Source organism: Catharus ustulatus, chromosome 3 (assembly GCF_009819885.2).
Source record: "Catharus ustulatus isolate bCatUst1 chromosome 3, bCatUst1.pri.v2, whole genome shotgun sequence".
Classification (NCBI taxonomy): Eukaryota; Metazoa; Chordata; class Aves; order Passeriformes; family Turdidae; genus Catharus; species Catharus ustulatus.
In genome coordinates this window covers 87,017,443-87,463,923 of record NC_046223.1, presented here as the reverse complement: position 1 = coordinate 87,463,923, position 446,481 = coordinate 87,017,443, and the positions used below count along the sequence as shown (strand labels likewise).

At 39.5% G+C, this 446,481-nt stretch overlaps 6 protein-coding genes across 12 annotated transcripts; 3 read left to right on the top strand and 3 right to left on the bottom strand.

The window, feature by feature from the left end:
* Positions 1 to 67,047: 67,047 nt before the first annotated feature.
* Positions 67,048 to 345,917, top strand: KCNQ5 (potassium voltage-gated channel subfamily Q member 5). Its single transcript, XM_033055747.1, has 14 exons — positions 67,048 to 67,414; positions 258,827 to 258,917; positions 275,316 to 275,442; positions 295,217 to 295,392; positions 295,824 to 295,949; positions 302,701 to 302,811; positions 304,680 to 304,775; positions 307,975 to 308,069; positions 309,607 to 309,633; positions 318,168 to 318,388; positions 331,176 to 331,284; positions 338,963 to 339,094; positions 339,920 to 340,046; positions 340,393 to 345,917. Exons 1-14 carry the CDS (start codon positions 67,059 to 67,061, stop codon positions 341,332 to 341,334), a joined length of 2,736 nt encoding a protein of 911 aa, XP_032911638.1. The 5' UTR covers positions 67,048 to 67,058; the 3' UTR covers positions 341,335 to 345,917.
* Positions 345,918 to 348,802: 2,885 nt separating this feature from the next.
* DDX43 (DEAD-box helicase 43) lies at positions 348,803 to 370,130 on the top strand. Its single transcript, XM_033056613.1, has 15 exons — positions 348,803 to 349,184; positions 349,558 to 349,684; positions 350,988 to 351,095; positions 351,631 to 351,712; positions 353,287 to 353,443; positions 353,529 to 353,647; positions 353,936 to 354,046; positions 356,610 to 356,751; positions 360,082 to 360,182; positions 360,933 to 361,020; positions 362,258 to 362,385; positions 362,972 to 363,081; positions 363,823 to 363,961; positions 364,706 to 364,793; positions 368,142 to 370,130. Exons 2-15 carry the CDS (start codon positions 349,627 to 349,629, stop codon positions 368,253 to 368,255), a joined length of 1,545 nt encoding a protein of 514 aa, XP_032912504.1. The 5' UTR covers positions 348,803 to 349,184; positions 349,558 to 349,626; the 3' UTR covers positions 368,256 to 370,130.
* Positions 370,131 to 371,079: 949 nt separating this feature from the next.
* Positions 371,080 to 376,640, bottom strand: CGAS (cyclic GMP-AMP synthase). Its single transcript, XM_033056614.1, has 5 exons — positions 375,758 to 376,640; positions 374,643 to 374,865; positions 373,590 to 373,835; positions 372,244 to 372,346; positions 371,080 to 371,601 (listed from the first exon to the last, which is right to left on the bottom strand). Exons 1-5 carry the CDS (start codon positions 376,313 to 376,315, stop codon positions 371,259 to 371,261), a joined length of 1,473 nt encoding a protein of 490 aa, XP_032912505.1. The 5' UTR covers positions 376,316 to 376,640; the 3' UTR covers positions 371,080 to 371,258.
* Positions 376,641 to 376,906: 266 nt separating this feature from the next.
* MTO1 (mitochondrial tRNA translation optimization 1) lies at positions 376,907 to 385,231 on the top strand. Of its 2 annotated transcripts, XM_033056150.2 has the most exons (12): positions 376,907 to 377,007; positions 377,149 to 377,348; positions 377,746 to 377,863; positions 378,535 to 378,824; positions 380,746 to 380,858; positions 380,994 to 381,184; positions 381,794 to 381,924; positions 382,385 to 382,589; positions 382,671 to 382,842; positions 383,524 to 383,642; positions 384,121 to 384,278; positions 384,454 to 385,231. In XM_033056150.2, the coding sequence occupies exons 2-12, from the start codon at positions 377,154 to 377,156 to the stop codon at positions 384,658 to 384,660; spliced, it is 1,899 nt and encodes a 632-aa protein (XP_032912041.1). In that variant the 5' UTR covers positions 376,907 to 377,007; positions 377,149 to 377,153; the 3' UTR covers positions 384,661 to 385,231. The 2 variants fall into 2 exon arrangements, with proteins under 2 accessions (XP_032912041.1, XP_032912040.1); XM_033056149.2 differs by lacking the exon at positions 376,907 to 377,007 and having other exon boundaries at positions 377,267 to 377,348; positions 377,777 to 377,863.
* Positions 385,232 to 394,023: 8,792 nt separating this feature from the next.
* On the bottom strand, positions 394,024 to 398,457 carry EEF1A1 (eukaryotic translation elongation factor 1 alpha 1). 4 transcript variants are annotated; one of them, XM_033055505.2, is made up of 8 exons: positions 398,373 to 398,457; positions 397,455 to 397,645; positions 396,439 to 396,618; positions 396,009 to 396,305; positions 395,604 to 395,754; positions 395,147 to 395,403; positions 394,720 to 394,954; positions 394,024 to 394,427 (listed from the first exon to the last, which is right to left on the bottom strand). In XM_033055505.2, the coding sequence occupies exons 2-8, from the start codon at positions 397,596 to 397,598 to the stop codon at positions 394,303 to 394,305; spliced, it is 1,389 nt and encodes a 462-aa protein (XP_032911396.1). In that variant the 5' UTR covers positions 397,599 to 397,645; positions 398,373 to 398,457; the 3' UTR covers positions 394,024 to 394,302. The 4 variants fall into 4 exon arrangements, with proteins under 4 accessions (XP_032911396.1, XP_032911395.1, XP_032911397.1 ...); XM_033055504.2 differs by having other exon boundaries at positions 398,368 to 398,455; XM_033055506.2 differs by having other exon boundaries at positions 397,455 to 397,621; positions 398,368 to 398,451.
* Positions 398,458 to 418,371: 19,914 nt separating this feature from the next.
* On the bottom strand, positions 418,372 to 441,043 carry SLC17A5 (solute carrier family 17 member 5). 3 transcript variants are annotated; one of them, XM_033056151.2, is made up of 11 exons: positions 440,817 to 441,040; positions 437,593 to 437,789; positions 435,927 to 436,160; positions 435,354 to 435,441; positions 432,595 to 432,681; positions 431,218 to 431,336; positions 430,144 to 430,302; positions 427,803 to 427,935; positions 425,957 to 426,104; positions 421,516 to 421,606; positions 418,372 to 420,062 (listed from the first exon to the last, which is right to left on the bottom strand). In XM_033056151.2, the coding sequence occupies exons 1-11, from the start codon at positions 440,875 to 440,877 to the stop codon at positions 419,925 to 419,927; spliced, it is 1,455 nt and encodes a 484-aa protein (XP_032912042.1). In that variant the 5' UTR covers positions 440,878 to 441,040; the 3' UTR covers positions 418,372 to 419,924. The 3 variants fall into 3 exon arrangements, with proteins under 3 accessions (XP_032912042.1, XP_032912043.1, XP_032912044.1); XM_033056152.2 differs by lacking the exon at positions 440,817 to 441,040 and adding an exon at positions 440,345 to 440,496; XM_033056153.1 differs by lacking the exon at positions 425,957 to 426,104 and having other exon boundaries at positions 440,817 to 441,043.
* Between the last annotated feature and the right edge of the window lie 5,438 nt (positions 441,044 to 446,481).

Here is a 446,481-nt window from a genome sequence, read left to right as displayed (position 1 = left end):
TGAGGAAGGACAAAAGTTCAACTATTTTCTGAGCAAGCTCAACACTGGCTGATGTGCCAAAGCCTGTGGTGCTAAGACTTGAAATGAGTTAGGCCTGTTTTTGTATTTGTCTTTCAAATTTGTTCAAGAGCAATGATTTATGGCGGTTCAGCTGGAATGTGAACCCAATTGGCAGTGAAATTGAGGTACCAGTAGGTTGATTGAAGAAAATCAGATCGCCTTCTTGTCAATGTAGCTAGATTGGCTTAGGTTGTGGGCAATGACCCTAGGTCTTTTTAGCCGAGGAAATGGCTTTGTTTTGGGATTTGTTTGTGAGCTTTCTGTCCAAACAATTACAAATGGGCTCTTAAGGACTGGGTTGGTGACACTATTTTTGAGCAAGGGAAGTGAAAAGAGATTTTATAAGTGCTTACACTTACTTTCTCTCCTCTCTTACTGTTACAATCCCTGATCAGCTGTGGCTTGGAGGTTGCTGGTGAGAGGTGAAACAGGGTCACATTGAGATTCAGCTTCTCCTGACAGGATGCCAGATTTCGCAAGCTTGGAATTCACTGTGTGGAGGGAAGTCCACACCTTTTTCAGGACATTTGGAGCACAGGGCCATTGCTATGCTGATTTAGACAAGAAATTTTGCTGCAGCACAGAGGGTTTTTGTCGCTAAGTCCAGGAACAGGCACATGTTCTGTTCCCAGACTGTTGGATGGTACTTTTGCAGTGTTACCAATGTGCTTGGCGTCCTTCAATATGGACAAAGTGTTGAAGAGAGTGGTACTTTTGGGTTTTGTGCCTCCTAATGTAAGCTGCTCTCTGTGGTTGGGAAAGACAAAAATTACAGCCAGTCACCTGGAGTTTGTATTTGCAGAGTTTTGGAGTATGCTTTATTCATTTGTGTGTAGATGGCAGAATGCCCATGTTCCACTGAAAAGCTTTGGAAATCACTTATAATGTTGTCCCTCCAGACACTGGTCAAGGTAGATCCAGTTTAGGGAAATATTGTATCAGCTTCCCGTAGCAGATAAGAAACTGCTTTCTGTTATTCACTCTCTGTAGACATTAAGTTCTTAAGGTAATTTAAGTGAAGAGAGCTTGACCCTGGTCAGCTCTCCTGGAGCTGCTAAACCTCCTCTGTATGTGACAGTGTGGCAGTGTGTATGTGGGAGGAATGAGAACAGAGGATAGCAGAACAAGCCTCCTGTCCTTACTTTGGTTCAAAGTTAGGACTTTCCCCACCTGACAATGCGAAGCCACCGCACAGCACAAATCTCACAGTTCAGGCGTTTTTCACAGCATTTCCACTGCAGTTTAAGGTCTGCATGTCAGGGAGGCCTGCAGCATTTCGCACAGCCCACTCCTGCCAGCATCCAGTGTGTCCTTCTGCTGTGAACTGGACCGTTCCATGTTTACATCAGGGCAATGCTGGAAGGGGCTATGGCAGTGCTGCAGGATGGGAGCTGTGGGCTGCACCTGTCCTTTACTCCTCTGGGGAAGAAAGCTGCCTTTCCCAAAGCTCTTTCCTGGCTGTCCAAGCACAGGATGAGTAGGATGTCCATTTCCACACACAGGGCAACTGAGCCCTGCACACACCATCTTTTCCTGGCTGTCGCTGTTGTTATCATATCCTGTGTTTGTTGATTCCATCCAGATTCATCATGTTCCTGGCACAAAAATAGTTCAGTGGGGGGAAAAAAAAGTAAGGCCATAACTAGCAAGACTTAATATCAGGTTTTAAGAGACATTTTTGGACTAAAGTTGCAAATAAGATAACTATAGAATGTAATTTTTATTTGTACTTGATGATTTTTCTTTTTATCTGTTTTCTATACCTGTCACCTGCATTGTCCTGACATGTCCTACAAAAATTGTGATTCCCTATATTTCCTAGGGCTTCCAGATGGCTCTCTAAGTTTTGTATAACTCTACCTACCCCCTCTAACATTTCTTTCTTGTTAAGATTTGAGTACAAATGGAAATATTCCAGATGGCTTTAGCTGGAGCCAAGTACCTTCAGTACTTCAGAGCTGCATAGACAGCCCATTAACTAATTGTCCCTTCTCAGTCTGCTCATGTTAAATTCCTTGGATTTCTTTTGGGGCTACAAAAATATTCTTCTGTGATACACAGTGTCAGTAAGTTACGCTTTGTTCAGTGACACCCGGGTCTCCAGTTCCTTTTAAAAACTACATATAGCACATTTAATAATAGCATGAATAGCAGACCCAGCAAGACATCTGCTTTGCCCAAACATGTCTGGCGCTTTCTTCCTCTTCGCTTTTGAAATCCCATGGTCCTTGTGTGGCATAGTATACCTTGTGCTTTACTAAGAATTATAGGTAGTGCTCATATAAACCAGGGTGTATTTTCAAGATTTCCATTCTGGCTTCTCGTATTGAATAATGATGTCATCTGATAGTGATTAATTATGAGAAAAGCAAATAAGGAGATACAGATTTAGAATTATTTACATTGAGGCCTGCCTAAGATTTTTAGAGCTTAATTCTCTTTACTTTTGCTATTAATTTCAGCAACATTTCCTATCCCTTTTCACATGCTTTCCCATGGAATTCTTAAGTACGAATATAAGGGAATGTCACTCAATGTCACTCAACAGTCTTCAGAAGTCTAAAACTAACATCTTCCTAGCAGAAAAAAAGCTAATTCTTAATTAAGGGAAGCACCTGAATGTTTCAGAAATCCTTTTTTCTACACTGCTGCCTAAGGAGTGCACAGTGGCTTGCCTCATTAGACTTCAAAGCATGGCACAGAATATAGGACATAAAAATATCAGCAAGACAAGTTTTTCTAATGGCATGTTTTTCATTTTTGAAAAGTTATTTTGTACTCTACAGAAGATTTAATCAGGAGAAAGTACCAAGGTTCATGTAAATAGATAATAGCATTGGATTTGTCTGTTATAAGAAAAAGACCTCTTTCTAGTCTGTTCTGGGCTATCCCACAGAACAACACAGAATGGAGAGCAAACTCTTCTAGTTCTTAGACCTGAAAATGAAGCAATCACAGCCGAAATTGTCAGAGAAGACAGAAATCAAAGTCTCTTACAATCTTTAAGGTGAAGTTGACATGTGCCTTATTTAGCCTACATAGAAAGAAAACTACATCTGTATTATTTGAATGCATGCTATTAGAGGTAAAACATTCATCAGCTACTTTGTTTAAAGATGCTATTAGCATTTTGATAATTAGATGTATTATTCCACGAAGCTGATCATGCCACTTTATATTCCCAGAGGAAAATACTGAGATGGACATGAAAAGTTGTACACTGGCTGGCAAAAGAGAATGAGAATGGAATGAAGCCAAAGGTGAGAAAAAACAAAGCTGATGAAAAAGAGTCAGGAAAATTGTGTCCACTAGTTCATGATGACTTCTAGATGACTATAATCTGTGATTCCTGAGTCTTCCTATCCCCTGCGAACAGATTTCTATACTAGTATACTCCTATCCTTACTAGAACTAGTTTTCTAAATAAAAAGTTAGTGCTGCTAGCTGTTGCTTTGTTCCCTTCTTGTGCATCTCAAGTGACAGATCACTGTGTGATGGATTCCCAGTCCTGTTGGTGACCTTCCTCAGCATCAATACAAATCCACTTGGGAGAGTTTCTGTTTTGAATTTGCTGTTTCTTCAGTTAATGTCATTATACTGATACAGTAATATACAACCACTACCAAAAAGCAGTGTTAAAATTATATTAAGCTGGCAAAGTCCACTATTTAAGAGTTAAGAAATGTAGAGAAATTGAGAAGCACATTAGCACCCTGTTACAGCTTGCCCTACATTACAAATGTATGGCCGTAGTGGAACTTCACACGAGTCCCCAGCGCAAGATCTAAATTCCCAAGAAAATTTTGGTAAAGGCTTTCAAAGATGTTAGACACCCAAATTCTCCTACTGACCTCTGGTTTTGGACTGGTGAACTTTTTCTCAAACCTGTTGTCACAGCACCTTTTATTGTAACAGGGACTTCTGTTATAAAGTGGAAGAAAGTTTGTTAAATGAATAAAGGGAATCTACTGTATTGATTGAAGTGAGAGTGTCTACCAGCACAACTCTGTAAAACTTTATGTAAAGGCCTTGCAAGTGAACAAGAAGTCAGACTGAACTGTGCCTCTGGCAATGGGAGCAGAGGGAAAGACAACTCTTGACCTGATTTTCTCTCCCTCTTGTGTTACCTTACAGCCATGCAGAAGCCAGGTAGACTGTGAATGTCTGCAGACCAGATGGGAAAGGAGTACTTATTTTGAACCAAATGTTCTCAAAGCTTGACAACACACTTTGCCAGAAATTTTGCTTTTCTTATACAGGAACCAGGTGTGGCTTATGATACAGTGATAAAATCTTTGATTAGACAAAATGTGACGAAAGTACTGCACATGATAGAATAGAGCTAAATATCCCTGCCTGTGACACAACCTAGTTTGCTGCCTAGGAGATAGGAAAAAGAGGAAAGACTGTTACAGAAGGCAGCAGATGTTTTTCTTATCTATAAATCCTTTAGATGGCCTCATTACAGTAGTGTCTTGGTATATTGTTCTTCTTCCTGAGGACTCTCAGGATGTAAGGAAGTGATATTTTACCCATTTTTAAGGAAAATTTAGATGCAGGGTATAAACAACATCTGTGGCATTGTAGAGAGCTGACCCCAGCTGCTCTGTTTCTGTTAATCTAGCTATGGACCTTCCCTCAGTTCTATTTTGTTTCTTGTATTTGCAGCTCCATGCATAATTTTAAGCATCTGCCGGGAAGCTGTGTTCTTTCATATGTGTAACTAAATTTACCTAAAATACAAGATTCTTCTGTAAAAACAATCAAAGAGGAGAAAATAGAAGAATCAAGTACATAAAATCTTATTTTGACTTCTCTGGGCTCATTGTGGAAATCTAATTACATAAATGCATATTCTTCTTCTCCAGACTTAGAATTATTCAAGCAATGATGAGATTGTGATTATTTTACTGGAACGTGCTGTGTTTCTGTTCACACCTAACCAAATTTTATAACTCATCTTCCAATTTCTCTACCAAATTTTGTAACTCATCTTCTAATTTCTCCACAAACTATTAAATTATTTGTGGACTTTTCTGTGCTTTCATCACTACAGTGCTCCACCATCAATTAAGAAGATAGGTCCAGACTCCCAGGTTTGATTGCCTGATCATGAGTGACTTGTGGTTGATATCTTATTGGCTTCAACTCCTTCCTCCTACTTCCATTTTTGGTCTAAAGGAAGCAAGTAGTATATGAGAAATATGATCCATGATTGTGAGTGAAAGTTTTAGTCTACATTGTATAAAGGACATTTGACTTTCTCATAAAGATGTGGTCTTGGAAAAAGGGATTTAGGCAGAGTGTTGTTATTTGAATTCCATAATACAGCTCTGAAACCTCCTGGGTTGGTTTCCCTCTGACTTTTCAGTGCCCAAATGTCTTAGGGAGTTTATCACACTAGAGGCTGAGAGTCACTGAGGGTTTTACTCCCCTACATGTCTCAGCTATGATGAAGAGCAGATTGTTACCTGGCTTATCTCTGAGCTGGCTTTGAATTGAGAAATCAGTTTGTGGCAATTTACTAATTCATCTCAGTAATTTGTAATGTCAGCAGCATGTGTGAGGTGTTACCTCAAAACCACGTAAACTGTCTGAAAAAATGGAGCCCAGAATTCCTTGCTGGTCCAAGTGGTAGGAACTTAAATGTTACCATTTTTCAGATCTATTGTATACAAAACAGTGGACTTGGTGTCTCTGGGACAGTGGATGTGTTAGGAATGTCTCTGAGGTTACAGATTAACCATTTCCAAGCTTTTCTGTCATCTGTGCAGTCACCCCTATTGTGAGCTGCTGTTTCTTGCTCCCTTGAGTGTATCAGCAAATGAGATCAGATGACAGTAAGTCTCCAAAAACTTATATATTCCCCCACTCCCAAAAATCTGTGGGCAGGAAAGTGACAAAAAGCAGGAGCAGAAAGATAATCAGCCTGAAACCCTGACTGTGTTTTGAGAAAAAGGTTTGAGTTCTGTCTTGGCCATTTCTAATTTAATTAGAGGGAGGATGCTGCTCCTGTTGTCTTTGGATGCCTTTTATAGCTGAGGTTGGGGTGAAGGAAGGTTAAAGCTGCTGTAGTGTAAATAATGTAACAGGATTTCATCTTGACTTGGAATCTTAAAAGAAATATTATTAAATGACCATCCTTATATGATAAGAATCTGTTCAAACAGTATTATTTGTTGAAAAAATTTTTGTCTGTTTTTCACTGGGTGTACTTTATGAAGTTAAAGTTTCAGAAATATTTAATGTGGAACACATAAACAGCAAGGGATTGAGCTATTGTCTTTGGAATAGTCCCAGATTTTATTTGTTTATACAGTATCATTAAAAACAATGCAAAAACAAGTTCCTCCCAGGAATATATCCAATTATAATTCTATCCATAAATATTCAAAACATCACTTTATATTAAACATTTAAAGTGTCTGCAGTGTAGCCACTGGAAGGGTTTCAACACCATTTTTTAAAGTCTCACTTCATGGTAAGTGTAAGTCTGTAGCTAGTGGTAGCTTGGACTGAGACTGAGCTACAACACCCAGAGACATTGCATTTACATCTAGTACTTTTGAGATTGGCCACATGCTGCTCCAGTGTGTGACATTCCTTGACAGGATCAGAGTTTACAGGGCAGCAAATCCTGGATTTCCCTGTTCTGGACCAATTCTAGTTTTTGTCATTCAACTATAAGTCAAAGGTAAGAGAGAGAGTGTGTGTTACAATGGCAAATGCTTGATGGCATGCTTCTCCCTTAGCTAAATTAATATTGAACAGCACAGAACTCATTGAATGAGTCAGCCAATGAGTCAGCAGAGCAGTTAGTGGTGAAAGCGGAAGCCTGCGACTGATAGACATGATTTAAAATTGAAAATCCACAATCTGTTTTCTTTATGAAACTTCAGAGATCTCAGGAAAACAACTTCACATGATTGCCCAGGCTAGAAAGAAGCCTTCTCTTTTATCACATAAACAATTGTCTCAGCAAACTGAGCCAGAACAGTGTATCCACAGAGAGCTCGCCTACCATTAGATGAAGTTTACACACACTTCATTTAATTGTTGGAGGTTTTCTTATGAGATGAAAATATCTATGCTTGAGTGAAATGATTGCACTGACACCAGCTAACACAATTCATAATTCTTGGCTTCTATTCAGTATGAAATCCCAATGGGAACAGAAAAGAACTATCACCATTTGTCTTTAAAATTTGTCATTAGCAATGTTCAGTTAAGTAGTGTCAAATGCATCTTATTAAAGTCTAATTTTATGCATGGACAATACCAGGGTAGAGCTGCTAAATATTGAAAACAATAACAATTTAAAATCAGCATTTTAGAAGCTATTTTTAAACAGAGGAGCTCCTGTTCTAGGCTGTGTCTTATGCTATTTAGGCTTCTGAAGTTTAAAATTGCAACTTAACACACAATGAAAAATATTTCAGACAAAAACAGAGTTCAGAAATCTTTGCCTATGTTAGGATAAAGCACTCCATAATCAATCATTGTCTAAATGAAAAACCTCATAAATAAAAATAGTTTAGATAGGAAATGTATCTGTACAGGTAAGTATCAAGGAGAGAAAAGATCTCTATTTCTGTTTTTCTTTTCATGAGAAAAGATTTTATTTTTTTTAATATCAAAATTTTGACAAATGTTTTGTGATATTTGTCAAAGAAATATATTCCTCACTGAGGACAAATATCACCAAACAGTTTAAAGAAAATCACCTCTTTTGAATATCCAGAGAAACTTGCATTTCTGCCTAGCTCTTTTATGAAGGGATTTTCTTACTTGGATTGTGAATGTCTTGATTCCTTTGCTGGAACCTCAGGTGTGTGGCATCAGCAATGCCCTGCTTTGTCGTCTGTGGTAGTGCTCTCTTTCAGCTTCATAAGTAGCAGATCACCCACACACACCACTGGTGCTGCTGGAGCTTACCAGGGGAAAATTGATGCATATATGGGCCTGCTGGGGAAATTGTACTGGACCAGCTGAGCAGCATTAAAAGGTCTTAATTTTCACTCTCTCTAGAGAAAGTGGGATGAAGCTGGGATAAAGGACAGAAACAAGGACAGATATAAGGAGTGCAATGGGATTCGACAGAGAAACTAGAGCTCTGAGTGAGCTTCTGAACTTCTACTCATTACTTGATGTATATGCATTGGGGGAGGGGTGTGGTGGTGAGAAATGTTAATTTTATATATTTGATGGCTACAAAAGAAAAGTTGGAACTTCTAAAAAGAGATTGCTTTTGGAGGACTGAGACAAAAGCTTTTTTCAATAACAGGATTTTTTTTACATAGGTTCAGCTGGCTTAGAATTGTCTGATTTTTAACATCATTCACTGCAGTGAAGAGGTCTGTGCTCTCAGGAGCTCATGACTGAAAACACAAATGTTGAGCAAAGATACAATGAGAGAGTTAGAGAAACCAAATTAAATGGATTTTTTTTTGATTGGTTGTTTTGCCAACTTGATTTATTTAAAATCAAGGTTCTTTTGTTGGTTGGTTTTCTACAGCTCTGTTCAACAAAATTTATCTTACCCTTTTTAAAACTCCTTTCAGGTCTGGAAGAGCTGTTTAACACTAACAGGATGACACACAAAGTAACCGTTCGCTGCCAAGATGGAAATTTTAAAAAAAAGTATGCCTGTACTGAATTCTACTCTCTTACAGTTATTTTCTTGTGTTTAGTTACTTACGGCAAAAAGTAAACTGCAATTTTATGGGATCTGTGAATTTGGTTGCTGAGCATATCTGAAAGTCAGAGCATATATTATAGATACTCAAAACTGTTCAGCCCAAGGACTCCATGCTTCAAAATATTGGCCAATATGCACATGATCACATAGGGATGGAAAGAATGCATTCCAACAAATCTTTAATCTCTGAAAAAACCCTATAGTTCCAAAAACATTTCTATATAATCCAAATTCAATTTGTCCTTGAAAAGCTGTCTTGAAGAACAGAATGAGACATAGTTCTCACTTGTATTTCAGGCTTAAATAACCATTCTGATTGAAAGATCTTACGCTAATTTACTTCCAAAGTCTTTGGCTTACAGTACTTTTCAACTGATGAGGTGCTTATAACAAAGCAAGTGGGTAAAGAACATGGATATGTTGATTTAGGGGAGTTTGAAGTGTATGCTTCCCATGAGTGTCTGTCTGTGACAAAGGCAATGAACCACATTTACAGCTGTCAAACTAACTCATTCTTTGAGGAGAAAAAGCAAGCAAGAGCTCTATCAATTGGTACTGACAGCACCAAAACAGTTTTGAAGGTTTGCCCACTGCCAGAAGGATGGCCTAAATCTCTTCTAAAGTTTAGTGATAGAAAGCTTGCTGCTACAGTCAGCCCCAATCACTAAGGTATATTTTTGGCTACATGCTTCTCTTTCAGGTTTTGTCTATTCATCAGAAAAGTAGGTAGAGAGAACAAATTTATTCAAGAGTAAATAAAATAGAGAGTTGATACTCCTCTTTCCCTCTCTCCATGGTAAATGGCCTTTATGACCTTGTTTCAGACCATTAACTCTGAAAGATTTTAAACAGTCTAATCACCCAGAAGGTAAAGTAAGTCAACTTCATCCTATATTTTTCTAATCATAATGTTAATATGTAGGGGTTTTTTCTTTCAGGCTTTAGCATGAGCAAACTGAAATGATCAATAAAAGTTCAGGTTTTCCATACCTTTCAATTTGTTGTAAGGAATTGCCTTCCTTAATTGCAGCTATTAGATTTTCTGCCAGATGCTGTGGCAGATATGGATGTGCAAGAAAATGACAGTGTAATAGATGTAACGACATGCAAAATAATAGTGTAATGGGTGGTGTGAGTTGCTCTGTCCCTTTCCTTCTCAAAAGTGTTAAGCAAACCTTTTCCGAACAGGGTATCTCAGGCCCCACAACCAATCTAGTATTCTGGTACCTAAGCACGAGTTAAAGAGCTCAACTTTCTTTTTTTCTCTTTTTTTATTATGGCTTTCAGTGATATTACTCAAATACTAATCTGTCTCTCTTGGAGTGACTCTTTGAAATGCCCTGTTATCAATATGAATGGTTGAAGCTCACATGAAGTAGCAAACAGAGCAAAGCCATACCATGTAGTCCCAAGGAGAGAAATCTATTCTTTACTCATAAAAGAAAGTCACAGGAAGGAAACTTCTAAGGCAATTCTCCATAGCTGAATGTATGAAGAAAAGAAAAAGACAAGTAATGCAAAGAAAGGAAAACATCTAACCAGCTCGCAGTAATTGTCCTTTTTTGCAGGTGTGAACTTGCAGAGCAAAAGTGGATCACTATTGCAAAAATCTCTTCTGAAGTATTGAATACAAATTACAGTAAAGTAGGTATGGAAGTATTTAAAAAATTACAAAACTTGGATGTCAGATTTAGGATCTCAAAAAATATTAGTCCAAGCAAGATATTTGTAGTTCATCGTCAGGTAATTTTACCAGTGGGAATGGAAAATATTTTATTTTTAAAATGATTACTTAGAAAGTTCTGCAGCTCCAAAACACCCAATTTAATGAATATTATAGGCTTTTATTGAAAGACAAATATCTTATTTCTAATTAACAAAGAAAACAAATTTAAGTTACTCATGCTTAAAATTGCAATTTAACTTGTTCTCTAAATGATGTCTACAGTTAAATCAGAATATATTCATTCTGTAACATCTTTATTTCTAAGGAAAAAGATACTTGATCAGTATTAGGCATTCAGATTAACAGTTAACTTTATTAGCAATGTGCCCAGTTACTGTGTACTGTCTATTAAAAAACCTAAGTAATAAGATCAGCAGAATTTGATAAAGTACTCTGGTTATTAAATAAGCAACAACAAAATATAATCCCAAATGTGACAATATTTTAAAAATCCAGGGCTAAAGGATTTATGTGAACAGTTTAATATAAATGAAACTTCAAGATAAATGAAATGCACAGATCAAATTTGCTGTGCAGAAAATGTTTTCTTTCATTTTGAAATAACAAAATACCATGTAAGGAACTTCTGCCTTCCCTTCCAGCTAATCTATGGCTCTCATCTTAATGGTTTGGTGAGTTAAATAAGCACATGCCCTTTTTCAAACACTTGAGTGGTTTCTGTTTCAGAGGGACTATTGTCTACGAAGTTTCCTACTGATCCACTTCTTCTGGGCTTGCTGCCTTGCCCATTGGAGTCACTGAGGATCTTAGGCCATGTCTTTTCTTTTTTTTTTTCTTTCCCCTCTAGGAAACAAGATTTAGGTATCCTTTTGGCCCACAAATTCAAACTTATAGTGTGAGATGCAAGTGCAAAAGCAGTTCCTTCTGGGGAGTAGCTCATCTCCATGACTTTTCCCATTCCTGCCCTGAGATTTTCAGGTACGGCTGTGTCCAGTTCAGGTGATGCCGATGTGGATGATTCCTACCGAAACACTAGCTGAGTGCAAAACCAGGCTAGTGGCAGTCTAACTTTGTCTCCCAGAGAGTCTGGTGCTATAGGAGAGCTCACAACCCCTGGAAAAAAGACAGGTTGGTTTTGTTTTTTTTTATTTTTGAAATGTGGAAATAGGAATCTCCTTTTATCTGAGAACGTATAGCTGGGAAAGAGTAGATCTCCTAGCAACCTGAGAGCAAACAAATCCACATGCATTGCCCTGACAGGAAGCTCAGTCTCTGGGCTCTACCAGAAGATGCATGTAGCTGCTGGGTACAAGAGGAATAGGTTATGTTGGAGAATACTTCTTACCTGAACTTTATATTGAATTTTGCTCAGCTGATTTGTTGGAGACCCAGCAACAGTGCCTGTGTTACCCTTGCAGATGGGCAGGAACTCCTACTTCACACAGGATCTTGCTGGGGTCTCACAGAGCTGCACTGGGCTCTCAGGAGCTGGATTTCTCACCCAGCTGCTAAGATCCTGGAAGTGCAGAGCAAAAGTGAAAACACAACCAAGCTTTCTGTTCACAGGATATTTGTTTATTTAGCTAGTTAGCTATTCCTACAATTATCTGGAAAAATTGAGGTGAGGTTTTTTTTGGAGAGGATATGGCAGAGGTATGCTTTATAGTAATAAATCCTTATAGCCAAAACTAACCCCTTCAAGGAAAGGATTATTTCTTCTTTCAAACACTGCTCCTCCACCTTCCACACCCCTCTGCCAAAAATAATTTTGGAAGAAGTATTCTAAATGACCATACATGCAGTACAAGCAGTTTCAGATCTCAACTGGCATCAGACCAGAAGGCTGGGAGATGTACAAAGCACATTTGTAGTCTTGGTGTCTTGTATATGTTAAGGCATTCATGTGGGTTCTGGTGACACTTTGAGTTGGTTTGCTGTCCATCTGGCTGACTGCAGAGGAGGGGGTGAAGGTTGCTGGTACCTGCAAGGAGAGCAGGGCCAGTTCCTACCCTCAACCCCATAGGGTGGCTGCTGAAAAGCCATTAGAGGGGCTCGAGAAGCACCACATTGAGCAGGACATCCTCTGCTCTGGGACTGCACAAAGAGCAGGCAGATGGGACACAGCCAACATCCATGGAGGTGAGAGGGAAGTCCTCCTGGAAAGCCAAAAGGAACAGGCACAGTATGATTCTAAGAGGAAAGCTTTAGAGTTGGATGGAAGCATTCCAGAAAATGATAGTACAATGAGTGCAAGAGAATTTTGTTTATAAACCCTTTTATTTTGGTTCCATCTTGCCCAGTCACTTTAAGTGTTTCTCTATTAATTTAGTGATGGACTTGGCAGTGTTACATTAATGGTTGAACTTGATGATCTTCAATGAATTTTCCAACTTAAATGATTCTACAATTCTAATTGTTTATATCCTAATGAGACCCATCGTTTTCAGTTTAGAAGTCTTTTGATCTTTCTGGGAAGTTATTACTGAGAAAAGTAAATCCATTTGAAAATGCTGACTAGGTCCCATCACATTCCATTATTCCAAAGTTTTAAATAGTTTAATTTGGATGTTAGCATTAAAACTTTGCATTTTAAGCATATTTCTGTAGAAAATATTTCTATTCCTTTGGTTCTGGTTTTGATGTTTCTTTTCATAGCATTCAGATAGGAAATTAATTCAGATTTATTTAGTTAGTTAGTTACTTAAAGAGACTGGAAATTATATACATGCTTGATTTATCCTAGATTTCTGTGGTCTTTAGTATTTTGAAAAGGCAAAACCAACTTAGGACTACAAAATAGAGAAGATGCTGAAGGTAGAAGGTGATTTGTGTTAGATTGTAGATGGAAGATGTCAGTCAGGACATCTGGGTGATAATGACTGCCACCAGTTCTAGGGAGAGAAAGAAATGTTCCTGCTGCATCTTTCAGGTACAGGTAATTTGGGCAACTAAGGAACCTGAAAGTTAAGCTTGACTGTTAATTTAAGAAAGATTTATATCTTTCGTAATATTTCTTGCTGGCAACTTGTTTTTTTGACATTTTCCAAGAGAGAAATTAAACAACATCTCTGTGCACTTGGTTACAGCAAACCCAGAGACTTGGTGGCATTTAATCTCAGCTACTGTTGTTATTACAACATCACTATAAAACCTGTCAGAGCTGACCCTGGATGGGGGGCCCATCAGCCAGATGCTGTACAGAAAGAGAACAAAGACATGGTCCCTGAGACCAAGTACATCAATACCTAGAGAAAACACTACAAAGCTTTGAAAGATCTGGAGTGAATAGTTTGTGGCAGAGAGCATCATGCTGTGCCTGTAGCTAACACGGCTGCTGCTGTTTTGTTACTCAGTTGTGGGAGAGACCGTAGAAGGGCGAGAATTCCATTTTCTGTATTCTGGGACTGAAAAAAGGCCAGTGCTGATCAGTCACTGAGCAGCAAACCAAGGTCAGTGCATAATGAGAAACATAATGCAGACCCTGAAATTAGAGTGTTATTTACTTGCCATAAACAGAACAAGAGGCTATCAAAGATGAGGGAAGAATTAATGAACTGGTTTAGGCTGAATGAATCTCTCTGCTTCAGCAAAAGCATTTCAGTTTTAAAAAACAGCAGATAAGAGCAGATAGAAACACCTTTGCTGGGACCAGGTGTTTGAAGTAATAGCCAACTGGAATACTAGACTTCCCAAGGAGAGACAGCCTGGTAGTGACCTTTTTTAATCTCTGTTTCCTACATCTGTCATATTATCTTTCTCAATTGGTTTAGTGTTTCCTGTCCTACGTTGGAAATCTTGGAAGAGGCTACTGCAGTTGATTAACCTGTCTCTAAATTAGCAGGCTTTTGCAATCCATTGTTAGAAGCTGCAGCACATCCAGTCCTATCATCTCGAAGAATTTGGATTCCTAAAAGCTTGATTCTTTTTCCTAAATTACTACAGAGGAACATTTCTTCCAGCAGGATAAAGCAATATTTTCTCAGATCCTTTAATATTAGTTCCTTTATGAACATAATACGCATTTTTTAAGACATAGGTAAAAGGCTCTGTTGATTCTGGAGAAACAAAAAATTTGTTCTGCCAGAATTACCAAAACCCAAACTTTAACAAGTATTTAGCTCTTTAAATGTAGTTGTGATTCTTAGGTGGGGTCTGTTTTTTCTGGTGAAAAGTCATCTCTTTCAAACTCCTAATCTTCTTCTTACATTTCTGCATTGCTCTTTGCACAGCCAAGTACAACAACCTAATGAATTCTGCAGAATTCTTTCTCATTCTAGTGGGAACACAATAAAAATATTTGCAGAGATGAGGTGAAATACAGTGATGATGACTATCCCAAGCAGATATGGCCAAACTCACTTCTGGTTTCTGGACAATCAAATATAGAATTACATCAGGATAATTCAGGTGCACCGTTCTGCCAAGAACTTCCTTTAATGGAATGTTACTTAAGAAAAGCAAATTTACAACAGATGCCCGTTAGAGCTAAGGAGAGGATTATGTACTGAGGAAACCTTAAGCACATAAGTCGGTGGCACATAACAACTGCATATTAAAACATTTTCTCAATTCTGTTGTATTAAAACCATCTGTAATCACAACAATTTGCTGCCTAAGGGACTTCTGATATGATTCTGTCAGAGGTCCTGAGAAGGGTGAGAAGCCTGAAGGATTTTGACCCAGGGCCTGAAGGAGCTCTTGGGCACCCTGTTCTCTTTAATTTTTATTTGGAGTGGCAGGCAATGTATTCACAGAAGATGTCCCAATTGTTTCACCAAGCATGGTTTTTGGTTTCCAAAACCAAAGTCAGTACTGGCCTCATGCCCAGAGCACACATATAAGGTACAAGAGAGGAGCAGAGTTAGAAATCAGGATGCAAACGGCTGCTGAAATAACCCAGCAGCCATGAAGAGTTATGATCAATGCAAAACTTTTGAAGAAAATAGTGCCATATCCTGGAGTAGAGGTTCAAACTGGCAGATCCAGCAGGATTTTTGTGATCCCTAGTCCTCGTCTCAGTATTTGCATCCTCTCAGCAGAGTCGGGTTTATGCATGTGCTGATCCCAATTCTTCTCACATTTTTGTGCTGGGGGAAAATGCAGAAGCTCTGGGTGGTGCCAAGTCCCTGTTGTTTTTGAGGATGGACCCACTGTGCAATGCAGCAGGAACTTAACACTCAACTCGCCAAAATTCTCTAAATCACTGGTCAAGGTATTTAGGGGGTTTATTTTTCATACTTGTGTGTGTAAAAATATTGTTGTGTGTGTATCATATTGATATATATCAATATGTATATATGTGATGCTTATAGGTACATATATTATATGATCATTAAATGACTTAGTTGTTTCCTGTCAATAATTTAGAATTAATTTTGCTGTGTGTACTAGAACATCTGATTATGGATAAGGTGAGAGTCTGTGAAATCCAGTGTACAGTAATTTCACAACCATAAGGCGCACCAGACTATATGACGCACATCTGGGAGTTGGCAAATTTTGCAACTTTGTACATTATATAAGGCACACCGGACTATAAGGCACACTTCTTTTTTGCGGCGAGGATCCACCACCGGCTCCCCCCACACGGCTGACAGCCACAGCCCCACCTGCCCCTGCCAGCTGCAGCCCAGCCTGCCCCTATTGGCTGTGGCCCTACTGGCCCCAGAGCCGTGGCCCCACCTGCACCTGCCAGCTGTGGCACCGCAGCCCCGCTTGCCCCTATTGTCTGTGGCCCTGCTGGCCATGGCACCGCGGCCCCGCCTGCCCCGTGCTGAGCGCAGTCCTACTGGCTGCGCCTCTGCGTGCCGGCCATGGCCCTGCTGGCCGTACCTGCCCCTATTGGCTGCCGTCTCACGGTCCCGCCTGCCCCTATTGACTGCGACCTCGCCAGCCCCAGAGCTGCGACCCCGCCTACCCGTGCCGGCTGCAACCCCGCCTGCCCCTGTCAGCCACGGTCCCACCTGCCCGTGCTGGCCGTGGCCCTGCTTGCTTTGCCTGCCCCTATCAGCCGCTGCCAGCCAGCCCCACCTGCCCCTATCGGCTGCAGCCCTGCTGCCCCCGGCACCGTGGCCCCGCGGGGCCATCCTCGGCTCAGGCTGCCCGCAACTCGGGGCTGCCCTTGGCTCAGGCCACCCTCGGCTTGGGGTGGCACAGGGCCGCCCGCTCCCTCCCTCCCCGCGTGGGTTCTGCTGGCTCTGGACTGCCCAGTCCCGCCCCCGCCTTGTGGCTCGGCTCACAGCTCGCACTTCCAGGTTGGCAAATTTCGCAACTTTGTACATTATATAAGGCGCACCGGGCTATAAGGGGCACTTCTGGGTTCAGACCAAAATTTTAGTCAAAAGGGTGCGCCTTATAGTCGTGAAATTGCTGTATGTGGTTTTGTGTTAATGGCACATCTTTATTTTGATATCTTGTTTCTAAATAGAGGGACATGAACTTAGGATACATCTTTGATTCTCTTCTGCTTTTTAATCTTATCTATTTTCCATGCAATCTAAATGGCAAATGGGAGGATATAAGGACATTTGAGGGTTTCAACAGAGAATACAAAACAGACTTTGACCTCTTCAGGGATCTGCTTGAAAGAGTCCTATGAGATAAAGAAGAAAAAGAAGTTCAAGAAAATTGGTTGATATTCAAGGATCACCACCTCCAAGCTCAAGGGCAGTGCATACCAAAGCAGAAAGGCAAACGTGAGGAGACCTGCATGGACAAACAAGACTTTTCTGGCAAAACTCAAACACAAAAGGAAGCCTACAGAAGTGGAAGCATGGAGAGGTAGCCCATAAGGAATATAGGAGCACTGTCTGAACATACAGGGATGGGGATTAAGAGTGCCAAAGCCCAAATGGAGTGGAATCTGGTGTGGGATATCCAAATGCAAAAGAAGGTCTTCTTGTAAGTACATAGGTGAGGAAAGGAAGAGTAGGGAAAAGGTGTAGGGAACCTATTGAACAGGGCAGTTGTCCTGATGACACAGGATATGGAAAAGAGTACGATATTGAAAACCTTCTTTGCTTTAATCTTTACTAGCAGGACCAGCCTTCAGAAATGTCAGGCTCTGAAGGCCAGGGCGAGAAGTTGAGACTCACAACAATAAAGGGTTGGCTTGCAAGATCACTGAATCACTGAATGTTCTTTTCTTTAGTCATGCAAGTAATTTTGCAGATTTCTCAGCTGTGTTTGCAACTATCTATTAATGTAATGTCAAAGACATACATTTAAATCTGATAATTGTCATGATGAAATCATGTAAAAAAGATCAGTTCTGCCAGTTCGTTGAATTAGTCTTCCATGTGTAGCCTTTTTTTTTTAAAGCAGCTACTTTTTTTGGTTTATATTTTTTGCTTGTGGTATAATTGTGGTATAATTGTGCTTGTGGAAAGCTTCTATTTGACCTCTCCTCACCTTATATTCATTATTCTAAACTTAGGTGTGCAGAAAACATCACAGGGTTTTTGATCTTTGAGTAAATCTGTGAGACATTTGCAGTGAAAGTGTTCATCATCCTTTAGCTGACATATGAAAAAATAATTGGTTTTATACAAATGATAGAAGGCGGCAATGTTTTGTATTACTGGAATGGTATTTTTCAGTAGCGCCTGTCATGTGCCTGTAACAATTTAGATTAATGCCTTCAGGCTTTAAACTTGATCTGTACCTTCAGTCTTGATTTATATTTTGGTTTAGGATTTGGGTCTGTGCAGAGAGAAAATGTCTACCTGGGCAGGGAGACTGAGGCACAGGCTGCTGCAGGGGTACCAGCCCATCCTTAGTGTTGGTCTTGAAGCAGAGAAGGGTTATTCCTCCTTCAGTCCACTCAGCTTGAGCTAGAGTCCATAATCCAATGTAGATATTAAAAAAGGGCAGTATGCATTCTGGTACTCATATTTCCCCCACTAAATGTGAATAGTTTTCTTTTGGCAAGCCAGAAAGCATGCCATTCATTCATTCTTCTCTTTTGCTGCATGTTTAGTATTGAGACTTGGCTATGGATATTCACTGAGTATAATGAGTATTTTTGTTTGTTTGCATTCCCTGAATACATTCTGCTGTCAAACAGGCAAACATCAATACTATGTTTTGGTCTCTGAAGTGCAAGATTAGTAGGACAGCAGTGTGAGACTTTCCTTTGTTGAATGCAGGCTGGGAAAAGGAGTTGTCTTCAGGCAGCCAAGTGAATGTAAATTGAACAAGGAAGATTTTCTAAGAAAGAATCTTTTATTAACTGGCCAGAGGGTGTCCCTGAAAAGGAGAAGTTTACTATTTTTTTCCTACTTTATTGATGTTACTGAAAAAAACAAAAGGGAAAAAATGTCTAGCATCCTGGAATTTTCAGAGCCTTAGAGTTACAGAATATGGTTGGTGTCTTTCTGCAGTGCCATCTCAGGGCACTAGGAATGACCAGGATCCATTTCTGCACTTGTTCTTACATACTTAAGCCTACAACCAGCAAAGAGAGGAGCGTATAAAAATCACATATTCCTCCCTTTCTTTTTGAGAGAATGGCAGACATTTAATAGGTACTTCCTGCATTGTTTTTATTATTTGGTTTGGGCTTTTGATGAATATGTGGTAAGAAATGTGGCATTGATTTAATTAGGTGTCTCAGGTGCTTAATCCAGCCAGAGCAAGTATTCCTGAATAGTAACTAGACAAGGACTTGCATATCTTTACTACATAGCCTAGTGGAAGGAAAATAACATCTTATGTGACCACAGCAAATTCTTTTAAGTGGGGAAGTCAAAAGAGCATAATCCTTTAAACAGCACAATGTCAGGAAATGTTCTGTGGAACACTGGTTCACTCTCTCCTTCCTGCAAGTGTCACTTGTGTCAACAGATACCTCTGTTTTGCTTTTTCATCAAAGACTTATGAAGAAAAACTCAGAAAAAGGCCTCCAGATCCCCCTGCTCCGAGAAATTACGGGCATAACTAATAGTGTCTAACTGATCATAGCTTTTAAAAAGAGGAGGAGTAGTGTTGCCTGTGTATGGTATAGGAGTGTAAGTGTAAATCACTGAAAACACAGAAATGCTAATAGTAGGTGGCCTGAGTTCTGAGTCTTGCTTAGTTTTTGTGGAGTCAAATGCATCCTTACTGCCTTTCAAAATTCAGAGGCTGATATTTGGGCACAACACTTTATCAGCAACTTAGGCAAACATAGGTCTATATGAATACTACCCAAAAAGTCAAAAGTTACAGTAATTTTACAATTATAAGCTGCACCATTTTGACTAAAATTTTGGTCCGAATGCAGAAGGGCAGCTTATAATCAGGTGCAGCTTATATATGGACAAAGAACGAAAAGTTGCTGTTTTAGTTTGGAGGACAGGTGTCTACTGAGAAAGGCAGGAATTTCTCTTTAAAATGGAGAATATAAACCCCCTCCCTCCAAATTATTATCATTTTGAAATCAATGGACTTTCAGGCAAAAATATGGGAATTAGGAATAACAGTTCTTTTCTAGGGAAATTAAAATAAAAATACAGTACTACAAAGAAACAAACTCCAAACCCTGACAAAGTCAGAGTACAACCTGATACCTCATCATAAATGGTGTTGGTAGCAGTCCCATTAAATGGTGGCTGCAGTTCTCCTGCAGTGACAGATGTGATTCAATTGAAGCAGTGGTCCTGGAGAAAGTGCAGTTTCCCTCTGGAGGTCCAGTGGTGATGTGGAGAAATCCGGTTTTCCTCTGGAGTCCAGTGGAGAAAGGGGCTCCCTTAGTGTCCCAAAGCCTCTGTTTTTATCTTGGTAAGAAATGCTGGGCTCTGCCCCTGGCTGGAGCAACTTCCAATGGGATGAAGTAATTTTATCAGTCACACAGTGGGACTAAATGGGCCATTAGCAGAAAATGACTGGCTGGAGGAAGGATGGGTTGTGAAAAGATAAGAACAATACCCCGCCTGGTTTCAATGGATGGCCCATTAGCAGAATATCTGCTGTTGAGATAAGGATCACTGCCCTCACCCTCAACAGATGGTGATAGAATAGATACCTTTTATCACACTCTGTATTGTAACCCAAGACAGTTGCCGACACCCGGACATGCGGCTTATAATCAGGTGTGGCTTATATATGGACAAAGAACGAAAAGTTGCCACCACCTGGAAGTGCGACTTATAATCATGAAATTACTGTACTTTAGAACATGAGTTTTTTGATTTCAAGACATTTAGAAGCTCTACAAAAGTTTATGCCAATTCTAGTGGCTTACAACTTTAATATTACTGAACTCGATCAGAAATACTTTTGACCTCTCCGTTTTGTAAAAAGAAATCTGCGGTCTTGCTGCTGAAAACATGCTCGAGTGTATGGTGAATTCAATCAAAATGGCTGTGTCTTTCATGTCTCCTTACTATCTGAATTTTTGTTAATATATATTTTGATATTATTATAATCTCCATCGGGAAAATTATGATAATTGTCAGCCTTTAATATCTTTGAATGAGGAGAACAGCTTTTGGAGCATTTAACAAACAGTGGGGTTGTAGGAGACGAGTTCTTGATCATAAAAGTGATTGTGTCCAACAGTTTAACTATAAAAATGAGGATCTTTGACTCTTTAACAGCCAAATAGTCTCAGTGCTAATAATTAAACCTTGAGATTTCTTTGAAGGATTCTGATTTGCTCCTGATGTGATATGTGTTTCACTCATAATAAACGTTTTCCTTTTGGACACCTTTGCTGCCACAGCCTAAAGGTGCAAATGAGAATAGCTGTTGTTTTGTACAGGGTGCTGTCTTTTAGTGGGATTGTCTTTGCAGGCAGACTGGAAGGGAAGGCTACAGAAACTGTGAGCTCTGGCTGTACTCTAGACCCTAATTGATGCTGAAATCCTTACCAGAGCCATAGTTTTTGAAGCAGGACTGTGGGGGACTGAAGTATCAAGTTCCTTGTTTCTTTGGAGCTGTGCTCCCAGACTGACAGGTGCAGTTGCTGCAGGAAGGGCCTAGAAATTTTCTTTGTTATTTTAAATTCAGAAGTCTTTGTACTGTGGAATGTTAACCTCAGACTGATGAAAATTGCATCAAAAGGATGAGATGTCTATGGTTGTTAGAAAGCACAGATGACAACATAGGAAAAAATATCAGCCAAGGCTAATAGAACAGGAAAAATATACATGATCCTAATATGACTTATCATTAAGAAATACTAGTAGCAGAAATACTAAAAGAGGTGTACTGAGACATGGCATTGGCGTCTTTCATCCTATAAATGCCCTCTCTAATGATAGTCTCAGTATCCTCAGAGAGAGGAGAGTGCAGAATACAGTAATTTCACAATTATAAGCCTCACTGAGTATAAGCCACATTTCCGGGTGCCAGCAACTTTTCATTCTTTGTCCATACATAAGCCGCACCTGATTATAAGTCGCATGTTACAATACAGAGTGTGATAAAAGGTATCTATTCTATCACCATCTGTAGAGGGTGGGGGCAGTGATCCTTATCTCAACGGCAGATAATCTGCTAATGGGCCATCCATTGAAACCAGGTAGGGCATTGTTCTTTATCTTTTCACAACCCATCCTTCCTCCAGCGAGTCATTTTCTGCTAATGGCCCATTGAGTCCCACTGTGTGACTGATAAAATTACTTCATCCCATTGGAAGTTGCTCCAGCCAGGGGGAAGAACCCAACATTTCTTACCAAGATAAAAACAGAGGTTTTGGGGCACTAAGGGAGCCCCTTTCTCCACTGGACTCCAGAGGAAAACCGGATTTCTCCACATCACCACTGGACCTCCAGAGGGAAACTGCACCTTCTGCAGGAGCACTGCTCCAACTGAGCCACATCTGTCACTGCAGGAGAACTGCAGCCACCATTTAATGGGACTGCTACCAACACCCTGCCTGACGGGGTGTCAGGTTGTACTCTGACTTTGTCAGGGTTTGGAGTTTGTTTCTTTGTAGTACTGTATTTCTATTTTAATTTCCCTAGAAAAGAACTGTTATTCCTAATTCCCATATTTTTGTCTGAATGCCTATTGATTTCAAAATCATAATAATTTGGAGGGAGGGGGTTTACATTCTCCGTTTCAAACAGAGAAGTTCCTGCCTTTCTCAGCAGACACCTGTCCTCCAAACTAAAACAGCAACTTTTCGTTCTTTGTCCATATATAAGCTGCACCTGATTATAAGCCGCACTTCGGGTTCGGACCAAAATTTTAGTCAAAATGATGTGGCTTATAATCATGAAATTACTGTATTTTCCTTTTTCCTTCAGTTCTATGCAATTGGTATTCTAGTTAACAAATATCTAGAAAAAGAAATAGGGAATTTATGGGAGAAGAAGGAAAATGCACAGAAATTTTCTTTTGTCTTTTCCTTTCCTCTGTCTTTTCATTCTTTGCTCCTTTACTACTGCCCTTTCTTTAGAGACAAAGGAACAAAATCACTCAGTTGTAAATATACACGAGTGGGGAATATTTTAATTTGTTTGATATACAAGATGTGCAGATAAAGAAAACCCATTTGCAGGGTGCACTGAAGACACCATATAGTGATTGTAAAGCAGGGGTTTCAGGGGCAGTCCTTTGGCCTTTGTCAGCATGAGGCTCCCTGAAGCAAGAGAAGAACAACTTTTAGCCAAGGTAAGAAGAGGCCAATTCAGTTTCCACTGCAGAAGTAAGAAGGTAGATGGATCCATTCCACTAACCTGCCAAAGAGCATTCTTATGGTCAGTAGAGCACAGGAAACCTGAGGCAGGAAAAACATCAAAGCAACATTATGGTTCCTAAGCAAGAAAATCATTTGTAAAGTAAAGCAGAAGGTGCCTAGTTAGAAGAATGGTTGAGAGACAGACAAATAACAGGATATTGCTGGTAGAATAAATAGACAAGGACTCTGCAGACATTTCCATGAGTCACTGCTGGGCTACACACGATAACCAGAGAATTGATTCAAGGGGTTGCAAGGCAAATGAATGCAGAAGAAATAAAAAGGGTGAAAGCATTGAGAGGCTGAGGAGACAGAGAAATTGATGAGATGGAATGATGTCATGGAGAGATACCTTTCTTGGCCAGACATGTGGAAAATTGAGGTACAGAGATTATAGTTCTGTTTATGAACTACTGCCAGCAAATGCTTGTTTACAGCACTGAGGTTTAATATGACAGCTGTACCTTAATATGACAGGAAGCTTTATTTCACAGTAAGTCTGATTGGTCTGGCAAGGGATCATGTCTGGTAGCTATGGAGGTCTGAAGAGACTTTTTTAAATCTAGTACAAATTTGAAAACAACTGAAGTGGAAAAAGGATAATATATCTTTCTTTTTCAAATTTATGGTACTGAAAAGAAAGACTATTTTTTCTGAGAATCATTGCTAGAAGCTGGTGGAAGCAAACAAAATCAAGCACACAACTTGGAAATCAAAGCATATTTTAAAATGTAGAATTTGTTTTTATCCTTACCAGGAGTAAAAAACTGGAATGAACCTGAGTCTACTGTTAACATGTAAGTTCCTGAAATGAAATAAACAGTTTTCTGACTTAATGGCTATCCCCATGGCAATAGAAGAGGATCTTGCACATTAAAGACTGAAAAGAATGAATAGATCAGAAAGAAGCACAGTAGATCCTGACACAACCTAAGGTACAGCATGTGTCTGAACTGAGATGTGAAGGATACATGCAGAAGGAAAATTCCTTTTATTTCCAGGGTTTACTGGTAATATGTGATAGAAATACATTGCAAGTCAGACAAGGGCAAAAAGAACCCTTGATACTTCTAGAAACACTGATTTTATTGTGTCTGGATCATTAAAGGTGCATTATTTAAAGGTTGTCTAAAACTTTTGTTAGCTCCTCATCAGTCAGATTTATGATTTTATTATTCTGTGATTTTCTATTCCATGGCTTAAATGCAACCCTGGATAGTTACCAGAATAAACTCTAAAACCAACAGGAGCTGTGCCTGTTTATTCCAGGGTTGAAAGGCATTCTGTAGCTCTGACTCTGAACTGAATAACTCTTGCAAACTTGCAGCAGAGCTCTACATCAATTACTGACTGTTTGTTTGTTTGTTTATATTTTTTCAGTTCTGAAGTAAAATAAGGAGTGAGAAATAACCAGGTTCTAAGTTCCTTCTTTGGCAAGAACAAAATTCTGATGTTCTGACACAGAATGTTTCAATTTGGCACAAGCAAAACCATTAAGGTATTTGAAAGAAAAGCCAAGGAAATAAAACATTAGCTTCACAAAATATGTAGTAAATTCATGCTTTAGCTCCATAGATTCAGGGATCAGATTTCTCACCTACATTAGGTCTGGTTGAATTCTTTCCTCTCTTGCATGCTCAATATCCTTCTAGAGCACCCCTATCTTCTAGGAGGGCAGTTCTAGTTTGAGATTTCTCTCTAATCCCTGTTGTTATTCATTCCATTAGAAATAAAGATAAATGTATATTCTTTGCATCACAGTGGGAATGAGGGCAAATTGTTTGGTTACTTTACTCCAAGAAAGTAAGAGAGCAGGTTTCAGTTCCCTCAGGCAGAAAATGGAATTTAATTTGCATCTCTAATGTCTTGCCTGAGTATTCCTGAAAAGTCCTAATAAGCTTTGGTTCTTGAGCCTTTCTGCAACTGGGAAACATTATTAAAACCTTTAAATAGAGCTGTACTTAATTTGTTACTTAAATTCAGGCAGATTGAAATCTCAGTTTCACAATAGTCACTAGAAAAAAAAAAATCTACCCAGATGATCTTCACAAATGTCTCAAAGTTCAGTTTCAGTGGGAACACCCTGGTCTTGACATCTCCTTCATCCCCAAGTCTCTTTCACTATAAAAATAGGAAAGGGGAGAATAAGACTTTCTTCTTCCCTAAGCAAAAGTATCCTCTGTAGTTATTTATTTTTTCCTGATCCTTTTAGCCCTTTCACTGTTAGTGAAGCTAAAGGGTGCTGGTGCTACCTTGCCATGGGGCCCAAGGGAGGATTGTGATATCACATGTTTTAAGATCACTGGACTATCCTAGATCTATATAGATTTATAAAACAAAACACTGAAGCTATAATTGACCTGGACCTATTTTCCTCCACAGTTAGCACAGTCTGTTGCACATTCAAATTTAGAGGCAGAGGCTGGAAGGAAAATAATCCATTTTGACAGTGCTGTATGACATCTTTGAAAACTTCAGTGGAAAGGGACATTCCCCAGCAATCCACAGGGGCAGAGATCACAATGAACATTTATTTTATATTGCCAGGGATTATCTGCAAAGAGCAGTTAGAAATCAGGTTGATGAATTATTTTCAGATGGCCTTTGGTTGGTGAAGATTTTTCACTGAAAGAAGTTTAGGTAGAGGAGGAATCACAAACCTCTGCAATCCTCCAGCGCATAAAGAATAATAAGTCAAGCAGTCTGGAAGAATGGAAGAAAATGGAAGAAAAAAGCAAATTCACAGAGTTAGAAGATAATCCAGGTGGGAAGAAACTCTATGAGGTTGCTAATCCAAACTCTTGTTCAAAGCAGGGTCACACCCGGTTGCACATGGTTTTATCCAGTTAGGTCCTGAAAACGTGCTGTTCCTCAGAAACCTGCTCCATTACTGGGCCATTCTCACATTGTTAAAGTTTCTGTTTCCATGCTTTGAACACTGTCCTGTTGCAATGGAGGTTCATTCTCTCTCACCCTGCCTGTCTTTGTTTTCTTGATGATCTTGTCATATGTCCTGGAAGGCTGTTTGCAGGACTCCTTAGTATTTTTCTCATATAACTTTAGGAAACTTAATTAAAGTTTCCTTCTCAACTTTATTTTAGTTTCCTCTTGTGTATGCATATGGCATGTGTTGTCATAGAGTGTCTAATTATCTGAACAAATGCTGCTTCTTGAGATTTCATCCTCATTTACCAAAAAGGATGGGATGGCATCTTACTTGAAGGCTAGGAACTTATTAAATTTTTGTCCTGGATTGTTCAGCATATGCACCCTTATTGTTTGTTTGCACTCTTAAAATTAGCCTCCTAAGAAGGTTTTTCTCATTATCATTAATTCTAGTAATATTGACTGTAAGACTCGTGTGAGAATTGGAATTTGTATTACACAAAATTGCATAGAATAGTCCTGTATTTTTAATTTCTGATTAGGAAAACAAAGGAATGAAGCAAAATGTTCCTGCAAAACATTTTCAAATTAGAAATTGACCCATTTACATTGAGGAGCTCAAATTGAACAAAGCTACAATACTTAGGCCACATGATTTGTTTTCACAATTTCATAACTTCAGATACCAGGTGGGTTGAAAGTTTATTGTGCTTATTCTTTAAGTAGGAAATTGAAGGACAGAATAAGAAATTTTTAGGGCAACTGCATATTTTGCATTTCTATACTTAGACAACTAAAAACATTGTTAATCAGAGTCCTGGGCCCTTGTGCTCTTCTGAATAAAGAGGTGAACACTTGTGAACCTTAAGCAGACAGTGATACTCAAGAAGGAGAATGGAAAAGACTTGAGTTTTCTCTGTTAATCTGTGAGGATCTTCACAGCATCTTGACTTAATTACATTTCCAGCTGTTTTGGAGAGCAGAGTGCAGCTCATACATCTGCTGGGAAGGAGAGTTGCCAAAAGTTGACACTCTGCTAACAAGTCCAGAACAAAACTAAAAATAAGGGATGGTTTACTGATTTGATTAGTCTGCTCCCAGACACAGGAGGTTTTGAAGGAGAACACACAGAGGGGGCCAGTATCTCTGCTCAGAACACCTCTGCTGTGGTGGTGACGCATGGCAGAACATGCATTCCTGACACATCAGATTTAGCTTTTAAGGGTGGATGCAATTCTGTTTCTGGGATCTGTAGGGTCACCAGGGGCCCAGTTTAGATGTGCTCCTTGCCAGCAACATATGGGTGCTGTGAAGGTATTCAAAACCAAACTGGACACAATCCCAGGCAATGGGCTGTAGCTGAAACTGCTATAAAGCAGGCACTAGGTGATCTCCATAGGTGCTGTCCAGCCTCAAATGGCCAGTGATTCTGGGATTCTGTGACTTTTTATCTCTGAATCTGTCACTTCAATATACTGTCCACAGACAACAAAATGAGTGGTGCTTGCTTTCATCACAGCTTTTTCTTTCTGACCCTCTTTTAGAATATGCTCAGAAATCTCTTATTTGTGGTCTTTAGACTCCTCGCAGGTTTTTGGGGGCATTCTGCATATTTTCTGAAGCATAGATCCTGAGTACTAACACTACTCAGGACCCGTGTGGAGTTAGGCTCAGGCTAAAGTAAGGTGTTTACGCAGTCCATGGTCCCATCTGTGTTCTCAGTGACGGTGGAAAAAGGGTATCAGAAAGTCATGCTACCCTTGCTGCACCCTTGCTGCACCAGCTTCCTGCAATGTGGCTGTTGTCAGTGTTTTTACCTCAGTCTTTATGACTCATAATGGTCTTTTTACCCATGCATTTATCATTCAATTTGAAACAATTTACCTTCAATCATTAAACAACACATTTTGGACTGGATATCTTTGCTTTAGTTGCTGCTTAAGTTCATTTGTCTGTTCCTGTGTGTCACTGGCGAATGACCACTTCCTCTTCATGACCCCCTTGATGTTTATGATTTCATGCACTCTTAAAATATTCAGCTAAGGAGTCTTTCTTCTGGGCTAAGCATGCTAATGCTATCTACTTATAAAGCAGCTGTTTCATGCCCCTACTCGTCTTTGCCATCTCGTACTGTTTATTCTATTAGACATATCCATGGGTTGGGAAGACTGTGTGTGATGCTTAAGATATGGACAGACACTAGCATAGCATTTTTTATCTTTTTCTTATTATTATTCCTTCCCTTTTCTAATAATGTGTAATGTCTTGTTTTATCTACTGAGCAGACATCCTCCTGGAAAAATTCACATTTCTTCCATGATGCATTTCCTGAGATGTAAGAACTGATCTAGGTAGAGCCTTTTAGTAGATAATATCTAATTAGAGTTGTTTTCTCCATGTGTTTACATTCATCTACATTAAAATTTATCTGCAATTTTCAATTTTCATTGACCTGTGGCTTTCCCACAGCAATACCCCGGTTTTCTAAGGCAGTGCTTCACCCACTCTTTCTGGCTTTGCTATGCTTTTGTTCTGCTACCTCACCGTGATGTATTTGTGGCCTGCCTGCCACTGCCTTCTTCAGAGTAAATCCTGTGTGGCCATGCTTTTGGTGTTGAATTAAAATGCTTCATCTGCATCTTTACCATATGTACCTATCCTGAGTAACCATCTCATCATAATTTTTGTCACTAACTTATTCCAATTACCTAGGCTAGAGATAATTTGAGCTAGTTAATTGTATTTTAAAAGTCAAATTTCACTGCAAACTCATGTCTATTGAAAAGCAGGCAGTAGTCAGACTATGAATAATTTATTCTCCAAAAATTGATGTATATGATCATTTGTTCAAGTATGGCTACTGTCTAGCATTGTAGTCTCAGAGAAGGCAGAATGGCTACAAAAAAATCCTCATCATAAACAATTATTTATCTGTACTTCCTTAAAGGGCCATGTTTTCTTCTATTGTAAGCACCTGGTCTTTCAGACACCTTGCTATATACATATTCTTTGTAGTTTTTTGTAAGTCAAATAGCTTTAATGAAGGCAACTGTTCTTTTTAGGTCAACATTAAAGTTTTGCCCTACTCTCAGGTTTTTGATTCTGTGAATCATCCTTATACCAATCCTTTGAATAATTTCTTTTTTCTGTAATAACTTGGCATTCATTATCTTGGTGCTTTCAAATAAATTCTCAACAGTACTGAAAGCCTTGCCTTGCAATAAGGTCTAGGAATACACTATTCTTATTCTCCAGGACTAATTTTTATAGGATCTTGTTCCTAACAATAATGCCAGGAATAATAGTCCTCATTTTCACGTGAAAGCAGACCACATTTCTAATCAGATTCACAGGACATAACATACCTCTTGACACAGCTTCACTGCGCTGTTAAAATGCTCTGAGTGTGTCTGCAACCACTAATTCTTTCCCCACTTGGCGTTCAATTTGCAAATCATACATTTGTAGCTGAAAAAAAAAAACAAGCTCTATTCTTAGCAGCAGCAGAATGGTTTGCCAGACCCCTTTTGGCACTGTCAACATGTGGTTTATGGTCAGTGTCAGCTAATAGTGGCCTCCCATAAATAAAAACATGAAGCGTTTTTCACTCATGGACTGAGACCAAAACCACTTTCTTTATTTTCATTTATTGGAAACTTGGTTTTACTTCATTCTTATGATGATTATTCTATTGGGTTTTTTTTTTAGTTTTAACCACACCATTGTAAAGGATTATGCAATGCTTTTCTTAGAGCCATCAGTGAACAAACTTGTTTTGCATTTATCATCATAGCAACTCACGACTGAACCCATCAACCCTTTTCACCTCTTCCTTTTTTAAGGGCCAGAATGAGTGTTTTGTCTCTATCAAGATACCAATTTACTACAGCCTGGTTCACTAAGCACAGAAAAAGAAATCCTAATATTTACCATTTCTCTAAATATTCCTCCTGTTTCTAGATAAGAGAGTTTTAGTGTAAATAAATAGCATCTTGGAATTGACATCTAAATGAAGGGTCCTTTTTCTGCACTGAATTACACCTGCCTGGATAGTTGTTGATTCTTCTTTTTCCTGCATGGTTCTGAATCAGAGCCTACCTCTCTCCCTCCTTGCCTAAGACAAGAAGTTTTGTGGGATTACTGGAATTTTTCAAGTGTAGTATATAGAAGATAGATAGTGAACTTCCTTCTCCTTTGAACAGAATCTTGGCATGTGTTTGACACAGCAGGTTCCCCTGCCATCTCCAGTGAAGGCATCTGCTGGATGAAACCAAGGGGTTTGGCACATTTCTCATGTGGTCCTTACTATTAAATGAACATGTTTTCTATATTCTGTGGAGTGTAAACACATCACACGAAAAAGAAACTGGGAAGAGATAATGAAATAACATTTCTGTCATAATATTATTTTAATTTTTTCACACACACAAATATATAAAGTTGACACAAGAGAAACAAATAAAAAATGTGCTGCAAAGACATGGTAAAGCAAGCTGCAGACTTGCAGCAGGAGAGTAGCCCATGGCTAGAGGAGATGGGCAGCAAAGCCGAAAAGCCAAAAGCTGACTGGTGAGTGAGCTGAGCAGGGAGTAGAATGGGCCGTTCCTTCCTGGGGAAGGGCAGTGATGCCTCAAGGCACTTGAGGGACACTCACACAGAGCTCTCTGATGCTACTCTGAGTATAAGCACTGGATTATGGCACTCTGTTTTCTCCTGTCCATAAGGTTGTTGCTGGGTTTTTTCCCTCAGAGCAAATGTTTGCTTTTGGCACCACCTTGGCTTCTGGTCCTCTGCCATATTAGAAGCACTGTGTCCCATTAGGTCTCAGGCTTACTGTCCATTTGTCATCACTGCCCAATGAGGCTCGTTTGAGCTGTCAGTATAGTGGTGTTTGCTGTTCCTTCTCTGTGCATGTACCACAGAAATGTGTGTCTAAGGTTTTGTATCTTCTTTTCCATATGCTTAACATTGGCAGTGCTGTTTGGCAAAGGATAGACAGCTTTTTATGTTATTTCTTTGTGGAACTTTATTATGAGTTCCTGTAGACTTTTCTATCCTGGGTCACTCTTTTTTACATGTCTTACTGGGCTTAGGTGTCCTAAAGGATTCATTCTGGTCAGGTAGACTCCTTTCCTTGTGGAAATCTAGTGGCTTTGTTCAGAGCTTAATTTTGGGACCTCCACAAGAGTCCTGAGGCATTCTGTCTTGCATGGAAATTCAAATTTATCATTTATTATGTAGTTTTGTTAGTGCCACATACCTTTCAAGATGCAACCTTCAGCTGTCAGCCTTTGTTCATCTATTTTTACTTCTTTTTGCTTCTTAGTGTATTGAAACCTGTTTCTCTGAAGTTTCATCATTATATGGGGATGGAGACAAGAAACAGCAGAGGAAAATGTCAAAGTGAAATTATGCAAAATCAATAGCTACGTTATTGTTTCTATAACACATATGAAATGAACTTGGTGCTACACTGCACTGACTGTACATAATTTTATCTTTCCTGATTTATTTCAATTACTCTTGCTCAGACTTTCCTAAAATTACCACTTTCAGAAATTCAAAATATGACTAATATTAGCCTTCTGACTCTGACATCTGTGAAGAAATATGTCCAAAAAAGGGCTGATTTTTAGGGGAAACTCTTTTAGTCTATGATCTGTTTAAACATTGACAGGAACCTGTTGTCTCTTTTTACTGTCCCTTAAAATTATATTTCAGTAAACATCTGTGTCTAAGACTGCAAGACTGAAAGAAAATTAAATTTTGACCTACCAAGTGATGCTGAAAGAATATGTTTCCTGTGTGTGAACATGAAAAGAATATATTTGTTGCTGCTTTCTCCTCCAATGCTGACCTAAATGACCCACTCTCCCACCTTAGCATCTCAGCAGAGAATATGAATCAGTTTCTACTTCTGAAGGGCAGTCATGCATTTTCCATCACTCAGCACCACAATTTGCCTCTTCATAAAGCTATGCATGCTGACTTCAAATATGGAATTACAGAATAGTTGGGTGAGAAGGAACCTTTACAGGTTATCTAGTTCAACCTCTGCTGCAATGGGCAGGGACATCTTTGAATACATGAGGTTAATCAAGACCTCAAGACCCCATCCAATGTGAACTTGAACATGTCCAATGATCACAGAATCATAGAATGGCTTGGGTTGTAAGGGTGTTGTTCCAAGCACCTGCCATGGGCAGAGACACCTTCAACTAGACCAGGTGCTCAGAGACCCATCCAGCCCAGCCTTAAGCACCTCCAGGGTTGAGGCATCCACAACTGCCAAGTGTAAGTTACATGTTCCAGTCCCTCACTACTCTCACAGTAAAAAACTTTTTCCTAATATCTTAATTTAAACCTACTCTCTTGCAATTTAAACCCATTCTCCCTTGTCCTGTCACTAAATGCTTTTGTAAATAATCTTGCCCATTTTTCCTGTAAGTTCCTTCCAGGTACTGCAACGAAATGATGGGGCATTCAAAGCTTCTTTGGTTAAGCTATATGTTTCCATTCTTACCCTAAAGACAGTCATATTTAATTTTTGTAGGTTGTTTTCCTTGACCTTAGTAAAGCAACCCTTCTTATTCACACTGGGAGCTTTTCTTCAGTGGAGCGCTCACATGTCAGTCGGTTCTTGCACATGGACACACAAAGACCACTTCCATACAGCAGACCTGCACTGTCACCAAAACCCTCTCTGGCTTTTGTAGAAAAACAGGCATTGAACACTAGGAGCAGAAGATACTCTTAACCCCCCACAACACCTGTTAGCAGAGAAAAACCTTCCTACCCCGAGTTTAATCACTAAATAAGAAGTTTACAACCTTTACCACTGCAAATTTCATGTTCTACAAACACCCTCACAGCTTCCTTGGGAATGATGTTCAACAACTGCAGCACACTCCAAGGTCTCTCAAGCCAGATCACTGCACTGCAGGGCTGCACTGTAGACAATGCATGCTGGGACCTCTGGGCACAGATGGCTCCCAGATCTATGTCCTACGCACTGGTATGCCTGCACTTCGTTTGCTCTGTTAGAAACTGTTTGATTTTTTCTTCATACATTCATATTTTCCCTTGAAAATTAACTGTTTCTGTTTCATACATCAGCCAGTCCTCTAAGCCACAGGTGCAGAGTCAGTGGCTAATTGTGAGCTGCCATGGCCTCCTCTCAATGTGTTATTGTTTGAAAATCTACCTGTTTAAAAAAATCCTGCTTGCTCAAATTGCAGCTTTGGGCAGCATCTTGGCACAATGCACTCTTGATATTTGATCGACTATTTCATCTCTTTTCATCTTCTGTGGAATGATTTTGCTCCTTTCTGAGGAGCATGGCATGACCTTTGGAAACATCTCAGATCCCTGCCATAAAAATTAATGCAAACACCAGAGGGTGAGGCATTCTCCCCTCTCAAAATTTCTGAGTGCTCTTGATGGCTAGATAAGCTCAATCTCCTGGTACACAGTGGAGCTGAGCCAGCTGACACCACTAGTGAATCTGGCACTTTGCATTTAGACAAAAATACTGTTTCATGCAAAAATCTATTTTTTACCTCTTAGAAAGGAGTCCAGGAACTGCAATCACGAGGGGGTTTTACAAATGAGTCTATAATTTAGAGCCTCAAAATCACTGTTCAAAACTTTATCCTGGATTAGATATCACATAATCTGGGGAGCACTCTGCCCCAATGTGCTGGACAGCTAATACCTTCTTAAACCCACCCCACTATACCTCTGCATGAGGTGCACTAGGGCTGAGCAAGCCTACCTGAGGAATACTTCACTGATTAGGCTTCCCAAAATATGTGTCAAGATAGCAGATGCAGACCCCTTAGCTGTCACTTGTTCAGCAGTTCTGTGATTACCCCTGATACTGCACATCCGTGAGAGAAATCTGAGTTGCGCATCACACTCAGCTGCACAGGGCAGGGTGGAAATATTTATATTTCCTATGTTCCACTTACCTGGAAGAAGTCAATTTGCAGTTGTGCAGGAAAATAATGAGGATGAAATTCTTGCCCCTGATGAATTAGAGCATCCCAACCAATAAAGGGATACAAGGATGCCAAGTGTGATGAATTTTAAGTATAAAATAAAATTACAGCAATATTTAGACTGTCCCTCAGGTAGATAAGCATATTGATCACTAGCCTGTAAAATACTCATTGCCAGTCCTGGATTCAGTCACAAGTATGTATTCTCTCTTAGCAACTACAAAAGATCTTCCTTTTATAAAAATTTATTTCATTTCATTTCATTTCATTTCATTTCATTTCATTTCATTTCATTTCATTTCTATTTCTGCCATTACTGGAGTTGTATACATAGATGAAGAATTGCCTCAAATGAAGGGGAGCTAGAAACTAACCACAGCATTATTTAAAAGCAGTGAGATATCTTGCATGAATCTATATTTCAAAACAATGCTTGACATGTATAATTTTGAGTCGGGTAGCTCACCAAGGATTCTTTTTCCCAGAATTTAAATTCATTTTTCTTTGTTTACACTGAAAATAGTCTACATTCCCCAAGTACAGAAAGCTACTCTAACTATAAAGCCTTGAAGTTGCAGCTTTTTCTTTTCTGTCACTTCTAGCCGTTAGAGACTCTTATTTATTACTTTAATATAAATTTCTTCCCTAGTGTATTTGTCATTGAGGCCCTGTCGAAATTCTTGTTTTACGTCGTAAAATTTCTTTATTCCCGAAGGCATTATTCTCTATCAGAATTTTATCAATTTTCACCCCTAAAAATGAAACTTGAGGTTTTCCTGATAGCGTGTTAATTTTCTTCATCTTTAGAATTCTTTTCAGTGACTGTGATCCCTCTTGGATTTTATGTGCTTTTTTTTTAAACTTAGGATGAACCCAAAGAGACTCCAGTTTGTCTGAGAGACTGGTGGGATGGACAAGAAAGTATTTGTACCCCTCATTTCTGAAATTTTGGACTGGAGACAGAGAATGGTACCTAAGTGCAAGCTGCTAATGCAACTTGAGGTAGCAGATGGTTCAGATGACTCAAATGTCCTGGGGCATTTCAACTCTATGGCCCTTGCAATGACACTGAATGTCTACGTTCAGGTAACTGATTCCCCCTCAAGGAGGTGGGTTTAAGACACCTGAAGTTAGGTAGTTAAACATAGATGTTTATGTGTGATCTAGGTGGCAGGTTTACATTATGGTCAGCAGGGCTACATTCAAACTGGCAGCTGGAGGCACACTACCTGAGGCTGCACATCACTCCACTTTTTTTTTTTTTTTTTTTTTTTTTTTTTTAATTTTCATAAAGAGTGTGCAATTGTCATGGTTTGATACTGGCCAAGTGCCAGGCACCCATGAAAGCTGCTCACTCACCCTTCTCTGCCACAGCTGGGCAGAGGAGAGAAAAAAAAATTCACAAAGGTTCATGAGTAGAGATAAGGACTGGGAGAAAACACTACAAAAGGGCAGAATAGGCTCAGCTTAAATGTACAAAGTGAATTTTTTGCTAACAGACTCAGAGGAGGATAATGAGAAGTAAAGCAGGCCCTTAAAGCACCTTTTCTTTCCCCAGTCCCCTCCCAGCTTCCCACCGACAGCACAAGGAGACAGGGCATGGGGGTTTGGTCAGTTCATCACTGAGACTTTCTTCCACAGCTCTGGGAGAGGAGTCCTTCCCCCAGGAGACAGTTCTCCATGAACTTGTCCAGTGTGGTTCCAACCTCATGAGCAGCAGTCCTCCCAAAACTCCTGCAACCTGAGTCCCTCCCACAGGTGCACAGTGCTCCCAAACCTGCTGCTGCGTGGGTCACTCCTCCAGTCCAACAAGGACAGGCTGCTCCAGCCTGGGACCAGGGCCGCTCCATGGGTCTCCCAGTGGATCACGGCCTCCTCCAGGCATCACCTGCTCTGGTGTAGGCAACTCTGCCATGGGCTGTGGGTGGATCTCTGCATCCCCCATGGATCCCCATGGGCTGCAGGGGCACAGCTGCTTCACCATGGTTATCACTGTGACCTGCAGAGCAATCTCAGCTCTGGTGCCTGGAGCACGTCCTGCCCCTCCTGCTGCACTGACCTTGGTGTCTCCGTGTTTTTTCCCTCACATATTCTCACCTCCTTCTTTTCTCTGACTTGAAAATAATCTGCTTGTACCTGCTTTGTTTTGATTTCCTTCTTAAATATGTCATCACAGAGGCATTACCAACCTCTCTCATTGTCCCAGCTTTGGTCAGCAGCACGTCCATCTCCTGCCTGACACGGTGGAAGCTCCTAATAGCTTCTCACAGAAGCCACCTCTGGCTGCCCTGCTACCAAAAACTAGGCCATACAAAACCAACACAGCAATTTACTTTGTGTGTCACACTGGGTCAAAAGAAATCACTCCCCACCCAGAACTGTGCCAAGGGCAGTGCACAGAGTCCTATTTTCAGAGTGGATTTTCATTTGTGTTTATTTGCTGGGAGTCAGGTGGGCTGTAAAATTAGCCAGAGCCATACAAAAGCCTTGCACCAAGAGCCCACCATGCAAGGTCCCATAGCAGAGTATGACACTTGCAGGCTCCATGTCCTTCTTGGTTCTGGCTATCATGGGTTCCCACACTTCTGCAGCTCAGCAGCAGCACTATCCTGGGAAACAGAACTGGGGGCACCTCCAGGAAGGAAGAGGTTTGGCCACATGACAGTGTAAGCCCTGGGGCAGGGCTGGCTGGCAGTGCCTCACTGCCACATGTGCTGAGCAGAGTGTGACAGTGTCCTTGGTACAGTTGTATGGCTCACACAGCACAGCTGAGGCAGGACAAGCCCCACACAGGAGGTGGAAGTGTGGGGCAGGCACAGGCTCACCACAAGCATGCTTTGCTCTTCAGGATGCTAGGGATACCCAGATGGGCTTGACAATATTTGTATGCTAACAGGTCAAAACACAACAATTATTAAAATTTCAGATATCGCTTTTCATTGAAACCTTAATTTTAACACTGTTTGAAAGACCAGTCTAGATGGGAGAGGATCACATCTGGATTTTCATTATGCATCACATCTGGGACATTTTCATTATGCATTCTATCTTAAAATGGGGAATGGTTAGGATCAGAACCATGTTAACTACTTGGAGCCTCTAAAATATATCCACATCTTAGGTGTTGTCAATGCCATATCTTACTAAATATATATCAGATATATATTTTAAAACTATAATTATTACTAAGATGCTGAACATAATGTCCCAATAACCAACTTTTATTCCCAAAGAACTAACCAATTTATCCTATTTCCATAGCAAATGCCTTGAGAAAAGTGAAGAGATTAAATAAATTTTAACAGCTTAATTTTTCTCCTAGGGGAATGTTGAAAACTACTTTTAGACATCGCTCTCATCTATCAGTATGCAGCACATTACAGGAATGTCAAGTTATCACAAAAGTAGCAATGGGAAGATATTACAGTAATTTCACGATTACAAGCCGCACCATTTTGACTACAGTTTTGGTCTGTACCCGGAAGTGCGGCCTGTAATCCGGAGCGGCTAATATATGAACAAGATTCTAAAAGTTACCAACATGGAAGTGAGAGCCCACAGCAACCCCAAGCCAAGCTGGAGCCTGGCCGGTCCCAGCAGAGGTGGGAAAGCCTGGCAGAGGCAGGGCCAGCGGTGCAGGGGGCGGGCGGCAGAGCCCAAGCCAGCAGCATAGGGGAACCCGGCGGCGCGGGGAAGCCCAGCAGAATCGTGATTAGCAGTGCGGGGGAGCCCAGCAGAACCTAGGCTAGCAGTGCAGGGAAACCCAGCAGAACCACGGCCAGCAGCGTGGGGGAGCCCGGCGGTGCGGGGTCCAACAGAGCCAGACCAGGGCGAGCAAACGTGGTGGCAGCGGTGCAGGCGGCAGGGGGAGGCGAGTGAGCGCTGAACTGGGCCACCCGGCCCCGACGGCAACCATGAGCGGGCCGAGGCTGCCTGGCCCCGCCCTGAGCCAGTAAACCCCGCTATGCCGCAATTCTGTTACTAATTGACAAATTTGTGAAAGTTGCACACAGATCCTCGCTACGAACGAAAGTGTGGCTAATAATCCATTGCGGCTTATGTATGGACGAGGACCTAAACGTTGCCAACACCCCCGAAATGTGGCTTATAATCCATGTGGCTTGTAATCGTGAAACTACTGTATTCAGTAAACATTTGTGCAGCAGAAAAAATCTGAGAAGCATTTTCCTTGTGTTTTCTGTGTTGTGGACTTCTTTTCTGGAAAGGTGTGAATGGTCTCCTAACATTGAATCACAACTATCAAAATTACTTGTAAAGAATTGGACTTGGATAGCTTTTTGACTTGATGTACCAAGAGTGTGACCTACTTCATGGAGGGAAAGGGAAGAAGGAGTGGGAAAGGGGTTTCTTCACAGCATGGTGAGAGGTGTTGGCGTCAAGCACACAAATGTACGTGGGCTGAATAGCAGAAACAACCAGTCTTGATAGAGCTGAAGTCCCTTTCTGTGGCTGGAAATGATGTCTGGCAACCACCATTCACTGCCCCCTCTGCAAATGGTGTTGAAGAACTCAGGAGGCTCTGACAATGCAACCTTAAGCACAAAGACAATGATTTATCTTCCATCATTCCCGATTTTTTTTCTGCCAGATGGTAGTATTCAAAAGTAGATGTAAGAAGGACAGGATGAAGTGGGTTTGAAGAGCAAGGCAGAAGAAAAGACAGTTGTACCCAAAGATAAAAGAGAAATAATAAATTTCTGTTGAATAACACCTAAAGTAAGTTCCCTCTCAAAATTATAAGAAAAAAATAAGACTGGTTTTAAACTCTGGTTTTAATAAGTGTTTTGGATGGTCCACTCTTACTTGTGGGGCAAATCAAGTTCTTAAATTGCTGATATTTGTGGATAGTTTAAATTTCTTTATACTGTGAGGCCAGATTAATGTCAGCTCATGTCTGTACTCTTGCAGGTACCAAATTGTCTTTCAGAGTAATTTTCAGAGTTACTGAAAACAGTGTATCAATATACAAGCATCTGTACACCTGTATCTGTATACAAGTATGAGGAGAAATGGCAAAGCTCAATAATAAATAGGATTTATGATTATTTATGGTACTTGATGATCTGGGTGCAATACAAGTGCTATGTGTTTAGTAACAACCCAGCACTTAGCTCCTAAAGAGGTTTCAGAAATAGATATCATAACCCTATTCTTCATCTCAAGAGGGATGATTACCTACTTCAGGTTTTTGTGGCGGCAAAACTCCAAAACACAAATTTCTGTTTCTAAATGTCAGGGTGAAATAGTCAACCAAGTTCATCTGAAATTTCACTCCATGACAAGACCTATAGTATCACCTAGGTCAGGAAAAACACTCTAAATTTAATATGTTACTCGGCCACAGTCCTGGGAGAAGAAATGCACATCAGATTCTATCAATTCAATCTGTGGAGAGTTTCTTAGTGAAAAACAAGAAAGCAATTGTGGCAGCACAACTTTAGCTTTAGATACCTCTTTTAACCAGCAGCAGAATATTTTGGTGAAAACGCTTGAACACACTTTGAAGACTGCGATCTCCTCTTCATGACTTCTAAAAGAAGTGTCATACCATTTTCTTTTTTTTTAACAGCACTTATTTATATTTTAAAAGGCTTCGATTGACCTCTCTTATTTGAGTTAAACTCAAATAATTTTCACCCCAAAATTATTAAAAGTACAGTAATTTCACGATTATAAGCCGCACTGAGTATAAACCCACTTCCGGGTGCCAGCAACTTTTCATTCTTTGTCCATATATAAGCCGCACCTGATTATAAGCCGCATGTTGCAATACAGAGTGTGATAAAAGGTATCTGTTCTATCACCATCTGTTGAGGGTGAGGGCAGTGATCCTTATCTCAACAGCAGATATTCTGCTAATGGGCCATCCATTGAAACCAGGCAGGGCATTGTTCTTTATCTTTTCACAACCCATCCTTCCTCCAGCGAGTCATTTTCTGCTAATGACCATTGAGTCCCACTGTGTGACTGATAAAATTACTTCATCCCGTTGGAAGTTACTCCAAACAGGGGGAAGAGCCCAACATTTCTTACCAAGATAAAAACAGAGGTTTTGGGACACTAAGGGAGCCCCTTTCTCCACTGGACGCCAGAGGAAAACTGGATTTCTCCACATCTCCACTGGACCTCCAGAGGGAAACTGCACCTTCTACAGGAGCACTGCTCCAACTGAATCACATCTGTCACTGCAGGAGGATGCAGCCACCATTTAATGGGACTGCTACCAACACCCTGCCTGACGGGGTGTCAGGTTGTACTCTGGCTTTGTCAGGGTTTGGAGTTTGTTTCTTTGTAGTACTGTATTTCTATCTTAATTTGTTATTCCTAATTCCCATGTTTTTGCCTGAAAACCCCTTGATTTCAAAATTATAATAATTTGGAGGGAGAGGGTTTGCATTCTCCATTTCAAAGAGAAGTTCCTGCCTTTCTGAGCAGACACCTGTCCTCCAAACTAAAACAGCAACTTTTTGTTCTTTATTCGTATATAAGCCACACCAGATTATAAGCTGCACTTTGGGTTCAGACCAAAATTTTAGTCAAAATGGTGTGGCTTATAATCCTGAAATTACTGTACTTAAGTTTTCTTAATTTAGTTATTAATCTGAATTCTGGTAACCACCTCAAACACAGAAGAAGGGAAACATCTGACACCCTTACGGAATATTACTAGAGGTTGTATAATAATAACATCCAGAGGACACTTTAAACAAATTCCCTTAGGTAAATCTTTTTTCTTCAGAACAGACATTTTAGGTTTATTTTGAAACCACTTAGATCATGTTATTACTTTCAGCAGAAAAGCTATAAAGATGTATTTTGTATAAACAAAACCCATTAAACATTCCAAGCACTAAATTATTTCTAAATGCTTAAAGGCGCAGTGGTGAAAGGAAAGGAAAATAAAGCTCAGAAGGGGGAAAAAAATCTATATCATGCTGTACCTAATAAATACTGCAAGGTTAGATTCCTCAATCTACTGTAATCATCCTGCTGCGGAGTTGTGTGTGATATAGATCCTGCAGTGTTGCCCACTTCTGCTGATGTGGGCACCTTTTGGGGAGCTGACATTTTTGCTGCCATGGGGGCTGGAGAGAAGCTCTGGCAAACACTAACTGTAATTTCTTTACATATGGAACACATCCCTGTCAAAAATATATTAATCTAGCCCTTACTTTAATTCCCTAATGTAAGCAAAATTTTAGTTCTTCCTCGTAAGAAGTTACCAGCATATGATTTAAATAATCATAAACTTCAAATATTTTAGCATGAAATATATTCTTATATCTTAGGACCAGAACATTGCTCTCTTTTGCCACTCTGGATGAAATCTCATCTCTTGAAACAATTGCTATTTTGCTGAACAGTTCAGAAGGAAGAAGAATTCCTGTATTGAGCATTTCTTTGTTCTATTGAAATAGTCCATGAAATAAGAGCTTAATCATCATTAATGAAGACAACCAGTCTTCAGTCATTAATAAATGAAGCTACATCTTCATGATATAAAAAAATGACAACTGTCCTTGCACAATTAAGCTCTAACAAATAGATGTTCAAAATCCAGAGGAAACAGTAAAATGCATTGAGTGATTAAACAGACTGATATTTGATATTTTCTGAGTATTCGTTAAAGTAAAGGGTTTAAATAAAAATTGCAGATTGGAACAATGCATTCCAGATGCTTTCTTGGCTGAAGAGGAAAATACAAATCTGATACACCATTTTTTTTCATAAGAAATGAAAATGCAGGAGTCTTGTCCCTGCAGCAAGGGCAGGACAATGCCTAAAACAGTCACATAAGCTTCTATGAGACAGAAGAAGATACACTCAGTTGGGAGTGGCTTATCAATAGAAAAGAAATTAATAAAAGAGTTGACTGGAGACATGAGGATATGAGGTTGTCCTCTTTGCTTGTTTTTCCAGTTGGAAACCTCTTCATCCTGATTTGGAACTAGCCTGGCATCTGGAACCAATTCAAGAGAAGCATGAAAAGCTTTGAGGAAAAGCTGGCTGCTATTTCTGGAGAAAACAGTGCCTTCGTCTTTTACCAGCTCACTGGCCTGACATCCACAGAGGCTGTCTGTAGCCCTCACTACCTGCTCTAAACAAATTATTTGCAATGCAAAAGAAATTGGAAAAAACAAACCCAGAAATATGGTGTGTTGAAGACCCTGTGCTTCAAGTAAGCAATTAAAAATCCAAATTGAACTCCCCCTAGGAAGAAAACACAATTTGCACAGTCAGTTTTGTTCACTGCCGTAAGGTTCCTCTGGTAGTCCCTCAAAGCCCCCTGCCGTAGAACAGGGATTGCAGATCACATGGCATTCCCTCCGTGTGTGGGTTTTTCAGGTCTGACATTTGATTATACTCTCCATTCCTTATAAATAAAAGGGCTATACATATTTTTTAACAAGAATGCAGATGTGTGTGTGCATGTGTTATGTATATAATAACGTGTGCATACACTAGATTATAATATATAATGTATATCATACTAATGTATTACTATATACATATATATATGAGATGTGAAAAGCATTGCACAATTCTAGAAAACTGTCAAAACCAACCTTTGAATCCCTGCTGATTATTGTTCAATGATTTAAGAAGTTGAGTGATACATCAAAAACTGACATTTTTCTTATACCCTTTGTAGATAGATTCTATCCCCAGGCAAGGCACCTGTTAGATGCCACTATTATCAGATGGGTGATATTCCCTGGTGTGCACAGGGACAGGCATTAAACCTCTAAGCAGAAGCTGCAGAGGAGCAGCCTTCCCAAGCTCATTGCTTCATGGAGGCCACAGAACATTTGCAAGGTGATGGCAGGTCGTGCACAGACAGGTACAGTAATTTCACGACTATAAGGTGCACCCTTTTGAATAAAATTTTCCCCCGAACCCGGAAGTGCTCCTTATAGTCCGGTGCACCTTATCTGATGGACAAAGTTGCGAAATTTGCCAAACCAGAAGTGCGAGCTGCAATGGGGGGGCGGTGCCACGGGAGCGCCGAGTTGCGGGGATGGGGGGAGCGGGCAACCACGGCCGGCAGGAGCCATGAGTGGAGGGAGGGAGCCAGCGCCGGCCCTGGCCTGGGCGGAACAAGAAGCCGGGCGGCGCCACCACGGGTGCGGGGGGAGCAAGAAGCCGGGTGGTGCCAACCCCGGCCCCGGTGCAGGGGAAACGAGAACCCGGGCAGCCCTGACCTGAGCGCGGGGGGAACGAGAAGTGCGAACCCGCAACAGCCCCGAGCAGAGCCCGCCCAGCAGCAGCATCAGAGCAGCGGCAGCAAAGCCCCTGCAGCCACCAAAAAGCAGTGCCAGCTGAACCCCTGCGGTCGCTGAATTGCGGCGCTGGCCGAGCCCCTGCGGCCACCGAAAAGCGGCGGCGGGGAAGGCCCAGCGGCCGCCGAATCACGGTGCTGGCGGAATCCCTTGTGGCCTCCGAAAAGCCGCGGTGATGTCGGCACTGCCCCTGCAGCTGCTGAAAAGCGGCGACAAGTGGCGCAGCCCGGGGGAAGTGATGAGAAGCGCCACCGCCACTGGCAAGCCAGGACGCAGCATGGCCGGGTGGTGGGAGCCGGGTACCATGAGCCATGCCAGCTGGCACCAGGGGCAGGTGGGAGTGCCGGGGTCCACTGCACGGGGAGGGCACCTGGGGCTGCATTTAAAGGCTACACTGATCTTTGAAAAATGTTTGCAAATTGAGCACCTGTCAGTAATTCGTGACTTTGTTGCACCCCGCGCTACTCCTCGCTGAAAAAAAAAGTGCGCCCTATAGTCCGGTGCCCCTTATGGTCCTGAAATTACTGTACATTCTCTCTCTGGTGCTCCTCACCCTTTTCCACCCAGCATCCATTTGCACCTCTTCATTAGATCATGGCCATTCTCAACATAAAGACTTGGGAGGCTCAGGGTGCTTCACAGCACCCCCCAGACAGCATCAGTTCTGGAAAAAGCAGGAACAGTCCATGTAGACAGAGGAATTTTGGCAACCTGACTCTCAGAGGTATTTCACTGAAGGCCTGATTGAGGACATGTTGCCAATAAATTAACTCTCTGGCAATCTCTGGTTCTGGTTTGCAGCACACTGGCAGCAGGCAACACCTCCACTGTTCCCAGCTGGAGATGACAGAGAGGCTCTCTCGGATGGCACAACACCTTTTCCCCTTCTGTCTTTCCTTCTGCAGGAAGGGGAAATATTTGTCAGCTCATGATGCAAAGCTGGGTCCCAAGCTGGTCCTCCCCCTCCTCCAGCATGACGTGGGTGGCAGTCAGGATCTAAATGAATGCTCTCACCACTGCATTTCCCTGTCCCAATCAAAGCAGGGAGTGTTTCCATGTATTCTGCCACTCCTGGGTCACAAGGCTCCTCAGAAATGAGATGCCCTCTTTCTAAACATGGAAATATGGGTAAAGGAGGGGAGGAGGATGGGCTTCTGCAAATGCTGTCCTTTCTTCTGGACTTGAAAATAAGGTTTGTCTACAGTTTCCACATGCTCAGAGGTAATGAAGGCAGGCAGCTCTGGCCACAGCCCTGCCCACAGCCTGCCATCCTTTGTGGATGGCAGCAGTACATTTCTGATGGAAGGCAGAAGGGTTGGTCACCAGCAAGTCACTTGCTGTGTTTGCAGAAAGACATGGGTAATATTTAGAAAGGGCATCACAGTTAATTAAAAAAACCCCATCTTTCACTATTATTTAAATATTTTCAAAGTTTAGTAGTTATTTAGTGCAAAAAAGCTGTGGAGAGCTGGTGCCAGATTTAATGCCAGCAGGAATTTGAATGGGAATTACTGACAGAAAGTTACACTGCTTTTTAAAGTTAATTCAGTGCTAGACATAACAAAGATTACCATCATTGCTGCAGAAAAGAAAGATCAATGAGGTATGAGAAAATACTGGAAATTAATATTTATATGCAAGAAAATTAAATGGGAAACCTAAGAAACAAATTACTATGTTTCCTTCATCTTAATTTGCTATTCCATATCTTGTATTTTCACGTAGAGAAATTACAGTTTTTTATATTTAGGCCTAGCTTGGAGATGATCTCAGAACATTTTTAGAGGAATGTTCTTCTACTTAGTGAATTAGTCTTATTTGGATAACACATCTATGTGACACTGAACATGATTTTTTTATTCAGTAGTCATGAAAGATCACTTGTGATTTAGAAAAAACTATGTTGATATTTCTTCTATGCCCTTTAGTACCCATTAAAACCCCACTAAAATTGGCAAAAAAAAAGTTTAAATGTATTTCTGTTTCTTATTAACCTTTCAATAGATGACTACAGTAATTTCACGACCATAAGGAGCACTGGACTATAAGGTGCACCCCCTGGCAGTTGGCAAATTTTGCAACTTTGCAGATCATACAAGGCACACCGGACTATAAGGCACAATTTTTTTTTGCAGCGAGGAACCGCGCGGCGCGCAACAAAGTAACGAATTAGTAACGGAATCGCACCATCGCAGGTTTACTGGCATGTGTTCAATTTGCAAACATTTTTCACAGATTGGCATAGCCTTTAAATGCAGTCCCAGGCACCCTCCCCATGCCGTGAACCTCGGCACTCCTGCCTGCCGGTGGCGTTGGCTGGCAAGGGGTGGCTTGGGGCAGTCATGGGTCGTGGCGGTCCGGGGTGGCTCGGGGCTGCCTGTGATCTTGGTTGGCTCAGGTTGGCCGTGACTCGCGGCTTCTGTGGCCGCCCACTCCCGCCTTCCCCATGTGGCTCGCACTGGGCCAGCGGCGGTGCTTGCCTCTGTCCCCGCGCGGTGGCCAGGGCCGGCACTGGCTCCCTCCCTCCCCGCACGGCTCCTGCCAGCCGTGGCCGCCTGCTCCTGTCCCTCTCTCGTGACACAGTGCTTCCGCGGCACCATCCCCACATTGCGGCTCACACTTCCGGAGTGGCAAATATCCGAACTTTGTACATTATATAAGGCGCACCGGACTGTAAGGCACACTTTCGGGTTTGGGGGGAAATTTTAGTCAAAAGGGTACGCCTTATAGTCCTGAAATTACTGTATATTTTCCCCAGAAATATTTTGTTCAGGGTTGAACCTCTTTTTCACTTGTTTGACTGTATGGGATAAACTAGGGTTAAATGTGAAGAACATTTTTACTGTGTGGAGAAATTATATTAATATCATATTAATATCTGTCTGTATTTATTAACAGTAATTTATAGAATAGGAACATGGAGCACTGGTGTATTTTATCATTTTGTTTTTCATTGAAAGAAACTTAATATATGCAAAAAGACTGCATAATAAGACTAATCATTAAGATATGTTTTGATGCAATGAAAACCCCATAATTACAGTATCCTAATCTGCTGTTTACACATTACACTCCTGTCAGTTACACCAGTGAGGTGTCATGTATTCAAGGCTTCATGGCATGGAAAAACAGACTTATTTTTTGGTTCTTTATTTTGACAATAAACAAGTTTTCAAGAACTGTGCAAGCAGGTCCAATGATCTTCATGTCCTTTATATCTCTAAATCAAATTTGCAAATTGGGTGTGATAACAAGGCTAATAAGACAAAGAAGATTACTTACTTAATAGAGTATGACACCACATTTGCCAATTAGTTGTCTCTTTAGTTCACTGCATAAGGAGGTGGTTATTGCCAGGGACTTGTTCTTCTCTAATTGGAATCCACTGTTCATGAAGCATAATTACCTGTTAGAGCAACTGCACTGACGACCTTCATTTAGTAAAATCCCCGTTCTTCAAATATGCAGGCAACTGTCATAGTTCCATCAAATTCTGTGAAATAAGCTATTCATGCTGATATAAAAGAAGCAGAATTCCAGTAAAATCAACTAAAATTTTTAAAAAGCACAGTGAAGTATCTAATCTCAGCAGTAAGAAATTTTCCTTATTAAAAAAATTTCTTTCAAAATTCCGATATTTGTTTGCTACCTGCCAGAGCTGAAGAATGTCAAGAAAATTTATCTTTTGTATGTGGGAAATGATTGATGGATAACATAAATGACTGTTTGAGAACTAAATTCTGAAGTGGATGCCATTATACACTCTGCCAGTGAACTGAGTGCAGCTGTATATTGTAATTACATAAGAGTTTCATTTCTAAATTTTTATTTTAACAAAAACAAACCCTTCTATTCTGATTACAGTTGATAATCAAACCACTAGCAGAACATGTTTTTATTAAAATAGTGCAGCTCTTTTCAAATGCTTTGTGAAATCTTCTCTTTTTTCACTCATACTTCATTTATGTGAGAAAAAAAAACAGTTTGAAAGGTTTTGGCAATGTTATTTTGACATCTTTTAATGAAAGTCTTAAGGGTTTTTTCCTTTCAATGGCTTTTTTACTTTGATTTTTATGTTTCTTATAGATATATGCGAGATGTGTGAAAAACTAAATTGGAAAGAATTGATCCATCTGAAATTATGTATTTTTCATTTTGCTCAACACATTAATATTCAAGTTTTCCAGAACTGGGATCAAAGTATCTCTAGAAAATTATATGGTTTAGAAGGATTTTCATTCTCCGGATAGTTCTAGTTTTGCCTTAAGTGATGGAGCAGACACGTTACCAGAGTTACAGGTAAAATGGCCTTTAATAGCTCTCTGATGTCTACCCTTGAAATGTGAACAGACATGAAAGCTTTAAGACAGGCAGCTTTTGGGTGTCAGCTTGAAATTCAGAGACACTTCTCTCCGGTGGCTCCATTTAGCAATTCTTGAAGAGTAAAACCGAAACAAAATAATTACAGTAATTTCACGACTATAAGGCGCACCCTTTTGACTAAAATTTTCCCTCGAATCCGGAAGTGCGCCTTATAGTCTGGTGCACCTTATCTGATGTACAAAGTTGCAAAATTTGCCAAACCAGAAGTGTGAGCTGTGAGCCGTGGGGGGAGCCGGAAGTACCACAGCAGCCGGCTGGGGGCAGGCCCGGAGGCCCGCAGCACTGCCCCTGTCGGGTAGAGGCGGGCCAGGGGGCCCGCGGCACCCGCCTTCCCGGGTCCAGGCAGTCCCGGGAGCCCATGACTGCCACGTGAATGCGGCCCAGGGGGCCCGCGGCACCCGCCTTCCCAGGTCCAGGGGGGCCCGGTGGCTCGCGGCACCGCCCCTGCCGGGTGGAGGCTGGCCCAGGAGCCAATGGCTGCCGGGTTGAGGTGGGGCCTCGGCCAGCAACCGTGCGGGGTGAGCTGGGGGCGGAGCCTCGCTGCAAAAAAAGAAGTGCGCCTTATAGTCCGGTGCGCCTTATGGTCGTGAAATTACTGTACATTGTCTGACTATTTTCTTCAAACAGTTCTTATCCACCCTACCAAGGAGATGGAGATGCTCTTCTGGACAAAACTAACCCTCTGAAGCATGAGATAAGTTCGAGTCTTGCTGTTACCTTTCAAAATTTCCTGGAAACCATGCAGTGGTCATTGACTTGTACAAAGTGAGTCCTAGCTGTCTCAGAGTGGTTGCCCATGGTTCTCTGCCAAGTTACCCTCGCATCAGCAGAGAAAGGGAAGCAGAAATAGTAAAATTTGAGGTTGTTGTTCTAAAAACTGAACCTAAATAAACAAAGATCATAAGCTCTGGGAGGGCCAAATTTTGTTTTTCAGAGGTGGCGCAGTGGATTTGTCAGGGACCAGACTTCCCGAAGAGATCCAGTTCCCGACCCCTTAGCCACAGTAATGGCAAGTTATGGTTCGAACTGTCACCAAGTCTGATCTTGATTTTCAGTTGGCTTCAGCTGATTGCATGCCCAGAAAAGGTATGATGCCAACCAGAAGGAAGGAAGATTAAAAGCTTCTACTCAGTTGCTGGCATGACCTGCTACCTTGCCTCTCAGCAAGAGGAAGTTGACAGAGTTGACAGAGTTGGTGGCACAGAAGCTCTGAGCACAGTTTAAAGGTTTCTACCATCATGGTTGCACTGTTGAGGAATGCACTTGATGTCCTCATCCTAAACATTTTCAGGGATGCTTCTGTGGAAGCACTTCTGAGTCAGCACAGGTCAACACAGACCATGGCCAGTAATACGACACAAAGAGAGTATCGATGTTCTTCTGCTTGATCTTGTGGTTTCACCCTCCCAGACCTACATCTGCTGTCATCAATGGGTAATCTTGTGTGCAGCATTAAAAATGAGAAGCAAACTTGCACATTCTCCAGCTATTAAAACACTGACAACCAATGGTGCCCCTCTTACTGTGGCAGCTGTTCACATTCACAGAGCATTGGCAAGGGGAGGGGATGACATGCCCATGCAGGATAACTGGCAGGGCTTTTGACAGTGAAATACGACGAAGCTACCAGTTGGACATTTCTTATAGGAAAGGGAACGACTCAGGCAAGTCTGCATGCCCAAAGGAAGCTCCTGATCAGGAAAAATGGAAGGTTCAAATGTGCTGAGCATGTCAGAACTCACTGCAGGGTTTCTAAAAGAAAACCGTGGCTGGGCAAACCTCTGTGCCCTTCTGTCTTCAGAAGATACACAGAACTTGTTGAAAATCTGTAAAAAATAGGATGTGGGATAAATCAGGGCCTGTACAGTGCTAGTTTGTAATGTGATTCTTCTTGGTTTTGTCCCCAGAACAGGTGGTACTCAGGTTGAGTATCATCTTGCCAGTAGGAAAAACAAAATTATTTTAAATGTGTTATATAAAACCTACTATATAAACAAATTGTGATAATCTCTATGTTTTTCTGGGTTTCTGCTTATTATAAAGTATATAGCAAATGTATTTCCTTTTTCTATTTTACCCAATAAACTAGCTAAGTAAACAAAATTCTGACAGTAGTTCTATATACCAATATATGCACATAAGCTCTTTTACCAATAATTTAAGCAAACTTTACAGAGCATGATAAAAAAACTACATCATAAGCGAAATGCCTACCTTTTTCCTTATTATTTTGTTGGGTACTTTTGTTTGGATTTTGGGTTGTTTGGGGTTTTTTAATTTCTAGTGGTGGAAATAAATTCTGCTTTAGAAGTTTGCGGTACTGTAGTGAAGACCCATTAGAAACTTTTAAAAATCTTGCTGATTATAGTAGTTCTGCCATATTACAATAATAGCACTCAGGCATTGGAAAGATTTCCCACATGCTGTAACTGTGGTTGTGTAGTTGAATTCTGATACTTGGTAGTTTGACATCCAGTCCTTACTGGAGCAAATGTGGGGAGTTGGTTTTTAATACCGTGCAGTTTTCAAACTAACTACAGTACAGGCAATTAACACACACTGCACTTAGAAGTAGATCTCCAGGGAGGAAAAGATGAAGCATGCCGCTGGATTGGCAGTTTTGTCCTCAGAAAACTAAATTTACCTGTCTCTCTTAAATGTAACTACTGGCCTAATAAAGAATGCCAAGACACTGGAAAAATAGACATGTAAAAGAGATATTTTAAGGCATAGGCACTATGTGCTTTATGTTACACTATCCATACTGTAAGGTTTGTGGTTTGGAACAAAAGCTATTTCTCAGTAATTTCTCCACAATACTAATAAAAACAGCCTGTATGCCAGTAGCCTTCCAATGAACTGTGGCCAGAAATGAGTCCTCAGGTCCATGTTCCCGGTTGGTAAGATGGTCAGAAGTGCTTCACACACAGTAGTTCCTAGTAACAAGCTGAAAGTTAATATTCCCTTGTTGTTCACAGGAAAAGTTATTTAATATATAACTTGAAGCTGCCAAAGCAGAAGGAGTGTTTGAGCATCTGTGGCATAGTAAACTAAGAGGGCCAGCTCGCCAAAACCCATGAGCCTGACACTGGTCCAGAGGCACAATCTACTGCATCTCTTCATAGTCCCTTAGAAATGTACTTGGGCGTTCTATCCTACCTCCCAAAACTGCATCTGGCAAATTCCTGTGCCTCTTACAGCTCAAGCCAGGCAGTTTAAGCCATTGTGCCATGTGAGTGATGAGAAAAGGGACAAGGAGCAAAGTAGTAGAAGAACCTTGGTTTGTTCAAGTATCAACAAGGCACTTGCAATCTTTCAGACACTATATTGGACTAGTCAATAAGTCAAACTCAGGGCTGTTTATTGTTGAGTTGTTTTAAAGTGCTGCTCAACTGATACATTTTTAAGGCATTTTTAAATTATCTACAGGGTGACTGAGTTGGATTTTTATTGGTTGAGTTTAATAACAGATGTTCATTAGTACTGTAGAGCAATATACCAACATAAGACAAAATGTTCCATTAGAAACGCATACTTGTTATAAGAAGAACATTTAATTGATTTACGTTGTGGCAATAATTTTTTTACTCTCAGTCATGTATTAAAATAGATGTATTTTACACAATGACAAATATAAAAAACATCTCACTAACTAACATCCTCTCATGTCAGAATTATCCTGGCTATGAGCACAGTCCTCTCCATCTGTGATAGATGACTGAAGAGATAAAGCAGACTGTTGTTTCTGAATAAGGAGGAAAAGTATATGTGTGTAATCATAGGCTGTTAAATCACCTTAAGGGTGATAGCAGCAAACTGCCAAAAATTAATGGGGATCTCATTTTAAATCATCTTAAATAGCAAATTATGGCTCCAATTTTACAGTTGGGAAAATGAGGAATATAGACATGCTGTGTAATTTCTCCACATCTGCTCAGGGAGACTGCAGCGCTGATAAGAAAACACTGAGCTCCTAGCAAACTCATGCATTGTTGCACTGTCCTTTATATACAAGGCATCCAACATAAATCAGCAGCAGTTAAATTAGCAAACAATCTTAATTTTGGTGCTTTCTCATAAGATCGTACCTTTTTCTAAGCCTCAATTAATTCTCTATCATAACTCATTCCATGTACAGTAATATCACGACCATAAAGGCACACCGGACTATAAGGCGCACCCCCCGGGAGTCAGCAACTTTCGCAACTTTGTAGATCATATAAGGCGCACCAGACTATAAGGTGCACTATTTTTTTTCAGCGAGGAGCAGCGCTGCGTGCAACAAAGTAACAAATTACTGACAGGTGCTCAATTTGCAAACATTTTTCAAAGATCGGTGTAGCCTTTAAACGCAGCCCCAGGCGCCCTCCTCGTGCAGCGGGTCCTGGCACTCCCGCCCGCCCCCGGCGCCATCTGGCACAGCTCACAGCTCCCACCTGGCGGCCGTGCCACCTCTCGTAACCTCTGGCCACTTTTCCACAGCGCCACCTCCCCAGATGCTTTGCCACTGCTTTCCCCCGGCCGCCCAGGCCGCGCTGCCACTACTCCAATGCCGCCGCCGAGCGGGCTCTGCTCGGGGCTGTTGCGGGCTCGCACTTCTCATTCTACCTGGGCCGGGGCCGCCCGGCTTCTTGTTTCCCCCGCGCCTGGGCCGGGGCCAGCACCGCCCAGCTTCTTGTTCTCCCCACCCTCGCGCCCGGAGTGGCGTCGCCCGGCTTCTTGTTCCGCCCATGCCTGGGCCGGCAGCTCCCTCCCTCCCTCCATGGCTCCTGCCGGCTGTGGCTGCCTGCTCCCGCCCCCACCTCGCGACTCGACGCTCCCGCAGCATCGCCACCCCCCCCCCCCCCCAATTGCGGCTCGTGCTTCCGGTTTGGCAAATTTCGCAACTTTGTCCATCATACAAGGCACACCGGACTACTATAAGGCGCACTTCCCAGTTCAGGGGAAAAATTTAGTCAAAAGGGTGCACCTTATAGCCGTGAAATTACTGTAAGTACTTTAAATTTGGGAGTCTTACACAATTCTGGCCAAGATCTGAGTTTCTTTTAGGCTATGTTCCCCACTAGCTTAGAAAAGGGGAACTGTGCATTTTGGGGTTCTCTCCTGCAATGCACCATATTGCCTGCATAATTTCCAATTGTGTAATTAACTAGAGTACTTAAAATGCAAAGTTTTCAACTAAGCTGAAATAAAAATCCTGAATACTCTACTCCTCAGCATGTTGAATTACTAGCTCAAACAAATACTTTTCTGATTAAAAAAATGAAGAAGGTTACAGCCCCTCTAGAAAAATGATTTAATATTAGTATTAACCTTTCCCTTGTTTATGTTTTTAAACCTTCCATCCTAAATTGTTCTTAAAAATCCTGCAGAGAAAGGTTTAGGTTTCCTTCCAGGCAAATCCCTGTAGTGATCCCGCCACAAACCTGATGCTCTCATGTCAAAGAAAAAATGTTTAGTCAAGCCCTATTCTGCATACCTCCAAGAGGGAACAAAATGTCTGGAGTATCAAATCTCAACTTTACTCAGACAAAGCTGTCTGGAACAAAATGGACAGAAATATGTTAAATGACAGCATGGCAAGTGCTGAACCCCTGTAGTAACACACCTACTGAAAATGAGGGAACTTGGTGGGGCATTCACAGTTAAGGTCCTTTCCAGATATCTCCTGAAGGTGTCTTTGCCTTTCTGTCTCCTTAGAAAGAGTTTGTGCCCTCTGAATAACTGAGCAAAGTTAGGGGTAGGAAGTGGAAGATTTTAGGCCTTCTTTTCTGCAGAAAAGAAGGACAAGTTATAGATCAAAAAATACCATTAAATTCTCTCTTTAAATTGAAAAGGAAAAAAAAGGAAAAAAAAACAAAACCCAAACAACAGTTGCTATTCAATACCATTATACAACTTGTAAATAGAGTCATAGAACTTTTCAGAATTTAAATCATGTGAAAAACAAATTTAAAGGTGTTCCAGTGCAGTAGAGCTACAACTTGTAGCAAGCACAGGAGTGATATGGGATTATTTATTTTATGTTTAAAAAAAAAAGAGATGTTATTAAGCCTTTTGTCAGAGCTCTGTGACAAGACCCTGAAATAATTACATTAGTAATCACAAAACTCATGATCCCTAGGCAGACAGTCTTCCAGACCTTGTCTCTTTTTTAAAATATTACTCCCAAAGCAGAAGCAGATTTTGATGTTTGGAGAAGTAATAGAGGTATCCACAGTCAACATAAGCAATTGAAAGACAAAATTTTGGAGGAACATATTTCATATGTGCTAATGTTCATAATTTAGGTGTTTTACCTGCAATTTCATGTTTTTCAAGAAATCTTTAAGCTGCAGATTTAATTTTAAGCAATTGTAAACATCTGGTCTAGTGCAATAGTTTGACAGCTGGAAAGTGTAACACAGAAAATGTGTAGGAATTTTCATTTCCACAGCCTAACACCAGTCAGACTTCTGCTACTCTGCCTTTGTCCCAGCCTCTTTCATCAGATCATGCATTTTAATGAAAAAAACATTGCAGTAATCAGTTTGAGAAGACTTAGGGATAGAACCTGACTTTAACAAAGCAAAAGCCTGGAAATATTCTCCAGTGGGAAGCAATTAGAACAATCCACGAAAGTTAGGTGTTATTGAACGCTGCAGAAGGCAAACAGAGCAGTGCAGCCATGGAAACCATCAGCAGGTCCTCTCTGAAGGAATGCACAGAATCTCGGAGGGATACACAGAGCTACCAGAACTGCCCCTCCCTCCTTTCTCTGCTTCCTGCTTGCATCCTCTTCTGTCCTGATGTGAATCATCATCAGTGACGGGTGAAGAGGAACTGTCAGTCAATATGCCTCTGTGGATTCCGGAGATAGGCTCCTAAAGCGCTTGTCAATAAAGAAAATTTACTCCTTCCCCCATAAGATATGTATGATTTCCTATTTGCCTGAGGCCCCAAATCACAGGACTACTACCATTTCTTTTAAAAAGATAGAGTCCCACCTGAAATAAATTACTAGCCAGCAGATGAGTGCCCAAAAATGCCATGGTTTTGAATAGAGGGTACATACACTTCTGAAAATATGCAGAAAACTCTCAGACAGTATATGCAAATAAGGCAAATAGATAAAAATAGGTATTTTCATAATTCACAAACAGGTGCTAGCAAACAAATATAACCTACAAAAAACAACACTCCATTACTCTTGCCTTATTCTCTCTTAACTAGAGAATCATGTGCTATAAAAACCCCCAAAATAACCAAAAATAATGAGTGCTATTCATTACTGATGTCATTCCATTGAGGCTAGAACAGACAAAGTGGGGAACAGAATCTGGATAAGCATCTCAACTGCCCTTATTTAGATGAGTACTACTTAAACTCCATTCAGCAATTGTTCCTGCAAACCCTGATCCTTTTAATATGTAATCATTAGTGATAGAAAGAAAAGAAAATAGAGAAAGAAGAAGAGAAGAGAAAAAGAAAGGAAAAGAAAAGAAAAGAAAAGAGAAGAAAAGAAAAGAAAAGAAAAGAAAAGAAAAGAAAAGAAAAGAAAAGAAAAGAAAAGAAAAGAAAAAAGAAAAGAAAAGAAAAGAAAAGAAAAGAAAAGAAAAGAAAAGAAAAGAAAAGAAAAGAAAAGAAAAGAAAAGAAAAGAAAAGAAAAGAAAAGAAAAGAAAAGAAAAGAAAAGAAAAGAAAAGAAAAGAAAAGAAAAGAAAAGATTTAACTTAAGACTATTTTGAAACACTTAAGATATCATACAAAATGATGTTGCAGAACCATATTAAATACATCAAAAAGAAACAGACGCCTTTCATTGTGCTTTCGTAAACTCAACACATTCATATGATTAATATATTGGAACTTCAAATAAGGAAGGATCTCCCTGTCTGAAATGTAATTGTTTCAGCATACTTCTATATGGATATTTCTTTACAGGTCCTCTCCCTTCAGGTAGTAGCTGAAGACTAGCAATGTTGGTAATTAATTGTGTAAGCAACCACAGAAATGTTTAACCATAGTAGCATTAAATTTATGTTGACCAAATTTAACAAAAAGCCCTGCCTTTTACACTGATGCTCTTACCATCATTTACACATAAATCCAATCACAGACGTGATAGTGAAAGGACTGAATGGATAGGGGAGCCATACTTTTGATTTGTTTCGTAGGAATGGTGGAGTTTTTCGTGATTAGTTATTTTGTGGGGGGGGGGGGGGGGGGGGGGGGGTTGGTTGTTTTTAAGTTTGGGTTGGATTGGGCTTTTTTTTTTTCTTTTTTTTTTTTTTCTGGTTTCATCAATTTTTCTTTTAAATTCCTTTGAGGAAGCACTTGGCACTTATTGTGATGTGCCCGCTGCCTGAGCGGGGCAGAAGGCCGTGCCCACTCTCCGCTCCCGGGCCGCCGCTGCAGCCGCTGCGCACCGCGGAGCTCCGCGGGCCGGAGCCGAGGGGTCCGCGCAGCCGGCCCGCCGCGGGACGCCACTGCCACCTGCTGAGGGCACCGGGACACTGACGGCCCGGGGCCCCGGCAGCCCCCCGGGCCCCCCAGGCCGCCCCCGGAGCACACTCCGGCGGATCGGGGCACCCCCGGGGCCGGGCGGTGCGGAGGATGCGGAGGATAAGGAAGATGCTTTCGGCGTTCGGTTGCAAGTGTTCGCCCAGCAGCAACGTAGCACTAAGGACGGTGTCAAGTACGGATAGATTTAGGGCCACTGGTTTTCTTTCCTTTCCCTCCCCACAGCTTCTCAGTTTACTAACTCTAGTTTTCTAAAGCAGACGGTTGAGATGTCTGAAGTGAAATGAAATGTTTAGTGTCTTCATGCTTACGGAGCATCTTCACGATGTATGTTTTGCTGTAGTTTTTCCCTTTTAAAAAGCACATTGTCTGCTTTCAAAGATGTGCTTTAGGAAGAGAATGTGCTGCTTCAGTGGACAGCAAATAATTATGCAAGAGAAGGTAAGGTTACACAGTGGAAATTATTACTACTAACTAAAGTGGTGCATGAACCCAACATGCCTTTAATAAGACTCCTCAACCAAAAGCAATGTGCAAAAAATATTGTCACATACCATATAAACAAAAGAAAACCTGTTTGTTTCTTAACAGGGAATAGGGTCCTAATCAATATTACTTGGGGTCTAAAGCAACATCAGTCTTTCAAAATTGTCATCAGCACTTCAAATGCTCTTCTTAAAATAGTAATTCCTTGTCAGTTGAGCAGAAATAAGTAATAAAAAGTTTATTATTCTCTGAAGCTCATTTGTTTCAGCAGGAAACTGCCACCACTGTTACGCTACTCAAGTGTACAGATTCACTCTGGAAATGGAAATGTATCCTTATCTGTATGGATTTAAATATGGAAAGAGACAGTGAATGGAACGAACAACTTCAATAAGTTATTTTAGGTTACAACTGAATCGTGTGTTTATGGCCCCAGTCAGTGTGCTCTGCAAAATGTTCCGAAACACTCATCTCTAAGTTTTCAGCTATTTCTCCATTCTGCTCCAAATGCTCTGAGAAACATTTTAAAGAAGAAGAAGAAAGGTAAAAACACTGTTTGCTACCAGGATCTAACATAAAGAAGATAGAATAATTATGATAACCATTTATGACTAAGTTATAAAGGCAGCTTGTTGGTTTTACTTACCACCCATGTTTATCACTTAGGGCATAGTTTCTTTTTGAAACATGCAAGAGTTTTTCTTCCAGTACATGATCTTTATACTATAAACAGGATATTAGAACCATAGTTTTATGGTGAGCCTTATAGAAGATAATGGCTTAAATTTCTAGTTTCCTTCTTTATGGCAGAGATAGGATAGCTACTTCTATAAACCAATCTAGATAATATGTCATATCTCTCTTCAACAGCTACTTCACACACGATATAGGAAACTCTCCTGCTACTGGTTACTCATTAAAGTTAAGTGGTAGGGATCCACATGACAAGGTTAAGTTTCAGCACTTTAAACCCTGCTGAAAGTTGCTAATAATAATGTTTAATTTTCATTCCAAGCATTTATGGTATCATCAACTTGAGCTGGTTGTTCTCTTCTTCTCATTAGTTGGAACCAATGAACCTCCCTGTAGAATAAAAATCGTCAGGCAGAATTACAAAATAGAGGCAGGGTTTGACCTCTATTTAAATTAAACAACATAAATGGGTTTAATAGGAATGTCCTGTTAACCAGAGGTAAAGTTTGATCAGGATGCTCAAAAAGGGCTAGAGATTTCAACACCCTAGCAGGGAAATGTTAACAAAAACATGATATTCAAATTGGGAGCACTCATCACTCTCTTTAAAGGGTGCACTATGTAGGGGAATTAAGTTAACTAGTCCCTTATAAAAAAAAAAATTAAATGCTTCCTTTTTATTTGTGGATAATAAGTTTTCCAACAAATCATCGCCCGCAATCTCTTGATATTGAAAAGTCGTACTGCAAAAATTTCAGCCAAGTTCAAACCATCTCACAAGGAAGAGACCAGAAAAGAAAAGATGTTTGCTATTGGGAGAGGGGGATGAAGAAAGGAATGGAATGTCAATGGGCCACAGAGAGTTGGGACCCATGGTGGAGACAGGGCAGGCACCTGGTCTTGTGCTTTCTTCAGGGTTATGCTCACTTGGGACTGTGCTGGGATGCCTCTCTCTGCTCCTTCTCCTGTCATTCTCTCTGCTCCTCTCTCCTTTTCAGAGAGGCAATTGGAGGAGCTGTTACACAGAAGGCAGATACCACTGCTATCCTTTCCACCCTCTGCCCCCTGCACGTAAGGTTTGTGATTTTGCAGCAGGGGCAGAGTATCAGCAGTGACAGATGCTTACGTGTCCTTAGAGTATTGACCAGGTCAAACTTATCAATGGGTTTTTGTTTCACAGGGTAGGTCATAAAGTATTCATTGCCCAAGGTCATCTAGACTCATGGAATATTTTAGATTGGAAAGAACTTCTAGAGGTCATCTACTTCAACCTGACCAACGCAAGTTTTTGTCGGGTTCCTTGAGGCCTGCTAAGCTTTGAAAAACTCCGTGGACAGAGATTTCAAAACCTAAATAGGTACCTGTGCTAGGGTCTGATCACTGTCATGGTAAGAAGATCCTGGGTTTTTTGTTATGCCTATATATGTACATCTTGCTTCCCATGCAAATACTTGCCTAGAAAGTCTGGACTATAGCATTTAATCATCCTCTCCCCAGCCCTACAAGGGCTCCTATGTTTCCTTGCAGGCAATGATATATGTGGATACATAAAACAAGACAACTTTAGATATATCACAGCTTTAATTTTATTCCACTTTGAAGCTAAATAATTACCTCCAGCCTTTCATTATGAGTACTGTTAGATCACCCCTTTAAGCAGTATGGGGAAAAAGCCCTGTTCTGAACTATCATGTTTATGATTCCTGCTTATCTGTTGTGAATTCTCTCACTGTTGTTCCTGTCTTACAGTCTCACTAGATCACCTAGATTCCTCTTAATACTTCCTTACTCATTTTTCACCTTTCTCCTGATTAAGACTTCTGAAGTGCATGCTTGAGGATGAGATTTAAGAACATGTGTAAGTGCCTAACCACACCTGTGGAAGAAGGTATTCTTTTCTGATGTGCTATGGTTCCAACAGCTCCAGATGAATGTCTTTACTCATCCAACAGGAGCTCTTGAGGGCCATATCAACCTTAGACACTTGTTATGGTTTACCTCATGTCTTTATGGTTTACCTCATGACAGAAACAAATCTCACTGAGTTCAACAGGAGCACAGTGGTAGAGAGAAGGAGTCTCAAGCACATAGTTCTTAATGAAGGTTTCAAACCTGTCCTCTGATACACTGATGGAAGCCCACACTGTCAGAGTTCTCATCTGTTGCAGCGTTTTGTGGGGCCTCTAGCTTATGAGTAAGTTCTTGTTATATCACCTGAGTGACTCAAAGGGCACATTTTATTTAAGTTCTTTGAGGATCATTGATGCTGTTAAATTATTTGAACTGCCACATCAAAAAGGTCAAATATCTCTACAATTTTATGAAAAGGGGCAGTAAATTAAATTTGATTTTAAAATGCATCTTCAGAATATATTAGATTAGTGGTAAACTGTCCAATTTAGAAAGAATATTACTTCAGAGTGAATTACAATAATTTGGTTTTGAGTCCTACATTTATGCAATAAATAAAACTTCAGATGCAAGAGCATTTCTATGCAAACAAAAAACTGGTGATCTTTAGACAATATAGAATCCTTCTCTGAACTTCTGAAAGACTTTAGATGACAGCAGACTCTGTGCTTTAGCCCCTAAAATTTTAAGTCCTGTTTCAAGAGCAGAAACCAGACTCCTATGATATGACTAGGCCATCTCAATAATACATGAAGTGTATAGGTACCTTCACATGAGGGTCAGAGAAGGCAGGACACCAAACAAGGAACCTTTTAAACTCTCCAGAAGCACACAGACAGTATCTCCTCTTGTGTCCCATATGTGAGATTAGTGATGCTGCCAACCTGTCCCAGTGGTCAGTGGTCAGAGTACTCCCTCCAGCCTCAACATAGCCCTGATGCCCAACAGCAACACCCAGACATGTTCAGAAATTCTGAAGTATAACAACTATGAGGCAAGAGCACCTGAAGCAGTTGGCTCTCTCCATGCTACTCTGCACAGACTTTTTATTAAAGTTATTTGGACCATGGAGTCTAAAGGTGAGCACTAGTTAGTATATAGAAACAAACAATGGAAATGCAACTTAGGTTGCAGTTGAATCAAGTGAAGACTGAGGTGCTTCTATGTGTTTTTGGAAGAGAAAAAAATAGGTGAATCTCAAATATTAATGTCCAAAATGTCAATGCTTCGAAGATTAGGTCACAGTTGGATAAGAATTTTCAAAATCAAAGCTGCCATAGCATAAGTGGAGGAGATGTGCAGAGATGGAGAGAGACAGGAGATGGCCAGAAGTCCATGCTTGGTAAATAATAAAGGTCACTGTGGTTTAAAGGAAAAGCTCATAATGACATACACCTCACGTATTTTGATATTTTTCTGCCACCAGCTTTTTTCAGATATGTCTCTGGATGCCTAACTAAGGTGAGATATCACTGTATCTTAAAGGAATTTCTCTAACTCTAGAGAGGAAACTAAGCTTTCACAAAATATTTTCTCCATACTAAAAGAAACCAGAAACAAGTCCAAAACCAACAAGAAGATCTTTACTTTCCTACACTAGAAAACTGGGGGTGTGGGGGGGAAATCGTCTTGATTAATTTCTTAGTATCTGTATTCTGACCTTGCAAGATTTTTTCAAGTCTGCTGTGGGTTGTTATCATGCCTGCTGGAAGGAACTGCTGACACGCAAGCTAACCAAATTACACACTTTTGCTTGAAAACAAGAAATTTGAAGGCAATATCCCAAGGATCTATTTTCATGTGCAAAAACACTGTTTGGTTATAAAATCTGCAATAAACATTGAAATTTTTGATTGGCATGTTTTTTTCAGAACTTCTAGGTATTTTGGGGAGTATTACTTTGAAAATCCATGTATTCCAAGAAAAAAACCTTTCTATCTGGAAAAAAATATATTCTATTCTATTTGTATTATATTCCAGTTTAGGGCTGTAAACTGTTCTGCAGTTCTCGGTATACACTCTGGTTTTTGGCTTTGTCTTTTATTCTTTTCTTTGTCATGACTTGTTTTGCTACATTAAATAGTGGTAATGATCTGTGGCAGAGTTTGCACCTTTCAAGACGTATGGCTTTATTTTGTCACCAGACTGCTTGTTTGGGAGTCCAGATAATTGCATCACAGAGGGAGGAAGGAAGGAAAGGAGGGAAGGAGGGAAGGAAGGAAGGAAGGAAGGAAGGAAGGAAGGAAGGAAGGAAGGAAGGAAGGAAGGAAGGAAGGAAGGAAGGAAGGAAGGAAGGAAGGAAGGAAGGAAGGAAGGAAGGAAGGAAGGAAGGAAGGAAGGAAGGAAGGAAGGAAGGAAGGAAGGAAGGAAGGAAGGAAGGAAGGAAGGAAGGAAGGAAGGACAGGAGGGAGTACCACAAAGCAGTAAACAAACAAAGAAAAAAACCCATCCAAAAACCCCAAGAAGGTGAAAAGGGAAATAAAGGAGGTGAACAGTAGAGACATTTATGAGAGCAGGTCTTGGGGTCAGATAATGACTGTACAGGGAGGCATACCTTATCAATGGAGAGTGATGTTAAATATTTATTTAAGTAGGAACCAATGGAATAAATTAATTCTGCTATTGGGGATTAATATCTGATGAGTAACAGGAAATACTAGAAGTCAGGGAGCAAAATGAACATCTTTCCAGGATGGGCCAGTCAGCACAGAAGCAAGGCCCAGAATTTTTGCCATTGATCACGCCCAGGTGAGGAGAGAAGGCCAAATTGTTCCTTCAGCTGAGAAGGAGCAAACAGCTCCTGGCAGAGTAAGGGCCCATTACTAACAGTATGGAAACTGCCCTTGGTTTTTATAGGTGTAGTTTCCAGGCAGAAGGGTTTCTAGCATACCTGCAGTGAAGTAGGCATGGGTACTGTGAGTGAGCCACCCATGTCTTGTCTTCTGATTAAAATTTAGCCTGTGCTGATGTAACACAGAGATGGATGGCTTGGAATGAAAGTCTGATCACAGGACAGCTCTTTGTGGAGGCAGGTCTTCTTCAAAGTTGGTACCTCATAGCAATTTAACATCAAAATCAGCAGATAAAGGAGATACCAAACTAAATTTTTTGAAGGTACTCCCTTGAGTTCAGGGTTAAGGGACCTCATGAAGAAGAGAAAGCTGGGCCATCCTTTCTGCTGACTTCAGTGTATGAAAGCCTCATGCTATTGACAGTTTTGCTTCTTTGATTTGTGTGGAAAAAAAGCTTGCAGGAAAATATCCCAACATCTTGGAATATTAATCCAATATATTCCAACAGTTTTTAATATTAATATCAGAGCCCCACTACAGCTGCTAGCATGTCACATATGCTGGACAGCATATAATGTGCATGCTAATGTGCTGTTCGCCTCATCTGACATCTTGCTCACGGTTTATTATGCAATAGTGATGCTTGATTTGGGTTTTCCTGGAGGTGCATACCATGTATCATAGGCTAAACAACAGGTCAACATAATAAATGGATTATTCCTAGCACGTATGTGCTTTGAAAACTTATTCCTGACTCTTGTATGCTTGATACCAAGAATAGCTATGAGTATCCCCTCCTCCCTACAATTAGGCAGAAAGCTAAAAATCTTACAAAGAGATGCAAAACTAGAGCATGCATGATACCTTGCACTATTATATAACATGAAAAAGGGTACTAACGAGGAACTCAAATGAACTCAAAACTTGATACCACAGTAAACCGACCTTTGCAAGGTGTTGCTACAGAAGCCCTCCAGCTTGCACTCTGGCTACTTTTCTGCTTCAAAGAGCTACAGTGTGTACGTGATTTCTACTGTTCCCTCTTGTGCTTTGTTTGAGCATCTTACACTGCTTCATAAATTTATGCTAACAATCCCCGTTTCTGTGAAAAAAATTGCTACCACCCCCTGTGACAGATACGTAATTCAGGCACAAAGACAGAGAGACTCTTCAAATCCAGGTAAATATTAAAAGCTGCATATAGGTGCTCAGCTCAGGTTTTCATCAGCTCGGTAGGCATCTGCCAGTGACTTGAGGCAACTACATGCTCAAGTACTTTAGATTTGATGTGGATAGGCTCCAGATCCTACCCGTCCTGGCAACATGGAGCAAAGTGAACTGGTCCTCCTGAACTCCAGCCAGCGCCCTCCAAAGGGGCTGATCTTCCCTTCCCTCTTTGTTTTTACACAGCAACAAAGTCCTTCTTCTGATAGTATCTACCCTGTGTCACAATTAAACCAAGTGTTTTTCAGTATTGTTGTTACATATTTGCAAATCTAGTCATTGTGAAGGCCTGCTTGAAATTCTAGTGTAGCTAACCCCAGAACTGCCCTAGTAGATGGCTTAGAAGCGTACATGCTCCAGGAAAAAAAATAAAATATTATAAATAAGAGAATAAGAGACTAGAGCTGCTGTTTAAATTGCTTCCTCTCCTTAACTAAAATAAACCAGAAACACTGATGTAAGACAATATATCAAAAGTAACTTATTGGAAAGAAAGCCCTGAATATACCAAACACATGTGACATTTTACTTCCTGATCAGAACAAATTATATGTATCAGCTGATCCTTCCAAAAGTCAGGATATGTAACATTTGATGTACACAGTTGGAAAATGCAGTGCAATCTCAAAATCTGTTTTTTTTAAATTCTGGAAGAATACGCTGTTGACATTTGCCATAAAGCACAGGAATAGTGATGCTAAAGCTGTACTTCAGCATGTTCATTTTCCTTGTCCCTCTGCAGGTGTAATATATTGCACCTGCACCCTGGAGAAGTCAAGATTCCTTGGGATGTTCTTGCCTTGGAGATTTCGTCAAGGAGATCCTCTTACTGACATCTGAACCCAGGATGACCTTGGACCATGCGGAGATGCTAGAATTTCACACGACTCATCTCTGCAGGTATTATATAGTCTGAAGCCAAAATATCAGGGGAATTTGTTGTCCTATAAATGCAGACCTGTATTTTGCAATAAATACTTAGATGACGGCTAGCTTTGTTCTGTGGCACAGCCTCTTTGCCTGCTGGAGGGCTAGCAGCTGCCTGGGTGCTAATGATCTCTGTATTCAACTAACACATCACGCCTTGGTTATCTGACATATGAACAAATACGGATTAGATTAATTGCCATAAATGTCTTCTCATAATGCATACTTTTAAAAGGATTTATTTAATAACAGATAACAGATGGGAAAACACACTTGTTCACACACTGTAAAAAATAAAATAATTCATCACTAAGTGTATTACTTATGTTAGCTTCTAGTTGTTCTGGAATCTATGGCTACATTTCAGTACTGGCTCAACTTGTGCTCACAGACTGTTTTCCTTATGATTATTTAAATTAATTGATGATTTTAAGCACCACTAGAGGGCACAGAATTATAACAATATTTCTTAATGGGTCACAAAAAGTACATCAGGAACTGGAGTTCAGTAATGTTCATAGTTCATTGGTCCAATCCTCAGTTTAAAGCCTCAGTCCTACCAACAATGATGCACATGTGCTGCTGTGAGCTGTGCCATTGCCCATCCCAGCAATTAAACAAAGCTCAAGGCTTAGTGCTGCTGGACAGAGGCCTGGCTGAGTGAGTTGGACCATGTGCTTTCAGTTGAAGTTTGGCTTTCCAGAATTTGAGTATCAGCCCCCAAAATCAAGTGACTAAAGCCACTAGAGTTTAAATCTGAGCATGGTTCTGGAGGAGTGGCTGATGGTAAAGGCATGCTGTACATCTTCAGCTGTAAATGAGTATACAGGATGAGAAAAATAAAGAGTATAAACACTTGCACATATCAAACCAGGGAAATGCAAACAAGTAGTAAATGAAGGATTAACTAACTCAATTTACAATTCAAAGAAAGAAGAGTAGATATGTGCCACTGGAAAGCTTAAATATTAATGGGATTTCTGTGGATAGTTGTATCAACTACTTAACATCTGTTTTGACATGTGTGCTGTTTCTGCCGTCCCTTCTCACAAGTCTGAGTGGCTACTGTGGTTCACGTGTTAGAAAGTTCCCAGAAGTGGCCTGCAGTACAGGAAAAAGTGTAATGAAGACAGGAAGAAGTTTAACCTCGTCATTTAAAGACATCTGATTGAATGGCATTGGACACATTGTAGCAATGAATTAGTAGTGGCAGTGCGTCCATGTTGCATTTAGTAGGGGCACAAGTTAATGTTCATTGACAGAACATGAAATGTGTCTTAGAGTTTCCTCTTTTCTGGGAGTTGAAGACCATGTGTTAATCAAAGTTTGAGGGCCTGGCCTCTAACTAGCCAGCACAAAGGGAAAAAAAATCCGAAAATTAATTTCTGAATGTTTCTATTGAATTTCTCTTAACATTAGCATACACCTTGCTGGTTTTCATTAACACTTCAGGAATTAGTGTCACATTTTCACATCGTGGCTCTCAGGCTGCAAAAGCAGTGACATGCAGCTATTTCTCGTGCAGTGGGTGCTGGAGTGCCGGGGGTGGCTCGTCCTGCTCCCCGGGCAGCGCGGAACTCTCAGGCGTCCCGGGGGGACAGCGGGAGCTGCGGAGCTGCTGCCCCAGGAGCGGCACGGGCGGCGGCTGCCCGGAGTAGGCAATCTTGGGGCATGGCCGGGGGTCGCCCGCCGAGCACGGGCGATAACCCACGGGCAAAGCGGGCGCGGTGCGGCGGCCGGGCTGGCAGCGCGGTGTGGCCGCGCCTGCGGGTGCCGGGGTGGGTGGTGTTTTTTTCCGCAAGCTCACCTTGATGCGGCGGGGCGTAAAAGGGCCGCGCTCGGCAGGGGGAGCATCGCTGTCTCGGCGCAGCGCGGGCACCGAGCGGCGGCACCGCTGCGCTCCGGCCGCACCGCGCCGGGGCCGGAGCTGACGGGAGCCGTGGGGGAGCCCGCAGGAAGGGCAGGCCCGCCGCTGCCCCTGGGATCTGCTGTCTCGCCGCCGCACGAGGCCGGGACACGGCGGAAGCGCCGGAGCGGCGTGCCGGGCCCCGCCGTCCCCTCGGGGGGACACCCGGCGGCTCGTCTGCGCTGCCCCGCCCGGGCCGGCCGCGCTCCCTGCCCGCAGTAGGGTCCCGCCGCCGGCCGATCCTCCCCAGCTCCGCCGCCGGGACTTACGGCAGTTTTGGTACTTTCTCGGACTTACATGGACATTTCCCGGGAGCGCGCGTAGAACGCGGGCTCCGCGTCCCGTCAGCCGCTCGCCTCCCGCCCCGCCGCGGGCACCGCCGCTGTTTCTGCCGCTCTCGTCCCGGGACGCGAAGGCGCCCGGCGGCGCGGCCCCCGCCTGCCCCCACCGGCCCGCCCGCCTCGCCGACTTTCTCCGCCGCCCGGAGCGAGAGCAACAGCTTCTCCGGCCCGGCCGGGCCAAACGACGCGGGAGGCAGCGAGGGAGCGGGCGGCGGCGGGCACCGCCGAGCCGCGGCCTCAGCGCCGGAGCCGCGAGGAGCTGCCCTCCCTCCCTCCTCCTCCTCCCCGTCCCGGGCCGCGGAGCCACGCCGGGCGGCGCTGCGGGGACCGGCGGCGGGGCCCCGCCGCCCGGGAGGAGAGCGCGCCCGGGGGGGCGCCCGCTCCCTCGCCGGGGCCCCCGCGAAGCTGCCGCAGGCCGGCCCGCCGCGCCGGGCGCCCAAAGTGGCCCGCGCCCCCGCGCCCCACGGGCGCCGCCCGGAGACCCTCGGCCCCCGCTGCCTCTTGCGGGCTGCTGCCGCGGGGTGTCTGGCCGTCGCCGCCCGCGCCCTGCTCCGCCGCGGCCCCGGCGCCCGCTCCGGCGCCCGGGGTGATGCCATGCCCCGCAACCACGGCGGCGGAGAGGAGGGCGGCTCCGCGGGGCTCTGGGTGAAGAGCGGCGCGGCAGCGGGCATGAAGGATGTGGAGTCGGGCCGGGGCAGGGCGCTGACGAGCTCGGCGGCCCGCGGCGACGGCCTGCTGCTCCTGGGCACCGGCGGCGCGGCCGCCCCCGCCGGGCTGCGGGAGGGCCGCCGCGGGAAGCACGGCGCCCGCATGAGCCTGCTGGGGAAGCCGCTGTCGTACAGCAGCGGACCGAGCTGCCGCAGGAACGCCAAGTACCGCCGCCTGCAGAACTACCTGTACAACGTGCTGGAGCGGCCCCGCGGATGGGCCTTCGTCTATCACGCCTTCGTGTGAGTACCGACCCGCTCCCCTCTCCTCCCGTCCCGTCCCGTCCTGTCCCGACCCCTCCCGTCCGTTCCGCGGGCTGCCGCCCGCACCTGTCCTGAGCAGAGCCCCGCCGCACGGTGCGGCGCGCACTCCCCGCCTGCCTCTCCGGTCCTCGGGCATCACTCCGTGCCGGGACACGGGGAGGACGAGTACCCCGTGAGTCGAGCCCAAAGTGCCCGGGAGCAGTCAGCAGAGGCGCGGGAGCCGCTGCCAGCTGCGGCGCGGCTCTCCGCGGGCGGCGGGAAATCCCGTACAGCCCTGGGTGGGAGGTGATGGGGGAAAGCTCGGTTCACCCGGCGGAGAGAACCGGCGGGGAGCAGCATGCTGGCTGGTCTCCCGGGCGTCCGAGGCAGCTGGCTTGTGCGGAGGGAAACTGCGCGGCGCTCCCGCTGATGCCACACGCCATCCCTCGAGGTTAGAGGGAGCGAGGGGTGCCGACGGCTGCCGGATCCTCCCCGCGAGGGCGGGGAGCAGTGGGTACGCCAGCGGTACCGCGGCGCCTGTCCTGCCGGGCGGACACCGAGCGCTGCGCGGTTTGAAAAGTTACCGCCGCGGAACCGCTGCCCTCGGTTCTGCCTCCAGCGTGTTTTCCGGGCGCGCCTGATCCCCGCCTCGTAGGGAGTGCGGTGACGGCGCCTTCCCACGCGAGCGCTCGCCGCGGGATGCTGCGCCCCAAGTGCGGCCACCTGCTGCTGCCATCGCCTGGGACCGCAGGAGGCACCGTGGGTGCGGCCAGCGGCCGCCTCGCTGGCGGCTTCTCCACCCGTGCCTGCCGCTGCTGAGCTTTTGATCTTAGCAAGTGACGGTTCCTGTCGCCCTCATCCTGAAAAAGCCCCTGACGGAAATGCATGTTCCGTCTCACGGCTCAGTGGAGAGCGGTGCTGACACCGCGCTGCGAAACTTGTGCTGCTTTAACTTCAAGAGGCTTGCCGGGGACACCTGTGCAAGGGGACCCGTGGCTGCCACTGCCTGCAGCATCCTTAGGGACAGACATGTTCCTCAGTTCATTGGCAATCCTCTGTTTTTATGGGTTTTGGTAATATTCGGGGCAAAGGCTCTACTCAAAATCCTTTTAGATGGTTGAATCCTTTTAGATGGTTGAGCAAAACATGCAACACAGTCTGACAAAGAGTCGCGACAATGGATCGTATTTATGGGTGAAAACGTGATCAATTACAGAAGGAGGAAGTGTTACTGTAGCATTACTGTATTGGGGATATAATACAAGGTATTGTTATGTCTGACTATAGGAAATACATCATAAACCAATCAGAATATTTAAGTGATATGCTGTGAGTAACTGTATTTGTTCCCTGATAGTCATGGAAATCAAGCTAGCGGTTGCAGCATCTTGGCTAAAAAAGCAACTGTTCCCTAAAAGCTGTTTGACAGCATAAGGAGTTCTCCTCTCCCAGCAGTAGGGAAACCCTCAAGTCTTAGTTTAATAGCAGCGGTTGTACGTAAAAAGGTGCCAAAAACATGGCAGTCTGATGAATAAGATACTTTGTGTATAGATTCATTTAGTAGATGACAATTGCTATAGATAGCAAGTAGTAGAAATATGCTTAATGTCATATATTTTTCAGTAAAGGGATTTTTGTCCACATAAAGAATCTTCCTGTTATTTCTGTTTTACTCTGCATATCAACTCTTACAACCAAAATTTTCTTCTTATAGGGCATTTATTTGCTACATTTTGCTTTCTGGATTCTTACAGGTGTTTTCCTGTGGCCTAGATGGATGTAAGTTAGTGTTGAGACAAACACCAAAATATGTACTAGGAATCATTTTACTACAGTGCCTGAAGTTGCCATACAAAATCTGCAAATTATACTTTTGGACCTTTTTGTTTGAGTTCATTATAGAAATCTTAAAAACCAGAAAAGTTCAAGTTGGAAATCCAGCTGACAAGTTTAAAGCTTTAAAAAAAAAAAAAGGTGGTAAATTTCCAAATGGAGTGGAGTCATGACACAGCAGCGCTGTAAACAAGGAAGATTGCCAGCTGCGTTTAGATAATTGCCTGCATAGAAAGAGTGCCAGTTTTAATTTTTAATTGCAAATGGCAATTTTGGCAAATGTAATGCCGACATTACATCTTTTATCTGAATAGATCTGTGTGAAAGAGTGAAAGAGCTTGAAACATTACTGTAGTATAAGACACCTAGTAATAATATTACCTTAAAGTATCTGTCACTGATACAGTGTTTTAGGTGCATTCGAAGTTCCATTGGATTTCAGTTTGGCAACCATCCTTATTGCCAGCCTACAAATTATTTTAGTATATTTGTATAATTCTGATTTAATCACAGTCAGATAATTGGATAATATTTATGGGGTTCCAGGCTCACTTTTTTCCAGCCACCTGATCAAATATCGTTGCATCTTGGAAAACAGACTTTCTTACAGAATTGAAAACCAGAACATAATAAAAAAGCCACAACTATTTGAAAAAAAAGAAGTCTTGAGACAAGTAGCTTAGAGTTGCAAAGGCATTACAAAATACATGGAGGAGATGTCTGCTTCGACCACTGCTAAGCTATTCTTGACTGCAATGGAGCCTGTTATAGCTCTGTACTATTTCTGTTTCAGGAATGGGCTATCTGGGGTGAGACCTTTTGAGTAGATCATTGGTCTCCTGAAACCTCACTCTCTTATGCAGGTTCAAGTAGTGCAAGGGTGGTTACAGGGTTGTGGTTTAAAGGCTTTGATCTAGCAATTTAGATTTGCGTGTTTGTTTTTTTTAAATAAGAACTAGGGAATTGAAGATTTGTTATAGATAAGAAATCATTCCTGCAGTGACAATTTTGTGTATCACTCCCATAGGGAAAAACAGTTTAGAGCTGAGAAGTGTGCCCAGTTAGCTCTTCTTTTTCCTTCTTGCCCTTTCAAATAAGATAAAAATAGGCCAGCCTCCTAAGGAATGAGTGTTGTGACCTATATTCAGAAGTCAATTGGTTAGTTTATTTGTAAGTACAAACCTGCCAGATTCTAGAAAAGACAGCTATTCTGCAAATTTCTGCAACTAGGGGAAGAAGTTACTCTTGAGCAAAGGCCTTTGAGTTCAGTACAGTTGTGTTGGGGAGCAGAGCCAAAATGACATGTTTCTTGTCTCCTTTTTTTGTGCACCTCAGTGGCTCTTTACATGGAAAGCCCTATAAAAAATTAAGATCTTTCCTGCAAGCTTTTGAAAACCTTATTTTCAGATACCACAGTTTTCTGTTCTTAATCATTCAGGGGCACCAAAATATGAACACTTATAAAATCAGAAAAGAACATTCATATCATTTATGTGTAATGAGTCAGTAACTTAAACTCCTGCTAGTAAAAAATTTATGCCGCACCACATCACCTACACATGGAACCATGTGCATATTTGACACATGTGCTTACATTAAAAGGCCATGATATTGTAACTTTTCTAAAGTCTTGGGATGTCACAGAATTTCTTTCTGTTATCACTCTTGCAGTTTATTATGGCTTGTTTGGTGTGATAAAAATGTGCAGCCATTGCCTTAGAATGATCAAAGGGGAATTCCAGATTTGTTGCAAAATTAACTCTGGGTTTCATCTTCAGTTATCATAAAGACTTTGTATTTTTGTTTTTAATTGACATTCTGAAAATGTGATGGCATGAGATGTTCAGAAAAAAATACTGCTCTTTCATATTGTTTGTACTGCTAGGATATAATTAGTTGCATAAGTTTCCTAATTTAACATGTTGGATTTATTTCAGGAATAATAAATTTTCTGGTTTTTACTGACTTCTTTGTAATATATTCCATGCAAAAGTCTTTGACATTTGTTGTGGGGATGTCCTTCTCTTTACAAAGCTACCAACTTTTGCTCTGGAAGCTTCTGAATTCCAAATCACACATCTGGATGTGTGAACAAGGGCAGTAGCACTTTGCATGGCCTGTATTGAGAAGTTTTCATGAGCATCCCCCATTGGCCACTGCAGAAGATAAGATAGGACTTTAGTTGAATTGCAAGAGTCTGTGTGGTATTCTTGTCTTTTGCATTATTGATGGAAAAAAAATGAAAAATTATTTCTGGAAAAAAATTAATGAAGCCATCAAAGATTTAGCTTGCTATTTTAGCCTTCCAGATCTGCCAGAAAAGATGTAGCTCAGTAATGATCAGGATGGCTATTGAACTGCAGGTCTTTGCATGAGCTGCATCACACCATGCCCTTGGTATTATCATGGAGGTTCCATATTCTGATTAGAAAACCAACCATGTGCAACAACCAAAGGACTTGCTTTTTCTCATACTATTGAAAGTTGGAGAAACTATTTTATCTTTTTTTTTCCCATCTCAGGGCATATAATGACCTAATTCCAGACGCTCTATGGGTAACTCTTTAGCTTTCATGTTTTCAGGCACCGTTTCAGAGCCAGCATCTGGTGGTGCTAGGGTAACAATATATTTCTATATAGTTGTAAAAACAAATAATAACATGATATTTACAATTAACAAATAATAGTGTTGACAACATAAATATGTAGCGAATCAAATCTTACTAGGTAAATCTGAGAAGAGTTAAAAAAACTCAAATATTTAAAGCTCTTTAACTATAGCACACAAACTTTAGGAGGCATTTTCTTTCAGGGACAGTGAATAAAATTGGATATTTAGATGGCTTTCAGTATAAATTTTCAGTGATTTGCTGCATTTGAAGTAGTCTGTGATTCTATACATGTGCATATTTCTCACCTACACATTGTTTTGAAGGAACTTTAGGAAGTTACCCAGTCCAACTGGGAGATACACTCTTCCCAGTCGTGTGAGATGGCTTTGTCTAGACAGGTCTTAAATTTCACTGGATGAAGGTCCCACCACCTTGCTGAATAACCTGCAGGTCTGCAACACCTACCTGTTGAAAAAAGAGGGGGTTTGAGATGGGGAGGGAAGAATGGAAGAGCCACCCTCAACCTCCCAAGTGGCAGTTTATGGTCATTGTCCCTTTATATATGTTCTGTCACTGCTGAGAAAATTTTGGCTTCTTTATCATTGTGAGTTGCCTTCAAGTAGATGTAGGCTGCTACTAGAGCATCTATTAGATCACCCTTCTGTCAGACCAAACATGCTCAGCTCCATCAACTGCTCCAAGAAAAAGACTCAAGGTTCCTGAGTATCTTGGTTGGTCTCCAGCATTTCCTCTGTCTTCTTCACATCTCTGTTCAGCTGGGACAGATCACAACTGATTGCCCTCAGGCTATACTGAGTAGAGAAGAAAACTTTTTCAGCCTACCAGTCCCAGTCTTCTGGTGTAGTTGCTTGCTGCTTGCCTTATTTCTAATGAAAGCATGCTGTTGGCTTGCTCAACCTGCTGTGTCCACAGAAATGCCCTTTTTGCTAGGTCTGCCACCCTAGCCTGAATGGATACATGGGATTATTCTGCATCAGGTGCAGTATCTGTTGTTCTGTTAGCTGCGCTCATAGATGTTTATGGCCATATCCAGTATTTTCTTGTTCTATCTCAGTCATTGTGTACAGACCAGAGCAGTGGAGATGCAACAATCTTTAAACCTGCTTGTCTTCTTGCTTTGTGATTGGCAGAGAAGATCAAATGCTCAACCATGCTTCATTCCTCTTCTTTCCTAGTGTTGTTCAGGGACAGCAGACCTCTCCTTGAACCCTGTCATGTGCACTAAATAACATCTAGCTTCTATTTTTCACTTGTTTTTTGTTGGAATTTTTTTGTTTGATTCTCTTTTGGAGGGAGGAGGGTTGTTATTTTTTGTTGTTGTTGTGGGATTTTTGGGGGTTTTTGTTTGGTTTTTTTTGTTGGAGAGTTATTGTCCACCTCAGGATTTCCAGTAAATAAGAAATGTTTATGCTGACCTTATTAAAATACTGTTTCACATTTATTTTTTTGAGGCTTGATCTACTAAATTTTCTCATTTGTACTGGCCTTTCTTTCTGACTCAAGAGTAGTGGTCCAGAGGAAATGACTAATTTTCCATAAAAATCAAAATTCATCCACAGCTTTCTATAAAGAAGGTACAAAAGGCTTTCTTTGAGAAAGAGTCACCAAGACCGGGATCGGGGAAAGTTCATGCACGTGGACTTTCTTCTATTTGTCATAAGGTTTATTTCTTAAATGAGATTAGGAATTGTGTTTAGGAAGGTGGATAGCAGGTTAGTATTTGAATTTCAAGTAAATATACAAACTTTGCAAGCAGACTCTTCCTCATCTTAAAGCAAGACATGAGTTAAGAGGTTTCTTTATAATTATATTTTCATGCAATAAGCATTGTATATAGGGATGAGACTCCCATCTCAGGTCTATTTTACTTGGTGTGCCGGTCTTTGCTGAGGTATTTCTTGTCTTTTTTATTGAGTGTCTTGTATGATGTGGGGACTCTTGGGAAACTTTCCGTGGTCTCATATGATGAAAGTACCTGCCCTAAATTACTGATTTATTCTGAAGGTGGTATAGGAATTTCTATTATGGCATTAAATTCTCAAAGGAGAAGTGGTTTTAGTGCATTAAAGGAAGAATTTTAATTGCCTGTGAGAGAGTATTTGTATGGCAGATTTTCAAAGCAGGCCCTGTACAATATCTTAATGATCTAGATACCTTTCTTCACTGGACACTTTTAAAAGTTTCTGTGTTGTTCAACTTTTTAAATAAAAAATAGATCATGATATCTATTCAGACTTGATGTTCTTTCCATTCTCCAAGTCTGACTATATTTTTAATAGCTATTCACCCTGTTTTACTGTTAATTGTAGCTTAATTAATTTTCCTGAACTGGATGAAAGTACAATTGAACTAATATTTCACAATAATTTCAAATAATTTGTACCAACAAATGGAATACCAGTGATTATTCAATTAATAATAGTGATTACCCTATTCATGAGAATAAGCATAATTGATGTGCTTAACAATACTCATAAAAATGCGGTTAATTTTTCATAATTGTTTCAGTGGAAAGGAAAAGCACATGGTTTGTTGCTTTATTAATCTTATTTTTATGGAGAAAATATATAGAAGGAAAACCTTTTATTCCTAGACAATCTAAACTGCTGACAGTGCAAATAAATCTCACTGCAGTAAGGTATTTCTTACTCTTTCAAAGCTAAAACTTATTTGTCAAGTGTTTAACATTCATGTTTCATATTTTCATTAACGTAAGTAGTGAAAATTAATGAAATTTGCAACTGATTATAATTGAAGTAAAATTAAGTCTTTTGCTCTCAGGTAGAAAAGATGGAGTAGAAAGCATGAATAATACTATCTAACAAAAAGTCTTTGACATGTATACATAGTAGACTTAATTTACTATGTTATTCTTAATGAGGCAGATGTTTATTTCACAATAAATGTTGCTTTTTCCTATTAACATTGACATCCAAACCATTTCTCAAACCATTAACACAGTACAACCTGCATTCTTGTTTTTTTAAATTAATGCTGGTGCATGGAGAGTGACTTGTAAACCTGTGTTATATAAAATACAGCTTGCAGGGGTTTTTTTTCTCCTTGTTTTTTCTGCAAGATTTTTTATTTCTTTTTGTAAGTTAGTTTCCCAGATTTTCTGTAAGAGCAGATGTAGATTACCCAAGGGATTGCCACCACAGGTCAGTTAAGGTAGAAAATTCTTGAACTGCACAGGTTATCAATTGCAAAATAATTTTAAGGAGTTGCCCTTTCATGTGCAAACCCCCTCCCCTTCCTTTAAAGATATTAATTAAAAGTTCAAAGACTGTCTTATAGGTCGGCTGCACCTAATCAAGAAATATTTTCAATTTTCTATTGAGCATTAGATTTATCTTCTGATAGCTGTCTGAGTTGCAGTGTAATTGTGTTACAGGAAGCTCAGCAAAACGTTCATCATTTGGGGCACTGAAGTGTGGTCTCAGACGTGTATTCTGCTTGAAAGACTATGTGATTATTTCTTAATATATACAGTCCGGTCCAATGATTCAGAGGTGGACACTGTCCTCCAGCCAGACATATCTGAAATTTTCTGTTTGGAATTCATCCAAGAAAATCTTCAAACATAAATGTGTGTGTTTTCCTCAACCGAGATGGACATAAATATGTCTCTAAGCATTTTCTTGAAGAGTGAATAATTTTCAAAGGCATGAAGCACCTGCAGTTTCCTTTCATTATTCTATTGTGCATTCAATGGGTAATTCACTTTTTTCTCCCCACTTGAACAGAATGAAGTTTAACAAATGAATCATGCTCTTAAACTGATTAGAAATAATGAAGAAAGGAAGTTCAGTACCTGCCTACGTCTTGATTTAAGCAATATATTCCTGTTTGTCTTGGCTTCCTTCTTGCTTTGCAACTCCATAGTTTGACCAAGCAAACATATTAATGCCTTTTGAGATTTCTGCAGAGTTTTAATTCTTTTATTGTAGTCATACCTGATACCATATGGAAGAAACAGACTGGTGCCAGGAGTCAAATATGACCAAACCAAGAGAATAAAAAACTATGCTTATAGAAAAAAAATGCTACCAAACACATTCAGATACATCCTATTTCACTTGTGTCGTAGATTAAAACACTTGCACACACTCTTGCGGTCATCTAAATTCTCCTTGGGCATTAAATAAAATTGCTTCATGTGGCCTAAGCTCATCCATAACCGTGGTATTTGAGAACCACCCATTAGAAGAAAATATACAAATCTTTCCCTTCAAAGCTCTTGTGATAGGACTGCACTTAAAAGTTACTGCTGGGCCTTTCTGAATATAGCTAGGAGTCCTGATACACTTGAGAAGGACTTTTGTGGAAAAATTAAGATGAAATATTGTTTTGGATGCGTTTCTGTAGGTAGAGGGGATGGAGGGCACTGATCCTTGGCGCTGAGTTTGAAAATGTAGGCCACTGTCTCTGTGAGAAAAGTGTCTCTGTAAGTGCATTTTTTTAATAGTGAGATGACAGACGATGGCCTTGAAGCTGGCTTGATGAGGCTGATGTGATATCCACACTACTGCCAGGCTGGTAAGCAGGTGATGTCCTCTTCCCATCAGGTAGCCCAGCACTGGAGAAAAGGAACTGCCATGTTTCCAGAAAAACCACACAGTAAATTCATCAGCTTGAAAAAGTCTTTTATATCCAAGAAAGTTATACTGACTGAGGTCAGAAATCTCTAAATTCATTAGGAGGAAAGAATATTTTTTTAGTGTTTACATCTCTCTGCAGCTGATATCTATCTATAGAGTCAGGTTTATTCACATGTACCAGAAGAATCACTGACACAGGAAGGAGCAGTCTTGCTCTTTGCAGCTCCGTGCAGAAGGATCTGTATAGATGACAGGAAATGTAAAGCTGTGTGTCAATGAGCTACTTGCAGGTATCTGCACAACAAGGAGGGAGGAAGGAAGAGCCTATGCTGGCAGTGGGAGGGCTTTTCTTAGACCTGTCCCTCAGACTCTTCTGAATGTAGTTCTGATAATTTAAAAGCATCAAATCACAGAATCATTTAGTGTGGGAAAGGTGTTTAAGATCATAGAGTCCAACCGTAAATCTAACACTGCCAAATCCACCACAAAATCATGTCCCTGAGTTCCATATCTACCACAGGTCTTTTAAATGCCTCTAGGGAGGGGAAGTGAATAACTGCCCTGAGCAGCCTGTTCCAATGCTTGACAATCCTTTCTGTGATGAATTTTTTCCTAATATCCAATCTAAACCTCCCCTGGCACATCTCAAGGCCACTTCCTCTTGTCCTATTGCTTATAACTTGGAAGAAGAGACCAACCCTCACCTCACTTCAACATGCCTTTCTCATGCCTTTGGCTCCACTTACATTTTTTTTCACTAGAAATTTTAATAAAATGTTGCTTCTTTAAGGAGGTTCCATTACACTTCAGGTGCAGCTATGGTTAGTTACAGTAAGTGTGCATGATCTCAAGTGGCTTATTCAGCTTCTAGCCAATGAATCTGTGCATGTTTCTCTCTTTGATATATCCCAACCACATCTGCAGACTGAAGATGAAGCAGAATTTACAAAAAAGGTGATTAACTTTGCTAATGTCTGGGGGTACTGTAAATTTTTATATCATACAATTTGCTCGAGCAAGGAAGGAAAGAAATATGTCTTTCCCCTTAAACTTGGAAAATAGAGATTTCATTTCATGGTTGGAGATACTGTCTGGAAGGGTGTTATCCTTGCTCAAAGGTCACACTGACTGCTGACTAAACTTATGATTTGTCTTTGCAAATAATTTGTTTGCTGGGTGGGGTATTTGAGTCGAGAGGTTATTGTTGGCTACGATGAGACAGATGATTATCCTGTATTACAAGTACTCTTTGGAAGCAGTTTTGACTTTCATTCTGAAAATGCTTGTAGACATACTTTTTAGTGGTGTCATTAATAGATTTAGGTACTTACAGAGATATTACTAGAAACCATCAAACTGAACGTTGATAAAAGCTCTATCTTTCCTTCAGGAATGATGACAAAAGCTCATCTGAATTAGAGATATTTTTAAAAGCTTCTTAATTTTTACTTGAGAAATCCTTCTATGGAGAGAGGAAGGCCTAATCTGAAATCTTAAATGCTCCCACCTTATGTGTGGGCGCTCTGCATGGAATTTTGTTGTTTGGAGATATTACATGGGGACAGTTATGGTGAGAGCATTTGGGGTGTTGCAGAGGCAGAAGAAGTTATATAGGAGGGAACACAATCATTGAAGGGAAGGAGAATTTATGAATGTCTGTTTGACTGTAACTGTACTTGACTGATACTATATGTTACTTGCAGGTTAGAAATGTGTTTGTCTTCTATTAATAATACGTTTTTAATATTTTTAATCCCTTGTTTTGCCTGTTTTCTGTAGAGAGAAAGCTGAAGCAATAGTATGAGTCAATTCACTGGATTTATATGTAAATAAAACATGGTATTGACCTTTACATTTTTCTTCCATCAAGGTCTTGACCCTGTAAGCAGATCTGAGGAAATATCACAACATCAAAGTTTTATTCACTACCTGATTGTGTTCCTGATTGCTTTTTTTTTGGTAAATATTCATGTAAGTCTTGCTGAAGCTGAGCCTCAGCTAGTTTATTCCCATTTGGGTCCACTCTTTGCCGGAGCTTAGATCACTTTTTAGCTGCTTTTACAGGTCATTTCATGGGAAGGGCTGCAGCTGGAAAGCAGGATGCAGTCCAATCTCTGACCTCCAGCATGGCTACCTCTGCACTTGGAGAAAAACCTGGGGAGATGCATCTGAAATGCCCTCTGGAATTCAGAAACTTGGTGAGAAATGCAGTCCTCAGAGACTTTTTCTGTAGAAAGGGATTCAGTCAGCCCTACTCTTGTCCAGGGAATTTTTCCTTGAAACCATAACTGAGTTAATAATACACATGAAATATAAAAGACATCTTAGATTAAATGTTGTTATTGCTGGTGTTCATGAATGGGAAAGCTGGAGCTGAAGTGGCTGTACCAAACTGAGCACAATAATACACCAGTAAGCATCAGAAGAAAATTATTTATTTGGAAAAATCCTTTGTATGATTTTGGTCTCCAGGATTTTTCGTATGTTCATATCAGTAAATTATCTCACCACAATTAAAGGTCATGGCAATTTTTTGGCTTTTCTTTATTATCAGATTTAGGAGTTAAACAATATAATGGATAGTGAGTGAAAACTCAGATATGTTAAGATAAAACAGTGACATTTCAGATGTAATCTCTACCTGGAAGATAAAATTTACTAGCAGAGTGCTCATTTATTTAAGAAATAAGATTTTATGACATTTTGATTGTGTTTTTCAGGGTTATTAATCCATGACAAAATGGCATTCTTCTGTGTCTTAAGTAAAAAATCTCTATGAAGTAAGACTTAAATAAAAATGATTGTGGCTGAAAATGTGAACAGTTATAAAGATTTGGAAGCAATTTGCTGAAGAGTCAGTCAAAAGCTCTGAATTGTATTTTGGTTTTGGAAAGGGGAGCAGTATATTAGAGACGCCCATTCGTCTCCCAGTCTATATTTAGCATCCTGCAGTGAACCAGTGGCTGCCTGCATCACAGTTCAGTGTGTATCAGAGTCATGTCTTATGACCCCGCAGGGTATCTTCTGTACTCAGTATTTTGAGATTGTTCAGTAATAAAGTTCTGTCTTTCAGCCTTGCCTTTAAACGTGAGGCATACTGTAATGGATATGTGACCTTGGCAGGTTATGCTGTTCCAACTATGGATCTGTGGATTAATTTTGAACTGAGGGCTGCCTTCCCTACCTCTAGAGGGTGTGCAGGTGGTGGCAACAAATCACTACACATACAGTTTGTACTGTTTTCTGGCAGGAGAATAGAATTGTTGTCTTGCAGTTTAGCCCTGGGAATTGCTGGGTACATGTTCTAAAAAATCATTAGCATGGTAATTTGATTGAAAACAGTAATTAATGAAGAACACTGGAAAATTGGTAGAACACCTTGTAAAAATGATGGTAGGTACATAGAGATACAGTTCTGGAGGATGTCATTTACCAATCTTCAAATTTCTTTAATGTAACAAATGCAGAATACACAAGTTCATGTTTAAATAATACTACATTTTTCTAAATTTCTGCATGCAACAGTTGTCACTGTCTTTTATGCAGGGTGATAACCCAGACATCATTGTTGAGGTGGACCTTTATAATTCCTGACATGGTCTCTGTCGAGCTAATATCTCAAAGGTATGACCTATCTGTCGCCATAGCTCAAATTATTGTGCAAACTCTTAATATTTAGGCTCTTGCAACCTCCTTCTGTCTGGACTCAGCAGTATGCTCTTTGTGCTCATCCCTGTGGCTGTACAGCCCTTGCTCCTCGGCAGCTCTTCTTATTGCTCCCTTCTTGCCTGGGGGGAAAGTTACTTCACTTTCAATAGCTGTAAAAAGACCTGGCTACTTAATTTCTAAAACTGCATTTATAAGTGAATAACAAAACCAGAAAGTCATCTTTGCATGACTCACTATATGGAAGGAGACAACAAATGGAACTGTTCCTTTTTGCTAGGTCTGACACCCTCAGCAGCATGTGGTAGAAGTGCTTTTCATATAAACTGCTTGACAGTAGACTAGCACGAGTACACTTCTAACTTACTGCAACTTAAACCCAACTTCAGTAAAACTGTAACTAAACCTATGATGTGTTTTTTCCTGTCGTTTTTGAAAGTGACACTTATTTTGGCAGATGCTGAACTGTTGCATGAGCTAGGAATTGTTTAACAATTTTATGAAGATTAATTATGATATGGTTGATGAGCGTCTCCGCCTGCATTATTTGTCTTTGTCTGAAGGTACTGAGTTAGAAAAGTGGATGACTGGTGGAAGAACAAGCAGAATAGCAACACAGTTTCTCAGCGTGAGGCAGGGAAACTAGGATTCAGATGAATTAAGTGCTAAAGATATACTTAGTTTTGCAATTTTCAATAAGGCTGGGAGCTAAAAAACCTGCTAAATTAGGTGGCTGGTAAGAATATGTGGAAAACAGTTGATGGGATACCATGGAAGAACATACTGACATCAGTCTCGTGAGTTCTTTGAAACAAGCTGCTGTCAAAATCCTAGGGCTTGAGAATCTTTGAGAAAGGCACACATGAATTGGAGTAGTTTGTTCATTTTCAGGTATGTTTTTGGGAAGCTGTTTCTCCCAAAACTCAATTTTACAATTTCTGGTATGGAATGATATGGACTTAATGTTCTTGAGATAGTTTAATTAATTTCAAGTGATCATATTGCTTTGACATCATCACTGTGTCTTCTGGGACATTGTCCCAAACCTCTGAAACTGTGTCTAAATTATATGCAAATTCTTCAAAAACAGGAATGGAAAAGAGTTGTTTTGCTCATGACCTTGGATGAAATAGCAATCCAGATATTTGCAACTAAGTGTCTTAAATAGTTTTTCTCTCTTATAAACTAACCTCTGGATGACAGGTGCTTAAAATTGATATATATCAAGGTGTCCTGATAGGCTGAGTCCACTGTGCTTGTTGTTTCAGTTCTGCATGTAATCCCTCAATACCCATTTATTAAAACAAACCTTTGTCTTCCCCAAGGACGTAGCAAATAAGAATGCCAGCTCTTGCATCCTGAGGGGAAAAAGGAAGACCAAAATCACAAAAAAAAGGCTCTCAAAAAACCCCAACAAAACCCACTTGATTTTTTTTTTCTTTTCTTGTGGAGAATCATATCAAGATATGAGTCTGAAGTGTTTCTAAATTCTTTTTCCAGTGGAAAGCTGAAAAAAACCTTATTTTTCTTCTTTGAGTATATGGGTGTTTTCTAATATACCACTCAAAATTAAGACATAAACTTCAATTTGAGTGGCTTTTTAGGTACCCTTCCAGTCAATTTTTTCTTCTTTTGCTTGTGCCCAGTTGGTTTCCTAAGGGACTAATGATCTTCTCTTACCTCTGTGCTCTCTGATTAACTCAAGTTTTCCCTCAGAGGACGAAGGAACTGGAACCTAAAGGCTTCATAATGGTCACCCTTGTAACAGGATCCCGTGGACATTGCTGAGGGTGAAAAGATCACAGCTTTTAGCACCATGGTTTATTTCCTTTGAAGTTTCAGCACCATCCTGGCATTTGCCTCACACTCTTGGCTTTCAGAAAACTCTCTGATACATTCAAGCATGTAGTTATTTATAAATATATATATGTATATATAAAAGTGCTGATGTATAGTGCTGTCTCCATTAATGAGAGCAGAGAACACGATTTATATTTTGTTGAGTCAAACACTAGTACTTTTGGACAAAGAAGTCTTTAGCAGGTACAAATTGCAGGCCAAATCCTAAAGCTGTTTACTAGCCGCTAATTCCAGGATCAATCCAGAAGCTCTTACTCAAGCAAAATGCCTGTAAAGTAATACGATGCTTTATCTTCTTATTCTTGAATTTTGTAAGAGTGCTGTGTAATTTTTTTAAAAATGTGCAGGTTTCTATCAACCCCAGATCAGGAGTGACTGCTTGTGCAGTGGTGTATTATATAAATCACCTGCAGCTGCAATGTATCACAGTAGGCTGCAGACAGCGCTTTTACATTTTTGCTTTAATCATTTACAATGAGTAACAGAGACCATAAGTGGCAAAATACTTTATCTTGAAAAGTAGCCCTTGAAATAGTGCTGCAAAGGTAACCATAGAGTTTGCAAAATGATATGGTACAAAATAACCTATTTTGCTACATGCAGTTTCATTCATTTATGGAAATGATTGTTCTTTTGCAGGCATGGAGATCTGGATATGTTTCTAATGTAAAATGAATAGAAAATACTTCAATTGTTCAAATAGCTCTTAAACATATTTTAGTTTGATAGCTGATTGTATATTATGTTTGCAGCCTTTGTGCAAAGCAATGTTTGACAGTTTGTTCCATAATGCACATAGATGAAGACTGTTCTTTATATTATCAATCTAAAACCCCCATGTATTAATATAGTGCTGTTGATGTTAAGTTGTCTCATTGCTTGGAATTTATTGCCACATTGCTTGGCACATAGGTGTCAAGTAAGAGAACTCCTTGCAACTCCAACTTAAGACTTATCACTTCCCATTTAGAAAATGACCTTACAAGTTAGTCAAATGACTGGACTGCTATGGAACAGCAGCTGCTAGTGGAAAGTTCTCAAAATTGGCTTGGATCACTTACAGTTCTCTCCTTTAATTGCTGATATCGTTGCCTGTGTATGCAGTGGTTATCAATGACTGTAATTGCTTTATAGTTCTCAGACCATTCTCTGGGGATTAGGATCGATTTTTAGCTTTTAAGTCGAAAATATCTGAGGATTAATCTACTGGTTTGTTTTGTTTATTTTCTATCAACTTTATGTAAATTGCTAATTATTAATAACACCCCTGAGGCATGAAAAGAAATACTGTAACATTCTCATGATTAAGTATATTTTCTTTTGAAATCTCTGGGATCATATTTTGTCCAGTTGATTTACATAACTTGCCTGTATAATATTGTGAAAGAGGGAAATAAAGCAGCTCAGCTGCACCTGCTGTATTTGAGATGTTTCTGAGTGAACAGTCCCAGACAAGCATGGGGGTTTTTGGTCATCTCTTTGGTCTATTGCCTACCTGTCTTGGACCACTGCAAAATACAGTGCTCAATCTCATAATTTTACCTTAAGGTAAAATGACAAATTCTCAGCATGAGCTGCTAAGTCTGGTTTGTTCTATGTTTGTCATTAAAGAAATTAAATCTGTCTGGAAGATTGTCTACAGAGAAGTATGAGCATCAAATGAAAAACCCTTGCATTAATAAAGGTTTAAAAAGGTGAGAGTTAACAGCTGCTAATTAAAGGTATCACTACTTTTGTGCACTTACCCTCATTTGATGTTTAGTCCTGTTCTGTAATATTCAGTGTGGTCGTGTGACTCAAGTTGTGTAAAGTCACAGCTGTGAAGATACTCTCAGCAGTACTGGGTACAAATATACTTTGAACCTATTTCCTGTTGTGGAGCTCTTCCTTGCAGTGTGGTGTATGCTAATACGTTACAACTTGCAACTTGCAGTGTTTTATTGCTTAATTTAAGCATAGTTTGCATTTCCTATGGTTTGATTGGTTGGCAAGACATGCAGAAATTCTGAGTCAGATGCACCTATTTCTGGGTGTCCAATATAATTAGGTGCAGCCCTGAAGCAACATATTTTGTGCAACTTTCCAGGCACACAAAATTCAGAAATACAAGGGAGGGTTTAAAAATTGCTTGGAAAAAAATTAGTGCAATTTAACTTCGAATTATTAGTGTATTTGTTCTGATGAGCTTAATAATTATGAGATTTAGCTTTTTTTCCCCCCTTTTTTCTTTTGTATTCTGTTCTTTTTTTGTTTGTTTGTTTGTTTGTTTTTTTGTTTTAGTAATTATAACTTTGATACATATGAAATATGCCAGATGGACATTCCTGGAAATGTCAGTGCCTTGTATACTTTTGGAGCAGTTATGTAGAACCAGCATGGTCATTAAATTCCACAAATTTCTGTTTTCTGTAACTTTGTTCTGGGACATTGCTGTTGAAAGTGAGTTTTGTTTCTCTAGCTTATGTAGTTAGGTTTGCATGACCAGACTGCTAAAAAGTGTGTTAATTACTGATACTGCAGCTGGGTGCACAGTGCTGATTGAAAACAAGACTGAAACCAGCAGCTTCTTCCAGGCATTATTCATTGCTGCTAATTTTTGACTCCTAAAAACTGTGTTTGAATTTGTCACTAGGAGATGAAAGCAGTTTGACTGTAATTGTCTTGCTAAAATGGAAAAGTATCCAAAAAAGGTTTCTGTACTTTTGAAGACTAAGATTCTATTGAAGAGATAATTTTTAACTGCATCAAATACGAGTAAGTGCTTAATTGGTTGTGTAAATAAAGAAGTAAAATCCATATGGGTAGTAATTGAGGGAGAAATTAAGTGATGGAGTTTACAGTATTGGTTTTGTTGAAATGCAAGAAACCTGTAAATTCCCAGAGCACAAAATCACATTCATCCATTTATTGAAAATATTTCCTCCTAAGAGAAGTGTGCAGAATTTAAAGGTCTAAGGAAAAAAAAATCCATTTATTATGCACTTTTAAAAAGAAACCTAGAATCTACTTTTCATCTTCTTTAGATTTGTTTTTTGAGGTCTGCCCCAGTTTTCTTGGCTTTATTTGAGAGGAGAAGTCCCACATCAGCTACCCTTGGCTGAGTGCAGGCATGGTTTTCTCTGGGTGGTGCCAGTGAATGTCTGTTAAGGTGTGGCTGTGTGGTGCTCATAAACTGCTGGCCGGCTGGTGTTATGTTAATCACTTCAAATCTGGGTAGGCAGTGCGGTCTGTAGTGATGTGAATGCTGGGTTTGTGTCACTGTTTTCAGTTATTTTTAGTTAGGCCTTTCCCTGTTGGTCATCCTCATTATTTTATTCTTTTTTTTAAATAGAGGATCTTTTGAGTCTTGTTTATTTCCCCTGCTAAAAATCCTTTGCATGTGATTTCTCTTTTGTCTAAAACCTTACCTTAAAATTAAAAAGACTCCATTTAATATATGCATATTGCAAAATTGTGTTAAATACTTTAATAGATTATTCACTTTCTTTTACTTAAAATACATTTTCTAATCCAATTAGGTAGATAATAACAGTAAATGCATTCCCTAAAATTCCAGAAAATAATATAGACAACATCTTATATTTCCAATAGAAGAAAAATGAAGTGATATTGGAGAATCAGAGAGTAGAAAAGTAAAGCCAAAACTGAAATTTGTGGAAACTACTGGGACATTTTTTGTTTTTGTCTTTTTTTTTAAATTCAGGAGATAATTTTTTTTAAAAATATAATTCTGAAACCCACGCACTGTAGCTTTAAAAATTAATATTGTTGCGAATGAACATTTATCCCTTGCTCTGTAGCTTTCAAAATTTTGACATTTCTCCCATACTTTAAGCTTTTCCTTAATTTCTGTGCTGTTTTCCTTTTGACCCAGCAGCCATACACTGGATAGGTGTGCCAGTGCAATGTGAGCATGTTTAGCTGTTATTTAATGTACATGCTGGGTTATTCCTCATGCTAAATGCATGCAGAAGCACCATCAAGTGAATGAGTTCCAACAAATTGCAGACCCAGCTAGATCTTTTGTACATAAGTGCATATGTATAAACATGTTAAAGTAGCAGCTCCTGATCTTAAGGTGAAATGATGTGGGCTTTCCTGTTTCCACATCCCCGAGGTCTAACTTGCACCAGAAGTGACTTGCTGCATCTATCCTGTCTTGTTCCTGGCATCTTGTACAATTCTGGGCATCAGGCGATAGTCCTTACACATATTCTTTGTGTTTTTGTCCAAACTACCCAAAAGAATGAGAAAACTGTGTCCCAGACCACCAGAATGGTGTTTTTTTTAGCACTAAACTTAAATCACAAGTTTTATAACCTACTATTAAGTAGCATGTGAACCAGTTCTGTGGCCACTTCATCCATCTGCTGTCATTTTTCCCAAAATTGACAGGTTGTGGGAGCAAACTGTTCCTGAAGACAAAGAGCTGGGGGCTTGGACAGCTGACGTATCCTGGAGTGTGGTGCCCAAGACCTCTTCTGGCCACCTTGCCTTTCACAGTGTAGGCATACCCAAAACTCCACAGAACATGGTGTGGAGGGGCTGATTGGCAGCCAGAACTGGCAGAGAATATTCTTTCTCTTGAGAAAATGTGGGATTTAAAAAATTCAATCCCAAACTGCAGAAAAAAAATTGGTGTTCCCTTTTTTCTAAATCAAATGTAAAAATATCTCTTAGATAAGTACTGTGCTTCAGTTTGGCCCCATCATGCTATATTTTTCTTAATGTACTGAGTTTAACTTCACTAAGAAGACTTTCTCACCTGAAATCAAAGGCTTTTCAGACTTGTCAATATTCTTGTGAAGCAGAAATAAAATCAATAATTTTCTTTGATGAATGTTTGTATACTTGTGAATTGGTATGTTTTTTCAGGAGAAATATTTGCTAGAAATTCCCAACCATCCATTCTCTCTCTTCCACCCCTCCCACCCCCTTTTCTCTGCAGATGACCAAAATGTGGAAAAGAGATGAGACTCTTACTAGAGATTTCTTGTTGCATTTTTCATGATGAATTCACAGAGGGGAGTCTGATACTCTTGAGATGAGCTTCTTGGCTCTGCTTGGTGCCCTAAGCAGCACAATTCAGTATTACAAGTACAGAGTTGGGAAGCTGAAGGAAAGGGTGGAGAGGCAGGGTGTAAGTACTGCTGAATACTTGTTCAAAGTATTAGAAGCTGTTAATGGAGTTTGACAAGCTGACCTCCAGCTTTATCTTTTAATCAGTCACTTCTACCCCTCCAGAAAAGACAAATTATTCGGAAAAAATTGGTGACTCTGTGGGCTGGCTTCTGAAACTTGGTGAGCAAGGATGCTCTGCTTTAAAACCGTTGAAGTTGTAGGTGCAAATATGTTTTTCACTCTTTCTTAGTCAGACTTTGTGTCTTTGGTAATACTTTCAGTTTGAATCTTGGTGTTTTCCAGGGCTTCTGCTGTAAGGGAGCTGAAGACCGTGCAGCAGTGTCCTGTTGCAGAGCCAAAAAGCACAGCAAGCACGTAGCTGGGCTTGCACAGGACACACACTGAAGAGACTCACCTTGGCCTTTGCAGTTATTAAGGGCTCAGGTCTTATCCCTCAGGACTCCAAACGTGGCTCTGTTCTGTGGAATGATTAATACTTGAAAACCTTTAATGGACCAGCTGCAGTGTCATGGTGCTAGCTGTTCCAGGCTTCTCCTTTGATGCAGGCATTTCAGAAGAATCCAACTAAAAGGAGATGTTTGTCCTTCATAAAGAATCACAGCATCTTAGAATAGTTTGGATTGGAAGGGGTCTTTAAAGATCATCTAGTCCAATACCCCTGCAATGAGCAGGGACATCTTCACCTAGGTCAGGTTTCTCAGAGAGCCTGGCCTTGAATGTTTCCAGGGACGGGACATCTACCACTTGTTTGGGCAACTTTAGGTTTTTTTACTTCCTTTTACCTGAAGTCTTGTATATGTAAGCAATATTTTAGAAGTGTATTTTATCCCTTAGCACACATTAAAGAAAGGTGACTCCCTTCATATGTATTTCTTCATCTTTACTTAAAATTTGTCTACCTTGATTTTTTTTTTTTTTAAGATCTCCAATCAAATTGAGCAGTCCAGGTATCAAATGCAACCTTTGTTGACTTTATATGAAGGTACAAATTTTTTGGACTGATAATGTTTGTAGTAGTACATTTGTGTTTGGTAGTAAGATGTAATGTTTTAACCTTTCTACTTTTATCTATACCTGAAATAATTTTAAGATAAAGAAACCCTGTTAATATGCTACTAATCAGAGGATAATTCAAAGCAAACTTTCTGCAAGTTAGAAGTATTCTTCAGGTTGTTTAACATTTCACAACTCCTGGTTGAGAGAATGTAAATGAAGCAAGCCAGTAATTGAAGACAAGTTGATGTTACACACTGGTGTTTCTTCTTTTAAATTTGGCTTGAGGCAGAAAATAACAGCTTGAGAAGCCAGTACAACAACCACTAGTTTTCATGATTCATTTAGAGTAGTCACAGTTTTAAGCATGAAGGAGCTTGTTGGAGCTATGCTCTTGATAGAAAAAAAAATCATAGAAGAAATACACTCTTAAATGGGACAATGTTTTCCTGTCAGGTGCTGCTGTAACAGTATTGAGATTTCATAGATCATTAAAATAACCTAAAAACTGTAGCATTTTTTAATGTTATACTATGAAATACCAATCAAGTGCCATTCAGCATTGAGTTCTGGGAAAATTGTGTCTATGTTTGGCTGTTTCTGCTTTTCCTAACCTTACTGATCTCAGTTAATAGTTGTTTCTAGGGGGAAACCATGAGGAAGTACAACAGAAACCTGTTGATCATCCTGCAGCTCTAGTTGCAAGGAACACAGATGGGTGATGACTGTTCCACTTTGCTTCACACTCCTGCCCACCAATCTGTCCTGCTGTCTGTCTGCCTCCTCAGGTCCCTGTGCTTTCAGTTTGCCATTTGCTACCTGTATTTCCTTCGTGGACCTCTCTGGAGGCAAGCTGAAGGGAAGCTCACTAGTCAGAAACATCCATGAATTTCATAGCTGGAGCTTTGGACATCCTACCACATTCCCATGGACTTTTTCAAAATTACATAATTTAGAAAAGATTCTACACTTAATATTTCTCCTGATTAAATTAAGAATTGAAAAATATATGGATTTTTTTTTCATTTCAGTGGGAATTTTTATGTCTAGGTCTTGAATATCTTGTAGTTTAAATAAGCATCTAAATGTTTTGCTTTAAATAAAAATATGCAACATGCTGGAAACCAATTGACCCAGACCCTTTCCATAGTTTCTATACTTGGTCTGTGAGGAATGTTTGCTGTGTTGCTGGGATCTCCTTGATAACCTACCACCCAAAATCTTGGAGTAAGAAAAAAAGTAGGTAACTGATACCCTGCAATATGACTCTTCCCTTTTTCCTCCTGGAACTTCCTGATGATCCAAAGTCTCTACATATGTTGAGGAATTGGGGAGTGAAGACAGCAAACAGCTAAAGGTCTCACATTTTTTAAAGGTGAGTTTATCAGCCAGTGCTGGATATCACCATTTATGGCTCTGGGCTAGCACATGAACTGCACAGGTTAATTCATGTAACAAACAAGGCACAAATAATATATTGAAATTCTGTGAAAGAGAATTGTTAAGGCCACTGAAGTTCCTGGAAGTGCCTTATGGCAAATGCAGAGCAAACCCTCTTGCTGGGCTAGGCTGGACACAGGCATGGTGGGGAAGCTGGTCTTTGGTAAACAGGTATTTCTGCTGTGACCTCTGTGTTAAGTGAGAAGGAGTTATTGCTTCACATTTTGCAAAGGCATTTTGGCAGCCACAACCTTAATTCACGTTTATTGACTGATTCCAACACAATATTGCTTACTCTTTTCTCCCAATCTGATTCTTTGCATATAAAGTTGGCAGTTATAAAATGCAAAAGATGCTGGATGAGTGGAGAATTGCAGAATATGCTGAGGTGGAGGGGACCCTCAAGGATCATCAAAGTCCAACTCCTGCCTTGTACAAGACACCCCCAAGAATCACACCATGTGCCTGAGAGCATAGTCCAAACACTTCTTGAACTCTGTCAGGCTTGGGGCTGTGACAGCTTCCATTTGGAGCCTGTTCTGTTCCAGTGCCCAAACACCCTCTGGGTGAAGAATCTTTTCTGACATCCAACCTAAACCTCTCCTGACACAACTTCAGGCCTTTCCCTCTGTCCTGTCACTGCCAGTCCAGAGCAGAGATCAGAGCCTACCCCTCCTGTTCCCCTCACAAGGAAGTTGTAACTGCACTGAGCTCTCCCCTCAGTCTCCTCCAGGCTGAACAGACCCAGTGCCCTCAGCCACTCCTCATGCAGCTTCCCCTCATTATGATTTTAATGAACAGGTAGGCCCTTAATAGCAAAATTAATAAAACATGGCATTATGTTTGTTGTCTGTTTTGGTGCCTTAAAGATGATCAGAGCTCGTCTGATGCTTTTTCCTCTACTGTGGCATCATATTGCAGGTTCCTCTTCTATGGATTTCTGACATGCAGCAGGAGCTGTGTCACATGTGGAACCTTTCTTTGGCACAAAATTTGCACATAATTTCTTTCATCTGCCAAGTCATTTATTTTCATTAAGTATGTAAGAAGGCAAAATTTTTAGTCAATTCTCTCCTTCAAATGAGATTAGAATCAGCTACTGAGATGAAAAGCCAAATTGCTTTGGGAGGAACCTGGAGTGGATGAGTGGGCACACAAACCACCTGACTGTAGAAGTCTTGTTTCCAGAAGAATCCAACTCCATTCTAACTGCTGTCTCATTTGTTATTGAAGAGGACTAAACCATATTCCCAGAAGCAAATAGTATGAGTTTGAGACTACATTATGTGTTTTTTTTAGAATACACTGAGTTTGCCCATGGATAACTGATTTAAATGAATGGCAGTAGTAACATTGTTTTTCTTGTGCCATAAATGTGCGTCATGTTCCTCCAAAAGAGGAATCCTCTCAAAAATGCAAATCACAACATCTTAAAGTTGGTTTGACGCTTAGGTTTCACCCAGGGTCTCTCAGCCATGAGCAAGAACAGCACTTCCTTTGAATGAGAGTTCTCCTAGGAAGGTAAATATTAAATACTCCCACACCTATTATTTAATCCTTAGGGACTAAAAAGATGATTATATGAAGATCAAAATCACACCCTCTTACTTTTACTAGCCCAGAGAGATGTTGATGTTAAGCAATTGCAGTGATTTCTAGGCAGTAGCCAGCATTTGGAACTGTTATGAAAGGAAAACTCTCAAAATTAACTGGGTGGCCACTGGGCTGCAAGGACTGAATGAACAGAGAGGGGCTGCCAAGAAAGCAGAGTGCAGGACACCACTTGGATAAGCCCAGGAGTATGGGATGGGTGGAGGAACCATAAAGGAAAGGGGCTTTGCACCTTCAGAAGCATCCAGAAATGCTCTAACTCCTTAGGGAGCTGATGCAACCATGCTCTGAGAAGCACATTAAATTAGATTTTAAAAATACTTGATACTGTGGAAAAAACCTCACTAAATATATTCACTGTTTTGTATAATATAAGACCACTTGCAGGTTTTTTTTTCTACCTTTGTCTTTCCAGCAAAAGAATAGTATCTTGTTTTGTTGCCTTGAAAAATTAGGCTTTTTAGTGTTAAATAGAGACTTTCCCTTGGGTAACTGTTCTGTAGAAAAACCGTTTAGTTGGTAGTGTTTGAACACAGCTAAATAAATCTGTTTTGGAGTAAATTATTTCAGTTTTAAATCAGCATGTTTTAGTATCAAGTATTTTAGAGTAACTTCGATATCTGCACTACACAGAAAATGCAATATCCTGCTTCAGGAGAACAACATGTACAGTAATTCCATGACTATAAGGCACACCCTTTTGACTAAAATTTTCCCCCGAACCCGGAAGTGCGCCTTATAGTCCGGTGCGCCTTATATGATGTACAAAGTTGCAAAATTTGCCAAACGGGAAGTGTGAGCCGCAATGGGGGGGCAGTGCCATGGGAGCGCCGAGTCGCGAGCGGGGGGCGGGAGAGGGCAGCCACTGCTGACAGGAGCCACACGGGGAGGGAGGGAGCTGCTGCCAGCTCTGGCCCGGGCGTGGGCGGAACAAACCGGCCGGCGCCACCCCAGGCTTGGGAGCAGGGGGAACGAGAAGTGCGAACCCGCAACAGCCCTGAGCCGAGCAGAGCCTGCCCGGTGGCGGCATCAGGACAGCGGCAGTGTGGCCCGAGCGGCCGGGAGAAAGCGCCGTGGTGGTGGTGCAGCCCCTACGGCTTCAGGGAAGGGGCGAGAAGCAGCAGCGCCGCTGCTGACCATGGGAATGCAGCAAGAAGTGGCAACAAGCACCGCTGCCGCTGGCTGGGGGAAGCCAGGACGCAGCGCGGCCGTGTGATGGGAGTCGGGAGCTGTGCCAGCCGGCTCCGGGGAGGGCGGGAGTGCCGGAGCCCACTGCCCGGGGAGGGCGCCTGGGGCTGCGTTTAAAGGCTACACCAATCTTTGAAAAATGTATGCAAATCGAGCACCTGCCAGTAATTCGTTACTTTGTTGTGCGCCGCGCTGCTCCACGCTTCCAAAAAAAAAGTGCGCCTTATAGTCCGGTGCACCTTATATGATCTACAAAGTTGCGAAATTTGCTGATTCCCGGGGGGTCCGCCTTATAGTCTGGTGCGCCTTATGGTCGTGAAATTACTGTAATCATATCTCTCAGTAAAATTTTCTTCAAGGCTGTTAATTAATGTAGTCTCATCAGGATGCTGGAGGCAAAGAAAAATCACGTATTCATGACAAAAGAGGTTCCAACTACAATGGTTTTGTTTTTAATTTTGCAGCTTTCATGAGAATGATGATTTTAAAGTCTATTTTTTACTGCTGATTTGTAGGTGTAACTGAGATATACCTGATGTCTTGCATTTTTTTTTTCTCTTCCAAATTTAGCTCCAGTAGATTCAATCTAAACTCTTTTTAAACTAATGAGAGCTTTACTGAAATACATATAAAAGTAATGGATGAGATTAAAATTAGTGGTGTGAAACAAGAGGCATAATCAATAACCCAGAATGACCAAATGCCTTAGAAAAAACATGTGCAGGGTTAGGTTCACAGACCAGTTGATTAGCAGGAATGGAGAGATTGAGTGTATGTGAGCACAAACTGTATATGTATAAATTAATTCCATTCTAAACTTGGGAATTAGTTTAAATGCAAGACTTGGTTGGCATAATTCATTTACTTGCAATTTAAAAAGCAGCAAGAGTTTTGCTGCATGCCACCCTGTGCCTTTGAATGCCATTACATCTATATGTGGTGAATGCTGTGGAAATTGGTGACAGACTAAGGCACTGCCCCTTCCAGGTTCCTTGTTTGAATGTCACCACTGGCTAAAGTTTGTCACATGAGTTGGATCATACCTGTTTCTGGGTGTGTATCCATCACAAAAACACCAGAAATACAAAATGAACATTTCATTTGTCACTATTTGGCAGGATGGCTAAAAGTTCTAGGCAGATATGTTAAAAAATAAAGTTATATGGAAGCTGAAAAGCCAGGGTTTTTCCAAGAAAAGGTCAGTGAAAGGCTTGGATGGATACGAGACTCTTGGAAAGAGGATGCTTGAACTGGTTTTGGTGGTTTTTTGTATTTGAGATTTTTTCTCCTTCTAAAGAAAAACATAATTGCATGTTTAAAATAAAGAAGAAAAGCAAACAACCAAGAACCAATGCCTAGAATTCCTTTTTATTCTGCATATTTTTGTCAATTTTATAATGTTTTATCATCATTTTAACAAGCTAGTTAATAGTATTTTAAACATAGTAAAGAGAATAAATTGACAGCATTTATTTTTTAATCAAGTTTTTTTTTGTAGATACTGATGATCTTTGAAGGACGAGAACAGTTTCTGAAAGACTACTAACTGCTGTATCTTTTATCAGCAGTAAATGTGCAAGAAGTTAAAGCCTGTGTCCCTTTTAGGTTTCTAAGATTTGTAGAGTTGTAAACATTCTAGCAAAATTTCAGATGCCAACAGAATTCTATTAAAAATATTTTTATAGAGTTCTTTATAAAAACTTTTTTCCTATTTATGTTTTTATTGGCTCTCTGTAGGATATGGGTTCATAACCCAGTCATAATCAGTTCCACTCTGAAATTAGAAATGGGAATGAAGCCACTTTTCCACAAGTTAGAGAGTAAGAGCTGTTTTGGTGCCAGCAAAAATGCAACTAATAATGGCTTTTCCTAAAGATATGAACTACAAGAGGCAAGGTATAAAAATGGTTATCTGTATGAAATTTGATAAATCATTAAAAGATATATTGTGAATGAATGTAACTCATTTCTATCTATATCTGTAAAGCAAAAAACCCTGGAATTTTGTTGATTTGCTTTATATTTTAAATCCTATAAATACATGGCAATACAATTTATATTGCAGTTAACAATTTATATGCTTCTCCCTCTAGAAATGTTATGTGGTTTATTTTTTTTTTATAATGTGGACTTCTAAAGTGATTTAAGATTAAAAAAATATATATATGAAGAATTGTGGTTAAGCTGTCAATTATTTCTTAGAATTCATGGGATTTTTTCTTCCTGGAATAAAAAGCAGGGCTTTAAGGAAGCTTTAAGGTAAACCAGAAAGAGATGAGAATTTGGCTGTCTTAACATGCCAAAATATGATCTTGTTGCTAATTTTCTTAGAATAAGTTTTATTTGCTAGTTCAGTCTCCTTGTCAAGGCAATGTGGACAGAAATGTTCCATATTTGTGTTGTGGAGAGGGAAGTGGGGACAAATTTGAAACAAGGTATTTTATTTTAATTGCTGACAATGAGGGGCAAATGGGTAATCAGTGTATGAATTTCAGTGCATTGCTGAGGTATGCTGTGTGGAGAACTTTCTGGTAGGTTTTTGCAAATCTGTTAAACCAGAATTCAGATTATTGAGAAAGGGATTTGGAAGTGTTCTCTGCTAGTTCCCTTGGAACCTCAGTAGAAACATTTCCTTTGAAGTAATCAAGGGCCAAAGATGATGGTTGGTGTACCATAAAAGATGACAGAAGTCATTCCCATTTGTCTAAAGATGAGGTTCATGGATCTCTCGACAGGGTGGAATGCTGTGGGACCTGAACCCAAGTTCTACTGTGAGGACCGAAAATGAACTTCCTTAAGGTGAAACTCTTGCAATTATTACTGATTTGTAGAAGGATAATTGCTGTGGAACATTGAGGAAGTGGTGTCCAGATTTTAATCTACAAAAATAATGACATAGAAGAAAACATTTACTATCAAGCATCTCAAGATATTGCTAGGAAAGTGTACGTTTGAATTCAATTTTTAAACAAAATTCTCTGTGCTAAAATCCTTAAATTTTTAATATATGAAAAGGGTATACCAGAACCATGTTTAGATAATTTAGTGTATTACATGTTCGTCAATAGGGATTATAGAGATTTTGCTTTTAAAATTAGAAACAGAAGAAAATGGAAAGACTGTTGTGTAGTGTTTGGATATAATTTATATATCTTTGGGGCATGGGTCTCAGATGCAAAAAGATCCTTTCAAAAAAACCAGATAGTAACTGATATATATATGTATATCAACAAAACTTAATTTTAGGCAATGTGAGAGAAAAAATTATGTTTTGTGACATGGTGTATTTTGCAATAATCAAGTTATGTTGATGTTGAATGTATGACAGACTTTCAGTTTTATTTTTCTTGGCTATTCTGTTCCTTTGGCAAACTCAATCAAAGAATTTGTTTCAGAATAATCAACAGAACCCCAGGAGTTGAGGGGGACTGTGAGTCTCTATTAGGTAATGGCTAAAACCATTTAAAGGTTTGAACTGAGACTGCAGATTTGGCTCCAAGTTCTAAGCATGCCTAATATGGAAAAACAGTAAGGAAAAGAAGGTCAGTTTGATTAAAAACATGATGTTTGTTCCTATTACAGCAGTTGAAGACCAAGTATAAGAACAGTGGATATCTGAGAGAGCAGATGTGTGCTATTGGTAGACATTTTGTTGGCTTCAAAAAAACCTGTGAATTGACAACTAGCAAATAGCTGTGCTGAGGCAGAGTGTTGTGTGGTGTGCATTGGCTTGGTTTTATTTCACTACTTAATCAACAGGAAGTCCTGATCTGTGCTGTGCTGGTACAGCACAATGCACCTCACCTTCTTTGCTTACTGGTGGGATTTCTTCCTGCTGCTTCTCCTAAGTGGCTGCTTTCCCTGAAGACAGTAAATTCACCTCACTAACATTTTTGAGTGTGGTCTACAATTTTTCATAGTGTAAATCTTTATATATTCTAGGCATGTTTTCGCTTTTGAAGCATTTGGTTTAAGTCTTGTACCAAACACACTGTAACACTTTCGTGCTCAGAAAGCACTGAGTTTATGTTTTCTTAATAGGGACTATGATGACTACATCCATTTTTTTCAACACTCACTCATATTTGCAACTTTGTTTTTTTAATACTCAACATATTTTTTCTATAGGCATATCTCAATCCCTTCACTTCTTCCCCAGTTACTGCAGTTTCTGCTTCCCTGTCTCTTTTTTCTTTCTTATATTAACCAAACACATCTCTTTCTCCTCCTAATGAGTGTCATCTTTTTCTGTCCACCCTATTTCCAGGATACCTTTAGCATCAGGAAGCAGTGCTTGGGTTTTTTGCATGCCATTTAGTGCCATCTGTGGCAGTGACAGTGACTTTTTTAAGCTTTGCATAGCTTATGATACGAGAAGATACCTGGTGTATGGGTATTATGGTTGTCCATTGAATCTCAGGCACTTGCTGCAGGAATATTGAAATACTGCAGAAAAAATTGGAGGTGGTCATTCAACATAGGTAGGCAGGGAGGTAGCTATCTGGAGTCAGAGAACTCCACATATTTATCATCATTTTGATGACTATAGCAGTGTTGAAACAGCAAGTTGATGAAACAGCAGGTGTTTTCAAGCAAAAGCTGATGTGAGCCCCAGTCTATGGTCTGGATCAGATGGCTCCTCCTTGCTCAAAGTGGGCTTAGAGCCTTGCATTAAAATGGATATGTACTATGAGACTATTCACAGTCCCTTCACACTTCTTGGAGAGACAGCAGCATAACTACTACCCTGATGATGAGCAGACAAAGTGTGCAGAATACATGGCTGCAGAGCAGCGTAAAGGTCAGGCAAACTCAGCCTGTGCCTCGCCAAGAAAACCAGAGACGGTCACTGTCAGACCGTGGTGGAGGATTGTCCCCTCAGCTCGTTTGCTGTGTGTTTGAGTGAGCCCTTGTCTGCAGTCACCAAGTGTAGTGGTGCTCATCAGCAATGGGAAGCAGCGACTGTCGGTGTGAGTTGGGTGTCAGTGGTACTGTGAGTGCGTCTGCCAGTCCTGTATGTACCTCTGGAAGCACATTTGTATACTGTGGTGAGCCCTGTCTCAAAAAATAGAACAAGGGTTTTGAAGTACCTCCTGCTAATTTGTTTATTATCTGTTGAATTTGAGCTTGATACTGCATTCTGAATCATAGAAAGGCACAGGTTGGCTATGGATTTAAAAACAGACCTTGTGGTTTTTGTTCCTTCAATGTTACTGCAACAATTACTTTTCAATTTAAGAAAACTCTCATCGATTAAATATTATTTAATTGATTAAATATTGGTGCTAAAATGTTGAAAAATATTTGGAGCCACAGGCAGAGAGTATTTATTGGCCACAGTGGCCCGGCTGTGCCAGGTATCCCAAAAGTACCACTACTATTTGATAATTAGGAGCTTTATACATCAGTAGATTATGGTTTTGAGTACGGATGAAGCTAGACATTTTCCATTTGAGAGGTCTGATACCTCACTAAGAGCTTTAGAGGTAATCTTTGCTCAAAAGCTGTATATACTTTATAGAATAAATAAAATTAAAAGATTATTACCTACATGTGGTGGTGATAAACTGTTAAGTAACTCTGTATTCCGCTCTGTCAATTTACCTTGCTGCTTAGTGGGGGAGATTTCCTGTCTGGTGTGTTGTACAGCATGGAAACAAAATTGGCATAAATCTCTCATCTAGGAATCCAGACAGTCTTATTTTCTTTTGTTTCTCATGTTTATGTCATCACTTAAGTCTTACTCTGTGTTTGTGGGTGGGGTGCACAGGCACATGCGTCAGCTGCTCTTTCTGTATTTTTGGGGTGGATTTGTAGCATTTGTCAGAGCAGCCTTTGTGAAGGCTTTCTTTAACTGTATCTAAACCCACACAAAAGTATGTTCTCTAGTTTACAAGCTATGATTTAGGAAATATTAGCTCTTTTAAAATGGTAAGCTCTTTTGAAAGGTTAGGAGAAAGAGGAAAGGATGTGAAGTCCTAGTTCATATTACCAGCTTGCCATGCTGAAGGAGTCGTCTTATGAGACTAGTGACTGGATGAGAAGAGAAAGTAGAATGGATTCTCACCACAGATGGTCATAGGAGTATTCTAGTTTAGCAGATAATTTCAGAATTTTATGGAAAACTTCAGTAGGACAGAAATATCTCTAAACTTTCAGAAATATACCTAATAATTTTGCATGCTAAAGCAAATTTTAATTGAGGTTTCTTTGGTGCTTTGGGCAAGATTCATTTCTTCAGCTAATATACCTTTTTATCTAAAAATGAATTTTTAAAGTAGAATTTATACCTCTGTTATAGTTACAATTCTCTTATGCTTTATCTTATGTTCTGCTAAAACAAAGTCTGCAGTGACTTTTTTCCTGGGTTATTAGAAAAAGAAGGTATTTCATGTTATGAAATCTGAGAACATTTTTTAGTAAAATACTTTACAGCTTCTAAGGGAGAAATGAAATATAACATTTGCAACTATGCAAATAATATGTAGGGGATAATGTTTTAAAAGATCTGTCTTGCAGTTAACTTCCTCTAAACAGAATTTTCTTGTTTTGTTTCTGCCTGCTGAGGTACATGAAGTTTGTTTGAAACAGTCCTACAGACAGATCTCTTCCTTCTGACCAGGGAGATTTCATAGACCTGGATATACACTTTTGCATTGCTTGAATGCACTCTGAACACCATGGGAGCCTCAGAATAGATCTGAATTTCCCCTGTAAGCAGTGGTCCCTGAGCCATCACAGCAGTAATTCAGTCTAGGTGTCAATAGCAACCATCCCCTCAACTTCAGTGAGACAGATAACTTGCAGTTCATGTCCCAAGTACAAAGGGTGCTAGGTCCATCCTATGACCACAGGCTCTCTCCTCCCTTGCAGCTTCTAGTTCCCTATTCCCTCTATTGTAGTTAAACTCCTTTCTTGCTCCTGTAGTCCAAGCTTTCACCTGCTGAGCTTGGGCAGCTTGCCAAACTAACTGTTCTTCATGGACACCCACAGGAGAGCTCTTGAAACAACAGAGGAAATGGCTGGAGAGTGTGTTTGGGTTCTTCTGGTCTTTTGCCAAAGTTGTTCCTCTGCACTTGTTGCATGTACATTGATTTAGGACCTAATGAAACTCTGTGCTCCGTTAGTGCTCTTATCTCTTTTTGTTATTTAAAAGTAAATCAGAACTAAATGCTGAAAAATTTCTCAGTCAGCTCTATAGCTGCAGATTCAGCATCGCCTTTGTTTGCAAGTAGAACTTCCACGGGCTGTAGAAACAGGACTCACAGCAGTTTCACTGTACATCTCCCTAAATGACAGGCAACGAGGTGTAGGTAGCCTGGAAATATGTAAAGACCTCAGGCATTTTGAGGATAACATTTCAAAAAAAGAAAAAAATTAAAACTTGGTACTGAAGACAAGGAGATGTGGCACTTTTCTCTCATTTTCATTTGGGATTGAGGAGGTGCAGTCAGCACCTTACTACCTGCAACTTGGACAGAGATTTATCCACCTGTATTCTCATGTTTTAATGGATTACATCTGCAGCATGGGAGGACCAGTGAGAATTCAGGATGTTGTTTAACATTTTTTATTTGCAAAGCAAATGTTGGGCATCACATGGAAAAGGTTTTAGTTCAGGATGAATCCACACCTATTTTCAAAATTTGCACTTAATACTAATAACAGGGACTGGAATGCTATTTAAAGTATAGTATAATTATCAGAGTTGGAACACATTTGATGGTGTAGGAAAAAAGCATGAATGAAGCTTCGTGCTAAGTTGTTACAGTTTAGTAATTAAGATATTTCATGTTTGCATTGTGCCATCTGTATTAAATATGTTCTCAGAAAAGATTTTTTAATACTAATTACTCAAACCTTGTAGTTCCCAGCTCAAATTACAAGTTTATTCAGATTAGAGGAAAGTATGAGAGTAAGGATGCTTCTGCAAGTCTGACTTTGCAGGACTGAGCTTTAATCATTTGCAGTCTGTAGCTTTTGAGTTTTTCAGCTTACACAAATTTGCTTGAAGAACTGTCTTCTTCATGGAAAAATATATATGCTTTACTTCACATTTCTAAGATTTTATGGGAATTCTTTTTAGGAAGAAAATTAATATTTGATAATTCAGTAAAGGTAAACAGTCTTGAGTTCTTAAACGTGAAGTTATATTGAAAATTAAATAAATGCTATAGCTAAAGGAAGCATAAATCTTTGAAGTCATGCTCTCAGAGAACATCTGCAATTGGAGTACCACTCAGAAAACTGTGCTAGAAAGAGGTTAATAAAGTAAGAACTTTGGAAGAGTAGATTGAAAGCTTGTTGGGCTTTCTGTGTCGTGTATGGTAAAAACTTGGGAAGAGCTTAGTGGGCTGGGATCTTTATTTTTTGGAGGGAAAGGCTTCTCATAAATATGATATGGCAAACCTGTGAGAAAGATGCTCACATTGTATTTTATGCACTTCCCTTTTCTCATTTTAGAAAATACATAAAGTAGGGGGAGACAAATGCTTTCAGGGCTGGAGATGCCTGTGAATTGTGATAATGTGTGAACAGTCCTGAACATTTCACTGTCTGTTTCTATATTCAGAAATTATTAATTCATATGTGTGTTGTTTTACATATGTCTTGGTTATAAGACAGCATCAACTTAAGGACAGTGAATGTTCTTTCTCTTTTCTAATTATAGCTTGAGGCGCTGTCATTCCCTGATCTCAGATTTGCCTGATGTTCCTTACTCATGTCTCAATAATGAGTTTTCAGTCATATTTTTCAGTTGTGGGCTATACTAGCTGAGATTTTTTTTTAGCAATGTGTTTCCTTGCACCTGAATTATTTAGAAAAACATAATTTAAAACATTTTGTCATAGTTAAAAACAACCAATCAAACAAAAAATGAAAGAGAAAAGACATGATTTTGTTTACATTTAGTTACCAGAAATAAAGTAAGAAACTGTCAAGAATTGCTTTAGAGCAGAGGTTTGCAGTTATAGATGGGTCTAGCCTTTGGGAAAGGATCAAAAAATGACGTGCAAGCAAGGTGTCTCTTCCCTCACCCCTTTTGTGAAGATCATCCTGCCCTCTGTAGCCTACAGCTTGTACAGATTGCCTTTAGGTACTTGCTTCTCAGCTAGGACATAACTGTGAAATGTTGTTCACACCTGGAGTACTCCATCTAAAATTAAATACTAAAGGTAATTTTATTTTGCTCCATCATGAGACAATCAGTCATAAAGGGATCTGTGACCTGTCTACAGATCTTCATGTCTGGGTATGGTGAAGGAGATGCCAATGGCATTTGCACGTGTCTACTTTGGCTTGGTTTCTTACTTAATTAACAGTGCAATGATGTTACGAGGTTGGCTGGATTTCTTTCCCCTTCCCTTTCCTGCACTTCCTGTGCCATGACAGCTTTTCCCTTCATGTTTCTTAGGGTGATATGTTGCATTTCCTTCAAATCTCAAGTCTGTGTCAGGATCCAGGCTGATTTATTTTACTGGATTTTGAGCTCTTGCCTTTCCTCCCCTGGGCATGTGTGACGCATGATACTGGCCCTCTAGAAACCAATTAAAATAAATTCAATCACTGAGTGACTTAAATAATTAAAAAACAATGAGCATACATTGTGCGTATGTAGTCCCCGCCTAAATTAGACTGTGCCCTCATTAAGATAAAGTTGCTTTGCTCTTCATTTACAGGAATTAGACTGAGTAAGGGTTTTCCCCCCGTAGCAAAAGCTGGATGCTCCCAGGTCAGCATGGGAAAATGGGAAATCCCTGTTTCTGTCCAGTCTGACTGACCTTGCTTCAGCTGATTGACTTTTGTTTGCCACCATGGCAGGGTGGTAGCAATCAGAAGCAATCAGATGGCTACTTCTGGCCTGGCACGAGTTGACCAGAGGCTGAGAATTAAACATTTCATGTTTCATTTAATCATTTTATTTATCCTGGCAGAAGGGGCCCTGATACCTTTTTTTGCTGGGAGAGGGATCTGAGACTCTGTGGGGAAATTTGGGTTTTGTGACCGATCCAGAGGCTGGTATCAATAAGTGCTGAAGAGAATCCACTAGTTCATGTCCTGAAAACTGTGATGGAGTTCTGGCCAAGGCACATGTTTTATTACTAATGCTATCACATTTTACCTAAGGTGATTCTCTGGGTCTGCTTGGTTACAGCAGGTGTGAGGAAAACCATTTGCTTCTGAACAAGGGGATGGATAGATGGATAAATTAAACACAGGTGTGGTGAATTGCACTTGTCCTCATCCTTACGTTGCTGAGGGAGACGGAAGCCTGCTTATTTGCTTTAATATGTTCCTGCTTTTGTCCTTTTCCTCATTTTTCCATTTATCCCTGCCAAGAGAGTATAAGACTACAGAGTTGGGAGCAATTTGGGATGCTGTGACTGTGTTTGCAGCATATCAGGTAGTTAATGGATAATAATTAATTCCAATTACCTCCTTTCCATCTGCCTGCTGACTTGAATCTCATTTTCCCTTACCTTTCACCTCAGTTCTTCTTTACATTTTCTTTTTTTCCTTCCTTTGGTCTTCAGAAAAGTACTTCCTAAATGCACATTTAAACAGACTCGTTGTGGATATGCGAGAGAACTTGAACATTGTCAAGAGCAAGCAGCTGGGTTAAACTGGTACCCAGAGATACACCCAGAGAACTTTCCTCCTTCAAAGGCACCAGTTAAGGTTCCTCTCAGTTGTTGCTGCTGCTCACACAGAAATGCAGCTCCTGTATAACAGGTCGTAACATCCTTGTCTACCTTTCTGGTTAGTTTTATACAAGAATAGTTCCCTAAAGCATTTGATCCCCTATCAAGACATGCACATCATGAATTTTAATCCTGTCAGAATGAAGATCCTGTGTTAAAATTAGCCAGGAGCATGTTGAACAAAGCCACCCAAAGCAATGCAATGCTTGAAGTCAGCTCACATTTTCAGTAACATACTTGAACTGCCAGACCATTAACATGCCTGTAAAATTTGAAGTTAACTGTGTTTGAGAACTTTGTATTGCTTTGCATCAGTTGCTGAGCTGGAGTACACAAACATCATTTTAAATAAACAGTTTTGCCTGCTGCTGAGAATTTTATGAAAATCTTTCACCAACTTCTGTTTACACATGTAAATTCTATCTCTTTCACAGGCACACATGAAATATGACCTGGGCATTCTATCTTTCTATTGCAGATCTTCAAACTCTTAAATATGTTAGAAGGGTAGACAGTTTCAGAAAAGAAACATCTTTTTGGAACAATAAAAATAAAGATTTCAGTGTGAAATATTGCTGTTTCTCAGTTTTTACCACCAAAGTGCATAGTCTAAAAATAAAATTGCTGGCAAGTGCTTAACTGCAATAGCATAAGGAAATGTCTCCAGAATAAATAAATAAACCAGCCTTTAGCTAAAGCATTGGAGTAAAATGAACATATAATTCATCTGTGAAGCCACATATTTGGAAGGTTGTATGCTAAGGCTGGTTTGTCCAATTTATCAAGACAAAACACTTTGCTGTGTCTTGCTTGGAATTGCTCTGAAAACCCTTATGATACCACATTTTCCACTGGGCAGAGGCCATTAAGACTAAATTACTTGGAAAAACAGTAGCCACTAAATTATGGATGTATTGGCACCTAAGCATTCAGTAGGAAAGAATTTTAACTTTGTAAACAAATGAATAATTTTTAAAACAAAATAGAAAATTACCTGTAAAATACTTTCTATACTAGTATGTCTCAGAGTAACCATGACAACAGTCTAGGCTTGAAGTTTATTTGCTGTATCTCAGCACGTACTTTTTTTTCTTAACTGAAAAAAGAGGCATCAGGGACTACTGTATAAGAACTAGGAAAAATAGATATGCACTTGTAAACTTACAAGTGAGAATAGAGATATGTCACTCTAGGTATATTCCTATGGTTGAGAAACAAGTTTTGGGTATTTTGTCTTTTCCCATCGGTGTCAGATTTGCTTCTTACTCACAATGCTGTATCCCACTGACAAGCTAAAACATGTGTTTTCCTGATAACATTAGATGGTACATTAGATATTTTCAGAACTGGGATTTTTTCTTCTACTCCAGAAATATTTTGACTTAATTTTTTAATTCTAACAAATTAGACCTAAACTGCAGATGTATGAAAGATAGTGCTTAAAAAAAAAAAAAAAAAAAAGAAAAAGAAAAAAAAATTACAAGAAGAAATTTGAAGTAAAAATAAAAATTACTGTCTTCTTCTACGACAAATGCATATATTTTGCAGCACATATCTGAATTTTAAAAATAAACTTTATATAAGAGTAAACAGAGGTATATCACCTGTACTATATTCAAGGACGCTGAAAATAATGTACCTTTACGGAGAAATATTTTTACTTTTCCTCATAACAAAGTAACAAAACAGTGATAGCAAAAGTGCATGTTGAACCACTGGCCATCTGGCTTACAAAACTGTTGATACATGTATTGAAGTAAAAGGTGATTTGATGGCCTGAAAGAAGCAAATGAAATGTCCCAGCTGGTTTCTTAAACTGTTGGGATGCAATGCGAGACCTGCAGAAGACTTAACGTTTGGTTTTTGTTGGGGTTTTTTGCATGGCAATATAGGACCATAAAGCATAAGAACCAGTAAATTCAATCCCATAAAACAATTGTTTTGTGGCCCTACAGCGTGAGAAGCCTTTTGCCATTTTGGCATACTCTGCGTAATAAATCTTCCGCTCTGCTTGGCAAATTATCAAAAACAATGTCCTACAAGTTGAGAAATTCACCAGATTATTCCTTCACTATGATGTGAAGTTTTTCCATTACTAATGAATTAAGTATTAAAATCAAAACAACTCTGAGTTCACTGTCCAATCTGGAATACACATTTCTCTGCAAGCAAGCAGCAAGAATAGTTTTTGTTTCTTCCTCCCTTCCCCCTCCTTTATCCAAACGAGGGGGAAAAAGCTCCCCCCACAATAGCCAGTGCAGTAATAAAGACTGTGTGTTAATGATATTCTTTTATTTTAAGGAATTACCATCACACAGACAAAGAAAAATTCTAGTCAGAGGACATGCTCAGGCTACGTACAACATCCTCACATACCAAAAGTGATGAGTTTAATACCTCTAACTTAATGCTCCAACTTTTACTTTTCAAAGCAGTATCTCTGCTTAGAATGGTATAATTGCAAACAGATTTCTTTTCACAGTATTTTTTAGCAATAACCTTATCGTTGATAAAGATTATAATTATCACTGGTTAAATGTTTATTTTTCTTCTAAGTTTTTTTTTTTTTTTTAAATTCTCTGAAGTAACTGTGTTTTCTGTATACTTTTAATGTATTATTTACATTTTTTTCAGGTTTTACTTATATTGCCCTTGTGTATGTATATATTTATTAAACACACTGTGTTGCTTCCAGAAATTCAAAGTTCGATAAGTCTTTTTTTGGGCTCCCTAACCATAGCATTATAAATATTGGCTTGTAATGACTAGACTTGGTCATTTTTAATGAATCATACAGTGTTACTGCTTTTAGATTCAGAAAGTTACTTAGGAGAAGTGGTTGTGTCTTTGGTTAGTCACATGCCTATCCTTTTATCTTCCTTGAGTGAACTTCCAGCTACAAATTTACAAAGTGTTTTGGGGGAGGATCTCCATTTCTTCTGTGTACCTCAACATTTCATACATGTGATTACAGTAATTTCACGAATACAAGCTGCACCAATTTGACTAAGATTTTGCTCCTAAACCGGAAATGCGGCTAATAATCAGGAGCAGCTAATACAACCTCAGAAGTGCCTGCCAGAGTGCTGAGCCGAGCAGCTGCAAAGTCGGCATTTTGCGATTGTTACAAATCGCTACTTTGTTGCACCGCGGGTGGAGCCTGGCTCCCTGTAGGCAGCACGGGGGGCGGGGAGAGAGGCGGGAGAGCTCTCTTTCCTCCTCTGCCACAGCCCAGGGGAGAGACGGGGGGGGCCCGGCGCCGCCATTGCCACGACCCGGGGAGGAGAGGGGGGACCTGGGCCGCCCCTACCGCGGCCCGGGGAGCGGGGGGGAAGCCCGCGCCGCCATTGCCGCGGCCCGGGGATGGGGGGGGAAGCCCGCACCACCATTGCTGCGGCTCGGGGAGGGGGGGGGAAGCGCGCGCCGCCATTGCCGTGGCCCGGGGAGGGGGGGGGAAGCGCGCGCCGCCATTGCTGCGGCCCGGGGAGGGGGGAGGAAGCGCGCGCCGCCATTGCTGCGGCCCGGGGAGGGGGGGGAAGCGCGCGCCGCCATTACTGCGGCTCGGGGAGCCGACAGGAGCCCCGCGCAGCCATTGCTGTGGCCCGGGGAGCCGACGGGAGCCCCGCGCAGCCATTGCTGCGGCTCGGGGAGCCGACGGGGTGCTTTGTCCCCGCCCGCCGCCGCCGCGGCAGGAGCGGGAAAGCTCTGTCCCCGCCCGCCGCCGCTGCCGTAGGAGCAGGGGAAGCTCCGTCCCTGCCTGCCACCGCAGGGCAGCGCCGACCCGGGGTGACCGAGCCCAGTGGCAGCGGCAGCCGGCCCCAAGCGGCAGCACCGGGCTGGACCACCTGGCCCCGTCAGCGGCCCCTAGCGGGCGGAGCCTGCACAGCCTTAGTTCAGCCAGTAAACCCCGCCCTGCCGCGGTTCTGTTACTAATTGCACGCAGGTCCTCGCTGCGAACGACAAAGCGGCTTATATTCGTGTGCGGCTTATCTATGGACAAAAACCGAAATATTTGCCAACACCCAGAGATGCGGCTTATAGTCGGTGCGGCTTGTATTCGTGAATTTACTGTATGTTTCATGGGAACTGTCATCTGCTTTTTCTCAGGGAGATCTGTTGTATTTATCAGTAATTTTTAAAGCATTTTGTGGATTATGGAGCTACTCTAGATGATTTTTGGTTGGGACTTTCGTGATAGGTCAACAGATAATGGTTATAAACTAAAAGATTGTAGATACACACTAAGGAATAATTCTTTTATGAATCAAGTGGTGAAGCATTGGAACAGGTTGCACAGAGAAGTGATAGATACCGTATCCTTGGAAAGATTCAAGGTCAGGTTGGAGGGCCACTGAGCAACTGGATCTACAGTAATTCCACGGCTATAAGGAGCACCTTTTTGACTAGAATTTGGGTTTGAACCTGGAAGTGCGCTTTATAGTCCGGTGCACCTTATATAATGTACAAAGTTGCGAAATTTGCCAACCTGGAAGAGTGAACCGTGAGCCGAGCTGCGAGGGGGGGCAGGAGTGGGCGACCGCGGCCGGCAGGAGCCAAGTGGGGTGGGCGGGACCGGGTAGCCGCGGGCAGCCCCATGCCAGCAGGAGACGTGTGGGAAGGGAGGGAGTGGGCAGCCCCACACCGCCCCGAGCCGTGGGCAGCCCCAAGATGCCCCAAACCGCTGCGAGCCGTGGCGGCCCTGAGCCTCCCCGAACCACAGCAACCCTGAGGTGTGAGCCATGGCTGCCCCAAGCCCCACCTCACCAGCCGGGGGCAGGTGGGAGTGCCGGGGCCCGCACATGAGAAGGACGCTTGGGGCTGCGTTTAAAGGCTACACCAATCTGTGAAAAATGTTTGCAAATTGAGCACCTGTCAGTAAACTCCACGATCGCGGGATTCCATTACTATTTGTTGCGCACGGCACGGATCTTCGCTGAAAAAAAAAAAGTGCACTTTATAATCTGGTGCACCTTATAGTCGTGAAATTACTGTAATTGCAGGGCCCTTTAAAGATCCCTTCCAATCAAGCTGTTCTCTGATACTATTGCCTCTGTTGGCAGCTTGGGAATTCACTCTGGAGTAGCTCAGTCTTAGCATCCAGTATCCTCCCTAAGTGGTCTTAGCACAGAGCTATTGCACATGTGGGACACTATTACCATCTTTCCTCATTTTAAAAATCTAGTCCTTTATTACCCCAAGTATTTTTACTTTCTAAGCAACCACAAACAGAAAATCTTGGAGCATTTATCTTGTTCATCTTGGAAATAACTCTCTTTGACCAAAGAGCCAAAAATACTTTTTCCAGTTGATCCTACAAGAGACAGTCACTGACTGAAGTCAGAGAGTGAAACTGTTTCTGTGTATGAAATATGCCTCACCAGTTTCAGCTTATCATTTCAAATTATGAAATATCTGCTTTTGCACCCTTTATTCTAGACCACTTCCACAGTGAACATCCTGGTTTTGTGGCCAGATTGCTTGAGACATATAATTCCAATTAACTGCCGCAGCCCAGAACAAAATGTATTATATGTGCCTTTCTAATGTTTGCAATGACAAAAGCACTTTGCTTTGCTTCTGGAAGGTATCCTGAAAACTGGGAATTAATGAATGGATCAAATCCTGTCAAGCAGTCCAATTTTGTCCAAACAAATTGCCATTAATAATCATTAATGTCATACTAATGTCATACTAACACTAATTGGGTCCTGCTGTGCTATGTGATATGTGCCTGTAATAATAGAAAATATGATAGTATTTCAATTCCCCCCATTTCCCAGCAACACAGAGAGCTATGTTTATTTGAAATCAATCTTACTGAACACGAGGTCTTTGATAGCTAAGGCAGTTTCTTTGTGCGTACGCAGCAGACTCACATAACCAGTATTTTATCACCAGTGTGAGGTTTGAGGTAAGCCTGACTGTCATAGTTAAATAGTTTGAAATGTTTACAGGCGGTTTTGCTCTGAAGTGTAGCCCAGAAGACTGGGGATTTGTTGCCCTTTCTGCAGGTGCTGGAGGGGTTAGTGCTGCCAGCATTTGGCTGCTTTGGGGTTATTTGCCATTTGATCCGTCTGTTCACTGTGGCTTTCTGCCTCTAAGAGGCATTAAATAATCAGTATAACCCCTAAATCCTTGCTTCTTAGCATAATGTGTTGTGGGATGGTTTGTCCTGTATCCATATGGTATTCCTGGTTATGTCTAATTAGGCAGATTAGCTAAAAGCAATTGTTATAACTGTATTAGAACAGACTTCTTACAGATTTTCAAAACCAGTCAAGAATTGAACAAGCAATGCAGTTCCACTTAGCTGTATTTTTCTCTCTGGTAAGGACTATATGTTCTTCTAGGTTACATATTTGGGGAGGGTGATTATTGCATCCATATCTGTCAGCAGTGGTGCAGTGCTTTGATAAAAGGCTATTCTGTTCACAATCAAATGACTAAGTAGTTATTTTTGGCTTTGTTTATGGAAAAAAAAGACATTTTGTGAGATTGCAGTTGGAGTCTGTGGAGCAAAAAAGATGAATATTTTCTTACCATCATAGCTGAGAGAGAAGTAGATAGAAGGAGGACCTCTGAGATCTTCAGTCGGTGTGGGGAGCTGGTGCTCTGGTTTGAAGATGTGAGTGTCCATATGTAAATCTTCACTGTGCTTGTGCATGGTTAAAAATTAACTCCTTTTATGTTCTGGTCTATGTGAGGATGAAGTATCATGTTGGAAACTGAGAGCTTCAATCATCTCTATTGTTTGACAGCACTGAAGGATTGTTCCTCCTTTCTTAATTTCCAACTGAATTGAGATTGTGTCAGGAATGAGGACTCCTTGTTCCAGACAGAAAATTCAGTGGATAACAGTTCTGATAATATAATTTTTTTTTTTTTGTTAGTCTTTGGCTGCAGAAGTGAGGTGTTTTTGTGCAAAAAATGGTCTTAGAGGGACAAAATTTTTGTGGGAGAAAATACGTTAGACAGAAAGCTGGACTTGATGGAGTGCAAGAGGAATATAGTTTGCCCAAATTCTATTTCAGAAATAGCTGATGGAGTCAGACTCATACACAGGGTCTAAAGCTTATCCTAGTTTTCTAGTAGCCTCTTAATGTAATACCTGGAAATACCCACTACATGAATACCCAATACATTAATGGAAATACCTAGTAACAAAAAGACAGTTTTTTCCATTTTTCAGCAAACTTAAATTTATTCTGAAGTTGAAATGTTTTGGCATTTAAACAAACTTCAGGGAAAAAAGCAGCTTGTATTTTCATGGTAAATCAAGTTCAATTTATAATCTGGTTAGTACATTTTTCTTTATACATAGTGAAGTTCGTTATGGAAGAATGTTGTACTTATTTTCATAACCTTTTTTGACATTGCCCTGGCTCTATGAGGAATCATTCTTTTTTTTTTCCTGTGGTTGAACTGAACATGTGTTTGGCTCTGACTGAAATACAACATGGTCAGAAAACAGGGAGGGTTTTTTTCCAGAAAACAACTCTGTTTCTGGGGACAAAGGTGATGAAATGCTAAGTGAGACAAATTTAGAATGACCAGGTTTTGTGTGGCTCAGGACCAAGTTCAGAATCTGCTGTCACACACAGAACTTGGCTGTTGTGACCCAGTTTTTCTACTTTTATTTTAGAGTTGTTTCAAAAAGTAGGTGATTCCTGACATTAGTGACTACAGAGAAACTATTGTGTGACTTCTTTTCATGTTGAAAAGAAAATGCTATATTAACCAGTACAATTCTGGAATGCTAGGAAGGAGTAGGATTGCTATCCCACCCCCGTATTTTGCAGGAGGTGAATATGATATATCTATGTGTGTATGTGTGTTCTGGTGCATAACAGTTTGAGTCAGTTCTGTCTACTTTATTCAAGTAAGGCTTATTTTTCTTCAAAGCTGTACTTCCTGTTCAAAATTATGACATATCGGTTAATATTTACTATTATACACTATTTACATTTTATTTCAAAAATTTCTGAGTGCTACAAATTGTAGACCCAGAATGTTTGACATACTACCAAATGTGAATTTCTGGCTTAACCTCTCTGTAGTGGTCTCTAGTGTGTTCTGAGGCTAAAAAAATAGTATTTTTGGTTTGCTCAGTTCAAGAAATACAGAGATTCATATGAAACTGAAATGCAGTGGCATTCTGTCCATTTTTACATATAGAAACAAGTCTCTCAATCCTAAATTCCTTAAATATGTGAGCATCAGGAATTTTAGTTCAATCAGCTGAAAATAGGACATCTTTTTAATTTGTAAATAATTTTCCTAAACTGGGGATAATTGTGGGGAGGGAAGAGACTATGTGTGTATGAATCCAGAAGTCTGACAAATGTACATAACTATTTTTGGAACATTATTTTCTATATTTGGTGGCTTTAATTTTCATCTGAATGCAGTTTGACACAATTTAGCTTCAGTGCTTTATAAATTAAAATGCAAAATATCAGCAAATGAATACATTTTCTGATATAAAGCTCTGTATATAGTATTTGTGTGTGATAAATATGTATAATCTCTGTAGTCTTCTGGTTAGCAACAAGTAGGGCCAAAAAGTTGTGGCTAATTGGAAACCAGCAGGATTTATTAGATAACAATCAAGACAACAGATCTTTCGTAAAGAAACAAAAGGAAAGAGCAAATTTTCAAGAAAGTATTTTAATTTAAATAAAAATTTCTTAGTCATTCAAAGTAATAATAATTTAATTTATTAAATTCAATTGTTAAATTCATCCACAAGTGTTTTACAACCTTTAAAACTTTCTTTATAACTTGTAACGAGAACATTTAGATTAAAAAGAAGACTATTTAATGGGATATTGGAAATCTTCCATAACTGGCTTCCCTGAAAAGTAATTGTTTCAAAAGCATCACAAACAAAATCCATTTTGCTTTTGGATAAGCTCAGATATTTCTAGCTTTTTTCATTGACTGAACATGAGACTCTTCTCATAAAAGGAGACACAACAAGAAGACAAAACTGTTTTCTACACTTCCTGTGCAATTTGGCTCAGACCTCTGGGGAGAGAGAGAGAACAAAATATTTCCTCTTTTTTACACAGGTTGATTTGTGCCCATGGGTATGAGTTAGTATCTTGAGAAAGGGAGAATGCTCTGAAACAGTCTAAGGTGTTTCCCAATAAACTGCTTTCTTAGCAGGGGTAACACTGACAGAGGCTTGAGTTTAAAGGAAAAGTAAGAAGTAAGCTGTTCAGTAGTCTAAAACAAAATTTTCAAAGAAGAAGTTCAAAGCAGGAAATGTTTGTATAAAAAAGAACCATCTCCCCAGTGGAAACAGAGTATGCCTTCAATCCATCAGTTCACACCGGCAAAAGTTTGCCTTAGGGTTCATATTAACAAGAACCCAGAACTTGTATACATAAACACGTCTTCTGTGCATCTCTGGTGTGTTTCTAAGGTATTTTATAATCAGTTTCTTTCTCTTCCAAGACACAAACATACAGAATCAGCTGCCATCCACCCAGGTGTTAATAATACTGCACCAGAGTGCAGTATTACTGCCAGAGATGTAGTGTGAAGAAATTAGTCCTTGCACCACTGCTTTTACAGTTTGCACCTGTAGCAAAAATCCTGTCCTAGCTACCCTGGGATTTTCTTAAGCTTTGTATGTAATTGTAATTGTATGTAAGACTGTAAGTGTTAGTTTGGGGTCTTGTTGGCTTGCAATCAAATTTACAGAAATATGTTTATCTTTTACATGCATTTGTCTGTCACATAGACAAGTCAATTATCCCAATCAAGAACAAGATAAACCAAAAATCTGTTGGAAGGTGAATCAGAAGCATGCATTTTCTTCTGATTAGGAAAAATACTTTACAAGAGTAGTATTTTAGAAGCAGACTCAGTAGAAAATAGAAATTTACAATATTAAGTTAAAAAACCACTGGTCATTCTTTTCATGAAATAGCCTTATGAAATCAGCCTAAGGTCGTAGCTACTCTAATTCATAATATTCCAGGACAAGCCAATAATGGATTCTTGGAGGAAGAATGAAGTAGCCAACATCCTCCTGGATTTCTCGCCTAGCAACCACCTTTACTTAAGATAAGGAATGGTTCAGGGCTTTCTAAACTGGAAGCTGAATCCTTTCTGCTATGCTCAGTGGAACCAAAGCATTTTTCACTGCATAGTTTCCCTCTGCATCCCTAATTTCAGAACCAGATGAAATATAAATGTTTCCTTTTCACTTCATAATTGTGTAGCTATCCCTTCATTAGTAATTCTTTTCCCCACCATAAAGATCCATAGCTGTTATCATACAGTATGGTTTCATCTTTCCTTGTCCTTTTTCTACACAAGAAGAAATATGTATCTCCATATCTGAATTTTTGAAAGCGGGTGTTGATTAGATTTCACAGGGGAAAAGGGCACCAGACTACAAGAGTGAGTATTTATTGCTAATCATAAGTGGGTAGAAATATCGCTCACTAATTTTATCCTAATGCACTTGAGAGACAAGAAATCCAAGCAATTAAAATAAAAGCATCACATGTCCTCCATTATTTGCTAGTGGAAGCAGTAGATGGCATTGCAAACATGAACTGGTCCTTTTTTTCCATTGAAATCAGTGTCACTTGATTAATTTCAGTAGAAGAAGGTTATACCAAAATGGTAAATATTGTGTGCGCATTATTCCAAGACTTGTGAAACAAATATCCAGATTCTATTTTTATAAAAGCAAATTAGAATTTAAAAAATCAGCTAATGTTTCTGCTGAGCAATGTTGACCTATGCATGCTTGGTCAGTAATTACAGTACTGCTTGCTGACTGAAGCTATTTCCTCAAGACAAAGCAATTTTTAAATTGTTATATTTTTAAAATATAACATTTTAAATATAACATACATTTTAAATTATGTTAATTTTTTTTTACAACTATTAATAAGAAGTTCTTCTCTTTCAAACTACTCTCAATAAAAAGTCAAAACCAATGCAAAATTATCAGTCTGGCAGTTATATTCAATTGTTTGCCATGATAATCTGAAGCATCCAGAATAAGAATGAATGTAAATGCCATTTCTGGATTTGTAGCTTGTTTTGAAATGCCCATGCCCCATATAAGTACAGTCAGGAATATATTTAAATCATCCTTGTATCCATTTGGGCTTTGAGTTTATATGTCAAGAGGATTTCAGAAGAGATACCAGGCTTGCTGTTTCCTGAGGTGAGTCCATGCTGACTCGAGCTTTGAAGTGGGCATTATGTCCCCTGGCATCAGAGACTGTGCTGTGCTATTGATATCTCATGGAAGGCAGTCACCCTGTGCTCCCTTAAATAGTGGAGAGAAATAGGTATTCAGTGCAGTTCACCTGGCCTGACTTAGATCTTTAGTTTCTATTGATGTGAACTGTCTAAAAGTGTCAGCTTTTCTACATGGTTTTTACAGGACAGGTGACACGGTAGACTGTATCTGTCTTTTGTCAGACAAGTCCCATACTCTGTGCTGCTGTCACGTGGAGCTCATTCTACCGCTGCACTGCCTTGCTATCACCTCATTCTGCCTTATACAAAGCATAATTGTAGAAAATCCATTGTCATCAGAGGAGTGTGGGTTTTTTTACTCAGTCTCAGAGATTTTACTTCAGGTGATCCAAATCACACAAAGTCTCATTCCCAACCTTGGCAGAAGAGAGTCAAAATCTCTTCCACTTTCGTGTATTTATAGAGACTCACATGCTGTTTCTGCAGAAAGCACCACTGCTCTACAAGTCAACAGGCAGAGCCTCAGTTACATCAGTTGTTTCACCTTTTTCCTTTACCATAGGATCCATTTTTAATTCAGTGCTTATACTGCTTGGTCACAGGACTACTTTGTCTAAACTCAGCAAATACAACACACATAGGTCCCAAATGCAGGGCAAGGGTGACATACAACCCTCATGTGTGCATGCACACAGATGTGTGTCAGACACAGCAGACTTAAAACTTATGTCGTTGTTTCTAGTGTTTGTAATTAGACTGTGTGGTTTCTTCTTATTTAAATTTGGTCAGGATTGTATCATCTACATTCTTGAGGCTTCTCCCAAGTTCTTCTTGCAATGCAATGCTGTCACATCTATTTTTTAAGCGAGCAACTATCAGACCACTTTTTAGGGGTTTTCCCCCAGTCATGTGACATCGTAAATTTTAAAAAAATATCTCTCTCAGACATTTGTACTCTGCAAATGAAAGCAGGTCATGTGTTGAACACTTTTCAGTCTTAAGAACAGCCTTTTTGCATTTGCTTTCCAGTTGACCCTTTAGTCCTATTTTGAGTTACCAGATGAAAACAAGGTTTCCCTTCAAAGGTTTGTTGCCTGGGTAACTGGCACTGACACCAAAAGATGAATACTCTAACTACTTAGGATAATGCCTACTTTGTGAGCTAAATAAAGAGCTAAATTGCAGAGAAGGGTGTTGCATAAATGTGAATTATCAGGGGAGAAAACGAAGATTATTAGAGTTGCAGAATTCAGACAGGATTATTGCCTTCTGCACCAGTAATGGGTGCATACGCAAATTGTGTGCTGCCTCTTGGATCTCTCAGCCCTGCTGATCCACTGAATGGTGCTGGCACTTTAACCTCTGCCTTGATAATATATAGGGCTGTGGAAGTGAGAGGCAGGAAGCCAGAATTTTACAGAGGACTGATAACTACTGTGTTTGCAAGAAGTTTAGTGTTTTGAGCTTGAGGTTGAGAGGCTTAAGTGCTGCTGAGGGAGTTACTGCTGGAATCCAGAATTTCTCAGGAAACCTCATGCACAGTTTGTGCAAAGGAAGGAGAAAAACCTCTCTGTATCTAATACTGTATAATGGAAGGAATTAGGGTTTTTTGATATTTGGTTCAAATGCAGAAGCAATCTTAGCTCCTGTCCTCCCAAAAAGCTGATGATGCTTTCAAGAGTTATAGCAGAAGGAAGCTTTCAAAATTGTTCAGTGATAATGCTGAACAATATTATCAGAACTTGATATCTACTGATGTTGTTGTATATGAGCAAAACTCTGAAAACAATTTAATACCAAAAGTTGCAAGTTCTTGTATTTTTACAGTTAGTTACTGCATTGAATAATTTCTCAGTCATTGATAGTTACACCATATGTAACTGCATGCAGATGCAGTTTTTACAAACTGTGTTTCATGTGATTTAACTCTAAGAAATACAGGAAAAGTTGGGGTATGGACTCTGTAAGTGACTCAGTGGGCTGAGCAGTCACAACTGTTCCTTATAAATCAGTTTTCTGCTGTGGTCCAGTATCTTGTTCATCAGATTTGTTCTGAAGATACGAACAAACCAGTTCTTCTCCAAGCCAATGCACTTTTACCAAAGAAAACAAGTATCGTTTTTTGATTAACCATAGACCAGAAACACTAAGCTGTCTCAGACTGCATTTATGCTGGAGCTTACATTTACATTGGAGATCTCTTTGCTGCTCTCTGTAAAGGCTGTCAACACCTGTCACGGTGCTGTAACGAAAAAGATTTCTGCAGGTTGGCAGCAAGAAAGCCAGCAAACTGCTGCTTTCGGTTTCCATGAGCTTTTATTGTTATAAACCCTTTCCAGCCTGGAAGTAAAAAAGGAGAGTCACACCATACGCTGTAGAAACATGACCCAAAGGCGACTCTGCCCATGATACATCAGTGACATGCCTTGCCTGAGTCCCCCCACCAGAAGTCAAAAAAAGGAGTAGAAATAAGTGTTTTCAAATATCCTATTACAGGTTTTTGTTAGGCCCTGTAGCATTCTGCCTTTTTGTGAGTACTTATTCAGGTTGTGAATAAGGGTCCAGCCTTCAGCATGTTCACTGCTTCAGTGGTGCCACACGTCATGGGATGTAGGGCACTTGAGCCCAAGTAGATATTTAACTGTGTGATTTAACAAAATTAATTTGTTGCATTTTAGAGAAGAAGAATAGCTTTGAATTACTAAAAGATACACTAAGAATTAACTTAAGGATATACTTGATACTGTTAACTATCCAGTGCTCCAGTGGATCACCAGCAGTGCTTCTCATGGACAACAGAATACATCCTTTTCCTCTGTGAACTTCGCTTGCAATTTGTGCTCATCAGAACAAAGCTAAAATTCTCCACCTACAAAACCATCTGATAGTTTGAAAATGTCTACGTTTAAGAAAAGCAAAATACACCATTCTATGCCATGTACCACACAGAATAGTAGAAGATACTCCTGGCTTGTTTCCTGTGAAAACCATCTGAGAGCCAGAGCCCCCGCTGTGGAAGTTAATGCCAGAAGAGACCAGGCAAAGCCTGTGACTGACTGTTTCTCATTTCTAACTGCTACATGATTTTGCCCAGCAGGCTTTCCAGGGAAGCTCCAGGATTTGCAGCTAAGTGAATATACTTACACTTAAAAATACACTAACCAGATGTAAGTAAGAATTTGTAATTCACACAGAACTTTACACTTTATTCATCCAAGTAATGATACTATTTGGGATGATGAAATAAAATTTAGAAAATGAGTGATAACTGTAGAAAGTAGGCTTTCTGGACTTTCCATGGACTACTGTGAAATTGTAGCAATCATCCAGAATCCTTTGCCAGTTTTTGCAGTACAGACAAATCTTTAGTCTTTGCTGTTCAAAATCTTTATACTTGTGCACACTGTCAAGTTTACTTAGTTTGTATCTTAATTAAAACCAGCTGTCATTATAGAGCGCTTTCGATATAAAAGGGTCTCTTCAAGTTTCACACATTGAAAAAGGTTAAACCTTTTTTCTGACATTTTCATTTTGATCTTCTCTTTGCAAATTATGATCCACAGATAATTCCCTCAAATGCAAAGTTACATGAAATGTCTGTGGATTTCATGAAGAGATGCTGCTTTCTTTTTCTTAAAGTTGTCAGTATGTTTACAATGAACTGAAATACTAGATAATTATTGCAGTTCTATGTACTGTCAACGTCTAGTGAAAACAATTCCAAACAGCTTGCTGTTTTCTTGATATTATCAATGCAATTTGCCTCTATAGGCTTTCTTATTCACTGTATATTACAAAAAAAAACTCCAATGTGGTTATTTTTAATTCTAATTTTGTATTTTTCTCACTCATTTTTTTAAATTCAATGAACACTATCTCTTGTTTTAACCATACAGCTCCTTAAGCTTTGCTTAACAGCTTTTAGGAAAAGAAGACTCCTAAAACAGTTAACTAAAAAAACCTATATGCATGAAACATGAACTGTGAAACTATTTTATTTCTATGTTTTACACTCTCTTACTACAGAAATTTCAAGGTCCTAAATTAACAATCATGATTATCTATAACTGTACGATTAGTGATGACCAAGCATGATGAATACCTGAGTTTAGGCATCTTGTCGTTGAACTTGCTGAATCTTGCAGGATGTTCTACAGTTAGAAAGAGACTTCTAACTTGCAGCTTGAATTTATTCATTGCTGGTTTATATGCATTTGCTTCTGTGGTGCCCATGTCTCTTGTCTCTCCTCCCTCACTGCCCCCATGTATCCATGCATTTGGATTGTATTATACCCTTTCACTTGCTTTTTGCTCTGCCAAAACAGCCATTTGCTCTTAGTCTCCTCATAGACCAGTTTTTTTGGGTTTTTTTGAAAACAATTGACTGGATTTTTCTATTGTGTGCTAAATAAATCTTTCACCTCTGCCTCTTGCAGTTTACTTCTCTGTCTCCATGGGGGATGCTACTCAGGCTGTTTATTTCTCCATCTCTGAGGACACACAAGGCCATATTGGTCAGACCAAAGATGCATTACCTGAGATTGCCAGAGTGCACAGGGACAGAAAGGTGATGTCCTGCTAGGCTGCAGTGAATTGGGGCAGTGCTCAATAGGGAACTGCATTGACAAATGCTCTAATTGTACTTCAAGGCTTTTTGTAGGTTCACATTCAATTCTCTTCCAGCATTCAGTTTTTCAGCTTGATGGTGCTTTTTGTCAGCACTTACCTCTCTTTAAGTGCTGGACATGGTATTTCTTTCAATATGTTCCTTGTGGATTAGTCCTTCAGAGTTTGGGAGTTAAATAGTAGAAATTTCAGTTTATTACAGTGTAAAAGTGAATGCTTCTGATTAGTTAAACATTCATGCAAGAAAGGTGAACTCATGGATTCAATCGAGTGGATGTTAGTGGCAAGTTTTGGAGCCTAATGCTGGTTTATATTTCAGTAAGTCCAAAAGAATTTTGCATGTATTAAGAAAAGTTCACTGTGGGTTTACACTGACATTAGTGACAAAAGTGGGTGTTAAAGGACATGTGTTAAGTCATCGTCAGTGTGCTGGTAGAACATGAGCAATATAAATTACGTATTTTAAAACTATCACTACTAATGCAACCTTTGAAGTAAGATTAATTTTTAACCTATTTTATGTGATCAGTAAGATGGGCTCACTTCACTGGTCAGAAGCAGGATATCTGGATTTAAGACACCTACCTTAACGTCAGCGAGGTTCAGCAACTAAAGGTTGTGTGGAAACCTATGGAGAGGACAATAGGCACCTTGAGAGGCAAGAATGTCATAACTATCATCTTTGATACTCATTTTAAGGCCGGATAAAATGCTCTTTTCAGGCACCCAACTCTTTCACTGAGGTATAAGACAAACCAATTTGTCTTTCTTATTTCCTGATATATGTGTATGCAAGCAGCAGAAGATGGGTAGTGGACTTGGATTGATGCAAGGCCAGCAAGAGAAGCAGCATTTTTGTTAAATACCTGATGAAACCTTCTTGAAGCAGAAAATCTTCTTGTTGTGATTTTTATAAAATACAGTTCCATGTACATTGATGATGGCAGCTTCCTTTAAGGAATTGTTGACAAGCTTTAATACTGGAGTATAAGTGTGTGCAGTAAATTAATTCCAATAGGCTGTCCTAGAGATGCTAAAATAATCAGTGATTCATATTTATGCAGACATCTTAGATAGCTGGAAACAGCACAGGACAGCCACATTAACTTTTCCTTCTCTTACAATTTATTAGTGCTTCCTACTGGATGTTACATGAAGATTTTTTTATATATACTGAAGATTAACTTTTTGAATCTAAATATTTAAAAGACAGGGCAGCTAATGTGTGTGGGCCATACAAATCAGAAAAAAAGATGATTTCACAACAGGGAATATTGAAAATTTGTAACTGAAAATGCATAAAAGCATTTGTCATATTTTTTCAATGTTGATAATATAGCTTTTAAAAATCATTTAGAATTAAAAGTTTGGAAATGTAATGCCTTTTTTTGATTTATTAATATAATTTTTTCCATATTCACAGTCAGAAAACACTTCTAGAAATCAGTGGGGGGGTTTTAGAGAATTTTACTGTATTGCTTGGACTTCATTGCTTGGAATATTTGCATCCAAACACTAGTATGGCATAATTTTCATAGAAATAAAAGGTCGGTAAAATTATTTGATAGGCAAGCAGCATCCTCTTACAAAAAGTCATGCAATGGTGTATACAGGAATATACTACAATACAAACAGTTTACTATGTATATTAATATGGGAGAAGATTCCCTGGAATCATGTGTTATTGCCCGTATTTCTGTTTCCTCATAGTTTTGTGAATTATTAGAATTTCACTTTTCCTCTCAGAAAATTGCATTTAGCAAAAATCAGAAATGCTAAACAGCATTAAGAACCTTTATTGAGATGAAAAATTGCTGGTACTTTCATAATAATTCTGTGAATACAGTAATTCTCTGTGTGTGCTAATAGTCCTATTTGGGAATCAGTAATCTTTCCCAGTTTGTGCTGTGCATACAGCAGAGCAAAGATATCATACAAAGTTATCATATGAAGGTGTTGACTCTAGGTGTTTGTAATTGTAATGGAGATAAGATTCTGAATCTGATCTCTTTTTGATTTGGTTTTAATATAATAGAATGACTAGAGCATTTCCGATGCTTAGAAAGAATACTGATCTGATTTTTTTTCTATTATTCATTAATTCCTGAAAAACAATTGACATCAAGAGTCTATTACACTTTATTTGTGGCAGCTGTGATTCAGCATGCCAAAAGTAGAGCCGCAAAAGTATTTCCTTGATTCTGTATTCTTTGGCAGGAACATAATGAGTAATAAAATGCAATCTCTTTAGAAAAACATGTGTTATCTTTTTTGTATAATAGTAATGAGAAGATTACTTGGTGCTTTTCATTGTCACATCAAGTTACTAACTGTTGAAATACAGAGCTGTTGCTTTATATTACTACTAGGAACTACAGCATGTATATGTGTGGCCTCATGTCTAACACTGCAGCTTGCCACCTTTTGTTATTACCATTACAAATAATTAGCTGTGATATTTCCTTAATTTCTTTAATGTATGAATTAAAATTTATTCAAGTGTTGCTAAAAAAATACCTATTCTGCTTTACAATGAGAGAATTTGTCAGTCTCATTTCTATAAATATTTGTAAATAAATATTCTTCATGGAGTGTAGTGTAATATGTCCCCACATATAAGCAGCAGGTAATTTCTTTCTGTCTGACACAGAAGTTGAAAATAATTCTCATCTTATCAGCTATGAACCCAAAACAAAGACTCTAATAGGTCTCTAATAGAGTTGGGAGGGGGGAAAGAGGAGAGGGGGTGGTAGTACCTGTAACACTTCAGATCAACCATAAAGCCATTATTAACTTCATGTGAAGTTGGTTTTTTGGAATAATTTTTTCCTGTGGACCTTTAAAGTTATTGTAGTGATGAAAGGAACCTTTGATAGCTGCTTCTCCAGGTCCTCTATTACTGCATCATTGGGTTTGTTGTCAGAAGGCTTAGACATTTGACCCAATAATTTAAAGATATGTCTCCATTTAACCATCCAAATAATTTTAGTTTATTGAATTTAGTCTTTAGAGTTGGCAATACCCTTTCTGAATTTATAGTTGTCTCCAACATTGCTTCAAAGAAGAGCAAGTTCTGTAAAACATTCCAGTCGGAGTAATTTAAATGATGATGGTAACTAGCTTTATCTAGTGCCACAGGCTGCGTAGGACAAGGGAGGTGATAGCACCTTCCTTGCTCATTTCTATTTATCAACAGCAAGGAAAAGGAATTCACAACGCAAATGTGATTGTGTTTGGTGCATCAGTTACTAAACATCCCATATTTTAAAGTAGGAAGATCTCAGAATTTCTTTTTCTTTCTTATCTGACAGGGTTAATTCTTTTTATAATTAAAATACGCTTAGAGTATTCCACACAGCATCCTAAGTAGCATACTGTTGAAAGCTGTCAGAAGAGTTATTACTTCAGATCTTTTGGAGTCCTGTTTTTTAAATGCTTCTCAGCTCCTACTCTTCCAAACCATGCCAATGGAACACTCTTTATTCTTGAAAGGGGATGAGTCAGTGGCACAAACTGAAGTACACATTTCTTTATTCATCCAAGCATCTAAAATTACTTCTAGTGTTGAGTTTAACAAGTTTTGTGATAGGGATCTTTCAGTATTTAAATTCTGGAAGGAAATGTGCCTTTTTTTCTAAGGCTTGATCCAAGTGTTGTGATTCCTGCCTCCCTGTTCAGAGCTTTTCTTGTTACACTAATCTCTTAAAGGCATAGTGTCTAGTAACAGAGAGCTGACCCATTATGAAGATGGTCTATGGGAAAATAAAAAATAGGAATTTTGTGTTCTCAAAACTAGATATTGAAAGCATGTTTGGGAAAATTGAGGTATTTGGTAGAGTTAACCATGACTTCCAACTTGCTAACAGTAGGTTGGGTGAAAAACTGTACAAATAGTGTATATTTTGCCAACTGTAAATATAAAATGTAAAAATTAGACAGGAAATGAAAAGAGATTTAGAACAGATTGCGAAAAACATTGCCATTGAACATGCATGCCTCAGAAACAGATCACAGCTGAAAGGGCTGGTCAACAAACCAGAAAAAATGTTCAACAGAGTGCTGGGGTAACTTGCTGGGGCCCTGGGTCAGGGAATAGGGCTGGCAGGCTAGAGCTGTGGAGTGACTCAAGAGGCTTCCGTGCCGCCAGGTTTTACCAACTGTATAGCCCTACAACTCTATCATCATATGAATCCGCCAATCTATGAAGGCATCACTGCATTTTTCCCTTTGTGCTACAAATATTTTGTAAGAAACCTGGGTTCGTTGTTGTTACTGTTCTAGGGTTTGCTCTCTGAAGAAGTTCTAGTGCAGGGCTGGAAAAAAGACTAAGTAGCTAAAGTATTGTGCTGCTCCACAGCAAATGAAATTTCCTCTGGCAAATGATCTCCCCTTCTCTAGTAGCTGTGTAAGTAATGCCATTAAGACATTTTCCTAATCCTTATATTTTAGTGATTGAACTTCTACTGGAGTACTGTGCAATTCTCCATACGTTATCTTTGTCCTTGACTAAAACTTTGGTAGTGTAACAAGATTACCTGTGAGAAAGAGCAGTATTGCATAGCTTGCAGCTACTTTGTCCTGCCATTGAGTCCTTGCAAATTAATTAGGTTTTACTCTCTTGAATGCACTGGGAAACCAAGTCATCTAGAATTGCTCCAGGAAATTATAGTGATGAACTCTTGGGTATAGAACATTAATGATGAATTTGCAGCTGCAGATACATGTATATATGTATGTATGTATGTATGTACATGTGTATGTATGTTTGCATGTAGAGAGGTGCTTTGCTGTGCAGATACCCATGGTTAGCTCAAAACAAGAAGCAGCATAAATAGATTAGTCCAGTCTTTAAAGGGTTTGTATAGTATTGCACCTCTTACCACTCAATCACTCCTCTCTAAAACAAAATCCTATCCCAAATAGCAACAAATCAGCTGAATATGTAGGTATCTTTAGTAAAAAATATAATGGGGGTGGAAAATACTAACTCCTCCATTATCTATTTCAAAAGTAAAATTAAAGTTGTTTGCAATTAGTGTTTTCTTCATATTAACATGTTAGTGATCTAATATATTCTGGATATGTGATAAATACAGTGCTCATGGTGAAAAATAATTTTCTTGATAGACACCTACCATGAAATGACTGGTGCAGTTGTGCCCATTGAGATTTTACTGAAGTTCAAAAATTATTTTAAAATAATAACTACAACATTCCCAAGCTATTCCAGAGTTTGAGAAAATGTGGTATCAAACTATTTGTTTCACATTCATTTACCATCTGTTTCCTATTTGTTCTACCATGTTGGATTAAATATGGGTTACGAACATGTCTTATTTGCAGCAGTTTGCAATAGGAATGTCAGCTGCAATGGTCTGCAAGTTTGGTGCATGCATGGTGGTGAGTGACACTGCGAGGGTTGGGGGTGGCACCACACACCCCTTGGGCATCATGGCACTTCTGCTCTACCAAAAAATTTGTATTTAGGAAACCAGACCAAAATTCTTTGTGTTTGTCATACACATCTCATGCCTGCCCAGAGGGGTCAGCAGCTCCCATGTGTGGCAATGCTCCTGTGTTGGTGAAATGGTGTCTGTGGGAGTGTTGGCTTTCCCATGGTGATACCCAGAGGCTTTTGAAGGGATGACATAACTTTGCAGAATCCAGCGTTGTTGCAGTTCTGTTTCTTTGATCTTTCCCGCAGTTTCCTAAATATGCAGCAATGTAAATTATATATACATATATATATATATATATATATATATAAATATTGCTGTTAGTAATAAAACTATTAAAAGTTGACAAGTTACTGCTGCCACAGGAGATACTAAAATGAGCATGTGAAATGCAATAATATTCTGTAGTGTGCACTTCTGGGGTGCACTCAGATGCTGGTTAATGCTGATTGTCTTACATGGGATAGAAAACTGATACCAAACAGCACACGCAAAAGAACAAATAATTTCTGCCATTTACTACCTTTAGATATCTTCTATTTTTTAAAATTATATGAGATGGAACAGCTGATGCATATCTCCTCTCCAAATTCCAACATTTTTTCAAGGTCTGTAGGTCCTTTGGACTCTTGAAAGAATTCCTATTGTTTCCTAAAATGTAAGTTCAAAATCAGCTGTCAGTAGTGGTTATTGCTGGGATGTGATCACTACTAGCCAGGAATTTTGTAAGGTACAGAAGAAAAGGAAAACTAGTCTCTGTTGAGCTGTTTGTAGGAGCAGAGAAGAAGCTTTAAAAATTCATGTTACTGGATAAAAATATTACTGGAAAAACTAATCTTAAAGACTGCTATATTCAACTTCACACATTCTTTCAGATCTTTGCTGTAGATATGTTACCAAGTGTAGTCCTGCTAATTAGTTTGTGCACAATGCTTATTACATGGCCTGCCAGAATTCCATGTGTACCTCATCCCGGGTAACAATACTTGAGGAAAGACACTGGTCCATTAACAATCAGACCTTTCTGAGCAAATATATGCAGTGAATGGTATTCTGAAATTCCTTTATGAGAAGTAGCTGTACTTCCCATGTTATAAATGCTCACATGTATCAGAATTTCTCTTACCAGAGCTGACCACGTTTTTTGTTTTAATGCACAGCATGTTAATTAAACTTGAATTGCATACTATGAGGAAAAACCATTCCTTAGGGTAGCATTCTTCCAACATGAATTTACTGCTAGAATATGTATTTTTAATGACAGAGAAATTACAGGCTGTCACATATTCATTTATCAAGGCTAGAGTATTCCGAGTTTCTGCTGCCATTCTTACTGCCTTAGTAAAAATACACACAGCTGAAAATAAACTTTTTTTTAAAATATAATTTGATAAAAAGAAGAAGGTGCTTCAAAATCTAAGCTAATGAACCATAGAAACTGAAAGCAGGGTAATGTGAAATACAGTCTGGGATAGCAAAGCAATTTAAAATGGTGTAAAAATGCTATCAATAAAATACAGAAGGGGAGATTCTGAAGTCTATCCCTACCCTGGGAAATAAAACTGAAGCTGAATTTCATGTTATGGTAAGGCAGATTTATATGAGAATCTAATGCTGAACTTGGTTAAGCATTTGTACAGCCAAAGAGTGAAGGGAGACTGTGGATGGCTCCAGTCTGCACAAACTGCAACTGCAGCCTTCAGAGGTGGAGCCAGTGTGGTCCTCTCTGCTTGAAGAAGACTGCCATCACAGAGAGCTTGTGGGGAAGGAGCTGTGAAAGAAGCCATGGAGTTTCTAGACATGATAAGTAATAGTTTGCATTTTCCAGTGTTACTCTATAGAATCTGACAGCTGCCTGCACCTGCTCTATTCACTGCATGTCGTTAATGTGCTGGGCTATCACACCATTCAGTACTAATATTGTAGTGTGTAAGACTGAGATTTGTAGAGAAAACATTGAGACTACATGACACTGAGTCTATATCATCTGCTTTTCTACAGAAACAGAATTCTTACACTTTTAAGGTACTTGTAGGCAGTGCTGTGAAGGCGTGGCCTATGTGGGCAGCCCTGTGATTGGCCTTGATGAGGTGAAGAGCAAGGAGAAGAGCAATGGTGCATGTCAGGGAAGAAAGCTGCTTAGGGAAGGGTTGGGGGCTGTGTTACTCCTGATACCTTGTCATGGAAAAAATGATTTTTGTCTTTTTGGCATATGCGATATTCCATCATAGTGAAAAGTCTCCAGACATGATCATTTGCATGATGGTGAAATTTAAATGCTCAAGAATATTAGGGACTGTTTCTGAAGTCATTGTATTATGTATAATATTAAAGGAACTAGCAATGGAAAAATGTATTTCTTAAGAAATTGATTAGAATGACTTTTAAATAATATGTGGGGGTTTGATTCATTTTGGAAGGGGTAGATGGAGCTCTTGCTGTTTTTCTACAGACTTTTTTCTTTATCCTATTGAGTAATTGAAATTCAGAATTCACACATATTTGATTCTTTGATATATATTTTCATTAAAACCTTGCCAGTAATGTGAGCTATGTATGTTTTTGAGATATTCATTAAAAGAGATTTGTAACAGTTTACATGGTATTCTGACAGTTTACCAAACCTATCAGTCAAAAGCAGATGGCCTGCGTTGGTAGGATTTTTTGGTTAAAATGAATATATTTTCAACATATGTATTTCATTTATAATATATTTGCTAGCAAGATTTTGTCCTTAAAAAACAATTAATCAACCTGCAATACCCTCCTACACACAGCTTGATGCGTGAACCCTAAGATATAATCTGTCTGCAGTTCATTTCAGTAATATAGGTGATTATTCAGCAAATTAAATTATGTCATATATCAGACATAGGACCCTTTCATTAACATATTGTGCTCTTAGACATCTGGGTCTCCCTGGTTCCAATGCCTTGCTGTTTTGGTTTGTATTTAATCTGGATGTATTGGCCATCTCATATGGAGGAGAGGCCATGTTACCAGGTGTGTGGATCATGGTGCTGGCCAGCCAAGACAGCAATTAGGGGAGGAAGAGTGTGGAGAGATAAGGAGGCCAAATCAGCAGTGGCTTCAGGAGTGCTCACCTGGTGGACACCAGCGTTTCTCCTATGTGTGGCCACACTTGGGAGCTTTCTCAATGTCTTGCCTACATCCCAATTTTCACAGCTGCAAAAGCAGCAAAGCAAAGTGCAGGACTGTGGCCTGTGAGGATGCCAGTAGCTCTGATTCCAAATGGATCTCTGCCTTTTATGAAAGATGGAAAAGCAGCAGACCCCAGCACTGTGGCACAGTCTGTTACATGACCAAGGTACCAGAGCACCAGGGCAGAGGCTCAGCCTTGCTCACTGCTTTCATGCAGACAAGGGTAATGTCAACAAGACCAGCATCCTAGGGCATTTCAAAATAAAGACAAGTGCTCCTATCTGCAAGGGCAGTGTTGGCACACAGTTCTCAAATTTATTTATATATTATACATATATTTATTCTAACTGAGGCATATCAGTTGTATAGCTACAGTTCCTAACAGTTCAAGAATTTATTTATTTTCACTAAAACTTTAATGCAAGTTTTTGTATTAGCACTAAAAATAATATAGATAACTCAACTTAGGTTTTAAATAATCTCTGCTTGGTTTTTGACTGGGGACAGCTGTCTTGTTTTATGTTCTATATCACTGACAGACAATAATAGGAACAATAGGGACAACTTACTAGAACCAAAACTGAATGATAAGTGCTGGTAACATAGCAATTTATCAGATTAAATACTAGAAACTATGCTGAAGGAATATTTTAAATAAAGGTTTATATGCATAAATATGTAGTGAAAAGCTACCCTTTTTCTGGTGTGTGTTATTGCTTTTATTAGCATATTTTCTAAGTATGTCCAAGAGACCAGTTGAATTAAAATGAAAACAGTTTAGAGAAGTTTATCTATGTGTTTTTATAATCTGAACTATTAAAAGTAAACATGTACTGTACATGTACTCTTTTTCTGGGAGCCAGGTAATGCAATGTTTTTCCACTTAATGTTAATTAGCAAGAGAAGTCAGTAGGAAGGAAAGATTTTTCTGGATTTATAATGGCTTAAGTTTTCATGAAGGAACTGTTAACCATGCAAACCTGCAACAGTGATACCACTGTTGCACTGATATTTAAATTCAAATTTTGAGGAAAAAATCAAACCAAAAAATTTTAAAAGGACAGAATTGAAGAATTCTTCGATTTTGAATTTACTTTTTTTATTAATGCAAGTATCTACTTTCTTATATCAAGGTTATAAATTCCTAGTGGAGCTTACTCCATTCCTTTCACGTTTCATTCAGTATAAATACAGAGGGAAAGTTGAGTGGAAACACAAAATCTTTAATTAATATTTTAATTTCTGTCGTTTTTTTCCATGAACCATCCTGAGCCATTAGATTTTTTTGCAGCAGAAAGGCTTGTTCTAAAAATAATTTTATTCTCATTAATCTTAAAAGAAATTCATTATTCTGCTCAATTGTTTAAGTCATTCTCTCAAATTTTCTGTCTCATGTTCTGTTTTCTTAAACTGAAATACTGATTCAGATGAATGTTGTTAGTGAGTGTGAAAAGATGTTTATGATTTTTTTCCCAAAAACATCTCCTCAAGAAGAAAAATCAAGAGTATCTTGTAAAACCTGTTCTCCCCCTGCTGTTACAAGCTTTGTCCTAAAATGCTTTGAATCTGGGAGTAACACTTAGAAAACCACATTAAATCTAATTTAGCAACTCTAACAGTTAATAAATTTGATGGTATATTTAGATAGCTTGATTTCAAACAATAAAATTAGTACTACTCAATGCAACATAAAATACATTATCCTAAAATTCCTAAGTGATAATTTTTTATTGGACAAATTATTGCATAGTGGTACTACTGTGAACATTCAGAATTAGGACTATAGAGAAACAATTAAGTTTCTTCAGAAGAAAATACATTAGATTTGGGGAGATGTATTAAACATGTGAATTGGAATAGGATAGATATATAACAGATAGCCAACAGATAACCTTTTCCAATGGTAAGCAATTTAAAACTTATTACTATCTTAATGGCAATTATACATAATAATAGGAATTTATGCTCATTTCTGCTGCTTCCTGTTCTATGAAAAGACATTGCTTTTAAACCAATAAGACTGCAGAAATCCACTTTTAAGTACAGTTTTTATTATCTTCCACTTAATATTACGACTGAAACAGATGTCATGCAAACCATCTGTGGGTTTCTTGTACCTGAATATTATCACCTTTTCAATTTTGCAGCAGTTTTCATCCTTTTTTCAGGTACCAACTTCTCTGAGGTTAATATCCCTCTCCCTTGCTGGCCTCTGGTAGGAGATTTGTTCTCCCCATTAGTTCCCATGATAAAAGTCTTTACCTGATGTTCTTCTCTTCTGTCTTCCTTTTCCTTTCCCTTGCAAAAGCAAGAGCAATAATTCTTCTCCATCTTAGTATCTTCTTAACTGGGTTGGAGACTCTTTTTTTGACTGCAGGGTGTCACAGCCAGAGCTGACTCTCCTGGTGGAGCAAAGATCACCTGTCCCAGCACGTCCAGCTGGCAAGAGGAAGCAGCAGCATTGTCAGGACCCAAGGAATTGCAGGGTCTGCAGCAGAAGTGGCCTTACACCAATGAGCACAGCATCAGTGAAGTTGCATTACTGTAAATCCAGTAGAGAAATAGGAAGGCTGGGCCTGAGCTGTGTAAAACCATCTTGATTTTGCAGGAGGTTCTCCAGGAGTGCTGCCCCAGAGATTGGAGACACGTCTTCACTCTCACTCAGCTGCATCTCAGTGATGCTACTGGCACGCGTGGTTTGGCTGGACTGCCAACATTCATTTTTTTCCCTTGGTATCTCCTTGCTTCCTCCTTCCTTGGAAAACCCCGAGCGTGCTGCTTCTAGTCACTGTGCTGATAAAAAGCAGGACCTTGGAAAGCAGCAGATCAGCAGCTGTTTTGTGGCATTCCAGCTAAACTTAACCCTCAGATGCACACTTCCACTTCTGCTCCTTCAAAATCTGTCTGTCTTAGGACATTCATCGTGGATGAGTATTTGAGGCAAAGGTGCTTAAAAGAAAACAGTGTATGTCAGAGAAGAATATCCATGTTCAAAAAATTTAACAATTTAAGCCCATCTTTGAGGCAGTTTTCCAGAATCAAAAATAATTTGAATTGGAATAGTAAATTGCATTTCAACTGGTGCAATTTAAGGAAATTTAAAAAACAGATGTTAAAAAATAAGCCATCAGATAACCTGTGCTTGAGGACTGATGCAAACACTTCCCTAAGATCTTGACACAGCTAATATTACATTGTGTAAATTAAATCTTTCAGTACTGAAAATAATGTCTATTTTGAAATGCTACTAGATTTCTTTACTTTCCTGTGCTAATAATATAGTTGCATACTATAAAATAAATGCTTCAACAAAACCTATGAAGTTTTTAGAAATGCAATACATCTAATTTCAGAGTTCCATTAAAAGCCTGCAAACTATAAGCAACTGCTTTTACTTTAATTTGAATCGCCTGGTTGTTGTTCATTTTCTTCTCAATTATGTGGAGTTGGGCTTTCTCTGTCTAAATGCGAAATCTTTTTTCTGTCCTACAAAACTCTTCTCAGTCATCTGAATTAGGGAGCAGAGAAGTCCTGGTTCATCTCCATTTGTCCAGCTGTAAAAGTGCACAAGAGAATGTAGCTGAATATCTCAGATTTATCCTCTGAACAGCACTGAGCTACAGCATTTGCACCCCACACCTCTTTCTGTGCTGGAAACATTTCAGCCAAGTACCTGTTAGGTTTCATGCTTCATATACGTGCATAACTCACAGGGCAGGTAGAAAGCCTCATTATAACTTTAAAGGTGTCCCCAAGCTGCATGGGGACCTGAGGAGCTCCCTGCTCTGACCCTGCCAGTCCTGTGAGCCTGCTGAAAGGTTCCCAGCTTTCTCCTATGGACTGCACTTGCTGCACCCCTTTGGTGTGACTCACCTGTTCCCACTCTGCTTTTGCTATTGATGGCATGCAGCTTCTGAGGGCTTCTGTGGAGATTGGAACTCAACTGTCTCCTTCTGTATATATATTAGGATGTTCTGTTAGAGGTTTGATGCCCAGGGACCTCAGAGAGCAGCAGTAGTACTTTGGGGAGCAGATGATATGAGAAAAGCCCTGACAGGATCGCAGGAGTGGCGTCTGTGCTTCTGCCATCTGTGCTTCTGGCTCTCCAGAGGCATGGGCAGAACAGGTAGTGGGGGAGGTTTTGCCGCCCAGATCCCTTCCTATTTAAGACTGAACAAGAGCAAAGGTAATTGTAAATAGATAAGTGTACTGAGCTTAATCCTTTAACCTCATAAATGCCTTGCATAAATGAATTTTGACTTGTAGTAATGTATTTTACAGGAAATTCTTGCTGTTCTTACTGCTTCTACAATGTATAAATGGTCTTAGGAGGGTTGGTAATTACATTGTTCTGCCTTTTGGGAGGATGTATTCAGCACACAAAATTGTATCTTCTTGAGGCCACTGTTAATTTCTGCTTTTGTAGTGTTCTATTGTCCCTTGAGTAATTAATCTTTGTGCTTAAAGCCTGGTATCATTCTTTTTGGTCTACTCTCTTCCTAGCTTTAACTGAGTTTAAATCATCAGTTGCTGTATTAAAGCAATGAACGTATTGCTTTGTGCTGCAAGATTATTTTACAACGTTTTCACAAATTTGGGTATTTTGAATGGCAGTTCTACAATTTCAAATACCTCCCAGTTAATAAACAAAATAAATAAATGTGCAATAAAGAAGTAAACAGACCATGAATCTGAATCACTTCTCGTTTTTCAAGCTAAATTTTTCAAGGAAATTAGTTTACAAACTACATTTTGATGTCTGGAGTCCATCAGTCTCTAGAAGAAAGAGTTGTAATTACATTCTGTCTCAATTTATGCTGTGTGTCTGCACTCCTTTTTAGAATTTTTCTTTTTAATTCTATTATATTGAACTTAATTTTACATGACAAGTAACAGAATCATGCAGATAAATAACAGAAAAAATACAATTGTTCTGTAAGGACTCCCAGAGTTTTCTGTAAGGAAGCTCTTCCAAAATTTTGTCAGCATTTTCTCAGATTTCTTTTCTGTGCTTTCTTGAAATCTGAAATACTGAACTTTCTTCTCTCAATGATGAAAATATTTAACTATAGTTACATATTTTTTTCCAGATTTTAAATCATAAGTGCCTTAAATGCATTGATAAAGTTCTATTTGGCAATTTTCACAATCTGGCTAATCTCAAGAGTGAAATGCTTTGCCGTATCTGTGGGTTTTTTTGACATTAAGAACAGGTAAAGAACATGTTCAATGGATGAATTTCATTCTCGTTGCTGTGAAATAATTAGCCAAGCTGTTTATTCCTGACAGAGGTTGTTTATTGGTAAAATTCAGTTATTTAGAGAAAACTCACACTAGAGACCTAGAATTTTATACCCTAAGAATGCTTTACCTGACATTGAGTATACTGGAACTAGAATTCTTAATTTAGCATTACCTTGATATTTTATTTTTCAGTCAAATTTTGCTAAAAAAAAAACAAAAAAAAAAAAAGAGCAGGAATTATTTTCTTGATTTTTTTTACTGAAAGTGATCTTTTCTGAAGGTGTTTCCATCTGCTTTCTAGTAGCCTAATTGCTGGTATACCTGCTGTACTTTTCATCTTCTTATGACACCTTTCCAAGAATTCTGTACTTTAGGTAATATTTTGAGAGATAAGATTCATTTCATATCCAGGTTCTTTTGTTAGATGTTTAAAAATAATTTTCTTATCATAAAAGGGGAGGAGGATAAGCTCTGTAATGGCATAGCTGCTTAACTAGATGAGTTTTAATGCACAGTAATCTCCCTTTTAACTAATAGCATTTAGTACAATTAAATTGTGTTGAAGTAGGCTTTTCTGCTGTTCGTTATTATTAATGCCCAATGGACTTGCAATGCCATGCTTATCCATAGTCAGTAATTGTTAGCAATCCGCTTTTCTGCCATTGTTACAGAGGATAAGAGTGAAACAGGAGTAAAGCTTTTAAACTGAAAGATGTTAAATATAGATTGGATATAAGGCAGCAATTCTTTTCTGTGAGGGTGGTGAGGGCATGGAATTAGTTTCCCAGAGAAGTTGTGGATGTCTCATCCCTAGAGAAGTTCTAGACCAGGTTGGATGGGGCTCTGAGCAACCTGGTCAAGTGAAGGCGTTCCTGCCCTTGGCAGAGGGATTGGAACAAGGCAGTCTTGTCAGTCCCTTCCACCCCAAACCATTATATGATTCTGTGACTGATATATAGAAGGAAGCAGACACTCAACACTGCAACTTCAGATTGCATTTACATTTGTAAATGCTAACATAAACTATTGAGATCTTGGCACCCACGTCAGCACTTGAGTCTGTGTCCTTGGTTACTGAGCATGGGATTAACTGTGCTGGGATTAGTTGTTAGTGATGTCCCAAGAACCAGGGACGTCCCCAGGCATTTCCCTCCTTCTCTGCTCATTAGCTCCACACCCAGAGAATAAACCCAGGTCTGTTCTGTTCTGTTCTTTAGCACAGACTGAATCCCACTGAATGCTCTTCAGACCAAATCCATGAGCGCCAACATTGTAGACACAGCCTACAGAGTGGAAGTGCTTTTTCATTTTGATACCTCTTATGCCCTCATAGAAGATTGCTCTTTTAAGTCAGCTACAGGTCAGTGCTTCCAAGGATGTTGGCAACACATGGGAGCATTGGTGGACATTTGGAAAAAGGGATTAGTGCACAGCATCCCCTTGGTCTCTCAAAAAATTAAGGCATAAAAGAATAACTTTCAGCTGGTCTGCCTGCAGGGAAAGGAGGATTCATTAATATCAGCTCTTGCTTTTTCTGACACCATCAAAGAAACTGAATAAAATGTGAGTTTACTTATAGTGAACCTGTCAGTACTGTAAGAGAACTGCTGTTCTTTGAGTAGAAGAGATGCACTGATAAAGTAAATAGAAAGTGCAGATAGTATGACAGTTTTAACAAGTGTCAATCACAAATATTGCCATCTTTTTGTTAGCAACCAATAAGGTATGTAGCCAAAAATAACAATGTCTTTTATTCATTGCTAATTAAAAGATAATATCCATGACCTGAACTTTATATTTAGCATGAGATAATTTGGAAATAAAAGATCTGGTGTTCAGTTAAACTGAAAGAAGTATTACCCTTTCTCTGTCCAACGGTTTTCTTAAAAACAGATTGCAAACTGAAGAATTTAAGTTGCTAATATGTCATCCAAGATATATCAGACTTGAAGTAGGATGAATAGTTTTAATTATGTGTAAATAGATTCATTAAGAGGAATGCAAAGGTCCAGCAATTATTCATTCTCTGAAATTAGATTAAGAATATTGTGTTTAGAGTCTTGTATCTTAATGGGCCACTTTAATTTCTGTTTATAGCTATTATTCTATTTCAAATGCACATTAATCTTCTTCTTAGTGAAAAGTATCCATTTATCTAACAAAAGGAAATGTTATATGTTCCTAGCTATTCGTTCAATTATTTGAAGACAGTGGTGATTTAAATTTTAGGTTGGCAGTAAATAGTTTTTACTTTGTATTTGTCATTGTTTCCTTGAGTATCTCTAGACAATGTTGAGCATGATAAATCCTCTTCTGTAGAGGCGAAAAATTACTTTATCAAACAGGGGAATGGTAAAGGCTTGTATATACACCTTTTCAGTGTCATCTGTTCAAATATGATACCTTGATGTTTTCTTTCCTGTATGAACTTAGATGAGCTTCTGATGACGAGATGATTTACACACATCTACAAGACTCCTGTGTGATGCTAATACCTATTCTTATACACAAGATCATTTTCAGGCACATACAAGTAATACCTATTTCTGCAAGTTTAGAAACAAGCTAGACTGCTCCCACTTTGAAGTATTGCACTTGAGAATATACATATTGACATGTGGTAGTAGAGGTGTGAAGACTTTCTCTTAAGCACCATCACTCTTGATTATATAGATGTAAATATGTTCAAAACCAAACCTATTAGGTACAGGCTTGTTAATGTAGCATAACATTGCAGGCTCACTGGTAAGGTAGTTTCAATTATAGTTCTTAGAATATTCCCATGCAGCTGCCTTGTATGTTGTGTTTCTCAGGGGTACTTGAATATCATGGTTACCAAAAGACAGAAAACACAACACGATAACATAGAAACAACCTCTGTAGGAAGGAAATTATTGTAAAAACACTCATGCTGGTTTTTTTTGCATTAGTCAACAATGTGTGTCTGGTTTTCTTGAACATAGACTATGCCATCATCTTTGTGCTGCTGACTGACAGATTGCTCTGCAGCTACTTTCTCCTATCTAGGACTTATTTGCTGTCATTTCTTCTCCCTGAGTTATCTCTAACTGAAATATGAGTTGAACCAATTTTTTTCCCATTCATATGTTGCCTGAATGTCTCCACTCCTGATACATATGGAGAGTGTTATCGGTGTAAACCAGCATGTTGGCTAATGGCCCGAGTGGCATCTTTGACTCAGTCTTTGCCATAGCAACGCATTGCCAGACCATGACAAGACTTGCAGGTCATCTCTGTATGCACTCTCCAAGAGAACTCTCTCTTCCTTTCATCCACAGACATAAATCCCTTATTTGCACCATCACTCTATTGCATTGTGATTATTGCAAAATCACTTTCTCCTGGTTTGACAATATCAATGTAAAATAAGGATGATACAATGATCTGTCCCGCCAGTCTCTTTGGCATTCTCCCCCCATGTCCATGAATCTTTACCCTGGCTCCTGTGTTTCTGTTGCATTAAATTTAAATGCTTGTCTTCACTTTTAAAGTTTTGTTGTTTTTTTTTAAACAGTCTGAACACAATTCATCAAGCTTGTGCCTCAGATGCAGATTAGTTCCTTGGATAATGTATTCTAAGATATACTATATGAAAAATACATAATTATCCCATCAGTTCAAAATTTTGCCTTAAAATTCACAAGTAACCTCCTCGCATCAAAGCCTCACTGATAACAAAATAGGTGCAAAACATTGAAGGAAACATCCTTTAATTTCAAGGACACAAAACCACCTCAAACCCACAAAAAAAAAAAAAAGGTTTGGTAAAACAGTTCTGAAAATGTAGCAATGCATATCCAACACTGGAGCATGGCCGTGACAAATTCATCTGTCTAGATCACAGAAATATTCAGGGGGAAGGTTCCACCACCCTTCTGGGCATCTTCCCTTTAGCCTAGTTGTAGTGTTGAGATCTGTTACTTAGTATTGCACTTAATATTTATATATGTGCTATTGATGTTGGAATAGCACACTACGTGTGTAGCAAGTTAATGCCCAACAGTCATTTCATTTAATCACCTAACCAACTGTGTGGAAATGGTTTTGGGCCTCCTGGGATGAAAGGCAGTTCATGTGTTTTCACTGGGGTAAGTCTTGATAGGCATATTAAGGATTTCAGAGTATTCTTGCCCCCTCTTTGCCTTGGACAATCAGTAGTTTGAAGTTTATACTTGTAAGGGATTAGCATAATAGTGATACCCCTGTGCTGTGACCATATAAATACATTGATATTAATGTAGTGAAACCACATTTTCATAAATTCTTTCAATTTATTTACTTGCCACCTAATCTGTGCCGAGCTAAAACATAATTTTGTGTGTTCTGTGGCAGAGGATATGTAAAAAACAATTTACAAACTATTTACTCTGTTCAGTAGAGTAAATTCAAGGAAAGGCAAGAAGAGCAGATAATTTGGTTCTGTTTCTGCTGCAGGTGGATCTGCAATAAGGTTTAAAAGAACCCACATGATTAATCTAAAGTACAAGGGGATTAGAAATAAAGCAGAACAAGCAGAACTTGCATTTTAAAACCCATGTGCTTGATTATATTAGCCTTTTTCATATCTGTGGATACCATGAATAACTTATTTTCTCACACTCATTTATTCAAATCAGTTTGCATTTTTGCAACTAATTGTAACTGCTTGGATCTATTCAAAGCATTTTGGGAAAGTGTGTGTACTGATCTATGCTGTGTGAGGACCAGGTGAAAGAGGCTTGGTGCTGCACATCCAAATTAAATGTGGTAACAAACAAGCCTTTCTGCCACTCCTATTTCACTCACATACAAAAAAGCTGGTCTAGGTGCTTCTCAGCGAGTCATTGGCAAAAAATATTTACATGTAGATAGTGAACATCAAAACAAACTCAACTGAAATGAATACTACTAAAAATTGTACTGCTTCTTTCTAGTATGTAACACTTTATTTTTGTTCTTGGAATATAAGTCACCTCTAGGGATCATAGCTAGATCTAAATTACTGTTTTGGCTTTAAAATTACTTCCAATTATGTGGGCTGGAACACCTCCCTAAAAGTCTCCAAACAGTGTAGTAATCACTACTTTATATTTTAATGTAATTTGAACTAGCTTGGATTTTAAAATGAGAGTTCTTACGGGCAATTCTGATCACCCATAGTCACAACACAGAAGATGTTTCTGTGCATCTGAAAAGATCTGCTTACCATGAATATCTTTCTGTTGGGATTTCCACATATTTGTGAGCTGAAGAACTAGAAAAAATTATTTTTGTACTCTTGCTTTACATATTCTGGCAGTCAATTTGACAATTCATCACGTCATACTTTTTTTTTGAGGGGGGGGGAGGGTTTTTGGTTGCTTTTTTTAATTGATAATTTTCCTGCTTGAGGGTAATCTTGAATTCTTATTACCTTTTCCTTCGATTTTGTGGTAGTGTGCCTTCTTTCTTGTAGACCCACATTTTTTAAATTTCATTTTGGAGTCTTTCAATCTTAGTGGAGTTATTTCTGCAAACTAGCTAGATTTAGGCATAAACTAAAACTTTCCTCTAGAAATTTCCTCTAGAAATTTCCTCTGTTTTGATTTGTGCTTTACAAAGCAAACTAATGAGATTAGCAATGTGGCAGGACTATTATAGAATACTTTCTACTTATATATTAATTTGGAAACTTGTATGAAATTTGACATTTTTAATAAAACTATTTGCATTAGATGTTGCCAAGGAGAAAAATATCTGATATTGTTTGTCATATCATTTTTTTTTTACTGATTCTTTTTTTCAAGTGTATCTAATTCCTGTTCACTCATACAGTTTCCATTAGAAAAAGCAATTAATATTAGCTATCCTAAATCTAAAACATTACATTCTGCATGGTACCGAAGCCTGCACTGTGCTGTTTGGAGGTCAGCCTGTGTGGTGGTGCTAGTTTTTCAGGGTAGGAATCCTGTTGAAGAAACATGGAGAGTAATGTAGGCACACTTGTGGAGGAGAGTTCATGTTATTTCTTGAACAGATGTTGTTGATGGCTCAACAAAGGTTGGGGAAGAAGAACAAGCCTTCAGCTTCACTGAGCCAGAGCCAACCCTTCTTGCTGCTCCTAGAAAGCAGAGAGGGACAGAGACTTGTCCTCATTTCTTCTCAAGGTGGCAGTGACTGCTTTCCTGGCAGTCCTTGGGTGATGTGAACAGCAGAGGAGGTGTTTCCCACTTATTATGTATTAAATTATGGGAAATTATTTTCCCACTTATTAGTTATGTAATTGATGGACCAACTGAGGGTGCCAAAAGGTACTTGAGATGGTGATGTATTGCAACATTTTATGTGCAGGTAAAACATCCTCTAGGCAGGGATTCTGGAGAAACTCCTGGGCTAGGATGTGCCTCTCCATGATGGCTAAGGGATGGCTCTGCTGCTCTTCAGCTGTTGGGCATGCATAGACCATTGGTGGAACCAGCCTACAACAGATCCGTTTTAAATCTGAGAAGGGAAGGGGCATCCTGCAGGGATTTGTGTCTTTAAACTTAAGATGGAAGGGGCCAAAGACATAGACTTGAGAGTGTCTGAAAAACATTTGTGGTGAAATCTCTGTTCAGTGCTTTACTTTATTAGTTTATTAGCAAAGTAGGAGTTGCACTGTTCATGTTTCTGCATCCAGGAAGAGTGATATTGGATATTGGATTTTAGCATGCCTCCTAAGTAATTCTTGGTCTGTAAGGTTCCATTGAGGTTTCCCACTTATTATGTACTAAATTATGGGAAATTATTTTCCCACGTATTAGTTATTTAATTGATGGACCCACTGAGGGTACTTGAGATGGTGATGCCTTGTAACATCTTATGTGCAGGTAGAAAACCCAGCAATTTATCTTCAGACATTTAAAGCTGGATTTTGATGTTGCTTCCTTGATGAACATCACCCAGAAAATATAGGGTTTGTACAGCCTTTTGAAAAAATAGGAAAAACATCCTGATTTTCTTTTTGTTTTCTGAGAAGTCTGTTGGTTGTTTCCTGCTTGTGGCTTTTGAGGTGTAACTACATCAGTTACAGTTAGTGAGAGGATGTAAATGCATTTAACCATACAGAGCCCATGCATCTCTGCAGCACTGCAGCAGAAGCTAAGAGTGGAAAATGGAAAATTCTATAAAATAAGGCTCCAGTATGACTTGTCTTTTTGGATAATGATATTATTCCTTCATACATTTTCTCCTTGGGTGCAATTTCTTCTTTTTCTGACACAGAAGTTAGTACATATTTCAAGGAGATGTTACTTCCCTAACTGAAGATTTGGGAAATCACTTCAGCTCTTTATCTTGTGATATAGTGAAGAATGCCTGACTTTGGATATATGTTAACTTCCAGGTTGTTGGGTTATACTCCCTCCCTGTCTCATTGTGTGTTACACCTTGTGTGAAATGAATTGTCCCTTTTTATTTGAATATCAGCAGGCAGGTGCCTCTCCTGAAGACGCTTTTTTTTTGTGGCTGGAAAGGAAGGCCAAAACCACATCCTAAGCTCTTGAAAGCATGATATCCTTCCAGGTGTTTCTGGTTTCAGACACACCCTATGTTTTTTGTAAGCTATGTGCGACTGGGGGACTTAATTTCTCAGACCTGATAATGGCCACTCAGTTCATATTAACGTGATTTTCTGGAGGTTTGTTTTCAAGCTTTTGGTTTATTTATTTTCTCACAAAATTAATGTACTTTGTCAGCAGTCAACAAGCACAATCTTTAAGGTTTTACAATATTTGTATTTATTTTGAAATCAGCATAAAATTACTATACACATATGGTCTTCCTATTTTTCATTTCCTCTGCATTTTATTTTGTTCTTCCCAGCTCTCACAACCTTTTTAAAAGTGGACAGATATCTGAGGAAAGCAAGTATGGAAGAAAAACCCTTCTACTTTCTCTCACAACTTTTAATTTAGAATGGTTAATTCAGCACATTATGGATGCTACTGTTTTAGTTGCCAATGAGGAATTAGCAAGTAATTATGGCAAGTATTTGCCTTGTTTCAGAGACTGAAAAAGATAATTATAGCTCTCAGAGAAGATTAAAATAATGCTGCAAAAAACTTCTTCCTTCAGAGGTTGCCCAATTGAACTGCTTTGGTGTTGGCGTAAAAAGCTGTATAAAAGGGACCTTGAAGGAAGCAAGAAGTAGAAGTAACTAACATTGTAGTAAACTGGTATTATCCTTATGTCTTTAGAAGCTCTAATCTTGGGTCTGTGTGAAAGATAACCATCTTTCATATACAAAGAAACAGAACAAGAAATTAGATGCCAGACAAAACCAAAAAATTACATTATTTTTGAATGTTTTGTTTCTTGTGATCTAGACCCCGCCCCAGGAAATGTCTCACTTTAAAGAGAAAATCAAGTGAGCTGTCAGGATTGTCTTTGTATGCCACATATGTTTACTTCTAGGTGAGTATCTAAACCTGCTTCTGTGTTTTATAACCATTTTGGGAGAGAACAATGTAAGGTCTCCTGAAAAACAATTACATGCTTGAGAAAATCCAAAGAAAACACATTTACTGTCACTATCAAGCTAATCAGCCATGAAATATTACATATTATGGGAACTTGCATATACCATACAATAGCATTTAACATTTATGTAGTCACTCTTTTTGCTTCTCAAACTTGTTATCTCTGTGTACTGACATGAAAGACAGGGATCAGGAAGAAATCAGCCCCAGCAAATATAAGGCTAGTTCTAATTCTGTACATCTGAAATCACTTCTTTTCCTAGCTGCACATACAATTACTCAGTGTAATCCCTGGCATGTCTTCTCTTCAAAAATCAGCTTTGCAACTAAAAACTGTAAAAATTTCAGAAAAGTAGAAATGGATTAGTCTAAACCATAGGTTACCAATCCTGTCCAACCCTGCTAGAATGATTACATCTGCAAGCAACATGAGGATTTCAACTGTAAATCTGCAGGTATTAAGGCTCAAGTGGCTTTGCTTCATTTAGGTGTAGATCTAAAAATTCCTGCTAGCTTAAATAATTTTATATCTCCAAGAAATTGATCTAATTTTCTACAGACAAGACTAATGCAGTTGTTAGTCTCAATTTTTTTGAATGCACACTAAGTTTTTATTTTTTTTGTGATTTCCAAATTTTCCTATTTTTCATTCAATTTACCACTGCTACTTAGTTTCTGACCTCCTAGTTTCTCCAAAATAGTCAATATTCTTAGTGAAATGCCATTAATGTTTAAACTTCCTTACTCCACCTTTGAAGAAGATGAAGCAAAAAGCATTCTAGCAAGCTTGAACATTGTTATTTGAACTGCTCACCCATTGTATTTTAGGTAATTTGTTCTAGTAGGTATTCTTCATATTTGCTGTATTCTGTACATTCTGTACATTTTTCATATAAGCAGCTCCTCCCCATAGGATCATTAAAAATTACTGCCTGGGCATAACATATTTTCCTGAAGTTATGTCAGATGTATCTGTGCTATTATTGTTTGGATACGGTAAAATAGCAGGGTTAGACCTTCCATGTTCTAGTACATCTTGTACCCAGACTTGCCCCATAGAATCCTTATAAGAAGGACTACGTTCCTCAAAAGGAAAGACAGAATGTCCCAGGTCACTTCAACCTGTTAAATTGTCTCCAATGAACTGATTTCTAGTGCGGAGAAGCACTTGAAGGTGAGAAGAGCTGTAACAGAAGATGTAGTCACACAAAAATGGCACATATAAACTTGTCAGCCTGGCTCCTAATCACTGATGAGGTAAAGGCCGACAATTTAGAACGAATACAAAGACTCTGACATAGAGCAGTAGAACTGTAGTCAACTACAGAGGGCATCCAAATCCAGAAAGATAAATCTCTTCAGATAAAGCAACAAAAGGAATCCCAAGCTCCTGGGGTCTAACAGAATCATACTTACAGCATGAATTACTGGATTTGAGAAGCAGAGGGACAGTTAGGAAACTGCAGTAGAAATAAATGAGTGAGTGTACACTAAAATAGAATAGTAGGTTCTTAAAAGAATGGGGATTCTCAGACAAATCTCATATCTGAGATTTGTCAAATATACCCTGTTTCTTAATAGAGGACATAGGTTGATACATTTGGAGTTTTCCATGCAAAAACCTTCATCTGTATTACAAAGAAACTAAATATTTTAAATTTTACATCAGGGTTTTACACATTTTTTTGGAATTTGGACAATATCTCTAAGGATTCCTTCACTCCGTGGTGATTTTTAGGTATTGCTGGAGGAGAAGAAAAGAGGACTCAGGTTCTTATTTTGTATTCTTACTAATTCTATTCTTATCTACTAATATATTCCCATATAGAATAGCAAAATCCACTACAGTAGCATTTGTTATGCCATAGTGTTTTCTTCTCTGTCTTTTTTATACAGAGATTTGAAGCTGATGTGTCCATTCTAGCAGATTGTATTTCACCCTGTGTTAGGAAACATCTGATATAAACTGATGTTTAAGTACCATGTTGCTCAGATGGAATATCTGAGAAATAGTCCAAAATGCATATTTTAAATTTTCTCCATTCTTTACATAATCAAATCCGACAGTCATATGCCTAGGAAATAATCTTTCAAATTAGTGACAAGGCAAGATTTGTGAATGAAATACTGGCCTGTTCTGAATAAATACATTTTAAGGGAACATTTTTGTTAGATAGGGACATGTGAAAGAACCCCTTATACTAATTTATGGAACCTGAGGAAAATTTACTTTTTTTTTTTTAGTCATAGTAATTGATTTGTTGAATGATAATTTAGCATTCCACATTTTAAAAAGAACATGGTTGTCACTCTTATTTGATGGGTCATATAAAAAGCATTATTGGTGCCATATTTGTTGTACTTTGCTTCCTATATTCTGATTTTCTCCAAGTAAAAAGGAAGTGAATTGCATAGCACTTCCAGGTTTTTATTTTCTTTTCCCTACATGTATTGATGAGCATCTTGTAGTTAGTGCATCTTTTATTGCTGAGATAGGCCACTGTATTAGCTTTGAACATTTGTGCTTGGTGAAGGATTTTATTTTTTAGATACAGAAATAAAAACTAGCAGACGAGTTAAAACCTCCAAGGAGTACTCACCGTTTGACAAGGAAAGATTGAAGAGAGCAGGAAATACAACATCTAATTATAGTGGTCATGCTGTTTTGGTGCTTCAGCAAATTAAATATGAGATGTATGGCTTAAAGATTGGAGCTTATCCTTGAAGTGTTCTGTCAGAAATCACTATGCTATTGATGAAACAGTTCTCATTGTAAATAAGATTAAAATAATTTCAAGACAATAAGGCGCATCCTTTTGACTAAAATTTTGATGGAAACCCAGAAGTGCACCTTATATATAGACAAAGTTCAGAAATTTGCCAACCCGGAAGTGCGAGCCGCGGACAGAGCCGGCAGGGCCGCGGCTGCCGGGTGCAGGTGGGTCCGTGGCTGACAGCTGGCGGCGGATCCTCACTGCAAAAAAAAAGTGCACCTTATAGTCCGGTGAGCCATATATATGGGCAAAAGTTGGGAAATTTGCCGACACCTGGAAGTGCGTCTTATAACCTGGTGCGCCTTATAGTCGTGAAATTACTGTAATTTTGATTGATTGTATATATAATCCACTTTCTATCATGAATTCATAGATTCATGCATTTGGTAGCGTGATTTAGTGTTACCAACTTTTAAGTAGTTATGCTATACCTAAAGCTATCTATTTTACTAGTTGTTATAACACCAAGAATTAGCCTGTGTTGAAATTTTACTCAATGTATTTATCTAATTATATATTAAAAAATTAACACCCTGAGGATATTAGAAACAAATTTGAAAAAGCATCCTTTACAAACTTCCTGTACCAACTAGTTACAGTTTTGTAAACTTATGAACTCATTTGAAGAAAAAAAAGCAAAATGCCAAAAAGGGAGAGGAAAAGAAGTTTCCTTTGCAGAGTCTGTGAAAAGCCTAGGTCCAGCTTTGATTTTATGTGGGGAATAGAATTTCAGTGGCAACTGCTGTTTGAATGCTACATGGCAGCGTGTTGAACTGCTCAGAAGTGCCTTAATAAAATACAGAATATTTTCAAGTCAATGCATATCTGCAAAAATTGCAAGAAGGATTATTGTGCTTGGAGGCTGAAATGAATAATGCCATGTTAGATCCAAGAATGTGCGAGAAAGAAAGTCTTGAAAGGCAGAATGATTTCCTTTCATCTTGCTGGAAGTAGTTGCATTCGGATTATAAAACAGTAAGTAAAGAGTTCAGATTCTATTGTATTGCAGGTTTTTCTACGTATTCATTATTCTTTATATAAGCATGCAAAAAGAGGTGAAACTAAAGCACTTTCTTGCATTCTAGTTGCTGTGTTTCACCAGCTGCACACTCATTTAGGAGTATTACCCTGGTAATTATTATTTTGATGAAATCACAGTCCAAATTGGTAGTATCAGGGAGCAATCCAGGAACACCCAAGTGATTTAGTACCAAATTAGCAGTGAGGGAAGAACTGAGAAGTATACTTTCATGGTTCTTCAGATTTGCATGTTCTGCACTAGTAATCAGACTGAAGTGCAAACAATACATAATCTTTCTCATCTGTCTTCCCTGGTACTTTCTTTAAAAGGAGAATACTGAGTCCTAAAACATTTGAAGTGTGGGGGGAAATGGAACTTCAGGCTGCCAGCATCAAATTGGCTTGGATACTAGCCAGACAGAGCAGGCAACCTTTTCAAACTGTTGCAAATGAGCAAGAAGGAGAATGCATGGTACCACTTTCAGCTGAAATATTTTCACTAGCTCAGTTGCTTTAGACTGTCCCTTCTAAAATAATTAGGCTAAGACTTTGAATGAGTTCAGTCAACATTAACATTTTCTATCATAAAATTTGCTTTGGGAGTTTCCAGCATAAAGTAAGAAGTAAAGAATTAAAATTGTTCACATACCTTATTGTCCATAGACAATTGTCCTTGTATGTTACTAAATAATCAGCCAGACTGTTCCTGAGGTATGTTACATGGCAATGATATTCAGCTAGATGTCATCAAATTTTACATAACTCAGAGGGCTAATTTAGGATTAAGGACCATCTGCCAATACTCTGTACATAATTTACAAAAGCTCCAGCAGAAAATTCAGATCTTAGCAGACCTGAATTTCTTTGGAAGGTTTCTCTTTGATTCTAAAAATTGTAGTGGGACATGCAGGGCAACCATGCCCCCTAATTTGGACACCCTGATACGTGAAGTTAGTTTAGGTTAATTTATATTAATCTGGACTGGAATTTGTTCTCATATCAACAAAGTCAAACTGGATTTATTTAATGTGCCACTATACACTTGCCACAGAGTTCATCATTTGTGATAACACAAAATTATATTTGTCTGAGGGAATTATTAAATCTTTGCCTTTTGCAAAAAATACTTCAAAGAAGGTGCACTACAATAGACTAATTTTGGTCCAGTTTGAATCTGGGTTTTCCAGTATTGCAATGTGTTGGACAACAGACTTGGATGACTGGTCGCTCTTGTTGAACTTGGAGCCAAGAGTGATAAAAGTGATAGAAGGCTGTTTATCTGGAAGGGTGTTTAGTCATATTTCTGCTGCTTATTCAGCAAGAGATAGCCTTGAGTAGGATTATACTGCAACATTTACCTGAAGATACATCTATATTAATCTAAAACCAAGAGAGCTGCTCAACTTTCATTCCTTGACAGGAATGGCAGAAAACTTCCTTGCTGTGTTGTGGCATCAACGGGCTAATCAGCACCATGGCAAAGCAGAACTGGGAGCTACTCAAAATTACTACTGTGTTGAATATGTATTGATTTTTTGCCTTATATTTCCTGATGCTGGAGTGAACTTAGAAAAGCAAGAGGACATTTTAGTAAGAGATGTTCAATCACTGTATTATTCTGATAGTAGATCAACAATAACAGAAAACAGATTCTTCACTTCTTTCACCAAGTTGATAATGATTTCAGCAGCATGGGTACACTGTTTTTTGGTTCTGAGTAGTTTGATGCTTATTTTTCATGGTTGTTTAGGTATAAGTGGAGCAGAGGAATGTGTATTTATACTGGAGAACATATATTGGAATAGGTGTTATTTTTTACTGTCTATACAAATGATGGAAGAAATGTGAACAGCATTTGAATCCATTTTTGCTGTCTGCTTAAACTGCTTTATATGCCTTTTGTATTTCTTTCCCCAAGAGTTTATCTGTAAATAGTAAAGGAACTGGTTTGTTATCCAACCTCTAGAGTTCCATACATCTTCTGTATTTAGGATTTTGAGGTGCTTAGTGTCCAAAGCATGTGTGCCTATCAGTATGTGACTGCTAGAACACTTGAGTCAGAAAAACCCCCACAAACATTTTGCTATTTGGGCTAGATAGGGCTAGATATGATAAGTACAATCTTAAACAATTTACAGATGTTCCCTTGGAGCCTGGATGAACTTAGGGTGGATATTTTTTTCTGGTTTCATGATCAGGATAATGTGATAACAACCAACCAAGGTCAGGGAGCAGGCAAAAAGTTTCTGGTGTTTCTTTACTTGAGCTTCATTTATAATTATTATTTTAAAAGTTCTGAGATGAAAAATTGGAAACCTGGACTAGAGTTCATCTGTGTGGAGTCATTAAATGTAAATACAGATACAGGCATGACTCTTGAGAGTTATTAAGTAATTACAGTACTTTTTGCAAATGGAGGTTCTGCCATTCAGTTAATGTGTTATAAGAACTGTTTGAATTTAATCAGTGCAATACAAACATTGCAATGTGCCAGATAATTTATTTCTACCTAACTGATTAGTTTTTGAGTGTTTGGCTGTTTGTAGAAAACAAAGAATCCCTCCAACCATAAATTCTTGTGATTATGAATAATACCTTTCTTATATTTGGTGATTGATGAGTTCATTGATAGTTTGAAATAATGAACTTCAGAATATTGATTAATGAGCTTCTGATAAGAGGCAGAAGCAGTCTGGGGCTTGGTAAAAGCCTTGCTGTGAAAAAGAAATCACCACCTTCTCCCTTACTACAGAGTTCCAAGTGCCATATTCCAGTTGTTAAACTAATTTTAACTACAACTCAGTGCTGAATATTTCAGAGTGGTCCTAAATGCACAAAAAACGTACAAAAGGATTGAGAGGTGATCTGATATTCTGAAGTATTTTTAAATGTGTTTGGATAGGATGCCAGTTTGGATGGTAAAGGCAGCACAGATTGAAAGAGTTTTTGTCTTTCAGATTGCTGTGTCTTACTAAGGAGTTATAAGCAGGGACCTGCAAATCTCAGCATACATTGTAGGTTTTTTTCCTCCAGGACTGGAAGTGACTGAATTTCCATTCATTTCACAGTTTCAAAGATGCTAAAGCTGGACAGTGAGTCATGAAAAGTTTTTGTAATTCAGGCAATAGACCCATTACCTTGTGTCATTACTAAGTCTCATAATTCTTGATAGAAATAGAGCCTTCCTTGGTCCATTTACTCAGTGCTGCCTTACCTCAATCTTCTGGAGGAAAGAACTTTCACATAATTTCAAGTTTTCATCCTCCCTTTAGCTGTCAGTCTTATGATCTTATTATGCCATTCTCTCTGAAGAACTGACTGGTGTCAGAGGTTACAGTTTAATTCTATAATGAGCTTTTGATAGGCTCTGTAGTGTGAACTTACAATGAAGATGGATGATGTAACCCATGTTTTCCACTCTTTGAGTTACTAGTGAGATGTTAACCTTCTCTGAGGCCATCTATCTTATATGAATAAAAAGCATTTCAGCAGAAAAAATAAAGATGGATTCATTGCTGGCCCCAAACAATGGATTACCTGAACACCCCACCTCAGAAATAAGGTGCATATCCATTTATGATGGCATATTTGTGTACATCATTTGATGAACAACACAGGGCAAAAACCAGGATCAGGCTGATTAGACTGTAATTTGTTACTAAGCCTGACACTGAATTCATTAATATGATTGTGGTGGTGGTATGACAACTTTTTTAGCATTTATGCTGTTGTGAGTTACTTGAGGGGCACATAGGCTAATACATCTAATCCTAATACATCAAAACAGCTCCTTCTGTCAAATCAGCACATAAATTTATGAGGGTAATATGTAGTGTAGTTTTCCAGGTGTAATTTCAGTGAAATGTTTCTAAGTAATATTTCCTTATATCTATACTAGATTTACTGAAACCTGTATCAGTCATCCACTCAGGTTTGGGGGGAGAGGGATGTGACATTAAGAGCCCTTCAGGTCTGCAATTACTTTTGTCATCTTTTGTCTCATTTCTGGTTCACCACCAATTTCCCGGAGCTTGCCCAGTTTTTCAGGGTTTATTAAAAATAAATATTAATAACCCAGAGATACTTTTTTCAGGCCACAAATTTACTTGGATCTTTCAGTTGCTTAATTCAAGCAACTGAGAGGATGGGCCTTCTGCTAAGAGTATGGAAAATGTGTTTCTGAGAATGTTTTGACTACCCATTTAAAATCTCTGCCCTGGATTTATAAGGACAAAGGCAAGAGCTGCTCCACAGGGAGTGGAAGCTTATTCTGTCATTGCATGTCCAGAGGCCAGAGTGTCTGGGTAGCACCTGTATCGCACCCTTCCTTGTAGTGTTGTACCTTGGACCAACTTATAATAGTATCAATAATTATTGTAGGAAATAATAATGTAAGTATCTAAATCATTAATATAGCTGACTATGTTGCTGGAGTAGCAAGAAAATATAAGGTTTAGAAAGTCTAAGAATAGCCAGGAGGAGAGAAGGAGCTAAAAAGGAAGTAAGTAATTTTTGTTAATGAATGACATATAGTCTTTCTCAGGTCTTAAAAGAATATCTAATTGAAAAAAAAAAAAAAAAAACCCTAAAAATAAATATAGTTTGTCCCAAATCAGAATGAACTTGTAGTCCCATCCCTAGCACTTCAGCTGGCCTGTCAGAGCTGTAGTAGGGCACAAAGAGATTTCTAGACAGCACTAAGGAACAAGGCCACCTTCAGAGCAGCTTCATTTTCTTTAACAACTTTCAAAACTCAACTACTATGCAGCAAAGCATTTTATACTGAAAAATGCAAAACCAGAAACAACTAAACTGTACTTGTATGCTGAAAGTGTTTTTAAGGGCTTATTTTACTTCTCATTATACTGCTCTGATTTTGTTAGCAATAAATTCACTTGATAACTCTAGGCTGAGCCTGTTTTGCCCATGATGCTATTTGATGAGCAGTCTCTCCCATGAATCCTTCATTAAATTTTCTCTCCTCTGTACATCTGCAGAGGAGTGAGTGGCTTTTGTGGGTGCCTGCCATCCAGCCAGGGTCAATCCATGACACATGGTCATTAACCAAAGTAACTGTGCTAGCAGATGGAAGTGACCAAAAATATCCAGCTTGTTTCACTAACCCTGAAAGCTCCACGCCTTTCAGGAAACCTGCATTTCCCTAATGCATCAAAATTGCTTCTAAAGTCCTGCATCAAATGGCATCAAATTCTACCCACTGGAGTGGACAGCCCATGATGTTGCCAATGACGTGTCTTACATTAGAGGATGATGTGGTGAAGCTTGAAGTTGTCAAGAACTGGAGAGTGCTTTTTGCCTTTTATTTTCTAGCTGAGATTCCTCATCCTTTCTGAGGAGAATTGTTCCTTCTGGTCTGTGTGGATGCAGTTTCTAGGTGTTCCTACCATGCTGTTATCCACAATATGGAGCTCCACAAGAGTCTCTGTTTCACTGCACCCAATCTGTAAACCTCAGAGCTATGTGCTTGACCTCTGCTTCTCTACCAATCATGGGGCTCAAAGCCCTGTCCAGCCAGGCCTTGAACACTTCCAGGGATGGGGCATCCCCAGCTTGTCTAGGCAACCTGTTCCAGTGCCTTACCACCCTCACAGTAAAGAATTTCTTCTCATTGTCTGGTCTAAACCTACTCTCTTGCAGTTTATTTCTCCTGCTTTACTTATCCTCCACTTCTTTATCAGGCGAAATATTTTTATTCAAAATTTTCAGCTATTTTTCTAGCACTGCTGGCAAGACACTTTTTGGTTTTTGATTTTATGAGGGTTTTATTGTTTGTTTGGGAGGAGCTGGGTGTTTGTTTATTTGATGTTTGTTTGGGTTTTTGTTTTGATTTGGTTTGGGTTTTTTTACGTGAAAGACACTATTTCAGTCTTATGGAATTGTCATTTTATTACAGATGTTATTAAAACAGAACATCTGCATGTTATAGTTACTGCATTTTTTGAGTTCTTGTCCAGACTAGAAGATACATATCCAGGTAAACATTTTCTAAGATTGATCCTAAAATAGAAATCTGTATGGAGTTGAATGTAAAGCGCTGTTTTATGAGTGCACTCTAGAGTAACCATTACAGAAGCTAAACCTTATCTTTCCTGTTTTGGACAAGCATTATGTACTTATGGACAACTCAGCAGAAACTGGCATCTTTATTACTCTGAGAAAAAAAGTAGGCAAATAAAAAAATATAAAATCAGGTCATTATATTTGTTAGGAATATAGAGATATCCTTCTTTCAAAAACAGACTTTTTAATCATCAACTTTACTTTGGATATTAAAAGGAATAATCCACAATAACAGTGATTGAAAAGTCTATTTACTTTTTTATTTTTGGGCCCTCCATGCTTCAAAGATGTAGAATTTTGTGCATTACTGACTGTTCTTAATTCAGTGAAAATAAATGAAAAGTAACTTCAATTACTAGAAAAATGTTTTGTTACAAAACTCAAATTTTAGTTCTGGAATAAATTTGCAGTAGGTATGTACATTTTGAAATATAATCAGTTGGGGAGAAGAAAAAAAAATCCAAAACGAACCTACATTTGTTTTAAATACACTTTGGCTTGAAGAGGTCATTCAGCTGCAGCTATTAAATGAAATCTATGTCTGTGTTTAATTTAGTTTCACTGGCATTTATCAAGTACTTGCTATAGTTGTACAGCATCTAACTTTGTACTTGGGAAACACCAAGTCTACTTGAAATAATTAAAGTCTATTTAAAAATGGGATTTTGTCATACAATTTGATTGGGAGGAATATATTACAGTGCATTTAACCCCTGTTACCAAATAAACTAAAATGCTTTTATCAAGTGCTCTGCTTCACTGAGTTCTCATGTAATCACTGTGTTCAAAAGGAGGAAGAAAGGTAGTAAACTTCTCTAAAAATAGTCCCGTTTTCTCTGTGTGGTATTTTCAAGAGCTTTATTGAATTCCTTACTATGCTGAAGTCTTGAGAGCCCATAGCTCATCACGCTCGTGCTCACAATCCTTCAGCTACTTCTGCAGGCATAGAAGAAAGGTTATTAGTGATTGGCTATGTATAACTTCAATTTTAGAAGATGAGTTATGTTTTAATGGCAGATGAACCAGAAAAAGCATTTTTGCACATGATATGAGTGGATGCTGCATATGAATGAATAAAGTAGATGGTTATTCTGCAACCAGATGAATCAAATATATCCCTTAACAGCTGGTGGTGAGATATGAAGATCCATTAACAACTAATTCTTTTGTCTATCACTAATAGTTTTTGTTTAATATTAAAATCCCCTGTTTAATGTTGATTAAGAGACTCTTCAATTCACCATCCTTGTCAAGATAAAAATAAAAATTCAGTGTGAAAATTAAAATGAGGCACCTTTTGGGATATTTAAATCCTCAAAAAATAGTCCAAGTATCTGACCACAACTACATTCTTACTTATTGTCTTGAAGACTGGATTTGTGTAAATTATTTTTAACTTCTTTTGTTATGGTGATATATGCCCCCATAGAAACAATTTATGAATTTGTATTGAATCCTCACATAGATTTACCTGAAATAATCTTTGAAAAGAGTAGACACCTTAGAGAAGATGAATCATGCCATTTCAGTGCTTCAATATGTTTCAGCTTTTCATTTTGAAAGAATGTTTTGAAACCAAACAAAATTTTAAAGGCTTTTAGAAATTTGTAAGTAAGTGAAGAATAAAGTGAATAATCTTATCCTACTGAAAGTAGGATAAAAAAATGTTGGTGTTTTCCCATTTTATTTTGCTGACTATTGGAATTTGGAGTCAACTAGAGCTTCTTTTTCATCATCTTACTTTGGTTTGGCTGTCTGTATAAGCTCATTATTTATATGCTGCTGGGTTGTTGAGTCTTATCACCAACTTCTGACATATGGCCATTGGCAGCTTTCTTGTTTATAAACTCTATCTTGAAAATGGCTTAGGTTTTTTTCACTTCTTACTCCCACTGAGTCTTTTCAACTTTGATTAGAAATCTCTCTTTCAGCCTTAATTTTCATAGGTAGTTTTTGATCACACAGTATGTATAATGTGATAGGATTGAGTACTGGTTAAATACATCTTCTGTATGATTATCTCAATCACTTTTAGAAAAAAAAAAAAAAAAACAACCTGGAAAGCTTCCAACCATTGCTTTGAAGGGCTAAACAAACCAACCTCTTTCAGTTTCATCCTCTGTTGAATCCACTTCCACTTGTTCATTCAGTTGGGTTTTCTTGCTTCAGCTTAATTTCTCTTTCTTGAACAGTGGCCAATGCAGTACATGGCATACAGGATGTAATTTCCAGACAGTGCTGCTAATAATGCCTTGTCTATACTGGAAATATTTCATCTATTAAAACTCAAGGTCATATTTTACATTTTTTCCACAGCAACCTGACACTGATGGTTTTTAGCCATTGTTGATCCACCCATATGCCTCTTTTTTCTCCTCTTCTATTTTAGTTGAATAGCCTGAGCTTAAAGACAAAATTATTAATAGGATGTAGTCTTTTGGAGCTTGTAGCTACCTCCTGCTCGGTGGCTGGATATTTCTGAATTGGTACTGCCATATGTCTTCTCTTTGGGAAATTGCTGCTTTCAGAACTCTAAAAGAAACCTCTGGATTTACAGCTTTTATCTGTCTAATTCCAGACAGCTCTCATATATTTCCCAGCTCCATTATTTTCTTAATATACATTCCTCCCAGATGTGTTCTGGATACTTGCAAAATCCTGAAGTCCTTTGCTGTAACTCACATTTGTCCTCCTCCTTTTCCAAAGAGATATAACTTCACCATCCTCTTGACAGGACTGGTATTATTAAATGTCTATTTGCAGCCATATATTCAATTCAGGTGCCACGTCTCAGTTTTTTTATAAAGGTTGTCAAAAGGTACTTTTTCCACCACAACAAGGGTGTCAAGCTTTGCAATGCCTTCCAGTTCAGATGTCATAGTTTATGGATATATTTGCAATTTACTAATAATCATGAAATCTTTTACCTTCTGTTCTTTAAAAAAAAAAAATTGGAAAGAGTGTCAAATAAGCTTTTGGCTCATTTTAAATTATTCAATATTGAGCTCCTTATGTCACCTCTTGAAAATGGTCTTTGTCATCCCAGTTTTGTTTGAGTCTGATCAAGTATTTCTGTAGGGGTGTCACAAGATCCCTCTCATCATGTAAGATACAAATTCCAAAAGTTTTAAATCTTTAGCCTAAACAAATTCTACATCCCTACTCTGTGTTCTCACCCCTTTCATATCTCTTCTCAGTTCAGAACAGTTTTTCTCACTCATCTCTTTCTTATATTTTCAACTTCTGTCAAAAAACACTTTAAAGACTTCCAAATTGCACATTTCAGTTACAGTGTCTTAATGGGCTCCTTCACAAGCTGTGTGACATGGAACAAAAATCTTGAGCCCAGTACCTTAATGAATACACTGCTCCTTTCCCTGGTTATTTTTGACATCTATGCACAATATAAGTGTACTTGTTCTTTATTATGCACTGTTGATGATAAGGTTGGATACATTTTAGGGTTAATTTGCCCAGGAATGAATGCCACCAGTGAGTGGTACTCCAGGTGTATGCAGCTTAAACAGAGTGGTGCTGCTGCTCTGACAGGAAGGGGGAAGAGCAGGAGAGCAGTTTTTCAGCTCCATATCTTACTATGAACATCGACTGAGGAAGAAGAAACTCACCCACTCCTCAACAGATTTCAGCCCAGAGTCCAGTATTAGATTTCTTTCTCTTTTACATCATGTAGGTCGTTGACTAAAGCAAACTTGCATTTAAACTTTCAATGTAAATACCTTCATTTAAAATTTATGGAAGTAAAGTGAGTAAAATGAGTAAAATTAATGACAGTAGACAGATGTATTATTCATCAGTAGCTCAATTTCTGAATTCTGTGCCACGCTTCCAAAAGTAGTGCCTCTCAGAAGTATCCCTAATAAATACAGTATCCCCAAAAGTGTTTAAATGTGGGCACACAGTCTCTGCCACGGAAAAGGGCAAACAATCCCTATACCTGTATGTTTACATCTGTTGCATCCTAATATTTCAGTGTATTCTGTGGACATAGCAAAATCATCTTGGTTCAGTAATTGATTTCTGTTGAAATTTGATTAGTGTACAACAGAAAACACATAAAAATAGTACTTTGAAATTACAGAGTTAATACACCAGCTGTGTCTTCCTTCTGTTTAAAATCTGTTTAGTTTTGGTTGTGTCTTACAGACCAATGTAGTGAGGACAGGGAATACCACTGCAGCTTGTGTTATATTCACACTCCACCAAGGAGAATGTTTCCCTCAGGCTTCCGAGGGAAGCTTTCATTCGGAAAGAGTGAATCATTGCTGACCTCTTCTGAGATGCAGAGAGATGGTCAAAAGGTGAAATGCAAGTGTGAGTATAGGCTGATGAAAATAGATTTCTTCTTTCTCATTACTGTTTTTTCTGTCTGTAGAGGTAAAGCTTGAGGGTTTCATTTTGCTTAACATGCTTCTTTTAGGAAGGCTGCTCCCCTCAGCAGGGAGGATGCTTCTGCTAGGGATCAGGAAAGAAACTGTGAGCTGTGTAGACCCATAGAAATACTTCCTGGTATCTGCCTGCCCATTCTCCCATGCTGGACTATTCTGCTTTATGCCTCTGAGCTAGACCTCCCTCTTGATCTATCCCTGCTGAATTGCTTGTTCTCCTTTTTGGGACAACCCATCTCATCCACTTTTTCTGCAGCCCTTCTGTTGGACCTGAAGCACAGTTTCACAGTGCGTGTCTATATTGAAATTTTAGTTCAGATGTTTTAAAGAGAATGTTCACATTTTCCCCACTGGCTGCTATTTGGTTTGTACCATGAACAGTACTGCAACATCTGAAATGGTTTTCTCAGGAGTGGAACTAGAAAGGTGTGTTCCAGGTGTTTCATCTAGTGTACTCCAGCCACTAAGACCTGGCACTCAGTCTCCAGAACAAAGCTTGGCTTGGGCTTAAACTGTCAGATTCCTGTGTTGTCCTCTTTCCCAGCTGATTTGTTATTGCAGCAGTTTTTTGCCTGTTGTGCATGTCAACACAGGTGTGGCTGAGCAGGTGTATCTGGTAAGGAAGCCAAAGAAAGGTGCATCAAAGTGTCAGAGAGAAACAGTGCCCTTCTTTGAGCATGAGTAATGGCACTGAAAAGAACATATTTGCACATCTAGAACACCATTGCACATATGTGGGAGTTATAAAATAATAGTTCTGTGAATGTCATGGTCTGTGGCCGAGCAGTGGAGGGGCAAGATAAATTAATGAAATCGTGACTTAAGCCATACTCTGTCCTACTCATCCTATTTTTATTCACATCTTTGACAGGATTTATTATATATTTTTTAATATCACATCAGAATTGTTTTTCCAGAAAGGAGTTGATTTGTTTTCCTAAAGGGATAATAAAATAGCTGTGTATTAAGCTAGTTATTAAAGATATGAGTTAAGCCCAAAGCAACTCTGAAGGGTAGTTTAAAATTAAAGTGAAGGAATGTATGTAGCATGCAGTAATATGTGGCTCTCTCAAGTTAGATACAGTATTGACACTAACACAATTTTCATTTTTTGGGACAGAGAAAATAGTGTAAGATATGAATATGAAATTAGTCAAAAATGTGCTACAGCTGCCCAGTACTGTACTATTTTTGGAGATTGTATTGATTTGATATCTTTAACTACTATTCTCACATTGCTAGTTTTTTAATTGGTCGTTACTTTGCACCTAATGACACAATAATATCTTGGTTTGTTGCTGAAAGTTTGTTGAGTGGTTATGTACATTCTGTCTGAATTTTTAATTTGGTGGATCAAAAAATTGGAGAGTGGGTCTCATCGTGCATTGTAGGGAGCTTGAATAGGAATACTTGCATGGAAGTCAATGGGAGAGGACCATCCACTGCCTGATACTATTGATTCATCAGCTGGATGAAAGCTAGAAGAAATATCCTCAAAGCCTGCTTCAGCTAAACAGTAATAAATAAGTACAAATTTCTATTGTGTTCTATTAGTGAGCAATGTGAATTGCGCCTTTTGCAGGCATGTTTGGTTTTTCTGTGAGTTCACTGACAATTAGGCTGTCAATAATAACATGACTGCAAATGGGCACACACTTTATTGTGGAACTGGAGGGGACTGTATTAGCATAAATGAACTGTATATTGATTTTGCCGCCACACTGCCCCCTAAATCCACAAACTCAGCCAGAATCTTTAAGGAGTGTTTTCTTTTGTGACAATAAAAGATAAGCTTAATACTTAACCACACTGAAGAGGTGTTGGCCGTGAAGGGATGAGGTATTATGAATGCTATCACCACAGACAGTTGCAACAAACAGTGTGGGAGTCACAATTATGGGTTCAAGAACCTATTTTTCTCCCACACACACTCATGTCTTGTCATACTCTCTTTCCACAGTTTGAAAATTTCAAATGTTTCTCAGAATACCCTTCTGCTAAGGAGATTAATACAAATATTAGCGGCAACCCATATCTGTTATCCACATTTATTCACAGCCCAATTTAAAGTTTAGATGTATATGCTGACCAACATATGGGAGTTAAGGCTATGAAGGCGACATTACTTCAAAGAATGCAATAGACTGCCTCTGAACACAGGGTATCCTTTTGATTCAAAGTACCTTAATTTAAACACTTTACATTTAGATTGGTTTCATTCAGGAGAATTGGAGAAGTGTGGAGAGATTGTCTATTTTAACTGAACACAAAATTTTCACCTTTATGGATTCCCTGTTTGGTTCATGGGTTACTGCCTTCTTCTGGAGGTGGTGTAATTTATGTTACGTACTGTAATTTATGTTTAGGATTTAAGAGCATTTGGTATTTCTCCTCTTCTCTTAAAGTGAATGTGTTTTCAGTAGTTCAAATAAGGGATCTTCAGAAGTTTTACATGGCTAATGTTATTTTTCCTAGGCTATGTGGTTTCAGTTTACGTGGCTAAAGTCTTGTGTAATTGTAATTAAAACAGAAATACCTTCTTGTGGTCCTGTCAAATTAAAACAAGACACCTTCTTATGGAAAATATTTGATTTCCTTAGTCACAATCAGTAATTGTTGCTGTAATTACTAATTAAAAGAAAATTTTCCTGGATTTGAGTGCCTCGGGCACCTAACCTCTTTCAAGCAATGACTTTTAGAGGCAATTCAGGCTTGAATTTTCTCATACCTTAGCTGCAAATGAGCCATTAGCATTCAGCAGCAGATAATCTGGCCCTGTGAGCTGCGGTTTTCTTAAAGAACACGTGCCAGTTAAGCAAGATGAACCTCAGAGTTGTCCACGTGCAGTGATGATGTAGTAAGTGGTTTTAGTCATCAGCTCTTCTAGGAAATTATTGGTGTCTTGAAGAACACAGTCTGACAAATCTTTGTGGGATCAAGTGCAAAGGAATAAGTCAGTGGACGAACCAGAAGTAAATCTTGTTAGCTTTATATGAGTGTCATCATGAGCTTCAGTCAGCCTAATGCCTTCAATGCAGGCTTAAAATAATAAGAGCCAGTACTTGCTCAGGCTTGGGATCTCATCACTACTCTGTGTCAGTAGTGCTGAGAGAATCAGAGTACAAAAGGCATCACAGTCAAGAGTAGTTGTCATCCCTTTGAAGCCATGCAAAACCAGTGACCATGTCTGTACTGCCAGGTGAATGTTTTATCCTTTTTATATACTCAGACTGTATGTGTAGGAGAACATCCCTTCATTTTTTGGGTTGTTTTTCTCACCCCTTTTCTTTCTTTCTCTGTTTTTACTGACATAAAGATCTGGAAGCAAGACAATTCAGCAGCTCTTGTAGAGGTAGAAGAATGAAGAGGAGCAGCTGCTAATTTGATCGAAATGGGAATGTGGCCAAAGATCTGAGGAAATAATTGCAGCACTTCTTATGAGAGGCCTAATGCACATCTTTACACCATAGAAAAAAAGCATGCATGGGGCAGCTGAAACCATACTGAGCTTGAGTTAATGTAACCAAATGAGGAGGTATGTCTGAAATGTTCCACCTAAAACACCAATATTATTTTTTTTTAAATAGGAAACTCGAGGATATATCTAGCTTAGTGATTTTTTAAAAACTTTTTTTAGGGCTATGGCATCATATTGGAATACACAGTAATGAGAAATTAGTGGAGAGTTGTCAGGTGATTGTACTGTTTTAAATATATTAAAGATATGTGTTCAGCTTCAGAAGAAAACAGAAGATACAGAATTTACTCACAGTTCTGAATCTTGTAACATTTCAGATAAAGTGAATTTTGCATAACTTCAGATCCGAGTTGAGCTCCCTTGCTGGATCTGTGACAAAGTTGCCAGTTTACCCAGTAACTCACAGATTGATTTGATGTTGCAGAAATGTGCTGCCCTTTTGCCTACAAACAGTAGGAGAATTGATAAATCTTCATTGTAAGAAGCCCTGAGACACTTTTCATCCAGACCATTCATTTTCTTGGAGAGTGTCACAGCCTGGTAGCAAAAACCGCTGCAATACCTGGTGAGCTGATGCACGGACAGAAGGACAAAGGGTGGTGAAGGGAGAGCTTTTATCCATCTAATCCAACCACAGCTCAGTTCTTCATGACATATTTTATATTCATATTTTAATATATGTTTTTGAAGAAATCAATACAAAGAGATACCTTTATCCTTGTATTTCCATCATAAGACAATATAGACTAATTTTAGGATAGAAAAAAACAAATTAAAGTGAATACTATCCTTTCTGCTAAATCTTTTCTTTTTGACAGAAAATTATATTTTTAATTAAAGGTTTTGGAGTTGGTAGCTTGATTTTGGTTTTGGTTTTTGGTTTCAAAAATGCTAACCTTCTGTGAAAAGTTTTGAGTTTCCATCAAAAACAAAAGTTTCTGAAACCTTTTTACTTGGGTGCTCTACCATATAATTTCCTGGAGTTTATAGAACAGTTTATTTGTGGTCTCATTCTCTGGTCAATGCCTGTTCATTTTATCTCCTGTTCTAAGTTTTCAAAACCATAGTTCATGAGAATGTATTGTGTCCTTGGGCAATCCGGCTTAAAAAGGGGAATGGAAATGGAAGGTATAGGAGTGAGCCCTGGGGGGAAAGTGGTGACCAACTTCTGACTAACCACAGTCATGCCACACTGGGTTTAGTTCTGCCCTGGACAGTGAGTTTATGAAAAAATTATTAAAGGACAGAGATCTCCTCCACCATAAAACATGGATGACAAGTGAATGCTTTAGCTCCATGTCCCCAGAGCAATGACTAGAGAACTAGAGTAAGATAACACCAAACTGCTATTCCTGGGAAAAAGAAGGCAGACAGGAACTGACCCCTTTGCTGGAATATTCCCTGTTTGATTAGAGCTCTATCTGAATACTCTCAATATAATGTCATTGCAATAGAAATAGAAATAAATCTAAAACTTTTCATTTGGACCATATTCTAGGCTTGTTTGACTAATGTGAGAGGTTCCATTAAAATCTTTGAATGTTTTCTCTTTTGGGGAAAATGAAGCCCATCTCTCTGTGTCCCAATGGACTGCCTCAAGGAAATGTCCCACATAATTTTTAAATACTAATAGCAGTATAATTAGAAAATATTTAGTCTTTCCACCACGAATGCCTTCATTTACAAAGAGAAATACAGCACCAGTGTGGAAAGACTGGAAAAAGAACTCTCTAAACCTTAATTAAAATAAAATTAAACCTGATATAAAACGCCTTGTGGTCTTTTAAAATATTTTCATTTTAATCCTTATTATCTTGTATTTTTATAGCAGTTTCAGAAGAAACTGTGTTTCTTGTTGCCATCTTTTGATATCCATTTCATTTTCCTTTCTGAATGGAAAGAAAATAGAATATATTACTGTGATCTCTATGGCTATTGCAGCCTTGCAAAATCAGGATTTCAAGGATTCCAAACAGAACTGGATGAAGACAGTTGGCTCAATATTCAAATGTAACAATAGGAAAATATGCAGCTAAATCAAAAATCATTAACAGAACCTCTGGTTTTGGGACTCAGGTAAGGAGCAGCACACTGCTACAGACGGAAGTTTTGGCAGTTTCCTGAAAATCTGCTGGAGTAAAATCTCTCTTTAAAACTTCTGCTTGTACAATTGACAATTTATTGTTAATACAGCACCTAACTATTCCAATCAAAAGTTAGTATATACTTTCAAAGGTCCCATTTAAGACTGGTGTCTAGTTTCATTCTTTGATTATAGAGAATACCAACAGTAAATCAAGTGTGTAAATACTGCTACATGGAGGCATAATACTATAAACTTTTCTAGGGTGTCTTTTTAGGGTTCATTTTCAATGCCTAGCCACAGGCATCTGGTACTCTTTGAGATTGTCCAGGTCTTCTCCAGACCAACAGCTGTGGCCTCTGGAGAATGCAGGTCACCTACTGATTGTCTTCTGCCAGCCCTGTGCAGATGCTCAGTACCTCTCCAGCTGCAATGGGTGTCAGTGTTTAGGCAAGTGAGCTCAGTTCCCATGTATTTGGCCTGATTTTTGCTACTGTTCATGTTTTCTGTGCTTTTTATATGCCTAGCAATAAAATATGCTTCAGCAATTAAGCTAATGACACATCTGATAGGAAAATAATGTGCACACAGGTTTAGAGTGCTTCAAATCTATCAGTAGCTCTAGGTCACACATGTCATCTTGTGAAACTGAAACTGCATGAGCAGAGTCATACTGTTGTTTGTTCCTACTGTGTTTGGCCAGCATGATGGCCACAAAGATTTGCTGCCAATCTCCTGGGCCTCAGTTGTAGATTATTGCTGATGTAATCAGCTGCAAGTTATTTTTATCATCTGCACTCATTTACCCCCATTTCAAGAGGGGCATACAAATAAACACACACACTTTTCATTATGTGACTGAATATGGCTTAGTGATATCATTTTTAGAAAGTACAGAAAGAAAAGTGGAGGACAAAGATAGCAGGCTGTTCTGGTAGTGCGTGTTTGTTGGGGAGAAAGAATTTTCAAATAAAAGCATCTAACATGGAGACTAATAACCTCTCTGAATCCAAACTCTTAGTTGCAGAGCTGGCAGTCTAAAGTGGTGGAGTTGGTCCTGACTGCCCAATCTGAGTTTTGATGGTCTTTAGATGTGTCTGAGTCCATCCAAGTGGTGGAGTTAGTTCTGATGTCCAAGCTGGGTTTGAGTCCCTCCCAGTGGAGGTGATTCCTGGGAAACCGAGACACTGCTGATTGCTGGCAGGGACCTTTGTGGTGAGCCCTTGCCTGTTTCTCACTGACACCAACAAGATTTCCAACAATACAATTTACTCTTTTAACAGGGAAGAGCATTGTAAATGTGTTGAGGATCTTTGATAAAAGAAAAAACAAGCAGAGTTACACTTGTTTTCTATCTCCAAAACCACTATGTGATTATGCAAGTCACTCTACTGCAGCCCAGCAAGCCAGGAAAACTAAAGCAAAGTTTCTTGATGCATGTAGAGGGAAAACAAGAAATATCATCATTATGGATTTATCTTTGTTTTGTTCCTTTTTGGAAATTTGTTGAGGGAAAAACATCACCTTCTATGCCAGCACTTTGACGTACAGAGCCCTGAGTTCTCTTGAAGGTTTTATTTCCTTCCTGTGCATGTGTGGTTGCCATCTGCAGTAATCAAACTCAATCAGCAGAAAGAGTCAACTGCTTTGTATTAACTATTGTTGCCCTGACTGCAGTATTTTATAATAGATTTTTAAGATCTGCACTGACTCATACAATGTATATCTAACCAAAAGTAAATTAAACTGCATACACTGACTTGATATGACAGAAAAGCATTTGCAACAGCAGAATAGTGACACAGTATTTTTTAAATAAGATTTTTTTTAAGCCAAGTGTTTTGTTGGCATATATTATTGTATGTCCTTAGATTAGACATCTAATTTTTAATTTATGTTTTTATTCAAGGTGATTTGAGTCCTTAAAATTTTCATGTATTTAAAAATTTCATACTCTTAAGTGGAATTGAGTTCATACATATTCACAGTTCTTTGTAATTTTAGGGAGTCTTAATCAATTTTCACCACCATTTTAAACCTATTATGCAGCACCTATATTTCTAAAATTGCTGTAATTTGGTCATCACTAATTGAGCTATTTTTGCTCTTTTGGCACTTTAATTTGAATTGTGTGTCAGTATCTTTTAAAAAGAATTATAGTTTAGCTATAAAATTGACCACTGAATTAGTGTCTACAGAAATGACACCAGTGTAGTAAATAAAGAGTTGTAACTGGCTGGTTGGTGTAGATATCTGCATAAGCTGCAAAACCTGCTCAAGAAGCCAATTAATTCCCCTTAGCACAGCACAGCAACTTCATACAATGAGTTACTGATCTTTAGATGGCTTCAGTGGCTGTGGTTTCAGACCAAGCTGTTGGTCAAACAGGGCTGTATTATGTATTGAACGTGTGCTTTCTGTATGTAACAGACCCAGAATGTCCCCATCACACAGAAATATGCCTACAGTATTCCAGGAAGCTTCAGCTCTTGACTCATGCAGATTCTTTTCAGTTCCAAAGGGGTTGAAGTACATTTTGTTTTTTGGAAAAGTAGCTCTTGAGTCTCTAGTTATGATCACTGTGAGGGTTTGCACATGTATTCAAATACTGCCCCCCCCAGGTACACTGTTCCCTAATCTGGGAGACACATCTTACAGTATGATAATTTTTATTCCAGGTGTCTCTTGCCAAATATAAACTAATAATATTTTTATTGAATCCATAGGCAGCCCTGAGGGTGTAACTCTAAGCTTTTCAATCTTCCAAAATATTCTCCTTGTCTGTTAATAAGCAATTCTTGTACAGCATTTTTTTAATTGTTCCCTGAGCATTAGTCCCGCAGCAGCCCTAGAAAGTCTGGAACAATTATCCCCATTGTTTATATATGAGAAAGTCTGCCTCTGAACTTGTCACAGAATCATCCTAGATTCCCAATCCCACCTGCTCTCTTGCAGAAGAGAAGTGAGTGCAGTCTGCTGTCTTACCAAAGTTTTCTGCTCAAGATGTGCATATCTGATGCAATCAAAACACTGAAAGGTAGGAGGGCTGCAGATACTGTTTCTTGTATTCCCTGTGGTCTCCTGGTGGATTTTTTTTCATGGTTGTAAGACAAGACTGTTATCCCTTTCATCATAATAGGAAATTAATCGTAATTTAGCAGTCTGGAGATCGTGGAGATTTCCCTTCAGTCAACATTTATGCAAAGTTAGCTGGCTTGTTTCTGGATTCTTGCCTCTTTTGGATTCTCATTTTCCTTTGAAACTACTCAGAAAAAAGAAACCTGTCATAATGTCAGGACAATTAAGCAGTACAAAATTAATCTCAATTGTAATAAAAAAATCAGTGCTTTTGTTATTAAATTATATAGGAGTTTTAATGAGAAAGAAAACAATTAATATATGCAACAGCCACCAAAGAAAGCAAATCATTAATAGATTTTACTACCCTCTTTGTATTAATAAATCTAAAGCAAATCATTATCTGAAGGAAATAAAAATATATTATTTTAACTAAATTTCCACAGGAATTTGACTTATTTTCCTTCCTTAGGTTGTAATCTGTATTAATTATCTTCAGTTCAGCTACTCTAATGGAAGCAGTGGATTTTTTCCCATGAAATACGATCTGAAGACTAACAGAAATGACAGCACTCTGTTACTAAATTGCTTATATTGTGGCATAATGACTTTAGAAAAAGATATAAAGCCTGATGTAGTTTTAAAATCCCTGTTGTGTTGTAGCATGGTTTTCCTAAAGCAAGCAGTAACTCTTGAGATGGAATTACGTGAATGTGTGTCAAGACATAGCATCACTCATGCTATTGAAACTCATCTAGCTGTTTCTCAAGATCATAAGAAACAAGCCCCAAAATATTAAATGAAATGTGTTACTAACTGACTGGTTTATTATCTACATGTGGGAAATCCCACTGCCTTTTCTGCCAGGCCACCTCTACCCCCATTCCGTGTGCCAATGATTGGTTATCCTGTTGTACTCAAACATTAATTCCTTGGGAGGGTCATTCCTAGATGTTCAAAACTGATAAAGCATTCACATACATTTCAGCATGATTGGACCAAAATGGATATTTGACCATGCAGATATGGCTTTTTTCCCTTTCGTTTGGTTCTCAGATGCCACTGCAATGAATTCACAATTCTACACTGATCAATAATAGCAATACAAAAATGTTTTCAATATGCCATAATGTTGCAGTGCACACACCATTGAGCAAGAACTATTTAGACCAATTTAGTGGAAAATATTTAATTTATATTACAATTTTTAAATATTATCTGAATGTTTCTATTTTGGAACAGCAGGAACATTATATCATCATTAGTTGAGAGACTTTAATGTAAATTCAGCTAAAAATGGGTCTCATATTTAAAGAAACAACAGTGCCTTCTTTACTTTCACAAAAATCCAGTTTAAAGAAAAAATATCATCTTATGCTTCTTTGATTTTGATGCCCTATGTTGTAATAGACTTCAGAATAAACAACAGCACTTTCTCCTTGCTTCCTAAAAACTGATTTAAGAAGATTATTCTGAATGCCCTACACGTGGAAATTAAAAGCTTCTTTCCACCTTGAGAGACATTAAATTGCTGAAGTGTGTCTCCTGTGTTTTTGTAAGTAGTGCTTAATGATTATTTATTATTACATTTGCACAAACAAGGATGCATATTTATTTCACTTTTTAGGCCTTATTGGCTCTATTTAAGCAATTTTAAAAAACAGAGAGTACTTTAAAAAACAGCAGCAACAACAACAACAAAAAAATTAAGTCCAACAAACAAACAAAAAAACCCAAAAATGAAAATGAGACTACTCATGCTGATATAATGGAGATTTGATAATGAAGATCCTTTTGCACTTCTACGAAGACATTTATATTTATAGTTTTACATGTCTATCACATATTCCAGACTAACACTCAGAACAGGTAAAATGAAGGTATTTCTTTGAAAAAAGTATCTGGTCTGTACTATCACTTTTTAAAATGCACAGCTTCCATAAAACCAGAATTTTAGGAATATAATAATCCTTAACTGTGAAGTAAACATGAATGAGGTTCAGATATGCAACATAGAGAAGTCTGAAAGTTCTCATTCCAGAGCACAGAAATCCTTACTGTATAAAGGTACCTTTTTTTGCTATATTGCTACTTATTAAATTCTGCCCTTAAATCACAAATTCATCTTCTGCCAGTAAGCTAGAAATAGCAGCACAGTTGCCTGGGAGTGAGTAAATTTTATTTGGATGCAGTTTTATTTCTCTAGTACATTTTTAAGCTAACTTTTTATTTTTATAGATGGAGGGAGTGAGGAGAAGACTAAGACTAGAATTTCTCAAAACAAGTGTTTCGTTCAGAAGTGTGCTGGCTGTGAGGGCCTTGCATAAAGAAATCATTCACACATGCCCTGGTAAACTGGAGTTCATTGGAGTGACACTGGGCTGCCCATAGCAGTCCTAGCCCACAGGCAAAACATTCTTCTGGCAAAATGCTATCAAATTCCCACTGACTCTGTTCACTTAAAGAGCAATTCATAAGTGCCTTGTTTTGTTTTTTTTTAAAGGAGAGTAGCTCTATGGTCCTGACACTCTGAGATGCACAGCTCTGGATAGCAAAATGTATTTACTCTCACAATAGGAAATCAATGGCAGGTTATTTTCATTTAGAATTTTGTGAAATTCTTTTTCTATAATGAGATACATTAACAAAAATACTCTGCATGAAAAGATCTCACTGCATCAAAAATGAGCTGTCCTCCATGGGTATGGCATCTGAGGGGCAGAAAAGAGTATTGCAACAAAATATATTCTCTTGTTCTACATTTTTTATCAGTATTCACCTGGCTGAGTGCTTTTAAGTGCAACATTGAGAATTAAATGTTTGTTTTTATCTCTTTTTTATTTACAGTTGTAATGTGTGGAGCCCAAAACTTCATTTTTGTATGAGAACATCTCCAGAACATGCAGATAAACATTTGAGAACATAATCTGAATTTTAAAAACTGGCAAAAAGATGGGATTTATTGAAAAACCTATTATATGTATAAAGTAACAAGTTCTGTCTCTCATGTTCACATGTGTAAGCAAAGGTTAATCTTATTTTTCCTTAAGTAGTCTTTTTTAGACAATGGTTTCCAGTGATTTGTGCTCAACAGTCCTTGCTGAGTAAATAATTATTACATTCCTTACTTTAATATACCAATGTCAAAGTATAGGGATCTATATTGTTTTAAATGGAAGAGAAAGATGGTACAGGTTTGGGTTTGGTCAGGGTTTGCAGTAATTTATAGTGGTAATTTGGTTTGTTCCTGAACAATGATGAAATAATCTGTGTCATGCATCTGCAGCAAGCTCTAGATGCTAAATTATTTTTACAAATGGTACTAACATTTGGGTACAGCCTAACTCTGGAAACAGTGGAGGGTATTTGAAGTCTCCAAAGTTTTGTACCTTGTAATTAATTGGAAAGTTTGATGAGGGATTGTGCTAGGGCCACAAGATACTTAGGATGTGAATTAAAAGCTGGTATTTGCACTGGTGATTTTCCCACCCTGTCAATGCAGCATTACATTGAGTGTGAATTTCCCATCACTTCTCCTAGTCTGAATACCCTCTTCCAAATTCCCAACATAGCCTCAGCTCCACTGCTACTTCCTCTATGCCTTGTCTTCTACCTGTTGATTTAGAAATCTCATGTTGGATATTTTTATGATTTTGTTTAAGAAAAAATAAATTACATGCTTTAAAAAGTAAAGAAATGTAAAGCATTCACTCTAAATGATATGCTTGATTCCAGTTGGGAGCCCCACTGTGTGTGTACATCATACTGCTCGCTGCAGCCTGGCACTGACGTGACACCCTGGTACTCATGGGTCCCACTGACACTCTGTGTACAACTCTGGTGTATCCCATTTCCACAGCCGGATCTACTTCCCATCCATGTTCCCTGGCAGTGAGGATGACTTCATGTAGACAGCTGGTCTGGTGTCTGAGACTCCTGTGGGGGTCAGTGCCCAGGCATGCTCAGCATCTTTGTGCCAGGCCCCGAGCCCTGCCTGCTGGCCACAGGAGCGGGCAGTGCCAGGATCGAGTGCTGTACAGCTCCAGCAGCGGAGATCCGAGGTGCCACTGCCCCACAGGGCAGCACGAGCCCTCTCTGAGCAGCAGGATTGCCTCCTGGCAGCAGCAATGGCAAGGGGTTCAGGTTGCAGGACTGGCAACCTGCTGAGCACTTTTAACTTGGCAGCATTGCCACCGAGGGGACAGTTGGTCCTGGGGAAGCAGGCACGCATGCCATGCTGCACTCCGCAGAGCTCACAGGCAATAGCTCACAGGTTCTGCATAGCTCTGGGGACCAGAGGTGGGCTGAGGATAAAAGCTGTGCCAAATTCTCTTTTCCTACTCCATTTGCTTGCTGCATCTGCTCATTTGTTGGAATCAAATTTCACTCGATGCCACCTAACATTGCGCATTTTGAAAGAGGAAAACCAGACACTGTTTTCTGTGGTGCGACTCCCTTTGTAGAAGGGTCCATGATGAAGTCAGGCTGGTTGAGTTCTGAACATTGTGTAATTGCCACTGAAAGTTCCTAGACTTACCAGAGCTCTTAATGTGTTTTACAGCATCCACTTTCCTGAGAGACCCTGATAGGCTTTTACAAATCACAGAAACAGATTATCTTGTTGATTCTGTGCAAACTTTTGCTTTTTCAGTAAGTTTTTTTTTTTCATTACCCTAAGAGGCTTACAAATACACTATTACTTTGCAGTACTCATTTTCTTGTGAGGTACTGATTTTAGTGTGCTAAGCTGCTCACTGAAATTTTCCGTATAGATCTACGGGAAATATAGAAGGTTATATTTGTAACAGTTTATTTGCTTACTCATTTCTCCTTGAAACAGAAAAAGCCTTATGAGCAATAGCAGCAATCTTAAAGAGACATCTGATACTCACATAAACAGCTGTGTCTGTTGCTCTTTTACCAACCCATATCTTTGATAACAGGGATTTCATAAGGGGATTCCATGAGGACTGTAGCTGGAAATTATTTATGAAAGCATATTGAGTGCCACCTAACTAGGACCAACATCACATGTTGCTCTTTTCCATTGTCTAAATGGTAATTCCTCATTATTAATTTCACAAGAAATGGTGTCCTGTCTTACAACTTAGAAAAAATAAGATCAGTAAGTAATGCCAAAGTATTCCACAAAGTGATGTGATTAATGTTCTTCTCACTGGAACTGCTGATGGAAGTAAAGTCTTACTCAATTTCCCTGAGGAGACACAGTGAACCAATGTCTTCAGCAATAATTTTTGAGCAGGGAGCTTTCTGCTTATCTCAGCTGTCTTGTACGGTCATTCAGAATGCACGTTAAATAGTTGGAAAGAGGTTATAATGTGGGTGGATTTTCCCTAAGTCACTGAGACTTCTTTCACTGACAACAGGTTGTGATGGAGCTCTTTCCCTCTCTGCCATCTGAGATCATTTAAACTTCTTCAACTCTTTTTTTGTCTTATATAACTAAGGCCAGATAATGTGGCACTTCCTTAATTGAGTGCAAGTAGTTCTGTGCTCCTCATGCTTTTTATTGGTTTTGGTCAACTGCCTGCACAGACAGTTGCTATATCTATGGCATATATCAGCTCAGATACATGACAAGACCCACAGCATTTCATTAACAACTTAACTTCTTGGTTCCTTTAACTTGGTGATTTTTTTTCTGTGAGAAATCATAGAGAAATGTTGAACAGCTCTTATATTTTCTTGTCATTATTTTAAACACCTACTACATGAGAAGGCAGTGAGGCAGAAAACATTTTTTAATGTAGGAAATTTAGCTACAGAAGGCAATATAAGCTCCTTTTCACTAATAAGCCTTGCAGTTAGTGTTGCCTCCTACTGGGGCAGTCAATATACTGAAGATGGTTGGTGACAAAATTTAACAGTGGCACAGGGCAGCCTTTCATGCCACTGCTAGGCTCTCATACAGTCTTGGCTCAATGTCCTGCTCAATGGCTTCTGCCTCTTTGTCTTGTTAGTTGTGATTTCTCCAGACTATTGACTAAGCTTGTAACCCTTAATGGCTAGTTCCTTTTTCTCAACTTTTTACTTGCTTTATTGGGAGTTGAAAATGTAGGTGAAATTTTTGCATATGGAATTCTGAAAGACAATACTGAAATTTTCTTACAAGCCAAAACAAGAAGGCATTTCCAATCTGCTATATGATGAGAAGAAAACAAGCAGATACTCGTAGGGTGTGCTGTAAAGCGCTGTAGACTGTACTAGCATGTAGTGATACCCTTTTTATTTGTACCCCTTCTAGACCTCCCCTTCTCTGTGATACAAGGTCTGTCACTGAGTCTTTTAAGGCTCAGTCCTATATGTCATAAGCAGCTGGAAAATTTCACACACCCACTGAAGGTTCCAATGAACACAAAATACCACAGAACAGATGCCAATAAGAGTTATTTTTAGCAGCTCATGTCACAGTTGCTGTTTTCCTCCACCATGACAGCTAATGGGCTTTGAAAGACTGGGAGAAATAGTGCATCCTGCAGAAAAAGTCTGAGAATGCCTCTCCCTTCTTTAACATGGGCAGTAAATTCTTGCCTGGGTCCATCTGAAGCTTTATAACAAACCATTAGAGCAGACTACGCTGGTTATGTGGATTGCACTGCAGAACCCTATTTCATACATTAATTTCTGTGCATGACAGTTTATTGTTTGTTTGCTCTATAGTACTGGCTGCTAGAGGTAGTATTATTGACTGAGTGACCAAACTACTTTTACTAGTACTTAATGTAATTTTCTTACATTTTCTTGGCTTTGGACAGAGCGTATTTAAAATTTAAGGAAATCCATTCCATGCATTTTCAACTAAAGTTGAAGTTGTTTATAATTACATAATAGAAAAAAATCTAAAATTTTGCTGACCTAATGGAAGTAAGTCATCCTTACGTTGGGGCTTCTTGTTCTTTCTCCCTTACCGTGCACTATTATATTGTACAGCATGCATCATGTTCCATTCCCAGGTGAAAACCAGACTGATATCTAATGTGTAACCAGCTGGGTGTTTACTCTTCATTATTCATGCTGACAAGACATGAAAGGAAGAAATAGAGAAAGAAGAAAATCTAAGGTTGTTGGAGTAGTTGCTCCTTTTTGTCTTAAAAAATGCCAGTTCCCAAATTCAGGTGACTAAGGAAAAATGCTGCTGCATGCTCTCTCAACTTATTTGCTGTTATAGTGTATGTTCATAGAAATTAATGACTGACATATTGAGGTGTGTGGCAATTAGCCCATTTTTCTATGGAAATAGTTTATTATTCTTGTGATTCCTGAAGAGCAGTCACTGAGTGTACAATGGCAGAGAACCCTGCGTGGACCTCCTTTCACGAGTCCAGTCTGAAAGTTGTTCTACAGTTTTTAGCCAAGTGTAGAAACCTGTTTTAACCCAGGGAACAATATCTCTAATGATCTCAGAAGATAAGTGGAACTGAGTTAAATCTCAGATGGCTGGGTGACGACACCCTTTATATAAGCCTGAGAGAACTGGCATTGTTCAGCCTGGAGAAGAGAAGGCTTCAGGCTGATCTAACTGCAGACTTCCAGTACCTTGAAGGAGCCTGCAAGATGGAGAATCTGTTTACAAGGGTGTGTAGTGACAGACAAGGGAAAATGGCTACAGACTGAAAGACAGTGGGTTTGGATGGGATATTAGGAAGAAACTCTTTATTATGAAGGTGATGAGACACGGGAATGGGCTGCCCAGAGAGGTTGTGGGTGCCCCATCCCTGTAAGTGTTCAAGGCCAGGTTGGGTGGGACTCTGAGCAATCTGGTCTAGGGAAGGTGTCCTCCTGCCTGCCCATGGCAGGGGAGTTGGAACTAAATGATCTTTAAAGGCCTTCAGGTTTGGAATATGTAGCCAAATCTGAGATTTTGCCTTCTTTAGTGCCTGAAAGGATTTTATTTTGTTGTTGACTGTTGATCACACACTGTTGACATCACATTGTCATTCAGCCATTGTTGTGGAACAGCAGCATGTGATATCTTCAGTTATTTTTCTCTTTTTCCAGGACCATGCCATCAGTGCCAATCTGCCCTTTTTTTGCTCTTTTCTTCTGTCTGTTGCCTAGTATCTTTACTGTTTCTTCATTTTTTCCTTCTTTGTTGTTCTGTTGTCTTTTAAAATGTTTTCCATTCTTTACCATGTGATATTCAGTAGTTGGACCCTTTTTTCTGTGTAATTTATAATGTTTTAAGAGGAGACCTGAATTCTTAAAGCAAATTACCAGTGAAATATGCCAAACCATAGACAGTCTTGCCAAAGATTATAATAAAATTTTAGAAATCTTTTCTTTTAAAAATTTCCATATGTTCATTATCACTGCAACTGTCTTCTTGTTCAGTGTCAGGAATATTAACTATTATGGCTAACTATTATGAATGGCTAACTACTGCATTAACTGGCATACCTTGAGATTTTTAGTAAGCCCTGGAATTTACCTTTGTGTCTACATCAGCCTATTCTATTGACCTTCTGTCAAGATCTTGAATTTTTTGCAGTCCTTCAGCTGCCAAATGTTGGCTATGAAATAGCTATGGTAATTAGTTTTCTGAGAAATCCACTGTTGGCCTGGGTAATGAAGATAAATTCACTGAATTTCCATCCCTAAAGAGTAGCATTTGAATAAAGATACAGAATCTGGTGAATTTTGCTTAGATCCAAGCTAATTTAATCATTCTGTAGCATTCTAATTATTAAAAACAAGGGTAAAATTTATAAAGATTGATCATGATTTTTCATTGATCCCAATGAAAAAAGGGAAAAATATTAATTACTGTTCCTTCCTTCAAAAGTGCTTTCCTTTGAATAAATGCAGTTATGTCAAATTGTGGATAGAGAACACATTGACTTTTTCTTATCATATGTCATTAATTCTTCTTTTTAAAGAGTATAATTGTTAATTTTCTTAAACTACTGGTAAATGTGGATGTTTAATGAAAAGAATTTTGGCACTGTTGGTTCCCTCAATGCACATTTATATGCCTGCATACCTCCAGCATCACATTTTAACCACCATTTTAAAAAATACAAACCAAACCAGCAGGACTAGACTAGGCTTGTTTCCATGATCAGACTGTGTGAAGAGAATATCACCACTTTTTATTTATGTAAGCTTATTTAAGATTTCCCGTCTAAATAAGTTTTTGAAATGCAGAATATGCAATTAAATATAGCAGGGCTTTTGAATTTTAGCTTTTTTCTTTCTTTGGCAGCAGCTGGGTATCTTCTCTTTATATTCCTGGGCAAATGTGGGGTGAAACTGTTGCATGTAAAGATTTTTAGATTTTATAAGGTGTTTTTTTAAAGCCTGCACTAAGGCCACTTATGCTTCTATGAAATAAGCCTGAGACTTATCTTCCATACTAACAGGAGACTTAAATATTCTCAGGAAGAGGATTACAAATTTTAAATTGTAAAGGTAATGTCTTAGAGTCATTGTCCTTCAAAAATGGCTGTGTTTACTTTAAACACAGAAAAAATTACTTTCCTGAGTTAGCTTTCAAAGTAACTTTATGAAGTGCAAGGAGACGCAAAAAATGTCAGGATATTAGAAATCTACAGGAAAATAAAAGTACACTCATAAATATTTCAATAGGAATAGTGGATTTAAAAAATGTAAGATGAAAGTATTTTTTATATTCAGGGGAAATGCAGCAGCATATGTTTGCAAAGAAGACTCCAGTACCTTCTATCTGTTTCCTAGAGAGGTTGTATTTTATGTTCTTTCATTAGGAGCTGAAAACTGTTCTCTGTCATTAGCAACTTGTAAAATAAGTAACAGATGCTTTCACTGTGTGTGGCTGGAAGAGCTTAGTTGCTCCGTTTAGCATCCCTCTAGCCAAAAATAGCTGTTTTACCAAGCACTGACTGATCTCGATAGAATCAAGGTAGGTTCTATAGTAAAAACATCTGAAGGCAGTTTTAAAGATAAAGCGAAAATGTGCATTTCTATAGATTCAGTGCAGTTTGGAGAAACTGTTTGGAGAAGTCATGGGATTTGAAATAGCAAATAATGAGGTGAGGTTGGTCACTTGGCAGTGGGGTTTGGAATAATTTTTTTCTTCTTAAAGAAAACAAGAACATTCAAAATGAAAATATGAAATAATCAAATAATCACAATCCATGGACACTGAAGAAATAAGTAATTTCATCCAGAAAGGAGGATTTTTAATGCAATAAAAGCTTCCAAAATTTTTCACACAAATTTTCTTTTTGAGATGACAACCAATTGGAGAGTTATCTTTTATGTGATTTAATATGTGGAAACTTTTTTTTTTATTATAACCCATTGAACTTAAAATATATAGTAACTGTGGCAAGAATTATATGCCCTTTCTCTAAATTCTGGTTTTATTTCTGATTTCATTTCATCATTTGGAAACTAAAATTTAGTCAAGTGAAAAATGTCTTACTATTTAAAAGCCAGAATATTCACGGACAATATTGATTAGTTGGACCACAGGACAGTATTTGCAGTGAATGTAGCAAAAAAAAATAAAAAGATATAAAAAGGAAGTGTGAGCAGACCTCTTTCCAGAGACTTAGCAGTATCAGTGGATTAATTGCGACAAGATCCGTGCTAAATAAGCATGGTTCTTTTTTTCAGAATCAGTAAATGAATGCAGAAAGGCAAAATGTCCACTCTCAAAAGCAGTCACTGATAGCCCTGCTTGATTTACGGCAGGTTAGACTTGATTCTGAGAAACCGGGGCAGCCACAATTCCCACTGAAGTGCTGCCAAGCCCAGGACTGATTATTACAGCAATAAATCAAGGTAGGCTGTTTGCAACTGTTGGAACACATCTCAGTAGGATTGTAGCATCTAGTGTAAGTAATAACAGGAGAGGTACTGGCACAACAGGAAAGAGTATTTGAGGTAAGTTACTGAACCCCTGGGTGGTGACCTGCCCTGTGTTATGCTTTGAATCCGTCTACTAAGGTGTTGGTGTTACCTGGGTCACAGGATAACATATTCAGACATAGCTGTAGTTCTTTTTCTTTTCTTGCAACAGTGCTGGGTCATTTCAGCCACTCTGTCACACTTTGGTTGCACAGAGCAGATAAGCACCTTTGCTTTAAAGTAAAGAATGATTAATAGGAACACTGTCTGCCAACTTCTTCTTTACCCCCCTCTTCTTTATGTGATGCCAACCTGTCACAAGCACGACTGTGATCCAAGAGCTGCTCTCACATGATTTTGGAAGTTTGTTTGCTGTAAAGAGACAGAGAAGTGGAGTGGTTGGATGAGCTACCCTTCCCATTGTTTTCTGACTCCCAGACTGAAATAGTGAGAAGCAATGCCAGTTAGAACAGCTGAAATGTAATTTCCTTCTGCTCCTTGTAGTGTGGGATGCTTTGGAAGGTGACTCCTGCTGCCCCTGAACAGGCACATCTGGGACGGTTTGGCCAGACCCTTGAAGGGGACAATTCCTAATGGAATTGCTTATATTCCATTAGGCCTCAAGCTGAAAATTAGGTATTGTTCAGGACTGCTATTAGAATTAAGATTTAGAATGAAAGGGTAAAGGCCTACATGCAAACTGCCCAAAATCTTGTATGTTTTTCCTATGTTTAATGGGGTGAGTAGGTCCAAACCAGGAGCAGGGTTGAAGAGCTGAGCACATGACTCGTGACGGCAGGATTTGTCCCATAGGCTCTGGGAGGAGAGGTGGCCAAGGGAAATGAAATGGCCAAAGATATAAATGGACGTCCCACCCTAAGAATATTTGTGTTACCCAGGTAGTGAAGGGCTGAAGGAAGGACCTAAGAAGAAGAGATTAATTTGAGAAATGCTTAGAATAAAATTAGGAAACAGTTTCCTGCATGATACATTTCCTCCCTGCTTGTTGAAATGTTATCAGACATGTGCACATACTTCAAAACTTCAGGTCCTCTACTGTCAGTGGCTGAAATCCAGTCTAATTAAACAATGGAAAACTCTCTAAACTAAATAGACTTTAATGGCAAATGAGATGGAAGTCTATAATCTTTCAAATCTGCAAATGGTCTCTGTTTCTTATCAGTCATATTCCTTCTAATGGGAAACTAACTAAAATAAATGGAGGAGACAGGGGAAAAAATTAAAGGTAAATTTTACCTAAATTATAGATTTTATTAGTCAAGTTTCCAGACTATAAAAATATTTCCATCTTTAAAGTAAATATTTTAATATTACCAGTACTCAAAATCCAATAGATTGTAAACTGATTGTAAATAATGAGAATTAACTGTACTATTTTAAATTATCAGAGCCAGAATTTAGAAAATCCCTAACAACCTAAACCAAATATAAAGTTCTTAGGCTTTTTTAGCTATTCCTAATGAAATATTAACAAAAGCATATTTCATCTTAAGATACATTTCTTAAAATTGTGTTCATTACATTAGGTATGTCCATGCTAAGTTTACTTGTAAGGCAGAAGTCATTCAAATCAGCAATTTCATGTCTGCTCTGGCCTTTCACATGCAACACTTGTAGCTTCTGAGTCAAAGTCTAAGCCAAAAAAAGAAATTTCCATCTGCAGAACCAGTAATTGTTCATTAAAATTCTTTTTCTCATTTGCAGAGGTTGAACTAATAAGCATTATAATTTGGCTGGTATTTCAGGAATTAGTAGCAGCCTTATTACATTAGATGTGTAAGATTTTCAGCTTGTGTGAGTCATTAGCTTGTTAGAGAGATTGTAGTGAATTGGTTAAATTAATAAATTCTTAAAGAGTCAATAGCCATGCATGGCATGAATTAAAAACTGGTAAATAGTAGGCCTCAAATTTTAATTTCACAATTATAAGCTGCACCTGATTATAAACCGCACTTCCGGGTGTCAGCAACATTTCGTTCTTTGTACATATAATAGCCACACCGGATTGTAAGCCCTGCTTTTGTTCACAGCGAGGTAACCAATTTGTAACAACCACATGATCGTGGGTTTTACTGGCAGGTGCTCAGTTCGCAAGCTCCGCTCCACCTGCAGGGCCATCAGGAGCCCCCACCTCCCCTCCAGCACCGCAGGGCCGGCGGGGACCAAACCCCTGCCTCCAACCCCATCGCGGAGCTGGTTGGACAGAGCCCCCACCTCCCCACTGTGCTGCTGGAGGGAGCCTGCTTCACCCTGCCGTGCAACAGAGTAACCAATTTGTAATCGCGGGTTTTACTGCCAGGTGCTCAATTCGCGAGCTCGGCTTGGCACCGCAGCTCAGACTTCTGGGTTGGGAAATTTCCAAACTTCATTCATATATTGGCCACTCCTGAGTGTAAGCCACACTTCTGGGTTGGGACCAAAATTTTAGTCAAAATGGTGCAGCTTATAATCGTGAAATTACTGTAATTTTTGCTGGGCAGTGATTATCAAGGTGATGTAGGATAGTCCATTAGTATTCTACATTCTTCTCTCTGCATTATTTAGTAAAACATATTACAGGTGGAATTAAAAATCAAAATTTAAAAAACTAATTAAGATTATATGATTTTATGGCTCTGCAAAGATTATTTTAATATCTCAAAATCAGTAAATCTGTGGAATCTGTAGTTTGCTAGCTCCCACTGCAGTTACATATGTCTCTTTCAGCCAGTGTTATTTCCTTCTCCGAAGGATATCTACATTTGTGCTAGGGCAGCAGAACCAGCACTCAGAGGACACAACATTAATACTTGTCATAATTTTTAACAACAATTAGAATCAGCAGGAGTAAAAAATTCTTCATAGATGCTGCTGACCCCACTTTCCCAAAATTAATCCCTTTTCTACTTCTGAAAGTGGGAGAAATAAGGAAAGGGTGCACCCCTTTTCCCTCCAAACTGGGTTTGCACACTTCCTTCACAGAATCCCATTTCTTCCTGTTTGTGAGTGGATGAGTCATTTTAGCCAAAGGCATGTACTCTTCCAGTGATAAGCTGATTTATGGAATTGTCACTTGGAGGTTGCTTTCAAAAATATGTTTTCCTGAATATGTGTTCAGAATGCACATGCGTGTGTGCTGTCATGGCCAACAGGAGAGGAGATTAATAATGGAAAATCCTGACCCTCATGGAGGTGTAGAAAAAGGCTGGGGCATGCATGTGCATGCTCGTGTGAGAGATGGGAAGGAGACCCTCACTGGCAATAGCCAAGTAGGCCACAGTCTGTGGCTATCTTCATTTCTTCTTCCACTCACTTTTCTCAATAAATCATTTAACATCCTGAATGTTTTGAAAAACTCATTTTGCTTTGCTTTTTATTTGACAAAAGAATGTTTTATTGAAAAACCTGCATTCACTTCCCAGAGTCCACATACTGGGTTCTGGCACAGATGTTCTAGGTTTACTACCTTACTTTACTTTTTAGTTATCCCCCTGGGTGCTGATGGTTAAGTTGTTGTCATAGCTACCTTTCTTTTCCTCTCTTAAAGAAAGAAGATACACATTTGAAATGAACTCTGACCAAGCAATTTTCTGGAAATCCTGCCACAGTGTAATTTTTTCTATATTTGATAGACAGGCAGGAAAATCAAGGGAACTTGCTTTCTGCATTTGCTGCTTACTTTGAAAACTCTAATTAAATATGCTATCATTATTCATATTTTCCATTTCACTGTATTACAATTTAGTATGTATGTCATGTTAAACATACTAATATAAGTACTTCATTGAACTGGTCCTATTTTTTCCAGAAATGTTTTACTAATAACTAAACGTAATGGTAAGCATTTCCCTTTGCATCTGTCCTCTGTTTAGGACAGGTCTACAATTTCAAAGGTTTTCAATGAGCAATGAAATGAGAAACAGAAGGCTGTTGCTCACACCAATTTTCAAGGAAAAATTCTTTTATGATTTCTTCGTAATTCAGTCCTCTTGAAGTTTATGATTCACAGTATTTCTCTGCTTTTGCCATGATTTTGTAACGGAATATCAGATTTCTATTTAACAGTTAGTGGCAAACAACTTCACTTAAAAGGCTTTCTTAGACATCAGGAGTGGAGAGAGGGAGAAATTTGCATGGGTATGTGAGAAATCTTAAAGTGCATTATCAAATTATTCTTGGCTTTTGAAACCATTTGTTTTATTTACTCACCCCAACTTCTACTTTATTCCTTCTAAGTGAGAAACTCATCTAAATGACCTGCACTGTGCAACCCTGTGGACGTTCCTGTCTGTCTCCAGTGATGACAGAAAGAGAGATAGACAGGTTAGCACTACTGGGCTGAAGTTTGGTTGTGGAAATCCCATACTTTGACTCTCTGCTAACTTCTGCATATTTAAATCAGATAACTGTGAATTGTTACCATTAACTCATACATCTGATTATACATATACCAATGAGAAGACTTCACATTCTGTCATTTGTTTGATTTGTTGATTGAACATTTTTTGATGTCTTCTTGTTTTAAAATTGATACTGGACCACCATTTACAGCAGAATGAAATGGTCTAGGTAAGGAAGTAGGTGAGTATGTGCTAAGTATAAGAAAAAATTTTGACCAAAACACAGCCAAAGACAGAACAGAAACGAAGGTGCTAGAAATAGAACAGAAAAAAAAAATTAAATAGTTTCTGTTGAAAGAGAAACTGTGAACTGAAACGATGAAAGAAGACATTCAGAAACCACATAAAAAGTTTTTGGTACCTAGTGTGAAAAGCCATGTGTACAAAATTAGTGTTGACTTTGCAGGAAATCCACATCAAGTCCTAGGAAAAATATGTGACTTCCATTGCTGGTTACTTTTCCCAGTGTTGTTTCAGACTGAAGTTTTGTAGCAGAGGCTCCAACATGGAGTGAGTCTTGCAGATGATGATCTGAAGACTTTCTTGCAGGAAAACTTTGACTGTACGGATCTCTGATAGGCTCTATAACTCACTGGCACACTCAGAGTTTCCATGATCACTTGAAGGGGAAATATTTGATGTGATCTCCTTGGATCATACCAAGATTTTTGACAGGATCCTTTACCAAAGCCTCCTAAACAAAGCTACCCTGGAAAAAAAGGGGGATTCCCCACAGAAGAAAACTGACTAAAGGGTAGTAAACAAAGGTTAGGAACGTATTTTCATTTTTTACAGAGTATGTGTATCACCAGTGTAATCCCATATAATGTATGTGATCAGAACACTTACAAGTGGTTTGTAAAGGGATGAGTAAAGAAACGTTAACTGCCATGTTATTTAGAACAACTGTTGTCGAGAACTGCAGGGGGATCATATGACACTGTGTGACCTCAATATTGAAATGAAATTCAGATGTGGAGTGATGCACAGGGGAGAAAGAAGCAATCTTCTCTTTGGACACTGAGCAATGGGCTATTAGCTAACAAATACCACAAGGGGTGAGATACAGGAGTTACAACAGACTGTTCTGTGATAAGATGAGCCAAAAGTTCAGCATCAATCAAAAACAGCTAATGCAATGCTTGGAATTTTTAGAAAGAAGGAGAACAAAGCATAAAACTTTATGCAGCTCTTTATGTGCGTTAGTTCTGTGAATGCTGTGTACAGTTCTGGTTTCCTGTGTCTCCAAAAGGGTGTTTTGAAACTACAGAGGAATCAGATGGTCAAGAAGTATGATAAAAGCTTTGCAGACAACTTTTATACTGAGGATTCTTAACATGTACTAGATAGAACTCTTTAAACTGAACAAGGCATGAGCTGTGGGTGTGGCATAGCAAAGGTGGATAAGACACTCAGGACCTTCCTCTAAAAGTAATAGGGGACATGAAATAAAACCAGAGACTACCTGGCCAACCAGAGCAGAGGTGGTGGGTCTTCACTCAGAGTGCAGTTGAGACAGGGAACTCTGTTGTTTTACAAGTTTAGACAGACAGGAACAGAAACTGGACCAATTCATGGATTAAAAACATTGTCTGTCAACTGCAAAGACTGCGTCTGGCTAAGCCCAGGACAACCCTCTCAGGAAATAGCATTATGCATTTTGTTATTATACGATTGCCTAGGCTCCTTCCACTGAGCAGTGACAGATGCTGTGCTTGGACCTTTGCTATTGTCATCATCATATTCTTTCATCTCTTTGGTACTTTTTGATGTCTGCTATGCATCTGTATTTAGCCTTTGAACTCAGTAGGCTTAATGAATTTGGCCAGTGTGCATCAACTAGAAGAACAAGTGTGGTCCTTTTCAGAGTCTACAAAAATAATGCATAACACACAAAATACTGTAAAGTGAGTTAGAAACCCAAATAAGGTACAGACCTTTCCTTCTTTTGGTATCCAAGACACCTTGATCTACTATGCACGTTTTATTGGCAATGATTTGTTCATATATGGTATTCTATTAAAAAATCAGTAGACCTTTTATCCCATTACATCACCACATACTAAAATCTAAATTTTATAACATACACATGCAGGAACAAGACTTTTGATTCACTACCATGTACATATAAGAAGGGTGGCTGACATAGTATGTGGAAATATGTGTATATTAAATACATGTAGATATTTTTATTACAAAAATTAAATTATTCTGTAGTTCTATGTAGTATAGAAGTGTAAACAGTACTGTTAAAAGAATTAAGTAAATTTGATATGTTCATTTTAGAAAATTGATACATAAATATGAAAGGTTATCATGATGGCATTGAATCTCTTTCTTGCAAATTGCAATTGAATGTCAAGGGAAGAATTTATTAACCCACTGATATTTTCATCTTCTGAAATGATAAGAAAGTAAAAAATAAAATTATGTAATTAAACTGTTGATAGACATAATAAGGCCTTAGGAGATTATATAAATATAATTCAGTTTTTCCTGTCAGCCCAGATCTGCTGATATGATTAGCCTTTTCAGTGTCATAGAAAGTAGAAGATTATCACATACCAAATTTAGACACTGGTCATTGTTAATGGATTAGAACCAGTGAAAGTGGATGCATCTGAGTTTATAAAAGGTTACTAGCTAATCAGTCAAGAAAAACTCAGTGTAGAAAACACCTAAAAGCATGAATCATACCAAATTAAGGACCTGTTAAAAATCTGTGCATGGAAGGAGTCACAAAATTCACCTTGAAGTAGTATGGACAAGCTTAATCCATACATACTGCATTGCTGACAGTGGTATTGGCCATGGGATGATCTGAGATTTGTGTACAAGAGTGTGTGTGATATTTTCATCCAGCTGAGATTTTGAAAAGACTAGATGAGTGCTGTGTTAACACAATCCTGTCATCCTTGCTGTAAAGAGGATAGAAGTAAACTGCAGGAACACTGCACATTGAAATCTTGCACGTCTCTGTTATTTTAAACAGCAGGCTCATCCAGAAGATGCATGGTCTCTACAATTTTTCTGTGCTGTCTGGGCCAAGCTTTAACTCCTCCTGCACCCATGGTGAGCACCCACAGGCATCCAACCTGGGACAATGCTCTCCAGGGATATTATGAAATAATACAAGATGAATATAAATTTAGGAGGTTTTAGATTTGGGGTTGTGAGAGTTTTTTGGTCCTACTAATCCAGCACATTCTATCTAACTAGCCATTTTGACACAAAGTATTTCTCCACTTTTGTTTTAAACATTCTTTAATAGAAGGCTTAAAAACATTGCTGTATTAAGACCATAAGGTAGCCTGAATTAAGTGTCTTCAGAGCTACAAAAGATATTTGCTTCCATAAGTTGTTTATATGCTTTTTGTTAATTGGACAATAATAAAGGTCTTCATTTAAGTGAAAGACAAGATGAGACTTTATATATAAATTAATAAGTAAAAAATAATGGAGAGCATGTACATATGCATATATGTTTTTATCACTACCAGCCAGGCAAAAGCAAAGGTTTTGCTGCAGTAGATTTTAACATTTGGGAACAGCTGTGCCTCCCTTATGCTGTTTAAGACTGATCCTCTGCCAATCAACAGTTGTGCCAGGACAAGAGAAAATTTGCACATAGTCATAGTTGGCAACTCAAATCTCCTTGCCAGAGAAGCTCCCAGCAATCCCTGTGCATTTTCTTGTGGTTTAAATGAAATGTCACTCTCCGGCTGGCTCTATCTATTATTCTCAACTGCTGCCTGTGTGTAGCCCTGCCAGAGTGAATGAAATGTGAGTGCCATTCCCAGCACTGCTGGATGGCAGCAGTGGCAGTGCAGGACAGAGAGTGGCCATCCGGACTGGCGCGGCTGTCCATACACTGGGGATCTGATGTGACACAGTGACAAGCAAAGGCAACAGAGGGGTGGTGGGAGCACAGTGGTGGCACTGAGCAGGTGGGCAGTGTGATGGGAAGCAGGACCCTCTCCCAGCACTGTGGCAGCTGTCTCCCTCAGCACTGTCAAACCAGGTGGCTACAGTGCAGCAATCCACTTCCAGCAAACACAGGTCCCAGTACAAGTCAAGATACAATTCTATCTGCCTGTTTTGGGCTTTTGTTATTTTCCTTTCGTCTCATGTCCACGGTGTAAGTCATCCCAGACCCCTCCAAGAGCATTTTCTGCCCCCCATACTCTTTGTCCTGCAGCGCTTTACTCAACTCCTGTGCTTCCCTTAGTGTGTAACATCTGTTGAAGATGATGAAAGATCTATACATAAAAATTGTCACAGATTGTCTGACAGGAAACCCAATTCTCTAGTTACATGTGTACATATGTTTTCACTACCATTTTTGACTCCCATGTTTCTCCTCTTTTAGATGAGTTTCATCCTTATAGTAATCATTCTTCTTGTAGGCAATGAAGGCAGGTCACGGAGTTACTGCAAAACTGTGTTGTGTCCATGAATACACTTTCATGTTAGTATAGATTTTTCCCCACGTATGAGAACATCTTAGCACTATAAATGAAAATTATTAAACTCTGGAGAGCTCTGCTCTAGCATGCAGAAATCACAGAGAATTATGTGCTAGCTATTGTCAAAATTCATGATGAAGCAATGTGTAGTTGCAATTACTGTGAATAGACACTGATATCTTCTCCATAGAGATGTTTTCAGCACATCTTCTTGAAATCAACACAACTCAGTTATGTTCCATGGGCTTTTTCTGGTGTTGATTTCAAAGCAGATACTTCACAGGTTTTCAGGAGACATCTTACTTTTGAACCCAAGAGAAAAAACAACAGTAAAGAGATCTGAAATAAAAAGTTTTTGTTTTTTTTTTTTTACTAAAAATCTCTCTTAGAGAAAATAACAGTGTGTGAGAGGATAAAGGGCAGCATTTCCAAAATTATAGAAGCATCATTGCAGTCTTAGTTCCATTTTCAGAGTGATGTAAGCACTTTGGAGCCTAAGGGCTCCAACAAGTTCAGATAATATCCTTACCGCAGCCAAAATTTGATAAAATACACTAGGTGCCTAATTCACACTGAAATCTAAGTTCTTTGATGCTCTCATAACCCCTGCTAGGTACCTCTCTAAATCAATATGAAGTCTCCTGAAAATTGGACACTCAATTTCACAAAAAATGCACTGAGATTCAATTGCAAATGTCACTTCTTAAAATAGGCTTTAAAGTCCTAAACTGCATAAAACCTGACTTTTAAAAGCATGAAGACACTGATAGATGCAGAAATGTGCCAAAAGGAATTTTTCTAAACCCCTGAGGATGTTAAGAGGACACAAAAAAGAGAAAAGGAACACAGTCAATTTGCATATCAAATATATCTCAGCTACTAGAAAATGTTGATAATGCGCATTCAGGCAAACACCACTCTATCAAAGCCCTAATATTTTGAGTTGCTATGAAGCTTTGACTCTTAAAGCTGCTTAAATGCCTGGACATGCAAGCAGATGTTAGATGTAGAAGTGTGTATGGAGTAATCAGTTCCATTCAAGTCTCACAAATACACCTCCTAATCTCACACCAAAAGTCCTTTATTATGGTCTTCATGAGAGAGACACAAGATCTAAACTTAGGCAGTGATAGCGAGTAGGTCCTCATCATCACATCCCATTAGCAGTCAAGGGCACACAGCAAACTTGTGGGAGCGCAGGAGAGCTGGGGTTATGGCACTTGGGAAGTACAGAGGCTACATCCTAAATAAAAGTGTCAGGCTGTGATTCTGGTTGCCGGGATGAGATTGTCTCCGCTCTGTGGCTGCCGGAATGACCCCTGGAATAGCTGAGGGCCGTAGTACAGAACCATCTCCCAGACAATCCCTGGGCCCTGTTGGGGCAGGAGGTGCAAGCCAGAGACCACTGCCCATGGGCACCTTGGACCTTGCTTGGTTGGGCTTGTGCTACTGACATCATCCAAGCCACGCCACGTGGTTTGAAAGCTGGAGAATTTCTCCTTGCCAGGCATGGCAAGGGTACAGCAAAGGGTATGTGTTAGTAGAAGATGTGAGAGGGAGCTGCAGCTATGCTGTGAGGAAATCACTAGTTTTGGTGCTTACTTCTTCTGTTAACATTTAACCTTTAAATATTTGGACAGGCTGTTTTTTTCCAGGATCAAGAAGGTGACAGTCCACGACAATATGAAGTCAATAAACACTGTCAGAAGTGTTTCTGCTTTGCTTGTCCCTATTTTTAGTCCATTCCTCTTGCTAGTCATGTGATGCTTCACTACTGCATTACTCCAAGTGCTGTTAGAGGCATAAACAAGCAATGTCACCAAGTCTGTTTTCATGGTCAAAGATTTAGCACCCAACACATATTGCAGAATTTCCCTAGCAGAAAGGTGAAGTAGTGAGTATGGAGAAACTTGGATTCAGAACAACTCATACTACTGTGATAATGTTAGGAAATTCTCTGTTTTCAGTAAGGTAAGATCAGAAATGCACCAGGTCTGCCAATGTTTGTTTTGCCTTGTCTTTAAAAATTCAGCAAAAATCATGTAAAAATTTGTTAACATATATAAGTCTCCCCTAATAGTTTTTGCATTTGATGTTTTTCTGCTCCTCAGAAGGAAACTGATTTGCTACTTAAATGTAGCAAGAGTCAGATCATCTATGTGGAAAACAGGGAGTGCAAGAAGGCCTCAGGTTTACAACTAGGGAAAACCTAGTTCAGTATAATTGTAATCATGTGAAAACCAAGAGTCATGTTAATGCCAGTTTGGGTTTTTTTGGAAGTGCCTGGTGCAAGTGCTCTGCTTAGATACCTTTTTCCCACTCGCCCTTAGAGAAAATGAGGTCGGTTTTGGTGGACTCTGTGTAATATTGACTCCCACTCAGCACAGCACTAATTTCCAGACTTTGTTTGGTGCTCTGATAAGCGGATCTGAAAGCAGAGCAGTGATCTTTCCAGGGAAGAGGAGGGCGAGCAAGTGGAGATTTGGATGAGGTGTGTAGTACCACCACACATTGCCCTCCTCACCTTTGCTTGAACAGCTGAGGAAGGGTTCCTAGGGGGTGGCTAAGATCTCTTCATAAACTCAAAGAATTTTGGCACTATCAGCTTTGGTTTAGCAGGTGAAGTTAGATTAATAGAAGGAAAAAAGTTCCTCAAGTTCTTATAGTGATAAAAGAAAAATCTTCTGTATTATTTAATTGGGGCAACAGTTCACTGGCCTGGGAATATCTTTGTTATTCAAAACTGATTTGAGTTTATAGCATTTGTGGTTGGACACAATTTAGCAGAGTGTATGCTTCTACTTACTCTGCACAGACTACAGAAAACTGACTAATAAAAACCTCATGTTGGGTATAGTCCAAACTATAATTTAAAGTTTTTTCCAGTGTGAGATTAAACCTACTTTTTCCTACTGATTAATATGGTGCCAGAATAATTTATGTCAGATTCACATGATAAAACTGAAGGGAGCTGCACTGGTAATATGTTACTATCACAGTGTCATTGCTTGATTCAATGGACTCATACGTCGTTGGCATAATTTTCTTCACCAGCCTTTATCTGTAATGCTCAGGCTGCATGAAGGGATTCCTTTCTGACCAGAAATGTGCTGCAGAGAATCAGGGAGTTGCCAAATCCTCTTCTGTATAGTAACAACACATTTTATAAGTAATACCTCTGGGTGATATTCCTAGGTATACAAATGGGGAGGTTGGGCAGGGAGCAACCAGCATGAAACAGGCCAGGTTGTCACAGTAAGCTGACCTGTGGGAAAAAAAAGCAGTTATTGATCCCAAATTTTCCAAGTAACTTGGCCATGAACAAGAAAGCTGAACACACCAACCACATGTGTGAGTGCTGAAGAAGGCAGAAGTACAAGGGTTTGTCTCTAATGGCTGACCTCCAGCTTCCAAGCGAACATCTCCCTACTCCTGGTCTTCTCTCTCTCTAATTTTTCCAAGACAGAAAAATGTTTTTGTAAATTCCATAAGGAGCTATGGTTGGCTCTCTCTATGAGATTCAGACAATAAACATTATAATGAAGGATGTTATGGTCCAGTCTCCTTTTAATTTGATGACACAAATTAGATTCACAAGACTTCCATTACTCCTTTTTTTTTCCCTAGGAGAGTTTCTCCTGGGATTTTTTTTATAGTCTCTTTCATAATCTTATGAGACTCATACTATAACAATTTCGGTTTTCTGCCCTGTACAACCTTTTCAGAACTCTAATCCTCAGATGTTCAAATATCTCCTGTAATTTCAAGTCTAATTTTTTTCATGCCCCTATACAACCAATTTTCTCTCTTGTATTATATTGTGTAAAACTGATAAACTGTTTACTTAACTCCAGAGTTATACATATATATTTATAATATTTCTTACACATTTCAGGAGGTTACTGGTGGGAATAACTTGTAACTCTCCACAGCACCTTTGGTTGAGATGTACTTACTGCCATTCAGGATAACAATACCTCTACCAGTCTCTGACATGTCAGTAACTTCCACCAATTGTTTATAAGCATCTATATATTATATATCATCAGCTTATTTGTGAAATAATTAATGCCATTTCAGTAGAGCATTCTGTCATATTACAGCTTCTGTAAGTAACACTAAGTTGACAGGGAAGTCTTTTATCTTTTAATCAGAATAAATGTTCACTTAACTTGTAATGGAGTAAATTCCCTACTGTATTAATAAAACTTCTGTGTGATATTTGAATTCTTGAATATTTGGAGGCCAATTTTAAAATAAAACAAAAATGCTTATCTAGAGCAGAGTACTTTTAACTCTAATACAAGGGGTTTAAAATACTGGGAAAAAACCCTGCTTAACATTTTTTCTTTTATGCACAAATGTAGGAAATTAATTAGTACCTTGAAAACAGCATGAAATTAATTTATGTTACATAAATCCTAATATTCTGAATTTTGGACATTTTCATTTTGATATTTAAGGGTCTTTTTACTCTCCATGATTTTAATGTTTTAAGTTTTTAGATATTTTTTCAGTTACTTCCTTATTCTAAGTATTGAAAAAATAGGCCCAAATCAAATATTAAAACATCTAGGCTCAAATCTCTATTCCCAAAATAATGACATATGTAATAGAAGCATTTTTTTTTTCACAGCAAAAGGAAATGCATGTTAAAAAAATACCAGCTTAGGTAGAGTTATAGAACAACTTTAGACAAATGAGTCATTTGGCACTACAAATGAGATAACATAGATTCTTCAAACTTAGGAATTTGAGGATTAAGGTAGAAGAAATATAAAATACTGTGAAAAGTAAGAAGGGGGATAAATAAATACTACTACTAAAATAAAAAAAATATTAAATGAGATACCTTAATTAACATCATATATATGCTTTTCTTTTCTCACAAGAGCACAGATACCTAGGAATGAGGGTGGGAAGTGGTCATTGTATTTTCAAAGTAATATACTTGCTCAAAAAATATTTGCTCTTTTCATACCTTTGGGCCACATATTTTCTTGTGTATAAAAAATGTTATTTTTTATGTCCAGAACACTGAACTCTATTCTGTGTTGCACTAAAATATTCTTTCCCCTTGGCCCATCAGTTTGATGATATGATAAATTCAGCTGTAACACAAATGGCAAACACTGTACATGATTCTTTTTTATTTTTTTAAGGAAGATACAAATGAATAAATCTGTATTTTGTGCCTCGGGCTTTTCTTCTGTTCAGTGTAGTGATCCATGTTGCATTTTTACATTAGTAATTGTTATTATCCAGAACATAAAATGTGTTAGAATGACAAGTTGTACAAATACGGATGATACCTGCTATTATTACCATGAAATGCTGTACAATGGATATTTCAGTTCCATATTGTTCCATTCTAATAGATTTGGGTAAGGTACAAAGTTACGCAAATTTATCTGGTTACTCCATACCTTCTGCAGTGCTTTTGAGAAGAGGAAGAAAAGTACAAGAAGGTGATTTTGGCAACGAAAAGAAAAATTCAGCATGCCAGCATGGTTTGCCATTAAAGCAATCCAGAGATCATTTCCAATTTGCACACAGGCAAGACAATGCTGGAGGTGAGAAGGCTTTGCTGGTGGGACTGCAAACTTTCTGTGCTAGCTGCCCTTAGTGCCAGAATCTTTCCAGGGCTTGCTTCATTTACCAGTATATATGTAAGGGCATGTATGTCTTGCTGTGGTAGCACCAAAACCTTTAATGAAGTTGTGGAGTCATTTTATGCCCACTGTTCAGAAAGAGTAACTGATGGGCCAGTGAAAGAAAGCTCAGTTAATACAAACCTACCACTTTATTCCCTTTGATTCAGTTATATCATAAAATGGGAATTAATATACCTTATCACCATGTTATAAAATAGATTTATTAATACTTTGGCATCACTCTAATAAGCAGCCCAAAAAAGAGATGATGGATGATGCTGCTAAATTACAATAAGAGCTGTATTTTCTTGTGGAACAGACATGAGCTACATCATGAGAACAGCAGAAAATCCCATTAGAATGTTGTTCATTCTCTAACCATTGTCTACTATGGGCTGAAAAGACGTGGATCTTGTCAGAAATCAAGGATTATGTGATTACATGACAATGCAATTGATGCCAGTAACCTGATGCATAAACACAAGGAGTCGAAATGAAGGTTGGCCAAGCCGTTTTACTGCCAACCTGTCCTGATAGGAAATGTTTGAAACCTCAATTTAGTATGTGCATATGCATATGTGCTTGAAAAGAAATAAGGTTTCCAATTTTAACAAACACGATTCTTTCCACAGAAGATGAGAGTTTCTGTAATAATCACATGCCAGTCAATGGTAATTAAGAAAAGTCAGTGCTGTGGTAAAGCTCATTTCTTGTCTAGTGCCTTCATTAGAATTACACAGGGAGTGGGAGTACCAATCTCCCTGTAGGCTCACTGCTCTGTGAGTGCTGGTCTTAATAAGCTGTGCAAATATGTTCCTTGATCATTTATTGTTAACAAATGGCATGAGTGTCATTCAGCAGGTTAAGCACTTTGTTGCAGCACAACATGTGTTCTCTTCTGAAGAGACCAAAGGGAATGAGCAGCTTTGTCCCCAAACAGGTTTGACAAGGATGCTGTGTTTGTAACAGCTGCGAATATATTGCCTTTCTATCAGATGGATTTTTAAAAAGTGTTCTTAGGTGAAAGCAAAAACCATGAGGTGAAATACAGATTTCTGAAAGGAATGCATTTCACAATGTAGTGGATATTACACAGTCTTATCAATGGACAAAGAAAGCAGGAAAACTGTAGCTGTTACCATACATTAATAAGATAATTAACTGGAACTATTTTTCCTGTAGCTCTAAATATAGCTTCACTATAGCTATCGTAACAAAAATCAAGCTTCAGCTTAGATGATATCACAAGGACATAAACACATCTTTTTGTGTGTCAGTGCTATTGTTGCAAATATTTTGTTCTGCTATGTCTCATGACAAAGATGATTTATTGGGTGGGAAACTTCACCACTTCTCTTGTATTGATTTGGTTCTACTGAGTCCCACATCACTACATCATTAAACTGTGAATATCAGTATCTTCTTTAATGTATAATTCAGTGAATATTACAAACATATATACATTTTTTCAGAATGTAGATATTCAGAGTCATGCTTTCGTACTTCTTTCACCTACCTTCACACCTCACAAAATGAGAAAAAAAGACACTTTCAGTCATATAAAAATGAATTGCAAGAATATTAACTTCTAGTTTTCATTTTAAAAAGAGTATGTCCGTTGTGAAGCAGCAACACTATAAGGTGACTTCACCTCTCTACAAATTGGAAAAAAATCCTATGTGTGATGTTTTACAATTACAGTAATTTCACGAATACAAGCTGCACCATTTTGACTAAAATTTTGCTCCCACACCGGAAATGCAGCTTATACTCAGGAGCGGCTAATATGTGAATAATTTTCTGACATTTACAACCCCAGAAGCGCCAGCCAGGGTGCCGAGCCGAGCACTCGCCAGTAAAAGCCGGCATTTCGCAATTGTTACAAATTGTTACTCTGTTGTGCCGCGGGTGGAGCCTGGCTCCCTGCAGGCAGCACAGGGGGAGGGGAGAGAGGTGGGAGAGCTCTCTCCTTCCCTCCTCTGCCGCAGCCCAGGGGAGAGACGGGGGGACCCCGTGCCGCCATCGCCGCGGCTCAGGGAGGAGGCGGGGGCTCCATGCTGCCATCCCCATGGCCTGTGGGGTAAGCGGGGGGCTCCGTCCCTGCCCGCCGCCGCAGCAGCGGTGGGGGCTCCGTCCCTGCCTGCCACCACGGGGCAGTGCCGGGCCAGGGCGAGCGAGCCCAGAGGCGGCAGCCGGCCCTGAGCGGCCCCGCCGAGCGGCCCCACTGAGCTGGGCCACCTGGCCCCATCGGCAGCCCCAAGTGGGCCGAGCCTGCACAGCCCGAGCCGAGTCAGTAAACCCCCCGCCATGCCGTGATTCTGTTACTAATTGGCAACTTTGTTGCACGCGGGTCCTCGCTGCGAACGACAGAGCAGCTTATAATTGGGTGTGGCTTGTGTATGGACAAAGAACGAAATGTTTGCCAACACCTAGAGATGTGGCTTATAGTCCATGCAGCTTGTATTCGTGAATTTACTGTACATATACAGAATGATTATCTTCTTTGTGCTTCAAATGCCAGATAACATAGGGAGAAGGTGTCTATGTGTCAATACCTATGCTCAGTTCCAGGCCCCTCACTGCAGGAAGGACATTGAGGTGCTGGAGTGAGTCCAGAGAGGGCAGTGGAGCTGGTGAAGGGTCTGGAGCACAAATCCTGTGAGGAGCAGCTGAGGGAGCTGGCGATGTTTATCCAGGACAAAAGGAGACTCTCTTACCCCTCTCTACCTGAAAGGAGGTTGCAGCCAGCTGGGGATTAGCCTCTTCCATGTGACAACTTACAACAGGTAGTGGCCTCAAGCTATGCCAGGGAAGGTTTAGATTGAATATTAGGGATATTTCATTGGCCAAAATAGTTTCCAAGCATTGGAACAGGCTGCTCAGGGAAGTGGTTGCATCACCATCCCTGGAAGTATTTAAAAGACAAGTAGATGTAGCACTTGGGGACATAGTTTAGTGCTGGATGATTTGACTTAATGATATTAAGGGTCTTTTCCAGCCTAAATGGTTCTATGATTCTGTAATAATTTCAGGGGTGCTGGGTCAGCACTTCCCAGCAAGTACAGTTACAAGAGTGCTTACTACAGGCTGTGTATCTTCTCATGCTCACATGCTCTGGCAGTCAGCAGTGAGAAGCCTGTGATTTGAGAAGTCAGCTCTGAGTGCAGTGCTGGGATCAAATGATTGAAGCATGGGATGGAGTAATATTGGAGCAGACTGTCTTCAGGAGCATATACTCTCCTCATTAAGGACTGATCTGCAACACATTAAAAACATAGAAAAACTTAGATAAGCTCATAAATCCCCTAATATCTAGTGTGAATGGTGAAATACATTAGTCTCTAGGCAACCATGCTGAGATGTTCCTAGGAAGGATGTCTCTCACTCCATGGTTTATCCCTTTCACTAACTTGGTTGACAAAAGTAGTGCTTGCAGACCCATAAGACACAATGGGTCCTATAACAGTTCTCAGTGCAGTCAGGCTATGCTTCATCATCTATAAGCAAATAATAAATTATAGCAATATGGCCTAAGCTTTTAGTATTTTTTGCACCATATTGTCAGCAGGACTGCCAGCTTCAAAATTTGTATCAAGGCAAATCAAAAAGTGTGAATATCACTTTTGTCTTAGCTATACTTTAGGCTTTATACTGCTCCAGGAAGCACAAAGTCAATAGTAGGGTATGGGTGAGGAGACAGAAGTCTCAGTACTCATCTTTTTTGTACATTGCCCATCCTAACTCGTAGAAGCATTTTTTTTATTGTCTCAAAATCAAATTTCTCTTTTCAGTTTTGCAATGTACGTTTCAGTAACATCTCTGTCGGAGCCTGCTATGTTTTTAGAGCTTGATAGCTGCTAACAGGGATGGGGAATGGCAGCCAGGAATGTGGCATCTTCAGTGGATTCCAGCTTCACTGTGTATAATTTTCCAGCTGCAGTAGACCCAGGAAATTGTACCCTAAGAAGCACTGCTCAATGAGGAATGCTTATGCATTTAAAAAATGGTTTATTCTTTTACATGTTCTCAGCCATAATGCTTAATGTTAAATAAAATGCATTCTAGTAAAGTTCAGAGAGCAAAACAAACTATATCACACATTGAAAACCCCAAAAGAAAATATAAAGCTTTGATTTTACCTTCATTTAATGCCACCTGCCTGTGAGATAAAGAACTGATTTTAAATTCTGAGCAAATATTCAAGACAGCTTCTTTTAGAAACCAGACTATTTTAGTTGTCCATACCCATTGATAACATCCTCCACTATTTTTTCACTGAATCTTAAATTCTATTATTCAAAAATCTAGATAGATAGCCTTTGACAACCTGTCCTTTAGTATATACTCATGTATAAGCTCATGTTATCCTGGAGGTGAATTTTGTTTTTCCTTTTGAATCTTAGCTTAGAACAAAAACCAGCAGTGTTTTCAGCAGTGTTTCATTAAGTAACTTGTACTGTTTCATTAATTGACAGCTTAAAAGAGGAAATTTTATAGAGTATGTGATTTAATATTATCTGAATAGTCTGAGTACAGCTGATGCTCTGCAAATAAGATTGTCAGAATTATTTGTTACAACTTTTGTCAGAATTTTCATGATGGTAATAAACAAGATTAAAGCTCATTATTACTGCAGTAAAAACAGCTTTGCAGTTCATGTATACACATACTTTGTAGTGTGTAGAGCTTTTATAAAAAAACAGAACAGACAAAAGTATTTTAGCCAATTTATTTCCTAATATGAAATGGAAAAAAAAAAACCCAAACCAAAACAAAAAATCCAACCCACAACAAAACAAAGAAGGTCCAGACACTTGAGAATAATTGGAATATTGAATTTATTTCTGGGCATCCCATCATAGACCTTACTTATCTTTTTAATACTTACACATATTTCTTATGAGAGAACAACTTAGACAGTGATTTAGAGCAGGACTTTATTTTCATTAAATGGTCACATCTGTGCTTTGGCTGCAAGCGAATATGCAATCACTGAAAAATTATGCAAACAAACATTACTCTTGTGTTTAAATTCCAGTGAGAGTGTTTAGCTGACCTCTGTTCCAATTTGACTCTCTCCCATTTTTATTCCGTAGTCATGTTTTACACCAAAATAAAAAAATCCACTTGATTTTAAACTAATGCTTTCCAGTTGTAAGTTTCACATAACTAATGATATTTTGCTTCAAAAATTCAAATTTATCAGCTTGTCATTAGTTTCCAGAAAATAGACAACTGTGCTCATAGAATAATTCCTCTTGCATGAATTTCATTTTGATGCTTGAAAATCCAACCAATGTATAGTGTCACCTGCCAAAAATCTTAGCAAGATAACCTTGTCACTTAAGGTCAAAGTGAACTTAATGATTACTATTGCAAGTAAATATTAAGTAAATATATGCGTAGTAGCACTGTTGTCACAGTAATATACTACTACAGTAATATTTACTATTTTAAGTAAATAGTAAGTGGGAGAATCATATAAATTTAATTTTATTGTGCTGTCTATAGCTGTAGAATTTTCTACTCTGCTTTTTAGCAGTGGCAGTGTGAAAATACTGAATCTGGGGAAAAAATCTCATTGTTACATGAGGAAGACATAAGATTTACACGGATTGTCTCTGTTATTAATAAAATACCCTTTGCATATTCAACTATTACATCAATAAGCATGGACCCAGTCAGGATAAGCCCACTGATGTCATAACAGATGTCACATGTCACATACGTCATATGCAGCCCTTTTCCCACTGTAGTTGTCTCTAGTCCAGTTATAATTAGCTATGCACTAATTAAAATAAAATTAAAATTAACAGTTTTGCTGATATCTTTTTTTCTGAAGACTGGCAGGAATTATGGTGGTGCTTTCTCAAAATGTTGCCAAGGTGCCAGGTGGTGCCAGAGAGTTACAGACACAGCCACCCCAAACCAAGCACATCAACCTTAACCCATATTTCTGACATGAAACAGGGATGATGACTGTTTTAACCCCAGGGATGTTGAGGCATGTGTAAATTAAATAACTATTCTCTCTCCAACTACTTCCTTATAACCCAATTATAGTCTAGACAACTGGCAGAATAGTCATCATAAACTGAAGTAGTGAAATATATTATTCTGTCTTCATCAGTTCTTAGTGAAGTCTTCAATTTTCATTTTTACACCGTATCATAACATGAGAACTACATTCATTTTCTTTTAATCACTTTGGAACACAATAATTTTTTGCTTTCTCATATAGCATAATATGTTCACTATTCCCACTAAAAAAAAAAAAAAGGATCATTAAACATTTTCACAGCATTTGCTATTAATCTAGAGGAGAAAATGATATGCAGTACTGTTCCACCACACCTTGAAGGTTGTTGGCATGAAAGCTGAGCTTATCAGTGTAAGAGTTTGATTTGAAAACCAGATAGTTCAACCTCAGAAACATTTCTTAGTGAAATGGGAGTGGCTAGAGACAAAAATCAGGTGAGACACACTATCAGGAATTGAAATATCTGAAGATATCCTGGATTTATAGAGTGGAAGCACCACACTTGCCCTGATTATATGCTTTCCCCCATCCTTCAGAAAATGACAGTGTATGCAGCCATAGAAGCAAAACCAAAGATATGGCAAAAGGATAAACATTTAAAGCTTTCTGTAGTTTTGATATTGTCCACTTATGTAAACACAAAGTTTAATAAATACTGATATAATTATTAAAAGACTAATATTAAATAATCAGCTACAAATTCATGTTTACTGATGCCCCAAAAATGCATTTAAGCTGCATTTTTCTGTGTTCAAGTATCATATAAGTATTATTGAGGTATAAAATTTCTGCTGGGGCAAATTTTCAGGCCTAAAGATAACTGAGAGGCTGGTCTGCTGTTTTTTTTGTTGACACGATGACTGAAGAAGCCTCTCCTTTGCAACATTACAAATATGTTCAGAATAAAGGGAAAAGACACGCTTTAGACATGCATTAGAAATGTTTTAGTTCCATGAAGCCTCTAAGGACTTGTTAAACTCTTAAATGCAGCTTGTAAAGATCCTACTCCAACTCCCACTAAAGTTAGTGGCAAGTTTTCTACTGACTTCAGTGGCAGCCCATACTACAACTGCAGCTGTCAAAACAACTAGAAGTCAGTCATAAGATCAGCCAGCACACAAGTATATATTAATTTTAGGAGAAATTATCCTTTGGGCAGCCCAGAAAAGAAACAAAATTGACCTCATTGTTTGTGAAGAAATGTGTCTCCCACCATGATGCACTGCAGAGGAAGTGAGAGCTGTCAGGACTCTGTTTTGAGCATTTAAGCATGTGAATTGGAACCAAAAATGTGAAACTGTGAAACTAAAAATAATAATAAAGAACCTTACAGAGCCAGTAGTTTAAACTCTATTTCAGACTTCAAAACCAAATAAGAGCCCATTACATTTTCAAATGATCTCATAGGAGGTAATAATTCCAGTTAGAATTGGTCAAGAACACTGAATTACTAAAAATTGCCCACACAATTAAGGATAGATGAAATAGTAAGTACAGTTACTTAGGTGTAGTTGCTGCTTATTCTGTGTATTGTTGTAAGAGTGATTAACCTCTTTATTCTGTAAATGGGCTTTTTTCAATGTGTTCTTTGCAAGCCAAATATACTTGTGCCCAAACTTATCAGATATTTCAGCGATTTCAGCTGGGTTCTAATGCACTTTGTGAAGTGAACCAGAAAAGCAACTGAATTTTGCCTTTCACAGTTGGATCTCTGTACCTACACAATTCATTTTTTTGTTAATGAGGTAAGTTGTAACACTCTGTAAACTTGAAAGTAGTACTGCTTTTAAAGTAATTTTCCTGAAAAAGCAGTGTGGCAATAAAAGAAAATGTGCAAACATTAAAAAAGAAAAAAACAACTCCCTACTCTTGTTTCCTTTCACTTCAAGTGGCTTCCTGAAACCAAATTACTACTGCCACTGTTTAGTGATCTAATTAAATCTGTGTGCTACTTTAAACACATCTATCATTTCAAAGTAGATGAAGATTAGGACACATGCTTCTGCCAAAAAAAATCATTCTAGGACAGTCCTGCCACCATTTCTACATTCCCAATCACCCTTTTCCATGTGCAAACCACAGCATGCTGCATCTTTTGTTCCATCTTTGTGTAGGACAAAGGGATAAAAAAACAAGAAGGAACTTGTTAAACCAGTTTTGTGGCCAAAACCAGTGTATCAGGGCACTGCAGTCTTTCAGATTTTTAATATATATTTAGGGTTCATACCAAGATGCTTACTATCAATCTAGAGAATTCAAAAGCAAGTCCTAAAAATGGTGAAGAATTTAAATCTGCAGTCTAGGAAATCAGTTCCAGTGCATAGTCACTGCTAAGCCAAAGCAGAAAGCACAGGTGGAGTAAAGTAATATTTGCAATGAAGTTTCTCAGGTGTTACAAAGGTTGCAAAGCTTTAAACAAATGTGAGCATGATATCCAGCAGTTGAAGTTCGGCAACTACCATAGAAAACATAACTGGTTTTAATTGGATTTTAACAGAATATTTTTCTTTATGGGTTTGGGTTTTTTAAATTTGTTTTCGTACCGTGGAAAAATAGAGAATCATAGAATTATAAAAAGGCTTTGATTGTAAGGGACCTTAAAATACTCTAATTCTAACCCTCTTGCCATGGAGAGGGAGGCACCCACTAGATCATGTTGCAAAGGTCTCATTCCTCAAAAGGGTGGGAAGGTGGGTGGTGAGCATTCCCAAAATGTAAGAGCAGTTTTCCTTGCTATGCTGTTCACAGCAGTAGGACAGGGAGCTCTGCCTCTGTGACCATCTGTGGGAGCAGAGCTGAGTCTTGCTGCCTATGCCCAAGTCAGACTAGTGACTTGTACCCCCTTGAGTGGCTTAAGCAAAGGTCACTTGAGGATCTCCATGAAGTTAAGGGCAGCAACAGTTGTGGAAGTAAAGAAAGCATTTCAAGCAGGGAAATATTTGGATTACAAACTATAGGTTTTTGTGCTTTCCTTCTGATCTAAAATCTCATATTCAACTGTATTTTTTTTATCCAAAGCCTTTGATACAGTCTTCCATGGCATTCTCCTGGAGAAGCTGCCAACCCATGGCTTGGACTGGAGCACTCTTTGCTGGGTACAAACTGGCAGGATGGCCATGCCCTGAGAGTCATCTCCAGCTGGTCACTGGTGGGGTTACCCAGGGCTCAGTATTGGGCCAGTTTAATGTCTCTTCTGATGATCTGAATAAGGGGATTGAGTACACTCTTAGTAAATGTATGGATGACGCCAAGTTGGGTGGTAGTGTTGCTCTACTAGAGGGCAGGAAGGCTCTCCAGATGGATCTGGACAGGCTGAATTGATGGGCTGAGGTCAGTTGTATGAGGCTCAACAAGGCCCAGTGCTGGGTCCTGCGCCTGGGTCACAACAACGCCCTGCAGTTCTACAGGCTGGGAGCAGAGTTGCTGGAAAGCTGTCCAGTGTGAAAGCACCTGGGAGTGCTGGTGACAGCAGCTGAATGTGAGCCAGGGTGTGCCCAGGTGGCCAAGAAGGCCAGTGGCATCCTGACCTGTATTAGCAACAATGTGGCCAGCAGGAGCAGGGCAAGGATTGTCCTTCTGTACTTGGCACTGCTGAGACCACATCTCTAATTCTGAATCCAGATTCAACCTCTCAGTACAAAAAGGGCATTCATTTGCTGGAGTAAGTCCAGAGAGGGGCAATAAGAGAGCTGGTGAAGGGTCTGGAGCATGAGTCTTGTGAGGAGTAGTTGAGGGAGTTGGGGATGATTATCCAGGACAAAAGAAGGCTCAGAGGGGACCTCATCACTCTTTACAACTCCCTGAAAGGAGGCTGTAGGGGGCTGGTCTCGGACTGACTGCCCAAAGACATGATGCAGCTGCCATTCATGGAGGTGATCAAGGTACACCTGGAAGTGGCACTTTGTGCCATGGTCTGGATGACAAAGTGGTGATCAGTCAAAGGTTGAACTTGGTGATCTCAGAGGTCTTTTCTGTGATTCTATTTCACTCAACTGTCTAAATCCTACAGCAAAACTGCCTGGAGTTCTTAATAATAAGGTAACATAGAAATATTAATCCTTAGCTGAATTTTAAACGTTGAAAGCAAATAGTTCTTTTTTGCTTTTTGCTCTTTTTTTCTTTTGTTTTTGCTTTTCAAGCACATATTGCTGCAGAGCACTGAACTATTAGTATTATTAGAATGAGTACTTAAATCATGAGCATAAAATAGAAAACTGAATGGAATGTAAAATTCCCATGAGTATCATTAAGAAGAATAAAGTATGCTGTAGATTATCTGCTAAAATGCGTCTTTTAAACCATCATTCCAGGGAATGTAGTACACAAATTAGCCATATATCATAAGATAATGGATCTTAATGTGTTTACATTTTAAATAAACCACATTTCTGTATCAAGATTGTTATGAATTTAACCTTGGTGTTACTTGATAGCCATCAAGAGTTTGAAACAGAGCATATCTGAAAGAGTTTTTTTGGACAGAGCAAGAGTCAGGAAACTGGCATTTGTTGTCGAGAAGCAAGTACTCCTGTGGAGTGAATGGCTGAGCGAGTGAGTGAAAGACTGTGCACACTGGGTAGGATCTACAGCAGGAGAAATTTGCATCAGAATGTATTTTACTAATTTAATTATCAAGAACTCCTTACCACAGCTCGTAATACTCAATATTTCACAAATCTGCCTATTGTGAGTGAAGATGGAGTGAATTTTCTCTGTGAGGACTGTAAGAACACTTTCCTGGCAGTTAACCTATTTGAGCCAGCTTCTCTGGAAGAGAAGAAAGAAACCTTTAAATTGAGTCACAATGTGTCACTTCCTTCAGATGTCCCCATTGTGGAATTTGGTGGGAACTTGGTGTCTCTTCCTACTTCAGAATATCTGCTTCCATGTGTTGCCCTGAAATGGGTAGTCTGCAATCCCTGACCCACAGCTATTTGATGACCTAGCCATGGAAGGATCAAGAAATGCTGCACAGAGAATCTACATTTCATTTGAAACAGGCTATTTAGCTCTAGTCAGATAGTGAATTAATTTGAAGTATATTTTTTTCCAAATACTGGCAACAGTTTTCCTGGAACTCTTAAAGACCCTGTGACAACTACTGTAATCCCCAAGGTGCTCTGGATTTTCTCACCGGACAGAAATTGGTACCTGAGAATAAATGTTATGTCCACTTCTGCTTATTTTTTTTCTCGTATTTATTTTGGTAGTGTCTGTCTCTTAGCAGCCACAGTTGCAACCTGAAATCATACCTTATTTCAAGAGTGCTGGCCTTGCTTTCTCCAGTTGCCTGGTGCAGCAGATTTCCATGTTTATGGCTGCATTAATTGGATGCAGTTACAAAACTTTGCTTCAGTTGCAAGCTGTGAACTGTGGTGCTCCAATGAGAGAAAGAGCTTCTATAATTAGAATGTATTTTTACTTTTATCTAAATTGATTTCTTTTCTTGTTGTTGCTTTGTTTTACTTTGAGGTAATGTAAGGTTGCAATAAGACTGACTTGGTGAAAATAGTACATTAGCGGATGCTGAAAACACTCTTTATGACTCTGATGTATACGAAAGTAATTATTTGAAAATTGACACTGTGTGTGTTCCTAATATCCATTTAAAACAAAGTTTTAATTTTGGAACAAAGCCAAAAAGTTGTCATGGAGAGAAAATGCTTGAAATCATGGGAACATCATTAATTTCTGATAATTCTAAATGAAAGCCTATTATTTGTCCATTTACTTTTTAAACTGGTTTGTATAATGTCCTATCTCTTTAATATATATTACCAGTTAACAGCATGGTATAATGTTCTCTGTTAATATCCAGTCTTTTTTACCCGATGATAGTGTAATTTATTCAAACCCTGGCATGTACCACTTGGCAAGGCAGCTTGTATTGCAGCTGTTGCTGTTTTCTCCACATTACAGTCTGTACAAATACTTTTTTTTTTTCCCTGTTATCATGCATTGGCTTTCACAACTTTGAAATAGTAGTGCTGTGAAGTCCATGAGAAATCCAGAGTACAGCTTTGAACTTCATGAAATATGTTAGTCTGCATTTAGGGACTAGAATTGAAAATAGCAGCCAAACCAGCTGAATAGTGTGCTTGGCCTGTAAAATCTGTGTTGAACAGGATTCTCCAGATTGGTTTCTATTTTATATAAAAACTGCATTCACCTGGAGATTTAGCAAGGAGAGATACGCAATACACTGCTGATAGAAGCTGTAAATTTATTCATCAGTGTAAGCAACATTGTGAAATACTGCTCTGCATTTAAAGTGGAACACTGTTTTCATGAAAGACATTTCAAGAATAGTCAATTTTTCCTTTATATTTTTATAAAAATGGTTCAAAGCAATAGTTTTTAAAATAAGACATAATTTTTCATTTTACTTAGAAATGGAACATCTCATATAAATAGATAACTTTTGAAAATTAAATATATACTTTTTTTTTTTCTTTTAGCATGGGCGTGGGCATATCTATTTGTAAATATTAAGATAGTATCTGGAAGCCTTTTGGAAAGAGCTCTTTCCAGTTTTCACGTGAATAAGGAACCAAAAAGACAGGATATGACTTCTTGTCTTCAGACATTTGAGCAGAATTTCATCCATGAGGAATCTTTCATACAAGAAAAAACAGATTCTAAAGATGTTGCCAAGAGGTGGATTCGAACCCAGGCTGTTCATTTAGAAAAAGAATTTTAGAAAAAAATGATGTTAGTTGTCTGGTAAGATGGTGAAATACAGTATCAGCTGTGTGTGATAACAACAGCAAAGTGGATGACACAATTCCCCACTGAATTGCAGAGCCCAAATCAATTCGTTTAAGAGCATGAAGCATCTTAGACTGCAGAAGCAAGCAAAGCCAAAGGAAAGGGTAACAAATCAGCCACTCTCATTGTCTGGCTACATCATCCTTTATGAAGGAGAGGTTACACAGAATTTTTTCCTCTTTTTCAAGATAGAATTTAAAAAAAAATTAAAGCATTTTTAGATTGGTAGATACTTATTTTGTAACTTAACCCTTCAAAAAGTGCTTCTGAAATCTGTTGTGTATTTTTCAGGGAGCTACTGTCTTATGTTATGGATGTAGCCCATTTACAGGTCCATTTCTGTCACTCAGACACATTAGACTTCCAGACTGAGCTACTGTTCAGCTCCTTCCCTTCAGAAGGGGAGAGATGAATATCAGGTTTTTTCTTACATTGTAGCTACTGGTTATACCTTAAAAACCAAACAAACCAACCAAAAACATGCACTAAAGGTAAGTTGAAATGAAAATACCAAAAAGTATGTATCTAGCTTTATGTAAACTAACTGAACATGCATTAGGCCATTATCAATTTTTTTTACTAAAGTGAAAATAGTCTAATAGATGTGTTTATTACCAAAGGAATATATACTTTCATAAATACTTACTTTGTAACCAGTATAACACACACAACATGGCGCTGTTCCATGAGCACTTTTACAAAGTTTAAATTATTACAAACCCTGGATCATCTAGTGCCAAACCCCCTGTCACAGGCAGGGACACCCTCCACTAGATCAGGTTGCTCAGTGCCCCATCCAACCTGATCTTGAACACTTCAGGGCTGGAGAATCCACAGCTTCCCTGGACAAGCTGTTCCAGTGCCTTGCCATCCTCACAGTCACCAGTTTCTTCCTAATATCTAATCTAAGTCGATCTTCCTTCAATTTATAGGTCCCCTTATAGGCTGCTATAAGGTCTCACTGGACCCTTCTATTACCCAGGCTGATCAACCCCAATTCTCTCAGCCTGTGTCAGGGGAGAGGTGTTCCCACCCTCTGATCATCTTTGTAGCCCTCCTCTGGACCTACTCTCACAGGTGCACGTCCTTCTTACATGGAGATTCAATAAGATGGTGATGTTGCAGGCATGGACACAACTCTAACTCCTTTTTATTCCCCATGCTGCATGTGTTTGCACAGAAGTGTTTAGGCTGGGGCCCTGATAAATCTGACTTACTGGCTGGAGTGGCTGGGATTCCTTTGTGCTGCTCTTCAGGTGCTCCTGCTGACCTGCTATCCCTCTCCAGGCTCTGGGCATCTGGGGCTGGCTGTGGGATCAAACTTGTTGGACTGGGATGGACTGGGGTTACCTTCCTTTGGCAAATTTAGTTAAAAGCCCTCTTCAGCAACTTGGAAAGAAGAAATTAAGTTTAGGTTAGCAGTGACAAGTCTGGTTCAGCAGATGTGCTGCAATACAGAGAGAAATAGAAATCTTGGTCCTGACAGGACAGGAATTTCATGATTAGTGAATCAGAAGAATGTACACTGTATACCCAAGGCAAGTTTTCTCTCAGGATTTATTCTGTTTGAAAGTTAAGTGATGGAAAGCCAGGTTCTCGTTGTTTCTGTAAACTGCAAATAAAACTACATGATCAGATGCCTGGAAAACTGAAAGAGCTTGTCTGGGGAATAAGTCAAAAAACAATCCATGCAACTGAGATGGCAGGTTTGAGGGAAGGACAGACACTTATTAGAGTTCTTTCTATAAACTAATAATAATCCTGTAATCTTTTACAAGTACAGTAATTTCACGAATACAAGCCGCACCAATTTGACTAAGATTTTGCTCCTAAACCGGAAATGCGGCTAATAATCAGGAGCGGCTAATACAACCTCAGAAGTGCCTGCCAGAGTGCTGAGCCGAGCAGCTGCAAAGTCGGCATTTTGCGATTGTTACAAATCGCTACTTTGTTGCACCGCGGGTGGAGCCTGGCTCCCTGTAGGCAGAACGGGGGGCGGGGAGAGAGGCGGGAGAGCTCTCTTTCCTCCTCTGCCACAGCCCAGGGGAGAGACGGGGGGGGCCCGGCGCCGCCATTGCCGCGGCCCGGGGAGGAGAGGGGGGACCCGGGCCGGCCCTACCGCGGCCGGGGGAGGGGGGGGGGGGGACCCGGGCCGCCCCTACCGCGGCCCGGGGAGGAGAGGGGGGACCCGGGCCGCCCCTACCGCGGCCCGGGGAGGAGAGGGGGGACCCGGGCCGCCCCTACCGCGGCCCGGGGAGGGGGGGGAAGCCGGCGCCGCCATTGCTGCGGCCCGGGGAGGGGGGGGGAAGCCGGCGCCGCCATTGCTGCGGCCCGGGGAGGGGGGGGGAAGCCGGCGCCGCCATTGCTGCGGCCCGGGGAGGGGGGGGAAGCCGTCGCCGCCATTGCTGCGGCCCAGGGAGGGGGGGGGGAAGCGCGCGCCGCCATTGCTGTGGCCCGGGGAGCCGACAGGAGCCCCGCGCAGCCATTGCCGCGGCTCGGGGAGCCGACGGGGTGCTTTGTCCCCGCCCGCCGCCGCCGCGGCAGGAGCGGGGAAACTCCGTCCCTGCCCGCCGCCGGCGCCACGGGCGCGGGAAAGCTCCGTCCCCGCCCGCCGCCGCTGCCGTAGGAGCAGGGGAAGCTCCGTCCCTGCCTGCCACCGCAGGGCAGCGCCGACCCGGGGTGACCGAGCCCAGGGGCAGCGGCGGCCGGCCCCGAGCTGCAGCACCGTGCTGGACCACCTGGCCCCATCAGCGGCCCCTAGCGGGCCGAGCCTGCACAGCCTTAGCTCAGCCAGTAAACCCCGCCCTGCCGCGGTTCTGTTACTAATTGCACGCGGGTCCTCGCTGCGAACGACAGAGCGGCTTATATTCGTGTGCGGCTTATCTATGGACAAAAACCAAAATATTTGCCAACACCCAGAGATGCGGCTTATAGTCAGTGCGGCTTGTATTCGTGAATTTACTGTATTTTTTAGCTATGATGGTACCTAACCAGCATTTGTCACTAGACCAAATATTCAGAAGTCACAGACTCAGTTTCAGACCAAATTCATACTTTTCTAATTCTCGATTATTATCTTTCTTTTGTTTGTAAACTTGACATTACCTATCTCTGATGAAGTGATCCAATTTTTTTTCATCCAAAGACAAGTCTTGGCTAGGGTTTTTTGTTTGCTTTAAAATCTATAGCTGTTTAACATCAGCATCTACCAAATGCAAAATCAGGTGAAACTGAAAACCACTTATCAGAACCATTTATTTATGGAAGTCCATGCTCCATGGAAGTGTTGCAGAGCACAATGAAGCAAGCACTATTTTTCAGCACCAGAAGAAGATCTTCACAGAGATAATTTTAATGTCATGTAGAGCTCTAAAGTTTTATTCTACTTTTATGGATTGAAGTCATACTACTGTCAATGGTCCTGGCTGATAAGCCAAATTTAAAAGCCTTTATTTAACCTTTGCTGCTTAGCTACTTAGCTGGCTTGTTTTGCCACCCAGTGAAAAACCCTCAAAACCTAAAAATTAATTTGACTGATTTTTACTTAATTTCACTTCCTCTCACCCCAAAGAAGAACTACACTTTAAGAATATGTAGATAATTAATTACACTCTAAGAATCCATCTTTCTCCCATAAGTATTAAATATAAACGTCTTTCATAATGATATTTACTCTTTCTTGAGCAGTGGTATCTGCCTGTTTGGGGAAGCAGGAAGTCTCCTAACAACGATGTACATCCTCCTGAGACTTCCCTAGTGCTTCCTGACCTCAGGCATTTTAGCAGCCCAGACATCATCTAATGAGAATCAGGAAAATGCTGATAATTGATTTAATGAAGGATGTTGATTTCCTTCAGATGAGAACCTGCTTCAATAAATCTAGAAGCACTTGAAAAGGCAAAGATATCAGATCATGTATAAGTTTTTTGATCTCAGATATGTATTTTAAGACTTTTCTCCTCTCCTTTGACATCCTGACTGCATGGGATTACTGTTGTGTTCTAAAAATTGCTTTCTCTTTGGAAGGTAGATGGGAATGGCCAGTCCTCTCTGTGATTTGTGGGGTTGGATATAAGTGTGTTAATTTTGTCCTCCATAGATGGGTCATGCAGTATCTCAGTGCAAATCCCTTATTTTTATAAGTCCAGGCTGTTCCAGTCAGATCTCCAAAATATTCTCAGCAAGTGGGGATATGTGGTGGTTATATAGCTGTTGCAGTCATGGCCTTCTCATGCCTAGGCATCCTAGGAATGTAGAAGCCCATGACCCAGGGAGGCCAAGTTCTGGTCTTAGATGAGGTCTTGGGAAGCATTTATATATTCTTTCCATGCATCTGTTGGATTATAGCTTTCAGTATTCTCCAAGACTATCATGTCTTATCGTGAACAACTTTCTATATGTTTTTTGTGAAGATGCCTCTGGAACTGGGACATTACTTGTTACTGCTGAGGGCTGTAGTTGTTGCAGTGGGCAGCAACATTAACCCTTTGTGCTTTCTCACTTGCCATAGGAGATGTGCACAAATATCACTTTCCCTATACTCTGTGCTGTACCCCACAGCATTGGCTGACTGCTACTGACAAATCCCAATTCCTCTGCCCCATGTTCCAACCTCGTTGCACAGAAGGCAGCTCTGATCTAAAAGCCTTGGTGGGGTGTGCCTGGGCATGATGATCCCACCAAGAGGCAGCACATCTTTCTGAAGGCAGGTGCTGTCTGTCTGACCTGGGGTGTGTGAACTGGAGCTAACCTGTGCTGTGCCAGTCAGACTATGAGCAGAGGTCATAACATAATATTTTTACCTTTTTTGTCTTGTTAAGAGGAAGATCTGGGCCAAATATGTTGCCACATTTATTCATTTAGCTTTCTGTGACAAAGATAATTGAATTCATAGTTCGCATCCTGAATAAATCCTTTATTTCTAGCTTATATTTTGATTGATGCAGTAAAATTGGTGTCAGTTCAACAAGTTCCACATTTATTTTGACTTTAAATAAACATGAGCGCAAAGTCAGGCTGAAAAGAGGAGCTGTGTGATTTGGGATTACGTGATTTGCCATTTTAACAGGCACCCAACTGCCCATGCTCCTCTCACCAGTGGCTCCAAGAGCACCGGGTAGTTCCCACATTTCTTGATCTCTTGCTCCTTTCAGCTCACGAACTCATGGTCCAGCAGGTATAGGTTGGTTGAGATAAGAAGAGAATGAGCCCTACTGCCTTCTTTTCCTGCTAGCACCCCCTGTTCTCTTCATTTTGGTGATAAGAGTCTCTTATTGTGTATCCTTTCCACTTTGATCTTCTCAGACATGTAATTTAAACTATCACAAAAGAGGACAGAGTATGTACAATTGATGAGAAGTATGTGTACGTCATTGGCTATGTTAGGACTCATAACTGTGCTGTTGTTGGTAGCAGCTGTAAATTATGACTATTTATGATGAATATTTACTATAAAAGAAAGGTCTATAATGGAAAATAATAACTAATATATTATGTTAAAAGTAATAACTATAATATTTATGTTTACCATAAAGACTTTAAATTTACAAATGTGCTTTTAACACAGTTTGGCTTTAAAATCTTTAAAATTAGGTGCATTCTGGTAATATTTTAAGTTTTCTTTAGACCCACATGATCTGTCCCCTTTCTGAATGTAATTTTACATTTTCATTTCATAATCATTTCCTGAAACACTAATACTACATGGGTGAAAGCTTGTCAAACTACTGATAGATGTTAATAGGGTACTGTTGGTTTGCTGTGGATGAAGAAGATGTAGGAGTGCAATCTACACAAAATCCCCATCTCATTTCTTTATTTCATCCTCATAGAATCAACATATGTATTTTATAGTCACCACAGCAGTTTATATGACAAAATAAATCTGTTGATATTAATGATTTCAGTTCATTGAACAATTTGCTAACAAAAGATAGTATTCACCCTGAAGGTCAGCACAATGTTCTGTTCCTTGTTAGCTATTTTATCAAAACTGCCTTCATGTAAATTTAATTGATAGTCAATTTTGAAATATTGATGTAACCCCAAAAGGCTATGTCCATAAAAAGGTCACATTCTGCCTCAGATATGTTTGTGATACTCCCACTCACAACAGTGGGAGTTCTGTACACAGCACATGGGGTAGAGGCTGGCCCTTGATCTTTAAACCATTAATTCTTAATAATGAAGTAAATAAATAAATAAGTAAAGGCAGTGTTCCAAATTCTGAGTTTTTTACTGCAAGTTTCACTTAGGCTGAACCTTCACCATGGGTCAGCATCATTTTATTTGAAGGAGAATTTCACAAAATGTGATGTGATGCAAGAAACTTCACAAAATGTGCCAAAGCAGTGTTGCTGCTGGATGCTTGACATTCAGCTGGTCTTCTTCTGGGATAACACTCAGTAGGAATAAACTTTAAAAATTTGCTTGTTTAAGTGACTTGAAGCAAATTCTAAACTCTGGTTTCAAAATTAGACTGAATCTAAGACTCACTGAAAAGCTGTGTGCTGCTAAATGTGAAAGTCATCTTTTAGTACAGCTTAGAATGCTAAGCAATGTCATTTTAAGTGTTAATCCTACTTCTTATTTTAAGCATTTGGAGGATTCTTGTTTACAAACACTCTTCAAAGTAACATTTACTGTACTTCTGTTATATATACTTGCGGTTTTAGGTAATATTTGGTGTGACTTCACAGAGGAAAATTAAGATTTTTAGGATTGTCCGTTATATTTTGGTTGGGATATGACCAGCTTTAATTGATTGCTACTGATCTTTGTGGATCCTGAGGAACTGTGCCTCTTTCAAACTTCCAGCTTAACATACAGTGAGCATATCAGGTTAGAAAATCACTAGAAATTAAGCAAAACTAGGTACGTGAGTTTTCATTTTCCAAGCTTAAGCCAGAATGCTGTATTGCAATGCTTTCTGGCATAAACATTTTTAAAATTTTTGGGAGGGGAATTAATGGATTTTAATATGATGAAAAGAAGCTCTGTTTTACAGCCACAAACAGGTAAGAGAGTGCAGTTTGGCCTTTAGGGGGGTCGAAGTAGATGACTTTTAAATGTCCCTTCCAACCCAAAACATTCTGTGATTCTAGGACCTGAAAGGAGGGTTTAACAGTCTAGTCTGAAGAAATTGACTGTATTCATACTTCTGATAAGATGTACAGGAGTTAACTCCAGTTGTTAATATGCTGCATCTCTGTCCTAAAAGGAACACTCCGGCTGGAGATTTGCCATTGACTTGGGTAGAACCAGAAATGCACCAACTGCTTTAAAGCCCATAGCTATCAACCCTAGGCTTTCTGTCTGACCAGAAAAGCAGCTGCTGTCATTAACTTCAGTGGAACATGCCTTTTGTAAGTAAAGTTCCTTTGAGCAAAACATAGCAGGACTTAATTTTTCTGTACATAAATTCATTTCATAAAACTGTAAATGGCAACTTTACCTTCAAACTTGATTGCTGAAATGCAGGGGAGGAGTTAGAGTGGAGCAAAGATTTATAAAAAATATTGTTGCAATACCCTCTGCCTCCATCAAACAGGTTTGATCTAGACAGTCTATATAAAACTGTAAAAGATGGGATTGTCAGGGATGAACATAAATTTTTAAAGGGGAGCCAGAGAGCTGATGTTGCAATGAAGATACAAAGGCAGGATCTAACAGCTCAGGGATTTGTATCAAGCTTAGCTGCACAGATCTTCTTGTCTGTTCCATCTTTCTTTGCCATCTTCTGTTTAGCCATCTGCTGAATGATACCAAAGTACATCAGGCTCTATTATCAGTGTTTATAAAAGAGTTTGAAGAATCTTGAGCAAAAAAGTCACTGCATGTATTCCAGTACACCTAAAGCGTACACATGTATTTGAAAAAGAAGAATAAAAATCAAGAGCTTGGAAACTTTTAAATCTCTTGAGGCGCACAAAAGTATATTTGCATTATAGAACTGGTTATACTCTCTCGGGAAACAAAGTAGTAATGAAAAAAAACAAAAAACCAAACACATTATCTAGAAAAATATTATCACTTATCCTTATGCTCCATTAGTTAAATTTCTATTTATAAGGGTTTCCTGTGAAGATTGTTTTCTGTGATATAAATTATGTCATAGAACATACACATTCACTCCCTGCTATTTTTCATATGGGGGGACATTAAATACCAAGAAACAAATTATTCCATTTCTCAGTCTCCCTATTAGGTAGCAACAATAATGCCAGGAATAGTCCTCATTAACATACTCAAGCTGAATTACATCCTCAGGCTACTTTCTGAATTTAGACATGCAAGGCTTCCCCAGAAGTCCAAGCTTATTTCTATAGTTAGCAGATTTTTTAAAGGAGAAGGGATGTGCAAAAACAAGTGCAGTAAGTTCTGAGTCTGACTGCTAAACCTGCCATTTGCCAGAAATCTGTTTTGTAATGATTAGTCAACAGTGAAGGACAAGAGCATAGTGCCATTTTCTGATTTTGAATTCTAACATAGTAAGAAAACTGTATGGTTATTGTAGAGGTAAGCTTTAAAATTTAATTACTCCTAAAATCAATGCATGAGTATGTTCAGGCACGTAACTGGAAGTGCATCTATAGGTACAGCATAAGCTGAAATTTCACAGCTTTTTTAGTATTCTTCTCAGTACAACCGTGTATCTCATGGATATTCTTGTTATAGTTCTTTCTCAAAAGTTTGTTTCTATTCATTGATTCTTCTGACACACAAAACTGAATTTCTCTTTCCTTACCAAACATATAGCCAATTTGTGTATAGCAGTACACCAATGGAAAGAAAGCTTTATTCTTAGTTTTAGGCTTTCTGATTGCTGATGAGAGGAGGAAATGGCCTAATGTAGATTTCCAGACTGAAAAATGACTGTAAATAGCCTTTAGAAATTCTGTGTGTATTATCAGTCAGAGACTTCCACATCACAATTTTTTCCTTTTACAATAAGGAATGTTTACTGCTAACTGCCAAGAGTACGTGTATGACCCACAAACCTAAAGTCAAGCTGGATTCTATCACCAAAAGCCATCACTTCTCATCTTTGACCCCATACTTAGTGCTATAAGAGAGGACAGAATTTATAACCTAGAACTTAGATAAAATAAATATCTTCTCTCTGTGGTGTGAGTACAGTTCCCTTTTCCATGCACAGATACTGAAAAAGTTGGTGAGGCCAACAGATGCATATGAATACACAGAAGGAATCTTCCTGTTATTAAAGAACTTTGAAATAAAGATGTCTCACAAGGACTATTGTAATGAAGGCACAATTTTTCCCTCCCTGAACTCACCTTTTGTTTCAAAATGGGGCTTATTATCTCCTTTTGTAGGCAGATATTGCAAATCATAAATGGAGGTTTGGAGTAATGGTTCACATCTATTTGTGGAACAGGAACATGGAAACAACAGATTGTGTAACAGGGCTGCACAACTCCAGTCTGCCAGGAAGACATATCAGAGCAGGATGTCTGTGGAGTCATCCACAGCTTCTTTCTGCTCTTGGAGGACTTGCAGCAACTAAGGCACCACAGACCTTCCAGGAGGGCACAAATTACAGGTTGGAGAATGGGGAAGAAATCACAAGTGGTGTTAAGCTATTACACAGGCCAAATAGCAGGAGGAACTCAGTCAGCCAAGGAAATATCACCAGCTCTCAGGGCACATAGATCTTCTCATCTTATTCCTACTTCTCTGCATTAAGCCTATTTTCCTATGTCATAGCAAAACTGTAGAACTCTGGAGAGGCAAAACATGGCATTGGAGGAGAGGTTTGGGAAACAGATAAATGGTAGGGATTAGTTACAGAAAGAAAAATGATGGTGAATGCCTCACCAAAGAAAGTTGGAAAAAAAAAGACAGATGGAAGTAAAATATTTTGGGAGTATGATGCAACAGATTATTTAGACAATTTATTAGAATTAACTTTCTGACTAAATCTTCCACATTAATCTAAGAAACTGTCAGCATTTTATGTCCAACACAGAGATAAGCAACAAAACCAGACAGTGAAGTATTTCTGAAAAGGTGTTCACAGAGAGAAACCCTGTGCTCCAGAAAATAAACATCTGGAGATGTACTTTGTTATTCCACAGTGACAAGGAAATTGATGAAGTGTCCTCTGTAGTGAGACAAAGCTAGCACACCATCTGCTCAGCTATTGGACACACCTCTTTCAGGACCCCAAGTTGCCCAGGTAAACTGAAAGGGTGTGAATAATATTCCAGCATGTGAATTATACTTCACCAGCATTGTGCATTGCAGCTAAATACTGAGCCGAACTTTTTTTTTCCATAGAAATTTCTTACCATTACTAATTAAATGGTTTCACATTCATGGTAACAAATATGTTTGCCCTCTTTTTTGTACTCAATTTTTCCAGATTTAAATAACAGGAAAGGTGATCTGGAAACAACCTTGACACCAATCAGAGAGAAAGGCTGTGTTCAGAGCTAACCTGATTTTAACTGAGAAATTATTGTTCAGATTCCCCAGAGATCATTGATGCTACACAAGATAAAATTTTGTACCTCTTCAGTGTAAAATTTCCTATATTTGAGGTATAAACTTCAATTTAAGATCACTGAGAAAAAGGAAATGCTAGAAGATAGGAGAAAGGGAAGCAGTATCTAAAGGAGATTGTGCATGTTTCTAGGACAGGTGCCGAGAAAAGTGATGTTAATGTTAATATAAATACACCCATGGTAGCTTTAATTCATTTATTTTAAACCCAGATGGACTGAAGAGTTTTCAAAATAGACTTCACAAGACCACACAGGTCATTTGGTACTTGGGCTTTTGATTCTGGGCGGGGATTTGGCTGGAGACATTTACTGTAGTGACTGAGACAAGCTGCATTCACAGACTCTGTGTATGTGGTATCTTAGAGAGGAGAGGGAAAAAGCAGTCTGTCTGGAGCTGATGAAGTAAAATTAAGATTTATGAACTGAGTAATTTGGGAAGGTCTCATTTTGTATATATATTATGACTAGCAATGCTGAACTCCTACCCAAGGGCTCCAGAGTGTGTATAACTTAGTTCTCACTGCGTGTGCTGTTATTCTATCTTGATAGATGAAGGCATGGAAACAGAAGAATTGGATATGCCCTAGGGTACTAGGAAACTTGGTAGCAAAACACTGCAGAAAATCTGCAGGTGCTTTCTTTTAATGACAACTACAAACTTCACACAGGAGTGTCCATTATATACCTTACACACTAGGTCCATCTGATTTATGTTGTTTATACCTGATGCTTAACAGATGCATCAAATCAGAGCCATGCCAACATTTCTGTCCAGCTTCCACATATTTGATTCATGATTTTTCTCTTTGCTCTCATGTCCTGTGTCTTTCAACAGTTTTTTAATGAGAACAAAAGTTGGCTTCAACTGGCTGGGACTAGCTCAAGCCAGAGGAGAGCTTAGGTGGCCAAGGCCATCCAGACTGGTGTGCTGTGAGGTGTTACAGGACAGAAGGAACAGGGAGAAACACTAGAGCTGTGCAAGGGCTGGTTTTTGTGAAGTAAAGGAAAGCAAATCCATAACATCAGCTTCATGCCAGAGATGCTAATCAATGATTTTACAGTTTTCTGTGACGAAAAGAGATTGCAGTGTAACACAAGTGGCTTGTCTTGAAGTGGAATACTACAGAATACCGTGTTTCAGCAGAAACAGAAGACAATTTTTTAAATTTGTTTTAAAGCACAAAATGAAAAGCAAGAAAATTCTTGTGGGATTTTTATCTTAGTATAAATATTTCTTAGGCATAAATGAAATATGTTTGGTTTTGGGGAAAGACACATCCATCAGCAGAAACAATAGGCAGAGGAGGATGTTTTGTCCTTGAATCACTTGTGCTTTTCTATGACAAGCTATATTTAAAAGCATTTAATGAGAAAAAAGATCTGTTTATGGATTCATTTGATACCAAGTGTCAGTGATGAATGGTCAGCTGCTGTCCAAGGCCCTGGCTTTCATTATTGAGTTATTTAAATACATGTATGTGAGTACTAGAGAGAATTGAGATTTTTCATGTTTATTGAGAAGAAAAAATGTTCCAGATTTGGAACATATGGTTTTTAGTTCTCACTTCCACTTCAAACTCAAGGCTATATTGTGTTTACAAAGGACGACTGACTGGAAACTGCAACAAAGGTCCTACCTTAGAGCTAAAATATATCTTTAGTTCCAAGGGGGATTGAAGAAATTGATCTGCCCTTGCTTTAATAAAGTGGTCAATGAAAAGCAGTCTGAAGAAGAAATGTAACTGCACCCAGCTGATGCATGAAAGGCAAGAGAGGGGAGCTTCAGATTTTACTTGTGGCTGTGAATAGATATTCACAGGGCTTGCTTGTTAGTGTGTCTCGATTAGTGGAGTGGCTCTGGCATATTTGTGTGCTCTGAATCTCAAAAGAGAAGTGTAGAAATTTGTTTGAAAAGTAAAGTAATTTCACGATTATAAGCCACACCATTTTGACTAAAATTTTGGTCCGAACCCAAAGTGCGGCTTATAATCAGGTGCGGCTTATATACAGACAAAGAACAAAACGTTGCTGTTTTAGTTTGGAGGACAGGTGTCTGCTGAGAAAGGCAGGAGCTTCTCTTTGAAATGGAGAATGTAAACCCCCTCCCTCCAAATTACTATAATTTTGAAATCAAGGGGCTTTCAGGCAAAGATATGGGAATTAGGAATAACAGTTCTTTTCTAGGGAGATTAAAATAGAAATACAGTACTACAAAGAAATAAACTCCAAACCCTGACAACAGTCAGAGTACAACCTGACACTCCGTCAGGCAGGGTGTTGCTAGCAGTCCCATTAAATGGTGGCTGCATCCTCCTGCAGTGACAGATGTGATTCAGTTGGAGCAGTGCTTCTGTACAAGGTGCAGTTTCCCTCTGGAGGTCCAGTGGTGATGTGGAGAAATCCGGTTTTCCTCTGGAGTCCAGTGGAGAAAGGGGCTCCCTTAGTGTCCCAAAACCTCTGTTTTTATCTTGGTAAGAAATGTTGGGCTCTTCCCCCTGGCTGGAGCAACTTCCAATGGGATGCAGTAATTTTATCAGTCACACAGTGGGACTCAATGGGCCATTAGCAGAAAATGACTCGCTGGAGGAAGGATGGGTTGTGAAAAGATAAAGAACAATGCCCTACCTGGTTTCAATGGATGGCCCATTAGCAGAATATCTGCCGTTGAGATAAGGATCACTGCCCCCACCCTCAACAGATGGTGATAGAACAGATACCTTTTATCACACTCTGTATTGTAACGTGCAGCTTATAATCAGGTGCGGCTTATATATGGACAAAGAATGAAAAGTTGCTGGCACCCGGAAGTGCGGCTTATACTCAGTACGGCTTATAATCGTGAAATTACTGTACTTGGCTTTCATGTGCAGGAAGGAAGCCCACAGACCCTACAGCCAAACAAACCCCCAAAATGAACATGCAGAATGCTGGTTTGAAGCAATAGTCCTATTGAATAGATAAAAACTTGAGCACTACCCTCCTTGCTGATCATTTCATTGATATGAAAAAAATGCTATCTTTTAGTGCTCAATTCCATATTCCACTCACTACTTCCCAATACCATTTGTCCACCATTTTTTCAACTGTTGTTTCTTATCAAACTATACAGTTTTGCTTGTCTATATTAAGATTTAACACTGAATTCTGCTCTAATACAAGGAATAAATGATCATAAAGTATATGTTCTATAAAGCTGAAGAGTTTTTTCTTTTTTTTTTCCTTTTTTTCTTTTTTTTTTCTTTTTTTCTTTTTTTTTTCTTTTTTTTTCTTTTTTTTTCTTTTTTTTTTTGTACTTTTCTTTAACATAAGCCATTCTTTGATTTATTGTTTTTCCAGTTCTAAAGACGTCATTAGACCATGGATATTACTCTAAGTTTGAAATATTTTATTCATTCTTGTTCAGTATGGGAATGGACAGTTGCACTTTCAGAAATAATTGTTTACCTAGCTAGTACTGCTCATAGGATATTTAGGTCACCATCATCAAAAATATTTTTTCTGTGATTGGGTCAAGCTGGAGTTCCTAAGTGAGTTGTATAATTCTCTGTGTTAAACTGTCACAGCTGGAAATTGCCAGTTATTTCTTTGGGAGCTATAACGAGCAGTAACAGAAGATTTATGCTCTGGAAACCTAATTGAGCAGTACAGACAGGTAGAACTGCTATTCCCCTCTAGCTCAGCTAAGGGCTGTTTAGCAGAATTTTCTTTTAAACCCATGCCTTTTTTCTTTCATACCTGGTAGATCAGTAGATACGGGCAAGTCTTCTAGATTTTCTAGTAGGTGACTTCTCAAAAAATTTAGTTTAGTCATGAAGGATGCCAGTGCAGACAGTCTTTTACTTTTGTTAATAATCAAGACACGTACACATCCACCGTGTGAGCCAGAGTATGGTCTCAGGTATATTAATAATTTCTTCAAGATATCCTCTCCTCAGTCTGCTGTGGTCTGTCAAGATTACAGTGAGATCAGTGCATGTCAATACATCCACTCAACATAATGGATTTCATAATGAATGGCAAGTGCAGACAGAACAAGGATTTATCTGTGGGAGAAAATAACAATTATAGAGCAAAACTATAGTGTGAATAGAGTTACCTTTGCACAGTTTTAATATGGCATGGGAACACAAAACAAACTGTTGAAAATAATTGAGTAGTTTTCATAATGAAAAGTCCATTACAGCTAATTTAGCCTGAGTCTAAGAAATAGTCTGAACTTCCTATGTCTCTTACCTCTACTTTTGAAATACCTACAGTTACCAGCCTTACTGAATGGCTGTTATTTCAACTGATATTCTGTTTTCATTGAAATCCTAGAAGATTTTTTGAAAATTCAATTTTATATTAATCTCTGGTTTTCAAAATAAGCATTTTTAATCAATGCATTACAGAGGTAGGAGATACCTTATGGTTCTCTGGCATACGATTTTTCATTTCCTTTAATCAAATTTAGAATACACAGCACCAAGGTCAAAACCTAGGAGAATGGTGAAGATATGAATTCTATTAAAAGAAAAGAATATAAGAGCTGAATATATTCCTTAAAGCAAGCATCTAGCTAAAAGTCTATATTCCATTAGTATAGGCAGTGAGATACAGGAATTTTCGGGCAAGAAAGCTTGCACACATCATGGAAGGCCAAGAATCGCAAGATATCCCTGGCTGTAAGCATTTCAGTTTCTGGCCTTGAGCAGCCATTTAGTGCTGTTTCATTCATGTGAGTACCTGCACTCTGTTATCTACCACATGACTTGCAGACTGTGGTGGAATGACTCTGGGTAGCTTATGTGGGTAGACAGGATCATTCCATGCAAGTGCACAGAAATGAACATTACTAAATGTTGTGGTTTGCATTATCACAATATGTATTTAGAAAGTGAGGAAGGAGATGTCTTCAATATGCTGCCCTGAAAGTGGAGATAAGCAGTGCAAAAGCTCAAACCTATCTAAGTAATGATTAGGTCCATCTACAGCACAGTCAAAACTGCTGAATCTCTCTTCAAAACTGCTGGAAGAAAATCCAATTTATATGGATTGCTACATCTGTTTGTTCATTTAGTAGAGTTGTAAAGCATGGACTGTTGATAACAGAAGTCAAAGATACACAAGAAAGCTATTCTGATGAAGTGAAACTATTCTAGGCATTTTGGTGGGGTTTTTGAGTTTAAAACAGTACTTCTTACTAGTCTCTTCAAAAGTTGTTTAGGCCTATTATGGGATGGAAATGCATTGGCCATGTTGCCAAAAAAGAACAGATGTGTTTAATAAATATTTGTTAGGTATTTGGAAGGGGGATTTGTATCTGTTACATAAAATCTAACACAGTCTCTATGGAGGGTAAGTACTATTCCTTCACAGACCTTGCTGGCTTGGTCCACATCCACAAAAGGAAGACAGCTTTCTATCATGTTGGTGGCATTTCCTCACAATTTTGTAGAATTTGGTGTAAGTGCAAAGGAATCTGATGTACCTCTGTTTGAAAAGTTCAAATGGGAAGAGCCAGCTGTGACTGGAAACCAGCTATCTTGATTCCAGTGCTGGACAAAAGATCGACTGCTCATGAGTTCTTTAGTGGAAAGAATAGGGCTCAAGAATAATTTGTCTGATAAACCTCTCTTTGAAGTTTTCCATGGAGACTCACAGCTGAGTCAAGATGTTACTAGTGGTGATAGAAGAGACTCCAGAAGTAATGTTTATGCTTTTCTAATGTCTGGAAGAAAACAAACAGGAAAAAACCCCAGTCTACTGGTAGAATTTGTAGATAACACATACTGATGTGGTAAATAGTGATTCAATCATGCAACACTTTGTGTTCAAAAATGTGCTCACCCTTATAAAAGCAAGTACAAGTCTAGATAAGGAATTTGAGCTGTAGTTGTAGAAATTTGTATCCTGAAGAACAGAACTCTGAAAAGGCTGTGGAGATCATTGTGGAGAAGTGATGCAATATGAGACAAAATCACTAAATATTTATGCACATATAGTCACATAATACATGGTTTCTGTGTTATAATATTCATACCTATATAAACACGTATTTATATGTCTGTAGTATAGATAACATATGTAGACATATGCATAAATGCATGCAGTATCACGTATCATATACATGTATGGGGATGCTTACCCTACCAAATAATTATGTATTTCCATATCAGTAAATGTGTAAACAGAGCAACAGTAAACAGAAGTGAAGTGATCTCATTTGTGTGAGGTTTGTAGGGGAGGTAGCTTGGAAGGTAATTTGATGGCAATATAGACCATCATGGGAGAGGAAAAAAAGTTGTTGAAGAAAGTTTAATTAGTAATCACTATAATAGTGCAATATGTTTTAAATTATGCATAAGTTTATTCCACAAAGTCTTTTTGCTTCTGTGCATACCAGACCAAACTCGGGGAATATGTTGTTAGATTGAAGGCATTTTAAAAAGAGCTCCCTCTACTGCATTCTCTTTAGAGAAATAAAGACCTGATATGAACAAAATAAACAAATAAAACTATGACACAGGTATAACTTTTAAAATGGTCTTTAAAAATGGTCTTTAAAAATGGAATAGCATTCCAGCACTAACGTTCTACTGGACAAAATAATGGTAAAATTACTTGCCTGTATATGCTCTAAAAAAAAATTCACTGTGATTTATTATTGAGCAGGACAGAATATGAAATGTCTTTAATAAGCTCAGAGAATAACCTACCCTGTTCTTTGTTTAATTGTGTTAGTAGTCATTTGAGCATTTAATTACATTTTCAAAGGTCTTAATGGGAATAGCAATATTAGCTTATTACATTTAAATCAACCTGAAAAATACAGACCATTACCTTCCTTCTGCAGCCTCATCTTTCCAATAGGACATTGGCTTTAACAATTACATCTCTACTAATTAATACTATTTTCAACAAGATTGAGTATATATAAATATATATGCATCTGAGAAGCTTAATGAATATACACCCTATTAAGAGATTTTTCATAGGTTCTAAATGTATAAATGAGAAAAAAAATTAACCTAAACCCAAAGAGAGGGAATATAATACAATGTATTTTTACTCTCACGCAGTAATATTCATTCATCTAGTTACAAGTTACCTGGATTTATCCCTCCCATAACTACATGAAATTCAGAAATCTGCAGTTATGCCACCGATAAACTTGGGCCTAGGTTTTCTAAAATTATACAAACCCTCAAAGATCCTTGATCTTCAAAAGACATTTAATTCATTTAACCAGTTTCTTGCCTGAGAGATGCCAAACAATTTTTTTAAAAATTTTGGGTTCTAGTTTTAGTCTTCAAGTCCAAAATGGGAAGTCTCTCAGGCTTCAGAGGTATCTTGTGACTACCAAGAAAACAGATTTGTGCATGCAGTGTGCAAGACTAACGGGAACTTGTTCTTGAAAATCAATTCCCCTTAACCATTAAACGAGGTTTTGGTTTCCACTTAAATAGCTAATGATTAGGGATCTCTGCTGAAATTTCAATAGAACAGGAACTAAAATTAATTTAATCCAAAATTTCATTCGGACTTAAAACTGACCTTTAGTATGTGCATTTTTTAGGGTTTAGAAACATGAGAGACGTAATCTCCTCTCATTTGATTCATGCATTGCAATTCTACTGCTACTGCTGCTACTTGGGGGTCAAAAATAATATCAAAATAAGATAAATATTCTCACACTCCAGAAAGGTAGACTTTGGCTAAGATGGATACCTTAGGATATTTATACAAGAATATTTTTCAGTATCCTGAGAGTATTGGCATTGCCATAGCCATGCTGTGCAACTCATGCTCCTCTGCATGCTAAATTGGGTTTTGACTGTATTTCTGTTTCAACTTACAAAACCTTTAAATTTGTGTTATCAAGAAAAGCTTTGGGAAAGTTTGAGGTCGCATTCATGGCACTTTTGAGTTCATTTGCTATGCATTTGGTCCAACATGACTCAGAAGCAAATCTACAACTCACACTCTCTAACTATGAAAAATGGCTTTTTTGTTAAACCCCATCTACTGGTAGCTGCTAAGTGGAGAAATGTGGGCAGCACACCACGGGAAAGCTTCTGGCCACAAGATACAATAAGAAGAGAACTGAACATCTCTATATATTTTAATATTTATTTTAAGAAGTGATTGGTTATTTTTTAATGTAAAATAGAATTTGAAATCAGAAAGCTGTAGTTGCACAGGAGCCCCAATTGAAAGACTGTAACTCTCACACAGAGAATGATTTCAGGCAAATTTACCCTTTTTATTACCATGCTTCATTCTCTTTGTGTATGCATATTTGATTACAACTCAGACATCTTTCAAAAATACCTGGGAGAAAATCTTGTGCAATATTTTGTGCCATACTCCCTTAACTAAGTTTACAGTGATTTGTTATTGTGATAGCTGAGCATAACCTTGACCTTGGGAGCCTTTGGTTCAGCTGTTGAGGTGCAAATTGGTGCTAAAGGAATTCCTGCAGAGGGTAGAGGAAAGAGGGAAAGAGTTGAAACTGTAATAGAAGCTTTTGAAAAGCAAACTGGGTTTAGAATGAGGACAAATTTTTATGAGAGGGAGTAGACAATACATGTCATGAGGTGGCTTAATTTTTCATCTTCAGACACATTCATTACTTACACTGTGAGCACAGGGTCACAACATTTTATGTAATGTCTCTGTATAATGTTATTGAGAAAATGGGACAGTGCAAGATTTCATGTAGAGGAGAAATCACAGCGTTTCAGTATTTTCAAGTTTTTATCAGTTGGTTTGGGAGTTTGTCCCCAAAAGAATTGGAAAAGGAATTTTGTTGTGAAAGTATAAAAAAGTAAGGAAAACAAGAATGAGCATTGTCAACAAAAAGAATTTTTCATGAGACCAAATTCATTGATTGTGTAAAGGGTCATGAAAATTAATTTTTGAGCGATTAAGAAAGTCAAAGGGAAAGACTTCATGCTGTGCTGCTCATTTTCAGCTGCCTTTTTTTTGTGAAAATACCCCTTCCTGTTCTCAGTGCTGTTAAAACATAAGGATTTTATAGCTAATGGAAAATAAAACAATTTAAAAGGAATAGCAAACTGGAAAAATGTCAGTCCCTCCAGACCAGTAAACATTCCAGTATCTCTTTAAGGAACTTGTTAATGCATTTGTGCCAAGTAATACTTTAGCTTTATATATAAATAGCAGGAGAAAAGCAGCTATAATACTTTTAACTCTTCCATAATTTTGCACAATGCAGTCTTTTTTTGAAGAAACAGTTCCACTTTGCAGAAGGCTGATCCTCCCACTTTGACAATATCTGATTCATTCATACAATATGCTTGAGCACAAATATAACACAGTGTTCTGTTCTGTTAAAGTAATTTTCATTAACTTTAATTTTATAGCCTCTGCTCCTATTGCACCCCAGTTAAATGTTTTCAAAGGCCACTGCCATGTCCACATTGAGCAATCAATATACAGAAGTTTTGTTCTTTGAATCACAGGATCAATAGGGGAATGTAGGTGACTCTTTTTCATACTTGCCACAATACAGAGGCAAGCAGTAGGTGTCAGAAGACACTCTTTGCAAGCTTTTGCAAGAAAGTCACAGATTAACTTAATTTTCAAATAGGCTAAGGTTTCAAGTTCTTTAAAAATAAAATGCAGATTGAAATATAACAGTGTCTAGGGAATTGAACCAGTCACTGGTGCTATACATTTGAAAGCAACAGAGCTATATATAAAAATAATTATAAACCTCTGGCATATCTCATGGTTTAATATATTATTTTATTAATATTTACTTTTGCTCATATAATTTATAGCTCATTTATCTACAGTCTTAGCTCTTCTGGGTTTTGTTTTCTTGTTCTGTAGGGATATCTCATCCATTACTGACACTATTGTGGTGGCTCAAACATACCCATGTGTAAAACAGGTGTGTTAATAGTAAGACCCTGAACCATTTCAAAGTAAAGGCATGATTTCACCAGTTGTTCATATACCAATGTGTTGTCCTGTTCAAAGAATCCCATCTTATGCTAAATACAGACATATTCCCTGGCCAGCTGGGTGTTAGGCTCATTTTCAGGAGCTCTCCTGAGCAGCTTCTATGAAACCCACAGCTGCAAGCTGCACTCTCCATAGAGTTTCTGTTAATACTAAGAGAGACCTGTTTCTATCCTTCAAATGGAACTAAAACTAAAATTAAAACTAAAACTAAAACTAAAACTAAAACTGCAAATGTTCAGACAGGAGCCATTCCCAGTAGGAATTAAGGTTGGTATCCTAGATTACAGTAATTTCACGATTATAAGCTGCACGTCCGGGTTCGGACCAAAATTTTAGTCAAAATTGTGTGGTCAGCTTATTTCTGATCAGGAAGCACCCACAACAGACTTTCCAAGCTACACCAATGAGCATGGATAGCTGACTTAAAAATTTTGAAATATTGTGTATGGCCATTCAGGTTTGAAGTTAGATCCTACCCAACCCCCAGCAAAAACTTGCTGCTGCTGTGACCCAAGCTAAGCAGTCTGCCCAGAAGCAGGACCAGAGCCTATGAGGATTATCACATCTTCTCATACTTCCTTCTGAGCAGCTGCTTAGGGTGTCCTTAGGAGAGGTCAGTCCTGCCTGAAAGGGCTCCCCACCCTTTAGAGGTTTGTAGAGAGAAGCAGCTCTAACCATGAAGTCTGAAATGCAAACCCTACTCTATTCTTTGTTGCAGGACTCTTCTTTACTTTCTTTTCCTTTCCAGTTATTTTTGTGACTTCACATCTGTTACCTCTAAGCACCAAACCCTTTGCCTTTCTTGGGGAAGTAGGAGCTCAGAATGGGAAAGGTCAGAGCATAGATGTGTGCACTTACCTTTCAGAGATAATTTTTTTACAAAGATAGCCAGGTTAGAAAGAAACTGTAAAGAGGACAAGGAAGCAGAGAAAACTGGACATTTTGGCTTTACAAGTAGAAATTTATGTTGTAGTAAAAAATTATTGTAAAATAAACTGCTTTCTGTCAGGGATCAGCTGCACTGATTTGTAGTGAATACACAAGGACAGGGCATGCCTTCCCTGCTGGGTGCATTCCCCTGGGGCTGTGCACCTGGCTGGTTCTGATGGGGCCATTGACAACAGATACTGCCTTGGTACCAGGGTCATCCAAGGGAAACTAAAGAGGCTGGGGACAGAAGCAGAGCTGGAGACAAGCTGTGCCATATGTGCAGGGTGGATCCACTCACAAGACCAACACCTACAGGGATGGGGATGGAATTGGAGGCTATCCCTGCTGCAACACCCCTGGGACATGGACTGGTGGCCTCAAGCGGCTCAAATGGGATTCTGGACTGCAGGCAGTGGGGGAGGAGCCCCAGAAACTCTGTGGGCAGAGGTAGGCCAGGGCTATGGGTTTTCTCAGGGCCAAGGCATCTCTTCAAAGCAAACTTTGTTTTAATTTCAATTGCTCGTAATGGCACATTGGAGTTTTAGACGGAATAAAACCAGTGGATGAACTACTGTGAATGTATTTGGGTCTTTAAATGAGAAGAGGGGTAAAAGATGCCAAGCTACCAAGAGATGCTTGCCAGGGAGTAATAAAGGACAAGAGTCTGTAGCAAACATGTGGCAGTCATGGCTCAGGGACTCTTTCCTGCACAGCCTGTGACTCTGGCTGTAGCAGAGCAATGAGCATGTGAGGAAGGATGGGGCAGCTAGATGGGACACAGCAAGAGGCAGGAAGGCAGATGACACTGAGGGATACAAAATAAACATCAAAACAAAAGTGCTCAGAAATCAGAACAAGGAAACCAAACTTTCCAGAAGATGCCTTAGGAGCAGTTGTCTGTGGCTAAGCACAAACTGGACTGAGAATCCTTCCACCTCCTTCATCCCATCTGCCTCCAGCTCTGTCCATTCCATCCCTGCTTCTTTCGTCCTCTGCTGTAGGGCAGTTGTCATCACAGTTATTATTCTCCTCTCCTCTCCTCTCCTCTCCTCTCCTCTCCTCTCCTCTCCTCTCCTCTCCTCTCCTCTCCTCTCCTCTCCTCTCCTCTCCTCTCCTCTCCTCTCCTCTCCTCTCCTCTCCTCTCCTCTCCTCTCCTCTCCTCTCCTCTCCTCTCCTCTCCTCTCCTCTCCTCTCCTCTCCTCTCCTCTCCTCTCCTCTCCTCTCCTCTCCTCTCCTCTTTCCAGTTCTGCTTCTGGTGTTCTGTATCCTGTATAATTCAATGAAAATGTTTGCAATAAAAATCAGCAAAAAGACCAAGTTTCTACCAGTACTTCACAGTGATGGCTACAACAAATGCTCTGGAAACACAATGAAAAGAAATACAAATGCACTAGCAAAGAGCTGTAATTTTACCTGAGTACTATAACCAGCATAGCTTTAGTTGTACTGAAGAGCTGAACAACAGACTCGGCTACTGCAGGAAGCTGTGTCTACTTAGGAGACTGATAAATGTTTGAATTGCTACACAAAAGTGTTGAGTAGAGGCATTGTCTAACATTGTGATGAGCACTAGAAGGCAATAACATTTAATAACTAGCAAATTGTTTGAAAGTATTTATGAAAACAAAATAAATTGCAAAACCAGAAATGCTTGTTGCTTCAAAGATTAAATCTAGAAATATTTTTCCATATGTTATTGAGTGAAGCGGGAAAATAATACACCTACATTTTTTAGAAGCTCTCATGAATAGTTTTAAATATCTTAAATATGTTTGTCTGCTATTTGGAAGGTGGTTGTTTGTTTTTTTAATAGCATTTACCACCAAGCTGTCTGAATGGAGATGAGACTTCCTCTGGCAAAAGAAGAGTTCTGCTCTGAGAATAGCCTGCTCCCAAAGTGAAATAAACTCTACCGGCAGTAAAGATGTTTTTGTTCCTGAAAGTGTTTATGCTAAAGACTTTGCTGGCATTGCTTTGTCACAGGAGGATGTTAAGTAAAGGTGTTAAGTGAATGTGAATTAGTTTAAGTGCACAAAAGCCTTGTTTAGATGCTCCTTTTGAGAGTTAAAGTAGTGGAGAATTAAGACAGCTTTGTTTGTGAATGAGGACTGTGCCTTAGGGATTAATACATTTTTACTGCTGCATGTTTATTTTGCATGTTTAGTTAATTCAGCTTAACTTTCCTAACCATTCTGGTGCAGGCAGACCTCAAGGGACAGAGAAACAAGGCACTATAGAAACCTATTCAACTTCATTGTCTAAGTGATGACAAAATGAAAGATGAGTTAATTGATTGCAGATTTTTATTTTTGGTAAATTTGGAGAAGCATTGGTTTTGTGTACATAAGCATGTTGAGGAAAGTTAAGTCAATTTAAACGAAAGAATGAATTCAGAACACATTAAATCACTTTGCCTGAAAAGTCCCCACTATGTCCCTTTCATTTTGAATAGTAGGGCTTATGGTGATGCGCTTTTGTAGCTACATGTAGCTTGACTTTCCTGGTCGTATCTTTGTACATAAGTTCTAAATACGTGGCACAAATATGTCATACCAACATCAATAGAAATTTTACTTCTGGCCCCTCAATAAGAGTAGCAAAACCCAAAGTCCATAAATGCACTAATGTGGATTTTTTTCTGTTTAATTTTTAAAATTCTGTGTTTCTGAGAGGCTTGGAGTATATTCATGGTCAGAGAAATATTTGACGTTTTCTTTTTCCTTTTTAAACAATATTTCTTGTTCAAGAAAACCTGGGGACTACTTTTTCACCTTGATATTTTGCTCTGGCTGTGCTGACAGAATGGGCTAAGGGCCACCAAAATTGCCTCCAATGATCGCGGTTAATGGGCAGAACATTTGCACTGTTTTGTGGTTTAAGATTTTGTGTATGCCTATTTGTTTGGTGCCATCACACTTGCTTACCCTAGGCATCTACCTGGGTATCTAAACTTCTCTTGGCTCCACTCCTAGACTGAAAAGAGAAAAATAAGCTTTCTCAAAGAGCAGTTCAGAGACTCTCTCTTTCTCTCTGCACAGCACAATACCCAAGGTGATTACCTGTGTGAATAACCTCCTCCCATTATACAGATTACCATTCTTCCAAAAAGTGAAGCATAATATCAGTCTTTAAAGCTCATAATCTTTTTAATCACTAGGTCTGCTAAATGGCCATGTGCCCCATTCTTCACTGACAACAAACAGTGCAGTCTTTGTTGAGGTTATCGCATCATATTTGTTTAGGTAATGCGTGATCTTTGTCACTGTGTCTGGCATCAGCTCTCATCTTAGAGGGAGGTTTATGCAAAGAACTTAAAAATAACAATCTTTTAATTATACAGCAACTATCAGTTGTTCACTTAAGTACTTGGTCTTCAAGCTGGAGAAATGTCTGGGACTCCAGCTAATGGGCTGCAGCTGAGCACATACTGCTGTTTACTCAGGCTTTCAACAGGAAACAAGCAACACAGTGTGAGATTAGTGGCTTGATTAGCTCTTTGATATATAATGTGTAAGCGTGCCTCTGAGGATGTGGTCTTGTAGGGCATGGAGCTGCTTTTTTGAAAAGAAGCACAATATATTTGTGTTGAACCTGCTTCAGAACCTTCCCTGCTAGAGATGGAGCCTGCTGCAAAAGCTTTAGTTCTTCTACCCAATCTACAATTCAATAGATTCTTACTCATTAGGTGCTGAAGACACTGCTGATATGGTAGAGCACTTGAAGAATTTGAAAGGTTTTTACATTTTTTTTTCATAAAGAAATTCAAGAATGCCCATGGTTTTACACTGATTTCAATTATCAGAAGGCCATTTTGTATGTATATAACCCTCATATGCAGCATACCCAGAAATTAACCTTGTCTAAACTGCTTATGCCAGAAAATGTTAAAGTATCGCTCAGTTATGCATACTTGCTTTCCAGTGCTGCTTTCATTCCTTCTCCTTTAGTTATATTTTAGGCCTCTAAAAATACTGTTTGCGCTTTCGGTGGCTGGTAGCTTAGATTTTCCCATTTCCTTTTAGAGAGTTAGAGGATAATTATAACACATGTTCTTCTGTAGTTAGGAGTGAACAGAAAGTCTGTTAAAACTCTATACAAAATTTACTACACTGCTATTTTTGGATATCTATTCTTAAAAGTTCTTGGCTTAAGCTATTTGAGGAATTGTAACACTTCTCAGCACTTTACTTCGACTTTTACAGTGGTTATAAAGCTGATGGAAAACTGGCCCTTGTTCTTTTTTTGTACCATTATTCTACCACACCATTACCATTCATAGATTCACATCATCATTTTGGACACTGATATGAGCTTTTTGCTCAGTAACAAAAATAAAGTGACTAATGAAATCTTGAAAGCCAAATTATATATACTAAGCAGAAAGCTAGGGTAGTTACTTTGATGTTACACTCAGGTCAGAATTTAGGTTCTTTCTGTCTTTCACAAAATCAGAAAATGCTGCTGCCATCATAGCTAGTATGGAGATAAATTAACTCAGTTTTCCATAGCACTGAGGTTTATCTTACAAATTGAAATAAATAATCCACCAATACAAATTAAATTTATTATGCTGTATTTTTAGAAGCACATGTCCAGCTCTTCCTCTGGTTTTTCTATCTTTAGCCTTGAGTCTTGGAATTGTGCTAGAAACAGGATTATCTGTGACTGAAGAAAGAAGTAAATTAACCTTTTTCTCAATTTAAAGGCTGGGCATGCAGCAGTGTTTACCTAAAGTTGTAAGAGAAAACAACTAAAAGCTTCTGGATAAAACATAGTAGGAACTTGCTGCAACTACAAGAAGGAGCATGTGTAAATGGCACAGAAAATTATTATTGTAAGGAAGCTAATAGGGGGCATTTAGGGCACAGCAAACATAAGACTGAAGAAAGAGATGATCCAGAGTGAGGTTGACCAAAGCTCTAAAAAAATAGAATTTGAAGTAATATTGCTACAGGAATAAGGAAAAATAGAGCACCAAAATTAAAACAGAGCAGGGAAGAAGATTTCACAAAACTCTTTTCTTGGCCAGAACCATGGAAAATGGAAGCACAAAGAATTTATTTTGCTTAAGCACAGTTTGTGATCTTATGCCAGGATTGCATTGCTTTCAATGACAGAGCTGAGAAAAGTTGATGGTTGTGGCTTATGTGGTGAGATCTACCAGGCAGCACATTTTTCAAGCTGAAAAATGGCACAAACCCTGGACTGGTATCACAGGAAACACAATGAGAGTAAAACAGCACTGGTAGATGCATTAACCACTATCAGTAGTGTACCCATTTCCCCTTTCCACAGACAGAAAATCAGAATGATAAACTTAAAGAAAAGCAGTGTCTGTGTAAACAAAGCTCAGTTAGACTACCAGTAGTAGCAATTGCAGTAGTGATAAGTAGTATTGATAATGATAATAATAATAATAAATAACACTAGTAGTAATCATAAAGGCAATAACTTCTAGATGCATGTATGCATATTCATTGTGTTTTCATTTGATAAATTGATGGCAAAAAAGGCAAACATATGTATTAAGTGACCATCTTAATACTTTGTCACTATTAAATATATCCTCCTAAAAAGAAGCCCACAAAGAATAGCAGACATTTTAGGAGGAAACACTGCACAGACCTTTTCAGGAGCTTTATGAGGGAAGGCTAATTGTCCTTTCCTTTCTTTATTTTGCAACACTAAAATCTAGTGATACCTGCCTTTCCTTCCAACAGGCTAATGAACACGTCCTGACATTCATTTGAGTTTTAGTGACGACAGCAGTGAAGCACCTTCCAGATCCCCTGTGACCCTTGTCCTTAGGACTGCTGCCTGTTTGGAGGGATATGATCCAGGGCCGTGCTGACACAGCATAGCCAGTGGGACCGTGTGAGCACTTACTGTCTCGTGCTGTGTGCTCACATTTTCTGTGTCCAAGGCAGACAGGACTGGCTCTTTGTTTGTAAGGGCTTTGCATAAATTAAATCTAGGTATTTCCTATGGGGCAGGTTCCCAACACTTATTCTGTTGTAGATTGTTCGCATCCCTTTCCTTCTAAGCCAAACTTCTCAGGTTTATTTATTTTTCCATGGTTACATTTGCTTTGCCCACGTGACTGATGAACCCATAGTCCAGTTTTGTGTATTCCTTTCAGTCCAGCTCCTGTACACTTCCCATGACAGCGACCTGGCACTGTATCCCTTTCTGAAGGGAAGGAATGAAAAAAGGGGAGCAGTCTGGCAAACCAAAATCAAAGGATGGGTATTTGAAGTCAGTTGTTGACACAGTCTCTCTGGATACCATTAAGGCACGTCATTTAACCTTTTTTTCCCATTTTTGTTTCCTCTCCTTTAAAAATTTGTGTCTAATATTAATTAATTAATAATTAATTATTGATACTCAATAAGTTCATGTATATAGTCATTTGCAAACTGAAAATTCTCATTAATGGTTTGTATTTGCTGAGTGGTGACTGAAGCCAATAAAACCCAACAGAAATACTGCATTTCCCAAAAACCATTCCCTGTTGTATCTCTTTCTACTAGTGCAGGTTTTGGCATGGGGGTTTCCTTCTAGCTGCAATGCATAATCTGTTGTATGCTTGAGTCTTTGGTCAAACCAAACATAAAGGAAAGAAAGACTCTAATTTTTTACAAGAAATATATATTTACTTTAAAGATTTTTTAACTGTTCAAGCATGGAGATCGGACCACATTTCTGGCATTTTTGTTGATGGCTCCTATGTTTAAAATTATTGTTTAAGCATGCATTAGCCTAAGCATGTTCCCTTGATTTTGGCAGTATATAGGCTGTATTTCCCATTCTTGACTGCAGTAAGCTGTAAAGTTATAGGATAAAATATAGAAAAAAAGTACACTACAGTAAGCTGAAGTTTACATAGCATTTTGAATAATATTAGTAAGATTGTGTTAGTAGAAGGTTAATGCAACTACCAGCACTGTAATTACAGATCTCTAGGTGGTTGGGAAAACAATTAATACCTTCAAAATGGTGGCTTAGGGCTGAAGATTTCATATGAACCCCTTAGTCCTGCTAATATTGGTTCAAAGAATTGTATTGCAGAACTGACTCCTCTTTTCTTAAGAACTTCTCTCTACAGAAGCAGACTTCCTTTCTCCTTAACCTTCTCCATGTGCTGGAAGCTCTCAGAGGACCTCTCACTTATTATAACACCCATTTATTTACTAGATTTCAAGAGCCCCATGGGACAGACTTTTGTTTTCATCTGTCTTCTAGATGGATCCATGCTAACAGCTGTTCTTGCTTTCAGGCTTAAAGTGGTGGTGAAAGTAAATTCAGGAGTCGTAGTCCAGTCTGTGCAAGTCTCTGGGCAATGCAACCAACCTTCTGCTCCCCAGCTCACTGCTCCTCCCTCCATCACACCTTGACAGGTGTGGATAGTCCAGACTTAGCCAGGTTTTTCTCTATGATACTTTCATTTTTAATTCAGTGTTTCATGTATCATTAACTCCAGCACCCAAGGCCAGCCCTGGCAGGGTACCTGAAATGTCCCAAGCACCAGATTGACTGGGGGGGATGGGGCTCACCCTGTGCCATCTACCTGCTGGCTGTGGCACCATGGCCAGGACTGGGTGCTGCCAGAGACCTCAACAGTGAGGTCCAGAGGCCCCAGATCCAGGTCCTCCACTGCAGCCTCAGCTGAACTACTGCTGTCCTTCCCTGCTTTCATTCTCATCCTTCTGTGACCTCCCTCCAGCCCCTTGGCACAGAGCAGAACTGGCACCATCCATCCAGGAGCAGAGTTTCTCCTGAAGGATCAGGGACAAGCTGTAATGCCATGTGGGAAATAGCAATGCCAGAATCATGAGAGAGGGGAGTTGAAGCTTATTGCAGAGTTAAAAGGGTTTTTAGATCTGGTAACATTGCCCCTGCCTGCAGCTATGAATCTATACATCTGCGTGTTGAATCCTAAAGCTGCTATAGCTGCCTGGAATCAATGAAGCCCTTTACAAACTTCCACAGCATAAACATGGCTAAAGAGGCGTGGAGCCAGTTTCTGAGGTAAAAGAGAGTCCTTATGGATTAAAACTTCTGCAAAGTGTTTTCAGTATATTCAACTCCTGGACTGCCATTGTCTCATAACATCCTCTGATACTACAGCACACCTGCAATGAGTTTCAGCCCATCTCTGCATCACAGTTACAGGGCATCCATCACACGTGGTAGGATAAGATAGATACCAAAGTACACCCATGAAAACAGGTCGTTCATCAATTTGTTCCCTGGCCAGAGACATCAGTCAGTGAGAGCAGGGGAATTGACACACACATGCTGTTTGTGGTGGTAAAAGACCTGCTTTCTTCTCCTGCATCAGCCTTTGGATGGGTGTGAGGGTCAGAGACACTCTGGCTACTTGGGTTTGTCATTTGTTTCCTTTGCTGTCACTTGTGGCCTGCCAGCATGGCTCCATGCCTATTCCAAATATAAAGTGAAAAAAGGAGGAAGCATGGACATACACACTGGTGAAGTTTTATAGAATGTCTTTCAGCTGTAAATTTTTGGAGCATATTAACTAGGGAATTATTACCAAGTGTTTAGTTCAAGAACTTGATATTAATGATCTGACTACTGCGTTTCTAAAACTGATGATAATGATGGTGTCGCTCAGAGAGAGTGCAAAAAGCCCATGGGTCTTGGCAGGAGATCAGAAAGGTGACCTTAGCAGCAAAAACATTGCTGAATCCATACCAGAGCCAAATGCACAGAACTGAACTCTTCTATGCACCAGTAAGTGCACTGGTGCATGGGTTCACACTGGCATCAGGCACATGCAGAGATGAATGCCTGTGCTCACCATGCACTGGCCACATCCTGGAAATATTGTGAGACCTCCTGCAGAAATCTTAATGTTTTCAAGAAAGAGATAAAGTGCTGAGCAATGATTTAATTTCAGTTTTCATTTAGGAGGGCCCATAAGCCCATCCTTGCATCTTCCTGTCACATGTTAAGCTAAAATACTTATGGTAGAGTTCAATGCCTTGTGGAAAACTTCCTCAGAACATTCCTCTTGGAATCACCATGTCTGTTCAATCAGTCCAGCTTGTCTGTTCTCATCCCTTCACATCTTTTTGTCTTTGGATTTGCTTCTTCTATTCTGTCAGCAAGCTCTGAAGGAAGCAAAGCTTCATCATTAGCGCACATATAGCCATAATTTACCATTCTCAGAACCTTAGATTCTCCCAATTAAGGGATTTAAGCAAAAGGTACAGTAATTTCACGAATACAAGCCGCACCAATTTGACCAAAATTTTGGTGGAAACCCGGAAGTGCGGCTAATATTCCGGGGCGGCTAATACATTAACAAAATTCTAAAAGCTGCCAACACGGAAGTGAGAGCCCGCGGCAGCCCCAAGCCAAGCTGGAGCCCGGCCGGCCCCGGCAGAGGTGGGAAAGCCTGGCAGAGGCGGGGCCAGCAGTGTGGGGGGTGGGCGGCAGAGCCTGAGCCAGCAGGGCGGGGCAGGGGGGCGGCAGAGCCGGGTCAGTAGGGCGGGGGAGCCCGGGAGAACTGGGGCTAGCAGTGCAGGGGAGCATGGCAGAAGCAGGAAGGCCGGCGGGTGGGGCTGCCTGGCAGCGGGGGAAGCCCAGCAGAATCGGGGCCAGCAGCGTGGGGGAGCCCGGCGGTGCGGGGGCCTGCAGTGCCGGCCACGGCGAGGAAACGCGGCGGCGGTGCAGACGGGAGGGGGCGGCCGGCGAGCCCGGCGGCAGCGGCAGCACCACCTGGCCAGCCCCGCCGAGCCGTGGCGCTGAGCTGGGCCACCCGGCCCCGTCGGCAACCATGAGCGGGCCGAGCCTTCCTGGCCCCGCTCCGAGCCAGTAAAGCCCGCTATGCCGCGATCCTGTTACTAATTGGCCAATTTGTGAAAGCTGCGCACGGATTCTCGCTACGAACGAAAGTGCGGCTAATATTCGGGGTGCGGCTTATCTATTGACAAAGACAGCAACATTGTCGAGGCGCCGGGGGTGCGGCTTATAATCCGTGCGGCTTGTATTCGTGAAACTACTGTACTTAATTTAAAAGGCGAAAGTAATAAACAGCTGAACAAGTTTTTGTAGACATGGACCACATATCATCAGCTTTGAAGAATCTGGTGAAAAAAAGAGGAGATAATAGGCAACCAAATCTAAAACACCTGACTTGTACCTGTCTACCTAAGCACCACTTCTCTAATCTCCAAAAAGTAATTTTTGGTTGCCTCAGAATTCTTTTTTAGCTTTTACAGAAGATTAAATCCTGGTTATTCTTGAATAATAAAAGAACAGACTTCTCCTTTGGTGGAAAATAACTCTTGTAAATATTGGCTTCTTTTATTTTATTGAGAAAATTATCATCTTGCAAAGGTCCAAACCACAGTAAAGAATGCCATTGGTTGACTAATTTAAAATTGTGATGTTGAAATCTTCTTAATCATCACCTGATACAGATAACCCATTTATACTATGCAATACCGTGGTGAGTTTGTAGTAACACTGAGTGGACCTCAGCTGTGCTACTTCTCTTACCTGCACATATACAGGTTGATGAATATGGATGTGAGATCTCTTTTCAGATAAACATTCTTCCTTAATTAAACTGGTTTCCAGGAGCTTCTTTATAATATTTGAGAAAATATTTGTGCTAATAAATAACTGCCTTTTTTTCAAGGTGTTTAGACAGTTAATTTAAAAGTTGCCCCACATTAACTGAAGGAATCTAAACCAAACAAGAAATCCAAAAATTTCCTGAGCCCTGGGACTCATTATGCATTAGTGAGAATTTTATAGCTACTTCAGAATGCTGTGAACTTCTACTAGTTTTACTGGGGAAATGCTAACTATCTGAAAAAACAAGCCTTCTTGCAGTTGTAATGTGTCAGAAATCTCTGGCTGGAATCCTGCAGAGATCATCATGTATTTTTCCTGTGACAAATGAGTTTATGAAAATTTCTAGGAAATCTGTTCTTATTCACCTCTTGCATTTACAAATAATTTGGATTATATATGTCCTTAGAGATGCTTGAGCTTTTCTCTCCTAATTTGCTTATCTTCTAAACATTTTTTTTACAGTTTAGGATTTTAAGAATTCAATCCATCTAATTTTGCATGTTTTTGAATGCTGCTTTGTTTGGAGGCTGTTGGTTTTGTTGGTGTTAAGAACTGCAGTTGAACTCAGCATTTGCATTTTGTTTAGAAAAGACCAGACAAAGGAGAGCAGCAAAGGGAAAAAAAAGCACACCATTTTGATGAAGAAACTAATGAAAGAACACAGCACAGAACTGAATGGACATCAAGCTCATGTCCTACCCTTCCCTACATTCAGAAGTAGGTGGTTTCCTCTGGCTTTTCACTGTGAGATTATCAAGGCAAATGTAGTTATGCCCACAAATCTACAGCCCATGGGGCAAGAGTGCTGCAAGACAGAGACCCACATTCCTTCCTCTCTGGCTCTCCCCTTGCCCCTCCTCTTCCAACCTAGTGTTTGCCCTTCTGACCTCAAAAATAATGTTGCACTCACAATTTTTTTTCAATCTGTTTATTTTTGGCCTTCACGTTTCAGAGGAAGTACCTATTAAATTGTCTATGAAATGGAGTGGTTGAGAAAATTCGATCTCATAATATTTACACGAAGTAGCATTGCAATAATAACACTAGCTGGTGTTAAGAGAAATGGAACCTTTTCAGTCAGGTACAGAAGGAAAAGTTTTATGACAGATGAAGGAAAAATTCTGTAATAACAATCAAGCAGTCTGGAAACTTCTGTTGTTAACCAAGTGTGATATATTGAGGACAGTAGTTTTTTAAGTTCTGCGTTTTAACAAGGCTTTGTTATCTATATTTATATATTTGTGAAAATAAACAAAGGATTAAAATATATGAAGAAGAAAAAAACCAGTGATATTTCAGAGATGTTTTGATGTCAATGATATAATGCAGCTAACTACTGTAATGAAAACCCCCAGGCAACACAAAAGCCACTGGTGCCAAACTGCTGTTAAAATTAGACCTGGTAGATACTGCTTTACACACAACTGACTTGACCTTATGTGTGCTTTTGTGTTATAATGTATATTAATGTTTTGAAATTGCTTTTGGAATAGTTAACATGAGTGGAGAAGTCAAAACTCCAGTTTTAGAGAAAAAAAATCAGAAAAATGCTTTTTTTATTTCTAAAATTATCAGCTGCATAAGCATGTAAATGCTGCTTAGGAACAAATTATTATTCATTTCTTCTTAAAAATTCAATTTTAAAAATTCAATTTTATATTTCTTTATCAAAATCCAGGATTTATATTGACAGGGATGGTGAAATTTCAATCACAGAAAACCATTTTTGTAGCTGTTGCATTATCATTTTCAGCTGGGCTATGGGGGGAGCAATCCTTCATCCTTTCATGCACGTGTGTTGAGTAATCTTGGCTTGGGCAATGATCAGACATGGGCATGTTCATCTTTCTGTGGATGTATTTTTCCAAAGGCAGAAACAAAGTATGCATTTTTTCTGATATGAAAATGATGAGAGGGTGAACAGTGCTTTCCAGAAGGTGTTTGCTCTCCTCCCTGGAGCTGTGCTGCACCTGGCCCTGCAGTGCCACCGCACTGAGCTTCACAAAGCACAAGAAACTTCTCTGGATATTTACTGTTACCATCAGTGCACAAACATCATACAACGGCACAAATTCACACTAAACCAGTGGGACAGCAAGGAATTTTTCACACTGTACAAATTTCACAGAGGGTTTAATCCTGCAAGATGTGAAGAGCTCGTTTCAAGCAGATTCTAATGTAGCTTGGCCAGTTCCTAATCAAATTACTTGAAAGATGAAACCATCCTTTTTCTCCTGTTTTAGGTTATAAACCAAACTGTACTGCTTGCAATAGCATCATAACTCAAATAAAAGCTGAAAAAGAGAAGTGAAGTCAGTGATCAGTTTCTCAACAAGCTTCCAACCTTTGCTGCTACAGCCGCTGCAGTGAAAAAACTTTACCATGCACTATCTTTTGCATTATGCTTGAGGACTCAGCCTTTGGATGGACATTCTCCTTTCTTGAAATTGTGCAAAAGCTAATATATAAAGATTTTTTCATTTATTATGTGTCTCTTTTCCTTGGCATTGGCAGTTTTTTTTTCTGCAAGAAGGAGGAGAGAAATATTTCTGTAATAATTCTAATAAAATTTTTAGAATTGGTTATTTTGTTGTAAAAGTTGGACCACAATCACTTTGGCATTGATTAGTTTACTGTGGGAAGAAAGCAAAGTCCTCTGGGGCTTTTTCCTTAATTCTCTGGGCCTAAATCTTTTTTTACTCTGAGGATAAAATCAACCTCAGTGGATCTAATTCTATTGCTATATTCACAAAATTGATTCTAATATTGTGCCTAGAGGTGAGTTTATCACAAGGAATTAGGTTTTGTGGTGTTTTTCTCAGTTGTCTGAACATTCTGATTTAACAGCACTTCCCTGTATCACCTTAGTGAGAAAAAAAGTGTAAGTTGCTGTTGCAGTAAAAACATCTCATTGCTCTTATCTAAAACAGTTAATTTCCTAATTCCTAACCTAAATCTAAACCTTATTAAACATACTTCACCTACTCAGGGCACCACAATCTGCAAACCAAGCTGCAACGTGTGTGTTGAAACTGCCTAAAGGTGAACCCTCCACCTCATATTCCAAACACTTGTAAGAGTAAAACACAGTTAGTATATTACTTCAAAATAATTGAATTGCACTACAGTTTAACTGATAGCAATAAAGAGCAAAATGAAGAGTGAAGGTTATCTGAATAATTGGTGATTCCTATGGTTTTGTACACATAAAACACAATACCTATTGATTATTTTCTTTCTGTTGCAAAAATATATTCCTTGGCAAAAGTATTACGCTTTATTGTAAGAAGCATATCTGTAAGTCTTCAAATTATTATTTGCATCAGAAATATAATAATCATATGTGAGATGTCAGGAATTTCTTATGTGCTGAATTGCTAAATAAGCCAGGCAAGAGGGTTTCCTCAGTCTTGCACCAAAGAAATAACTCTGAAACTCACCAAGGTGTCTCCTCCTGTAGGACACATCTTTCCTTTTTTATCTGGAAAAACTTTAAACATGCTTGTGCTGAATAAATGTGTAAAGAATTCTCATTTGTTCTAGATTTGGAATTGTGGAGAATATGGAAATAGTTTTTAATTTTCGTTTAGCTATTTTGCTTCTCAATATGGAGAAAAATCCGAATTTGTCTAGGGCTGGAATGCATTTCTTCCTTGGAGGACTAAGGCTTATTTAATGAGTTGAGGGAGCAAGAAACAGGTAAATGAATAATGTTGGATTGAACCCAGCCAGATCATGGATTATGTCAGTGACCTTTGCACAGCCAAGAGCTCCTCAGCCTGGGACACTTCTAGCCTTGAAGACAAGCAAAGCAGCTGCTGTCTTTTAAGCAAGAGAGCAGGAGAATTACTGATGTTAAGCAGCCTGCGATCTTTATTTTGGTCCATAAAAGATAGCTTATAGGGTAGAAGATGTTTTGCGTCTAAATTTGCAGGTTTTGTGTGGGATTGTTTGAGATTTTCCTGGGAAGGTGTGTGGGTAACTGAAAGATGCTGTGTCAGCAGCATGCACTTGTTTGTGGATGCTGGAAGGAGAGCTTTCATTGGAAGTGGTATTTGTTAGAGTGTCTATCTGCAGTGCTGGTTGGATATTTGCTACACTGCCTGGAAAAGAGACCAATTCACTGGGTTTAATTTTTTCGAGGTTAGTAATTGCCAGATACTACATTTGTGCCTCAGCTTTTTAAGGTTGGTTTTTTTGGTGGTTTTTTTTGGAGACAAGCATAGGTGGTGTGTTATAGTAGTTGAACTCCCATCTCATTACATTCATTGGGTTTTCTAGATATGTCTTTCCAGACATTTTCTCACACACCACCCCCAAACCTTTGATTTAAATCTCATGATGTCAGCTGGATGGGTGGGAGAGAGTATTTTTGACTGGTGGCTATCCTGTTAACCTGCCTCTAAGATAAGTGTGTACCACAAGATTGGTTCTGATGAAACATACCATCTTTCCAAAGAGGCTTAGCTCAAAGGACGGCTTGGATGTTTGGCTCCTCTTCTGCAGTAAAATTGTGTCTGACATCTGTTTAATGCAACTACAGGGAGCTTAGAAGTGAAGGGCAAGCCTGAGGATTCAGGCTGATGGAAACCTGCTGCCAATGCAGTGTGTGTGCTCATGTAGTTTATTAATCTTGTCAGTTGTTATTACCTTTTTATCTGGATCCTGTTAATTTAAGATTTGTATGTAACTCATGGAAAAGATACAGTTTTGTTTTCTTTGTTCAGATATGAGAAGTCTGTTGGAATAAGTCTTCAAAGGCATTCAGTCAGTAGCATCATGGAAATTTGGCTATGTTTTGAGTACTTGAGCAGTTATAAAAATTAGACTAGGTTATTTTAACAGGCTATTGTTCCATAATCTATCTCATCTTTCATTCTATGTTTTTTTTCTCTTTTCTTTTTATAACTTTCAAGTCATTTAAAGCTACTTAGCATTTATTCCAAAGTTCCGTTAACACTGTTACTTATTCAGTAAGACCTCGTAATTTCAACATTATATATCCACTAGATAAGTCAGCAGAACATAGAAAGACAATCCAAGCAGTGGAGATCTTTTTATATGGAAGAATACCACTAAAAGACAAATTCTCAAAGCTTTTTTTTTTTAGAGCAAAATGAAAGAATTTAATATGTTTATGGAATACAAAACAAAACAGTAGAAAAAAAATTATTTTGCTCTCTATTTCTTTTGTTGCTTTGATTTGGTTGCCCTTGACTGTTTTATTTCCTCTTGCATGATCTCTGTTGCATGTGGACCCTTGGCAAGTGTTCTACTGTCACTTATTCTTTACATTTCCTCTTTACCCTCCTGAAAGGAATAGACAGTTACATGTCCTAACACAAAGCTATGGCCAGCACTCATTCATGCTTCCAGAAAGTTCTTCACCGCAGAATCTCACTACATTCATGCTGAGAATCTTTACAATATTCCATCTGCAAGACTTCCATTCTCATCTTGGTATCATTTTAGGGACAAAGTCTTGCCTTTATCTCTTACTATCAAAAATACTCTTTGCTCATGTAATGTGGAAAATAATTTTATTACCGCTTGCAATACATCTTTTGTGTCATTACTCCCAGTATTATACAACATAATATGCTACCTTTTAGGTTTTTTTTAGTTTTGTCTTCAAGGCTGTCTTAACAAGAGCAAGGTCTAAAAATTTCTTGGCACTTGATTTGTCAAGGTTTTCAAAGTTAAAAATTGAGGATGGGGTTTTTTTTTCATCTTCCACACAGGGGCTCTGTAAATATAGTGCTATTCCCTGCACTCCATCTCCAGCTCAGTAGCATCAAGTACCTCTTCACTGGGAGCTCCTCTCAAGGGTGGCACTCAGGTCTGGGAAATGAAGCCAATGGCCTCTCACCCACACTGTTAATAACTTGGAGAGAAGCCTGCAAGATGGTAAAGGAACTGGAGAAAACATGGATTTGGTGTCCTGAAATAATTTGGAGCTGTAATTGGCTCTTAATGTCATATCTAAGCCTGTGATACTCCATCCAAGACCATGCTTCCTGTATACTGAATATTTTCCAGACACGCGTAAGCAACTACAACTTGCCTCCTAAATATTGCTGTCTAAAGTCCCTTTCTCTGATTTAATACTGGAAAATGCATTCTTTAGCAATGGGGAGATATTTTAAGCTGCACAGTTCATTTCAATCACTCTTCTTAGGAGTGGCAGTCAGTTGGTTTTAGCCATTTTCAGTAATGTATCACTATTTTTTGTTTCACAAACTGTGTGATACAAATGAACATTCTTACTAAACTGTAGTCAGACTATATTGTCATTCATAACACCGTATTTGAAATCGTCTTAATGTCTTTCAGGTCAAAAAGAATAAAATTATTATCACATTTCTTAGGCTAAATTTTGAAGGAAGACTGTAGAAGGTGCAAAATTTGAGGAACTTCTAAAAAAATCTCACTGAATATATATTTCCACATTTGCAGCTAAACACTTTTAGGTGTTCCCTTAGGTCGGAGTGTTTTTGCAACCATCACAACAGAAAGCTGAATCTTGGTTTCAGACTCGATTCTGCGCACATTTCTTTGACTTCATTGACTCTTGCGTGCAAAAATGCTTACTATTTCAAACATTAGAGGTTTCTAAAAAGAGCTGGAAGCTTTACTAAGAAAGTAGTTTCCCTTCATAAACAAATCTGATTAGTGCTGTTCTGTATTTATTGCTGCCTGTGATGTTATTCTCAGCACTGTAGCAGGGAGGGAGACGTGGAAAGTGCTGGCTGAAACAGTGTCCTCAGCATCTTCCTGAGACATTTACTCATTGAATACTAACGCGACTGATGTGTAATCTTTTATTTCTTTTGGATTTGTTTCTATTAACAGATTTGCAAGGACCAGCAGTAGTGAGAAATGGCTTCTCTGTATTATGATAGTCCACTGGTGTCATGCAACCTAATTGAAGCTTTAAGTATAAGCCCTGGAATTTGCTGATTATGATGCACAGCTTTTCCTGAATTTCTCATTTCATTGAAATTTTCAGGCTTTTTCGTAGCATTTATTAATGATATGCTGTTATTTTTTTTAAACTTGCTTTTCCTTAGATCCACAGGGAATGTCTGTTTGTGTGGAGACAAAGATAAACATGATAATCTTCTGTAAGAGATCCTTTGAGAAATTTATTTTAAATATCATGTGGTAAATTGCATTCTTACACCTCCAAAATCTCAGATGAAGTCAGCAGGAGCTTTTGTGGGCACTCATGAGTTTTTATGCAGTCAACCTGCAAATTAGAGTAGTATAATTGTGCCAGGCTGGAGCACAAGCATGAATTACACAGGCTGTCTGGAAAGCTGGGTGAATAATGGGCCAGCTAGCCTGAGCTAACCTCTTGCTGCTTTGGCTGCACTTTGTCAGAACTCCAGTTAGCTCAAGTTAACTTAAAGCGGACCCTGGCAGGCTGACACACACTATGGTCTCACTGTGTCCTCACACCTTTAAGTGCAGTAAAGACCCATCTTTGCAACTGCTTGCTGCAGTTGATATATGTTTCTCTACCAGATTTGTTATGAAAAAAGCAGCTGATTCAAGAAATCTTAACCTTATTAATCTTGACAGCAAATCTCTTGCTCATGCTGTCAGGGATGGGATGTCCCCACAAATATGAAAATTGGTCATTTCTGCATTTCTTAAAAAGGGTAGTGTATCAAGCAAAACTCTACATTGCAGTGGCAGTCAGGAAGGGATCTGCTTATGTCTGCTTAAGCCTTTTCCTTACTAAGCCAATGGGACTGAAAAAAATACATTTCTATGGCCTTGTGGTTGCTAAGGCAAACAACTCAGAATAGTGGGTTTCTGTCTGACAAACTAAAATCCTATTAATTGGGGTATTATCACAGTTAAATGTTCAAGAACTTGGAACAAACTCTGCTATGTGTCTTTGTTACTCAAAACGGGGCAATTGCTTTAGTCAAAAGTGAATACATCCAGTTGTTGATTAGTTACAACATGAGGATTGATGGCTTGTTTATCCAAATGTTACAAATTCTCTGGTTTTCAGTTTTCCTTTTGCGGTAGCTGTTGCCTCTGCTATACAAATGTGGTTACCAAAATGTGGTAACTATATAAATGAGGGAGAGAGCCTGTGGTGATACGGATGCAAAATATGCAAACAACTTCAGCTAAACATAGCTTTACCATAGTTTTGTTATATAAATGTCAACTTAAAATTAAATGTTATGGAAACATTTCTTTTATCTTTATGGACTCTAGCAGCTGCTCAGTTTTCTCAAGTACAGTTTACATTTATGATGTTGTTTAAATCTATCACATACATTCAACATGCACGGAAGAATTTTTTAAAAGCAAGCTGTTTGCATTTGTGCAGTAATTACCCAAGGTTCAGCTTTAGTCTTTAGCAAGAGAAGTTTCTGCTGACTCTAGGGGGACCAAGAGTCACTGAAGCTGTGAGCAGCAGTTTGATTTTTCCAGAGATTAATGAGCTGAAGAGATTTTATATTTGTTTGTTGCAGAACTATGGTATCCTGGGGTGCATTAGGAAGAGCATTGCCAGCAGGTCGAGTGAGGTAAACGTGCCCATCTACTCAGCTCTGGTGAGCCAAATCTGGAGTTCTGTGTCCAGTTTAGGGCTACTCAGGACACAGGAGATAGGGGACTCCTGAAGCAGGTCGAGCAGAGGGTTGTGAAGGGACTGGAGCATGTCTCTTATGTGGAAAGGCTGAGAGTTGAGCCTGGTCAGCCTTGAGAAGTGTTGGGTGAGAGGGGATCTTATCACTGTCTGTCAGTATCTGAAGGGAGGGTGCCAGGAGGATGTTTCCAGGCTCTTCTTGGTCGTGCCAAGAGGCAATGGGAAATAACTGATGCACACGCAGTACCACCTGAAAATGAAGAGCTGCTTTATTGTGTGAGTGACTGACAACAGAACAGATCTCCCAGGGAGGTTGTGGAGCCTCCCTCACTGGAGATATTTAAGAACCATCTGGACACATTCCACTGTGCCACGTGCTCTGGGATGGCCCTGAGCAGGGAGGTGGGACCAGATGACCAGATGTGGTCCCTTCCAGCCTTACCCACTCTGTGATTCTGTGACCCACACTGTATCATTATTTCACAAATCATGGGCAGATTTCACAATATATCTGCCAATTAGAGGGTTTTTCCCCTTGGATATTTTGTAATGCCATTCCAAATAGTGCATTTTAGCCCCATTTTTCCTCCATAGATCTGATATGAGATTTACCTAGGAACTGCCTTAACACAAAAAAGGGCAGTTTTAAAATTAGTTTGTGTGGTCCCAACCAGCTCCTATGTATCCTGCAGGTTATAAATTTATTTTGAAACAGCAGTGTCTCTTTATGTAGCAATATGCTATTGTCCTGTGGTGCAAAGCAGAAATGTTAGGTACTGTACATACAGTTAGAGTGTCTGAGTGGCTCAGCCTCATAGTGTAGCTGTCTCCACAGAACAGATCTGGTCATGAAGTTACAGAAGCCAGCAGATGGAGATTATTCCAGACATATCACCTCACTGTGAGTCATGGAAAATAGACACCAGCATTCATTAATGCTGCAAACCTGCTTGGCCTGACATGGGCTGGGTTCAGTGGTCATTGGATTAGAATTTGGAAATCAGAGCTCAGTTCTGTTTGTAACTTTCCTAGCTCCTGAAAAAGGATTTATTCTGTAGCAACACATAATAAGGATTTAAAAAGTCAAGATGCAAGCAGAATAAATTAACAGCAATGATTGACAGCCACTCAGAATGCCACATGGAGGAGGCAACAGGGCAGGTTCTAAGGAGTAGGTTCAGGTGAACAAATGAAAATATACATCTTCATAGAGCTGTTTCTTAGATTTTGCAAATCATTCACAGCTTGTACACATGCTAAAAGTATGCAGTTTCCACAACTGAGATTACACTACCTGATAGCAGCAGTCAGTTCAGATCTGCAGCCTGAAGCATGGAAGCCCCTGAGCCACAGCCTGCTGGTAAAGAACCAGCTTGGCTCCTCCACAGTCTTCCTTTCATATCTGCTGCCAGCCACTGCTGCAAGAGCTGGACAGGCTTTGGTCTGTGGTTGCTCAGACAGTGAAATGGCAAAGAACTTCATAGCAAACTTTATTCCATGAAAAAGTAGATTCATATGGACTTGAATTACGAAGTTAACTTTTCTTTTTTAAATTCTGGAAAAATCAAATTATTTAGAGAAACTTTCAAGTGTTTCATTTAGCTGTCACCTGATCCACACTCAGCCAGCCACAGACTTCCTGAGGCAACTGGCAAAAGCATCTGGGTGGGAGGGTTTGGAGTTTTTTCTTTTGGTCTGTGAAGAAAAATCAATCAAAGATTTTTGTTTCCCTTCTCCCCTTTCCTCTGAAGCAAAAAGCTACATTTTACTTCTTGTTAAGTGCTAGAGATTAAATCTAGATTTAAGAAAAAGTCTTCCTGCAGATCAGTTGTCAGGGATTCAATATGTATTTTCACTTTTCTCTGCAGTCAGGCCAATGTCTGCCTGTACAGCCCATTCATATGGTACCTGCACCTGCAGGGCCTTGTGGATGGGCTGTGCTCTTCCCATGTCCCAAAGACATGGAAAAGTTCCGTCTCATGAGGTGCTGCAGTCACCAGTACTCTTCAGAAGCCTGGCTAAGTGAACTCCTTGTCATACTCATTTACAAGTGCCAAGAATTATGTGAATATTCATTTTTTTAAAGTAATTTTATCTGATGGTCTACATTAGTGCAAAAGCCTTCCAGCCACCCTGGTCGTGCTTGCATTTCAGCACACTGGCTGAAGTAGCCTTTTCATCTTCAAACAGATCCTGTAGGATTCTCATTACAAATCCTCCTTCTTCCCCCAAACTCAAAAAAGCTGATAAGGTAGGCAGGTGTAGATGTGACCTACTGGGCTGTGGCCACACACTGTGGAAAGACATCATGTACCTGCTAAAGAGATGATAAATACATTTCCAAATGAAAGTGCTGCACTGCTGGACATCTGAACCTGTGCCTGGGCATTTAATCACTGCATTGAGCCTCAAAAGTGCTCCACAGGCAAATGAATACTCCTAAGCATGGTAGCTCAAAACAGGGTTTCTATGGCTGAAGATATCAGCTAATTGCTGGAAAATCCTTCAGTGCTGGTAAAGAAATAATAATTTAAATAATAAATATATCATTCACATGCACCCTTTTTTACTTCACTGGCACAGATTTGGTGATATTTCTTGCCTTTTCAGTAAGATAAAACTCTCTGACAAGATAAAAGAAATATGAACAAGTAAGTCAAGTTATAGCAAAGTAAACCCACGTCTATCATTATAGCAAAAACAGTGGTTTAGCTTTGTTCTTCCCTGGGTTGAAGGAAAAATAACCAGCAAAATAACAGGAAAGAAAGAGAGTACTAAGAATAGAAATGCAGGTAGTGACAATACTACAGAGAACTGTGAAGGTACTTTGAGTTCAGGGGCCTTGATATTGAGACTAGATCATCTTTAATGTGCCTTTCAACCCCAGCCATTCTGTGATTCTGTTATTCTGTGATTTATGTTAGGTTTACAACTAGAAGAACAAACTCAGTGAGGTTCTTGAGGTAAGAAGGAATAGCTATGAGAGAATAGCACCAGAAGGATGAGACTGCAGACTATCCATCATCCCAGCTCAGGAAAACAACTTCTTAACATAATAGATTGAGTGATGCAGTCTGGTGAGCTGGGAAAAAAAGTTATGAAACTGTTTGATGATTAAACTTTGAGGAGTAACGTGTTTCTTATGTAAGAATTGCAACTCTATCTATGTTAAGAAAAAAATGTAACTGTGCAGGCAGCCAGGTGTTGCACCAGGCTGCCCAGAGATGTCACAGCCTCCTTCCCTGCAGACACTCACCACTCCACTGGACACGACCTTGAGCAAGCTGATGTAATCTTGCTTTCTACAAGATGACTGCTGAAGGTCCCTTCCAGCCAACATAGGATTGTGATTTTTATGAACTTCCTTAGTAAAAGAAGCCAGTGTAACTTTAGTTTCATTAGTGATTAATATGCTCATTCTAACAGACAGGTTCTTGGTTATTTATTTGCCTGTGATTGTCTGAGTTCGGTGCTGCTCTGGGCATACTAAAACGCTATTTATTTCGTAAAGTTTTATAGAAAGGTTTGACTAAATGATCTTCTTTTGCTTTGATATATTGGTTGATTGGGTTACTTTTTTAACTGTGTGCTCTCATGTGAATGGATGGATACTGTTACATGATTTTTCAGTTAAATCAAGACACCCAGTACTGTTAAACATCCATTCTGTAAAGCTAGGTAAATAAATGTTCATAATAGATCACAAAATATATGAAAACAGCAGAACTTATTTTTTACACATAAATATATAAATATTTTTGGCTCACCCTGAATCTACTCTTCCTCTTGTCAGGCTTCCTTAGGGGACAGGCAGACATGCATCTCAGTTGGAAGGAGAAAAACAATGCGTTCTACAAGGAGGTGCAGTTGGCTGGTGTACCTCAACTAAGAACAATTCCAGGCTGTGCTGGAAGTGCTCTGTCTGGGCACTATACACAGCTTAAACCACTCCTATTTTGGGAAGGACCAATTCTCAATTCTACCTAACTTCTCCTGTGCCCTTGAGTTAATATTTTAAAGAGAGTTAAGAATTCGGACTCTCAAAGACTCATAATTTGCAAAAGCTCTTCAATGCCTACCCTTTGCTGATTTTTAATGTGAACATTTATGAATTGTAGGAGGCAAAATTACCATGTATCTCAGTTTCAAATTGTTAATATAAGAAAACAACATGCTGTGCCTTATTTAGAACAGCCTCTATGGAGTTGTCTGGACTGAGTACACTGAAGAGAGTATTATGCTGTGTTAGGAGTCACAGAGAGATTGGCTCCCAAAGATCCAGGACTCATTCTTAGCTGAAATATAGCAGATAAATGGACTTCCTTGTACTGACAGAGGTGCTTTTCTCCTTCTAGCAGAGATGCATTTCTGCCTGTTCCCCAGTTCTGGGAAGTTAAAGTCCTGTTTACTAGTACGGTCCATGCAACTATTGAAGGCTACTACTTTGTGTATTGAAGCTCCAGGAAACTGACTTCAACTGTGTGGATAGCAAAGGGATCTCCAGGGCTTCTTTTGCAGCCTTGGAAGTATGCAGTGCTCAGCTCACAGTCATCTCTGATCAAACCGTGCACATGGAATCACAGAATCATAGAATGGTTTGGGCTGGAACTGACCTCATTGAGTCCAATGCACCTGCTGCAGCCCGGGACACCTGCAACTAGGTCAGATTACTCAAAGCCCCATCCAGCCAGGCCTTAAACACTTAGATAAGTGCTTACAGGATCGTTCTGTGTGAAAGGAAGCTTATCTGCTAAAGTAAAATTCATATAAGACTATCTCTGTGCCTGCAATATGTCTGATAAATGCAGACTTGTTTCACACAAATTTCTGAGCAGAACAATTTTGGCAAAGAGTGAAAGCCACTGTAAGATAAAATGTTGGAAAGTAAAAGCACCCTCATGTGTTGTTTCAAACGGGCAAGCAGCAGCTTTAATGTGTTTAAGATCAAAGGGCAAGCTTTTCCCCATATGGAAAATAAGTGATCGCTGTGCATTTAACATTCTGCATAAGCGCAACAGTTGTTCCAGAACCTTTACAACTCAGCATTTAATAAAACAACTCATCATGGAAACAGGAACATTATTGTTGGAAGGCAGAGGTGTGAGCAGCAGCCTGACAGACACCCAGCAGAGGCAGGCCCTGCTGTGGGCACAGGAGGTGCTGCCCTTCCACACTGCAGCCACTGCTGGGCTCTGGAGCCCCGCCACGCAGGGACTTCAGAATATCTTGTTTGGTGCCACGGAAGAAATTATGTTACACTCTTTCCAGCTGGAGTGATTATGAGATAAAAGACCCTGAAAAATAGAGGAAATGAGTCACATCATTGGGCTTTGACTATAGAGACTCAGACAAAATAAAGGCTTATTGTGAAAAGTGTTACATCTTGCTTTAGGTCTCAAGACCTAAACAGCACAAGAAGTTTTCTGTTTTCAAAGTAGTGTGTGATACAAAGCCATAAGCTGTTTGTTGTTCCCTCTCCAGCAAGACCTAGTGCTTTACAAAGTGTGTTTCTGTTCTTTTAAACACAAAGAAACTTAGGCGCATGAGGAAATAGGTGAACACTGCACTGGTCCCTCAGATTTGAGACTGTGCTGATTTCCTGCCAATATTACATGGATGAGCATAGAGAGAAGATAAGTGTTCCTCTTAGTAAGTTAAACTCGGGAAATTTTCATTTTCATTTGAACCTTTCAAGATGGGATTCTTCTTTTGCAATCTCACATGCTTCTGCCATCAGGTTCTGGTCTGTTAGTGCTGCTGCCTAACAACAAGAAAGGGCACTTCAGATTCCAGAAAGTGCAGGACTTATTTAGATTAAGGAAGACAAGACTAATGGCGTGGTATGAAACTGAACACCCTCAAGCTAAAGTGCCGTGATTGATTCTTAGAAGTAAGTTTAATACTAACAGTGCATTATGTTAGAAAAATATTCTGTGTTCCATTTATATCCTTGTTTACTACTGGGAGAAAATGATAGGAAATTAACAGGATTTTCTCTGCTCTGGTGATATTTATGAGTCAGCTCATAATTCCCAACACAAGCCATGCTTCCACTGAAGTCAACTGTAAGGTTTCAACAAAAACCCAAACCCAGCTATTAGGAGTAAATAAAGTTAGAGAAAGAAAACCTAATCTTGGTACTTAGAAGAAATTTTTAAAAGCTAGTTCTTGATAACATTATGGCATTTTTCTGCCAAGTGTAATAAGCCCTGGCATTTGTGGCTGCTTAGATTTCTTTTGTAGCTCTGAGGGACATTGGGGCTACAAGGTAACCTGGACTTGTAAATACTGTTATGCTTACCACTTTTTTTTAATTCCACCATGAATATATGGGTTTTTTCCAGGATAGACTTGTTCTTGCCTCCTCATTCTCCTTTTTAACACTCCACAATGGAGTGCCTAAAAATATTCTTCTGTATTTCAGTGTATTAAATGTGATAAATCATTCCCGTGTTAATCAACTTGTTGGATTGAATCATCAAAAAGTGATCAGATTAATTAGCATCTCTGATTTTTTATCACTTTGTACCATTCCTCCCACAGTCACTACAGGCTGATATAATGACGTGGTACAATACACCTCAAAGCTCTGGTGTTTCTACTTCAAATATTTTAATTTTTTAATTTTAAAAGAAATATTTTTTTTAAGTGTGCCTTATTTTCTTATCTACTATTCTTGTTAACATGTGAGGTGATGACACTTAATGATAGCAAATAGATAGGAATTCCCATACAAAGCCAGATATCCCATAGATTCTTCATCTATATCATGGACTTGAGCATTACTGCCAGAACAACCATGTTATTTTGCAGCCTGGAAAGCTATTATTGGAGAATTTGTGGGCTCTTTGTCCATTGTGAGTACTTCTTTGTTCACATGTCTGGAAGAATAAAAATTTGTAGAAGTAGCCAAGGGTTGCTAAGATGCCTTCTTGAGAGACATGGCTAAAAGAAATGACATTTGCTCATGTACTACAGTACAGTATCTTTGTATTTGCATTTGAGTGCCTTTTCCCCTGAAAAACTCCTTAATTGTCAATTTTGCCAACTATATATCAATGAAAAACAAATGTAAAACAGAAGCAGAATCCAGTATACAACATACTACAGGAGAAAAGTAAGAGAAATGAGGAAATTGATTTTTGGTCCAGAGCTCTTCAACAGGATAAAGTATTTTAGGTGTAAAATGCACAGCTGACTCGAGTGCTTCCCACAATATCAGCCTCCCATAATCAAGTTGGGCTAATTGTCTTAACAGGTGCCTGAATTTCAATGATTACATTATCAATAGATTTTTTTCCCCCCATCTTTACCTTTGATTAAGATGTAAAATAATACTGAAATAACAGACTCAAAGAATATTCTGAATTGGGAGGTACCCACAGGAATCATCAAAGTCCTGCTCCTGGCCCTGCACAGGACAGCCCCAAGAATCACATCATGTGCCTGAGAGTGTTGTCCAAGTGCTTCTAGAACTCTGGCAGGCTTGTGCTGTGATATAGCCTCAGGATGTGAAATGGCCTCACTGTGAATTACAGCTCATTTGCTAAATAGGCTCGTTTGATAGTGTGTTTTCAACACAAATACTTGACATCCATAATAAAAGATGTACAGGCAAGTCCAGAGAAAAATTTCATTCAGAAATGAAATTCTGGGTAACTCCCAGACCATACCCAGGAACTGTCTAGGAAAGTGGTGTTTTACCCAGGCCAAAATTATTCTAATGGCAGCGCTTAGCATTCAATGGTGTAGACCCTGAGATGCCATTGGGAGTGTTATTCCCTGTCTCATTACTCAGGGATCCAGCTGAATCACAGTAAGTGGGATTAACTCCAGAGGATAAGGTAGGAGGGCTATTTTTCTCCCAACTCAATGTGTTTCCTTCTTAGTTTTAGCTGCCAAAGCCAGCTGGCACCGTGGGCCACTGATGGTCGATTAGGCAATGAAGGTAACTGATGTCTGGCCCTTCTGCAGTAAATCACACCTTGCCTTTGCCAGAGCCAGAGCTGCACTCTGGGCACCAAGAAAACAGGCAGCTCTTGTGGCATAAAAAAATACCCAGCAGTCCTGCAATCTTTCTATTAAGTTGCTCTGCTAGTCAAAAAAAGATCCAACCAAACATGAGGTAGAGGCAATATTTTTATCTTAAATCCTTAAGATCCAAAAAGCTGATTTTATAGTGGATAATGCTGGTGATTACAGAACACATTTCTTTCTTGCACATATACACATTTCTTATATTAAGAATTATTCTTCTCATTAGTAAGACATCTAAGTACAGTATGTTAGCAGGCACTTTTACAGAAAAAGGTTATTTGAGTACTTCCCTTTGCCCTAAGCTGTGAAAAAAATTAATTAAAAATAGACTGAAATAGAAAAATTATTTTAAAGAAAAGGTTATGTAGTGGTTTTCCCTTCCCCGGGTTCATATTTTCTTTAAATTTTCCCTATTTCATTATGATAAAATTCTTATCTTTATTTTGTAAATGTTCTAAAAAAATTATATAAATTCTGCAACCTGTGCTCAGTTATAAAGACAACATAGTTTCTATTCATATTTTAAATTAATTTCCTTGTGAAGTATCTGTGATCAAGCAAAGGTTGCTGTGCAAGCTACCAGACTTCTCACTGGGTGTTGAAGCTACTTGATGCAAAAGAAAAAACCTACAGAGTTATCTAAATACAAATTTTATTTACTAAATTACGTAAGCATTCACATTTAAAAATTTTGGTCAACAAAAAGATCTTTGCTTTTAGAGTGATAAAAGGACCATTTTGTCGTTTCATACATATTTGAAGCAAATCAGTATAATGCTTCTAATCATTAAAATAGTTAAAATCTGGAGGAGCACATACTTTATTCTTATTTTTCTCTTATCTCCTGTTGAATCAAATGAAAATAGAAAATATCAAGGTCACTAGTATCTCTGAGCATTAAGAAACAGCATTTCTTGTTTTCTTTTCTTTTCTTTTCTTTTGCATGAATGTGCTTGCTGAAGGAAGTACAATGCCTGCTTTTTTGGAACCCTGGTGAAACTTACCTTGATATTTTATTTTTTGCTTATGATGGAATGGATTATCAAATGTGCATTAAATGACACTTTTATTTGTGCCCCACAGGTACTTGAGCTATTTGATTTGCTTTGTTTTGATATCATCTCCTATTATAGCCTCTTCATTGCTTTGTCAATAGAAGCCAAATACAATCACTTAGCAGACTCTGATAAAAATACGATTCCTTAAAAATATGCCAGAAAAGAACAATTTAGGTTGACAACACTTTTTTTCACACTGCAAATCTAAACTTTCTCCTTCTTGATGAACTACTCTAATTTTTAGAAAGAGTAAATATCCAACAGTGGAACAAAAAATATTTTTAAAACAAAATCTATCCCTCACAGCCTGACAAAACTCACCTTTCTAAATAAGTTGCTTCAGCAGTATGATCATTTCTTTAAAAAGTCAGACATGAAATTCAGCTCAAATTTCTGTATCTCTGGAAAATGCAGCAATTAACACAAAGAAAGAATATATAAAAGGTTCGCTGCAATATTTTTTCTCTTCTCAAAAATTATTTATTAAGTTTCCTATCCAGTTTATTTTCCCATTCTAAGACTGTGAGGTCTTCATGCTCTACCTCTCCACAGCCAGGGTTGTACTATTTCTGGGTAGAAGGCAGTGCAGTATCAAGCCCTCAACACGCTACACTCTTCCACTTGAAGAAAAGGTTGAAGTGCAAGTCATTTTAAAGGAAGTCTAGAGGAGAAATTTATGAGCTTTTTCTATGGAAGAGCGCTTATTCTCCATGCAGCTTTTGTCAAACATTCTTAACAAATTGTAATAACCTTTGTCATATCTCATTTTCTTGCATAAACAAGTCACGCTGAAACTACAAATGATGGAAAATTTAATCCGCATGGCTTGCACTATCAAAACTGTTAAACTGTATTCTTTTCCACCATGTCAGCAGTGCATTATCTGTTTTATAGGAATGTTGAAAAGATTACTTTTTAAGGGAGATACTGCAGGACCTGTGTAAATGTCCACCTCATGCCTGCATTAGATGGCGTTTTCGTTTTCAGTTCTTCCTGAAGCTAGGAAAATGCTTCAGCGTTTCTCTTTCCATATCCTACCAGAGAGGGCATTCCCAGCCACCTGTGATAACTGTCTGCCCAGAGGCACCAGGAAGTGCCCAGAGGCTGAGTGTGCTGTCAGGTTTGTGTTGTCTTCCTGCCTTGAGCATTCATGTCTGCTCTGGGATGGAAGATGGTCCACCAGCTCTCAGGTGAACAATATGCATAATTCCTCTTCTGTGGGAACTTGGTGCCTTGAAAATTGTGTGTAGGTACAAAAATAACTCCTGGTCTAGGAGATGATGTTTTTTCATCTGTTTTCTCCAGCAGCTGCATGGGATACTGAATCTGTAAATTCTCCCTTTCAAACATCAAGAGGGGTGAGAGTGCTGATAACACCTAGCCAAGGCAGATCTGTCTTTTTGCTTTTTATGAGAATTGTTCACCAAAATTAATAGCCCCCATGAAAGTGTAGCAGTGCTGTGAAAGACTGGCTTTCCTTCTTTTTTTAATAGGGTTTTCTCTGGGTATTTTACCCATTTATCTAAACCTGTAATGTGTCTATTACTGCTATCCATCCAGTATAATCTTCAGCACATTTATTTATCTAATGGCTCGCATTAAAAAATCATGTAAAGGCAGCACTTGGGTACTCAACTCAGCAAGATCCTGATCACTGTCAAGAAAGCATGGTCACTGTCCCTGGCTGTGGAAATAATTACTTATGGAAGGGCTCAAATAACTACTTTGTAGACTGAGACCTCGTGAATGCAAACAACTTCCTCTAAATTTGCAAGCAACTGCATTAGTATACCAGGGAGAAAAATAAGAGCTACTTTTTGATTATAGTTAGAGTTAGCAAAAGCTTTCAAACATTTTCTGCCTTCTGTACAAAATCCAGAATAATGGCACTGCCAATGCTTTGCAAACAGTTTTGGTCATAACGAATGCCCTTACCTGCATCAGGATTACATTGGACCTCAAATAATATTGGAAAATAACTCTGGTGGTCTAATTGCTTAATTATGCCACTTTAACAGTGATACATTTTTATTATTTACAGAAGAGGCCACAAAAGTTTGCAGATGTTTAACTTCCAGTTATTTGAATTCTAGCAGTAAGTTATGTAGCAAAATAGATCTTAGAAATCTTCCCAGGGTGTACTTTTTGTCCTTATGATACTCCTTAAGTGATGCTTTAACAATCGCTTTAAGCTGAACATCCTCTTCCAGATGAACAGCCCTTAAATAAAACAGTAGTAAAATTCTGCTGAAAATTATATAAATGGAGAATTGGTAGGCCCTAATTAACCAATTAGAAAAGTTTACGAGAGGCAGATTGATTAAATATCAAAGTGTCTGAGTTATATTATCTTTCATAAACTGGCTTTTCTCCAATTAGTATATGCTTTCAGGAGCAGGGGAGTAAGATGAAAGGATCTGCAACAAAACTGATTACTGCTGAAACAAAATGGAAGTTGCTGCTTTTCATAAAATACAAGGCTATAGCAGTACTTGAATAATTTTATGCGAAGTTGCTGCCTCAGGCATATGTTTTACTGTCTGATACTGAATGCATGAGGAAAAACCATCTGTTTTTTTCAGCCTGAACAATGATATGATCCAGACTGAATCACTAGAGGCCAAATATAATTGCTCTGTGTTTTGCTTTTTACTACTCTCTACCTACAGCAGCATGGTCTTGTACAGCATGTATCGCAGCATGCAGTTCAAATGATGGCATGGGAAAATACTTTTTCTTCTATTGAGTGCTATCAAATTACTATCCAGGGCTTAATGCAATCATCTACACTTCATCTGTCACTGAAGAAATAATTCACAATTGGAAAGAATTTCTGATAAACTTTGACCACTGTGATGTTTAAACCTTAGGGATTCATTTTTGCTGGGCAGGTCCTCATTTAACATTCAGCCAGGTGAAAGTTGTTGCTGCATCCTTCATGCCTTCAGTTCCAGCCAGGAAAAAGGAGAGGTGCTTTCCTTGCATGGCCTGAGTAAACAGATTGCACTAAAAAGATAGCTATTGAATCCTCACTATTAGTTTACTTTGAAGGAAAGCACTTCAGTGATATATAAACGACTGCAAATATTCTGCTTTTGTTGCTAGTGTTATGTTTCACAGCACCTAAGTGTCTGCTTTTGGTTTTGCCAGGCTAGTAGGACTGGGTTTCTGCCCTCCACAAAAATGCTTAGAGTTTAATTTTAGGCATAATATGCTGAGTGGCACTAAAAGAAATGTTCAGTGTTGGAGGGAGGAATGAGGGACAGAGGGGCAATATTTGAATGTGTGGGTTGATAAATGCAAATAGTTTTCTTTTGTTCTTTAATAATAATAATAATAACAATAATTAAAAAATAATGATGCACTATGCCCTTTTGTGTTTCTGGAAAAACTGAGAGCAAGAATTATAGAAGTTGGGAAATATTTCTTTCCAAGACTGCTTTTAGGTATTGCTGTGAGGATTGTTTTTGCTCCTTATGGATAAACTGCAGAACTATGTCAACCAGGTGCTAATCCACACTGCACCTGGCTTTCCTGAATATTTGCTTTTATTTTGATTAATACACTGCTTAACTGTACTCATTCCCTCTCCTGACTCACTTTTCCCATCTATTATGAATAAACACCTTGCCCACAGTGATATTCTAAATCACAGTCCTGACAGACTATGGCAAAGCAAGTGGTGGGTGAATGGACGATGGTTTTGTGTGGGATTGGGCTGTGACTTAAAAGGCTCAGGTTTATTCCACATGTTTATTCCACTTTCTGTGTAGCCTTAGGCAAGGCCCTTACCTTTACTGTGCCATGGTCTCCAACTGTGATATGGGAACAAGAATCTATTTTTTCCTGCTGTGTCTGTTTTCCATAATTGTGCTATAAGAAATCTCTCCAAGTGAAAACTGGTATTGTGTGTTTGGATAAGACCCAGTACAACTGGGCCTCCAATTTAGTTGGTATTACAGGAATAAAACCAAACGAGCAATTTTTAATACCTAAACACAAAGGAAATAAGCAAATGTCATTTTAATTGATTCAGGTCTAAAGAAACTCAGCAAAAGGAAATTACATTCTTTTACTGTAAATTCTTAGTCACTTCTTAATTTTATTTTGCCCTCCATGCAAGCCTTAATGAGAAGAAACCGCATTTATGCCTATGTCAGTAGGATGTAATTATAGGGGGGTTGCATCTGAAGGCTGCAGCAGCTGAAACTACCAGTAATGTTCTATGAGATTTTCCATTTTTATGAAGTGAAGTGAAGGGGGGGAAAATTGCTCACAAGATGGATTTTTGTCACTAATCACAGAATTATAGAAAAATAGAATCATAGAAAAATAGGATCATGGAAAGGTTTGGAGTTGGAAGGGATGTTAAAATCCTCCTGATCCAACTCCCCTGCGATGAGCAGAGAATCTTCCACTAGGTCACGTTGCTCAGAGCCCCATCCAACCTGACCTTGAACACCTCCAGGAATGGGGCAAGTACAAGTTCTCAGGGTAACCTGTTCTAGTGCACTCTCACAGTCAAGAACTTCTTCCTAATACCCAGCCTAAATCTTACATCCCGCAACTTAAGGCCTTGCCCCTTGTCCTATGTGAGACAAGCCCTGGTGAGAAGCCCCTCCCCAGCTTTCCTGCAGGCCCCATTTAGTGATGGAAGGCTGCTCCAAGGTCTTCCTGGAGCCTTCATTTCTGAGGAGAGGCTGAACAGCCCAGGATGTGGTTGACTTTCTGGGCTGTGAGCATGCATTGCCAGGTCACATTGAACAGAAACACCCCCAAGTCTTTCTCCCCAGGGCTGCCTTTGATCCATTCTCTGCCCAGCCTGTACTCATGCCTGGGATTGCATGAGTCTTGAATGAGTATTTTATTAAATCTTGAAGCATGTGTTGATCTTCACCTTTCTGTAGTCTAGAAGGTAAGACTTGCCAATGGTGTGTACCAAATGCGCATTTTACCCACCTGAAGAGTGTTTTATTTACAGTCCTTAATAGAATTTATATGCAAGCTCCTACCATATTTGATTTTCAGAGTAGAACTTCTCCCCAGCTTTTAAGTGATATGCTACAAAATGTGCCTCCAAATCTTATTGCATTACAGATAGAGATTTTCTACTAGACAGTCAGAAGACTAGATTTATATTTTTATGTAATGTATATTATAGCGCTCCTATATTACATCACTATGGAAAGTCCATATGTTCTGTGGGAAAAAGTCCTCATAGCTCCTGCAGCACAAGTGTATGCAGATGTAATAATATCTTAAAGTTGTATCCAGTAGTTAGAAACATGTTAGAAGTATGTAGGTTGATAAAAGCCTCTGTGAGTCTTCCAGACCAACATCCTGCTCAAAGCAGAGCTCACTTTCAAAGTCAGACCACGGCCTTTTTCAGCCAAGTTCTGCAAGCTTTGGGGGCAGAGGTTTCCCAGTGTGGTGCATTGACCCTGGGTGCCCAGCAAAGCCTCCCTATCTTTCCCCTTCCTCAGCTGGAGGGAGGAGAGAAAGTATAATGAAAGGCTCATGGGTCAAGATAAGGGCAGAGAGGGATATATATCTATCTGCATTAATTACAATATCTGTTCATGTGGGTTAGAACATCAGCTAATAATGAGTCCCAGCAATTCAGAAAATAGTCAAAGGCCCGCTTTTTGTTAGTTGACTCATTGTGCAGCATGACTGACAAATGTTTTAAGAAGGAATTTAGCAAAACATCGGTAGAATCAATTATTGCTGGGTGCTAATTAGTCAGCTCATGATACTGTGGGTAAAATTAACCTCTTTTCTGATCTAGTTCATAAATGGTTTCACTAGCCCAGTGGTGAAGCAGTACAAGAGGAAAGGATAATCCTTTCCACCTACAGTATATGTGTCAGGGCAGTACCAGTTCTGCTGGCTCATGTCTGCAAGCACATGTGCTGTGACCACTAAGGGCTGGACATGGGATATGCAAGAATTTCTGCATTTCATCCATTTGTTTGGATCTTCCTCACAAAAAGATTTAGCTTTTTTTACCTGTGTGTATTCATCAATATCATGAAACATACAGGCTCATGCAAACTATCAGTTGTGCTTGTTTTCCTGATTGTAACTGCTCAGCTTGTGTAATAGTTTTAACCTCTTCAGTGGATTGTGTGATACTAAGTTAGTTCCCAGAATATAGCCTGTTCATAGCTCTACCTCTCACTGCAGGTTGCTTGTACACAAAGTCTGCTGCTCACGAGGAGGTTGTTTTGGATGGACAGATAGATGCCATATGTAACTTAGCTCTTCAGTAAGCTTATGCAGTGGGTATTTGTGGCCAGTTGTGGGAGAAATTATTTCTCAGACCTGAGAAGCAGCCCTCCCACTGGAGATCTTTCTTTAAAGACACTTAGACTATCTGGACGTAAAGGTACAGGATTGTGATACAAAAAGTAACATCTGTGTATATTGGGTCATTTTCCCAAGAAAATCTTGTTTCTCTCAATTCTAGTAGTGTTGCTCAGAAACATATAGATTTAATAACAGGTTATTATTCTAACATCTTCAGTGAACTAAGTTAAGGGTAGCTGTATTCCCCTCTACTAATGAAGACTGTACAGAGACAGTCTTCTATTAATGCTGGTGAAGTAAAATCAATATAGATACTGGGTCAGGGTACTGTAAAATATTAACAATTATTAATATTCTTTCTTTTTCAGTTTTCTCCTTGTGTTTGGTTGCTTGATTTTGTCCGTGTTTTCTACTATTCCTGAACACACAAAACTTGCCTCTGGTTGTCTCTTCATTTTGGTAAGTGAAAATTCTGAATACAAGACAGTTTTACAGATACTTTTGCATATATTCAAATCATCTCCCTCACCATGTAGAAAGTAATAAAACACAATAATTGAGCATTTAAAAAAAAAAAAAAAAAAAAAAACCCAAAACCTTATCCTCAGAATGATGAAAAATATTATAAAATAGACAATTTTACCATCTTTCTTTAAAAACAGGTCAGATGATAAGACAGTGCTAATAGAGTATGGTACTACATACCCTTCTTTGCTTGAGAATTGCTGTGGTTAATAACTGATAGATTTTCTACTGCAGTTTGGCAGTGATTGAGCATGAAAGACCTTTGATATTGCTGCTGTCATTTATAAAGTCAGTATGTAGTAAGAGGCACTTAAAATAGGAATTAATTTTGGTATCTTAGATACAGATTTAGGCTAGCTATTGGTAGATACCAACATTTTAGCAGCATTTGCTGCAGTAGGATCTGGTAGTTTCATTATTTCTTCATAATACGTGCTTTTGTATTATGTTTATCTCTCCCTTTTCCCTTCAGAGGTAAATGAAAATGGCTTTAATCCCCAAAAAGTGCTTAATGTTTTTCATGTATTGTACAGATGCCACTTTATTCATCTGCCTCTTGATGGGCCATTTAGTTCTGCAAGAGATGTCCTGAGGATAGGCAGTAGTGAATATTAAAAGGTCATCCTATACCCAGAGTTACCGTGGTTATTTCAGTTCCATGTATTCAGCAGACTGTGGCTTGTTAGGTAGAGCCTGAGGTGAAGTAACTGTTGACAAATGCCAACATTTTAATTGTCATCACTGTATGTATCCAAAAGCTCTGGTCTTCAGAACAGCTCCCTAATTAATTATGGCATGAGCAGGCTGATAAGCATAATTATGTAGGTGTGCTATGTCTTTACAGCACAATGGGCCACTCATGAAATATCTGAACTAAATGTCCAGAGCTGGCTAGGTGTAGGTATGTGGTGTTCTGCTCCACTGGATGGTTTCTTAGCAGGGCTAATTAGGGAGAATCATGCTAAATGTTGCAATTTTCTTCCTAGCTGTATTAGTGCTTTTTCTTTCTCTGAAGAAAAGATCAGGTGGCATTAGACGGGCTAAAAATGGTCAGATTTAAACCCACACTTGTACCTAGACCCATTATTTACAAATCTGAACAGCACTTGGTAAATGGAAGTCTGTCTGAATGTTCTGCAGCTGGTTATATTATCACAACTGGTACACTAATTGCTAAGATTTTTTGGTATAGAAAACAGGAAAATCTGATTAGTCTGAAAATACCCTATTTGTAATATAAGGTGCTTTTGTGACAAGTAATCTGTTTTCCTGTGTACTTATGCAAATTGGTCACAGAAATGTCATTTGTTCTGACATAAAACATGCATTTCCCATGAGCCACATATCTGTTGATTGTGTTGGTACACTCACCACTGCTGCTTCCTCAGCTGGCTGGTTCCCTGTACTGTGCCACGGGTCTCACAGGAGCCACGATGTGCAGGAGCTCTGTGAAGACCTGGCCTTGCTCCCAGCACTGGGGGAGGTGTGGTGAGCTCTGATTGCTGGTGCACCACTCCTGATAGAGGTGTCCATCAGCAGAACTGCTCAGTGTCTGCTGACAGAAACTCCGGTGCTTTTTGCTGCTATGGCTTCAAAGATGAGCTTTGTCCGTCTTAACTGTTCTGACTGTACATTCCATGTGTATCTGTACATCCCTCTGAACACAGAATAGGCCTTGAGGAGGAAGAGGGTGGATGGTTGATCCTTGAAACATCAATACTAGCCTCATCCAGCATTTCTGTACTATAGCCTACTGTGTTCAGCAAACCTTTGGCAGGAATAAACCTAGTGATGATGAATTTTGCATCTCTTGCCATGGGTCTCTAATGGAGAAAAATATAAACACAGCAAAGTATGAAGTTCCAGCAGCAGGCTAAAGCTGACTGCTTTATTGCAGTTTGCTGATGCATGGTTTGTTCTTTCTTTACATACTGAATCATTAGCTGATGTTAAAAATGTTATCAAAATAGACTTTTGCAACCACAAACCAAGAGGAAAATACATTCCTACATTAACTCAGGAGCAGCTGTTATGGCTGTGCCAACACCTAACTGCAGCCACTAGAGTTTTCGCAACCTTTTCCTTGCAGTCAGTCACACAGCTCTTCCAAATGTGTCATTTAGTAAGACAGCTGTACTAACTATCAGATCTGGTTTAATACTGCTTGTGCTTTGTGCTTGAAATAGAAGATATATGTTTCTTTTCTAATGAAGTACCATACAAATATAACAATCCATAGAGCTGCCTGCTGGGTTTCTGTGAACTGTTTGTTTTGCAGATTTATTCCAGATGGTGTCCCCTACAGCCATGTTAATTGGCTAAAAAGCTAATGTAATGTTCCTTCAACTTAATACCTGAGCTGCTGCGTGCACTGGCACCTGTGGCTTTTGACGTATTGCAGCTATTCACAATTACAAAGAGAAATTAAAGAGGGGAGTGTAGATGAGCTGAGCAAACCTTTTCCTCCATCTCAGAAAGGCCAGAGGAGCTGAGAAGATCATTCTTTCCCAATCAGTTAGTTCCATTTATCTTCCTGAGCCGTGCCTTACAAGGGAGCAGAGAACATACCTCCCAATCACTGCATCCCAAATACTCTCTCAGAAACATGCAACAATATTGATAGCTCAAAGCAAACCAATTAGGAAAGCAGTAATAGCTGAGGGCTTCTGAGCTTCAGCAGAGGTTAATGGACTCATCTGAGGTGCAGAAATGCCTGAGCTCTGCTACCAGAGCTGAGGCAAACCTGCCCTGCTGTGTTGTGTTGAACCCAGCTCCAATTCTGGCATCCACACAAGTACTACTGTGTTCCAAGGTGCCTCCTCCTTATCAGGAAACCTGTCAAGGCAAACGCCTTTAATATTTGAATTTTATGCTTATAGTGAAAGTCATGCAGATAAATTAAGTGCATGTTACATGTGGTAATGTTGGATTGTTGCATCAGTAATTAATTTGGTTAGATTTGTGTCCAGAAATAATAAGAGTAACTGGGAGGATAGCATCAGATAAAACTCCTTATACCCACCATGATAATGATGCTTTAGCCTCATCTGTGCACACAACTTCTGGCACTTGAGTTGTAGCAGTGATGTATCCCAGACAGGCAGAAGAATAAAAATCTACTTCAGCATCAAAATAAACCACAAGCAGCTTAAGAATCCAACTAACACAGCAAGAAAATAATCTTTGGTGTATTGCTGATCTGCAAGTACATTTGCTAGCACTTTATCAAATAATAAACACAAGGGGAGTAAAACTGAGGCTGTGAAGGCAAAATCAAATCTTTTGGGGAAGACAGCCAAGAAGGAATATTTTCTGGAACAGGAGGTCATTTACTCTCTTGACCAAACTCTCTACATTTTATTTTCAACTAAAGCTGAAAGTTATGTGAATTTCTGCATCACTTCTGTTTGCTTGCTGTCAATGAAAGAAAATTAATTAAATATTTTTTGTTGACTCAGGAAGATTTGACAAATTGAGAAGAAAAAAAAGGTCTTGGATCAGTTTAAATGTTTCATTTGACCTGGCATAAAATATTATTTGTGTACTTGATTATTTTAGAATTTTTGTCTTAAAACACAGATTAAGGATGTAGGAAACAAAATTTCATTTTTATTGAAGTGAGAAAGCATTCTGTTTTTTCTGGTTTTTTGTAATTTTAATTTTTAATCAAGATGAGTAGATCAAAAAATGCAAGTGAATTTCTGCAGGACTGGTTTTATCAAATCGGTTTTGTGGTTTTCTCTGAAAATGGCTGGTGCAGAAAGCTGTACCCAGATTTGTAGAATAAAGGCCTCTGAAAATGTAGTCTAGGAACACATTCTTCAGGCAGAAATAGCTCCCAAAGATATAAAAGCAGACAGCATGCACAGGATGAAGCTGGTTTCTCCATGTACTGTGGTCACTTACATGAACCCAAACCGAGTCTACCAAGTGCTTCTAGCAACTAATATCTTTCCAGGACTTTTTTCTCCAAATATTTTTGCATAAAAGAGAGAGGATACACACTGATTTAAAAACATAGGGTATAGCTGCCCCATGGAAGGTAAGCATGTATTCAATTTGTCTCTGCTCCAGGAAGTCCATCCATGGGAATTTGATCCTACAAATCTGCTACAGTATTGTAGAGCTAGCCAGAGTGGATTTTAAAAAGTTTAAAAAAAAAAAAAAAGCAACACATTTTTCAGTTTAGATTGTACCAGTACTTGAATTCTCTTGCCATGCCAAGGACTTAATGATGGCTCTATAGGACCAGTTATCAAGGCATAAAAAGTAAAAATGATCTTGCAATATTTTACTTATAGATACATTTCTAACAGTAAAGTATAGACCATATTACTGGAATTTTGTTGAGTCTTCTTCTGAGAAAAACAGATTAATTGATCCGTGAGCCAAAATCAGTGAGTTTGTCAAAACTCAAAATCAGTATTAATCAAGAAATACTGATTTCTGGTGTTTTATTTTCCAAATCAAAACCTACCTTTGAAATGTCAAAATTACTCATAGAAATTGCTGAAAAATTGCATTAGAGATACAACAGTGATGTTATCAAAGACAGAATAAGAGAGGGAAATATAATGTTAATAAGGTCAAAACCTTCAGTCTTGTTTGGATTCATGTATAACATGAGCACAAATCAACTCAATCATGTCATAATAAACTACCTGTTAGATTTGCAAACATTCTTACCATATAAAAATGAATATTTTCACATCTTTACTGTTTAAATTGATGCTCTCCTATTATGCATACAGGTTTTACCAAGTCAGAGCTGACTGTTCTTACAAAAATTTGGACAAGAGTTCATCACAACTGCTTGTGAACCTTTGTGTAGAAACAGAACAGACTTCCCAATGGAAACTTGAATGCTGGATGCACTTTACTGAAACGAAAAGTTGTTATGAGGAAGTCTGACAGAAAGCAAAAATGTAAAAATTAAAAGATGGAATTATTATAAACAGTGGCTGTTCTCAAATCTTAATTCTCCTCTCAGAAGGCAGTGTTGGCCCTTCCAACCACCCAGCAAAGCTCTCTAACAAACAAGTACACACTGTAGCTATGGAGAGAGAGATAAAAGTAACCATAAAAACGATTTCCTAACAACAGAACACAGCACTGCACCTAAACTCTTGAGCTATCTATATATTGTCTGCAGAAGGTATCTATATATTGTCAACAATGCTGAGGGTGATAAGTACACTTGAACAGATCAGAGAATAAAGATGTCTCAATCCTGGCATAAGCCTGTTATTGATATAGTTCTGAGATTGATTATATTGTTAGTAATCTTCTGTCCTTTCTTTTCTTTTATTCTTCTGTATTAAGCAGAAATCACCTTTGTAAAGAAAAGACTGAAAATCACACACTGAACAGAATAATTTTTCTATTGTAATTAAAATTGCAGTATATTACGTTTTATTGGGAAATCTTAAATGGGTTTGATGACTAAAGATGATTAAAATTGCTTATGTAATCTACAATTAGGGAAAAAAATAATCTCATAACTGAATCACTTGTAGAAGATAGGATAACTATGAACAGTTACCTCAAGTGCTATAGGATTCAGCAGCAAATGCAATAGAAGCCAAGAGAGATTTTGTCACTCTGACAAACCATTCATCAGAACCATCAATCAGTTGTGTTTAATAAGAAATCTGCATTTGATGTGCAATATTAGGATCACTGGAGTTGCCACAAGTCAGGGGCTGCTGGATGAAATGCCATCCACAAAATTATTTTCCATTCCTCTGAATGAACAGAGCATGCATAGAGAAATGGGTGGTAATGTGCAGTGAAGATGAACGGAGATAGCAAAACCACAATTAGTGATAATTGTAACAAGTTCATGACCTAGTACAATTTTAATATTAAAATTACTAATCTGTAGTAAGAAAGCCAGTGTTGAATTTCTAAATAGGTACATTACACTATGTTATTGTTATCAGTTCCTATATAAGAGCTGTTACTTAGCTTATCTTGTTTATGACATTGTATGGCTACATGCAGACAGTCAGGAGAGAAGATATTGGTCCTGAGAACAATCAGTTTCTGATTCCCTTTGTTTCCTAAAATGAATAGAATTCATATTCAAAGGCAGCAAATATATTTAAAAAGCCTTTTAGCCAGCCTTTGGAGGGGCCACTTTCTCTGGAGAACACAGAATCTCTAGGAAGATTTTGAGATTAAGAGTGGAAAATGGGGAGGATTAGATGCCAGTGATGGGGTGGCAGGCTTCAGATTAACAAGGATATAATTCTTTGAGGAGGAAAAAGCATACCTCCTTTTAGACTGATCAACACATTGTGCTAAAAAACCAAACCAGCTGTCCTGGACTTCCTTTAAGGACAAATAAGTAACATTCCTTACACAACTGCTCTTCCCATGATGTGTGTTTTTCTTGTTTTATCACTTGAAGTGATAACACGGTAGCATAGGAAATCACCTTCAAAGAATAAGTTTCTGCAGATGTAGATTTGTATGCTAGATCCTGTAGTATTGAATTTGATTGGTTTCATGCCAGAGTTTGATATGGAGATCAAGAGCTACCTCCTTAAAACAGGCAAGAAACAGTTTAGATTGCCACAGTAAAAAAGGATAGATATCAAACTCTCTATCGGAAATTCAGACCTGACCTTTGTCAGGGAAATATTGATTTGCCAAATGGAAATGCAGAATATGTCCCCAGAGGAAAGCCAAAGTACATGGTTAAAAATAACATGTAAGGAAAAAGTTCTACAAACCATTAAATGTCAAAAGGAAAAGAGTGCTGAAGAAGGCAGCATATCAGTGATATGAAATCTAGGGAAAATCCAACATCTGAATAACAGAAAAGCTGCAAACCACTCAGTCTCTTTGCAGAGATGTGACAAAGGACGTGAGGACACAGCTTGCTGTAGTCAAAATGTGAACTTTCCTCAAGTGACAGGAGAAATCTGTTTAGAAGATTCAGTTTAAAAACTGTGAATTCAAGCAAATATCTAGCACACACAGCTGGATAAACACACCATGCAATGGATGAGCAACTCATGTGTTGGGCACTATGTGTTGCAGTGAATGGGATGACATCAGACTGATGACCTGTCACTAGTGGAGTCTCACAGGGCTCCATCACCAGCCCTGTGCTCTTCCACATCTTCATTAATGACTTGGAGGAAGGACTGGAAAGGGATATCAAACAAGTTTGCAGATGATGCAAAACAGGGAGGAGCTGTTGACTGTCTTAAGGCAAGGAGGCCCTGCAGAGAGACCTTAACAAGTCAGAGGGCTGGGCAATCACCAACCACATGAAGTTCAACAAGGGAAAGTGCTGGATTCTGCACCTGGAACAGGCCAGCCCTGAATGTATGAACAGACTGGGGAATGAGATGCTGGAAAGCAGCACCTGGGGGTCCTGGTTGATGGCAAGTTGAACATGAGCCAGCAGTGCCCTGGAGCCAGGAGAGCCAACCCTGTCCTGGGGCATCAGGCACAGCATGGCCAGCCAGGCAAGGGAGGGATTGTCCTGCTCTGCTCTGAGCTGGGGCAGCCTCACCTCCAGTGCTGGGGGCAGCTCTGGGCACCACAATGTGTGACAGACATTGAACTATTAGAGAGTGTCCAAAGGAGGGCACAAAGATGGGGAAGGGCCTTGAGGGGAAGCCGTGTGAGGAGCAGCTGAGGGCACTGGGTCTGTCCAGCCTGGAGGAGACTGAGGGGAGAGCTCAGTGCAGTTACACCTTCCTTGTGAGGGGAACAGGAGGGGCAGGCACTGATCTCTGCTCTGTGCTGGCAGTGACAGGATAGAGGAATGCCCTGAAGCTGTGTCAGGGAAAGTTTAGGATATTAGAAAAAGGTTCTTCACCCAGAGGGTGGTTGAGCACTGCAACAGGGAAGTGATCACAACACCAAGCCTGACACAGTTCAAGAAGTGTTTGAACAATGCTCTCATGCTCAGGGTGTGACTCTTGGGGGTGGTGCTGTGCAAGGCCAGGAATTTGACTTTGATGTTCCTTGTGGGTCCCTTCTGACTCAGTTTGTTCTGTGATTTTGTGATTCTGTGAAATAAGTATTGAAATACAGGCAAAAACAAACAAACAGACAAACAAAAAAATCTCTAAGAATTCAGAATAGACATACCTACAATGAAAAAATCCACCTAAAGTGAAGATGATGGTAAATTACAGACACACAGTGGAACTAAGTTCAGTCCTGAGGACCCTGAGTTGTGGGTGAGTTACAAAGATGAATTAGCAATAATAAATTTGGCCATTTTAGACTTTTAGGCTTCCATGAAGTACCTAAGGAAATGGTGTATGTCATGGACAGGACAATAATAATAACTCTGGTATCACATCTGAACCAGACAGGAATTGGCTAATTGTGCCATATGAAGATATGATCACAGGAAATGCATGGCTCACAAAGATATATATGTTTTCTTTTTCCAAGAGACCAAAATTCCATAAGCCTGGGGAAAAAATAATAGGAAAACTGCAAAACATTCAGTGAATAGCGTGAAGTGTGAAACACAAGATATGGTATACTGGCTCTCAAAATCCAGTTACTTGACTAAAAAGGGGGATGAACTCAACTTTTTCACAGAACTTATGGAACTGAATAAAAATATTGTGACCAAATACTTGTCCAAGTAGAAGAAATGTTTGATGAGGTGATATTTTTGAGAAACTAAATGTGTGAACATGATTTTGGCTGATTGGGTTGAGTGCCTACCAAGACCAGCTTGTACAAAATTACAAACTGTCAGAAAACACTTTCTGAAAGTTGTTTTCTGAAGATTTTTGCTACTGGTAACATTTCAGTATATATTAGCCGAGATGCACTTAGGTCTTCCAGTTGTTAAAACATGCACAGATGAGCACATAGGGATGTCTTGATGAGCTTTGACAATTGGGAAATTGCAATAAGTAATTTTTAAAAGAACACTGCAGATATCATTTGCAGAATATCCAGCATTTAACAACTCCAAACATGCTAAGGCTAAAGAATAAAAGAATGAACATACTGTCCTACTCTGCAGTACAGCATGTCAGATGTTATCAGTTAATTCACATGCACATGATCAACCATAACAATTAGCCTAAACCACTTGTATCAGCACAAAATCAGTAGGGATGCCAGGGCATAAAAGGGTTCAGAGTTCTGATGCTCATTCTACACTGGTTTTGGACAGAGAAAAGATACAAAATTCTTCACAAACATTGCGGAAGGAAAATTTTGGATCTGTGTTGCTACAGAGGCATGTGCTTGAACTTCTGCCTCTAATGTGACATCAGAAATGTGACTGCAGCAGAAAAAAATGTGTGAAGAAATCACAGAGGAAGTGCGAAGGCCTGGGTACAGCTGTACAGAGCTTCTTTGTTTTCCATATGAGGATAAATGTAAAACCAAAATTAGACCATTAGACTGATATCTCACTAAAGAGAAAGAAAATCTGAACAAGCACAGGGAAGGGTAAAAAAATATTTGGAAAGTAGAAAATTATTCTCTAATGTGACTTTTTTGCTATCATCTCCTTTAAGGAATTCTCATAGATGTGTATTTGGACCTAACACATAAACAAATGATATGGCACAAAGCAGTGAGTGCAAATGATTGGAACACACTATGTTTAAAGGTGATGCAGTATCTGGGAAAGAGCAGGATAGACCTGATAGAGCTGATCCACACACACAAGAGTGTGTCCTCTCCCGTACTCTGACCCTGGCAGGGCCTCTGATGGGGAACTGGCAAGGACAGAAAGTACTTAACAATCCTGGAAGCACTAGTCCACAGCTGACAGCTTCAAGTCAGTTCAAATAGTATCGCAAAATTGCTGGTAGGAGTTGGAAAGAGGTAATTTTGGGGAATGTTTATTCTTCTGGATCCTACCAGTTTCCCATTGCCCTTTTCCCAGTTTGAGAGAGGGTATTCAGTGATCACCAGCGTGTCCCTGGAAGAACCATGTTCCCCAGGAGCTTTGGGCACCTGCAGGCCCAGAGCAGTTGGCCCATGATGGTGATGTGAAGTGAGTCTGCTGGTCTGGGGAGGCAGAGGATGCTGAAGGAGGTTAGCACAGTTTCAGTGGTAGGAATCATGTACTGTGTCTGGTATTGTAAATACTTGTATTTATAAGAGATTATGAAAAACATAAGTAAATAGCATCTATGTAATTCTGCTACTGGGTTGTACTATCTGATTCAAAACTGGTTTTATTTGAAATAAAAATTCACAGCTTTTTTCTGTTGCAAAGGAATAACAAAGAAGCATGACTGATGAATGTCATGTCAGGTATAAATACTAAAAGATAAAAGGAAGTTGGATAGCAGAAGTCATATACAGCAATGTGGACTAAATATATAACAGAGGTTTTCATATTATATCAGTAGATTTGTAGTTGTGTGTTTGATTAAAAGGCACAAATTTGATTTCTCAATAATCCTCTTTTTAATGTGGAATCTATATGGAAATTCTTAATTATAATATAGAAAATCAAGTGCACTAAAAGTATCACATCCATTATAAAACTGATAAAAGATAAAAAGGTGCATACATTTCACTTCATGCTTATTGTTTATTACACTAGCAGCTGAAGTGAAACCTCTGGTTGTGATTTATATGCCACTAATAGGTTCTAGTCTGGGTTATGTTTTCAGATTTATGGATGTCTCTCCCTCTGCTCAACTGCAGTTGGAAAGAATTAGTTTCTTAAGTGTATGTATGCACATGTAGACGTGCTTGTTATCTGTGTAGACCGAAGATCTCCCCTTTTTAATGCTGAACCAGGAAAAGCACAAATGTGTTCAAATTTACTATTATTTTAAACTATGAAGCATGCATGTCTTCTGACCTGGTTTTTTTAATCTGGAAAATGGCCGGTATAACACAATTGCCTGTAGTCCTACACCAGCTTCTGCATCATAACAATTTAAAACCCAGACGTTTGTCAAGTTTCATTGAGACAGAGCAGTACTGTGCTTCCCCTCACATCCCAATGGCATATCTTTAAAGGTTACAGCCCAGCTTTAGAGCTTAGTACCTGGAATCAGTAGAGGTGTTTCATGGCTTTAGAGACGGATGTTGTTGATAAGCTGAGGTGTTCTGTTCTTGCGTTAATTGAATGATTAAACAATCTCATCCTCTTTGACTGTGAGTAATAGAGCATTGCTATTTGGATAGTATCAAGTGTTCATGTGTCACCATAAAGATATTTCAGCAGCTGGTGACATACTTAAACCGGTCAGCCATAAATTAAATTATGAGAACACATTTATTCTCCCTACTTTCAAAATTATTTGGAAATGCTGGACTTGCCTGTTTATGAGATTTTAGGGAAGAGGGGATATATCCCACGCAGTATCAAATTACATGGTTCCTCGTGTTCTGCTGTTGTGTTAGTGTAGTGAGGCTCACTGATTTACACCTGATGAGGATCTGCAGCACAACTACACTGTAGAGATGCTGTCTTCAGAAGGGAAACTTGGGCCCTACTAAAGCTTATTTCAGAGGATTATTTTGGTCTGTTCTTGTCCATTTCTCTGACTGCTGACAGTGTCAGTTATAGACAGTTCTCCTATGAGCTCAAGGGAGGCAGCTCCTCACATCAGTCTGCAGCTGTTTTGTGCTACTTCATTAGCCTTTAGAATACTTAAAATCACCATTTCTGTACAAGAAATATAATTAAAATAAGAGCAGAGACATTGTCTTGTGGGTGGATTTCTTCTATCCAAGCCTCAGCTCATTTACACATAGTAAAATAACCAGAAGCATCCCAGATCAGCAGAGTGCCCAAACGTGGTCATTTTCTTATTGCAAAAATGACTCTAATTCCCCAAAGTTACAGTCTATAGTGAAGGCACCTGATTCATCAGCAGCAAATTATTTCAGTTTTAATAAACGGTAATGCTAAAGATTGAGAAAGTTATTTTGTAAACTTTTTTTGGCTGTTAAAATGTTATGCTTAGGGAAATCATTATCATTAAAAACTGCTTGAGAAGCATATTAATGTTAACAATTTCAGCAAGTCGTGGATCCTATTTGGATAAGAGGAAACAAAAGGTGGAGAAAGTGCTGCATTGTACAAAGTATGCTTGATTTGCTTAATCATCCACCCTGTTGATTAGAGTCCTCCAGACCTTTTATTAACAGAAACCTTGTTCAGGATGACCTCTTGTTTTCTTTTCCTGCCATTTGTGTGACCCTCGTTGTTCCAGTGGTGTGACAACTCAGACACATACAGATGTAAAAATCTTCAGGAGTACACTGCTAGCCAAAAGCAACTGAACCTGTCAGCCCAAGTATGTCAGCCTTGCTTCTCTTGCATGTGCGTGGTTCCCCATGACAGCTGGAGCTGCATGTGCAGAAACATTTCAGAAGGAAAAGCTCATCAGTTTGGAAGAATTGTGCTTTGAAAATGAAGAAAAATTTTCCACTGTCTGAACCACCAATGCATCTGCCATAGTGGTTACTGGGAGGTGCTAACTGTGAGCTTGAACAGCCAAAAAAGTGACAGATTGTGGTAACTCTGGTGTAATGCCAAGTGCAGCTGTGATTGGAAAAGGATAAGCTAGGGAAAAAGCAAGAAATGGAAAAGACCAATTCACCTCCATTCTACCTAGAAAGGGAGGAGTTAGGTTTCCAGTAAATCTTAACTTGCTCCTCAGTTCAAATCCAGCCTTGCTTAATTTTGAAGAGGGCCAGATTTAAAAACAGTGCAAGATTTTCCCATTCTGATGTAAATGTTGTTTCTCATTCTCGTAAGTAATTCAAAATTAATGATGTTCCATTCTATTATATGTAGGACAGAGATACTTGGAATGCATCATTTCTTCAGTCTACAAGCCTACAAAGCACAAAGTCTAATGATTTATTCCATCACATGCCTTTCCAATTATGTTCTGATCTTCTGTTTCAATGCAAGGAACTAAACCCAAGTTATTTCAAAGCCTAGATTTATGCTTAAGTTGGCGATAAGCCTTTCAAACAGAATTTAAAAATTAAAATCCTGATCTTGTTTGCAATGCATCCTTCCAATTTTTGCCCATGGAAGACAAAGAACCTTGTAATTTTACATCTGCCATAAGAAAAAGTAATGTCATTCCCCAGCCTGTATTAACCCTGACAGAGATTTGCCTTAACATTTTGACTAAGTGTCCTAACCACTACAACATTATTTTTTTAAACAGTAGTTTGTCTCTCTTCCTTGTCTCTCTCTGGTTTTGACCTGAATCAATCCAAAATAAAACAAATCTGTTGTGTGTACTACTATGAAGAGTTCTATTTCAATGCATTATTTTTTTAAGTCCTTTCCCTTTAGACTTTATTATATTTTATATTTATTTCCTTCAAATTAATATTTTCTTTGAGGAAGTAGGAGTCATTAGGATATAAAGATCAGTTTGAAACATCACTATTTCAGTGAGTGCAAAAATAAGTGTGAAACCCCTCTACATTTGCTTCAATGTCTTTTATTAAAGCTTATAGTGTACTTTAAAATTTACAGAAACTTATTATGGGTGGAAGAAAATAATATATAGCATTTTTAAAAGCAGCAGCTCTTTTAGCATCCCAGTGCAGCACAATTGCACTTGTTATATTGTTTAAGTAGTAAAAACCTTTCGAAATTATATTACCATGCATAAATTTGTAATGGTTCTAGAAATGGTAACTTTTTCTCAAGGAATTAACAGATGTATTTCACACTGTTTCCTCAAGAAAAATCTTATACTCTTACCCCACCCACCAAAAAAAAAAATCTTTTTGCTCTTTTTGTCCCCCCAAGTACATGTATCTCCAAGAAATTTCTCTTTTTAGTATATGTGTTTGTGTGTGAAAGACAAATATGACTTCTGTCTGTAGCAAACAAAGGCACCATGTAGTACACAGACTCTCAGAAACATGCTTTCAGCACACAATAACTTTTCTCATCTTTGTCCCACTGAGCAGGCATAGCACCTAGTAATGGCTAACAATAGTACAGGCGATAAATACAAAACTGTATAGCACTGGTAGGATCCAGAAGAAAAAACATTCCCCAAAAATTACCTCTTTCCAACTCCTACCAGCAATGTTGCGATACTATTTGAACTGACTTGAAGCTGTCAGCTGTGGACTAGCGCTTCCAGGATTGTTAAGTACTTTCTGTCCTTGCCAGTTCCCCATCAGAGGCCCTGCCAGGGTCAGAGTACGGGAGAGGACACACTCTTGTGTGTGTGGATCAGCTTCTGGAAGTTGCCTGGGACGATTTCACCGTACTTACAAAACGTATCGCCCGTCTCTGTACACACCATATGTTTTCCAGGGAAACAACAAACTTTAGTCAAATGAAATGGGATTAAGTTTTAACAAGGAAAGGATTTTATTGGAAGCAAATAATGTTTCATGCTTCTCAGCCTTCCTTTCCTTCAGTATCTTTTACCCTAACCCAAAGAAGAAACTTCCTTAGGAGAATCAGATGTCGGATGGCCTGGATGCCTGCCATCAACCCTCATAAATTCAGAGGCATCATCGAACAATGTGTAAACCAGTTTTGAAAATTCATGATTTAACTACCACTATAAAAGTGGTAGTTAAATAACTAAAATACATATTCTTATTTTTTTCCACTTGGCTTCCTGTCCATTTTATTCTTGGCCTACACAGAATTTCCTACAAGGAAATGTACCACAGGGTAGCCAACTATTAGGAATTATTGTACTATATGAGGACCTTTTTCAATTTTGTACATAATCCTTTCTGAAGTTGTGCAATAACACTACCCATGGAATTAAGTTGAAGTTTCTTGTAGTGGAATAAAAAGAAAAGCTTAAACAATCACGCTCATTTTTCCATGTGTCTTTTGCTAATAAAAAATGTGGCATTTTCTTCAGCCACGTTTTAGCAGACGGATCTTATTCTACTTTTGTGACTCAGGCATTCAATATGGGATTTACAAAACCAAAAATGACATTGAAGAAGCCTCTAAAAGTGTTTTCAGTGCAACGTAGCTACACAAGCTGACGTTTTAGGAAGGAATACTATGTTTTCAAATTGTTGTATGACAGCAAAAGCAATTAAGTCAATGATGTTTCAGTGGACTGCCACTAATCATCATCTAGTAAAGAGCCATTACAAGGCACAACATTAATAATGCCATTTATTCAGGTAAATTAATGCCTGAGCTGACACATTGACTTGTAGAACTGTCTCACAATCTAAAAGCATGCAAAATGTTTATTGGGGAAAAGTCAATATAAGATCAACCCTAACCTTGCAAATATTCCTTTAACTCATTTGCAGCACTGTCTTACTGGTACTTCTCTAGTCCTCATCCTGCAGGAATAACAAATTAATTGGCTGACAAGGAACAACTTACTTCTGGACACAGAAATACATTAGGCTGCCAAATAAAACACAACTTCCATCCTTTTCTTCTTGATGGGCTGTTTAAGAAACTCCATCAAGTACTTTTCTCCTTTTGTGAACACACAGATTCTTATTTTTTCATTTCAAAATACATGACTTTGTGATGGTGTTCCAGAAGAATATCTAAGTCTGTAATACCATACATTGTGTATGCACTATATCACTGCATATTATTGAGCTGCAGATCTCCTTAGGGTATGGAGCTGAACTGTGCTCCAAGCTCTATTACTGCAACCCTGTTGACCTCACTGTTGTAATCAAAATTTTATAACAAAAATTGCATAAATACATATTGATGCTTTTAAAGTAGGCAGTCTTAAAGAAGTTTCCAATGTGAAAGAAAGGTGGGACAAACAAGCAAGGCAAAATTTCTAAATGTTTTAATTCAAAGGGAAAGTTATGCCTAGGGTGGGCATTCATTTATTGCCTTACAATTACATACCCATTGTATGTAACTACACTTGCATGTGCCTAAACCTGGGAACAGACTGATTTCTCAAATTCATAATCTCAGTTACTTCACTTATATTTTGCAACAATGAGAATATATCTCCAAAAACGTTTAGCCTTTAAATTAAGAACTAATTCTATGGATGTGGATTTGGAACATTTTTCACTAGCTGTATAAATTACCTGTGCCCTCATGCTCAATATGCAAAGTCTTTGAGTATTTTGCTCTGATATTTTTGTATATTATTCAGTTCTTCAGTGTTTCACATTTAGTAGCCAATCTTAGCTGATACTTGATGTCAGTCAGGTTAGACCGTTCACTGTGAAGCTCTGGGGACTGTGTGCTGCTTGTAGATGTGTAAGAATCCTGGGTGGTAGGATCCCAAGTTTAGCTTGGGATGTTGAGATGCTCAAGGTGGATTGTTAGACATAAACAGTAGTGGTAAGTTTCCTGATGTTTAAGTGTTGGTTATCAGTAACAGGCATTTTTCTCATTTCCATTTCCAGGAATTTGTCATGATTGTTGTCTTTGGTTTGGAATTTATTATTCGTATCTGGTCTGCTGGGTGCTGCTGTCGATACCGAGGATGGCAAGGAAGACTGCGCTTTGCAAGGAAACCCTTCTGTGTAATAGGTGAGTGTCCCAGCTCTAGTTGATTTCCAGATAAACTTCCCTCTCCTGTTTTGTTTCTGAATGAAAACTATTGGAATCAGACTCTGTTTACAGCAACCAGATGTAAGTCCAGGATAGCTGTGTGTCAACTCTCATCTGCCCAGGGTTTCTTTGGATATAAATCATGACATCCCTAAAAACCAGCCAGGCCATGTTTCTCATGCTCTCCAGAAGACATTTTCCTATGAATCTCATGCAGCTGGCCTATATATTAGACAAATGAGGGGCTGAGAGCTGGTCCCATTGATAATCAGAGGAGATATATGTTTTGAATGGACACACTACATCTTGTACATACTTGCATAGATACCACATACACGTGTGTATATCATGTTCTTATTTGACCTCTGTGATCAGATGCTGCAAGAAGTTTGAAAGCCTCCCTAGACAAATCATCTCACAACATTGATGTTTCCTGTTTTGCTATTCTCTCCATGACAGGCCACATATCAGCTCTGCAGTGACACTGGCATAGGATACAATATCTTCTTCATTATTTCTTCTGCATCTATTTCAAGACACTCTTCCTTCCCTTCTTTGCTCTAGAATTTGTCTGTGACAATGGTGAATAGACTCATGACGAGGCAAAACCCTATTTTGAAAAGGGATCTGCAGGAAAACAGTTTCCCAATAAAGGCAGAAATCAAAGATCAAACTCATCTGATAATTTATTATTTTTCTAATGGTTTGGAGAAAGTGTTTTTTATAGATCATCTGTGAAACCTCAAGATATCAATATCCTAACTTTTCTCTCAGCTTTCTGCCTCTCTCCAGCCTTTAATTTCATCTGCCTATGTCTCAATACAATTATTATGGATGAACTGGGGCAGGAAATATGTTCTTTGGTATATCCCCACAGCAGCTAGTACATGGAGTCATATGCCTAAAGCCATGAAACACATGGGTTTCAGTGTAAGCAGCAGATGAATGCCATCCTGGTCTAAACACGAGTTACACAGTGTTCCTTGGCACAGACCACTATTCTGGTTAGGGCTAGTGTGTAGAGCAAGTTTTTTCCTTCCTGGTAAATCCACACTTTCTCCCACTAAGCTGATGCCTTGCTCCTACAATGGAGGAAGTTGCATGAGCAGCTAGGAAAACACCCCAGATTGTCTCCCCCTCAGAAAGAAATGCCACATCTAAGCTATTTTATGAAACTGTGGGAGAGGGACAAATATCAGGATTGGCATTTGTTTTGTTTGGGGGAAGTGGGTAGGTACCTTGCCAGGTCACACACTTGCCCCAAGATTTCCATGCCTAGCAGAAATCACAAAATATGTGACTTGTTAACCAGACTTACCATTATTCCAAGATTTTATGGTGCACTTGAAATTTTGCAGTAGTCAGATTTTGTCAGGACACAGTCATAAGAAAGCAGCACTGTTCATTTAGTAAAACTAATAGAGCTTTAATAAAAACACCTTTAAAGATTTTGAAGTTATCGGAACCATTTGACTTCTCAGAGTGTTTGTTTTGCTACTCTTCCAAATGCCATTGTAGAGAAAAACTAGCAGTTTGTTTGATTCAGCTTTTGTGTCTCCTCCCTTTCCTGTCTCCACTCAACTAGCAAGTTTTTTACCAGTTATTAACTTCACTCTGGGGTGTTAATCCTTTCCAACCTAAATAATTCTGTGATTCACAGGGAGACTATAGGTTTCTATGCTTTTCTTAAATCTACTCATATCTACCCTCCTACTGTTGGTGAAATAGTTCAGGCAGGTCTTCTGGCACAGGTCACCCTGGGGGCGTGGGTTTACTTCACTCAATCATGCCATTTCCTCCTTTCTCTGAAATTCACCTGCTCTTCTTGTTTTATCTATTTTTGTGTAAACAGTCTCTGGCCTTTTCTGTCCCACTTGGGGCTGTATCACTTGCTAGCAGAATTAGTTAGTAGACAATGTCTGTTACTTGGGGATGTCTCCCTGTGCTGGTGCACTGGATGGAAAGGAAGCTTTGTTCTGCAGATTCCAGAAACTTAACCAATAGCCATTGGCTGTTCTGCATGTCTCTTCTTCTATTGATTGACTTCAGTCCATTTCTGAACTTTCGCATCCCAGAACAGAGTTTCTGGTGTTCTGATGTTCAGCATCTTTCTATATTTGATCTTTTGAGGAAAAACCAAGTGATCTTGCAGCTCTTGATACACAAAGTAATCATTAGCCTGACACCTTGGCTTTGCAGTCATGGCAGTGTGAAGCAGCAGCAAAGGTCAGAAGCCTGTGTTAGCCAGAGCACAACCGATAGATGATTGTCTCTCTTTACTCATTGCTCATTACAATTCTTCCAAGATACTGCACCTCATTTTCCCCCTCCAACACCATATCTGAAAGACCTTAAAAAATTGGAGTGAGTTCAGTGAAGCCATGAGGATGATCAGTGTGGGGCAATTGCCCTGTGAGGAGAGGCTGAGGGACCTGTGTTCATCCTGGAGAAAAGATGGCTTCAGGGGGAGCTTAATGAAATCAGTGCTAAGGTCTCCTTAAGAGCACAGGGCCAGTTTGGGCCTATTACTTTTAATTATTTACTTAGTCATCCATTCAATTATTCTTTCAGTTTATTGTTACAGTGGAACAACAATATTTTAGAAGACTTAGTCTGTTTACTATTAATTAAATTTGCAATATATCTCCAGCAGATCTTTTCCCTGATTATTTTTTTTTATTTTTTATTAAATACAAATCACAAAGGGCAATGGCCTAAGGGCTAGAAATAACAAATTTGAGGATTGCCTCAAGGGTCACATTTAGACAACCTTTATTTTTTCCATTAATAACCTAATAACAAGACACGTTTTATTCAGGGCCAAAGCTCTGTGCTTATGTTAGTGTGCCTGCAATGTCATCACTCTGACAAATTAGTTAATCAAGCATCGCTGGGTGCTACCAGGTTAGTAATTACATCTATCAAATTATTTGACAGTTTTGTACCCTTATTTATTTCTGTAAAAATGGGAATAAGAGTGTAGTATTAAACCTTGCTTTGTATTTGTCCCATGTTACCTGACATCCCTCATTTTCTCTGATTGTATATGAGCTTGTGTACATAATATAAAGGGCATAGCAACACACCCTTACAGGCATGTAAGGTACTTAAATATGTATATACCCCTTAAAATCTTAAATGTCACAGGTATATCACTCTGAAGCTTGGCTGTTGGCACTGCAAAACAGTGTTGCTGTATTGTATGGCTCAGAAGAGCAGCAATCCAAGCAATATATATTATAAGTGCTCTCTGGAGCTTCTGGAGATCAGGGATGCTGACAAACCAGAAAGAACTTGATGCCTATGCCTTAGCTCACTGAAGATTTCCAAAATAAAAGAGGACAAGTCTAACTGGGAAGATATATGGCATCCACTCCCTGTCAAGCCATTTGGGAACACTGAAATAAATCAAGAGTCCATTGTCCTTCCTCTAGCAACGGGCTCCCAGATAGTGGTATGTGACCTGACAAAATTAAACTTCTGGCCACTCTCCTATGTGTATCAGAGGATATACCATCACAGTGAGATCTCAGTCTCTGAGGGCAGCTTCCACTTGGGAAACTGTAAAATCACTTCAAACACTTCTTGAACTCTCTCAGGCAGGTGCTGTGATCACTTCCCTTGGGAGCTGTTCCAGGGCCCAACACCCTCTGGGTGAAGAATCTTTTTCCAATATCCACCCTAAACCTCCCCTGACAGCTTCAGGCCATTCCCTCTGCCCTGTCACTGCCAGCCCAGAGCAGAAATCAGAGCCTGCCCCTCCTGTTCACCTCACAAGGAAGTTGTAACTGCACTGAGCTCTCCTCTCAGTCTCCTCCAGGCTGAACAGACCCAGTGCCCTCAGCTGCTCCTCACACGGCTTCCCCTCAAGGCCCTTCCCCATCTTTGTGCCCTCCTTTGGACACTCTCTAATAGTTCAGTGTCTGTCTCACATTGTGGTGCCCAGAGCTGCCCCCAGCACTGGAGGTGAGGCTGCCCCAGCTCAGAGCAGAGCAGGACAATCCCTCCCTTGCCTGGCTGGCCATGCTGTGCCTGATGCCCCCAGGACAGGGTTGGCTCTCCTGGCTCCAGGGCACATTGCTGACTCTAGTGTCTAAACTTTATTCAATTTAAAGTTGGGGGTGGAAACTCCTATTACAGATTTTTTTAACTTTAAATTTGAGCCCACTTCTAGTAATATTACATTTCTCCAGGGCAGCTGTACTTCCTGGTGGTCCACCCGAGTGGAAGATTTCATATATTTCAGTTAGTCCATTAGCAGTTTCACCACAGCTGCTTCTATTTTACCTCTAGTCAAGCTACAACATGATGGAAATGTCAAAAGTTCAAATTCTGTTGAGGCTGCAGAATGAGCAAATTCCCAACAGGAAGCTTAAGTCCATTATCTGTAATCAGGCCCTTGAACTGCATGGCTGGCAAACCTTGTTTCATAGCATTAAATGATAGCAGCGACTGTTGCTTGTTACTGGATCTATTTTTCATTAATTAGAGTGGTAATGAACCATCATGTGACACTTGTGTCAAACCTTTATAAACAAATCCATATCTAGTGTGTTACAAGATCTTCTGGACGTTTAATTTGAATTATTTCAATATATTTGTGTAATGACACATTATGTGTCTGTCACCTTGGTATTTAGACACATTATATAGTTTAAATACAGACAGATGGTAAATCTGCTTCTCCTGATAAACAATATAAACAGCTCCTTTCCAGTGTAATTTGAACTCTAAGTAACCCAGAGGTGGTCTGTAATTAAGTATATCCTTGACCAAGAAGACATATCTCACATCACATCTCATCATAAATCCCAGAAAAAAAAACTAGTTATGGCTAATTTCACGTTTGGGAACCTTCTGCCAGCCAAACTTGAGCTCATCTGAGACACACCCTGCCCACTTCACTGCAGAAAATACTCTGGTGGTAGTGGGGTAATAGCAGTAGTAGTAGTAGTAGTAGTAGTAGTATTTAGGTTTCAAATCAAAATTTCCTCGTGAAATCAGCAGCCAGAATTCTGTGCCATGAACAGAGATGCTCTTTAGGCTAGATTGGTCCCAAATTATGTAGGTTTTTAAAATGAATACTTAGTGACATATCTTCATGTTTGACAGTTCTGGCATTGCAGTTTTTAGAAATGTGTAGAAAAAGTAATGTCTGTTTAACATCATCTATAGACTTCATCCTTTCATATTTCCTTTTGCTGCCCTTGCTGCTGATTAGGGTTCCATTCACTGGGATTAGACATCAAACTCTGGTGTCCTCTTTCTAGAAGTTGTATGTTTGCTATTCAAAAGAAATCTAGTTTGGTACAATGCAGTTCACGCTGAAGTCTCTTTCTGGTATGAGCCAGAGAATTCAGCAGCCTGTGTTTGCTCATGCTGTGATTTTTTGATCTTACACTGCTGTCACTACTGTGCTTGTGATGTAAAGTAGATGAGCCCCTACCATGAATTGGGTAACCTGGGGTGTGAAGAATAAAGAGAAAGGTTTGTGATAGAAAGGCTGTTAAAAGATAGGGACATTTTATTAAAAAGAATTTATTTGTAATAATAGAATTCGTGCATTAGAAGGTTATAAAAAATGTTTCCTTAAACATGAAGTAATTATCCCTTTTGAACAAGACTAATATAACTCAATACCTGCACTGAAATGTTTGGCAATTGCTAATTCAGTTCCCTTTTGTGAGGAAAGTGTCCTAAAGTCAAACTATTTAGATATAATAAGGCTCCTTGTCCATTCTCACCCAGATTTTGTACATGATTTAAGCAGTCTTTCAAATTATTATTTATCCCTCATATTTGGATCTCAGAAAATACATTTTAGTATCATCATAATGATAAGGATAATGATGATAATAATAAATTAAATGCTATCTATCATAAAATAGTATGTAATATTAAAAGTGTGTCCTTGAAATTCCAGTCCTGTTTATGAGCTGTGACTTGGAAATGTATAATAAGGAGGGAAGCAACTGACAGACCAAGCAGCAGCCAACCTTTACTGGTTATAGTTCTTTGTATGTTCAGTTTTACTCACATTTTATAGGGACTGGCTTTAAACTTGTTGCTACTAGAGGTACCCAAAATATGAAGTTGCTTAGACAAATACCTTTCTTTTCATAATCTGCCTTTATTTGATGTTCATTTTCTGCCCTACTATGCTGAATTCCCATCATATCCATGGACAAGATAGTTTCTCAGACATAAGTATATGTAAGTTTGCCAATTCAAAATTAATTAGTAATTAGTATAAACAATGGTGTGGAAGTTAGAGGTAGACAGGATTGTGCCAAATCCACTTATCTGCCTACTTCAGTGTATGGGGTCTCAAAAGTAGTAAAATAGTTTATTTTTCAAATTTTTTCCCTCTTAGCATCTAATTTTTTTAATATATATATTTTTTTAATGATGTGAATAACATGTCAGAACATAACTGATATGCAAGAAAATTCTCAGCTTTTTTGGCTTCTTTCCAGATGTTGTGCTGCAGATCAGCTGCTTTGGTGTGTGACATTCTTTGTAACTCCCATTTCAGATCATGGTCAGCTCTTGCCAGTAGCTTCTCTCTGAGAATCACTACTTTGTACATGTTCTGCTTTTGCGACAGTGAATTATGCTTTCTAGGCAGAAATCTTGATACTTTACAAATATTTTCAAATTGGTCCAAAGGAATCCTATTAGACTAAGTGTTCGCTATCTGGACTTTTGCAATGGCCCATCACTTAAATTCATTACATGATTGCCCTTGGCTCTCATGCAGCCTCTCACATGACCGTGATACCCCTGGCTTGCAGCACTGCTTTACTTCAAAAGCCACTTTCAGTGTATCTTCTATTTCACTAATATGCCCATAATTACTCAGGGGTGCTTTGTCAGCATGGTACCATGAATCTGAATGCTAATACCTTGGTGTGAGACATTGGACAACTATCAATCTGATTGTTTGGGCTGCGATTAACTCTCTCACATGTGTTAGTCTGTCAAATCCTGCTTTCTCCTATGGTGTCCCAGCCCCACCCCTATCAGCCCAAATGAAAACTAGAAGAGGTCTAAGTGGAGTAATTGCATTGGCATTTACTGCAGGAATCTTTCCAGAGTTATTTGAAAGCAACTAAGCAAAACATATTGAGAAATGGTGGAAAAAAGGAAAAGGAAAAGGAAAAGGAAAAGGAAAAGGAAAAGGGAAAGGAAAAGGAAAAGGAAAAGGAAAAGGAAAAGGAAAAGGAAAAGGAAGAGGAAGAGGAAGAGGAAAAGGAAGAGGAAGAGGAAGAGGAAGAGGAAAAGGAAAAGGAAAAGGAAAAGGAAAAGGAAAAGGAAAAGGAAAAGGAAGAGGAAGAGGAAGAGGAAGAGGAAGAGGAAGAGGAAAAGGAAAAGGAAAAGGAAGGAATATTTCAGTTGGAAGAGAGCTACAGTGATCATCTAGTCCGATTACCTGACCAGTTCAAGGCTGACCAAAAGTCTCAGCATATTATTAAGGACATTGTCCAAAAGCCTCTTAAACACTGACATTCAAGTGTATTATGCACACACCTTCCCATGTTTGACAATCCACTCTGTAAATAAATACCTCCTAATGTCCAGTCTCTAGACATCTCTAGATATTGTATTGTGGGAAACTACCTCATTCATGATTGCCTGTATTAAGTCTACTTTCACCAATTCTTTAGCACAGATAACAGTTCCCTTTTCATTCACCCTGCAGCATGGCAAACACCTGAGCAGGAAACATGCTGCTATTTCATATTTCCATTTCTTTGCTTCTTTTAGTTTATAATTGTCTCTCTTATAAATGCTGAATGTTGTGATTTTGTTGCTCTTTTTGCTGAAGACTAGTTTATTTCTCTTCAGGTCACCCTTGTGTGAGTGAGGTGTCCAGGAAAAGGTTGTTGATGCAGTTGGCTAAGAACAGTAGTTTCATTTTTCTTGACTGTATAGAAACATAGATATTTGCAATTGCTTTAGAGGTAGCGTTTGTTTCTTCACATGGAGTTCTCTGGTATCTACTTACTCGGCTTTAATTTGTTAACTGTCAGTGCTGGCAGTTTAAAACATAAGCTTTGCCCACTGTTACACTCAATATAATCAAACTGATTGCCAGATGTCTTCATCCAGCCTTGCCACTAGCTTACAAGTAATCACAAAGCTTGAAGAAATGCAGCTTCCACAGATATTTCCATTCTTTACATCCCTTCAGAGAGCTACATGTTGCCACCAGCACTGCTGATGTGACTGATGGGCATAGCAGTCCAATGGGAGTTGCAGGAAATCTCTATTTTTATGATCATGCCTCAAATGGTTACACTCCAACTGCTACATTAGGAAAACACTTCTGTGTAAGAGAGAAAATACAGGTTTTGGTTCCTCCCTTTCACACCTGCTATGTTAAATACACCAGTTAGGAAGGATTTGACCATGTAATAATATGACATGTAACAGAGTTACAGTGTTTATATCTCAAGTTGAATACAGCTAAATAGAAATATTTGCATATTTCTAGATGTCAGTTTGGGCATGTTCTACACATTTTAATTTCTTCCCATCCCTACCACTTAAGCACCAGACACCCATAACCTGTTACTTCCTTTTAAAGAAAAATTACATTTTTTTTAATCTTAAAACCTGTGCTGATACCTCTCAAAATTGAGCTTTGTCCTTTGGTGATAGTTGATATTGCTGTCAATAACAAATCCAAGGAAGGTCACCATCAGATCCATTTTATATCAACCCATGGAAGCTCCTGAATGGTGTAAAGGAAACCACTTACTTTCACCCTTGTGTGGTACAGTGCTGGTGCCCCAATGTATATTTGTGACCACCTGGACAGCAGCTATGGCAAAAGCAGAACTCTTTCAGTCCTGGGGCTCCCCCTTGCCAGCCCAGTCTATTCATGTCACCCCCACAGTGGAGAACTGTTTCATTTCAGATGAAAATGTCACAAGGCAGAGTGGAGAGCTTGTCACACAGAATGACATAATCTACTGTCTTTAAGGTCTCATTTTGTGATTGCCACTGTTGGGTTTGGGACAGTGGTACCAGATTTTGGCCTTTTTCCTTTCTGACAACCGCTGAACAGACTTCTATTTATTTCTTCATATCTCCCACACCAGGAAGTCTCAAGCGTGGCTGTGTAAGATGCCCCACACTAGTGTTCTGCAAATTATATAAATGTTCTGGCTGGCACAGTACTCCCACTTGGGCTACTCACACACAAATTACAGGTGGGATAGCAGCTGAGGGTGAAGAGTGGCTGGAGATGTCTGGTTCTGTATGTAATCTGAACAAACTCTCTACTTACAGAAACAAAGGAGACCCAAGAGGCACTCACTGATTGTGCAGACATCCAAAATAGCTGTATAGGTTAGAAATGCAAATTCTGCTTTTAGGCAGCAGGGAGAAGTTTTTGCCTCTGAAGGGAGGCTTAGAAAACTGAATGTAGGAACTCTTTCAGCAGCACTGAGGGACCCATGTTGCTGCCTTCAGTATTTGCATTAGATAACTCAGCTAGATACTGGATACTTTCTGTTTCCCCACCACCCTGTGAATTTGAGAGCAGATTTTTAATACTGTCTCTTTCCTCTCCACCTACAAACAGGCTTTTCCTCTTGTCAGAGGCATGTTTTTCTCTCACTTCTCATTTCAGCATCTTTATTTGCTGTTTCTGCCCATCTACTTTCACCTACCACACCATGGGTTCTTTTGTTCCCACATTTTCCACTCCCATGCCACTGTATCACCTTCACTCTATCCACAATCTGGGAACGTGTTAGATGAACATTTCCAGACCCCTGCCCACCTGCCCCTGCCCAAGGCTGAGTATGATGAAAAGGCCATGAAAGTGTACATTCCTGCCTGTAGATTCCTCCCTTCGTGGCTGCATGGATCCAGCACAGACACAGCAGTGCTTTCCTGCAGGGCTGGATCACACAGGAGTCCTGGATGGTCTTTCCACTTGCTGCCTACTGCCAGAGACCCCTAATGGTGGTGTTAATACCTGTAGCCCAAAATAGCCAATCACACATGGAGTAATCAGTGGCTGACTCACACAAGAATTTGGATCCCTTGAAAAAATTAATTTCAGCAATTCAGGGGAAAACATCCAAATTTGTCTTTAATTTTCCCTGGTTATTGTTCCTTTGTAACTCAGAGCAATCAACTTTACAAGTCAATTACATTTTGTACTTTTTTATCAAATTTAAATTGTCTTTTGATCTCACTTTTCTAAGAAAGGGTAAATAGGAGGCATCCAACAGCCCTTCTTATCTTCCACTAGTTTGCATACCTCTATCTGCCGTCTCATATTTGTCTTCTGACTAACCACTCCTAAATTATTCAGCCCTTTCTCTGTACACAAGTCTTGCCATGCTGTAGCTATTCTGTTTTTTTCTTGACGATTACTTTGTGGTTTGCTTACAGCCTGATGTAATGAGTGTCTTTACTCCTCAGGGGCATGTGTGTCTGGCTATCCATCCTGTTGCCTTTCCCTCCAGAAATTTTCAGCTGTTTTTCTCTCCACTGCAATAGCCTTTTTCACTAAGGCCTGCTGTCATCCAGCAACATGCAGACATAGTAAAGTGACTAACAAACCTTGTTTTCCAGGGCTTTCAAGGCACAAAACTATTAACGGACAGAATAAGTGAAGATTTATGGGAAGAATCTGCATGTGTTACTTGCAGTTTGTTTCTTTAGCTGAACAAAAATTGGGTTGGTGAACACTAGATCAAATACACAGTTTTAAATGTTTCTGTCAGCCTGTCTTAAAGCCAAATAAAACTTGTACTGAATAAATAGTGCTTTATTTCTTCTGGCAGGTACATATTAATTATGTTAATGATCAATTATTGGAAAAGGTTAAAATAAAATAAATCCATAAAAGGCTTGCAATTGAACTTAATCTTAGCTTGAAGGAAGCCCTTAGATTTTTAAGATTTATTGAACCAGCTGTTAATAACATGAAGATGTTTGCTAAGGATTTATTCAGTCCATAGAAAGATTGTGTACTCAACAGGGCCATGAACAATAATTGTGAACAGTAAAAAGACAGGTGAAATGTTCCCATTAATGTTATTCTCATCCAGACTAAATAAAATATGGCAACCATAGCTATAGATTAAAATTCAGTACTTGTTGTGCTACTGTGGTTCTCAGACCATAGGGAAATATTTTGGCTGTCTACAGCAGTAGGAAAAATGACATTGTTTGGATGTATTTGCAATCATCATCTGACAATATGCTTCTTTTACACAAGAGCAAGGTATATATACTTTTAATACACTGACACCATAGTGAGTAGCACTGGTTGATCCATTATTGGGCATGGAATAAGGAATTCATTATAAAAAATTTTAAAATTACAATAGAAAACTCATACTCATCTTCATTAGTCCACAATTTAAAAAGGGAATATTTAGTTTTCACATCTAAAAGAAATATCCAGTATTGCCTTATTACAAATATTCCTTTTCTTTCTGGTTCAGAAATTGCTTGGAGTACCAAGTTAACTTTTGTTATATTTGATTAGCTTTCCTGATAAGCGTCTTTGACTTGTTTCCAGTTCTCTCTTTGCCAGAAAAAATAGCTTTACATATTGATGAGCTGTTTTTCTAAGTAGACCCACTTCAGTTATATAAAAACAACATTTATTCCAGAAAGAGGTTGTCTGTATCTCCAGGAGGTTACTTTCATTTCACATTAAAATAGTTTGCTTAGCTGATTATTCCAGTGTACTGCAAATGAAAATTATAAAGGGAAAGAAGGGTTCAAGGTGATTCATCTATTTGATTTCTTCACCAGGTATTGCTTAGCTGATGATAAGAAAAATCCAGGTTTCTATACATGTATCAGTTTTAGTGGACTCCTTAAAATGGAAGGCAGTGACTAATTTAGCCGTTTTTCACTTTAGGAAAAAAAAAATCAGTAGAGAAGAAGTACTAACCTCTGGATTTTTTTTAATTCCACTTCAGTGTTTAGACAGTATTAGATATTTTTGTAGAACTTCTTTCTCTTGTATGTGCCACTACTGTACAGTACTATCTTCCTGTTTTTCAACAGCAATAAAAGTCAATTTTCACACTCACCTGTGTTTATCTCTGTGAATTATCTTGATATGCAAAGCCAGCTCACTTTCCTACTTCTAAAAATGCCATATTGTTTTGCATCCTGCAAAAAGATTTAAAAAGGAAGCAAAATCACCAACTGGTTTTGCCTGTAATGACAATTAAGATGATATCCATCCAGATGGTGTTACGTATTTGAAAACACAAAGACCTTTTGGCTGGAGTGACAACAACATCTGCAAAAATCAAACAGCATCATCCATCCCAAGAATTTCCTGAAGATATCCTGCCAATTACTTTTACTAGTAGGTGACGATTAATCATAACCTGCCTGGCATCTGAGCAGAGATCTGATCCCTGACCAGAAAGAAAAGCTATATTCAGACAGAGCTGAAAGCAGACTTTGCCAGGACCCAAGATCCTGAGCATCACTGTTTTTAGAATATGCACAAGTCAGATTATCTCATATTGCTTTGGGGGTTTTTTGTTGTTGATGATGGTGTTCAGGTATTTTTTTCTCTGCAAAACGGAGGCCTTGTTGATGTAAGTCTGCTCAGCTTCTTGTGGGAGGTACAGAACTCAACTTCCTGCCTCTCCCAAATTATGTTAGAGATCTTCAGGTGATATGAGCACTATTAATTTGCTTTTTGGAGGGGGGGATGTTATAGGCAGAAAATAATGTTTGAGAATATAATGTGAGGGTGAATTCAGGTGACCTCAAAAGTCTGCATGTCTCCAGAGTAGTCTCTAAAAAGCCAGTTTTCAGATTTTGGCAATCTTGCACATACTGACTTTTACTTTGCTGATAAATAGTTCTGCTTCTTCCAATGAGATTAATTTACTAAACACATCATCTTTCTAAATATGGTAATATTGTTCATCTCTCTGTTCAGACATGTAATTATAGGTAAAGATACCGAAAATTCTTGATTTCTGGAATGAATTCTTAGGCAAGGTCCCTGTAAGTTCAGCCCATATTTGACCAAATTTTTCTCTCACAATTATGTGAAATATCCCACTGATTTTACACCAAGGGAACATTCACAGAGCAAAGGAGCTACCACCTGGTAGAAACATTACATTTGCCTCTTTTCAATATAACTGTTGCAGCATGTTCTATCCATGTTTTTTATTCTTTGCACTCCTGAACCAGTAGAGGGAAGTGGTTAATCCCCCTTTTCAAGATAACAGCAGTTTTCCAACCAGTTACAAAATAACCTTTTCTGTCCTATGAGCCTTCTGAACAAGTCCTCAAGGAATAGTGGCCCAATTCTATCCCTTGCTGAATACCCCTCTGTTAGGGTATTCAAAGCCTTAAACTCTATGAATGAATGCCTTTTTCTTTTCATCTTCTTGGTTTTTGGGTTTTTTTAGCTAGCCCACAGAAGCATGAACTACACCAATGCCCAATATGTTACTAGGCTGTGCAAAAAGGCTGCTGCTCCAATAGTCAAGTTTGTGTAAACAGACCTTTTCTTTTAAGAATCTGAAAAAGAACAATCTGATTTTCATGTACTGATGTATGGCCTAAGCCCAGTGTCAGTCATCAGGCTTTATCTTAAACTGCTTTAAATTGCCAGTGTATATCAGTTTAGGATAAAGCCCATTGAATATATTTTTGTTATCATATTTCTATAGTGTGATGCGCTCAAACACAGTGGTCTGGAATATGTGTTTTGTTGACTTTGTGCTGTAGTGTCTGGTTAAAATTCAAAGTACATTTCTACATTCATTAGATTATATCCTTTGGCCCTGGCCAGCCAACTGTAGAAATTATTGAAGGCAAATTGAAGAGAGTTCTGAGAACAGCAATAAGGACTGGAAGGACTGATGTCCAAAGAGATATTAGAAAAACTAAAGTGCTGGTCATTCCTCCCTTACCACCACTACCACCTCTTAGTGACTCAGAATAGAAAGCTGTTAAGGGTTTCTATGTAGTGATTGTTGCAGATCTTATTTAAAACCTATTTAAATTCCTTAAGCAAGTGAGAATAATTGCTCACTGTGCTGCCATAGGCGTGCATGACCTGTGCCATGGTGAGCAGACAGAGCTGATGCCAAAGCTGTCTCGTGCCCTTAGTGGAGCTCAGTGTCTCTGTAACACCATGGAATAGTGCTGGGTTTTTTTCAAAAGTAACTCTGGAACTGAAGATAATGAACTGTCTTGAGAACTATTCAGAAAAGACCATTACAAGCTGTGCCTTTTCTTTCGGTCATGGATAATAGCTCCAGCTCAAAATTAGACCTTAGAAGGATAGCCTAAGGGTAGCTTAGATTTGGTCATGCAATTGCCCAGTTAATTTCCTTTGTGAGTTAATACAGCTGCAAACTAGACAAACCAACCTCTTGAGATTTTCTGCTTAATTCTGTGGTTTTGGGGGCAGGTATGCCCTACTCACGCCCTAGTTTGTTACCTCTCTTTATTGCTCTGTAGCTGGTGCAGGCACAGTAATTCATGGCCGTTGAAGCTTCCTGCCTATCGTTAATAAGAATGTGTGAAGTCTGAGCATTTTCTGTGAATTTATAGCAAACACTATTTTGATGACCTAGTGATGATCCAAAATTATTAAATAATATTTGTTTTTCTATTGAGACAAAATCAAAGAACAAAAATCACAAGATTCATTTAACCTGTATTGTCTCAAAGTATCATTTGTATTTAGAGGGAAAGGAAGTTTCAACATACTAGTATTAAGTGCAGGCACCAGGCAAAGCTCCTAAAAATATATTCTTCCTTTGAAGAATATGAAAAAGAGAAAGATAATGCAGGTTTGTGTATTAGTTGAGCATGTGCATTAGCTTTGAGCAGATGAGAGATTGTCATTGATTACATTTCCCAATAATCATAAAATCACGGAATAGTTTGTGTTGGAAGGAGAAACATCTAATTCCAGCCCCTGATATGGTCAGGGACAACTTCCACTGGATGAGGCTTCTCAAAGCTCCATCCAACCTGACCTTGAACACATCTGGGAAAGGAGCATCCATTCCCAACCCTCTTTCTGTTTAAGGCCGTTCCCCCTTGTTCTAGCATTACATGCTCCTGTAAAAAACCATCCTGGCATTCTTTCTGTAACTTTAGAGATCGTCCTGATGGTACATCAGGATGTTGGGATGTGGTCTAATATCCACAAAGAGCTTTTGTGTTCCCCCTTTACTTAGAGAACTGGGTAGATTCCCATGATACCTGTGAATGCTGTAAAATCTCACAACACCCAAGAAGCTCATGCTAGGAAAGTTGCATTGGAGAATTCATTAAAACAGTCCCTTGTGATGATTTACGATGCCTTCTTTTCTACCATCATTAGTCTCTCAGTCAGATTATTAATCTCTCAGTTGCCATCGGAAATGCTGATACCTTAGGAATGCCAACCACACCTCCATCGGTAACACAAGCATTCCAGAGTTTCTGACCAAACTTGAGCAGCCTAAGGCAGCCCAGCAGTGACCTTCCTCTGTGAGGTGGGGAACTTGGACTGGCACATCTTGTGCGAGTTATTTAAGTTTCAGGTAGTTGCATTACTGGCCTTCAGTTACTTGTTTCATGTGTTACTGTTTTAGTGACATTGGACAATAAACAAGTGTAATCTGTTACACACATGAGTTCTGGGGTCTTTTTTTTTAATTTTTCATGAAGGGGTCCTGTTGTTAACAGGATGCTTGTCAAAAAAATAATCTCTTTTCAGGTAATAAGCACAAAACTTTAGTATCATCTCGGGGTTTTGTGAGTGGTACTAGTTGAAATGTCTGAAGTAGAAGAATTACTTGTTTGAAATTTAATTTGAAATTAAATGTTCAGAAGTGAACAGTGCAAAAGCTGCTGAGAGGATTTGAAATATCAGACTAGAGTTAACGAGGGAGAATGCTACCTGCAAGGCTAAAAATCTGAGACATATTTCTAAAGGGTGAATAAAATCATCATTATGGTTCAAAAGAGGCTTAACGTTTTGGAAGATCATACATAAGATATTCGCTCAAGGGAAAAAATAAACAAAGGAGTAAACGTACGTAGAGAAGTTTGGAATTATACTGCCCATTACTCAATCTCATATCTGAATCTTTTCTGGTGCTTTACAGAAAGATAGAGTGAAAATTGAGAGCCCATTAAATTAATTGAAATTTTGCTATTTAATTCTACTGTTTTCCTACTCTTGCTACTAAAAGATAAAGAAGAAAATGTGATACAAGTCTGGGAAAACCTTCTTGAAATACCACGGAGACTTTAGCTATATTCACATGGAATATGAAAGGAAGTTCAGAATAATATTTTTCTCTCTTGATTTAAAAGATGGCAAATGCCACCTGAAGCATATTGTATAAAAGTATTGCACAGAGAAAAATCACAATACACTGAACTTTTCATTTTTTCCAGGGTATGTTTAAATAAGAAAATCAAGCAGTTTTAGCATACTCAAAGTGACTTTCAACCATTGCAAACTTTTCTTAGGACTCTGCTTTCATTCCAAGAAGAGTTTATTTTTATTTATCCTACACCTGTTCCTAACAAGTTGAACTATAGCGAAATAATGTGCCTGCCTGCCTTCCCTACCTCCTAGGGAAACACAGACAGGAAGGGCTGCCTTAAGCAATGGACACATTCTTTCTTTCCCTATTTCCAGTTGAGGAGTTAAGGAGGGAGTTTTGGTGGGAGTTGTGGGTGTGAAGAACAGAGAAGATGTAAGAAATACCACCAGCCTAGGAAGATTCTCTTCCCTTCAGCTGTTTTTCAAACAGGTTCCAGTGCATTTTTTGCTCCCCTTTCCCTCCACCTTTCTTCCCTTTAGGGAGAACCTCATCCCTTCCCTCGAGATAGAAGGGCATACACAAGTAGATAACTCCTTTGGACCAATGCTTTTAAAAATGGAAAAGAGAACTATGCTACTGTTGGCGTCTTTGTCTCTCGTGTTTAGCGGGGAACAGAGACCCTCAGTGGGGCAGAGGGCTCCCAGCAGTGCAGGGCAGAGGCTGTGCTCTGCTGGCAAGGCTGAATTAATTTAATAACTGCAATAAGTAGGAATAAGGGCAGGAGCAAGTCACTGAATTTTTTAAAAGTGTCCTATTAGAAGTGGTGGAGGGTGACCAAAACCCCTGGTAAGCATTTGAACAATTTCTGGACCAAATGCATCATTCCCAGTATTTGGGTGACCTTATTCTTTTTTAAGTTCTAAGAATGATTTTCAGGGGCATACACTGCTCTTCTAATGATCTCTAACTTGCTGCTAGCCAGTCACCACTAAATAAAAATGTCTGTTCCACTGCTACTCTGCTCAGAGTCACTGGGACAAGATCACCCTGCCACCATGTTAGTCACCAGGGACACTGCTTCTTCAGTACAGTCCATATTGCTCAAGACATTCCAGCACCTTCTATGTTAGCCTTGGATCCAAATAAACACAACTAAATATAGAAAGAAGTTTTCTTTAGGTGGTACATGGGTGCTAAATGTCTATGCTAGCAGTATAGTCAATCAAGATCTAGGGTTTAGTTCAGCAGAGTACAGAGAGGTGCCTGTCTCCGGTTACACGATATTCCCTGCTCCCCAGTCACTTCTCCTGAAGAGTACAGCTTTTCCTGGTCCAAGAGCATAGCTACCAGATCTAAGGGATATCTCAGATACCTTAGGGCATCTCAAATGGCACTTGACAAATAAATTTGGGCAGCTGAATTAAGCCTTTCTTGTGCTGAGCCCAGAGTGTGGGGTAGCTGAGTAGCCAGCAGAAGCCTTCCTGAGGATTAGCTGCACCTCTCTCAGTTGACGTGATTACCTTGTACTGCTTGGGGAATTTAAACACCTGCTTCACATGTAGACACCTAAATATAAATATTTTCCCATGGAGCTCAGTCCAATTCCATCTATTTTTCTGATCTCCATTAGAATTTGTGATGTTCTTAACTTTTCCTTGTTAGTTTTCCTACTTCTGCATTCTCACCCAGACCTTCTGCATCTGGTTGTTGTGAACTTGAGATTTGTACATAGCAAAGATACCTTGTCCACTTCTAGCTTTTCTTGATTGCTGAACTTGCTAGATTTAGAAGCAAATCCAGCATTTTTGGTAGCCAGTTATGTAGTAGCTACCTATGATCCACATATGTAGTGGCCAAAGGCATTTTAAAATGTCAAAGCATTAAGACGGGCAGAGGGTCAGCCTAGGACAGTGTCAAACAGTGACACCAGCCAGCAGTGAACAGCCAGGGAGGATGGCACAAGCAGGGCAAACACTCTGATATTTCTCTACAAGAGCTTCTCAGCCCCAAACATCCTGCTACTTCAAGACTTGCTGAGCCAGAAGTGGGCTTTTGGTATTAATTAGCCCAGGATTAAATCTTCTCCAGCTGGCCTTAAACCTATGTAGATTTCAAGCCTCTTATGACAAAAGTTTCCACAATTTAGCAGGACAATCTTTAAACCACAGAAACAGGTTGTCTGCACCCTTGGAATCTTAAGAGGAGGCATCCATGGGTGAATTCAGAGAAACCCAGTATGTTTTTAGGCAAGGAGGGGTATTCAGACCTCATCTTCCTTTGGTGGCTGAGCAGAATGAACAAAGGCTATTTCCTGCTGACCTGCAGCAGGCTAAGGAAACATGCATGTAGGCACAGTCAGCATCTCTCACTGCTTTCCTATGGAGATGGGGGGCTTCACTTTCTGGGTCATTCTTGTAGGAGCTGAGCTAGGGACAAAATGTGTGTTTCTACCCAACACAAAAGAAGTAAAACTCATATCAACAAGAACTTGCTTTCAATTATTCACCAACAAACATGGATTTAGATTATCCTTGCAGAAAAACATACAAACAGTACAAAACCCTAAGATTAAAATCAGATATTTCTTACAAGGGCTTTTTAAACTTTTCAACTTTGCCAGGGAATTAATCATGAGGTGAGGAAAAGAGAGCTTGTTCTGTGCTTTTCTACTCCGTGCATAACAGCATGTCTACCCCAATCGTTGTAAAAGAGCACTATGCCTTCTCACAGCATCCGTGTGCCATCACTCTGCTGCTTCTCCTCCTCTCCCCTTAAATGCTGTTCTGGCTCTAAGGACAGCTGGCTGATCAGTTTGTGCACACCAAATTCGCTGTCACACTTTGCATCTGTGACCTGAAGAAATAAATCCTAACACTTGCTGAGCTTAAACTAACTTTCCAGGCTTCCAGATGAAGGAATGTTTCCTCCCTTCCAGGAAATGGTACATCAGTGGAGTTGTGTCCAGAAACTACATTCTTCAAACACACAGTATCTGTTCTCACAGGAAATTAGCACTGTGCTTGTAAGTCCAAATCTACCGGACTCTCACCTCTAGGCCTGCCCTATTTTTTTTTTTTACCTTAGTTTTCTTTTTAGTCCATGCACAGAAAAGTTGTTATGGAAAGATAGATAAAGGGGAAAGGTTCTAATCCATCTACTGATTTGTACAGTTTGCAACATCAGGTTTCAAACTCCTACATGAGGTTTCTTCAACACTGCTCTTTTTATCCATATGCTTTGAAAATTACTACCCTCACTTTTCATCCTGAAGACTCCTGAGGTAGTTTTTGACACCAGCCCTGATCTCACATCCCTGTCTCAAAAAGGAATCTCTGTCTTGGATTCCCACCCACTATAGGAATCTCTCTTTTGTTCTTCTCATTCAGCTCACATAAATTTATGCATTATTTACTGATACTTGGACATTAATGCTTTCTGTAATGTATTTCTTTCAGACATCATTGTTCTCATCGCTTCAATAGCAGTTGTTTCTGCAAAAACTCAAGGTAACATTTTTGCAACATCAGCACTGAGAAGTCTTCGTTTCCTACAGATCCTTCGTATGGTGCGCATGGACCGAAGAGGAGGCACTTGGAAATTATTAGGTTCTGTAGTTTATGCACATAGCAAGGTATGTAATCTAGACACTAATTTTGTCTGGTTGATATCTTCACTTGATGTGATTCAAGAGACCAAGGAAATAAGAATTTATCAGTTTTGAGCAGAATACCCAAAATTTTCCAAAGCAACATTAATTGCAATATGAACTAACACAGATATACCAGGCCATGTTTAATGCTAATTCTTTTTAGAGATCTGGAAAATGTTGTCCTTGATGTGCAGCTGTAATTTGTTATATGTTGTGGGCATTGCTGAAGCATCAGACCATAAAAGTAGATCTTGTCCACTTTCAGAGAAAATTTGCATCCATGGGGAAGCACTTGATTTATAACTGCACAAATGCCAAAAAACATGTATATAGATATTTTCGTTATGTCTTCTTGAAATATCATTCTATTCAGTTTATAAAATGGGAATTGATCTCTGCTCTCTTTTATCTAGGAATTAATCACAGCCTGGTACATAGGATTTTTAGTACTCATCTTTTCATCTTTCCTGGTTTATTTGGTGGAAAAAGATGCAAATACTGAATTCTCCACGTACGCAGATGCTCTCTGGTGGGGCACAGTAAGTACAGAAAAATAGCATGGACTCTTTAACCAGTAGGCTAAAGTGCTTGGAATTTCACCTGCTGAGGATTTTAACCTAGTGTGCTGTTCAGTGAATTGTTTTCACTGACAAAAAACTGGTTTGAGAAGCTTCACCCTTCAGCTGTACATTTGCACACCAACAGATTATTTCAGTCCATCCTGCAGAACAGCTGTTTGTGTTTCTGCTGCAAACAGGCCACTAAACCTTCATGAGAAGAACACATTGTACTCTTTAACCCATAGCCTTTAAGTAATATAGTTTGTAAAATGGACCACAAAGAGCTGTTTTGATACAAACCAGAGGGGTGTAAGTGGCAGTGCAGGAAGAGGAAAAGGTGTCATGAAAAAAGAAGGGAAAAAGGTCTTACATCAACTTTGGCATGAGAGTATCATCAGCGTCCTTAAAAAAATGTTGTTTCTCCTTCCCCTGTACATTGAGTAAAAAGACCAAGAATAAATATGTCAGGTCTGGTTCAGCAGTGTTATTTCTTACAGGTATAAAAGCCCAAATTTACTTGAGATCATGGTTAACTATCAAATCAATTGTTTTTCACTTTGTTGAAATCTGTGGGATCTAAGTACATGCCTGGCTGCTTTTCTGAAGGAGGATTATATTAATATGGTTAAAGAAACTAGGCTTTCAATGGACAACAAAAGGCTAGGTTTCAATTCTGATTTATTTTTTAATGGCATGATGTGTAGAGGTTCTTGCTTAAAAATGTCCTGTAGTGATCCAGACTTCACTGTGTGAGTTACTTAGGCAGCTTAAGAATTCTGCCCCTACAACAAAGCCTAAAGCAGTTATTGTCAGGCAGTATAAAACTGCTTTTCTTTTCCTTCTGATGCAATAGAACACACGCAGTGTGCTCTGACAGTGTCTGAGTAGTGAAATGATATCTGGCAGATCATTAATGCTGACAATAACATTGAGGACTCATTAGTCTCCTCGGAATAAGTGTGAGACCTGAGCCAGCCTCTGCCACCTTTCCTTATCAGAGGGATGCAAAAATGAAGCTTTCTCACCTCAGACCTTTTGCTGACAGGATTTCATCTAGATTTAGTAATATCTGCAGACTCAGAGCATACACACAGGAACTATGCAAAAGCCCTTTCCAGAATATAATAAATTATTGAAAATATTTGTAAGAGGTTTTGTCTGCATTTTGAGCTAAGGTCAAGGTCACTCACTATTATTAGGGGTAGTTAGTGTATCTGGAATTTGTTCATCTAAGGCAGAGTAATTTGTTGCATGTTTTCCCTAGAGACTATATTTCTATGTTATCACTGCACAAAATTGGGAACTTGGAAAAGCCAGACTTTGTAAGTATTATGTTTACATTTGCAAATATTCAGAAATATATTTTGATGAAACTTGTTGCTTTAGAGCATCAAGGCATATCACTGATAAAATATACATTTTATCCTGTAGTACAAACACACATAAAAAAATTATATTGGCTAATGTAATGAGAGAAGGTTTTGCATTCGGTTGCACCAATGTAGTTTATTTTGTTTCCCATTTCTTCAAAAGCTGAATTCTGGGTTTGCCTTAAAGCTTTCTAACCTTTCTGTATTGACATGGTTGTGAAGCATCTGGCATTGGATGCTGGTGTCCTCAGTGATGGGTACCCCAGCTCTGTCAGTCTGAAAACACCATTGCCCCTTTACGTGGTCCTGCAAGACACTCTCTTGTGGCTATGCATGTTCTTGGATCTTTTCAGATGTTTGATTTCCCAGGAAACAGTCTCTACCTCTCTGCAAGGCCCTGCATCCCTTAGCACTGCACAGGCAGGGAGTCTGGGCTGAGCAGAGGATTGGACCCACCTGCCAGCTGGAATGGGGAAATGTATGCACATGGAATGAGAAAGTTCCAGCAAACTCAGAGTTCCATTCTGGCATCTGACTGAGGCTCACACTAGATCAACATCCTTCTCCCTGAGCAGCTCTAGCAGCAGCAAAAGGACCTTTATTTTAGAATTTGCTTCCCCACTACCTGCTGACTGCTATTTTTTAAGGAAAAACCCTGCTAGGAAATAATCATGGTATAAAGTGGTGGTTAAAATATTTTGTACACTATGAAGAGAAAGTGCATGACTCAGAGGTTATATAAGTAGTGCCACTGAGAAAATCAGGAATCTTGTCTTGATTTCAGTAGGAAAACAAATTTTATTTTAAAACCCGAAAACAATATATATTGTATATTTCTATATATTTTCTTCTTTCCCCAGTGTATGACATGAATACGTTTAAGTTTTTAATGCACTTAAGCAAGTACAAAAAGTTACAGGAGATCAGTGTTCCCCCTTACCTGTTATCTTTTCCATTTTAATAATAGTATTTTTTTTTTTTTTTTTACAAAATGTAAAACAGTATGTGGGAAATGCATAATGTGCTTCTTAGTCATGGTTGTTTTTACTGCCAGATTAACCCACATGCTGGTTTTTGAAAAGGACGGACTGTATGACATGTTAAGGGAAATCAGTGCTTAATCTCATTGGTTTGTTTATTTGCAAAAGTTGTTCTGACTTAAACCACAGACTATCTACCAAACTAAATTTTGACATGGCAGAGGTACAAGAAAGAAAAGGCTGCACCGAAGTCAGGCACAAATAGTCACCCTAAATTCAATCTTTTTGAGGCACTTACACTTCTCCTTACAGGACCAGCACTAGTATGCCACAATTAACCCATCCATTAATTCAGATTATTTGAGGACTGCTATGGTTATTTGACTGACTCCATTTCTGAACCCCATATTTATATACAGAAATAAAAGGCAGGATATGGGATATGGCATCAAAATTTACATATGAATACTCCACTGTATTTGAAATTTCATGCTGTACTGTGCAACCTGCTATTGAATCATCATGTTAATATTACTACTGTGAATATTCTTGTGGCTGGGGTCTCCATAGTGTTGCCCAACAGATCAGCACACAATGGTGAGTGTTATATGAAGAGCTCAAGTTCAGAATTTGCTTTGGTAGAGAAGATAAATTAATTCATCATAGAGAAGAAAATAATAAAACTATATGGGAACAAAAGGTCAATTAAAAAGCCTAAGCATTTCAAAACCAAGCCATGCATGGTTTTCTGAGATATACTGATGTTAACTAGAACTGTGGATATGTACAGTGACATTTAGTTTGTACTTTAATTAGCTTTAGCTGCAAATGTAATGCAGCTGAAGTTTCTATCCCTTAATAAGTCTTTATTTTCTAGTAGTAACCAATAGTTACAGTTGGAAACAGAATGGCTCTGGCACTCCACAGTGACCTGTTAGTGAACAAAACATATTACAATCAATTACATTGTCACAATGACTAGCTCAAATTGGTTAACATTGACGAATTTTTTCCCATTTAATGTAATGATAGCATGAGCAAACTACATTTTTTTCATTTAAGTGATGTCAGGTAAAGATTCAAAAGGTAAGTACTGCTAGGAGAACATAAAATTACATCAGAAAGAAATATTAGGGTCCTATCTCATCTAACTGAAGTCATCTAAGTTATGTCATCACATTCATTATTATATTACCTCATTTATATTAGCATATTTATTAGCTCCAGCAATGAGATAATAGATGTTCTATCATCATTGTGAGTTTTGAGCCTGGCCAGATGACACTGCCTACTTTGGCTACTCTGTCCAGACCCCTCATTTATAGAAGTAACCAAAATGGAGTGGTTTGCATCTGGTGTAAAAGACAGGATTCAGTTAGCTCATTTAGCCCAGCTGCTCAACACACGCATACAGTACCATCAAAGATCTGTTGGACACTCTGCTGCCTCTCCTGTGGGTGGTCCCTCTTCAGACACCCTAGTATGTCTCTAGTGGTACTAGACTTTTTTTTTCAGACAAGCCCAAGTCCTACATTTTAGGATAGGATGAGTTACCTTTGAACTTTGGTCACTTCTCTCTTACCCATACAATGCTAGCTGTAACTTCTGTCTGCTTCTCACACGATTATCAGTGACGTCTAGAAATTTCTTATATTGTCATGTTCTCACATCCAGTTGTTTTTCACACTCTGCTCAGTTAATTTAATCTCAGCATTATGCCAGTCAGGGCCTGGCCAATGATTTAGTCGTTCACTAGCAGTACTTACAAAGATGCAGTGGATTAGTCCCAAACTTGACCCTGAAGTTGTCCAGAAAAATATTTTCTTACTTGAGTGGTATAAAAAGATCAAGCCCCTTTGCTCAGTGTTGACTAAGACAGTACAGCATGGTGCTGACACCTATACACCCCTGTAAAGACCATCCTGAGATAAAACAGCTCAAAATGAGCAAGAAGCCACTGATATTCTTAATCACAGACTGATACCATTAAGTCCTTAGTACCTAGAAGAATTGAGACAAAGGCTTTAATAGGGTCTTGTTATTTTCTTTGGAGAAATTCCAGAGATACTCTCTGTGTGACTGCTCCTGGTTTTGGATTGCTCTCAGATGTCAGGTCCCAAAGGTTCAAGTTTATCTCTGGCTTCTTTGGAATACAGTTCGGTGGCAATATCATTAATATGCAGATGACACTTGGTTCTGTTTCCCTCTCATCAGCCCAGACAGGAGATATCTCTGTACTTTCCAGCGACTGGCAGAGATAGAAAGCTGGATGGAAGCCAAGAAAGTGGGCTCATTCCAGAACTCCAAACTGCTTTGCAATAATTGGCCTGGAAACAAATTTTGAGGAACTTTTATTCAGGGATTCATTTGTTCAAGCGTTTCATTCCTCTTGGGCTCTTAATAGCCTCAAACTGTTCTGCAGTTGCCCTCTGATGTGAAGAGCTGTGATTGTCTTCTTCAGCAAACAAATCAATCCCCTCTGCCAGGCCAAGACCATGGCTGCACCAGCTCATCTCTGCCAGAAAAGAGAGAGTTGCATCTTCATGTTTATTCCTCCTTCTTACTCCATCTCAGTCTGTCGCTGCCTTGTGCAGGCTCTGGAGCTCTTTGGCACATCTGTGAGCTGACACAACGCAGCAGAAACAAACCCCACAGAAACGTGGATCATTTTCTGTCCCTTCCTGGGTGGCACTGGCTTTCCAAAGAGTCCAGAAAAGGCTCAGAAGAGGAGATAGGGCAGGGAAGGGAAGAGGAGTAAGGAAGAGTGAGACCTGATAGGCATGCAAGGTGGTGTGTCTGTGACCAGGCTAGTGTTACAAAACTTGAGACTTGATAACCACTTGAAATTTCAGCTGCAGCCTGAATTCATCTCTCTTTCTTAGTCTCTGTGGCTTTCTCAGAGTAAATTACACTCACAGCTTGTTCCCAACAATGGGAGCAATTAAAAGCACTGTTTACTATCTACAGAGTCCTAAATAGTTGAAATCTAATTACTTCCAAAAGACTTTCCTTCTTTTGTCCCGTGGTGACCCTGACATTAAATAGAATTGTTTTGGCCGCCTTGCCTAGGAATGAACTTTGAGGAAGCTGGAAGCAAAATAATGTCTCTAGAAGGCAATTTCCTGAAGAATCTGTTGCTGCCAGAATATTTGCTAAGCCTGAACTTGCCCACATTTGGTACACGATGTAAAATAATTCTCCATGCACATGCTCTCCCTAATAACAGGCCCAGAGTCCCTGGCATTCAGCCTACTGTTGTCTATCTTTGTCCTTTAACATCGTGTGCCATTGCCTGAGCACGCGCCCCGCAGCCTCCCAGCCAGCCCTTGGGAATCCTCTGCTCTCCACACCTCCTCCAGCCGCCTGCACCAGGCAGCTGCATGGGTCTGAGCTCTGGGAAAGCACACACACACACCTCTTCTGCCAGTCCTGTCCCCACATATGGCACTGGTGTGGCAAATAGCATGGAGGGCAATTCCTTGGCTCAGGGAAAGCCTTCAGACTCATCTTTTGCCTTCAAGATGCTCTCAGTGAACCCCAACCACGCACCAGTATCTCAGTGACGGCACTGCCCATGGCCAGTGGTCAATCAGCCCTCCCACCTGCACTCAAACCTGCCTCCCTTTTCTTTCTGACCTGTCTGAGGTAGGTCTGAGCTAACATGGTCCAACAGCCCGAGGTACCTCTGCATCTGCTGCTCCATGGTAACCTCTGGATCGTCACAACAGGAGTGATGTAGGTGTATCTGAGCCTGTCAGGAGGAAGGGAAAGGACCAGAAACTTCACTTAAAGTTCCTCCCAGCTTTTGATTAGTCTTTTTTGTGCTTCAGAAGATAATTCGCTTCAAATTGTACTGATGGGTTTGCAGAAAATCCAACTGCTTCTTGCAATTAATCTGACCTTATATCATCTTTAAGCATTTTTTCCCTCCTATATTTTTTCAGTTTTATCTCTGTGTAACTTATATTCCTTTAGTTAGATACATATGACATACAGTTATATTTTCCTGCAGAAAATAGATGAAACACCTTCACACCTATGGAAAATAACACTTTTTTTCTGCCCAATTTATATAATTTCTTACCATTTGCCTCAAATTTGAGATCAAGATAGTTTTTCATTATTTTTAAACTTATCATTTATTTAGGTGTTTTTCTCACATTTATTATTTATCTCAGTTTTATTTAGTCATCAACAGTATTACATTTTCACAGGAAAGTGTCAATGTTAGTATATTTATGTTCATTTTTTTAGAAACAGTTATATGTCTCAGATGTCTTGGATTAATTAGTGGGAATGTGCTTCATGCAATGTAAATAATCTGCAACTAATCTGTCATTGACTTCTGGTAAACCACGTTGCTCATTCATTTCTTTTTAGATCACATTGACAACCATTGGCTATGGAGACAAAACTCCTCTTACTTGGCTTGGAAGGTTGCTTTCTGCAGGATTTGCTCTACTTGGCATTTCTTTCTTTGCACTACCTGCTGTGAGTATGCCTACAAAATTAATAAAAAATAATAGAAACTCCCATAAGTCTTGCCACTTTCATGATACAAAAAGCTGAAGGAAGCTGTCTACATGTACATAACAGCACAACTGTTTAAGGTTTTTTGCTCTGCAACACTAGTGAAGTGCTATCCAAAATCCAAAGAAAAGGTTTGATGTCCTTGCTTTAGTTTTGAGAAGTTTGTCTGGCATGGACAGAACTGGGAAATAACCCTAAATTAGGTTACATACTATTGTGTAAAGTTGAAAAACCTTCCTTTTGTTTTGCAACTTATGTATTACTGGTTTTCTTTCAAATTTTTCCAAACAAAAATAAAAGCACATTTTATGTTTTTTTGACTTAGATTATAGTGAAAAAAATTAGGTATTTCTAATAGCCTTTTTTGTATGATTATGTTCAAGCTACCAACAGAGAGTAGTAGAAGGCCTTAAATCAACTAATAGTTAATGTTTTTGAATGCAAATTATTTTCTGTGAAAAATTGTAAATAAATATTGCAGTTTATTTTTGCTGTTTCTATCAATATTTAAGAGACTAATGGAAATGGGAATTATTTAATGACTAAAATATAGTGTAGCTTCAGAAATAAACTCATTTTTGTAAGTCAATTTCTTTTTTTTTAATTAGTTTTGAATAAACATGAAATGAGAAGTGGCATTTGTATTTCTTGCATTGTCTCCTGTGCAATGTCTTTTGATATTTTAATATTCATATACTTTACCTATAGATCATAATAAAACATGGATGTTATAATACTTCATTTGTTTTCAGCCATATAGATAAACCAAGATTAAAAATCAGCATTTGTCAACAGCATTAAATCATCTGGTGCACTGCATTTATTTCTTACTCTAGCTACAAGGAGTATTTCAGTATTTTTGACATACTATAAGGCATTATAATTATAACCCATTACCTGTTTGTGAATCCTTGACGTTCATTGACATCTACTGTAATTAATTTCTTTTGTCACCTAGTCACCACTAACAAGAAAGCTAGTCTTAGCAGCACTACAATGAAAAGATTAATACCCTCACATATTAAAGATGCCACAACTTTTGTTCCTCATGTCATATCTATGTACAGATACTAGTTTTTCCTCATAAATACTTCTGTGCTGAATCTGTCTGTAAAACAAGAGGGATGTGGGAAACTTTTGCACTTCTTATAGTATTTTATCCTAAGAATCAAGTGGAAATATTCTTCCTTATAATGCAGACATGTCCAGCAAAAGTATTACATTCCTTGCAAGTCAAGAAGGAAAGCATCCTCAGTTCTTGGATCTATTCAGTTAGAATCAAATTTATCTTACTCAAAGGTAAAAGGCTAAAAGGGGAGGTTTCATAATTAGCTTTTTCATAGCCTCTAGAATGAGCAATGGATATTATTTAATGGGAAAGATCAAGAAGAGATGCATTTTCTAACTTTTCTAAAATCAAAAGGTATAATATGTACTGCAGATGTGCACTTTGATGTCCATGTATATCTGGCATATCTGTCAGCTGGTCATTTCCTCATCAAGATCTTCTGAATATCCCTACTTGATTTCATAAATATTTATCTATCTCTTTGGCCTCTTTGGTCTTGGTAGTTGCAGGAATGTAGTGCAGCACAAACCCAGGCGATGGGTGGGAAGGGTGGTCATTGGTAGCACCACAGATGTTATGTAAGGAATCTCCTGCTTCACCAGGAAAAGGGGAATTACTTCTGTGCCTTCTGCTGTCATATACTGGTCATAAATATGTTATCTGAAGCAACCATATGGTGTAACCTCTTCACAAAATCTTTGTAATTGATGATGTATATTTGTTCAAAGACTACCTACACATTGATAAAATTATATTGCAGGGCATCCTTGGTTCAGGATTTGCACTGAAAGTGCAGGAACAGCATCGTCAGAAACACTTCGAGAAAAGAAGGAATCCAGCTGCAAGTCTAATTCAGGTAAATATGAAATCACCAAAAAGATAATCACAGATGACTTAAAGTACATTTTGAACAAGTCTTATTATTTCAGTTTGTAGAAATAATATTTAACAGATTGGCTAGTTTCATGAAATAGCTGCGTTCAGTGACTGCTATGTGTTGCAATAATTCTGTACAGAATCACAGATTCATTTAGGTTGGAAAAGACCTTTAAGATCATCAAGAAAAACTATACATAGCATTTCTGTGTGTAGTTTTTGTTCTTCTATCCATGTTAAAGAAACAGAGGCGAGGATGCCAAATTCATGCCTGCAGTCAGAAAGCTATTTGGAAAAAGAAAACTGATCCCTAGACAACCCAACTGACAGCCCAGCACTCTTGCCAATATTAAGCTACTTTTCATCTACTACAGGGTTTAGAGTATTTCAGTGAGTGATAAACTTGAAGATTAAAAGTGTCCTGCCCAGAGAATTGTTTTCATTATTAGTCAATTCAAAAGCTGGAAATGTAGGTACTAACAATTTCAAAATGTCTGAAATTATATGAAGTTGTTCTGACGTGAAAAAGTAGCATGTTTTGTCACAGGCTGCTGTTTTGCATTGGCTTTTTCCTGAACTTTCAGTCTTAGTCAAAACCGAGAAAATATTCTAAAGAATCATTTTGCACCAAGCTTTACTCTACTTGATACACTGAAAAAAAAGATGGAAAATATTCTCCTAGAGTCCTAGTTTATTTTCCTGGGATGCCAAGTGTTCTATGTGTACCATGTATGCTGGGTTTTATTTTTTAAATAATAAATCCAAATAAAGAATCTGAGCATGAATATGCTAGAGTTCCATGCTAAGTACAGATAGATGTCAGACTGTTTTGAAACATTCTGTTTTTCATTATTGCAGTTCAATTTTTATTAAATCTTAAATATTTCATATTAAATATTTGTTAGAATAATTAACAACAATAACTCCACTCCTTTTGTGTCTAGTTTGGAATGACAGTTTGTCATATTTTCTAACACATATATTCTAATCTACTTCTTCCAAGTTTGGTTGCCAGAGGAAACACATAATAGATTTAGGTTTTGGATATAGCTCTTATTATTTTTTGACAGCTCAACCAAAATATTGGTAAGTCAGCATGCTAAATAGGTTAAGAGTAGCTAGCTGCCTAGATTTTGGAGAGTGACTCTCAGTGGGCAAAAGGAAGTGTGAAAGGAAGACATTTGTTGTCTTGTTGATCCCATGATGAAGGCTGTTCAGCATTTACATGTTCATTTAGAGGTTCAACACTTTCAGTGATTCAGAAATTAATATAAAATTGCTGATAGAGATACTTGCTGAAGGCACAAGATCTGGCAGAATAAGAAATATGAGAACAGGCACATGGGAATAAAACCATGGATGATCTGGGTGACTTTTGGGGTGAAAGGATTGCTGCCTAATGTTTTAATACAACAAATACAAAACTTGATCTAGAAACTGAATCCAGATTATTACAAGATGCCTCTATCCCAGTATTAGTGAATTGGAAAAGGGTTTGATGAAGCATGAAAAATGAGAAGACTGGGAAAGAAGGGTCAAGAGCTTCATACAAGTTCCCAGTATGCCACTACACCTGGTTTTATTGAAGTCCTTAGATATACAACCATACACATGACAAGGAGAAGACTGATACTACCACTGTGTAGTGGTAGTAGTGTAGCTGGTGCTTATACTGATATGCTACATATCAGCTCAGTATCTACAGTTTGTAAGTGAGACGGGAATATTGGAGAAAGCAAATAAAACATTTGAAAAAATGGGTCAAGGACTGGAGAAAATTTCATGTTCATAAATGCAGGATGTGTCTGAACGGCATATCATTGGGTACTGTAACAGTGCCCAGGGTTTTTTTAATTGTCTCTAGCTTATCAGCGTAACGTCTATTTTCTAACCAGTTATGCTGTAGAATTAATCTATGCAAACTCATCAGATAGACTGTTTGTTAGAGCCTTTACCTGGCCTAAAGATAGCTGTAGAAAAGTAAAATGTTTCATATGGATATACTTTTCTCAATTTCTTTAGCTTATAAGAAATATTTAGTGTGAGAATTATTTGAACACAGAAGCTCAGAGAGGAAGTCTTGGAACCTACTGGACCATTTAATGTAGCAAACAGAAACATAACAAGTAACTCTGGCTATAAGCCAAAACCAAAGAGTTTCAAATTAAAAATAATGCAGAAAATTTTGACAACAAGAATGATCAACCAATGAAGCAATTTTCAAAGTGAGTAACAGGTTCTCCATCTGTTAATGAAGACTGGATATGTTTCTGGGAGATACACAGTAGGAAAACACAGGGTATTAGATTCCATACAAGAGTACCTAGATGACATTTAATGGTTGACAATATACAGGAAGCACAGATGCTCAGCTAGTACAAATTAATATAGTTATGCTGACATCAGGGAACATGTCCCAGCTTGTAGTACCAAGGCTTGTCTTACTATCTACATGCACTATAAATCTAAACAATGGATACATTTTCAATTCTATGCTTTGGCCGCTCACCTTTGAAATTATTAATTTTCTGTTTTTAAACATTTAACAGTGTTTCAAACCACAGAAAATGCTTCTCTTTTTCTTCTAAGTGCTTTTTGTCTGGTTTTCATTATGATTTCCAGAATGTATTATGACAATTTCTTTACGTCAAACTGCAAGTTTGTGTGGGTGTCCTCTATAGACCTGTCACAAATAAATCACTGCAATGCTTTTCTACACTTTTATGTGCTGAATATCTTCTGGTGCTTTCATGGAGCCAGTAACTCCTATCTTAGTGCATAAGGTGTACTGGGATTCACAAATTTTTCATAGGTTTGTACTGGTATTTCCTGAATCAGCCTAACCGAGCCCATCCTGGTCTGAGCAAAATCCCCTCACTCTATAGTCAGTGTGGTGGCATTGTCACTTCATTTTCTTGGTTCCTTTGTGCTTTTCTATTGTTTCCCCACACCAGGCTTCCTGGCGGTTTTATTCTACCGACGCCAGCCGAACAAACGTGGCAGCCACCTGGCGATATTATGAAAGTATTCTTCCTCCCCTCAGGCATGTATCAGTGCTATGAATGATAAGAGAAAGATACGACTTGTATTGGTTACTAATCTGCTTTTCAATTTTTTGTTTCATCCCCTACTCCCTCTTGCCTTGTTTTTTCTTTTTTTACCATATATCCTGCACGTAGTGTGTATGGCGTAGTTATGCTGCTGATGAGAAATCGGTTTCTATTGCTACCTGGAAGCCTCATTTGAAGGCCTTGCATACCTGCAGCCCTACAAAGTAGGTACAAATATGGCAGCTGTTGCTGTCTTTGATGTTTGCTCAAGCTTATAGAGAGCTAGTATTTGTCTGTTTCGTCTTGGCTTGTTGTCTTAAGTCCTCTCAAGTCTTCTCATTAAAAATTTCAACTAATAAGTCAGATCAATATCATGTAGGAGCCCAGGAAGAAATACAAATCATTGCTATTTATCTTAGAAATGCACAGGCATTAGAAACAGTTTCCCAACAACCCACTCATGCATCACAGTTAATGATTCACCTTGTTCCAAATTATCCTTAAGGAGAAAAATATTAAGTTTAATGCAGAGCTTGTTCTTTGGTTCAGTGGTACGTTTACGCCTGTGCCTGTGGATAAGGCTGCAGCTGCAGATCTACCTTTCCAAAGAAAGAGTGCCTTGTGGTATTTTGCAGGTGAATGCACTGGAGAATTTGCTCCTTTTTGTCATGACTTCTGATATATTCAGTATTTCCTCAGGACAAACTATATATGCAATCATACATACAGACAGTGGAAGATGACTCAAAAGACCTGTTGCCACAGTTTGGCAGACAGGAAATATTTGATATCCTAGTTTGGGTGAGAATTCGCAGAGCACTGGCAGCCCAAGACTTTTCAGTAATTCAGTAAAAGGTTTAGCAGAAGGCAGAAAGTTGATTGATTCAATACGGGGCACAGATCAGGAAGTAAAAGACACTTGATAAAGATCAAAAAGAGAGTGCTAAGAGCCTTATGGGAAAGCTCTGATAAGCATCTTAACTGTTGTTAATTGCAGACAGTGCAAGAGAATTAGTGGTTTCTCTCAAAGCTGGGTGACGAACATCCATATGACAGTAAAAAGGTAATTGTGTGCCAAAAAGCTCAGCCAAAAAGAAGTTTGGCTGGGTATCCAAAGCTGATCTTTGAATTTCAAAGAGTTGACAAGAACAGAGCCGTAAGTAATCCATTACCATAACTGTAATTCCAAAGTGCTCCTCGATAAAAGGAGCTTTTAGATTAAAAGTTACATGAAGTATTGATATTTTACATATACAAACAGGTTGAAAGCAACATTAGTATAAATGGATGGATAGAAAATTACATAAATAATGAAGCTGTATCCCACATAAAATATTCTAAAACATGACTGTGCCTCAAAAGTGCATCTACTTCTTATTTTAAATAAGCATATTGCTGTGCTATCCTAAAATTGAACCTTTTTATTTACCAGAAATAACTTACCTAATAAGAAACTACAGCTTTCTGTTATATATGTGTCTGCAATGCATTTTGCCTAAGTGCTTTGCCAACTCAGTCTGCAGTGGTATGTACTAAGCATGTTATGCATGTGTTAAAAAACGTGAAAAGTTTCTTTTCCAGAAGCATTGTAGTTATGAGTCTTGCTTGAATGTTTTTGTGGTTGCGATGTAATGTGTGTGTTGTACACCAATTAACATACCCATTTACGTTTATCGTACATATAACATCATTTGTAACTAAGTAATGTGATTACTATCGGCATAACAAGTATGTTTTTCCCTCCCACTCCCTGACCTGAAGAAAAGAACAAGGGGAATCTTCTAGCAGGTTTGTAGCTTCTTTTATTTCTTTTATCTGTGAAATTGCTGCTTCCTAATGGCTTTTAGATGTCTTGGGTTCTGCACAGTAGGTTCAATGAACTGCAACTGTTGATGGATGATAATCACAAATTGGATTTTTTTTAACCTCATACGCTGCTGAAATTTGCTTCTTTGTCCCAGTTTTTCTAGGGGAAAAAATAGGCTATTTTTAACACATCTAACATGCTGTAGCATTGAGGAGGTCAGTTTGAACCGTGGCAGAGCAGCCAGTGGACCAGCCTCCCCAGACCCAGCTCCTGGGCAAGGACATGGCCCCAGCTTCTGATGTAAAATCAATGCAGGAATTGCAGTGGAAGTTACAGACATAGTTTAATTTGGTGATGTGAAGAAGCCCACCAGCCCTCCATTGCAGGGAGGACCCCTTGATGGGGCTGGCTGGATGTCACCGTTGCCCTGCAGGAGCATCCTCAAGGCTTCCTCAGTGCCATGTGTCCACATGTTCTAACTTCTCTGTCATCCCATGCTAAGGAGCGTTTTGGGACGTAGGGGGAAAGCAGCACTGCACTGTCTCACCTCCTCCCGGTTGCATGGCTTGCACTCCCCCATGACCCAGTTCAAGTAGAGGAGCCAGACTGTATCTGTGCTGAAGAAAGCCCCAATGCTGTCAGCCAGGAGCACAGGTGGGCTTCCACCCAGCCTAGATCCCAGCTGGGCACTGACTGCCTACAGCCGGCAGCAATGAGCCTTGGCAGGGATATCCTCACTGGGTAAAGCTCTGGAGAGGCATGTCCTAAGGCAGTGGGAGAAAATGCTGGTCTTTGCTGTACTGATAGCCCAAATCCTTAGGGACAGGAAAGGCCTCAGTGGCTATAAGAGAAATTACTCTACCTCAGAAATTCGTTAGGGATGGGAATCAGCAAGCATCTGGCAGCTGGCACAGACAATAGCAGACTTTACCTCCAACCAGAAAATGCTGAAAAGCCAAGGAAAAAAGTGTTGATGACACATCAGCCCCTGAAATACATCCAGCCCCGAGTAGTACTGTGGTCCACAAATGCTTCTGGGTTATTTAGTCAGGGATGAAAATCTTCACATCAATTACCCAAGTCCCACTCCACTTTTCAGACTGCTCCTCTGGCACCTGACTCCAACCTTTTCCTCCAAGCACATGTAACTGCTGTTAGTGTCACTATAACTCAAGGGGACAGGATTTGCTGTGTCAGTTCTGGCACTTTTTCTATACATTACCTCCACAGGCTTGCTAGCAACATATTGATCTCATTAAATTATTACAGTCTGATCCAAACTTCTTGCACTAACCAGCTGTATTTCCTAGTCTTTTGACAGCAACATTTAAAATTTACTTTTTTAAAGGTGACACACAAGTTGCCAGTAAATAAGTACATCCCTCTAAAACTGGGATTTGTGCAGAGGGGAGAGATTATTCCCAGCTGTACCTGTGAGCACTAGAAGAGACAAATTTACTTATGATAACTGGAAACTAGATTTAAAAAAAAAACAAAAACAAAAAAACAACCCAACAACCAGCTGTCAAAACCATGTTATGTTCTCCATATTAATGATAATACTTGTGGCTTTAAAAGAAATCAACAATTTAGCCAGATTTATTTTCACTGAATGGAAGATATTTGCTCCTTCAGAAACACTTCAATATGTGCACTGCTGCAAATTTGTGTATATGTAAAAATGAACTAGTTAACTTCTGAGATCATATTCTACAGTAAAAACCCTACAGAACACTCAGTGCCTTTTAAAAAAAGGTGTGTTTTGTCAGTGGCTGTTTATTGCTTTTATGCTGATATATCACTGTATGCTTGTATTACTGAAAAAATGTGTATGTGGTCTTTTGTGGCAAAGACGTAAATGAGAACTGCTGCAATGTACTCTGAGATAACTGTCCTTGAATATTTAACTTGTTTCTTACTGTGATGCTAAGCGACTTGCATGGGATGCTATGTGAACTAAGAAAGCTTCTTCTTGTTTCACTCTTTAAATGAAGACATGTTTGCACAAATAGTACATTGGATTGCATTCTGAACATGCTCTTTGCTCTATATTCCCTTCTAATAACAGTGAAGAAAAACTTGTGTTAGGGAAAAGTTCATTACCTTCTTTCCTCTCAAATTGACTTATAATTACAGAAATTAATTCTTGTGTTTTTTCACTTACAGACCTAGAGTCTTTCATTAGGTGACTAAATGTTGCTATACATTTGAGAGAGCTGTGCTTATGAGGCTGTAGCTTCAGATTGATTTTAATAAAAATATGTATGTTGTATTTCCCAAAATTTTACACATAAGTACTCTAATTAAGCATTTATCAAAGTATTGGTAGACAACCTCTCTGGTGCATCCAGGCTATGAATGAGATATTTCTATAAATCAGTTCCAGAGTTGTGCAAGTTATTTTAAAAGCCTATATGTTAAATTCTTAATATCTGCAAATGCACACACTGAAAACAAACAATATTTATTTCTGTCAGTTACACAGCATGGCTGAAATAGTTCCTGTGTAGGAAACTAGATCAAGACTGATGAATGCTGTGATATACTGAGAGCATAATCAGTCTTAAACTGTGTGTAGGACATGCACTGGGTGTCTGCAAAGGATGAATGTCACCCATCTAGTCTTGTAACTCATGAGGCTGAATATGCATTCCCTATTCCAACAATTCTCTCTGGTGCAATAAGGAACAGTTTTGTCAGTAAAAGATTTTCAGGGAAAAACTCAGCCCTGTTCTGAGGGAAACAAGTGAATTATATTATGGAATTCTTTCACCTCCTATACCATATCTGTTTCTAAAAGTAGATTTAATGTAAACACTCTGCATGCACCATGTAAAAAAGAAATTGCCAATGATGCATAATCTAACTTGAGGTGGAAAACCTAACCCCTTATGTAGCACTGGAATGCTTAGTAACAGAGTCCTCTATCTCCCCTCACTCCTAGTAAGCTTTGTAGTAATAAACAGAAGCTCTTCAGGATGTACACCCCTCGGAAACATAGGTATTCAGCATCCTGCCTATTCACATGATGTTTGAGAATGCCAACTAACATCAGGTGCATGTTTCATTTACTTCCCCTCCTCAGTGCTTTAAATTCCCTTACTTCTCCAAATGATGTTGCCTACTTATTTTTAAGTGCTTGTAAGTCCCTTTTTGCTTGCTGCCTGCAATCCCATTGACGCAATGGCAGCAACACCAGTGGTTTCAAACCCATCCAGCCAGACAATTGCAGTGTGCAGCACACCGCCATTTTAAGAAGCCCCATTCCCCTTCTCTGCCTGAGTCTTCAACTTTTGGAATGCATTACCCTGTGGAGATATAAAACTGGGGTTGAATATTTGGGTAAAGCCATTTCCCCAAGTCCAAGAGGATTTTTATAACCATGGCTGTTGATTTCTCCGTCTAATAATTAGTGGAGAATATTAAGTTATAAGATGCTAGGCAATTACAGCAGTCAAAATGTGCAATTGTTCTTGAGAAGAATCCCCTTGGACACAGCTTATGGATGATGTGCCTGCATCCTGTACTGGAAGGTAGAGGAACGCATGTGAAATCAAGCATCTGCTTCAGCTGAATTCTGTGGAAATTGTGTCACTTACCAAAAATGGTAATTCCTAGATGGAATAATCTTACGGGAAGAAGCCCGTGATTCATATCTCCAGCCGATTGCATTTTTTCTTATTTATTAAAAATAATGTAAAAGGCGGTAGAAGTACAAACTAATTACAGAAAATAAGGATCAAAATAACTTCTCTTCATTTAGAAATTGTTTTGGGAAAGGAAAAAATGCACAAACACCCTGAATATTTACTCTTTCTGTTTGACAATGAAGTATAATATACTGTGGCCTGAAATTCTTGTTATTACTTATTGAAGGTATGAGATATAACACTACATTTCTTGAGTTCATGGTCCTAGCATGAGACTGGTGGTAAAGTCTAGAACGTTTGAACTTTATGTCTCACAGTATTATCCATTGCAGCTGCATTTGTTCAACTTAGCTTAATTTCATTAAAAGTATTGGTAGGCTCAGTAAGAATCAACACCTATATTTATAGGTAGTTAACTGCTGAAAATTGGCATGTGCATCTGCTTGCTGCTGTTTGCCATAGATGATAATTTCTGGTAGTTTTAACTTCTGTCTTAAGACTCAAAGTATTCTTCCTCACCCTCAGACCCTCCAGTTATTTCTGATTCATTTCAATTCCTTCCTATTCTTGCTTCCACCAATTGGCTCAGTATGAAAAGCTGAAAAACGAGGTGTAAATTGTAACTAGTAGCAAACTGTAATGCTGCAGGTCTGAGGCTGAGGCAGAGCAGAAGTTTAACTTGATCAGAAATGTAGGAAGGTGACAGGAAAATGGGGGAGTGGGACTGGGATGGAAAGAGATGCTCAGTTAATAAAATACAGGGAGATGGTTCGTGGAAGATAGAGTAAGTAAAGGTTTATTATGTGCATTCGTCAGTTAAAACAAACTCTCATCCAGAGTAGTCATTTGGACCAGCAGAAAAGTGATCATTCCTTCTGCAGTGAAGCTACAGTGACCTCTAGTGTCCCTACACACCTATTCCTTCATAAATCAAAGGTCATAAAGGCAGAATTTGAAAATAAAGAAATAAAAACTAGAAAGTCATTTGTTATCCCAGTGAAGTGAGCATCTTGGGCATGCAATGGGAGGAATGAGTCATAAGATCCTACAACTGACCTCTGAGAAGGCAGACAAATACAGAAAAGTAATTTTCTTCCGTTTCTACAGCTGCCAGTTGTAATTGATCTCCATTAAAAGATGCTTCAAAGATGGAGTGTTACCAATAAGCATACATTCCACAGCTTCCAACCTGCAAGAATAGAGTGATAGGTCCAAAGAGACCAGGCCAGGGAAGACTGTCATAGGAAGCAAAAATGTATGTCAGCCAATTGGGCTAAATTATCAATCATATAAAGTACAAGAAATGATTGACAGACACACATCTAAAGGAACACAGAGATAACTGGAGACAGCTGTGGATCTCTCAGATCATTGTCATTTATTTTTGATTTAGTGACTTGTGCAATTTTATTTATTTTCTCATGTTTTTTGCATTTTGGACAAACACCCTACTTAAAGCTTGTGAATACTTATGGGGACACATGAATATCTAATGGTCATTAACAGGTTTGTGTTGACTCAAGGGATTTACTTTGGATACCATGCAAAAAGAGAGGGGAAAAGGTGAAAGAGAAATACATAATAGGCCAGGACCTGCAAGATTTGAAGGATTTTTAGCACGCACAAGCCAGTGCTGATACAACCAGCATTAAATAAAAATCAAGGGCCCTAAAGGAGTCACTGGCTATTGATTCGAATGCAGAACGTCCAAAGAGGCTTGAATGGTGTAAGATTATCTTGGCTCTGTAATTTTAACACTACCTCTACTGCTAATGCAACAAAGAATTCAGAGCCAGGAGCTAGGCTTTATCCTATAAGGAAAGGGACTTTCACTTTGAGGAAAACCCTGGTAAGGGTATGCTCTGATTCAGTTACTTCTTCATGATCTGTTATTTATCATACATAGAAGACCCCCACGACAGCATGTTCCCAAGCACAAGTTTTCCTCTCCCAACCTTTCTTCTCCACTGTCAGTCACATAATTTGTGCCTGTGCTGAGAAGGACCCAGTGACTTCAGGAACATTTCCCACCAGTCTCAAACTAGGAACAGGGATCCAAGAAGCAAAGAACTGCTGTAATTAGTCTCTTTGGGTGTGCATCTCAAGATGCAAAAGGGAATTTTCAAACTGCTTCCTTCGGGGGCTGTGTTTCTCTTCACAATGCAGCACCCTCTGCATGGACCCTTGGCATGCCAGTACATTGTCATTGCTACAAAGCAGATTTGATTTGATTTTTAAAGTATAAGCTCTGCAGTTTACATTAATATTTTCATTCTCAGCATTGCACTTTTGAAAAATGTCTATGGTACAGATAAAGTACTACTACTGTTCCTACTGTTTCTTTCACCATTGCCTCACTGCTTTGATTTGGAGAACTAAAGATATTCAGGTTAAGTAGTTATTGTGTACCATTTAGCTTTTATACATGAAATAACCATGTCTAAAAATAGTTTAAAGACATCCAGTGCTTTCATTACTACAAATAAATTGACAAAACGACATGTGCTGTTTTGACTTTGGTTTTAAATATTCATTTTTACTTTGGCGTTAATGTGACTATTAAAAAATATGATCTATATAGATAGTTTTTATGGCTACTTTATCTGTTTTCCTTTCATTTTTATTGGTTCAGCAGAAAGAGAGCTGTCCAGAAACTTTTTTATGCTAATATTTGAGGCGGGGCAGGGGGGAAAGGAGCTTCATTTCACTTCATTTTTCAATATCAAGTACAATTTGAACCATAAGTGGAGTTAATAAAAAGGGGGACATTGTAGGAATAATATCTATAATAAGAAGTCAGTTTTGATTCTCCTCCTCATTCTGTATAATATGACAATGCAAGAATGTGGTTAATAAATATTTTACAGTTTATATTTTCATTGTTGTACAGTGCAAAAGATTCCTGAGCTGAAATATAAGTCGGTCTTGAAATGTAATTTGTATTCAAAGTTAAATTTTGGAACTCACCTTTCTTTCAAATACTAGGTTCTCTGGGTGTTTTGTATTGCTTATGCCACAGCACTAGGTAGCAATTTACAATGGAAATAGATAACATTTTCCTCTCTGTGATGTATTTATTTCAACAATTGCTTATTTGGGCAAGGAAAGGGGATTACATTGAGAAATTATCATAAAGGTATTCTTTCAAGTAATCTAACATGCCATATAGAAATCCATTTATCTAATAATCTTTCTATTGATGTGCTCATTTTTAGTATTCTTGAAAATTATCGCATTATAAGCATCCCAGCATGTGTTTTGCCTGCAACAAACTGCATCCTTTCTGCTCTCAGTGATGTTTGTATTCAGACTGAAATGCTATGCTTTGCTATGCATGGACAAAGATATGTTTATCTCAACATTTCACAGCCAGAGAGGTTTATAACTACTTTCCATTTCATATAATTACATATTAACACTGTATTTTCAGAGTGCAGTAGGTTAAACATCCAAGAACCACAAAGTCCATATTAGCATTAGTTAATTATCTGCAGGATTTGTTTCTGTTCAAAACATTCTATGAGCATGCTGAAATTAAATTCAAAGGCCTTGAGAGCACTAGAAAGTGTCTTAGCTTCAAGAACCACCATAATTTTCAGGTAGACAGTCCTTGCTAAAGGCATTTTAAAAGCCCCCCCTGCAAAGCCTACACAAGGACAGTAGGACTGCAAGTCCCAGTAACACCATGCATGAACAGACACTGCACTGGCCCCATCATCTCTCCCCTTGAAAGACCAGGACCACTGATCAAGGTGACCATTCCCCTGCTCAACCAATTGAACTTAACTTTGCATATGAAACAAGGTTTCCAGACCTTGGTATCAGACTCTTTCTGTTTCCCCTTTGTGTCTTCTGCTACAGGAAGGGACAAAAAAAGGCAGAAGTATTAAATGAAAAAGCATAGGCAGATAGTCACAGTGACCACAGGATGTTAATCAGATATGTTTGGACAAAGGTAATTTAAGCACTGGGAAATAGAAAATCTACAAATCCCACATTTAGCTGGTCGTAGGGGAGGATTCCCAGCACAGCAGGAAATAAAAAAAAAAGCCCTTACAATTGGTGAACCATAAGAGTACAGGGTCACCATTGATGCAGCAGACACAGTCACGAGCTCGGCTGGGCTCTGGTACCTGTCCATGTGCAGTACCACCTGCACATAGTCAGCTCCCAGCTTCATCTTCAGCAATGACTTTAGAAAGCACACAGCATATCATTACATTTCCATGAATCAGTCATCATGCTTTTTTCTTGGATATTTTATTGATTTTGATTTTGATTTTGTCTTGTCCAAGTAAGTGTTCTAACAAGGAATTCTGGATATGAGTGATCACTAATCATGCATATGAAATGTTGGAAGTGCCAAATCCTGAAAAAGCATGAATATACACTAACAGTATTTTTGCCTGCTTAAAAAAAAACCCAAACCAGACAATACTACATGGCATGCAGTAACAATAAAATATATTTTGGTTTTGTTTATCTGAAGATATGGCCAAAAATGCACTGAGCTTGGCTGACTAAGATGGAAACAAACCTAGCTCAAGTTCAAGGAACAGAACAAACATCATAGAGATTAATATATAATAATTGGGTGAAATTGTTTCTATTTGTTATTTTTAATTTCCTTTAGAAGGTTATTCTGTACTGTATGATAGACTGCCAATGCTAATGCTTCTATCAAAAAACAATTACATCAAATCAGTTCCATTCACAAATGAAATACATTCAATGAAAATAAAATTGTGTAAGAAACAGATTCACACCAGTGAGATTTTTTACACATTACTTTCAATAATCATAAAATAGAAAAAATAAATGGATTGAAGTAGCTATGGAATAAAATATATTTCTCTCTCTCACAGTCAAAAGCTAAGTTTTAAGGAGCGGGTCCGGATGGCCAGCCCACGAGGTCAAAGCATTAAAAACAGGCAATCTTCAGTCGGAGATCGCCGGTCACCAAGTGCTGACATTGCCACCGAAGGCAGCCCAACCAAAGTCCAGAAGAGCTGGAGCTTCAATGACCGAACACGCTTCAGGCCCTCGTTGCGGCTCAAGAGCTCCCAGCCCAAACCCATGGTTGATGGTAGGAGTTTGTCACCCCTTGTTTGCCATTGCATGCTGCTCCCAGCCTCCTCACACTCTTGCACACTCACACAATGATTGTACACATTTTAGGAAGGCAGAAAGAATTGTTGATTGGGGCCAGAGACACAAGCCAGCTATAGCCTGCTTCAAAGAGCCCAATAATGGGATTTTTTTTTTTCTTTTTTTTTTCTTTTTCAGTAAGAAATCATCTCAGAGGTTCATGGGGAGCAACTGGTGATAAAAGGGGTCACTATGAAAAGTCACAGTGGACTAAATGCAGGGATTTGGCTGCAGCAGCTCCTCTGTCATGGCCCCTCTCCCACTACTGAGCTCAGCTGCTGCGCAAATTTGCTGCCTCTTGCTGGTGGTCCACACAGCACAACCAGCACTGTCTGTGCCTTTGACAGCCAAGAGCACAGCTTGTGCAGAACTGGCTCCCTCAGCCAGAGTCCCAGTACCTGCACTGGCAGTGCAATCACCTGCCACCAAGGGATACACTACTGGGTGCTTTAAGGTATCTGGCTTGATAAGGCAGACAGATTTAGCAAACAAAACCAGTGTTACTGCTTTCTATTTTGGATGTAGGAAGTACTCCTAAAGTGTAAAGAGATGGATCTTGGTGAAAATGGCTTGTTGAACCTGCAGCAGGCAGCCCAGCTTTTCCCTCAAGTTGCCTCCTATGCTGGTCCATTCTCTAGCTAAAGTCCAATTTGCCATTAAATTAACCAGTATTCAGGCAAGGCTCTTCATCTGACAAAGCTTGCCAAAACAAAAACAGTGACTCTAACCAAGGAGCACCAAATTGGGTGACAGCAGCCCCCTGATAGGCAGGAGCTGAGAGAATCAGGTGAAACTGACCCCTGTATGGGATGGGTCCAGGACTGAAAGGTGCACTCATATAGCTCTGGGGGTACTGCTGCCCCACTGGATTTTGTTTTGGGTTTCTCCATTCTCATATTTACCAATCCATGAATGTTTTGTTCTTTCTTCTGGTATCTTCCGTGTAAAAAACAAGGGAAACAAACTGGTTGATTATCACAGAATGCAGTGATCTTGCCTGAATGGGAAAGGTACAACCTCTTTCTACAGTGGTAATCATGCATGCTACATCCAACAATTGCGGTAAGACGAATTAGACCGAAGTGCAACGTTAATGTTGTTTCCTTTTCAAGAGCACATATCACAAACATGTAGGTTGCAAAATATTCATTGAACTGCAATGCCCCATCCCTCAGTGAGGATGTTCTACACAACAGTTCTCTTCCAGAAAAGTCTGGGTAAATAAACATTTCCTGGAGGGCAACCAAGACAAACCAATGGTATTTGCTAAGGTCATCATCCCAGACTGGCCCTCCCCCATGGAGATGTCTCAGATGCACAAATTCTGAATTTGCCTGTGGTACACGGAGCTGCTGGAGTGTATCAGCTGCCAGGATACTCTCCAGGCTGCTCCCCTCCACTATCCACTTCTATCCACTCCTATCTTCATCCTGGGGCACCAGGCCTGGCTTATGTCCCATGGCAGCTGTATCACAGGGGCTGTGTGACCTAGCCGGGGTCTCACACTGATGTGAAGGACACAGACAAGGCCACAGTGGGAACTGAGAAATTCTCTAGGCAGCATAGTGGTTGAAACTACCCTGTCTAAATTTAGGCATCCTATTGATGCCTTGGATTTTAGTTTTTACATTTTTCAGATTATCTGCTTCCTGGTATGTAACTCTTATTAGATGTTAGTTCTCTTCACAGGTAGTTAGACAAAATAATCCCTTCCCAGCTAGAGAATCAAGGACAACTGGTATCCAAAAAGCCTAAACAACAGCAAAGGGAAGGGGGCAAGCCAGGGGGCTGAGACTTCATGACTTGGAGCTCTAATTGGACAATTGACCCCAATATGTAGATGAACCAAAACTTACAAAAATGTAAAAATTCACGACCGGGATTAATCTTGGATCCATCCTGGGTGTAGCCCTGGCCAGACTCTTGTACTGCTCAAGGTGTATCCTTTTAAAGCCTTTCAGTAAATACCTATTTTGTTCATTTAATTCTGTCTAGTCTCTGTTCCAGATCACCCTCTCTGGCATCACTACGTAATCACTTATAAAGCACAAGTATCTTTCCCAAACCACATCAGAAGTAATTTCATAGGTTAAACCCCTGTAACTCACACTGTGCCTAGAAGCAACCTAAGAAGAAAGTAATTTTTGAGCACTCTCTGAGTATCAGTGGCTCACTTTTGCCCCAGCTCTGCAGTCTGCAGCTCACTGAAACATCTGTTTCATTTTTCATCAGCCCATTTATCATAGAAGCATTTCCTCAGCATGTCCCCTATTTTGTCCTGTAGATATTGTCATCAATAACAACGATGTGCACAAGCAGATCGTGCTGCCTCTGATTGTTTCCTTCTCACGGAAAAGGTGGCATAAACAGCACCTTGGGTATATCTGTAGATAAAAGACAGTAGCAACAACAGAGCACTCATTGCTGTGCGTAAACCCTTGAAGATCTTCCCGCTCCTCAGGGTGAGCACAGCCTGTTTCCTGGTCAGTGATTTCCAGCTACCAGTCCACCCTTATGAACCGGGGCCAAGAGATACAACCAATTTCTCATCTGTGGCAGAAGAAACAACTTCCATTGTCTCCAGCTTTCAGGCAAATGCCAAGTTTCCATTCTGGGACCTCATCCAACTACTTCTAGGACCAGTATGATTAGAGAGATGTCCAGTGTACTCACTGCTGAGAGACAGCTCCCGCTGCCTTACCCAAACTTTTGCAGGAAAAGTCAGGCACTACTAACCTTGATCTCTTCTTCTTTCTTTTCTTTCATAGCTTGATGCTTTCTGCATTTGACAGCTCAGTGAAAAAGATCTCAAGATGATGTGTTTAATTTAGAATATCTTGCATTTTTCATTGGATTAAAAAAACAGTGTTTGCAGCATATTATTCTTATCTCTTGCTTGCCAGATTCTCCAATTTCCTCCTTGAGGTATTCCACAGCCAAATAATTAATAATTCTGGCAGGCCAATCGTCAAGCCAAAACTAGAAGTAAATTTTTTCTGGGTGAAATCTTGGGTACAAAGCAATTCTCTGGAACAGCTGGTCCTTCTGGTGATTCCTACATCTCTGTAGGGTGTTTGGTGGGAGAAGAAATTAAATTACAAGAGACCCTTGGGGCCGTGACAACATAGTGCTGGATATCCAGTTCAGGGTCAAAACTTCATATCAGTGGAAAAAATAAAGTCTTACTATGAATTTCCTCTTCCAAAAGAGAAGACAGAAGACATTTCACTGTATGGGATGTGGACTTGTAAATGTTCTGCATAGGTAGAGGATTGAATTCTGTGTGAAAATAAAGAAAAGATGCAAATATATAAGGAGAAACCACACAGAGGAAGGAAAATTGTTAACATATGAGGATGATTTAAGGCAGATAGATGGTCAATACAGAGACTTTGCACTGCTGACTGAGTTCTGGTAAGGACATGGTTGGAATCTGGGCCAAAACCATCAGAAAAAGACTGCTGGAGTAACTCAACGTTAACAATTAGAAACTGGCCTGCAAAGGAAGTTTCTAGTCCAGACAAGAGCTCATGGGAGTAGCCAAAAGGTTAACCTAATTGAAAATGTAGTTGTTTGCCTCTTAAACTACCCAGCAACAAACACTCTAGCACTCCCCTACTGCATATTAAAATCATAGAAGGACAATTTCTTGGCAGCAAGTAAAACACTTAAGCCAGCCATGGTTATCTCCCAAAAGGATTTTGGCATAGCAGTCTTAGAACAGTATGACCAAAACCATTGCACAAATGGCTTTATTTATGGTTAGTAACAATCTTCTGAAACTGCCTATAAGCCATTTATTGCCATTGACAAAGTGGGTGTGACAACAGCACCCACTGACCACAGCAGTAATTATTTCAGTTACATATGTGCATTTGCAAGTGGAATCCAAACCTGAGAGAGGTTTGATGGTTAGAGAAGTCTTTGGTGGCCAGACTGGAGATGCTTTCTAGGGCATTTAACAATGGTGCAGGGGAGTGAAAGTGAATATCAAGGCTTACATAATCTGATTTAAAATACATGTGCAGTCTCTGATGACATGTGGTTCACAACTTCCAGAAATGAAGAGAGGACTCTGCACAAATTAAGAAAGGTGACAGAATGCTGTATTTCCGACCCCTATTATCAGCCTAAAAGGAAATTATCAGGATAAGGCAGATAAAAGGGAATTTTTCACTGATCAAGAATGGTAAATAGTGAAGCTTTACAAAGTACACACTTAAAAAAGAATTGCATAGGGTCAGGGAAGAGCCTTCCCCAAAGGGATGCCGTGTCACACAGGCAAAGGTGCTGTCTGACCTTGGAGCCACTCACAGTCCCCTCTGCATCTGTACACAAAGTGAGCCAGGAGTTACCTCTGGCCCCAAGGCCTCCTCATGCAGTACGACTTTGGTCCCTGTTAACAAAAACAGGGAAATTGCAGCCAAACTATCTGTGGGAGTGATGCCCAGAACATGAGAATACCCACCAGCAGGGCCAACTCCAGAACAGAATCTGTGCTAGTTATTAAATAGTACAGGTGATTGCATGCCTTGCTTAAGGCACTATGCCCATGCCTCGCTGTATGTTGTGTATCCATCCACAGAGACTCAACCACACAAAATCTCATCTTTCCAATGGTGCTCCTGTCCTGTTTTGTTTTCTGCTTGCCTTACTTTCTGAGGAACAGAACCTTTTCTGCTTAAATCTTGCTCCATACTTCTACCACCACAGCTGAATTAATGAACCAATATTATGTTGTGGACGCAGTTTTCTGTGAGGGACAGAAATACTCTATTATATTTGTTTTTTACCATCTCATGCTTCTAAGCCTCTGAAATGAGTTATTGTGCCTTTACTGTAACCTAGAGACATTGTGTGGCTTTTTGAATAAAACATCAAAAGCATTCAGCACTGGAGATATTACAAACATATTTCATTTGATTAATTAAAAAGAACTCTCTAAGGAAATATTTGATTTCTTGCACCATCCCCAAACATTATACACTCGCATGACCTCTAGCCTTTCATTCCCTACAGAGTACTTGCACAAAATCCTCAGGGTAGAGTATATTATAAGAGCAATGGAAAGAATGCAATTGTGCATTTCAGCCCTCATGTCCTCAGCTACTACCATGTAATTTATGTATTGCAAAAATGACAAGTTTTCCTTTCAGTAGCATAAACAACTTGACCTTGGATACAGTTCACTTGATGTGGCAGAAGTCCTTAGTTGGGTTGCTTCTACATCCTATATCTAAGCTTAAATTTGCTGATTCAAAGTGAAGCTGCATGTTGTCAACGTTCGAATGAAATTTATGTATTGCTAATATATCAATCTGTGCTAGACAAGAGATTTATTTCTTGTTATTGCCTTCCATGGGGCAGATAGAGCTCTCATTTATTACCACTGTCACTGTAATTAACTAGGAAGATCTGGCATTCTGATCTAAGCTGAGTCATTTTTATGTAAATAGGTGCAGGCCATTGGTTTTGAGGCATTATTTTAGTTTATACCAACTAATGGCCTGGCCATATGAGTCCAGAATTTAGTCTCTTTTTTCATGACACCTCTTGAAGAACTTGCTGTGCACCATTACTCACTGGACTCAGTGCTCACAGGTGAATGTTTATTAAGCTTAGCTCTGTGAGGAACAGCAGCAGACCATCTCACAGAAGTATGATTTGCATGGGTTTTGGATACCCTCATCTGCGGTGAAGACTATAGAAATGAGATAAGAGCTAATTTGGAGAGGATGCTCATAAAACTTCCCAACCACATGTAATCCACTTGCACCAAATCTGAAGCATTTGAGGAATAATTTTATTTTTATGAAACATTACTAAGGAAATCTTTCATGGCTTTTTAAAATACAAGATGATCCTGTAGATACCTGAATCTAAAACAGCTGTCATCCTCTAACCCTTTGCCCCTGTCTATGACCTCCCTCAACAACAATTCCTGGAAATCTCCCAGGGCACAGGACCTCTGTGGACCTCATGGAATATAATACATATATCAAGTGATGTATGCTACAAGGTCTTGCAGGGAGACAGTCAATTAAATGTGACATTCAGCTCATTAGTCTACAGTTCCAGACACTAACATATGCATCTGCAATTTATTGTACAGTTTTTACTTCTTGGATGTGGTATCTATAAAACAACAGGAATGTGTATCTAAAAATACACTAAAGCCTTAGATTTAGAGTCATCTTCTTTTACTTTTCTCACATGGTCATCTAAAGTTGCTGGCTAATTTGCTACTATTTATAATAAGATTAGCCTAACAGCGTAATTATTGTGCATTTAATGAATTGTTTTTAAAAAGTCTCCTGATCCTCCACATCATCATTCAAAATTAAAAGGATTCCTTTTTAATTAAGTAGTGGGAGCTGTTCCATGAAATATTGCCAGTGCAGAAATTTTTGAAAAGTTGAATAATAACTAAAGATAAGAGAGAGTTGTTAGAAGGGAATGCTAGAATTTTAGATATTTGGAACTTGCTTATAAATTAGGTTTCTGACCTTAAAAAAATGCACTTACAGAGAAAGAAAACTATGTCATTATATCCAGAATACGTAAAAAAACTTTCCACCAATTCTATCTTCCACTTTAGCCAAGCCAGAGGATTTTCAGAAATGCTTTAACATATGTAATTCTGTAAGGGACATTTTTTAAGATACTTTGTGTCACATTGCACTGCAGTTCCCAATGATGTCCCCTTCTCCTCCCCACCTGGAATGCTTTTCAGAAGAAAGACAGGGAATGGGGCATTGATATTGCACTACTGAACTCCCCATCAGTTCTGCCAGCAGAGTAGAGGCTCAGGTTTGGAAGAAGGCAAAGTTTACAAGCTTGTGCAAAAATGCTCCTTCTTTCAGGAGGCAACAGTTTCCTTCCTTTACTGAGAAATTTCATTCTAGCATGGAAATGGCAACCATTTCATAAAAACTCCCTGTAAACAATATTTTTAAATGTTGTCAGTCTCACTCACTCTTTCTTAATTTTTCAACTTGAACACTTGTCTACTACCAGGGATTTTGGTATCATTTTCTAGATAAGTATCTAATGTGAAAATTACATCACAGAAGTACTTGTTCTGCCTTCTTCCTTCTTTCTTGATTAGAAGAAAGTCCTTTGGTTGGTTTCTTTTTCCAGAGATCAAGGAAATAAATACATAATTCACTCCCTTGGGCCTTCTTTTTCTGGCTGGCCTCTGCTCTGGAAAGCATGTAAACATGGGCTGCTGCCTTTCCTGCTCTGGGGGAGCTTTGGTCACTCTCATTATGTGGTTAAGTTCCTTCACAATTAGTGTTGCTTTCTTCAGGTGATTTTTCCTACGGAACTTAGTGAGCAATCAAAGTAAAACAAAATAAGTGAACCATGTACTGAGGGAGAGTCAGCTTGTTGATGTTTTAAAGGAAAAGCAAATTGGAAAGAAAATCAGATATGGGGTAGTGAAGGGATTTTATATCCATAGTTCAACAAGCAGGAAAATAATGAGAGCTTATGAAGAGGTGAGAAGTTTCATGAAACATATTTAAACAAAGGCACTAGGCTAAGACACATTTCATTTTTATAAAAGGAAATTGCATGAATCACATGAACATAAACCATCAAGATGTTTGTACATTTTTGAGGGAAAAAAGTAACTGAGATTTTGTGAAATATTCTATGCATTATAACATTTGCAGAAATACTATAAAATATGTACAGGATAGCTCTATTATATAGGGTAAATCCCTAACTTACCACAGTAAATGCTCATAGTGAAGAAAGGTACTTCAAAGGCAGGGTAAATCTGAGTGAAATACACCTACTTTGCAGACACCCTAGGCATTACATAAAGCAGCACAGCAGAGGCTCTATTTGCTCACAAAGGAGGTTGGAAGAACAAATAATGAGAGTATTAAGCTGCTGGCGTTGCTTCTTGAGCAAGAGTTTATCTGAGCTCAGCAGCCATATAAGACTAAGGCAGTTTGGAGTCTCATGATAAAGCAGCTGCCTGGACCCCCTGCCGCAGCAGACCTAGGTATTGGCACCTCCTGCAGGGACAATCTGTCCCCCAAAAGCTTTGAATTTTACTTGCCAGAAGTTAGATGCACTGAATTACCAATTCATTTTCTTTCTCACCACTCACACAGAAAATGAGCGTAGAGATGAGTTTGTCGCATTGCCCTGCACTGCTGCCCTGGGGAGCCAGAGCAGTTCTGCACTCACATGAGGCTGCTGAACAGAGTGGAGAACAGGCTGTGGAACTGCATTATGAATTGCTTGGACTTCAGTTCCCAATCTAAACTTTCAATTTTGATAACAATAGTTAAAAACTATGGTTCAAAGTAACTCAGCATCCATGAAAATTAGGCCACCATCCAATTTTCACCATCAGTCATACATTTCAATGAAAATAAATCAGACTTTTTTTCCAAACTAGTGTATTTTTAACCAAGTCAACACAACACTGTGGTGTAACATGAATAAGTGCAAGTCATGTGCAGGCTATCAACTTCAGGCACCTATTGAGATCTTGACACACTCTATTGGTTTTGCATGGCTTGGTTCTTAGTAGTGGAGGGTCCACGGAGGTGGCTTCTGTGAGAAGATGGGTTCTCAGCCTCAGCAAAATTACTTATAATATCACCCACATGAAGAACCCTAACTACCTCCTTCACAGTCAGAGTAAGATCTAAGTGCTTCTGAAGGCTTCCAAAAAATGAGTCAAAAGGGAGCACCGTACCAGCCACTATGTCAGAAGCACTTCCATAGGATTATTCATTGTGTTGGCACACACACTTATTAATGCTGGATTGTTGTTGCTAACATAATGCTGTTCCCAGAAAACAAAAAATAAAAAATCTTTTTGATTTAGTTTAACAGGCAGATAGTTACTTAAATGTTACTGACACTGAAAGCAAGGAGATATGAGAGTGATCAAAGCAGCATCACAGTTTTCCCAACGCCAAAGCATGTTATTAAACAACAGAAAACGCTTCTAAGAAAGGACACATACTATTTACAAAAACAATAAATTAACTCTTGCAGATAACTTGCACAGCGCCTTATGAAATGCAGCTACAAACTTGTAAATTTTTTTGTTGGTGACATATAATGTTTTAGAACAGCCTAATTTTTTTCCCTGTTCATTTGTGGTGATCACAAATGACTAGAGTTTGCATGAAAAATGCGTTACTACAGGGAAAAAGAGGGAAATATCAAGACACTTTTACTGACTTGTGCATGGCTGCTCTATTTCTTCGTAATTGCTACTTTGCTGTGTGATTAAATCAAAGACTGACTGGGAAGAAAGAGGAAGAAATTAAAAAATGGCAAAGACCAGACAGTAGGCCAAAGCAAATAATATCAGAGATTGTAAGACAATGGCAGATGCCTCATCAGTTGTGAAATAAACATATTCATTGTCTAAGATCAAAACACATACTGAATTCTAAATATGTAGTATTAGAAAAAGGTCTGGATTGTCAAGTGGACTCACAGCCCTTCTAAAGGAGACATGCAGGAGTTTGTCTAAATGTGTATTAAAAGGCATTTTGGGCATCATTGAGGCCATATTGCTGAGCTGCCCAAGGAACAGACTTGAAAGCCCTGATTAGCTTGTGGTAGAGGTTCCTGGAGAGAAAAAGAGACCAGGGCTAACCCTAGGAAAAACTGCTCATGCAGGCTCATGCAGAGCAGCTGCTGCCCACAGTTACTTCTGGAACTCATTTGGACCAGGTGCAGACCCTCAGTGGAGACCAGAATATACAGACTAATATATCAGAATAAGGGTGTGGGGAAGGATGAAGATGTAGATGTGAGCAGGGCTAGACATGAACGGGCACTGGGAGGTCTAGCTGCCCCATTAATGCCTAGGAAGGCTGCTCTCTGGGAACAGACAGCAGTTCAGAGAACATAGCTTAGCCCCATCTGGGAGCTGGCAGAGGTTTGAACCGCTGGAGCTGCTAAAGCAGCCAAACTGACCCCAACTCAGCCCTGACCTCAACGATGAACTGGAGAGGGACAGAAAGGATACATCTCACCTCGTAACTATGTGGTACACAACATGAGCTTCCACTGGAAAAATTCATAAGAATTTGAACTTTGATTTCAGTGGTGTTTTAAGATGAAATTTTTCTCCAAATTGCTGCAATGCATTTCCCAAACTTTTTCCCAAGTCTGCTCAGTATCCTAAAGAAACATTTATGTTTCCCATAGGAATCAAACAAGGCTATAGCTTTTCACAATCTTTATTGACCTGTAGTATTGAGCGTCTGCCATAATGAAGGAAATTCATATAGTGGAATATTAGAAAGAAAAAAGGTGATTTATTAGGAGCAGCATCTCTTATTAAGCTAGCTTAAATTTATACGAATTTTCCAGCATGTGTCTAAAATTTTTGCAGAGTTTTTTATCCACAAGGGAGCAACATGGAACACTGTAATTGCACCACACAGTTCTCAAAACAGTTCTGCAAAGATATACTTTGGTAAGGAAACCCTTTTATTAATGACACTGCACTTGGCAAAGGACCCAGGAACCATATCTGTGAGACAACCATACAGAAACATGTTTATTTTAAACTTTCAGGTTGGAGTCTCCTCTTTCACTGGGTTTAGATGGCTACAGCTCTTGTGATCTGAGCAGTATTTTTCCTAATTCATACTGGCATAACTGAATCAATTCAAACCTTAGAGAGTCACTGGAAATACCAGCAGCATAAAATGCTCTGGTTTTAATATGGTACTTATAAATGAGCTGGGAGATTTCCACACTGGGAGAGGTAACTGGAGAGGCTGATCAGATGTGATACCTGGAAAGTTAGTGTTGTGGAATACTTAACATGTCCTGAGATGGTGGTTTAGGTAGTGTATATACCTATCAAACTAATTATAAAGTTTATTTTAGCTAGTCACATTTCTGGGCAGGGATCCAAATGTTATTGAGGCAGGATGGGTGGAGAGATATATATCTTACCAATAAGATAAGCCAAGTCAGGAGCGAAGCTCATGAAAGAATGCAAGAAAAAAATCACTCCTGGTATCATTGTAGTCATGACTTACAGTAACAGCATGGAAGGAGAGACTTCATAGTTTCGTATGAAAATTCCACTTTTACAATTTAAAACTTAATTTTTAATGGTTGCATTTGATTGTTTCATGTGGACTTACACACTGGCTGTAAGCCATCTTTCTTTATTAAGTTGATCTGTCCAAGATGAATTCACCTGTTATTAAAAGCTACAGATGTTTCTCATAAATGTACCGGTTCAGCAACAGTAACCAAAGACAAAAAAATTCCCAAGAGTAATGAACTAGCCAGACTCATTAAAAAAAAAAAAATTATATGGCTGAACATTAAATCTGTGAAGAAAACAATGCATCAATATCAGTTCCTGAAGATGCTGTACAAAACTGTTTATGCCCAGATGGCATCCCTATTAGATTTAGAAGGTACCATGACATTTTCAGGCACTTTTGACTGACAAATAATATTTTTCATCTTTAATTTGCAGACTTCCTGGAAAAGAAATTTGAAAGAATGTCCTGTAATCATTTGTGTTTGACTGTGCTTCAAATCTGCTTATTATTTAAACCCCTGGAATTATCTACTTGAAGTGTTTCTGAATAACTAAACCTGTTGTTTTAAATAACAGCATTAATGTAGGCAGCAACATAGGACTGGGAAGAAATCTCTATTACAGAGCGTTACTGAATCCCATCTTTTTTCTTCTGTTTCATGTCACTCATTTTACACTCTCTTCCTCATGAAGCAGCGACACTTACATGATGAAATACACTGATCTTGAGTGAAATTCTTGTGGACACTTGGACTTTATGCAGTTGAAGATGATTTGGGAGGAAAAGCACCTACCCCAAAGAATTTTCCTGTAGTTCACATGCCTTTGAAACATAGATGATGTATGGGCATCCATAACCCTGCTCTTCTTACTCCATTTCCATTCCAGCAGATTTTAAGCTTGTAAACCACTTGGTCATACATCAGTACCTGTTTTGTTTATGTATTGAGGTACAATGGACACTTCTGAAATTTCTAACTAATTTCTAATTCTGAGATTAGCTAATTCCCAGATGGCAAGACTGCAGAGGTGGTGTTTAGGAAATGGTAAAGAATCCACTTTTTTATGATAAATAGATACAGTAATTTGGCCTAAGCTCCTATCGCAAAGGAAGCCTGAAATACCTACATGGTTCTGAGGTTTAAGGTGGCAATTATTCATTCTTAGTAAAAAAGTATTTTGGTTTATTTTCACCTGTAATAAAGTGCTGGGTCATTCCACAGCCTGCTACTTAAATGAAATGGATCTTTTCCTTTGTCTTCAATGCCAGTTTGATCCACAGTGGTAAAACAGCAATAATATAACTTGAGCATCTTTTGAATCTGCCCTTTCATCTGTTAGTTCACTGCTTTCCCATAAAACAGGGAATGTGATGAAAAACCATGGGACATCAGGAACAAGCATGCTGGTACTCAACTATTAATTAGTTTGAAAAATAATAGGGTGTTCTTCCTTTCTAATTTTTACTATTTACTCCGGGACTACCAAGGCATTTTATGACACAAGCATAGACACACTCAAGTGCATCATATAGTTCATGAACTGATGGAGGGCTGTCATGCTTGATACATACTCCTTCTTTTTCCAGAACCACTGTGCAGGCTATTAGAAAACACTAAGGAGGAGATTTTTAAATTTCTCTTATTTAGTCTGCTCTTGTCTTTTGCAGCTGACACCAGTCTTGGAACAGATGATGTTTATGATGACAAAGGGTGCCAGTGTGATGTGTCCGTCGAAGACCTCACCCCTGCTCTTAAAACTGTCATTAGAGCTATCAGGTGAGTAGAAAATACTGAATGAATAAACACTTGAGTTTTCTTTAGTTAGGATTCTACTAAACTGCATGTCAATTCATAAAATGATAGTTAGTTGAACTTATTACATGGCTATATTTTTTACACAACTAATCCTAATATATTATGCTTCCTTTCTATTTTAGTCAAATTAAAACATTTTATTAGTTCTGTTATCAGCTTTTCAATATCTAAAAATGCTACATCATTTGACACCAAAAAGAGAGCAATGGATGCTGTTTTCCATTACATTTTATGTTATCCAAACTATGATTTGATGTAATTTTACTGAATATGCATGACCTGGAAAAGTTATTTCCTTTAAAACTGTAGGGTTTTATTGCATTTCCATATTCCTGAGACTGTCATACGATTTTTATTGCAAATTTCTTCTGGTAAGAACAGAATAATTACATTTATTCAATTGTGCAAAGCCTTGCCTACCACTATCCACTAAACTAAATATAACCCAAATAATTTAAAACAAATAGTCTCCTTTTCCAAGAAAGTAGCACACTGCATTGAAAGTTATAAAGTTACCTGTATTGAAAGTTTAAGTATGTCATTCACCCTCTTGAGCCTGCCAAGGCTATTTATCTTCCAGAGTATTTTGAAGTATAAATCCTGATATGTCGTAAAGTATACAGCTACAAGCAAGGAGAGCTCAAGCTGTCAATTCCCTGTCTGCTGGCAGCAAACCTCAGGTTATTGCTGGGGGTCACCCCACTGGCTCTGCATAATAGTCACATCAGTGTCCAGCACCCTTCTTGGGTTCAGGGAGGTAGGCAGACAGACAGGCAGCAGCTAAAAGGAATTTCTACAAAAACCTATGGAAAAACAATGTTTTATTGTACAGAAACCATTGCCTGAGTTTTCTCAGCACTATATGAAGAAAAAACACTTTTTATCACATAATTTCATGCAGTGATAACCTATCACTTGTATTTCCCTTCCCCTTTTCCATTGAGTAAAATGAAGACAGATAATGAGTAAGGCTGTTTCTAAAACTTTCTACTAGCACAAACAGATTGATAGATCATTTGCAGGCATCTTTTCCTACCATTTTTCCAGCCTGCCTGGAAATGACCTCACAGGACATTTCAGATACCAGGCCGGTGTTCACAGCCACTGCAACTGGCAACCCAAATGGCATTGCTGAAAACCATCTCTTGTTAGCAATGTTTCAGCAGGTCACAGAAATCCTTTTTTCACAGTGGACACTCACTCACAAGGCAAGCTTATTCCCTCAAATGGAAAATGCTCACATTAGGAACAGTCAGCATAATCCATTGTCTTTGGTGTCAAAGATGCTTCTCTGTGACGCTGCATTTTAAACAGACTGGACAACTCTTGGCTCCAAGTGCACCTTGCCACTTGTTCTGGCAATGGATAACCATTCTTTATACTGTCCAAATTCTATAAGATTGACTTCACATTGTAATATTTAATTTATGGAGCTCATTTTCTAAGGAGCCACTGGATTGTTCAGTGCATCATCTGCATTTTGCTTGGTGCTTTTGGTCACTATTAGCTCAAATGGAAAGCAACCAAATGTGAAAAATAAAGCTGGGAAACTTTCTCCACAGTACCATCCACAGAAATGTTATAATAAGATCAAAGGTGCAAGATTTAATTGTTTCAGGCATGTAATATTTAACTGATGAGAATGAAATTTTTATATTATCTCCAACTTTCACTTCGCATGCCTGACCTACTAGAAAAACAATTCTTGTCACCACTGAGGCAAAGAATCTCCACTTGCCATCAATTAGCCATGAATCTCTCCCATCTCCCTACAAATATTAGTGTTTTCTAGATTACAAGAAACACATGCATCTTGCTTCAGAAACTTACCTTTGTCTGACATCGGTAAAGAAGTAATATGTCATGATCCTGAGACTTCTGTATATGCTATACTTTAATCTCTCAAAATCAAGAGACTGATAATTCAGTTCATCAGGTAGCTGATACACCTCTTTCTGATTATTCAGAGTATCTGTTACCAGACTACTCTGGCATCTATGCAAACATCTGAAGAAGGATCTGAGACTCTATATAGTAACTGTAGAATTTCAAGATGATAACATCTGCCTATATGGAAACTTTGTGCCTCATTTTGAAACTTGTTTTTAGAAACAGCTTTGAATTGCAAAGGCAGTGAGGTGGGGTGAAGGCTGGTTTTCCTTTCATGCTGGTATACAGAAGCAGGCGAAGACAGAAGGCACTTGCGTAGTTTTATGACGCACTATGAAAAGACCCCAAATGTAAACACAGACAATTGAATCCATTCTTGATGCATCAACTTGAAAAATTGCTATAAGGGAGGCTAATTATTTTTTCCTGCTTAGACCTGGGTACAAATTGTTTTACAAAGACATTAATGGCCCTTTTGTTGTAGGGGGAAATTAACAAAATTAATTAATGCCTCTGGGTTTACAGAGGTAGGTCCTCTCTCAGTTTTGGGATCAAAACATTTGGGGTGAGGCTTTTTTCTGTGCAAGGAGCCTAAAACATGCTGCTCACTCTCAGGTTGGTCAGCCTTGTAATAGCAAAAGACAAAAACTGGTTTGTTTATAATTTTTCATTTTGGTAATTTCAAAGTCTACTGTATCAGTTTTGACCTCGTTCACTTATATTTTTTCCAAGACTACTACTTTATTCTTCAAAACAGCTTTCTAAGTAAACAAATCCCCAAACTTTCATTTTGTTAGAGTCAACATTTTGGTCCTTTCCAAAAAAGATGGGACTCTTAAACAGTCCTACTGAAGACCTACCAGGCAAACCTGTCAAGTTTTCAATCTGCTCTCAAAGCCTCCTAAACTTGTCTTTTATCTTGTGTGCTGCCTGCTCCATTCCCTCTTATTCCACAAGCTCTCTGTCAGAAAAGATTAACTGAGGGAGTAGAGAAAGTTAAGGAAAAGCTGCTCGATGCTTTTCCACAATGTTGGGTGAGTAGGGAACAGATGGGTAGTGTGGTGAAATATGGTGTGCACAGCATACCTTGGGCTCAGTCAGGATCAGTCCTGCCCATCCACGGCCTCCGGCTGGGATCAGAGCAGGGCACAAAGCAGTCCTTGCTAGCAGTGCACTGAGTCTGTGTGCCAGCAGCCTCTCCAGCACTACTCAACCATCCCCAGTCTTGTTGTGAACAAAAAGCCATTAATATCCTGCAGAGTTCCTGGAGACTAACAAAAAACATTGCATTTTCCAGCTCTACTAGTTCACAATGATGAATGTGTATAAAAGGGACTAAAAGGAAGATCAAGATACCTTGTTTCCCTATATTGTGATATCTCAGATCATTTTCCATAGCAAGAAGCACTCATTTCAATAATACTTTCCACATGGAAATGATGGAATTACTATTTATGCAATATAAAATGAGATTTGAGAAGCATAAATAAATATGCAATAGAAAATAATTGCAATGGCAGGAAGATGAACGTACTGACCTAATAGGTCTTTCCTCTCTTTAACTCTAGTGATTGCAAAGATATGTTTTCATTTGTTGCTAATGAAAAAAAAAACCAACCCTGTAGCTAAATGTAATGAAACTTGAGAATTCTAGAGCTGATAAGCTTTATAGTTGAACAGTCATACATATTTAACAGACAACGAAGGAAAATATAATTTTCCATTTATGTTCAGTCTTTACAATGTTCCTGCAACACCTATAAAAGCCATTTTGAATTTGTTCAATGTTATGTTTCAGAACCACCTCTTTCTTTTAAATCCAAACACGTTGTTTACTTTCTGCCAGATGGTCTTCAGAGCCTAGGCAAGGCTCTTATACATATGTTTGGCAAGGACAGCACTGTACTCGGGGGAAAATCATGTTTATGGCTGCTGGGGGATGAGTCAGGTCAAGACATGAGAGAGAAGACAATTTTGACTCACTTGCCTCACATGTAGTAGAACTGTCTCGAGCACCTTTGTCTCTGTGTTGGATCCTGATCTCTTCTGCACATTACAGTTCTACCAGGAAGGGATATTTGGCAAGGTAAGGGTAGAGAGACAGAGGCACCAGCAAAGATATATCTCTATGCACCTGCTTTCCTGATGTAGTAAGTGAGCAAACAACCTGTGGTCCCCTTACCTGGCTATGGATAAAACAACCTACCTGTCTTTTAATATTCGAGGCAGTAACCATGTATGATTCTACCTGAATCCCAGTAGAATGAAGCTCTGTTTCTTCCTGAGATAATTACAAGACTGACAAGACACAACTTTGAAAATAATGGCATGGGTATGACAGGGCTGCACACAGGATTAGAGATGTTCGAATGTGTCTCAGGAAAGTGCACTAAATGAGCAAAATCGCTTTTAATACTGGAAGGGGCAACACAAATGCAAATTAAAATGCAGGGAAGAAATGCAACATGCATGTACGGAAAACACTGTAACTTTAGAGCAATGCTGATCCTGCATCTGAGAAAAGATAAATTAAATGGGTACTGCTTTTGGCTGCTATGGGTCAATAAGACAAAAGTTGGGATTGGATCTGTAACTTTCCACAAATTATCAGGGTACGTAAAGATTAGTGGGACCTGTGGTTTAGATATGAATTCTAGACAAAGCACTTTTATATATCGGTCTGCTTCAACAGATGATTATTTTTCCTGCAGTTCTCTGGACATATCACTGAAAGAAGATTCTTTTTATGACTAATTCTCACCAGAACACTGTCATGCATGCGGCTTGGGTGGGTTTACAACCGCGTATCGCCTGTGACATTAGAGTTGAGCTGTAAAACATCACTTGCTGCGCGGCGCAGAGCGATTTGAACCCCGCAAGTTTTACAAAGCCGGGTGTGACGGGCCTCGCTCGCCCCCTGCTGGTGCCGCCGGGAAAGGCAGCCCGGGCCGGCCGAGAGCGGGGCCGGGGCGCGAGTGACCGCAAAGTAACTGCGCTGAGTGGGTGCTCATTCCCGCTTCTGTACGGAGAGGTTACTGCAAATGCCTCTGCTTTGATCCCACGGGAACGCGCAGGCTGCGTAGGTGTACATATCAGGATGGGTGGCCAAACACAAGGAATCGAACAATGGCTCAGTGGGTAAAAGTGACCCTAAGAACCATCTCGTCCCGACCACCGTGCTATGGGCAGGGACGCCTCCCACTTGGTCGCTCAAGGTTGCTCGGGTTTTGAGACTAGCTTACCATCCAGGCTGGCCTTGGACACGGCCAGAGATGGGGCATCCACAGCTTTCCTGCGTGATCTGTTCCCGAGCCTTACCACCCTCACAGAAGAAAGTTTATGACATTGGGATGTCAAGATATAGGAAACCAACTGAGTTTTTAATAACTAAATAACCATGTAGATTCAACCAAATTTAATAACTGCAAAGCAGTTGCAAGGCTTCATCGCTGAAAGAATTCAGTTTTTCTTTTCCTTAATTAACTTGCAGGCTTTTTAAATGACAGTGTTTTAATAGTTCGATATTTTTTGCAGTTTATGTAAAATTTTGTGTACTTGAAGAAAAAGAAGTAAGCAATATGGGTCTGTTCCAAACCCTGCTGAAATTAATTAAGATGGAATCACATGAGCTAATACCTAAAACAGAAATAGTACAGTTACAGCTCACTGATACAGCTGTGATGCTTTCAATTCTGTTTGACTTCTGAAAATTATGAACAAACTGCCTTGGATAAGCAAAAAGAGTGTTATAAAGCTGCAAAGTAGTAATGAAGACTTTTGCGTCAACTGATTAAGACGCTCCCATGGTTGTTAATATAAATTAGTCTTCTGCCTCTTCCCTTGTAAAATCATCCAGTTGTGGTAAATTCAGTTGTCTTCAATTATGCCAATAATTGTCTGGCTCTTCTTTTCTAATAGAGTTTCCTAATTTTACTTTATTAAATGCATGAAGTAAAACATTGTGACCACAATAATAACAAAACTATTTTACTGTCTCATATGTCAGCTGCATTATTCATTTTTGGTAACCTCAATAAAGAACTCGATCAGAAGATTAGGTGGTCAGGGTCTTATAAACCAATATCTTGGCATAATTTGACAGCTAAAAAAAAAATCTGCATCCCAGATTCATCACAGCTTCACAGGCTTCCAGATTACAAAAGATACCAAAAGCCATTGGTCTGTAGAACTAGCTGGTAATGCAGAAGATGAAAGCCCATGATCCGATATATTTGAAAGTGCCTGGAGATCAGTCCTGAAGTGTCAAGTTGTTGGACTGCTCCTAACAGGCCTTCTCCATTTTTAATTTCTATAATCAGAATTACAGTTCAAGTTGTATACCAGAGATGATCCCATTTTTAACTGAAAGTTGCTAGAATGGGAAATAGGAACAAGCTAAGTACTGTGAGAATAGGCTGACATTAACTGTAAGAATATTTATGTATGAAACAAAAATCAGTTGACAATCACTATATGCTATCAGTGCAGCTCTAAATACCTATTATAATAGTGTCTGTCCTGGCTACATGAAGTATGGCTTTTCTAAATTCCACCAAGACATTGCTAATTTATTTTTTATCAGAGAGTGGGAACCATGTTTTGGGTTTTATTATCATTTTTTGTCTTACAGCTGCTAAATACATATCATAATAAACACAGCAGGAATAAAGTATCATGAATATTGGCATTTGGGACAGAATATCAATTTATAGTCTCTGCTTTTTCAATTGCAATGGACAGCAAATATCAGCAGTTTGGGCCTAAAGGGAATTCATAAACTCTGCAGCACAGGTCAGAATGGCTAATCCTGATCCCTTGTCTTCTCTCCCAGTTCTTACGTAAACCAAGGAAAACTTCAGGTTCTACCAGCTGACCAGGAAAATCCTCTCACTGTCATTTACTTCCCAAATTTTTCTTTTTTATTGCTTAAAATTTACTATTCCATTTCAAGCTTTCCATTCTAAGAAGAGCTACTCAGGGGACATCATATGTTCATGTCACATATCAGAGAAAATTGTGCAAGACTCACATAAAAACATGTATTCATCAAATTTGGATATTTACTGTTATCTGAAACCTTACCAATCTGCAGTAAAGTTCAAGGAAAAACTCATGAATGCTAATTAAGCAATAATTCCTATATATTCCAGTAGGGAACATTGAAGAAAACTTCTCTTCAGCCTCCAAAATTTGATCTTAAGTCAGCCAAACAAGTTAAAAACAAATATTTAGGCCTGAATGTTAATTAAAAAATAAAAACTGATGAAAAATTAATTGGGTTCTTTTTTTTTCCCAGAAAGAGAGCAAGGAACTTAAAATTAACACCTGACCAAGAATACTGTTATTTAGATTTGTGTAATAGATGCATTAAAGAAATCTTTCCTGTAACAAAAACAGAAGTATCTTATGCACAAATATAGCTGACATGATATTTCACTCAAGTCAGTGAAACTAATCCCAGGTTTAAGTCAGGAGTGTACTTCAGCACCTAGCATAAAAAAGTCAAACAGGTATATACTTAAACATGCTATGCATTCTTTAAAACCGTGTTACCTGATCTCTCAAACAATTCAAAGACATAGCTACAGTGCATTTGTACTTAAAAAAACAGCTACTTGAAAGTTTATCTGCACAAGTTGTATTGAAAACACCTTCCATTTAAAAATGAGCTATCAAATTTTGTCAGTAAAATTTACCTATGCTTCCACAACTGTTGAAATTTAATCTACAAAATGCTTTTCCCCCACAGAATTATGAAGTTTCATGTTGCAAAGAGAAAGTTCAAGGAAACGCTTCGCCCATATGATGTCAAAGATGTCATTGAACAGTATTCAGCAGGTCATCTAGACATGTTATGCAGGATTAAGAGTCTTCAGTCACGGTAAGGAAAGAATTAGTTAAACTCTGCATAAGCATCCAATGTCATTCACTGCCTAAAGTATATTGGTAAAGTTTAACATTTCTGTGTTATGCAGCCTCTCTTTCTGTGAACACAGCTGAGCCAGAAATTGAATTGTGGGCAAAACCAAACAAAAAAACATGTATCCAAATTTTTCTCAGAAAATGGAAGTCTGAACAATAGAAAAGGTAATACTTTATCTGTAAAGTCCATTTGTAAACAAGGACTTTAGTCAAAAGGGTGAAGAAGACACTGAGGTCTGCCTCTTTCCCATCTAATACTTCCTCTTTTCACATAAAAGAAATTGAGAACTCCTGGTAATGCATTCATGTAGGTTTTATGTTAGAGATTCCCAGCAGTAGTAATTAAAAAACCTAAACCTTACAGCATTACATCATATTAATCATTATCAGAGAAGGTTAGGGATTCCTGCTTCAAACTGGCAATTCTCCCAGGAGTGGATGTTGTTAGGATGGGAGAGCTGGGAGCAGCACTGGTATGTCTGTTTCTCCATAACATCGAGTGGCTGGAGAGGCCTCCTCCTCTTTCCCCATTTCAGCAAGTCTAGCCCTGGCTTTCCCAGATGATGGTGAAGTTCTGGCTCCTGGTTAGTGCCAACAAAAAAGAAAAGCAGCCTAATATGCTCAAAAAACACTGCCTTTTTTTTTTTTTCATTTCCCTTAATTAATAAAACTGTGCTTGTCATCTTTCTTGAGTGCTTTCCTGAAGTACTGTGATTTATATAACAAACACTTCCATATCTATGCCAGTTCCAGGAATGGCAACAGCTTTTTGTTTCTCTTACAGTGTTGACCAAATTCTTGGAAAAGGACAAATCACAGCAGATAAAAGAAGCAGAGAAAAGAATCCTGCAGAGCATGAGACAACAGATGACGTCAGTATGTTAGGGCGGGTAGTCAAAGTGGAAAAACAGGTAGAGTGATTATCTGTGTTAATTTGTCTTGCTTTATTGCTCATGCCTTTTCTGTGTTTTATTGCCAGTTTCAAAAGCTGAACAGGTAATTTTTTTTCCTAATATCTGCTTCGTTTATACAGTGAAATAAAAATTATGTTAATCGTATTACCTTAACCTTTGCTCCCCTTTTCTCAGCTTGCTTATTAAAAATGTGCATGGCTTCTGACATTCTTCTTCAAGGGTCAATAGCACACATCAAGCTACTTCCATTTTTCTCTTCAGCAGTTACATTTTCCCTTTGCTTGGCTTCCAGATATTTTAAATTAGTATTTGGCACTAATGTTGACCTTTTCCTCTTACATAGGTACAATCCATTGAGTCAAAACTGGACTGTCTATTAGATATTTATCAACAAGTTTTACGAAAAGGATCTGCATCTGCGCTCACTTTGGCTTCATTTCAAATGCCAGCTTTTGAGTGTGAGCAGACTTCTGATTATCAGAGTCCATCAGACAGCAAAGATTTGTCTAATTCTGCACAACTTAGTGGATGTGTATCCAGATCAGCTAGTGCCAATCTGCCTCGTGGCCTACAGCTTATACTGACACCAAATGAATTTAGCACTCAGGCTTACTATGCTTTTAGTCCAGCTATGCATAGTCAAGCAACACAAGTGCCAAATGATGGACCTGCAACCGTTAATAATACATCAAACCAAATAAACCAGACAACTAAGCCAGCAACTCCGACAACATTACAAATACCACCTTTCTCATCGATGAAGCATATCAATAGGCCTGAGCCCATTCATATTATTCCTGTAACCACACAGGAAAATATTTCTAATGTCACCGCTTGCCTTGTTGCATCAAAGGATAATGGACAAGTTGCACAGCCTAGTGCAACAAAGGATCTCACATGGAGAAAAAGTCTGGATACAGAAGGGGAACCTTTGCTCTCAGTTAAACCTGTGGTGCAAATGGATTTAGGAAAATCTTTATCTGTACAAAACCTTATACAGTCAACAGAAGAACTGAATATACAGATTGCTGGCAGTGACTCCAGTGGTTCCAGAGGTAGCCAAGATGTATACTCCAAATGGAGGGAGTCAAAATTATTTATAACAGATGAAGAGTTGGAGACAGAGGCAGGGACAGAGAGTACTGAAGCCATCTCGCGCCCATTAGTGGAAACAACTCTCTCTGCTGACTCTCTAAGGACTGGAATATCAAGATCATCTCAAAACATCTGCAAGCCAGGGGATGGTACAGAAGCCCTCAATCTGCTCCACGTCAAACTCAAATAACTTCTGGCTTTCTTCATTGGCTGGGTCATTCCTCTAGTCATACATATAATAGCATGAACTGTTTTGAAAGCCTTTTTAGTGAGATAAAATCACAAAAATCAGGATGAATCTGCAAAGCAGTTGAATGAGCCCATATTTCCTAGTTGCATGAAAATGCATGTCTAAACAATGGCTAACATCCAAATTTACACCTACAGTACAGCAGCCTTTCATGTAGTACAGTAGGTTTAAATAATGAGTTGCCTACAAAGCTAATGCTGCAGGATGTATCAAAAAACAAAAATTTGAGAATTTAGACCTTGCGCTGTTTCTATGGGGCAGAAGAAAAAATCTTAAGGTTTAAAGCACTTTGCTTCTGAACTAATTAATTATATATATATAATGTCCTGATTTAGATGACAGTTTACGTTTACAACAAAAAGATTATCTACAGCTGCTAGCAAGGTACCAAGGAAATGAGTAACATGGGGTTAGAAATGGCTGCCAGTCGCAAGATGCACACATTAACTCATCAGTAATCAGTTATTTTTAGCTCTGAAGAACAGTATGTTAATATGTGATTTTTGGTGATTTAGTGCTGTGGCAGATGTACCTGACACACCACTGTCACATTGTTCTTTATAACAAGAATTATTTTGTTACAAAAGGTTTGTATTTTAAGGATTGGGTCTGGCATCAGAAGAGGATAATGTGGGTGACTGCACTGAAAATTCAAGGGAATCTCTCCTTCTTCCAGTCTCATTGAGAAGCTGACTTGTGAATCTGAACCATTCTGGCAGCAGCATGTGAGGGAAGGAAGCAGGTGCTGCCTTTATTGTAGAAGCAATATTTCCTTCTTGTGAAAATTTTGACAATTTTCCTTGCAGTCCCAACCTGATACTACAACAGCACTTCCATAAGGTTGGGCAAAAAGGGAAAATGAGGAACTGAAACACAGAGTAAAACTAAAGAGGACAGAACAGGAAGGAGAAAGACAACACAATAATTAGAAAAAAAATAAATAATAATATGGATATAGATGGGCAGGAAGGGAAATCATCCTAGAAAATAAAACAAAAAAGGTAAAGAAGGAAAAAGTTACATGGTTTTTTTTTTTCACAAATATTGAATGTTATTTTAAAGGAAAAAAAAACCACAAAAAAAGAAAAAAACCCATGCAGGCAATCAGAAATAGAAACAGAAGTAGAGAAAACCATTTAACTAAAAAAAAAATAAATAATGCAAGAGCTTGTTGCTTTTTTAATAAAAGGGGAAGAGGAGAGAGGGAAAATGGTCCCACTCTTGTAGCTCAACACTGTGTCCCAACTACAATCATTTCTTGTGAACTTTCCAACACAGGACTCTCAGACCCTTTCCTGCTAAAACCCAAGTTTTCAAATTCAAAGCCTACATCAGACTAAGCATTCCTACCTGATACATCCTCTTTTTTATTCCCACTTTAGCCTACACTTCACTTCTGCTGAGGTGCAGGAGCAGTGTTAGTGCCTGCCTGCACATCCCCAGCAAGGCTTTGCCACTGGGGGAACCCTTGCAGAGCCTAATCAGGCTTCCACTCTTCCCAGCTGAATGAGGTTTCTGTGTGTGCCTCCTGCCAGATTCACACCTCACCTGCACCACAGGCTTGTAGACAACCCAGCTTGGGCCCAGCTTCCCTCTAGCAGCAGGAATACCAAGTGTACGGGTGTGCCAGTGCCAGCTCACTCAGGGCAGTGTTCTCTCAAGGTCCAGACCCGCTGGGAACTCGCTATGTGCATCAAAAAATCACTTCAGTCTTAACCGTGGCTAAATGCTGTAGATTGTATTGTGAAGGAGCTGATCTGTTTACTATGAAACCATTGTAAGTTCTGCTTCCATTTGCTTTACCGAAGTATTGCTGGATGTTATATGACAACTTTATTATGTGAAAGTACATGCAAACTGTAGAGTGTATATATTGTGTCATTATATGGGGTCCATGGATGGTACACTGTGTTCCATGGCTTATGCCGGAGCAAACTTCAGTTGTTAAATCCTGAAAGACGCCTTGAAGCACAATTTCCTCACCGCTGATTTGCCATATAATTCACCACATTCAGCCTTTCCTTTTTCTTTTATGTGCAATCTGACCATACCGAAGCCTGATTACAACAGCAATTTTGTGAGGATAAATACATTTTTTTTCCACATCTCAGTTCACTTAACTGTTAACTTATTTGAATGTCTGCTGTTTATCCAGACAGACATGTAAGCTTAAAGTATTGAAAATTTAAAAACTGAAATTGTTTTTTAGGCTATTTTTTCCTTTTTCCTGTTTATGGTGCCTTTCTTGCCTTTCATGTGAAGGCTCCTGCTGACCTAAGCAAAAATGTGCAGTTAGGTTCAGTTAAGGAGCAAGCGACTGGGCACAAGGCAACTGTGTGTCCATAGTGAAACTCCCTTCCCCTCGATGAGATAGAAAAACCAAGGCATCATGAATTGGACACCACTCTTCCACCTTCATCTGCAGGAGCAGATGGTTGCAACCCCATTGCACCCAGAAGGCGTCGATGGGAGAACTGAGCAATGGCCCTGCCTGCTCTGATTCCACACAGAAACAGGGCCTTGGGGTTTGCTGATAATTTATCTCACAGAAACTTGGTATTTTTGCCTTAAATGACATGCTTGAGTCCTTCTAACTTTAAGTTAATTTATTTAATACAATTTTGTGCACAAAAGAATGAGTTCTATAAATTATGTATGAAAATATTAATGTCTTTACAAAGTACTGATAAATCCAGAAGATCATATCTTTTCAAATTAAGGTTTAAAATTCTAATTTTTTTTCTTTTATGCTCACCATTATTATTATTTTTGTAGATGCAAGTCTTATCATATAGGGTTTTTTAACATAATATTGATAGAAAATAGAAAGAGTAGTGAATATATGAAATTTTAAAGAGGAAGAATTGTTTGTTTGGATTTTTATAAGCTTTACTCGAATTTCCTCATGCGGAGTTTCTATGCTCTCTCTTTAAAAGACAGTGTCACGACTGACAGTCATTCATTGGTTTCACAAAAGAAGAGCCTGTCGGACTTTTCAGGTTTTGTCCTGAGCTCCATATTAAAGTCCAGCTCATGACAACTAATAAAAATTGTTCATGAGTCAGGACAAAGAATATTTTTTTTCTGATTTACAATCCACTTGAATTGTTTGAAGACAGAAGTTGAAATTAAGTAAGAGCTTCAGGACTCAAGCCTTATCTAAATAACTGTTTTCTGGTCAGCATCTTCTTCTACCTGAATGAAGAGAGAGCTGAAAAGAATGGTTTAAATTACTATTATTTGTTCAAAAATTTGTATTTGCTCCTGGCTTATATGATCTATACTTTTATTTAAATATTAATATGATGTTTTAGCCTAGGGTTCAAGATTGCAAAGATCATACACTTTTATTTACAGTGCCCACAGTTGCTCCATATGTTTTTGAGATACTCCTACTTAGAGTGACTGCTCTCATTATAGTATGGTGATAAGTAACTCACCTGCTTTTCTGTGATAAGTCAAATCATGCTGAATTGCTGATATATAGTAGAACATCTGATGTACAGTAGTATTTCTGGATTGGGACCTGCAATCCTTACTCAAGCAAAAATTCTATGGAATTCATTCATTCTATGAAATTCAAGAATTTTTCTTGAATTGGGAACTCAGATTCAAATCCTGATTTTGTTGGGCATCTGTTTGGAGTGAAAATGGTAATATTCCAGTTATTTCCTGAGGAAACTAATACTTAGCTGAATTTACCCTTGTCACATTGACTATATAAAAAATAACGCACAAAGTACTGATATAAAAAGGAGAGAAGGGACATTTTTAAAAAGCACAGAGAAAATCAGAATATTCAGAAAATAGGAATAAGCAGGAAAAAAAATTATAAGAGCAAAGGAATGGAGAAAAAAGGGGTTTAAACACCTGAGGCTAAATTCATCCTTGGATGGCTTCACTGACTTCAATGAATTCACTGCCCAACTGGGTGAAGCTCAGCCTCCATTGGGATAATCAGACTCAGTTCCACTGATCTGACAGGAACAGAACCACCTCTACTAGAACTTGCCTCTCTGGGCCAACTTTTATCCTGACTTATATGTCATGCAATCCTTTCGGATTCACTAGGTTTGAATGAAATACAGAAAAGAATTTGTCCCAGGTATTTCTGCTTCACATTTTTTTTCCAAGTGTGTTAATTGACTTTATTCAAATGGATTACAACATCACACAAAGTGCTGTCACTGTCTAAAAAGATTAATTTGTTTTTGAAATAAAACTTGTCCCCTGCAACGTCAGTGGAAGCATGTAATATTTTCCTGTCCATTCATCTGGACACAAATGTGGCCATTCATTCAGCTGTGGCCACACATAGGACAATTCCAGACATATCCAAGGTCATCTGCTATTGGAAGCATTTTTGACTTCTTTGAAAGACACAAAGTTTTGCAGCAGGCTTAGAAAGCATGATGGCTGCTTCCACTGACACTGCAACATTAGCCAGTACATTACAATGTTAATTGTAAATTCTTGACGAAGTTGAATCCATATTGTTGTTAATAAAAATGACTTGAAAAGTACTGTGACTACTGGGTTTTTTCCTTACATAAAAGATTGCATGGTGACCACATATCAGTCACAGAAAGAAAAGACAATTAAGCTTGCCACTCATTGTTTGCTTTTGAAGGTTTGTAATTTTTCTTTAGTGGGCCAAAACACCACAAAGGAAGTTTATTAGAGTAAAATGTGCAGAAACCAGTCTGACGTTCAGTTTCTGCTGTTTACCACAGTTTACTTTCACTTAATGTTGCAGCTTGTCTATGAAAATGAGCTTGGAAGTTATTGTTGCCTTCCCTGTTTGATAAATGGCAATGCATTCAGAATTGGCAATCAGGGGCCTGCGTGGGGAGCAGAATTTCTCATGAAAGGCACATCTGTTATCTCAGTTTAACTTGAGGCCTAGGTGAAGCTGTTTCTGCATTTGACCATGAAAATTGCTGTAGAATGTTACTGCACCAAACATGAAACAGTCATTTGCAAGACGCCTACTTTCACCACTGTGCTCTTCCTGCAGCCTGCCTGAAGACAAGCTTCACTATATGAGTGTAAAATACTAAATATAGAGAGCCTGTTCTTGTGGTAAAACCATTGCCTCTGTGGAGGCTTCAAGACTGGACTCAGATATCTCAATGTGCAGGTGATTCCCAGCCTCTCTGATGAACAACATCTTAAGATACTGAAATTTAAAGGCGTGGTTGCCAGAAAGGGAGGTTTTCCATGTCAGCCAATGTGAACACTACCAAGCTCTGCCTAAGAATAAACACAGGACAGGAAAAGAAGCAAATGTACATATTGTCTTCTTGTGTTAAAGCAGGCAGCCTTGCTTCCTGTGTGCACAGAGCTGCTAGGGAAGGGTCAGAAGACAGCAGAGTAGTTTTTTCTCTTGGGTTAACTGGCAGATTGCCATGACCAGGCACAGGTGATGATGCATATCCATAAAGACACATACATAAATGTTCCCTGTTCAGCTCTGTACAATACAAATCCAGGACCCTACCTAACAAGGAAATGTAAACACCCATTTAGCATTTTTTTTAGTGTAATTAAAGGGGCATGGGGTATGTCAGCTCTTTTTTGTTTTGATTTGGTTTTCTTTATTTTTTTCACACTGGTGGTAACCAAGCACTGGCACAGTTTACGCAGGGAGGTTGTAGAATCTCTGTCCTTGGAGAAAGTCACAAGCTACCTTGGCAACTGGCTCCTGGTACCCCTGCTTGAGCAGAGGGCTTGGCCCAGATGGCCTCCAGAGGCCTCCAAGCTCAGCCGTTCTGTGATTCTGTTTCCAGTGTTGTATCAGCTTTAGTACATTGAGTCATACCAAACATAAAACTTCCTTAAAGCATCATTAAGGCCTCATTTGAGATTAAATATTATGACTTCACTTAAAAAATCAGACTCCAAAGTATCAGCACGACACCAGCCTGGGTACCTGGCAAAATCACACGGTGCCACCCTCACTCCCTTGCCTCCCCTGAGGCTGCCTGCCTTCCCCCTCCACCCTACAGACCTTGGGGACTTCCCACATGTTCTCAGTTATGTCCTTGCCTCTGCTGCCTCCTCTTCCTCTGCAGCTAAAGCCAACCCAGGGCCACCCTGTGCTGGCAGAGGAGCAGGGAGAGGAAAATCAGAAAATATCAGCAATAATGTGGCCAGCAGGGCCAGTGCAGTGATTGTCCCCTAGTACTCAGTACTGGCAAGGCCACACCTGAAGTCTTCTCCCCAGTTCTGGGCCCCTCACACACCTCAGGCACTGAGGGGCTGGAGCGAGTCCAGAGAAGGGCAACAAGGCTGGCCAAGGGCCTGGAGCACAAGTCCTGTGAGGAGCGGCTGACGGAGCTGGGGTTACTTATCCTGAAGCAAAGGAAGCCCAGCGAGGCCCTTATGGAGCTCTACAACTGCCCGACAGGAGGGCACAGCCAGGTGGGTGTCAGCCTCTTCTCCCAGACTACCAGTGACAGGACAAGAGGACACAGAAGTGTCCTGAAGTGTGCCAGGGCCGGTTTAGGTTGCACGTTAGGAAGTTCTTCACAGGAGGAGTGATTGGGCATTGGAACAGGCTGCTCAGGGAGTGGGGGAGTCACCGTGCTCCAGGAAAGACCGGACGTGGCACTCAGTGCCGTGCTCTGTTTGACAAGGTGGGGCTGGATCACAGGCTGGACTCGATGATCCCAGCGCCCTTATCCCACCGAAGCCATTCCGCGGTTACGAGAAAAAACAGCAGGGGCAGCCCCGCAGAGCCAGCGCGAGCCAGCCAATCACAGCTCGCGAGCGGCCCGCCCCGGCCAATCAGCGCGGCCCGGCCTTGGGACGCGCCAAGTCCCCCCGCATGGGCGGCCGGGCCGGGTGGAGCCGCCATGTCGGACTGGGACGCGAGCAGCGATGAGGAGCTCGGCGCGTCGGACTGGCCGCGGGCCGCCGCTTCTGCCGAGCCGCTGTTCTGGTCGCCCAGCACCCCTTCGTGGGGCCGCGCCTCCGTGGAGGGCGGCGGACGACGGGGGCAGGGCACGGGGAGTCCCGGAGGGGAAGACTGGGAACTGCGAGGCGCTGAAGGCTCCGGCGGCCCGAGGCGGGCGGCGGGGAAGCGGCTGCCCCGAGCTGCGGCCGGCCAGGCTCGGGACTCTGCGGCGCCCCTCTGCTTCCACCTCGATAGCGCCCTGGTCGGGGCTCTCATAGGTAATGAGGGGTGCCCCGGGCCGGGTGCTTGAGCCGCTGAGGTAAGCGGAGCGGGGGAGGCGGTCCGGCAGTGTCCTGAGGGACTGCAACCCTGCCTTCCGTCAGTCCGGCCGTGAAGGGCCCCTCGCAGCTCCCGTGCGTCTCGTTTCACCTGGACATGGCAGGGTGCTTTTGCAGGGTTTCTGCAACTCGTCGGGGGGCTTTTCCTCCCTAAAGCGATTGAGTTGACATCTGTTTCTCAGGGCCAGCAGTGTGCAAGTGGTCTGAAATCCTCTAGTTACATGGAAGAAGGGTGACAATCTCTTGATCTAGTTTTACTCCTCCATCCCTTCTACTGAAGGGCATTCCCTTACACACAAACCTTGCACTGGTTAATTGACAAAAGAGTTGCCTAAAATCTCTTAATGGTTTAGTATCACAAATTCTTTCATTTATAGATACACATACTCATATGAAGGTCTTGGGGCTTGGTCACAAACAAAATACATGTAATTAATGTGTAGGTTTAGGCAGTTTGTCCTAAATCTCTGTAATACCTGCTGTGTATCTTTATAACAGGTCGGGGTGGAACTAAAATTAAAGAACTTGAGAATTCTTCAGGTTCCAGGATAAAGGTACCATGTGCTGTATGTTGTCAAGAAATGGGCTCTGGTGGAAACATACTTGGTTTTGTTTCTGTGTAAACCAGTTGGAAGAAGTTGAAGGGGGTTACAATAGCTGCAGTAAAATGTTTTATAATTGGTAAAAAGGAAGTGGAAGTGAGGATGCAACTTGGATGCTGTGTGAAAATAGGAAAAGGTTATTGATTTCTTTTTCCATAAGTTTGCATTTATTTCCTTTTCTTTTAGAAAAGGGATTAAAGGGACTTTACATAGAACAAGTTAAACTTCAGGATTAAAAAAAGGATCAAAAATTATTTTCAGTATGTGTTGTATAATGCTTCTCTTTGCAGTATGGAAAAAAAACTCAGAGGTGTTTTTAATCTAGGTTACAAGAGGAACCTATGAATCTGAAGTAAAGATTTTTGGCAGCGTTGATGTGCAAAACAAAGCCAAGATGTTGATTGACAACCTTGTTACAAGCTCTGACCATATTAGAGGTGGGACAGAGAAAGGTAAGAAATGTGGGATTGGGGGAAAAAGAATTATGAATTATCTTCCATATCTTTGGTAGTTTGCTGGAATGTTTTTATATTGTTAGTATTTTACGAAGTAAGTTAACTTAAACCTTTTTCTTGGCCAATGGCATCTCCTTAAATCAGAAATACTAAGATATCCTCCTTTTTTCAACTATGGACAGTTTCCCCCTCTCCCCAAACTACCAGGCTTCAGTGAAAACCAGTTCCCTTGTGTTTTCAACAATTTTATGGATGTTATGCCGCTTTGGTTTCTTGCATTATCAATCTGGTTCTTCCAAAAGACCAGTATTGGCTCTAGTGCAAGTTTTAATCTGGTATCTGTGGAATATTCCAAGTCAGTAAACTTTTATAAAGATAGTCTGTAAAGTGCTGATCATTGCATGGGCCATGCTGACTTCCTACTACTTTCAGGGGAAGTTAATGTTTTAAGATTTGATGTTGCACTTCATGCCTGGCCTTACTAGGCTTTCCTGTGGTAGCTTTGTTACATGAATACAGAAATAATTTTTGCACATTTGCATGCTGCTTATATTATTGGTATATATTGTATGTGCTTCCAACAATTTTTTGCACAAACACCATCCACAGTTGTTTATCTGATGCACTGCTGAGGAGGAAGGGATCCAGGAATTATGTTCTAGCATTTTTCTAATGTTTGGAGAGTGTGTTTCATTTTTAAAGTGCCCCAGAAGGTGGATGAGTATTTTTCAAGAGACTAGAAATATTTAAAACTGCTTTAGGTTTTGTGACAGTATTATCCCTATGTTTCCTGCCTTTCCACTAATTTTCCACACAGTTGTGTTGCTATATTTTCAGCGTAAAACTGCACTTACTTAGGAGGTGTTAACCTCTTCACAAAAGTAGAGAATATAACTAGACTGAGACTTTATTGTGATATTGTTGGATGCTTTAGACCTAAGCTTTGCTCTTGTAGCTGTTGCAGCTTTCTGTCTATATATCATCTACTGCTTTCACAAGTTTTTCAAAAGCCTACTGCCAAACAAGCCTAATTTATAGCTGGAGGAGAAGCATGTCATAACCTATCATTACTTCCTTTAAGTAGCTAAAGATGTTGGAATATTTTCCTTTTTTACAAAACTAGATATGTACATGTTTTAGCAGTGTTTCAGGCAGAGATGTAGAAAAGAATTTTCCCCTTACGTGTTCCATGTCTGTTTAAAATATATGAGGCCTTAACATAGAAAAATGTGTTTATTCTGAGGGAAGATTGCTCCCCATGATTTGTTTCATCAAACAGCAGCATTTTGTTACTCTGCAGGAAAAGCCTTGGACATTATCAAGCCTGAAAATAATCCAAAGAAACCAGTGATTAACTGGGCCTCTATTCGAGAAAACAGGGCCAAATATGAATCTATGAAGTGGGCAGGTTAGTTTTACAATTTTGATTGTATTATACTTGTCTTTATGTGTTAAATATGTTGGAATGCTTAAACATTTCTAATACTTGCTTTAAGATGACTGAATCTTTCAGAGCCCAAATTAGTGATGTATTTGCAGTGAGCTGGCCATGTTAGCATTTCTCAGCATGGTCGTGGAGGACACTGATTACTGTGCCCAGACTTAATACTCACAGTTTTTTGAACATCACCCTTTGAAAATGGTGGTTTTGTATTTGGCCACGGGAAAAAAAAACTAAGAGTTGTTAAATATACTACTATATATATGTTAGTAGAAATTACTTCAGAACTTGAAATGTGGAAAAGTGGTTTTTTTGTAGATATTGAAGTGTTTGTCTAATCCTTCATCTCTTTACATGAGCAATGGTCTTCCATCACTTCCAGCTAGTCTCCTAGCTCAAGGCACTTTTTGGGTCTGGGCTTTCCATCTCAGGCTTTAGCAGACTTACACTGACTCTGTATTCTTTTTTGCTGATTCAAGTTGAATTTTTCTGATTGTTTAAGGCTTGCCTCCAATTGAGAAAAACTTCTACAAAGAATCATCCAGGACTGCATCCATGTCACAAGAAGAAGTGGAACTGTGGAGGTAAGATCATTTCTTTAGGGAATCATCTTGCTTGGCAAAAATTACTATTAAACTGTAAATCCTAGAAAATGGGAGATGAAATGCTGAGACAGAGGTGCTAGTGCTGGGGTCTTGTAGCAACTTGATCTTTTTAAGAACTCTTTCTTGGGAATGAAACAACTAGGGGATGAGATAGTATTAGTTGTCTGGAAAATTAACTTTAGGGATTTTGTGCTTCTCTAAAAGTGTTTGATCTAGTTGAATTTCAGAACAGAAAAAAATCATGAGAGTTCACCAACTTTTGGTTATTTCTTTGCCTTTCATGAGACAGTATGTTCACATTTTCTAGGTCCTTCCAAATAGGAAAAAAAAAAGCTTTTTACTGAGTGGAATCTTCAGAGGAGTACAGAATTGAAATCAATAAGCTTATGCAGATATGGTTTAAAACTAGATGGAATTAAGCTTTAAGCAGCCACTCCCCTCGCCCCCTGTCGTGAGAGAGGGACAAAAGGCAGATTATGGGTTGAGATAAGAATTTACTGAAAACGTCAACAAGATAAGTTAAACAGCAACAACACTTATAACAACATTATATAAAAGGTGATTACATGCAAAAATGCTCGTGGAAGTCCAATCAACAGGACACCACCACAGCCAGCTCGTGAGACAAAGGAGAAAATTGTGAATGAAACTGTTTATGCCCGTGTTTGTTTCCCCAAGCCTGAGATAAAAAACGATGATGCCAAGCCCTCTGGTCAGACCATCCACACCACCTCACCACTCCATTTGCTCTCCTGAGAAAAGGAACTAAATGGCCATCGAGGGTCATTTCCTTCTTTTTCCACAGGAAACCACACCCCCTTTCTCCTGGAGAGTGAAAATCCCATCCACTCCCCAGTGATGATTTGGGTGATGCTGACTAACAATGTAGGCAGGCCCACAGGGCTTCAAGTGCCCCTCACTGCCAGTGCAAGAAAATTAACCTGCCCTTGGCTGAAACTAGGCCAGCATATTAATAACCCTTAATTAGAGGAAGCCTTGGAACAGCAATTTTTAATGTAGTCTTTTATTTGTGTTGTAATTTGGGTTTTGCCTGCTTTTAGGGGCTGGTTGTTGCAGGGGTTTTTTTGGAGCTTGTCTTACTGGTCATGTTCTTTTTCCAAAATTGTTCTGTTTGTATTCTCCAGAGTATCCGGGGAGCTACTCTGAGAACAGCTGGGGAAGGTTTTTATCAGAATATCGAATTTTGACTGATAAGTTCAAGCCATTAATTTAAATTTTGGGTTTAAAAACTTGTCATACGTATTTGTAATAGGATATAATTGTAGCCTGATAGGAGTGCAGTTCATGTTGATAACTGTATCTAAATTCAAATTAGGTGTTCTTAAGAAAGGTTGGTAATTGATACCTCCAGGAGAAGTGTTCCTGTAGAAAGACTTTTAAGAAAGATAGAAGGCTAATTCAATCCCATTCAAGAGACTGAACTTGTTTTTTCCTGTTCAAGGAGTTTAAAAATGTTAGGAAACACAGTCTTCTATGTTAGCTCTACTTTTTCAGATAATGAGACTTTAAAACAATTGCACTATTTTATACAGGAAGGAAAATAATGATATAACTTGTGATGACTTAAAAGAAGGTGAAAAGCGTTGCATTCCCAATCCTGTTTGTAAATTTGAAGATGTATTTGAGCATTATCCTGATATTATGGCAAATATAAGAAAAGTTGGTTTTCAAAAGCCTACACCAATTCAGGTATGTCTTCAATTTTGATGACTCTGTAACTGAAGCTTAAGAGAAAAATGAAAACTACATTTAAGTATTTGTTGTTTTATGTTAGTCCCAGGCGTGGCCAATTATACTCCAAGGAATTGATCTTATTGGTATAGCACAGACTGGTACTGGGAAGACATTAGCATACTTAATGCCTGGATTCATTCACTTGACTTCACAACCAATGTAAGGACTGCTCACAGGTCTGATTTGTTTAGCTGTGCATACTTCCCCCTGCACTTACCTCCTCCTGCACCCAACTCCTGAGATGATTTTCTAGTAATGAAGAAAAAAATCATGTATTGGAAAAAAAATTATAAATCTGATGGAATGAGCACCAAATTTGTCACCATAGATTCCATTAACAGCAGTGTGTACAGAGGAAGTTTGGAACAGTATGAAAATGTTCATTGTCAAGGGTGATGGACTTTGCCTGTCATTATATACCAACATTCTAAATATGCTTTGTTGCAGATCTAAAGATCAGCGTGGGGGGCCTGGAATGTTGGTCCTTGCTCCCACTAGAGAACTGGCGCTTCAGGTAGAGGCAGAGTGTTCAAAGTATGCATACAAAGGAATTAAAAGGTAGTCTTGCTTTTCACTGGTTTAAGTAATTTTTTTTCTCCTACCAATTATTACTAAATTCACCTACAAAAATAATGGCATTTAAGAGGGGAGGGGATAGTAGTAAACATAGAGTTTATATTTTCCCAGTTTTCAGAATGTCTGTTTTGACTAGTCTCAAGGTCAAAATCTATGTTACTCTGCTGATTCTTGTCCTTCTGAGTTGACGGCTAAGAAGAATCACACAGAATATGCTGAGTTGAAAGGGACAAGGATCATCAAGTCCAGCACTTAGCCCTGCAAGGACATCCCCAAGAGTCACACCATGTGACTGAGAGTAGTCCAAACACTTGAACTGTCAGGCTGATGCTGTGATAACTTCCTTTAGGAGCCTGTTCCAGTGCCCAAACACCCTCTGGGTGAAGAACCTTTTTCTAATCCAGCCTAAACCTCCCCTGACACAGCTTCAGGCCATTCCCTCTGCCCTGTCACTGCCAGCCCAGAGCAGAGATCAGAGCCTGCCCCTCCTGTTCCCCTCACAAGGAAGCTGTAACTGCACTGAGCTCTCCCCTCAGTCTCCTCCAGGCTGAACAGACCCAGTGCCCTCAGCTGCTCCTCACACGGCTTCCCCTCAAGGCCCTTCCCCATCTTTGTGGCCTCCTTTGGACACTCTCTAATAGTTCAATGTCTGTCTCACATTGTGGTGCCCAGAGCTGCCCCCAGCACTGGAGGTGAGGCTGCCCCAGCTCAGAGCAGAGCAGGACAATCCCTCCCTTGCCTGGCTGGCCATGCTGTGCCTGATGCCCCCAGGACAGGGGTGGCTCTCCTGGCTCCAGGGCACTGCTGGCTCATGTTCAACTTGCCATCAACCAGGACCCTCAGGTCCCTTTCCATGGCACTGCTTTCCAGCATGCCGTTCCCCAGTCTGTTCATACATTCAGGGTTGGCCTGTTCCAGGTGCAGAATCCAGCACTTTCCCTTGTTGAACCTCATGTGGTTGGTGATTGCCCAGCCCTCTGATTTGTCAAGGTCTCTCTGCAGGGCCTCTCTGCCCTCGAGGGAGTCAACAGCTCCTCTCAGTTTTGTATTGTCTGTGGACTTGCTTAGTAGCTCTTCCAGTCCTTCCTCCAAGTCACTTATGAGGATGTTATGAGGGCCAAGAATGGAGTCCTTGTGGGGCCCTTCTAGTGACAGGTCACCAGTCTGATGTTACCCCCATTCTCTGTAACCCTTTATGCTTGACCTGTGAGCCAGTTGCTCATTGATCCCATGGTGTGTTTATCCAGCTGTGTGCTGGACATTTTGTCCAGAAGGATACTGTGAGAGACACGATCAAAACTTTACTGAAATCCAAACAGGTTACATTAGCTGGCTTCCCTTGATCCAATTAGTGGGTTACATTGTTGTAAAAGGAAGCAGGACTTCACCCTCATAGAGCTGTGCTGGCTGTGGCCAGTGGCTACGTTGTCTTACAGGTGTTTGTCAATACCTCCCAGAATAATCTTCCCTGTAACTTCATCAGGCATTGAAATGTGACTAACAGGCTGGGGTCCTCCTTGAAAATCAGAACAATGTTCACCAGCTTCCAGTTAGCTGGGACCCTTCTGGATTCCAAGGATTGCTCAAAAATCATCGAGAGAGATTTTGCAATGACATGAGCCAGCTCTTTAAGGATTTTTGTACCAATCCTGTCATGCCCCCTAAAGCTGTAGATATCCAGCTGGAGCAGCAGATCCCTCATAATTTGCAGCTCAGCCGGGAGCGGATCATTCTTGCAGTTGTGGTTCTCTAGTCAGGGTGCTGAAATTTCCTTGGTGCATCATCTTTGTTGATGGCAGTGGCAAAGAATGGATTCAACAGCTCTGCCTTGTCTTTGTCCCTGTTTGTGATGACCATCTTCATCCTTAATGGGACAATGTCTCTGTAGAACACACCTGGCTTTCTTTTCTATGAGATTACACTGCTGAATAATGTTCAAGTTCTTGCTCACCCAAGTCTTTCTGTAATGTCATCTTCCAGCATTTTGGCCCTGAGCCATGGGGTAATTCCATCCCTATCTTTGTTTTTGTTAAACTTTGTGGTATTTTCATCAGTCTATTTCTCTAGTCTTTTTGTGGTTCTTCTGGTAAAAGCCTAATTCTCTTAAGTGTACCAACTGCTTCCCCACTTTGGTTTCATCCACAAACTTGCTAAGTGTAGATCTTCATTTAAGCAATTAAACAGACATTACTGTACTCTGAACTTACTTTTAGAGGTCTCTGTTAATTTTGTGTAGCATTTTGAATAAGTCTTGCAGTCACCCCAACAACAAAACATCTCCTTTTTGATGGTACTATATATTTTCAAAACAACCTAGAAAATATGAGCTATCTTCCTTTCACAATTACTTTCAGCAGAAAACTGTTGCTGAACTGTTAAGGAGTGTCATTCAGTGTTAATTGTATTAATTACTGCAATACTGTCTTCCTTCCTCTTGTTAATACCAGGTGATACTTTTAAAGCAACATGGTGGCATTTAATTGAAAAGGATTGGCTTTAGCTGCAACTGAATACGCTACTTCTGTGGATCTGTTTTATTCTACAGTATTTGCATCTATGGTGGTGGGGACCGAAAAGGACAGATAGACGTGGTTACCAAAGGTGTGGATATTGTTATTGCTACTCCTGGCAGACTGAATGATCTTCAAATGAACAACTTCGTAAATTTGAAGAGCATAACATATTTGGCAAGTAACTGATATGCAATGAGTAATGCACCAGCTGGGAAATGGTTGACTCAGATTCAATTTAAGCTTTAATGGAGTTTTCTTTCAACTTCAGAAGTCTTAATTACAATACAGCTTAACACTGAAATTGGTGTCAGAGGGATGATTCATACTTACTATAATTGCATTGCAGATGTGAAATATTCCCTAGGAAAAATAAAATAGCCTTGTAGCACAGCAAGCATTTTGAAAGATGCTAAATTGTTTTTTCAGTAATGTTTGTCATTCTAAAATTCATTTTGTCAGGATTAGTTACTAATGGTCTGCAGTTGTCTTTTCTTTTTAAAGGTTACCAGTGTCTCAGCTTTTTATTAGAACTTGTGTAGTAGCAGAGTCACACACAGATATTTAAATGCTGGGGAACTGACTTTCTTTTGATTTCACTGGGAAAATAGCCTTATAAATGTCATTATAATCCTTATGTCTTCATTTCATTTTTGCCTTTTGCTGTGCTCAACACATAAAACCATTGCTGTTTGTAAAATGCTTCCGTATATTCAGTTTATTTCTAACTTGTCTGTGAATTATTACCTAGTTTGACAATTTGGCCATGCTCTCTGTCTACCCCACTACCCTATGAGAGTTTAATTCTCTCCATGTTGTAACAAGTTAGCTCCAATTCTAGATGATTGTTGTGAGCTTACTGGCAAGGCCAGCAGTGCTATAGCATCATTATAAATTTGGCCATTTGGGAAAAAAGTTTATTACTGGAAGACAGGAGAGTGGCACTCTGTAGAAGACTAGCATGTAATTGCTGAGCAGGAGGAAAACAGGCCTGAAAATCTTCGTTCAGAGAACTATAGGAATATAGGTCATCTTTCTGCCAGGGTGAAGTACAGGCATGCCACAAGCACACACTGCTTCATAAAGCAGTGGGTATTGAACCAGAAGCATGTTTCAGTATGCACAGCATGTACTATAGCATGACACTGCTAAAAAGAATTAACTATCAAATTGAAGAGTATGATCATGTGAAGCAAGGAGGAGAGACGTTGCACCACTAGCAGTTAAATGTTTTCAGAAGAACCAGTGCAAGGACCGTGTGTTGTGATATGGTTAAGGTCTCATGCCTCAGACTTTAAGGAAATTCTGTGCTAACAAAGTCCCATGTGGAAAACTGGACATTGAAAATTCTGCCTTTTTGTCATCTTCCTCTGTATTTATCCTTGTAGTTTCTTTTACTTTTCAATATATAAGATATTTTCTTATAGATAGTTTCCAGAGCTTCGTTGTCAGTTTTCAGCCAACAAATAATTTAATCTTGCAGCCTTACTTTAGGAAAAAAGAGAGTGGCAATAGATTTCACGTTTACCACCTTGGATGAAGAACACCCTTCATTGAAGAACTTAATTTACACTTTTTTCATTTAAAGATACCATTACGGAGTCTTGGGATGGTTCCAACAGTTAACTGAGTATTACTTGCTGATATGATACAATTGTTTCCCAAAGGGCTTCCAAGATCAGATACTGGGGTACAATTGTTAAAAAACCATAACCAACATAATGTACCACCCCCAGGAAAAAAAAACAAACAAAAAAACCAACCAAAACCAAGCTCTGTTAATTATGTCTAAATAGGTATTGGACCCAAGGTGAATTTGAGAGTAGAATTTCTCTTCTTGCCTGACAGAACCATCAAGTTGGTCTAGTCTTAATTCAGATTTTTATGAAGCCATAAATTCAAGATAGGCTGCTGTTTTTCAGTATTTTGGAAGTAAGATTGTAAATTGTCATAAACAGCCTCTTGATTGTTCAAAATACATGTCATGAAAATATGCTTTTTGTTTCCCTGTGTTTAGTGTAAATCAGTATTCATTCATCAGTAATCTGATGAAGTAACCTTAATTCTTTACACTTCATGCTGATAAAGCAGAAGGAATGAAATGGGAATTGTGCATGAATAACTGGGAAACCTTTAGGAGAAAGTGTATTTAAAAATATGTATATAAATCATGAAGGAGAATGTAAAAGGTAGATTGGAGTAGTGCTTTTATTCTTCAATTTTAAAAAATAGTGTAAAACTTACCAGTAACTGATTTAAAAAGGAAAAAGGATTTAGCCTTTAATCTCAATGAAGCAGATCTCAGAAGCAATAAAAGTAAACTTCAACTACCCTGATCCATCGATTAGACACAGATGCTTTCTTTTCCCCCTAGAGTCAAGTGCCAGTGAGCTTAATAGAAAGCTTCTACTGCTGAAAAAGGCATAGCAGCCAACTCTGTATGTAAAATTAGTGATGTTTTAGCCTTGCTATTCTATTAGAATTCATGTAGTTAATGAAATCTCCATGAGCCTTCTAAAAGTAAAGAGAATTAAACCAAGAAATAGAATTCTTGTCTTGTCTCTCAGCTGATAATCTGTTGTTATTTCAGAGATTTACATAGATAATGTACTAAACCCCTTTAATATAATAAAATATCAGAGAATAATGGAGCAGGAAAATTAGGACAGTAGGAAGGGATTATCATCAATGTCTTATATTTCCACGTAAATAACTAGAAATTGTCATTACTTAAAACCAAAAGCATAATCCATATAACCTTAATTTTCAAATAGATTTTATATAAATCAAAGGAGATAAAGGAGTCTCAGATGTCAGTCTTCTTTCTTTGTATGAGACTGAAAACATTTGCAAGTGTGCTTGTATATTAGAAAACTTATCAGTTCCAAAGAGTTGTTCTCAGACTTCCAGCTCACTTGTTCACTTCTGGCTGTTTTTACCAGATGAAACAAGCTTGTGCTCTGGGAGTTGTGCAGTGTCCTAGTGTGAGCCAGAATGTATGCTCTGGCTTTTTTCCTACTTTTAATGAGGAACTAAATTGACAAGTGATATTTTGATCCTGTATGAGATTTCTAATGAGGTAGAAATGAGATTTCCCCTTTAAATTGCAAACAATTTCTTAATGTGTGTTGAGCAGGTTGCTCCCCTCTGGGTTTTGTTGGTTATGGGTTTTTTGGTTCTTTGGTTTTTTGTTGTTTTAATTTGTGCTTAATTTTAGCCATCAACCTAATTATTGATAAAACAAACAGTTGATTTTTTCTTTTTTGATTTTAAATGCTCTTAAAGAACAGTGCATTTTCTTGGTTTGCCTAAAAGTATAGTACTGAATGAAAAAGTATCAAGGAAATTGAAGAGGAAAATAGAAGTTGGACAGGTTTTGCAGTAAGTTATGGAGGAGATTTTACAATTAAAACAGTTGCCATTAAAATATTTTTCTGTGTAATGTCCTGCTGAAACAAACCCCTATCTGAGGGACCAGGTGGACTAAATAACCTTGTTCCTGAGCAGGTTTTAGATGAGGCTGACAGAATGCTGGATATGGGATTTGAACCTCAGATAATGAAGATCCTAATAGATGTGCGTCCTGACAGACAAACTGTTATGACGAGGTATCTAAACACAATAGCGCTCAGGACTTGAACATAAGGTTATTAAACAAGTTGACAATTATTGAACAAATTAATTTCAAAACAATTGTGCCAGTTATTAACATTTGTAGTAGTTTTCTTTCTCATTCAGTCTAGTCAGTCCCAATGAGTCATTTGGCAATTTTTTTTAAATTTTGTACTGTCTTTTCTGATGTTTTACATTAAATATAAAGACAGTTAAGTTTCCCAAAAAAAAGAAGGTATCCCGGATGTGTTAGAATTTGCCATATCAGTTTGAAATGCTGACTTACACTTCTCCATCTAGGACCAAATGCATTTCCTGACTTTCTGATTAGTATCTGTGCTAGTCTGTACCTGGATTAATTTTGAAATTACACAGCTTTTGGGAACTTAACAATCAAATATCCCAACAGTAATTTTTGTTCCCATGTTTTACATTTGAGCTGTTGTTTTAGAAAACAGACTAGAAACTTGCTTATTAGATATTATTCAACTACTAAACTCAGCTGAGATTTCAATAGAAAAGCTCCATAATTGCCTGTACTTTTAACCAAAATAATTACCTTTTAAACTTGAGTGCTGTTTATTATTAATTTAAGATTAGTTAAACTCAATACCATTACTGCATATGTGTTCCACTGGTGTGTAAGAAAGGGGAAAAAAAGGAGAATATGATGAAATTAATGAATTGGAGAAGATTTGGCATGCTATTCTCATGCACGTGTGTTTTCCTCTTCACTCCCTGTTTAGTGCTACTTGGCCTGATGGTGTCCGTCGCCTAGCAAAATCCTACTTGAAAAATCCCATGATTGTATATGTTGGCACTCTAGACTTAGCAGTAAGTTGTCCTTTTTTGTTTTTTCCCCTTCCTTTTGTAGAAGAACCTATGCTTGAGACTGGAAAGTTTTTGCTTGTAATTAACTGTATGTGTGCAAATGCAGATATCTTTTGCAATCAATCTGAGCTTTCAAGAAACAACTCCATGCTATTCATTTTAAAGTTTCTTTAAGAGTTCAGAAAAAATTTAAAAGTATAAACAAACATTTTTCTGTAACAACATCTGGAAATGTTAGCTCTCCAGTAGAAGACATCACAGGTGACAAGTATCAATCATACTGAATGTTGTACTTCACAGGGCCAAGTGTTTTTGTGTGATCCCTTGGTTTTGCAACCTTAATTTTGGTTCAGCAAGTTCTTGTTCTTTACTTGGTTTTCCTTCTGAAGGTTCCTTCTAATGCATACAGATCCTTATCTAAATATGTGTTTCCTAATTACATCTTTCTCAAATGGAGTGGGAGCTTTGTTTTAAACTCTTGGAGAACTTGTCTAGTACAGGAAGTATGTGTTAGAGTAAGACCTGTCTTTAATGTCCAGAACTTCTAACATGTGGATATAGTTGCTTATTTGTCATTGTTGTGCAGCTGTGGGTAGTTGGCTCCAGTACCAGCAGAATTTACAGAAACAGTAGTTCACCCAAGATCTTAGGAAATATTCCTTTTCACTTCCATTTTTTTTTTTAGTGATAAGGAATGACAAAACCTAGTATCATGATACCATACCATGAGAATGTCTAGACATTTTATTCTACTTATTAGTTATACCCTAGACATTCTGTGGTAACTGTTAGAATTAATGGAGTAAAGTTTTTAATGAACTGTTATTGGAATAGAACTGGTAATTTCAAAGAGATTTACAGCATCTTTAAAAGCCTGTAATTTCAAGTAAGACTACCATTGTTCCAACTTGTTCTGGATTAACATGAAATATTTGCAAAAAAAAGAACTTCAGTGTGTTTTCCACTAAAAATATATCTATTTCACCTCACTAATCCATACCCTTTAAATCTTTGCAAATAAATGGTTTGGTAAACTGCTTAAGGGTAAATTTAATTTTTCTCCTAAAGCAATGAGGAGGTAAGAAATCTGCATTGTTTGAACTCCAAACTGATACATATTAAAATAGTTTTTTATGGTATCATATATTAGTAGTTTTATAACATGGCAATATGGGAATTAACAGGAAAAAATATTATTCTTATCTGTTTCTACCTAACATCCCTTTTTGCTGTTTGACAGGCAGTAAACACAGTACAACAAAAAGTTATTGTTATCCCCGAGGAGGAAAAGAGAACTTTCATGCATAACTTCATTAAGTCTATGAAGCCAAAAGATAAGGTCATCATTTTTGTGGGAAAAAAGCTTACGTATGTAATCATTTCCCAGTATCATCTCTGTTTGGGGTTTTTTTCCTAACAGAAATACTGAATAGTTTCTTAGTTCACAGAATAACTATCAAGTGTAATAGCTCTTCTCCACAATGTGCTGCTAATAGTATTGTTTTTATTTATTTATTTCTTCCTTCAAACTGACTGGCAGTTTGTATCTTTTTTAATAATTTTAATGGTGGTGGTAAGTCTCAATCTCACGTAGTTCAGGTGGGATGTTTGGATTCTTGGTGAGACATGAATGTGATGCACTGTTCACTTTCATACACCTCTTGTGCGTGCAAGACCTGATTAATGTGGGGAGTGGTCATTGTATCATAGTTGAGCTTTTTTAGTGAACAGCACAAAAGTAATCTAGTATTACTCTAAAGTATAAATAAAGGCAAACATTTCTATGTGGATTAGACTTGCTTTCCTATTTTATAATAGGTATCCTCAGTAACATTTTGGCCTAAGTAACATTTAGCTTTTGTTGTCACATTACTGTCTTTTTGATTTAAATCTAGATACTGCACTATTTTGTTTATTTTTTTTTTTGAAGAGCCGTTGCTTTATTTCACCCTAGAGCTGATGACTTAGCAAGTGACTTTGGTATCCAGGGAATTCCAGTGCAGTCCCTTCATGGTAACAGGGAACAATGCGATCGAGAGCAGGCTTTGGATGACTTTAAGAAAGGTGAGTTTGTACTGAAGTACTGATTTGGTTTTGCCAGACTTTTAAAGTTTGTTCTGTTCACAACTTGTGTATTTCTAAGTGTCATGTCTCTTTGGTACAGTAGAAATGAAAATATTAAAGAGCTCTGAATTACACATTTTTCTTTTTGTCAAATTAATAAAGAAAAAGACGTAGCAGACAAAGAGATGGCTCTTTATTAAAATTTTGAATGTCTGGGAGTTTAATAATCTAAAGTACTGCTTATTTTACTTTTGACATTTCTTTAAAAGTTGACGTCGTGTTTGTCTATGGTAAATGTAAATGTCATATGATGCTTTCAGTAAAACAGTCCTGCTCCAGATTATGCTATAGGGTTGTGTGGACACATATATGTGAACGCAATTCGGGGTTATGTGAACACATGCTAGTAAAAGGCTGGGATTGTGACAAGAGTATCAGCTGAGAATATAGTTGTAGAAGTTTTTGTTCTTTAGAGAGACTCTTCATATCAACCAGGCATATTTCTTGCTTTTCCTGCACTCAGCTGTTCTACTTGTGAAGTGAAAATAATAGTAAAATGACATTTTGGGTGCTTACTTTACCAGCTTATATTTGAAGCTAACTCAGTGTGACATGCAACCAGCATGTTTTTACTTTCTGTTAAGAATAATAAGTGCATGTAAGCTAGAAGACCAATAGACTGGAATATGTTTTCTGTTTGTTCCGTAAACTCCTGTTCTTTTCCTGTCGTACCTACTGTAGGCAAGGTTCGAATATTGGTAGCTACTGACTTGGCATCCCGTGGCCTTGATGTGCATGACATTACTCACGTTTTTAACTTCGATTTCCCTCGCAACATTGAAGAATATGTTCACAGAGTAGGGCGTACTGGAAGAGCAGGGTAAGCGCTTACCAGAAAACAGGAATGTATTATCAGTGTTTTGTTGTGTTTTATGCACTGCATAGGTGTTTTTCTTGTCAGATTCTAGAGGCAACAGGTGATGTGGGGTGGGGGAGTGAAGACTTCAGTCTATCAAAGTATGTTGTAGAAACACACTACTTCATATCTTTAAATTAATTCTCTGTTAAATTGAAGGCAAGTTTTACACTTTGCTGTTACTGAATGAAGGGTGTTTGAAAGCTGGTTTAAATATGAGGAAGAATTAGAAAAACAATTTGCATTGATATTCTGGAATGTTACTTCCTTGTTTGTCTTTTCACAAGCAGCTGATTTATTTAGTTTTCTAGACAGCACATTGAGAAGACACATCTGTAGGTTCAAAGTCTGCAGCTGATCATGGTGATGTAGTTTAGTGGTGTTTCTTTTGGATGCTGCTTTCCCAGGCTGGTACAAGTGGGATTTTTCTCATTTAATCGTGATATGAATGTGTGTCTCTTCATACTTAAATATGTTGCCATTATGCTATGTTTTTTATCTAAAAGTCTAAATTAGTTGTGCATTTGCTCCATTTTGGATGAATTGCTGTATTCTGGTTTTTATGAAAAGTGGCAGAGTTAACGCACAAGCCACTTTTATTCTATCAGCTGGGTAATATTGTCTGTAGTACAGTTCATTACTACCTAGGTCAGTATAAAAGCCTGGCAGTTGTTTTAATGATCTGCAGTTGTTTCCTTCCTTGTTTAGGCGCACTGGGGAGGCAGTAACACTTGTCACGAGCAATGACTGGAGGTTTGCGTCTGAGCTGATTGACATTTTGCAGAGAACAAACCAGGTAAGAATACTTTACTAGGTAAGATTTATATTGGTTCTAGGTTAGCACCTGAAGCAGGTCATGAATGTCTTAAGCCTATTTAGACCCTTCTTGGTGAGTGTTTGTGGTGTCTCAGGGAAGGAAGATGGGTATTTCAGTCTGTCTTGTCCTAGATAGTCTTAGCTGTGTTTTGCCTTACAGATGAGTCCCAGGAAGTAACTGTGAACTTTAACCAAAGCCTTCCATGTTAAAAAAAAAGTAACTAACATACACTTTGAGGTCTGCAAAGGAATGATAGGGTTTATATCATAATATTTTATTCCCTTTATATTTCACTTCTGCATGCAGGTACCAATGTTCTTGTTTAACAGTGTAAATATCAGCAGTACTTATATCAGGAGAAGCTCAACTATCTTATCAGTTTATTGTATCTGACAGTTGTGACACCTGCATGAACTTTTTCAAGCTGTCATTCTTACTGATGATTATAAATAATATGGGAAATGGAACTGGAATGTGATCTCTTTCTTTAAAGAAGCATATTTTTTCTGGATACCATCTCTGAGAAAACAGAGACAACTGTGTTGCTGTTTCTTGCTGTATCAAAGAACAATATTTTGCCTGATTTATAGTAAACCCCCAGTTCAAATCCTGACTTGAGCTGAAATTTTGTTTGTTTGGGTTGTGATGTGTGTTTGTTTGTTTTTTGGATGGGAGTTTGAGTACATAGTAAATGGATTTTATCTAGAATCTGTGGTTTTTACTATGGATACTTAACTCAGACTTTAAACCCTGGGTTGGACCTTCACCTCAATCTTGTGGTTTATAACTCTTCTTTGAAAGATGTTACATTGCTTTATTGCAAACCTAGTGAGATGCTTTTGAGGAAGGAAAAGAAGAAAAAAAAAACAAGTGTAGAAGAGTGGTCACCTAATAATAATTCCTTAAAGTTGCAGATTTGGAGTTTTGGTTGATGTGAGGTTTATTTTTGCTTTGTTTTTATTCAGAAAATGCAAGAGGTGAAACCAGTAATGATACTGTGAAGCTGCTTTAGAGGTGCCTTGTGTTTTGTATTCTGAGTTAGCAATTACCTTTCAAGCCTTATCCCCAGCTGCAGACTGCAAAGATCCCAAACTGGTTTTGGTTTTTGTGATGTGTGATAGTTCACCTGGGAATAAGTTTCTGAGTTCAGAGGAGAAAAGAAGAACTCTGAATTCTTGCTTTCAGAAGTTACTACTAGTCACAACATTATTCTCAAACTTAGTTATGTCTGATAGAAAGAAAGTATCCCTACAGATAAAAAAGCATTGGGTTTTTTTCTCATGACAATGAAAATACCATAGTTTCAGTCTTAAAACATCATCAGTCTTAAAAGTGAGAACTGAAGGTTCAGAATACCTTGATTTCAAAACAAGCTAGCTGCTTTTGTTAGCCAAATATTCTCCATGATTTTGGATCTACAGGTTATATAAAGTAAAACAGGTTCAACAAAAAGGTGTCTGTTTCATGCTGAAGGAATCTTTTATAAATAAAAGCTTATTAAGAAGCATGGAGAGATTTATTGAACAAACAGGTGGGAAAACAGTAATCTCTGAAATACCAAGAAAAGCATTCCATATAAACTATGGCATCTTTTTCTATTTTCTCACTTGGACATACACTACCTGTATGTTTAGCAGATGCACAGATTGTTCATGAACAGTCTCAACAAGCCACTAGATACTGGTTATTACCTCATTCAGATTTTTATGTTTCTGTATCTTCATGTCTTCCCACTCTTGCCTTGTGCTTGCTCAGAAACCACTCTTTCAAGAAATTGTTTCGATTTTAGTTTGGAATAAGTTAGGCTTCAAGCTCTAGGAGAGGATCTGATACTGGGAAGAAAATCATACAATGTTTCAACTGAAAAATAACTTTGTCTCATTACTTATATCTCCATTTACAAGTCTGTTGTGACTTTAAGCTAGAGATAAATAATTTTTAACTTTATTTTTAAATAATGTTTGAAACTAGGGCAGAATGGACTTTTCCAGAGTTGTCATAGTTTGCCAGAATAGTTGCTTAACAGTAAGAGCAGTTCACATAAAACATATACCAGTGAGCTGTCCCTCATGCCTGCTTAAGAAAAAGTTGCTGATAGCAAATAGCAACCATTGCTCAATTATAAAGCCTGACAAAAGAAATGGAGACTAGAGGAATATAAGTTCCTGCTTCACCACACCTTTTGTCCTGGCTGCATTCTCCATCTGTTCAAGCATTGCCAAGCCCAGGCACTCACAGGGGACACTTTAAGGTATTTACATTTGTTTGTACTCTGCTGTTTGCACTGTATTTTTGCCACTGGCAGACAAAAATCACAGATACTGAGTAAACGTGTTAATAGCACATTCACACACTGCTCTCTGCTCTGATCAGGGGACTGATTCTGGATGGGGTGACTTCCATCAATGGCCACGTGCCATCAGGGATTGTTGAAGTGGGCTGGCTTTGACAAATCAGTGATCTGAGACCTCTTGACAATATAGTTGCCCACAGTGCTTTTTGCAGTAAACATTTCATTAATTTCAGCATAATGCCTGACTTGGTTTAAGAAGTCTTGTTGGATACTGCCTTTGTTCTGTGAGCAAAAGAATGGTATCTGACTTTTTTTTTTTAAATCACTGTCACTCAACGTAATAAATCTGTTATTCTTCACATCTGGCCTGAGTTGTTAAGGACTTTGAGGTGAGAGTGTTTTGATGATACTATTCACCTTTTCCACATAATTACAAGCATGCCAAAAACCCCTGTGGACTGTGATAATATATTCTTGCCACCTCCCAGTGGTGGGAGATCTGACTGTTTCCTCCTGCCCTTCTTTCCTTGTCTTTTAGCACATGAGAACTGTTCCTATGACAGCACTTTCTTTAAGTCACAAAGTTTCTCTTCAGAGGCTCTTAAAACTTCCATAAGGAATTTAATACAAATCAACATTCAAATATATGTATATAGTATATCATCACCTTTAAGTGGCACTGGGCATTTTTACCAGCTGTTCTTTATAACTAAAAGATACATTTGTTTGAATTATGATGTTGTAATTAGCTGATAATATGTTGCCATCCGATATGGTGATATAAGCAAAGAGGTATTATTGAAAATCCAGAGACACTAATGATGATTATTTTTCAGTATATTTCAGTATAATCTTATGTAAAAAGATTTCTCTCTGCATTTTTACAGAAAAGAATCTTCAAAGTGACAGGAGCCAGATGAATAATGAAATCAAGTTTGGGAACACACAGATCAATAACATTTCTGTAAAGCAGGGTCTTAAAGTTTAGATTTATAATTCACCTTGGTTTTTTTTTTTGCCTGCTTTCTTATTAGGTAGTTCCTGACAAGCTTATTGCAATGGCAGACAGATACAAACAATCACAAATGAGAAAAGAAATTGAGAAGGATACACAAAGACCTTGGAAAAAGCCCTCAAAATCAGTATAATCCCTTGAAGCTACTGAAACAGAGGAAACAATTTTAAGTAGTGTGAGCATCCATGGGCTTGAATTTATAAGTTTCATTTTGTGTTTGATTATTTTCTGTAGCTGTCCTATTTTAACTTCTCAAAAGTGTCTTGGAAAAGAAAACTGGATTAACTCTGTATAGGAATAAATCTGGTTTTGCACTTGGACACTATTTTCACATGAAAATTGTTTTCTTTTTTCTTGTGTGATGTATGAAACTTCTAAAGCCATTATCTACTGGTTAAAAACGAATATTGTGGCTTTGTTCGTTTGGGTTTTTCTTTAGTTAAATGCAGTATTACTATGTAAGAATTTAAAAGATATTTTTTCCTTGAAATTCAGAGAACTGGATTATTCAATGTTTGTCAATGTAGTTTCAAAATACTGTACCTTTGCCTTGATATGCTGCCGGCATGCAGAAGTATTTCTCAGGGTAACAAAAACTGCTCTGTTTGCCATTACTTATGTTTGATGAAGCAAGTTTTCTTTATTCTTATTTTAAAACTTAACATTGGAAGTCATTTTTAAGACTTGTGTGTCAAGATTTTTTTGAGAGAGGTCTGCATTTTCTTGTAATGGAGGGGAGCATGACAAGAAGTACTTGTTTGTGGCTAGCTGGGGAAGAAAATCAGCTTCTGGTTTTCTGGTTTTTGTGGATGTAATATTCTAGCTTAAGGAATAAAACCAGAATTTACTAGAAAAATGTTAACAAAGTCATGGAGAAAATAATATATTTGAAGGTCAGCTTTTATTTCTTCCAGATAAAGTTGATTCACACTTCACATTTGGATGTCAGGTTCTGTCACACAGACTCCCAGTGATAATGGGGCATGTTTTCTACTCTTTGAAATTTATATGGGAAGGAGTCATTCCTTCATTTGATGCTTTATCTGAACTTGTGTTTATTTATGTCATGATTGAATATAAACTAATAAACAAAATCCAGGAAAATTAGAATATTCTAGTAAAATTACTCTCTAAATATTCTTCTCTTAGTTTGCTCATAATTGAGGTAAATCTGGGGATTATTCAAGCCAGTAGGTTATTTTGCCTTCAAAAAGTGGGCTGAAAAACATGGACTTCCCATGGCTTCTATAAGTAGAAGCAAAAGATGCATTTATTTGCAGCACAGCAGTTTTCAAATGCAGTGTACTTCTCACCTGCACAATTTTAGTAATAGGAAATAATTACTTTTTTTTCTTAACACATATTTCTTCCATATGAGAAAAATGGATATGAATTTCAGTTTCAGGAGTGTCCAGTTCATGCTGCATTTTGGTTTTGATAACTTTTGATATTAAGAGTATTCATCCTTGATACAGGTAGAAAGATGTATTTCTTTCTACATGATTCATCATATAAATAAATGCTCATTGGCACAAAACCATCTACTCTGTTGCAGGATGTTAGGTAACGATGTTTCCCATCCAAAGTCCAATGAAAACGCTGATTTCTAAAGTAATTCTGAAGACTCATAAAGGATAAATTACTTCAGGAACTTTTGTATCACTCAATAAAATATTCTCTCTCTGCTAACTGTTGCTGGTGATTGTCCTCTGCAAAAGATCATCCATGCAGGTGATCTGGAGAAGTTGTTCTGGTTAATGTTGACGTAACTCAACATTAAGTGACTTTTTTTTCTTTTGAAAGGAATGTGTTTTGGATATTCTGCAGTAGATCTTAATTTAAATAAAATTGTCATTTTTCCCTTTATGCAGTCATCAATGCCTTTGTATTTGGAAACATAGAAATTACACGTGGGAAATGAACTTTTGCAAATTCTTCTATATGTTCTTAGCATACCTTGAAGATACTTTGCAGGTGACATATACATTTGGGTAGGCAAGGTAAATATTACAGTAGTTTCACGAATACAAGCCGCACGGATTATAAGCCGCACCCCCGGTGCCTCGACAATGTTGCTGTCTTTGTCAATAGATAAGCCGCACCCCGAATATTAGCCGCACTTTCGTTCGTCGCGAGAATCCGTGCGCAGCTTTCACAAATTGGCCAATTAGTAACAGGATCGCGGCATAGCGGGCTTTACTGGCTCGGGGCGGGGCCAGGCAGGCTCGGTCCGCTCATGGTTGCTGACAGGGCCGGCCGGGTGGTGCTGCAGCCGCCACCGGGCTCACTGGCCCCCCTCTTCCGTCAGCACCGCCCCGCTGCCGCGTTCGCTCGCCCGGCCGGCGGGCCAGCCACTGCTGCCGCTGGCAGGCATGCCGGCCGCCTCGCCGCTGCGTTCACGTACTCGCCCTGCCGGCGGGCCAGCTGCTGCCGCCGCTGCCAGGCATGCCGGCTGCCCCCTCCCATCTGCACCGCCGCCGCGTTTCCTCGCCCTGGCCGGCACTGCAGGCCCCCGCACCGCTGGGCTCCCCCACGCTGCTGGCCCCGATTCTACTGGGCTTCCCCCGCTGCCAAGCAGCCCCACCCGCCGGCCTTCCTGCTTCTGCCATGCTCCCCTGCACTGCTAGCCCCAGTTCTCCCGTGCTCCCCCGCCCTGCTGGCCCAGGCTCTGCCGCCCCCCTGCCCCGCCCTGCTGGCCCAGGCTCTGCCGCCCGCCCCCCACACTCCTGGCCCCGCCTCTGCCAGGCTTTCCCACCTCTGCCGGGGCCGGCCGGGCTCCAGCTTGGCTTGGGGCTGCCACGGGCTCTCACTTCCGTGTTGGCAGCTTTTAGAATTTTGTTAATGTATTAGCCGCCCCGGAATATTGGCCGCACTTCCGGGTTTCCACCAAAATTTTGGTCAAATTGGTGCGGCTTGTATTCGTGAAATTACTGTACTTAAAACATGTCTTTTCAGGGTTGTAGCTAAGCAGTGTGACTGAAGTGTGAATTTTTATTTTGGTGTTCTTGATTTTATTTTCGTTTGGGTTTTTTTTGGTTTTGTAGTACCAGACAACTGAAGAGTAGTTTATGGTGCAGAATTTTTTGTTTTAAATATGCAAGTCAACATGATTAGCTGTCGATCGTGAACAATGTCCTTAATAGTTCTCGTGAAATACTGGGAATCCATTGTTCAATTCATGGCATATTTTTCTTGAAAGGAAGTGATGTTTTGACTTATCTTCTAGGCTAAGCAAGTTGTATTGGGGAATAAAAAAGTGAGTCAGCTGAGACTTTTGCAGACAATCCACAAAAAATTCCAGACAGCGCTGAAAGCAATGATCCAAGTCTCCCAAGTGCCAGTCTGAGTCATTTGGCCACATGACACAGGAGTGGAGAAAAGCAGTTTTGACATGATATGAACAGAATTTTTCCAATTCTTTTGGATACTTCATTTTAAGTTGCTCTAGAAGATACTTCAGCAGCTTAAGACAACCTTTCCTGTGGGGAAAAAAAAATAGGTTCCTTCATAGTTCTAAATATGTAGTTCAGGTATTTAAACACAATTATGCATTAATCCTCTTGTGGCTTTCTTGATTCAGTACAAGATGTAACTTGCAAACCAACTTCTTAGTTGAGTTGTTAAGGAGGTTTTGTACCTCATGTAGGTTTTGTTCTTCCTTATTGAGGAAATTTGGAAAATGGTTCTCATAGAAGGGAAAAATCGTGTTTTCATCTTGATCTCATTCAGCAGTTTTGTCACCATCATTTTAGAAATTGCCTTGATATGAAGTGTAATTTTGCTCAGAAAGTGGAGTTGTCACTTTTTAAAGCTGTTTTGTCTAAACGTGACTGAATTTGGGAAAGATAATTTAACAAGTCACACCTTTTTGCATTCTAAGGTCAGTCTGGAGTGTAGACCAGCAATGTGATTCTTTCCACCTTTCATTAGGTAAATGCAAATCAGACATTCAGCAGGCACATGCAGTGTTGTATTGCTGTAGAACAATTATGCCTAAAAGACTCTTGCTTCCTATTATGAGTAATTAGTTAGATTAAATTCTTAAGTGCTAAACTGAAACTGTGGTAGTGCTAGCCCAGCTTACATAGACTTAAAGTAAAATATTCCTGTGAAATACCAACCTACAGCACTTTGGTCCATCGGATTCACAGCATGTCTTTGAGTTGCCGTGGTTCTTTATAATTTCCTTTTCAATATGCGAGAAGGAGAGTCGCCAGGTGTTCCCTGAAGTCAAGCACAAAAGTGTTAAATGGTTACACAGCACTAAGCATCAGCTTTTGTAGCTAGAAAAAAAAAAACAATTTTGCAACTGACTTAAATACCAGCACCCACTAAAAAAATCATAATTCAGTGAATGCAGTTCATTCCTCCTTAACTCCCCAGCTGCTTCACAAAGACAATTAGAATGCAATTAATATAGGACACAATTAATTGTTTGGATGCTTTAAATTCCTAAGGATGTTTGGATTTACTTTAAAATTGGGCTTAATTCTGAAAGTCCCTGGATTTGCTGAACATGATTTAGACAACTGCATTGTTCATAGACATCTACAACCTTTTAATTTCTGTACTATTACTGTGTTTTCTGGGTTTTCTTTGTGCAAGTAATATGTTTGCGAGTTTGTCTCAGGTAAGATGACTGTTCTAAAGCACACTTTTTTGTTCTTCTGCTCATACTTCTGAAAATAATTGCTAATACAGCTCAGTGCCCTATTTTTAACACCAGCAATCACTTTTGTCTTCTTTTCATGAATTACACTATTTCCCTTGCCTGTTTGGCTCAGTTACTGTTTGCATTTAATTTGCACAGGAAGAAATTGACAAATAAATCAGTACTGCTGTACTGGGCTTTGATGACATGGGCATGCTAATTAAAAAGGTAACCAAAATGCTTGAAATATTTTTGCTGAAATAATCAGTTACCATAATGTCAGAATGTTTCTGCAAACTGGTGGAGGTTCAATGTGACAGTGGTCTGGAAGAAAAAATATTGTAGCCATACCAGAGTTCAGTGAAAAGTAATGTATCTTGGTAGAAAGCAGTTTGCTTCCTGCAGAAGTATCTGATTTGTGGATGCAGTCCCATGTATGGGGATGTTACTTGCATTTTTAGTAACTTTCTTCTCATTTCCTTACAAGAGAGTGCAAGCTGCTGTACAGTACTAGCGCAAGGAAAGGCTCATATCCATGTGTCTGGCTGGAGTGGATTTAATGTAATGCTCTCAGTAATGGCTAGTGTACAGCCTGGCAGAGTGGGTTTGTATTTACATTTCAGGACAGGACAAGCAGTACCACAAATCTGATGCTTTAAAGAGGGATTTCAGTTGTCTGAGCTGGATATATCCAGGATGATGTGTCTCGAAGGCAGAATACTGAACATGATGTGGATACCCTTTCTATAGCACTTGTAAGTGATCAAGTTGTAGAGGAGATACTTCATCACTTACTACTGTCTATATTTGAGGTACCTCTTAGAACTTTTTCGCTTTTGTTTTGCTTGGCTACTAAATAAGGTGATTTAAATCTCATATTCTTCCTGACTTTTGTTCCCAGCCACTGTTCAATTTTGAGGCCGTTCCGTGTGCTGATGGGCCAGCTCCCCTTAGCCTCCAAAGTCAAGATGATGTCCAGTGATATTTCTGATGGAGGATTTTTGATCTGAAGAGTTATTGCAGGGCATCCAGGCTTTTTCCTTGCCACAGTGACTTCCACATCTAGTAACAAAGAAAGTGTTATTTCATATTAGACAGACAGATTAGTTAGATGAATTATTTTTTTAAGAATGTTGGTTTTTACTAAAGAGCTCTTAAGCAATCAAAAGAAATCCCTGGGTTGTCACTGGTTCTTTATCCTACAGGATGTTGAAACATTGAGAAGGCCTGTTGAATTCTATGAAATAGGGAACACTACTGTGTTTTCTTGACTTACTGTCTAAGAATTAAAAATACAATAATGTTTTTGATTGAACTGCTTCCCTATTGAAAACACACAGTGAAGAGATCTGGTCACAATGTTTCTGAAGATTTTGGGGAAAAAATAACCCTAATGAGTTATTTTAATATAATTATATACTATATATATATGTTTACTATAATTATAAAAATAACTGGGATGCAGTTTCTGTATTGATCAATAAAAAATATTTGATACTGTATAAAAGCAAGCTCTTTGTTCTGCTATCACTTCAGCAAATGGTTCTTTGTGCGCTCCAAATAGATGCAAGATACATAAGTCATGTAGGACATACCAAGCATGCAACAGAACCCTTAATGTTTATTATTTTCATACAGAAAATATGCATAATGGAGTTAATAATGTAGCAAGTTACCGATCATGTATTTGTGATTCTTAACATGAGAGCCAGCTTGAGATACTGGGGAGACAGAAGGAGTTACAGCTCCCTTGGCAGAGAGAAGAAGACTGGCAGGAAAATGGATTTTCTTAACACCAGGGCAACACCTATGTACAATATAACTGGATTTTTACCGCATACTGATGAAGGTTATTCTCTTAGTACTAACCTTTAATGGTTTTTACTTCCTGTTTAATAATTTCTCTTAGTGCTTCACGCATTTCAAAGGCTGATAATTTTCCATCTTCCTCTAAAAACTTCAGCCAACCCTTTCCTTTTGGAATTCTTTTGAATGATACATAATAAAAGGCTCCAGTATCATCAGACTCATCCAGCTGAATCCTCTCAACAGGCATTACAAGCATGATGTCAAACTCATTTGGTTTGGATATCTGCAAATATGAAAATACAACAGTCAATCTAGAACTTAGGTTTTATTCTCCTGAGATTTTTATACCAGTTGTGCTTTTATCTACCTTGGTGTACTAATCATATCTGATGTGAAATATGAGCTTATTTCCGTGGTATTCGAAGATTAGTGTGCATTGGGAAAACAGCAGTTTACAGCTCACTTCCCACCTCTCCAACGTATTAATTTTTAAAGACAGTTTTAAGACTCTTGAGCTGTTCTGAATAATGAATTACAAACATTGTACTCCATCATCCTGTTGTGCATTGAAATCAGCTGTGAGGACAAAAATGCATTGCAAGGTCTGAAGTAAATGTCCCCATGTTTGACTTTCAGTCTGCTGGAACCAGGAAAAAAGGTTAATCACAGAAGGCGAAGGGGTTGGAATGGACCTTGGAGATGCAGCTAGTCCTGGCCCACCCTGCCCTGGGCAGGGATACCTTCCACTAGACCAGGTTCTTTAGGGCCTTATCAAGCCTGGCCTTGAATACTGCCAAGTTTGGAGCACCCACAGTCTCTTTAGGCATCCTGTACCAGTATCCCACCACCCTCACAGATAAATATTTCTAAATTTTCCTTCAATTTTTATCTGTAGCTCCTGCTTTGAGAAAGAAACTATGAACTAAAACCTGGCCCAAAGCTTCTCATGCACTGCTAGGCCTGACTGATCGTGGTGTTAGACCAGGCTCACCTGCGTGCTCTGCAAGGGCAGGGCTTGCTGCAGCTTGAACGCCACTCCAATAGCGTCTCTGACTGAATGCACATAGCACCATCTGATCATTTTATAAAGCATTGTGGTTACTTCACACAGCCCTCCTTAATTTTAACTCGTCAGGAAAGGAGCAGCTCTCGCGTGCCGCCGCCCCCGCACCCACCTTGACGCGCTCGTAGTAGCTGCCGGCGTTCTGCGGCTCGATGGAGCTGAAGCAGCTGTCCTTGCCGCGGATGGCCTGGATCAGGTGCGAGACGACCCGGTTCACCAGGGTGGACGCCCCAGACACTTCTTCGCGGGCCAGGCTGAGCCGCGACAGCACCTCCCGGAGCCGCAAGGCGTCCGCCGGGGGGCGGCGGGCGGGGGCCGCGTCCGCCCCGTCGGGCACCGCCGCGACGCTGCGCGGGGTCGCGGAGGCTCTGGCGGCCGGCGCCCTGCTCCGCGGGGCCAGGAACGCCTCTGCGCCGCTCGCCGCCCCGCCCGCCGGCAGCTCCCGGGCAGCGGGGGCTCGCCGCGCCGAGCGGCTGCCCCGGGCGGGCGGTGCGTCCGTCCGCGGTGCCCGGGGGGTCGCGGCGCCGTTCGAGCTTTGACCCGCAACGCGGCCCCGCTCGGGGCTTCGGGCTGCGCCCTTTTCCGCGCCCTTCTCCGCGCCCCGGCTCCGCGGAACCGCGGGACGCGTCCCCCGCCTGGCCCGCGCCCCTCTGCCGCCCGCGGGGTCCATGGCCGCTGCTCCCTTCCCGCACCTGCGAGACGGCGAGCGCGGCCCCGCGAGCAGCGGCGTTCCCGCCTCTGCTTCAGGAGAGTTCCTCTTCCAAGCAGCGCGCCTCCCCTGGGAAACGAAACCCGGCGAGCGGGGCGGGGGCGGGGGCGAGGCACTGCCCGGCTTCAGCAACCTCAGCTCGGGCACGGGGAAGCTCCGATAGCAACAAGCAAAGCTACGGTTTCCCTCCAATCCGCGGGGAGCGTTTTCCCGCTCCCGGGCGGCTCCTCCTTCCCGCCCGCAGGGCGAGAACACGAGAGCGCCGGCCCCGCCCGGCTGTCGCAGCCGCGCGGGGTGACAGGTCGCGCGGCCGCGGGGAGGCGCCCGGCCGCGCCGCTCCCGCCGGGCCCGCCTCTCGCTCCGGGCCGGAGGAGCCGCCTTGCGCTCCCGCCTTGCGCTCCCGCCTTGTGCCCCCGCGGCCGGGAGGGCCGGCCCAGCCGCCATGTTCCTGCGGAGCGGCTGCCGCCGCCTGCCGCTGCCCCCGGCGCCTCGCCCCGGGCACCGCCGGGCGGGCAGCGAGGTCGGGGCGGCGGCAGCGCCGCGCTACGAGGTGGTGGTGATCGGCGGGGGCCATGCAGGCACGGAGGCGGCGGCGGCCGCCGCCCGCGGCGGGGCCCGCACGCTGCTGCTCACGCACAGGATCGGCACCATCGGTACCGCCGCGGGCGCCCGGGGTGGGCGGGGGAAGCTGCTGCGGGCGCCTCGGGTCTCCGCGGCCTGGGCAGCGGCGCCGGGCGGGGGAGGTCGCGGCAGCCTTGGCGCGGCGCTGAGCGTGTCCCTGTGTCATTGCCCAGGGGAAATGTCCTGCAACCCGTCCTTCGGCGGCATCGGGAAGGGGCACCTCATGCGGGAGGTGGACGCCCTGGACGGGCTGTGCGGCCGCGTGTGCGACCGCTCCGGCGTTCACTACAAGGTGCTGAACCGCTGCAAGGGCCCGGCCGTGTGGGGCCTCCGCGCGCAGATCGACCGCGGCCTCTACAAGGAGAACATGCAGGTCAGGGGCCGCGCCGGGGCTTGGGAGCCGGGATGTGCGACTGAGGACTGCGAAGGAAGGGGCTATACTTTGCTTTTCATTACTTAGCGATCAAACCTAGATGCCTTTCTGTTTGATACTTTGATGCAGTGTAAGTTGTTGGAGCTCAGCGCAGTTTAAAAAATTCTCTGGTGTTTTAGATTAGGTTAGGCTTCATGACCCAATAGCTCATTTGAGCTAAAACTGTATGTGAATGAAAACTTCTACCTGATAGATCAGGATAGTACCGTAACTGAGTGTCTGCCAAATGACCTGGTACGCATGGAAGTGGAGAATAGATGTTTCAGAAATCAGCAGGGCTTGGGATTGCCCATATGTCTCATAACTTCATAGATTTTTGCAGTAACTCCTTTCACAGAAAGAAATCCTTAACACACCACTGTTGACAGTTCGTGAAGCATCTGTGGAGGATCTTCTCTTGACAGAGCCAGAACCAGGCTGTCCTGGGAAATGCAAAGTCACAGGAGTTGTTCTGGGTATGTGCTAGAAACTCACCAAGCGCCTTCAGTTATTCTGCGCTAAGAGCAGCCTTTGGGGTAAATATTTCTGATTCACCGATGAGAGAGACGAATTATGCAATACTAATCCATTAGTGAGAAAGATTAATTAGCCGATAGAGCTGGCTTAGGCAGAGTGTGAACTGAACCAGGTTGATATGTGTAATACAGTATCAAAAGTACGTGGTTTGGTAGTATACTCGGACGGTAACTAAGTTAATTTTCTTCAGGCTAGTGGTACTGTATTCCATGCTGTGTTTTGAGATTTTGTTTGGTAAATGGTGTATGCTGCCCTCAGTGTTACAGGACCGTGGGATCCTGTTAGTAACAGGCTTGTACTTCATTACCTCTTGCTGTTCTAATAAACAAGTTTTCCAAAGTAAAGGCCTGGATACGGGTTTTTCCCAGGAGTGGTTTTCTTTGTTGGGGTAACTTGCTTAGGAATAGTAAATATACAGAAATAACTATGTGCTGCTTATTGTAGCTATTACTATTGATGCTTTCATTATGGAAATGCTGGTATTATTTTATAATAGAAGACGGACAAACTGCCAGTGAACACTGTTAGTCTAGTTTTAGATAGAAGCACCAGAATTCCAGGGTTTTGTTGATACTAAAATGTGTCCATCTCTGCCAACTTGCCGTTTCAGGGGATGGGAGCACAGTCCGTGCTGGGAGTGTTATCCTGACCACCGGAACGTTCCTGAGGGGTATGATCCACATCGGACTGGAGATGCACCCGGCGGGGCGGCTGGGGGACCAGCCTGCCATTGGGCTGGCTCACACTCTGGAGAAACTGGGCTTTGCTGTGGGCAGGCTGAAGACTGGGACACCACCCCGACTTGCCAAGGATACGATTGACTTCAGCGGTCTGGAGGAACGTGTAGCTGACAACCCTCCAGTGCCCTTCAGCTTCCTCAGCGAGGCCGTGTGGATCAAGGTGGGACAGCACCCATCAAAGGCACACAGAGCCCGGTGGGGAATGGTTCTGGGAACATTGTGCTCATTATCAGCCAGGGAGTTGGTGGCTGGGAAAGGCAGCTGGGATGTATTTGTACTGGAGGTGTTACATTTCTGAGGGCTCTCAATGCGAGGGAGAAGTTACTTGTGTTCTTTTGAAAGCAAACTTTTTTGCTCTCACTTCTCAACTTGAGAACTTCTGGAGTCAGAGTTGTGTGAAATGTGATACTGGTTGCTGGTATTATTCTTCATGTGCTGGTTACATGGCTGGTTCTACAAAATCTTACTGTATTGTGGACATTTACAGTGTCTGGCTTCTTATCTTAGCTCTGGAATAAGGTTAAAATGTTGAAATTAGAGATCATTTATAATGTTCACTAGGCTGTAAGTATGGATTTATCCACAGAGCCGAAAGGTGGCAGCTTAGCAGTGACTTAAAAGCAGAAGAGGTTCAATTTGCTGAAGAAAATCTTGAAAAAAATTGGCTGTTTTTACATAATGTAATTAAACAGCATAGAGTTAGGAGTTAATTTGCCTCAGAGGATATAGGCATTGCAATAACCTTTTATAATCAGGATGGGGCAAATGTATTATCACTTCAAGTCCTTGCTATGTGCAGGACAGATTTTGAAACAAAGGGTTTTAAATCTAACAGCAAAAATCCATTAGACAAACATTCCTAATAACAATTTTGAGTCAAAATTGAGAACGTACTGAGACTTTATTTGCCATAAACATGTTCAAAGAAAAAACAATTTTCAGACATTTATATATATGATAACATCCAGGATTTTTTATAGATGCTCCCAGAAGTCTGCCCAATTTATTGCATCATGGTATGGGTGCTCTGTTTCTTTTATTGCTACTAAAACATCTCATCTGTCTTTGTTTAATGGATAACCCAGGTTTTATCGAGCTAAACAGTACTTTATTAAATTTTCCATCCTGGTTAGACAATTACTGTTGATTAAGTTTTCTGGGGTGTACAGGCCTATGAAGTGGCTCCTTTACTGCACCTGCAGTGTATTAATCAAGTTTTCTGGGGTGTATAGGCTTTTGACTTTTAACTTTCTCAGGGTAGCTTTCTTGTTCAATGGTATCTAATTCATCTCGAGTTATATGACAATCATTGAACAATTCTTTATTCTTTTGATCTTCAACTGTTGATTAAGTTCTCTAAGGGGTATGGGTCCATGGAGTTCTCTCTGCAGGTGCAGTAAGATGATTTTTCAGAGTTTTGCACTGACACTCAACCAACAGATCTAAATCAAAACCATGTAAAATCACAAGACTCTTGGCTAACTAATATATAACTCACTGGCAATTTTAAAGAGTTATGATACTACATTATCACTGTTTTGAATGTGAGTCTATTGACTCTTATTCAGAAAAATCCATGGAATACTTTACTTTACATGGTGAGGCTTTTTCCAGACTTTGAATTTTTCATGTTAATTACAGAGTTTTGAGGTTTTGGGGATTTTTTTCTTCTCCGAGAGAATTTTTTTTTTCTTCACCAAACCCATTAATTGGCTATTAGCTGTAGTGTCAGCACTTACTCTTCTAACTCCAGAGCTTGTTTTTTTCCCTGTGGTCAGTTTGAATGCTGTGATGTAACACATTGATTTAATGAGAATATCCATCCTGTAATTAGGAATATGGCATATAGGATAGAACTTGAATTCCAAACTCCCAAATTCCGTCCTGTTCTCGGTCTGGTTTTGTGCATGTTGCACAAGCTCTCAGATCACTCGTGTCCGGTCTGTACAATGAGCACTGCTGACTGCTCCCAGAAGTGAGAGCCAGCCATCATGAGAAAGGTCTTGGAGATCTCAGAGTTACTTAGTAAGGGTATGGTGTTGTGACCAGGTTAACTTAGGCTGAGCTTTGGCCTCTTCCAGCCAGAAGATCAGCTATCCTGTTACCTGACTCGCACAAATCTGAAGGCCCAGCAAATTATCCGTGATAATCTCCACCTGAACAACCACGTCAGGGAGACGACCAGGGGCCCACGGTGAGTATGTGGCATCGTGCAAGGCTCTCAATGGGACGAGCTGTCAGTTCGGAGCTGTGAGTCTCTCCTGCTTCACTTCTGGAGAGTAACTTTTCCCTCATGTCAGATGCTGCTCATGGCTGTTTACTGTTGCAGGTACTGTCCCTCTCTTGAATCAAAGGTTCTGCGCTTCCCAGACCGAGAACATCAGGTGTGGCTGGAGCCTGAAGGCTTGGAGTCCAACGTCATTTACCCCCAAGGCATGTCCATGACACTGCCACCTGAGCTCCAGGAGGAGGTGATCAAATCTGTCCCAGGCTTGGAAAAAGCCAAGATGTTACAGCCAGGTGAGGGGGCTGAATATTTTTTAATCTATTGGTTATATTTATTTACTAGTTGATGAAAAGCAGGTTTTGTTCAGAGCAAAGCAAAGGAAATACGAAGCAAAATTACAGTAATTTCACTACTGTAAGGCACACCGGATTATAAGGCGCACTTCAGGGTGTCAGCAAATTTCTGAACTTTTGCCGATATATAAGGCGCACCGGACTATAAGGCGCACTTATTTTTTTGCAGTGAGGATCCACCCATGCAGTTACTGGCTGAGGCCCCCCCTCAACCCGGCAGCCACGGCACCGCAGGCCCCCGGGCTCGCCTGTACCCGGCAGCCATGGCCCTGCTGGCTCCCCCTGCGGCTCCCGGCTCACACTTCCGGGTTGCCAAATTTCCGAACTTTGTCCATATGTAAGGCGCACCGGACTATAAGGTGCACTTCTGGGTTCAGGCCAAAATTGTAGTCAAAAGAGTGCGCCGTATAGTTGTGAAATTACTGTAATTCCTGGATGCAGTGATTTTTCCTTTGCTTGATCAGAAATCATAAATAGAATTAATAAGCCATTCTACTCCACTGATTGCCTTGACAGTCCCTCCTATAACCTCTGTCTTGTGTGTCACAGGCTATGGGGTACAGTATGACTTTTTAGACCCTCGACAACTGACTGCTTCTCTCGAGTCACGTCTTGTTCAGCACCTCTTCTTTGCAGGCCAGATAAATGGCACAACAGGCTATGAAGAAGCTGCAGCTCAGGTGGGTGAATCTGACTGTTCTGTATTCAGCACTCAGAAAGGGATATTACCGTGGCTTTTGTGATAGTCTTGCTAGGCTCATTTTGTGCTCATGAGGTGTTCTTACTTTTGTTACTCACCCTGATTCCAGATTTGCCTAAGATATTTTCACTTGTATCTGTACAAGTATCTGCAGTTGCTATCACTAAGGTTGCAGTAATAATAGCAATTGAAAGTCCTGTCAAGTGTTTCAGCATGGAGACTGTGCAGTGGGTATATTTGAAAACATGAGAATTGTCTCCAGACACATCTGCAGGGGCTAAGAAGCCCTTCAGACATTCATAATGTCACAGGAAGAAAACAGCCTGGATTACTGGCACAGACTGTTGTATTTTTCTGACATGTGAGCCTGTGGGGGCAGGTGTGCTGATGTTTTTGCTAAGAAGAGACCGATGGATGTTCGCTTTGTTTTGGCTGTGCAGGGTGTGATTGCTGGGATCAATGCTTGCCTGCGGGTTCAGGGCAAGCCCCCGTTCACCGTCAGTCGCACCGAGGGCTACGTGGGAGTGCTGATCGATGACCTGACCACGCTGGGCACCAGCGAGCCCTACCGCATGTTCACCAGCCGCGTGGAGTTCCGCATGTCCCTGCGGCCCGACAACGCCGACGCCAGGCTCACTCACAGAGGTGCTCTGCTCTGGCAGCTCGCGCTCTGACCAGCCCTGCCTGGCTCCAGACCTTTGTCTCACACGCCATCTGTCTCTGCAGGGTTTGAAGAAGCTGGGTGTGTGTCACAGCAGCGATATGAACAAGCAGTTAAGATGAGAGCTGCATTAGAGGATGGCATTGCAACACTAAAATCACTTCAGTTCAGCATATCCAAATGGTCCCAGTTACTACCAGGAGTTCCCATAAGTAGCAGTCGCAGGTCACCTGTCAGGTAAGGGTTACACCTGGAGCTTTCTGTTTGACCTATGCTTGCTTCTAGCTAGTGGTGTCACAGCATTTGTCCATCCTTCCTGAAGCTGTCAGTACTCCAAGATTCCACCTTTACCACCTTCAGAGGACACACATCTGATGTTTGCCTATAGAATAAGTGACATTGGTGTTTTTACTATTCCACGTGTGCTCTCAAAGCAAAGGAGTGCTCCACTGGTCCAGACAGTTTTTGCTGTCCTTACACAGAGTCACCAGCTGGGGATGGTTTTGCAGTGGGTTGCAGCTTCACTAAAAGCTTGGTAAAAGCAGCAGTTGATTTCAGGCTGGTGTCAGGTGGTAGCTGTACTTGTACACAAAAGCCCTTACTTCCTCTAGTCATACTTTATCTCATCTTTTCTCTTGTTTTCAGTCAGTGACTAAGACATGGCAGACAGAGTCTATGTGAAAGGTTTCCCTTGGTGCCCTTGCCTTGTCCCTTCCGTCTTGCAGTAAATTCATGTAAGGAGTCTCTTTTCAAGAGTTCAGCTGCTGTTCTGTGTACTGAGAGGAGATGGTAGGGAATTGAGCTTGGCTCTGCAGTTGTTCTAGCTTATGCTAAGAACTTTGAGCTTGGAACAGCTGTAAATCTGCCTTACAAGTGTGACTCCTTTTTACCATTAATGTTTACTCTTGTTCTCCACAGTGCCTTTGACATCCTTCAGTATCAAGATGCCAACATGGAGATTCTGGCAAAGGCTATCCCAGAGCACCTGGGCAAGTTTGCTCAGTGGAGAGAGCTGGCAGAGAGATTGAAAATAGAAGGTAGAGTACAAGGATTAGGTCCTCTTGTGGTGATATGTATACGTTTTCTCAGTAAGGGGGGAGCAGTTGTCCTAGTGTGTTTCTGGTTGCTGCCTAGAGAAATGAAACACTCTGATCAGAGTGTGAACTTTTTACCATAAGCCACAGCCCTTTTTATGCACTGATGTTTCTCTCTGTGGGTAAGATCACTCTGGGTTTTTTTTCTCCTTACTGCCTCATCAAATAGACCATCCTTTGTCTTGATGAGAAGATAAAAACAATCCATGTATCTAAATACCTATAACAAATCAAAGAGTATGACTTCTTCCAAAGCAGTGAGGTGCATTAGGCTCTATAATCTAGGAGGCTGGAAATTCCCTTAGGAATTTTGACCACCTCAGTGGAATTTCTCATTGTGCTTTCTAGACTTGTTGCAAGTGACTTGTTTCACATGAGTATCTATCTATATCTGCCTTTCTTGTTCCCCTGATCACCACAGCTGTTTACGAGTGGTGTGTAGTCAATCAGCAGCAGGAAATTGAAGAAGTGCGTCATGATGAGGCGCTCGAGCTGCCAGACGACCTGGATTACTTTGCCATTGATGCCTCGCTCTCCGCAGAGGTGCGGGAGAAGCTGGATGCAAACCGCCCCCAAACGGTGAGAAATTCAGCCACAGCAGGGCTGAGCAGCAGTGAAATCCCTTCTGTCTTCTCAAGGGGCATGGGGGTGAAAGACTCAGGGAAAGGCGCACCCACAGGTTTTGATCTCGTTTCTCACTAGCTCCAGTGTGTAGGTTTGGTGGTGGTTAATTTGTTCCTGTCTCCGTGTGCAGATCGGTGCAGTCAGCCGTATCCCTGGAATCACACCAGCTGCTATTGTTAACCTGCTGAGATTTGTGAAAACCAATCACCAGAAGATGGAGAAGCTAAAAGCTGTGCCTCACTCTGGGAAAATGTACTCAGACAAAACAACTTCACAAAGACAGATTTCAGCAGAGTTTTCTGAAGAGGAGACAAAGTTTGTTAAAACACCTTTGTAGAGAATGGCACTGATCCTGCCAGACTTCGTGGCAAGATCCCGTGTGCTCCTGAGCCTCTTCCCAGATAACACCCATGCCGGCTGGATCCAAAGCAGTTGTAGTTGGGTTCTGTGGCAGTATCATTGCATAGAACAAAGATGATGAATGCACAAAGTAAATGCTCAGAAACCTAAATACAGCCTGTGATTTTGCTGATGCAAAGGGAGAGACAGAAGAACTGCTTTTAAAATTCCACTCATTTGGAAGACTTTGGATAGTCAAAATCTGCATCTTGTAAAGGACAGTGTTTAGTTCTTCTGAAATGAGTAGGAAATGTTACTATGTAAAGCCTGTGGCAGCACAGGAGGATTGGAGCTGGAAAGTGTGTTCCATGGAGTTCAGGACTTGTGTTCATAGCTGTGCAGTGACCATGCACAGGCTGGTGTCTTGGTGTGGTGCCAGCCAGTAGGAGACACTTGGCTATGGAAACGTGCCACACAAAAATTTAAATTTATGTAGGAGACTGAATATAAGCACCACATCCTGCAGGTGTTTTTCTCTTTTAAAATAAATAACGATTATCTTGAAACTTGCCGAAGAACTTGATTATCACTTAGCTTTCAGCAGGCCTCGCCAGTTCACTGGATCACAGGTCCCACTCGTAAGGTGGGCTGAGATTCACTACAGAGCTGGGGGAGGCAGTTTGCCAGGGCTGGGTGCTGAGGAGGATGGGGACATGTGGGAACCTGCCCCATGGACCTCAGCCTGGGCACTGTGAACTATGTCTGATATGCTATGGGCTGGGGGAGTGGGATTCTCATCAGCACTGGTCCTGCAACTGACAGGAATAGAACTTGGATTTGAGTGAGATCCAAGTCAATTGGATCAACTGGGCAGTTGATTACTCACCAGTGAGACACATGGAATTCAAGCTGTTGCTGTGCACCTACCAAATCCTTGCTTGACTCAGGCAACAGTTTCAGGTGCTGGTCATATTTCTGAATGTCCTCTGGCTTCAGAACACATTTTGATACAGTAAAATCAGAGAACCTTACAGGTTGGAAAAGACGCTTAAGGTCATTGAATCCAACCATGACCCAAATATATCTATCAGTTTGGAATTATGATTCTGGAAATTTCTCTGCCAAATTTGCTCTGGGTGAGGGTTGGTCTCCTGTCCAGAGAAGGGAGTCAGAGTAAATCCCTTTTGTTGACAGAGACCCTGTCATGCAGCAGGAGCATGAGCAGAGTTTGCAGTTTGGTTGGGGCATTGTCCCACCTGCCTGAAAGCACTTTGCTGTCACCATCCACTGGCTTGTGCAGAAGAGCTTTAGACATGTGATCTGTCGGGGAGTTCATGTCAGAATGACTCAGAACGGCAAACATCTTTATATCTGTGTACTCCTTTATGTCTGTGGCCTGTTTTCCTGCCATCCTTGTTGGCTCAAAGATTTGCTTCAACCTTGCAGGCCTTAAGCTCAGCACAAGAAAGGCAGCTATTCTTTCTGTGGTGTAACTCGGGCTCCAGGTATGGTGCTTGTGGAATTCCAGCTATGTGAATCCAAAGAAACCCTAAATCTCCTCTTTTAATCTGATTATGCAGTCTCAAAACTGCATTTCCTAGTTCTTGTCAGCGGTCACTTGACAGGACTATTTTACCTTTCAGTAATGTGTGTCTTTAAAGGCAAGTACCTCACACCTTGCTACAAAAGCAAACACTCCTCAGTTTTGTGTGCTAACTTTTGCTGTGTTTCTGGTCTCACATATGCAGCATAAATGAAAGGGTAATTCCACTGAGTTGGGTTGCACCAGTGTCAGGAAGAGCAGAAGGAAGGGAGTTTTTGTGCTTTAACAATTTCATAATGCACAGCAGTGTTCTAAGGAAGGGGAAGGAGTTGAGTTCAGGGGAAAGTGAAGTCATAAGCGCATTGCTTCCCAGCAGATCTTCTGTAACAACTGCTCTTTCTGTTTCAGTGTGAAGTGGGTCTTTGGCTGCTGGTGAGTTCTCTTGTTAAGACAGGGTGTCCTCTGTTCACATATGTAGGTTAATGATGTCCATATTTGCTGAAATGGAAAACCTGGCACATGCACAAGTTTGAGGACTGGCTGTCCCTCAGGTATTGGCTTCATGTGTACAGAGTTTGCCACAATATTTTGTGCTTGTTGAACAGTTCTTGTTTGAGAAGAATTTTAACATGAAAAGAAATTCCTTCAAGTAGTTTTGTTCATTTTGGTAAGAAAAACTAAGCACATAAAGTGCATGGACAGGTAGGAGGGACACCTTGTGCCATCTGGTTTCTAAGCACTGGAGATTTGTAACAAGGCTCAAGGTTTGGTTTTCACATGAAGGCAAAGTGAGCTTAGACCCTCCCAGGTCCTGTGGCCTTGCTAAGACCAACAGGATGGGAAGGGCAGAATTGGAGGATCTGCTCCTAACATGGGTGTGCAGTAATGAATGGCACTTTGTTGTCCTGTAATCCTTGCTGTCACCAGAGAGGATGTGTAGTGAGGTTGACCTAACTTGTTGCATATGCCAACTGTCCTTGTGTTCCCTGCTTCAATGTGTGTGTCTGTCTTTCCCTCCTGCAAAACACAGGCCTGCTAATCAGCACTTTTCCCTCAGATATCTACCACTCTATCTTATCCCAGATTTTTACAACTTGTTTTCCTTCCCTACTCTAGTTTTCATTTGATATGGTACTTGAACTGAGCAGTTTCTTCATCTTGTCTTTATTTTTGCATGGGAGATGAAAGCAAGACAAAAATGGAAAGGCATTTTATGCATTTAGGAGACCCTAAAACCTGCAACCTTGAATGGTGTCAGTGCTGCTGGGATGTTTGCAGTGGTGCAGCAGGGCTGATTGTCTTAGTCCCCCACTTGGCTGGCCCTTGGCTAGCACAATGTGCCTCCTTGTTGTGCACTGCCCTCACACTTTGTTAAGTAACAGTCTTCACATGTAGTGGTTTTAGATGCTCAGGGGTTACCAGCTTTGATGGCCATACTTCCCAGGTTGTGATCCTCATGCAGTGACAGGTATCTCAGGATGTCATTTGGTAGATGCAGTGAGGAATCCACTGTCCCACTGGAGATGCTGTTTCCACAGAGGAGGTGTTCTCAGTTCTTCCCATCCAACCATGGCTGATGCTGCTCAGAGTCCTTCCAGGGTATTCTTTCCATGTTTTGCCTTGACTTCATGGCACTACTGAGAAATAAAAAGTTTTTCCCCTACTTTGATTAAAATTACTGGTGTCCAGGCATTCAGATGGGAGATGGGAAACTTGCTCAGCAATTGCTATTACAGGCAGAGAAAAAAGGATTGATTCTTGGTCTGTTATTTTACTCACAGCGATGCTTTGGAGAAACAAATTGTGCTTTTGTCTCCTTTCTAAACTGCTGTGAGGTTTAACCACTCAAGTGTAGCTCTGAGGGAGAACATTGAAGTGGATCCCCACCAGAGGATCTCTGACTCCTCCTCACCGTTGTGTGGTGGCCATGCCTTGGTTGTCCTTGACCCCTGTGCCAAGGAATGCAGTACTGGCAAACCATCTATCCTGATGGCTGGAGGCTGCAGCTTCTTCACCTCTTTGCAGACCTAAGACTGGATGTTGTGATGGGTGGTGCTCAGCTCTGCACAGGCACATCCACAGCCCCAGCTTCCCTATCTGTGTCCCTGCGGAGTGGGTGCCTCCCTGCTGCTGCAGGAGTGGCTCAGCCCCACATGCGTGGGCTGCAAAGGGCTCCCGGGAGGAGCAGGGCTCAGCAAACACCCGGGCTGTGGTGGGGAGGAGGTGGAATGAGTGGAGGTGAAGGTGTTCCTGCCTGGCATCAGCTGCAGTCCCAGCCCCACAGGGACATTTTCAGGCACCGCTGGGGGCTGAGAGCGCGCTCTGTTCTTGTTCCAAGTGACTTGGAGCTGGATGGGGCTCACTGAACGGCAGGCACGGAGCCAGGTGGGAAATGAGCTCACTCTGCCTCACAGGGCAGCAAGAGGAGAGGGGAGGGGACAGCAGCCTCGTGACCAGCCTCCTCCCTCGCACTCTGCTGCGGTTTAACTTGAAAATTGCCGTGCATGACCAGGTGGTGGCCTGTGCCACACGCGTACAGACTTTGGGAGTCACAAGCGGAGTGGCTGCTGTGCCTGGCAGCGCTGAGCTGGCACTTGAGCGAGGTTTTGTCCTTGTCCTTGTCCCGCCGCATCTCGGGGGACTTTGGCCAGGCGGCAGGGCCGGCTCGGTGGCACTGCCCGGCTGGCTGGGGCACGGCGGTGGGCGGCAGGAGGAGCTGGAAGCGGCTCTGCAGGAGCAGGAGTCACGCCACGGGCAGTGAGCCCAGCTCGCCTCCGCTGTGCCACGTCTGTAGGGTCTGGGGAACGCCTGCCCAGCGATGAGTCGCAGGAATTTCCCGCACAAGGAAGTGACTGCAATAGAGCAGAGCTCCTGTTCAGGGCGGTTTTCCTTCTCCCACTCCCGGGCCACATCTATACACCCCCTCCTTCTGCAAAGAATTGGGGTACTGTAATCCATAGCATTACAGTACATCCTGCTTTAGCAGCAGGCTGGGTGATTTTAGTTAGGTACTAGTAATGTAAGTCAAACAAACTTATAATCACATTTAAATTCATCTATTCCTTCATTTTCTCCTCTGAAAGAGGCTATTAAAGGGCTTGTTTTACATAGAGAGAGCTCAACACCAACAATCCTACATCTCTTTCTCCAAAATACTCATGTCCTACTAGCACAACTCACAGCCTAGCTTATAAACTAAATATTTATGAAATATTAATGAAATATTTAATAATAAGAACTATATATAAAAATAATATAAAAGAAATAATATGCATAAATAGTAACTAATTATCAATGACTAAATATTAATTCCTTTTGGGGCATTTCACTTTGTTTACTAAGGAATTAGCTTAGAATCCAGCTTCAAAATAAGAACTGCAGATTTTAAGGAGTCTGGCAACCACAATTATATTAAAAAATGTAGTAAGCACCTTACTAATTTATGTAGATATATATATGTAATATATAATATATAGGTGAGCATGTGTGTGTTCGTATATATACATATATATAAAAAAAATAAATGGGCATTTTGCTTAAAATGTGCCCAGGTGGCTGCAGATAAGAGGAACCTGAAGCTTCGTTTTAAATTTCAGCTCTACCTGCAATCAAACCCCTCCAGAAGGGGTTTTGTCTTGCCTTTCCATCTCTATGCAGGCTGTGCTGAGCTGTGCAGAATAGGCACCTGGGTGGGGAACGCTGTGGCTCTTCCCTTTGTGTTAAATAATCCAGATTTTACTGGGCTGAAAGGGAAAGAGTGACTGTGACTGCTGCTGGCAGGGCAGGCAGGGCCCAGAGCTAGGGGTGAGCTGGCTCTGCTTACTCCCAGTGACTGTGTAATGCAAAAATATCAGCATATTAACCCATGGACTAGTGTTTGTGCTGGGCCTGAGCTAGCAGATGTTCTTGCAGGAGGATGCCCAGGGTTCTGGATTGCTTCACTGAGAAGAGCCAGGACAAAGCCTTAGCAAGTACCTCAGCACACTTAGGGCAAACCTGTTGCTACTGCATCCTTAAATCATGCACTTGGCCCGTAGGGATGATTTGCTGAATGAAAGCTTAGGCGCCTTCCAACTTGTTTTGCTTTTTTAAATGAAGACATAAAGCAAAACCTGCACAAATGGCAGCCCCTTAGCTGGCAGCCTGTGTGCACCCCACTGCTGCCCCACTGTCCCCCCACTCACAGGCCAGAGATCCTTTGTCAGGGGATCCCACTCTGATTTATCTCCCTTTCCTCAGGATCTTCCGTTGAAAATATGGGTTCAGCTGTCACCGTAGCAGTACCACTACAGAGAAGCTAGCAGATTTGAATTATGTTGTGTAAATATTTGAAACATAAAAGGATTAAAGAATTGCTGATAGCCAGCCAGGGAAAGTAACCTGATCTTTAAAAAAGTAGGCAGCTATGTAATTGACTTATAATGCAGAAATCAGGTGAAGGGACTAAAGAGGACTCAGAAAAGGCTAAAAACCCATAGCTTCTGTACCCTGGATATCTGTGAGGTTTTTCTTCAGCTCTCTTGCACCCCAGGTGCCCTTTTCTTTCTCCTGAAGTGAAGTGGTTTCAGGCCTCTCCTTAGTAAGCAGGAGCAGCATTGCAAGAGAAAGGTAATTTTGCCAACATTATCTTCCATGGTCACAGTTTATTCCTCTGTTTAGCTTATGGTTTGGCTATTATTTAAGATTTGCAATTTCAGAAAACTAAATTCCTAGGCAGGAAGTACTATTTTGTGCACTCAGATGACATGAAAAATTCAAGTTATTGTTACTAAAAAATTCAAAGGTGTTAATACTGTCAGGAATTTACAACTTGGAGTGAAATGTCTGAGAGAAGCTCTTGTAGAAAAGGAGGTTTGGGTGAAGCAGATGCTCTGAGCAGGACCTGAGGTGCTCAGGGTCCCTCAGGGTGCTGTTGCGGAGGCAGTTTTATCAGCCCTCCCACTGCATCCTCCACCCCCCAGCCTCCTCTGGGCACTACATCAACACAGAACTAATAGAAACTAAAACCAGGTGGGTTGTATTTATCAGACTGAACTTATATGGTTTTTAAACAGAGAATCATTTAGCACCAATGAAGAAAAGAATATCTCTGTACAGTACAAAGTTTGTCTCTATATGATTTATCTTGACCAAATCTAAAATTTAAAATATGCATTTACAGGAAATAATTTTTCAAAATTTGTCAATACCTTTCAGAATATACAGAGACAGCCAAATTCAGAATGTGGATTAGTATTTGTAATTTCAGTAAACTAAGTTGTTCCAGTTATTAGCCTTGATCTGAGACACAATTAAAATGCCTCTGGGCAGTAGTCTGAGCAGAGTCTATTTAATTCCAGCCTGAACTATCCACCTAAAGACCCAACACTGAGCAAGAAGTTACTTAGTGGTATCAGCTATGACTGCACTGCTCCATTTCCCTACAAATATCAACCAGCCTTTGTCCTCTCTATCCCCCAATACCTCACCACATAAATTTCTGGAATATTTCAGTGTATTTAAAGTCCTCTGGACTACCAAAGCGTTCATCAACAACTAGAAAGGAAACATTCACAAATGCAAGACTCCAGCCAGTTTTCTGCCTTCAGAGCTGGCTTCATCACCACAACAGCATGCTGTCACAGTTCTGTATGAACACCACAAGCATTGAAGGACAGTGAAGAAAGAGTTCAGGACAGCTGTAAAAGTTGCTTGAAGAAATAAGCAGTCAGAAGACAAATGCAGTTCTCAACTAAGAACATTTATTAAAAGTTTGATCGAAGTAGTTTTATTCCCAAATTTGTTTACAAAAGTCTAACAATTTCCCCAGGTAGTCAGATTAATGAAAGAACTGAGATGGCATTACATTAGTGCATAGAAAGCAAATCTTGTCTATAAAAGTTAAAGTGAAAAAGAAAGCAAGCCAAATGTGTAAAACGTAGACTTTAAATACATGAAAGCAATTGCTAGTATTCCAGGCAGAGCATTCCCAACTTTTTCTGCGCACAACAATGACGTTGCTAGATGCAGTATTGTTCTTTAGGGTTTTTTTCCTGCTAGCAGCAGGACCAGTCCTCTGCCACAAACTACACAGCTGACTCCTGCCCTGCTCTCCAGCCGGGCCATTTTAACGTGGCCCAGCCTCCCAGCAGCTCTGGCAGTTGATCTGACCTAAGGGCCTCTTGCAAGAGCAGCACTGCACTGCTGGGTCACACCTTTTCCCTAAGGATTTGAATGAGCTGCTTACTACAAGCCCATTTCCAAACCACCATGGAGCAAGTACTCCCAGCCAGACACCCCTGTGCAACGTGCAGAGGCACTCCAGACAGGGTGTTGCATATCCAGGCCATGGCTGGCCAAACCAAACATCCTGCACCTAACAAAGGAATGTGAAGGAAATCTAAGGAACGCAGAGCCACGCTGAAGGCAGCCTGTGCCAAAGCTGCTTTGCTTTCCATCCAAATCAGAACTTTGCTGAACCAGTTTGACCAAAGCCTCTTGGAAAATATTTAGCAGTTTAACTGAAAAGCATGCTAAGATTTGGCAAGATACTTCAAGCTTTATCATGGCAACAGTAGGTCTGCCTCCCATTTTGAAGTTATGTACTTCCTGTTGCCTTGGGGACTAACAAACCTCCAGAAGCAAAATTAAGCAGCAGAGATTTCTTTACTGAATTCCATAGCCTGCTATGAAGCTCTCTAGCCCTTGCTTCCACTGTACCCTCAAAAACAGTGTGTAATGCTCCAAGGTTTCACTGCAGTTAAGACAGAGAAGGTGAGAAAAAAAGGAGAAAAGATCCAAACAAAGAGCATGAAAACAAGTAACAGCAGTTCAGACCTATCCAAGCAGTACAGATACGAGTTCCTGCAGAGCAAGCACACAGCTGGAGAAGGAAAGGAAAACAAACGAGAGACTACAGCCATTACAGGCAGGACAAACATTCTGGTGTCACGGAACAAGTCCCTCAAAGATACCGAATTCTTTTTGACCTTTTGTGGGGGTGCTGTGGGGAAATCATGTGAAAGGTTAGTAAAACAGCTGCACCATTATGCAAGTCAGCTCTGATTATCCATTAACAGCTTGCCCCCATTTACCAATTTGAAGTAAGGCTTCTATGCCAGAATTCCTAATTACTACAGCTGGTATTCTTAGAACCCAGAACATTTTACTTAGGATTATTGGTCTACTGATGATTAATAATAGTTTGGACTAGATACCAAAGTCCCCTTTAACTGACTGAACAATCCAAATTTTCAACCCTTTGTTTAAAAGATAGCAGGCACCTTGTCCCACTGTGCCATTTGGTGCAGGCTACAATAGTGGGTTACTCAGATTGCATCAAAGTGTAACTCCACACAGAAGTTTCAGATTTGGCTATTTAATGTGTTACTATATATTAAAAAGCACTTATGTAAAAGTGTTTAAAGAGCTACACAACATCAGTTCCCCAGAAAAAAAAAAAATCTGGTTTCACTTCTGAATAGAAAAATCAGTGTACAAAATGTTGGAAACCCAACATTATTTTTTTAAACTTTAAGGTTAAATGTGTTTGCATTTTTTTCTTCTCAATGTAGACTTTTCTTGGTTTACTCAATGCGTCACAGAAAAGCACCAAAATACTCTGTTACCTGGTATTGGTGCAATCCAATCTAAAAACTGTTTTTGAAGAAAGCACCAGAAAAGTTACTTAAGGCTTAGATCAGTAAAAAAGTAAACCTGTAGCTGAATTTTTTTCTACTAATAAACAAGTGATTATAAGTACCTGCACTTTAACTTCTGAACGTATTTTCTTATCCCACCATGACTAGTTTTGCCATAAACCCAAAAAACACAGAGACATAGCATTGAACTTCTGTTTTAATGGTCTCAAATTCTGTGACAGATTTTTTGGTCAAGTTTGCATTTTAAAAAATTTATCGATTTTAAAGACTAATAACTTAAACTGCCACGAAACAAATGGTCCACAAACATTCCTTTCCTTCTGAAGCTTTTACGATGCATTGTAATCATTAACCAGTCTTTCGCTATTAAACTTAAATGGCCAATTGACACAAACAGTTCTGAGACCGTTCTTCCACCACTGATTAAGACTGAGGTGGCAGCTGGTGTACAGAATTTTCATTTAGCCTTCTGGGCCTTCTGGGCAGACTTTGTGACCTTGCCAGCTCCTCCAGCCTTCTTGTCAACTGCCTTGATGACACCAACAGCAACCGTCTGCCTCATATCACGCACGGCAAAACGACCTGAAAGCAAAAACATGTTTCATGACTTTTGTCTCTGCTGCCTAAGTCACAGCCCAATTTGCACAGTGGCAATGCACAGGTTGGTGTAAATAGGCCAGCACTGCTCTGGAACCAGACAGGGACAGAAGCATCACCCTTCTCCAGACCATCTCTCCCTGTGCCAGTAAAGTCTTGGTTCTGTTCACAGTTTCAAGTCACAGCTTTCATCAGTGTTTTACAGAACACACTGCACCCAGATACTAGAAACTGAGAAGGGTCTGGTCTTTTCCAGTATTAATGTGAGATGCCTTACCGAGAGGAGGATAATCAGAGAAGCTCTCAACACACATGGGTTTGCCAGGGATCATATCAACGATGGCAGCATCTCCAGATTTCAGGAATTTGGGGCCATCCTCCAGCTTCTTGCCAGAACGACGATCAATCTTCTCCTTGAGCTCAGCAAATTTGCATGCAATGTGAGCAGTATGGCAATCCAGCACAGGGGCATAGCCAGCACTGATTTGGCCAGGGTGGTTCAGGATAATGACCTAACAAACAAAGCCACGTTAGTGAAAATTTTGAACACTGATGTGTTCTTACAAAGCCAAGGAGCTAACAAGATTTGCTTGTATCAAACTCTGAATAGAACTCTGTGATGTTTTATAGCTTAGCCTGACAAGATTCCTATATTGGAATACAGAGCTACATTCCCAACATCCCTGAACAGCCGCAAAAAATACCTGTGCAGTGAAGCCAGCAGCTTCCATGGGAGGGTCATTCTTGCTGTCACCAGCAACATTACCACGGCGAACATCTTTCACAGACACGTTCTTAACATTGAAGCCAACGTTGTCACCAGGCAGAGCTTCACTCAAGGCTTCGTGATGCATCTCAACAGATTTAACTTCAGTTGTTACATTGACAGGGGCAAATGTCACCACCATGCCTGGCTTCAGAACACCAGTTTCCACACGGCCAACAGGTACGGTACCAATGCCTGCAAGCAAGGAACAACAACAGTAATATTCATTAGTCAGCTTAGTGAATACATGTCCTTATGAGGACATTATGAAAAAAACCTACTTGAGAAAAGCATTTTTATTTTTGACTTGGAAAAGCAGCCCTTGGGCAAACGCCTGTTATGGCCCATACATCAGCTGTTACTGGCAGGAGAGCAGCATTCCAGCGAACACATACCGCCAATTTTGTAGACATCCTGAAGAGGCAGGCGCAGAGGTTTGTCAGTTGGACGAGTTGGTGGCAGGATGCAGTCCAGGGCTTCAAGCAGAGTGGTCCCGCTGGCACTGCCATCCTTACGGGTGATCTTCCATCCCTTGAACCAGGGCATCTGTAATGGAAACAAGCTCCGGTTAATCTGGCTGCCTGATTTAATGGTGCAAGGTTGGAAAACTCTAAGCGGTGTCTCTTAGCATTATCTCTATTTACTGTTACAAAGTAATTTTTTTAAGTGCTAAGATTTATCTTGGACCTTAGCACTTCCCAAACGTAACTATTACAAAACACGTGCATTTTATCCTTGCATGATCAATCCAAATAGTCCTCCTAGTTTCATGCTTTAATAGAAATAAAAGCCAAACCTACGTTAGAGCTAGGCTCCAGCATGTTGTCACCATTCCAACCAGAAATTGGCACGAAAGCCACAGTGTCTGGGTTGTAGCCAATCTTCTTGATGTAAGTGCTGACTTCTTTGACAATCTCTTCATATCTCTTCTGGCTGTAGGGTGGCTCAGTGGAATCCATCTTGTTGACACCAACAATCAGCTGTTTTACACCCAGGGTGTAGGCCAGAAGGGCATGCTCACGGGTCTGCCCGTTCTTGGAAATACCAGCCTCAAACTCACCAACGCCAGCAGCAACAATCAGGACAGCACAATCAGCCTTTGAAAAGAAAAAAAACCAAACAAAACCCTTACTATAATGCTTTCATGTATGTCAAAGTACTACATGAACCCCACCAAACAACCGAAGAACAACCTTCCTGAACTCTCCAAACCCCACTTTTTTTACATACCTGAGAAGTTCCAGTAATCATGTTTTTAATGAAGTCTCTGTGTCCGGGAGCATCAATGATGGTGACATAGTATTTGCTTGTTTCGAATTTCCACAGGGAAATATCAATAGTAATACCACGCTCACGTTCAGCCTTCAGTTTGTCCAAGACCCAGGCATACTTGAAGGAACCTTTGCCCATCTGTGGTTAGAAAAAAACCTAAAATTTAATTCCCATTTAAAAAAAAATTCTGTATCTGCAACTAGCTCAGAAAGATCACACTCTGGCTGAAGAGAAAATCTAATAATAGCAACTGGCTTAACATTGAAAAACCTTGCTGCTCATAAAACAAGTGTCAAGATACACTTGGCATTACTGGTGAGAGATGCCAACTGTTGAACCTTATTGAACCTGTTGACAGTTCAGGCTCCTTGACAGCTTGTTAACTTCACTAATGCATTTTTATGATAGAGCTCTTGAGCTCGAGTCCTACTATCAAGTATACTCTACAATTTCAAGACCTCTTACTACTTCAATCCTTGCAATAATCAACACTTTAACTTCCAGTCTGCTCAATATTTGCCGAATTTCATTCTATAATGTTCTTGTAACCTGTGCAGATATTACACAGAAAAAAAAAAAACATCATTTAACTCCTTGATTTTTAAATTAAGCCTCAATAGTTCAACTTCTTTCTATGCAGAGTTTGAATCGGGCCATTTAACTTGATTTCCAGACATTACTCAGATGCAGCTTTAGACTACCTTCTCTTTACTTGTTCCACATTTCCATCTGAGTTTCTGCAATTAACACAACGGCAGATTGAACACTTAAACACTTGTTCCACCTCGGGGACAACTGCAACGCAGCTGCCGCCCTGTGGCCACGCAACACTGAGCCACTTGTTCAGCTCCTGGGGTGGAGGCAACCAAACTGCCTCCCCGTGGCCACTGCACGCTTTGCAGCTTTACTTTTCAATTAAGGGTCTATTCGCTCCTGCAGCCTGGAATTTTGCTGGTTGCTATGGGCCCACGCACCTCAGCCGCTTCCTTCTCGAACTTCTCGATGGTCCTCTTGTCGATGCCCCCACATTTGTAGATGAGGTGGCCGGTGGTGGTGGACTTGCCAGAATCGACGTGGCCGATGACAACGATGTTGATGTGGGTCTTCTCCTTTCCCATTTTGGATGTTAGTTGAGTTCTTTCTTTTGGTAAAAGAGAATCGACACCTGTAAGTTTCCCAGAAAAAAGCTGTTACGCCTGGGCTCGGGCCTAGGGCAGCGATGGCGGCGCCACATGCGGGGCGGCCTGGCCGGGATGGCGGCCCCGCCCCGCCGGGGGAGGGGAGGAGCGAGGCGGGCGGGCCGGGGGCCCCTCGGAGCGTCGAGGAGCCCCTCACGTCGCCCCCTCCCCGGGCTCGAGTTACCCCGGCGGCGGCGGCCGGGGCGCGGGGCGGTGGCGAGCGGGCCCGGCGGGCAGCGCGGAGGGCGGGGCCGCCCCGCTCCTTTGTGTGACTCACCCCGCCCGGGCCGCCGCGTCCTCCATTTTGTGGCGCTGGCGGCGGGCAGGCGAGGCGAGCGGCCATCTTTGCACTCGTGCCCCAGCCCCTCTCCCCCCGACGGCATCCGCCGCCGTCGCCACCCGACGGTCCCCGCACCCCTGACCGCGGGGCCTAAGGGGAGGCTGTCGGGCGCCTTCTTTCCCACGCCCGCCTGGACACACCGCTCCCTCAACTTCATCCCGGACAACGGAGCAGTGCACATGGCAATCGAGGAGGACGATGCGCCGCCATCCCGCCGCCCCGCGCTCCCTGCTCGTCCACCCGTCCCGGTTCCCGATGCACCCCCGACCCCTCCCTCTCTCCCCCTCCCCTCGCCCCCCACCACGCCCCAGCTCGGCGCTCGCCACCGGGGCAAGCAGCCCCTGGCCCAGCCCGGCCCGCTGAACGCACCTCACCTCCTCGGCGACGGCGGCAAACCCGGAGCGAAAAGACCGACAACGTGAGCGCCTCCCCTTATATACCCTTGCACGAAGGGGCGGGGCTTCAGGGACACGTCACCGCTCCCGGCGGCCCCGCGGCCCCGCCCGGGCACGGAGCGCGCCCGCCCCGTCAGGGCTGGGCGGAACCCCCGGCCCGGCCGCGGGGAGCGGGACCCGGCCCGGCCCGCCATGTGCTGGGGATGCTCCGGGAAGGGAGCGGTGCCCCTCCTGCGCTGGGATGGAGAGCGGCGGGCGGGCGAGGCCGGCTTGTCCGGAGGAAGCGGGGCAGCACCGACCAGCCCCGGCCCCCCTGCAGGGCCCAGCGGCTAGGGCCTGGGCGCCGGGGAGCGTCAGGCCTGGCGTCATGGCCGGGCCGGAGGGATGCGGCGGCTGACGAAAGGCTCCGGGGAATAGCCCCCGGCGAATTAATTGTATTTCGCATTAGGGACACAAAGGAACGCAATCAGCGAGATTAGAAACGTTCAGTGAGTTACCCTGACCGGCAAGTAACAAATGCCGGCTGAACATCACGAAATATGAGACTCTTCCCTGCCCCAGGACGTTGCAAGTCTCCCAGAATCAAAGGTGGAGAAGGAGGGGGAAAGCAGGAATTTCTGGAAGCTTATTACGCCAGAATAAGAAGTCGTCATTTGGCTTAGGGGGAAAAAAAAAAAAGAACAACCTCTTTCTGTCTTTGTTGTACCATTAGAGGACAAAAATTGACTTGTCTTAGAAAACTTGGACACAAAAATACAAATCAAGGCAGATGCACCTCTAGCAAAGATGCGTCTGAAGTGCAAATGTATCAGTCACGGAAGCATTCGGGACATGAGGTCTTTGCAAGAAACCCTGACAGCGAGAAGTGCCTCCATACTGTATTTTCACACAGAAAAACCGCAGCCCTGGCAAATTATTTTTAGAATCATGGCAATGAAGGAGTCACAAAACAGCTCACAACATCAGAAATAAAAGCCCTTGTGATTCCAGTGGATTTTCTCTGGTTTAGTGGCTTGTAACTGATGTAAGAAAATCCATTAAATATTCAACATCTCCTATACCCATTCAAGAGAAATTAATCTGAGAAGCTGAACTATCTCTGTTATTTTTAAGTTATCTGCAAAGCTGTGTAGTCCATGTTCTTATTCAGCTACATTATATGTCTGTCAGAAATAGTTACTTATCTCTAGACAGCTGTAATCCATTCATTTATGGATTATGCTCTTCAGGTAGCAGTTGTAAAGCATGGAAACAGCCTGATGTTCAAGAACAAAAAAAAAAAAAAGAATATCAGCAAATTAATAATAAAAAAAACTATCTCATGCATCTACAAATGTACCTCTCCACTTGACTTCAAGTTTTTGTAGCTGAAAGAAACCCAGCATCAAATTCATTAGAGAGCAGTAAACTTAGTATTTCATGGTGTGATATGAAAGTGTTTCCAAGAGATATGGTGTTTTTCCCACATGAAAGATTAAAAAGATGCATTTTGTCAAAAAAAAAAAAAAAATGTCATTAGGGAAGTTGCTGAGTTTAGAATACACCTTTTACAAAACTAACCAGTTTCAGAGTAAACCTGAAAAAAGGTTCAGATATTAAACACTTTTTTTTAAGAAAGGAAACAACAAATCAAATTCTCTCTCACCCCTAAATATGTTTTTCAGCAGAGATTAGTGGTGGGAGTGGAGAGAAGATATAGTTCAGCTTTCCTCAAAACTAACCTTCAGGGACAGCTACTAGTGAAGACACTGCATGTGAAGACACAGTAATAAAAGGACAGTAAAGGAAGGTGGTCTGCTTTCTGGAAATGGAAATGCATTATTGTGAAGTGGTTTGGGTTGAAGACCAAAGTGTAATATTTGGCAAGAAAGCTAGGGAGCACTTTTTTAGGGTCTTCTATAAAGCAGAGACTGTAAACATGGTTAAAAAGCCTTATTCTTCAAGATGGTTTGAAGTTACCTTCTAAAATATATTTCAGTTGGGGGGAGTAGTATTTTTAATGGACTGATCTGTCAAAGAATCCTACCTTTCATAAAAAGGTAGTTTAAACACTTCCCAAATGTAGTAAATTATTTGTGCCTGAACAAGAAGAGGAGGAAGGAAATTACTAATTTCTATATAGTCCACACTAAACTGCATATTTTTAATTTTTTAAGGATACAATTCCTAGAAGATTATTTCATAAATAAAGGGTCTTGGAAACAGGTATTTCTTAAAGAAGTAATTTTTTGTGGTATCTACATAGCTGAAAGCTATGAAAGCTGAATTTGTGGTACAATTTTTTAACACAGTCCGAGTTTAAGTCTACAGCAGTTGTTTCCCCCCTCCACTTCTTTAAATGAGTTTTGATTCTTTCAACAATTACTGTATCTTTTCTTGCCCACTCTATTAGAAGAACATTCCTATTATCAATCTCACAAATATTTATACAGCTGGGGAGCTTCTGATATATGAGTAGACTCATATAATACAGTGGAAATGCATTCTGAAGAATCCTCTCAGCTAACAGAAATATGCCTACATTGTACTAAATCCTGTGTGCAACCAGCCTGTAAAAGTTTTAGATTTTATTAATTTGGTAAAACAAATCACTTTCATATGTAATGTTTAGGAAGGAACTGAGACAGGAGATTTCGAGAAGTCAAGGACATTTAGGCATTGAAATAGGGCTTATTCAATCCAGACTGACTTCAGAAATAGGAGGACTTTGTGGGCAAAAATTCCTCATTCTCCTTCAATCACTGGTGACCATATGCTAAACTGAAATATCCTATGTCCACATATGTCTCCAATGTAAGAACACAGAATGCTCTAAAGCATTTATATCATAGGAACCTATACAGAAACCACCATTTTAAAAAGGTTTTGAATCTCACATCAAATGATATTAAAATAAAAGAAATGCTTTCAGTATCTAAGCCAAAATTTTTAGCTTTAAAAAGTATATGGTAACTGGATTTTGAGTTCACAGTAGCTACTGCAGCATTACTTCCATTTTAGCATGTGGCTCCAGCACATACAGAATGAGCTATAACCTTAGAACACAGTCATAGCCAGTGAAATCATGCTAGGAGATAAAAGATGTGCCCACTGAGCACCTCTAATGAATTTCAACTCCCTACCATATACACATGAGTATTTTTTTGGTCAGACTCCTGTGCAAAGATGAAGGTAAGTAGTGCTTATACAACCATTTTAACTGCAATGACCAAGGGAGTATGAGCAAACAGACTTTATAAGCACAAGACTTGAAACACAGATCTAATAAATAGAGTATCTCATGCTCACTATATAGGAAAGAGGCACTAAGATTTCTCGAGGGCACTTTTGCAAAGTGGTGGAAAAGCAGTCCGAAGTTACCAATAGTAATTGGTGATCAGCAAAACTGGATTCTGGTACACAGCATTATTCGGTCATACAGTTAGCCTCATATTTACTGTGAAAGGCTTTTACATCCCTCTATTACAATTATCATGGTACCTACATTTGTACAAGGTACAACATAAACTATAGCATGAGCATACAGCCTTACTTCCATCTATAAGCGTGTTTTAATGCATTGGTTCTTAATTGCAATAAAAAGGATCTACGTCTGTTACGAAACCCTTTTTCATACATGATCCTAATACTTACTACCAGTTTTTACAGTCACCTGTTTATGAAACAAAAGAACAAGAGAGTAACAGTGTTATTCATATATGAAGAGAATAGACAGAAAACCTGCCTAAAAAAAAAGGTTAACTGGACAGGGTGAGGTAATGTAAACTAATTGAAAAATGCTACTTTTGAAAGTTACTTAGCTCTGTACAAGTAGCTGGCATTTTTATATAAACAAAATTGCTTGGTAAGAGAAAGAGACAAGAGTAAATACACTTGAAGTTAGTAGACAGTATAAATTAAACTCCTTCATCCTTGGAAGATTAAAACTTGAACTAAATAAAGTCTTCTTGTCTGATCTCATAGCTGACATTGCTTATAGATTCACAATGAAGTTCTTACAGTAGGAGGTATAAGACAGTGGACTTCAAAACTGTTGAGAGTATCACTGGGATGAACAAGCAGTTACAACTTCAGAGTCTCCTGAATAGCTTAACAAGAGCTTCTTTAAAAGTCATTGTTGCCCCTGAAAGAAGTTTCCTCTGGGAAGCACTGCCGTTGTAGTTACAGCATTTATAATAAGTGATGGACTAATGGCTTAGAGGATAGCCTGCTTTAAAAAAAAAATCCTTTGGACAGTCTTTTCAAACAATATTTATCCACAGCATGAGAAAGCTCATTTATGGTGAAGATTTAGTGCTGACTGAAATGTGATACTGAAGGTTTAGGATCAGAGTGGTCAGATCATACTGGGATGTGGCCAGAAGTAACAGTTGTATTTCAACCCCGTGTTCTGTTTTGTGGAGGTCTGCATTTGTGAGCTAGAAAATGAAAGTATTTGATTTAGAGCAGAAGCATCCTAAGCAGGAGAAAAACAGCCTCACAAGTTGTTCTAGAGTGTTCTGGAAGTAAACGGCAAATGGGCAGATATATGCAGATGGCAGCTTAAACAAAAGGTGACTCTTCACTTGCAGACATCTGACAAAACTTTCCCATACCTCATATGATGTATATATACCTCAATATACCTTATTAATGCTAAGCTAATTTACACCAGCTGATGACCTGGCTCCAGGCAAAAAGCAGAATTACTAGATACTAATGCAGTATAAAGGTGAAGGGCTGATGAAGAACTACATATTTTGTTAAAGTGTTCTGTGGTTTTGCATTAGTATTTTCCAACAGTGAACACAGGCTACTTTTTACTGTATCTCACCACCTTTTGGACACCCTAAATGTATATGAAAATAGTGCATTCTGCATGTTCAGTCACTGAATAAAAATCCACTGGGTGAGGATGGTGTGACTTTTGTTCTGAATTGATCATGAACCTCCAAAATTCCATTTTAAAGCTCTGGTCTGTTCTGCTAAAAATAATTTTGCCAAAAGCAAAATATTCATCCTCCTGTCCTGATAAGCCTGTGACAAAACCTTTAAGTGGGACCTCAAATCCTCACCCATGCATCTTAGAATTCTTCTCTGAGTCCTTACAGCAACTGAGTTATGCTTGAATAACTTTGCTTAGCATCCGCTCCTCAAGTTAATTTTTTGCTGCCCCTCTTGCTATGGTAGGTTTGGAGCTGGATTGTGCACTTTACAAAAAATCCTGTGAATTCCCATTGTCATCTAGCAGATCCTGTGCATTCTCCCCTTTCTGTCTCTCCTACTGACCCAAGGAAAAGTAAGTTGTCACGGAAGGAGACATTCTATTTGTTCATATAACCCCCCCTAGAATGGGTTTATATGAATTAAAAACCCCTGAGGTGCAGCTTAGAGCTGCAAGGGAGAGAAACTTAATAAATGTGACTTTGGTGCAAACCACAAAAGTATGCTCCAGAATGGAGGCAGTGAATGGATGGGTCGAGGGAGGAAGAAGGCTGTACCTGAGACTGGGCTAGTAAGGATGGCACAGATATATCCAGCTGTTCACTGGTCACTCTCCCATCTTGACACTGCTCCTGTTTTGACTCTTGACATCGCTCCAGCCGTAGGCTCCCCTTCTGCTGCAATCACATGCACATCCTTCTTACTCTGTGGTAACCACAGTAACCAGATGTGGTGCAAATCAAGTCACTTAGAAGCCTTGCTCAGATTTAGTGAATATAGCATTTGCCTGACATTTATTCAGTGAATTTAGATTTGAGGCTATTAAACTTTGGAAAGGTTTCAGAGAACTATGGGAATAAATCTAGATCTGCAAAAGTACTTACACTTGACCTGCTCAATCTATACTGAGTTGACTGAAAGACAGTTTGGCTTAGTTTCTAGGACTCTGCAAGACAGAAAATTCTGTGAAAGAATAATCACAAGTCTGGGCACAGACACAAGAAAGTTCAAGGCTGTTTGTAGTTAAATTAAGGTAGAAATAAAACCCACTTATTTGTAATTGTCAATGAGCAGTGGTAGCAGCTTGGTTAAACCAGGGAGCCAACATATGAAGAAATGCTCAATATTTAATTATGTTAGTTAAAAATCCCCAAACACAACAGAGGATCAAAACTTGATTTCGGGGGAGTGAGAGGGAACAGGACATTTACTTACAAAGATATCTGTATTTTTAGTTAGCCTTCTCTTAATACAGTCTCTCTGAAGTACTTGGCCAGCTATCTCAGAACCACTACTGATTATTGTGGAAAGCTATGGAATGTGAAGGTTCCAGAAGAGTAAATAAATAAAAAAAAAAATCAAGAAAGTAATAAATAAAGAAGAAAAAGAGAGAAAAACCACACACATGAGCTGGGCAGTTATGGAACAGTTGGTCTAATTTCAATTCCTGGAAAAATATATTGGCACAAATTAACTATTTTTAGAAGATACTAAGTTGATAAGTAACAACCCCAGACTTGTTAGAGCTGATTGCATCAAACTGATCTTGTTTACTGTGACAGGTTTAAAAGGCTCCTGAATGGGAAAATATGGATATCATTTAACTTAAGGGACAATTTGATGCTTTTTATGGGCAACATGCATAAGAAAGCTCAGCAAACTTTGGACAAAATAATGTATGTGCAGGAGACCAGTTGAAAATGACATGCTCAAAGTGATTCCTATTATGACTATGAAACTGAATCATATAAATCAGAAATTAATCCACCATACAAATATACAGTTGTAAATACATAAAAGTATAATTTTAAATTGCACACTTGGGGGGGAAAAGGACAGGGAACACCTCTGACCACTTCAGAAGTCAAGAACATTACTCAGAGTAATGTGGGCAAGTAAAGAAAAAAGGGCCAAAATAATTAGGAAATAAATTAAGGTTAATATTTGTCCTTTGTAAGGAACAGTTCACTGCAAAACCACAGGAGAAGCAGCAGTTACCCAGCAGTCCTGTATAAAAGGACCTAGGGTTAGACTGGATCACAAATTGAACATGAGTCAACACTGCCATACTCTTGTGAAAAAAGCAAACATACCGAGGTGTATAAACAGAAGAACTGTAAGAAATGTAAAATAAACCTTTCACTTTACTTAGTACTCATTAAAGCTCCTGCTGGGATACTTTGTCCATATTGGGAATGATGCTTCAAGATGATATCTAGAGGTAAAAACACTGGAATAGATTCTGTGGGCAGCTGGTAGAACCTCTGTCATTATCCTTAAAAGCACCTAAATACCTAGCAGGAATGGTTCAATTATCAATATTTGCTGACCTGTACATACCCAAAAGCCTCTTCAAGCCTTAATTTCCATAGGTTTGCATTACCTAGAAGATCTGTGTAATCAAAAATGAATTTCTTGTACCATAATTCATGGTATAATAGCTTGTTAAGGATGTCTCTCCTTGACTTCAATGTACTTGTATCAGCTAAAGGTCAGTTTCTTTAGTTGCAAGAGTCAATCTGAATGGAAATTCACGAATATTTCAATCACTAATCATGCATTTTGCTGTATAAATGACATCTTTCACACTAGATGATTAAGTAATTTTACTGAAAACCAAAAAGCTGGCATAATACAACTAAGAGACAAGTGGAAGGAAATGGAATAGTCAGTCCTGAACTCAAACCAATAAAGAGTGAGGCTAAAATGAAAGATGGGAGGAGAAATTTTATATCACAGGCTCATCCTGCCATTGCATGTGTTATGTTAGAGCTGTTGGGAACTAGGTCAGTTCCTGGCTCTGGATGTTATAAAGCGTTCATTCTGTGCTAATTTCTTATCAAAATGAAATGCTGAAAAACATGTTTGGTTTCTCCAGCAGTTTCTAAACAACATCCAGAAGAATGCTAAAAACCAGTGCACATGACTTTCCCACGGGCAGCGATACCCTGGCAGGATCTATCAGCTCAGCAGCATTACGGGGGAGGTCACTGCACACACGCTGCTGCTCCTCACGGTCCCTGGGAGAAACAACAGCTGTGGTTTTGCAAGGCAATCCTCAGAGGAATGGCATTTCAGAGGTTAAAAGCTCGCACCACACGTTGTATAAAGTAGACTTCGGCCCCTTTAAACCCGGAGCAGGTGTTGAGTCAGCTCTTTGCACGGAGGCCAAATCTCACAAGGCCAGGGAGCCAGGGCTGACAGGACATCCCGTCCGTCCGGCTTCCATGCCAGAGGATAGCGAGCACAGATGAAGGGAATACGAACTGTAAAAGCCTGTGGCTATCCCACAGTTCAGAATAAAAGGAAGATACTTAAAAATACAGTACGGGTTAGAAGATTGGAACTGGTTCATACCAGCGAGTCATGTGTTACTGTCCTCTGCTGCCTGAAACAGGAACACTCCTCCTCTCAGCAGGAGACAGCCTGTGCTGCTGAAGCTGTGAATAGCACTCAGGGATCCCCTTTGTGCAAAGCAGGAAGAGCCAGGAGATTTATCTCAGTTACCGGGCAGTCTCCATGGCACACTGTGCAATTCCTAAGGCGACCTGAAGTGAAAAGCACACTCTGTTTTAAATTTGTATGCTGTTTCTGATTTAGCACAGAGGAGGATAGTAAATCACTGCCCAGCTGTTTTATGTACATGTATTCTCATTCACCATAGAAAACCTAATTGTTGTACACACTATGTACAGGTAGGACCACTGCAATAATAAAACATATAGAGGCACACACAAGTAGCGACTCCCCCACCTCCCCCATATGAATGGGGCCCCTGACCATCTAAGGTAGGGGTGCATGGGAGTGAAATGGCAGTTGTAAAGAAATGCTGCTTTTCAGAAAGTGAATCTTAGCTCCTTGTCTAAATTTAGCTCCGTGGAGTCATCAGAGACAAAGTGAGGTATCACTATTTATGGGAAATAGTTTATACTTGCTCTGCAAGCTAACGCAGTCCAATTTACCTCACAAAGCTGTGCAGTGAGTCATGAGACCCAGCAACATTCACACACCCATATGCACCATGGAAGCAGAAACTCTGGCTCGCTTTCTTTCCCCTTTCCTTCTGGGATATTGTTGAGAAACAGCATCCATTAACAACAGTTCAGAATAATGGCATTCCTATTAACCAGATAGTGACTGGTGTGAGTAAAACAAACTGCAGCATAGAGGACATGAAAGAAAAAAGTCTATTCCAATTTCTTCTCTTTAGCATATATCCAAGTTCAGGAATTTGAAAGGTATTATTCCATGTCAAAGCTAAATCTATGCAGCTGGAAATGCCTGCCAGAACAATTGTTTTTCTCCTCTATCAATCTAAAAATTTATTGCATCGGATCTAGTACATTGTATAGTTGAAAGGGGAGTGGGAGCAGTGAAGCTATTCACAGGAAAACTTTTGGGTTTTTTTTTTGTTTCCTATTCAATTATCCAGTTGACCAAATTAATTTAATGGCCACGTGATTCCCTGATTCAACCCACAGGAAGCAGGACAGATCATTTAGGTGTCAAGGCTCAGTTACATCAGCTTAGCTATGAAGTGAAATTGCACTCTCATTTATTCTCTCGAGCCATTATAACCATCGAGGCAGATCTAGGCTGTGTCACATACTACATACATTTCTCAGAAGCCTGGACCTGCAATTCGTGCTTAAACCTTGTGAAAATACACTTACCTCTTTCAAAAAGATTTGAGTATTTTTCCATGGCAATTTTCGTTTTTCCACTACTAATTCTGAAGTGTTCATTATTCGGCAGAGAAGTCAGTGGAAATAAAAACAAAATAATTGCAATTTACAACTTCAAAAGTTTACAAAAATACTGAATTACTTCTCATTATGTGCATGACTAGGTAACATCAGACCCTCTTATTCATCTTCATGTGACCCTAATCTTGTTGTCTCTATAGTCTCTGAATTCTAAGTTCTGAATCCTTTTCTTGCTATAGTATGTACAATGCCTGCTAACAGGGGCTGCGTACCCTCCCACAGTATACAAGCAACAACAGACAACACCCATTTACACCCATTGATCTGTTAATGGCAATATGCAACAATTACATTGCATCATGCATGATTCACCTTCTACTCAATTCTTTTAATATGTTAAAAAAAATAGGAAAAAGTTATCAACCACTACTATGTATATAGGCTGCATTTTGATATTAAGGAAACTTCCCTGTCAGCCCTGCAGGAGCCACCCTGGCAGTCACACTCACCCAGCTGAGCTGGGACTGAGGCCTCTTCACAGCTACACCCCCACACTCACAGTCACACCAGGTTTCCTCACCTGACTGACCCCAGGTCTCCCACAGCAGTCTTATATGTCCAGCTCCTTAAAATAATTAAATTGTGGTGCAATAACTAAATAACAAAATAACAGCTCAAGCTGGTGCCTCTGAGGAAAGACCCTGAAACAAAGCAATCCCTGAACTTTTATGCTCTCACAAGTCCAAGTACAAAAATGCCTGGGGGCTGTCAGCTCCTGCTCTATCTGTCAGTGTCCAGTCCCCTGGCCAGGCCACAGGTCCACATTGATGACATCTATGGACTTTTCTCTCCAGAGAAAAGCTCATATCTAGGGGCCTGTCATTCTCAGTGCTGTAATCAGTATCACTTGTACATACTATTTTTAGAAATGATTTGTGGCTGTGTGCTTTAAAATACAGGCTGCAAAGGGTCGGCAGCTTTGGGGCTCTTGCCACGGGTTCTCCCACCCAGAGCTCTACCTGTGGCTCCCACTGCAGCTGCTCACCGAGATACCTGCACTGAATGGGTTCCTCAGCACTGGCTAAGCTAATGTACACATCCTTTAAGCAGTAGTTGTCAATACTCTATCATCTGTATTCTTAGGCAGCATTTTAAAAAATGTATCAATCATAATGTATCAAGTATACTTTCCATTTCAATTTTACAAACTCTCTTTTTCCATATTTTCTGTCTTCCTGACAATTATCAAAATTATATTAGTCCAGTAACTGCCTAAACCACAGCCTAAGGTGGGGGTGGTGAGAAATTACTGCAAAAGAGATAGAACAGAGACTTTTTTGGATTATGACACCAGCTGCCTCAGGGCTTCCTTAAAAAGCAGTATGAAAACAAACTATGACAATAATCTGTGCCATGGCTTTGACATCATGATTTCAGCCAAACCAGCAGTTTCCAAACTGTTGCCAATGCATCTTCAGTGTGTCCCAGAATGGCAGCAGTGAAGTGTCTCACGTACTTTCTCTCTGTGAAGCTTAAAGAAAAGGAACGCAGACCACGCCTGGAACACAGGCAACACCTATATCACATGTACCAGAGGGCCTCTCCTGTGATATAGGAGCATATCAAGTTACCCATTTGTGAACATGACCAGAGTACTCACTTTAAATACAGAAAGTGCAGACTAATTAAAAAGAGAAATCACAACCTGTGCAAAACCCCTAAATCTGTTTTTTGCTGTGCAGATTACCAGAGATTCTCTGCACAACACACAGTACACCACCCTCATCTTACTAGTGTAAGTATAGGATGGTTTGAGGTGGCTCTAGCCAGCGACTCTTCACAGAACAAACATTGCTCCTGCTGCCATCCAAGCAGCAGTGAAACAGGTTTTCAATGATTATTAAGGTAAGCCATGGTGATTAAGCATGATTTATAATCTGGGCGTTCTTACGACATGCTAGGAAGGTCTCAGTACAGAAATATCCACAAGGTTTAAAAAAATGATCTGTCATCACCATGCTTGAGAGTGCTGGTATACAGTTCTCAGTTACCTTCTAATAGGCACGTCAAATGTTTCAAAATAGACACAAAATTCCCAGTGGGTGAAATTATAAAGCAGGTCTCATATTACTGCAGCTAGAGCTACAAGTAAAACAGGTATCAGTATAATCACATTTTTCTGGTTAATTTGAGCCATATATAGTTTCTACTGTAATGATACATTTGTTGCAAATGTAACATAAACAGCAGATTAAAAAAAAAATAGCACACAACAAAGTCACTATTCTGAGCCCTCATCAATCAGACAAGAGAAAGCAAGAAAATCAAGAGCAAGGAGTACAGCCCTGCCTAGCAGGAAGTCATTGTTTGTAGTGAATGTCAGGTGAAATGCAGATGTAAACATAAAACCAGCCACAAGTGCAGTGATTTTAAAGTTTTCACCTCCACAGTTTAGTGGAATAAAATGACAGAAGGCTTGGTTATCAGAAAAAAAGACAAAATAAATGAAAATAAACTCATTATTTGGCTCTAGAAGTGATAAACTTAACAAAATTCCATTGACAACTCACCTGCACTGGAAATTAATATGAGTAATACCACTTGCAGTACACAACACATAAACTTCTGTCTTTCAATTTACTCCTCCTTGTTAAGCAAGGACAGTTTAATCCAGTGTATCTATACATGTCTTTTCTCCTATTTTATACATTGTTGAATGTTGTTTTAAATGTGAATAGCTGCAATGTGTGGATGTTAACTATGTAAGCAGTTATAAAGAAGAATGACATGATTGAGTCACATTCTGTACAAAAGAAGTTTGTATACTGTTTTTTTTTTTCTGAAATACAAAGCAGAACGACACTGATTTTAATAGAAATATAGTTGCCAGTTTGTCATTTACTGAAATGGGCTAGACTTGCATCATACTAACATCCTTAAAAATCTGTTATTTTTAACTTAGCTGATTAATAAAACATGAGGCTGATCTTATGTGGGAAATGGAGACTGCACTGACCAGAGACTTTTGCTGTAGGAAGCATTACCTGTGGCTGGAATACCTTCCCAGTGATGCTGCTTATTACTGTGCCACAGTGTCCTATTTTTCAGACCCCTAGTTTGTGCCCTCATAAAAATTAGCCAGGTTTAGCTTTTGGTTCCTCTCCTGTGTTACCTATTTCTAGATGTGCAAACATTCCACAATGGAATCAACTGTATGTTTAGAGAAATTTGAGAAATCTGTTCACCTTTGCATCTCAGCTATCCAGGTGAAAGCACAAAAATTGCTTGCTAAGCAAGCAGTCACAAGCCAATTGCTGACTTTTTGGAGGCTTGGGGGCTGCAGGCCCTCATTTGCATGGTACAGAGGCTTTGAAGAGCAGCAAGGTGCTCACAGTACTAGCTCCCACTCCACAACTGCCTCCCCCCTCATCTCTTCCAGGTAGTTCTCTGTTACACTATCTCATCTCATGAACAAGGCACTATAACCAAGAAGTGTTTGAAGTCACTCAGGTGGAAAACACTGGGTGTAAAGACTAGTTATTTATATTTCATTATTGTATCATTAATATATTGCTAGCCAATACATTTTTTACTATTCCTATTTAAGGTAATTTTTATCTCTGAAGGAGTCAGGTAGATCTACTCAAACTCATACAAGAGCACAAGTACCACTGGGCCTCTTCCCTTTTGAGTATGATAATAAGGGTTAGGGTTCAATGTGAAGCCATTTTCATTTAAAGCAAAAGCTCCAGGAAACAATTACAGCTTGAGGCAGTGGCTTCAAACAAACCGTGTGTGGGAATGGAGGGGCCTCAGAGGATTCTTTGGGGTCTGACTGAAGCCCATTTGGGAAGTCTTGGTACTTTATTTAGAAGTGGCTCTCAGATCAAAATCAAATACAGTAAAGGCACTATGCAGAGTCAAAATATTTTATTGACTATGCTAACTGACTTGCCAATCTTGAGATTTTTCAGGGATCAGCATTCAAGGAGAAATTATTTTTATCTCATTACTTTGAATTCTTTTAGTGGTTTATCTGTATCATCCTCTATGCCTTCTTATTCACGTGAGCTGCCCCCGGGCTGGCTGTTAGGAGAAGCCGTGCTGAGGCAGGGGCCTGCCATGGCTCCCCATTGTTGCAGAAGCATGCACCAGCTCAGCACTGCCCCGCTCCCTACTCTAAATCCCTGCTTTTGTGTTTCCTCTCGGCCAGAGATAGCTGCTCTCAGCAGCCTCCTTGCCTGGAGCACTCAGACAAAGAAACGTACAACTGCATAGTTATGCTTCATGACTCAGCTGAAAAGACAGAAGTCAAACAGCAACCTCCTCAGAACAACCGGAGCTGCATATTAACCATCCATCTGTGCATGCTGCTGTGACTTTGCGTCATATTTTGTGATTCAGAAGAATTAAAACAGACACAGAGGAAGAGGAAACCCGTAGAGAGGTTTATTTTTACCTCCCCTAGGAAGACATCTGCCTTTGTAAATGTGTGTTTGTACAGGTTGCACATGCTCTGAACAGTGAAACTTTCATCTGAACAGTGAAACTTTCATCTGAGCTTCAAAGTGGCACACTTGCTAACACTTACTATTTAACTTTCATTGAGTAGAAGCAGACAGATGGATTTAGTTTGGAATTTTGTTTTGGTCTGTTGCTTTTTTTTTTTTTTTACTATTAGATCCTCAGTTAAGAAGTGAAGCCAGCTGCTTATAATTGAATTCCAGCAATTCAAACTGGTTGCTTGCATTCTGGCCACTTGTTTAATACAGTTGGTATTTCAACGATCAAGAGTAACCTTTGAAGTTAGCACCCTGTTAAGAGGAGAGCTGAGGGAGGAATCAGTTTCTGTGGTTTGTGATTTAGACTATGTTCTTAGACTGATGAAGAAGACTGCTGTGGATTGATTTTCATAGCCTGCTTTAAGCAAGAAGGGATAATTTGAATCCCAAGAATGTTGCAATGCATGCAAAGTTACAGATATCTATGACATCTAAGCTTGAGTGAACACACTTCACACACACTTGGGAGTAGTGAAAACCTCAGCTGCTGCCCAGGTCTAGCAACAGTTCTGCCCACAGATGCCCATTTTTAACATTAAAGGTGCCAGCTGCACACAGGCAGCTACACAGGCCTTTAATATACAGCTCACTAGTACCCCTGTTTTCTTTCTAAATCTTTCACAGCTCCACAAACATCATGCAGTCCTTGCTCTAAGGATCAGAGCACTGACAAGGTGGGCTGTTCACAAATGTGGGCCACCCCTCTTCTTTCAAAACAGGGATTAAGTGTCGATTTTTTGATTCCACCTCCTCCCCCATCTGTGACAGAAAAGGGAACAAGGCTGATTTCCATCTTCTACCTACTGGAATTTAAGTCCATGCCTACTATGAGAGGGAGAGGTTATGCCTGAGACAGAGAACTGTGGGTTCTGTTGCAGGCAACACACACTTTACCAGTTTATGTATAACAACATAGCTTTGCCACTTGCCATCTTCTTTCCAAATCTAGCTTTAGGTCATACTACAGCAAAATAATTTAGCAGATGCTTAGCTCTCAATAGCTGCTTTAGGCACATTGACATCAACGTGATTCTACAGAGAGGTGTTAAATTAACATCACCATCCCCATGTGATTATGCTTCCACAATGTGATCCTTCTCTACTATGTGTATCTTGTATTTGACAGTTTACTTTCAAAACCATGCAGAGGTGCTTAGCAATTCTATCAACTCTGTATTAACTATTCAAATATCTTGATTTTCATTCTCTCCACAAAACGGCTTTTAAGCTTAAGCAGAAGATATTTTTATAGCAAAAAATATCAATACAAGTAACTGCATTGGAAGCAAATTCCAAAACATGCTCATCTCTAAATACGAAAGAAAAAAAAAAAGACAGACTGCACTAACTAAACAACATTCCAGACAAGAAATTAAGCCTTTCCATAGCCATTCCAACTGAATATATAGTTCAGTTTAACAGCTGAACCAGTTATCTAGTCATAGATATTTTAAAAAGTCCTTCAAGCCGGACTCTTGCTTAATCTCCATCAAACAAATATATGAAACTCTTTTCTTTCTCCCCTATCAGCAGAGATTGTTTAAACTTGTAAATACAGAAGGCATTCTTGTTCTCCACGAAGCCCAGATGGTCAGGGAAAAAGGAGTGTGAGCAGAATAGTTGGGTTTTTTTCTTTCACATTTCCCTCTATCCCCCCATCAAAACCAAACCAACCTGCTGTTTGCTTATTTATTGACTCTTCTCATCAAGCAAGATGATTTGGAAATAGAGGATTAGTTATTTACTGCTAGAATACTTCAGAAGAAGAGATAGGTAGAGAAATATCAACAGAACCATGTTTTCCATCAGAAAACATGACAAGCTTATTTATTTATTTAATAAGTAAAATGGAATTTAATTTAGGAAAAGACCAGAAAAAATGATATATTCATTTTCTACTCTGAAGCAGCCATATGGAAACTTCTGTATACTACAAAAAAGATTTAAAGAAATTCCTTTAATGAAATTTCCTTCCAAGAACACATTATCAAAGGTTATTGCGACTTTTCACTCGCTTTACTCTGTAGCAAATATATCCTTTGAAGGAAGGGGAAGGCAAACAGAATTTTGGCATAATAATGCACACTTTCCGTTGTTATTCTGGGCAACTCCAAGGCACTTTCACTTGCAGTATGTTGCAACCTGGTACAGGTTATGTTGCAATAAGAGCAAAGTTACCTTTGTTCTGAAGTTAATCTGCATTCACTTGAAAATGTACACCAATTCCTGAACCTTCTTTAATTACTCTGCTGGCTGAGTTATCATATTTTGTGTCTGATCCAGGCCTTAACTCTAGCAACATGCAGTCTTATTAAGTGTACTGTTGAGAAATGAAAGTCAATTCCAAATTTTGGCGCTTACACAGGATAAAGAAAAGTAACACATGCAACTCTTTTAGGACACTGTTTATTAACTGATAAGACCAGTTACATTTTCACGTGGAAGTAACTTTCCTCAAAAAAAATGCAATTTTCACTGGATTGAGTTAGGACTCCTTTGAGAACTACATTGGCCAGATGTATGGGAGCTTCTTAGCAATTGCCAAGTGTTATGTTAAGTCAGATCAATAGTTTTACACACAATAAAAATCTGGAATTTGTATTAGGGATGTGAATCACACAGATACAGTTTAAAATGTATGACCAACCACCATTATAGCAGCTTTATGAAGGAGGAGAAGTAGAAAGGCTGCAATGGGATTTAATTGGGTCTCCAGTGTCTCACTCAATAGAGTGTTATTTTGTCCTCTGGCATGCCTTTTTGTGCCCCACCTCTGCCATTTGCTACACTACCAGGATTTAAATAACTGCTAGTGTCTTCTTGCAGTTCTTTTTCTAGCTATTCATAACACAAAAAATGTTAATAACTAACACCTTGACATAAAACAAATCCTGGGGGCTACAGGCAACTCTGCTGGGTTGAGGACAAGAAATTCAAATAAATAGAACTCATTGTTTTACTCTAGCATTTAACATGGCAAGAATTACTTCTACAAAAGACTATATGTATCACATAAAGTGTAAATAAATGAACCCTTTCTTAAGTTATATTTGAGCACTATAAATATATAGTCAATTAGATACAGAATTGTAGAAATATTAATAGTTGTAGTATAAGTTAAGAATGAAGAAGGCAAATCAGCAAAGCTTTAAGTTGGCTCTGTCATGTTCTGATAAGTTAAACAAATGCATTTTAGAAAAAAAGGCTTATTATATTTCTTCATATAAAAGAGACCAAATAGGAGGCCACATGAGGTCCTCTTCATACCTTCAGGATTACCTACTTCGCTGCTGGTGAATATTCTAGTGCTAGTGTAGTGATTTCTCCCCATGCACACAGAAACAAAATGTGTTAATACAAATCATGTCACATTATATAATTTCCTTAGCTTCAAAGCAGACATATCTTCCTCAGGATAACAATTCAGGCCAGTGCCCTTATATTAATGGCGACAGCATTTTTACTGATAAGTCTCAGAAAAGGACTTGGCCAGCCTACAACTGTTTGAGTGATCACTGCTTTGATTGATTTGACGTAATTTAATCGATCTTAAATCATGTAAATTAAGAGTAGACATTCCACTTTTTGAGACACAGGTGCACAGGAGAAATAGGAGACTCTCTTAAAATGCTACTCACTGCAATAGTTTACAAAACACAACAGCAGTGTTTTAGTTGTGATGGTTGAGCTCAAAATGTGAAGGAGGAAGTTTAAAGTTTAAAAACGTGTCTTTTTTTCTCTGAAGCTCTAGGTGATCTAATAGAAGATACTACCTTTCCATACAAATTGTCTCTCACTTATCTATGGAATGTATAGGCTTCCTCACCCACGGTTTTCCTTCCTAACAAATACTGAAAATATTGGAAAGCCCGTTAAACTCAAAGTGTAGCTCATTTGTCATGGAACCAAACATTCCCACACAGCAGAAGAGGAGAAATTGGCATCTAAGTAAATAAGTGATTGAGAGGAGAAGCTAGGCAAAAGATACATCACAGGAACAATTCAATATCTGGGAAATCAACTATGACCCTTTCACACAGCAAATGCAGTTGTTACCAGTTCCAGAGGAACATGTAGATGGGAAAGCACCATGCACAAGTGCCTATGTATTATGGTGAGTTATATAAACCTTCACTACGTTAGCATTCAAAACACCTATGTAAGTTTTGGATGTCAAATACTTTGGACTTCTGTAAGGTACTTGACTGATGCCTTGTACCCTTAGAACAAAGAAATAGTGATCTGAAAACCACACCCATTACTTTGTGACATTTCATTTTTTGCAAAGCATGAAGAAGGCACTTTTTCAGGCTCTAAGAGACCCTGATTTGGATCTCAGGCAATACCCACATCACATGCTGTAGGGTAGTCTGAGAAGCTATTCCATCTCTTTGTCTAGTGTTGGTAGAAATTTGCACTAAATGTTTAAAAAAAAATTAAGAACTGTGTCAGAAGCAGACATTGAAGAGAAAACACTTAAAAATACCTGACCACACTAAGACAGGTTCCCAAAGCAGTGGTTCAACTCCTGCTATGAAATGGGTGAAATCTGGTTTTGAACTGACTTCCCTCATTCCAGGGCAACATCCTATTTAGAGGGATCTTCATGGAACAGAGAGCACAATTTCTTACTCTGGTACTTCTTACCTGTTAAGGAAATGCAGCAAGAAATATGTTATGGGATTGTTTCAGGAAAACAGTCACCACAAAGAAACTGGCCAATTTCTGTTAAGATCCTGTGTCACACAGGCGAACTGAGACAAGTGGTACTCAAACCCCTTATTACCCTGAAAAAACAGAATATGAGAAATGTCTTTGAACAGATGAAACTGGCTGAGAACAGTAGTGTGGCAATGCAATAAAAGTAATATCGTGATTAGCAGAAAATATTTTTTTCAGCTTTTTCTAACAGATTTTCCTTTTTGCAAGCATGATAAAGATAACACTTAAGGGTTTTTTGAGGGGTATTCTTGTTTGTTATGTGTTAAAAGCCTCACTGAATCTAGAATCCCACCCTATATTTTGATACTTTCAAAAATGAAACCAGAAATAGCTGTCTATTTACTTCAGTGCAGCCCTGTTGTCCCCAAATAATATAAAGATTTATACAATTTTTCAGTCTTACTTTCCAAGCTGACTTACAAGTTACAGAGTATGCAATATGAGTAATAATGGTGCATTAGATGAAGAAAAAAAGAAAATCTAGTATGCTGGTCCAAAAATTTCTGAACTGCTCAACTGCTAATATGCCTAAAATTCAGTTTTAACTAAATCCAGTTCAGACTAATTTAACTGATACGGAAAATGTCTACATACATTTTTACTGCATCTACTCCATTAAGTATAATTTTAAAAATTTTGATATTCAGCTGAACAGTTTTCAAGGAAAAAGACTAAAAACACAGTAAGCTGAAGTTTCTAACTTGAGAACAGGTGGAATTGCAAACCTGTCCATACGTTGCTCTGATGACAATCTCTAGAAAAGGAAAGGCATAAATTATTTAAATTATATACAATCTTTTTCTTAAACTTCCCCCCCCTCCTTTTTAACCAAAGATACTGAAAGAGTATAAATTTCTTTTTACATAAAGTAAAATTATTACTTTTACTAAAATGTCAGGTGAAAGACAATACTTACCAGTAAAGCCAGACAAAAAATTCCCGAGGAAGGTAATTTTCCAAGAAAACATTAACCATTCCTTAATCCAGTCACCAACCTTGTTGTTCAGCGTACTTTAAAAATGGTGTTCTAACTTCAGGGACACAGTAATTTTCAACAACAGATGCACATGTAAATATTCAATCCATTTATTGTAGAAACACTGAAGACACAACATAGTTTTAAAATACTCCCACTGAACAAGTACTAATTTAATCTGAACAACACATTGTTTATTGTGGAAATGCTGCAGACACAAAGAGAAATTTAAACAGAGTTTAAATTCACTATCAGAGAACATGACACTTCAAGGAAGGCCAAAACAAAATGGCTCTTAAAGCTAAAAAGGAGAGGCAGATGCCATTTCCTAGAAATGAAGGAAGGTAGGCTCCACTGGAGCAGCTTTAGTACTGGGCTTTTCTTTTGGATTGGTGGTAAATGAAAAACCCAGAGCCCAGTGATGTTTCCTTTTTACCTAATTGCTCCAATCCAGGAATCTTTGGCACAGGAATTTTCCTTTGCTTTGTGGCTCTAATATTATTCAGCCATTTGTTCTTAACAAGGCCACTGGATTTATAACTTAATCCTACTCTGTGGCATTTAAATGCATGTTGTGCAAAGAATGCTCTTGAGTGTCAAATTCTATCTTGATAGGAGAGTAACAGCACCAGGTTATTGCACTAGTTCTTTTATACTCTAGTTTTATCTGACTAACCAACAAGATTGTTAGAGAACCGATTTTCTTCATTATATGCTACACTGGCCTTATTTTATTTCATTTACACTGACAAGCTGACAAACATATCTACACGCAAGAGGAAAGAATTCCAATGCATTGATTTAAAGGGACAAAAAAATTAATTGCCAAACTGAAAGTTATTTTAAGGTAGTGATGTAGATATTCCATTTCTAGTTCTCTCTTGTACACCTCCTAGATTTAAACCACTGAGCTGCACTGCTTCTTCTTTGCAGAGAGAAATAAAAATGAGGCCTATTTGAAAAACCTGCATCACAGAGGAGATGTGGTTTATTCTCTCAGTTCCAATGGTACATTTACTGCTTTGTTGCTGTGTATTAGTTGTGAAGCTGTATTTATGAAATAGGGAATGTTTATCTATTCAAAACTTGTGCATAAAATAGAAGTAAATCACACGCATTTTTCAGCCATCATTAAAACAATGACAAAATAAAAGTACTATAAAAAATTGTATGAAACTAGACATCTACAATTTTTTAAACAGCAAAAAACTATCAGTTTCATAATGGAATTCAAAACACATTTTTGGGTACAGTTCTTTGCATGCCATTCCTCCTTACAATGCTAAATAATCACTTTACTTCTTCCTCTTATCAGCAAGCATCTGCCTACAAACTAATCCAGAAAATATTAATTAAAAACTGGAAAGTATTAGAGCCTAGCACACTGATTTAAAATGTCTCTGATCATATATTTGATATCAAGTCCTAGCATGAAATTTCTGTAGTTAATCCCAGTAGTTTCTTGTTAGGAAATAGTACATATAGTGTGTCAGATTATTTTCAGTACAAAAGATACAGAGATAAAGTAGTTTTTAACTGAATAGCTCTGAAGACTCCTAGGCATCAGCAGGGAAGGCACTTTTCCGGTCACAGTTCTAAGCACAATGGGACTCAGCACAGCTTTGGTATTTCGGCATCTCCTTCAGTTCCTATGCAAGTGATATCCACTGACTGCCCAGTCCTGAACTTCTCCACTTGCAAATAATGCAAAGAAAATTGCTCCAAATAGATTAATAGAGGCAGCAATATAGAAAACCATCTGCCATTCTCCCACAGTATTCTGTCAAATAGGGGAAAGGAAAAAAAAAAGATGCAGTCAATTTTCATCCTCACACTCAAGAAAAAGTAATTTTAAAATTGATGCTACATGCCTTGCCTATTTAAATGTAAATGTCATTCAGCATGATTTCACAGCAACATAAAAGCATTATAAACATAAAGGATGAAATCATTAGTATAGTCAACTTCAGTTTTATAACACAGCTTACACAGTCTTATCAGAACTGCACTGCCCTGTCTGGATCAGTTTATCACCTAAGATGCAGAGCCATCAATACAAATGCAGAGAATGTAACTGCAAGGGAAACAACATTACCTTGGCTTTCATATCAGGTGATCCAAGAACTGAAGTGCCCTGCACTCTGCAGTAAGCTATGCCTAGTGACTGCTATGTGAACATTCCTGATTCATAATCTTTTTGTCAAAACAAGGTAGCTACCTTAACTCAGATTTCAAGACTAATCCTCTAAACTCTGTTATTTAGGAAAGACCTTAATTAATGTGTAGTAAAGAACTGTGGTTTATTTGCTTAAATGATGTTACTACAAAACCAGAATACCTGAAGAATGCCTTAGTATGGAGAGGAAAAAACTAAACTTAACAAAAATACCCTAAGACAACCCAATTGTTAAGGTATCTGAAAGAACTTATTTTATTGGAATCATGTATTAATGATTATTTTCTGATTGTTTTTGGTTAGAGCATGGTGATTATAACACCAAGGTAACAAGTTTGATCCTCATATGGGACATTCACTTAAGAGCTGGACTTGAAGTTCCTTGTGGGTCCCTTCCAATTCAGAACATCCTGTGATTAAGAAAATCCTTAGAATGACCTCCAACTCAAAAAAATTCAAGTGTATCACTAAGCTTACTCCTCCCATCTCCCTTTCTTGAAAGATTTTAGAATAACTCAATGTTCATTGGAAAAAAAAGTAATAAAAAATTCCTCAAAAGCTCCAGTGCTTCCCTTTTTCTATTCAAATCTGCACCATCTTGTTAGCCAAATCTCATATTAGAATCTCGTTTCTCACTTATCTGACAAATGCTGACATTAGAACTCAACACCTCACGTGAGGTGTTAATTTAAAAAAAAAACAAGAAAGAACTTGTTCTAATTTAATAAAACAATACCACAAATGTCTCATCTAGTTGGCATTTTATCAGAGTTCTGCTGTGATAAAAATATATTCATTTTATTCCCAGAAAATATAAGGGGTGAGTCAGTAAAATTTTCAAGTCTTACAAAGATCTTTGATTTTACCCTTATTTTCCTGCTCAGAATCAGGGCAATAAGAGCTAGGAATTAGGAATTAAGTAATTCACAATGATGGAACAATATGAGTTACAGGTGTAACTTGTGTTTCATTTAAGGACTGCAGACTTAAGAAGAAGGAATTTCTATTCAACTGAGATAAAAATATAACAATTGAAAAAAATAATAAACAGACTCACATTATGAGTGAGGTTTTTGGCAATAACTGGCCCCACCATTCCTGGGATAGTAGCAAAAGAATTTGTGATCCCAAGGAGAATTCCAGCATACCTGCAAAAGAAGTTGTAAACACTGCTTATTAACTTGCAAGGCTTATCAATCATGGAAACAATTTTGTCTAACCTGATCATGTAGGCCTCATCTTGATCACGTGAGAGAAATTAAAACACAAATATTCCAGTGTGAATGATTTGCTTTTCTTCTAGTAACAACTCCCTGACAGCTTGGCACATACATTTTAAGGGACACAGTTTAGTAGTGGACTAGACAGTGTTAGGTTAATGGCTGGGCATGATGATCTTAAAGATCTTTTGCTACTTAAATGATTCTGTATGTCTCTATTTTTCAGAAGCTAGTTATGGAATTTAATTTAAATTGCCTATGGCTTTGCTGAAGATCCATAATCCAAACACACATCCCCTTTACTGAGCCACAACCAAACTGTCTGGAAGGGATCCATTGGAGCAGTTCAAGATACATAGCATGTCTTGAAGCAGAAAGACAACGAGTATGACAAAGTAAGAGTTGATTCAGGTTTCATTGCTAAAATTTGTCTGCCAAGAAGGCAGTATCAGCAGCAGTGTGCCCGGATATTCCCACTTATATTAGAAAGAGTATATTCCAAAGATTGGAGTTCAGAGTGCAGTAGCAGTCCTCCCCTTCAGCTTTCTGTGGGTCAAGGCCAATGGGAAATGGGTCTGACTAAACCAGTTCTGCTGGTTGCTGTTCCTGCAGCTTCATTCTGAGGCCTCCTGTTCCATGAACGTGCTGCTCTCTCACACACAAATGTATGTGTATGCACCAGAGGCCATAAAAACTTGCTGGGAAAAGCTGTTAACTTGCTTAATAGCTGAGCCTCAGCACCTCATCTCTAAGCAATTCAAGATCTCTCTCACAGGCATGTTGCAATACTGAAAGTTTGAAACTGTACCACAAGTATGGACTTGTGTGAGAGACTGAAGAGAAATATGAGCCAGATGCTCCACAGAAGTTTGACCTTCTAACCACCAGCACACAGATCCCTGTGTTTTAGATTTTCAAGGTGGATTTGTTGGCTGAAGAATCATACAAAAACTAATAGTTGCAGTTTACCACAGGAGAAAGGAATCATATCCCAGTGATCATTTTAGGCTGTTCTGAGTAAAATTATGTCCTCACCAATACTAACATAACAGAAACATATTTCATCTCTAAAGAGAAGTGCATAGTTTTGAAACTTTATTTACTAAAACAGAAGAATTCAACCATACAGCATCGTTCCAAAAGATTGCAGTATTCATTCCAGTGGTAGAAAACATGTGTTTTTTTCCTGAGTAAGGGAAACAATCATCTAGTCTACTGGTTGATTTTTTAAATTTAAACTCTACACTACATATCAGTTTAAAGCATTGCAATGCTTTAGTTAAAACCTCTTTATTTTTTATAAACCTAGCATGCAGTCTTCCTATCTTGGAAAGTGGTTTAGAATTAATAGGCCTTTATGAAGCTGAATGTCAACGTGTAAAAGTTTCCCTTAGGAAAATAAGCACATATAGCAAAACCCTGTTTAAAGCCTTTAAGTAGAACCAAATGCACTTTAAATGTCTTCAACATGTCTAAGCACTACAATACTGCTAACAGACACTTTTAAAACTAAACATAGTTTAATAGTTTCTCTGGTCAACAAAGACCTATGGCAATCAATTGCTGGCTAAATGCCTCTGTTTATGCCCAGTGTTTCTGACATAAGCTGCATTCCTGATAGTGCTCACTGTTTGATGCAGATAACTGTGATGACACTCCCTTAGTACAGTGGAAACTCCCACATGAAAAGGGAAAGCAAAAAGTGACATGACTGTAGAGCAAAACCAATAGTAGGTTGTTAGTCAGGTACTTATGACATGGTGGGGATAGCCAAATACAAAAATCAGGAGTAAAAAAAAAACAGCTATGTGAAGTATTTGGTGTACAACAGAGCCTCATGAATTTACAAGGGATCATGGCAACACGAATATTAAAATTTGTAATAACAGAAAGGTACTAATGTAGATCTAAAGAGCTAAAATACAATATATATTCCCCAAAAGAACAATATTGTCTCCCTCATGTCCCCAACCCTTGCCCAATTCAATTCACCAATGACATAATAAATACATATTAGCAAACAAAACCACATAGCAAATATTGTTATTAATTAAGCATCAGTACTTTCATTCACTTTTTTCCTGTGTATATAATAATTATTTCTTTGATATAATGCAAGTTTTAGTAGCAAAAAGGGACCATTTGCTATTCTTGGCAGCATACTTTAACCATACCTTTAAATGGGCATTTCTGCATTTTGAAACTACTTTGAATCACTTCTGTTTTTTCTAATGTCTTTCAGTAAATTACGCAAAATAAATATTGAGCTCTGAGTAGACTCTTTACTGAGGTTTCCTTCACAATTTTATGCAGACCCTGTTTTTAGATTTCTATAATCATGTCAAGCATTTCCTTGAAATTGTGCATACCTGCCTTGATCATTTTATCCAACAAAGTTCAGAAAAGTTGCAAAAAATTAGGTGTGGGGAAGGGGGAAAGACAGTCTTCTTTTTCTTCTCATGTCAGATATTTTTAGCATTTGTGTATCTATGAAGAAATTGTGTATGCATGCATTGTGTATGCATAAAGAAATTTCTTAGCATGACCTTTGTTACAAGGACGTGTTTTTTCCCTTCTCTGTCCCCATTTGAACAGATTTACCCTGAAGTAAAGCATGCATGTGCTGAATAGAAAATCACTGATTTCAGTAAAACAGCACTCACCCTGACCACATCACCACCAAGGAAAGTCTTTCACATATGCAGCCACTCGCCTCTAGAGGCAATGCTGGGCCAAAGTCCCTGAACTATCAGCAAGACACTCACCCCTCTTGCACTCAGTGTGCTCCCTTCTGCCTGTCTGAGAGGGGAGAAGAGCTAGAGGAACTTGTCTGGTGTAAATGCAAAGGGAAGAAGCAGGACTTTATCGAGGGCAGGAAGGACAGAGTGGGATTTGGTCAGAGGGATCAGCAGCAGTTCATGTGAGATAACTACCTCTGCCTGCTGACAGGCATCAGCACTGTGTAGTATCATTTTCTTCTTGTGGCTTTTTTCAACACCTAAAATACTCTGAATACTGTTATAACCAAATTGACTCTTCAAATAAACATATTTGAAATGCAAAATGAAGCATCTAAAGTTACAAGACACATACAATATCCTAGTTTGGGAAACCTCACCCATTGCCAACATACAGAAGTTCCTTGTGTGTGTAAGTCACACTGCAGTTGCATGATTTCCTTTTTCCTGTCATGGCTCTGTTGCATTTCATGGACAGGTTCAATTGTACTCACATAACAAGCACCATTTAATACATATTTTGGAAACTAAATGTTGTAGATCTGCAAAACTAAGCTTGAAACAGAAGTTGTATAATGGTCCCATAAAACCCCACACGCACGGCTTTAAGTACATCTTCTAAATTTGTAGTTATACGTGATTTAAAACAAAGTGCACCACAGAAGCAATTTTTCTTACTTTCATATTCAATTCAGCATTACAAGCTGTTTATAACTGGCCACTGATAACCGTTCTCTTGCTCACTACCTAACCTCACTTGCCAAGATTAACTGGATTCCCACTATTCATATCCACTTGTTAAGCCAAAAATTGTCCATGATTAGAGAAGTGACCACCATCATTTCAATTGCCAAATTACCATCTTCACTTGGGATCCAAGGTCTCCAATGAGTTGTCTTGATCAGAATTTTTTATAGATACTATTTCTGTAAAGTATTTTTTCCTCTACACTTAAAGTCTTTTCATTTTATACATTAATACTGAAAAACACTTTTCTTTGGACATAAAGTTATTTGATCCTGTTCACACCTAAGTGATACCACAAATAGATAAATGAATGACAAAGCAAATGAATGACCAGTCCACTTTTAGAAGAATATACATACATCCACACTCTGAGAAACTGACAGATTTGCCCAATTATGAATCTGTAATACACTGGAGAAATTACAGCCTGAAGTCTAAACTTTCCATTCTTGAAAATTATTCATTTAAGAGCAATTGTACATACCTGATTGGTCACCTACTGACAAATCAGGTCAACTACTTGTTACAAGATTTAGATTCCAGAGTACAGAACTAATTTACTAAACTATTGTTTATGTCATATCCTCTGCCAAACTTGCACTTTTTGGAAATACAGTGCTTAATATTTTAAACCCAAGTAATTGTCAGTGTTTACACTTCAGGTCTGTTCAGGTCTGCGTGTGGAGCACATGCTCCACAGCTACATTTCCAAGGCACCCCAGCAACATATAAAGAAAAAAAAAGGGGCCATAAACATTTCACATGCACTAACAACAGTTCCAGCAATACTCACGAAGGTGCTATATCCAGATGGTTGATGCTGTAGCCTGAGGTACAAAATCCTCCTAGTGTTGTTGATATGGTCACGAATGCAACAGCCAGTGCGTAGTTGCAGCCTATGAATCCGGCTGCCACTAAGAACACCGCAGGTCCAATCATCCCTTTGAGACAGAAACCTCAGAATCAAAGGACGTTTAACACGAGACGCTCGGAGGCACCAAGCCGTGTTTTCCATACAACTTCCACCGCCCCCTGGCGCACAGCACCGGCACCGCACCGCGCGAAACTGCGGGACGGTGCGGGATCAGACAGGTTTGGGGTGGAAGCGACCTTAAAGATCATCTAGTTCCAGCCCCCCTGCCAGTGGCAGGGACACCTTCCATTGGATCAGGTTGGTCAAAGCCCCGTCCAACCTGGCCTTAAGCACTTCCAGGGATGAGGCAGCTACAACTTCTCCGGGCAACTTGTTCCAGTGCCTTGCCACCCTCTCAATAAGGAATTTCTTCCTATTATCTAATTCAAATCTACTCTCTTTCAGTTTGAAGCCATTCCCCCTTGTCCTATCACTACATGCCCTTGTAAAAAGGAAGTGCAGATGGGTTGCAAAACTGTTGTTTCTCAGGAAACAGCAACTAGACCAGAAATATCCCACTCCAGCAGCAAAGAACAAACTAGATTAAAAAACTAACAAAAATCAACAGGTTCTGAAAATTACCTCATAAATTAATTTTATTTCTGTAAATAAATTGAAGCTACACGGACACTATGAACCCTGTGTGAATCCAAAATTGCTGAAGAGATACTGCATGAGGCGCTGGAAACAGCTTATCAGCCATCATGAGCTCATGCACACTGCTTCCTATCTGCAGCTAACTTTGATAGCCATCTCCCAGTACCAGAGCCCATTTACATCACCCCATCATGACCTCTGCAAACAGCTCCAAGCACACACTTTTGTTGATGAACCCAACCCATTTGTCCTGCTTTTTCTAAGACAACAACATTTTTTTCCTGAGTTATACACAAAGGGTGTGAGGTGTGCGGCCCCGCAGTAAACTGAATCACCAAAATAGCATAGGCTTAAGACAAACAAATAAAATGCCTGAGAATTTACTACAAGAGCTGCTTTAAATAAAGCATTTGAATCAGCTGGATTGAGAAGGTAGCAAGGACCACCATACAATAACTGGGCTGCAACTTTTGCAGATCCTGTGCCTATTCTTTTTTTTTTCCCCCTCCAATTTCTTTCTCCTGTCCCCTCTTTATTCAGCAATCAACTTCTCTTTCCTAAATACAGCCTTCTACTTGTGTTCATTAAAAACACGATCTGGCTGATCTGTTGGTGATTTCAGATGATCTCTCCTCCCAATCAGCCAAGACCATTTTAGATTGTCTGATCTTTCTCCTGTGGTAGCAACTGTAAATTTTGCAAGAGTATTCCCATTCAGTTACTTTAGTCTTAGATAAACAAAACACTGAACAACAGAATAGGTTCATGCAGAACAATAGTTCTGTCAGTTTGATAAACCTTTTTTGATAACAATGTTTCATTCATCCTTTTATAGTGACTTTACATGACTATTCATATGATTGGTTTGCTTGTAGTCCAATTATCTTGACCTAAAAAAAGCTTTTGACAATCTCTTATTGTTCTCTTATCCAGTAGGCCTACTTCTCATGGAAAAATATGGGATTATTCTTGACACATTAATATACAAATAAAGTTGCTCCTCTCAAGCCATGCACAATGCTGCCTCATAGCAGAATGCCAAACTACTCCCCCAAGCCCTTAAATTTTCCCAGATTGATATTATTGTGTGCTCTAAGACTGTGTTCCAAGAGATGATACTTGCACCTACCTATTAGGGTAAAACATTTGCGAACACAAACAGTGGAGAAGTTCTGTTTTTCCCGTAAATAATCAGCAATTTGGCCAGACAAAATTATACATAACCAGCAGCCAAAATAAGGCAGGGCAGACAAAAATCCATTCTGTTAAGGAAGTTAAAAGGAGATAGTTAAAACAATAAAATGACAAATCAATCATGACTTAATCCATAACTACCAATGCAGTCAGAAAAAACCTCAAAGGTTTAGATCAGCAAATAGCTTCAGGAAAAAGAAAACTATAACTGAAGGTATCCTGTGGACATTAACCTAACTGTGGAAGTTTTCAGGATACCAGTATCAAGTGAATTACTAAAATAAATAGAAGCTTTAAATATTATTCAGAATTTTGAAAACTATACTGAATCTCTCGGTTTTGTACTACTGTTAAATTACATTATTCCTTACCTATCTGCTGAAACATCTGGTGCTGGCTGCAAACAGAGACAAAATCTAGAACTGGAACTTTTTATCATATCTAGGCTGGATATCCCACAATCCCAAAGCAGAGTTATTCAGGATCTGACATTACTTACACTGAAGTCACCAGTTAATTCCCATTACTTTAAACATGTGCTCTTTAGAGACTTCTGCCTGATGCTACATGATTTTCTGATGAAGGGAAACAAAAGGTACTACTAAACTGCCTGCATTTACAGCCTTTCCAAAAATATATGGATAGTTACTGATAACAGAGCTATGATTTGACCTTATCTGTGATTAAAATGAGTATTTGAATAGAAATACTATGACCCTTGTACACTAGTATGAAATGTATATTTGTCAAGAAGTGCAAGATTCCCTAGGAATTTTCACATGAAATGAAACAAGAAACATATCCCCACCTGAAGTCCATTCTATCAGTACTCAAGCATGCTGCCTGTTGGATTTCAGTGCTCAGTTCTCAAAAACAATAAGTAAAATTTTGAAAAATAGAGACAGTCTCAGTAATTTAAAAAAACTGTTTTGAAGCACTATTCAAAGACACAGCATTATTTTTAACTAATTTCTGTATTTTAGAAAGGAAACTGAACAGCAACAACTGTATAATATTTTAAATGGTAATGCAATTTCCATCTAAATGTGTGGCAACAAAGTTGGTCCCACACTATTACAAAAGCTTTTTTTTTAATGCTCAAAACAGTCAGTACCAAAAAGAAAAAACATAACCCAGAGACAAAGGAAACCACTTCACAGCAGAACCTGTTACCATTTAATGCAATGGTGTATTACAAAACATGCAACTAAGAGCTGTTGTAGCAAATGACTTTCATGGATACTGATCCCTCTTCAGGGAATACCTGAAGAGGCATAATAAGGAGCACAACCAATTTAAGTTAGTTTTTTCCAGCCATTTTGCAGCTTGCCCTAATGCAACTTTCTATTCTAATGCTAAGGTTCCCCATCTTCTCCTGCCAAGATTGCTGGCATCACCTCTTTCTTGCACAGCAGTCATCTTCAGATTGCTCTAAACTAGTTTTGTTTGCTAAACCAGGAAAAGACTATGTTACACTTCTTGCAATTTCTGAGCACCTTTTTATGTTAGCTATACCAGTTTCTCTAGGTAAGCTATGCCATCACCAAAACGGTTTCATTAAAGACAGACCAGTGCAGTCAAGTAATTGCTATAAATAAGAATATTCCACCTTCCCCACCCCCTAATTTTTCCCTGATAAATAATTTAATTTTATAAAATTTCCTTGTAAAGCACTATATCTGGACTTTAAGGCTATGGTTTTGTTTCATCCAGTTACCTTAGTAAGAAAAGGTATTTTACCACTGCTGCTCATTGAGGAAAAAAATTGACAATTTGGAAAGTGACCCAATCAGAATGAAGGTTCTCTCTGGTCCCTTTCTCCCCCAAACCCCATCCTTAGAATACTTTCAAAAATGTCACTTGTCCAATGTTTTTCTTAGTTTTATTTTTAACTGGAAATGTTGTCCTTTATGAGTTAGCAAAGAAGGCCATAAAACTTGGTGCAAATCCTGAAATAATCATCAAAGCCATATAACAGGGAAAATATTCTTATAGCTACTGCTTTAAAGCAGAGCAGTTAAAGATGGGTACCATGCATATTCAGACAGAAAATTTAACTTGAATGCTAGCACTAAGGTAAATGTCAAACAAGCCAAGAAAGTGGAAATTATAAGGCAGGCAACATTTTTGATGCATCTGCTTAATTGTGCAGGGTTATAATTTCCCAGTTATATATTTACATTCCAAGGTTCTTAAACAGTTTCATCTATTCTAAACAGCAGATGATTTAGTTTCTTTAATTCAGAAGAAAACAACCGTATTTGTACACATCTCACCTCCTGTGCATCAAATCGTAGGATTTCCTTCATGTATGTGGGCAAGAGTGTAAGAAGTGTATAGAAAGTCCAGTTGTAAGAGAAGTGTGCCACAACAATAGCCCAGAGTGGAAGGGACTCCAGCATAGGTCTCCAGGGAACAGATTTCTGTGTAGAAAGCTGGCAAGCAGGAGAAAAAGAGAAAAGAAGGAACTCAGGATGTCGATATGAACATTTCCTAAATACAGAGTTTTTGATGCTAACCAAATCTATGCTCATGATCCATTCTGAAAGGCAGAAAATAAAGTCTCAGTTGATAGATGCAAGTCATCAGCAATGAATTAATTACTGTCTTCAGTTCTCAATGAAGGTATACTCAAGTATGTAACTGCTCTGATGTTTACTATTCCAAAGTAAACCAATTACTACATTTTGTAATTCAAAAAGTACGTCTTCCCTTGTTGAAATTTGATGTCTACTGCTTTTACTATAAATAATTAAATATTTAGTCACCCTTCAGGTGTTGATTTAGCTGAATCCTCCCTGCTCAATCCTAGATGTTAGTTTTGGTCTCTCAGCCGCTTCACTGTTTTTAAATACATATCCCCCCAGTCAGAGGAATGAACCTTATGCAGACTTCAGGAACTGGCTCATTAGTATTCTCTGTGAATAGTAATCTGTTTCTTACTCTAGATGACACACTGAGAAAGAGAAATGCTGTAAAATACTGTATTGCAAACGTTAGAGACATTATAAAGGTCTGGATCTAGTACAAAATGACAGATTTGACCATCTTTTTAAATACAAAGGTTTTTAAATAAAGCACCTCAACAACATCTGTAACAAAAGGCATTATTATAAATGCTTTGTTTGATTATTGATTGTTTTACAGTTTACAACTGCACTATTCAAAAAAATTTTTTTATTTGAAAAATCCTGCCGCCATCTCAGGTTAAGAATATTATTCTAAACGTAAACATGTTTACATAAACATATAACAAAGCATAACAAAACATGTAACAAACCATACATCAATGACCATGTTTGTGGTTTATGTTCAGACTTAAGTAGTTGGTCTCTACCAAAGTGCTGTACCTGATCTTTTAGAGAAGACAGTATATATTCTCTTTCAGCACGTGAAATGCTCTTGTGAGTTTCTGGTGTATCACTAACCAAAAACATCCAGAAGAACCACCACAATACGCCAAGGGCACCTATTGTTGTGAAAAGATGGGTGAAGAGATAGAAATTTTAAAAAGCAATTTTATGAAGTAATAGTCTCAGATTATATAGTCAGAAATATTTTCTCGATTCTCTAATATAATTTTAATGAACATTACTTTTCTATCTACTTACAAACACTAGCTGCCCAAAGTGGCTTAACAATGAACATTTAGATATAATAAAGAATGAAGATGACTAAGAAGAATTTTTTTCTTCTTTTTTTTCCCCTCTACCTGATGTTCTTCATACAGCAAGAAAGCTGTGTGCTCATACATAACTGTATTTTTCATATCAGTCACACGGAAAAGCCACAAAAGTATATGGCTCACCCTCAGGAAATAAAAAGTTCACATTAAGTTTAATCACAAAAAATACTCTGTGCACATATACAGTTTATCACTACATGCAACTTAACTGATGTACTATTCCTCCTTTCCCTTCTTAAGCCATCCCTAGAATTGTCATTTGAAAAAGGGTAACTTTTCAACAATTGGTCCAAATTAACTGCACTTTTACATAACTGTAACATTTTAATTTATTTCACTTTGTTCAGTTCTTTGGTTTGAATCTTTGTGATTTGTAAAAAATTTGAGATGGTTTTTTAAAGGAAAATGTAACTCTTGTCTTATATTCTGATTCCTCCTTTCCTATGCAGAATATGAAATGGCTCAGACATGTAAACAAACCTGTAAAAAGCATTAGCTAAGACATGCTGGTAAAATATTTTCTATTTCAGCTTCTTCCATAACATGTCACAGTAAACATGTTATGCATTCCTTCAGGGTTCCTGTGACTGCTAGAGATTTTCCACAGTTCATATTTTAAGCAGCAGTAACTTTTCACACGTTCTTTCAAAGTTGAGGTTTATTCCTGGGATTTATTCCTTTCATTTCATTCAAAGTTGAGATTTATTCCTGGGATTAAAGTTATTAACTCAATTTCACACTTCAGATAAGAAATTTCAGCCTGTTGTTTTCATGTGGTGGGAGAGTTAAGAGCATTTGACTTGTACCAGCTTTTGTCCAACTCAAAGTCAGCTTTGCTCACTGGAAGAAGGCTTATTTAGCCACTCACTGAAATCTACTTAACTTTAAATATCTCTAATTGCCCAGAAAGAATAAAACAGCAATCCAACATGTCAAACATGTTTTTAAAACTTAAAATTTAAGTTTTATAAGATATGCTTTTCAAAAGGAATATGGATTGTACTTTTAATAATTAAGAAAAATCAAAACAACACAAACTCACCAAATATGTAGAACACATAAACCCAGTTCATATAGTAACAAATTAAACCAGATAGTGGCAGAGATACAACGGTTCCCAGCTGTGCACCTACCAGAAGAAAGCAAAACATAGTGGAAAAATAATTAGAACCCCTATGAACCCCTTAAGTGTAAGTGCCATTTCAGAGTTATTTTTCTGTAATAAATCATTAATAAAGATTGTCATGACCACTAGAGGGTTGCGCTTTGCTTTAAGAAACACAGGCACAATGAACTGCCTTGGCAGCTCCAAGCAAATAGAGCCATAAAGCCCTAAGAAGCCAAAATTAGAAAGAACAAGCAATAAAAGATAAGCATTCTTGGCACATTTGTCTCCACTAAAGTGTTGGCTCTAACACATCTAAACCAATGCAAATTAGTCAACTGGTATTGCTGCAAAACAAAAGAACACAGTATAACTAAGGCCTTGGGAGTATAATGTGAAAATATAGTCAGTTTGCATTTTCCTATCTCCTTCTAGCTCCACAAATCCAGGAATGCTACAAAAATGCATCAGCAGTCATGCAAATATAACTAGTATGTTCAATTCCATGCTTCCTGAATGTGACAGGGTCTAGCATCAAGGGAGAAGGGAAAGATGAGCAGATTCCAGTTCAGAATAAAGCCAAAAGCCAGAAAGAACTATTCCTATGCTTATAATTCAACATACATTTTTTTAATAAGAATAAGGATGGCAGGTGTTTCCCTTTTGAAATCTAAACCAGAAACCAGTATTATTTACATACTTGACACTTTCCTGGTGATAAACAGTAGGTTTTGTCTCTTAATTTTAGCTGTACTTCTCCAAACTTAATCTCAACTCAGAAAATATTATGTTGATATTCTGGCTGCCTAGACTCCATCTTCATGAAAACAATAATTTTTATTTGAAGCAGAAAGCTCCAACGATGAACAACAAAACCACAGACATCATGCAAAATATAAATAAAAAAACTACATTCTCTCAGAAAAAATGTTCTCTCAGAAAATCAACATGATCGCGATTAAATTAACTACAGACCACATGACTGCCAATGTGGAAGGAGAGGAAAGGAAGGAAAACAGCTTGCCAAGATGACACAAGATACCTTATCCACTCGTGACTGCTAACAATGAGCTGTTCAAGGCCACAGACTCTCCTCACTGGTGCATTAGCATAGATTTTCACAAAATACAAAAGGACAGTTTAAAAGCTCCCAATTGCTAAATGCAGTAGAAGGGAATCCCAACCCTATACGCTCTGCTTAACTTGTGTGTTGGATCTCACATGAAGACTTCTTCTAAAGTACATTTAATTAAATAACCAGGCAGAAAACAGATTTTTTAAAAAGAGGAAGAAAAAAAGCTTTTTAATGCATTAGATGAGTTGAAGTAGCTCTTTGAAGGGTCACCCCAACGAGTGATGGACACTTGGTTCAGAAAAAAGTAAGGAAACTTGTGGAAAAAAGATTAAGGCTTCATCCCTCTGGGAAAAGTGAGTCACTAGACTGTCTTAGCTCCTTAAGAAACTAGCTGGTAAACCATTCTTGATAAAGCACAGGTCAAATAAAAAACAGATTTATTACTAATAAGAGTGAGCAAAGCAAACTTTACTTCAATAACTGAATACAAAATTTATCATCCTCAAAGAAATAATATCAATTTTGACCAGCAAATATAGAAAAACCTATGCTTTTCACCTGCACCTCAAATACTGCACTGAGCAATGTGACTGACCAATAAACCCCTAAAATGCATGAAGGCTCAGTGGAGGCAGGCAAGAGCAGCATATCCATCAAACTCGGGGAATAACACTGGGTGTGACCGGCCACAGTTGTTGCAAAGAAGATGATTTTATCTCAGCGCAAAGGGCACCAGAGGGTGGCTTTGGTTTAGATAAGCAGCTATGTCAGTCGAGTGATCAGCTGCTGGTGTAAATGTTTCTCCTCATTCAGTTAATTAAAAGTGTGACTGTCTCACTGACTTAGCCAAACCAACACAAGGGGATAGAAAAAATACATGGGTCAGTCGAACACAAAGTATAGCAGTTAACTGAATTTCTAAGAGAACAATAGACCTGACTTGCAGCCAACCCAAACTGAAGTGTATTGCAATTGCTGTCTTTTGCTGAGTGTCGACTTACATTTGCTAAATGCTAACTTACTTACACTTGTACTGTGCTTTCAGTACATTCTGCATCTCTCTGCTAAGTCAAAAGTCCTGTGTAACATCAAGTATCTTCAAAGAAGCAAATCTGATACCAAACATTACACCTTCCAGACACAGCATATCTAGGACAATCTGGCCAGACAGTGTTTGACTCCGACTAGGAGCTCTTGCAGCAATACATGGGACCTCGGGTGTTTTCTTCCCCAAGTTCCTCCAAGAACACTTAAAAAACCCTCCAAAAGCCAACCAAACAGCTCTATCCTGTGAGTGCCCCAGCATTTTTGTTTCTAGTGCTAAATCTTTTTTATTTACAGTATCTTCTATTAATCAGCTTCACAGTAATTATTTGCACCACTTCATACCAAAGTTAGACCCAAGTTTTTACTGATTTGTAGAATCAATACCTTTTGTCAGGTTATAAAAACCCTGAATAAATGAAGAAAACTAATGGAAAGCAAGATTTACTTTAATGCTACACTTTCTGGATTAAATGCTGATTAAAATTTACAGTATAAATCCCTTTGATTCAAGTCAATCCTCCCTGTTACTGCAGTAAAAATTTATAATCCCATTATCAGCGTGGGAATTTCTCACCTGCATATGAAATACTAAGGAGCTTGCTGCGTTCCAGTGGAGGAGCCCAAGAAGACCACATTGAGTGCATAGCTGGGAAGGTAACACCCTAGAAAACATAATTTCATTCTGTTGAAATGCAAGAATTTCAGAACTCACTTCAACTTCACATGTTTCAAAGTATGTTTCATTAAAAAGCAGTAGTACAATCTATTAGTTTGTTGTCTAGCAAAAAACTACTTATAAAAATTGTGCAAGGCATGAGAATAAGGAGGCAGAATTAATTTCTTCTGCTTTTGACTCTGTATATACTGGAAAAGCAGCAACAATACAAGCAACACTGTTTTGAGGCCCTAGTTTCTGAAAAAATTAGAATAGTTTTGTCTCAAGTATTCTTATATTTCTTATTTGAAAAGTTTAGGCTAAAATATAGTGAAAATGCTTTAATTATTCTAAAAAACATAAAACTAAGCCACTCAAATTAAACAATCCATATACTATTCCAACATAATAACTCCCACAAATTCTAATCACTACAATTTTAAACAAATTATTCAGATGCACTTTCAAATTACAAAGAGGAAACAGGATTACCTCTCCCAGTCCTTCCAAGGCTCTGACAGCTATGAGGTAGCCAACTCCCAAATTTGCAGCTAAGGGAGTAAGCAAGGTAAATAGAGAAGTACCAAAGATGCCAAACCCCAGCAACAGTTTGCCTCCAATTTTGCTTGCAAGATATCCTCCTGGAATCTGAGTAATGATATAGCCATAGAAAAAAGAACCAAGGATCCATCCCTGAGTATCAGCATCCCAGGAATACTTTTGTCCCTAAGAAGAGAAAAAACCCCCCAAAAATGCAGTAAGTTAAAGACAGCAGTTTCTCTGACCACATTTTTTATTATATTAATCCACTATTTAGTCCTTTATAGATAAATTTCAAATTTCTTGTGACCTACTCCCTAGGGTCTCCCTCCTCTACACACATCTGAACTGCAATCAAATCAGGTACTGCAAATCTAATTCAGGTAGTTTATATCTATTTGGACACATCCAACCCAAGTATGAAAATCATCACTACATGAAATGCAAGTTCTCTGGCAGTTAGTTCTTTTTTGAATCTAAGCAGCTTGGGTTAGGTGACAAGTACTGACTATGTAAGTCTGCCTGAGTACAAATCCCACTTCTGAATCACAGAGTGAACAGCATTCTGTCATGCTCTATAAAATGGCTTTACCTGCAGAAAATTTATGGAAAAATAAAACAACAAACAAATAAGGAGATGCAGGTGCTTAAATTTAACATAAAGAAAGAGAGTACAGAGCTCACAAGGGTAGGTGGAATAATGGGAGAAGCACAACAGAGGGAAGATGAGTTTAGTGGACAATGCAATAAAAGTGAAGATGATTGAGACAGGAATCTGCAGCTATAAAGGAAGCCAGCAAGAAGACAGGAACTGTTGCCCAATAAAGTGATTCTGAAATTTGGGATCAGTTCCAAAAGACCAATTTTTCCCCATCTAAATGAGCAGCATACATTTCAAAGAAATGATGAGACAATCTTCCCATAAAGTTCATCACTACAATTTGTCTGTGATAAATAATAAATGACCTCTAAACAGGCAAACGAAATGAAAAGAGGAAGATGGCAAGAGTGCTCAGGAACAACTTCAACTACAAGACAAGATCTATGCAAGTCCAAATTCACAAAACTGGGGTTTTTTTAGTAAGTTTTTTTCCCCCCCATATCTGGCAGTTCAGTTAAGAAATGTGATTTTAAGGATTAGGGGAAGTCAGAGGTAAAGGATATAAAGAAAAAATGCATGATCTGGGAAAGAGATTGAAGAAGTGAAGAGAGAAATATTACATGGTAATTTGTAATGAAATTTCATGCCATTGTGATTGTACAAAGAACAGGCAAATTGGACAGTGATGGGAGCTCTGACGCAGATGTAACACTAACAATTGATAAGTGGCATATAAAACAGTGAGTCACGGCACATCTACGTGATCAGATTAGCCAATTTCTAAGGAATGGCACAGAAAAGAGGTACTTTAAAAAGCTGACCCTGAGCACAGCACTTCTCAATTAGCTAGTCATTTAAGGCTAATACTTCCCAGAATAACTTTAAAAGAACCACTGGAAAGGCAATCCAGTAAAAAACAGCCTGTTCTCTTGCCACCTAAATACGGTTCTATCTATCTCAGAGTTCTAAAACCACTTAGACATGCCACGTTACAAGACAATTTGTCTGAGACCTCACCGTTGTGTTGCGAGGAACATTTATGGTGGAAGAATGCTCTGGACACACATTGGAAGTAGTATTCTTTGCTAAGCTTGTGTTAGGTTCTACCATATCCACCAGAGCAACACTGAGGTTCACACGCAATGCATACAGGAGGAAGAACCCAAAACAGGCCAGGAGTGCGAGATTGTAGCGAGCTGAGCAGCATGCAGGGACTGAAACGAGAGCAAATGAAAAATGTTTAATCTAACAGAATAAGAACAACTCATAAGCAGGGTTTATTCAATATGGGTAGAGTCTGAGGCTGGTTGAAATAAATTTTAAGACCCAACTTTCATACTGATATGCAAAGCAAATGTAATCCTTGCTTAGACAGCAGGCAGCTACCCACACTAGAGCGGGGACTGCAGAGGATGGGTAGTGTGCGGTCTGTGGAAATGGATTTAGAAACAGTTTCAAAAGTCCTCTCCAAACTACTGTAATATTTATTCAAGGTAGAATTTCACACTTAAAAAAACCCCAAAACAATTAGTGGGAGGCCTGTAATATACATAAAAATGGTTTCAAGAAACACATATACCCCTAAAATAGTGCTAAAGAATGGTCATTGCTACTTCAGGATGTTCTCTAGGACAAATTTTCCATCTATAATCTTGCTTACAAGAGAATATGCATTTGCTGACAGCTGAAACTACCAGAAAGAGGAATGGTAAACACTGTGGTGGCACTGTGAAACATTAACAGGTTCCCAGCTGCCCAGTATACCCTCTTGGCAGTCACAAGACAACAAAGGAAACGAGTCCTAAGATTCAGCATAAAATTGGTGTCGTGACATTAAGTCAACTCTCTCAGCTGTTTATACACAGAGAGCAAACTATGCATTGTAACACAGTTATTATTTCCTAGAGTAGTACACAGTAGCATTTGGTAGAGAGCATTCATCAGTGCCAGGAGATCCAGATCAGATCTCCAGCAACTCTATGAACTGGGAAGGTCTGAAACTACTGAGCAGCAATGTGAAATTGTTGAGGAACTACTTGAACAATCTGCTGAATTTTCAAAGAGACCGTAGAGTTTCCCCTCTTGTGAGGGAGCTATGTTACTAATGGGAAGTTTTATAACCTGGATGTCTGAAACTCTGGGACGGCTGGAGATCAGCAGATATTACATCAATTTACATCAGTCTACAGTGATCTCATCTTTCACTACTCAGAGTGCAAATGATGAATAGAACAAGTACATCTATGAACAGGACTGACCAGAGCTTCATCTGCTATTGCAGTATGTCACTTGACTGGATTTTCTGATTTTCAGTAAGAAACAAAGGACATGCCCTGTGGACAAGTTGATGAGATACCTTCCCCTTCCCAGGAATTTCCCTGAAACAAGCAATGAGCCTTATTTTTTCAGGGGGAACACCAACAGAGTCGTTAAAGTAACACAGAGATGCTGTACTTGCTATGCTCATTTAATAAATAAATAAATAATTTCATTATTCATTAAATAATAAATAATTAACAAGGCTATTGTACAAACATGCAAAACCCCTTCCAGACCTGTGGTAATTACAAGTTTTGCCTCAGAAGCATTTGAAAAAGCAATCGTGGGTTTTTAAATGACAGGAGGGAGAGCAGCCAAGATTTTATTGCTTACATTAAAAACAACAGGCACTGAGAACAGGAAGTACTTACTACACAACAACTAGTCAAGCAGCTTTGTTATTGTTCTTTGTTGTTGTTTAAAAAGCAATTTGCCTTAAGTAGAAAATATAAAGTCATATAATTTATAAAAATGAATATAATTACAGGTAAAGCTACTTAACTGTTTCACTTCTTGTAGTTGCTGGCATTAGACAGCAATAACAGAAAGCTGAATAACACACTGATGATGTAACCTTTCCTTGGAAATGCAGATTAACTGGAACATCCATTTCTCTTCTACTATAACACTTACATGTATACAACTTGTATGGAGAGCAAGCTCCACAAAACATATGTGCAAGAACTTAAGATCACTAGCGTCAGACTTTTTCCCCCAACTGTAAACATTTTATTAAAAAAACTAGCAAACATGTAGAACTGAAGTCTGAAGCAAATAGCTACTAAATTATTGGTTCCCTGTCATTCCATCATGTGCACTTAGAAATACCTAAGAATACTAGATCAGATTAACAGAAGAATCAAGAATATTACAGATGTGTTTCAGGAGAGTGCTATAATCAGAGACACAGACATTCACCTCCCTAAAGCAGCTAACCAAAGTTTAAAACACTGGGTTCAAAGTCTTACCTTGACTAGCAGTCTTTGGTCCTGCATCTATATCTAACTCTGATTTCAGGGGCATGTTTTAAGGCACTGTAGCTATAATCTAACAAGATTCTTAAACTGCAGTTAAAAATAGGTCTGTGCTGCAAATTGCACGGCAGTTTAAAGGAAGTTGCTCGTCTGCAATAGTTTTCCTTGTGGGTGAGGTGAGCCACCTCCAATTGGAGCCTGATGCATTGTGCAAACTTAAGAACATATTGCTTTAGGAAGTCTTGAGCTCGAATTTCTCTCCTTCTGGCACTGTAAAAGTCATTTTGTTTGCAGCCCCCCTTGAGGCAGTTGCACATTTGCTAAGCCGGTTAGAGCATTTTTGCACAGTACGCTGAAGAAACAAAAAATCCTACTTTACTCTTTACAGGTTGTACATTCTAGGAAGCAAAACAGCACGGACCAACATACAGGCTATGTTGATAAGCTCTGTCAATATATCGAGATTCCGCTCCTACCTTCGCGCATCCTTTCACCTTCCTTCCTCTCCATACTTGTAACAGCATAGTCTTACTCAAATTCTGCCTACATATGAAATTTTGACACAGTCTCGGTGCACTCCGGTAGTTTTTAATATTTGGACGGGTATTTGGGCTGGCGCCGAGCGACGGCAGTTGTCTGACAGGGCTGCACGCCTGACCCCGCCACCCCAGAGCCGCGACCGCTGCCAGGAGCCGGGGCCGTGCCTGATGCAGCAGCCCCGGGCACCGCGGCGTCCCAGCACCGAACGCTGCTAACGGCGCGGCCGGGCGGCGCAGCCCCCGGGCCTCACACCGCTTTTCCCTCACTGCTTTTTCCGTCACCGCTGTCCCCCGTCACCCCGGCAGTGGCACGGCGGCACCGACCCCCGGGCCCCACAGCGGCGCTCGCGGCCCGCGCCTCCATGGCAACGCGACGCCGCCACACAGGGGCAGCTGCCGCTCGTCTCACCCGTGTCGGGCTGGGGCTCCTTCAGCAGTGGGGTGCGATCCTCTCCCTCCTCGGGCTCCATCTCGCTGCTGCCAGCCGGACCGCGCAGCGCGCTCAGGGCCAGACCGCCCGGCGCCACCGCTGCGGCCGGCAGCGTGGCCCGGCTGGGCTCAGCTAGGCTCGGATCAGCTCAGCTAGGCTTTACTTTCCCCCGCCGCCGCTCCCCGCTCCCCGCCAGCTCGCACTGCCCCGCCGGGGCCGGGCAGCGGCGGCCGCAGCCCCGGGGATCATGTGACGGGAGGGGCGGGCGGAAACGGCTTCAGCGCCACGCTGCTGCCGGGCCGCCCTCGGCCGCCATCTTTAGTGAGGGCAGCCGCTCCCTCCCGCTGGCTGACGAGGCCGCAGCAATGCGCCCACAGGCGGGCGGAGGGTGTCGCTGTGCGCGATGTCCCGAACGCTGAGGGAAAAGTTCCTTTTAGTAAGGACAAATCTCTTCAGGCTGCTTCACCACAAGCGGCTGCTCCTCAGTGAAGGCAAGCGGCCTCTCGGTGCGAGTCTGCTGCGGCAGCCACGGGCCGAGAAAGGAATACTCGAGGTGCAGGCACTGGGTCTCTGTAACCACAGAAATGCTGTTTAACAATAAATTGCAGTATCTGCAGCAATCTTTTTGCTCTGTGTGTGTGTGCAGTGCATAACTCCTGGAGTGAGGTTTTAAAATCATGGAATGTGAAGGGGTTGGAATGGACCTCACAGATCATCTAGTCCCAACCTCCCCTGCCATAGGCAGGGACACCTCCCACCAGACCGGGTTTCTCCAGGCATTACCCTGCCTGGATTTGAACGCTGCCAGGGTTGGGGCATCCACACCACCCCTGGGCAACCTGCTCTAGTGTCTCACTACCCTCACAGAAGGGAATTTCTTCCTATTATATTACCTAAATTTCCCCTCTCTCTATACCCATTGCTCCTTGTCCTGTTACTACAGTTCCTGACAGAGTCCCTTTCTGGCTTCCCTGCAGGCCCCCTTCAGGTACTGGAAGTTTGCTATGAGGTCTCCACACCGTCTTCTTCAGGTGAACAGTGCCAACTTTTTCAACCTGTTTTTACAGGGAAGGTGCTTCAGTCCCATTATTGAATGCATGTGAAAATGCACCAATATACATTAATAAGCACTGTGGGATATGTAATAGAGCTTTTCCTCTTGGAATCGATGTTTTTCAATCTCAGTCAAAGCCAGAAACAGAGTGGAGAAGTTTTAGAGGCTCTTTCCTACATGAGAACCACCTCCACTCATCTTGTCCAGTCATCAGCCTTGCCAGGGTTGGATGCTGAGTCATTTTGGTAATGCTGCTAGTCATCCACTGAAAGCTTTGCCTTTGCTTAGATGCCTGTGCCATCGTTCTGGTGTGTAACTGCCTGGAAAATTCTGCCTGCTGGAAAACAGAGAAATGTAAAAGATTCCTGGCACCATATTCATCTATATCATTTCACACCAGGCAGATATATGAGTTTGCAAGTATCAATAGAACAGCTGCGACTGTGTGCCTATCATACATTACATCTACATGAAAAAATGAAGTAAATCAGTGCTTCTGTTCTGGTTCTGAAATTTAGCCTGATGGTCTTCTGTGAGTCAAACTTACCTGGAAGCCATTCTTACAGCCAAAATTAAGGGAAGAAAACAGAAAGAAAAGCAAGTATCAAACATACTTTGCATCATTTTATGAGAAGCTGTGATTTGGTTTGTAGTACTCAGACTTCAGCTTTGCATTTCACACATGCTTTACTCTTCCTGCTGTTTCTGCACATACCACCAGAGACCCCAGTGCACTAGCACCCAGCCCATGAGGAAGGAAGTGTAGAGGTGTATGGTTCAGGACTGTGTGCAGCATGCACAGGATCACGAGTGTGATCACTTCCATCCACAGATGAACCCCAAGCTCTCCATAAACTCCTCTCATCATAACACAAGGAGGACAAGGGGCTGCAGGGCCTGGAATGATAGACAAAGCCTTTTCTAGAACTCCTGTTTTTTCTTACCTATTTCTTCTCCCTAAGGCAAGTTGTATTTTAAATCTACCTACACACTCAGTACAGAATAGTGCCAAAACCCCTTGCATTAACAAGGGACATGGATTTCTCTGCCTTGCTGCCCCCTCGGATCTTGCAGATCTAAGTGACACAATGCACCAAAAGCAACGTGATGTGAGGTTGCAGCCCCACAGGCCAAAGGTGACACCCATGAAAACATTCAGGAGTGTGTGAGGAGCACTTACCTTTGTCACAGCAGATAAGTGCAATTCCTTGCACCCTGGAGGCTGACTTTGTGTGTAGTTGTGTGGAAACAAGCATGGTTTGCCTCTGTCCAACCTATCAGGCACTGCTGGTTGTTGGTCTGCTCTGCCAGTGTGTCATACTTGTGATGCATCCTCCTGATGTGGAGGATTTGAAGTATTTTCAGACTTTATTTATTTTTATTTCTTAAAAGGACAATTGTTTATTTTCAAACACTTTTCCCCTGGTTACTTCCATTGCTGGATGCAGCTGTGCTCTGTGCTAGGGTGGGGAGGTGCTGGACAGCACTGCTCAGTGCCTTGTCACCTGACTCCACAGCATAAAAGAGGAAAGCAGCAGAGGTTTCCACTTCCTTCCCTAAATCCCACCCTGACATTTCAAATCATCTGTCTAAAAAGACATGCTGCAGCATGTCTCGTATAGAGCAGTAGATGGCTCTCTTTCCTCTGAAGTCCCGTTGGGAAATGAAACACTAGGTCTTAAGAGAAAATCCAGCCTCGTTCCCTCAATGCCATGGCTCCTTTTGGGCCAGTTCTCATATTCATTCAACAGTGCAGACAGGATACAGCTGTGATGATGTAGGAATGCATTCTAATCTGATTACCTTTGCTTAGAGGATGAAGAAGGTGGCCAGGGAAAATAGATCTGTGTGCCTAACTTAAACTGTAGTATTTCCTCATGGAGCAACATAATATCTCTTCTGTCAACTTATTAAGTTTTATAGGATATAATAAAAAAGTTTCTGAGCTCCCACATTTTTCTCAAAACTACTATTACAAGATGCCTTTCATTATTTATACCTTTTTAAGGAATCTGGCTTTTGAAATGTTGTTTTTTCAAGATAAACAGAAGACATGGCAGAGAAATACAGATGATATTCACAATATAAAGATCATCTGATTATTTGCAAATAATTGAAAATAACATAAACAGAGTTCACTGAGTGAAGATTTGTCTAATTCCCCTTATACACAGTACAGTGCACAGCATTTTAATGTTGTAAATGCCTAACAAGAATATTAGATTCTAGAATGATAATTTGCAAAATAGAAGAATATAAAATTAAGGTATCAGATTGTATGGGCAAGAAAAAATATGTACATGCATCCAAGCAAAACATTTCTCAGGTTTCCCGTAAGAGAGCAAGTTGCAGTCAATCAAAAAGGAAAAGAATTAGGATGCCTTAAGCTGGGCAGTTCTCCTACTATAAAGCTGAATACAAAGTCATTACTTAATCATGCATAAGATGATGCTGACCAAATCAGAAGTGGCTTATGTGGCTCTGGCAGTACAATGTGTTTTCATCTGTCTGGAAATACTCTGTCTGCTGCAATTGCCTCAGGGCGCCCTGTCACCATGGATATTCTTGCCTGAGGGTTTATACTGGGAGAGGAGACTCATCCTGCCTGCTTTTCTTATTGTTTGTTAGCAGAAGCATTCCATGCTGTTCAATTTTTGGCATTGGCCATGGCAGCAGAAAGTCTGGGACTTTCCTCAATTAGCAGCATTGCTTTCAAATGGAAGAAATGAAGATGAGTATTGTGTCCTCTACAAAGTACTCCTCTGGGTTATATGGCAGTGCTCAACTAGATTCAGAGAAGTAGCTTAGGCTTTGTATTGCCTAAATTTTAGTGTTACATTAGCCAGTGGAAGTACAGATTGGAAGTACAAGTAACCTTAATGTCTAGATTCCCTCATTTATGGGTATTCTTTCTAAAGGAAATGGGAGTGGCAATGATACTGGACATTTCCTATTAAACAACTGGCCTCTGTTCAGAACACTCATCTGTGCATGGAAATATGGTCTCATACTTCTCCTCTGTTGGTGACATTTAGTAGCTGCAGTGTATGCTGAACCTTAGGCAAGGAAAGGCACTGGGGCTTGGTGGAATCTTCTTTGTTTTTAACTATAGTTGTTTCCTTATGTATAGAAGCCATGAATATCCTTATGGAAAAGATTTGTAGATTAGTTCTGTATTTTCTGGGTTAATGGCTTTAAAAACTTCACTGTGGACTACTAAGGAATAGTTGGAGTGCTCACTATGCAGAGCAGTTATTTTGTCTGTGGACTCATAAAAGCAGAGGAACATCTATGGTCTATCGGACCAGTGTTCTTTTCCTCACAGTACCCTGTCTCACACAGCAGTCAATAGCAAATGCTGAAGGAAGGACTTGTACAGACCAAACATGGGATGATACATCCTCTGAATTGTCTCTGAATGTTCGAATACAGTGACTGGTGACTGAGGCTGTTCCTGAGCAGGATGTGGTACCTCTGTTCTGAATAGTCCCTGACATTTGTCAGACAAGAATTTATGCCATCTGAATTCATGTAAAGTTCAGTATTCATGTTCCCTGCGGCAAGGAGTTCCACACCTGAATTATATACTAAGGATATGTTATACCTTTATGGTCTTTCTGAGAACACTTTTTTTCTGAATCCCCAGTAAATACTTAACCTCTCCCTGTACACACACCTACTAATAGAAACATTAGCTTTTAAGGCATTTTACTAGTGGAGAGTAGTTGGACTTATTTGACTTATTAGACTTTTTCTTTCAGCTGTGTGGCTCAGTATTGCAAAACCATGTTTTATACCTGCCTGGTGCCAGGTTAGAATGATCCTTTCCAGAGTTTCCATCCCATGAGTGCTGCATTATAATACTGAAATGTTGAGGCTGTTCTGATATCTGGCAAAACAAAATTAATCTGAATTATCCTATCATGAAAGATGGAATTATGAAAATAAAATATGCTGGTATCTTGCAGGTTGTCTCGAAAGTGTTGTCCGGTTCCTGATGGGAAGTTGATTGGTAGCTGTATTTGTCAAAGCCTGGAACTGCCAAAGAACATGCCACAGCTCTCACTAAAGTGTTTTCTTTTTTGAATGTCAACTCTGTAGTGAAAGTTCATGGTAAAATTAAAAAAAAATTCTATTGGCAAAGCCTCACTTAGAAGTGCTGGTATGTGAAATTATGCACAATAAGTGAGAGATTCTAAAAATTATATTTCTCTTGTCAGTAATTAAGAAAATAATTTTTTCAGAGATCTCAGAAATTTGGATGGAACCCATCATGCAGGATAGGATGATGGGCTTTTTATGCTCAAGGGACCTGAGCATAAAAATATTATGCCAATATGTGGTAATAATATCAAGGTAAAAACCTGTTAATTAGGTACTTAATCACTGTCAGTCTCTTCCATTCTCTAGATGTTCTTCTAGTCAATCTAGGAGGCTTCAAAATGTGTGTGACAGTGTGATATCCCTTAGACTGGTTTGGGAAATAGAGGATGAGTCTACTCATTTTTACCAGCAGGTGTCTAACGAGGATGTAGGTCTGAATATTCTCAGATGTTTGGTATCTAGGTGTGCCTAGCAAAAAGAAACAAA

What these genes read in the sequence shown, in the direction of transcription:
- EEF1A1 (XM_033055505.2), bottom strand. Translation starts at nt 397,598, where the DNA reads ATGGGAAAGGAGAAGACCCACATCAACATCGTTGTCATCGGCCACGTC. An exon ending in TGATTACTGGAACTTCTCAG is followed by an intron (nt 396,306 to 396,438) that starts GTATGTAAAAAA and finishes TTCTTTTCAAAG; the next exon opens with GCTGATTGTGCTGTCCTGAT. An exon ending in CTGCTGGCTTCACTGCACAG is followed by an intron (nt 394,955 to 395,146) that starts GTATTTTTTGCG and finishes TTTGTTTGTTAG; the next exon opens with GTCATTATCCTGAACCACCC.
- DDX43 (XM_033056613.1), top strand. Translation starts at nt 349,627, where the DNA reads ATGTTGATTGACAACCTTGTTACAAGCTCTGACCATATTAGAGGTGGG. An exon ending in AGACAAACTGTTATGACGAG is followed by an intron (nt 360,183 to 360,932) that starts GTATCTAAACAC and finishes CTCCCTGTTTAG; the next exon opens with TGCTACTTGGCCTGATGGTG. An exon ending in GGGCGTACTGGAAGAGCAGG is followed by an intron (nt 363,962 to 364,705) that starts GTAAGCGCTTAC and finishes TTCCTTGTTTAG; the next exon opens with GCGCACTGGGGAGGCAGTAA.
- KCNQ5 (XM_033055747.1), top strand. Translation starts at nt 67,059, where the DNA reads ATGCCCCGCAACCACGGCGGCGGAGAGGAGGGCGGCTCCGCGGGGCTC. An exon ending in TTCGTCTATCACGCCTTCGT is followed by an intron (nt 67,415 to 258,826) that starts GTGAGTACCGAC and finishes TTTCTTTTTCAG; the next exon opens with TTTTCTCCTTGTGTTTGGTT. An exon ending in ATTAAGAGTCTTCAGTCACG is followed by an intron (nt 339,095 to 339,919) that starts GTAAGGAAAGAA and finishes TTTCTCTTACAG; the next exon opens with TGTTGACCAAATTCTTGGAA.
- MTO1 (XM_033056150.2), top strand. Translation starts at nt 377,154, where the DNA reads ATGTCCTGCAACCCGTCCTTCGGCGGCATCGGGAAGGGGCACCTCATG. An exon ending in GCGAGGCCGTGTGGATCAAG is followed by an intron (nt 378,825 to 380,745) that starts GTGGGACAGCAC and finishes GGCCTCTTCCAG; the next exon opens with CCAGAAGATCAGCTATCCTG. An exon ending in AGTCGCAGGTCACCTGTCAG is followed by an intron (nt 382,843 to 383,523) that starts GTAAGGGTTACA and finishes TGTTCTCCACAG; the next exon opens with TGCCTTTGACATCCTTCAGT.
- CGAS (XM_033056614.1), bottom strand. Translation starts at nt 376,315, where the DNA reads ATGGACCCCGCGGGCGGCAGAGGGGCGCGGGCCAGGCGGGGGACGCGT. An exon ending in GGAAGTAAAAACCATTAAAG is followed by an intron (nt 373,836 to 374,642) that starts GTTAGTACTAAG and finishes CTTTGTTACTAG; the next exon opens with ATGTGGAAGTCACTGTGGCA. An exon ending in AAGCGAAAAAGTTCTAAGAG is followed by an intron (nt 372,347 to 373,589) that starts GTACCTCAAATA and finishes GCTTGACTTCAG; the next exon opens with GGAACACCTGGCGACTCTCC.
- SLC17A5 (XM_033056151.2), bottom strand. Translation starts at nt 440,877, where the DNA reads ATGGAGCCCGAGGAGGGAGAGGATCGCACCCCACTGCTGAAGGAGCCC. An exon ending in CCTTGGAAGGACTGGGAGAG is followed by an intron (nt 435,442 to 435,926) that starts GTAATCCTGTTT and finishes TATGTTTTCTAG; the next exon opens with GGTGTTACCTTCCCAGCTAT. An exon ending in TGTCTTCTCTAAAAGATCAG is followed by an intron (nt 430,303 to 431,217) that starts GTACAGCACTTT and finishes CCTGCTTGCCAG; the next exon opens with CTTTCTACACAGAAATCTGT.